Source organism: Dermacentor variabilis, chromosome 1, assembly GCF_050947875.1.
Source record: "Dermacentor variabilis isolate Ectoservices chromosome 1, ASM5094787v1, whole genome shotgun sequence".
Taxonomy (NCBI): domain Eukaryota; kingdom Metazoa; phylum Arthropoda; class Arachnida; order Ixodida; family Ixodidae; genus Dermacentor; species Dermacentor variabilis.
The window spans coordinates 174726414-175282809 of record NC_134568.1 but is presented as its reverse complement, the minus strand read 5'-3'; the positions used below and the strand labels follow the sequence as shown (position 1 = coordinate 175282809).

The 556396-nt window shown below is 45.7% G+C and overlaps 5 protein-coding genes across 9 annotated transcripts; 3 read left to right on the top strand and 2 right to left on the bottom strand.

Moving 5' to 3' along the window:
* Positions 1-56839: 56839 nt before the first annotated feature.
* Positions 56840-102825, bottom strand: LOC142588329 (nose resistant to fluoxetine protein 6-like). Its single transcript, XM_075699944.1, has 15 exons — positions 102225-102825; positions 88613-88824; positions 82581-82692; positions 82181-82265; positions 73942-74030; positions 73602-73784; positions 72321-72414; positions 70299-70385; positions 69264-69429; positions 68414-68496; positions 65869-65991; positions 63890-64010; positions 60902-61088; positions 59239-59381; positions 56840-58667 (listed from the first exon to the last, which is right to left on the bottom strand). Exons 1-15 carry the CDS (start codon positions 102550-102552, stop codon positions 58407-58409), a joined length of 2274 nt encoding a protein of 757 aa, XP_075556059.1. The 5' UTR covers positions 102553-102825; the 3' UTR covers positions 56840-58406.
* Positions 102826-211132: 108307 nt separating this feature from the next.
* On the top strand, positions 211133-223275 carry LOC142588318 (uncharacterized). Of its 2 annotated transcripts, none has more exons than XM_075699928.1 (2): positions 211133-211943; positions 221902-223275. In XM_075699928.1, exons 1-2 carry the CDS (start codon positions 211927-211929, stop codon positions 222290-222292), a joined length of 408 nt encoding a protein of 135 aa, XP_075556043.1. In that variant the 5' UTR covers positions 211133-211926; the 3' UTR covers positions 222293-223275. The 2 variants fall into 2 exon arrangements, with proteins under 2 accessions (XP_075556043.1, XP_075556047.1); XM_075699932.1 differs by having other exon boundaries at positions 211144-211943; positions 221980-223275.
* A 67879-nt stretch (positions 223276-291154) lies between these two features.
* On the top strand, positions 291155-338058 carry LOC142588307 (hypoxia-inducible factor 1-alpha inhibitor-like). 2 transcript variants are annotated; one of them, XM_075699906.1, is made up of 7 exons: positions 291155-291318; positions 292251-292495; positions 295954-296102; positions 300695-300840; positions 308595-308765; positions 325386-325493; positions 337803-338058. In XM_075699906.1, the coding sequence occupies exons 1-7, from the start codon at positions 291184-291186 to the stop codon at positions 337845-337847; spliced, it is 999 nt and encodes a 332-aa protein (XP_075556021.1). In that variant the 5' UTR covers positions 291155-291183; the 3' UTR covers positions 337848-338058. The 2 variants fall into 2 exon arrangements, with proteins under 2 accessions (XP_075556021.1, XP_075556029.1); XM_075699914.1 differs by having other exon boundaries at positions 291186-291318; positions 292206-292495.
* Positions 338059-341906: 3848 nt separating this feature from the next.
* ldbr (lariat debranching enzyme) lies at positions 341907-355708 on the bottom strand. Its single transcript, XM_075699892.1, has 9 exons — positions 355459-355708; positions 355281-355387; positions 354585-354709; positions 349268-349348; positions 349127-349212; positions 344352-344576; positions 344226-344288; positions 344015-344157; positions 341907-343921 (listed from the first exon to the last, which is right to left on the bottom strand). The coding sequence occupies exons 1-9, from the start codon at positions 355546-355548 to the stop codon at positions 343348-343350; spliced, it is 1494 nt and encodes a 497-aa protein (XP_075556007.1). The 5' UTR covers positions 355549-355708; the 3' UTR covers positions 341907-343347.
* Positions 355709-356053: 345 nt separating this feature from the next.
* Positions 356054-534210, top strand: Pkn (serine/threonine-protein kinase N). 3 transcript variants are annotated; one of them, XM_075699861.1, is made up of 22 exons: positions 356055-356224; positions 357719-357758; positions 358524-358588; positions 363739-364083; positions 376956-377285; positions 385486-385640; positions 387510-387790; positions 391784-391950; positions 398021-398130; positions 409803-409946; positions 421909-421981; positions 434933-435067; positions 441445-441572; positions 447935-448143; positions 451329-451398; positions 455942-456121; positions 466460-466611; positions 484990-485209; positions 485653-485760; positions 489417-489497; positions 510555-510614; positions 527982-534210. In XM_075699861.1, exons 4-22 carry the CDS (start codon positions 363753-363755, stop codon positions 528123-528125), a joined length of 3078 nt encoding a protein of 1025 aa, XP_075555976.1. In that variant the 5' UTR covers positions 356055-356224; positions 357719-357758; positions 358524-358588; positions 363739-363752; the 3' UTR covers positions 528126-534210. The 3 variants fall into 3 exon arrangements, with proteins under 3 accessions (XP_075555983.1, XP_075555976.1, XP_075555967.1); XM_075699868.1 differs by lacking the exons at positions 357719-357758; positions 527982-534210 and adding an exon at positions 513036-513188 and having other exon boundaries at positions 356054-356224; XM_075699852.1 differs by lacking the exon at positions 357719-357758.
* The last annotated feature ends 22186 nt before the right edge of the window (positions 534211-556396 follow it).

The window sequence follows — 556396 nt, the reverse complement described above, 5'->3', positions numbered from 1 at the left end:
GTATATCCACTGCCTTTGATGAAGCTTCCACCTGCTAAAACAACGGACATTCACAAAGAAAGACTTCGGCGCCCCCCTCGAGCTCTCGTACCTCTGTGTGGCTCTCACCTCCCAGGCGAGGAGGTATCGCTCCGAAGAGTTCGCGTGAGTGCGGTTGTCACACCACCTGGGGATGCACTGACGCTGATTCGAGGCGCCCGTTCTGCCCTACGCCACAGTGGGAGGCAGACCGACACCACCTACTGTGACCATGCCAGAGCTCTCGATGTTAGCGAAATGTGTTCATCGAAGTAGGCTCTCTACAAACCGTCTAACTGCTTATTGTTGTTGTTGTTGTTGTTTTCTTTTTTTTTCGGTACCGTGCACTATTATTTTGCTGCTTAGTTTCTAAGTATCATCGCATGGTGTGTCCTGAGCTTTTATAGAACAGTCTAGCTGTACATTGCTGCTGTTTAGTGTTTATTTGGATTATTTCTTTGTAATTTACTTTTGCGTAACAGAGCGAGAACCCATGACTATGTCATTGTTCATATTGTGTATTCACCGATAAAAAAGTACATAAATTGTATTTTTTGCACTTGTCGAAAGGTTGTTTTCATGCCTCGCATTCTCCAGATAAATATAGTCTGCTTACCATGTAACAGAAGACGCACACCACGTCAAGCTTTAGTTGCTTTTTGTCAGCGTTCACCTCAATGTTACCGATACTGAAATAAACTTGAAGGTTTACATGCCTTGGACTACAAAATGTTCATCGACGTTACCTGTTTCGTGTGTGTTTTCATGCCAACTGTATGCCAGACTTGTTCGAGTGGACTCATAAACCAAATTCCCGCTATTTTTGTTTCTTTATGTTAAAGAACTTCATGCGGGAGACAAGGCTGCACAATTACGCACAGAATCATTTTTATGCCCAATGGCAAACTAAAGTTAAAAATCTAGCGTACTAAAAATACGCAGATCCAACTCAATATTGTAATTTAAATGACGCGACGCTGGTCTTAGCGAGGTAGCAGCAGCAGCGGATGAAACAACCACAGCCTCGCCGGTGTAGCTGCTGGCTATCTGCGTAACGAAGACGAAGGCGACGTACGATGCTTGTCGAGGGAAGAATTTCTATGAGAAATTCTCACCGGTGTCCAAATTTCTCCTCGGCCTTTTACGCAACCAATTTGTTCGACAGCTTGCCGCCAAGAAACAACTGGCGGTACGTAGCCAGACGTCAACTATGCCTTACTTGTAGTACGTACAGGACGTGCTGGCCTTGTGTTTACAAGATCACTAGATGTCCGAGGCTGACAAGATCGCCCATATTTTGAAGGGTATTGCCGACGACACGTTCAATCTGCTTGTCTTCAACAACGTGGCCACGGTTGACAGTGTGACTAAAATGTGCCGTCGTTTTCAGCAAGCGAAATGCCGGTGCATCTCGCCTCACTTGTAGCGTCTGCCGAATACCGCTACAACATTGTCCTACGAAGCAACACCTTGTCAACCACCTATATCAGACAACATGACGAGCATCGCCCGCCAAGAACTCGAGGCCGCAATTCTGGCTTCTTATAAACTCACGGTACCCGACACCTCGGCGCCGACTGTTTTATTGAGCCAGGCCGTTGTTCGCCAGGAATTTGCCAACCTTGGCCTCTGCTCTACTATATGCGCCAAGAACACTCCTGACGCCGCCCTGCTCTCCGTGGACATTATATATATATATATATATATATATATATATATATATATATATATATATATATATATATATATATATATATATATATATATATATATAGCAACAGTTTATATGTTGTGCGTCTGATGTCTGGTATACAATGTGTTCCGCAGTATTGCGCGTGTAATATGTGAGCTGCATGATCAGATATATCTGTAGTGTTTTAGCGAATATTTCCAATATAAATTAATGTTTCGGACATATGCACGGGCAGATGTGTTTTGTTCAAATTATTATACAACCGATGCTTCGTCCCTTTTCAGTGGCTCCTTAGCCCTATTAAGCTTTGTCAACAGGCGCGCTATCACGTGAAGCTATTTCAAACTATTTCTGTTCTGTTTCTGCAATCAGTCCTCCACAATTGGTCAAAAATATTTCGCGCTACCCCCCATCGCCTGTCTGCCACGCGACGTCACGAAAACCGCAAAAGCTCCCTATTTGATATGACGTGTAAACACTTATTATGCATGATTAGACGGAACTAAAGAAAAATAATTATGAGCCATTCCACACCGTTTTCGACATCAGCCCACCACTGTAGCGCAAGTGTTTTCGGGCTGCGCCCACTTCGATTTTCTCACCACGCGATGGGGCAAAACTGTGAAAACTAATCACGTCAAAATGACGTTTACGCATTAAACATGCTTGAATATGCCGAACAAAACAGTGTTTTTTTTAATAGCGGGAGACTACCCCGTTCCGAAAGGAATAGAAGGTGTTTACCAAACGATCGCTCTGGTACTGGCTACTCGGAGCTGCCGGGAAGAAGAAATTATTTGCGTATAATAAAAAAATGTTACATGGCAGTACAACGCGGTCGAGGCCTTTCGGAAGGTATACCACATCGCTCTACCAGCTTTTCTTCCCTGAAGATCCGCTTTAGTGACATTTTTAACCTTCCGTTGCACGCCACCGCGATTTTCGCCCACCCGCCGCAAGGAAGGTTAGCGGAAGCGGGCCAGTCACAGACACCGGTACCACCTGCCTCATCTGATTATCTAGTTTCACTGCGCTAGCTAGGCCCCAACGAAACCATCTCCACTTCTCTGTGCTCCTCTCCTCTTGTCAGCCAATTAGATAAGAAAAACCTATCGAGGTAGGCAATGCTATTCGCTTTGAAAGCAAACAAAAGTTACCTCCTATATACGAGGAGACCGTTTGACTGGGCGCTTCGGGTCACCGCCCTATATATGCTTGCGTCGACGGTTACGTAAACAGGACGAGGAGATTGGAACAAAAATATATTCGAATATTTGTACGCTAATTGCCCACTTTTCTTCCCAAGAAGGGCAAATTGTATCTGTACCTTGGAAAGGTATATGGACGATTGAATCAATAAATTAATAAAAGGTATTTAATTTTTGTATATTGCTGTTACTTTAGCGTTAACATTTAGCACTAACGACTGCTCGCACTTTTCTAGTGACCATCTTAGTTCTATACCTTCGAAGTATCTCTGAATGCTGTGGATGTTTTTTGAAGCGTGTGCTCCCACTCTCTGGGGAGCCTGTGGCACTAAAAACATTTTATTGCGACAGCATTTATATGGGCACTCCAGGCAAATTTCTGCCGTCGCCATCGGCGTCGACGTTGTCGTGATGTTCCGTATAAAGCATAAGGGCGGTAACATCGTCGCCACGCGCCGTATGCTTATCTGCGAGTGAAAGCGTACGAGGGTGAGTGGACGATGACGGCTCAGTCTCACGTGCGCAAGGGGGGAAAGCGGGGAGGTAGCGCGCCGTCTTCCGTCGTGCGCAAGGCACTGCGAGGAGGAATGTAGGGGAGGGGGCGTTCTATATACTCTAGCGTCTTCTACGTATGGCACGGCTTCGCAGGCCCTATCTTGAAAGCGATCTTCGATCGGCACAGATGACGCAGGGTGCTGATAGCTTCGTGTGCGGTGTATTTTCGCCGCTTAGTTCGCGTTGAAGCGAGAGGCAGCACGAAGGTCAATTCGCTCGCTCCTGTTGCCGCGCTTCCCCACTCAAGCGTTTTGACAGCGAGTTTCCGCGGTGATCGAGTGAGATGTGTTCACGTTTGGTTGTGCGCTTGTGACGCCATGATTGTTAATTTAGTTCGTAAGCGAATGTTTTCAAAGTTATACGGCGGATAAAACTGCTACCTTTACTCTATAGCTGTCTACTAATTTGTTATCGCAAACGATGCTTCGCCTTTCGAGCAAAAGTGAGATTTTTTTTTTTTAGGTTTTATGGCCGAAACCACGATCTGATGATCAGACACGCCGTAGTCTCGGACCGCGCTATAACTTGGACCATCTGCGGTTATTTAACGTGCACACCTAAATCTAAGTGCGCGAGCGTTTTCGCATTTCGTCGTTATCTAAAGGCGGCTGCAGCGGCTACAATCCTACCCGTGACCTTGAGCTCAGCAGCGCAACGCGATATAGCCACTAGGCCACCGCAGCGAGTGGCTCATCAAAGGTTAATCACGTCTGCAAAGAGCTTGAAACTCAGGTTTTATATGTTTTCAAATATTCTCGAAATATATTAAATCACGATACTCAAGGATCTATGAAACTGGCAGGAATTTCTGTTGTCAACAGGGGTTCGGTGCTTCGTATAGTGCCTTATTTTTGTTTCAATGACTGCAATTCCACGCAGATGTGTCTGTTTTTATATCTCCAAACCTACAACAACAACAACAACAACAACAACAACAACAACAATAATAATAATAATAATAATAATAATAATAATAATAATAATAATAATAATAATAATAATAATAATAATAATAATAATAATAATAATAATAATAATAATAATAATAATAATAATAATAATAATAATAATATTATTATTATTATTATTATTATTATTATTATTATTATTATTAATAGTAAGTGTACCGTAACTGCATCTATATTTAAAACACACGTGTACCACTACAAGGCATGAACTCTGAATTCTGCGAAGGCGCAAAAGGGAGTCTTAAAGCTTGGATAAAATATTAAGATTTTATTTATCTCTATCTGGTGCACGCGAAAAACCCAACTACAGCAGTATTTCGCAGACCGAAACAGATCCAAAGAGCGGCCTCTGCTGGACGAATTGTGCTGCAGAGCACGCTTCAGTGTTTCAAGAATGCTCTTGCGGCGACTTTCACCAGCGTCGCATAAGTTCCTGTGAAACCGGCGTGAGCCCTGGCATGTGCTCTTGCCGAATAAGCGACAATCATATGGAAGATGCTTTCAACTGTCAAATACCAGAGCGTAAAAAAAAAATGAGGTGGAGGACCAGCGAAGCTGTAGCACATCACAGAGGTTTGGAGAAGGATGCTTGTATTTATTTCCATCATTTGGTAATGGTAGTGACGACGGCTTTGTGATTACTGTGATATACACTGATTGCTTTCGTTACTACCTTAGGCAGAATCTTGGTCAAAGTTAACCTATACACGACCGTCGTTGAGTAGTTGGGTGTCTTGTATTGGTGTGGCACTGGAAACCAAATTCTCCTACCACAAACTGAGTGAACCACTTCTTGTCTCCCTTTGAAATGTCCACATTGAAGTCTCCAACAATGATCACAGGAGTAGTGTCATCACGGCTAACCCATGCAGAATGCGTGGTCATGAACTTCTCAATATCACAGTTAGGTGTGCCTGGAGATATATACACAGCAGATAGCACAATTCCACCTTTCGTTTGTACGGCACAGACATCCCCACAGTCGGCGGCATTGTCCTCTAGCGAGTAAAGGGTGTATGCGTGGTTCTGCATTCATTTTTTTTCCCCCTTGCCTATGTGGCAGTGCCTCCTGGTCGTATACCCACGGGCAGTCCACAAACGATTCCTGTATCCCCATAGACTTGAAACAATGCATCTTGATTTATTTGTTTTATTTATTCTTATTTATTTTTTACTATTGTTAGGGTCGGGAGTACTCGAAGCATGCTTCATCTCAACCGCGGATGGGCCCGGTATTACACCGTCTCCAGAATGGCCAACGCTCATCTTTTTTTTTTTATTGTTGACGCACAAACATGAAAAACTGATGGAAATCGTGATTTATTTATTATTATTATTATTATTATTATTATTATTATTATTATTATTATTATTATTATTATTATTATTATTATTATTATTATTATTATTATTATTATTATTATTATTATTATTATTATTATTGGCGGAGTGCTTGAAGCTTGCTTCAACTTCACCGCACGCCGGCTCCACGTATTACGCTACCTCCAGGATCGGCCCACATTTTTGCCCTCGGACTCGTAAGGTGTACTGGGGTGTAGGGGTGCACAGCTTCGCTGTAAAACAAGGACGAACGTAAAGAGACAGCGCTGTGTATGTATCATTACGTTCGTACCTTGTTGTTTACGCGCTGGTATTGGACGATCGTGAATAACCAACTAGCCCGAAGATTTTCGATGCATTCCCAGCGTGTTGCCGTCTTGTCCGGCATTGGCTCGTCCATTTTACTGTCCATGATTGCCGTGCCGAAATTGTGACCGAGATATGCACCACGAGATTCTCCTCTCAGTTGTTAACCCTCTGTCGAACGTTTGAATTTGAATTTGAGCTTATTTGCAACAATGTTCCGGGAGACCAGGAGTAAAAGCTGTTTAAACAGCTTGAGAGGACCTGGCCACCCTACACACACGTTGCCATAACGGTAGTTGCAACAGGGAAAAAGAACAACAAAGAATAAAGAGGAAATATACAGAGCAGTGTACATGGCTCACGTACAAGCAAAACATATTTGCGTATGGCAGACTTCTGAAAACTTACACAAACGCTATTTCGATAAACAGCAAAATGAAAATAAGCAAATCAGCAAGAATTTCGCACAAACGCGTATTATTTTATGCTAAAGATGTTACTTCCAGTAATACTCTGCGTAGTTGTTTGAATGAGTGTTGTGTAATGTAAAAGAGCTGTTCTCTACTAATTGTATTTACTATTGTGGTTAGTAAGAACTGTAGCATCGGCTTGCCATAACTTGTGCGACATTTCTTTTATTTTCTATTCTTCCGATTTGCGTGTATTATATTTTGTAATGTTTGCTTCTAGTCCAGCTATTAGCTGGACTAGAAGCAAACCCCCCCCCCCCCCCCCCGGTTCATACTAAGAAGTCCCCTGAAAAAGATGTCTAATGAAGGCATACCTATCCGTTGTATGTGTGCGAGAACGGAGATGTAAGCACTAACTAAAATAAATGACTGGGCAACTGATAATTACCTAAAAATTAGCGTGAAAAAAAACAAAGCCATCCTCTTCCGTCCACTGTTAAGTTCCCTCCGATTACGCTAAATGACAGTGAGAGAGATCTAGTGCCATCTGTAACTACGCTGGGAGTATTCTTCGGCGAACACACGACTTGGGATAATCATGTTAAGCATATTGTCGGTAAATTGTCTACAATCGTGGGGACAGTACGACGCCATTCTTCTCATTTTCCTATGTCAGTCAACATGCTGCTATACAATGCCCTGTTCCTCCCCCAAATTAACAATGGGCTTTTCGTCTGGGGAAATACAACAAGCGAAAACCTAAATAGAATTACACGTTTACAAAAAAAATATTCCGCCTAATAACCAAAGCTTCTTTCCTTGCGCACACAGCGGGCCTTTTTTCAGAAACATAATATTTTTCCGGTTCGTTCAATGCATAGTTATAAACTATGCCGACAGCACAAACTGGCAATAGCAAGTAATGATGACGCATTATTTAAGTTAGCCAAGCTAGTATAGAAAACGTAAAGACATATGCAGGAAGACCGGAACAGGTGAACGTTTTAAAATGCCGCACAAATTATGGTAAACAAAGGCTGAAGTTCTTATTGCTGCCCACAATATTGAACACCATGTACAATGAGACAGACATTGACTTGACTAATACTTTATTAAGCCATCTGAGAAGCATATATACAAATAGAATCCCAAGGGCAGTGAATTCCTATTAACCTGTGATATAATGCAGTTTTGCGTGCGTTGAACTTTTTTTTCGGGTATTCTATTGTATTGTATTGTTTATCGATCTATTACGACCTCATGTCTGATTCGAAGTTGTTTTTCTTTTTTGTTTCCATATTTTTCAGAAGATGTTTAATTTGTAGAACCCGCAAGATGAAAGGTTGTTGCATTCCATTGTGTGTTGTACAGTATAATTGCAGTCTTCATCAATTGTCCATATGCTGCTCAGTGTTGTGGTGGCCAGGTCTCTTCAAGCTATCCTAAACAGCTTTTTCCCTGGTCACCCGCAGCATTGGTTTCGTTGGTGTTTGCTGCAAATAAATTCAAATTCACATTAAAACTGTACGCTTAACGACAACCTTATTCCCCTCGCGATTCCACAGAAAACCGTTGGCCCAGTGGTTATGATGCTACGCATATTGCCGAACGAAGAACCGCGGTGCCAGTATTTCGCGATCAGGGTAGAATTGATTTTATGGAACAAGCCACTTGGAGAAGTTTTATCTGAAACACCGAATTTGCCTTGCTTGTTGCTGCTTGATCTATGTGGAGCGGGCGTGAAGTAAGTGGGTCAGCCGCTCGTTCCAGTTACATATTTTTCCTCTCCTTGCGAAAATGTTCTACTAAAGCAACTATCTCACGATTTTTTTTCGGTACATTTATTTGCATTCATTATTTCATATTCTAAGTGTTATTTTATAGTCGCACTATAGCAAATGAAATCTTATAATTATATTTATTATGTATCGTCGCACGAGCTTCCAAATCAGGGAACGTTCGTCAAAGTTGGCGCCGTCCACAAAAACGAAACCTCTCCGCGGAATTTCATGGCTTAGATTCACTAGAGAAGTGTCTTTTTTTTTTAGCTCTGTATCACGGCTCCTAGTTGTCATGCGACGCGGGATGGACACGCAGAACTTGCTTCTGTTTGTGCTCACATTAACGGATGCGGTAGTCTTATTTGACTATATACAGGAGCTCCATGGGACTCTCTTAGCCGTGTTGCAATGTGCGGATAAACAAGGTGTGGGCTGCGATGTATTCTCTGAACCAGATTAATATATTAATTTAATTTCTGAGGTTTTACATGCCAAAACCACATTATAATTATGAGGCACGCTGTTGTGAAGGACTACAGATAAATTTTGACCACCTGGGGTTCTTTAACTTGTACCCAATGCACGGTACACCGGCGCTTTTTCATTTCGCGCCCATCTAAATGCGACCGCCGCGGCCTGTTCATCCCGCTTCCTCGAGCTTAGCAGCGAAACGCCAAAGTCACTAGACCATCCCGGTGGGTCCGCAGCCAGATCTTTGTCTTTCAGAGATCTGGCTCAGCTTCCATGTGGCTCAGAACCAGATCTCAGCTTCCGTGCCAAGGGATACGTCCCCTCACCTCTAACCATAGGCGCGCAATAGATAGACATGGAAAAGCATAGTGGCGCCGTTGCCACCGAGCTTCTTCGAAACAAACACCAAAGATAGCTCAGGGGCTTTTCGTTTACCTCCTGCCGTTCCTCCCCGCGTAGTCCAATGCCCACCTTTCAGCGCTGCAAACACGTTTGGAAGGCTTACACAGTTATAAGAGGGGAAAAAAATAAGAAGTCAAAAAGCACGGAAGAAACAATGGGCATTCGCACACGCGTGCATAATATGGAGCTATACACTCACGTGGTACATCGTAAATAAGCGCTCTGCACAATTTCCTTGCTTTGAACATGAAACTTCTAACCAAGTGCACATATATATGCGAAACTATACGATCGCTTTGAGAGGGCTTTCTATGCATGGGGCATGCATCTGTGCATGCGACGCTGTGTTCGACCAGAATTAAACGATTAAATCTTTATGAACTTCACTGAACGCCAATCATGAATTGTGTGTCTTACGCACCAAGTGTTCTATGAAGAGTGAGCAGATACTTCAATTTATGTGACAGTACCCCCGTAAAGACATTCATTATTCACATGCGCGCGCACACAATGGTTCGCGCGCGCACGTATCCGAGAGCGTGTCAATATGCCGGCGAGTGTTTTCATATACTTACACTTTCAGTCGCGGAAAGTGTAAGTATGAAAACCCAATAAATTTGGCTTTCATCCTCTGTTTCGCTTGCTATGGCAACCTGCTACTATAACGGGAGGACAGCTTCTACACATCATTTTGCCAGCCAAAAAAAATCTGCTCCTAAATGATCTTAAAGATGCCCAGCGCAGTATTTGCGGAAAGATAAATACAATATGCCACAGCTGAATAAACGCTCCTCGTACTTTGTATTCTAGTCACCTTTCTCCACCCTGAGGCCCTTTTGTAAAATAAATTACTGAAGTTTAAAGCATTTGTCAACGAAATACGTGCAAACAAAACACTAATTATTGCTATTTGAAAGACCTTGCTGTCAACAGCACGTTCGTTCCTCTCAGTCGGGGCTGATTTGCGGACGGGCCGCACGGGCTCGGGTAGGTGAACATTTTCTACGTCCTTGGGCCTGGCCTGGGGCTCGCTTTGAGCCACCGGGCCGGGCTCGGGCGGGTAAACATGTACAAGTGCCGAGCCCTGGCCGAACGCGGGCCGAGAATCACGGCCCGTGAAGTGTTATAATGCAAACACAATCGTTTACATTGATTTGTGTGCACGATCAAAAACCCTGGTGCTTAATATTAATCCTGAAGCCTTAACCACTGCGTCCCTCATAGCCCAAATGCTACCTTGGGACGTTTAACATCGCCAATTCAGTCTGCGGAAACAACAGGGACTACACTGATTAACACTGAAATATTGCATTTTCCCCATCAGTTGGCGACTTTGTACGTGATCGCCGCGGAGGGCGCGTGCCGGAAACGTGGCGAGCAACAAGTCTGTTGAAATTCAAGGCCGTGTTTGGCGTCACAGGGCGATACTCGCGTTGGCGCCTCCTCGCCCCACGTTTCTGTATATCCGCACACGACGGATATCCTTGGGCACTCGATTTGTTTTTCCTTTGGGTGATTGCGCGTGCCTCACGAGCGTGACTGACTACGTGCGCCATTATGCCGCTTTTTGTTAGCTTTTTTTGTCAAAATCGAATTTTCCTCCGCATTTACGTGCTTGCCATGCGGGCTTATCCATAGGCCTGCTCACCAAATGGAATGTACAATCCGATAAAAGTAGCAGCAACGTGTGATGTGTTGCGTGATGTCGTTCCTTACTAACGAAGGAAATTGAGATATTGAACAAACAGCGCTAAATTAAACGAGAGCTAAGTAAGGTACGCACATGAGCTCTGTGCGCGCACCTTACATAGATCTCGTCAGATGAAGCGTCCAGCAACTTAATTTGCCAGAGTTTCCCGGCTACTAAAGAAAATCGAGACGGACAAGGGGGACAAGCCAGACACTGCGAGCAGCGTAGAACAACACGTGAACGCGCAAAACAATATGACACCGCATATAGGAAGAGAGAGAGCTATAGTAAAACTCTTGCTTGGGCTAGTTGGTTCATGCTCGAATGTGTAAAGAGCAGGGCGCAAAGAACACGACAGAAGAAGAACGCGAACGATGGTCCTAGCTGTCGTTTCTGTTCTTCTTCTGTCCTGTTCTTTGCGCCCTGCTCTTTACACATTCAAAGCTATAGAAAGAGAGAAAATGCGAAGAGGTTAACCTGATAGCAGTTTCCAGTTTCCTACGCTGAACTGAGGGTAAGGAGAAGTGGGGGCTGAAAAGAGGATTGAAAGAGAAATAAAAGAAAATCAGGAAGGCGCTCTTATGATAGGCATTTACACAGGCCTGTAGATTGCAAGAAGCACAGTAACGCACGTACGGTCTTCAGATGCGATTGCGAGTACGCTGGGTGCTGCATAGAATTCTTTTTTTTTTCGGACAGAGGACGATCGTTACAGTGATTGAGTAAGATGGATAGTGATTGTCTTTGCTCACCATAATGCGGACATTGTCACAGAGTATGACATATCGTTTCCGCATCACTACAATGGTTACAAGAGGCGATGTCGGCCATACGCATACGTATTCGTAAACGTGACGCCCAAAACTCTAAAGCAAAATAGAGTCAAAAGGGTGTGTGCTTCTTTTCACTGGAGACTAATTGCGCTGCCACAACCATTAATCCCTTTTGGGACTAACAGAACTAGGTTTAACAGTTCGTCCCCATGCACCTCAATAATCTAACGTTTAATCATGTGTGCCTTGAATAGACTGGATGACAGGCCATTTACGGAAGCGAAGATCTTGGGAGCCTGCCCTCACAGTTCAGTAGTGCAGAAAGCAGTTCGAGCGCTTTTTCACTACCTGAAGGCAACAGACTTGAGTGCCCGACTATAGACATCCTACACCTAAGTTATCTCTCTCTCTTTCACTCCCCATTCCCCTCCCCACGTGTAGGGTAGCAAACTGGGCTCAGTCTGGTTAACCTCCCTGCCTTTCGTTCTTCCCTTCTTTCTCTCTCTCTCTCCCCCCCTGATTTGCACCTGACCAGACAAACGACTAGTCCAAACAAATGCACCAGGAGGACAATCAATTTAACCTGACCTGTCTATTCCCAGTTTGAAAGGTTTATTTTCCGAAATTACGCGCTTAAGCATGACGTTCCGTCCTACACCACGCTTTATCGCAGGCTAAATTGTGACTTCCATTTTGCTTGAATATCTACTAGCATTGTCAGCTATGTTTATTTATTTATTTATTTATTTATTTATTTATTTATTTATTTATTTGTGAGACCCTCGAGGTACATAGTTGTACATTGCAGAGGGGAGGGGCGAGAATACATTGCAAGAGTAAAAAATATGGGATCAGTTCTAGGAATTCACAGTGCAGGGAACAAATAAGATGTTGAAGAAAAACAAGTAATCTATACATACAAAAAGTCTATCTATACAAAAAATCCTAAATAAACTAAACCATGAAGTACAGTAAGCTATGCGCTGGTATTTTCACCATACATTGCCAAATTTCATTCGAACGGCACCCCAGAAGTTTTGGGCTTTTCTAAGCGCAAAAACCAAACCAATTGACCAAATTGTTCACGAGGGCCATGTCGTTGTCGCAAAACAACGTATCGCTGAGCACTTCAATAATTATTTTCAGATTGTTTTTTTCAAATTTCGATGATGGTATAAACCTTAACCGCATGTCATATAACTCGACCTCTGATATTGTTTCGCAACTGGGTGTAGTGTCGATGTTGCTCAACTTCAAAGTTAAATCATCTCCAGGACCAGACAGCATACCGAACGCTTTTCTGCGCAGATATGCTAAAGCGTTAGCCCTTTTTCTTGTTGTTATCTTCCGTTCCTCGTTATCTTCGGCTAATCTTCCTACAGACTGGCTCACTGCACGTGTCGTTCCCCTACCGAAAAAAGGTGACAAAACCCTAGTAACTAGTTATCGTCCGATATCATTAACTTCATCATGTTGCAAGTTAATCGAACATATTATAGCTAATAAAATAACCAAATTCCTAAGTGACAACAACTTACTGTCCCTTCATCAGCATGGTTTCCGGAAGGGTTTCTCTACTGTAACACAATTACCCACAATTATTCACAACTTTGCAAGTGCTCTTGACAAGCCAAGCCAAATTGACGTAATATTTTTAGACTTTAAGAAAGCGTTTGACCTTGCTCCTCACAATAAACTTATAGACAAAGTACAGTCGATAGACCTTCCAGCCTATATTATTAACTGGGTGGCGGCTTATCTTTCTAATCGCAAGCAGTTTGTTTCAATTGATAATTACTCTTCTAACGAACTTTCAGTAACCTCTGGGGTACCTGAAGGTAGCGTGCTAGGACCGTTACTATGTCTAATATACATAAACGACATCACTAACGAAATTTATCATCCTGTTCAAGTTAGACTATTTGCTGACGATTGTGTGTTGTTTAACGAGGTTACTTGCCACGAAGATCAATTACTGCTTAACTGACCTTCAAAACATTCTTTCCTGGTGCAGTCGGTGGGGCATGGAATTGAACAGAGAAAAGACTGTTTACATGTCTATAACACAAAAAATAAATAAAATGTCATTTGTCTATAACCTCGACTCTGAACCGCTGACCAAAATCAGCCAGTATAAATATCTTGGAATCACAATAACCAGTGACCTCAGCTGGAATAGCCAGATTTCTAACGTATGTAACTCGTCCTTCAGGAAGCTTTGTCTCCTCAGGCACAAACTAAAGCACGCTTCCTCTGGTACTAGATTACTGGCTTACACTTCACTCATCAGACCGAAACTTGAGTATGCATGCATTGTGTGGCATCCCTATAAGAATATTAACAAAAAGCTTTAGAGATGGTCCAACGTAAAGCTGTCAGGTTTATTTTTTTCTAAGTATAGACTGAGTGATTCTCCTACTAGCCTAATGAATCAACATAATATTCAAGCGCTACAACTACGCAGGAAAATACAACAATTGAAATTTCTTTTCTTGCTTAAAAACAACTGTTTGTCCCTTCACCCACAGGCTTATGTTAAACCACTTACAGCGCGCCGAAGACGGCATCGTCACGCTGATTCTTTAACACCTTATAACACCCGAACTAACCTCTTTAAGTTTTCCTTCTTCCCGCGCACTGTAACAGATTGGAACAGCCTGCCATTATCACAATTGATAAACATCGATTCTGTTGAACGCATGTGTCTTTAATACTAGGGGTATTGCCACGTCGGGAAGTCTTGTTACTGTTTTCTTTTTCTTTTGTTTAGGCGTGAATTCTGTTTGATACTTTCCACATCTTCCTTGTTCTCTTATTTTCAGTATTTTGCAATGCTCGCTCGTTCAACTTCTCGTACTTGATCTTTTTTTTCCCCTCTCTCTATAGGTGTTGCAAGTGCTCATACGTGCGTGTAATACTGTTCTAATGCTTGTCAAGTTGTCTTTCTTCAGTGTACCTTCTCTTAATCTTATCACTCGTCGCTTTCTTTTTGTTTGCTTCTGATATTTACATATGTTGCATTGCATTTCCTTTTCATGTATATATATATATATATATATATATATATATATATATATATATATATATATATATATATATATATAGACGTGCATATGTAAATATTTATGTATTCTGCCCCTCCTGCTTGGGCCCCCATTCGGGCCTGCAGTATTGCATAACTAAGTAAATAAATTAAATAATGAATTAATAACTAAATAAATAACAACCGAAAAAAGTCACTTACATAATATGAAGAAATTAAGCACACAAAGATTACACTTCACCAGGCAGACAATGTCCACGAATGAGGTCGTAACTATGCCATTTGTTACCATATTTTATTTCATGTTGGTTAGTGCATTCTTAAAACGAGTGGGGTCACTGATGCTTACTAACGATGTAGGTAGATTATTCCAGTCTATTGAAGTCGTAGGAATCAGAATCAGAATCAAAATTTATTGTTAGAAGTTGGGTGTTAGAAGGAATGGTTGTGAGCACGCGACGGTGTTATGATGGGGCACGTTAAATTTGCGTACCTGATCACGACGAGCTGAATAATAAGGCGCAGGGTGTATCCAAAGGGGGCGAAGAGATGCGTTGTGGTAGTATATTTTATGAAAAAAGGAAATGCGTGATTCCTTTCTGCGAATAGAATAATGGGATTTGAAGGGTACTCTTCAGTAATGTAACACTAACAGTACGATGGTAGTTAGCTAGGATGAAATGACAGATCGATTTTATACTGATTCGATTTATTTAATTAATCTGATCCGATGAGTATCACAAACGGATGAGGCATATTCTAATTGGGGGCGGACGTAAGCTGTGTACAACAGGCGTTTTAATGAAACTCAAGGTACAAGCGACAAATGTCTCTTCAAGTATCTTAAGGAGCGGTTAGCTTTATTTTAGATATTACGTGTTTTACATGCTGCTTCCAAGATAGATGCATGGTTAGTTATATGAACATCAAGATAACGGTAGCATGTAACGGATTGAAGAGGGCAGTCATTGAGGGTGTAGGTAGGGCAAGTTGCGTTAGAACGAGAAATCCGCTTAGATTTGCATGTACTAATGTTGAGCTCCATACACCAAGTGAGGCACGTTATATATATTTTTTATTTAAATCAGATTGAAGGGGAGTTATATCAGAGGCGTTAGTTATTTTTCGATACATGACACAGTCGTCAGGGAATAAACATATTTGTGAGGAAATGTTATCAGGCAAATCATCAATATATATTAAGAATAAAAGAGGACCAAGGACAGACCCTTGTGGAACACCGGATTCAACTGGAGCCACGTTAGATGTGGAGTCATTAGTTACAACAAATTGAGAAGAAGACGAAAGGAACGAATGGATCCAGCTAAGTACTCCCGGGTCACTATTTAGTGCGCTTAGCTTGTGGAGGAGCAATACATGTTTAACCTTGTCAAAAACCTTCGAAAAATAAAAAAAAAATGTGCAATCAGTCAGGAAACCGCTGTCAAGGTATACACGTAAGTCATTAGTAAAAGATGCCAGCTGAGTCTCACAGGAAAAGAATTTGCGAAAGCCATGTTGACTGTTAGAGAAAAACTATTTTCTTGATGAAAGTTCACAAGGTTAGAAACATAATGTCCAGCATTATTTTGCCCGGTACTGAAGTAATCGATATGGGGCCTGTAGTTGAAAGGATGGTGAGTTTCGCCAGACTTGTGGATCGGAATAATCTTTGCTTTTTTCCAGTCATGAGGCAAGGATGAAGACAGGTACGGCTGTGAAAAAATGCTCTCTAAAATGATAGAGGAATACTCACTAGTGCTTTTTAGAAATTTCGTCGTGATGTCATCTATTCTGAAAGAAGACATAAGCTTCAAACTGTCTATTATTGTTTCTATGCCGGTAGAGTTAAAAGTTATGGGATCCATAGGTAAAAAATTGCAGCGTGATAGCCTTGGAAGTTCGCTATGTCTTAAGGTGTGAAAGATTTTACAAATACATTATTTAGAATCGTAGCGCAGTGCTGCCTAGGTATAGGCTAGCAGGAACATGTGCTGAGTGATATAATTTTCCATTCACTAGGCCTTACTACATTCCAGAAGCTTTTTGGATTATTTATAAGCATGCATGTTCGGAAGGGTACTATTGAAAAAAGAAAATTTCGTATTCTTTATCGCAGATGAATAGGCCGACGCAGCTCCTTTGTAAGCAGACCATTTAGCCTGGCTTTGCATCCGCTTAGCTATACGAAAAAGACGTTTTTTTTCTGTTCGATAGGCATTTCAAATATTTAGTATACCACGAAGCATTGTTATTCGGAAAAACGCTCCTCTTCGGGATAAACTTGTTGACAAGCTCGTGAATTTTTTCTTTGAATGTATTCCAGTTAGTAGAAGTAAATGTTGGGGAAGTTAAAATCGCCCATAAATAAAATGGGCGCTCCGGGCAAGTGAACACTCATCGCGCATAAACAATCGTACATGCTATCACAAAATCGGGGCAGATGATGGTGCTCGGTAACAAACACCGATTACAACCTTTTTGAAATTTACAGAAACGCAGCACCATACACATTCAATGCAACATGATATGGCTACAGGGAAACAGTCAAAACATTCATTAACAGCAATTAAAACACCACCGCCTAGTGTGTTAGCGCGATCGGTACGGTAAGCATTATACTTTTCATTACAGCGGAATAACGCAGAGTTTGTTACTTTACTCGTCAACCATATGTTTCGGTTAATGCAATTATGTCTGCATCACAATCATTTATTAGGCTGCAGAGATAATCTTTTCTTTAGGTATGAGGCTACAAATATTAGTAAAAAGAACCGGTAGTTCAGATATTGTAGGATCGGGGTCCCTATACCCCTCGCGTTATCCTATATCGGTGCGCTGTTGGAACATTGCGGCCTGATCTTAAGGATAAAACAGACGCCACGGCATCATCTGGAATACTACTTAACGGCTTCATTTCAAAGACGTTTTGTTCAGTGGCATCGTATCCATAGCATTTTCTACCAATTAGTAGCTTGATATACCTTAATTTAAATTGTACATTCGGACTATTTCTGTATTCGATAAGGGCTCTGCTGGCGTGACGTGTAGCGGGACTAAAATCTTCACTAACAGTGGTATTGATTTCTTTTAGCATGGGACGGTTCGATAAAATTTCTTCTTTGGTTTTATAGGCAGCAAACGTTACTATCAATGGAGGTGATTTCCCTTGAGTGAACCTACCGATACGACGTGGGCGTGATATGCTATCGCTAGTTATGCTCAGACTTAGTGTGTTTGAATCTCCATTATTTTTTGCTCTGATTGAACAGCGGACTCAGTGGCGATGTCCGTTAAACCATAAAAAAGTATATTATTCCTACGAAAGCGGTTTTCCGCATCATCCTATCAGGAGCGTAGGAATGCAGCGTCTTTTGCTATACTTCCAACCCCTCCATGCACGTCACCAAGTTCATGCTGCCATTTTTCAAAATTATCTGTCTGCATTTCTATGGTCGCAAGTCTTACTTTAATTTCAGATATTGCATCCGCCACCATTCCCTGATGTGCTTTTTAACTCTGTAATAGTGTCCAGCATTGCTTTTTAGTTATCCTCCATTCTTTTAGACATTTGATTCAAATCGCCTAAAGTTTTCAGAACTTCGGTTAACGTATCCGATGCTTGTTCCCTCTGAGGACTGGGATTACCGTCCACAGAACAAAAAAGGAACAGAACAAACACAGAACAAGAAAGGACCAAGGACTGCTTCTAGGATTTGGAAGCACGATTATAAATAGATCTTCAAATTTTAATCATGATATGGAAAGGCAACTGACCTGTGGAATGAACAAAAAAAAGATGTTGAGGCCATCATTCCTGTCGTGTGTCCATGCCCACTGAAGACTTTGTTCGGAGCGCCTGCTTTAAGCTGACTCGCTATCGGCGCAGCGGAAGACGTTGAAGATGCGCAGTGGATATCAGGTGACAAGTGACCCGTGAAGCACCCGCCCTGCCAGAGGAGGGTAGCAGCGCACGAGGACAGCGAAGCTGAAAAAGCACCCGCCATCGCAGCTTCGTCGCAGGGGTCGTCAACTGTACCATTGCCGGTGAAACACTGGTCGACAGGGAGCATCTCAGTTGGTGTCAAGCAGCAGTCGCCAGGTTAAGATGAGGCAGGCGAGGCAGAGATATCTTGAAAACTTGCTTCCATGGTTACCGAAACGTTGCAGGGCACGCCATCATGACAAGAGACAGCATCACATTTCCAGCCAAGGACCACGGCACCGAGTAACTATGGAATGAACAAAAAGATATGTGAGACAATCATTCCTGTCGTGCGTCCATGCCCACTTTACTTTACTATTTGCTTTACTATTTTGGCAAAAACGGCTCCAAAGCGTGGCAAAATGCGATCACGCATCACAGGTAATACTTTTATTTCTCTATGTACAGTTACATGAGATACCACACAGAAAGCTCTGAAAAAAGTGGAATCTCGCCCAATAAACAAAATATGCACAAAAGAGCAACACATTAAATGCGCTCCATTGAACAGAAATCTACATCATTCAACGCACGCTTTCAACACTACAGGTGCAACATAAGCCCGTGGTGAAAGGCACGCACCACATGGTCCACCTAATAATTTACTGATGACCTTCACCGTCATGTGCCCCCACCCCCCTTATTTCCGAAAATTTGGAATTCTGACCACAGGGCAAGAAACATAGCCATCGCATAAACTAGTCATATCTCTCGGTTCTGAAGCTGTTCCAAAGATGCGATAAAATGATTGCCATTTCACCCGTCAGCGCATCACAGCTGGTACATTGTGCACGATGCTCCGGCCCTGCCAAGAAAGAATTTACGAACCATTAGTGGCACGTTATGGGAGTGACCTTGATATTAAGGGAAACAAGCAAAAAGTGGGGATGCACCTGCAAGTATAATATACTGGCATGTGCAAATACGTACTAGGAAAATAAAAGCATAAGCCCAAAAGTTTGTAAGTATTACAGCAGTGAATGTGCGGCAGTTACTAAAAAGATTCTGACAAGACTCAGTGAAAAATGTCAATTTACTACTCCCATTATGCGAGCCTTGGCACCTCAATCAAACACGTTGACTACGCTCAGTTCAAGTGAAAAGTGGGAAAGTGTGCGTCCCACTGCGATATGTTCGGCGAGTTTGCTGCGCAATTAATTTGCCACAGAGAAACCGGAATACCACTCGCACAGTCTACCACAGTTGTTCGTACAGAAGGCCAGTCCGCCCATGCAACCATGACGTGTTCGGCCACACTAGACATGGCCACCACAACTCAGCTGTTTACGCTGTATGTTATCGTCCAGGGCGGACACTGAGTTCGTAGCTTAAAAAGCGAAGACAAATAATTTAACTGTGACGCAATGCGTCACCGAACACGGCCAACATGGCGCTGCATCACGCCGAGCCATATTACCATGGGAATCACAGAGTCCACTTTATGCACAAGTCCCAGCAGTCTATAGCACGACACAAAGTGGAAGGCCAAGGCCAATAAACTAACGGCAACATTCAGCCGACAAAGGAGCTGCTAGATACGTCAAAGCCACTGCGTTTGTCTACGCCCCCATCTCGATATGTCATCATCATCATCAGCCTGGCTACGCCCACTGCAGGGCAAAGGCCTCTCCCATACTTCTCCAACTACCCCGGTAATGTGCTAATTGTGGCCATGTTGTCCCTGGAAACTTCTCAATTTCATCCGCCCACCTAACTTTCTGCCACCCTCTGCTACGCTTCCCTTCTCTTGGAATCCACTCCGTAACCCTTAAAGACCATCGGTTATCTTCCCTCCTCATTACATGCACTGCCCATGCCCCCCCATTTCGTTTTCTTGATTTCAACTGAGATGTCATTAACTCGCGTTTGTTCCCTCACCGAATCTGCTCTTTTCTTATCCCTTAACGTAACACCCATCATTCTTCTTTCCATAGCTCGTTGCGTCGTCCTCAATTTCAGTAGAACCCTTTTCGTAAGCCTCCAGGTTTCTGTCCCGTAGGTGAGTACTGGTAACACACAGCTGTTATACACTTTTCTCTTGAGGAATAATGGCAACCGGCTGCTCATGATCTGAGAATGCCTGCCAAACGCACCCCAGCCCATTCTTATTCTTCTGATTAGTCTCATGATCCGGATCCCCGGTCACTACCTGCCCTAAGTAGATGTATTCCCTTACCACTTCCAGTGCCTCGCTACCTATCCCAAACTGCTGTTCTCTTCCGAGACTGTTAAACATTACTTTAGTTTTCTGCAGATTAATTTTTAGACCCACTCTTCTGCTTTGCCTCTCCAGGTCAGTGAGCATGCATTGCAATTGATCCCCTGAGTTACTAAGCAAGGCAATATCATCAGCGAATCGCAAGTTACTAAGGTATTCTCCATTAACTTCTATCCCCCATTCTTCGCAATCGAGGTCTCTGAATACCTCCTGTAAACACGCTGTGAATAGCATTGGAGAGATCGTATCTCCCTGCCTGACGCCCTTCTTTATTGGGATTTTGTTGCCTTCTTTATGGAGGACTATGGTGGCTGTGGAGCCGCTATAGATATCTTTCAGTATTTTTACATATGGCACGTCTACACCCTGATTCCGTAATGCCTGCATGACTGCTGAGGTTTCGACTGAATCAAACGCTTTCTCGTAATCAATGAAAACTATATATAAGGGTTGGTTATATTCCGCACATTTCTCTATCACCTGATTGATGGTGTGAATATGGTCTATTGTTGAGTAGCCTTTACGGAATCCTGCCTGGTCCTTTGGTTGACAGAAGTCTAAGGTGTTCCTGATTCTATTTGCGATGACCTTAGTAAATACTTTGTAGGCAACGGACAGTAAGCTGATCGGTCCATAATTTTTCAAGTCTTTGGCGTCCCCTTTCTTATGGATTAAGATTATGTTGGCGTTCTTCCAAGATTCCGGTACGCTCGAGGTCGTGAGGCATTGCGAATACAGTGTGGCCAGTTTTTCTAGAACAATCTCTGCGGCATCCTTCAACAAATCTGCTGTTACCTGATCCTCCCCAGCTGCCTTCCCCCTTTGCATAGCTCCGAAGGCTTTCTTTACTTCTTCCGGCGTTATATTTGGGATGTCAAATTCCTCTAGACTATTCCCTCTTCTATTATCGTCGTGGGTGCCGCTGGTACTGTATAAATCTCTATAGAACTCCTCAGCCACGTGAACTATCTTATCCATATTAGTAATGATATTGCCGGCTTTATCTCTTAACGCATACATCTGATTCTTGCCTATTTCTAGTTCCTTCTTGACTGCTTTTAGGCTTCCTCCGTTCCTGAGAGCAAGCTCAATTCTATTCATATTATATATTCTTATGTCAGCGGTCTTGCGCTTGTTGTTTAACTTGAAAAGTTCTGCCAGTTCTATTCTAGCTGCAGGGTTAGAGGCTTTCATACATTGGCGTTTCTTAATCAGATCTTTCGCCTCCTGCGATAGCTTACCGATATCCTGTCTAACGAAGTTACCACCGACTTCTATTGCACACTTCTTAATGATGCCCATAAGATTGCCATTCATTGCTTCAACACTAAGGTCCTCTTCCTGAGTTAAAGCCGAATACCTGTTCTGTAGCTTGATCCAGAATTCCTCTATTTTCCCTCTTACCGCTAACTCCTTGATTGGCTTCTTATGTACCAGTTTCTTCCGTTCCCTCTTCAAGTCTAGGTCAATTCGAGATCTTACCATCCAATAGTAAGATCAGCGCACCTTGCCGAGCACGTCCACATCCTGTATCATGCCAGGGTTAGCGCAGAGTATGAAGTCTATTTCATTTCTAGTCTCACCATTCGGGCTCCTCCACATCCACTTTCGGCTAGCCCGCTTGCGGAAGAAGGTATTCATCACCCGCAAATTATTCCTTTCTGCAAACTCTACTAATAACTCTCCCCTGGTATTCCTAGAACCTATGTGATATTCCCCCCCCCCCTTACTTGTCTCCAGTCTGCTTCTTGCCTACCCTGGCATTGAAGTTGCCCATCAGCATTGTGATTTTGTTTTGACTTTACCCATCGCCGGTTCCACGTCTTTGTAGAAGCTTTCGACTTCCTGGTCATCATGACTGGATGTAGGGGCGTAGACCTGTAGGACCTTCAATTTGTACCTCTTAAGTTTCACAACAATACCTGCCACCCTCTCGTTAATGCTATAGAATTCCTTATATTACAGCTATATCCTTATTAATCAGGAATCCGACTCCTAGTTCTCGTCTCTCCGCTAAGGCCCGGTAGGACAGGACGTGCCCGCTTTTTAGCACTGTAGATGCTTCTTTTGTCCTCCTAACTTCACTGAGCCCTATTATATACCATTTACTGCAATCTAATTCCTCCAATAGCACTGCTAGACTCGCCTCATTAGACAACGTTCTAGCGTTAAACGTTGCCAGGTTCAGATTCCAATGGCGGCCTGTCGGGATATGTCTCAATATGTACTCTGCATATAATACAGCAAATGCTTAATCCCTTTATCAATCCTCCGACTCAGTCTGGTAACGTCACTTTGTCATTCTCCATGACTTAGCTGGAATGTCATTGAGGCCCAGTAACACTGGGGCTACCATTACACTAGTTCTGACAAGATGCGGGCAAGTCACTGAAGATCGGCCGACTACTTGGCAGACTGTCTCTGAGAGGCACCCTGTTACAGTAGGCCCACAATGCCGCCGACGCGAGCCACGACTACGAGTCGGCGTAGTGCGATAAGCTTTCGTGCCGCCGACGCCAACAAAACTAGTCTGCCGAGCGTCCCTGGGCAAGCATGCGTGAGATCAACCGCAGAGCGTCGTTCGCCGCAGCAGCTGCGCTATATATATATATATATATATATATATATATATATATATATATATATATATATCCGCTCTCAAAATGAATGCATACATGTTTCCTAAGGTGAAATACACTATCGTCAGCCCTTTCCAGCCGTCGGCACCAAGTTATTGAGCAATGTTTCATATTGTTAAGCGGAGGGCCTACCTGCAGCCTAGGGGTTCGTGCACCAACTACCAACTGGCTTGAACTAAAGGCGAAGTCACACTAGGCCGACACGACACTCATTTTTGCCTAGTAAGTTCAGTATAGTTCAGGTCTATTCAGAGCGATATGAAATGAACCACTCTTCACTTCGTACCGTGCGCACACATGAAGCGCGAAGAGGCGATCACACGGCACGAAAAGCGAGAGCCTGCGACAAAAATCATAAGCAACATATTTTTTTGTAGCGCAAGCTAAACAAAAAGGACAACAGAAAGGCACATTTGACACACACAGTGCCTTTCTGCTGTTCATGTTGTTCAGCTTGCGCTAAAACAAAATAAGATATGCCGTACCAACGAGCCCCTACAGCTATCCTCAGAAGGGACAGCCGTTTGCGCGTAGGCATAGTACGACCGTGCCTTGTAGGGCGCAATTGTACCCGGCACCGAATATCGCAGCGCATTTCGCGCGCGCAGCGTGCCTCCGCAGTGAAAAAAGAGTGACACTGAGATCACTTACCTGCGTTCGAATCCCCTGCTTAGATCCATTCCTATTCTCGGAGGGAAATCATAAATGCAACCGGCATACCGTATTCGCGTCCGCCAGTTGCAGCCGGTAACGACGCGCTGCTGTGAATTCCACGTCCAACGCAGCAATTAGAGACTGCTCAACAGCTTCTCTTTTAAGACACCATAGCGACCTTCTTCACGTTTTTGAGATGTCAAGCGGGCGGCAGCCATGTGAAGGTACACAGCTAATCAACAGCGTTCTTTCCGTGAACAAGCGCCACCCCCAGCGCGGTGTAACTCTTAGTCCTCCAAATTTGCACACGGCACGTACCTATGTGGCGTTGTTCCTCGGCGTACAAACTGTGAATCACGTTGCTCATGGGGCTCCATTTGTCCAAGATTGTGTAATTTTGGCTTAGAGTATAGCTTCTCAAGAGGGCTACGTCTCTTCTGGGAAGTTTTGATGTAAGCCGGAACCTCAAGGCAGGAGCCAGGGAATACTGGCCGGCATTTTGCAAGACAAAGTCAAAGTTTATTCGACAACAGTGTATAAAATACAGTTGTCAGGAGCACAGACAAAAAGCACAAAAATAAGCTTGACGAGGTCTGTACCCCCTAAAAAACAAAGTTTTATACCATTAAGATGTGGTGCACTGACATGCAAATATCCGGAGCTTTCTTGCAGCATCCGTCCTACAGAAAGCGGGATTGATATGTGGTGGTTTTCTGCATGAGCTAAACCAGCAGCTTCCTCTGCGCGTTCACTGAAAATAATGTAAGTATGACTAGGTAGTCACTGAAAAATTACTCAGTGTGCCGTCTCAATCGCGTGATGTGTTGGCTCTATAATTTCAAACTCCAGCTGCTCATGTGGACCGCGCCGCAAAGCTGACAGTATAAACCATGCCGTCCCATCTTCGAGTCGCAGAAGATTGACCATTTGCTTGGCGGTTCGTCGTCAATAAAACGTTGTGCGACATGATGGTCTACTGTCGTCGATGTTGTCAAGTAACAAGTTTTCAACTTGATGGTGGTGGCTTTCGCTGGGATGACCACAGCTGAGATAGAACAGTTTGGCAGGACGGAGCCATCGATATATACTGGATGTTTCTGAGAAATCTGCTAGAAAGTATAAAAAATCGTCAGTTGCAGATAGCAGAATTCAGGTCCTTGAGCTGGATTACTCACGGAGGATGACATTATTTGGACGAGCAATCGAAATATGTAATTGATTAATTACAAAAATGTACTAATGAAGTTCTAACTAATTACCTTACAACACATATTGCAATTTAATTGTAGCCAGGGAGTTCGTTAGGCGGATCCACTTGAAATGAATGCTCAGGATGACGTCATTTTCGAAATGTTAATTTCTGAACTATGCAAAGAAATACATTGGGGGTCCATTTACTTGTGTGATTCAATATATAAACCGTCGTTTTGTTAAATAAGTGGAACGGCCGTGCGCCTTTACCGCAGGTTTGATGGTACGTATATCAAACAGAGTGTCATCCACAGAATTATTTCCAAGTGCCTATGCCAAGCAGTCTCGCCGGCTATAATTTTTAAAGTACAATATGTGCCATAAGTAACTTAGTTCAGAACATAATTAGTCAACGTTAGTAATTAATCAACTTGGCATTTCGCTTTCTGGAGCAAATAATGTCCGCCTCTTTGAGTAATCCAACTCAAGTACTAGAATTGGGCTATCTGCCACAGGTAAATTTTCAAAAATTTGGTCAATCTTCCGAGAAATACCCAGTATGTGCACATGTGATTGTATAGTCTTTGTGCTTCTAATTTAAGAGAAGTAGGGATAGTTGTTTATGAGCCAGCGATGACAAATTCGCTTTTCTTTTTGCGGACGCGAGGAATTGTGAGGTTGATGTGGGGGTGACCAAGGAGGAGCCGAAGACATCGCTGCAAGCGTGAAGAAAGGAAAGTATTGATTCACAAGGCGCGGATACCGTTCGGCAGAACCAGGTACATGGCCTGTCCGCAGGTACACTGTATAGAGAGGCTATATGGTGGCAAGGAGTCCGGGCAGGGTGTCTGTTTACCCTTTGCGCTTCACCTATAATACGGGTCTTGAGGAAGTGTTCTCTAGCGATTCGATAGTTACCGCCACTGGCGCACTTTGAGGAAGCCTTAGACAAACCCAGAGTGCTTGTGTCTGCACAATTTGTATCGTACATTGGCTTGCTTTGCGTGCTGTACCGCAGCTGTACCGCAGCTGTACCGCAGAAATCTGTACCGCAGAAAGCCAAGAAAAGCGCTCTGTATAATGGCAGAGTAGCGCACGGACATCCCCCAGCTCTTCCCGGCAAATAGCTTGAAAATGTGAAACATACCTGTCAAACACATTTAATGGAAAAGTATTATATGTCCCATGAAGCGGAAAATCAGGCGAGCGTCAGGGGTTAACATCCGTTAACCGTTAACGGTTAACGTGGGTACCCGTTAACGGTATCCGTTAACTTGGGTACCAAAACCCACGTGACCAAGTGATGACCTCATGTTCCCGGCGCTGGACCTGCTGCGGCTCGCATTGCGAAATCACATGGTCAAAAGCCACGGGGTCGGACGAACGCCGTGGCCCACACCGAAAAATTGACTTTGCACAATTCGAAAATAAGTTGACTGACGTTCAAAACCGACTTGACCCTCCACAAAAATTGACTTGGCCCACTCCCCAAGATTTGGGGGACCCACCCTTAAAATTGACTTTGCCCAATTCGAGCACATGACCAAGTTAAAAATATCGCGCGGAAGAGCCATACTGCCTTCGCATTCAATGCACGTGAGGAGACTTAGTGCCTCTCTAAATTTTTATGTGGGCTTCATGACAGGTCTGTATCAAAAATGATACTTAAAACTTAGCGTGACCTGGTATGTAGTACTGTTTACCCATTAATTAAAAATAGTGCAGCACGTCATGGGCTTAAGCGTAAACGCCACAAGTGCGCATTTATCTGATGAAATTTCCAAGCCTTGATTGAAGAGGTACAGAGTCGGTCAGGGTTGCAGCTTTCTGAAGCCTCGCGCATCTCCACAGGAAATACGGTACTGGAAAGTTTCACAGAAGCACGGCCGCTCGATCAAATCGCGCAAGGTGTGTTTTATCGTATGCATTGAAAATGGCGCGGCTCGCGTACTCAACCGCGTAATTGCGACTCCACTAGAGAGGTTCAGTAGCTAGATATTTATGGGTTGCTAGGTATTTCAAATATCACAGCAGTAAGTAAATCAGTCTAATGCGCTGATCTACAGTACTTTTCTTCTTTTCTTTATTTTTCTAGCACGCAATTGTTATTGCTTTTTAATTGTTAACGAAAGTAACAAGTTCGTGCTTGAAGTATTAGAATGGTGGTGCGAGAATTTTGGAGTAGCAAAGTCGATCGAAACGCGTCTCTGATTGAAGGTATGCGCCTGTGGTTATTGGGCGCTGCTGATTCTACTGTTCAAGGTTTCAAGCTTGAACAGTACAGCTGTTTAAAGCTTGAAAAATTTCAAGCTTTCAGCTCCGTTTCGAAGAAGCTCTCCCGTAAGCTGTTGAAACAAGTCTCTGCAGACGTGTATAGTGACACGTCTATTGGGAGCGTTGGTTCCCGATGTATTATGACGGATTACAGATGAGGACTTTGTTTACAAAGATGCTATTAATTTATTACAACGTTTCAGTTTTGGCTTTCATGGGTGCGAATTTTTAGCAGTTCTTGACAACCTCATATAACCCTTCACTCAGCTTGCACTCTTTTACACATTCAGAAAATATTTTACTACGAAATAAAAAATAAAACTAATTGTTGTGTCGGAATACTACTCTCTTAACTGTAGATTGGTTCGAGTGTATACAACTTTGTCAAGAAGCACAGGAATGAAAGCGCAGAAAAACTGAACATTAGTGTATCCGAGGGAGGGAAGTATGCCCAGATGTTGTACTTCACGAAAAAGCCTTCTAGAGTATCTACGGCGCGCCCAGCTAAACAAGCAAGTAGAGCGAAGTTAACATCCACCCTCCTTGTCCGTCTTGGACAGCTCTCTTGTAACATCTTGTAGCAAGTGCAACCTTAGCTAGAAAAGAGAAGGGTCATGCTCGGTAGCCATTTCGATGCATGCATGGATGCTTTTCTTTCGCATTGCTAATACAAATACACACAAGAGTCGCGAGGTGTTCTTCGCGATGCACAAAACTGAGCAACAGTGACCCGTTTTCAAATCACATGGTTTAAAATAACAGTGAAGAAGGCGAGGGAAATCACAAAGAGATAAACAAGAATGCGAACTTTAAAAGCTGCCGGAGCGAACTAAATTCTTCGCTTCCACTTGAATCTTTTTCACACCATGGCTGTCCGGGTGGTCGCCTCCACAAAAACTGTTCTGCCCGTGGAAGAAGGAAAGCGTTAGAAGAGGCCCCACGACTAGCCCCATCCAGCCCCGACAAGTTGAAGAGAGTGTGAAGTAAATCACGTGGAGTTTTTCGCAAAGAAGCACCGTAATTGGTGTGCCAAACATCAGCGTTGCCATAGCAACCGCGCTCTTGAAGCTGTTGCTGCCAAAGCTCTCGCTGCTGAAGACCTCGCTGCGAAAAGTGAGATAAGTTGTTCGGCGTGGGCCTTTCTCGAAGCACATTATGTTCGCGAGACCAGATGAGGAGCGTGGTGTGTAAGCTTGGAAGTTGTTCTTTGGGTCTGTGATTGTGAGTGGCAGCCAGCAACAGCGACACTCACGTAAACAAGCGCAGGTCTTCGTCGTCTTCTTTAACGTGCCATGGAAGAAACACAGGAACGCGTCTGCTTCTTTAAAACTGTTGCAGCAGTTTCGTAGGCGTTGTTCTGACGTGTGTAAGCAGCACACACTTGCGGCGACTCGTGGCAATGCAAGTTCAAAGCTAGTGCCCTCTCCTCCGGCGAGCTGATTGGAGACCCAAAGGAAGGTGGCACACCAAGATGGCTGCACTTCCAGCTTAAAAAACATGACATCAAGGCCTCTCGTATTTCATTTCTTTCCTGCATGATTCTGCCAACTGTAAACTCCGTTCACTATACTGCGACTCGGCAGGACGCACCTTGTGTATTCCGACCTATAGAGAACGGGACCAAGAGAGGGAGAAAGAAACAGAAGGCAAGGATGTTAACCAAAGAAGCGTTTCGCTCGCTACCGTGTAGTGGGGGAGGGGAACAGGAGAATAGAGAGACGAGAGAAGGACGGTGGACGTTTGCACGTGACCGAAGGGACAGTAGAGGCAGCCTTGTAGGGCATCTAACGAGAGATTCTTTCTAGCTCATATCCAAAGATTCAGCAACAAGGACAACACATATTGTACAGTGTTTTCATTTCAAGCCGAAAAGCAGCGTAAGTAGGACGCCCAACTATTTTCAGAAATTTGGTTGCTTCCGAAAAAATCTCAGCGTTCTAGAACAGGGCAAAATGAAAGCCGGAGAAATAGTAGGCGGAATTAATTTTATTCTCTAAACTTTATGTATCATAGGAGCAGAACACGAGTGTCTGCCACAGAAAACATACCCATTTGTGTAATTGAACTATTGCAGTAAATCTACTGGCGCTCACTTGTCGTGAGGTAGGAATTAAGGGAAATTACTGCTTTATTCCACCTCATGGGTAAGACAGTAAATAATCGTCTAACTTTAGAAATCGCACAATAAGCAAACTTCTGCGTACAATTGTGGCACTAAGCGCGAGGTAAAGAACAGAGTGCATGTAGAAAACAAATAGCTGAAATACGTGTCTGTGTTATTGTAAGAAATCAAACGCTTTGTGTACCCGCTTGGACATAAGCCCAAGAGGGACTCATGAGTCCTCCGTCTTTACATGATATTTGCCGGTCCAAATTAACATGCTCACTGCTTGCTGGCGACGTTGATTCACGAAATGCTAATGTATCGGTATATCCCTTTCTTGAGCTACTAGGTAACACTTCAGGGAAAACACGGGGAATGCGGGAGATGGAAATTCAAGACGATGAGCAAAACGAGAACAAGATGAACGCAGGAGCCAACGTTTCGACAAGTGGACTTTTCTTTCTCAAGACGATATAATTACGCCACCTTAAGAAAGACAAGTCCATATGTCGAATAGTTGGCTCCTGCGTTCATATTGTTCTCGTTTTACTCAGGTAACACTTAAGCAACACAGTGCACTTCGCAGCCGAGAGCAATGCTGTTTTCCTTCTTTTTTTTCCTCTCTCATATAGATTTAGCGACAAGGAACCGTAGTTTCTGTGAAAATGGCGTCGCTTTATTGTACTGCAGATGAGCAGCTTATTTTCCATGGGTATAATAAAATCCGCCGAAACCCGCCGTGGTGGCCCATCGTATGCGTCCTACCGTTGAGCACAAGATCGTGGGTCCCATACCCAGCCTCGGCGGTACCATACTGACTTCGGCGAAATGCAGGAACGCTTGGTTACATAAATTTAGGTGTATGCTTAGAGACCTAATAAGTCGAAAATATTTTGGAGCCCCACCCTACGTTGTTCCTCGTTGGGACAATGGCGTTTTCAGACGGAAACTTTCTCAGTGACTGTAAGTTTTCGTTTTCACATGGCGTCCCGAGTGGGACGGTGTCCTCTCAGCTACCTGTTGATTTGTCGCTGTGGCCACCGATTGCCCACCTCGCTATTTCACGTACGCATCCTATCCGTTCGCTCGTGGCGAAGCCCGAGGGTGCGGGCACGCGCGTCGTTCTTGCTTTCCGCGTGCGGATGCCCTGCGCGTGCGATAAGCGGGCCGCTGCGACGACGCCAATCGGCGTGATTGAGACGGAACCTGCGCCAACGCGTACGCCCTTGGATGAGCCGCGTACGTAGAATAAAACACCTGTGGTACATACAGGAAGCTGTTGCCAGCAATGGTGGGTCTTCAAGATAAACAGTGAATGTTTTGCTTCCTTTTTTATTTATGTTTGTGTCCCTGCAATGTTGAGAGCTCACGCAAAGCTCACGCACTTTAATCTCTGACTTATTCACTCAACAAATCTTACATTTGGCAAGTGTAATTTGGGTTGCGTTGACAGCCAGGAGAAACCACACGAAGATTAGGCCACCCTCATGTTTTCAAATCTAAACTTATCACGGTTTGTCACAGCCTCCTACATAAAGTGCACAGGAGGCTGTGTCATTCCCCTTGTGGAGGGTGAGATTGGATACGGTATAGTGTCCATGACCGCATGTCGTCCTGCGCATAAGAGCAGTGAACTGTCGGGGCAGAGTGGTTCTCAGATCAGTTCGTTGGACACCTCCCTGTAGGAGACCGCCGCACCTCACGCCTGTCCCTCGGATAGAAGCCGGTCCATGCGCTGGTACTATCTGCTAACTGCACGGGAAAGCATGTCAACGCAGTCCTCCGAACCCTGTATGTTGAACCACCTGTCAGAATCTAAAAAGTGCACTGTGCTTTGGAACCGTGCGTTTTCAGCCATCGAATAATGTCGTCAGGAGCTCCTTGAGGGGGTGCTCGGACACGTGCGTGTTGTCCTTGATTTCGTCGGAGACCTGGTCAAACTTGAACGACTGGTCTTTGTTAGGCTGGCCTGGACAAGGGCGGGGCGTGCTCATAGGCTCTACAACTTGAATGTCCCCGACCTTAGGATGGGGGAGTGAAAAAGAGATGACTCCAGATCATTTACACGTACTATGCAAGGTGCGGCGTATGTACAGTGGGTCGCTCAAGTCTGTCGCCTCCATGTACTGTAACAGAGCACGTGTGGCTTTCTGGGCTGATGAGCTGTGAGGCCAGGCTCCCAGGGCCTTTGGCTCAGTATAAGGCCGATTGTCTAGTATACTCAAGGCACGCTGGAGAGCATGGCGTTGTTTGTCGAAACGGAAACCATAGCACAAAAGATGATCGTTGCTCCCTTCACATCTGAACTTGGCGCAGATCGGCGAGTCATCAATTCAACTGTAGTCATCATCAACTGTATGAGTTAGTGAAGGGTACGCTGACCTACAGCCGACGCAGAAGTGCTATAGCGAAACGGGCAAGCAAGCGCTTCTCGTCGTCGTCTTCTTTTCACCAGCGCCATGCCCGCTACCCAGTGCCTTCAGTACAATCACTCCCCACCGAAAGTGTAGCTATCCCGGCGACCTAGGTACAGGAGAACACAGGCGGGCCATGGCACTGCTTGAGCCGGGAGACGTGGACAATGTCTTGGCCGCGACGACGCTGGTCGGAAGGCGCTTCCATTGGCTCGATGAGGTAGTTTACAGCGGATGTTTGTTTCAGTACCCGATAAGGATTGTGGTACTTAGAGAACAGCTTGGAGGAAAGGCCTGGAGGAGCAGAGGGCACACCCAACCAGGCAAGCGAGCCAGTAGCAAAGCACGTAGCCGTAGTGGATGAATCGTGGCGATGCTTTCGGCGCCACTCGTCCTGGGATGGGAACGAACGAGCGAGCTGGCGACATTCTTCGGCGTATGCAGTCGCTCTAGAAACAGTCATCCACTCCGAAGCGTCTGGCCGGTAAGGTAGCATCGTGTCCATAGTGCATGAAGGTTCGTGTCCGTAAAGCAGAAAAAAGAGGGGAGAACCCATTGGTGCTTTGCGTGGCAGTATTATAAGCGTCGGTGAGGAAAGGCAGAATGCGATCCCCATTCGAGTGGTCAGATGAAACATACATGGCCAACATGTCGCCAAGGGTGCTGTTAAAACACTCTGTCATCCCATTAGTTTGAGGATGATATGCTGTGGTAGTGCGATGAATGATGCGACACTCCTTAAGCACTGCTGAAATGACGTCGGAGAAGAAAACGCGACCGCAGTCGCTCAGTAATTCTCGAGGTGCTCCAGGGCGTAAAATCAGGTTTTGAAGGATAAAACAGGCGACGTCTTTTGCTGTGGCAGATGCTAAGACTGAAGTTTCAGCATACCGCGTGACGCGGTCCGTAGCAACAATAACCCAGAGGTTGCCGCTTGGATTGTTGAGAAGCAGACCATATAGGTCAGTGCCGACGCGGTCGAACGCTCGCGCGGGACCTGGTAACGGTTACAAGGGGCGTCTTTCGTCGTTGGCATATGTGGCATGACCGGACATACTGGCGAACGAAACAGTACATACCGCGCCAGTAGTACCGAAGCTGGAGAGAGTAGGTCTTTAATACACCGGCGTTGCAGCATTGTTGGTTGCCGTGGAACGTGGCGCAAATGTCGGAGCGGAGGTGTCGGGGTATAACAAGCAACCACTTGCGCCCGCTCGAATTGTAGTTGCGGCGGTACAGCAGGTTATCCCGAATGACGAAGTACGCGACTTGGCGACAGAGCGTCCGAGAGATCGGGGCTGGCGACTGGTTAACAGGAAGTCAGTAAGCGAAGAGACCCATGGGTTTTTGCGCTGCTCTGATAACATGTCGGAAATGTTGATGGCGAAGGCACCGCAGCTGAAAATAGACGAGTCGACAGGACCAGAAGGCAGATGTGACCGGGATAGAGCTTCTGCGTCGAAATGCTTTCGGCCTGAACGATAAACAACGCGGATCGTACTCTTGGAGGCGCAATGCCCAACAAGCGAGCCGACCAATTGGATATTTTAGTGAAGATAACCAGCATACCCTTATATATAGCTTTCATTGATTACGAGACAGCGTTTGATTCTGTCGAAACCTCAGCAACCATGGAGCAATTACGGAATAAGGGTGTAGACGAGCCGTATGCAAAAATACTGAAAGATATCTATAGCGGCTCCACAGCCACCGTAGTCCTCCATAAAGAAAGCAACAAAATGCCAATAAAGAAAGGCGTGAGGCAGGGAGATAGGATCTCTCCAATGCTATTCACAGCATGTTTACAGGAGGTATTCAGAGGCCTGGATTGGGAAGAATTAGGGATAGAAGTTAATGGAGAATACCTTAGTAACTTGCGATTCGCTGATGATATTGCCTTGCTTAGTAACTCAGGGGACCAATTGCAATGCATGCTCACTGACCTGGAGAGGCAAAGCAGAAGAGTGGGTCTAAAAATTAATCTGCAGAGCTTAATTAATTAATTAATTAATTAATTAAATAAATAATTATTAAATCTGCAAGTAATGTTTAACAGTCTCGGAAGAGAACAGCAGTTTAGCATAGATAGCGAGGCACTGGAAGTGGTAAAGGAATACATCTACTTAGGGCAGGTAGTGACGGCGGATCCGGATCATGAGACGGAAATAATCAGAAGAATAAGAATGGGTTGGGGTGCGTTTGGCAGGCATTCTCTGATCATGAACAGCAGCTTGCCATTCTTTCTAGAGAAAAGTGTATAATAGCTGTGTCTTACCAGTACTCACCTACGGGGCAGAAACCTGGAGGCTTACGAAAAAGGTTCTGCTTAAATTGAGGACGACGCAACGAGCTATGGAAAGAAGAATAGTGGGTGTAACGTTAAGGGATAAGAAAAGAGCAGATTGGGTGAGGGAAAAAACAAAAGTGAATGACATCTTAGTTGAAATCAAGAAAAAGAAATGGGGGGGGGGGGCATGGGCAGGACCTGTAATGAGGAGGGAAGATAACCGATGGTCGTTAAGACTTACGGACAGGATTCCAAGGGAAGGGAAGCGTAGCAGCTAGGGGGCGGCAGAAAGTTAGGTGGGCGGATGAGATTAAGAAGTTTGCAGGGACGACATGGCCACAATTAGTACATGACCGGGGTTGTTGGAGAAGTATGGGAGAGGCCTTTGCCCTGCAGTGGGCGTAACCAGGTTGATGATGATGATGATGAACCAGCACAGGGCATGATGGTCGGTCACGATGTGAAATAGGCGCCAATACACATAAGAATGAAATTTTCCGATAGCCCAAATTATGGCCAGACATTCCTTCTCAGTAACGGAGTAGTTCGCTTCGGCTTTGGTAATGGTGCGGCTGGCATACGCGACGACGTACTCTTCGAAGCTATCCTTGCGCTGTTCAAGAACAGCGCCGAGCCCGACACTGCTAGCGTCCGTATGGATATCAGTTGGAGCAGAGGGTTCGAAGTTTGGCAGTACTGGAGGCGAGGTGAGAACGCGTCGCAGTTCTTGGAATGTTTCATCGCACGCCGGGGACCAGGCCGATAGGTCAGAACTGCCGGTGAGAAGCTGCGTCAAGGGGCGATGGTAGAGGCAAAGTTACGGACGAAGCGTCGGAAATATGAGCATAGGCCGATGAAGCCGCGAAGCTCTTGCATGGTGGTTGGTTTAGGGAACTCGGATATGGCGCTAAGTTTCATGGGGTCCGGGAGACTATCGTCTGTTGAAACTACATGGTCGAGAATAGTAAGCGTGCGAGCGCCGAAGTGGCATTTCTTCAAATTTAGTTGCAGTCCAGCAGCAGAGAGGCACGCAAGGACTTGCTCGAGGCGGCATAGGTGCGATGCAAGGTCGGTGGAAAAAAACCAGAATGTCATCTAAATAACAGAGGAATGTTTTTCACTTCAGCCCTCGAAGATTGGTGTCCATCATTCGTTCGAAAGTGGCAGGCGCGTTGCAGAGGCCGAACGGCATGACGGTAAATTCATACAGCCCATCAGGTATTACAAAGGCTGTCCTGGCGTCGAAGCTCGACTTCAGCACGAAGCCGGCGAACAGCGGGACGGCCGAAGACCTCTGCCAAAGTTGCCGTGAAAGCCGACCAGGTGGTAAGATCGGATTCATGATTGCGGAACCATAGGCAATTGCCAGGTCAGTCAAGTAAAAGATCACATTAGTGCCAACTGCCCAGTGCCTTCACTACAGCACAGTATGTACGTATGTATGTATGTATGTATGTATGTATGTATGTATGTATGTATGTATGTATGTATGTATGTATGTATGTATGTATGTATGTATGTATGTATGTATGTATTCAACCGTTTCCCGCCTACCTGGGTCACTGGGTAGTGAGTGGTCGAATGGCTGACGCATCGAAAGCTGTGCTAAAGTAGGAAGGTTCGAAATCAACCATCGAACTAACTTGCGTCACTGTTAATGTATTAATGTGTGCATACAAGCCGCTCTTCAAGGAACCTCTTTCACGCCGACATGAGTCACTGTAGGTGCGGGACTGGGTAGGTAGAACTATTCGAAGAAAATCTTTGACGCCGACTTGCAGCGCTGGGCATGTGCTACTCAGTGTGCGCTCGTATCCAATAAACCTCTCTGCCTATGCACTGGTTATGTGCCGCCCTTCAATGAACCTATCACCAATTTGGTTCATTGAATATGTGCCACTGAGTGTGCGGCAAGCGAGATCCCAATTCTCAGCCTAAACAAGCACCGGCGCGCCACGGTTCTCGTCTCGGAGACCGGGCGCGGACTTCTCAGCTGCGCAACTAGATGGCGCAATGTGTTCAGAAAGACGCGCGAAAGAGGAGCCCTGTTGCCGCATGACGCCTTTCTCTCGCATCAGCGTGAGAAAGGCGCCGATGCGCAGGCCAAGCGGAGGCCAAGCGCGTGTTCTTGTGGAAGCGCGAAAGAGGAATTCCGCTGCAGTACACGCCTGATGCATGACTCGTTTCAACAGTGGCAATACGTTCTGTAGCTATGTTGATTCAACGCTAAACTCATTGCCGTCGACAGTTATCGTAAAATGGTTTCTGCCACCATTTTATTTTCGTTTTCTTCCCTTCTTTCAAGTATACTCCGGTACATCCCAGAACCATTTACATATCTTCAGCACCGGGTATGTGCATTTATTTCCGTGGTAGGGGGTGGCCAAGGATTGTGTATTTTAATGCTAAGGATTCTTTGCCTCTAACTAGGAACATTACGGTAGGAAGTTTTCTCTCTCGCCTAGTTTGAGACCCTTTCAATGAAAAAATGCATGTCTGATGGTGTTATTTGAAACCACCTCTCCCAGAGAAACAGCTCCATGCTTTACTTATTAGGCCATAGTCCCATGTATAGCACAAGATAATAACAACCTTACCAACTTCTTCTCACTTGCAGCTTGCTCTTTGAGATGGTTTGTGTGTGTGTAACATCGAATAGCAAGAATATGCTTCCCTCTTGCGAAAGCGTGCCAGTCTCCCCTATACTTTTCTCGTGGCAGGCAAACGTTACGCGACATTGCACCAACCTACGGATCAGCCCGCTTTACCCAGTAAACTATATTTGGGATGGACCCAGATCATAACGGATAAGATTGTAACTTTTCATCACCGGTGTACAATTAACCAAGCATCGTGCCATCATCGTAGCCATCGCCATCAAGTCATGGATCGTTGCCGTGCCGTCGCCTTACCATTGTCGTCCAACACTCCTTCGCATCACACGCACAATTGCTCGACCTACACGAACGACATGTTGCGCCATCTGGCAGCACTTTGCAGAACCCCTAATGATGCTGATAGCAAGCTGCTGCAACATGATCCACTTAACATTGATTCCCACAGTGTGCGGGGTCTGCATATTTCTTTCTATAATCACAGCATATGTAAAATGGAAACGAAAACAAAACGTCTTTAATTGTGAAACCGATAGCAATGAATGATAAGATTGATTGAGCTTTCCTTTTTTTAGCTCATCATGAAAATATCATAGAAGAAGATTTTCGTAGTACCCTACTCGATATACATAACTGTCGAATTCATCGCATTGAAGAACAAACTGAATTATTAAAAAGTACAACGCACCCTGTTGGAATATACATACAGCGAAGCTTTGTCTAGATGCATGAAGTGTGCAGAAACCTGTGATAGTTTCTGTGTTATTGCAGTGCCGGTGCAAGGCCATACCGAAGGCCCTCGCTCAAACCTCATCATCCACGTTAGAAACTCTGTAAACGCAGCCCCTTCGCACCTGCTCGGGTGCGCGCGCATGTGCTCTCGTGCACCCGTCTGCGCAATACGACACTCGCAGCGATCACCTCGAACAGCTAGTTGGTGTTGACACGTTGCAAGTTCGATTGTGGCTTAATTCTTAGAGCATTGGCCTGCTGTGCTGGGGAATCGTGGTTCGCTCTCACCATCAGGCACGTAATTCAGTTACTTTTTTTTTAAGTATGCGCTATTCGGCGAGACAGCAGCAGCACGCAGCAACAACAGTCAGGAAGTTCGGGAGGTTTAGCAAAGAAAGCTTCGCTTTATATTTAAGTATCGTTCATATGGGATCTAAGGAAGACCCACGCTCCAATTGAAAGAAAATCGTGTTCAGTAAATCTAATCGCCTTTCTTAGCAGTATTCTGAGGGAGGCCGCGACTCCGCGTTACTAAAATACAGCAGTAATGAAGGAAAGAAGAATTTCATTTGATTTTGGGACATGTTGGAGACGCTAAACAAGGGAAAATGTGACATACTTGACCTAAAAAGATAGAAAGTTTACTTTGAGAACTGGGCATATAAAGAAAATGATGAATAAGCTGCATCTGATTGGAAAGAGCCGTATCCAATTTTATTCAATGTACTAATGAAGGTGCTAACGAATGAATTAAAATGATACGGACGAACGAGAAAAAAAAGAACTCTAGCTTTGTTGTTGCTGTTTGGATGAAGAATTCAAAAATTACTGTACTGAGAAATTTAAATTTGAGCAAGAACGAAACAGTGATAATCGTAGTCTTTAAATCTGTTAGAACACAAATCGAGCTCATTGTATTATTGTTAAGCAGCACAAGCTGTTTTTTAGTGGGCACAATCGCACAAGTTTTCGCAGACTTAAAAAAAAGGTGCTTCCTATTTTAGACGACCAGCCCATCTTTCAAAACGATAAAATAGTTGAGCTTGTTTCCCTTTGGCGGATCGCGGTAATCTTAATGATGCTGTTCCTGTTCACAAAAATAACATCGTGCTGGGCTGTGAAATCCTTTTGACAATATAGCGGAAATAATAGTGTTTTTAACCACAAATTAAAACCAACAAAGCATCACAGTTGCATCAGGTATTCTGCGGTCACGGCGTTGTACTATTTCATTGTCATGGTCATCACCTCCAAGCCACTTATCTGTCGCATTCTTGAGCTGAACAGCTTATCAAGTTATCAATTTTTACGCGATCGCGTTAAGGGCCCCGTGTCGCAGAAAATCCGGTGTCGGCGTAGACGTCGGCGTCCGCTATCGAGAAAATAATCTCAAACCGTGCAAATTCTATACGGCACAAAAGTTGTTCTTTGATCACTAAAGTTGCTCATACTTTGTCTTACGTTCTTTACAAAGGTATTCCTCGGAATTTTGAGAATGGATGGCCACAAACAAATGCCATGAAACAAAACACCGACAGCGCATGCCTATCATGTTAAATCATCTCAGACTGAAATATCAAAAGTGCGATGCAATAACAGAAGATCGGCCCACGCAAGAGGCCGCGTTTCTACCAGAAAGCTCGCCTTCGTGCATAGCGTTCGCCGCCAGCGTTTCCCGGTAAACATTACGGTTACCTATAAGATCCAGTTGCACGGAAGCATGAGAAGCAGTCACGAATCTTTGAATGCAATCGCGTTCCACTCTTAAAGGCGAACCTTAAGCGTCCTCCAAATTTTTAGTCACTTCCTCTGCAAAGTTTCGCCACATCAGTGTTCCCCGTAATAAGACTAAAATGTAATCGAAGTTTTTTTTTTTTTGCCCTGCTTTCAGATTGCGTCTGCTTTAGTTGATGCAGTTGACAAATGAAAATAATACACGCAGATTTGAAGCGAAAACAAAAAAACAAATTCCGGTGGGCGGAATCATATTATCAAGCGGTACATATGGACAGCTGGTAGCTTGGAAAAATGCATGTTCCATCCATAAAAACTAAAAACGCCTGAAACACCCACATTCTTGATATGATTTGCTACTCGACGATGCCGTGTACACTACGTGATTTCAGTGCACGCGTCACCACAAATGCTGTTGATTAAAGGGCTCTACCAGCGCGCCAAACGATGCGGGTCAGCCGGAGGCAGCTAACATTAGTTTCTTACTCGTTTGACAAGACGGCAGGTCAGCCTCTCATACGCCATGGAGGAACGTTTCTCAATGCTGTACTCTATGCGCGTATTATCGAAATGGTGCTGCCATCTGCTGTGTATTTTCTCAACTTTTTTCTGTAAGAAACCTTCTGGAAAATCCACTAAGAGGCGCCAGTTGCAATGTGATGTAGCAACAATTTGTTTTAAATGGTTGAAGCGTCCTACATAAATATTACACAGCTTCATGATTTGCCTCCGATCTTAAACATCTTCAGGGGCATATTAAAAAAAGAACTGAAAGCTGGGGAACTTAGTATATATTCAAGTTCATAACTTGGGGTCCGCATAGTAGGTATATGCTTTTTTTTTATAGTTGCGTAATCGAAAGAAAGCGTGGTGCGTTGAATGGTGCAGGCTACTCCTCTTCGCAGGGCAAGCAAAACTGAAAGCACAGAAACACTGAGACAGGAAAATATGACAAACATTTGCGAACTTCCACACAAGAGTAAAGGAACACTCAGAGACATGCAGTACCGTAAACACATGAGAGTTCGAAAGCACCCACATAAGTTGACATTTTTGCACATGAGGCGGCTGACGAATCTCACATACCTACATGAAGATACAGAAGCACATAATAAATTCAGATGTGCGTTACAAATATATACAGACGTGAGCTATCCATATATATATGATCTATGGTAATAAAAAAATAGCAATGTTGTTAGGCTCGAATATTTTGTATGAGCCTAACATTTTTCGTATTTTTCCACGAAGATTAAGAAAAAAAGAACACCACGAGCGCTCTTTCTCTGTTGCTTCATTTGGCCATGGACGAAGTATTCTTTTATCACTAAAAAATAACCCACTTCTGTGAGATCTCTACTGACGCTATGAAGCGCAAAGCAGAGAAAAACGGCAAAGAGTTTGGTGACAGTAGACGATATCCCTCCAGACAATTTAAAACGTTTAACTTCAGGTCCGATACGGCAAATGCGGATGCAGACTAATTAATTTACCACGATCCGTCCATACAGATAGATATACTTTAGATATAAAGACTAAACCTTGTACAGTGCAAGTTGCTGCGCAATTATTATGAACATGTCTCTCTCGCGTATGCTTCTCTGGAGTGACAATCTTGTTGTAGGTGGTGTCAGCTTCCAAGGAGGGTAACTGAGTTCCTAGCGGCAGATTCCAAATCTCGATGTCATATCATATACCGTTATTATAATAAAGTCATATGATCATGAATAATATTATGAATATCACTTTTGTTTTTTTCGTTTAGGGAGTTCTTTAGTGGGTGCTCTTTATGTTGTGTTAGAATTCGGTAGGCACGTCCACAAGTTTCAACTGTTCATAAAACTGGAAAAGGCGGGTGACGCAAGCCTCAGCGATGACAAGAGGACTCTAGGCAGTTCGGAGAAACCCAAGACACTCTCGTACCTGTCTTGTCAATTAAAGTTGGATTCTCTTCTTAGAAGTTTGTGACAAGCCGTGGAGAATGGGGGCCGACTGAGCTATTTCTTGCTTTATGAGTGCATTGTGAGCTTGCAGTAGAGATGCGACTGATCCTCCCCTTGTTGTTCCGGCTTGTCGGCGAAGCACGTTCATAACAGAACTGACATCCTTTTGAAGTGTACTCATCCGTGCTGATGTCTTTTGCCGATCAAGAGTAACGGCCAGAAATTTGTGTTATTTCACAATCATCAAAAATTTTTCTGCCACATTAAGCAGCAAATTATTCAACTGCCGCCTATATTAAACGGCAGTACCGTTGTCTTATTGTAAAATAGACCCATGCCCTTTTCTTTTAGGAAGTTGTCAATAATATCTAGAGCCTCCTACAACGTCGATTGTAGCTTACCTACACCTTTTCTTCTACATCTACATTTTTTCTACATCTTCTTCATCAGCGTGTCACAATATGAACAACACTTGCAGCAACTTCAGTCCGTATTCCTTGCAATTTGATCTGCAGGCCTGCCATTAAAATCTGAGAAATGCCACTTTGCTTATCAGGAACTGAAGTTATTCAGCCACGTTGTTAGCAATGAAGGTGTTCGGCGAAACCCAGAAAAGTGTATGGCTGTTGCCGCAGTTCCACCATCAGCCAACAAACATGACGTACGCCGCTTCTTAGGTCTCTGTTCATACTACCGACGCTTTGTGGATAATTTTTCCAAGATCGCAGAACCCTTCCCTCGTTTAACAAAGGAGGATATCCCGTTTGTTTGGGGTCCGGAACAGAGAGACGCCTTCTCCGAGCTTGAGCAATGCTTTCAGACACCGCTCTTACTTGCACAATGATGAAAATGCTGACACTGCAGTGCACACTGATGCTAGCAATATTGGCCTTGGTGCAGTCCTTGTGCAGGAGCAAGATGGCGTTGAACGTGCTATATCGCTTACGCCAGTCGCACCTTAACATCTGTAGAAACGAACTACTCCACTATCGAAAAGGAATGCTTAACTGTCGTCTAGGCGATAGCTAAGTTTCGGCCATATTTATACGGCCGTCCGTTCAGAGTGGTTACCGACCGTCATGCCCTTTGTTGGCTAGCAAACCTTAAAGGCCCTTCAGGACATCTCGCCAGGTGGGGCCTTCGTGTGCAATAATTTGACTCAACAATTGTTTGCAAATCTGGCCGAAGGCACACTAATGCTGACTGTCTTTCCCACGCTCCACTTGCAATGGTTTCAAATGATACCGATGACGACAGTCGTTTCCTCTGCGCTATTAGTATGTCTGACTTGACTCAACAACAGCCGGATGATTTAGAACTCGGGCAACGTATTGACTACTTTGAAGGCCGCAGTTCGCATCCTTCACCGACATTCTGTCTCTATCTCCATGCTGTCTCCGCAGCATTGCGTTATACAAAAAGAACTTCTACCCATCAGCGATTGGACATATCCTTGTCGTTCCGTCCGCTCTACGTGCCGATATTTTGTCCGCCTGCCGTGATCAACCCTCTTCAGGCCATTTGGGATTCGCGCGTACCTTGGGCAGTGTTCGCCAACGTTACTAGTGGCCGAAGCTCGCCCAGCAAGTCAAGCATTGCGTGAAAACGTGCCGTGACTGCCAGCGCTGAAAGGCTTCACATCAGAGCCCAGCTGGTTTCTTGAACCCTGTTACACCGCCAACACAACCATTTGAACAGATCTTCATGTACTTGCTCGGGCCCTTCTCTGAGTCTTCTGCTGGCAACCGCTGGATCGTGGTTGCGAATGATTATCTGATACGATACTGCGAAACTAGAGCCCTTCTACGAGCTACTGCCAGTGACGTCGTGCACTTCTTCCTCCACAACATCGTCATCCGGCATGGTGCACCAGCAGTAGTCATAACAGATCATGGTACAGCTTTCACAGCACAGGTGATGCAAAACGTCATGACGGTTAGTGGAACAGCTCATCACCGAGCCAAGGCATACCATCCTCAGACCAATAGTCTTACGGAGAGGCTAAATAAGACAATCACTGACATGCTTTCCGTGTATGTTGACAGCGACCACAAGAACTGGGATGATGCTTTGCCTTGCGTAAGATTCGCATGCAACACTGCTGTTCAAGAAACTACTGGGTTCACTCCTTTCCGGCTGCTCCACAGCCGTGAGGTAACCACCATGCTGGACGCCATGCTCCTGCCCGAGCAATACGACACAACCACTGACGTGGAAGAATTTACCCGGCTCGCAGGCGCAGCTCGTAAGCTTGCACGCGAGCAAATACAGAATCAGCAATGCATAGACTGCCCGAGGTATAATGCTCGCCATCGCGAGGTTCTCTCCCAGCCAAGGCATCAAGTTTGGGTATGGACTCCGATTCGCCAACACGCGGCCAGTCGCAAAAGTTACGGCGCCGCTACTTCGGGCCCTGGATCCTGCGTCGCCTCAGCAAGGTCAACTACGAAATTCTCCCTGAAGACACGACTCGGCGATCTCGTTGTGTACAGCCGACGGATATTGTCCATGTTTGCAGGATGAAACCGTACCATACACGTTGACGAGGCCATTCTCATTGCCACTCGCCTACATCTTCCTTATGTGACACTTCCTTCTTCACAAACTTCATCAGTCTTGCCGTGTATGTGCAGTGTGTTTTCCCCCTCTTTTACGCATTTGAGGCATTGAGAGTGAGTGAGTGAAAACTTTTCTGAGCTCTTGTAATTGTGTGTTTCTGCGGCTGGGGCGCATTCTTCAGGGGAGTCTTCCTCCTTGTGTCTTCCCCGGAGGACTTCACCCGCTGCTTCATTCGTCCTCTATCGCAATGGTTGCGGAGCCCTCAGTCCAGTGTTCCGCTGGCCTCTGTTGTCAGTCGTGCGCGCCGCACTAGACCTAGCTGGCCTTCGCAGCGGTCGCTGGACAGTAGTTCCTCCCACTGATCCGCACTTGGGTGTGATATGATTGGGACTGCGTCAGTTTGTTGACATGCCCATGTTATGTGGTATAATGTGGGTTTCTCATTGCACCATGGACATTTGTCCTTATATAGCGTGGAATGCATTTTACTTAGCACGTTGAGGTTAGGGTACGACCCTGTTTGTAAGAGAGAGAGAGAGAAAACATTTCTTTGTAATGAGATTGGGTGACTTCGTCGTATGGTGGAGCCCTTAGTTCGGGGCCCCATTGGCTCGCGCCACTCCGCGTGCCCGCCGGATCAGCCGTCGCTGCTCTTGCGGGTCTGAGCTGTTTATAGATGTCTCCATGCGACAGCTTCTTCTCTACTAAGGGACCTGTGCGGCGGGGCGGGGGGGGGGTACCGCTTCCTGCTCCTCTGTAATTGTCTCAAATGGCCGAGTACTCTCGGGGTACAGGCGTGGGTTTCTTGAGGCTGTCGACGTTGGACGCTCGGTAATTAGTGTACTCTTGAGCTATCCTGTGCGCCTTTTGGTTCGCTGACACCCCCTTGTATCCCGGTACCCATACGATCTTGTGTGTGATCGCTTCATGTGGTTTTGTGCCTGTTTGTTGTTTTGTTTCACAGTCTGCTGAGCAGAGTATGCGGAGGGTTCGGTGACTGATTCTGCCATGCAAGTAGTTGCGGAAGGCTGTTTGTGAGTCCGAGAGTATTGTTAGCGACTGTCCGATCCGATAGCCCTCCGCTGCCGCTTGAGCAACGGCCACTTCTTCAGCCTTGGCCACCGTGCTGTCTTGTAGCGAAACTCTGGTTCTCTCTCGTAGCACCGAGTCGACCATCGTTGCTGCTGCATTCATGCTTCTCCTTTGTCTGTTGTATATAGCTGCGTCCACATACACCGTTTTCTTTCGGGGAGCGCAAATTTTCTGTAGGTATTCGGCCCTTTCCTCCCTGCCACCTTTATGGAGGTTGGGGTCCATATTCCTTGGGACTAGTGCTATTTCAAGCGTGCTGCGCTACTCGTCGGGGATAACTTCGGTCCTCGAGATTTCCGTATCTGTTCAACGTAGCCTAGTCTCTGGAGAAGAGCTCGGCCTGTGGCTGTCTGCTGTAGTCTGCACATTTTCTCCGTGCGTTCTTGCAGATAGGTAACTTGCAATCCATAAAAATACTCGGCCACCTAAGCCAACCGTCACAAGAGCGTCGAGAATAGCCTCATGTAATACGTTATCGTATGCCCCTTTCACATCTAGGAATAAAGCTGCAGATAAACGTTTACGGGACCTTTCGTGCTTGCAGAAAGTTACCTATCTGCAAGATCATTCTATGTATTAACTGACGATGGGCCAACTACGCGACGCTATACCAGCAAGGGCGTTCCTCAAGGCGGTGCTCTCAGCCCGACGCTCTTCAACCTCGCTCTTATTGGGCTTGCTGACCACTTGCCAACTACCACCAAAATTTCAGTATACGCAGACGACATCTGTCTCTGGACTTCGGCAGTCACACGTCCTCAGATACGTGCACGGCTTCAGAGAGCGGCTACTTTGACAGCGAGCTACTTGTGTGAACAAGGTCTCAGCATATCGCCAGAAAAATGCGCCCTAGTGGCGTTTACTCGCAAACCAATGACGCCTTATGTCATCTCAATCAATGGGCGGACCATTTCCTATGTCAGAACCTACAGATTTCTTGGCGTAATTATCGACCGAGACCTCTGTTGGAGCCCGCACGTAGCTTACATGAAACGACGCCTAACAGCAACCTCCCAGTTGTTTAAATACCTGACAGGAAAGACGTGGGGGATGTCAGTAGCCGCAATGCTGAGACTCTACAGAGCTCTCTTTCTCGGTTTTTTAAGATACAGTCTACCTGTACTGAACAACACCTGCAAGACAAATATTCGTGTTCTGCAAGCAGCGCAAGCTCAAGCACTCAGAGTTTGTCTTGGTTTGCCGAGATGCACGTCAACTGAGGCAACTATTGCGATTGCTCGGGACCATCCAATGCAGACTCACATCACGGTGGAAACCCTGAGAACACATATCAGACATTTGGCACGAGCCCCCTATCACCACCTTGCAACACTACCTTCAGACAGGCACCAAGCATCATTCTCAAAAACTATTGTCAAGTACAACGACAAACTTCCCTCGGGCTTCACCGCTGCATCTAAACCATCGATGCCCCCTTGGTGCCTTGTCAGCCCCACAGTCCATCTCAACGTGCCAGGAATCGGGAAAAAGTCTGAGCTGTCGTCGCCTGTGCTGAAACAACTGTCTCTGCTTCTTCTGCACGAGCGGTACGCAGACCGTGCACATATTTATACTGACGGTTCCACAAACATCCAGTGTTCGTCCGGTGCGGTAGTCGTCCCAGAAAGCGGTATTACCATCAGCTTTAGGACTGACCACCCAACGACTTCTACATCTGCGGAACTAGCTGCTCTTCGAGCTGCACTTTGTTTTGTCAATCGGGAACCACCTCGACAATGGTCAATTTTCAGCGACTCAAAGGCAGCCCTACAATCTGTACTATCAGCTCTGCGTCGCGGGCCATTCGAACAGCTCGTATTCGATATTAGATGCCTACTTCATACATCACATGAGAAAGGACATCACGTGACGTTTCAGTGGCTGCCAAGTCACTGCGGCGTCATCGGAAATGAAGACGCCGATAAAGCCGCTCGGACAGCTCTTGAAGACACACAGGAAGAGGCCATACCACTTTCACGGTCCGACGCAGCCAGCAGACTTCAAGTGCTTGCACGGGAGATCACGCTCTCTCTATGGTGCACACCCAGCAGCCAGGCCAACCGCAGCAATCATCAACACGACCTGCCCTCCTTGATGCATCTATGTATGCCAACCGGACTCCGCCGAAGTGAGGCCACCCTGCTTTATCGCTTATGGCTAGGGGTGGCCTTCACGAAATCTTACTCGTTTCGCATTGGAATGGCCGACAACGCTCTCTGCAATGCCTGTCTTTGCGAGGAGACGCTGGAACACATTCTGTGCGACTGTCCTGAATATCACGTTCAGAGACAGTCCATGGCGTCCGTTCTAGCGCACCTTGACAATAGACCATTGTCAGTTGCAACCATTTTCAGATATCGCCGACTGAAGTCATCGCAGCTGAAGGCGACGAAGGGACTACTTCGGTTTATGAAGGATACGGGCTTGGACAAGCGGCTGTGACAGTGATGTCACGTACCGCACAAGAGTGACAGACTGTAACCAACGATGTGTGTGCCGTGCTATGTGCCCTCTATCTCTTCTCCCCTTCTTTCATCCCCCCCATCCCGCTCCCATGTGTAGGGTAGCAAACCGGTTAGGCAAAACTGGTTAACCTCCCTGCCTTCCTTCTCCACTTTTTCCTTCCTTCCTTCCTTCCTTCTCCGTGCGTTATGTTTCTCTTAGTTCTGTGTACGTGTTCTGCAGTCCCACGGCTAGGAGTTTTTCGGTTGAGGTGTTTTGGGGCAGTCGGAACGCAGTTTTGTACGCCTTGCGCATTATCGAATCCGCCTGTTGGATCTCGCTCTTGATGTGGCTGTGGTACGGGAGGCTGTATGTAATTTAGCTGACCACCAGTCTTCTAACTAGCTTGAGTGTGCCTTCTTCTCTGTGTCTGTTCGAGACTCGCGTGATCATGCGTGTGACTTGGAGTGTTGATGCCTTTAGTAGCGTAAGGGTGTGGGAACAGCGCTGGTTTGATTGTAGCCACATCCCTAGGATTCGTATGATTGTCTTTTCGGATATCGGTGTTCCTTCCAAGTAGACTTTAAGCCGCAGCACTTCACTGGTAGGGACCGTTCGGTTTTGTTTTCCTCTCCATACTCGTAGGACCTCCGATTTTTCGGTCGAGCACGCTAGTCCTCTTTCTTTAAGGTAGTTTTCTACACAGGTGGCCGCTTTCTGTAGCTTCTCTTCTTTTTCGCTGAGTGCGCCTGTGTTGATCCATATGGTGATGCCTTCGGCATAAGTTGCGCGTTGTGTGCCGTTAATTTCCCCTAGTCTAAGGCAACATGCATGCTTGGTGCAAAACCTACAGGTCCAAAACCTGCAGGTGCAAAACCGGCAGTCACCTTCATAGTGACATTAAATTAAAAGCACCGCAAATAGTTATACACACGAAGTCAAAACTAGCTTTACTTGTACAAGTTCGGATGGGATTTATATGCTTGAATGTTCCTTCTGTAAGAAACAATATATCGGTAAAACGGGACAATCAATGAACGGCAAATTAAACGGACATCGCGCGGACACAACTAAAAAGCTTCTCAAAGCCGTCGCGGAGCATTTCAACCAACCAGGGGATAATTTTGATGAACTTAAACTCTACATCTCACGGGCAAATTTCCCCTTTGCGTGAGACAGAAAATACACAGAATCATACCTTATCCATAAGTTCAATACATTGCAACCAATAGGCATAAACGTTTCAACGGAAGCTTTAGAATCTATTCGCTATGCTCTTCAGCTATAGGCAACAAGCTATTGGCAACAACACTTCGTTTGGTTGCTTAGTGTTTTCTTTTTGCTTTTTGTTTTCCTTTTTGTCCTTTTTTTCTTTTATTTATTTATTGATTTATTCCATTTTAGTATATTCTATTTTTATTTTTTCACGCGCACCGGTTTCTGCCACTCCTTCTATTATCTCTTTCAGAGGCAGGATAGACCACGACATCCAGCGAAGCAGGTAATAGACGGGTACTGTGCACGCCGTTGACACTTGATTGTCAGACCGCCGTGTCACTGGCCTTGTGCACAGCACTCCTTTATTCTCAATTCTACACCCTCGCCGCTAACACACCTTATCTCGTTTCCGCACCCGCCCGTCTTATCCCCTTTCCCCTTTAGAAGAACCCTACCTATATATAATGTGCCGAGAAAAGCATATGTCGCCTTGAAGAAGACAAGTCCACTTGTCGAAAAGTTGGCTCCCGTTTTGACCTTGTTCTCGTTTTGCTCATCGTCTTGAATTTCGATCTACCGCCTTCCCCCCGTTTTCGCTGGATATGTACGTGATCTGTACGTCATTCGCCTATAGAGTCATGCATCCTATAGGCTCATGCCCCCTTAATTAATGGCTCACACCCCCGTAAACGCTGCGCACATGATAGTTTTTGCCCACGCACATCGCGAAACGCTGGAAACTAGCCTAAGGCAGCTCCACTGTAAGATTATGCTTCATATTGGGTCGAACATTAAAGCCAATGCCTGGTTACATGCAACCGTAATGTACGAAAAGAAAAGCAAACAACGCACAATCTTAAATGAATATACAGTGTGTCCCAGTTAACTTGAACCAAGACTTTTAAAAAACCAAGGAGCTCTAGAGAAATCGTACCGATTGCATAGTAGCGGCAGTCGTATGTACTTACAGCCAGTGTTTTTTTCATCGCGAAGTATTAATTAGCTAATTGCTTTTAATTAGTGAACATTTAAATTATTGCTTGAATCGCAAACATGTTAATTACAATGTTGTAGGGCACCTTAAATAACCTCCGAATCAGGCGTTTATTTCGTGCTGAAGTGGTCCTGGTTGTTTTTTCCAGGAAAGAACAAAAGCCCGCGAAATACGCGAAATACGAAATAGATGCACACTCGCACGCCGTTACCCAAGCGCCTACAAGCAACCATTTAAAGACATACGGCTGCATTCTCTTATCGCCGCATCGTACAAGGCTCCGCTACGCTTATCAATGCGTTAGAGGCGTGTTCTCTTGATGCCGCGACCATCACATAGCGTGAAGCCCTGTATCGAGCTGCCGCCGCTAGTAAAGTCGTGTATCCGTGGCTATTTGCCTGGAGCGCTTGACTAGGCGGCGCGCAAGCGCGTACGTGTTTCGTATTTAGGATGTTTCGCGCTTTTGTTTTTTCCCAGAAAAACCAACGAGGCAAAGATGAGCACTCAACAAATGCTTGATTCGGAGGTTATTTGAGGTGCCCTACAACTTTGAAATGAACATATTTACGATTCAAGCAATAATTAAAAAGATCACTAAATAAAAGTAATTAATTAAGTAGTACGTGATAAAAAAAAATGCTGGCCGTAAGTAAATACGACAACGGCTACTATGCAGTCGGTACGATTCCTCAGAGCTCTTAGGTATTTTTAAAATCTTGGTCCAAGTTAACTGGGACACCCTGTATATATATATGGGTGTATGCGTGTGTGATAGTTTCATTGTGCTAAGTTGCTTTGTGTAAAGTGTAAGCAGTTTAATTTTGGAAAAAGAAGATGAAAAGAATTGAAGGGTGCCAAGTTTATCGGTCTAGTACTGCGGCAACAACTGCCTGCATCGCGCGTTTCGTGCTTGCGTACCAACGCCTTGAATGCATCGAACTGGCCATCGTTTTGTTTTAACTGACCCCAATGCATTTATCCTGCGTATGTAGTAAAAGGCACCAGCTAATTCTCACAGAGAAGACGCTTGGTCACCGACTTCCTCCCAGTGGGATTTGGAGTGTGGTCAGTAGTCTTGCATGCCTGGCCAACTGAAGCATTTCGCCACTGTTTATTTACATTAAAACAAACCTTACCTATCTTAGATATTTCACGAGTGTCTGTGCGCTTGGTAGACCAAACGGACCTCCTTTCTCACCTTCTGACATGGACGCCCCCTTCACAATGAGGAAGTTGTTTGCTGCCATAGACAGCATCAAAAATAAAATGCTTGTGAACTTACCATCTGAGCGGGAAAATATCTGCTTATTCTTCAATAAAGCTTGGGCAATAAGCAACACAACTTCATCGTGGAAATCAACCTGGGTATTTCCAGTGCCAGAACCAGGAAAAGGTCGATCATATCTGATTGCATATCGACCTGTCTGCCTAACTTCTCGCGAAGCCAAATTCATGGAGAAGCTCACGTGCGTGAGGCTGACGTTGTGGCGAGAGCATCGCATAGCCTTTTCGTTGTCCATGACAGGTCATAGCGAGTGGCTCTGTGCTCAAGACAGCGTCCTAGATTTATTAATCCATGCACAGTACCAGCTTACCACATGCTAGTCATGATTTATGACATTCTTCGACTTTTTGTCATGTGGGCTTGATATCTTTGTTTATTCCATGTTCTCTTTTTATATGTTGTTCTTATTTATTTTCTTATCTTGCAAATATGAATGGACAACTTGAGCTGTGTTCTCTTCCCCGAATCGCGCCGAAGAGCGACGAACTTGACACTCAGCCTGATAGGTTTTCCAATCGAACAGACAAGGCAAGTTTATATTCTCGGTGTCGTGCTCAACTCAGGAGGCAACGGCAACGCGCCGTGGATGTTGTTTATCGCTTGTTCGGTGTCTCAGCGTGATGAAGGAAGTATCTGCGGCGCGACATGGACGCCGTTCAACGTCAGGGATGAGGCTACACGCAGTCCTGGTTATCCGCCGAGTACATTATAACCACCATCCACCGCCCAAAACTCAGTGTAACGTTTTGAACAACCACGCAGGAGAGGCTAAAGAATTGCCCTTGTGGTACCAGAGGCAACGGCGAATGAAAAAGATCATTGATGAGCAGAGTGTTGAACGGAAACTCTTTTTGTTCCGGTTTAGTTCCGGTTCACCGAAAACGGCTCTTTCGGTTCAACTGCGAAGCAAAAAAAAAGGGGGTTCAAACTGGTTCGAACCGGTTCAAGTTCTCTTGCATAACTGAAGAATACTTACATGAAAACTGCACAAATTTATTTTGTACAAAAACTCGACCCTACGACTAAGCTGCACTGAAATATTACGCCTCTTTTTCTTCATGCCACACGTAATTACAAAAGAATTACACAAACCTAATACGAATACTAGAATTTATGTGAAGCGAAGCGTTATTTAGTGAGAGAGAAAGAGAGAGAGTATAATATATTGAGGAAACGCAGAGAGTCTGCTACTCTCTGACCGGAAAAGGGGAGAGGAGAAAACATGAGACTGGAGGAGTGATGATGAGAACAGTTGGACGCGATTATATGCCCGCTCGTGTTTGAATGGCCCGTCCGCAGCCTTGAGTCTAGGCATCTGTAAATAAATATACAGCCTTGATGACTCATTTCATTGATATGCCGGTCAATGGCCCAGTGGCACGTTTTCACTGAATGCCTGGTGTTCTGGTGTTAATTGGCGCTAGCAGGGCTTACCATTCGCAGTCATACTGGGGACATGCAACAAGTATACGTGTTACACTGTTTCGAGTATTTTGCACATGTCCCGGTCTGGCGAATCCGCGAGACGGATGCGATGCAAGTATTGTGGCGTTGACAGAGCACCTAGTCTGCTCCCGACGGCCATCAAGTTGAAAACGTCTCACTTGACAACGTTGACGGCAGCAGAACTCGCAGCGCTTGGAGTTGCACTGCACTTTATTAATGACAAACCAACGCACAAATGGTCGATTTTCTGCGGCTCAAACACGGCCCTACAGTGTTTATTGTCAGCCTTACGGCGCGGTCCGCATGAACAGTTGGTATTTGAAATCACCGAACCCATTCACCACCTGACTGAGAAAGGACATAAAATAATTTTTGAGTGGCTACCAAATCACTGTGGTACGATCGGCAGTGAACGTGCAGATCAAGCTGGTCGTTCAGCTCATGCAAAAGGCAACAACCGGCTATCGATCCCGCTGTCTAGGACAAATACTGCAAGGATGCTCCGCCTACTTCCGCCAGTGCACTGCATCAGAGTGGATTGAACCACATTGTATGCACGCCCGTTTATGCACCCTGGATCCAGCCTTAAGTCTCCAACTTCCACCAAGACTTCCCCAAGGAGACGCGGCCACTTTGCATAGGGTATGGCTGGACGTCGCGTTTACCAATGCCTACGCGTTCCACATGCACTCTTAGCACGGTAACGTTTAAGTTTACCTTTATTTGCAAGTAACCTATAACATAAAGGTTACGAGGTTACTAAACCAACTTGATATTTGTGTTTTTGTCAATTTCAGTCGGGGCTAGAAGTTACATGTGTCGAAGTATGCTATTTTAGATGTTACTTCAACGCCAAATGTCTCGTAACCTTTAGATTGTAACTTATACAAAGAAAGTTGTAATTCGTGGCTCAGGGGACCTATGTATGGATTGGAAGTTTGCTGATTGTTGTGTCGCATTGGCGATGCTGATATGATATTTTCAGCCAGGACTAACGTGTAAAATATGGTGTGCGGCGGCGGGATGGAGGCTGGTTGGGCTAAATTAAGGTGTTATTTTGCCAGTCGGAATGTTTGTTTTCGCAATATAAAAAAAGCTTTACGCTATACAAATGCATATACGCGTTCCGCATAGGGATGGCCGACACCGCAGCATGTGTCGATTGCGGCGACCAGGAAACAATTTGTCATCTTCATGCCAGTACCCGTGGCATATATACAGAGTGCACAGGCAATCCCTTTTCGTCGTGCCCAATCAGTTGCACGACCCAGCCTCTGTCAGAAGAAATAACGTTACAACATCGGCGCGACTTAACATCGCATCAGAAGGCCGTGCAAGCGCTACATGCGATTCTTGAGATCGACCGGCTTGTGTCAACTCCTATAATTGGAACGCCTTTTCTGTTACCTGTGCCTGTTCTTTCTTTTTCTCTCTCCTTGCCCTCTTTCCAGCCTTTATATCCCCCACCCCAGGGCAGAGTAGCAAACCGAAAACTCACCTCTGCGCAACCTCCCTGCCTTTCCTCTCTTTTTTCTCCCCTGCCCCTGGCGCGATACGCCGAAAACCGTACTAACCATGCAGCTACATTGGAAGTCACGGCAATATTGTGTGGCTCTACAAATGGGGTAGCATAGTTGAGCCCACAAGCGCAGGCAATGCATCGATCAAAATTTCCTGAAAAGGTGGCCAACCTGAACCGAAAACCGTTATCTTTTCTTTTCAGTTTCGCTTCGAAGTACAAAAAGAAATGAACGTAACGTTCCCGTTCAGCTCCGGTTCGAGCAAAAATAACGCTTTTTTTTCAGCTTTTGGTTTTCGGTTCAGTTCAGGTTCGATATCCTGTTTACGAGCCCTATAGCCACATCTGCATCTGCTCGCTGATGCAACTTTCCCGCTTGCGCCGGTCAGACCCCTGGAGAGCTGTGCTCCGACGTCTCCAAAGAAGAACCGCGTCTTGTATTTTCATTGCTCTTCAGAATCTTGTGTCTTCGTTTGTCGCTAAGGATAGAAAGAGCTTCATGCTACTCTTAGAGGGATGACAATTTTTCATTTTCGTATAATTTTCTCCACCTTGCGAATTTACGAAGAACTGATTTGCCCTATCCTGTAACGCGGACTTGACAGCTTTATCGCACATCCGCGCATCCGGAAATGAAGCTGCTGACACTCTTTCGTGTCAAGCACTAATACACAGGCTGATGCCGAGAGTACCTCAATACAGCTACTATAACAAATATCGTGAGTCACTTTCACTCCTTGTGAATGCAACCTTAGACGCACCCTAGGGGACCAAAGGACTAAATCGATGGGAAGCCTCCTTACTACACTGTATTCGCTCGCGCACGGTTTGCGCGAATGTCAGCGCTGGGACACATGATATAACCGTCGCGCTCATGAATTCGTGAAACACTGCTCGTTCGAATACACAGTAATTTTCGAAAAGGATTATCTACTGTCACGCAACTGATATCGACTGTACATGAACTGGGATGTGTCTTGGACGGGAATTATCAATCAGATGTGTTGTTCCTAGACTTCTCCAGAGCGGTTGACCGGGTTTCACATGTAATACTGCTGTTTAAATTGGAACGTATTGGCCTTCCTCCTAGTATTGTTCACTGGATCAAAGCCTATCTCAGCGATAGGAAACAGTACGTCAACAATAGGAACTGTTCTTCTCGGTTGTTAGATGTTACCTCTGGTGTGCCCCAAGGAAGTGTCTCGGGCCCGCTCCTTTTTAAAAATTTTGTCAATGACATGCTAGATATTATTCCTAGGGAAGTGTCTGCCCGGCCAAAAGATCAAGAAATATTGCAGGACACTTCACAAGCTATTTCCCACTGGTGTACAAATTGGAGTAAGCAGTTAAACATCGAAAAAATGGTACATTTAAGAGTAACAAGGGAGGCTAACCTGTGTATTTTACATACCAGCTTCCCAACAATAATATTTTGGAGGTGGAGTCCCATACATACCTTGGAGTTACCCTAACAAATAAATTAAAAACACATATTAGAAACACATATCTGAAACTGCTGCTGCTGCGCTTCGGAAACTGTGGTTCCTCAAGCGAAAACTTAGGACTGCTCCTGCCAGTACTAAACAACTTGCATATAACAACTGCGTAAGAGCTAAGCTTGAATACGGGGTGATAGTATGGGATCCGCATAATAAAAAAGGCATCGTACAACTCGAGCGTGCACAAAGAAAAGCTATACGTTATATTTTAGGCAAATATAAAAGACATGATTCACCCTCCATGCTAATGAAACAGCACAACATACACACTTTAGACTCCCTACGAAAAGTTAGTCGCCTCATCTTTCTTAATCATTGCCTGCATTGCATAGTTGCCTAATTGTGTCAAAGCTCATGGTAAGAGGAGGACCAGACACACGCAGGAACATTCATTCGCACCAATTTTCGCTCGCACTAACACATTTAAAAATACCTTTTTCCCTAGAACTGTATGTGATTGGAATTCCTTACCTTCTCATATTTTTGAAGCCAGTAATATTGCAACACAATTGGAACGTTACCTCTTTGTTTCATGAGCTTTTGGTTTGGTTTTTTATGCTTGTGATTATTGTATTGCTCTTGCTTGTTTGTTTTTGTTTCTCTGCTAATATTGTTTGAACGTGCTTGCTATTTCTGGTTTTGTAAAATGATTGACTGTGCCCCTCCTGCCGGGACCAACATTGGTCGGCAGTATTTGAAATACAAAAAAAAAAGATTTGTAGAAGGGCGCAAGACTTGACAGACTGAACCGCCGTGGAATACCCAATCTTCCAGCGAAGGCACTGCATGTGACGTTTAGCAAGTAATACTAAACGTCACCATCACTATGACGCAGTATGCATTATAATTTGATATACAGGGCGAACGTGGGGGAGAGTCAGCCTTCTACCTCAGCTCCGCGTAATTCCCTTGATCTGCCTTGGTAACGTTAGACCTGCTCACAACTGTGGCATGTTTATCCGGACACATTAAAATGAGACGCTCGGGCGAAGAAATTGTCGGCATGCCTTTGCGAGGCTAGATCCGTCCCTAGCTGGTACCATCCTCCTCCTCCCAGTGAGTAGCCAGGCTGCGGTGTGAGAGCTCGATTTTTGATAAATGTCTGTACATGCACCCAAGCATGCGTCCAGAAGTATGCTACGTGTAAAAAGCTAACCTTGTAAATCGCATGAATTTATCGTGTTCATGCTTATGTTCATACCTCTTCAAGTACGACGCTAGAGCGTCGCGAGCAGCATGATTGTCAATGTACAAGATATGTTAATTTCACATCCGGAGCACCGCGAGCCGTTCATTCAGCAATGTAATAGAAGAATCATTAGCGAATACACACAAATAAAACAAACAACACTTTATTCCACAAATATTGTGAACATTGCTACATGAACATATACCACGCGGGAACTGGAGGTGAACAATAATACACTATGACTGCGCAACACAGCCGAGAACATGAACTAGCATTGGTGAACGCAAGATGGCCACAAGATAAATATGGCAGCTGCGATCACGAATATATACAGTTTGAATGCATTATCGCCTAGATCTTAGCCGACATCATTCTTGAGCATTAATTGGTTAGCCCGCCCTTTATCGCGCTTCCATCCTTCACACCTGCAAAGCGATGTCGAACAGAAAGTATTGAAGAGCAGGAAATAAGACCTAAACAGCGATATTTCCCAGAAATCATGCAAACATACACATGCCTAGCAGTTGTAGTGAACAATTTAATATTACAGTAAAAGAGCGATTAAAGCTACACCTGGGCTCGTCATCGTCGTTGTTGTGGTTTTTACTTCATTTTTTGCACGTACTTAGTGTCATTGAAAACTTCGGAAACCTCTCGGATCTAGTAATTTCCTGATTGCTATTCAATAGCTTGTATTGCTCTGTAAAGAATATATGACACTTGTCATCATTTGTAGTATCATTATGGCTATAATTTTGAAGCGATTGTCGCTGTATTTGTAGAAAAACAGTCAGGTTCACCCCGTTCCATCATCAAAATGAAACGAAAACTTAAGTGTGTAAGGACTTGCCCTTGACAGTCAAGATTTAGGCTTTCTGGCCCGTTCTCACGATCGCAGCAATGCTGTAGCCGATGTCGTTTTCAGTATGCGGAGAGCTGAATGGTAGTTAAATTGGAAGGAAAATAAAGGCAAAAATCAGTTCCCGCGATCACTGCTACAATTTGGAGCGTGTGGCGACACTTCGGTTTAAATGCTTTGCCGCGTAACCGCAGCATGCGAAGACACAGCGCTTTCTGGTACACGTATAATTTCCTGCAGAAGGCCTCGCGGTAAGAGCCCGCTCATAAAGAATGCTAGAGAGATGACCAGAGAGAGGAGAAATAAAATTTAGATCGCTAACAATTCCTATCAGCGCTGCATCGCGACATTGTTCCTTAGGATACATAAATGCAATCATGGTTGATGCTAGCCATCACGTGACATTGCTGTGTGAAGGCACCTAACGACAGATCCAAGGTGTTCCGAAGGGCAGGAACTTGTAACGTGAATCATGAATCACACAGGCGACGAAGTGTGTAATTGTTCAGAGAGAGAGAAAAAAAAATAGATGAGAGGAAGGCGGGGGATCGCGTCAACCGAATGTGTACCCAATAGAAAATGATTTTTTTTTATTCCAGTCTACGCTATTGACCGCTATCAAACAATTACTGAAACTCCTTCACAAGGTCATCTCTGCCCAAAACAAACACCTACCGTCAACTGTTTTTTTTAAATCTCCCTCATTCATAGTTGTGAGTTCTGTACACATGTGACCAAGCCTTCGGACGTCCAACATGACTGGTGCACGAACACCACACGCGCTCAGCGAGACAAGGAGGGGCCGGCCAGTGGATGATAAATACAGTGAGGCGGCGTTGAGTGCCCAGTCTATGCTCAGAGGTAGCTGGATTGGCCGGGGGGCGCCACAGTGCCGTTGGGGCCCGTTTCCGCCTTGGGCTTGTACAACATCTGCGGGCTCAGCTTGTCGCTCTTGTCCTCCACGTAAGGGACGGTGCTCTTTTCGTCGTGCAGCTGCGGCCGCCGCTTGGGCATCAGCAGCAGCTTCTCGATGCGGCCCGTGGGTGCCTCGCAGGCAACGAACAGGATGTAGCTGAGCAGGTAGCTGGACACGAGCGCCCCGAAGTATTGGGTCACCTACGGAGTCCACAAGGAGATCATGCGTTACTCGCGGGCTCTGTGCCCCGTTTGCAAGCGCCTGCTTGCGCCAGAGACAGTTTCTTTTTCGTTGCTCAATTATATTGCGATTCACTGTGACTCAGCAAAAAAAAAGATTACCTGATTTCATAAAGCCGATAAAAAAAGTCGAACGACAAGTACATGTTCTCAATACATTATTTCCGGCCCCGCAGCTGACACTCAACCATCGGTGACTTCGATAAATAAATCCGCAGTAACCGGATTGCGTATAAAGCGCAACGCCACTTTGCGTTGCGCTTTGTAAGTTAAACGCGTGAACCGAATTGAAGGCATATTTTAGCGTAAGATTGGCCGCTGATATCTGATGTGTGCAACGCGAGGGAAACTTTTCGTTGTTAAACTAGGGTTTCGTGAAATCTTTGTTCCTCATGGACATGCACTATGTTTAGGGCACATTTGATGTTGTTATTTTTTCTAAAGACGCTGATTCGTTTATAACGCCACTTTGTTTTCTCTACTCAACTGATGTAGCGCTCACGCGCGTGCAATGGTCATTGTGCTTACTCACCATGCTGTAGTGTGAGAAGAATATCCTCTCCCTGGTGATGTTCAACCGGATGTAGTAATAGGGCACGTGCAGCAGGTACACTCCGAATGAGAGTCGACTAAAGGGAACGAAAGCACTCCACGACAGCCACTTGGCGATGAAGCCTGCGAGATAGCAGCAGATATACAGGGGGTTCCTGCGAACACTTTCAAAAATCTTTAAAAGTTGCCTGTGGCAGATATCACAATTCCAGTTCATGAGCTGGTCTACTCGAAGCGGCGGACAATACTTGCACAAAATATAGAGATGCAAAATCGGCTAATTAATAAAAAGTCACTAATTAAGTTTTCAACTAATTACATTATGGCGCATATTGCAATTTACAAATTCTAGCCGTGGAGTTCACAAGGCGGATCCACTTCGAACGAATTTTCAAGATGACACCAGTTTCGAAATACAAATTCCTGAACCTTGCGGAGAAGCGCATTGGTGTTCCAGTTAATTTGTTAACAAAACGTTGTTTCATGCACTGAAGCACACAAGTAACTGAAACGCCAATGAATTTCTCCGCAAAGTTCGGGAATTTATATATCGAAACTGGTGTCGTCCTGAGAATTCGTTCCAAGTGGATATCTGTCAGGCTGAGCGATGCGTGAACGACCGACTTAGCGAACGGGCTGGAAAAGTTAAGACATATGAGGATAAGTATGCGCTTTCAGTTGTGCATGTTTCTGCCTGCGGGTGTGAGCCATGATTTAAATACAGCAATTCTGGCCAGAAACGCTAGCGAAGGCATTGGAGGCTTTTTTTCATAACAAGAAGAAAGAAAAAGGCTGTACCAGTGAGGCCTTCCCTGCGCCTATACAACAGCGAGACATCGTTTTGGATCAAGTGCATGTGACCGAAGTGTGGATGTTCGTTGTTTTTGTTTCATTTTTAGTTTCACTAACATTTTTGGGTCAGTATTTCAGTACGTGGATTTTTCGCATATGTTAAGTCGGTTAAATATTCCTGTATTCTTCTGAGAATAAACAGTTTGCTGTAACCGTTTGTATTCGTCGTCTTTATTCTTGCGCGCTTGTGTTTTTCTTTTTGTCAGCAATACAATACGTTGGGTTTCTCAATATGACCAAGCGCACTCACCGCAGCGCAGGCTTCAGGTTAAGGAATATCGCACGAGCTTTTTAACCGTTACCGATGCCTCTTTCTCACATTTTTTAGGTTGCGGCTTAAGCAGGCGTAGAAGATGTGTGTGTTGTACAGTTTCTAAACGTGTTACAATGGCTCTGCGATTATGGCCGTCTGCTTCTCTCTCTGCTGGTTGCGACAACCACGTTTCCACCAAGACAGAGCTGAAAAGCGTCTGTGCAGTGAGAATTCTGTCTACCATGGCGGCCACCACAGCACAACTGATAGCCTAGAAGTATCCGTCAGACGTTTAAATAAATAAATAAATAAATAAATAAATAAATAAATAAATAAATAAATAAATCAGGTACCTAATTAATTATTCATTAATCGATTCATTGACCCATCAGTCAACAGAACCGCGCTGTTTCGAGCGCACACTCACGTGTGGTTCTATGATTGCTCAGACAAACCGTGGTATTTAATACGCGGTTCAGCTGTAGCAGGCTGCTAACGTCATTGACGCACATCAGGGCGCACGTGTGCGAGTACTCACCGCCCCGGCCGGTGGAGCAGGCGAAGGTGAGCCAGGAGAGCCAGACGGACCACAGAAGCCGCTCGGAGAAGGCGAACGACAGCTTGGCCCACTCGGCCGGGTGCTCGCCGCGGTTCCAGTCGTACATGATCAAGATGGCGGTGAGCCCGCACGCGGCGCTCATCAGCCACATGCCCGCCTGGAACATCTGAGAACACACCGCCAGGTGGTAACGGAACATATTATCGCTCAGCTCCTCACAGGCCCTGTCATGATTACCAGCCTTTTGAAATCAAGCAGTTCGCATCACACTACTTTTTACTGCCACCAGCCTTTAGTCCAGACTGGGTCTCTTTTTTTTTTTTTTTGTCTTCACAGCGTGCTGAAATCTCCCACTCGCGGAAAAGCGTATTTCTTAGCAAGCCAGCGAAAAGACTGTATAACTCCTGTCGGCTCATACCGATTCTCTCTCTCTCTCTCTCTCTTCTGCTCTCTCTTCACTCTTTTTATCTTTTTACTCACTCCCTCTATCTTTTATTTGGTATGGGGGTTCATGCTAAAATTATGTTTTCATTATGTACCTTACATCGTTTCCATACTACTCCGCATTCGTCTAGTGCGAAGTTAGCACATGCGCAGTCGCTATTTTTGATTTCTGAATACTGGTAGACGTTCACAGCCCCATCATAGGTAATCGATGTACCCATATATTAGGATTCATGTATTACCCATCATTCCCATGGTGGCTCAAGGATCGCAGCGCCAGAGTTCCCTCTAGTAAATGTAGGAAACTCTATGCTTGACTAGACGCATCGTGCTTAAGCAAACGTTGATGCAGGCGAGCGTTTGTTATCGTTCAAAATATCGTACCGTTTTCATGGCCTCCCTACCATATGGCGTCAGAATGTTTTAGTGGCCACCCAGATTTCCGTGGCGCCTCCTGACCAGTGTTGGTTCCCCACAGCAAAGTCGTGCTGCGCTGCGCTAAAAGCTCGTCACTGACCGGATTATCATACCTAACAACCTGTGGGCAAATGACACTCACTCTCAGCATAGCTTGACTTCGCTGTTTAGCGACAGCTACGGCAGCCGAACAGGAGTCTCCCTACCTTATCCGCTCGAGTAAAATGTTTCGTGCGAGCTTCGCCAGGTGGAAAATAGAGCTTGAAATTAGGCTTTCCTTGAAGGCAAAATGCAAAAACCAAGCTAAACGGTGCGTGCGCAAGCTGCGTCTGATCTTCTATATAGTAGCTGGTAGTAGGATACTTCTTTCGTGTATACTTGTAAAACGTACTCATTGCAAAGATAAGCGTTAGTGGCCCTTCAAAGATTTCTAGAAGCGAGCGATGTTCTCCGAAGCTGTTGGCTGTGGTTGTGTGCCACTCCTGGACAAAACTACCTTTGTAAGAAAAGCAAAAAAAACCGCACTAGAAGGGATAATCAAAGTTTTCGTAATGAAAGAAAGAGCAGGAAATAAGTGCTTTAGCACGCTGTTACTAGCATTAAATGACGAAGAAATGCCATTTATAAATGATAGTCTGTAATCGCCGCTAAAATTAGAACGTGCAGCTGCCTCATTTGGTTGGATAATCGGATTACGCCTGCAATGCACAGGTGCTCATATGTACCTGCCATGATAATTCAGTTCAGATCACTGGATTACGAGCAGCGTTAGCTTCTATGACACCTGTTAGTTTATAGCTACTGTGAGTACTCTGCACTTAGGTTTCATGAATAAAATTGCGTGGTTCCTGGTGAATAAACAGGTGGAAGTTGGCGCCCGTATATGTCGTTTGTCTCTCACTTCATCGCCGTCTGCTTAGCGTCGTAGCCTTTGTTTTTATATTGAGAAGAGCGTTTAAATGTGATAAGCTCATTCTATGGGATAGTTTTTTTTACCCGACTTTCGCGAATTCAATGCCTCGATTCATGAACCTTGATTCGAATATAATCTGTGCATTCTTATGTGCCCTGATTTTAGTGTAACGAAAGAAGAAGGGAACCAAGGGGCTCGATTTTGTTAATCATGGTCATATAAAGCCAAACGTCAATAAAGCCAAAGAAAGCATTGGGGAAATTAGCTGTTGTTGAAATTGAAATGTAGAAAATAATAAAGAAAATGCAAATTAAAGCGGACAAAAAGATCACTTGTCGCGGGTGGGGACTGAACCCACAGCCTCCGATAGCGATGGCTATCAATCCGTCCATTAGCTTGGGTATTTATGTTTACTATATCTAGCCCTGGGAGTGTTAGCCAGCGCCACTCAGAGTCATGGTGGATGGATGTGGAACAACCTTTTCTGCCCGATGGCGTCACGTAGCACGAAGCCTTAAGGGAATAGCATTATGAAATATCGTTCCAACGCACAAACACGGACGAGCAGAGAGGAACAGCACGAACGAACCGGCCTTCTTGTTGTCCCTCTCTGCTCGTCTATGTCGCTAGAACGATGTTTCACAATGCTATTCACGGCGGGAACCAAACCCACAAGCTCCACATTACGTGTGCGTTGCACTACCACCTTCATTTCCATTTTTTTTATTATTTTCTACATTTCAATTTCAACAACAGCTAATGTCCGCGATACTTTCCTTGGCTTCATTTACTGTTAGCGTTATCTGATCTTAGTGTAGTTGTGTGACCGGACTTTGTGTTGCCATATTTCTGAGTTGACTTTCAGTTATAGTGTGGCGTTAGTGTACTTATGTGACTTGACTTTGTGTTATTATGATTTAGATTAGACTTTTAGTTTTTATGCGTTTAATTCTTTTCTTTAATCTCTACGTGAAAAGGAGTAGCAGGCGCCAAATAAAGGCGATATCTCCTAAGTACCACATAATAAAAATGAAAAACAAAGAAAAGCGACAGAAGCAGAAGACGAGTTTTGCGCCTGACAAAGGCTTTATCACTAACTGAAAGAGCCTGACCGAATGCTCTCTTGATTACTGTAACATGAACGATGTTCAAAGTTCTAGTCATGAACAGCGACGAGCAACCTTTGTCCTCACCTTGCTAACTTTTACTGAGGGATACTTGTACAGGAACAGCTGCGTCATCGCTCCGAAGAAAAAGGCGACGCCGTGGTACGACGGGTGGGTGTAGAACTTGTTGAGGGTCCCAGTCATGACCCTGCAAGTACAAGACAAAAGCAGAAATGTTTGAAACACTTTGAAAACAACGCCCGCATACTGTGGTTTCTATTTCGATACGCGCTAGACGGATGCAGGTCGTCGAAATTACTCGGAAATCGTACACTACGGAGCCTTTCATACTTGTAACGTATCATCTTTGGGACGTCAAATTCCAATCATTATTAGTTACTTAGTGATTTATTACAGCGTTGTACATTGCGAACTGCTAAGTACCCACCCTACCGTATTACACTATATATATATATATATATATATATATATAGATATGTAAGCAAGAAAATTTCCGAACAAGCAACTGAATCGTAAACGCAGCGCCGAGCCGAAACATATGCAGGAAAAGAACAGAGGACAGACGGACAGCGTCTGTCCTGTCCGGCTTCCCTGCATTTCTTTGTACAATTCTTTTCCGCTTCGCACAACGTTTACAACACATTTACCAACTATCCCAACAGCCAAATTTTCTAAGCATGTGAAGTATTTTTCAAAGTGTCAGTAGCAGTAAAAGTTGCAATTGCGCTACAAATTCCGACATGCATATATTCAGTCACTTCTTGCCTTGTTGAAATAACTATGGGAGTCGCATCTATTGCTGGACCTGTTGGTAAGCTTTTCTTTACCTAATGATTCATAACCTTCGAGGTATTAAAGGGAAAAAAATCAATTATGGGTTTTTACGTGCCAAAACCACTTTCTGAATATGAGGCACGCCGTAGTGGAGGACTCCGGAAATTTCGACCGCCTGGGGTTCTTTACCGTGCACCTAAATGTAAGTACATGGATGTTTTCGCATTTCGCCCCCATCAAAATGCGGCCGCCGTGGCCGGGATTCGATCCCGCGACCTCGTGCTCAGCAGCCTAACACCATAGCCACTGAGCAACCACGGCGGGTTGCTATTAAAGGGACACTGAAGAGAAAAATGATTTCTTCTGCATCAGTAAATTACCCTTCCGCAATGCCAAAAGCACCACTCTTACCGCGTGAAGACGCTTGGTAAGCCAGAAAAAAAAAACGAAAAACACTAAAGGTGGGCGGCGACGCCACCTTTGAGTTCTCGCACCAGCTTGCCGTGACGTCATATATTTTCACAGCTTCTGCTAGGGCTCACCTAGTTTTTTAGCGGTAAACATCGACTACGTCGTGCTCTAAAGGAACCAAAGACTGAATATGGCAAGTTTCGCGAACTCTCACTTCGACAACGCGGCCCAAACATGAAAAATAAAACTTTTGAATTCGTGACGTCACATTGATGTTCCAGCGTTGGGGTTTCGGCGCGAAATTCAGAAAATGAAACTTGAAGTTCCGTTTTCTCTTGAAATAATCGACCTGTTATTGTGAAATTAACGACAACGGAGTTTTAAAAGAATACTTTATCACTCTAAATTGATTTATAGTTTTCTTTTAGTGTCCCTTTAAATTTATAGCTCATGGTATGCCACGTAACATCTATTCCTGTGTTCAGTCTCGTAAAACTGAAGATTCAAAATATTTGTCTGGTTAGGTCGCTGGCATGAACTGTTATGAAAGCCCATTGGGTTGCAGAAGACGATATTCAAAGCAAAAATATCGTTGTCTTAGCTATAAATATTTGTCTCATCGCAGAGTACGCGCGACTAACTAGAATGGTACATCGACCATGGTATGGCCAATGGGGCCAAAAGTAAGCACTTTTAGTTTTAAAAAAAAAAACCTAAAGGCACGGTTTCCGCCACACAACGCTCCGCTTTGACGTTGCGTGGTTATGTCGGAAGCTCACTCGTGAGAATTTGAGGGATTCAGTGCGTAACATTGGTGACGACGAAGGGCGTTCGTTGAAAGTAACAGAAAGTGGTCTTACGTGAAGTTGTCTGCCATTGGAAGAACGAAGGGTGTGTAAATTGTGTTCGAGACTTGCCAAGCAGATATCGAACAAGCAATGAGGGAGAGGCTTCCAAACACAATGATGGTCGTCCATATTTTTCTGCAAGAGAAAAATGTTTCCTGTCAGGCGTGCGCAAGAAACACCCCTTGCGATCACAGCAGGGCCAGTTTCCGCAGATGTCGCAATTGTAGGTTTTATATTTTAGGCTAATTAGCTACCTATGTTAATCTACTAGCTGCCAAGAAATGACCTCTGGCTACGGACTGTACCCGATGCGCTACGAACAGAAAAGCCTCCCACGCATGAAACGTTCGGTGTGCCGTTCTCTTTTTCCTTAGCAAATAAAACAGAATACGGTGAATAAGGGTGATTAAGTCATGTATCATCATTTCAGCCATTATTTTTTAGATTTGTATTGAGAAAAGAGGGCATCACCGTTCTCTTCTAGGGTCTTGCATGCTTCTGATCCGAGATTTTTTCATCAACAAATTAAGCACACAAATAAATTAAAATATGAAACGCCTACATGCAGCGATCTTGAATAGAAGGAGTTCACCATTGATGGATCTCTGTGCAATGCTCCTTCGCAAGACTCATTATTACAAATTCATTCACACTATGAATTTGTACTGACTCATTGTAAGTTGGGTTTTCTTTCGTCAGAGTTCGGTCGCAACCGTCGCCAGTACATTTACTGTCAGCCACAGAAGCTTACGCGACATGAGATTTGCGGGAAAAAAAACAGAATTCCAGCGAAACCTGGGCACATAGCCTCGAACTCAAAATTGTAGTCTGAAGTAGTTTCTTTTGAGACCTACATAATAGCGACCAAACAAGTCAAAAGCAACAAGCTTTAACAGAGCAGAAATTCACATTTGTCGAGTATCTCGACTGCTGTAAACTTTTGTGGCCGCCTGTACAAGATGCAGAAAAGAATTTCATCATCATCATCATCATCATCATCATCATCATCATCATCATCATATTTTTATGTCCACTGCAGGACGAAGGCTTCTTCCCTGCAATCTCCAAATACCCCTTTCTTGCGCTATAGCTGATTCCTACTTGCGCCTCCAAAAATTTCTAATTTTATCACCCCCAGTTAATTTTCTACTCTTCTCCACTGTGCTTCCCTTTCCTCGGCACCCATTTTGTAACTCTAATGGTACACCAGTTATCTAGCCTGCGCCTTATATGAGCTGTCCAGCTCCATTTTTTTTTCTCTTAATGTCCACTAGAATATCGGCTATCCCCATTTGCTCTCTGATCCACAACGCCCTCTTCTTGTCTTTTCACGTCAAGCCTGACATGTTTTGTTCCGTCGCTCTTTGCTCGGTTCTTAGCTTGTTCCCGAGCTTCTTTGTCAAACTCCAAATTTCCGCCCTATAGGTTAGGTTAGCACTGGTAGAATGCAAGGATTGTACACGTTTCTTTTCGACGACAGTGGTAAGCTCCCAGACAGGATTTGGTATTGATTGACGTATGCACTCTAACCCATTTTTATTCTTCAGTAAGTTTATTCTCATGATCAGGGTGCCCTGTGAGTAAGTGACCAAGGTGTTCGTACTCCTTCACAGACTCTAGAGGCTGACTGGCGATCCTGAATTCTTGTTCTCTTGCCAGACTTTGAAATTATTCTTGTCTTCTGCCTATTATCTTCAAACGCACTCTTACATTTTGTAGGTTAAGGCCCTCAATCATTTGCTGTAATTCGCTCCCAGTGATATATTTGGTTGTAAGAAGCAGTGCAGTGACGGAGAACATGTGTACATCGGTACCGCAAAAAACGCAACAAGAAGCCACGAGCCGATTGGCCGCGGTCACAAAACAGAAAATACTGGGACCCCGGACTCGAGTGCCCTTGTGGAGAAAACTACTCGAACCCTGTTGCACTTTTTAACCCTGTAATTCCAGCATGTCTTATATGCTACGCTGAATTTTAAACATCAAACTGATTTATTTGCAGGAAACAGCGCATAACTCATGGTAGCGGTTTGATACGCTGGAGCGAGCTTTCAGTTTTGGACAGTTCACCAGACTAGTTACTAAATAATTAATTACTGCAGTACTTATATTTAACGCCAGTAACATATCATTGCTTTTTTCTTTCTTTCGGTACAAATGTACTCTCCATGCACAGAAATCAAGGTGACCAAGTTGTTCTAATTTCCCTTTGTGTGGGGCTGTATTTGGGGCGCGCATCACAAGGTTAAAGACGACTGGACTTTGCGACGGCATTTGGGTGCGCAGTGAACGCTGCCGTGTGCACGTGTGCGCATCACCTTTTGTAGCTGTCCCTCATCTTTTTTGTTCTTCTCCCTTCCCCAGTGTACTGCGGGAAACCAGCAGCAGCCTGGTTATCCTCGGTGCCACCTGACGGGCTTTCTATGTTTATTATTATAGGTCATTTTTTTAAAAGCAGACAACTCCTCCTTTTTTTTCTATTATTTGTCTTTTCGCACAATAAAAGCAAAATGAACGTTCTGCAAGTTCTGAAGTGCTGTCTTCCTGAAACACTTACTTCTTGAAAAACTGGATGACTATAACAGAGATCACGAACAGCTGGAAATCCGTCGACATGTACCACAGGTGACCGTACATCCCCTGTGGAGAGAATTCCCGTCAAAATTACTTTCAGCAACACAATGGTGACTTGGCTTCTATGGTGGACAACAGTGTTCGAAAACCTTAAAGCAATGAAACGCCAGCCTCGGTCCCGTTGTCTGCGCCATTCTTTGTCTAACGCAGTCTAAACCTGTCACCTTGGGCGTTGCGAGGCCTTTCTTTTTGTGTGTGTCGAGTAAATTCAGACAAGAAAAGAGAGAGAGAACGAGAGAGATAAAAGCGATGAGGAAGGCAGTAAGGTTAACTGGAAGATTGAGCAGACGAGAGGAAAGTAGTACTAGAGGAGTAAGGACGACGGAATTTTGCACAAAGTGATGTGATTTTGACTTTTTCTTTTTTCTTTGCGTTTCAAAGAGGACAAGTGTATGTTTTATTTAATACTATTGTGTTTTAGTAGCTTCATTTCAACTGATTATACTTATTCAACTGCACATATAACAACTTATTATTGTAGAGAAGTTTGTGAATAGTTGTCAACCTTTTCAGATATCGACTAGATAAATTACACAGTCAGCGTGGCATACACTCACGCTGATGAGTGCCCTGGTTTTCTCAATTTTATATGCCCTTATACGCATATCCAATGATCAGCACTTTTACGCCTGCATATCCCAAGTATATCCGCGAAACGAAAGCTTAACTTTGCGTTCCTAGTTATGTCAGCTTAACTGTTGCAGCAAGAAAAATAATAGCCCTGTAAAAAACTTGGTGTGAAAACAAAAGAGAGAAGAAAAAAAAAAACTTACGATGTGGAGCTTTCCGGTGAAGTTTCTAATCTGAAGCAAGAGTGCCCAATATTGCGTCCGGATTTCCTTATAGAATAACTTATACAGCGTCGGCGTAGTGGGACCTTGGAACATCAGCGGCGCAATGAAGGTGCACATAATACAAAAGAAAATGGGTATGGTTCCCCTGGAAAAGAAACCAAAAGGAAATTAAACGAAACGAAGTAAACAACAACTGCTTCTTTTGTAAGACGAAAATGAAAAAGGCCACGTCGAACGAACGCGCCAACTACGTATCAATGTGTCTTAAACATTGACTTTTCATTCTTCGTCTCACGTGAAAGCGCACTTTCTCTTTTATATGGAGGTTCTTCTTTCCAGCATTTGTCTGCAGGAATGTTCATGTTTATCTATATACCAATCTACAAAGTTGTGTGCTAAATTGTTGTTAGAGCGAAACAAATGAAAACTGGTTTTCTATGCTAGACGGACCTTAGAGCAATAATAGCGCTATAAGCGATATTGAGTTAATCGCGCTGCAGTGTCATAGTCAAGTGCCTCCGGCGGAACCGCTCATCGAAACTTCGGCCAGACTGTTTTAGCCCTATACCCTGGTTCATCCTGTTTCATTCACTTAGTGTTTTTATTTTTCAGCTTGTTCATCTTGACTACACAGTACACGTTCGTGACGTTATGGAGAGAGTTTGTCATCCTGAGACGAACCGCACCACCTCATTCCTTGCCGTTGGCTTGAAGCTGCCAAGTAAATGTCATTAGTTTACTGCATAACGCTGTAACGATTCCATTACATAGGAACGAACATATTCAAACTTGTTAGAAAAAGAAGGCAATGTCAAAATTGTCGAACGCTTACGATCGCGCATAACTTTGTGTGCAAAGCCTACTCAATTGCACACACAAGCACTTATTAGCACAAGCACCCCGCTAGGTCTTATCGTCATCATGCAAGTAGTAATTCTATATAGTAGCTGCAGACGCATAAAAGGAGTTTTTTGACGCACATTCGTGGCCAGATGTGTCAGGAGATGCATTTACCTGATGTATCTTCTGATAATGGCGACGATAGTGCCAGAGAGAGCGTTAGAGCGTTCCCTCAGTAAGTTGTATGTCAACAGATAACCCCTGTGCAGGAAGAGACAAAAATAGAAATAGATGAGACAGCTGATTATGAAGCAAACGTAACCACCTTTTATGAAAGTTTTCACATAAACATAAAGGTTGTCTTAAGGCAGTTGCCTAAGAGTCCAGTTGCTACCAACAACCCAACATTTCAGAAAGCATCATAAATTGAATTGAAATTTACGCGGGAGGTACCTGTTTTTCATGCGCTTTAGCAAAGCTATATGAGTAACACTTTACATTGCATGCAGTTGTGCCAAGAAACTCGAGGGTGCCGAACAGGCATGCAATAGTATGTTAAGAAACTACACTCTATACGCGGCGAGCTCTCTCGATCAAAACGTTTCAGCGGCAGATTAGAATTAGAGCACACGAGAAAACACACACTGCTGTCATGTGCAACGCTTCTGTCGCATGCAAGCTATAATGAGAAACTCAGTAACCCCCCCCCCCCGCCCCCTATGTTCTTGTTTCTTTATTTTTTTTCTGTATACCGATTGCATTTTATACTGACGGCATCTACAAATGTCCCCGAGAAGTCTTCGAGTGTTCCTGAGTTCTTAAAGTTCTTAAAGGGCAAAGCTATGAAAACTACGTAAGTGATTGATTCACGAAGCCCTAATGAAAGAACGCGCCCCGAAAACGGAAACCGGTGCACTAATGAGCGGCCGTTAAAGACAAAAGTGCCGCGACCATTCGTTTGCTTTTGCACAAAAAGTTGCAGACGCGCTCTGCGTACACATAGTCTTAAGGCTGATTATCAATGCTGAAGGAGCGAATACTAGCTGTTCCCTGTTATATTAAGATCTACCCGACGCTGGAGACATATTCACAGTGCTGCTCGCATGCGTATAGACAGCTTCTGAATAGCGGGCGCAGTGGCTATCGCTCCTTTGGTCATCGTGGTATTCCATCCCAGAGTCAGCGATAACTTTTTACGCCTGAAAGACCTTTGTCGATTCCGTCCCTGAATATGTGAGTCTGACCAACCGAAGAAATGCAAATTTCTGTCTGTAAACTAGTGGCCTACATCGAAGCCCGTCGCCGGTGAGATTTCCCCAAGTTGTCAATGCAGTTTTAATGTGAGCGACATCGTGCGGCTACTGCTACGAAACTGCGAACAAAACAGAGGAAAAGTTCCCGCTCCACAGATTAGAAAGACCGCTGCGAACGTTGCTTACATCAAAGAAAGCAATACTAAGAGGACAATGCGCGCTGTGGCGGACTGCTAACGTACTAAGTTTATGGGTATTACGTTTCTGCGACAGGGATGATTTCGCAAATTCATGGACACTATGAAGGCGATTCGTTCGTTCATTTGCGAGGGGAAAAAAACGCCGAGAAATGTTCAGGCTCCTGCAATCATTTGAGCCATTGATTCATGATACAGACTCCATTTCTTTCCACAAGAGCAACTGGCTGCAAGCTTGCTTCGACCCCCATGCAAGATCCCTTCTCTTTTTTCCCTCTACTCTGGAATTTTTTTAACCCCTTCCCCATCGCTCTACAGAGTGGCATGCCAGCGATTGTATACGCGCCGGCAAAAATCTGTTTTTCTAATAAAGAGCCTCTCTCTCTCTCTCCCCTCACTCAAGCATTATTCCCGTCAGTTTATCGCCCATACACATGGCTTCTTGCTTCTTACACTGTTTTGTAATATTGCGCTTGTCTCTTTGTTAGGGAGAGCATCGTGCTGCTGCACTGTGGAACTATGGTTCAAATTCTATCATCGGACACGGAATTTCTTTATTGAGCGACAGCTTGCTAATACGCAGCTGTTTTCGCCCCTTCTTACGCTTCTATAATGCACTCCGTGAGACCCAACACTGAGCCATCGAAGTGAGAAACCCAGCAATTAACCGACCCAGGCCAAACCCAGGGTTGGTAAGTAAGGAAGCTTCTCTTTAAAAACTTTGTGAGAAGTGTATTCATACTCACGCGAGGAACAAGAAAGTGTCCACACTGAGGTAGCCGGCCATGATGAAACAGAACAAGATGTTATCTCCGTAATGAAGAGCGTTGACAAGGCGGGCTGCGTCAAAGAAGGAAATTATGGCATGGTTAGTATTTTACATGGATTGCGGGGAATTATATCACAATGACATAAGAATCGTACTCAATAATACTTAAATGCACTCCTGAGAATCATCCGACATGAGCAAGCGATGACAAATAGGGTAACACTTCTACAAATTTTTCGTTCATGGATTCTTTCACTCTGTCTCCGCTAAACAAAATTATACTAGGAGTAATCCAAAGAGCTACGGAATACCAATTGCGCCGTATGCGCAAACGTTATGTAGCCCAAGATTATCGCTAGTGACATACATATTTCTCAAATTTTACTGAAGTTTCACTTATGGAAAGGCAATAGGCCGTTACTCATGGTCGTGCAATGTTTTCCCGATCTTATCACGTTCATAGCCACATATAAGAGACACGAATAAAAGGCAGGCATGTTAACCAGTACTGATCGTGGTTGGCTACCCCACATTGAGGTAGATGGAAATAAAAGAACCATATAAAGTAGGTGGGACGTCACAGATGAATTATAATGTTCGGTACTGCCTCACCGACCGCTACTCATACCGAACGACTACAGAAAAGCATCAAAAAGGGGGCGACAGATGGAGTAGCACACGTGGTATAAAGGTTATAACCATTATACCACGTACCGTATGGTTATGCCTTTATACCTAAGTCGAAGATAGGTCCTCCTACCGAAACGTTGGTCAGCCTTTCTGAGGTACCTTAACCCTGTGTGTAACCTTCAAAAACAGCAAGTGGCGCAGCGGGCTCAGCGTCGTGCTTCTAAGCAGATATATGCCATAAGTTTCCATTCTTCATCGTGTGAAGATAGTTTTGTGCTTTTTGGAAACGTCTGGCTTGTGAGAACGCATTTGAGTAGGAGGGCGCACTCCACGCACGTGTACGCATTCACCACCTTCTTTCGTCTCACTCTTCTTTCTATTTCCCTGTTCCCTTTCCTCTAGCATAGAGTAGCCAACCAGGCACTTTTATGATTAACATTCCTGCCTTCTCGTTTTCTTTCTTTTTTCTCTCTCTCACCTTGCCACAAACACCTGCCTTGTGATTATTTATTTATTTATTTATTTATTTATTTATTTATTTATTTATTTATTTATTTATTTATTTATTTATTAACACTCTCTTCTCAGCGGGGATCACGGCAGCTTGCGAAAGAAAGGCAGCGCTCACACATGTTGGTGAAGTTGAAAGTGCTGTACGAGTGACCGAGGACGACCCAGCCGATGCTGAAGAAGCGCATTCCGTGCAGGAACCGTAGCTTGTATGCGTCCGACTGCTTGTCGTCGCTAACCCTCACCAGCATCTTCGAGTTGGCCACCACAGAGAAGCTCGACAGTGCTGTCAGTGCCGTTCCTGGAAAAAGCGGATGGTGCGTATTGCGTCACAAGCCTGTGTTTTAAGAGCCGGGACCGCTGAACTTTGAAACGATCTTAGGTGGGATACAATCGCCGAAGTGCTCACTGCTTGCAAGCAGTGGCGAGAAACTTTGTTTAGCAGCTTGCTCCATTACCTCTTGGTTCATCTCCACGTGTTTTGTTCAGGTAGATGTCTATCGCTGTGCTCGCTGCCATGAGGAATGCGATCACTCCTAGGACGCCACTGTGGAGGTCCGAAGCGAAAAGAAAGAAAAAGCAGAAAAAGAAAAATCATAAGTTCACCATTATTTCCTTTCGGCGGCAATCACTACATTTGACCTGAGCGCTGAGCTTACTTAAAAAAATGCAGTTCCGCCCGAAAGTCAAAGCACCGATTGCGATAGCAAATTAGTAGATCGGTGTACGAAGTAAGGATAGTAGCTTTATCGGCCATATAAAGTTGTTAAAATTCGCTTACTAAATTAAGAATTATAGAATATGTAAGCGTGACTCAACGAGGATGTAGAAAGAAACAGAAACACAGAGACAGCGCTGTCTTTGTGTGTCTGCTTCTTTCTACGTCCTTGTTCAGTCACGCTTACACATTCTATCATGGATTCAAACCAAGTAGCCCGCCAATGTGTTTTAACTAAATTAATCAGCACGGTGTCGAAAACGAGAGGTAAACATGAAAACTTCTCGCTCGATGAGCGCAGCAACTCGCTGTGCAAATTCTGGAGTGAGGAATCGCGGCAGCAGCGAGCGAATTAACTTTCATGCATGTCTCGCTTCAGCGCGAACAAAACGTCGAAAGCACAGCGCATACGAAGCTACCGGCATTACGCGCACTCTGCAAACATCGTAGATCGCTTTGAAGATGAGGCCCGCGCGGGCGCTCCTCCTCCCTCACCTGAGCCTCCCCCCCCCCCCCCCGCCTCGCGTGTGACAAGAGAGGGCACGCATCTGGGCCGCGTTCCTCGCTCGCGCACGCGAGATCTAACCCCGTTCGCCGGCTGACCCTCACACGCTTTCACTCATACGGAACCTCACGGTGACGGCGACGCCGACGGCAACGGCAGAAAGGCGCCTGGAGTGTCCATATAATTGCTATCGCAATAAAATGTTGATTGCAATGTATACAACACTAACAGATTTCATCGGCTAAGAGAATTAACGCGATATGCCGCTGATCTCAAAACTGTAACATTGTTTTGATACGCCCGTTTCTTGATTGTAAGATACGAAATCAAAATGAAGTTGTAAAAGACCACGAAGCTGAGAGCAAATACTAACGAAGATTTTTATTCTTCTTGCCGGAACATTAAATCAAGCAAAGATAATCACAAGCGATGTTCAAGCGTGGTGCAAATATAGGGGCAACAAGGCTAAGTGCTAGATGAGTCGGTAGATGATCAAAAAGAAGGTTTTGATCGTGAGCTCAAATGACCTTGCATATGTGCTGGCCTATGCACTTAGTGTGGTTTTGCGGCTTCATGCGCGCAATGAAGTTCACTTCTTAGTACAGCAATAGTTGTGTGTTTGTCTTTTTAGCTGGTTTTTGGATCTACCTGTTGCAGAAAAAAAAAATCGAACACATCTAAGCACATCTTATAAGTTGTGAATGCAAAAGCATCAATTTGAACGCCGCTCAGCGGTCCTTCGAGTTATGAACTCCTCGCGGGCAAGCGAGGGCGTTGAAACACTTGGCCAACGCCTCATAGACAGCACAATGCATACGTACGTCGATCCGTGACGTCATGCTATCTTGCCCCATTGCCATAGTATCTAATGGAGACGCTCCCGAGTGAGCCGCGGTGATTTTCACGTAACCCCGGTCGTCCCGCCGGGCTTGCAATGGAAATTTCTGTACAAGTATAGCATGATGCCATCAAGCAGAGTGCACAGGCTTAATATCTAGGAAGCGCTCGTTTAGCCCAGTTGGTAAGAAAGTCGGCTTCTCAGCGTCGTAGGTTCGCCACTCGCTACCGCCGACGTTTTTCCTTTCGCATTTATTGTATTTTTATCCATTAGTTTGCTTCGTAGCGGTTAGCGAGGCAAAGTTAGGAAGCAGGTGATAGCTTACGCCGATAAGGAACGTGCAGGTAACACAGGCTTCCGAGAGCGAGGGTAACGTGGCGTCGCGGCAATGCCGTCTCCCCCTCATGCCACACTTGGCACACCAGCGCAGTAGCAGGTGTCCCTTTCGCCCGCTCTGCTCCGTCGAGGTGCGTACTTCGCATGGCGTCACAGCCAATGGGAATTTAGGTGCCGTTTCGCTGCTACAGACGCCGGCTTTTTCGTTCACTGGGACGTTTGACGCTTTCTTATAAGAAAAGCCCGCACACTTCTGAATCTCAAAGACCTATTAATCGAGCTGCCACCGTATCTGGGAATTTCGCGGGCTTCTATTCTTTAACTTTCTAGCTGGCTTCGCTTTCCAGCTGTCATCTCATCGGTTTTCGAACACACACGCCTGCATCCGCATTCCTCACATTTGAAATGCCAGACAGCTCGAGACATTTAAATATACACAGTCGAATACCTGCGACCTATCTGTCGATCGCTAAGGTATAATATCCCGTGTGAATGCCATAGGATCGGCGACGCGATAATAGTATAGCGAAAACGTGATATACGTAACCACTTTCACTTTCAACTAAACCAGCATGGCGCCTGTCTGAATATTTCTCGGCCTTGACCATTTCTCGGCCTTCGCTTGTGCAATGATCGAAAAGCGACAACCGAGCGATCTCTATACTGCTAGGTGCTGGATTTCTTTTCCTTCTGACGAGAAAAGCGGATTAACCGGAAGCACGTTGTTTTCGACCTTTCATAACGTTTCATCTGATCCCTCCATAATCTCAACCTTGACTATTCGTTAAAAATACCGTACAGCGGCTGGCTAGCATGCAAAGGTAAGCGCGGCTTTTCCGTCTATCTTATCTCTTTGATTAGTTTAGTGTGCAACCGTGCATGCAGCTGTTTGTTGCGCAGAATCGCAATTGCTAATTGATAAGATTAGCATACACCTTCAGAAATATATAAATAGCTTTAGCTCACGTAATATTACGAACGAAATAACATGATATGCAAACAACCGCGTTTTCCTTGTAGAAGCCAGTTTAGTACTCGCATATCCTTGGGTGTATCACGTTACACAGTACGATAAACATAAGCCCCTTACACATTTTGATTGCATGCAGCGACTGCTATCAGACATTAAGGGTTACGGGAAAGCGGAAGCACCATTGTCACAGGCAGCAGCTTTCGCCAGCATTTATCTCACTACTGGCTGTGGCGCGTCACCACTAACTACATTTCGAATGTTACAGGGCGGAAGAACTGCTCGTTTACGGCGCTATGGCAGAAAATCTGACTTTTTCGCAGAGTTAAAAGTGAGTAACATGTTTTGTCCGTTTTCTTTCTTTCTTTTTTTCTTCCTACCAATACGTCCCGTGTTCCCAAACGCTGAAAGATAGTGGGAACACATATATTAGGGGTGGGCGAATATTCCAAGTTTCGAATGCGAATCGACTATTAGACACTAACTACTCGTATTCATATTCGTAACGGATCTATTCGATATTTTCTAATACTCGAAACTAGCCAGATATATCGCAATAATCTACTGTGAAGTCTTGCTACTGTTCTGTGTCTGCTGAAGAAAATATCGCAAGCTATCAAACGCGAAACAACGACAAAAGATTATGATGCATTGCAGAAACAGATTGGTAACGTAAGCGTTGTCTTTGGCTTCGCGGCGGAAGCCCAAATTACAGCCGTGGTTTTTGCCTGTATTCTGTGATATTTTGGTTGTGGGTGTCTAGTCATGTGGATTTATTTGTCACGCTACAGTCAGTAGTTTTTTCCTTGGAACAGGCCTTTTTTTTATGTGTTTACGGTAGACAAGTCCCCCCCCCCCCCCTTCAGATTTCTTTTTCCGCCACAACCTTGGGTATTTTTTCGGCAATAATTTATTGAGCGTTTTTAGAATGCCAGTCCTACAGCAGCCATTCATTCTTTGAAAGCTTGTTTGCAATCAGGCTATAAAGCTATTGAGAGGCTATTTGTGCAGTTTATTTATTGACAACTAGTGATCTGGAGCTCACAACTGATCTTTCGTCCCTGATAGTTAGCTAACTTTTTTTGCACTAGTGAGCACAGGAGTGATACCCTAATCATACCAAAATAAGTATTGCTGCTATAAATATATGAACTACGTTTGACTATTCGATATTCGATGCTTGCTATGCGTATTCGAAAAATATTTGGCGAGCATGTTTTGATGAAGGCCTGACCCCGGCCGAAACATCGATATTAAATGTTTGTTTTTGTGTTTCTACGTGTGCCTGCACTTCTTTCAATATGCAAGGTGTTTCATGTAACTTGAACCAAGGATTTAGAAAAAGTGGTTAGCCGCAGCTGAATGAAACCAGCGGCATGTGACTTGCAGACATGTGGTGCTCCTTGGAGTATTTCTATATTCCACTAAATTTGTTAATTAACTGAGATAAATCATGCAACTTTTCTAATATTCACTTTAGGGCCAGGTGCGTTTAGTTGCGTTGTAAAGGGGATTCAGAAACGAGCGATCTATTTTTTTTTTTTTTTTGTGCCAAGGTACATGCGACGTGGTGATTTGTTTCGTCCTTTAAAGAAAGCCCGCGAAATATGAAATAAAACCACATTACTTCACGCATGCGCTACCGTATTGCAGCGCCCTCAACCGCGCTAACGTGCGAAAGAACCGTGCGCGCGGACCGTGGCGGAGTGACCGCGGCTCTAGGCATCGACTTCACAGTACGTCAATATCTATGACGGTGGCACAAGGAAAGGAAGCGCCACCGTCCCTGATAAGCGATAGGCTCGAAGCATATATATATATATATATATAAGGATGACGATCAACACTGGCATACAAGGGATTTCTCCATATGGATTCGCTATATGCTATTTCGCACAGCCAACAGCGTGCACTAAAACATAATCAACAGTATATGGCTTCTTTTATCATCATCCGGGGAATTGCCAGGGCCCGCACGAACACGAGCTGATGCTGCGAAAAGTTAAGGAAAGGGGTTCCCTCCAACGCCGCGACTGCGTGAGAACTACGTCCTTTATTGGCGATAAATTGACGGCAAACACGCGCTCTCGCGCCCTTGCCGATGAGTCGCCGCATACTCAGGGGAAATACACAGCGTGTAAAAAACGAGAGAGAGAAAAAAAAGAAAGAGGCTACTACTTCGAGAGAAAAAAACGCAACAGCCTTGCCAAAAAACACACAAGAACGAGACTTATTGTTCGTTTTATCGTGTCTGGACGGCATTGATCTTTCTCGCCAAGGCGGCCTCCGACTTTTTTTTTTTCTTCCTTCGCCCGCTTTATGTTCGCATGAATTACACCTGGCGTGAGAATCGGTCCCGTTGCCAAACGCACTCCGCTCAATGCAAGCGCCGACTGTGACGGGGGCAGCCACGGCGGCAACACTCGACCGCGCAGTCTGAATGGGGAGCCCGGGGCCATTCCCAGCGGTGCCTGTCGTCGGAAGCGGGCGCCCCGCGCTTTTCTCACGTAACGAGACCCCGCCCGCGTGATGCGACCGCCGCCGTTGTTGCCACTTGAGCACGTCGCACATTGGCTGGGCGCCCAGAGCGAAAGGCTCTGACGTCATCGATACCGGAATTAACTTGTTTTCATATTCTGACTGCCGAGCCGGCAGGTCTGTTCTAGGAATAAATATTACATGCGCCCCGTTTTTTTTTTTTTTTACCAAGTGCCCGCAGCACCAGCTTCGAAATGGCATGTCTCCGCTTTTTCATGCCTCCAACGCAGTCCTGGGATGAGACGTTTCTATCTTTATCAATGCTCGCTCAAACACTCCTATAGGAATTTTGTAATGAGCCTTAAAGGTAACAGTCACGCAACAAAACGGACGCATCAGCGCCGTGGGCATGTAGAGTTGCAAGAGAACATGTGAGGAGGGGGGTGGATATATTGCCCAAGGAAGTTTCCTTCAACTGGTGCGCTTTGCTTCAGACCACAGGAGCATGCTTTTTTTTCTGTCCCAAGCTCAATCTTATGCAATCGAATGGTTGTTTTTTAAAGGACACCAACAGTTTCAAACTGGTTCTCGGTTATCCCAGCGAGCGTGTGGCAGCAACAGCAAACTTTTGACGGAGGGCGAACGTGACCGGGGAGTGCATCCGCGCATAAATAAACGAGTGAAGGTGAGAACAGGTGGTCCCCGGTCCCGAAAAGTAAATAAATAGTCGCCATCGAAGCCGCGCCGGCGTCATTTTCGTGGAAGTGCGTCATCACGTCCTGTCAAGACGATTAGCACGCGCAGGGACAAGTGGCGGAGAGCGGTATCCGATATGCCTACAGAGAGTGCGACTGCGTAAGAAGGTGCGCGGATAGTGTCAGCCGGTCAAGGACGCGCAGCTCAAAAAAACAAAACAAAAACAACGTCGCGTTGCGTCACAGTTTTTTGCCTGTCAGCCGGGAAGCCCGACCACCAAATCCAAGAATGCCACTGTCAAAAGACGCGACATATGCCAAAGTCCCCGAGACCTTCTCGTACTTATGCTTGGGTGTGTCTTCGGGCACGTCTGCTTCGAAAGTGACGCACGCTGCGAAATGCGCGATCCCTCGAACGCGCGCCGCGGTTCCTGGCGACTCAGTCTTTATATTTAAGGGACATATTTCAATGTCGGTCTGCAATGTCGTTAAGTCTGAGCGCCTGAATTCCGATGAGTTAAGCTGAAGACATGGTTAGGTAACCCCTTCCTTACATGCGGCTTTTAACGGTGTATTGCTTGACATCACGACTGCTCCTTTATCTACAGCGCGTATACCAAGTCGCTCGCTCGAACAGTTGCAGGGCTGTCCAAGTAACTTCACCAGAAGGTTGACGTCCTTCTCTTGTGGTGTTGAGCGTTGGAGTATAGCGTGTTGATTTATTGAATGAATGCTGAGCGGCAATTAGCCTCAAGGCCTAAATGTTGCCTCTGGAATAGTGAACTTTCGCTTTAAACAAAACGATTCATTATGATTTAGAGGTAATTGGTTATTTGTGTCGTTGCTAGTACGGACGTATATAGGTACAATTGTTCTCCACTTGTGCGTCAACAGCTCCGTCAGGAATTGGTGGAAACCTTAGAATAAGTTGAATTTGGGAACGTTGCAGGTGTGCATGTGCTAGATTGCACCATGTGCACAGTACTCTAACAGGAAAATGAACATCAAGTTGACATGCTCTGGGAACTCCTTCTGTATACTTGTGTAAGCATGTATATCTACTTATTAAAGAAATAAACTAAAACTGAACACAAGAAAAGTTCTAAACACCATTGTTTCAATTTTCACCACCCTACAGCAGCCTTCATATTTCTTTTTTCTTTTGCGACCTTTCCACGGAACTTCATTTTCTGTTATATGACAGGTGATGGAGCATCGGTCGCTTAGCCAGCATCTACCGTCTGTCAAAGCATTCTTCTGGAGAACTTGCATGGCGTAACCGGCTGGAGGAAAGCCCAGACGATGACATTTATGCGATGTGCAAATTAAGCGTCGTGTGTTTGTTTTCATTTTCTTATTAACGTGTACATGTGTTCTTCTATGATTATCAGTAGTAACAAACAACTCTGAAATATCGCTGACATTTTTCACAAGCAGACGAAAAAGCAAGGACCTTCATGTAGGGGATGGGGAAATTTACTAGTAAGAGCCCTAGCCAGATAAAGAATGGCACAAGAAATGAACAGGCAAACAATTTCATTGTGCACTTTCGTTAGCTTTGGTCCATTCCACCACTTCAAGGTATTTTGTTTTATTTTCCCTTTTCAAAAATACGTTGCCATCCTCTTTGACAGCTCGACATGTTCGCTCATTTATTAATAACAAAACTGAGAGTGAGCACCTTGTAAGCATATTAGTGTAAAATGACTGTTAACCCTGATAAATTTGTTAATATCGCAGTCTCTGTCATAGCCCCGAAGAGCAGCGCTATACTGAACTGTTTCATCAAACTACAGGAAAAGAAAGCGTTGTAAAAGGTGGAATACAAGAAATCCTATAGGCACCGTTGTCTTGTACCATCTTATTCATGCTTCTGCAGTGCGCAAGAGAAAAAAAAATGGGAGGATTAGGGGGCGTATTAGGAACCTCGAAACTTCCTTAGATTTTTCTGATACAGTGAGCAGCCGGATTCGCGAAGGCATTTCTTACGTTACAGACTGCACCTTCCACGTTTACTCGCCTGTGACCCATACACGTGGCCAGTTCACATGACCTCCTCGGTGGAACACGTGTAAGAAAAGCTCCGTGCTTTTCCAAGTCGCACCGGAAAACCCGCACGTGCTACTGTTAATCCTTGTGAGACCTGCACAGACTTACATGATTGCCGCCTGCGTAGTGTTGATTTCGGGAGGTATGTTCGTGACACAGTCCGTCACCGTGACCTTGGTATCCCCGGTGATAACTGCAAAAGACCAGTTGTCGCGCTCTGAAGCAATATTCTTTCTTTCGTGTTTCCCAACTCTCATTGGCATCGACGTGGCATTCCTTCAGGACGAACTTTACAGCCATGAGAACGGCCAGTATTGCCAGCTTCACAAGAAATGTAGCGCCATTGGAACTAAGACGTTTGCATTATTGCTGGCAGTTACGAACACAGCATGCCCTAAGCTTTCATCGTGAAATGTTGGCAAAGACTCAACATATATCCCAGGCATGGCGCAACAGTGAACATAGCCCCAATACAATGGACTAAAAGAAAATATATAGATTTCCTTACAGATGCCAGCGATAGCTTCAATGTCTTCTGGCTTGCATTCGTGGACTATGCAAAGACCGATTTTCACACCGTGTACGATGTCGTCGTTCTGGAACCTGGAAAACGTTGGTGTCTGAAAGAAAAAAAATGTTGGAAGGCGTTTCAACCTCTAGCTGAAGTCGGTCAAAGACAATGTCTTCTTGAGCGAGTTGGGGATGAGAATAGGGTGGAGTCAGTACGCACGTCAATGTATCGCGTCACCCTTCGCGTGAGGGGAGTAGGAGGAGTGCTTAAATTTTTTTACTGGGCTTCTTTCGGATCGGCCTTTTCTTAGACTGTAGTATATTCGGAATCGGCTCAAGAAAAATGGACGAGAAACCCAGATACCCGATACGGAAAAGAGGGGGGGGAGGGTGGGGTAATTCGCTAAGTAAGACATTATCTTCAAAATTAAAGTATAAAGAAACAGCGGGATAAGCCATTGCTTTTGTTACGCGTGCGTCTGAGATATAAAGGAGAATCTAAAGTAGGACAGGTCCCTAGATCTAGCTGAAAGGGCGAGGCTACCCAATTGACCATGGGGTAAGCGCGAATTCGGTGAAGCAATACAGGCAGATTAAACGGGTGAATCGATAAAGATGATTATGAATTTTTAGATTTACATTTCGTTTTTATTCGGACATTTGAAGAAATGCCCACGAAGAGAGGCAAAAAGAGACAATCTGTCTCCTGACTGGGCCTACTCTACGAAACCTATGAAACGTGCAGACTTCACAAATGATAGCAAACACACTCAAACGTGTGACCTCCGATAACCGCAGCGCCGTCTTGTGTCTTGTGATAGCCACTGAAGTATATCGGCGAATGAATGGGAGGTCCAGCAAGAGGTCCGCTACAAGAGGTCCAGCAAGGTTCCTATCCGCGCTCAAGTTAATGTTACTGTGACCAAATTTTAGCAACCGCGCTCAATAAAGCTGAGGCCACGAGCAGAATAATGGCCATACTAGTATAGTGGCGAGAATGTGAATGCTTTAAGAGAGCTTATTAACGGTTCAGACGGTATTTGCTCTTTTGCGCGTTCTGTGCTCGCTCGCCTTTTAGTAAACTGTGAACTACTGCGTGCGCGCAGCTGAAGCGCTGCCAACGGCGTTATCGCAATGTTCAGAATACGTGCAAGTGTTTTTCCCGCCAGACGCGTTCAAGCCAGCAATCAGGTATATACAGCGACATACGTATTTGCCTTAACATACCATTATTAGTTTCGTTCCGGTTTAGCAACGAAAATGAGGGTCACGGCCCCGTAGCGTCGAATTAGATGGCTCAGATCTGGTCTTGCGCTGTCCGCTAAGTCCAGTTTTGTTGCTATCGCGCAAGCTCAGACTCACTGTAAGCAGTGAAGACGTAGAAAATCTTACACGAACTAAGATGACGGTAAGTAGCATTCGTACCCAAAGTAGATCATACACCCTCAAGCTGGTTTCTCCACACAATTTAAACACCGCCGCTAAGATTGTAAATACTGCGTTCGAAAGATGGCACTTGCGCGCCGAGAGCGAGAATGGGAGCACGTGTGAGCACGCTCTCTGCTTTTCCCACACTTTGAATGCAAGCATCACTATATTAGTGGCAGCATTCAAGTGATGCGGAGAGGCCTGACTGCTCACTTTTGCGTATAGCTTTAAGATTTTGAAAACGGCTAAGTACCCAGCAATTATTGTTTTTGGTGCTGGCAGCGTCAAAAGTAATATACTTTTTTATCGAGTTTGCATGCATGGCACGCAACGAAAGTGGTTGCTTCTACTTCGGAAAACCACTCCGGATGTCGCTACAGCTGCTTGATGACAAAATAGTTTCGCCTTTGTGCGGCATCCTGCAATGCAAGGTCTCCGCCGAGAAAGCGTCGAAGAATTTCTCGAAAGGCCGCGTTCGTATCAGCGCGATGGATGCGTCGACGAACGCGGCGCAAGAAGCGCGTTTATAACCGAAACGCTTTGTTTCTGGCTAGAGCAGGGTTTCCGAAGAACCACTTTGAATAAGCGAACAACTACCGAGAAACGATGACGCCGCCACGTGTTGTCTAGTTCACTCGGGGTAGAGCACTAGTCGAACCTACTTTCGACGGGGCATTTCTTGTCATTATTTCAACTTTAGCCCCCCTCCTTTTCTTTTCCTTTTTTTTCCGCTTTCATACGGTGCCAAGGTTGCAGAGCGATATCGTTGTCCTCAGCCGACCAGAGGAACTCGGCCGCGTCAGCAACGGAGGCCAGTCGGTTGCGGTCCGCTAGAGGCAGTTCGTTTCCAGGGAACGAAAAGAGAGCGAGCGAGAGAGAGAGAGAAAAAAAAGAAAGGTAAATAGTGCGGAACGCTGCGCAGCCTTTTGAAGTGCATACGGCAGGAAGGACGTAATGAGTTTTCATTTGAGCCGAGATTGAGTGCGCAGGGAGTTGGCGATGAGCGCCTCAACGTGGGTGGAACGTCGGTGCAGTTTTCTCATGCCAGGCCCGCCGAGTAAATGAACAAATATGGCTCGCGGACAGCTTTCTAACGAGGTTCACGACAAGGCGTACGTAACGAACACTGTGCGTTGACTTAGAGCTAAACATAGGCGACCAAGTTGACAAGGTGCGAGCTGTTTTTTTTTTTTTTCGGTTAAGTGACTATGACCTGTAATGTAGTATTATTACCGTTGCGTTCAATAGGTACGCAGCGCTGAGCGCCAATTCAGTCAATCTTTTCGTACCCTGCTACTTTGACGCTCTGGGCCAAATAAAATTGTTGCCACCGAAGCCTGGCATCAAGGTACTGCGTATGACTGCGTATAGGCCACTGACACCGCTACAATACTACTATGAGCGAAACCTACGTCAACACAACACTTCTTCCAGCCGCACAAAGCCGCTTATGCGTTGCTTTATTATTTGTATAATCCTTAGTGATGTGCCGTCAATTAAATGTCTTAAAATAATATATGTCTTGCTTGGTGAGATTGATTGAACCTTAGAAAATATGGCAGCGAAAGAGTGGCTTCAACTAAAGAGTGGCTTTAGCGAGGGCGCTAGAAGTAATTGTGTACTAAAGGACTTGGAGAGAGGAAAGCAACATTTACCTGCCCGCCACAGCACTTTTGGTCCAGTGTGTATGTCTGCAGGCGTGGCCATTCTACAGGCAGGAAGGATAGGGGTGCGAAACCTCCAGCCACCACCCCTTTCCGCCTATATTCCGAAGCTACTGGGGCTTGTCTAAAGCAAAAGAGCGTGTCGGTGTGGCTTTTCTGTATCGCGCTTTCGCTGTTTTATGACCTTGCGAGTGCGGCAGCATTGGCATCAGCACGTAGCTCCACGGATGGAATCTAAGTGGGAACGCGCGAGCATAAGTTGTACGCTGGTTATTATAAATTACAGTGAAATAAACAAAACATCATTACACGCGAGTTGCGGGAAACTGTACTAAACGCGATGTGTGCGATAGTAAAATCCTGTTGAGGGCGGCTTGGTTCACAACGTGATAATTGAGCGCGAGCGTGTAAACTTTCCTGAATGGAGAAATAAATTACTTCGACGAAAGCTCCGACATCTCACTGTCAGGTGTGTTTCCTACTCTGTCCGCATTTATTTTAGACAATTCACTTTACATAAAAGCGTGCCTCGTGCTTCCAATCAATTAATCAAAGTTCTGGTTCCGTGAAATTCGTGCTACTTTCAATTGTGTGACATTAATTTAACATCCCAAAGCAGCACATGAGCTACGAGGAACGCCATAGTCGACAGATTCAGTTTGATTTTGACGACTCGGGTTTTTTTATGTGCGTGTAAGTGCTAGTATGCATGTCTTATTTGCATTTTGCCAGCATTCTAGCGTGTTGCAAGTATGTGTAGTGTGTTGCAAGTAAGTAGAAGGGGGGTTTGGCGCTCGGTTGCCGCGGTCAGGAACAGCGCTGAACGATAGAACGGTGTGGCCCTTGAGCCAGCGCGACCTTGCTTTTTAAACCGAGAGTGCTCCCCCATTTACGAAATCAAAATTACGTTCAATGCTTTATTACCGCTTTTGTGGGTGCTTTTTGCTGAGACGAAGCGAAATAATCATTTTACTCATAGATACATAGATTGTGATTTTGGCACCTAAAACTCCAGAATTTTTTCAATGCATACTATAAACATGTTCCAATTCTGGACTCGCCGTGGCGGCTCAGTGGCTGTGGCGTTCTGCTGCTGCGCACGACGTCACTGGTTCGACACCCTACCACGTCGGCCGCATTTAGATGAAGGCTAAACGCAAATACGCTCGCGTACCTTGTTTTGGGTGCACGTTAAAGACCCTCACGTTTTCTGCATTAATCTGAAGCCCTCCGCTACGAAGCCCGCTTTAGAGCTTTGCGACGCTAGACCCTACAATTCAATGCTGTCCGTTGTAAACATCACTAGAAAAGGCTTCCATTGTTTATATGCTCCATGAGGCGAACAATTTCTTCCGAATATCGGTTACGGAGTGATGGCATTTATTGTCATTCCTCTTTATTTTTGTAAAGTAGTGATGTAAGCCGCCATTATTGTATTTCACTTTCTCCCTCAGATGAGTCATCCGGGCAGTCACCAAGTCGGATCCTTTCGGTCCTGTCAAGTACCGCGGGAAAAGTGTCGAGGCTGTAACGCTGCTTGCGAAAACTGAAGACTATACAACATTTCAAAGCGTGTAGTAATGCCGGCCTAAATGTTATGTGTGTTCTTTTAACTTCCCTGAGGTTCGCTACACGTCGAAATAGCAAGGCCGCTTTGGGTGTTCGCAGGCTCCGATAGCTTCCATAATGCGCGCCATGCACGGTGTTCCAACACGTTTCCGACACGGAGATGAAATGATCTGAAGAACAGTCAGCTTGTGCCTGTGTAGGAAGAGGCCAGCGTTCCCTTCCAAGCCAGGCTGTCTGTTCTAACATCGCTCCTTATCGCAACGGTACGTTTTTTTTTTTTTTTTGTTTACGTCATTTGGGAACGTGCGGTACTTTTGTCGCCTTTAAAGCGGACTACTAACTGTCGGACATAGTCCCCCATCACGAACGTTTTTACCATCGTGATTTTTAACACTTAATCCTTCATATCGGGGCTATCGATTAGCACATCAACTTAGCACTTCAGAATGAGCTTTCTCCATTTCGAAATAGACTTTACACAAATTCCTCAGACAAAGTAGATGCCTCATCTTTAAGAACCATTCACTGTATAGTGCTTTAGAGCACTTTATTCTAAACAATTCAAGTTGTATGCGCATTTTCTTTACTGCACGAAAGGTTTTCACGAAAGAAAAGAAAGGAAACAAATTGTCTGTAGCCGTCATATAAAGCCGTCATCCGTTCCACATTAACGTACAGGCATAACCTGGTTCTAATCATGTCTTCAATTCGCAGCTTAACTGGAAGAGAACCAGAACAATAACTGTAACTAAATTCACTGTAGTTGAACACTATGAGATGATCTCCGACTGTGGGGGAGCAATTAAAACACTTGCGTCATTACTTAGGAAACGCGCGAAAAAAAACGAGACACGACCACGCGATGCCGTTGTCTAGTCATGTCCCCGTTTTTTTCAAGCAGTCCCTAGTAATCAAGTAATTATCATGTAATTATGCGCCAACAACTTCAGTTCCCCATCTTTCTCTAAAGCACTATACTTGTACGCTTTCTTTGTCTGCGGATGCTTTTGTACGTCAAGTAGCGCAATTAACGTAACAAGCCCATCTTTTCCACAATGGCCTCGACAACTGCATGACTTAGATGACACGAGTCTGTGTTTTGTTCTCAGCTGTTAGCGAAGCATACAAAGATCGCCGCGTAGAGCGTCCCCAACCCGACTCGCATCGTGTCTCTCCCGCATAACGGTACGAAGCATCTTCTTTTTATTAGGCGTTGATTTTCAAGTGCGAAACTAACAGAAATAGAGAAATCGAAGGGCACGAGTGAGGCGCACTTCAACTCTCCTCCGCAGACAATTAAAGAAAACAGAAAGACAACATCCCGCACAGGGTCAAGCACCGTGGCATGCGCTGGAAACAAGATACGTACCCTCCTGTGTGAGAGGCGTAGGGCTTCATCCACGTGTTCTAGGAAGGACATGTCCTTTCCTAGTTTGATGTAGAGGTTGCAGTACTGGGCGCGCACCTTCTCTCCCCCGTACTCGTCCCGGATTACCGTCTCGATGCACTGGTCGTAAGCGCCCAGATCGGACAGCGATCCCTGGAACAGGCCGGTTGGGTATTTGCCCGACGCATCGATCACTGCGAGAGGAGAAGAGCCGTGGGTTAGGATTGTTACTTGTTTACTCGTCAATCCGATCTCCCGGCGAGCTAGACCGAATGCAAATCTGCTGGCGTCGCGAGACCGGCTGTGGTTGGTGTTCATGAGGGGCGACAACCGAGTAAGGTGCAGCTTTTGTGTCTGTTACGCTTCGTGTGGCTTCATCTTTTCGCCGCTGCTGTCAGTTCATGTTGAAGATATTTGTAGTGTAGTTTCAATCGGAGAAGTGACATAGAGCAGAAGTATGTTCAACCTGCATCACTCCATAGCAACCAATTTGATACAAACGAGAAGAGAGTCAATTTCTCAGTACACCGCCTAAAGTTTTACTCACACGCCGCGAAAGCAAAGGCCAGAATAGGTATGTTTGCGGCTAGCTATGTCTTCAGTTGCGTAAGAATGCTGCTGTTGCTAAGCTTCCTAAAAAAGATCTACTTGATGACTAGGAGAATAAAAAAAAGCGAGTAGCGGGTCTTCTTTCTCGTGTTGTATGAGATGTCATAGGAGATCGAGCATTTGAGTGGATCAAGCGAGGTTCATATGCATGCATACGAGCGCACACATTGATGGGGGCTGGCGTAGTCGCATGTGCCAAGGTAAATTAAAGGGGGAGGGAACTTGTCACTGCTAACAACGAACCGAAGTAAATGACGCAGCAAGCTGTGGAGTTGCGAGCGCCCCGCCAATTAGACCATCTTCGCAGCGAATGGAATGTTATCCTATTGTCTCTTGATCTACGAAAAAAAAAAAAACAGTTGCACGTGCGGAGAAGAAGCGGACGTGCGGTTGTATTTTTCTTCCCTGTCGCACCTCTTTAAGAGGACAAAGTGGGCGCGAAGTATTCGTGGAAAGAAAATATTAGGACAAATGACTCGTTATTGGTCTTCTTGCGCCTACAACACCAGTCGTTGCGCCTCACCGCCGTGTCGGTTGCTTTGCGACCCGAGGTAAACAAAATCAGCCCTTTCTTTTATGCATCGCTGTTAACCTCCCGCTATTCGTCGACATGAAGAAGTTTCAGGGGGATTACTCCGTTTGAAGATACGCGCTGCGGCGCAAGAACAGAGCATCTTCAATGGAGGAGAAAAAGTGGCCTCAGCGTTCTTTATGTCAGCCTTATGCGATACGTGCCTGGCTACGGTTCTTTCATTTCCATGCCTACTCCCTTATTATCAATTCCAGAAGCGCTTTTCTTAGCCCAGCTCGGGAGAAAAGTACGTATCAGAACAAAAGCTTTGGTACGACGGGGGAATGCGGTTTTTCCTTTTATTAAATTTTTTTTCTCTCAACTCTTTGCAAAGAGCTGTTGGTGTCTGTTAGACGACGCCGACTACTTCTCTTCTTTCAATTCATAGATGAGCTCAAAAAATAAAAAAAGTAAACGTCAAACAAAGAACAGAGAAAAAAAACTTAAGTGACAACAGTTCTATATTTCACGCACACACGACTAAAACAAATGTTTCTGGGCAGTTCACAAAATTAGAATGTTCATTTTTAAGCACAAATTACGTTCCTTGCTGGCAGAAAACACAGCGCACACGAGCACACACGCAAGAGCTGCAGGAGCACAATAACGAAAGTGATTACAGAATCACAAATGTGAAAAAACTTGAAAAAAAAGAATAACTTCTTGAAATACAACGTCGTGATCAAAGTTACAATAACCAAATTTAGTACCTTTTAGATATTCATGAATCTTTAAAAAACTGTACTAATGCACATACTGCACTGTGTTGCCAGTTTTATTACGGTCATCACCCAGGATTTTACCTAGTGATATTGAACTCCTCTCCAGAGCATGTATCTTCGCGAAAAGCATAATCATTGGGGTGCATTTTTCTATGCCTTCTTCAGCCTCCTCACACGAGCACACAGCGCTGTCGGTTTTTCCTATCTAGTACAAGAAGCATTTAGTATGAGAAGCCCGTTCCTTCGTAAGACTTCGTAAGTTCATAACTTCATAAGACTTCATAAGATTTCGTAAATTGTACTAGATACGCGGGAAGTCTAAATGATCCCATTGGTTAGCGCCGCCGTCTTCACAAGTGCAAGTAGTTGTTGGATTTGACAAATAATGACATGCAAATGAAAAGTCAGGAAAAGATGGATGGACGGATGGATGCGATGAGCGTCCCCTCTGAAACGGGGTGGTTGGTTGCGCCACCAAGCTCTTGTCCTTATTTTGCGTAATGTCCTACATATATTTTTTGAGAAAGCACATAAACACAAACAATTCCAAGCATTAAACTTTCTGAACCATAACAGGGAACTCTGTTAAAGCGGTAGAGTACTAGCTGACTCCTAGCAGCAAGTTTCTCGAGATCATTTCACTAATATAGTTTAAACGTGCCCAAGTTACTCGGCCCCATGTACTGAAGTCACTCAGAATCAACCAAAATAATAACTGAATGAGAGCAGCCAAACAGAGAAAAACAAACTAACATAACAAAAAAAGAACTTCCCACTTTCAAGTTTCTTTTTGCTAGCAACCAATTGAAAAAGGGCAACAGCAGTGTCAGCGTAAACTCCAAGTTTTCAATGAACACTTTCAAATATTGCAACGCAAATATGTAATACAACATTTTAAACAGTATCTCAAGTGCTCAGTTACTTTAATCACAAGTGTAAGAAAACCTCAAATAATGCTAGCACTTGTTTAGTTCGTTGCCACCCTCACGCTGCCCAAAATATGCACATTTCAGCGTACTCTGCTTATTTATGTCAGTGCATTTCCATATTTTATCGGTTGGTAAAAGCGAAAGCGCTTCGCTCTCGAGTCCGGTCGTGTGGCGACTCCGTTAATTGCGCGGGCAGCTCATGAACTGGTTCCGCCAAACTCTGCCAGACAAGGTCAGCGATATCGAGCGCCCGGCACAGGAGGGAAAACGCGTCTGTTTCTTTCCTTCTTTCTTCCTTTCTATTTTGCCTCGGAATGGGTCATTCGTCGATGCATGCATGCCTGAACTGCTTTTCGTTCTTTCTTTTTCTTTTTTGTCACGTTGTACTGCTTAACCTTCCGTCCACGTTTGGGGCAGTGTGGTGCATTCTTAACGCGACGAACTAAACCTAATGGCTATCGGAAGGTCAACAGACGAAGGGGTGTTGTTTACGACACGTTTATTACGTCGAAGCAGCCGGTTTGAGGGGCAGCGAAACGGCAGACCTTTGGGCGGTTTTGAGGGAGCAGTGCCTATATATAGGTCAATGCGTTTTATTCGTTGATTCTTCGCGTCTAATCGGGCGCCGTGAAGGATCGCGTTTCATCTGACTGCATTACATATTCAGCAGCCGTTGCTGCGTGCACGTGAATTTGCCTCATAGGCATAGATGTCTAGGATTTTATAGATTCGCTGGCGCGTAAGAAGTGCCATGCAATGTGACAGGGATAATTTTTTCAGCGTATACACTGTTTCATGCCTTGGCGCTTGAGACAACAATAACGCAGATGGTCTTCAGTCTGGGCTGACACACTCGCAATTAACGGGGCACGTGCGAATAGGTTACAAAGCTGTTCTCCGCGATCAAAACTTTATACATTACAGTATAGCAGCCTGTCACACGGGCATTAATAGATATACATCGGTTTAGATCTCGCTAGATGAATGCGCTGGAACTCGAGCTCATGCGAGCACCGTTAGCGATACGTTTCCTCGATACTCGGTGCGTATAAGACCTTCAGGTTTGTTTACACGATAAACAGCTCTATGGGACGCCTTGCAAATGTGAAGCAGAGGCAAAAGAACTCAGCACTGAAGTCTACAGTTCGCGTGGCTGTATTTCCAACGAGGTACTCAGCACTGCAACTCGTTTTATTTCGCAAACTGTAACGTATCGTACATATACTCAGTAAATATTTGTGTACTGGTAACACCTCCAAGGTTGTTTACGTTTGTTGCTTTCCCTGCTATCTCTGTGACGCAACATGAGAAAGAAAAGAACGTCGTAATACTTCCTGCAATTGCCGCATATATTTCCCATTTTGTTATTACAACCTCTCTCGTTCTCTCACACGAAGCAGATAACAATTGTAAAAAGAAATATGCAGCAACGAATTGAAGCACTTTGGCATGCATTTCCAAACACCCGTTCACGCAGCCACTTGCTTTCCGAAAGGCGGCTGTTTTTTTGTTCACGCTGACTGATGCGCATCGTCTGTCACTGCGTCACAAAGGTTGTCGGCCGTGCACCAGTTAGTTTGCCAGCGCGACAAATACAACAAGTGCAAAGAAAGCGAAGTCGCTGTTTACGTTCTCACCGCGGTTCGAACGAGAGTGAGAAGGGACGATTGTGCAATGCTTTGTTTTGCTCGTCTAACTGCGAGGCAAGCGTGAGGGCTCCGTTCGTAAATATTTCATGGAAAGGCGAGTTTAACGAACGCCTCGACCTATTGTTCTTTCTTATAACAAAGAGCTCATAAATAATCCATCGCGCGCGTCCCGGGTCAGATGTTATTCTCGTAGAGCATCCTTTTACGCTTACTTTGTTTCCAATAAATGAGCGGAACAAAATCACGGTTAAGGCACCTTCGTTATCACTGAGACTTTAAGGTGACGCCAAGCAGCTGGATTTAATTGCCTGACAAGTTTCTTGCCCCTCATATAATTGGCGCTGTATGTACGCACATTATACAACGGGCAGTTTTTAATCAACCATTATGAAAGTGACTAGAAAGCATATGCTCCTCCTACAGCCACCTTTTATCCACGTAGTCTTTCTTTGCACCTGACGTGAGAACCCAAGGAGCAACGAACTTTATAATACAGCTATGTGAAGCATAGGTGGATCTATGTAGTTGTGTTGCTGTGTGCGTGTTTTTCTTTTCTTTCTTTTTTCTAAGGTCATATCGGAACAAGCACTTCTTAAAGAAAGTAACTGCAACACCTCTCTATCTAGAGGATGTCCCAACTATTATGCACCAAGATTTAAAGATATGCAAATGCCACGTAACTGGACAGAACCAAAGTAATGTTGTTTGCCGTACCTTGGAGATTCTCATATTATTTCTTGCATTCCGCCTAATGACATAGTTAGTCTTAATTAACAAAACAAATTTTCCGATATTATAATTAGATACAAAGAGTCAATGAGAAAATTTTAGAACAGCATGACAAACTCCCGTTACAGCTTTCTGTTTCCCAGTACATGCTACAGAAAAGTGTTTTTCCGAGAGTGAGAGAAGCCTGCAAATACACGCAAAGTGCGTCAAGCGGCCAGTCGCGCCCAAATTTTGCGTGTATTCGCGGGCGTCTTTCGTGCTTGTAAAGACACTTTTATGTAGCACGTATTGAGCAGCAGAAAGCTCTGTTGGGAGTTGTTCATGTTGCTCTGCAATTTTCTCATCTACACTTTTCACCTAATTATAACATTGAAGAAGTTGATTGGTTAATTAATTAATACCAATCATATAATTAGGCGGAATTCAAAACGTAATCAGAGTATCTCCAAGCTACGGAAAACAACATTACCTTGGTTCTGTCCAGGGGAGGGAAGACTTTTTTTTGCTTGTTTTTTTTTTCGTGAGTGGACAGGATTATTTACACTCGTCATCTCTTGTACTTCTGCACCCATCACAGCTTGATAACCAGAAGAACTGTACAACCACTCATCACGCTGCCATATCGCACTTGTCCTTGTGCAGGAAACGCGACATGCTGTTGACCGGAAACGTGGCGTCAGTGTGCACCATTTTGACCCTTTACGGTGCTCGGACACGTGCTGCATCACAAGGGGCGCCACGCACCAAGGCATAATGGGACCAGGGTCACCGGTATTCGTGCACTGCTGGCCGCGTATTACTATTGAGACATCTAGAGAGAAGAGTGCCGTCAAATCGCTCCCCTAATTTAAGGTTGGCCGACATCTTTCTGCGAGATCGCTCCGGGTCCATTTTTTTTTTTTTTTTTTTTGCTATACGTCGATAGGAAATCGAGGTTCAGTCTCACAAACGTATAGTCGTTCATTCACGAAAAAAAAATGTGAAAGAAAATTGGGCTTCTTGTTTTCTTCTTCTTCCTCTACTTCCTCTTTATTTTGATTATGTACGATATTCCGGGCCGCAAAAGAATACCAGGCTACATTTCGCGTTTTCTGTTCGCCATTGTAGTAGATACTGTCTATGGCTTGATATCAAAAAACGTGTAATAAGTATCGTGCCTGTATTAACATGTTTCAGAGTTCATTTCCTGTGTTTTGTATGTATGTAGATAATCATGTTGTATGATTAACTCACTGTTAAGCCCGGCTCCTCATTTTCTGTTTCCATATTTGTTTCGCTATCCCATATTGTCTTGTCTACCACATTTGCTTTATCTGTACATTTTGCCTGGCGTATTGCTTTTTAAGTACACTACTGCGAAGGCTCGATCCGTAGCTGTTGTTGGGCACTATAATGAAGATTTCATTGATTGATTGAATATTATTATTATTATTATTATTATTATTATTATTATTATTATTATTATTATTATTATTATTATTATTATTATTATTATTATTATTATTATTATTATTATTATTATTATTAATGTACGCGTGCGCCAGCACTAGGACATCACGGTGGTTCCTGCGCACGGCAAATAATTGATTGATTGATTGATTGATTGATTAATTATTCAGAATAATTATGCCCGGTACGGCGATGTAGGTCATGAGAGGTACCGTAAGGAGAAATCATCCGAGGATTCTTACGTGCACCAGGGCCACATCGCGCGAGCGTCTTCGTATCCCGCTTAAACGCTGTGAGGTCACCACGACTAAGAAACGAACACTGCCCCGCTTTCTCAAGAGCCTACAGCATATACGCAGCGAATCTCCGCGTAAATACTTTTTGTCCCTATTTGCCGGCGCTATATTTTTGTGAAAGAAAACGTAACGTGCGTGCTAAATAAAGACACTATATAAAGTTATTTTCAGCCTAAAAATCAGGTCTATTTTTCCCACAGGTCTCGAGTAGAAATGGATTGCAGTCACCAGACCAAAGCAGGGGCATGCACGGGCACGTGTTAAGGCCGCCACAAAGACAGCAGAGTTAAGCGAGCATTTGCATGTTAGTTGCGTGTGAAAGCCGGCTTCCACTGCGCTGGCTGCTCGCGGAACACGCGTTAATGTTCCTCGAGCTAAAAGCGCTTAGCGGAAGCTTACTCTTAAACGTTGGTGACCTTCACGCACGGTTAACACACCGTCCTTCAGGCGAAGGCAACTCTAGGTTAAGTTACTTTGATCAGGATGCCCTATAGAATGTCAGCGTCACTGGCGCATTACTCATTCACATCCAGTCAAACTGTGTTCTCCAGCACAGGAACTCGTCTCGGTGCCTCGCCTTCTTTAAAAGTTAAACGCCAGGATGGCTGCACGACTTCGAGTGAGTACTTTTCACCTTCCGGGCCAGCTCAACGTTCCGACAACGTTAAATTGCCCTTCATTTTCGTTTCATCAGCTTCTGTGTTTATTTTATGCCCGCTCCAGCTGGGAATTTCTTGCACCCAGCACGCGCCATAGCGAGTTCTGCAGCGGGTGTCTTCCGCTCGTGCGCAACCAGAGGCGTGCTCGAGTGCGCAGCGGACGTGTGACCGTGCATAGAGCCAGCTTCTGTTTATGGAAAACCGAGCCGTTTCCAAATTAGCTCGGCTATAGCCCGGCGGGAGCTGTATACGCGCTGCGTATCCTCAGCAGCTTTCAAACCGTATCCGCATTGCGTCACGTGCGTACACGATCCGCATCGTGTACCAAGTGCTGACAGAGCGGACGAGACTTCAAGGTCGTTAATTAAAGCGACCTTCGCCGCCGCATTTGCTTTTGGAACGAGCGAACCCATTCTCAAGACGGGCGTTAGGTGTCAGACGCCGTTCGAGCCTCACAATGTGAAACGTGCATCTGGCCGCCTCCTCGGCCCGTGGCGACGCATTTGCATTCTTCACTCCGTGACTTCCCTTCCGAACCCTCGTGGCCATTGTTTCTAGGGTGCCCCAAACGGCTCGGCAGCTTCCGCTCTGCCGAGGCCAGGCTTCCGTGTTGTTATCGCCCGCCAACCTTCACCGCTGCCCTCGTTCGAGAAATGGGCTTTCGTCTCTGGAGCGATCATCGGGTCCGATGCACCGGCCGCGTTTCTCCGGCGGCACGCGACCGGCGTTCAAGGCCAGCCTGCGGCAACAGTGCCCCACTGCGCCGAGGCGGGCAGCTGTGCCTCCGGTGGGACCCCCGCGCCGTCGGGCGCGCGCAAGGCTAGACGCGCGCGCTCGGCGTGTTCGCCGATAACAGGTTAGACGCCTCCGCCGGGCGACGCTTCCTGTCCGAGCATTTCACGAGTGCCTGTGCCCCCGGCCGGCCTAGTTAGCCCCCGAACACCCGGGCTTTCGCCACGTCGAGCAAGAAGCTGCATTGGCAAGCGACAGCGACTCGCTTTCATGAGCGCGGCGGGGAAGATGCACCTTTTAAGTATTAATGGAGAAGTCAGGAAAACTGGGACCCACGAAAGGGCTGCCATGCCCGCCGCCTCAAAGCGGTATAGCGCACTCGAAGCCACCATCCTAGAAAAAGGAGAGAGAGGACTTTCTGAGTAAGTGCAACCGCATACTTAGCTAAAGCGCGTCCCAATGCTGCTAGTGTACAAATATTTTCTTGCTTGCCGCAGCCGTTTTTCTGGCCTTGCATATTAAGGCAAGCCACTACTTCAAGCGCCTAGCGGCCTTATAGCCCAGCAAATTTATGACGTCGATGTAACGAAAGCAGTCTTTACTTTTGCCCTTGGGAGACCTGTTCGTGAAGCGTGAACGATGCGAGACAACACGATCGTTCTGACCGACTTGCAGTGAACGGCTGCTTTCAGCCGTGCTATTTGGGTTGTGATTACGGAGACAACTCTGTGCGCAGCCGCACGGAGTCTCTGAACGGACTCGGACAGCTATTTACCGTCGTTTCCGCCTTATAATCCTAATAAAGACACTGGTTAGTCGTTCAGGCCGATTTATTTGAGACAAAATGATGGGATAGTCACGCACCTCCTTTGTGACTAGGCTCGCTGCAGAGTGCGAAAACGTTCTTGACCGCGCTAGGCTTGAAGAGCCGCCCTTCCCAAAGGAAAGGGTAACAGCCAACTGGCCCATAGCACGACATCTGCGCAGGCATCTTCAACAGATTGTTAGACTTGTTAATGACATGCACACTGCGCTACAGAATACGACAGTTGCTGCGCGCTTATTATGCGCTTCTTTTCGTGCTTAATTTTGCCTCCTGTTTCACTAAATCTTGGTTCCTTTCCCCCAGCACAGGGTAGCCAACAAGGTGCTGCTGTAGTTAACCTATCTGTCTACCTCTCTAATAATTTCCGCTCTCTTCTGCTGCTACGGCTTATGTGCAAGGGACCTTGTCTAACGTATAGTTACTTTGCATATAACCAGAGCACCTGTCGTCACCTTAAAGAACTAAATCCGCCGTTTAAATCTGTGAATTTCTCGTGCACTTCTCTGCACTAATTCGTTAAGTGTCCCGGTTGCGCACATGAACATAAGTGGATCACGCTCAACTATGATACGTCACGTTTCAGTGTGGTTCGTACTTTTGAAGACTGGCCTTCAACCCAGACGCGCGTGCGTGAGCGCGCATTGCCGCTGCGAACCTTGAAGTGCGAAGCGCTTTGATACATGGTTTTGACAATTCAACATTTACTTGCAAAGCGACAGCATTGAGTGGAGCGCTGTTACGAAAACCGAATGTTTTTATTCCGGTGTTCTGCATTAAACGGAATTAGTAAATCCAATGAAATTCCGCCTACCTAAAGTAATGACGGGCTTCCTTGAGTCCGGAAATAATAAAAAAGAAACATGGACACACATACGATATCATTCCCGATTCAACGTATTAGGCCATCCAAGGATTCGCAGAGTATCGCAAATATGTTTGTACTTTACTTAACCATGTCGCATGTGCACGCGCTGGGCTGGGTCACATGACATGTCCTTATATACTGGAAAGGAAGCTCATACTGGAGCACTTGATAACACGTTATCGGAGCCAGAAGAATAAATATCATGGTCGCTAACCTTCGTTGTGTAAGATTAGCGGCTTTCACTTCCAAACCATATTTTAGCGGTTGTGAAATTTCGCCTTGCAGTGAAGTAAGTATAGCAGTCGTTTTCGCATAACACCGTAATCAATGCAAATCACCACGAAGGGCACACCCAGCTGACTTCCGCTCGAGAAAAAGAAGGACGTATTGGTTGGACTGGCCGACGGCCACCCGCCGTGGTTGCTCAGTGGCTATGGTGTTGGGCTGCTGAGCACGAGGTCGCGGGATCGAATCCCGGCCACGGCGGCCGCATTTCGATGGGGGCGAAATGCGAAAACACCCGTGTGCTTAGATTTAGGTGCACGTTAAAGAACCCCAGGTGGTCAAAATTTCCGGAGCCCTCCACTACGGCGTGCCTCATAATCAGAAAGTGGTTTTGGCACGTGAAACCCCAAATATTATTATTATTATGGCCGACGGCCTTGCATTGAGTAGGTTTGTGCTATGTGACGTGGTTCTGTTGATAACAGCACCCTGGAAAATATATTTTCCAACCTGATCTCTGTTGCGTTATCAAAACCTGCTTATTGCTTTTTCTTTCTGCCTTGTTTGTAGTCACTGGTGATATAAATTGTCACGCGCGTGACAGGAACGTCATCCGTGTTGTGATTGGACGCCTTATGACAGCAATGATTCTAGCACGACAATTCCCGGCTAAAGTGCTTTTATTAATCCGCCCCTAACTCGTAATATGCCACATCTTCTTGGTGGTAAGTTACGGGCCATAAATATCAAAAGGGCTCTACCTTAAAAGAGATGATAACAACATGCACGCAGACATATATGGCTTACACACACGTGTATGTTACATATGGTGTTGCTCTTAACACTATACTTGCGAATGTGCTTCTTTTCTCGTGACTCTACGAACCACTGTACGCGTGAGGATATAGCTGCTGCCGCTTGGCGGTAATGGTGAGTCTCACTAGCGACTCACTTCATTCCCAACGTGTACGGAAGGTGCGGCATCCTATTCCCCGATCTTCCTTCCTGGTTTCTTTTTTTTTTTTTTTTGTATTGGGGGCGGGAGAAGCAGGCTTCGGTAAACGGATATTTCAAGGGGGTCACATTACAGAAGGTTTTGATCTGGGCTCATGTACCGTCCGGTGTGCTTTTGACAAAGAGCACTCGTAAAGCGCACTGTTTCCTCCCTTGGCGTCTTCCCGAGCCTACAGCGTTGCACTCCACGAAATGCTATATGCAATGCAGAAAGTAAACGTCCTGTGCCTCGTTTATCACATTTGGACGTCAGTACCAGAAGAACGTTAAAGCCTAAGAGCTGTTCTCCGTGAATTCTGCTGTTCGCTCAATATCAGAAAATTAAGACATGCCTTTCGTTTTTAAATTACTTCGCTTTCATGTGCAGCATGTTCTGTCATTTATAGGGGAACGCGGGGCAATGAAATGAAATATTCTTATGCGATTCCCCCAGTGATACACTAGATGAAAATGTATCAATAAATTTAGCAATAAACCATATAGCGCTCAATTACGCACACTTTTCGGGCTCGTTTTTTTTTTTTTTTCCTTCGACAACGTCCCGCGTCCTGAGGCAAAGCTGCGTTGCTGCCTTGCGGCAAGAAATATTAGCACGGGTGCAACTCCCTCGACCAGTTTTGTGTGTGCATAATGTGTATGCAAACATGCATATTTCATCAAACAATCAAAAGAATCATTCCTATAGTTTAATCACACGCGCGCCTTAGTCAGCAGTCACTTCGTACTCGTGCATGCCCGCACGCGGCAATACTTAGTTGAAAAGAAAAGCTGCGAGATTTGCATGCGAAAGAAAAAAATTCAATTAGCAACGAGCCCGGTCCCTTTTCCAGTCACAGGTACATAAAAAAAAAGTTGGCCCCCATGCCACCCGCACAACGTCATCACAGTCGCAGATGGGCTCCCCTTTACGTCTAGCGCTATGATGCGATTAAGGCGCAGTGCGATTTGATGAGGAGCTAGAGACTGAGACCTCCGTTCGGAGATGGTGTTCTGAGAGCGATCGAAGACTTGTCGGTCTCGCCCGTGCCAGTCACCGCGAAGTTTTTTGATAGACGGTTGTCCCACTCTTTTTTTTTTCCTTCCTTCCCGTGTGTTTGTTCAATCGGCCGCGAAGGCCGCAAAGGCGCGTTTTGCGGGCGGTGCCGGAAGGCTCCGCTCCAGGCGCCCTTGCACCCGTTGTCTGTGCACAGCGGTTAACCTTCTCCGACATCGCAGCTATTTTCACCGAGCGGCGAAACGCACCTGGGCTCTGCGGAGGGCGCCCGTCAATCTGCGTTACCTTCAACGCCACGTGGATATTGTGTAACGCTTGCCGGTGATCAATGAACGAGCCACGCGGGATTCTGTGCCGCCAGCTGCCGGTGTTTTCCGGCAGAAACGAATGGGGCGGGCTTCCCTGGAGTGTCTCTCCTCGGCGCGCTCGTTCGTCTCGCGCCTGATTAAGCGGCGACGCGTCTGGGATTCCACGCAGCCGGCGATTTGTATACGACGCCGTGTCGCAACATTTCAGGCGAGCGCTGCGACAATGAAGGTGCCCGTACAGTCTATCCCATCTGGCGTGTTGCACTCTTCAGCGTACGCAAGCGAACGAAAAACAACAGGTGGAATTTCTCCGCGCTGACGTTAGCGACGGAGGCGTTCTACCGCGTGTCCCAGCTAACGTTAGCCAAGCTGTTCAATGAAGAAAGAAAGTTAAAAAATCATGGTGCATGATGCGGTTATTGGATCTACGGTATTTGGTCGTCAGACCTGTGGTGACTGAGCACCTTACTGTAGATTTTATAATCGCGCCTTGCACCGTGATTTTCTTTATTTGATTTTTTTTCTTTGAACAGCTTTACCAGCGTTAGCTGGGAAAACACTATATTGCATTTAGCTAAGGTTGCTTCAGCGTCGCGGAATCTTGAAATTGTCGCTTTCGCAAGCCATGCAGAAATAGCCGAGTTGTTGATCTCGTTCCGCGCATCTATTTCGTGCTCCATGTCGATGTAGCGCACGTCCACATAAGCACACTCGGCAGACAAAAAAGCTACTAGTCCCCGGAGCTGTGAATCGGTATACGTATCCTTTCAAGTAGCACATGTGCCAAAGGATGGACTTAAGCACGTCCTTTGCACACACAGGCTACAGAGCAACATGTGGGAGCTTCATTTTGCATTCTAACGAGCAAGGTGAAGTTTTCAGAACTTCTCTGGCTTTTCAGCATCGTTCGGAAAGAAACAGTGAAAAAAGGGACACTCAAAGTTAAACTTAGTAACGTGTCTAGATTCCAGCACGTTCAAGTTGAAGAGAGAGAGAGCGGCTATAGTTGGTACTCACTTCGCAGCGTCCATGGCTCGAAGTTCCTCAAGCCGTGGACGAACTTCAGCAACTTGAAGGCGCACTGCCGTGACATTTTGGCGTTCAGAAACTGCTCGGCCATGCTGTCGTAAGAAGCGTCCAGGCGCTCGCGAACAGCCTTGCGCATGCGATCCACCATGTTCAGCTCTGGCGCTTGTGTTGTGGTGGTCATATCGATGACAGCAGCGAGTGTAGTGAGCGCTTCGGCAGTGCTGTTATGCGCTGCAGCGGTCTTGGCAGTACTGATGAGCACGGCTGACGCTCCCAGAAGGAGAAGGAACACGTTTCGGCCCGGCGCCCGCGCCATGGTGTCTCGGGGGGTAAGCCGGCACGACAGTCGCTTGTCTACGTAGCGCTGTCGCGTCAACTGTGGCGGTGGTTCTCCAGATGCAAAAGCAGTCGATCGAGCGGAGATCGTCGGAAGCGTGAGCGCGGGAGCAGCACCAGTCTCCTCCGGAGCGCGGCCTCCTTGTGTGCGGTTCGGGATGGCACCGCGGTCTCTAAAAGCTCGCGCCCGGTAAAGCCTCCGGTGGCCTACTGTGATGTGTGTGCGCGCCTCCGTTCGAGCGTATGGAAATCAGCCTTGGTCGCGGTGGGCCTTTGTGGCCGTGAAGGAGACATACTCACCCCCCCCTCCCTCCCTTTCTCTCGCCCAACGTGTGTCAGAGGAGAGGGCGTCCTCGTGTCTTTACGTCAATGGCCTCACGGCTAGTCTCTCTGCGCTCCGAGTCCGTGCACGAGATTGGCGCGAGGAGGAAGAACGATAGAGAGAGAAGGGGAGCTGTGCCCACCGCCGACGCCTCCCCACCCCGACGCGGCTCACATGTAATTGCCGCCTCCTGGTCGACAGCCTTCGACTCCGGCCGCGGGAGTTCCCGTCCAGCGGGTGGTGCGAAAACAGTTCGCGTGAAACACGCAACGAGTGAAACGCGACATCTGACCTCGGCGCGATTGTTATGGACGTGTGACCGAACAGAGATCTCCAACGATGACGTCGCGCTGCATCTATTACCAGGCTGACGCAGCAAGACCGTTTCCCATAGTGGAGAAAGATAACTTCCTCGCGCGGGTCGTGAGAAGTTGTAGACGACAAGTCTTCTTTAATCATTCGCATCACAACAGCCTGCCCTGGTCACGTTCGTCGTCTTTTTTTTTTTTTTAGTTTTCTCTGTACTGTAATTTGGTCTCATGAGTATGTTAGCCTGAGTTGCGTAAAATGATTTCTTCTTTTATTATGCTTGCCAAGTGTGCATATACATAAAGTGAAACTTTTAGGTCATTCAGTTGCAGCCGTCAAATTCCCTCCTGTTTTCTTAAAAAAGAAAAAGGGAAAATGTGCTTGCCTGCTTTTAATCCGCTTATTTTCTTGCGGTGGCGGCCACATCGGAGTGCTAGCCACAGTCGCAGTCAGCACGCTCGTTACTTTCTTTCACAGCGAACGAGACGCTCATTGTTTTACGAGAATGACGTAGCCGCACCTTTTGCACACTGACTGTCCTTGCATAATGCAAGAAAAGATTCAAAGCGATGACTATCCTGCTTCGTCGACCTGAATGCAACTAGGCTTATTTACCAGCAACAATATCTCGCGTAGCATATGAAATGTGGAAAAGTGAAGAAACTAAGGATGCACGGGCAAACCCAGCCCTTGTTTCGCTATCTGCCCTGTGTAAACTCTCGTCGAGCAGGAAAGACTCAGTGAGGTAGCTAATTGTGTTCGTAACCCGTTATTTTTGTTATCTAGACTGGCAACTCCACGTGTTTTAGGTCACTGTTACGTCTAGGAATGCGTAAGGAGCGTGCAAACGGGCCTTCCATTTTCTCTACTTTTCGTGTGCAAAAGCAAAATGTTCCAAAGGAATTAAATTAAGGGGTAATTTCAGCTTTTTCCTTAAGAAAATAAGAAAAATTACAAATGATACACTGTGCTGTCTGTCTGCTTACAGACTTCACAGCACTTGTACTGCAAATAACAAAGGCAGCGTTGCGGAACGAAATCTGGAGAGCATTGACTCGCTGTGCAAGACCCCGCTCGTGTCATTGCCTCTGCATCACTACCGTTCTTGCGAAATGGCTGGTACACGCTAGCAACTACTGCTCACATTTCTGTATGCGGCATAGACAAAACTGCAACGACGTGCAATGGCGTACGTGTATATTGCCTCATTACGTAGATGCAAGATAACACTCAGATATCCTAGCATAACACTTAAACTTGTTCACCTCTACAGCTGGCGAAAGCGGCACGCTATATGGGCGTTTGCCAGTGTTCTCGGTTAGTGCGCCTATACACTATTTTCGGGGACATTTTATGACATGCTTCGCTTGACGAGACACAAATGTCGCAGTGGTCTCGTGAGCACGTACGGCGTCGCCACTGTGCCCAGGTCGAGCATATTCCCTATGTTCCTTTCCCAGCACCTTGCCCGAAGTTGTGTGCAGCAGCGGTCGCCGTGCCATAATTATATGGAGAAACAATACTCGTTTCATGTTCTGCGGCTACGGAAGGATATGCAACGTTGACAAGTACTTCAAACGAAGAAGTTGACGGTGCTGACTTGTACGCCACTATTTACGTACATTGCGTGAGGGAAGAAATCGGCAGTATCTGCATGGGCAGAAATCGGCAGTCTGTCGGAAATCTTCGCAATGTGCGTGGGCCAAATGAAAAGCGTTGAGTATACGGCGTGCGCTGGGAGTTGAGCACACTTTTTTTCTTGCTACGCATTCCGGTTATTATCGGAACACCTGTTTTGTAGAGCTTGCATTTTAGAAAGCTACGTTTTATAGCCAAAATGGGCGAGCCCGCTTAGCCCAGGATGGCGCGGGGACTAACGATGTGCACGGACCGCATTATCGCGGCCCGGCCCAGGCTTCTGTTGTAGAAAGCGGGCCAGCCCTGCCCGATGATATGAACAGAAGACTTGTCGGTCCCGGCCCGAATTCGCGGTGCGTATGTGGTCCGTAAGTGCTCTTTGTCGTGAGCCGGCCGCGGTTTCTAATAATACGTCCAGCATCGTGCATGATCAGCCAGAATTTTCTGTTACAAACAATTCTAGCATAAGAAGTTTTTTGTAAATACTGACCCATCTTAAAAACGAGCTCGCGGCGTCAGATCAGTGACGTTTGACGGTGCGAACTCGGACAAAGGACGGCGAGAAAGGCGACAAACGGAGGTGAAGGGAGGAAACGCGCCGTCAACGAAGGCAGACGCAGCAGGCTGAGCTCTCCGACTTTTGCTTGGTGCAGCTGCATGTAGTGGCTTAAGTTTCGATACGTTGCACGTTCACTAACAATAATAGAAGAGAAAAAAGGGCACCACTATGTCCTAATAATAGCCTAGAGAGCAAGCAAAAGAAAGCGCGTGAAGAAAAGACGCCTTTGTTTACCTTGCGCGCAGGGCGGCTGCAATCAGCCTCGTACGATTTACAGGGAAACCGATAAAATTGCACCTTCGGGCAGCTTCCCGGCTGCATTCTGATAGCCATTGTGACACCCATACGCAGCAGTAGACCAAAGTTGTTTTTTTCTTTTCTGCATGTACACAGGTACGCTTCGCTAGCGGCTCTTCTCACCACTGCGTTGCGACGAGCTGGGAACATATACATTTCGGCGGCGGTCGCAACAGAGTCCGATTCGACACAGCGCACGCCCAATTTGACAGAGCAGCACGCGAGGCCTATAAAGGGACGTCGTCAGGATAGCACTAAACAAGCCTGATAACCAGAGGCGGAGCTAGCGTGCGCAGAATCAAACTGCAAAGAAACGGCGCTGTACGAATGACGCAGAAGTCCCGTATGCGCAATCTGCGGCCCACTTGGACAGGTGTTTGTGGACGCAGTGGATTAGGCTTAACAGGGACAGGCAGTACGTTAGCCTGACTACAGTTTATCGACATGCCCCTGGTTAATACAGGGCCTGCCGAGAAAATATTTCAAAACTAGAGAACGCAATGCATGGCGCGCGTGCCACCGCGCGAAACGACATGACAGACGTCAAGTGAGACAGTCCGACGAGGCCAAATGCGCCGTCATTCGGCAGTACTAATGTGCCTACTATTGCCGGTCGGTATACCCTATCTGATCATCGCGACGTCAGGCAAGGAACTCGCAAGAATTTACGCAGTCACTTATACCACCTTTGAGCATGTTGCGCGGGATGACAGGGTCGGAAGAGCAGGACGTCTCGACATGGTCTCGGCTTTAAATTGGTAACTGAGTATGCTCAGGTGTTAAGCGTGCTCACGTCACAGAGAAGTGATGAAGAGGCGGGAGAGAACCAGTGGCAGTTTGCGTCCTATTTCGCCATTAAGCCCCATATGACGTTCTGTGCGTCTGTTGCTCGCCCCGCAATAGACATCGTGTATGAGTTTCATTGCGGCAAGTATAAGTGAACAGCAGTTGTTCTTGAACGGTGAGTATAATTGCGAGAGAAAACGAGCCAGCGAAGGCGTGAAATTCAGTCGTGACGTCTGTGGCAACACACTGCCTTGGCCCCCGCAACTGGCCTCAATGAAGCTGAAAGAGTGAAAGAGAAATCACTAATGGGGCTGGTGCCTGTATTGGCTCCGCCACTGCTGTAGTCTCTGTAACAGTCCCTGGGTATCGTCATGTCCGGACGGCTATATTCGCGAACAACTTCATGTGGCTATGATGGGAAAGCTACGGGGGTGGAGCTTCCGCACACGTGTTAGCGCGCCATGAAGTCCGCCAGCGTTTGACAGTGCTTTCGGTTGCTCGGAACAGACGCTGAATCGACGCAGCTTGCGCGTGCGATGGTATCACGTTTGCCCAGACGCGGAAGGGGAAAAGCCGCAAAATAAACTTTTACATTCAGTGGTGTGTTTTGTCCTAATTAACCGTCACTAATAATGTGTTCATGTTTTCTCTTCCCCAGCTTAAACTAACGTAGATGAAAACGCGGGACTCTTCTCCGAAGCACTGCCACTTGTGCGCGCTTTGCCTCCGTAGCTTTCCCTTCATAGCCACAGAAAGTTGACCGCGAGTATAGTGTTGAACTGAAAGTATTTCTGGAAAGAACGCCGACGTTTGAAGTTACATTCCAGTTGCGAATTTAATATGACTGCGTCTTGCATAGACGTCTACGCCATGTTTTGAGTTATATATTTGAGACGAATTGCTGTATTCGCATTGTACCTTTATGTAACATTTCGTTATACGTTTATCTGCGTCGATACGTGTGGACAGGGCCATGTGATTTTCTTCGTCCGCAGAAAAGAGTAGACGAGCAACGGAATTGTGTAAAATTCTGCGCGCTATTCGGGTAATTCTGTCACGGAGATACATTAACCCCGCTGATCATTACATGGTCTGCTGCTCTCTAACAGATGACACTACCAACTTGGTCGCTCCAAACGAAATCAAACAAATCTCAATTGTTGACCCCTTGGCTTTCGAAAAATTTGCAATGAATCACGACTGGCATAACTTTTTGATGACTGTTCCTCCAGGCGACGCCTATCACAACTTTGTAACACTGTTCACCGATTTCCGGCTTGCAGCTACACGGGTCTGTAAAATAAAACAACGTAAATTGGACCAAAAATGGATGTCGACAGAAATACTCGCGGCAATACAGGCAAAAGACTTGTTATGGGTTCAAACAAAGAGAAGTCCTAATTGTACTGTTTTGCGGCTTCGGTTCAAAGAGCTTCGAAATAAGGTCAATGCTATGATACGTCTTGCAAAACGTAATAACTTACGAGCGAAATTCACGGACGCTCGTTGTGACAGCAGGAAAACATGGTCCCTAATTAACAATCTTAGAGGTGGTGATATAAACGCTAATCGCCATGTTGATCTGATGTCTCGTTTTTCTTCAAATGGTACTGCCACCGCTAATGATTTTAACTCATTTTTTTCAAATGTGTCTGGTGTAGCGAGACCTCACTCAGATATTTGCACACTGCAGACTAGTATTTCAGAATCCGCCCTTCTTCCCATGTTTTCGGAACATGACCTCAAATCAATCCTTTTCAGTCTAAAACCAAATAAGTCTCCAGGAATTGATGGTATTTCAATATTAGAGCTGCGCAGAACTTTCGAAGCAATAAAAGATGTGCTACTACTCATTTTAAACAATATTATTACCACTGGTATCCTTCCCGATAATCTGAAAAATGCGCTGGTCATTCCTCTTTTTAAAAGTGGCGCACGTAACAATATCGAAAACTACCGGCCTATTTCAATCCTTTCATGCATTGGGCAGATATTGGAAAAACATCTGCTCACGACAATGAGCAGCTTTTTAAGCAATCATGGCGTGTTATCTCCTAGCCAGTATGGTTTTGTGCCGAATCGGGGTACGCAGTTGCTGCTTGAAGATTTTTCCGATACACTAAACTCTGCGTTTGAACACAATCAGATTGCTTGTGCATTGTTTCTAGACGTCCGCAAAGCGTTTGACAGCGTCTGCCATAGTATACTGCTAACCAAACTTTCTTTGCAAGGCTTTCGGGGTGCGTTTTTGCGGCTTCTGAAAAACTTCTTATCTCATAGGCACCAACTTGTGTCTATTGGAAAATTTCGTAGCAACCTGACCAAAATTAAAGCTGGCGTCCCCCAAGGTTCAATTTTAAGTCCGTTATTATTTAATTTATATTTTAACGATTTATCTAATGTTGTGAACGTCAAATTATATCAGTATGCTGATGACACTGACCTTGTTTCACACTATCGAAGTTACACTGACGCCATCTCTTCTTTACAAATGGCAACAACAAAAGTGATGGACTGGTTTCAGAATAATGTAGTCCATATCAATGCGTCCAAAACTCAACTAATCTGTTTCCACAACCCTGTCAAGCAAGTTACCCTATCGTCCCCATTATATTTGCACACATCACATTGCAATCACTGTTCGTGTGCCCCAGTGCAATACGCTTGTTCAATTAAATACCTTGGCGTGTTTTTTGACAGTGATTTATCCTGGAACTCTCATTTCGCATATATTTGTCAAAAACTTCGCGCAGTGTCTTGTGTTTTGTATAATATAAAATTTTACATGCCATTGTCTGTCCGAAAGCTTGTAGCACATGCCTTATGCTACAGTGTGATCCGGTACGGGATATCTACATATGGTCATGGCGCTCAACATTTGGTAAACCGGGTCAACTCCGTCCTTCGTGGCATTCTGAAGAATGTTGCTTATGATGTCTCCCCCAAATCTGATGTGTTCAAAACTTTGTCCTTACCTGATTTCAATTCTTTGCTGCTAGAAACTGTTGTCTTAAAGCATTCTTGGATAAGTCAGTATAAAATTCCTTATGTGCCTGTTCGTTCCCTGAGACCAAAGAATCCTTACGTTACACCCCGCTGTAAGACGAGATATGGTCGAAGACTCCGTAACTATTATGTCCCAGCAATGTTTAATTTACTCCCTCAAAGCATACAAGATGTGAAAACGAAATATGGTCTTAGAAAGGCTCTTAGACACTTTAATGCGTGATGGGAAGCCTGTCATTTGTGTTTTTTTTCTCTCACTGTTGTCTAATGTGTTTCTGATGGCTCTGTCGCTGTCTGCCAGGCACTGCCGTTCAAGCCCACTGTGGCTTTGGCAGGCCCGATTTCTTCCACTGTAATGATTCTCAAGTCATCAATAAAGTATTATTATTATTATTATTATTATTATTATTATTATTATTATTATTATTATTATTATTATTATTATTATTATTATTATTATTATTATTATTATTTCAAAACACAATCAGGAAGTTTATCTTTGGGTGTTGCTTCAGCGCAAAAGGGATGAAAACGGAAGGATGGCTTTAACTCTCCGCCTGCGAACGTCGCTTCGACAGAACTGTCAACGCGTCTCTTTATCGCCTCTGGAAGTGTCATATTTCATAAGTTTACTGTAGAAGTAACAAGCTAAATAGGAAATACTATATATATAAATGATGAAACTTTTTTGCAGTAGTGTACGTACAGAAAAGGCTGCATGGGAGCCGGCACAGCTGGATGCATGGTCCAGCATGACAATACGTACACCGGCACGTCACTGACGGTTGGAGAATATTGGACAAGAAACCTTTGCAACTTGTTTCCAGGGGAGGGAGAAAAAAATCTTTATTTCAGTTTTCTGTAGTTTAATAAGAAACCTAAGCATCGTACTCACTCAACTTGCCTATGTGAGACTAATTTTCATTTGCCAAAATAAGACCCCTTTAGAATTCGGCTATTTGAATTCCCTGGTGACATTAAGAAAAAACTGAACACAGGCCCTCACGCTATACACTTGAGTGGCTCTAAAGCAACAGCATGGTCCGCACTTATCATTCAATAACCGACATCCACATGACCTTCTTTTTCTGTCCGTGGTCGCCCGTGAACTACTTCTGGCCTTATGAGCCTATCTACTCCTTGGCCAGTGATCTCTACTTCTATCCGCTTCTTGATGGACCTCTCTGTTCTTTTATACTGCCTTTTCCCCCCCTTATTCTTCGAATTATCAACTTGAAGAACGCTTGCTTAGACACCGCTTTAATCTGATCTACTCTGCTGTGTCTGTCTGCGTAAGCACGTTGCCGTTAATGGGCTTCTTGATCTTTTTCTTTTTTTTTTTCCTGTTTGGGACGCTCGTCGCTTTCACGATCACTCCGCTTAACGCTGACGCTTCGCTTCCAACGCAGCCTCCGCCTCCACCACACAGAGAAACTTCTTGGGATCCAACATTTTGGGGGCGGACGATGCTCCAGCGCAGGTTTCCTATTTTTCTAAATGCCGCCTACGCGCGCCGGATTTGTCGCCAGCCTGGCGTCGGATGATTTAGCACCACGAGTGTGCGTGTGATCCGACACGACCGGCACGCACTCCGTGCAATTGTGAATGGCTGCCGAAATGTGGAGCTGGTATTGGGCAATCATCTTTCCACGTGACCTGTGACGCGTTTTACACGTCCCTCCTGTGGAACTCTTCCTCTGCTCCTGGCTTCGCGTCAGTTCCCTCTCAAGCCGGGAGTTCTGCGTCTATACAAGTTGCTACTATAAAAGTTTACTACTGCCTGGCGGCGTAGTAGTAAAGAAGAGTTTGTACTTGAATAGGTGCAGCCCTGCTTTGAGCAGGAACTTCCGTATTATGTGTTGAAATGGGTGTCTTCTTAAAAAAACCCGCATGCGAAAGTCAGAATTTTAATGCAAACATAAATCTCGATGTTCCGTGAATGTGCATTGCCCCTGCGGGACTCGAACGCTTTCACAGTGTATCGTTTACACTCGTTGTCCCCGGATGTACAGCTACGTCTACCGTTGGGTTTACCGCGACTCGAACAGACCGTGCTGTACCGCTTGTGGTTCGGCGCTGCACTTACCAACTCTTATGGCTTCCTCAATGGAATGGCCGATAGCCCCTCCTGTGGTGTTACACACACTGTTAGGACGAGAAAAACACCAGGTGTGTGCCTTCCCACGCTATATTTCCGCGTGGAAAATGAGGGGCATGGTGCTTGATAGACTGGCCGATCGTCCACTATGAGGACAAATAGTTCTACAGGACAATGCTACCACAGGAACTACGGGGCTAAGCGATGAAATTTTAAGAACGCCTCTCTCTCTCTCTCTCTCCATATATATATATATATATATATATATATATATATATATATATATAGGGTGTTTCAGCGAAGACTCAAATTTTTGTAAAGGTTGCCTGGCGGCACATAGTTCAATTCTGGTTTATGAGCCGGTCTGCTCAAAGTTCCGGACACTACTTGAGCAAAAAATTGAAATGCGAAATCTACTGATTAACAAGAATTCACTAATTAACTTTTTAGATAATTATTTTAGGATCCACTTGGAATGAATTCTCAGGACGACATCAGTTTCGAGATATAAATTCCCGAACTTTGCGGAGAAATGCATTGGCGTTCCAGTTACTTGTGTGTTTCAGTGCATGAAACGACGTTTTGTTACCAATTTACTGGAACGCCAATGCATTTCTCAGCAAAGTTCGGGAATTTATATCTTCAAACGGCTGTGATCTTGAAAATTCGTTCCAAGTGGATTCGCCTTGCGAACTTCACGCCTAGAATTTGTAAATTGCAATATGTGCCATACTGTAATTATATAAAAACTTCATTAGTAAATTTTATTATTAGTTGAGTTTGCATCGCAATTTTTTTGCAAGTATTGTCCGCCGCTTCGAGTAGACCAGCTCATGAACTAGAATTCTATCTGCCACAGGCAGAGAGAGAGAGAGAGAAATGAACTTTATTGTTTAGACCAGGCTTCTTGAGCCCAAAGGTGGGTGGCCTCCTCAGTCCAGGTAGCCGTGGCTCGCTGCCGCCGCAGGCAACTTTTAAATATTTTTGAAAGTGTTCGCTGAAACACCCTGTCTATATATACAACCACTGCCTTGTGTACCAGGTTTTCTTTGTGCTCGTTTCTATTTCTGTCCCGTTACGCTCTCTCTTTGTTCACTTGCTCACTTATCCTTGTGCAGTGTCGCTAACCAAAACTATCTCTGGCTGACCTGACTATCGTTTCCACATATCTTTCCTCTCTTTATTTTCATGCTTTCGTATTTTATTGCCGTGGAGTTGCGCAAAGCTCCAAATAAAGCGCTCCAAGAAGCTCTTTGCTTTCATTGCAGAAGCACTTCATCCGGCGCATATAGATCGGATGAGAAAGGGAGGGGGTTTATGAAGAACGCTGCAGAACTTGCTCGTTTAAAGATAAGTGCAAGCAGCTGATAACTCCCTTGTGTAGAGTTTGATGTGGATCCAATTCGAACCTCATGAAGTGGCGCAGACCCCCGTCGCATATATAGTTCAAATACATCTTCCGTAAACGAAAGCCCTATATCGACTGAATCCAAGTGATTATTATAAAATGTATTCTTATGTAGTAAACAAACTAATCTGTAAGACCCTCTATAGCACTGGTTTCAAACTCATATCTAAAACCGGGTCGCGTTCGATCTACTTCGAGCACCCCACCGCTCGGCGAACGGCGCTTTTTTCTCGCCCCTTTTCTTCAGTCCCCCTCCCCACCTCCACACACACACCTTCTTCCGCGGTGCTCGCCTGCGATTACACACAAATTCTTGTCGCGCAGTTAGCAGGTTAGAGGGGACCACGGTTGACACTACGTGCCAATAGGTCAGCGTGGTTGTAGCACGTTTCAAGGAAACGACGGTTTGCAAAACTGCCTGCTATCCAAGCGCGGGCGAAGGTGCGTCTTCTGCCCGTGTCCTCCTTGGCATTTACTCTACCCATAATTTTATTATATATTGAGACGGGCGGGGGGGGGGGGGAGGTCATATCACACCCACACCTACTTTGAAGTAGAAAATGACCATGGTCACAGTTAGTTACGCCTAACCTTGTTAGCGGGCTATTATCGCTTTGAAAGGTCTATCTGGGTTGGTTATTTCATCGCCGATGTTTATATTTTTCTGGTGCGAGAACTGCTACGTCTGCCTCACTAAGAAAATGAACAAGAAAAAAGGAAACCAAGTGGCCCGGTTTTTATTGGTCAGATCATAAGAAGTCAACAAACAAAGACACCAAGGACAATATAGGGCAGATGACTTGTAGTTATTAATTGAATTAAAGACGTGGTAAATTAACGCAAATGAAAGCGGATCAAAAAACAACGGGCCGCAGGTGGGGAACGATCCCACGTTTTCGCATTATGCGTGCGATGCTCTTACCAGTTGAGCTACCGCGGCATCGTTTTCCCATCCACTTTCTGGGGTATTTATGTTTTACTACTAGAACTAACCCTGGGAGTGTTAGCCAGCCCCACCATTTTAGATAAACATAAATACACAAGAAAGTAAATGGGAAAACGGCGCCGGGGTAGCTCAATTGGCAGGAGCATCGCACGCGCAATGCAAACACGTGGGCCCGTATCCCACCTGCGGTCAGTTGTTTTTTCATCCGCTTTCATTTGCATTAATTTATCATTTCATTAATTTACTTAGTAAGTACAAGTAGCTTCACCTATGCTGTCCTTGGTGTCCTTGTTTGTTGGCTTCTTATGACATCACTACGAAAAAGAATCCGCAGAGTTGGGCGAGTCAGTCCATATTCAGTGGGCCCACGTGCGCCGCACCTGAGAGTTCTGCGGGCCGCACGAGGCCCATGGGCAACGTGTTTGAGATACCTGCCCGATAGCAAACCCCAGAGGTCTTGAAGGTGCTGCCTATTGCCAGAGACATACCCTCAAAGGCCCACTGCACGTAGGGAGGAAATCCGAGGTTTGAGCTATACCTGGGCGTCACAACTTATTCGGTGGTTTTATGGTGAGCTTGTGTTTAGCTTTAATTGCTAAAAGGGCAATATGTGTTGTAGCAGTCATTGCGAATCCGGTGGCGTTCATTGAAGTGGTTCAAATCGTGTGACAGAACGGTTCTCATGGCTAGCGCAGAGTTCTAGTGTGTTCTGGTGCTAGTTCCGTGCGCTTCGTATTTCGTACTGTTTGCTAGAGCATTGCGCTGGCCTCGTTACTTGGCATGGGCCCGACCCAGGCCCGCTGTTTGAAGCCAGAGCCCAGCCCTGGCCCGTCTAAGGAGCTATATGCCTTAAAATATTGCCACGTGGTGGTGACGTTGAAGAACACAGTGGTAATACTGTGAAAGACAAAACTAACTTTTATTGGGCGAACCTGTGCCCACAAAAACAGGCTACACTTATAACACAACGATAGCGGCGAACACGGTCGGCGATCGTCGAAAATGATCAGCGGGTCAAACGCGTCCGCTTTTATACAGCAGTCGTCGAATGTTCCAGACTAATCGTTCGGACCCGCGTGTCTTCCACAAAGTTCTACACCATTCACGTCAGGTGATGAAATCAGATAACATAAGGTTCGGCGACAACAGACAGCGGATAGAAGCATCGATAACTTTCCAGAAACTTCGGATACATGCAGGCTCGTCCCACGCTGTGCGATTACATTTGTTAGGCGGCGAAACGTGGTTGCCCGATAAAGATAAGTACACGTGTCAATACCCCCCTCTTAAAAAGCATCGTCGCGATGCTATAAATATAAGAGAGCAAGACACAAAAGGACATTTAATAAACATAAGTAACAAAACAATGAAAATAAACAAAGTCCAAAGGTCAGTTACGCGAAGCCCCAAAGTTCATTAACGCTGGTAGTACGGCTTGAGTCGCACAACGTGGACTATTTCAGGTCGTGAGCGGCGCCGCTGTGATAGCGAAATGCCGTCTGGCACGACCTCACAGTCCAGCGCGCCAATGCGTCGGATGATCTTGTATAGTCCGAAATAGCGACGCAAAAGCTTCTCGCTCAGTCCTCGTCGGCGTATAGGGGTCCATACCCAAACACGGTCGCCGGGCTGGTACTCGACGAAGCGTCGTCGGAGGTTGTAGTGTCAGCTGTCGGTCTTCTGCTGGTTTTTGATCCGCTGGCGGGCGAGCAGTCGGGCTTCTTCGGCGCGCTGGAGATAGGTAGCGACGTCAAGATTCTCCTCGTCAGAGACGTGCGGCAGCATGGCGTTGAGCGTCGTCGTCGGGTTCCTGCCGTACACTAGCTTGAATGGCGTGATCTGTGTTGTTTCTTGCACCGCCGTGTTGTAAGCGAATGTTACGTACGGCAGGACCGCATCCCAGGTTTTGTGTTCGACTTCGACGTACATTGCTAGCATGTCGGCGAGGGTTTTATTCAGGCGCTCCGTAAGACCATTCGTCTGCGGATGGTAGGCAGTTGTCCTCCTGTGACTTGTCTGGCTGTATTGCAGAATGGCTTGCATGAGCTCTGCTGTAAAAGCCGTTCCTCTGTCGGTGATGAGGACTTCTGGAGCACCATGTCGTAGCAGGATGTTCTCGACGAAAAATTTCGCCACTTCGGCTGCGCTACCTTTCGGCAGTGCTTTAGTTTCATCGAAGCGGGTGAGGTAGTCCGTCGTTACGACGATCCACTTATTTCCGGTTGTTGACGTCGGAAAGGGTCCCAGCAAGTCCATCCCGATCTGCTGGAATGGTCGGCAAGGAGGCTCGATTGGCTGTAGTAGTCCGACTGGCCTTGTCGTCGGTGTCTTGCGTCGCTGACAGTCTCGGCATGTTCTGACATAACGGGTGACGTCGGCGGTCAGGCGCGGCCAATAATACTTTTCTTGTATCCTCGATAGTGTCCGGGAAAATCCGAGGTGTCCAGCGGTCGGATCATCATGTAGGGCGCGCAGTACTTCTGGACGCAGCGCCGACGGAACAACAAGAAGGTAGTTGGCGCGGACTGGTGAGAAGTTCTTCACGAGTAGATTGTTTTCAAGTGTGAATGAAGATAATCCGCGCTGAAATGCCCTGGGGACAACGTCGGTGTGCCCTCCCAAATATTCGACGAGGCCTTTTAGCTCCGAGTCTGCCTGTTGCTGTTCAGCGAAGTCTTCGGCGCTTATCATTTCAAGGAATGCTTCGTCATTCTCGTCATCTTGCGGCGGCGGGTCAATGGGGCAATCGGCATCGGAGTGTTTTCGTCCGGACTTGTAGGTTACAGTGATGTCGTATTCTTGTAGTCTGAGGCTCCACCGCGCCAGTCGTCCTGAAGGATCCTTTATATTCGCTAGCCAACACAACGCGTGATGGTCGCTGACGACATAGAGTTTCTCACTACATTACCTAGAGGGAAATCTGGCGCTGCTGCGCTGTGGTATGCATGGGAATGCCGGTATATTGTGACTTCGGATTGGCATCGTTCTCGTAGAGGTAGGACACCTTGAAGATGCGCTTGGCAAGTACCGTTCCGTCTGTCACAATGATTCATTTTCTACTAGAACAGCACGTTAAAAGCTGTTTTAGCTTTATTATTACGCGAAAGCATGTTTTGTTTAACTATGAGAACTTGTTATTGTGCGTACGACTACATGTTACGTAAAAAGTATCAGCGGGCCGCTAAAGTTGGAGGACAGACGACAAGGTTCGCGCTCGCTTTGAAACAGTTGGTCGTCTGTTCTTGCATTTCTTCGCTTGGTCATGCATCGTGGGAGAGTAAAGATGTAATATGCGTGAATGGAAACATTTTATGAAGATTTTACTTTGAGAACGCGTTATTTGCGTAGCCATATCCACGTTTTAGACGAAGCCTTTTACAACACCAGCCAACACGAGCCTCGCAGACACATATACCGTCATTCTCATGACGGCACGGTGCCCCCTTAAGAAACTCCCATAGACGGTGGCGCCAGATTACCCTCTAGGTGTTATAGTGAGAAACTCTATGGCTGACGACTTTGAATGGCCTGCCATATAGATAAGGGCGAAATTTAGCTGTAGCCCAAACGATGGCGAGGCATTCCTTTTCGGTCGTAGAATAGTTGCCTTCCGCTTTTGACAGCGACCGGCTAGCATAAGCTATCACCTGTTCGACGCCGTTTTTCCTCTGGACTAGAACGGCACCGAGGCCTAGGCTACTGGCGTCAGTATGGATTTCTGTATCGGCGTACTCGTCGAAGTGCGCAAGTACCGGCGGCGACTGCATGCGTCGTTTGAGTTCTTCAATTGCGTCGGACTGCGGCGTTTCCCACTTGAACTCAACATCACATTTAGTTAGACGTGTCAACGGCTCAGCGATGCGTGAAAAGTCCTTGACAAAGCGCCTGTAGTAGGCACACATGCCAAAGAATCTACGCACTGCCTTCTTGTCGATGGGTTGCGGGAACTGTGCGATGGCAGCTGTCTTTTGCGGGTCTGGGCGGACACCCGATTTGCTGATTACCTGGCCTAGGAACAGAAGCTCATCGTAAGCAAAGCGGCACTTTTCCGGCTTTACAGTAAGCTCTGATGACTTGATGGCCTCTAGTACTGTCGCAAGCAGCCTCAGGTGATCGTCGAAATTTCCGGCGAAGACGACGACGTCATCCAAGTAAACGAGACAGGTCTGCCGCTTCAATCCTGCTAAAACCGCGTCCATCACGCGCTGGAACGTTGCAGGCGCCGAGCATAGTCCGAATGGCATAACCTTGAACTCGAAGAAGCCGTCTGGGGTGATGAAGACCGTCTTTTCGCATCTCTTTCGTCGACTTCTATCTGCCAATAGCCAGACTTGAGGTCCATTGACGAGAAATATTTAGCGTTGCAGAGCCGATCCAATGCGTCGTCTATCCGTGGGAGGGGGTATGCTTCCTTCTTCGTGATCTTGTTCAGACGACGATAATCGACGCAGAAACGTAGGGTTCCGTCCTTTTTCTTCACCAGTACAACAGGGGATGCCCACGGGCTTTTCGACGGCTGGATGATGTCGTCGCGCAGCATTTCGTCGACTTGTTCTCTTATAGCTTCGCGTTCTCGCGGCGAAACTCGGTAAGGGCTCTGGCGGAGTGGTCGAGCGTACTCCTCGGTGAATATGCGATGCTTGGCGACTGGTGTTTGTCGAATCCTCGATGACGTCGAAAAGCAGCCTTTGTATCGTCGGAGCAGACTTCTGAGCTGCTGTTGCTTAATCACGGGGAGACTTCGATTTATGTCGCAGTCTGGCTCGGGAACTACGTTCATCGGGGTAGATGCAGCAGAATCCGAGAGGACAAACGCGTTGCTGTTTTCCAGAATTTCCTCGATGTATGCGATCGTCGTGCCCTTGTTGATGTGCTTGAACTCCTGGCTGAAGTTTGTCAGCAACACTTTCGTGTTTCCTCCTTGCAATCGAGCGATCCCTCTTGCGACGCAAATTTCACGGTCTAGCAGTAGACGTTGGTCGCCTTCGATGACGCCTTCTACGTCAGCGGGTGTTTCGGTGCCGACCGAAATAACAATGCTGGAGCGAGGCGGGATGCTCACTTGATCTTCGAGCACACTCAAGGCGTGGTGACTACGAGGGCTCTCCGACGGTATCGCATGGTCTTCCGACAGAGTTATTGACTTCGACTTCAGGTCGATGACTGCGCCGTGTTGGTTGAGGAAGTCTATGCCGAGAATGACACCTCGTGAACACTGTTGGAGGATAACGAAGGTGACAGGGTATGTCCGGTCGTGAATGGTAATTCTTGCCGTGCACATTCCAGTCGGCGTTATGAGGTGTCCTCCAGCGGTCCGAATTTGAGGGCCTTCCCACGTAGTCTTAAATTTCTTCAACTGGGCGGCGATGTGTCCACTCATGACGGAGTAATCAGCACCTGTGTTGACTAAGGCGGTGACTGCGTGGCCGTCGAGAAGCACGTCGAGGTCGGTGGTTCTTTGACTTGCATTACAGTTCGGTCTTGGCGTCGGATCACGACTGCGTCGCGTTGACCTGTGGCTGCTATGTGACGTCGTCAGGTCGTCTTTCGTCGTCGCATTCTTTCCTTCCAGACTTCGTCGGGACGGCGGCGTGTCGTTATGTTGTCGAGGTAGTTTCTTCGGCGTCTTCGTCGGCGGCGGAGGATCTTCGTCAGTTCGACGGACAGCAACCGCACTTCCATCGGTTGCTGCTTTTAGTTTTCCGGATATGGGCTCGCTGACCGGCCCCGAGCTGGGCCAGTGTATGGTCGGCGCTGCGGCGACAGGTAGCGGCCTGGTGATGGCGAACGCGACGGTCGTCGAGAGCTCCACTGAGTAGCCGCGAGGTAGTCAGCGATATCGCGAGGGCGTTCACCTTGCTACGAGCGCGGAGCGTTGACGGCGAAACCTCGCAGTCCCATTTCCCGGTATGGACATCGTCGGTAGACGTGACCCGCTTCCCCGCAGTGGTAGCAGAGCGGGCGGTGGTCAGGAGCGCGCCAAACGTCGGTCTTCCTCGGGTAGCTGTGCTGGGCGACGGGTGGGCGTGCTGGCGGCGGCGGCGGTCGACGGAATTGCGGTGTCACAGGGCCCTGGCGCGGTCGCGGAGGAGGACCTTGTTGGAATCGCACCGATGGCACGAGTTGTTGGGAACTCGGCGCTGACGCCCGTTGTTGCACCTGGGTCGCAAGCCCCAAGGGTAGCGTTGGCCTGGCGGCCTGGGGTACAACTGGAAGCATCCGAAGGTCCCGGCAAAGCATGAGTCGACTGGTAACAACAAAACAACTTGTTTATTCTAACATCGCAAAGAGTTGGCGGTCAGGTTGACCGAAGTAGAGAGACGGGAGTGCACGTTACTCAACAGAAGAAATCGGAGCCCTCCTTTTGGCGTCCGGGGGCAGCTGTTTTTATACTCTCGCAGTTGAGGGCAAGAAGGAACCCCTCAAAAGACGAGCACGTGAATGTACAATGGGCTAATGGTGACGCACACTGTCGTAGCGATGCCGTAGCACCATGTCGAGCACGATCTCGTAGCACCCTGTCGTGGCGCTGCCGGTCGGACACAATGACTGTAATGAGAGGATGGTCCCTGCTTTGGCATCGCCTGTTTCGGGCACAATGACTGGAACGAGATCCCTGCTTTGGCATCGCCTGTTTCGGGCCCAATGACTGGAATGAGATCCCTGCTTTGGCATCGCCTGTTTCGGGCACAATGACTGGAATGCGAGGATGATCCCTAGGCGGTCGCATCGCCGCAGTCGCGCCTGGAAACACCTGGCGATGAGTGTTGCGGCGACGACGATCGGGCCAAAATGTCTGCCGCCCCGCCGCAGTCGCGCCGGCAAAACCACGTGTCGCAGGCGAAACGCAACAGACCGCCCCGCCGGGGGAAGGAGATCCCGATGGACAGGGGACTGCATCCGCTGGCCGGAGGGATGTCGCTCGATGATGCTCATAACCGAAGTCGGGCGTCCCTCGACGTTTCTTGAGCGCAGCGCACAGAGAAGGCCTCGTTCTCTCGTTCAGGTTCGCACGGGACACTGCAAGTGTGACTTCGGGAGAGTTCACATTTTTGTTCTCGTTCCCGGCAAGCGTTAGAACTACGCTGAAACTCAACCGCTCAGTCCGCAAGCACGGCACAACCCTCACTAAGCCCTGCCAGGCTCTTTCCCCTTTTTATACCACTGCCTAGTTCCTTACAGTAGTCTAGCATCACTCAGAACGCGTCCACAAATTGAAAAATTGCACTAGAAAGCATATCATCACTTTGAAACACTAAACAAAAGCAATATGTTAAAAAAAATCCTGCCTCAGGAAGAAAACATCAGTAACAAACAATTTTGAGGCTGATTCCTACGTTAGGGGCTTCGACTTAAGCCATCGGCGTTACCGTTGAGACTCCCCTTTTTGTAACGCACCTCAAAGGAATATTGTTGTAAAGCGAGGCTCCAGCGCAGGAGGCGGCCATTTTTGGGAGAGATGGTCTGCAGCCATTGGAGAGGGCAGTGATCCGTCTCAATGATAAACCTCGAGCCGGCTAGATAGCATGACAATTTCTGAACGGCCCACACGAGACATGCACACTCTTTCTCGGTGGCGCTATACGCCTGCTCACGACTGGTCAGCTTACGACTAGCATACAGGACGGGGTGTTCTACTTCTCCATTTTCCCGTTGGCACAGTACAACGCCCATGCCTCGCTCACTAGCATCGCACTGAACAATGAACCCTTTTGTATAGTCTGGCGATCGTAGCACAGGCTGGCTTGTTAGGGCACTCTTTAGGGCGCTAAAAGCTCTTTCCTTTGTCTCGTCCCAGACGACTGTTTGAGGCTCTGTCTTTCTTAGAGCATCCGTCAGGGGAGCCGCGATATCAGAGTACCTAGGGATGTACCTCTGATAGTAGCCGGCGACACCCAAGAACGACCGAATATCGGTCTTGGTGCGCGGTTGCGGAAAGTCTCGCACAGCGGCCACTTTTATTTCAGAGGGGCGGCGACGGCCCTGACCAATCACGTGACCGAGGTAGACAACCTCGGCCTGTGCTAACTGGCACTTAGGAGCCTTGACTGTCAAGCCCGCTTCGCGCAGGCGGGTTAGCACTGCCCGCAAGTGTGCCATATGCTCAGACCAGGATGCGGAGAATATCGCTACGTCGTCTAGATACGGTAAAGCGAATTCTTGCTGTCCCCGCAACACTTTATCCATGAGGCTTGAAAAACAGTATGGCGCGTTCTTCAAACCAAAACTCAACACTTTAGGACGGAATGTTCCCATTGGTGAAATGAACGCCGCATACCTACTAGCCTCTTCTGTAAGTGGAACCTGCCAATAACCCCTGACAAGATCTAGGGTGGAAATAAACTGAGCGCTACTAACTTTCTCAAGGCGCTCCTCGATGTTAGGGATCGGATAAATTTGATCCTTAGTGATGGAAATAAGCCTGCGGTAGTCGACGCAAGGACGAGGTTCCTTGCCCGGTACCTCAACTAAAATCAAAGGGGAGGTATAATCACTCTCACCTGCCTCAATAACACCGAGCTGTAGCATCTTCTTTACCTCAGCCTCCATAATATCGCTCTGGCGGGGTGACACCCGATACGCCGTGGATCGTACTGGCTCTGGGGAGGTAAGTTCTATATCATGAGTAAGGACAGAAGTCCTACCAGGCCTCTCAGAGAACAGACCTTGAAACTCTTGTAAGAGCTGGTGTAGTTCGGTTTTCTGCTCAGGCGACAGCGATGCTCCACTGACTAAGTCACTAATGACCTGATCGGTGTCTTTCCTGTTCGTCACTGAGCCTAGTCCCGGAAGCTCGACCGGAAGCTCTTCAGGAACGTTTACCATCATGCTCACTACTGCTTCCCTTTGTCTATAAGGTTTGAGCAGATTACAGTGGTAAACTTGCTGTGCTTTCCGCTTTCCTGGCAGACTCACCACGTAGTTAACGTCCGACAGTTTCTGAACAATTCGTGCTGGGCCCTCCCACTGCACGTCTAGTTTGTTGTTTAGCGATGTGCGCAATATCATGACCTCATCGCCCACCTCAAAACGACGGGCCCTGGCTGTCCGATCATAATAAACCTTGGCCCTCTGCTGGGCCTTTGCCATTGCTTCACCTGACAACTCCTGTGCCCTTCTTAAGCGTTCGAGGAGCTTAAGCACGTACTCCACCACGACTGGGTCGTCGCCCCTGCCTTCCCACGATTCTCGAAGCATGCGAAGCGGAGATCGCAGCGAGCGACCGTACACCAGCTCAGCTGGCGAAAACCCCGTAGCCGCATGCGGCGCGGTCCTTAATGCAAACATCACCCCAGGCAGACACAGCTCCCAGTCAGTTTGATGTTCAAAACATAATGCTCTCAACACGCGCTTCATGACGGAGTGGAGCTTCTCAACGGAGTTCGACTGTGGGTGGTACACTGAGCTGTGTAACAGTTTTACCCCACATCTTTCGAGAAAAGTTGTCGTCAAAGCGCTAGTAAACACTGTGCCCTGATCTGATTGGATTTCCGCAGGAAAACCAACTCGCGCAAATATGGACAGTAGTGCATTGACTATCTCAACTGAGCTGAGTTCTTTAAGCGGCACTGCTTGAGGGAACTTTGTCGCTGGGCAGATCACAGTCAAAATGTGTCTATACCCCGTGGCTGTTACCGGCAGAGGTCCCACTGTATCAATAACGAGCCGTCTAAAAGGCTCCGTAATGATAGGTACCAATTTCAACGGCGCCCTCGATTTGTCCCCTGGTTTGCCCACCCGCTGACAAGTGTCACATGTCCTCACGAAATGGTCTGCGTCCCGAAAACACCCTGGCCAATAGTACTCTTGCAAGAGACGGTCCTTAGTTTTCTTAACTCCTAGGTGTCCGGACCACGAACCCCCGTGCGACAAGCGCAACAGATCCTGACGATAGCATTGAGGCACGATCAGCTGATCGAACTCCACTCCTCTGCGGTCTAGATACTTCCGGTACAGGACTCCACCTCTTTCCACAAAACGCGCATTTTTCCTGGCGATACCTTCCTTGACAATGCAGCGTATGTTTTCTAGGCTGCCATCCTTTTTTTGCTCGGCTATCAAAGCCGACCGGCTGACTTTTAGCAACCTATTAAGTCCATCTGACGTAGGCGCGATGAGCAAATCTGCAGATAGCTCTTCTAACTTTCCCGCATCGGGAATTTCCTCTCCAGTATCTGGTGCCTTTAACGTTACATACTCAAGTTTATTCAGTTCGGGCGTGCTCTGAATATCAGCTTGCTGCGCCTCTGACCCTTTCTCATTGTTCGATAACGTCGGCCCCGCAACTACCGCCTTTGCAGCGAGCTCCCGAACCTTCGATCTGGTTAAGGCCTGAACGCTAGCCTCACCAAACAAAAGCCCCTTCTCGCGCAGGAGGAGATCGGACCTGTTCGAAAATAGGTACGGGTACTGCGGGGGCAGCATAGATGACACTGCGGCCTCCGTCTCAAGCGCTCCGAAAGGTCCTTCAATGAGCACTTTTGCTACGGGCAGACACACGCTATGAGCTTCCACGGCTTGCTTGATCCATGCGCACTCGCCTGTGAACATATCGGGTTCTACGTAGGAGGGGTGAACTACATCCATCGTAGCTGCGGAATCGCGAAGCACTCGGCACTCTTTCCCGTTCACGAGGAGGTCTCGCATGTAAGGCTCGAGAAGCTTCATGTTCTCGTCAGTGCTGCATAATGACAAAAACACAACTTTTGGTGTTGTTTCCGGACACTGCGCCGAAAAGTGACCCGGCTTCTGGCACGTATAACAAACGCGCGCTTGCCTCGTCTCGAACCGCTTTCTGCGTTCGGCTTCGGCTGCCGCCGTCTCCTTAGGTTCGGTCGCACTGCTTTCACTCGCATCCGCACTACGTGTGTTCCCCTTTGCTCTCATGGGTGTGAACTTCGGCCTCTCAAACTTCGAGCCAAATTCACCCTTTTGACCGTCCTTAGCTCCGCGAGCCCGACGCGTCACAAACTCCTCGGCTAGCTCAGCGGCTTTAGCCACCGTACAAACGTCTGGCCTATCCAAGACCCAGTACCGCACGTTCTCAGGTAACCGACTATAAAACTGTTCCAGCCCGAAGCACTGCAGAACTTTCTCGTGGTCACCAAACGCTTTCTCTTCTTTGAGCCACTCCTGCATGTTTGACATAAGCCTGTACGCAAACTCTGTATATGACTCACTTTTGCCTTTCTCATTTTCCCGAAACTTCCGACGGAACGCCTCCGCTGACAGCCTGTACTTTTTTAGCAGACTCGATTTCACTTTTTCGAAATCCTCTGCCTCCTCTCTATCCAAGCGAGCGACTACGTCGGCCGCCTCGCCGGGTAACAAAGTGAGCAAGCGCTGTGGCCACGTTTCCCGAGAGAACCCCTGCTTCTCGCACGTTCGCTCAAAGTTAACCAGGAACAAACCAATGTCCTCTCCAAGCTTAAACGGCCGCATCAGGTCAGTCATTTTGAACAATACGCGTTCTCCTGCACCGTGTGCCTGACTTCCATTACGAGCGCGTTCCATTTCTACCTCAAGACGCTTCATTTCCAAAGCGTGTTGACGGTCGCGCTCTTGTTGCTCTCGCTCTTTCTGTTCTTTAATTTCGCGCTCCTGTCTTTTGGACCTCTCCTCAATAGTCTCAAGGCATTCCGACAGCTCGTCATCCTCAGCCTCTAACTCAAGAATAGCCTTTAGCAGTTCTGGTTTTCTGAGTTTGTCCGAGACATCCAGACCCAACTCTCTTGCAAGCTCCAACAATTTCGGTTTGCGCAACGACTTCAAATCCATGGCTGCTCTGAATGCTGCTTTCTCTACTGCCTATTATTGTCTTGCCGCAATCTAACCCGGCAGCAACGACAACCACAATTACCAGCTCTGTTTCTGACACTAACAAAAGCCTGGCAAAGCTCAGAAGAAGAAAGTCCCGCACTCACCAAACCTCGTAGCCAAGAATTCAGCGCAGTCGTTCCGCTGCAGGCAACCAGTCATCACACAGGGCTCGTTGCACTGCTCCCGGATGGTCGTTGAGCTGCTCAGCATACAGTCAACTGCATATCTTCGCTGCTGGCCTCCGTTGTCGCGATCTCACCGCTGGCAGACAGTTGTTGGAATCGCACCGATGGCACGAGTTGTTGGGAACTCGGCGCTGACGCCCGTTGTTGCACCTGGGTCGCAAGCCCCAAGGGTAGCGTTGGCCTGGCGGCCTGGGGTACAACTGGAAGCATCCGAAGGTCCCGGCAAAGCATGAGTCGACTGGTAACAACAAAACAACTTGTTTATTCTAACATCGCAAAGAGTTGGCGGTCAGGTTGACCGAAGTAGAGAGACGGGAGTGCACGTTACTCAACAGAAGAAATCGGAGCCCTCCTTTTGGCGTCCGGGGGCAGCTGTTTTTATACTCTCGCAGTTGAGGGCAAGAAGGAACCCCTCAAAAGACGAGCACGTGAATGTACAATGGGCTAATGGTGACGCACACTGTCGTAGCGATGCCGTAGCACCATGTCGAGCACGATCTCGTAGCACCCTGTCGTGGCGCTGCCGGTCGGACACAATGACTGTAATGAGAGGATGGTCCCTGCTTTGGCATCGCCTGTTTCGGGCACAATGACTGGAACGAGATCCCTGCTTTGGCATCGCCTGTTTCGGGCCCAATGACTGGAATGAGATCCCTGCTTTGGCATCGCCTGTTTCGGGCACAATGACTGGAATGCGAGGATGATCCCTAGGCGGTCGCATCGCCGCAGTCGCGCCTGGAAACACCTGGCGATGAGTGTTGCGGCGACGACGATCGGGCCAAAATGTCTGCCGCCCCGCCGCAGTCGCGCCGGCAAAACCACGTGTCGCAGGCGAAACGCAACAACCTTGACGGCGTACGACGGCGGCGTAGGTCATCGCTTCGGGCTGGGGTTGCGGTAATTGAGGTTGCTCCTCCGGAACTCCAAGCGACCGCAGAACCTCATCTTTGACGATGTCTGCGATCGAGGCCACTTGAGGCTGCGACGACGGGAAGATCTTCTGAAGCTCCTCTCGTACGACTGCCCTGATAGCCTCACGCAGGTCATCGGAGGCCAGTGATTAACTCCGGCATAGTTTGTAGAGTTGGTGCGGCGGTCGAATTGCCGGTTTCGCATCTCGAGTGTCTTCTCGATGCTAGTGGCCTCGCGAAGAAACTCGTCGACGGTCTTCGGTGGGTTTCGTACCATACCGGCTAAAAGTGCCTCCTTTACACCACGCATTAGTAGCCGGACTTTCTTTTCCTCGGACATTTCCGGGTCGGCGTGGCGGAATAGGCGGTCATTTCTTCTGTAAAAATCGCGGTGGTCTCGTTAGGCAGCTGCACTCGGGTTTCTAGTAGTGCTTGGGCTCGTTCTCGGCGTACGACGCTTGTGAATGTCTGCAGGAAGCCGCTTCGGAAAAGGTCCCAGGTCGTTAAGGTGGCTTCTCTGTTCTCGAACCACGTCCTGGCAGCGTCTTCCAATGCGAAGAAGACATGTCGCAGTTTGTCGTCGCTGTTCCAGCTGTTAAATGCAGCGACCCTCTCGTACGTCTCGAGCCAGGTTTCCGGGTCCTCGAATGTTGAACCGCGGAACGTGGGGGGCTCCCTGGGGTGCTGCAGCACGACGGGGGATGCTGGAGCTGCCATTGGGGTGGACTTGGTGGCAATCTTCCTGCTCGTCTCAGGTAGAAGTCCGTGCTCTGGGGGTAGTCCTTGCAGTCGGCGGCTAGCACGCTGGTCTTGGGCGACGTTGGTTTTGTCCTTGGGCTTGGGGCTTGGATCGCGGCTTTGCGGGGGCGTTCGGTACATGAATGCACAAGCACCTCCACCAGATGTCACGTTGTGGTGACGTTGAAGAACACGGTGGTAATACTGCGAAAGACAAAACTGACTTTTATTGGGCGAACCTGTGTCCACAAAAACAGGCTACACTTATAACACAACGATAGCGGCGAACATGGTCGGCGATCGTCGAAAATCTGATCAGCGGGTCAAGCGCGTCCGCTTTTATACAGCAGTCGTCGAATGTTCCAGACTAATCGTTCGGACCCGCGTGCCTTCCACAAAGTTCTACACCAACCCGATGCTGCATACAAATGAAAGTAATAATGAAAAACAACCGTAGCAAAGAAAACAAAAACAAGGAAGTTCGTCAGCGTCCTTAAAAGGGTTTCAGACGCACCTTCAACGTCACCACCACGTGACAATATCACAGCTGAGGTGGTACATCGGAAGACATTACAATAAAGCTGCAGTTACAATAATATGTTGTAATAAAAGTTTTTTTTTAAACAAGCAAGTGTATTGCTAACTTGAGAGAGAGACACAGAAGAAAGGGGAAAGGTTAGCCAAAAGGGAAAATTTTATTTGCTGCAATACACTGGAGGAAGGGGGAGGGGAAGGGGGAAAGATAAGAAAGTTGAGAGGGAGAGAGAGACAGGAAGCACAGACACATGACCACAGCCGGTCACTATCACTGCAGAATACAACACAGGATCACTTGTAGCCCAACGGACAGCAGTCCAAGCTACAGCCCCTTGCGCAGGTCTGTTGTAGGACTGGACATCGATTAAAATTTTAGCCCGATTAATCGCTACTTTTTAATCGATTATTTAATCGAATTTGTGGATTTACATACAGAAACGAAAAAAAGAAAATCTGGTGATTTGCCAGGATACATACAATTTAAAGAGAGAAACATCCGTTCTATTTTAATCGACAGTTGTCTTTATTAAAGCATGAGCAACAGTCTGCGCAAATGCACATTTAAGCATTTCAAACTCATTCAAACGCAATCACAGCTCCAGCTGCGGAGGCAAAGAAGCTTGTTAACATTCACTAGCAGTAAAGAGCTAGTTCCTTTGCTTATTAGCAGTCATGCTAACTGCAGAGTAGATGCATTCTCATGACCTTGATGTTGCCGAGGCGCACATCACTGTCTTTACAACCGACTTTATGTCCGGTGTAGAAAGAAGCCCTGCGATCACCACCAGTACAAGTGGTCTAAGTCGCCGTCAGTTACTTCCGGCATCCACAGTTAGCTTAGCGCTGTGTCCTTGTCGTTTCCAGGGAAAACTAGCACTCACGTGTTATTTTTTTTTCTTTTTTGATCGGCGTACATGGGATCTGTTTGACCAATGATTCATTGGCTAGCCTAGCTTAACAGATCAGTCGTGATAAAAAAATTAGTCGTGACTAAAGCTTTAATCTAATAATCAGAAGGTTGATCAATCAATTGTCCAGCCCTAGTTGGTTGTTCTTAAAAACTTCAAAAACTGAAGCAGTGTCTTTCTCGCCCTCAGCTGCGGTGACTTATGAAGGCGGTATTCCAAAATGCTCTGCTCTGATAACGGTATTTGACCAAAGCGAGATAGCACCATTACGAACGATCACCTCTGTACATCGTAGCGAAGACAGACGCAGAGAACTTGTTGAAGAGCTTCCTGGCGACCACGGTCATCACACGAAGTGGTGTCAGCCATTCTGATTCGAAAAGCAAAAGGCTTCGAAAAAGCCACTCCTAGCCATAGCCGACAAAGTAGGAGGGACTCGCGTCGCCAGAGTTCAGTTGGGATGCGAAGGCAGATCGAAGAGCCCATGATGGTACGGTCGGTTGTTTTGAAAATTTTGGGCGCTCCATGTGGAGAACACAATATCTCGTGCGAGCACTTGAAGTTTTCTATAGGCATCTGACCTTGATGACGGTATCAACGCCTCTTTCCTGCCTTGAAGAGCTGGCCGAGTAGCGTTATGGGCGTGCTCGTTACCCAAGACCCCGCAGTGACCTGGTAGCCACTGAATAACTACCTGCTGTCCTTTCTTGGCCAAAGTACGGATCTGGGGCCGAATCTGCGAAGCTCTTCGTCCGTAAGTGTTATCGCCATTAACTGGCCACCTTGGCTAATAATATGTCAAGCATCAGGATTGGCTGGAAGTTTCTCTTACGAACAATGCCAGCGTAAGATATTTGTGGGAATACGGGCCATTTCTCTAATCTCGAATACAAGGATAGAAAATATGAGAAGTTAAAATCGAAGAGAGGAAGCGATGTTCTCGTTTGCCCAAAAGGAAAGTTTGCTGAAGTTGTTGGACGAAGACAAACTGATGAGATAGTAAACTTCTAATGAATTTGGAGTTGACCCGATGTGTACCTATAAAGGAGTGAATATAGCCCGGGGCACTGTCACGCTACGCCGGTGAAAATTCGACGCTGTACAGTCTAGCGTCCGGCGCAGTCAGCGTGGCCGGCGGCGCCACGTTCAACGTGTCCAACTATACAGCGGGAATAATTAGGCGAGCCTGGCGTTACTGGCGCGATGTGTCCGACTTCGCCGGCCGCTGCCTGGCACGCTAAAAACGCAGGACTATATCTGCGCCATTAGCTAGAAATACCAGACATCTACGAAACAAGGTAACGAAAGCGGCTTTTTTTTTTCATTGCTACGAGATTGATGCAAGCAGAACTTTGCATCCAACTTGAAAGTACAACGAAGCTATATATGACACACAAGCTGCTTCATTGGAACAGAAGCTTCTCAGGGGAAAAAAGAAATTTTGCTGGTCCTGTGACCTCCTGAGACCACCTCCGTCTTGACACAGTTGCCCTACCGATTGAAATGACCGGGAACGTTATCCCTATTATCGCAGGGTTATCTCTGCGTTAACCTGAAAATATAAGCAAGGCTTTCCTCTGAGGAACCCGTGTAGCTTCGTGCTATACAGTCAGCTGAATGCAAACTCGCTTGATTAAAACTTCTCCCACCTCGTGGATTTTCTCACAATTAATTTGCTTACTCAACGTGACCCATATTTCAATTATGCGCTGTTTTTCGACGAAATAATGAGTCTTGCAATTTTGGAGCTGCTCTGTCGCTGAAATAGCGATTCGGAGTAATTTCACTTATATACTGAAGTTATCGTCATGCAAAGTAAACATTTAGCTTTGTCTCAGCTGGTTTACTAAGAAGATATGCTAAAAGGGGAATTATTTCCAGTCACTTGTAATACTTCCAAAATACAAGACAATGTTTCCACTTGGCTAAAGGTACCGTACATTGCAGCTTTCTTTGCCGTAACACAATCTACGGCAGCCTAGACTGAAGTACGGCAAGCTGTGTTCTATTCCGAAAGTAGTTCGCTAGTGAAGTTATGTTTAACACATTTCTCACGTTTATAATGAACACACCTAATATAAACATATAAAAATCTAAACTAACAATCATTATCACGGAAATCCCTGAAGTCGCCCCCTGGACACCTTATTTCCACGCAACGACAGAATCGGTTGCCTTGTGATCCCCTCAATCGTCTCATCATAAGCTAGTTTATTTAGTTCGTTGGTTGCTTAGTTAGTTAGTTAGTTAGTTAGTTAGTTAGTTAGTTAGTTAGTTAGTTAGTTAGTTAGTTAGTTAGTTAGTTAGTTAGTTAGTTAGTTAGTTAGTTAGTTAGTTAGTTAGTTAGTTAGTTAGTTAGTTAGTTAGTTAGTTAGTTAGTTAGTTAGTTAAAGTACATCACAGGGCTCCCAAAGCAGCATTGACTGAGTTTTCCTAAATTGACTATGTAGTGTGCTTAGAAAAGAGCTGCTGATTGTCCACTGAACAATCACCCTTTTTCAAATCGTAGATTCCTCTGACACTAATCCAGACTGTCCACAGCGCAGAAGGCCATAAACACATCGTTCCGCTTCTGGAGGACATCCGGACTGTGCGACTGACACCCTGTATGTGTGTATTCACAGTGTTTATCACTGTATCTATCATAATCATAATCCAGCACTTGGAGGAGATGTCAGGCGAACAGCCAGGCTCACATCTCCAGCATATTATTAAAGCTTCTTTCTCTCATGCGACCAAATGAGAATTCACCATCTGTCGAGACACCTACCGCAAGAAAATGCAAACAAATATGGCTTCAAAATGTTACAGTGTTATTACTGCTAAGTATGCTTTGCTTCTTAATACCCAAACGAGGAAATTGCCAGTCGGATTCGCGAAATTCATCAAAGGAATTTTGAAAGGAATTTCGTCAAGATGACAATGTTTCGAATTCGACTACCCGGATCCGGTATTATAATAGAACTATCGGCTAGGTGCAAAATGGGACCCCCCTAGGCAGCACTCAATAATATGGTATGAAAATTGCGATTATTTCCGTCATTAAACGTTCGCACGGGTACCATCTGGTCGAGTATACCCTTACCTGCATCATGGTTCATTCAAACTGTGGCTAATTAACTCTTTCCTTTAGCTCGACATTTTGTTTTCGTAACGGCACAGTAAGTAGGCGGCGTGTATCCAGAGGACATCCTTAATTATGTAGTGACGCTCTTCATGCGCGTATTGCGGAACGTGCTCGACTGCAAAAGCAGGTGCTAACTCGCTGTAGTGGGCATTCCCTCGATATTCGGTAGCCTTGAAGGTCAGTTCCCAGACGCCGTCATTGTGCGGGCGAACGGAACGCCTTCTCATTGGCAACGCGCACCTCGCCGCACGCGTAAACTTCACGCTCGGGAATTGCATAGTGATCGATTCTCCGAGCTGATTGTGACTTGGCCTGGAGCCATGGCTTGGACGTCGCGTTTCCCATGTGAACACTGGCTCTCATAAGTCCCTGCACTTCTGTTAGACATCACCGTTTAATTTGTACCTTTCTGGCGCATCAATACAAGTCTTTATCATCTCGCCAGTATAAACATCCTGGACAAGATTCAAACCAGAAACAAAGATAACATATGAACGTGTTCTGTCTTGAAAGTTAAAAATGGAGGAGGCTCTCACAGAGTACAGGTTTCGATGGCCACGTACCCACAACTCCCTTAATATTTTAACGCAGTGGCTTCAACGTAAAAATTAAAAAAAGAAAACGTTGTATTTAGGATGCCATACTTAATATGGAGCGTCAGAATAGTACTTAAGTGAGCTAATTGGCTCATAGCTAAGATGAGTTTTGAACAACTGAACTGAAAAACGAAGGACTAAGGACAGACAAGGACGTCGTTGTGACGTCCCTGTCCGTCCGTCCATCCGTCCGTCCGTACGTCTGTCTGTCTGTCTGTATCGGACGCTAATGTCGCCGGCCACCGAAACAGTCACACCCGCTGTAAAGCCCTCGACGAGCCTAAGGCAACATTGAGCCCCGTCTTCATACGGAACTCGTGAGCACATCGGTGCTGCCAAAATAACAGAGCCTACTGGCGAAATGATCAGATATGTGGTAGAAACAACCGAATGTCACGCAGTGGATATGAACGGATCAAAGGGTCCCGCAACGGTCGCTGGAGTCCGCACGCGAGCGCACCCCACTTAGCGCTGCCGTTGGATAGGCAGCAGCCGAAGGCTCGGAAGAAAGGGGGTTCTCGAAGGAACGCGAAAGTGGCCAGATCGCCGATCGCTATCGGTGGAAAAGGCTGTTTCCGCGCTCCATCGTCGCGCACCCACGGGCATAAGGCCATCGTCGCGCGCGTCGCCTTCACTGCCACTTTCACTTGATGGTTATCGCCACGTTGCGTAAGTAAGGGCAAAAGGGAGAGAGAGGTAGACGGCCTCATTTTTTTTTCTGCCTTACCGAGGCGTCCGCACGCACAGAGGCCGTGACTGAAACAGCTTTGCACTTCTGTTTTCCTTCAGTCGATAACGTATTAAGATAAATGAGTCAGTCCACAGCTCAGGCGTATATTCAATGATTTCATTCTTGAAAGGACCAGAAAGTGCTGCGCATTCCAAGCCGCCCTCGCGGCGTCTAAAATTCTTGTCCCGTTTGGCCCCGCATGTTATTTGAGCAGACGAATGAGAGGTAGGTCACAAGGGCGGCGCTTTCAAGGACGCGGCTGCAATGACGGGGCTCGGCGAAGGTCAACCCCTCGTTTCGGGCATAGTTTCTTCGTGATGCTCGGGTTCCGAGACGTGCTGCATGTGTTAACCCTTCTAGCCACCGAAAATGAATTTAGAGAACCATTCACGACACCTTACACTCAACGGCTCATAGTATCGCTGGAAAAGCGTGCTGCCTGAAGCATTCCGCACTTGACAAGAGCGCCGGGACACACTTCCATAGCGAGCGACGAAAGCGAAGGGGGATGGACCCAAATGCCCCTTTGGCGTGGCACTTCCGACCGCGTATGGCACGACGCAAGAGCGTCCGAGACTTGAAAATGTGCGAGTGCGCATGCGCTGCGTGATTTGGTCACGTCTGCGGTCGAGATCGGGAGCGCGAACATTGCTGAACAGAGATGTGCATTGACAGCCTTACAGGATTAAAAGAAAATAATAATTCTTGAGTCTTCCGGGCCAAAACCAGGAAAACACCGCCGCGGAATGCCACCTCAACGGATAATACTTGTGCATTTTTCAGTAAAATAATATGAAGCACTTCATAAAACACCATAGAATCTGAGATCAACACTGTAGATGAAGTTGTACGAAGGGACGCTTTTAAAACGCTGGTGCTTTAGAGTCCTGTTTGAAGGTCAATGTTTATAGCGCGCGTTAGTTTTTCTTTCTTCTTTTTCTTTGATAAGCAAGAATTCATTTCAAACGCGTCAAAAGCGGCTGCAAATACCTATGAATACTACTGAACTAAAAAAAGAATTCGAAGGGCCAAGCACCACGCTTGCGAGGCATCCCACATGTGAGCGGCCCTATAACGTGCAACCGTGCATGGCACGTGAGCGACAGCCTTGCACGCAGTAAGGCTTTGTATAGCGTTCAAGCAATCGACCTTCATAACAACACCTTTTCTTCCCAGAGGAACTCAGCGTTTCATCAACGGTAGTCACAGCACGATCGAAGCCACGCCGAATTATGCTGGCGAGATTTCGAGTGCCAGAAATCTAGGCTGAAATTCAAACACCACGGGAACACCAGCGAACGGTAAACAGAACGGCCGTGGTGATTGGCGACTTTAATCTTATTTCTCGGCGACAGCGTTTCTCACGGACATTAGCAATTCACTCGGCGTATGAGGCAGCACGCCAATTATCAATGCGAGGGTCCACGTTTTCTTCTCACGTCAGCAGTGGTCGAAGCAGCTGCTTCCTTAGAAAGTACATTCTCAATAGTTAGCAACTTTCCGGTGATTCTTTCCTCTTCTTTTTGCATTTTCGTTCTTGATGACGTGCTAACGGATGTGTTTCCTAAACACCCCTTGCAGCTTTCCCTCACGCATTCATTTGCATACGCCCAGACTGTTCCCACACGACAGTGCTTGCGTGATTTAGATCGCAGAACACGGTTCTGGCTGCGTCACACGTATGCGAATCGAATACGTGTCTCACGGATCAACAGAAGGATTCAAAGCAACGAGATAAGTCCACAGTGTTGACGTCGAATTCGTGATTCGGAACTTTACATCCGGCGCTTTCCTCTCTTGTGTGTTTGTTTTACCTTTTACAATTTTCTTTCGTATCGTTTCTTCCCACACCTCTACAGAGTAGTAGGGCGCTTCGCACTATCTCGGCCGCCACTCTTTGCCATTCCTATAGCAAATGCACTATCTGTAAAAAATATATCCATATATTAAACCGTAGTGATGGTGGATATATACTCACATGAGCCCAAAAGCGAAATAAACTTTTATTACTTCGGAAGTTAAAAATCAAATAAACGGTGAGTCTTCTTGACAAAGGAAGATGAGTGATAACGTGACAGGTGGTGTGAATCTACAGCCTGCGCACACGGAGAATTTTCGAAACCATTAGCCACGTCCTGACGAGACGTGATGCATGGCGCGCTGAGCACGAGGTGGCGGCTTTGATCCCCTGGCTACGGCGGCTGCTTTGACACGTGGGCGGAATGCGAGAACGCTCGCGTAACTATGGTGCCCGTTTGGGGGCGCGTTAAAGAACCCCACGTAGTCAAAATTAATCCAGAGCCCTTCATTAGTTTCTTTATTCTTTATGAAATGGGGAGACAATGGGAAGTTTGGCCACAGGTAAGCCAGAAGCTTTCATTGTGCTGCAGTGCGGGCACTCTGATGATGTCCTTTTGTTTAGGTGATGCAAGAAGTAAGGCGTAGGGGCTACCTCGAGGCATACGCGGTTTAGGAGCGCGTGTAGAGTGCATTCGATCTCGAGATTTACAGAGAAGCGTAAAAGAGGGTCAGTGTTATACAGTAAAGACGACATTACTCGATCATCAAAACATGTCGTCTGTCATAGCTCCGATGTTGCTTTGGGACATTCGGTCCCATGAATCCAACAATTACCGCTGCGCGCGTGTTGGGTCGGTGTTCAAGATATGCTCTCCTCGCCCATTTTCATTACATATAAACCACATTGCATGTGCCAGTCTCGAAAAATCCAATCATTCGAGGGTGTGTCGCTCCACGGTTCAGCACACCATAGGGGAACGAGCTTCCAACGTCTTTCATCTCTACCCCTTCCTATAGCTGCTTTTCCGAGCCAGCTATGCCGACACACGATGTTCATTCCCACGAGAATAGCATTTACGTATAAAGATTTCCGTTAAGGCCAGGCCGTTGTATGCATTGAGCCGCCCACCTCCTCCAAAGCCACCTTCGAAGAATGGCGGCTGTCGTAGCCGTGAAAGGGTACTTCACCAAATGTTAGTGTTCTACAGCAAAGGATTATTTTCATTGCGAAAACCTTCGAAAGAAGTAAAAGACTAGCTGTTGCTAAATTGGAGCCTACTTCCTCGGCAAGGTGAATTAGTGCCAACTCTAAGGTTCTTACGGTTGTGTCTACATATGTACCTATACCTGGGGGAAATACGCTCATGAAATGCCTTGATGAGATACTTTGCTTTTGCTTTTGTCGGAGCTCGACTGGTTGTGCAAGGAAAAAAAATGTTTTTTTTTTTTTTGTTCCGCGCATGGAGCACCCCTGAGGGGCTTTGTCTGGAAATGAAAGATTCTGGGGTTTTACGTGCCAAGAACCACTATCCACAAGCGATTATGAGGCACGCCATAAGGGCAGGGGGGCCTCCGGGTTGGTTTTGACCACCTGGGGTTCTTCAATGTTCAACCAATGCGCGCGTTTTTTTTTGTTTTTTTAATTTCGCCTCCCTCGAAATACCGCCGGGAATGGAACACGCGACCTCGTGCTTAGTCTCGCCGCGTTGGCTTAGTGGCTGTGGCGTTGCGCTACTAAGCTCGAGGTCGCGGGCTCGATTCCACGACGGCGGCGGCAGCCACATTCCGACGGAGACAGAATGCGAAAAACGTTTGTGTACCGAGCCTTGGGTGCACCTTAAGTAATACCCGAGTGGTCAAATGTGATCGTCCGCTATACGCTATCTCTCATAAAGCCTCAGTGTTGATCTGGGACGATTAGCCCCATTAACCAGTAACGGTGGTATTACGTCAACTCCCTTGAGAACTCGATAGGTCTGATGGCGAAACCCCGCAGCGACAATTTCTACGCTTCGCCACTGACGAGGTCGCCACCGTTTCATTACCACACCGAAAACTGTAGCCTCGTAATAAAATAGAGCCCCGTCACGCGTGCGCTATGTTTTCCCTGCCGTGCAGTGTTTGAAGGCGAAACAGGGCGTGATGTAGAGTGCCGATGGAAAACGGAAATGTCGGCGAGCCTTATCGCTCGCCAACTGTCGCGTCTATATAGAGCACGGCTACTCTGGGTCGCATGCGCAGATGAAAATCGTTGATCACATGCCTCATCTAACCTGGATGAACTGCTGCGCACCGGCGCTGTTTAGTTTTTATCAAAGGCCATAGCGACGAAAGGAAACAGCTGGGGAAAACCAGTTTCTTTAGCGGGCGCCCGCAAGTTTCAGGGCCAGCACAACAAACCTTGCAGTCAACTCAAGTCGAGATATATTCTCGCCTACGCAAAAAGATTAGACGCGGCTGCCATAAGGTGCAACACCGTGCACGGGACGCGATCCTACAATCGCCTACACAGTGTCGTGCGCCGAGATCACGTGCTGCATAGTGGGCACGTTCCGGGACTGCGAAAGTCATAAGAGCCACGGCGTGCTCCGCTTGCAAAACCGCGAGCGCCAATGAGTATCTCTGTCTATGGCTTACTGCTGCTGTTAAACATGATTCCCAGTCGCGATGGCCGCATTTCGATGGTGGCACTACAAAAAGGAGGAGATGGGGCACGCGTGAGGAAGCATGCATGATGAAATTATAGCGCACTTACTAAAGCCCCGGTCCTAAAATTAATTTCGAGTTCTACAGTTTGCCGCGGCCCTCATCATCCTTTGATACGCTAACGTTTTTTTTAGATATTAGCTTTAGAGCGTTAAAACCAATTAGTCGTACAAATTGTGACGCCGTCATTTCAGCGTCGTGACGGGACGCCTTGGTATGCATGATGCACGCGATCATTATGCGCTGGTGTCATTTGTTCATAAAAGTAGCTTGTTTGCCGTCCTGAAGGTTGCAAGACCAGTCGTAAATCGCTTCACGTCATTTCGCTTTCAACCACTGCGACTAGGAAGATGACGTGATCCACGTCGTCCCCATTCTGGACACTTGTCGCACGCACATGACCGGCCGCTCCCAGAATGAGAAAGGGCCAAGTGCCATGGGCGTGTTATGGACGCCGGTTCATTCGCGTGTGTAATTGCGTTGCGAGCCGGATGAGTTTCTGCTTCGCATTAGCGGTAAGTGAGCGACCATTATTGTGGCCCTAAAGCGTTCTCTTTCTCGGGCGCCTCTCTTCAACAGGCATGTCTGCCATTCCAAACCTCGAGCTGCCTTGGCTGAGTACACGCGCATTTCTGCGAATATGTTAGCGGCCATCCCCGAGGCCCTTGCGCACAGCCTCAGGTTACCGCCTATTTCGGAATGTGTGTATTCTTCAGCGGGGCACTAAACGAAAGCGACGTCCCTTAGCAGTAACAACACATACAGCTGCTTTGCTGACATGTTGCGGTCAGGAAAGCAGAGTAACGGCCGGCTAAAGGCTCCGTATCTGGACACGCGTGATTCGCACTCACTGCACGCACCTTACCTAAAGACAGAGTAACACAGTCTAGGCAGCAAGAAGCTTTGCATAGGTTGTAGTATTGAAAGTGCGGTGTGCAGAACTTGGCGCTGAGTACTGTTTTCCTCTCTATGGGAAGAGTTAAGGAGCAGGGACGCTTAAAGATAGTCGGTTATTACTGGTGCGTTGAAAACCGGTAGAAAGTCCCGTTTTATTTCTCTTGAAGCATCGATAGATTAAATTGTGCGAAAGCGACACGAGACACAAACGCAGTCTGTGATTTCCCTCAAGTGCTGCGGGGCCTTATCTCTTGCACTGGGCTACTTTATTTTGCCCTGGAAAGTTTTGAACTATATTGAACTAATTCCTTCTCTAATGTGTGCCAATTCAGATATGTGCACGAAAGTAGTGGAGCCTCTTCCAGCTATCGAACAAGGTTTGATATTGACTATTGTATTGTGTGTTTGTGCGCTACTGACGGTGCTGTTCTCTTTATTCTGTTGCTTACTATGTAGTCAGGTATCTTCCTTGACACAAAGAAATCAACAAAAGCCACAACTCTCTCAGTTGGGGACAAAATACATTCCACAGGTGGGGACGCTTTTTTTTTTGTACACCTGTATGCCTGTCTTTTAGTAGGATTGTCAGCCGCTGCTGGCCACTACAAGATATGTATGTTGTTGCATTTGTACTACATACAATGTATATGCATGGAATGCTTGTACGTTGCGATGTCGTATTGCAAGTCGCATGAATTTTTGTCTTAGTGAGATACTGTAGCTTGTATGTTGCTTGTTGGGGTGCGTATTGTGTGTGTTTTCTGCGACGTGTACTCGACTTGCGCATCATTTCATGTCTCATAATTCAAATCTAGAGTAGCATGCTAGGCATGCCGCCAGGCAAACCTCTTCAGGATTTATTAAAGATTCACCCTCTCTCTCTCTCTGCGGATCATCGTATATAGAGTTTATATAATAACACAAGCGTATGCGCATTATGCGTATTTTTTTATTGTAATGAAAATAAAAGAATGAGACGTAGACATCTTAAAATGGTGATGGCTACTACTTTTCGCATGGCGGAAACAACAATATGAAGAATATATTAAGAAAATGAAAAGAAACCACGTCATAGGGTCAGAAAACCACAGCACACACTCCTATATACCCATGAACCTATAGATATAAAAGGCAAGTGCAAGTTGCACCAGAATGAGTTTGTTAGCGTATACTATATATAGTATACGCTAACAAACTCATTGTGGCAGATATATCGCAGGTAGATGTATCTACCTGCGATAGTTTTTAAATCAAAGCGCTTGTGGCCAGACCGGACTCAAAACAGTACGGCGGCGTCACTGTCACCAGTCTGCGTCGATAAAGCGATATCTCGACTTCTGTCCATCCGCGTCCGAAGAGGTCGTGAGCGCCAGTGATCATATATCATTATTTCAATCTTCACTCCGCTGTTCTGAAATACAGAGCAGCTCAGCAGGAAGACTAGTCGCGTAGTTCCGCTACTGAAGCCACTGAAGCCGCTACTGCAAGTCTCCGTTAGAGCTTTCATAGTATCACCCGATTGCATTGGCCAACTGTGTGAGCAAAGTGACGGAGAGAATGATCCTCGGACGCCTGGAGTGGTACTTGAAATACCACAACGTCTACCCAGATTCCATGGCAGACTTCCGACGTGGCCGCTCATTGATTGATAACGTCTTCGACTTGGTTACCTGCGTTCAGCATTAAGAAAGATGTAAACGTCCCTGCGCTTCTTTTTTCCTCGACGTCAAAGGGTCGTACGACGACGTTACTTATGAAGCCATCTTCGACGCTCTCGAAGAGGTAGGCCTCGTGGGTCGGATGTTTAGATGGATACATAGCTATCTCTGTGTGCGATCTTTCTTTGTGGGCACCGAGGACGGCCACACTCCTACACATTACACCTACTGTGGCGTCCCCCAGGGCAGCGTACTGAGCCCTACCCTGATTGGTCTCCTTGATCACCTTCCAAACACAGTTAAATTATCAATGCACGCGGACGACATATGCGTTTGGGCGTCCGGAGTGACGCGCTTACAGCTGCGCTATGGTGGCCACCATAGCTGCGCGCAAGACTCCAAAAAAGCTGCCACTCAGACTACACTCCACCTCCGCAATCAAGCGCTGGAGATTTCATCGGATAAGTGTGCACTTGTGGCATTTACGCGTAAACCCATGACGCACTATATTGTGTTAATCAATCTGCAGTTGATACAATTTGTACGGTCTGACAAATTCTTGGTTGCCATAATTGACAGATAAAGTTCATGGAGCCCCTGTGTATTGTACATGAAGAAGCGGTTGACGGGCATCTGTCACCTTCTCAAGTTCTTCACTGGAAAGACCTGGGAAGCGTTCACAAGCGCTATGCTGCAACTAGATAGGGTACTTTTTCTCAGCTTTTTGCGGTACAGCTTGCCAGCATTGACTAACGCAAGTAAAACAAGCCTACGTACTATTCAAAGCGTTCAGGCTGAGGCGCTCAGGATTCATCTAGATCTTCCTCTAAGTGCGTCAACGGCGGCAACTACTGCAATCGCCAGAGACCACTTCATGAAGACCCGCCGTGGTTGCTCAGTGGCTATGGTGTTGGGCTGCTGAGCACGAGGTCGCGGGATCGAATCCCGGCCACGGCGGCCGCATTTCGATGGGGGCGAAATGCGAAAACACCCGCGTGCTTAGATTTAGGTGCACGTTAAAGAACCCCAGGTGGTCAAAATTTCCGGAGTCCTCCACTACGGCGTGCCTCATAATCAGAAAGTGGTTTTGGCACGTAAAACCCCAAATATTATTATTATTATTACTTCATGAAGGCCCACATCACAGTTGAAGCACTAAGAGTGCACGTAAGGCACCCTGCCCGCACTCCTTGCCGCCAGCTAGCCTATCTGCGAGCGTAGAGACCACGTGCCTCGTTCTGCCGAGCGGTACCGCACGTCATGAGGCTATACCATCTTCACACCTGCCGCGAGACCTTCGACTCCTCCTTGGTGCCTTATTCAACCTCAGATCAACTTGACAATACATGGCGTCCGGAAAAAAGCAGATATGTCAGCGCCGGCTCTTTTTTATTATTATGTGGTATTTAGGAGATGTTGTCGCCTTTAACTGGCGCAGGCTACTCCTTTTCACCTAGGAATTTAAAAAAACGAATAAATTGTAACAAAAATAGTGAAATCATAACAACACTAATTCCGGTAACAAAGTACACTAATGTCACACTATAACTGAAAGACAACTCCAAATCATAAAAACACAAAGTCCAGTCACTAAGTAGACTAATGCCACACTAAAACAAAAGTCGACTCAGTAACACAGCAACACAGAGTCCAGTCACGTATGCGCACTTATAAAAACACGAAGTCCGGTCACTTGGTTAGATTAAAATAAGGGCAGATAAGAAATCGCGAATTAAAGTATTACGATGTTACAAAAACCAGGCATTGGATTGGCCAAAGTCGGGTAAAAGAAAAGGATACAAAGTGCTATGACATTTAAACATTTTACTCAATACTTCCCGATAATATTGCTCGCTTACCCGCCATGGTTGCTCAGTGGCTATGGTGTTAGGCTCCTGAGCACGAGGTCGCGGGATCGACTCCCGGCCACGGCGGCCGCATTTCGATGGGGGCGAAATGCGAAAACACCCGTGTACTTAGATTTAGGTGCACGTTAAAGAACCCCAGGCGGTCGAAATTTCCGGAGTCCTCCACTACGGCGTGCCTCATAATCAGAAAGTGGTTTTGGCAAGTAAAACCCCATAATTTTTAATATTGCTCGCTTCTAGAAATCTTTGAAGAGCCAGTAGCGCTCGTTTTTGCAATGAGTAGGTTGGCCAAGGACCTAAGATCTTCCTGAGGCTGAAGGGACTGCGATCTAATGTCACTAAATCAAGAGCTAAGCGTTTTTTGTGTGTGTTGTGTCACGGACATTCTAGCAGAAAATGCTGTACATCTTCATCAGCGTGGCCACAAGTGCATTCCTCAATATCAACTCTTGAAATTTTATATAGAAAGTGTTTTGTGTGCGCGGTACCGAGACGCGGACGCTGAATCAGCGTTTCAAAGGCTCTGGTTGTATTTAGTGTGGACGGGATTTGAAATTGAAGCGAAGGGTCAATGTGAAATAAAGCGGAAGATTTCGTGTTCTTATCAAACCATGTCACTTTGCAACCACAAGCTGATATTTGTCTTATTATGCGGCGCGATTCGCCTTGTGTTAGAGGGAGATCATGTGTGGCGTTATTAACATGCGCATGTCCAGCTGCCTTATCTGCTGCAACATTCCCAGGGATATTGCAGTGGCCAGGTATCCATTGGAACGTTACTGTGCGATTTTCTACACTTGATTTTGCGAGTTCCATAAGTATCTCGTGAACTAACGCCCTATTTTGTGAATTGCTGATGTCATTGTGAAGTGAAGACAAAGCTGCCTGCGAGTCACAAAGGATGACCCATTGTTCCCCTTTTTGCATTGAATTTATGTACCGTAGCAAAGACCATATCGCAGAAAGCTCTGTTGTTATTGATGACGTCGTGTGAGATAGTTCAAACGTTTGTATTCGGTTCCATTCTGGAATTACAAAGGCAGCTTTAGAAAAATTTGTTTGGCAAGAACCATCTCTATACGCTTGAATATAGCCAGAGTATCGAAAGTATATCTGGTATAACGCTAGTTGTTGTGCTGCTAGCATAAACATATCTCGTTTGCAAATGATTCCCTCAACCGAAAGTTCAATTTATGGATTGACGAGTCGCCATAGAGGGCAGGAGATATCTGAGAACCAAAATTCGTGATGTGGTAGTAGATCTTTATTGCCCTGAATCACCGAATTGATGTTCGCCCTGTATCTCTCGATTAGTGCCCATGCTAGTGGGTGCCTTTTGTGCTGCACTGAAACGCGAAAGTAGTGTCGACAGGTCTCAACCGCCCTCATAACAGGTAATGGAGGATGACGTGCCTCTGCAATTAGTAAGTAACTTGACGTTGCTTGAGGAACGCCTAAGCATACTCTAAGGCTCCTGGCTATTAATTGTTGGAGTGTCTCTTCAGATGAACGGGATACTCCATGCAGAACAGGTGAAGAATATGCTGTCTTTTGCTTTAAAAGTGCATTATGTACTTTCAGTAAGGATGAAACCGACCCTCCCCATGTCGTGCCTGCTATGCGGCGAGGAACATTTATTAATGAGTTTATTTGTTCTTCGAGGGCTTTAATGTGAGAATTTCAAGAAAGTTGCCTGTCTAGTATAACCGCCAGAAATTTTTGTTGTTTCACTATGTCCAAAGGTTGTCCCTCAAGGCACAGCTGAAAATACTTTAGATGGCCTCTGGTGAAAGGCAACACAGCCGTCTTACGGTAAGACAGTTCCATTCCTCTTTCCTTTAAGAATTTGTCCACAATGTTTAGGACTTCCTGCAAAGTTGATTGAACAAGACTGGTACTTGAACCAGAGGCCAAAATGCAAACATCATCCGCATATATATAGTAGTGTAGTGCAGGTGGAAATCTCCGCGGTAACTCTGCCATCTCATAATTAAAAAGAAACGGACTTAAGACAGTTCCTTGTGGGACTATACTTGAATAATATTATGAGACGAACTTTTTCCTTCACTTGTTTGAATAAATATTGATCTGCCGTTCTAGAAGTTGGATATCCACCGTAGCGCCCATCCAGAAATTCCCAGTTCTAGCAGGCTACATACTATATGAGCATGGCTGACGGAATCGAAGGCTCGTTTAATGTCTAAAAAACGCTTTTGTGACATTTCCCCTAGCTCGTTCGTGTTCAACACACGTAACGACATCTAAAATTGCATCCATGGTGCATCGCCGCCTTCGAAATCCTGCCATGTGATCTGGAAGTGCTTCTGTTTGCTCACACCACCATTGCAGCCTAGTGTCAATCATTTTCTCCATGACCTTGCATAAACAGCTCGTCAGACTCGCAGGACGAAAAGATTCAAGAGAAAGAGGCGTTTTACCAGGCTTCAATATAGGTATCACACGGACCGTTTTCCAAGAGTCAGGGACACGCTCTTTTTTCCACAAGTCATCGAGTAAGTCCAAAAGTGCCAATCTACCTTTAGGTCCCATGTTTTGCAACATACCATATGTAATGAAATCTGGACCTGCAGCAGTCTTTGTCTTACGAGACACAAGCGCACATTCTAGCTCCATCATAGAGAACTCGTAGCCTAATTGTACATACTGCGACTGAAAACACGCAAGAACTTTTTGTTTTGCCATTTCAACCGAACATTGAAACTCAGCCCTAGTAATAGATACGCATGTTCTAGTTATAACTGCGAAATTCCTCAGCAATCACTAATTCTGAAGTATCCTTGGCTAATCGCGAGAGCACGAAATGGTTGTGTTTGAACAACAGAGCCGTTTAATGCACGAATAGTCATCCATACTCGTGGAACTGGTGTCAGGGGAGACAACGTATTGCAAAAATCACGCCATCTTTTTTCCGGTAATTTTTGCAGTCGTCTCCGCATGCCTGAGTGGATTTGCTGCGAATTTTTATATGCTTCTATATTTCCACTCCGGCGAGAAGCTCTTTCTGTTCTTCTTCTTGCAGCCCTCAAGTGTTCTGTTCTCCATCAACTGATGTGTACTCGTCAGGAATGGGCACTTGTTTTGTACACATATTCATTGTTTCTTGTATCGCTGATGTGAGTTTTTCTACGTCAGCTTCACAATCCACTCGACTGGACAAGTGTTGACCTAAGAGCTGCCAGTTTGTTATATACACGTATCTTCGTTTCGCAGTACTTTTTAAACGCGGATGTGATATAAGAATTGGGAAGTGATCGCTTCCACGTGTTTCTGTATCTGTTGTCCACCCAGCGTCGGTAACAAGATCGTTAGAGCACAGTGTCACGTCTATGAAACTGCATAAATTTGACAAATCCATCATTCAATACTGAAAGATTGCATCCTTCCGCGGCGCATTGAACGATATTCCCACGGGCATCACAGTGATTACTTCCCAATGTTTTGCCGGCTCTTAAACACCTTACCTTACTCCTATTTAGTGACAAGTACCGGTATTACACCCACATATACACTGACGGCTCCGTGCTATCCGAAGAGTTCTACCGCAGCTGTCGTCACTCTAGCAAAAGCCACCTCTATCAAGTTGAAAACATCTCACTTGACAACGTCGACGGCAGTAGAACTCGCAGCGCTTCGAGTCGCACTACACTTTATTAATGACGAACCAACACACAAATGGTCGATTTTCTGCGACTCGAAGACGGCACTACCTTGTTTACTGTCATCCCTACGGCGCGGTCCGCATGCACAATTGGTATTTGAAATCACAGAAGCCATACACCACCTAACTGAGAAAGGACATGAAATAATTTTTTAGTCGTTACCAAGTCACTGTGGTATCATCGACAATGAATGTACCGATCAAGCTGCTCGTTCAGCTCATGCAGAAGACAACCGCCTATCGATCCCACTGCCTAGGGCAGATGCTACAAGGATGCTCCGCCTACTTGCACGCCAATGCATTACATCAGAGTGGAATGAAACACATTTTATGCACGCCCGTTTATACATCCTGGATCCAAGCTTAAGCCTCCTACTTGCACCAAGACTTCCCAGAAGAGACGCGACCCTTTTGTGTAGGTTATGGTTGGGCGTCGCGTTTACCAATGCTTACGCGTTCCGCATAGTGATGTCCGCCACCGCAGCATATGGCGATTGCAGTGACGCGGAAACGATTCGTCATGTTCTTTGTCAGCGCCCGCAGAACAGTGGGAAGAGACAATCGCTTTTCGTTATGCTGAACCATTTGGACAACCAACCTCTGTCGGAAGAAAGAATTCTGAAACATCTAGGCGACTTAACATCGAATCAGAAGGCCGTACAAGCGCTGCTGCGCTTCTCTAGATCGACCGACTTGTATGAACACCTGTGATTGGAACGCCTTTTCTGTTACCTGTTTTCTTTCATTTGCTTTTTTATTTTTTTTTCTTGTTCCTTTTTGTCTCCTCTCGAACTTTGTCGTCTTTACAACCCCTATATCCCCCACCCCAGCGCAGGGTAGCAAACCGGAAACTCGCCTCTGGTTTACCTCCCTGCTTTCCTCTTTGTCTCTCTCTCTCTGTCTCTGAAAACGAGGATGTCAATCTTACATAGTTGGTATTATATGTAGGTAGTTGAAGGTTGAAATTATGCGCAAACCTAGTGCAGTTGGTATTAAGGTGTAATCTGCAGTCTACAAATTCGTGGGAAAGCTGTTGAGTAATTTAAAGAAGATAATACTTAAATGATTCCTAAACAAGCCAGGTACAGGGAGAATAAAATTAGCCTGAAGTAGTGGGATAGCATTAGAATAGAAAGAACTGTTGGTAATTTTGCGAATATCCTGGCTGTGTATGAGTTGAATAGGCGAGAGGTGACCGTTGTAAGTGTTTCCCCAGAGAGCAATACCATTCGTGAATGACTATGAATGAACGCAAAGTATAAAGATAATAATGCGTGTACTACAGAAAAAAATCCCTGTGATTCATTCAGTGCTCTTATGCCGAAAGCTCTCTTTTTTAACCAAAGCAATATGACTAGAAAACGTAAAGTTAGGACCTAATTTTATGTCATTTGCTTCCATAAGGCTGAAGCAACATTCTCCTTGTTAAGAGTATTTTCCGTTTCTTTGTTGTTTTTTTTACCGGAGGGCTCCTTGATACTAGGGTTGGTATAGCGTGAAGCTATGACAATGTGTTTTTATTCCAAAGCGCCCATTAGCTCTCCGTGATAGTTCAAAACGTTTCGGGCCCTGCGCATATGGGCGTCGCGCCCGCACATATCAACTGGACTCGAACCATTCTGGCCTATTACGGAGGGCTAATGGCTGATTTGGAATAAAAACAAAATGGAATAGTTTTACGTTATACCTACCTAGGTCAGTGCATTTAAAAAAAAAAGTGGAGGGAGGGACATAGCGATGACGGTTGTTCGTGCAATAATGGATAAAAACGCAATTTGTAAAAATTTAAAGGGCGAGTAGAGCCTTCTGCACCCATTTCTGATAACAATTTCTCAGCTACGTGCATGTAACTCAAATTTCGAGCCAAGAACATTGGATTGGCGGGCCGTGTGTATCAATGGATTTGCAGTTTTTTGAAGGGCAGAACCTTCTTTGTACAAACAGAAAATGGTACAACAACGCACCGGTTGTACTTGCCTCGGTGTGCTTCAAGGTTGATTCCTGAGCCCTACTTTCTTTAATCTTGCACTCCTCGACCTTGTTGATGTACTTCCGCTGTCCGTGCATCTGTCAATATACGTAGACGACATCTGCATCTGCGCGTCGGGGGTGATGCGTCTAACGTGCGTGCCAGGCTTCAGAGAGCGGCTACACTGACGTGAAACTACCTTCGAAAACGTGGACTATAGCTGTCATCTGAAAAGTGCTCGCTGGTTGCCTTCACGCGCAAGGCGATGGGCCGACACGTAATTAAAAACAATGAACAGGCTATTGCTTATGAGAAGACCCACCGCTTTCTGGGAGTAACAGTAGATCGCGACCTGTCCTGGAGCCTTCATATTGCCTACAGGAAAAAGCAACTCACCATTATCACCAACGTGCTAAGATTTCTTGCGGGAAAATAAGGGGGTGCATCATTACGAGCGATGCTTCAACTTTATACTGTACTTTTCCTTGGGTTCATGCGCTACAGCTTATCTGTGCTGGGCAGGACCCGAAGAACAAACATATACGTCCTCAAGTCGGTTCAAGCTCAAGCACTCAGAATATGCCTTGGACTTCCAATATGTGCATCTTCAGCAGCCACTGTCGTCATCGCGCCTGATCCCCGAATCAGAATATATCTTCGTGTCGATGCCCTAAGAACGCACATCAGGCATTTCGCCCGGATTCCATCACACCACCTCGCCTCACTTCCTGCTTCTCGGCCACACCCTGCATTCAGCGATATTATTGCTTCGCCAGCAGCCGTCGTTGTCATCTACAGCGACTAGACGTGGCAATATTAATGCATAATTTATTACCGCTTTCAGTAAGCAACAGCCCCCCCTCCTACCCCAAATGAACAAAATAAAAAATGAGGGCATATTTTTCTTGTATTGAGGGTAATTGAAACAGATCGAGTGGCGACGCGTGCAAGCCACTCTGCAAACAAACACCTATTTTGACAAGGTGTAACTTCGCTTCTTATGTCGTTTTATGACAACGATGTTTTTGCACCCAGCTTTCTTTTTATTATTAAGGAGCTCATACACTCCCGTGCCGCATGGTATACTTGAAAGGGGCGCCGTGTCCAACAGTGCGTGAGCCGTGCATTTTCAATCGGCGGGGTTTTCTCGCGGGCCCGTCCTCGCGGCCGTGACGTTTTCCGCGAGCCCGAGTGACCGCAATCGGAGGGCCGCAACATCGCCGCTCGTTAAAACGTCGTTACAGCGTACATAGTGCAAGCCCGTTTGCCGGGCTCTCACGAAGACGTATTTGTGGTATGATAGACTACCGCATTTCATCAGGCAACATGGAGATAATAGCGACGTCGCGCATTAATGCGTAATGCGCGTGCGATATATACGCTCCGGCCCCCCTAATCATTTCTCGCGTTGTCCGCACGTCAATGATCGCCGAGCTCGCCGCGGGCGTCGGGGAGAAAGCGTGATCACGCCTGTCGTGATCAGGCATGAAAGACGTGGGCCACCGTTCCTTTCTGGTAGCATGGCGCTGTGGTCTGCATCGCTCAAGAAATGAGAATGGGAACAAGAAGGCATTTTTTATATAAATATATATTTTTCGTTTCAGTCTTATAGGCCGTTCATTAATCACACGCTGGCGCCTTGCTGCGCGTCGTTATATATGTAACTTGACCAGTCGATATCGCGCCCAAGGACCATATTTTGTGACGACTCATTTCATTTTTCCGTTCTTCTCGCCCTTCATCCTTGCCTCCTACAACACCGCGCCGCGATTATCGCAGAGATCGGCCACACAGCGCTACGGACGATAATAAAGGAGCAGGAAATGGAACGGGTCTTTACGCATACGACCCAATATTTTATTTTTCTGCCAGAAAGACGCCATGTCAGTACAGCACATCGAGCAGAAACCCGCACTTTTTCCGGTACTTTAAGACGCCAATGAAGGTTGCGAGTGGCCGTTGATATTTCCGAGCATAGAAGACGGGCGGCGTGGCCAGAGACCTCCGACATTCAAAAGAGCCTCACCTTCTTCTCTAAATATCGCTCTTCGCCGCACATTTTGATTCACGTGCCACCAGATGTGCAGGAGCCGCGAGAAATATCGACGCTGACATGAGTCGTCGTTGCGAATGGCCGCCCATGCCCCCTGGACCTCGCGTGCGCATACGGAGCCGCGGCTGAGTTTGCTGCGCGGTCTGTCCTCGAGCGTCAGATTCATTGAGAGCCGTCTGCCGTGCGCGGTGGACAGAGACGTTTTGTGATGCCAGCTTTCTCAGAATCTGTGCTTCACAAGGATGCATCGAGCAGTACTGGAATTATAGGTAGTGCCGTTTTCCTATTGACGGACGCCTCTAACTTGCTCATTGCTCCGTCGCTATTATTATTCTTCTGACTAGCCGTGATAAAATCTGCGCTTTACCGTCAAACCGAGAGTACCATGACAGGCATTTTCATGTCATCATGCGCAAAGGACTAGCCAGTTCCATGTGTTGGTGCCAATATCTCTTTATTTATTCATGTCATTTAAAAAATCATTCATGTTCGTCTGATAAAGGGCAACTGTAGCATTTTTATGGCGAATCCATGATTTGTAAAAACAGCGATAAAGGCACGTACAAAGAACTAAAAGACAACACAAGCGCTCTATGTTTTAACACTACGCACGCGCCTGCCAAACTCTGCAACGTTTCCTGTTCAGCGCGTCACAGTCCCACCAAATCTTTTCGTTCTTTTTTTCTTTTCTTCTTTCTTTACATTGAGGCTGTATATGACTTGGATTCCTGGATTTCTTCGTCTCTGTCGACAGAACGGTTGGCAAAATACCATTCCACAAATTGAAGCGAAAATCGCCTATCTCCATTTAATCACGCATAAAGGCACACCCTCGTTTCCATAAAAAAAAGCACTAAACAAGTGTCAAAACCGCATGATAGGCGATAAGCCGTATTCGAACCATGCGAAGCAGGTAGCGTTCGCCGCATGCGTTTCCCGGTAAAGATTACGGTTGCATAAGCTGCAGTTGCCGGGGAAGCGGCAACTGTAGCATAGAGAGTGACGTCATTACGCTTTCATATGTAAAAAAAGAACCCGCCCAACAACGGATTTCATTTGTGTTGTGACAGCGCTATGGGAAGGCCACGCATAGTTAGGACTCCCGAAGAGCAGCGGGAACACGATGAGCGGCGTCGGGAACAACGTCAGTATACACAACGGCGTCGAGCTCAGGCTCGGCAGGACCCAGTGGTTCGTGCCCAAGTGGCTCAGCGCAAGCGCCAATATTGGCCAGACAATCCATAACTTCGTGAAGCGGTAAACGCAGCCAAAAGATGCAAGTACCACCAAAATAAACTTTAACACATTGGTCTATCGGAACGAACATGTGATACCACAGCTTCGGCTGGCCAACCCCGTTCACAGCGTGGATAGGAGCCCATTTTTTTTTTTTTTTTTTACAGTGCAATCAGTGTATCATATCAGCTCCCTCTGATATCACCGTCATCGAGTCAATTCGAGCGCTTGGAGGCAGTGCACAGAAAGGGACTTCGCTTGGCGATGGGAGTTCCAACGGCGGCTACAAACAAGAAAGTCACTAATGAGGCAGAGTCTCTTCCACTCCGCCTCTTGGCATCTCAGGCCTTGCTGACGCAGCTATTAAGGTTGGGCGAGTCACGAGCAGGCACGGCGCTTCTCCGGCGGCTAAGAGCAAGAACTCGCTCACATTTCCATGCGGCGCTGAACGCCTTCCGGTTTTTAGGATTGGAATGGCCTAAACAAAGTCGCCTTGACCCGCCATGGTCTTTTTCGGACGTTACCTGCAGCCTCAATGTACCCCACCTACCGACGAAACGCACCATTTCAACTGCCGAAGCAAAGTTTATCGTGCTGGACCACTTGAGCACTGTGTTTCAAAGCCATCTACGAGTGTACACAGACGGTTCGGTGAGCGCACAAACAGATAGCTGTGCAGCGGCATTCTGCATACCATCCCTTGATGTGTCATGGTCTGGCCGACTGGATCGCGTAGTTTTCTCTACGACAGTAGAAAGCGCCGCAATCGCCGCAAACGGCTTTGCGGAAACTACGGGCCTTTTCTGCACGAGATGTCGTGGTGCTGACGGGTTCCAAGTCAGCATTACAGAGATTACATCGGGGCCTACCTCTAGAGAAATTTACAAGGCAGTCTCTGGCACTGATTGACGATCTAACGAGCAAAGGATTTAACATAACGTTTCAGTGGATTCCATCACACGTAGGAATTGATGGAAACGAGGAAGCTGACCCCCTCGCACGCCTAGCGCTGACATGTGTCCCAAAAGCGAAAGCTCCAAAAGCTTTTCAAAACCCTAAGGGTGCAATCTGCCTTCACTTTAGAGAGATGCACAAGAATCCACACGAATCCTGTGTGACTCATGGATTTACACGCGAACAAACGACGCTTTTATACCGCATCAGGACCGACTCCGCGTACACCCCAGCTTGGTTATTCAAGACTGGGCTTTGCGTTTCCCCACTCTGTGTTTTCTGTGGTGACATTGGCGACATCGAACATTTCATTTGGCTATGCCCGCAGTTTGACACAGAAAGAAAAGCGATGGTCGACAACCTACAAAAGAGCGGTCTTACGCACAGGACCTTTGAAGACATAGTTTTCCCCGGAGGGCCCGAGGCATTCAGGAAGAGAGCGCAACGACTGCTGATAGCCTTCCTGCGAGACACGGGGCTCATCGACACCTGGTGACACACCCCTGATCTCAACTCGAGGAGGATCAGGCGGAACAATTGCCGGCTATGTATGCCAGGCTAACCCCGCCTGCTTCAACATCACCACCAACACCAACACCACCTGCTACCGTTACGTAATCACGGATGTGCCATATTGTCGATAAAGGCTACTGAGGGCCACTATGAAACATTTTATCACTTTCACTTGATTAGCTCTCGATCTTAACAACGAAACTTTTCTTGCAGGTGATTGCTACTATGGTGTTTGTGAATTAACTATGTAAATACTCTACATGACGCGCCATTGTGTTAGCAGCCATGAGCAATTCGTTCTTTGGAGGCCTGTTTCAGAGGAGGATGAAAGTAGCGGCAAGCTTTTTCATAAGAAATGCGCGCCTATTTTTTTAAGCATTAATAAAGTGGCCATATTCGAATAGAACAACACACCAGAGTAATAAGAATCATTATGACAGCTTCGCTGGGCAGTGTCTTTCTAACATCGGATAACATGCTGACGCCATTTACCAAGATTTTTCTTCCATGTAAAATGCAATGTCTCTCATAGCTAAATACTAAGGGAATGTTAAGTGTTTAGCGAGGCATCATACACAACTTCGCATGTTGAATTTGCAGACATTCTTCTTACGCAAAATTTACCGACAGGCACGGCGCATATACGCATTGCAACACCAGTAGACCCCTTTAACGCTACATAGCTTGCGATATCCAAGCCGCAAAGTTTCTCGACTCACGCGTTTTTAAAGAAGAAACTGTGGTTAAGGCATGGCAGCTGAAAGAAGCCGCCGTATCCTTCAATACGTACGGCTCGAGCCACCCATACCCCTAGCATACACGAAGGGGACGAGCGCGCGCGGGAGCCGAGCGAGCCGGAGCGAGCGGCGTCCTGGCCGTGACGTCACTCGGGAGAGGGCGCCATTCCTAATTCTCGCCGCCAATTGTGCCTAACTGCTCTCTGTGCTCACCGGCGAAACTTTCCGATGCCGCGTGACGACGCTATGCAGGTCGTCGGTGTACGGCGACATCCGGTTAAATGCGCTCTATTGGGGCTCGCATTTTTTATTGGCAGGGCTAATAACTTCTAACAAAGCACTCAAGTAAAAACTTGAGGAGCTGGTTATCTTGTCTAGATGTTCCTCCATCGAATCAAGAAATTTTGCGTCCGCGCGAGTTCTACTTACCGCTAGGACGCTTTCCTACGAAGGGGAAACACGTGGAAGCATAGAGACCGGTAAAACACAAATTCAAAAATGTTTTTCTTGCTCAAAACAAAAAGTAATTTCATAAGAGTTTCTCACTTTGTAGACAATGAATGTTTCTAATAAGTACACTATCTAGCGTATTTTTACCCCGACCACCTCAATGCTAAATTTACGACTAAACATACGCTAAAACTAATTTTCTTGCAATGTTGTCGCCAGCTGTACAGGCCCATTTCATGTTATAATCGTCCCAAATTATTTTTCACCTGCAGTACAACTTGCTGGCAATTAGTTCCTATAAAATACACATTTCGGCAAAAGTGATCTTTCTAGAAAATAATTCCCAATATGCACCAAATTTTGCATATTTAGTGCCGTATAAAAAACTAACGAAACGTAAAGATCGATAACACCTTTTTTAAGTGAAAAGTCTACCTTCATTCTCAAGGGAAAATCGTGTGCTCGCATAATTTAAGAGGAGCAAATTTTTTTACAATGCGTTTTACGACTCATACTTTCGAGCTTTCTAAAAGACTTCGCACGTTCCTAGCGGTGCGGAAAAATTTTTTTTGCAAAACATTTTACAGAAAGACTTCTTGCCTTAAATAGATAGCCCTCAATTTTTTTCGGAGAAATCGCTGATGGTCGAGCGCCAAGGTGGGGACAGTTGGCGTGGAATGACCCAGGAATCATTTTGCAACGGGTTAATGTATAAAGCCTGCACAAGAGGACATGGCGTCCCCAACAAGCGCCGAAATGCAGCCAACATGTTTAAAAAGTGGTAAGCGCACCAATGTTAATGTACTCTGCGAAGGACATGCTAGAGCACTGAGCAAGCTCATGTGGAGTGGTGTGTTCTGAGTAAGGGTCTCTTCAGCATGACGACACCAGTGCTAAGCTTTGGTGGTACCACCGAAAAATCAGCTACAAGCGAAACCTGCCTCTAACACAAGGACCTAACATTTTTTTTTCACCTCTTGTGCTCACTGGTCAGATCTGTTCTTTCTAAATAAAGAAAAGACACTCAATAAAGAAATCAACAATGAAGAACCGTCAGCGCACTTTTTCTTTAATTTGCAAATCATGTTCTCCTCGTCTTACTTGAGTACAAATAAAGAAAGCTGCTTAGAATATCAAAAAGATTGACCCATGGTAAGTGTTACTGCCCAAATATAATTTATATATAGCAACACACATGCTCAAATGTTCTGAGACCTATTTAGGCATAGGAAATGACGCAACGAAGTGAAGGAGTTATACGGGCCAAATTCTCAACTTCTTAAAGAAACGTTGCGTGGTTGGCAGGCCACAAAGCATAACACAAGTCGCGTTGTGCTGCCTCATGAAGCCATGCCAAATTATAGAAAAATACATGCATTACCTATCATATTCATTGTGACTCGGCGATGGCCACTCAGCATTTCTCCTCCAGTAATCTTACTGTGAAACTCTGTTTCACAAATTTCCCTTGCCTAAGAGCGTTTCCCAACTTGCCGGCGTCCGGGTGCCTGCAAGTCATGATAACAGCCTACGTGATACGGAAACGATCGCCGTTGCGTTGGCCAGTCGCAGATGGCACTTGCGTAAAAGTTACATTATGTGAGCTCGGCATGTCCGGAATCAGGGGCCTTCATTAACAAAGCTCTTTGCTCGGAAGTACTGTTTTTGTTGGTCGCCCCTCTTCCCTAATCCGTTTGCTATTACGACTGACCATTGCCATTTCTTACGATCCCCACTAGACTACACTACCTGCTTTGTAAATGCGCGCTCTTATTTGTCAAAAGTCCGCGGTGCTTAGACGGTACTTTCTTCTTTTTCTTCTTTACCTTACTTGACCTACTTGATTTTGCTTACGTTCTGTCACGGATAGCGTGTGCGTTCAATCCAGCCCTATTTGCAAATCATGTTCTCCGTGTCTTACTTGAGTATTAGGATCGGGGTGGATTGAACGCGCAAGCTATCCGTGACAGAACTTAAGCAAAATCAAGTAGGTCAAGAAAGGCAAAACAGAAAAAGAATACCTTCTAAGCACCGCGGACTTTTGACAAATAAGAGCGCGCATTCACAAAGCAGGTAGTATAGTTTAGTGGGGATCGTAAGAAATGGCAATGGTAAGTCGTAATAACAAACGGATTAGGGAAGAGGGCGACCAACCAAAACAATTCTTCCGAGCAAAGAGCTTTGTTAATGAAGGCCCCTGATTCCGGACATGCCGAGCTCACATAATGTAACTTTTACGCAAGTGCCATCTGCGACTGGCCAACGCAACGGCGATCGTTTCCGTATCACGTAGGCTGTTATCATGACTTGCAGGCACCCGGACGCCGGCAAGTTGGGAAACGCTCTTAGGTAAGGGAAACTTGTGATACAGAGTTTCACAGTAAGATTACTGGAGGAGAAATACTGAGCTGCCATCGCCGTGTCACAATGAATATGGTGGGTAATGCATGTATTTTTCTATAATTTGGCATGGCTTCATGAGGAAGCACATCGCGACTTGTGTTACGCTTTGTCGCCTGCCAACCACGCAACGTTTCTTTTAGAAGTTGAGAATTTGGCCCGTATAACTCCTTCACTTCGTTGCGTCATTTCCAATGAATAAATGAGTCTCAGATCTTTTGAGTATGTGTGTTGCTAGATTTAGATTATATTTAGGCAGTAACACTCACCATGGGTCAGTCTCTTTGATATTCTAAGCAGCTTTATTTATTTGTAATGTCCTGAAAACTTTACAGTGGAAGAAATTATGGGCGAAATAAAGCCAATAAATTTTCATGAACTGAATGTACTATGGCCCATTAGGTTACTATAAGAATCCACAAGGTTGTTCGAAGACAAAAGGACAACGTGTGGACGCGCCTATGACCCATAATCCCCTCACCTGGTCAAGCACTGTACCGATGGCGTTCCCTGACACTAGCACTTCGGTGGATCGGCCGATTGGCATTAGGGGCCCACGGTATTGGCCCATTGGGGGCCCGTTTCTAGATCGAATAGCGACATTACAGATCGGGTCCAGAAAAATTTTTCAAGTGTACGTCATCACCCCTTTGCTCACACGGACACTGGACCTCGTTTAAGCGCTGTCGGATTATTGTCATTGACCTTACGTCGCTGCCGACGTAATCGCGCCGACTTTCTGTTGCTTTTTAAGATCCCTCACGGTATCCTCACCTGCCCCGAACTCCTCAGTTGTATCATATTTTCTATTCCGCGGAAGATCACCAGAGAACATAAACCTTTCCATGTTCTTGCCTGTCGTCACGAACACTCAACTGTCCACGTAATACTGAATCTTTATAACGCTTTGCGATCTCGATATATTTCATAACTCGCTATCATTGTTATTTTCCGTGCTTTGCGTTGTTGTGTCAGTGTTTCCCACGTTGTTCAACTGCCCTTCCCCTCCTTTTATATTAATCTTGCGCCTTGTAAGTACACTCTTAAGATAAATTATGGTGTTTTACGTGCCTAAACCACTTTCTGATTATGAAGCACGCCGTAGTGGAGAACTCCGGAAATTTTGACCACCTGGGGTTCTTAAAGTTCACCTAAATCTAAGTACACGGGTGTTTTCGCATTTTGCCCCATCGAAATGCGGCCGCCGTGGCCGGGATTCGATCCTGCGACCTTGTGTTCAGCAGCCTAACACCATAGACACTGAGCAACCACGGTGGGTCGTAAGTACACTCTTCTTTTCAAGATATTTCTTTTTTACTAATTGTTTCTTTTACTTATATTCTCTTGCCGCTTTCTGTATTTTTTTCTTCTTTAATCTATGCGTGCGCCACCACTGAGGCGTCATAGTTGTTCCTGGGCACGGTAAATAAATTAATGATGATTAATTTATTATTATTATTATTATTATTATTATTATTATTATTATTATTATTATTATTATTATTATTATTATTATTATTATTATTGTTGTTGTTGTTGTTGTTGTTGTTGTTGTTGTTGTTGTTGTTGTTGTTGTTGTTGCGCACTAGTACGAAGATTACAGCTTTTTCTGGGCACTTTATTGAACATTCTATATATTTATTTATTTATTTATTTATTTATTTATTTATTTATTTATTTATTATAACGCTTCTTCTTTCCATCTAGTATTCTTAGTGTAGGTCCGAGTTAGTCCGTGAAAAAATAATAGTGGGACTACAAGAAGCTAATTGTCCTTAAAATCGTAGAACACCACGTAGCTGAAAAGAGCAACACCACACGAAAGAATAACGAAAGTTTTTGGAATAGTTAAGTTGCCGTCACTGCAGTCGAATAATTATTTCTGCGCGCATGCCGCCCTATGTATCCGCAGGCCACGTGGGTCTGACTCTGTCTACTGCGACGTCCTGGTGATGATTAGCCAATAAAATTTAAAGCGTGCCGGAGATCCTATTTTATGTCTTGACGCCATTAGTTCGTCGCAAGCTGCGGTGCCTGCCATTCATATATTCGGAAAGTATGGGCATCGCTGAATGCCACGGCTAACTACAGCCTACACAATAGGGCCGCGTCTCTTCGAGGATGCTTTGATGGAAATCGAAATCAAAAGATAAGATCCAGGGAATATAATCTGGCATGTCTGCAGTGCGATTCATTTCCCTCAAATATGGTGCATTGGTGAGCAAATATAGACAGCTTTTTCTTTTTTTTTTTTTGCAGCATCCATCCTAGAAAGCGCGATTGACAGACATTTGTCGTTTATATGGGTTCAACGAGCAGATTGATATCCATTTTATTTAGCGATAAAGCCGCAGTGACTTGGCTACTGCAAAATGACTTCGTGTCTTTTCTCAATTGAGTGGATTATGACATGTTACGTCTCCATATGGCGATGAGCATTGCTTCGATGTTTACCACGAGGCAACCCCCCCCCCCTCCATTCATCAGCGCCTATCCAGAAGTCGACTCAGTGCTAACGCCCACTGTTGATGGGTCAACAAAAGACCCCTTTACCTGAACCTGACAACCTGAACTAATTGATGAAGAGGGACAACGTCGAATGCTACCGTGGGAACGGCTTTGACCTCGGATTCCCAGATTTCTACGCGCTTGCGCCATATGCGGGACCGAAGGTGCAACATCGGAGGCGGAGTTCGGCGGAATGGTGCGATATCATAGGCGGGATATTGCGACCAATTCGACGATCGAGAGTGACCGCTATACAGTCATCAGATTCCCTAGTCTGGCCGCCTAGGGAAGACGACGGCATTAAAAGCGGATACCTTTGGTGCAGGAGGTAGTGCTGACGTGGCCTGATGTGAACTTCGACGTTTATTATGCTCCTACATAGAGTGGGCTTCCGAATCTGGAGCCAGTGTAAATAATGTAAAAATAAACTCTTTTTCCCTCATTCCTACTGATGGACGTACTCGTCAATTGGCTTGGTGTATTCCTGGCCCAAACACCACCTCGAGCCGCAACAGGCCTCTGTAATGTCAAGTATCAGCTGTTGATGCGGATCGCGCTGCAAGGCTGGCAATAAGTACTGCAGTGCCGCCTTCGAGTAGCAGAAAGTCGACAATTTGTATATCAATAAAGCGTAGTGCAATACGAAGGGCTGCAAGTTCTGCTGCCGTCGAAGTTAATGGTGACTTTTGCTGGGGCGACGACAGCGGTGGCAGATTGTTCTACAGGATGGAGACGTCGGTGTACATGTTCGCGTATACAGGGTGATCATTTTAAGGTTTTATGAAATTTAAAAAAAAGCCTGTTACAGATAACGTAATTGTAGTCCTTGAGCACGATTATTCACAGAGGCGGGCATTACTTGCACGAGAAATCGAAACATATATTCTACTAATAACACAAGTCCACTAATTAGCTTTTGAATGAATTACTTTACGGTGCATATTGCAATTTACGAATTGTAGCCGGTTAGCTTGCAAGGCGTATTCGTTTGGAATGAATTTCCAGGATGACTCCAGTTTGGAGATATGCGCCATCAAGCTTGCCGTAAGAATTCACTGTTGTTCCACTTACTTTTTATAACAAAACACTCGTTTATGCATTGAAACATAAAAGCAACTGGGACTTCCATGCATCTCGTTCCAAATTTTGGGAAATAATATCTCGAAGCTGGTGTCATCCTGTAGAAAGAGAAAAACACTTATTAAAATAAAAGGGAACCGCAGGCTCCTTCGACGGGGCGTGGGTGGAGTCCCCCGTCCAGGACTCCACGAGCCGCGGCCGCCCGGCGGGCTCGCACGACCAGATCGAGTTGGCCCCGCGAGTTAACGCTATAGACAGCGAGGTTCCCCACTGTTGTGTGCTGGGGTGTGGGATGTCAGGATTGGCGCTCATGAGCTGGTACGCCCAAGCGGCGTGGTAGAGCGTGGCTGGAGCACTGCAATCGGGGCACTGTAGCGGGTATTGTGCGGGGTGCACGGCGTGATATAATTTGCGGTGCGGAAAGGTGCTTGTCCGTAGCTACCTCCGCGAAACTGCGTCGGCGCGCGTAAGAGATTCGTGCGAAGGGGGGGGGGGGGGAATTTCTTGCGCTGTAGTTTGTAGTGTTTTAGTATGGCGTGAAATTGTTTTGGAACCGCTTCCGCGCTTTCCTCGTCACGGTTGTCTCTCTGTGAGGCTCGGCGAGTGTGGGCTCGCGCCTTCATCCTGGAAATTCATTTCAAGTCTTGCAAGCTGACCGGTTCCAATTCGTAAATTGCAATGTCTGCCGCAAAGTAATTATTAGTAAGTTAATTAGCGTATTTTGTTATGTGTTTCGATTGCGCGTGCTAGTAATGTGCGCCTCTTCGGATAATGCAGTTCAAGCGCAAGAATTATGCTATCTGCAGTCACTGGCGATTTCTAAAGATTCAATAAAACTTAAAGATGATCACCCTGTATATCATTTCAGTAACTATCATGCAGGAACTTGCTGTTGGGCTAGTTGGTAACACATCTTAGGTAATTAAAAGAGCGCAAATAGGCAAACTCGCAACCACACACACACCCACACCCGCAGACACACTAGATACGCCCACCACACACAGCGTTCAGGTAAGAGAAGTAAGGTAAGCTGCTTAAGAGCAGGCGATAACAAATCCACTATTTTCTGGACACCAGGTGTTGTGAGTTTGATCTGGGGCTGAATGAGGCACTGAGGTGGAGTTCAAAGCCCCGCTTCAGGCGTTAAGCATGAATGAGTCACCATGCGTGCCTAGCATTCGGTAGAACGACGTAGATGGCCTGTCCGCAGGAGGAGAGGCTGTATGGTGTCAATGAGCCCGGGTAAAGTGTCTTATGTGTACCTTTAGCACTTCAACATATATGCGTCTTCATGAAGTGGTCCCTAGCAATTGCCATAGCTGCCGCCGTCGATGCATTTTGATGCAATCCGGAGACCTGAACCTGAATACTTTGTACAGGGCGTATGTTTTATTCGAGTTGGTCAGTGCTGGCAAGTTGCACCTCAGAAAGCCATAAAAGTGCCCTATATAATTGAGGCACAGTGCTCAAGGACACTCCCCAGCTCTTTCCAGCAAAGAAGCTGAAAAGGTCACATATATTTGACAACCGCTTTTTCATGTACGACACATGGTAGCTGCACGACAGGTGTCTATCAAATATGTCACATAAAATTTTTATGACCTTGCAGATCATGTCGTTCTCCCATTGAGTAATATACAGTAGAACGTTATGGGACCCACCGTGGTTGCTTAATGGCTATTGTGTTGGGTTGCTAAGCACGAGCTCACGTGATTGAATTCCGGCCATGGCGGCCGCATTTCGATGGGGACGAATGAGAAAACACCCGTGTACTTAGATTTAGGTGCACCTTAAAGAACCCCAGGTGGTCCAAATTTCCGGAGTAAAGACGTTATTTGAAAACAATGTATTGACGGGTGACCTTGTTAGGCAGCCACGAGCCCCTAGGCCTGGGCGGCTTCTTCAGCTCTCTTGATGACCTTGGCATGCAGGTCAGGGTCGGAGCTGAACAACACGGCCTCCCACTGCTCAATATTACTTATTTCATGATTTGTGTGATTTTCCGCTGGGCACGATCACATAATGTGGAACAGATCCACTTTTTTCTTACAATGGTTACATGTATTAGGGTATTGGTCCGGGTAGTAGTAGTGATAGGCTGATAGTGAAGTCGCCTCCAAGCTACTTCTTGTCGCTTGTTAAGCGATTTGTATGCTGGTGGGTACACTGCCCTGGTTAACCTGTAGTGCTAAGTTATTTCCCGGTAACTGGCTACGCGATCCCTCTCTGATCCTAGCGTGAGCCGTCCGGGTGCTCGGTTGGAGAGTCCTCGAGCGGCGGTGTGGGCGGCATCGTTGCCGGGTAGGGAGGAGTGTGCTGGTGCCCAAATGATCCGGATTGGTCGTGGGTGTTGATTGGTGTCTAGTGTGTGTTTTACGGGAGCTCAGACCCGACCTTTAGCAAAACTGCGTACGGCTGCTCTGGAATCACTAATAATGTAATGACAATGTGCGAAGGCTTCCAGGCTATTGCCAGTGCGATAGCCGCCTCTTCCGCTGTTTCAGCGCTTCTGTTTCGGATTGAACCACCAGCGCGCATTTGACCAGAGGAGTCCACCACTGCGAGGGACAAACAGTTGTGTTCTATGCATTCGGCTGCGTCGACATAGACTACGTATTTGAAGGCGTGGAATTATTGATGTAGGAATTTGGACCGTTCGGCCGTCCTTTCCTTGTGGAATTCGGGGTGCATATAGGGAGTGGATTAATTTCGAAATGGCGCCTCTGATCATGAGGAATGTCTACTTTAGTGCTTTGCATCGACTCGTAGTTGATGCCGAGATTCTGGAGGATGTTTCGACCGGTGGCACTCTGAGGTAGCCTTTCGTATTGGGATATAAGGTGGGCTTCCACAACTTCTTCGAGGGTGTTGTGCACACCTAGGCCTAGCAATTTAGCGTTGGCCGTTCTTATAGGTAGCCCAAGATCCTGTTTATAGGCCCTCCGGATAATTCCCTCTATTTTCTCTTTCTCAGCCGCTTTGAGGAAGAGGTACGGGGTAGATGATGCGGCTGAGCACGAAGGCTTGTATCAACCTCATGAGGTTGGCTTCATTCATGCCAGAGTGTTAGTTGGCAATTCTTGAGATGAGTAGCATCGTCTGTTGGACGCACGCTTCTAGTTTATGAATGGTTTTGCCGTTGTGCTTGTGAGCTTGCCTGAAGAGCCCGAGTATACGGATGGTGTTCACCCCCGGGATCGCGCCTCCTCCGGCTTGTGCAGCGATCTCTGGGGGTGGTGTAGTGTCGAATTTGTGGTTTGTAGGGGCTCTGAGTAGGAAGATTTCTGATTTTTGCGGGGAGCAGGCGAGGTCTTTGTCGGTCACGTACTTTTCAACCGTGTCTACAGCTTCTTGTAGCGTGGTTTCTATATCTCCGTCGCTACCTTTAACCACCCACAGGGTGATGTCGGCATACAGACTGTGGTGTAGACCTGGAATCTGATTAAGTTGTTCCGGTAATCGGATAGTTGCTAAATCGAAGAGGAAGGGGGACAAGACTGACCCCTGCGGTGTGCCGCGACTTCCGAGATGGATCTTGTCTAATTGTTGTTCCCCTATTCTTAATTCCGCTGGGCGGTGATTGCGGAATTCTTTAATGTAGTTGTAGGTCCTCTGGCCTACACCTAGGTACTGTAGATTCTCCAGTATAGCATGATGCGCTACGTTGTCAAAGGCATTTGTAACATCAAGGCCCATGACAGCCCGGGTACCATTCTTGGATATGTGGTCTAGAACTTCATGTTTAAGCCGAAGCATGACGCATTGTCTAGAAGGTTAAAGACGAAAGCCAATTATGGAGTTTGGGAATAGGTTGTACTCCGCAAAATTGTGGAGGCGGTTCAGTATGACGTGCTCCATGAGTTTTACTACGCTCGAAGCCAGAGAGATTGGGCGTAAGTTCTCGAGCTGTAGTGGCTTACCTTGTTTAGGTATGAATACTATTTGTGCATGCTTTCGTTGCGTGGGGATAGAACCTGTTCCTCAACAGCGCTTGATGTACTCTGTTAGGGCAGTGATAGATGCGTCGTCTAGATTTCGGAGGGTCTTATTTGTTATGCCATCGGGGCCTGGTGCAGATTCACTTCGGAGTTTCAGCAAGACGGCTCGTACTTCAGCCACTAGGATGGGTGTGTCTAGGTTAAGATTCTCCGGACCAGAGTATGGTTTCTGGGAGAGTTGTGCACTTGTGCCTATGTACCGGGTTCTGAGCTGTGTCAGGAGCTCGTCGTTCGTGCCCTGGTATTAGTGAATGATCTTATTGAGGCCTTTCCTCTGCTCGGATTTACTCTTATCCGGGTCCATAAGATATCGGAGGAGATTCCACGTTTTGCCTAGGCCGAGTTGTCACTGCATGCTGTCGCATACCTTCTCCCATTAATGTTTGGTTAATTGGTTAACGTATTCTTCGATTTCCATGTCGGTTCGCGCGACGCGCACGCGAAGTGTGCGGTTCAATTTATTCTTTTTCCGGCGGGTTTGCATGCTCTCTCTGACTGCCCACAAGTGTAGGAGGCGGCTATCCACCTCGACGAGACCATTGTCTTCAGGGATCTCCCTTGTGGGATCCCCGATCCAGGCCTCGATCCAGGCCACGAGATCCCCGATCCAGGACCCGATCCAGGCCTCGAGATCGTTTATATGCTCGGTGGTGGTTGCCTCCCGAATCTAGTGGAAACGGTCCCATTACGTGAGCGTGACTCGTTTGCCCTTCTTGCGGGGTGGACCCGCCTAAATGTGGATTTCTATTATATAATGATCGCTATCGAAGCTTTCCCCGGTATTAGTCTAGTCATAGTTGTCTATGTTTTCGATGAAAGTTAGATTGGGAGTGGTGTCAACACTGACGCTATTCCAGATACGGTTGGGTGTCCGGGGCTCTGTGATGAGAGTCAGTCCCTCTTGTTGGGCTTCTAGCTAAATATTACGACCTTTGACCACTTCTGTGCGGCATTCCCATGCAGTGTGAGGAGCGTTAAAGTCTCCTAATAATAATATGGTCTGTTGTTGGGGGATTCTGAGAGCCTTCCTGAATAGAGCTCCGAACTTGTGGCGTCGGCACTTTGGGCAACTATAGACATTAAGGATGAATATGCTTCCATCCTCCTTAAGTTTAGAGATGAGTTCAAGAAAGACATGGTCTATGCCAACTCCTTCAATATCATGTTTAATGGCTGTTAGATTTCTGTAAACTAGAATAGCGGTGGTGGAATCCCACCCAAAAGCATTATAGGATTCGTACTCTGCCAATTTTACATGGCCTCCCGTCTCCTGAAGCGCAATGATATCCGGGGCCTCCTTGCCCCGAACGAACTGCTGAACGTTTCCCCGTTTCCGGCGAAACCTACGGCAGTTCCACTGCCAGATCTTGCAGTTAGGAGTTTGAGCCATGTTGAGGTGGCGGGGGTTCAGCGGCCGGTTTAGAGATTTCGGATAGGGATGGGGGAGACCATAGGGTATGGATGCCATGGCCTTAAGGGAATCGGAGGCCGTGGAAGTGAATTTCGACTCCCAAAGGAGGACTTTGGCTTCGGTCGCGGCTCTAGGTTGGTGGTTCCGGTTTCCAGAGCGTCTAGACGTGCGCTTATTTGTTTGTTGCTAGTGGGTACCATTCACCTGGTGTTGCTGAAGCATCTGGTTGGCAAGTTCAGTAATCATATGCTCGAGTTTCTCGAATCTTGGGGATATGTCTGAAGAGTTGTCTGTATGTTCTTCTGCCTTACGTTTCTGTAGTGGTGGTGTGGTGTTGTGCGAGGAAGTAGACAGTGGGGTTGGGCGCGGCGTCTGACTGCGCTCCTGTTGTCTTTTTCGTAGTCGGGTGATTTCTGCCCGCTGTTTAGTCATTTCGGTTCTCTGTTGTTCTACTAACTGCCTCATTTGTTGGAGTTCTGCCTCTATATCCTGCATCTTAGGATACTGAGCATTGGGAGAAGAGACCATGTTAGCCCAGCTCACCTGTGGAGCGTTGTTAGTTGGGGTCGTTCGTCTCCCGGAGCTTGACCGGTTCCGCGACGACCCGCCGGAGTCGGTGACGCTCGGAGTTGAGCTTAGTCTCGGGTAAGATCGAGATTGGCTCCTGCTGCTCGATCCTCCAGGAAAAAAGCTTGCACTGGTTTCTTGGCTGTTCTGCGTCGATCGGCGTTTTCGCGATCTACTGTGCCTGCCCTCGTTGGTGTGGTTCTGTTCTTTCGCCGAGGGTTTTTGCCATTGTCGTTGTCGGATGATCTAGGGGATTTGGAAACGCTCTTTTGATTGCTTTGAGCCGGAGAGATGGTTGCCGTTGCAGATAGCACACACTGGTTCACAGTCGTGGTCCGTTGGCTGATTTTGCTTGCCGCACCGGATACATTTTTTCGTCCGGGAGGGGGGGGGGGGGCACATCGTCCCTGTGGCCGACTTTTCGGCAGATTCCGCACACTTCGATTTTCTTCTTGTAAAGAAGACATCGGTACGTAGTATTTCGGTAGTTGATGTAGTGGGGCACTTCTTCACCTTGAAAAACGATGACAACTGAGGGCTTCTTGCCCATGCGCCTGGCGTGCAGGACCCGGGTGTGTTACGCGCCAAACTTCTAATAATGTCTTCTTGTGTGTCGTAGTCCGGAATTCCATGGGTCATTACTTTGCCCGAGTTTTCGGGGGCCGTAATGTAGGTAGTCATGCTGAATAACTTCTGTTGTAGTTGGAGCTCCTTGATTTGGCTGTACTCCACAGCGTTATCATATCTTGGTGTGCTGACAGTAATGATATTTGGGCTGGTGTTGATTCGGATCGTGTCTTCTAGTTGCGTCACCGCTTTCACAGTAGCTGTTCTTATAATGTCGGTGATGAGCGCGGAGCTCCAGCTGGCTGTATTGAGTCCGTCACGCGGTCGGGGTACCACTTTAATGTCGTCTTGCGGCAGCTATGTAGGCTTCAGCGCTTGCCGACGCGGACAGTACGTCGGCAAGCGCCCTATCGCCCTATCTGCCCTATATCGAACTAGTTGTGCGCAGCATGGCACTTGATTCGGTAAGGCTTGGTTTACTTCGCTGTAGGTTCTTATGGGCGGCGAGGCATCCTGCCTCGTTTAATTCTTCGGGCGTGATTTAAGTCCCTTCCAGTTCTATTTCAATAGCTGCCTGATAAGTTGGTAGAGATGCCGGGCTGCCGAACTGGCGTTAGGGTTAACGCGGCGGCCGGCGAATCGGGCACGAAATGTGGCGTTTTATGGATTGATATGGAAGCACTTGTCGAGATGTTGAGCTCTTCGTGATCCGGATGATTTCCCGCAGTCGTGGCGACGGTTACTTCCAGGAAATGCAGAGGTTGACGGTCGCTGTGAAACAAAAAAGCCGGAGCTAATGTAAGGTGCGTCTACATCGCTCGGCCCACCAGCGGCCTCCACAAATTTCCGGAGTTCCCCACTACGGCGTACCTCATGATCAAATCATGGTTTTGGCACGTAAAACCCAATACTTTAAGAACGTTATGGGCTTATGCGCAAACGCCACAAGCGCACATTTCTCGGATGAAATTTCAAGGCTTCGATTGCGGAGATAAAGTGTCGCCTTAGTCGCACCTCTCTCGTGCCTCGCAAGCATATGTAGGCATGTTACTCTGGACGCCCAAATATATAGATATCATCCGCGTGTATCGAGAGTTTAATTGTGCTTGAAAGGTGATCAAGAACGACAATTGGCGTGATTCTGAACAACGCAGGGCACAGTAAACTGCCCTGAGGGACGCCGCGGCAGGTGTAATGCGAAGAAGTGGGGCCGTATTCAGTGCTCACAAAGAAAGATCGCAGAGATGGAGAGAAAGCTGGGGCGCTATAACGTAAAACTATTCCAAACTTTTCTATTCCAATTCTGCTATCAGCCCTCCACGATTGGTCAAAAACTTTTTTCGACCACGCCCACTTCACCTGTCTGTCACGCGACGTCACGAAAACCGCGATACCCCCCCCCCCCCATCTGATATGATGTGTACGCACTGATTATGCATGATTTGACAGAAAAAAGAGAAACAGTTATTTCTGATTCGACCCTTTTTCGCCATTAGTCCTCGGCTATTGGTAAAAGGTTTTCGGGCTCCACCCACTTCACCTGCCTGTCACGCGACGTCATAAAACCGCACAAACTCACCGCGTCAAAGTGACGTGTGCGCGATAAAGATGCATTAATATGCCGAGCAAAACTGAATTTTCTTCGGAATAGCCGCAGGCTGCCCCGTTCCGAAAGGAATAAAAGATGGCTGCCGCCGATCGCTGAGACGCTGGCTACTCGCACTTGCCGGAGAGCATGGGTGTATTTGCGTATAATAACACTTCTTGCGTGGCTGTGTAACGTTTTCTAGCCCTTTCGGCACGTTTACCACCTAATTCTGCCAACTCTTCTTTGCTGAGGGTCAGTTTTAGCGTCATTCTTAAGCTTCCGTTGCATGCCGCCGTGATTTTCGACCAGCCACCACAATCTAAGTAAGGGAAAGCCGACCAATCGCAGACGCCGGCACCACCCTCTTCATCCGGTTATCGATTTTCAGTGCACTGGCTCTGCCCCAGTGAATCCCTCTGCACTTGAGCGTTCTCCTCGCCTCTTGTCAGCCAATTAGATACGACAAGCCGCTCAGTGTAGGCAATGTTATTCGTTTTTCAAGCAAACAGAACTGACCTCCTATGAACGAGGAGAGCGTTTGATTGGTCTGTTCAGACAACCCTGCGGGCGCCCTCCCGGTGCTTGCGTCGGTGGTTACGCAAATTTGACGTCAGGAAATTGGAATAGAAACATATTGGAATAGTTTTACGTTATAGGGCCCCTGTATATCCACCCACATAATCCGACCACCCATGCCTATCGCTTCGACAGTGGAAAGGATACCTTCATGTGTGACGCTCCCATACACCATTTTGATTGGCAGTTGTAGAACAAGAAATGCCGCTGGAGCCAACCTTTCGACAAGGGGACTTGTCTTCGTCAGGGCGAGAGAGGTTCACAGTAAGATGGAATCTTGTGACAAAGTGACAAGTTCTTTTGTCTAAATGTTGACTTCGGCGATTTACTGCGTTCCACGACTGTTAGTAACTTCTGTCCGCCATCTTCATGTGAACCTCTTTCTTGCTCAGACTTCCTACACCCATTTGGCAATGAGTAATAAAGCAGCAACACTTACAGTTTTTTTGGTGCTGAACATAGGTCGATGACATTATCAGTCGAGGAATGGCCACGTTGATAGTCTGGCACCGCGTTTCAGTAAACCTTGCGATACTCCTGGTACTACTCCAGATGGCCTAGAATCATCATCTCCCCCAGTTTGCCCACACAGTTCGCCATTGCGATTGAGCGGTATGATGAACGTTCCAGAGATGACTTGCCAGGCTTGAGAAGTGGAACTAGGTGACTAGTCTTCTATCCTCTGAGAAGCGTGCTATCACGCTAGGATTCAAGTAGAACACTTCTCGCCCTGCCATCAAGATGACAGCGCTCTGTACGAAATTCTGTCAAGTCCTGGTACTGACGGTAATGACTTTCTGAGACGAAAGCAAGGTGAAGGCATGTGCTGTGGGCTGAATCGCATAAAAACAAAGATTTCCATCATTCGAGACCCAAATTCGTTGTTGGAGGCAAGCATTTAAGTACAGTTTCGATGGAAGAGCGAAGCAATGACATCGATAGCACGCACAGGAGGCCTGTGCTGCTGCGCAGCGTTACTGCCTATCGCTTTGATCTTAGAACTTCCCCAGTGTATATTGCACGCGTCTAAGTTCCTGATCATAACCCAAGATCGAAAATGTATGGCGGGATGTCTCATAATCTCTTGCAATGATCTTATACTTCGTAAACTCGAATATTTTCGAATATTTTTCTAATAGTTTTAAACGGCAACTGTGCCCAAAAAAACATAAAATTGGAGCAATAGTATGGCAAGTTTTTACCCCCGTGGGCACAGTAAAGACATAAAACATTAGAGCTTGCGTTGTGAAGCAGGCTACATCACTTAGGTATAGTCATACTTTACAGGCTGTAGCGCTATCATTCGCACTTATTGAAGAGCCCTGTGCATGGCAAGAGACTACTTGTTTACTCCTATTGCTCCATTTGTGCTTTTAATAGACAAAGCTTTATAACGTACTATGTAATGACAGAAACTTGCTAATTTAAAGAATACTGGGATGTGCAATCGTTTTACATTAATTGTGACAACGGCTATTCAGTACTGGAAAAATATTTGATATTCGATGCGATTCACTTCTGGCACTATTCGATTCATATTCGATTCGGTCTCGACAATTACTATTCTTACACCCCTAGTTTTCACCAATAGTTTATGACATAAGTGACTGACATAAATGGTTGAAAGGGTCAGATTCGGTTCGATAAGTTCATCTCGCAGATGACGATGATCGAGAACTTACATGTGTATTGGCACCGACGGAAAGTGACTATGCGTGATCTGAGCCCCCGGGCTTTCCACAGAAAATGTGCTGCTCTTCGAACCTGCCCCAGCAGAGAGTTACTGATGAACCATGGTTCTACTGCGGCGTTGCTAGTACAGAACTCAGAACGCAGTCAACCGAAAACAAGGTGGCCCCACTAGAAAATACAGAATCCAGAAAAATAGAGAGCAAGGAGGGTGTCCCATAAGGCTCAAAGTTGGGCCATTTATTATTCTTGACATACGTGAATTGTATTGTCAGTATACCAGAATCCCCCGATTTAATAATGCATGCAGATGATACGAGCGTGTTCTTTTCGTCAAACAATTTACACGAGATTAAGTGCAAGATAACAGACTACCTGACGTCACTACCGCAATGGCTGAATTTCAAGAAGCCTAAGTTAAATACGGGAAAGACAATGTTACTTTCCGTACATGTAACAAAAATATAATCTCCGAACCCAACATTATTTATCATGCTGACCAAATAAACCGTGTAAGTAAACAGAAGTTTCTTGGGGTATGGTTCAAAGAAGACTTTACCAGAAACGTGCACGTAGATTAGCTATGCGCTAAGTTATCAAAAACTGTTGGGGCAATATACAAAACAGCACATCTCATTTCATTGTGGCTGAAGAAGCAACTATATTTTGTGAGCTCCTACTTTAAACTTTGTTACGGGACTCTAGTTTGGAGTACTACAAGCAAAAATTATAAAAATTTTATCAGATATTGTACAAAAAGAATTATCCGGGTGTACGTTAACTTTGGAGGCCACTATGCTAACTTAAGAACAGCCCCGCTTATCGTCGAGCATCCTATGCTGGGGAGCATAGAATGCTGGGACTTTCACAGAATATGGCGCAACCCGGCGAAGTAAGGCGCAACCCCAAAGCTAGAACAAATAAGGGAAACAGACATTTTTATTGCAGTCCGAAAAACATGCTTGATAGAATAGAAAAGCTGATTTGTTCGATAGCATTGGTAATATTTTCAGAAATCAAATAAAATGGTTATTAATTAGAGAAAGCATCTGTTTCTCATAAGGACCTGTTTGTTGACGTGTTCGTTGTTTCTTACCAGTAAACTAAAAAATTCACTATTTTTATTTTTATACAGTTGTTTGTTTATGGTACAATACCATTATTGGCGGCGAGGAGTTACGGAGTCGCCATCTATCGGAAGCGCCTCGCTGGCGTAGTATGAGGGATCACGTGGCGCGCTCCTCATAGGTTTTGCTGTCAGCGCTCACTGAAAACACCACGCGCGAGCTCTCCCGGACATTTCTGTAAGTACTTTCGAAACGAGAGAAGTTTCTTACTGTCTAAATAATAATCTTGGGCAAACTGAAAGCACACAATCGTTTACAGACGCTCTCTCTTTACCGAATACGTACAGTGAACGCCACTGCGCGCGGTCGCCGCGATGGAGTCTCCCGAACCGGCTTCTTGCGTGAAAGGTAGGTAAACGCTGAGAGCAAACTATCTGAAATATGTTCTTATAGTGTTTGTATAACTAAATGGAGCGTAATAGAATGAAGCCTCAATGAAGCGATCGCGCAGATTCGCAGCGACCGACTGCGCGTCTGCATGCTTGTCCGCGCACTGTTTCGCTTTCTCCGCGCGCGCGTTTTCGCACCGTGCCATGAGCTTTAGGCCGCAGAAAATGAGCATTTGACAGTATACAAGCAACCATTGTTGCGTGGGCGCTATCAGAGCTGTTCAAAAATAATTTCATTGTAGAGACTTCGACGCCTACGGGGACTGTGATGTGCCGTCGCGACGATTCAATCTTTTTTTTCTACTAAATTCTTTGACCTTTCAATACTATTTCTGGAGTTGCGTCGCACTGTATGTTTATCGGTGTTCTCAGCGTGCAATTCCCCGCTGCTCCTTTTTTGTAATCCAGTGCATTAATTCATAACACAAACATGAGCATATGCCATGCTTTTTTTAAATGTGCTTCTTACCGCTGCCTTTCCACTCCACTGAACTTGCCAGTATCTATAGCATCGACAAGTTCATAGACCAAACTGTCATGAAATCAGTCGGGCAGCGGACTCGGGCGAGCGTCTCAGTGCACGTTTTCAGGACATCGCAGACGGGGCGCCGTAGCAGAAATCTTCCTCGCTTCTGTGTTTGCTGCATACCCGAGTTGTAGCCGATGACTGTTTGCCGGTTTTATGTTTCGCGAGCCAAGCTTCACACAGCTTCTTGTCCTGCGGCTACGTGTGAATAAGGCTGACACCGTGCTCCGTCGCGTGCGTCCGGCATTGCGGCACCGAGCAGTAGCCTACCATGTTGTGCGCCTTCAAAGGCAGCCACTACTTATTGTAGTGCTTTCAAGCGTTGTAAAGGAGACACTCGAAGCGGGCAAATCTCGCCACTAAATGAGGACCACAGCGTACGAGGGAATTTAAACTCTCGTTTTCAGCTCGCTTCGGCGCGCCCGAAGCAGCCGACGCGGCCGCTATGTCCACGTGATCCCTCCTAGTACGTCACGCCGACGGTGACGCCAGCTTTTCCAGTGGTGGAGCTCGAGGCCAATATTGACACCATATCTTGCTGTCAACCTGACTGCTTGCAATAGCACTGCTCAAAGTGCGTAATAATGTGTATATTTTCGTAAACTTTGTGCATGTATGCTAAGTGTAGTGCGCATGTATTCTTTATTCCTCACCACATTTATGTGAAGAGAATACAGAGTAGCAAAATACTGTTAGAATAATATTGTCAGGCTCTGATCGCCTTGTTTTTTTAAAGATCTTTTTTCTGTGTAACCCATCATTAATTGTTAACAGGAAGCGGGGATCTCAGTTAGACATTAATGTCTAATGTTCCTGTCTCTTCTCTGGTGCTCGTGAAATCCATAAATTTCAATCAATAAATTAATTAGTCCAGTAATTATTAAATGAATCAATGAACTTTTGACTGATGGTGTATGCAAGCTGTTCAATAATATGCACATGGTGTCTATTAAGCATCTCGGCAGTGACACAGCTTGCCGAGCAACATTTTGCGGCTCGTCAGTAGGGGTAATTTGCTGTATAGGGAGCGGCATATGCTGCAGCTCACAGGCCGTGTACGCGGAAATGGTGGCAATTTCTCTGAACAGATAAATTTCCCAGTCATACTTTCTGTCATCTAGCCTCTACTCTGACTGCGCTTGGGAGAGCAGGTCGAAGTGTTGCCTCACAAGGAGCATGCTTCGGAAGTTTTGCAGCCGTTTTCGAAGACCGTCGACAGCGACGTCATCGACGTCGGATTCCTTCAGCTGCCTCGTTGTGAGTCGAATGCTGTTTGCTAGGAGACAGCAACCCACTTCTTAATACTAGGGTAGTCTTTGGAAGGCGCACCATGGAAACCGTCGCCTTTGGCGCGCTCGAAAGTAGTTACGCGGCATATACCTGCAAGGTTCTCCATGCATCGGGGTCACACTATAGAATTTGTGCAAATTCCCTTCACGTGGCCGATCTTCTGACACTTGTGAAATCGCAGTAGTTTAGCAATAAACGGTCGAACCTGGTGGCGGAAGTGGCCAACTTTTACGTGATAGAATGGCGGTCACCCTTGAATGTCATTCTCACTCAGCGTTTGTTATCAAGGTGGCCGACGTGCTCAACGACAATATTATCCCTTGCTACTTTTATGAGCGCTTGAAGGTCTGCACCCAGGATGTCAACATCCAATGTCGCCTGCTATGACGCCTGCCACAGTGGCACCATCCGCTGGGATGATGGATCGAACCTTGACGGTTACGCCCTTATGTTACACGATGCAGAGTTCTCCGCTAGTCGTCAGATCGATTACCAAGATATTCTTTCTCGTGTTCAGCCTCACATCTTTGATCTCGTTCGGCATGGTGTTTTCAACAGTCAAGGACAGTGCTTGCCTGTTGGTGACGTGTTGATTGCTAGTAGCTAAAGAAAGGCGTTTAGACGAAGTGCTCAAAGTGGACGAACTTGACACGAAAATACGTCGAATATTCTTTCTTTAGCCTTGTGGTGCAGCACAGGTTCAAAAACTATTTTTCGAGGACTCACCACCTGCTGCGGAGCACAGCGAGGCACACAATGCCGGAACATTAACATTGCTGTATTGTATACTAGCTGTTTCTTGCGCATTTAGATGAATGAATGAATGAACCGTTTATTGACATAAAGCTGACTATGGCCTAAATGGGAAGAGATATGTAAGGGAGCTATCGAGAGAGGAGGGACATCGTGGTAGTCAGCGGCGGATCCCGGGGATGCCTCCCAGATCTCCTCTAAAGGAGGCGGATGACGCCTGTTTCGCAGGCGAACGCGTAGATCGCCTCGAGACCACCCCGCTCGTTCACTCGCGGTCAGATCCAATCCTCCAAGTTGGTCACCAAGCTCTGGTGCTTGGAACGCTGGTCAGCGAACGCGCTGGAATCCCATAGCAGGTGATAAACGGTTGGGCGGGAGTCCATTTCGCCTGCGGGGCAAGTACGATCAGGTGAAGGCGGAAGCGAGCTCGATTCGGGGGCGCCGCGTTTGCTGCGGTGCAGAGTTAACGCCGCGCCGGCTCGGGCCACGTGCACCACCAGCCTTGGTAATCCGCGCGGTAGCGCAACTGAGTCATTCGGTATTTGTTGCGCCAGCCATTCCCTAATTCGTCTTTCGCCAATGTTACGCTTTCTTGCAACAACTTCAAAGTGAACTCCAGATAAGAGATCCTGGAGCGGCGGCACTGTCGTCGCAACGGCGGGTGGCGGACGGAATCTCGCTCACCGCATCATGCGCCGCCTCGTTCCCGCAATGTCCGGGTATCCAGCGTACGAGTGCGCAGTAATGCCGGTGTCGGTTAGACGGTTAATTATCACCGGCATTCCTAAAATTAAGAGAGATAAAGGAAAGAAGTAAATTCTTTACCATACGCTTCTACAGAGCAGTACTTCTCAATGCCGCGCTACGATAACTGCGCTTGGGCTTTGCGCAATAAAGAAAACTGTATTTAACGTCTCCGCAAACATAACGGCAGCCTGGTGTCTTCGGTAAGACAAAAGTTTTAACATCTAATCCATATTGGAGCTCGTGCCGACAGCGTAAATTTTTTAGTCAATTCGCGCGAAGATATTGTCAATGTCATTGGTCATGTTTATTTATTTATTTATTTATTTATTTATTTATTTATTATCGTGTTGGATATGTTGCGACAGTGTGTTGCCGGTTTCTCCACAACGTTAAATTGTTGTAGGAAGGATGTCGTGCACGAGGTCAAGTAAATCTTTAGAGCCATTAAAGAAGTCGCTGCTATACATGAGGCAGTCGTTTGCAATAATTAAAAAGAAATGGCAGAATAATGCGGGAAATGGCACTTTCCGGAAAGTTTTAGAAAAACTGAATGAAACAGTTTTCTACAATGAACAGACAATCACTTCAACGAGAGAATACAGAGCAATAAAAGAAAGTTTAATAGAATTGTTCAATACCACACAATAAACAACACACGTTTTGAAAGCAAAATATGCAAAACGAACAATATTCAACCTAACAAAACCAAGTAAGCCTGAATATAATAAAGAACTAAAGAAAGCAGTATAATTTATAGAACACTAAGGTTCGTTGTATATTAATACTACGACACTGTGTCACTATCTGTTAGGAAAATTATTAATAAAACATTCACAGCAGTTCATTGCGCTGATACGTTATTCCGAAGTAACCAAATCGGTTGATTGCGGTTCTCAAGACACTTCCTTATGAATCACATCGAGGTCATTTTCTTAGAAGGTGTTTTGCATTTTCCCACCATAGTCCACATTCGCAACAAGGCAAAGGTGTACGATGTATACGGTAAAGAAAAGGGTCTGTGTATTCCACTTAGGCGAACGATCACAGGATCCATATTGCGGCTATCATCGATTTCACTGGGAAACGTAAATGTGAATCCACTCAATATAAAAGGCTGTTCCCTCAAGTTTCATGAAAACGCGACACTTTACTCAAATACATGCGTAATGCTTCACCCTCGGATTTGCGACTGCCTTTGTAAATTGCGCAAAACCAATAAGAGCAGACCTGTTTACGTCAGAAGCAAGCTTGTCAGCTTAGTGTTTCCAGCATACCAGCATGCCCAAGTATCCGTCGTAGTTTCGCCCGTTGGCTTGAAAGTTCTGCTTTAGCTATTTTCTCAGCTAACCTATATATTTGAAGGTGAAGAACACCGCAGGTACGGAGCGAAGAAAGAGGACACGCGCTGTGCTGATTAAATCAACACAGCGGCGTCCGGGTCACACGAGGCAAAAGGCTGCAAACATGCGAGAGATTATTTCAAATCAGTCAAAATGGGCCATGCGGCCGTTTCGAATGATTGCACTCCCTTCCCCTTCAAACGTCGAAGGGTTTAACAATTCAGTACAGGCCATATTAACGCTGTGGCTAGCAACAGAACAGTCATCGGACAAGGCAGGAGTGGAGCTGTCGGCTCAATACGTTCCACTTTCACCTTTTTCCCCCCTCTTCCCCCCCCCCTTGCCTTGATAAAAGATTAAAATACTAGCTATGCCACAGCAAATAGCTGTTGAAGTTGGATACGCTACGCTGCTACTGCTCCCTTTGTGAACGAAAAGGGAGCCACTCTCGCTACCTGCTGCCGCACTTGGGCAGTTAGTACTACGGCCGCATGGCGGGCCGCCGTTGCGTGCTTCAGTATATACCCAGCGAAGCAAGCTCCGTGTTTCGGCCTTGACCGCTTGTAACTGTTAATGAGCTGCACCTCTTGGGGCCTGCGGCATCTCTATATTCTGTTCAGGGAGACTGCTTATAACGCGAGCGTTCTATGCCTCGGTCGTTGTGGTCCACTTGCATAGCCTTGGAGTGCAGGCGAGAAGACCGCGCGGATTTTCACTGCGCAGAGTGAACGCAACAGCCTTGCTACTAAAGGTCTCCCGTTCCAGTGTTGGCGCCGCGGAACGAGGGCGAACAATGGGCGAACTGTCGACGGAGGCCCGTCCGCCGCGGTAGGTTCGATTGGAGCGCAGGCGAAACGCTGTAATCTTCGGTGGCCCAAAGGACGCTGCAGCCACGTGTGACTCATTTTGAGCGAACTTTCGGGGCGTGCGCTGGTCGTCACGTGTAGGCGCCTTTCTCTCTCTTCGGAAGGCCGCGCACGTTGCGCACGAATGTGTGCGCCTGCGAGAGGAACAACTGGTAGAACCGGAGCTTGCGCAGACAGCTCTTATGCGTCACGCGCTTTAGCGTAATTCGCCAGACAATAATAGCATTGTCCTGTGCGCATGTAACTCTCCAGCGCCGCACATTTCCCGGAATTGCCCCTCAACAGGACCGCCAGGCAAATAGCGCGCCCGATGCATAAAAAATGCGATGTCCACAGCCAGGCACCAGTAAAGGTGGTTCCGGTAAGGCTGCGAAACCACCGGTGTAACACGGTTCCAGTGCAAAGACTACAGCGGATGTTAATCTCATTTGCCGATGTAAAAAACTTATCACGTAGCAAGAAGCTTCCGTGTCGCGTGCAGCCGCATACTTGAAGGTCTTGTCGACCACTGCGTACTATTCAGAATTGCACTACTCCCTCGATGAGTACAAGCCTAAGACGAGTGAAGCGACAGGCACCCATGCATAGAGGGTGCATTACGGTCACGCAACTTCTTGCAACAAGCCTTTCATATAACCTGTAACTTATTCGTATGTTATGTCACATCGGCTGCACAACGCGCAACGTAGTGAAGACAAGGTCTTCTAATGCGAGTTCAGATTGATTTGGGGTTCGTGAGATCTGGGTATTTAAGCACTTTCGTCTTGTTAATTACACAATATGAGGCTTTATGTAGTGCGTGTAGGACAACAAAAAATGCGTCAAAATGAAGCTTGGAAGGAAAAAGACACACCAAGTAAGCGTAGAGCTTTGTATGGAGCAGTCATAATTCGTAATTAGCCAAAGAAGGCCTATATGAAACCTAGAAGTGCTCGTTCAAACTGCGCGGACCTAAACCCGCAACTGGAATTGCGGCTTTACTTAACAAAAAATGTAGGAAGATCTTGGAAATTGCGCTGTCTAAAAAAGTGGGTCGATCCCAAAAGTCCGGCAGCTCCCCCCCCCCCTTCGCTCCAAGTAAGATAGTAAAGTATAGTTTAAGTAAATGGGCTCTATATAAGAGTAACGTAGTACTAACGCAGAATGTGGTGGCGTAAGTGACACAACAGCGGTTGACATCGAAGAAAGAAAGGCCCGAAGTCCTCTCTCCTTCTTCCCTCCCGAATAACAAACATGGAAAACGTCGAACAACAAACCGCATGGTACACTCATGCGCCTCTGAAGATCTTGCCTTTCTTCGATGTCAACGGCTGTTGACTCATAGTATAAAAGACACATTAGAGATGCTTTTAAAAAAATGTATTTGTACGTGAAGTATGAGGCGGCAGCATCTCGTGTTATTTCTGACGAGGTTAGTCTTTTCCAGATCGCAGCTCTTAGGCTCCCGTTCCTGCGGCGAGCGTCGGCGTCCCTCGTAACCAAGCGAACGAACACAGCGAAGGATGAAAGAGCTAAGGATGAAAGGCGGCGATCGCGAAGAGAGTGCGAGGAGGAAAGTGGAGGAGGAGGGTGCAGCGGATTCATGAGGCAGAAAGCGGAGGAGGAGAAGGGTATGGTCGGCGCGCAAGTTTGTGCGCGTGATAACACCGCTGCGCTTATCACACGCGAACATTCAGGCTAGACACCGCAAACAATCCACGTTCACTGAAGCGAATGCTCCAGTTGACCGTAAAGGAACATTGCAGGGGGCACAGAGCTGGCTGAGCGAAAATAAGGGCACGAACAAGAATGCAGTCGCACACATCGTACTACAAAGTAATGAAACACTTAACACTTGGAGCAGACAGCAGCTGAGAACATAAGATGTGCGTTTCAAGTATGTGAACCGCACACAGGCTAAATATGGTACCGTTGAGCGAGGTTCATTCATAATGTTACGTAAAATTGGGCACATTTTCACATTTAAAGATAACGCCTGTGCTGTGATTTCCGTACACTGTTTCTGGAACGCCATTCCAGCAAGTGCCGTTTTATTGAAACGCCTGCGCCTATAGTTCGCAGAAAGAGGCGTAGCTGTTTCAGATATATACCGAATACTTCAATTGGGTTTCACGCTGCACAGTCTGTGCCACAAATGTCGAACACAAACAGCAGAGCGGGTGAGTGACAATAGACTTATAATAAATATCGGTATAGGTGCTCAATAGAGAGCTTTAATACAGCCGTAGGGCAGATACGGCAAACGGCGAAAGTGCTGCATTAAGAAAACAGCGAATTGAGGTGTACTTGTCCTTCGAGTTGCGCAGCAGTTAAACTCGCTGCCACTCGCCTGCATGGTTAGCCTCCTTTGCTCGTAAACTTTTGGCTGTCAGGCATGACACTATGCGGTCTACTGCATCTCACACTATTTTGCAGCGAAGCTGTATAGTATAGCTACCCTCCGGCGGTGGTCGATGTCCGTCCGCCTATATACGCGTCGCGTCGACACAAAAAAATTTTCGTCTCCAGTTACTCGCGAATGCTCTGGAGCTCTCAGTGTAATGTAGGTATCTTGGGGAAAAAAAAGTAGCTTGCAATGTGTCGCCAAAAATGACTCTATAATTACGCCGAGTTTCATTTACTTCTCATAATTAGTTAGTCCACAGTGAAGTTGTAAATGTTACAGAATTCCCGTCGGCTGTCATTACATCGCCGTCTACGGAGGGAGTATGGTTACAGAAAATGACTGTAACTGTTGTTTTATCAAAGGTATGCCGAAACAAATTATATTACAATTACTCGCTAAGAGGACTCTAACATTACGCCAAGTTATATTTACTTCTCATGATTACGTAGTTCACAGGGAAGTTGTAATTTTGTGGAATTCCCGTCTGCCATGCGACAGTACTTGCATAGGTCACTATACTTCATAAGAGAATAATAATAATAATAATAATAATAATAATAATAATAATAATAATAATAATAATAATAATAATAATAATACCTTTATGTACATTGATGCGTCGATTGCGTTAGAACACACCACAGCTTCGCTGCTTGCCCTTCTTCACAGAGTGGAAGGACTGATTAATTTGTTGTCACGGAAAGAATTCTGAAACATCGACGCGACATAACATCGCATCAAAAGGCCGTGCAAGTGCTACTGCGCTTCTTGAGATCGACCGGTTTGTGTGAACGCCTGTGATTTGAACGCTTTTTCTGTTACCTGTTTTCTTTTTCTTCCCTTTTTTCCTCTTCTTTTTTCTTCTTTTCCTTTTTTTTCTTTTTCGTCTTCCTTTTTTTCCTCCTTTCGCTCTTTGTCGTTTTTACAACCCCTATGTCGCCCATCCCAGTCCAGGGTAGCAAACCGGAAGCTTGCCTCTCGTTACCTCCCTGCCTTTCCTCTCTCTCTCTCTCTCTCTTGTCGCCAAACAATGTTACTACGCGGTCACTGGCACAGGCCGTACAGCGTTCGTACTTCCAGTAGAACTCGAAGCAAAGTTTTTTAGCTGACGGCAGAGGCGAATGCAAGGCAAGGTGTCCAACTCCCGCACAGTTGTCCATATAGCTGTATCTACAGTTTCCTGGACGCTCACTTGAAATATATGCGCGAAGGTAAATGTAGAATTTTACTTTCAGAAATCATTGCTCCTTTAGGGGCGGGACAGTTTTGTTGCACTATTTACGCAGTAAATACTCAAGCGTAGTTGCTTTTGAATCTTTGTAATCCGAGAAGAACTGTCCTAATTATCAAAGTGTCAATGAGGCAGTTGTTGGCACCCCCAGGCACCCCCAAATGACATCTAACTACTGTGTTTTCAGCGACGTACTAATTGCGTGCAATTTTTTCTTACTGGCAAACAAACCTCACGAAATATAAGAAATACCACGTCACTGCGCTGCCACCCGCATCATAAAGCAGCGCCCTCAAATAAGCTGACTAAAGCAACTGCATTGCCTGTCGCAAACCCGAAGGGACACCGCATCATCTTGATAATGGTACGGAAGGAGCACCAACAGCGGGTTTCGCGGCCTCGCAACTATCTCTTCCTCTCATTTCGACGTCGCACTTATTATCCGTCTCTCCAGGCCGACTGATCACATTGATAAAGAAAGCTCCTTGACAACGCAGCCGAAGCGCTGCTCTGACCATGCAATAAACGTGAAAATCAATGTAATAGGCATAGCATGTTTCAAAATCTCGGATTTGCTCGCACCGCATCGACAGAGTGCGCGCGCAGCTATGTTATATTGAGCTAATCTCAATTCCGTCTCGATCAGGTAAGCACGATGTTTCACATAATCCCAGAGAAAGAAATCCAGTGGAGAGAGGTTAGGGGACCTAGCCGGCCAGTTTACAGGCCCATGCCTTCTAATCTATTGCGCATGAAAAGTCGCATCCAGCCAGTTTCGTGCTTGGCGGCTGCTGTGCGCTGGTGCTCCATCTTGATGATACCGCAGAAGTTGAAGACGTGACTGCGGCATTTCGCTTAGAAACTCAACCACCACTCCTTCAAGGATTTGGTCCACACAACGCTGTCCAGTCAGTGTGTGATCGAAGAAGATGGGACTGATTATAGCACCGGCGTAAATCCCATAAGCCCCCCCCCCCCCCCCTGGCTACGCCCCTGGACACCCTGTATACATTTATGACGTCTGAATGGAACTGACGATGTTTTAATCCCTAAGAAATTATGTAAATTATTAGAAGTGATTTTTAATGAGTCGTTCGCTTTGCTTCCTGGAAGGAGAAGCGATACTGAGACACATCTCATTCACGTGAATTTCACACGCCGTTGATAAAAGACTCTGCCGAAGGGGTCACTAATGCCTACAAGTTTTTCCCGAGGTCAAAAAAGCACGCAAAGTATTTTGAAGCGAGGTCAATATACAGCAACATATTCATTCTCTAGGTATAAGCTATTCATACCTTTAGAAATAATTGTTAATTGGCTACCTCCTTCTCTTTAAGAATATAATGAACTTTGTCCTGTGTACATATTTAAATATATTGCGTATGTGCATGGTAGTTACAGCGGAAATTTACAGCAATGTTGAAGTGAGAAAATACGGACGAGGCAGCGGCCGCTGGTACTTCTAACGCGCTTGTTCTCCTATTGTCAAGATCTGCAGAAATAAAGCTAAGTATGAATTAAGATCCCTGCATGTCCGCGCCAACAATGGTGCAGTAAGCTATTAGCCACAATAAACTTTATGTGAAAAAGTCTAGTCAAGTCAAAAGGAACCTCAAATGATGTATAGCTGACAAAACTCTGGCTATGACACGTTAGGTGGGGGGTGTAGGCTTCGGCATCCCCGGGGGGGGGGGGCGTCGCAGCCCCCCCCCCCGTAAGACCTTGGAGGAGACTCGGGTCCCCCCCCCCCTCCCTCCGTAGTCGGCGCCTATGGCGTAGACCAACTTGTTGCCTTAGCGTTCCTGTCTATTTCGCTTAGCGCATGCCACATTTGTAAGGCTTGTCTCTATATCCCGTAAACTCGATTTCATTGCAGTGCAACGTGGAACAGCCGCAGGGAGCAGACCAACTGGCAGACGTCTCTGTCTTCTCTCCACATAACCCCCCTTCAGCGTTATCCCTCTGGTCATGCAAAGCAACCGCACCGGGAACGGAGAAAGAGAAAACAAGGAGAGAAATGTAGGGAGGTTGACCACACGAGCATCCGTTTTGAACTCGACGCCAGATACTCCGTATAGATTTATTTGCACCATTAAGGACCCTTAAGTGTGTAAATGTGTTTACAAGTGTATGCATGAAGGGAGTATATTTGCGAGAAAAGGTGGCTCTTTCGCTCGGTTCGGATTTAGGGAATGGAAGGGGATGGATAAGTGTCGAACCTTGAAGGCGGCATCACAGAACGCAGATGACACCGGACTTACGGGCCAAGATGTACACCGGCATAAGAGCGACCCGAACCTCGATTCACCCCATGTCTTATCCAGTGATGGAGTCCCGTAAGAATTAACTCGTCACCTCAGTTAGAATGGTTATTAATGTCGACAAAAAGACAGTCTTGTTTTAATTAATAACGCGGGCTGGAGACCAGTGCCGATACAAGAGCAGCTGCCTCTACTAAATGTGGCACATGTCATAAGCAGTGACTGACCAAGATGACAAAGCCCTTATCTCCGTGCCAGAACGTCTCAGTTCTCGCTCTATGTTTACCAGAGGAACAAAGTCTGAATGAAACTAATAAAAAATTTTGTTGCAATATTTGCCCATTTAACAAAATGCATAGCGAATTTTTTAACAGTGGGTGTAGGCTAACATACAGGCTTTCGTTAAGATTATGCTACTAAAAGTTACGTCCAAAGTCGATATACTTGTCCATGCGCATACACGTTCGTTCTCTTCCAAAATAAGCCTGCCATGTCAGTCCCTCTATTATCAAACGTATGCTAATTTCGATGCGTGCGTGTGCCTAGAATCCAACTTACGACCGATATATCTATAAATGCAAATAGCACGGTTGTGCTACGTGCCGCTTTGTCTCCTCCAATATCACCGCGATTGATCGGGGCCCTTCCTCCGGGGTCACACCAAGTTACCCTACCGCAGAGGCTCATCCTATATAGCTTGGCGGGTTCTGGTTGCGTTGGATGTTGCGAAACAGCCTAACCGCATAGTGCCCTGATCGTTAGCACACTGCTCGCCCTACTCTGCGCAGTAATAAACCTAGTGAAGGCTGGCGCCTAGGCGTCCTCCGGTTCAAGGACACGGCGAAAGGGCTGCAAAGGAAGCGGCGCTGCTGTTATTGATAGCTTGGCCGCTTCCGACCGCCGGCCGTCTGCGGCAAGAATGCACGCTGTGCAGCGCTTTAGCGCGAGCGCGCACTGCAGAACATTTCCGGTCCCTTAGCGCGTCCTTGTCGGCGGCAGTCTGCATGCTAAACGCCTTAAAGAGCACGCGCATAGTCCTTGATTGTCCTTGCCCCGACAGTCGAGCCGCGCGGGAGCGCAGCTCGTTCGCGAGACGCCGCTTTCGCGGCATTTGTATCGGCCAGCGGCAGCTGCTGAAGTTCGGAGCGCACGCGCCGAGCAGAAAAGACAAGCCCGTAGGGAACGCCGGGCCTTCTTGCGTGGTGTCGAGGACGGAAGATAGAGCCGTACCATATCGCGTGCCTGAACGCGTACAATCGGCGCCGCACTAGCACGCCTTATATCCCAGCTGCAGCGGAGGAGGGCGTCATACCGCTTTGGATATTTCGTCTCCGAGGTACACGCGACTGAGAAGATAACGGCGACGTGGGCGCAGGTTACGAACGGAAGGCGGTCCCTATAGTGGAATACATACACAACCCGTGATTCTTTCTGAGCGCTCGCAGTCCGTATAGCGGGAACTAATGTCTTTATTGCGTCATGTATATATACAGTACCTGCGCATGTGTGCATGCGTGCGTGCGTGTGTGTGTGTGTGCGTGTGTGTGTGTGTGTGTGTGTGTGTGTGTGTGTGTAATAATATTTGGGGTTTTACGTGCCAAAACCACTTTCTGATTATGAGGCACGCCGTAGTGGAGGACTCCGGAAATTTTGACCACCTGGGGTTCTTTAACGTGCACCTAAATCTAAGCACACGGGTGTTTTCGCATTTCGCCCCCATCGAAATGCGGCCGCCGTGGCCGGGATTCGATCCCGCGACCTCGTGCTCAGCAGCCCAACACCATAGCCACTGAGCAACCACGGCGGGTGTGTGTGTGTGTGTGTGTGTGTGTGTGTGTGTGTGTGTGTTAACCTTAAAATATAACTAGAACATTTACTGAAATCACGTTATGGCAGATGAATTAACTGCCCAGGAGGACATCAGTCGCAAGAAATACCAAAACAATTCAGTCACTATTTAATTTAATCACATTATTTAACTTCTTAGTTACGAACTGGACGACACATTTATTTTGGACAGTTGAACGCAATCGCCATAACAGTGTAGTTCCGTTTTTCACATTAAAAGTATTTGTCCAATCCGCCTGATTACGCATCGAATCACCGCGAAGCGCGGCTCGTGGTATAGGGCGGCGTAAAAATACAGATTCGCCATAGCGCGCCACACAAAGCTAGCGGTCCCTAGCAGAGCCGACTGTAAAATCCGACAGCAATGACTCGGGCTTGTTTAAAACTTATGTTCATCTCTCTCTCTCTCTCTCTCTCTCTCTCTCTCTCTCTCTCTCTCTCTCTCTCTCTCCACATTTGCATTAGCAGTATCGCTCTCACAGCTTCGCACTATGGGAGAAACAGCTTGCGACAGAGGAAAGGTAACAAAACGGACGTTCATAGCGCGCATGTATACGTATACGTTAAATCTCCCTCCCCCCCCCCCCACATAAAATACATATTCTTTCTTTTTTCGTTTCTCTGCCGTAGTTCGGCAAGTAAATACACAAGATCCACGCTGCCTTCGACGGGGTGACCACTTGTGCAAGGCTATGATGTGCGTCTCTAATGGAACTTGGTTGTAAACGCATTTTCTTCCGTCGTATAACCTTGCGACTAAAATGAATTATCATTGTGCGTGTGGCCCGCGGCTTCTGGTTTCCTTTATCTCGTTGGGCATCAAAGCAAAAGAAGCTTAGCTGTGCGCACTTAGTAGCCAGATAACTGATAGCAAACTCCTGAGACGTCCCTGTCGGCGGAAGCAGACGGGCGGGTTCGCGTGCGCGTTTTATTATGCATGCCTCACAGCTGCGCGAGTGAGCTTACGAAAAACGCGAGGGACAACTTGCACGCGTAATAAAGAGCACAACGAGCGGGGAGGAAATGCTTGCGATAGTGCAATACAAGTACAATTGCACATTGAGCTCACTGGACAACGCCGACAGTTATATAAAAACGACGCATCGAAGATTACCGATGTTCGCGCACAAAATGTGCCACGAAAGGCAAAGGCAACTTTCACGGCAGGTTGTAAACATCACAGCCGACGTCTCGGCATTAGGCAGTAGCATCCGAGGTCATTGTCGCGGTACAAAGACCGGATGTTTCACACGCCTTGCATAGAGTGCGCTCGATAGCGGTGTTGAATGATACCTTGGTAATACCTTGGAGACTAACTTCGCATAGTAAGCAGGATAGAACAGCCAAGGATCATCATCATGATGAGCCTATCTTAAGTCCAATGTAGGACGAATGCTTCTCTGTGCGATGTCCTATTACCCCTGTATTGCGCTATAGCTGATTCCTGCTTGCGCCTCAGAATTTCTTAATTTCATCACCCCAGTTAGTTTTCTACTCTTCTCGACTGTGCTTCCCTTGGCACCTATTCTGTAACTCTAATGGTCCACCGGTTATCTACCTTACGCATTACATGGCCTGTCTAGCTCCATATTTTTTTTAAATGTCAACTCGAATATCAGTTATCCCCATTTGCTCTCTGATCCACACCGCTCTCTTCCTGTCTCTTAGCGTCACCCCTAACATCTTTCGTTCCATAGCACTTTCTGCATTCCTTCTCTGTTAACCTCTACGTTCCTGCCCCATAAATTAGCACCGGTAGAATGCAATCATTGTACACTTTTCTTTTCAACAATAGTAGTAAGCACTCAATCAGGATTTGGTAATGCCTGCCGTATGCACTCCAACCCATTTTTATTCTTCTGTAAGTTTCCTTCTCACGGTCAGGTTCCCTGCATGTGAGTAATTGACCTAGATAAACGCACTCCTGTACAGACTCTAGAGACTGACTGGCGATCCTGAGTTCTTGTTCCCTTGCCAGGCTATTGCACATTATCTTAGTCTTCTGCATATTAATCTTTAACCCCACTCTTACACTTCCTCCTTTAAGGTCCTTGATCCATTATGCAAAAAGGTGAGGCGTGCAGACAGGACACAAGAGAAGTGGACAACACGAACGCCGACTGTCAACTGAAGGGAGCACTGAGGCGAAAAGAAGAAAGAAGACACAAAACTCATCTGCGCAAGCTCTGGAATGGTATCACCACGGGTCAGTCGGGTACATGTGCCGGTCTACGCGAGAGATAGCTTTTTAGGCACTTAATCTCTTCCTTATATTAAGTAATCGAAGGCTGACTCACGCACGCACTTCCACCATTGTCGATATGACATGCCTCTCCTTAAGACGCATATCCTCATTCTTGTGCCTGTACAATATCGCGATTTCATCTAACTCTGTCATGCACTTACAATCTTGGCAATGTAGGAAAAGATTAGAAGGCGATCCACCGGTTAACGACCTTCTATGTTCCATTAGCCTCTGATACACCGCCCCGTTTGCTTTGAAAAAGGAGCAGGTAAAAAATGAACAGATATTTGTCCTATACATATAATTATGGGGTTTTACATGCCAAAACCACTTTCTGCTTATGAGGCACGCCATAGTGGAGGACTCCGGAAATTTCGACCACCTGGGGCTCTTTAACGTGCACTTGAATCTAAGTACATGGGTGTTTTCGCCCCCATCGAAATGCGGCCACCGTGGCTGGGATTCGATCCCGCGACCTTGGGCTCAGCAGCCTAACACCATAGACACTGAGCAACCACGGCGGGTAGATACTTACCCTGTGAAGCAAAATATGAACAACAGTTTTACTGACTGTCGTATGGGTGTGGTTTATAACGTTCCCTTTAGCTGTGGCCAGTTCTACGTAGGGCAAACGGGGCGGTGTATCTATCAGAGGCTAATGGAGCATAAAAGGTCGTTAACCGGTGGATCGCCATCTAATATTTCCCTACACTGCCAAGATCGTAATTGCACGCCAGAGTTAGATGAATGCGTGATATTGTAGAGGCATAAGAATGAGGATACGCGTCTTATGGTAGAGGTATGGCATATCTATAATGGTGGAAGTGCATGCGTGAGTCAGCCTTCGATTACTTTACATAAGGAAGAGATTAAGTGCCTTAACAGCTATCTTTAGCGTAGACCGGCACATGTACCCGACTGACACGTGGTGATACCATTCCAGAGCGTGCGCAGATGAGCTTTGTGTCTTCTTTTCGCCTCAGTGCTCCCTTCAGTTGATAGTCGGCGTTCGTGTTGTCCACGTCTCTTCTCTTGTGTCCTGCCTGCACGCCTCAGCTTTTTGCATAATGAATCCTTGATCATTTGTTGTAATTCATCCCCAGTGTTGTTGAACTGAACAATGTCATATACGAACCGAAGGTTTCTGAGGTATTCGCACTTGATCCTCACTCCTAAGCTTTCCCAGTCTAATAGATTGAATACTTCTACGCATGCAGTGAATAGCATTGGAGAGATTGTGTCCTCTTCCTGACCCCTTGATAGGCCACTTTCTACTTTTCTTGTGAACAGCCAAGGTAGCTATTCACGTATACATCCTGTACTCCTACATTACGCTATGCCTCTGTGACTGCTGTTATCTGTACTGAATCAAATGTCTTTTCATAATCTATGAGAGGTTGACTGTACTCCGCAGATTTCTGCATTACCTGATTCATGAGATGGATGTTATCTATTGTAGAATATCTTTTCCTGAAGCCAGTCTGTTCTCTTGGTTGATTGAAATCAAGTGTCGCCCTAATTCTATTGGAAATTATATTCTTGATTATTTTATACAATACTAAAAGCAAGCTAATGAGTCTATAATTGTTCGATTATTTAATGGCTCCCTTCTTGTCGATTAGTCTAATGTTGCGATTCTTCCAGCTCTCTGGTACACTTGAAGTTCGTAAACATTACGTATAAAGGGCCACAAACTTTTCACGCATAATATATCCTCCATCTTTTATTAAATCGACTGTTATTCAATCTTCTTCTGCCGCTTTTCCTTGCGTCATGTCTTGCAAGGTCTTTCTATCTTCATCGTTAGTTACAGAATGAGCCTCGGTATCCTGTTCGCCACTACTTCGAGTGAAGGTAGCGTGGCTGCCCTGGATACTGTAATTTCTGGGGTTTTACGGGCCGAAACCACGATCTGATAATGAGGCACGCCGTAGTGGGCGACTCCGGATTCATTTTGACCATCTAGGCATCTTTAACGTGACCCTAATGCACGGGACATGTTCGTCTGGGTACTGTACAGGTCAGTATAGAGTTATTCTGCAGCTTTTACTAAACCATCGAAATTGCTGATGACATTCCGTTACTTATCTTTCAGTACATACATCTTGCCTTGTCCTATGCCAAGTTTTCTTCTCACTGATTTCATGCTGCGGCCTTTTTTTTACTGCCTGCTCAATCGTTCTCACTTTATAATTTCGAATATCGCTTGCTTTCTTCTTGCTGTTAAGTTTCGACTGTTCAGCGAATTCTATCTGATTTCTTGAGTTGGACACTTTCATGCTTTGTGGTTTCTTTATTAGGTCCTTTGTTACTTGGGAGAGCTTCCCCCAGTGTAGGGTAGCAAACCGGACGCTCTTCTGGTTGACCTCTCGCCTTTTCTCTCTTTGCTATCTCTCTCTCTCTCTCTCTCGCTCTCTTAGCTACTGGTTGCCTTGATGCCTTACCTCCCACTTCAATTGCTGTTTCTGTAATCAGCCTAGTTACGGTTTCACTCATTACCAGTATGATATCTTCATCTTCTTGTTCTAAAACTGCATATTTGTTTGCGAGCGCCAGCCTGAATTCGTCTGCTTTTATGTTTACTGCGTCTAGGTTGGCCTGTTTCCCCTTGACTGATTTTACACTTTCTCTCTTCATATTCAGAGAAATCCTAGACCTCACTAAATTATGCTCACTGCTCTTTGCCCTACCTAACACTTCTGCATCCTGCCCTATGCTGGGACCGGCAGATAGTTTGAAATCTATTTCATTTCTTGTTTCTTCATTAGGGCTTTTCCAGATCCGTCCTGCTACTGTGCTTCCTGAAGAAAGTATTCATTATTCGGAGTCTATTCCTTACCGCAAATTCTACCAACATGTCTCCTCTATTCTTACTAGAATCGATGCCATAGTTGCCAATTGCTTGTTCCCCAGCCTGCTTATTCCCCCCTTTTGCATTGAAGTCATCATTCATCAGCGAAGAATATCAAGCATTAAACTACAGAGCCAGGGTTCAAAGCAGATAATGAGCAGCATACAAGTAGGCGTAGCTGGGTAAAGTGTAAAGCAACAGATACGAAGGTCCCCCGAGTTGGGCATCCAAAGTTTGGCGCCACCTGCTTTGTTGTCTTTTGCATTTCCCTAAAATACAGAGGAATAAAGTAAAACAGGAACCTTCTGCTTTCACAATCTCACCTGAAGTGATTTCCTATTTCGCGCTTGCCAACAGAGCAATGGCTCCTTGCTTTTACATGTTATACAGTATCGTGCGCTGTATTTTCTTGCGACACAGGAAACTTGTTGCGGAAGTTGCGGTGTAAAGGTAAACATTTTCACTGGTTATGGGCTAAAGCTAAAACCCCTCCATATACGTTTTCGCCAAGCGATGGTTTAGGGGATTTAGTGCACTAAGGTACAAACGAAAAAATTAAAAAAGGAATGGCGGCGAGGGGGGAGGGTCTTGAGAACTCGGTTATTTCAAGTTGAGCGCAATACTGTACGGCAATAACACCTGTAGTTAGTGCAGACGACATTGAGACGCCGTCATGTTTGATAAACAGTGTGCGGATTTATTTTCGATCAATTCCGAACCATCTGTGCGAATTATGTCAAAGATATGCCGACGACGTTCCTAAGTCCCAACTGAATTATTATGAGCTATTATACTCCTGAAAGCATAATATTAAACACTTGTAATATTTCAGCATTTGTAATGCTTCAGGATCGGCTTCAGTATAGCTCAAGCATGCTCAAAACACCACCACCACCACAATATATTTTGGTGCAAAGCATTGCCTCAACACAGACCTTCCTTTCCTCGTCTAGTGTTTTGTAGATCCTAGTCTGTATTATCGAAGCATTGGAGCAACAACGTCCTTGTTAATTCGCCCTTATCGACTGCGCACCGAGAACCTTCGTTAGTGAAACAAAGCGTCATGGCCCATAGAGCTTGGATTTAGAACTTGGTTGCTGAACGTAACTGCGGGGCCACTAAGCGTACTCAGGAACCATGGTTTAACCCGTTTGCGCAGCATAACGTGGTCGACCTATCCACTGTCGACCTTCCTTGTTCTACCTCCGTTAAGAACTGTGTTGGTTACTAAACGGAAATATAGCAGAGTAAACGTTACTTTCAACTCTTTCTTTCCTTGTTCTTCGCCCAGCACCGGATACACAGCATCGAGATGCACCGGATACTTGACCGCGGTCCTGTTTTCTTCTGTTTTTGCGTCTCGTCTTCCTATTTTTGTCAGAATATGTCCCCGAAGCAGCATGGGTTTCTCCGTGACGCATTGTCAGCAACCATTGCAAATAACTACCGTATAGGCACGTGTGAGGGCCGCATCTCAAACTTGGCCGCCCAAAATTCGGGGGAAAGAATTTCCTGCGGAGAAGCAATCACGTTCGGTACCCCAATGGCGCGCGCGTGCATCTGCGAATTTTCACGTGCTGCGTACTTTCGCGTGCCACGACTAGATGGCGAGAGCTGCGCGTTGACCTTTGATTCAGTGGTACGTCCGGGAATCCGGGGTGTGCACGAGTCGTCGGCTGTGGCGGCATCATTTTGACCAAAAGGTGCGGTTCCGTGTAAGAGCCGCACCTCGTCGGAATTGTGAAAAAAAGTGCGGCACTTACACGAGTCTATACTGTATACGTATGTAACGGTTTTGAAGCTGTCCTTTAATACCATCTTTCTATGGAATATTGCAGCAAATTACAAGAGGTCTTTTCACCCCCTGCTTTCTCATGCCATGAACGAAACCCGTGAATTCTTATTTCTACCCACATGGATTTATTCCGTCGTGAAATGTTTTGGTATATTGCAACAAGCGTGTGGTATTTGATTGTTTGAACGAGGCGCGTGGCCGCCATCACTCGAGAAAAGAGGAGGAAGAACGAACTGGGCTCGCACTGTGAATCTAACCGGTCAGCACTGCAACGGCTATTGGAAATATAAGCTGTAAATAGTTGCTCGTCTTACTGACTCGTTTTCTCATCTGCCCGTCAGCAGCGAGACTGACTGGACAGCCTGGCTCAGTTCCGGGGACGTCAACCGACAGATTCAACTGGTGGACTGGGCGGAAAAGACCAAGCAGGCCCAGGGCCTTACTTGAGCCCGATACCTCAGCCACGTCCCCCTTTACCCTTCCCCATTTCAATAAAGTTTACCACCACCCCCACTACTGACTCGTCCTTCGCGTAACATTGTGGTGGAGGTGGAACGTTCCCCGGCCTCGCCACGGAGCTCTGAAGCGGCCGCACCGTCGTCTTCTCAGCCATGGCTTCCGATGGAACCACCCCGTCGCCACCTACACCTGCGGCGCCAACCACAACGTACGTTACGGTCTCTAGTCTCCGTGATCCTGGGACATTCTCCGGCCAAAATGACGTTGACGTCGACGACTGGCTCAGCATGTATGAGCGTGTTAGCCAAAGCCACCACTGGGACCCTACCATCATGCTTGCCAATGGGATCTTTTATCTGGACGGGACACCGCGTGTCTGGTTTCGCAGCGACGCGATCGAGCTCTCCAGTTGGGAGATTTTCAATGAGCGGCGTCGCGACCTATTTGGCAACATGTGAAGCCGCCTACAGGCTGCGCGAAAAGAGCTTGCCACCCGTGTCCAGTCGTCGACCGAATCATATGTCTCCTACATACAGGAAGTGCTCGCGCTTTGCCGGAAAATCGACGAGCACATGACCGAGGCTGACAAGGTGGGCCATCTTGAAAGGCATCGCGGACGACGCCTTCAATCTGCTCGTCTATAACGACGTTTCTACCGTCGACGCCATCGTCAAAGAATGCCGCCGCTTCGAGGTAGCCAAAAGCCGCCGCGTCGTCCCACCGTTCTCCCGGCTTCCAAACACCCCTGCCATGTCCTCTTGCTCCTCTCTTACCGCCACACGACCATTTCAAGAGAACGTCACACGTATCGTTCGCCGTGAGATTGAAGCGGCGAGTCCGGCCCCCCTTCATCCACGATCCCCTGACGGTACCTTTGACCAAGCGGCCCCCACTATTTCCGGTATTCAAGCAGTTATGCGGCAAGAAATTGCAAACCTTCGCATCCCTGCCGCCTGCTCTGTCTTCCGACCTGATTCGGCACGCATTCCCATGTCCACAACCTGTAAGACCAGTATTTCGCTCCCGGACCACGCAATCCTGCTGAACGGCGAACCCCATACGACAAACCGATCTCCTCCCGCTGCCACCGCGTTCGTCATGTATCCCGCCACTGCCGCACCACCTGGATGGCTCCGTACTGGAGCTCATTCCCTGCTCCTCGCCCATACGCCGACGGTGGCCGTTATTCACCTCGTCATCTGTACCCTACTTCTGATGACCCTGACAGCCGCTCCTCCGTGCGATCGCCGTCGCCTCAACGCCGTCGCTCCCCGTCATCCCAACCTCGCCGCTTATCCCTCGCCAAACCGACAGGCGGAAAGCTAGGTAATCCATCTCTTGGAGGTAGTGCTGCATCACGTTCGTCCTGTCCAAATCCTTCGTTGACGCTCCTCACCAACACGAACCTAATTGAAGTAGACATACATGGTGTTCCGTTGACGGCATTAATTGATACTGGAGCCCAAGTGACTATAATGAGCGCTAACCTATGTCGTCGCCTCAAAAAAGTTCTTGCACCTGCCATCACTCGAGCTGTACGCGTCGCCAATGGCGCCACTGTTGCCGTCAGGGGTATGTGCACTGCTCGCATAGGAATTGCTGGCCGCTCAGTTCCATTCCTGTTCACCGTGCTGACCAGTTGCCCTCATGACCTAATCTTCGGGCTCGACTTTCTGACGACGCATTCTTCCCTCATCGACTGTTCCACCGGTACGCTGTGCCTCCAGCTTCCTCTTCTTTCAGACGTTCGCCCCGAAGAACCGAACACCCTCCCCCCCACACACACACACACGCGCACACACACACACACACACACACACACACACACACACACACACACACACACACACACACACACACACACACACACACACACACACACACACACACACACACACGTTACTCCAGAAGTCAGTCACGTTTTGTTTTGTTTGTGCCACACTCCGTCGTAACCCTTGCCGCTAATCGGTTGTGTCTCCCCGTTATCAATTTTGGCTTGACGAAGCAAGTGTTACCTGAAGGCATAGCGGTGGCCACGCTCCGGTCAGTGACAGACGACCACGTCACTGCTTTTGCAGCCGACGCGTCTCTAGATCCTCCTGATTGCCCGCAGGATGACTTGAACTTCGACGGCCCATTACGTCCCAGGGTCGCTCCGGACCTCGCACCTGACCGAGCAGCCACCCAATGTCGCCTTTTGCTTTCCTACCGCGACATATTTGACACTGACAATCGATCACTTGGTCAGACGTCACTTGTTAAGCATCGGATAAACACTGGTGATGCTGCTTCCATTCATCGCCATCCGTGTATATCGCGTGTCCACGGCAGAGCGGCAAGTTATTCAGCAGGAAGTAAACAAGATGCTCGCCAGAGGCATTGTTGAGCCCTCGTGGAGTCCTTGGGCGTCGCCGGTCGTGCTCGTCAAAAAGAAAGATGACACAAGGCGTTCCTGCGTTGATTACCGCCACCTAAACCGAATTACTAAAAAGGACGTTTACCCTTTACCACGAATCGACGACGCTCTTGATTGTCTTCACGGTGCCAAATACCTTTCGTCCATCGACCTTCGATCTGGTTATTGGCAGATTTCCGTCGATGAGCAAGACCAAGTAAAGACCACTTTCGTCACTCCAGATGGCCTCTACCAATTCAAGGTTATGCCGTTCGGTTTATACAATGCCCCCGCCACGTTCGAACGGATGATCGACTCTCTGCTTCAAGGTTTCAAATGGTCAACTTTACTTTGTGGCCTTAACGACGTCCTTGAGCCCGTCGCAGCTATCCTTGACGTCTTCTGCAAGGCTGGGCTCCAGTTAAACTCATCTAAGTGCCACTTCGGGCGCCGACAGATTACAGTGCTAGGCCATCTCGTCGATGCTTCTGGAGTACAACCCGACCCGGAGAAGATTCGAGCAGTAACGACTTTTCCTGTACCTCAGTCTGTCAAAGACTTCCGGAGTTTTGTAGGGCTCTGTTCTTATTTCCGACGGTTCGTGAAGGATTTCGCAGCAATCGTTCGACCACTCACTGAACCTCTGAAGGAAGACGTGCCTTTTACGTGGGGTTCCCTTCAGGCGGTCGCATTTTCACGCCTTATCACGATTCTCACCAATCCACCGGTCTTGGCCTACTTTGACCCGTCGGAACATACAGAGCTCCGAACCGATGCCAGTGGTTATGGGATCGGAGCCGTCTTATCGAAACGCCAACACTGACACGACCGCGTTATAGCCTACGCTAGCCGGCTTCTGACAACTGCAAAGCGCAACTATTCGATTACCGAACGCGAATGTCTTGCTCTCGTCTGGGCTGTTTCAAAGTTCCGCCCATATTTATATGGCAAGCCCTTCTCAGTAATCACAGACCATCATGCGCTCTGTTGGCTTTCGTCGTTGAAGGATCCTACTGACCGGCTCGGTCGTTGGGCCCTCCGACTGCAAGAATATCTCTACACAGTGACTTACAAGTCGGGACGCCAACACAAGGACGCAGATTTCCTCTCTCGCTACCCAGTCGAAGACGTGACCTCTACGTCTGATACTGACAACGACGCCTGTGTTCACTCTGTTTTTCCACTGCTCCATGTCGCCGACGAGCAGCGCCGTGTCATGACCCGTCCTTGCGTATCATCACTGACCGCCTGGAATCGTCACTTGCCGACAGTTCCCTTCGCTTATTCACACTTCAAGATGGCGTACTCTACCGCCCCGACGGCCCTGCATTACTTCTTGTGATCCCTAGACACCTTCGCTCGACTGTTCTCCACGAACTTCACGACCTCCCCACTGCCGGTAGCCTCGGTGTGTCACGCACCTACTACCGGATCCGCCGACGCTTCTTTTGGCCACGGCTTGCTCGCTCCATTCGAAGATACGTAGCTGCGAGTGAGAAATGCCAGCGACGCAACACACCATCGACGCTCCCTGCTGGGTATCTTCAGCCACTCGACATTCCCGCGGAACCATTCTTTCGGGTTGGTTTGGATTTGCTTGGCCCTTTTCCTGTTTCTACCAGGTGGATCGCTGTGGCCACGGATTACGCCACGCGCTACGCCATCAACTGAGCGCTTCCTACAAGCTGCGCCACAGATGTCGCCAATTTTCTTCTGCGTGACGTGATTTTGTTACGTGGTGCTCCGCGACTTCTCACAGACCGTGGCCGGACATTCCTATCAAAAGTTATCGCGGACATCCTGCAGTCCTGTGCCACGAGGCACTAGCTACCGACGTCATACCATCCACAAACAAATGGACTCACGGAGCGTCTCAATCGCACTCTCACAGACATGCTCGCGAAATATGTCTCTTCAGACCACACCGACTGGTACCTCGCTCTATCATTTGTCACATTTGCTTATAATAACTTATAATAACTCGCGCCACGACAAAGCCGGTTATTCCCCATTTTTCCTTCTGTTCGGCCGAGAACCAGCACTGCCCCTCGACACAACCCTCCCTGTTCACGCGGCACCGACCAGTGAATATGCACTTGACGCCATCGCCCGCTGTACCCACGCAAGGGAAATTACCCGCGACCGCCTTCTGAAATCCCAAGAGAGTCAAAGGCATTTGTACGACCGGTGACACCGAGACGTGCACTTCCCGCCTGGTTCTTTGGTGCTTCTATGGTCTCCGTCGCGTCAGGTCGTCCTGTCAGAAAAACTGCTGGCTCGTTACACAGGCCCATACTGAGTGCTTCGTGCCGTGACTCCCGTCACGTACGAGATCGCCCCTGACGCCCCATCTGCTTCCCAGTCCAGTGATATCGTGCACGTTACACGACTGAAGCAGTATCATCCTCCCAGTGATGACATTTAGACGCTCCGGGACGTCGCTTCTGCCGCCGGGAGATTATGCTACACGCGTGTGGTAGTTGCTCGTTTGAACGAGGCGCGTGGCTGCCATCACTCGAGAAAAGAGGAGGAAGAATGAACTGGGCTCGCGCTGTGAATCTAACCGGTCAGCGCTGCAACCGCTGTTGTAAACATAACCTGTAAGTAGTTGCTCGTCTTACTGACTCGTCCTTTGCGTAACAATTTTTTTTTCTTCATTTCGTTACGCCAATTCGGGTTGTCAAGGTATATCAGCACGTTCAGTTAAATATAGGAATTTTTCTTAGTGATATCAAAGGTGCTCTGAAGCACCTGTCTGTTGTTTTTTTACTTCACTGTAGTCCTTCCTAATTTTTCGTTGGTGCAATTTCGTAAGAATCTGTACAAGCGCGTCATTGAAGGTGATAGCCACTATTGTCAGGATGCTTTTGAACCGGAGAACCAAATTCAACGTTTACATGTGCGCCGGCTACAAAAAAAAAACAAGGGCAACGAAAGAGTACTGCGGCATCTGCTGCGGTGGGCTCGCCCCTTTTCGCTCCAACGTTTGTGAAAGGACAATAGCAAATACAGTAAAACGGCTTCTTCTATAGGGAAGGTGTGACAGGTTTGTGTGTAATCATGGAGCATCTTGTCAAAATTTACTATATGTTTTTAACTTTGTAATTTTTTTCGTCCTTATTTTACTCGTATATAAGTCATGCTCTCTATCTTGATCTTGTTAGCATGATGTGTACAACACATGTGTCAGTACGCTCCTTTCGAACGATGCCTCGATCGGCTGATAAGAAGGCAAAAGTCTTCTCTGTAGGGATTGGACCACTTGTACATTACCGAAAGGTGGCAAATGGAAGTCAATGAAATATTTTTACGAAAATGCATCGACCATATATGGACACTTCAAAAGTATATTGCTGAAATTGAAAACGAGTTGAAAGCAGCAAAACTTTTCGGCAGGGATCGAATTAATTTTTTCTTTTTTTTGCGCGTGTGCGTGTGTGTTTCCCTACAGCTGGCTCGGAGGCCTTATTACTTTGTGTTCACACTCGATAAGCCCCGCGATTTACACCTGCAGTGTTCTTTTGCATATCAAAGTCCACAATCTTTAAGAGTACGTATACAGTTAGGAGGTAAAAAGCGATGGAGTCAGAAGATGCTTGAACTATCTATCTATCTATCTATCTATCTATCTATCTATCTATCTATCTATCTATCTATCTATCTATCTATCTATCTATCTATCTATCTATCTATCTATCTATCTATCTATCTATCTATCTATCTATCTATCTATCTAACCGTGGGACCAACTTGGCTCCCTAGGTATTGGCACTGGGTATGCGTCCCTTTGCTTGTGGCGCTCTTCTGTGAACCTGACGCCAACTTGGGTCCATGTGTTTGCACCGCTAGGTGTGTGCCGTGCTTCAATAAATCTATTTGAGGCGAACTTGGTTAACTGAGCATGTGTCACTGCGTGTGTGGTGCACTTCAATGACAGAAAAGAACCCTTAAATTTTTTTCTGGTGCACGGCTGAATTGGACCTACTCCAGGCACGGACTTCGATACGGCACAGCTAGATGGCACAGCGTGACAGCGTGAGAGAGCACCCCGGAAGCATACAAGTTTCAAGGGCCACGAGGGCAGGTGGAGAGTTTGGAAGTGTCATGCTTCCTGCTCCGTTTCGCTTCTTTGTGGGCTGAGGCGCTATGAGCGATGAAAATCACTGAAAAAAATCCTAATGGATACGAAAAATTTTTTAAAACAAATACGTGGTGGAGGACGTAATACCACGCTAAGCAAGAGGTTGTGAAAACGAAAAGTTATAACGTATGCATACTGTCTGTAATTTCAGGATATGTTGCAGGAAACAATTTCTGCACAGCACATAGTTACTTAACGGGGCCTCAGTGCTCGGCACACGAAGTTATGCATCCCATCACCATCGGAATGATGAGCCGCCGTGGTTGCTTAGTGGCTATGGTGTTGGGCTGCTGAGCACGAGGTCGAGGGATGGAATCCGGGCCCTGGCGGCCGCATTTCGATGGGGGCGAAATGCGAAAGACACCCGTGTACTTAGATTTAGGTGCACGTTAAAAAACCCCCTGGTTGTCCAAATTTCCGGAGTCCCCCACTACGGCGTGCCTCATAATCAGAAAGCAATTTTGGCACGTAACCCCATAATTTAATTTTTTTAACCATCGGAATGATGCAGCCACCACCGGTAATTGAACCCACTCTCTCGTGCTCCACAGGAGATGGTCCTGGCCACTGAGTCACCTCAGCGAGCGAGCGCAAAAATCAGTACTATTGCAATCATGTCGAAGTCGCTCTGGGCTCCAGTTGTTCACATCCAGATATGACGCCATGTAATGTAGGAAAGTCGGATAAGGGAAAAAACAAAAGCAATTTTTCTCAGCTGTCGATGCAGGACTTTTAATATGCTAGCCATAAATATAAGGATGCATAACTACACTCAAATAATCATCTGAGATTGACATAGTTGAATGATGTAACTAATGCCTCGATGGTAGAAGTGTGCTTCACACAAGCATGCCAGCGTTCTCGCAAATATGTCTAGCATCCAAAGAAAGTGAACGAAATTTGAAAACTTGGAACGGGGGAAAGCGATAGGGGATGTATGTAAGGGGTATGAGGGATGAAGATGACATTGGCAAAGCAGCCGAACAAAATTAGTTAAGACGCGAATGGACAGGCCAAAAATGGAAAACGAGAAAGGCGAGACAACAAAAAAAGCTATTGTTGTCTCGCCTCGTCATCTCTCTCATCTTCTCTGTTATTTTTTTTTGTTTGTTTGTTTTTTGCTTTAAATACGATGTGTTATGTATGTCAACTGACCGCCATTTGCAAAGCTACACTGTTTCATAAAACACACCTGAAACCCAAGTCGGAGTCGTCGGGTCCAACATGCAACCAGAGGAGACGCCAAACTTGTTTCACGTAGCTACCATCTACAGATTTCCGCCGATTAAAAAAAAAAAGAAAAATGCATGGCACGAACGTGTACTGTCTGCTGCAGAGGCGTCCAGGTCTTTATACTTTGCGACGACATCGCATTGCCGCCTGTACGACAATCTTAATGAACCGTTCGGACACAAGCGCGTATTCCGGCGAATGCGCTTCCGTGAGACCGGCCGCCACCGTCACAGACTGTTGTACATCTTGGAGCGCGCGCACAGAAGCAACATGTCGGCCTCGCTCATGCTCGCCCTGGGACCGACACCAACGCCGCCGGAGTTAGCGGCACGCGGCAGCGTTTTGCACCAGTCCTCGGCATCGATCAGGGAAGCGCCGGCACACACGTGGAACTGTCGCAGCAGCGCCCGAGTGCGCCTCTCCTTGGCCACGTCGTACCAAATGCAGAGCAGTCCACTCAGGCTGACCAGGGTGAGCACGATCCAGGGCAGGCTGACCACCAGGCAGAAGAGCACGCCGAGCGCCGCCAGCGCGCACATGGCGATGGACATGAGCGCCGGGAACAGGTACTGGCCGACCTCGTCCTCGCTTTCGGGGCACTCGAGGCTCACCAGGTGCGCGCCGCTGCGCTGGCCGCAGGAGCTTGGCGCCGGTGCCATGCCGCTGTCCAGCCTCGGGCGTTGCTGTGGGCTGCGTTTGCCGCCGGCGGGCTCACCGGATCACGGAGTTCTAGAAGCACTGATCGTCGCTCTTCGTCACTGCGGGGGAGGCGTCAGCCAGCTGAAGGACAAAGCGCGATTGAGAGCGATGCGCGCCTGGCTGGAAGCTCGTTGTCGGCTGCGTCACGAATGTTACCGAGAGCGAGTGACGACTGGTGTGCCGAGCGAGACCTTCTAAAGCTTCCCGGCGGCGGCTAACGCGGCGCACTGGAAGAATGTGTTGAAAGAACAAGAGAAGAATGAACTCGCTCGCGTCTCATCGATCAGAAGCGCGTCTCCTCTAGCGCGCTGCTTGTTGAAGCAGCGTCTACGCTGCGCGACCCTGCCGTGGTTGAAACGTCATGGGGAAAATCCATATTTGTACCAAGCACAGATTAATTGTTGCTTTCATTAGGATGTCTCTGCAAGGAACATGAAAAATCTCACGCAATAATTATGCAGACATTAAATTGCGCATGTGCGTGGATGTTGACAGACATTGCAAAGGATTTTTTGTTGTGCGGTGGGAACGCCAAGAAATGAACAAGAAGAAAGAGACCAGAAGGAGTTTCGCTTTTGGCTGAGGGAGTGTATGGTTCGCGGGTATGCGCATGTGTGAGTTTCTTTTTTCTTTTTCGTATTCATATGACTGTTTGAAAGCAATAAACGTTTAGTCGTGAGTCAGCGCTCGTGTATCGTCTTTGTCCCTGTTGCAAGTGTGCGCTGTGAGTAATAATGCAAAAACTGTGATTAAACATTCGGACCTCCTTCTGTGTGCGCACAACTATGTACCATTTCTAATATAGGTAATAAACTAGAATTGGGCTTGAACTTGAGAGAATGGACCGTCTTTTGCGATTTGATGCCAGCCCTTCAGAACCTGCCGTCAAACCTACGTCAAGAAACCTAGTACGAGTTAGTGTCCGAGATTAAGGGTCACAACATCATTTTTCAGTAGTTGCCGGGCCATTGTGTCACCGTTGGCAATGCATGGCCTCGCTGATGGCGCCGCCCGGTATATGCCCACGGCACTTCCCAGGCAATTCAAATACTTGTCTGGAACGGACACTGGAAAAGAAATGGGATCACTGGCGCGTAAGCCACTCGAGCTCACTATAGAAAATTTAGACGTATGTCGCCCAGAGTATTTCTGTTTACAATCGTCAAACTTTGCTTTCCTAGCAAGGGTATCTCACTGGCCCCGAAATGAGTGGCTTTATGGGTCTACAATGTATTTTAGCTAAGGCGACGAAGTTGCAAAACTTACTGAAAAAAACTTCAGAGTCTCTCCCAAATTGTGGGGTTTTACGTTCCAAAACCAATTTCTCATTATGAGGCACGCCGCAGTGGAGGACTCCGGAAATTTCGACCACCTGGGGATCTTTAACGTGCACCTAAATCTAAGTACACGGGTGTTTTCGTATTTCGCCGCCATCGAAATGCGGCCTCCGTGGCCGCGATTCGATCCCGCGACCTCGTGCTCAGCAGCCCAACAGCATAGCCACTGAGCAACCAGGGCGGGTAGTTTCTCCCAAATTATAGAATGAAATGTGCAGCTCCGCTACGCAGTTATTTGATAGTGAACTTTCAAGAACACCAAAATTTCGCAAGTAGCAAAAATTGACTTCATTTTAAGGACGTTTAAAAATACGTTACTTGCGAATTTTTATTAAGATTTCTCAGAATGCTCACCCAGAGCTTATAAATCTAGTGCGGCAAGAACATTTCGCATTGCCTTATTTTACGTGGAAAAATTTAGCTTTTTTTTAGGCCCCTGTATGGTCATCTCTATGATCCGTGTAGTTCTAATAATAAAATCGAAATTACATTAATATTGCATTTCGAGCTCGTTGTTTTTGTGGTAGTAAAGAAAATCTGACTCAGATTGTGTCTCAGATTTTGTGCCACGAAATGGGTTGAGCTTGGGTGTTTAGGCTTCCTGTATCCGTATTGATTCTACTGTACGTTCAGGCACACCAAGCACGCGACAGAGCGCACTGCGAGCTGTTCAAGGCTGATCTGGGCAAACTGCACTACTACTCTCATTATAGCTGCTCTATGTGAAATGCTCACCGTGTACATGGATGTGACCACTGCTCCAGCCTAGTGGAAAGACGCGAGGACACACACCACTGCAGGGGCGAAGTCAGCTGGGTGTATAAAAAAAAAACAATTGTGGGGTTTTACGTGCCAAAACCACTCTCTGATTATGAGGCACGCCGTAGTGGAGGACTCCGGTAATTTCGACCACTTGGGGTTCCTTAACGTGCACGTAAATGTCGCATTTCGCCCCCATCGAAATGCGGCCGCCGTGGCCGGGATTCGATCCCTCGACCTCGTGCTCAGCAGCCCAACATCGTAGCCGCTGAGCAACCACGGCGGGTCTGGGTGTGTTCAGACGAAGTCAGTCGCAAAAACGGTCTCGATTATTCTTAATTTTCACCAAAATTTTTATATTAGGCAGAAAAATCCTTCCACACAGCGGAACCGCAACTAATTTTCCAACATACGTTTTTTCTTTAGCATTGAAAAAAAGCTTAACTGAGAGAAGATGCAAAATTCTCGTTATCGAGTCGCAAAATTTTGCAACGTAAAAAAAAGCGCGTGGCAGAGAATACAGTTTTCTACTCATTAAACATTTTACTCTACATCTATACAACTTCTCTCGGTTTGGCATCTCCGATATTTACGATTCAGCATTTTATCTTTAATCTCGAAGTCGATCGCCCTTTACTGGGCAACTCACGACAGCACGTAAACACCCGAATTATTTTTTGTGGCACTGCTCCGCGCTCCGTAATGCTGCAGCGCGCGCAAGCAAAGGCTACCGCTTCATAAGTATATACCACGTGCCATAAACAGAGTACTGACGCAAACTATATTTGGTGCGCTCAAAAGTCTATTTATTTATTTTGTTTTCTCGCACAAATGTCACAGGTGATTCGTGCCGTGGAGTAGTCACCGATATACGTATATGTGCCGATCGCAATAGTAACCCTATAAAGCTCTGCGCCCTCCGGCCGCGCGGGACCGCGGCACGCGTCATGCGAGTTGAGGTGGTTGTTCCGCGTTTTTATTCCGTAGAAAGTAAAAACAAACGCAGCGCAGAATCAAGCCAGCTCGTATATATGGCAACTGCTCCGTGGCAACATCATCGTTCGTGCCTCTATACCACAAATCTAGCGTGAGCACGCATATGTGTGCACATGTCGTTACAACAGGCCGACAGCCAATCGTCATACGTCGACAACCAGTCGACACGCCGCCAGATTCGCAAGTGCCTTTCAGCTTGCAGGACATACAACTCAATTCTCGTTCAGACCACCCCTCGAGCACGAAATAAATGCGTTTAACGCAGACATCGAGGGCCTGTGAATTGCACAGCGGTGTCTCTTGAGCGCCGCTGATGCGCTGTGGCATGCGGTGGTTTTGTTAAAGTCGAGCTCTAATGGAAAAACCCACCGATGGTGGGATGGGGTCGGATTAGTTTTGGCCGTTTGTGGAAACCTAAAATGCCGTTCGTGGAACACAGTCTGGGAACCCCTGGTTTAGAGGATGGAAGCTTGGGCAAATGGCAGCAAACATATGACAAGCCGCGTCCGCCGCGACATAAGTGGGAACACTAGAACTTGGAACGCCGCAGATTCAGTCAGACTATCAACAAGCTGCCGCGCCGCGGTAGTCCATCGCCACACTGACTAAGCTGTCGCCGCGACAGAGGAAATGGACAGCTTGCGTCGCGCTCTGCGCATAATGATGCTTAGAGAGTGACTGACATTGACGAGTTTCAAGAAAATAAAAATTCGAGGACATTTAAGCACTTCTTATGACTTATAAATGCGAAAGCATTAATGTCCAATTGGACGCCGCCGAGCGTGCTGTTACGATCGGCCAGCGGAGGAAGTGACCTTCCAGCCTCTCCTGCCCTACTGCAGCGAATCGCTTCGAGAAGCTAACAATACGTCCCATAGGACCGACCAGCGGCGGCACCATGGCGAGACACATTTTTAAGAATACTTAATTCATTGGATGTCACTCGGCCACCGACCACGACGCTGGAAGCAAGGGACTTCTGAAAAGGGCGTTCTATGCCGCTTTCTCACGGCCACTGCTAGCCGCCAAGGCCGTCCGACGACGAACCCGCTAATGGCGGAGCCACTCCAGGAACCAAGACGCGCCAGTTTGAGTCAAGCATGATAATCCTTGTCGGGGAGACTCCCCTCGTTTCTCTGTGTTCTGTGAACACAGGTGGATGAGTTACTGTGTGCACCCTCGCCCTCAAGGCGACTTTGGACGCTGCGAATGGACGAAGGTGTGACGACAGACTTCCCTGGCCTAGCGATCTAGGGAGGACATCATCATCATCATAGTCAGCCTATTTTATGTCCACTGCAAGACGAAGGCCTCTTCCTGAGATCTCCAATCACCCCTGTCCTGCGCCATGCGATACCAACTAGCACCTACGAGTTTCTTAATTTCATCACCCCACCTAGTCTTCTGCCGTCCTTTACTGCGCTTCCCTTCTCTTAGCCCCCATTCTTTAACCCTAATGATCCACCCGTTATCTAACCTACGCCTTACATGGCCTGTCCAGCTCCATTTTTTTCTCTTAATGTCAATTAGAATATCGGTTGTCACCGTTTGCTCTCTGATCCATACCTCTCTCTTCCTGTCTCTTAGCGTTACGCCTAACATTCGTCGTTCCATCGCTTTTTGCGCGGTCCTTATCTTGTTCTCGAGCTACTTTGTCAATCTCCAAGTTCCCAGTATTATATATGGCGCACTTAATTAATGAAGTTTAAAATAGAATTCTATTTATTGGTGTTGTGAGGAGTGTGAAGTGATAAGCTAACTTAAGAGCTTTAGAAAGTTAATCTGTATTATCTATGCAGTAAGGGTTCACTTAAAGTGAGTCACGTGACCATACGATACGGGTTTCCTGGATCCTCTGGGCACGAATGCCACCGCCACCTGCAGCGAAGTCCGAAGCTGTGACCCCTTCACGAGATAGAGGTGCAGCTACCGCGCAAGTGGCGCGCACCTGTCGCGGAGGCTAGCTCTCCTAGGTGCAATGATTGGACACCGGGCGCCGCTCGCCACTCTTCGCAGCTGCTTCTGCTATCGCGAGGACTGCAAACATGCCTCGACAAAAGAAGGTGAGCGTTGCTTTTACGTCATGCGCCAGAGGAGTCAGGGATAGGCAGCGCCACCCTAATCTAACGAAAGGGAAGCAAGAATAGAGAGTTTTAGCTTGTCCGGTATTCGGTAAACGTGGGTGGACTGGGCGTTTTACCGGAGGGGCGGAGGCGTAAACGTGAGCGGCCTGCACGGTGCAGTGGTGGCGCAGAACGCAGAGTGGTGGCACATAGTGGCGTAGAGCTCAAACAGACAAAGACAGATAATATTGCGCTGTAATGACAGTCATGCATCTTGAATCAATGCGCTGAAGTCAACATATCGGTGAATGCGGAGGCCAGACCGTCTGAGCAAGGGTTCCCGGATATGTCGTGCGCCTGAGCAAGTTCACAGCAGGTTGCACATCTGTGTCCTGTGCAAAGTGTTGGGGAAAGTGGCATCATCCTCGATGAAGGCCTTTTACTTGCAGGTGATAGCAGGTGTGAGGGCTACCTGCAACCCGGATCCTCTTTGGGGAAACTTCCTCTATCCTTGTGAAATTGGAGAGAGGTAGTTAACACATGGGGAAAAAGAGCACGTGTGTTGTGTCCAAGGGAATTTTTTTCGGCTAGGAGGCTCTTGAGCAGGGAACCACTGATGAACGATAAAGGCGGAACTACAGAAAACAGGCGCTGTAGACAATGGGCTCAGCGAAGGATAGGAGGATTTCTAAGAGTAACCAGACACGTGCGTTTTTGACTGATGTGAGAGGCAAAAATAGCCTCGATGATGCCGACACACACTGTGAACATGAGCGCGTGTGCAGTATGTGGGTCAATACAGACGCTTTTTATTTCTCAAAAGTTGTCACAGCCTGCGGCGTCCGTACTCGATCGGCGTCTTGGAGAGAATGTGTTCAAAAAGTCACGGTGTGCTTACGTAGCCTTGTGAATAGCAGTCTTAAATGTCATTTTATAGAAGGACTATGATGCAGGGAACGAGGTGGACGCCTCTTTATAAGCATTACATTCCCAGTGAGAAGCTGGGGGCGCCATTATTGTGCCTAAAGTGGGAAGGGAAGAGTCAAGAGGGTACTTTTTAGTTGTAGAACTCGATCAGCCAGCCGCCGGTTTCAAAGTGTCCTTTTCAGTCGGTACAACAAGATTGCCCCCAGACGCTGTCGGCATATGAGCTGCATGCAACAGGGATCGGACGCGGCGCTGGCGAGTATATAGAGTTGGCTAGAATACCTCAATCTATCAGTGTTACCGCACTTCTCCGTTTATTGTCTCAACAGCAGCGCCGCCATTCCGGGTGGCGACAGCCTTGCGGTGGTTGCTACGCGGCCGCATTGTGACGCGAGTTTACTGGCCACAGTCACATGAACACGTCGAACTTGGTAGAGCATGTTAGCTCAATCACAAGAAAATGACTGACTACTGTGTCAATTTGTGCATCGAATCGACGAAAGAAGAACTCAAAGGGTTCCACTTTCCGCAAGACCTGGAGCGAAGAAAGAAGTGGGAGACTCAGGTGAAGCGGGTCCGCTGGAAAGCGACCGACGGATATAAAATCTACGATCTAAGACGAGAAGGCACGTTTCTTTACTGATTGTTCGTGCCACCTGTTATGGATGCCTTATTAAACAGTTTTAGCTGAGCGTCGCTCACGGTCCGCTCCGCTCACTTTTCGCGGGCTCCGAAACTACAGAGAAATGCCTAGATTTTGCTATCTTCAAGAGCGTGTCTCCACCAAACACGATTGACGAGTAGTGAACTTGGCACGCAAAACAACAAAGAAACCAAGCGGACGCGCCATCACGCTTAACTTACTCGTCAGTAGAGCACTGAATTTGAGCTTCTTCCAATTACCCATGATGGTGTGGCTAAACTGCATGTGTACCACAATGGCGGCGTCACCCCATGTCTTACCACTATAAACGGAAAGACCCGGTGCATTCTTGATATAGCGCTGCTATCCAGACACGTTATAAGCCCCGAGCACATTTCAATTTAGCTTTCTGCGACAAAATATTTCTTTTGGTTGCGTAGCAATAAAACTTCATGATGATTGAGCGTGTCTTATTTGCAACATAAGCACCCAATCTATCCGCTCTCTCCACCTTGCCGCCTTTGATAGGCAGATTTCAGTGACGTAGAAGAAGCTCACGGATGTGGTCTTCCGATTGTGCGTTGCTCGTGTTCTGTCGCTGGAGGCGACAAGGGCTTTTGTGGAAAGCTAAAGAGTTCAATGAGGGGAAGAAAATGAGCGCCCTGTCATGGTCTCCTTAATTGTCTTGAAGTTTAGCGTGCGGATTTTGGAAGCTATACTTCCCCTACATGATCGTCAGCCCATAGAAGGATGCTTACGGCAGACGTTATACACTTGAAGTGCGAATTTCTCCGAGCAAGGTTCCAAATCTGTACTACTAAACATGCACAACCTGCGCCAGACGACAGTATACCAATAACCACCGCATGAACCACCCGCCACGGTAGTTCAGCGGCTATAGGGCGTCGCGCTGCTGAACTCGAGGTCACGGGTTCAATCTCGGCCGCCGCGGCCGCATTGCGATGGAGGCAGAAATGCAAGAACGTTTGTGTACTTATATTTAGGTACACGCTGAAGAACCCCAGGGGGTCCAAATTAATCCGGAGTGCCCCACTACGGCCTGGGTCATAATCATATTGTAGTTCTGGCACGTAAAAGCTGCAAATGTTTTTTTTTCTTTTCCCGCATGATCAAATAGTGAAAGTGCGACTCTGCATGAATCATTCACACCATGGGTACGCGTACGTGTAATTAACACTGAGCGTGTTAATGGCCCCTAGCAAAGCACATTTGCCCTTATCGAATCACCACGCTCTTTCGCTGTCACGTGCGAGGCTAACGTCCGATGCCATCGAATTTTTCACCAGTAGACCATCTTCATACGTCTCATATTCAGCCCTTACAATAGAGTCGTTGTCGGAAATCCTACCACTGGAGCAAAAGAGAAGAGAACGGAGTTGGAAGAGCACCGCGACGGGACGAGCTTCCTCTTCTTCAGGTTTTCGACGCTTCCAACGTTGAACAAACGACCCCTTCTCTAGCCGCTTCACTCCTTGGTCTTCAACAACGTGGTGCCGTGACCAGGATCCAAACCTTGGTTATTGTGGGCACAACGCTAGGTAATAACCACTATACAATCACGAATTTCAACAGTTGTCAATACTTTGATGCAAAGAGAGCAGAAGTCTCATGCAACCCTAGAAAAAGTCAGCTTTACCCACGTACGCACATACGAAAGGAGTTAGGCAATGCCAACGACAGCGCCGGGTAGCAGTGAAAAAGATACAGGATCTCTGCAGTGTTACTGTCCAGTCAAGACGTTTCTCAAAATAACCGGGCTTCTCTCGTCAAGCACGACAATTGAGTTTCATGGCTCTGCGATATGAACCTTACAAAAACAAAACACACAAGTATGAAGGAAAGTTGAAGATGGCATTGAGAAGATTTTACTATAGAAAACGAAAAAAAAATAATGAGGACATCGTGCCTTTGATGTCGACGTTTTGTTAGCTGTCACCGTTAGCTCTTGTACCGCAAAAAAGAAAATCGCAGCAACGCGGAAAATTGTCGTAAACAACGAAAGAAGCGACTTCAGATCCTTTAGCAGATATTTAATGCATATTCTTATTAGTTATATTTCGCACGGAATGCCTTTAATGTGCGAACGAGCCCTTGGATAGCCATTTTATACGGTATATTTGTGCGCGTTGAAATAGTAGCGAAGTGTGCATGAATTCGTCAAGAACACGTCGTATATTGATGAGCTACATTCTCATCAGTTTCTGTTAACTTTTGAGATAAGCTTGGCGTTCGCATAGTGTAGTGTGTCGAAAACACGAGATCGCACTGTCATTCTCTAAAGGACGGGCGTCGACTGTGAACGGCAGAGAGGGCGCCGGCCAACTTGCCCTTACCCGATCCACTCGACGCGATGCATCAGACGCTTGCGAAGCGTTCCTAAAATGCGATTTCTCTATCCCCATCCAACCCCGTCTGCTGGGCTAATGCGATGCACTCAAAAGGGGATGCGACTCACTATACTGTAGCATTTACGAAAGCAAGCCTGTTGAGCCATACACCGAGGGCGTACAGCAAAGACGTCAGTAGCATTTCTCTCTCCAGCTGTCGCCAGGACGCAGAAGGATACAATGCGTGGGTACAGCAGAAAGTCAATCGCAGCTACGCTAAAACTCGACCCCGAAGGAGGAAAAAAAGATCTATCGCTGACTAACAACACGTCGGCGGCCGCTGGAAGGAGTCTCAGCTTCTCTCACACTCCCAACAGGCGCCCGTGCACGCTGTGTTCCCACATGTCTACGCAACCTTTCACCGACACGGATCACGGGAAACTCGACTGCATTACACTCGTACGAAGTCGATACGCGGAATCGCCTAAGTCGGCTTTCCCTGAACAAGCGTGATCATACATTCTTGAACGTCGGGGAAAGGATGACATCAGCTCTTTGTTCCTACTTTAACGTATAGCTCCTAATAATAATAATATTTGGGGTTTTACGTGCCAAAACCACTTTCTGATTATGAGGCACGCCGTAGTGGAGGACTCCGGAAATTTTGACCACCTGGGGTTCTTTAACGTGCACCTAAATCTAAGCACACGGGTGTTTTCGCATTTCGCCCCCATCGAAATGCGGCCGCCGTGGCCGGGATTCGATCCCGCGACCTCGTGCTCAGCAGCCCAAACGTATAGCTCCTGTTGCATCGAAAAGAACAAATTAAAATTGGAGAACTTCGGCGTCATGCGGCGCGCCATCGTTTCGTCCCCGCCAGCGTTGCGGTCCTTCTTTCTCTTCGTTTTTATTATTTTTAAGCGCTCGACAAGCTCGGCAAGCTGAGTAATGACGCATGATAGCGCAGATGGTGATAGCAGCTGCGGATCGCCGGCTGCTATAGCTATTTATGTCGCTTGAGTTATTGCTGCATGGCTGTCAAGAAATGCTGCTCCGTCTGCTGTTTCTATTGTAGCAGGCAGAAAACGCAGCGTTCGAACGAAAGGACGCGCTCTTCTTGCCATTTCGTCCGTGCATTTACATGACCCCTGCTCGTGCCTGCCTGCATGACCGCCCACTTGCCCTCGTTCGTTCGCAACAGCTAGGTCTCCGAAAGCTGTATACGCGCCGCGAGGGAACCTTGTTGAAGTCAACGGCACATAAGCAGTTCACTTATGAGTGAAAGAAATTCCATTTATATCGCCACTGTGCAACAAGTCCCAGAGCTCTGCGGCTGTTTAGCAGCCGAACTCCTTCATATATGTATACTTTTCCCCACCATAATATTCCAAATTTATGCAGATTTAGCCCTGCTTGAAGCATGTCTCGGCGTCACTAAAATGGGCAGTTGTACTAAATGCATACAGAATTATGCACGTGTCACGTTTCGACGGGAATTTTCGAACAAGTTCAAGAATCATTTGGTAAACCTGCTCCGCTTGACAAGGAATACACGATTCGATTGACGTAATCGGGTATAATCTAATACCCTTAGTATGACACATGCCACCCCAAACTGCTGAGAATGCGGCGACGCTGTAATCTGTCGTAGTCCCAGTCCCCTTTGTTTCAATATTTTTTTATCTACAGAGCTGATCGCTCCGCCGCGCAAGTCTGCGCGCTCGGCTTTTCAGCTGCAGTTGTTTTATCGCACGCCTCAAGTTACTATCGCCGGAAGAAACGCGTCCTCGTATCCAGGCTGTCTGCTTCGCACCATCGTAAAGTAAGGCACTTCCCGCCAGAGCGGTGCTTGTTTCACCGCGGTGGACTGAACTATGGGCTCCAAAAACACGTAAGTCGGTGCCAAGCTATATTTTTACTGATGAGTGAGAAAACTACGAAGCTTAATTTGCTCCGTGTGCTGGCGATGAAAGCTATTCCGCAGTGTGAGCGCAGCACAGTGAATGAGGAACGCTTCGGTGCGACGAATATTTAACTGTTCGCCAGTCCTAGCAACAAGATGGGTTTTCCCGAGCACACTACCTCTATGCACTCGATCGGCATGGTTTTCACGAGGTAAATGTAGATAGAAGCCTATACGTTCAAGCCATGGCGATTCATCGGGCTTAGCGCCATCTGCGTGACGAGGGAACACTTCCAGCGAAAAAAAATATTGTGACGCCATACGTATCAAAAACAGAAGTGATGTCATTTTTGTTCTCAAAAGCGCAATATTTGTTTTGGTGCCCTGCCATTAGAGGTGTATTTTCAAATGACCCGCAATTCGACTCAATGGGCGTTTCGAGCTTTCAGCGCGGAACGCGATGCACCAAAAGGTCAACCGTACCAGATTCCTTGAAGGACTCTGACCGTACGGATGTCGAAATCGCACGCCTGTGCGAACATTGTTTCTTTGCAGGCAGACGAAAGTTTTGGTCGCATCATCAGACGCCAAGCCTGTCGGCAAGCGCAGCCGCAGGAAAACAGCCAAAGTGTAAACAATTATCTGGCGGTCGCAACTTACTATTTTGACTGAATACGTTAAGAAACGATGAAACCTGCCGTGCAAGCAGATTTCAGGCAATCGTTGACAAGTAAAAGAACACAACGTGGGAGGGGGTCATATTGTAACAGGTGAATTTTACGAGCGTGCCTTTCTACACACTTCAGGAGCTGCATTGCATTGCAAGTGATAGCGGCGTCAACGTTACCTTGTATAGTGGGCGCGAAAAATAGGTATTTATGATTAACGATAGTCAAATAGAATTGCATTTTCTTTCCTCGCCAAGCACATATAAAACAAATTAGTTATTTTGTTTTTGTTGAATGAATGAAACTGGTCTCTCGCTTATATCGAAAAAGAAACTTTCTTTCTTAGTGTTTGTTCCCTCCTGCACATAGCCGCCCTTCAATCGCTGCTCCCATAACCACTCTTGCTGTTGTCGGTACCAATTGGTTCTGAACCGCTTTTCGCCCGAAGCTTCGCGACCTATTTGGATCGGCTTTGGTTTTTACTTGATGCGTAGGAGTTGCTTAGCTACAGATTCATGAGTGACTGCCCAGTCGCGAACGCCGTTTAATGACTCAGCGCTGCACAATAGCTCCGCGCTTAGTGCCGGGTTAACTCTAAAACGCGCTTTTCGAGCCTTACTGGTCTTTTTGTTTGTGAGACTTGCCCTAAATTATAGAAGAACGTAATGAAAGTGAAGGGATTGTGTGTGTGTGTGTGTGTGTGTGTGTGTGTGTGTGTGTGTGTGTGTGTGTGTGTGTGTGTGTGTGTGTGTGTGTGTGTGTGTGTGTGTGTGTGTGTGTGTGTGTGTGTGTGTGTGTGTGTGTGTGTGTGTGTGTGTGTGTGTGTTTTAGTTAGCCCTTAACAGCCGCTACGGAGGTATGACTGCGAGAGCTTCCTTTCTGTTGTCGCTCTGACAATGCCATTGACTTTTGTCGGCAGCCACCTTTTCTTGGCTACAAAACGCGAAAACATGTGCATCGACGAGAGTTGTGGAATCCTCCGCAGTTCTCAGCAGTTTTAATCTGATTGATATGTATAAGTTCTTCGAGGGAATTGTGATGCACATTTTGGCTCCCAATTTCCGTCGGTCATAAAACTCCTTTAAAATGCTCGATTTTTGTCGTCTTATTTTAAATTACAGCACAGAAAGGCCAGTGGCATAATCGCGAAGGTGCGTCTATATCCACAAACGCGCATGCAAAATATCATGTGCGTATTACATGCATATAAAGGCAATAATGTAGACGAGATGATCAAATGGCTATTTACTCGAGTATACATGATCCCTCCACAAATTTGTAGGCAACCTCGGCTTAAGGCCGCCAGCGCTTTCAGCGCTTGCCATGAGCCCTGTGGAAACAGTGCGTTTCCGGCCTTGCCCAGGACTTAAGATTTCTTTCTGCTTACGATATTAGACACACCGTGCACACCAAGGGTGTCTGCGGACATAAGAGAGGCGCCAACTTATTAGTGACTCATAATTGAGAGCCCTTGGGCTAGCCTTCGGGAAGAGTCGTATTTTCGGGACACAGCGCGACGCCCGATTACGGGATCGCGTCGTACGAGATGATATACCGGAAGGGCACGTTTACGAGAGGCTTAGTGAAAACTTAGAACTGCACCGTTTTTCTCTGCTTCTTTCACTGTTTGTGCGTCGATCTCGTTCACAAACCTGCAGAAATAAGTAGGCAGGCATGTTCGGCGAAACGCCGTTCAATTTTGTTAGAACCTCAGCGTGCGTAATGCTCGCAACGAGATGCCGATTAGCACGTCTCTAGCGGTGCGCGCTTCGCCACGCGAGAGATGGCAAACACTCGAGTCGGGACTATGGTGGCTGGCCACCATATCGGTGCGCACGGCATCGCCGCAACACATTCCAGGGGGCGGGTAGCTTTCCACTGGAACACTATGCGCCCGTGTTATGCCGCATGCGTGTACGAGTGGCTCATCGAAAGCGAAGATGTTACCAGTCGAAGGCGCGTGCGAGTCGGGCGCTTGACGACGACCAGCGGTGCCATGTTGACTCACACACACCCGTGATCGTAAACGAGCACGGGTGTTTGATATAGCATAGCATAAACAAACCAAGAAAAATAGAAGCTGGCTTCGACGCGCAGCCGCAACAGTCACGCCCCCCCCCCCCCCCCCCCCGTTTTGGAAAACGTAATAAATTGTCCAAGATAGCTTGCCACGTGACATTGCTAGCACACGCTTGGTAGTCACGTTTTGTTATTCTATGTTATGTTTCGGACGAGATTATGCCCGGAATGGGGGGGGGGGGGGGGCTATTTCTTGCAGAATCGTTTTCTGAGATTACGTACTCGGAAGGCTGTTACACAGTCAAGGACGACCGAAAGAACTACAGCAGTGTGTTGCCAGTGTTTACATATATAAATTTTTTTTCCTGCAGTCCTCTGAGTGTTGACATTTATTTTTACGCAGCTTTTCTACGTTGTTTTTCGGGAAGAACGGAAGCAATTCTTGTGTTAAAATTTTTTTTTCACATCGTCATTCTTGTGCGATTGTTACGTGCAATGGTTCATTTTGATTTTTGGCTGCAGTATAGCTAAATTAAGTAGCTATAGAATTTATCTGCGCAGGTTGTAATGTTAATTAAAATGATCCGAGCGTTCGTATTACAAACTCTCTCTGTGAAATATATGTTTCTTTATAATAATTTATCGGAGACTGAAGCGCAATGTAAATAATTGTACTCTACACGGAAGAACGCAGTGGCAAGCTTTCGCTTTCGTGCGCCGGTTTAAAGTGAGCTAAAGGCTGCGCACAAGTGTGCAAAGCAACTCGTATTGCGAAACTCGTTCGATTCCCCACGTTCTCCTTCCCAACCGAAAAGATAATTGCGCTTGAATACATTGCGGAAACACTTGGAGGACATAAAAAAAAATGGCGGTTTTTGCTGCTTTTCGTGAGAGTGAGTAAGCTGGGGGGGGGGGGGGGGGGTGCGAGAGAGAGAGTGTAGATGTGTGTGGCACTGGACACATACACACCGCAACGACGCCATGATGGCGGTAAGACGATTCTGAAATGATGACGTCCGTATAAGGACGACAACGTGAGGACGATGGCATTAGGACAATGAGATGACGACCAGTGTGTGACCGCACGCACGCACGCATGCTCACGCTTACTTTTGTCATCCTCATGTCCTTTACTGCTTAAAGCAGTCAGCGGCACTACAACAACGATGGCAACATGGCTACGGCCGTTAGTTGGCCGACATGTAAGGTTTCGTGAGCAGGAGGCTGAGGATGACTGCTGAGCAGAAAGCCACGCTGCGTACGACCCGCGCTTCGCTTGGCCTTCTGCTTGCCAGTATTTCGCATATAATTATGACAATGCTGATTATCCTGCGACCTTGAAATTTATACACAGTTTTATCATCCCGTGACTCTTTTATCGGGCCCGTGAAAATGATTTACGGTGTGCACTTTGCGTGACGTTACGCAGGCTAAACCTTGATACCGCAAAGGCATTACTGATTTGCGCACTAAAATAGAATGTCGAAACACACTTTTGAGAGCGAGAAATCAGAAATACCATCTGTTCGAAAAATATGCCGTATTTCGACCGGTTAAGCCATGTAGTTAAAAGGCGAGCACGGACGTCACTCTACTGTGAGGCCTGCGTGTCGCGGCACATAGCGTATAGCGCCGTCACCGGTTTCGCTTTTTCGTCGCTCCTGACGAAGTGCGCTGACGACAGCCAGCTCGTTCGACGTCACTGATTTGATGTGGCGACATTATTAGCTTCGAGGTGACATCAAATATTTAGAGAACACAAAATGGAAATAAGCAAAATGCATAATACTACAGCGAAGCGGCATTGGAAAGCTAAGAGGCACAGGGTACTCCTGATGGATGCAAATGCTACCGACTGGCGTAAGCGTGTACGTACGTGCAAGTACTTTGAGCGGTGGCCTTTGCGAAGACCAAAAAAAAAATATGTTAAAAACCTGCGATCCTGCGTTGACTAATGTTTATCATCGAAATGAAAGGTCGCCAGTAATTTGCTAGCATCTACGGGCGGGGTTTCCTCGACTGTTCATTTCCCTCCGCCAAATGAGTCAAATGCATTGGTTCGCGTGGCCGTTTTCTGTGGCTTGGAAAAGGACTTGGCCACCCGGTCTGCTGTCAATTCAGATGGAAAAGTGTGATAAGAATTAACATTTTCGGCCACTTCGCTCGAGACTCGTTTGTCAATTTGTGCGGTATCAGCATACAGACTGGAGCCGCGTCACAACACGTGAAGCCGTCGATTTCTAGTATACGGTCGCGTGTTTATGCTTTAGCTGGTACAGCGTTACGTGGCCACCGGGCATCGGAGTTTCTCGATGGATTGATGTCTCGGTATCTTCGGAATGACCGCGAGACACAAGACGTGCTTTACAGGCCTTAGTCGCTGAGGCCCCCTATATAAGCTTCGAGTGCATACTGCGAACGTCATTTCGTGCACCGCGAGTTTGCTACATAAAGTTGCAAATGAGTGATTTATCTCTCTGCGCAATTCTCATAACACCTTCTGTGAACGCCCGAGCTAAGCCTTTTTGTGTTCACACGCGCGAGCGACGGGCGCTTTCACTGCGTTGTAGAGTGGGTACAGGTTGTCTTAAAGATCGGCTCCTGCCTGCCGAATTAGATCAGTCGAGAAAATAGTGCCAGTTGTACCGGCAACAGACTTGGAGCTGTTCAGCGTATACACTGATCCTCTGTGTACTCGTTGCGCATATATAGAGTTCCTTCGAATCTTCATCCTGGTATGAATGTTCACAATTTTATGACACGAAACGCCATTCGTCAAACTCGCTTTTGTTAATGCATTCTGTATGGCACAAACGATATATTATGCAGATGCGACATTATGTTGGGGGTCTCGACACTAAGCTTTTGCCAAGTTCTTCGATTAAAGCTGCAGTTTTATTTTATTCGTTGTCATCGTCGTCACGTTACCTGACACAACGTGATCAACGTGACAATCCCTTGATTGTACCGAAAAAAACGTTCTCTTTCTTACTCATCTCTTCGTCTACTATTATTTTTCTCTATTTTTCTTTATTCAGCCTGCCGTGCGCTCCACAGCTGCGCGGCAGGTTGGATGCCTCATCACGCGACCTCCGTGTTTGGATAGGCACGAGGTGTATAGCCAAGCACGTTGGTGCGGCAGTGGCGCAACTATATCTGGACACGCGTTGGGAAACGCGGATCTTCGCCGAGCTAAGTGGTCCAGAGAAGTTTATTACGAGTCATCTACTGCATCTTTCATTTCTCAGCGAGACTGCGATGATTTGAAGCGCAGAAGCCCCTCCGTTGGTATTCCGTGTCTCCCGTTTGGTGTCGTGCTAAGCTGTAAGCACGCATGCCGCTTGATAAACATAGCAACACATAAATAGCTCGCCACCGCTGGTCTCCGAGGCGCGCACCAGCGAGCGGGTATTTCCCCTTTCTTTCTCGGCCCTTCAGGTGCGACTGGCGCGACCTTCGACGAGACCAGCAGCCGGCGGCGCGGCCGCCCGAGGCGGCCTTCAGCGCCCCGGAATGTGCCAACCGTTGTTTTTATCCCTCCAATTTACCGCCGTCAGCCCTCGAGCTCGAACGCCTCAGTGTGTTCGCGCAGCTCGGAAGTGAATAATTGCCTCATGGTTGAGTAGCCTGGTTCCTACGCTGGGTGTGTATCGCATAGGCAGGTAAAATGTCTTTCTGTCCACTTTCTTTTCTTTCTCTTTTTTTTTCTTTGTTTTTTTTAACGTTACATGTACGCAATACGCTAAGAAAGTGGCCCGGGCCGGCAGCCAGATTGCTGACCATTGCGGTAAGCGCTTATATAAATCAGCAGCGAAGCCGAAACATATCGCCGTTTAATAAAGCGAAACGACCGCGGAGGTCAAACTTACATTTCGAGGGGGATAAAGCAGCCCGTGTTGATCTCGCCGCACCCGTGGAATCCAAATTCCTCATCTGCCAAGAAAGCGGAGCAATTACGCGGGGCGCCTTCCCTTTATTTACCGCTGGTCACTCGCTGCTTGCGTCAATCGAGGCATTCCGGTAGCTTCGGCCTCTTTTAATCCTGATTGTAATGTGGCATCTGACGCCCGAGGGACGCGGGAACGTTAAAACGTAATCCGGTGGTTCAGTCAAGGTTGCTTCCTTCATTTTTCTTTGTCTTTCTTCTTTCCCGCATGGGGAGGTGGCACAGGAAGCGAAACTCGCGAATATCTATGCTGCCTACGAATCCGTCCACATGTGGCGACATTCATTGCGCACATGTACAGCGGGTCATGTCAAAGAAGAATCTGTAAGAGAAATTCTGCGAGGCTAACCAGGATATGAGCCCTCTTAGCTACCCTGCACTGAAAAAGGGGAGAAAGGTGACCAGAAAATAAGAAGAGAACAAAAGTTAATTGCATGCACACATGTGGCTAAAGCGTTCGTCGGTCGCGAGTGGTTGGTCACATAGGCCAATGCCCTTCATCGAAACGAAACGCGCCATGTCAGATATCGATAAATGAACTCTGGCTTTATTGAAGAAAGTGAGCTACGGGGGGCCTGGGTATTCCGCGTAAGAGCATTGGCTGCTAAATATTATTCAAGAGTCAGGGTCAGAGTATTATAAATGCGTAGCCAGGTAGCAAGTTCGAGTGAATTAATCCGATAGTGGCGCTTCGTTTAAAAGTCACTCACTCACTGCAAGTTCCGCCTGGAAGATACGCTTGCGTAGCGCGTTGATCTATGAAGGGTTCGTTATAAATGTCGCCGTATGCTTCTGGCTGGCAGGCTTTTGCTTTTGCTAGAATTTGTAAATTACAATATGGGTCATAATTAAGGATTTCATTAGTGGATTTTTGTTAATTAGTCGATTATGCATTTCATTTTTTCTGCAAATAATGTCCGCCTCTTCGAGCAGACCAGCTTACGAACTAGACTTGTGATATCTACCACAGGCAGCCTTTAAAGATTTTTGAAAATGCTAGCTGAAACACCCGGTATAGTCACCTTTAGCACTGATTTTAGGTTTTTAGTTTGCTTCCCCACTTGACCTCAAGAATTAGTAAGTATCAAACTGTTAGGCCCCGTAGTATGTACAAGATGTGTGCAGAGCGTCCGCATGCGAACGAGATTGCAGGAGTCAGGCTACCCAGCAGGAGCTAATACTTACGGTCGTGTTGCTTTTGTCGCAAGTTATACAGGATCTCCTTGTCAAAGGAAACTCTTCGATCCAATTTTATGACAGTGGATAAACTGCGGGTTCCTGTTATTGTTCCTTGGTGAAATGGCACAACCCACTTTGGGGGATCGTCCATAAATCTGGGGGGGGGGGGGGGGGATTTCTTTTTTTACGAAGGTAAGGTGAAATTAAATAAGTGTGTTGTAAACGGAAATTAAACTGTCTACTGTTATCGGTTAACTTCCTATCCTTCTTTCTTTATTCTCTCTCTGGGAAGTTTTCTTAAATACGGAATGAATTGAACACACTGGATAAGCCTATTATTTATTTATTTATTTATTTATTTATTTATTTATTTATTTATTTAATTATTTATTGAGTAGAGGCGTGGGAGCGGACGCGGTATAAACATAAAAACAGTGTAGTTTTTGGTGTCTCTGCGATTGCGTGTCGCTTCAAGTCGATGAAGTGCGCATTACTCAGTGTATTTTGTGGCAGCACCAACAACAACATTTTCTGGTATACCGTGATCGAAAATGGTGGCTTACATTTACCTATGGTTGTATGGCTGGGGCATGCGCACAACAATGACCTCTTGTGTACAATTTTAGCCGTCTGAAATTCTCTTGAGGTGAGACGAGGTTACCTTTGAAGGACTGCGACCCAGAGCGGTGTGCGCGGCGTCCACTTGAGGTCATGATACTGGGCCGTATCGACAACGCTGCAAGACGCACGTACCTTTGCATACCACGCTTTGATGCTCTTAGCATCTTGCAAATTTCGTCTGCGCCTTTTTTTTTTTTTTCAACAAGCGGAGAGAGCGGTGATTTACTTTCGTGGCAGAAAGTGAAAACAACTTGGTGAGGAGGTCTACCATTCAAAGAGCCCCTCATTAGCCCCGTTGGAAATTTTGCTCGCTGCGTACGTGGGTATAGTACGGTAATACTTTGCAGGTACGATCACCACCACGTGGTGTAAGCGCCATGCTTGTCCGCTGGCAATGCCTATACGGGGTGTCCTAACTATCGTACACCAAGATTTAAAATTATGCAAATGCCACGTAGGTGAACTGAATCAAGGTAATGTTGTTTGCCGTCGCTTCGAAACACAGTACTTTTTCCATACCGCCTAGCTACATAGCCTTAATTATTTCAACTTCTCAAATATTAGTTTCATGAAACGTGTCAATGAGAAAATTGTAGAGCAAAATGAAAAACTCCCGATACAGCTTTCTGTTGCTCAATACGGGAGAGTAGCGTACATAGAAGTGCTTTTCCGAGCGTGAAAGAAGCCCGCGAATACCCGCAAAATTGCCGCGCGACTGGCCGCTCACGGCACTTTGCGTGTCTTCGCCGGCTTCTTTCATGCTCGAAAAAAAAAATCACTTTCATGCAGCACGTATTGAGCAACAGAAAGCTGTATCAGGAGTTTCTCATTTTGCTCTGCAATTTTCTCATAGACACTTTTCACGTTACTATAATATTTGAGAAGTTGATTAATTAAGACTAATTATGTAATTAGGCGGAATGCGAAAAGTAATCTGAGTATCTCCAAAGGACGGTAAACGACATTACTTTCGCTCTGTTCCGCTACGTCCCATTTGCATTGATTGAAATCTTGTTGCATGATAGTTGGGCACCCTGTATACATATATGCTTAGACGAAGACCGGACTCCGGAGGTTACGTTAGTAAAAACCTGCATTTCTTACGTGTGTCATGTTTAGTGGCCTATATTGCACCGGATCCTGTAAACATCTTCATCCTTGAACGCGCACGCACATACGTACGCACACACATGTATAACTATGTATTTATTCGTTCCTTTTTTTATTTATAGCCAGCGTACTTGGTTAATTTGCGAAAACATGCCAAGCCAGAGTCACTGCCTTTGTTTTCTTCCTCCCTACAACCTCTCTTCGTGGTACGTCGTGGGCAATCATCGTTGGAAAAATAGCTATAACGCTCGCAGTCTTAAAATTTTGGTGCAGATCCTTGATGGCAACAGTGCGCTGTCGTCAAACCTTAGCTTTACCTCCGACAGCGTCCCTTCGGTGGTCAATAACGTTGGTGGTGTTAAAGCGCGGTTTATTTCCTTGAGCTAACGCCTCGCCTTTGCAGTGACAGCCCGAGGCACGCGTTCGAGGGCGATGCTCAACGCCGCGCCATTCACGGTGTGGCGGCGCTGTGCCCGCGCAGGTGCCTTCCAGCGCCGGAGCCTTCGGGAGAATGGGACCTGGAGGACGTCTGCACCGTGCTGGCTGCCATTTCGCTGCTGCTGGTGGCTCTGGTTGGCGTGCCGCTCTGCTTCTACTGGGACAGCCGCTGCGTGCTGCTGACCATCGGCTCGCTCGTGGCGCTCTGCATCATGGCGCGTGTGGTGCACGAGCGCCGCGCCGCTGCCAACCACGCTCGGCACCATTGGCTGTCGCTGACCGCCTCGTTCTTGGTCCAGCAGAGCCCGCAGGAGCGCGATCCCCTCGTCGCTTGCAAGAGCGCCAACAGTGTCTGAAAAAGGCTCGGCGCACTCCGGCCTACAGCGTACCCGCCACAGTGCTTCGTCGGGAGTTTTCGACGGGGTGCGAGGATTGGCTCCTGCCAACAGCCCCATCTTTGCAGCGTACGCGAAACGGCCGGCAACGGACTGCAAGAGCGACGGAGCAGATTCGCTCTCAGTGCGCGTGTTTTCTCAGCGCGCATCCAGAACGGACTTCGCTGTGACTGGAGCATTTTACAATTTAAGCATTCGTCCTGTGCTCTGCGAGAGCTAACATGCCTGAACATTGGCGCTTTATCTAGTGCGTAACAGTTTGCCTCCCGTGGAGTGCGATTTTGCACACTCACCTGCCTGTGGTCAGCCTTTCTTTTTTTTGTAGTACTTCAGGACTCGTCTTTTAGTCTAAGGAGTGCTGCTAAACGCAAGATGGCTATGTCTCAAGTAAAGCAGAAAAAAAAAACGAAAGGCAAAGGGAAAGTAAGCAATTCCTCTGCTCCTTCGGCACCGCATGAGTGCTTATTTCGTGAGCCATATTGAAGATGTGCCTCGGCGTATCTGGCCGTCTTGAAGTGTCTTGCGATACAACACTTACATTTTATCCTCCACGAACGAAAGGACTCTCCGATTATTGCACACTTAGCACCTACGCTTGAAAAACTTATTTCTGTCTCGTGGCGACGCTGAATACATCTTTAACGCCGATATTGAACCACGCATTACATATTCGCGACAAATTTGAGACGGTTTCTCAACTCTGAAATTGCCTTTGCTCGCACGCTTGAAAGCCACACTTTGTGCAATTTTAGTTACACTTCAAAGCACAGCCTGTGGGCACTGTGCTCTACCCCTAAATATTTTTGCGAGCATTTTAAGTATTTCTCATATTTTACTTCGGAGAGCAATTTTACCCCTCTCCTTGTCACGGATTACTGATATGCGAAAGAAACTTAGGGAAAGAGTGTAGGGAACGGAGCAATAAAGTTAGTTTTATTTTCTCATGTTCAAACTTTGGTGGTCATTGCACTTAAGCACTTAAACGACTTTTTGGCATCATGCTGCTATGTTGGTTCTGGAAGAGTAGTATAGATGCCAGCCTGTCACAACTGCGTGCTCATTAAACCTTATCGCCCACTCTGAATCATCAGTCACTCTGACCACTTTGTCACGTTCTTAAATCTGTCAACATGACCTTCAGTCTCCCTCAAAGCGCGTGTACTTCTAAAGATCTCATTTTTCTCTTTTTCCGCTATTGAAATGTCCTGCTCACCTAAATTGGGCTGGCCGCTGCATACTGGCGATACATCTCCTATGGGAACGTATGCCATGAAGCGTTGTTTTTGCGACTTGTTTGCTTTTGTGGCACTGTGCTTCGTTAAATGAGTTGTCTTCGTTTGCCAACCCGAGCCTGGAGGAGGCGCCATTGGTTCCCATTCTTGCAGTAAGAGCATTTATTTTCTCCACGTAGAGAACCACTGTAAGATAGACTCCTGCAAAGCAATTTATTGGGAATTGGTACCAGCATCTGGTTCAACTATGCTCTAAGCAGTTGTATAGCACTAAATGAGGCACCCGTGTTACTACGCTCGCGCGGAAAGTGCTTGCGCTTATGTCGCGCTCCGGCCCCCTGATGTTTGTTGTATGCACTGCGCAATGCGACGCTGTGAAAATGTGAACACTCAATGTCAATCTGAAAAAAAAGAAAGCAAGCAAGACCAGCAGTTACCGCGGCTAATTCTCTAAGGATGCGGTAGCATACTTAGATTGTGATTATTTGGGACGTCTCGGCAGCTGCAAGCGTGTGCGCCTCGGGAAACCTTGCACATTCTGATCGATCAGATTGACGTTTCTATGTCTCGTACCTTACAAACTTGACTTCCTGTACACCATGACACGTTTGCGTAAGCTCATCACACCCCGAGTTTTCTGTTAGGTACCGCTAAAGTACACGTGAAGTCCGCCTCTAATGCTATAAAGAAACGCGGGAACGACGGTAGAATTGAGCCTTGCTTTCAGGATCGAGCCGAGCTGCGTCCTCCGGCACAGCAGCCCAATCGCACGCATGCTTCTCTCCTGCCAAACTCGCTCTTTGAAACTTGTGGCACGTGCGTCACGGGCCAGTTTCTCGCATTCTTCCCCCTCGACAGACGGTGCTTTGCGACGCTGTGTTAACCTGCACTACCTTCGAGATCGCTCCATATTTTTCGCCAGACACACACTTACAATAACATTCTTCGCACCTTCCCTCAATTTGTTACTGCCAAAGTTTCCAGAGTGACCCGGTCAATGAGGACGAAACTTGCCGCTATTGCTTACCGCTGCAAGCTATGCTGGACGAGAGACCCCTCAGAGGTGGGCGGATATCAAGAAAAAATATTTTTGAAAATTGCACATCTCATACTTCAGCGGCTGTCGGGTCACTACGTCATCACTGAAGAAGACTTCGCTGGCAGGTTTTCCAGTTCTGTCAAAAAAAGAACGTTGCGAGAAGGAGGAGGAGGAAAGAGAAAAGCAGAAGGCAGGGAGGTTAACCAGAATAACGTCCGGTTGGCTACCCTACACCGGGGGAATGGGAAAGGGGAAAGCAAAGACCACGGGAGAGAGAGGAGGGAACGAAAGAAGGAAATTGCGGCGAGTTCGCTGACGCCTATGGTCTTACAGAAATTGCATTAATAGTCACAAATGGTCGCACAAACCCGTCGTCCTTAAGAAACACGAAAGCGCCTTCACCGCTTTATGGGCCGACGGGCAATGGGGGCGGTGTTCCAGCAGCACCTGCACAGAAAGCGACCGATTGTCCAGCTTTTGGAAAGCTTTGGCTAGTTCTTGTCTCTTTGGGGTATATCTTGGACAGTGGCACAGCAGGTGGTCGATGTTTTCTTCGGTGCCACAGACCTTGCATGCTGCACTGTCAGTAACGCTGCGAGGAAGCTTAGCTTGCACACTGTAATAGGCGAACTCGCTGTAATTCCCTACGATTCTTTCTTGTCCTCTGTGCACCTCCAGCGCTAAACTGCACCAGGTGGGCTCTCCCGCTAGGATACGACTTTCTTCGTTGACCGTGGTTTTCGCAAGCCTTGGAATCTGATATTAAAAGTTGATGTATACTGCATTCAATGTAGCAACAAACTGCAAAAGAACATGTCCAAAATTTGTTCACTAAAAATTAATTGATCGTACTTATTCGCCAAATTTAGACCTGCACAGGTTTAAGGGCCATGTCAGGCGGTATATCGACCTCTAAGTCTTCATTTTAAATGCGTAAGCATTTCTATTCTTACCCAACAAGGAAGCCTGCCCGTCGCATGAAACGAATAACTGTAAACAATGTACAAATAAACAATTTTAAAAGGAAAAACGTTACTTGTGGTCAGTTTCGAATCTACGACCCCAAGTTCAGGAGCCCAGTGTCTTACCCACTGAGCTACACACCCCTCTTCTTTTTTTTTTCCAAGCTTGGCTACAAGCCTCAAAGCAGTTTGTCATCACAGATCACACTCGTTTTATATGTGTTAAAGTATCGAACATTGACACCACATTTTCATCACAGTCAATCACCTTATACACGTCACGTACTTTCACAAACATTTCCATAAAATATTCATACACAGATTGGCCTTTAACACCACAGTGTATATGTGCTAACAGACTGCGTGTAGTCTATATGCTAGACACTGCGTGTAGTCCAAACGACTTCGCTTTTTTTCCTTTATCGCATGGAATAATGAATAGTTTTATGTGAAAATTAGTTGCATTACATTTAGACAAACATGAAAAACAAATGCAGACGTGCTACACCGGTACAACACCGGTACAACACATTCATATGATTCAGATATATTAACATATCTGAATCATATGAATGTGTTGTACCGGCAATACAAAACAAATGTCAAAACAGAACAGTTTCTATGAAGGCTTTGTTGAAATAAAGTCGTCTGTAGAACCACGTGTAGAGCCGACTTGGAGCATTGTAGATATGAGGAAAGTTCCAATTCTGATAAAATTTAATGCCAAGCATGCTACATTCCCGATGCGTTTCGGTGGTCGTCGGATGCGGCTTCCGTTGTGGCGCTCCTTCACCGACCGGAATGCCACCAAGCTCTAAGGGCTCATGAGCTTCGTGTCGCGCAAAACAAACATTAAGCGTTCAATGAGTTGATAAGGATGATAAGGAGTGTTGAGCAGTTGTATGGGTCTCATCGCGGTTCATAATGATTCTACACCGATGAATAAGGTACTAAAGAGCGATAAGGACTTGTAATGGTCGAAGCAATTCTGATAAGGTTGATAAGGATCGGTAAGGGTTGACAAGGGTCAGATCATGTCCGATAAGGTTGACATAGACAGATCAGGGTTGATAACGACCGATAAGCGTTGATAAAGATCAGATTGAGTCCGATATGTTTGATAACAACCGATAACGGTTGATAAGGGTCAGATCTTATCCTCTAAGTTGATAATGACCGATAATGATTGATAGGTGTTTATTACACTAATCGGATCAAGCTTGATAATATTGATAACGACACCGGGCTGCATGAGGATGAGCAAGTGTCACAATGCTTATACATACTTAGACAACTCCAGTGGAGCTTCTGCGTGACTTTTTTATTTATCCTTGTGTCAAGTCGCGCAGAAGTTCATGTATAAAAAACTAGAAGCTCTTTATAATACAACACTTGCAATACGTGTCTAATAGATGCAGAAGTATTTATTCATTTTACGTCCTTCACTTTTCCAACAGTCGCCCTGTTCAATAATATTACATGAACTTTATTTGCTGTCAGCACTCCGCGCATGCGCATTATCACCGGCGAAAGCCGGTATCACGCGCGCTCTACACTCGAAATGGCGAAAGCCACCGTGGTGCGACACAAACTTATCACGTTGTGACGACAGCACAACGAGTCGTAAAACATAATTAGGGTTCAGCGTTTTCCGTTTAAACTGGAAAAAGTACGCAGACCTTGTTTTTCTGAATGCAGCTTTAACCCCTCAAAAATTGTGGCAGCAACCGTCGAAGACGGTTGTCCGAGGGAGCGATAGCTTTCTTGTGTCAGCTGCTGCATATCCCGATGCCATCCGCGAATCCTGAAACCCTATGGTGACGTCAGCAGGCACACGGAGTGGCAGTCTCGCTGCCACCCACAAGGTTGAAAGAAAGATACCACGCCAGAGTATATCTTGTTGTAATCGCGGCAGCCCAGTTGAAACGCTGTGGCAATCCCCACAACGCCGAGCTGTATTATATAAATCCGTTCGAGCATTTCGCTAAACTTATTTGCTCCAGTGTCACTAAGATTGTCGCTAAGACTGTCGAGTAAGTAATTTTGATATAATGTAGGCGTTCTAAATAACACACACACACACACACACACATATATATATATATATATATATATATATATATATATATATATATATATATATATATATATAGGCTAACCTGGCGTAATGCCTCTACCAAAAACGTTTCAGGTTCGTCTATAGTGTCCCTGCAGGTAAAGACTAAATAGTGAATTTATTAGCAGGGTGTACAGGACTTATTTAATTATTGATGTATTTAGACAACTATGCACAATGATAGCTGGAACAGTGTCTTTACCTTCAGATTTTACGATGGAAAGTTCAGCACACTTTCAAATATAACAGGTCGCCTGATTGTCCGATCATAAAGACGCACTTCGTCCGCGTAATGTCGGCAAACTTTCTTGCTTCCTTGAAATGAGAAATAAATTATGCGACACGATCTCGCTCATGGTAACGCAGCGATGAAAGTTGCGTGACCTATATACAGGTCAAATAATATACGTTCACGCCCCTTGATCCACCGGTACGTATTGATTTCTCTGAAAGCCGTGAGAAGGGGAGGCCTTGCACTGATTCGCGCAAACAAGCCCAGCCACTCCGATACGTACGCCTTTCTACAGTTAATGTGTCCTATTAATCACATGCTATACACATTCTAAACCTCACACTAAAATTTTAATTTGTCGTACTAAGTCTTCATAAATTAATTTATTGCTACGTTTGCGAACCTTCATCAATCGAACTTACAGCCGGTACTTAGACTGATGGGTGTCTAATGGGTTTCCTTAAAAATTGAAAAAAAAATTTGCATAGAAAAATGTGAATTCGAAACCTCTTTGTCTTGGCGCAATTAACCGCAGCGTATGGCCTCTGTGAGTGCAAAACATTGTCGGTTCATCGTGGTCACAGAGTGCACATACCGTACAATTTCGGCCCCTTCTTCTCTTCTGAAAAATGAAGTTTGTTCTAGGAAGTCATCTTTGAGATTTAAGACATTTTTAAACATTTAAGTCGCTAAAGAAGGTGCTGGTCGCTAAACAGAGCAAGAAATTAACCGAAGATTATGATACTCCCTAATGCGAAATTTTAGCACAGCTCTATACGTGTTTTCATATCGCGATATATTTGGCTGGCACGGACAATCTGCTTCGTGCGGTACGTTTCAAACGAAGCGAAGTGTGGCGTGTCTGCCTCGCTAATCTGGAGATTGCGAGAGGCAACGCGTGGGTGACGCGTGGGTGCGATTCACAGCAGCCGCCGCAGACAGACCTCCGCTCACGTAGCGCTTTGTTTACATACAGCCGGCGCACGTTTCTCTGGCGCCACATCGTAGCCATCGTTGCCGCAGAGCCCGCCTTGCGCGGCACTACGTTTTATTGACACAGAGAGTCCTGGTACATCGGCCGTGTTTTCCGACTCTAGACCGACTTTATACGACATGCAGTCAATTCTCAGACGTGGAGCTCACGAACAGCTAACATACGAAATCATCAAACCTCATCACGCCGTCAAACAGAAAGGCCACGAAATTATTTTCCAGTGGCTACCTGGCCATCGGGGTATTAGTGGAAATGATCAAGCAGACAAAGCTACCCGAGAGTCACATCAAGAAGAACACAGCGTTCCCATTCTTCTTTCCAGGACAGACGCTGCAAGGCAGCTTCGTCGCCTGGCACGCAAGCTTTTTTTAACAGAGGGGAGCACCCCAAATATAAGGCGCACCAGGTTGTATTAACTGAACCCTTCGCTCCAAATCCGACCTCCACCCGAGCTTCACCGACGTGAGGCACCGCTTCTATACCGGCTGTGGTTGGGCGTGGCTTTCACGAAGGCGTAAGCTACTTTGATTGGAATGACCGACAATGCCGCGTGCGTCATCTGCGGCGTGGAAGAGCACATCGAACATTTATTGTGCCATTATCACCGATTTCTGTCGGAAAGACAAACATTATTTATCGCATTGCAACGACTAGACGATCGGCCATTGTCTGTGCAGGTGCTGCTTGAAGACCGTCCCCATCGCTCGTCGGCCCACAAAGCTGGGAAGGAACTTTCGTCTCTCTTGAGGGCAACTGGACTGAACGAACGCCTTTGACTCGTTCAGGCCTACCGCGTGCGTGCGCGAGCTCACCGCGGCTTTCCTCCCCTTCCCCTCCCTCTGTGTATCTTATCTTTCTATTCCCTCTTTCCCGCCCCCAGAGTTGAGCAGCCAACCAGATATATTTCTGGTTAACATCCCTGCCTTCTCTCTTTATTTCCTCCTCCTCCTCCACGTAATGTTTCGAATAAAGTCTCATTATATTTTGTTCGGATACCACATCCACTCAATTTTAGTTCCTTCATAATCCCATCGCCGTATGGCGTCGCGACCTTGCTGGACTACTTCCCTAGAACGCTTAGTTATTCCGTGTGCTGGGTATAACTGCAGTGTTGAAGACCAAGACGTGCGTTCATGCAGCATGTTTCAGCATGAACAAACTTTGTGAACTACATATGCGCTAATAAAAACTGCGCTCGACACACACACACAAATAAAAATTACCTAACGAGAAAAGCCGGTGAAAGCTTATCTGGAACAATATGTTCACTGAAAGAAACTAAATTTTCGGGTCAAAATATAAAAAAGAAAGAAAAAATATTATGCCTATATTTGGGAAAAGAAAACAAAAACCAAAGCATCGAGTCCTAAATATAAACTCAAAGGAAAATACTGCTTAGTTTTGAACCTCGGGTCTAGTTCTCTACAAAGCGACGCTACATTTGGCTACGCCCTCACAACATGACTGAAGTGCAGGAGCAATGCTTTCGAGGCAGCCAATCCAGTGCATGCTGAAAACAGTCTGTTTTCATTGGCGCACAGCAACGGGCGAAAAAAAATGAAAAAAAAAAACGAGCAAGAGTGGGAGGAGGAAATAAAGAGAGAAGGCAGGGACGTTAACCAGAAATGCATCTGCTTGGCTACTCTACTCTGGGGAACGGGAGAGAGGGAATAGAAAGATGAGATAGAGGGAGGGGAATGGGAGGAAAGCCGCAGTGAGCTCGCGCACGCACGCGGAGGGCCTGAGTGAGTCAAAGGCGTTCGTTAGGCCAGTCGCCCTCAAGAGAGACAAAAGTGCCTCCACAGCTTTGTGGGCCGACGAGCGATGGGGACGGTCTTCAAGCAGCACCTGCACAGACAATGGCAGATCGTCCAGTCGTTGTAATGCGAAGATCATCTTTGTCTTTCCGACAGAAATCGATGACATTGGCACAATAAATGTTCGTTGTTCTCTTCGACGCCGCAGGCGTCGCATGCAGCGCTGTCTGTCAGTCCAATCAATAATAGTGTACGCCTTCGTGAAAGCGACTCCCAGCCACAGCTGACGCAGAAGCGATGCCTCACGTCGGTGAAGCCTGAGCGAGAGGAAAGGCGGCAAGAGTATGACGCGAAATTGGCGCGCAACTGCTACTCTGGGAGTCATCGAGAGGAGAGCTATATAGGGTGGGACCCTTCACAGCGGCGTACGAGAGGCTTTCGCCTATCGCACCTCTGCAGACAAAGAGAGAGAGCTTTATTGAGAAGGTGCAGTTCCAAAGAAAAATACACAAGGTTTCTAGTTTCCTTTCATTCACCCTTTCTTGTGCTCTACCGCTTATCATTGGTAAATTCAGTGCTATAAAAGATTGCACCGCCTAAACTGTTCAGGTGCATTCTTATTTGGTGCCCCCCCCCTTTTTTTTTTTGAACACATAGTTTATCACTAATTCTTGCTTCTACAAGCGAGAAATTGAGAACTAATACAGGCTTTTTCTTTTTGCTGCCATTCATTTCCGCTATACCTCCAACTTGCTTGCAACGAACACTATTTGGGCTTATACCTACATTGTATTTGAGTTTACAATTACTACGCACCAGTTTTGTATTGAAGTTCAATTTACGCCGTTATAATGGTGCAGTAACTGACGGCCATTACATGTTTTTCTCTGTAGGCGTGTACCTTGCACTCAAAACTTATTTGCTATATGAACGCAACGATACTTGAAACTGGGCTAGTTGGTGAGGTTTCACAATTCTTGAGTGTAAAAACACAAAGGAAGAGACATGAACTTGAAGAAAGAAGAACGAGTGAGTGAAGCGCTTCTTCCCTTCAGTCTTTGTTTCTTAGTGTTTGTGTTCCTGTCTTTGTGTTTTTACGCATAATGAACGAATCATGTATATAAACTAAATGACACGAAATAGACAAGGATGCAAGGACACGTCACAGCGTAGGCCAGAAGCACGTTGTGTGTCTTTCTGTCCTCGTTTATTTCGTGCAAATAATTACGCATTGAAATAGATTTAGCCAGGGGCCTGAAAACTGCTTCCTTTTATTTTTCGTCTTTAGATGTAGAAACATTGGAAGTTAGGCAACGTTAGAGCCAACTATTCCAAAATTCTATATTCTTTACTCAAGCAACAATAAAAAAGGAAAGGCAAAAATAAAATATCAACAATCATTATACATACACAAACAGGTCACAAGCACAGAGAGTGTCTCTATACGGGCATCATCACCGAAATCGCAGTGCAGTACCTGTAGGACGGTCACCCATCGTGCAGGTATAAAGGAGTCCGCACAGATCTCTTCCCGTATACATATACAGGATCTTCAGAGTTAAGCTAAAGCTAACCTTCATAAAAATGCGATGCTACAGCTACGCAATATCTGCTTGGACATGCTATTTATCCGTTTTGGCGGACACAACTTTCGCCAACAGTGAGTCATCGAAACCATTATTTACAAAAACTTCCTAAATAACTTTCTTACTATCACGATCATGTATACATATATTTATATTTGAAACCATAAGACAATCGTATTTTAAGACTTTTGCACTTTTTTTTTTCGATTCTGCTGGAGTGCTCCTGTTCGGAGATATTCGTCATGAAATTTAGCACGCAGTCAGCTAATTTCGCATTCAGGGGCAAGCCAGTTCATCGTTGTTTTCTCCCATACAGCTTCACTGGCGCTCTTTTCTCGTTTCTAAGGCCAGTACTAACGATGAAGAAAGCGTGCCCCCCCCCCCCACCTGTATTTCAGTGGCACCGCTGCCAACCCTATGAAAATTTTCCTAAATCTAGGGATATTGCGCCTTGTTTAGGGGAAAAGGAAAATTTGTTCAAATCCATGTAAAATTTGAGCTAAGAAGTTGCGGGGAAAAAAAGATGTGTGAATGTCCTTGGCTCAGCTACATCGCTATTACCGTTGGTACCTCTAGCTGTGTCGATTTCTGTTTCCTCTGAATGAAACATTTATCTATAACAGGCCGACCAAACGTATGCTGCAGCACCCCACAAAGCAGCACAGGCAAATCTCGGCATAAGCGGACACGTTTGCCTAGCGCCGAGCACGACATGCAAGGCGACCGTGGCGCTCCGCAGCTGATTGTGCATGCAAATTTGCCCGGAAACGCGCATAGGCAGAGCAACCTTGCATAGAGTCTCATTGTAGAGTCCCGGTGGTCACGTGTTTGGGTGAGTTTTCGCATGGAAGAAAGAAAAAAAACTGGCCTCGTATCTACGTGCTTCGTTTAAAATTACATGCAAGCACGTAAGTGGGGTGACGCTACGTCAGTAGGTCACGACACGCAAGAAAGAACCTGCACATATTTTATAATGGTGTCGAGACTTGGCACATGATTTTGACAATGCTATATTCTGTAAGGGTGGTCCGGCGCCCATCTTTCTTACAATTCGAATAAGGGTCCGTATAAATTTTGGCAGTTTGTTGTTGTTGTTGAAAGTTGTTTTCCATGTAAAGCAAAGTATAAACATGTTGACGTCATCTTCTGTGAATATGGCTTCAAGCAGGAGGCCATGTTGTTAGCACTATTTACACTGCGACATCATTTCAGCTCAATTAAGTGCAGCTGCATTATTGTATAAATATTTTTAAACAAGCTTAGAAATAAATTTGATATACAAAATTTGCACTGTTTGAATAAAAACGATATCTTTACAGAAACCATATTGCGAAACTGAACAACCTCACCTTACAAATATCTAAGGAAATGTAGGAAATTTCTTTATCCGAGTTAGGGGATAACTGGTTTCGGAGGATGGCAGCACTGTAATCAGTGGATGTATATTCTTCGGTGCCTTCTTTCTCAACAGTTCGTCCACCGTTGTATATGGCCCTAGACTTGCCTTCAGACAGTAGAGTAGAATCACTGCGCGCTATTCTTCTTTGCCGCACGCAGCAAGTGGTTCCCATGGTTCTGCGCACCGCAGACAAAACTGAATCGATGTCGTACATCCAAACTTGCCAACAGTGACTGAAGAGTGTATTCATATTGGATTTAATAAAAGGTGCCATATTATTGCGGCGTGATCTAAAATTTACTATCCGGCCGATTTGCATGCCAGAAAGTGGACAGAGGGAGTAGGATACTTCAGAACTCACCGAATAAAAAAACAGCTTATGATTTGCATTTGTTGTTGTGTATTTATTGCTGCTTGAGTAACTAGCTTGGGATTTTGGGATAGCCGACTCTAACGTAGCCTACCTCATCATGCTTCTACAGCAAAAATAAATTTATATCTATCAATATTTTTTTTTCACAGAGCAGGCGTGAGGCGCATAATTTTACTCCCCCTCGGAATGCCCAGCTGTTGGGTGTTTGGCAATTTCTCAGATTAAACTGGATGCAGTGCAGTTATTTGGAAGACAATGCACGAGCCTTGCGGGTTGCAATAGGTTTAGTGCACCGCAACTAGACCGCTAGGAATCATCAGATCACGCAGATGACTCAGTTCAGAACTCAAGACAACCCGCTCGGTATGCACTTTATGCACGTCACGTCATCGGCCGTTTAGGGAAAAAAATAAATGATTCAACCAAGCTAATGCGCGCAATCTTATTTTGTTGTTTTCTCTTGCTTCTTTCTTTCCTTGTGAGAAATATTTGCTATAGCAGTTTAATAGAAAAAAATGGTAGGCGACTCTTTTGACTTCGGTGTCTCTTGGTGGCACTCGCACCTCGGCGTCGGTTAGATTAAGCGAGCGAACGCCTTTCCCCTGGCACGACAGCGGGCGAGGAGCGAGAGAGCGCGAGGAAAGAGGTAGGGCGAGGAGAAAGCGCAGCGCGCACCAGGTGGGGGGGGTACTAGTTACTGACTCACAAGTTAATCGTAATTATTTATTCCAGACACTTCAGTAACTCAATTTGCAACTAAACTTACGCTCTGGTATCATATAATAAGAAACCCATGAATTTTGTACCGTACAATTTTTTTCCTATATTTTTATCTATTTTTACTGACTTATTTTAAATTACGTCCCCAGTCATCTCAGGAGGTGAACGGGAAGTGCTAGGCAGGAAAAAAGAGTGTCACTCGATGCTCGTGCCACTAAAAGTAGCTAAACGCAGATAATTCAAAGCTGTACTTATATTCTTTGACCTTCACCTTGGGGAGGAAGCCGAACACGAAAATACCGGATGAAGACCCGCGTGTTTAATTTCTACGCCTTGAAGCATTGTGGCACTGTCAATTAAGACTGTAATATACGAGGCTCCTTTTTTTTTTTTCCTCGAAGGTCACAGTCATCAAGTTTGGAAGAAACCCCGAGTCGCCGTGTGACCGTTTGCGTGCATTCTTTTTTGTACGCTTTTCTTTTTCGTCATATTTCTGTTTTTGATACCAAAGTCCTGCCCCAGAAAGATAGGTAAATAAGTAGAAATTAGCTAAACTTGCCGACCTGACAGAGGCCGAGCCCTTTTCATAAGGGGCGGGGGCCGGACGTGCGCGACCAAGCAAAAGCAACAGCGCGCACTCTTGCTCATTTCGTGCGCGGCTTTATCCTGTTGCCTACAGCGAACCGACAGACCTCGTCAAACTGTTTTTCTTCAGCGCAGTCGTTATAAGTAGCCTTAATCTGGGCGCGGCTTCGCTGCACAAAAATGTCTACTACCAGCTCGTAGAATGCACAGAGCGCTGTACAAGAAGCATATCGCAGATAGTTTCTCGAATAATTTTTTTTTCTGAAAAATTGTTGCATGCATTCCCATACGGCGTGTATTTATTGCAGCCCATGACAGCCGTAGCAAGGCTAGAAAGAAAATCACTTCTCGCGAACTTTGCGACAACCTTGCCAAAGAAGTAGGCGTGTCGCAGCCAGGATTGTACGTAACTTGAATAGTCTACTCAAGTTGGTTACTTTCGTGGGTGACGTGATAACTAACGATTAATTTGTGAGTCAGTAACTAGTACTCCAACTTGACTACTTTTTTGGTGATAACTTGTACTCATTAAGTGAGTTACACTTAAGTGAGTTGCAGGATTGCTACAAATGAGCTGTGTTCACAGGCCAACCAGCGCTTTCACCCGAGTTCTCAATCATGTAAAACTTGCCGACACACAAAAAATAATGTCAGATGCCCAAGGAATATGTTGTGATGAAGCTTAAAGTAAAAGTGCACTTCTACCTCCACTCTACACGTTGATTATAACCATTTAATGATTATGTAGCGCACTGTTGTGGGGCAGCAAATAGCCAAGGGATATTTTGGCTCAGATTAGATGTTTAAAAAAGGACGGTGGCAAGAAATAAACGAAGTGTACATATTTAACCACCGCCTTTAGCCCTGTGGAAGTATCGAGAAGGAGCTATAAAGGAAGATATAAGTATAAAGGTTCAATATTTTTCTTGTGCTTCGGAACCACCACCGATACAAACAGCTGTTAATCTTTCTCGTATTTTGCTTTGTACTTGTGCACGTTTTACCTGTTCTCACTTATGAAATGTGATATCCTCTGATGTCGCTGGCAGTGTTTGTCTATAACCCGCGTTATTTATTTATTTATTTATTTATTTATTTAGTTAGTTAGTTAGTTAGTTAGTTAGTTAGTTAGTTAGTTAGTTAGTTAGTTAGTTAGTTAGTTAGTTAGTTAGTTAGTTAGTTAGTTAGTTAGTTAGTTAGTTAGTTAGTTAGTTAGTTAGTTAGTTAGTTAGTTAGTTAGTTAGTTAGTTACACATACTGCAGCCCAATTGGTCTATCGCAGGAGTGGATTTGTACATTGCACATAACAAAATAATTTTCTGCACAAATCAACTTCCACACCTTAGGAAACGTAACTTCAAAATAAAAGATACAATCAGTATAATAAACACAGCATGAATCCAGGAACGGAGGAAGCCTAAAAACAGTGAAGAAGAAACAAGCAATTGGCAAGAATCAGATGTATGCGTTAAGAGACAAAGCCGGCAATATCATTACTAATATGGATGAGATAGTTCAAGTCGCTGAGGAGATTTATAGAGATTTATACAGTACCAGTGGCACCCACGACGATAATGGAAGAGAAAATAGTCTAGAGGAATTCGACATCCCAAAGGTAACGCCGGAAGAAGTAAAGAAAGCCTTGGGAGATATGCAAAGGGGGAAGGCAGCTGGGGAGGATCAGGTAACAGCAGATTTGTTGAAGGATGGTGGACAGATTGTTCTAGAGTAACTGGCCACCCTGTATACGCAATGCCTCATGACCTCGAGCGTACCGGAATCTTGGAAGAACGCTAACATAATCTTAATCCATAAGAAAGGGGACGCCAAAGACTTGAAAAATTATAGACCGATCAGCTTACTGTCCGTTGCCTACAAACTATTTACTAAGGTAGTCGCAAATAGAATCAGGAACACCTTAGACTTCTGTCAAGCAAAGGACCAGGCAGGATTCCGTAAAGGCTACTCAACAATAGATCATATTCACACTATCAATCAGGTGATAGAGAAATGTGCGGAATATAACCAACCCTTATATATAGCTTTCATTGATTACGAGAAAGCGTTTGATTCTGTCGAAACCTCAGCAGTCATAGAGGCATTACGGAATTAAGGTGTAGACGAGCCGTATGTAAAAATACTGAAAGATATCTATAGCGGCTCCACAGCCACGGTAGTCCTCCATAAAGCAAGCAACAAAATCCCAATAAAGAAAGGCGTCAGGCAGGGAGATACGATACCTCCGATGCTATTCACAGCGTGTTTACAGGAGGCATTCAGAGACCTGGATTGGGAAGAATTGGGGATAAGAGTTCATGGAGAATACCTTAGTAACTTGCGATTCGCTGATGATATTGCCTTGCTTAGTAACTCAGGAGACCAATTGCAATGCATGCTCACTGACCTGGAGAGGCAAAGCAGAAGGGTGGGTCTGAAAATTAATCTGCAGAAAACTAAAGTAATGCTTAACAGTCTCGGAAGAGAACAGCAATTTACAATAGGCAGCGAGGCACTGGAAGTCGTAAGGGAATACATCTACTTAGGGCAGGTAGTGACGGCGGATCCGGATCATGAGACGGAAATAATCAGAAGAATAAGAATGGGCTGGGGTGCGTTTGGCAGGCATTCTCAGATCATGAACAGCAGGTTGCCATTATCCCTCAAGAGAAAAGTATATAATAGCTGTGTCTTACCAGTACTCACCTACGGGGCAGAAACCTGGAGGCTTACGAAAAGGGTTCTACTCAAATTGAGGACGACGCAACGAGCTATGGAAAGAAGAATGATAGGTGTAACGTTAAGGGATAAGACAAGAGCAGATTGGGTGAGGGAACAAACGCGAGTTAATGACATCTTAGTTAAAATCAAGAAAGAGAAATCGGCATGGGCAGGACATGTAATGAGGAGGGAAGATAACCGATGGTCATTAAGGGTTACGGACTGGATCCCAAGGGAAGGGAAGCGTAGCAGGGGGCGGCAGAAAGTTAGGTGGGCGGATGAGATTAAGAAGTTTGCAGGCACGGCATGGCCACAATTAGTACACGACCGGGGTTGTTGGAGAAGTATGGGAGAGGCCTTTGCCCTGCAGTGGGCGTAACCAGGCTGCTGCTGCTGATGATGATGATGATGATGATGATGATGATGATGATGATGATGATGATGAATCCAGTTTCTATACAAAAATTTCTATAAGGCAGGGACCTATAGTTTGACCGGGTCATAAGTTCCATTTTTCAATTGTATGAGGAACGAAGCTATACTAAATAGGTTAGTGCGCGGTTGAAATGGTGCAAGGTTAAGTTTGTGGCTATTCCTAGTAGGTTTCAATTTTTCAGGAGACAGACAGTTGTTTCTTTAATGAGTAGCGTGGGATGTTAATTAGATTATGCAACAATTTAAGGCATTCACGATCACGCCGCTCGGACAGAGGTTGTAGACCTAGTGCAACAAGCTGAGATGATGGTGAGAAGTTCCAGTCATAACGGCGGTATATGAAACGGATTGCGTTTTTGTTTTATTTATTCGAGGGTGTTAATCAGATACGTTATAAGGGTTCCAGATGGTATAACCATATTCGAGAATTGGTCGGATGAGCGATATATATGATAGCAATTTTGTTTCACGCAGAGCTTTTCGCAATGCACGATTTAGAGAGCCTAGTTTCTTTAGTGCTTTATTGCATGTTTTCAATATGCCTTGACATGACGGGTTAGGTGTGAAGATGAGGTTAAGGTACTTGTAATCAGACAGCCGTTCAAGGGAAGAGCCATTAAACGAATAGTTAAACAAAGAAACAGAAGTGCGCTTACTATAAGATAAAGTGACTGTTTTTATAAAGTTTATATTCATTTGCCATTTGTCGCACCGCATGCAAAATTATGTAAAAGAATCGTTAAGTGAAAGGTGGTCAGCATTCATGTTAATTACGTTATGCAGCACACAGTCGTCAGCATAAAGGCCGATTTTTGCGGACATATAATTCGGCAAATTATTGATGTACAATAAGAACAAAAGTGGCCCCAGCACTGAACCCTGGAGAACTCCGGACGTCACATTTACTACAGACGAGTTTGAGGAATTAAACGAAACATACTGGGAACGGTTGTGTAAAAAGCTAGCGATCCAGTCAACTAAGGAAGAGTTATTAGGTATAACGGGAAGCTTATGGAGAAGTTTTGAGTGTGTAACAGTGTCGAATGCCTTGTAAAAATCTATGAAAATGGCATCTATTCGGCTTCCAGTGTCGACGCTGCAGCGTGTGAAATGTCATGCGAGAATTCTACGAGCTGAGTTATTGTACTAACCCCGCGACAAAAACCATGCTGAGCATCACTCAGAATGTTATTACATTCAAGATATGCTTAAAGATTATATTGTTGCGTGTGGAGCGCACGCACCGCGCCAAGCGCACCTATACCAACTTCATCGTCGTTCTCGCGGCGGCTCGTTCCTTGAGCATCGCTCGATGATATCGTAATACTACCCCCCCCCCCCCCGACTGCAAAGGCACCGTCACGGTGCTGTTAAATATCCAAGGCGCGTGGAGAGTTGTAGGGCTTGAGTCGGGCGACGTGGACAATGTCACTGGTTGTCACAGCGGAGGACGTAGTGGGCGTGGCTAGAACGATTTCATAGGTGACATCGGTCACTTTGCGGAGCACGCGATATGGACCTGTGTAACAAGAAAGGAGTTTTTCACATAGGCCAACTTTACGCGAAAGTGACCAAAGCAACACGAGACTGCCGGGCACAAAATGGACATCACGGTGACGGTGGTCGTAGCCTCGCTTCTGCTTGTCTTGAGACACTTGTAGACGATCGCGCGCAAGTTGGCGAGCGTGGTCAGCATGGGCGATTGCACCACGGGCATAATCGCTAGTTGAAGCTGTGGCAGACGGAAGCAGTGTCCATGTGGTAGCGTTGGTTCGCGGCCATAAAAGAGGTAAAACGGGGAAAAGCCAGCAGTTTCGAGACGGGAAGAGCTGTATGCAAAGGTAATGTAAGGAAGAGCCAGGTCCCAGTCACGGTAGTCGTTGGAAACGTATTTGGATAGCATGTCTGTAAGGGTGCGATTCAAGCGCTCAGTGAAGCCGTTCGTTTGGGGATGGTAGGAGGTGGTAAATTTATGCCGTATTGAGCAGGCACGCATGATGTCGTCGATGACTTTGGCCAAAAACGTACGGCAACGGTCTGTTAGAAGTCCGCAACATCAGTTGCGCAACTGGTCGGAAGAGCACGGGTTACGGCGTAGCGGGTAGCGTAGTCCACCGCGACTGCAACCCACTTGTTCCCTGATGTAGATTCCGGAAATGGGCCGAGAAGGTCTAAGCCGACGCGATGAAAGGGCTCGGCAGGAATGTCGAGCGGCTGCAGGTAACCAGCGGGGAGCTGGGAAGGCTTCTTGCGTCGTTGGAAAACTTCACAAGCGGCGACGTAACGTCGTACGGAACGGGCAAGACCCGGCGAGAAAAAACGGCGACGTACACGGTGTTTGGATCGGACCGCTGGTACGATCTGTTGGGAACTCGGCGCTGACGCCCGTGGTTGTACCTGGGTCGCAAGCCCCAAGGGTAGCGTTGGCCTGGCGGCCTGGGGTACAACTGGAAGCATCCGAAGGTCCCGGCAAAGCATGAGTCGACTGGTAACAACGAAACAACTTGTTTATTTTAACATCGCAAAGAGTTGGCGGTCAGGTTTGACCGAAGTAGAGAGACGGGAGAGCACTTCACTCAACAGAAGAAATCGGAGCCCTCCTTTTGGCGTCCGGGGGCAGCTGTTTTTATACTCTCGCAGTTGAGGGCAAGAAGGAACCCCTCAAAAGACGAGCACGTGAATGTACAATGGGCTAATGGTGACGCACACTGTCGTGGCGCTGCGCACGATCTCGTAGCACCCTGTCGTGGCGCTGCGCACGATCTCGTAGCACCCCGTCGTGGCGCTGCGCACGATCTCGTAGCACCCTGTCGTGGCGCTGCCGGTCGGACACAATGACTGTAACGAGAAGATGGTCCCTGCTTTGGCATCGCCTGTTTCGGGCACAATGACTGGAACGAGATCCCTGCTTTGGCATCGCCTGTTTCGGGCACAATGACTGGAATGCGAGGAGGATCCCTAGGCGGTCGCATCGCCGCAGACGCGCCTGGAAACACCTGGCGATGAGTGTTGCGGCGACGACGATCGGGCCAAAATGTCTGCCGCCCCGCCGCAGTCGCGCCGGCAAAACCACGTGTCGCAGGCGAAACGCAACAGACCGCCCCGCCGGGGGAAGGAGAACCCGATGGACAGGGGACTGCATCCGCTGTCCGGAGGGATGTCGCTCGATGATGCTCATAACCGAAGTCGGGCGTCCCTCGACGTTTCTTGAGCGCAGCGCACAGAGAAAGCCTCGTTCTCTTGTTCAGGTTCGCACGGGGCACTGCAAAGTGACTTCGGGAGAGTTCACATTTTTGTTCTCGTTCCCGGCAAGCGTTAGAACTACGCTGAAAACTCAACCGCTCAGTCAGCAAGCACGGCACAACCCTCACTAAGCCCTGCCAGGCTCTTTCCCCTTTTTATACCACTGCCTAGTTCCTTACAGTAGTCTAGCATCACTCAGAACGCGTCCACAAATTGAAAAATTGCACTAGAAAGCATATCATCACTTTGAAACACTAAACAAAAGCAATATGTTAAAAAAAAATCCTGCCTCAGGAAGAAAACATCAGTAACAAACAATTTTGAGGCTGATTCCTACGTTAGGGGCTTCGACTTAAGCCATCGGCGTTACCGTTGAGACTCCCCTTTTTGTAACGCACCTCAAAGGAATATTGTTGTAAAGCGAGGCTCCAGCGCAGGAGGCGGCCATTTTTGGGAGAGATGGTCTGCAGCCATTGGAGAGGGCAGTGATCCGTCTCAATGATAAACCTCGAGCCGGCTAGATAGCATGACAATTTCTGAACGGCCCACACGAGACATGCACACTCTTTCTCGGTGGCGCTATACGCCTGCTCACGACTGGTCAGCTTACGACTAGCATACAGGACGGGGTGTTCTACTTCTCCATTTTCCCGTTGGCACAGTACAACGCCCATGCCTCGCTCACTAGCATCGCACTGAACAATGAACCCTTTTGTATAGTCTGGCGATCGTAGCACAGGCTGGCTTGTTAGGGCACTCTTTAGGGCGCTAAAAGCTCTTTCCTTGGTCTCGTCCCAGACGACTGTTTGAGGCGCTGTCTTTCTTAGAGCATCCGTCAGGGGAGCCGCAATATCAGAGTACCTAGGGATGTACCTCTGATAGTAGCCGGCGACACCCAAGAACGACCGAATATCGGTCTTGGTGCGCGGTTGCGGAAAGTCTCGCACAGCGGCCACTTTTATTTCAGAGGGGCGGCGACGACCCTGACCAATCACGTGACCGAGGTAGACAACCTCGGCCTGTGCTATCTGGCACTTAGGAGCCTTGACTGTCAAGCCCGCTTCGCGCAGGCGGGTTAGCACTGCCCGCAAGTGTGCCATATGCTCAGACCAGGATGCGGAGAATATCGCTACGTCGTCTAGATACGGTAAAGCGAATTCTTGCTGTCCCCGCAACACTTTATCCATGAGGCTTGAAAAACAGTATGGCGCGTTCTTCAAACCAAAACTCAACACTTTAGGACGGAATGTTCCCATTGGTGAAATGAACGCCGCATACCTACTAGCCTCTTCTGTAAGTGGAACCTGCCAATAACCCCTGACAAGATCTAGGGTGGAAATAAACTGAGCGCTACTAACTTTCTCAAGGCGCTCCTCGATGTTAGGGATCGGATAAATTTGATCCTTAGTGATGGAATTAAGCCTGCGGTAGTCGACGCAAGGACGAGGTTCCTTGCCCGGTACCTCAACTAAAATCAAAGGGGAGGTATAATCACTCTCACCTGCCTCAATAACACCGAGCTGTAGCATTTTCTTTACCTCAGCCTCCATAATATCGCTCTGGCGGGGTGACACCCGATACGCCTTGGATCGTACTGGCTCTGTGGAGGTAAGTTCTATATCATGAGTAAGTACAGAAGTCCTACCAGGCCTCTCAGAGAACAGACCTTGAAACTCTTGTAATAGCTGGTGTAGTTCGGTTTTCTGCTCGGGCGACAGCGGTGCTTTACTGATAAGGTCACTAATGACTTGACCGGTGTCTTCCCTGTTCGTCACTGAGCCTAGTCCTGGAAGCTCGACCGGAAGCTCTTCAGGAACGTTTACCATCATGCACACCACTGCTTCCCTTTGTCTATAAGGTTTGAGCAGATTACAGTGGTAAACTTGCTGTGCTTTCCGCTTTCCTGGCAGACTTACCACGTAGTTAACGTCCGACAGTTTCTGAACAATTCGTGCTGGGCCCTCCCACTGCACGTCTAGTTTGTTGTTTAGCGATGTGCGCAATATCATGACCTCATCGCCAACCTCAAAACGACGGGCCCTGGCTGTCCGATCATAATAAACCTTGGCCCTCTGCTGGGCCTTAGCCATTGCTTCACCTGACAACTCCTGTGCCCTTCTTAAGCGTTCGAGGAGCTTAAGCACGTACTCCACCACGACTGGGTCGTCGCCCCTACCTTCCCATGATTCTCGAAGCATGCGAAGCGGAGATCGAAGCGAGCGACCGTACACCAGTTCAGCTGGCGAAAACCCCGTAGCTGCATGCGGCGCGGTCCTTAAAGCAAACATCACCCCAGGCAGACACAGCTCCCAGTCAGTTCGATGTTCAAAACACAACGCTCTCAACACGCGCTTCATGACGGAGTGGAGCTTCTCAACGGAATTCGACTGTGGGTGGTACACTGAGCTGTGTAGCAGCTTTACCCCACACCTTTCGAGAAAAGTTGTCGTCAAAGCGCTAGTAAACACTGTGCCCTGATCTGATTGGATTTCCGCAGGAAAACCAACTCGCGCAAATATGGACAGTAGTGCATTGACTATCTCAACTGAGCTGAGTTCTTTAAGCGGCACTGCTTCAGGGAACTTTGTCGCTGGGCAGATCACAGTCAAAATGTGTCTGTACCCCGTGGCTGTTACCGGCAGAGGTCCCACAGTATCAATAACGAGCCGTCTAAAAGGCTCCGTAATGATAGGTACCAATTTCAACGGCGCCCTCGATTTGTCCCCTGGTTTGCCCACCCGTTGACAAGTGTCACATGTCCTCACGAAATGGTCTGCGTCCCGAAAACACCCTGGCCAATAGTACTCTTGCAAGAGACGGTCCTTAGTTTTCTTAACTCCTAGGTGTCCGGACCACGAACCCCCATGTGACAAGCGCAACAGATCCTGACGATAGCATTGAGGCACGACCAGCTGATCGAACTCCACTCCTCTGCGGTCTAGATACTTCCGGTACAGGACTCCCCCTCTTTCCACAAAACGCGCAGTTTTCCTGGCGATACCTTCTTTGACATTGCAGCGCACGTTTTCCAGGCTGCCATCCTTTTTTTGCTCGGCTATCAAAGCCGATCGGCTGACTTTTAGCAACCTATCAAGTCCGTCTGACGTAGGCGCGATGAGCAAATCAGTAGATAGCTCTTCTAACTTTCCCGCGTCGGGCGTTTCCTCTCCAGTATCTGGCGCCTTTAACGTTACAGACTCAAGTCTATTCAGTTCGGGCGTGCTCTGAATATCAGCTTGCTGCGCCTCTGACCCTTTTTCGTTGTTTGATAACGTCGGCCCCGCAACTACCGCCTTTGCAGCGAGCTCCCGAACCTTCGATCTGGTTAAGGCCTGAACACTAGCTTCACCAAACAAAAGCCCCTTCTCGCGCAGGAGGTGATCGGACCTGTTTGAAAATAGGTACGGGTACTGGGGTGGCAGCATAGATGACACTGCCGCCTCTGTCTCAAGCGCTCCGAAAGGTCCTTCAATAAGCACCTTTGCTACTGGCAGACACACGCTATGAGCTTCCACGGCTTGCTTGATCCACGCGCACTCGCCCGTGAACATATGGGGTTCTACGTAAGACGGGTGAACTACATCCATCGTAGCTGCGGAATCGCGAAGCACTCGGCACTCTTTCCCGTTCACGAGGAGGTCTCGCATGTAAGGCTCGAGAAGCTTCATGTTCTCGTCAGTGCTGCCTATTGAAAAAAACACAACTTTTGGTGTTGTTTCCGGACACTGCGCCGAAAAGTGACCCGGCTTCTGGCACGTATAACAAACGCCCGCTCGCCTCATCTCGAACCGCTTTCTGCGTTTGGCTGCCGCCGTCTCTTTACGTCTGGTCGGACTGCTTTCACTCGCATCCGCACTACGCGTGTCCCCCTTTACTCTCATGGGTGTGAACTTCGGCCTCTCAAACTTCGAGCCAAATTCACCCTTTTGACCGTCCTTAGCTCCGCGAGCTCGACGCGTCACAAACTCCTCGGCTAGCTCAGCGGCTCTAGCCACCGTACTCACGTCTGGCCTATCCAAGACCCAGTATCGCACGTTCTCCGGTAACCGACTATAAAACTGTTCTAGCCCGAAACACTGCAGAACTTTATCGTGGTCACCAAACGCTTTCTCTTCTTTGAGCCACTCCTGCATGTTCGACATAAGCCTATACGCAAACTCTGTATATGACTCACTTTTGCCTTTCTCATTTTCCCGAAACTTCCGACGGAACGCCTCCGCAGACAGCCGGTACTTTTTTAGCAGACTCGATTTTACTTTGTCGAAATCCTCTGCTTCCTCTCTATCCAAGCGAGCGACTACGTCGGCCGCCTCGCCGGGTAACAAAGTGAGCAAGCGCTGTGGCCACGTTTCCCGAGAGAACCCCTGCTTCTCGCACGTTCGCTCAAAGTTAACCAGGAACAAACCAATGTCCTCTCCAAGCTTAAACGGCCGCATCAGGTCAGTCATTTTGAACAATACTCGTTCTCCTGCACCGTGTGCCTGACTTCCATTACGAGCGCGTTCCATTTCTACCTCAAGACGCTTCATTTCCAAAGCGTGTTGACGGTCACGCTCTTGTTGCTCTCGCTCTTTCTGTTCTTTACGTTCACGCTCTTCTTTTTCTTTTGCAGTCTCCCTCTCTTCAATAGTCTCAAGGCATTCCGACAGCTCGTCATCCTCAGCCTCTAACTCAAGAATAGCCTTTAGCAGTTCTGGTTTTCTGAGTTTGTCCGAGACATCCAGACCCAACTCTCTTGCAAGCTCCAACAATTTCGGTTTGCGCAACGACTTCAAATCCATGGCTGCTCTGAATGCTGCTTTCTCTACTGTTTACTATTGTCTTGCCGCAAACTAACCCGGCAGCAACGACAACCACAATTACCAGCTCTGTTTCTGACACTAACAAAAGCCTGGCAAAGCTCAGAAGAAGAAAGTCCCGCACTCACCAAACCTCGCAGGCAGGAATTCCGCGCAGTCGTTCCGCTGCAGGCAACCAGTCGTCACACAGGGCTCGTTGCACTGCTCCCGGATCGTCGTTGAGCTGCTCAGCATACAGTCAACTGCATCTCTTTGCTGCTGGCCTCCGTTGTCGCGATCTCACCGCTGGCAGACAGTTGTTTGAAGTCGTAGGCGATCTCACCGCTGCCAACCAGATGTTTGATGTCGGAGGCGATCTCACCGCTGCCAACCAGATGTTTGGATCGGACCGCTGGTACGATCTGTTGGGAACTCGGCGCTGACGCCCGTGGTTGTACCTGGGTCGCAAGCCCCAAGGGTAGCGTTGGCCTGGCGGCCTGGGGTACAACTGGAAGCATCCGAAGGTCCCGGCAAAGCATGAGTCGACTGGTAACAACGAAACAACTTGTTTATTTTAACATCGCAAAGAGTTGGCGGTCAGGTTTGACCGAAGTAGAGAGACGGGAGAGCACTTCACTCAACAGAAAAAATCGGAGCCCTCCTTTTGGCGTCCGGGGGCAGCTGTTTTTATACTCTCGCAGTTGAGGGCAAGAAGGAACCCCTCAAAAGACGAGCACGTGAATGTACAATGGGCTAATGGTGACGCACACTGTCGTGGCGCTGCGCACGATCTCGTAGCACCCTGTCGTGGCGCTGCGCACGATCTCGTAGCACCCCGTCGTGGCGCTGCGCACGATCTCGTAGCACCCTGTCGTGGCGCTGCCGGTCGGACACAATGACTGTAACGAGAAGATGGTCCCTGCTTTGGCATCGCCTGTTTCGGGCACAATGACTGGAACGAGATCCCTGCTTTGGCATCGCCTGTTTCGGGCACAATGACTGGAATGCGAGGAGGATCCCTAGGCGGTCGCATCGCCGCAGACGCGCCTGGAAACACCTGGCGATGAGTGTTGCGGCGACGACGATCGGGCCAAAATGTCTGCCGCCCCGCCGCAGTCGCGCCGGCAAAACCACGTGTCGCAGGCGAAACGCAACAACGGTCATAGGTTCGAGATACGTCGAGATGTCCTGCCGTTGGTGTGTCGTGGAGCTCTTCTGTAACGGTGGAGCGGAGGTGTTTAGAAGTAGGAACTCAGAGCCGTGTGGATGAAGGTTACGACGGTACAGAGTACCGTCGCGGAGGACGGAGAGGCGTAGAGTAGCATCGGCCGGAGAGTGCTCAAAGCGGTCAATGAGTGCTCTGATGTAGGTGTCACGGTGTTGCTCGTCGGCGAAATGAAGCAGCTGTGATACAGAGAATACGGAAGAAGCACTGGCAATATTAGAGGAGTCAGAGTCGTCAACAGGGTAACGCGACAAGCTGTCAGCGTCTTCGTGCAGGCGGCCAGACTTGTACACCACGGAATATGAAAATTCTTGTAGCCTCAAAGCCCATCGACCAAGCCGGCCTGTAGGATCTTTTAGCGAAGAGAGCCAGCAGAGAACATGATGGTCAGTGACTACGGAAAAAAGGCGACCGTAAAGGTAAGGACGGAACTTCGCAACCGCCCAGACTACAGCAAGGCATTCTCGTTCCGTAATGGAATAGTTGCGCTCCGATGGTGTGAGGAGGCGGCTCGCATAAGCAATAACACGATCCTGGCCACGCTGACGCTGGACTAAGGCGGCACCTACGCCATGACCGCTGGCATCTGTACGTAATTCTGTAGGGGCATCAGGGTCGAAGTGGGCGAGAATGGGTGGTGAGGAGAGAAGAGTAACGAGACGAGAGAAGGCGGCCGCTTCTGCAGTACCCCACGAGAATTGTACGCCTTTCTTCAAAAGAAAGGTGAGGGGTCTAGCAATTGCCGCAAAATCTTGAATAAAACGACGAAAGTACGAGCATAGCCCTACAGAACTTCGAACGTCTGCGGCTGTCTTCGGAACCGGAAAGTCTCGGACAGCGCGAGTTTTGTCGGGATCAGGCTGTACTCCGGAAGCGTCAACGAGATGGCCCAGAAGAGTAATTTGCCGGTGGCCAAAACGACATTTGGACGAGTTAAGTTGCAGCTTCGCCTTTCGAAATATATCAAGTATAGTTGTAACACGTTCAAGGTGAGTGTCGAACGTTGGCGAGAAGATGATGACGTCGTCGAGGTAGTAGAGGCATGTGGACCATTTGAAACCTTGGAGCAAGGAGTCCATCATACGCTCGAAGGTGGCAGAGGCGTTGCATAACCCAAACGACATTACTTTAAATTGGTATAGGCCATCAGGTGTGATGAACGCGGTTTTTTCTCGGTCCATATCGTCAACAGCAATCTGCCAGTATCCAGAACAGAGATCAATAGAAGAGAAATAGCTGGAACCGTGGAGGCAGTCAAGGGCGTCGTCTATACGTGGGAGCAGGTAGACGTCCTTCTTAGTAATGTTGTTCAGATGACGGTACTCTACACAGAAGCGCCACGTGCCGTCCTTCTTCTTAACCAACACCACAGGTGACACCCAGGGACTCGAAGAAGGCTCAATGATGTTTTTATCGAGCATTTTGTTGACTTAGTTTTGAATTACTCGGCATTCCGACGCAGAAACTCGATACGGTCGTCGGTGAATAGGCGTAGCATCGCCAGTAAGAATCCGATGCTTGACCGCGACCGTCTGGCCTAAAGGGCGATCGTCGATGTCGAAAATATCTCGGTAGGACGATAATACTTGGCAAAGCTCTTCAGCCTGCGCCGAGGACAGGTCCGTCGCAACCATTTTCTTTATATTGGTATCGGCACCCGAGGCTGGCGCGAGGGGCCTGCTAAGCTCGCGAGAACCATCGGTCGATAACGATGCCACGTATTGGTCGCCGAGACATTCAACGGTGGCAAGGCAAAGACCTTGCGGTAGAATTTGCTTTGCCAATCCAAAGTTACAGACAGGCATGCGAGTGCGGTTCCCAGTAATATTAAGTATACTGTGAGGCACTGTAACGTCATACCTTATTGGAATGTCGGGCAAAGGAGTGACGAGGTACTCGCCATCAGGAACTGGTGGGAAAGACAACAGTTCAGCGTTGGCTATTCACTTTGGCTGCAGGCGAAGAAAGCCGGTGGGGCGTAAGCGGCAGTGGGGTGCGTCAGAAGGTTCTGCGAGCATCGGCAACTCAAGGCGAAGGGTACTGGAAGAGCAGTCAATAAGAGCAGAATGTGCGGAGAGAAAATCAAGGCCGAGAATGAGGTCGTGGGGGCCATGAGCAATTACGGTGAAGAGGACAGGAGTGTGGCGGCCGGAGATGCTGACGCGTGCCACACACATACCGGTGATAGGCACAGTATCCGCAACGCGGACGGCGCGTGCCGACGCTGGGGTGAGGAGCTTGTTCAGTCGTAGTCGGAAGGCAGCACTCATAATTTAAAGATGTGCTCCTGTATCGATGAGTGCCGTGACAGGATAGCCGTCAACTTCAACGTCAAGAAGGTTTCGGTTCGTGGGTAACGTGAGCAGAGGATTTGAGGGCAAGGTCGACAACGCAGCTTCACCTCCAGAAGCTGCAGTGCCTAGTTTTCCGGCTGGATCCGGGAGGCGATAGGCGGCGAAGAGAAGCGACGGGGTTGGGGCGAACGAGACTGACGGCGTCGAGGTGAGGGCGAGCGGCTGTACCGAAGGTTCGGGACAGGAGCATCAGCGGCAGTCGATTCATGGCGGGTGGTATAGGGAACGGAAGGTCCAAAGGTGCGGGAATAAGCGGCGGTGTATGTCCGAAGAGGTGGTTGCCATCGGTTGCGGCAGTGACGAGCGACGTGGCCGATGCGACAGCAGTGGAAGCAGATCGGCCGGTCATCAGGGGTACGCCAATCGGACGGGTTGCGGAGAGATGTGGCGGAAAAGGACTGCCGAGGACGAGGAGGACCGCTAGAGAACTGGGGAACGCTGGGTTGAGACGTGGAACAGACGGAGTTCAGACCTATGTTCTCAAATTCCTGTCGGACGACGGCCTGGATCATCGCAATGGTGGTTGCTGGCGGATCGAGAGGCGTCGTGGAGAAAGCTGACGAGCCGGTGGCCTCGAGTTTGCGGCGAACAATATGGGTGACGTCGTCACAGGTGGTGGTCTGACGTGGTCGACCCTCACATGTCGACGTAGCAGCAGTGTTGGGTAGCCGCGTGATGTGGTGTGTGATACGGCGGCTCTTAGCTTGTTCAAGGCGACAGCATTCTTTAATGATAGCGTCGATAGTCGAGACGTTGCCGAAAACAAGCAAATTGAAAGCGTCGTTGGCGATGCCTTTTAGAATATGTGACACTTTATCGGCTTCGGACATAGCATTGTCAGCTTTGCGGCATAGAGCTAAGACGTCGAGGATGTAGGAAACGTAGGGCTCCGTAGATGACTGAACACGAGACGCAAGAGCCTTTCTCGCGGCAGCCTTGCGCCCAATGGAGTCGCCGAACACTTCCCGTAGCTTCTCTTTGAAATTGTCCCAACTGGTTATCTCGTCGTCATGCGTTTGGTGCCACAAGCGTGGAGTGCCGCCGAGATAAAAAATGACATTGGCGAGAATAATCGTTGGGTCCCACCTGTTATTAGCACTGGCGTGTTCATAGAGTTTGATCCAGTCGTCAACATCCTGGCCCTCCAGGCCAGAGAACACACCTGGGTCGCGATGTGGGGCGACCGTGACGATTGGAGCAGTGGGACAAGCCGAAGCCGTTGCTGAGGTGGGTGCGTCACCGGGAGGCATGGTGAGAAGCTCGGTGTGCCGACCACTTCTGAGTTCCGTGGTGTGTACGGGGATCGCTGACCTCCACCAGAATGTTACGTGTGGAAAGACACAGACGAAAGAGGCTATTTACAGGCTATTTACACTGGAGCCAGGCAGCCAGGCCGATGCTCGCGCCAAGCGCACCGACCAACTTCATCGTCGTTCTCAGGGCGGCTCGTCCCTTGAGCATCGCTCGATGATATCGTAATAATATGTTCAAGAAGTTTACATGATTGAGACGTTAATTAAATCGGACGATAGTTTAATGGTGACTGTTTGTTGCCAGATTTATACAAGGGAATAATTTTTACCAGTTTCCAAACTAAAGGAACTGTCGAAGTAGATAAAGCCTTTTGAAAAATTACAGCCAAATATCGACTACTCCAAGCACAATAGCTAACAAGAAAAGCGTTTTTAATGCCAGCAGGGCCACAGGATTTTTTAGTTTCTAAGCGCAAAATTAGATTCAATACACCTTCAAGAGATACGGCAATATCGCCAACTGAATAATGTGAGGCATGAATGAAGGTAGGTAAGTCGAAGTTATCAGTTGTGTATACCGATTGAAAATATTTGTTGAATGCGGTAGCGATAATTAATGGATCATTGGAAGGGACATTATCTACAACTCTATTTGTGGAGGCGGAGCTGAGTAAGATTGAAGCCCAAAATTTTCTAGGATTACTTTTCATTAGACCTTGTAATGTAACTCTCAAGTAGAAGTCCTTTGACGAATTAATTTTGAGGCGAAGTTCTGCCTTGGTTACGTTAATTTCGGCTATGTTAAGGGGATCACCGTTTCATTTTAAACGCCTTAACCTATAGTAACGCGACGCGACAGGTGAATTATCTCACGCGAAATCCAGGGAAAATTAGGTTATTTTTTTATTTTCATAGGGACGAAGCGTTGGATGCAGCTTGCCACAAGCCTTTCAAAAGAAACCACCAAGAAGTTTACATCATTGGATTGGCTGAGACGTTCGAAATCATCAAAGAATCGCATAAAAGATCAATAATAGATGCGCCGTCGGCGTGTGCAAAATCAGGGAGAGTAGAATAAACAAAAGGATTGTTACGAACCGGAACGGAAAAAGATACGAGAACAGCCCTGTGGTCTGAAATACCCCCCCCCCCCCCCATCTGTAACTTCACATTCTAAACCATTATCTAAAAGGTGGGGACAAACAAAAACTAAGCCTAAAACCGCAGCGCTTCTTGTGTTCGATTTAACAACTTCCTTTAAACCAAAATATAATGAAAAATCTAACAGCGCTTTGCTTATTTCCACATCATAACCAGTGAGCGATAAAGAAGGCCATAATATACCACGGGCGTTAAAATCACTAAGACAGATCAATCTTGAAGAAGACAAAATATGCTCGTGCATGAATGTCGTTAAAGCGAGCAGCTGAGCTATGTTCGATGATGGCGGGCGGTAGATAACACCAAATACAATAGAAGTGCTTCCGAAAAAGACCTTACACCAAATTGATTCGGTATCAGGTCGGCTGGGGACTATTGAAAATTTAAGGTCAGACCGCAAAAATAATGCAACGCAATCTCCTCTTCCATGACGCCGATCAATTCTAACAATTGTAAAACCTGAAGGTGCTATTTCGCAGTCGTAAATGTCATCATGCAACCATGTTTCTGTTACACCAGCAATATGTGGCGAATGGGCGTATATCAGCGAAAGAAAATTTCTCATCTTGTTAGTTAAGCTCCTGGCATTAACATTTAAGACAAGTAGGGGTTCTTGTGGTTGGTTACTGAGGCGTCATGGGGTAATGGTGGAGACGTTGGAAAGAGCTTTTGTTGGGTGAGAAATAACCTTAGTGAGGGTGTTAGTATCATCGTCCCAATCGTACCTAACTTTATCAATAAATGCGTGGTAAAAGCTTGAGTGAACGATGGAGCCATTATTCTGAAAGGGCTTAGATGCTTCCCACATCTTTTTTCTGATTAATCGTATGCGCACTGAAAAATCCTCGGAAATACGGAAGTCAGAACCTTTAAGTTTGTGACAGTTTTCAAGGACGTTTATCTTTTCGCGAGAGTCGAGCAGTTTCATAATAATGGAGCGTGGGTGATCGGCATGCCTTCGACCAACCCGGTGGCCCCTTTCAATACTCGAGCAATCGATTTTAAGTTTTTCTTTGAACCACGCGGAAATTTTAGGCAGCAGAAGATCGTGGGTTTCATCAGGTGTAGCAGTGAAGCCATGCAGCAGCAAATTGTTGCGGCGAGATCGATGTTCTAAATCATCGTTACGAAAGGCAACTTGGTTGATTTCCATTTGTAGCTGGTGCAGTTCGCTATTCATGTTACCATTGCTTGCGGTAGAAGGAAGTGTGTCTCGCGGAGATCCCAATGCGGTGACCCGCGTCGCTAAGGCACGAAACCTTCAATTAACAACCTGGTGGAAGTTCCTGATGTCTGCGATTTCTTGTGATATACGTTCCTGACCCTTAATTAATTCGGCAAGCATTTCAGACACTGAAGACAAATCGACATCCTTGCCATCCGCGGTACCCGCGTCATCGGCAGTGGACGAGCTTCGCAAAAGAGTATCAGCCGCCGGGCAATCTTTACCCGTGTTAGGCTTAGGAGGCCCCGGATTCAATTCCACGTCACCGCCCAAGAGGAGACTGCTCACGCAGTAAATAAGGTCAGAGCACAATCACACAACACTAAAGGTACGTATGGAATTGTGTGGGCGAGAAAACAGCAGCAGAAAGCGATTATCCGAACGAATGCACTTGGCATTTTTGAGGTAACCTATAAAAAGCAGAAAGCTGTTCAGCATCCTGCTAGCGGTGCTGTAAATCGCCCACTGAATAAGGCAGCTGTCGACGACGTTTTTATATGTCCTGCTGGAGAAGTCACCATGCCAGGCTTGCCGACGTTATTGCCACTGGCCATGTTAAGAAATATTACAGGAGCGTTGCACAAGCCATTCAAAACTAGGCTTTACAAAACACGTCACAGCAGCAGCTGCACCAACTGAATATTTAACGAAAATATTTCTTTGCAATGACGCGCAAATTTCTTATACATTATACACATGGTACAAATAATTTATTACTTTACAGTGAGAGACAGAGCCCATTTTTTCACTTGGATGCAGTGGCGTAGCCAGAAATGTCGCCCGCCGGGGGGGAGGCTCCCGTTGCAGCTCGGCCTCCTCCTAAGAAGAAACATTAGGTCAGATGCTCCTATCTAAATACATATAGAAGGAGAATTCGTTTTTCTCGGCAACCACTGCACCAAATTTGATGAGGTTTGTTGCATTTAAAAAAAACTTGAATTCTAGTGACTTTTTGTTTCGAATTTTCGATTTAGGTCGTCAATGTTTTATTAAAAAGTGACAAAAATCGAAAATTTTCAGAAAACGAAACAATGAAGTTTACAACTCTGTAAATCAGCAATGAAAATTGATATAACAATTCTGTGAATTGCACATAACAGTACATCTACAGCGGACAAAATTAATATGTTACACATAAGTCTAAAAAAATTAAGTATTATGGAAATACGCCTTTGCAGAACCCTTGTACATAACATAACCAATTCACCTAAGATACAAATAGACATATCGAATTTGTCCACTTTGAATGGTGTAATAGATGTTGTTTACAGAACCGCGATATCTATTCTTGATGCAGAGCTATTAATTTGTAAACTTCGTGCTTCTATGTTTTTTCGAAGTTTCGAATTTTTCAAAATATTTTAAACAATGTTCAGGCCCTAAATCGAAATTCCACTTCGAACAGACACTAGAATTTAACTTACTCTCTCAAATGCGAAAAATTTTATTAAAAGCGATTCAGGAGTTATCTCAGAAAAGCGTTTCTGTATTTTACATGTATCTGATAGGCCGTGTCGGAGTGGGGCCCGAGCTAATGCTTCCTCTTAAACAATTTGCCTAGGGATGAAGTACATGAATAATAACTGCATTGTCATCGCCAAAGATGCTGCAAACGAATTCTTGAACGCTACGCACTGTTAATACAAGTAAAATATGTATTTTTCATAAGATATTATACTCGTATGTGCCAAAAATTGTGCCCAGCATAACTGATGTCAATGCTTCCATGTTTTTTGTCTATTTAATAAGTTAAAAAAATATCACACGAACTTTAAAAATACATCAGTTCGAAACCAGCAAAGCATTGCATGCCGCTGATATGAAAAATGTAAAGGCCATGAAATGAACAAGTTGAGGACAAATATGTTAATGAAACTTTTTCATTCAAGATCCTTATTTACATTCTTGAACATATGCAACGGCCAGTGAAAAACCTCAATGACGCTGTCATTTGTTCCAATGTATTACGCAGGAGCAGCTGTCACCGGTCGTTTATCGTGTGTAATTGCACCGAAATTATAGTCGCAGCAGAGAGCACGTATAAAAAGCAGGAGTTCTGCAGAATATACGAGGGCGAGTCAAATGAAAGTGAGCCAATGCGAATATATGGCAAATGGGGTACTTTGTTTAAAAGTAGCCTTCATTTGCATTTAGACATTTGTACCATTGAATAACGAGTCGCGTAATTCCAGTCTCAAAGAGCTCCTTAGGCTCCTTCAAAACGTCTGCAACTGACTTTCACGTCATCGTCCGAGACGAATCTGGTTCCCTTGAGCTGTTTTTTCGGTTGCCCCAAAATGTGGAAGTCGCAAGGCGACAGGTCTGAGCTGTATGGCGGATGTTGCAGCGTTTCCCGCTTGAACTTTGCCAGTTTTGTATTAACCACATCAGCGACGTGGAGACGGGCATTGTCGTGGAACAAGATGACCCCATTCGTCAATTTTTCACGTAGTTTGTTCTTGATTGCGACACGCAGCCGATCCGGCGTTTAGCAATATCGGAAACAATTGATAGTCTCTCAAGATTTAGCAAATTTTATCAGTAACGGCCCCTGACGATCGAAAAATAAAAGTCAACAACACCTTTCCGGCGGAAATGACGGTCTTTGCTTTCTTTGGGGGTGGTGAATTCGAATGTTTCCGTTGTAAGCTTTGCCGTCGTGTTTCAGGCTCGTAGTAGTGGCATGATGGTTCGTCTCCGATCACAATTGCAGACATGAAATCGTCACCTTATTGCGATACCGGATCAGATGAGTGAAGGCAGCGCCGAACTTCTCCGTACTCTGGCGGTGGTTCAAAATCTTGGGCATCCATTGCGCACAAAAGAGCCGATAACCGAGATGTTCATGAATTATGGCGTGGACGGTGACGGTGAACCGAGCCGTGACTGATGTTCACACTCTCTGCCAGTTCATCGATGCTTATCCTCCGTTCTTGTGTCATCAGATCATCAACCTTTGCAATTTTGTTAGGGGTGATTGCACGATGGCTTTGGCCCTATCTGGGATAGTCTTTGCAACTTTCACGTCCTTCTTTGAACCATTTGTTCTAACGCTTCACAGTGGCCAATGAAACGCAATGTTCAATGTACACGGCAGTCATACGGTGACTAATTTCTTTTTCGGAAACACCTTCAGCTGTCAAAAACCTCACGGCATTACGCTGCTTCACTTCTGGAGCGTCCATTACGTCACGCAACCATGTTCAACCCAGTGTATGAGAGCATTAAAGAACATTTATCCTCACACCTGCGTGTCACTTTTGTAAATGAGAGATGCCTGTGTGCTACGCGCAGGCCTTCCAGATAATGAACAGAACCGTAATTGCACGGGTTGGGTAGGCTCACTTTCATTTGACTCGCCCTCGTACATTAGAAATGCGAAGATACAATGGAATACACAAATGCGAAGATACAGCTTGATAAAGGGCAAAAAAGTGTCACTGGAAACAAAGTTCACTGCACGTATGCAGAAAACCTCGCAACAAGATATCTAAAAGTTCGTATAAGTCTCCAATAAATCTACGTATCTAAGAAAAATTCACGCTATATAATGGGTCAAGCAAGGCAAATAAACATGTTGCGCAATCACAGATTCACAGAATCCTAGATGCCGCCCCCATTCCATCCACTCCCCCCGATGTATCGTGCGCGACGGAAGGCGGAACGCTTGCTCCTCACTTTTCTCCCTTGCGCACTCAAGATTGAACCACCATCGTCGGCTCAGCCATCCCCCCCCCCCACGCTTTCACTGGCACATACAGCATGCGGAGCGCGGTCAAGATGTTATCGCCTTTGGACTTTGTACGAAACATGAGGGCGATGGCGATGACAGGAATGCGCTGGAGAGTCCCTATAATTGCTATCGCAATAATATAATAAGAGTATTGGGCAACTGAATAGTTCCATGGCCCATTACTTTCCCCAAAAGAAGTAACAAAATCGAACTTTCACCATGCGACAATTCGCTGCGCCGCAACAACGTTATTCTTTTTTTCCTTTTGTGGGGCGGGGGCACCGTAATAAAAAAAAACGCAAGGGCTCAATGTTGGTCACAATTGAATGCCTACTTTGAGCAACTAATGTGGCTATTGAAGGAATATCCAAGAAAACACGAGACGCTTTGTCCACCAAGAACCATGCGCATACTGATCGGTATCCTACACCGGCGAGACAAGACTTTCTGGAGAGGTTGCGCTCAAGCGAACGCGGTGCAATCCATCGAGTCCCCACAGTGATGGCGGCGAGCGACCATTGTTTCTTGTTCTCGTCTGCTAGCTAGAAAGCGTCCAAAACTCCCAGGCGAAAATGCACTCGGCCAGAGAAAATCGAACGCGCACCGAATTAAGTGCGCCGCGCCATGGTCGCGGCAACACTAGAAAAACGCATGCGCTCTGGCTGGCTGTGGCAGCCTGCGGGTAGGGGAGCGAGAACAAAATAAAATTGAAGAGGCTCAATGTGTCCTCGTGATTAAAAGTCAAAGTAGAAAAAATAAATAAGAACGTAGTTACCTTGGCTGGCTTTAGTGTTTTCACTGGATGCTTTGGCACACGTGAACAAAAACACGTTAATATTTTGTTATGTGACATGTACGGCACGAATGAACCACCACAACGCTTCGTCTCATCGGGCCTCGCTGCGGGCTTTGTCAACTTGTCTGATAGTGTGTTGATTTGGCTTGTCTCGTTGTATGGCCCGATGTATGACTTTGGAAAAGTTAATGCACCTTTGGCGTCAAATATTTATGGGAACATAAATATTTGACAATTATAAATGGGAACATAAATATATTCAATTGCGGAACTTACAAAGCTCCGCAATTGAAAATCTAAAGCACACGTTTGGAAATGTCAATAGACCTTTAACATCAAAAGTTTATGAGAACGTTATACCCATAAAGTTTCGGAATTAGACATCCACGCGCTCCGTAGATTCCATGATAGAGTGTAGATTCCTCGGCCTCCGCGAGATGCCGTGGCTAGCCCGTTCGCCATCAAAACGTCCTTGAAACTTTGTGCTCGGATAGGGCTGCTTGCGTTATGTGACTCCCGGTGCATGGGCATTACCGCGAAATCCAGCCCGAATTGGCCATTTTCGCGGTGAAATGGCTTTTCGAGCGTGAAAAAGACGTTCTAGACAAAATCCAGAATGATTTCCGGCGCCAGGGGTTGCTTTGGTCGGTGGTGCATGGATAGCACGAAAAAATTTCGGGGGGGGGGGGGGCTGAAGCCCCATAAGCCCCCCCCCGCCCCCCCTGGCTACGCCCCTGCTTGGATGTGGCTGTTATTCTAGACATACCTTCTGTAGAACTGATACACTCAGTATGTGCTTCAAAACAATAGGCATCGAATTTTGGCCTGAATGCCCAAGTACACCTAGCAGCAAAACAATAATACCATGTATAGCGATGCATGACACTTGGATTGGTATTACTGACGAAAGCGTAACCCGCTGCCTTGCTTTAGTTCTTTTACTGATAACTGTACGTTCTTCGAAACGACGTGAAAAACAGTACTGCGTCGCTGACCGCATCACTTCCAGCAACGCCGCATTGCGTAATACTGCTCAAGTGTTCGCAAATGAAATGCTACAAAAGAAAAGCAAGCAGTATAAGTCTCATGACCACTGCGTTCAACTATATAATAAACAAGCACAAAAAAGATTGGTAGAACACAAAGGCAAAAGGCTGCTGACCGCGTCATAACCTTCTTGCTCCAGTATAATTAATACCGGAGTATATCAGTCACCATGGAAGAGGGTCAGCTATAGCGAGAAAACACAGAAATGGTCTAACTGTGCAGTATAATTTGTAAAGCCCGTAGTCCAAAAGTTCTCGAGGAAATTTTCGCTGCAACCTCTGAAGTTCACCGAACTATCTCTAGAAGAAACACATTTTCTGAAGCGAAGATTGTGAAAGCTTATATTTCAAACCCCCTCAGAAGACCTGCGCAACCGCAGCAACAACTTTCCAGCCTTGATTACCTGCATCCAGAAAAGCTAGCTCCCATTTCTATTGCCCCTGCTTGTGACAGTTTGTTCGTGAAAAACAAGCGCAAGCTGCGCTATTCGAATCTTTATAAACAAGAATTAAGGAGAGCCAGTACACCATTTGTTAATGCTGTACTGTATTATTGTACAGCATATGCTGTACTTTATTACTTTCTGAAATAGATTAACTAGTACTCTGTTTAGTTAAGTTTTCACCGGGTACTCGGTAACTTAATTACTTTTTTTAGTAGCTTGTACATGTCCGATCACAGCTTTGGCTTCCCTTAGCTTAAGTCCAGACTTTTTGTTGCGGTCCACCGGCCAGAATAGCTTTTGACCTGCCTTCGTATAGCGTGTGTAAGCGTGTGTGTGTACGTGTGTGTGCGCGTGTGCTTGTGTTTGTGTGCGCGTGTGCCTCTGCGTGCGTGTGTGTTTGTGTGTCCGTGTGCGTGCGTGCGTTGGTGTGCGTGTGTCTATGTTAGCGTGTGCGTGTCAGTGTGCGTGCGCGTGTGTGTGCACGTGTGTGCGTGCGCGTGTTTGTCTTTCTGCGTGCATGCGTGTGTTTGTGTGCACATGTACCTGTGTGTTTGTGTGTGCGTATGTGAGTGCCTGTGTGCGCGCGTGTTTGTGTTTTTGCGTGCGTGTTTGTGATTGGGTGTTTGCGTGTGCGTGCCTGTGTGTGTGTGCGCGCTAGTGTTTGTGCGTGCGTGTGTGTGTGTGTGAGTGTGTGTTTGTGTACGCGTGTCTATGTATTGTGGGATCTCTCACACCCGTGCTCTTGGGACAAAGGAACGACAACACAGTAGTGCAAACAATCACAAGGGCATTTATTGCACCTTTCATAGATCAATGCCTGCTAGCCGAGTTGCTATCCACAAAACATGCCGATGGGCGCGCGACAAATCTAGAAGTCCGACTTACCGCGACCTGATAGCGAGCGAATATGTTCGCCCCATGCTGGATCCCAACGCCTGGTCGCTCGCGCGTACTGTCACGCGAACGGTGTCCAAGGCGGCCACGCGAGACGGTCTCGCAGAAGCATGGATCGGCGCACGCGCAGCACGGCACGTCCGTCCCGCTCGCTTCGCGAACCCTAAGAGGAAGCGCCTTCTCTCTCGGCGCCCGAGTAACACCGCCTGTCGGCGACGTTAGCAGCGCAACACTCGCGCCATCTCTCGCACCGCGCCCAACCACATCGACCGCCGCGGGCATCACGCAGGCCACGCGGCGAAGCCGCATGACAGGAGGCGCGTTATGCGGGAAAAACATCAGGGGACGCGCGAGAGTCGCGCATCCCCACATCCCCCCTACCTTAAATCACTTCTTATTCCGGCGAAACATGTCACACGGTCTAACATCAAGGTAGTGCATGCAACAGTGGCTGCGCTGAGGAAATGTCCACACGCTGTCCATAGCATGCGAGCCGACTGTCCTTGGGTACACCGCTGGCGTCCGCCGGTCACGGCGGCAGCTTTGCAGGCTCGACGGCACGATGCCAGGCCAGGACTCCGGAGACGACGACGCAGTAGTCGGTACGAACAAGCGTCGCTCGCGCCGACGCGCCCTGCTGGGAAGAGCCGCCGTAGCTGTCGGTGACCGCCGGCTCTTTTGTCCGCCGCCGAGGGTTGTGAGCTGGATGCAGGAGGCCGCCGAGGTCGCTGCGCCGAACTGGCCACAGCATCACCATCGCACGGGGTGGCTCGATCGTAGTCCAGGGCAACAGCGCAGGCGATGTGCAGGTGGCAGCAAACCAGGGGTGACTCCACTCACGCTGCATACGCTCAACACACTCGGCAAACACTAAAGTAGTGCAAGGGAGAGGAAGTTTGCATGCGCATCGCCCACGTGGTACGATGTTCAACTCGGCTAGCAAAATATCAGGCAGCTACTCAGATGCTAAGTTCATGTGAACGAAGCTCGCTTCCTTGAGTCGAACGAGTAATTTCAATTCGTGCGAGGCTAAATAGAATGAGGGAAGCAAATTGCAACACCTCAACGCCACGGGCCACCAGGTTGTGTCCCTCCACGTGCGACAGGCAGCTTCGTAAAGCCTTAGGTCTAAAGCGTCGCTACCCTGGCAACAACCGGCATCCAAAAACAACACCCAAAATGAGCGCAAAACAGGCAGCCGCGAGGAGACGTCAGATCTGTGAGGTGTTCCTACTCCGCTCGGTGCACACAGCATCCGAGTTGACGGCGCCCACCGTCCTAGACGGTGTCGGAGCGCCCGGTGCCAGGCCGCAATACCAGTCAGCCCGTAGTGGCACCCGTGGCCCGCGGCCACCCGGCTCCCAGAGCCGCGACTTCATCAGAGTCAAAGAGATAGAAGAAGCTATTTACATAAGAAATTCGGACCACCCACGAGGCTTCCGTACTCAATCGCTTCAGGCTTGCCACTATGCTCCGCGGGCGCTAAGCGTCGCTCTCCCAGGATGCAGACCACGTGGCTCTCGTACTGACAAACGTCATTAAAAAAAACGCTTGCGAAAAGGCTTAGCATGTTGACATGTTCATACACACTACAGCCGCCGTCGCCTCGCTCAAGAAAGCACGCCGCCAACGCTAGCGATCAAAATCCGCGCTAGCCCTACGCTTCGGTTCAAACAAAGGTCTCGAACGAAGCAAAACTGTTAAAACTATCGTCCGATGCCCCAAGAGCCCCACGTTGGGCGCCAGATGTGGGATCTCTCACACCCGTGCTCTTGGGACAAAGGAACGACAACACAGTAGTGCAAACAATCACAAGGGCATTTATTGCACCTTTCATAGATCAATGCCTGCTAGCCGAGTTGCTATCCACAAAACATGCCGATGGGCGCGCGACAAATCTAGACGTCCGACTTACCGCGACCTGATAGCGAGCGAATATGTTCGCCCCATGCTGGATCCCAACGCCTGGTCGTTCGCGCGTACTGTCACGCGAACGGTGTCCAAGGCGGCCACGCGAGACGGTCTCGCAGAAGCATGGGTCGGCGCACGCGCAGCACGGCACGTCCGTCCCGCTCGCTTCGCGAACCCAAAGAGGAAGCGCCTTCTCTCTCGGCGCCCGAGTAACACCGCCTGTCGGCGACGTTAGCAGCGCAACACTCGCGCCATCTCTCGCACCGCGCCCCAACCACATCGACTGCCGCGGGCATCCCGCAGGCCACGCGGCGAAGCCGCACTACAGGAGGCGCGCTATGCGGGAAAAACATCAGGGGACGCGCGAGAGTCGCGCATCCCCACAGTGTGCGTGTGTGTATGTGAGTGCGTGCACGTGTGTGTGCCCGTGTTTGTGCGAGCTTCTGCGTGTGAGCGTGTTTGTGCGTACGGTTTTGCATGTACGTGTGTGTGTGTGTGTGTGTGTGTGTGTGTGTGTGTGTGTGTGTGTGTGTGTGTGTGTGTGTGTGTGTGTGTGTGTGTGTGTGTGTGTGTGTGTGTGTGTGTGTGTGTGTGTGTGTGTGTGACAAATGAGGTCGGCGGTTGAGGACGATATCACAGCAGCATGAAAGAGGTGAGTTAATTAGCTCTCCCACAATAACCTGCAGCATTCAAAAATATATTCTGACAAAGGAAGAAGAGGGCAAAAATTAACAAAAATAATCTTAAGGCTGTACATTTATAGGTGTTTCTTTTAGAACCTACAAAATCCTTTTAAAACGCCTGTGGCAGGTGGCATACTTCCAGTCCTTCAGCTGGATTTCTTGAAGAGGCAGACATTACTTGTAAAAGAAATGAAAATGCGTAATTGACTTAACACAATTTCCATAATTAAGATTTTAACTAATTGCTTTACGGCCCACTTTGCAATTTGCGAATTGTTCTCGGTGAGTTTGCATGGTGTGTCCATTTCGAAAGATTTCTGAGGATGGCATCGGTTTGGAGATATTCCCCGTCAAACTTGTGGGAAATGTGCGCTGTTGTTTTACTTACTTTTTTAACTAAGCGCAGTTTCATGCATTGAAACGCAAAAGTAACCGGAATGCCAATGTATTTCGTCGCACTCTTTGGGGATTAATTTTCCGAAGCTGGTGTCATCCTGAGGAGTCATTCGAAGTGAAAGCCTTGTTAATTCACTGGCTACAATAATTAAATTTCAATATGTGCCGTAAATTATTCTGTTAAAACACAATCAGTAAACTTTGGTTAATAAGGGAGTTATACATTTTCATTTCTCGTACATGTCCGCCTCAATGAGTATTGTAGTGTTATCAAGCACGCGTGGTGTAACGTTATCAAGCCCGCGTGCTGATGTATAGCATAAGCAAGACAGATTACACGTGTCGCACTCTTGCTATCATGTCCAGTCATGTGACCCTTTTCTGTTTCGTTATAAAACTAGCAACACCAAGCAATAAAGCATTCTTTAATCTTCCACTACCCGCCGGCTACGTTCCGTCACTTCAGTGGCGACGAGGGTGGGACAGGACCGGCTGCACGATGACAGCCAGGCCACCTGAGTTCGATGACACGACCAGTAGCTGGAACACTTACCGGGTCCGTTTGGAGGCCTTTTTTAAGGCCACAGCATCCCAGATCCGGGGAAACGGCGTGCGCTTCTTGTTTCAGCACTAAGTGACAACGTGGTTCGCGTACTTGCAAGGCCAGTGCCAGTCAGAATTGGTGAACCACCTGAGCTATGAGGCCGTCGTACAGCACCTAGACAACCACTTCGATCCCCAAGTCAATGAGATAGCAGTGAGCTATGCTTTTTTCATGCTGAACCAAGCAGAAGGCGAAAAGGTACGGGACTACATAACCGACCCGAGACGTCTTGATTGCAGTTTCGATAAGTTTTTGGATTGCATGTTGCGGGATCGGATTGTCTGCGGAATCCGTGATGAACAAGCTCGACGACACATGTTGTCTCAGAAGAAGTTGACCTTAGCGAAGGCAGAAGATTTTGCTCTAGCAGCGGAAACCGCAGCTCATGGAGGTTCGGACGCACGGGATGTCGGCTCTCAAGCCGAAGACCAACAGCCGCCCCGTAGTTCGACTCGCCTACGGAAGCCCCAGATAGTCTCACTTACTCCAGCTTAGGGGGAAGGGATGTAGTGTTATCAAGCACGCGGGCTTGATAACGTTACAGCCGCGGAATAGGCTGCGTTCAGTCGCTTCCGATTGTTGTGATCTCAACCTCTGTGTAATAGGCTAAGGGAATGCACAGAACTTACGCCACCCTCCTTTATTGCATCCGCGCGGGTTCACTGCAAACTCCACTTCTAATAAGAACCTCACCTCCACTATGGTGGCGTAAGAGTACTTAGCGCTTCATTGTCGTGTGTGCATTGTCGAGCTTTTGGGGACATTAATCATTATTTCTTGGAATGGTCTGAATTTGAAACAAAACATTTTATTATAGTGACTCAAGCGTAGAATGGCTTCACTCAAAAGCGCTAGTGGTGCTACGTTCCCCCGATGATACTGTTCTTTCTTTTTTTTTAGGGGAAAAGCATTCCGGCTTCGTTTCAATTTTGCCCGCAATACGTAGCTGTAGTGTGAATAGCCAGCTGGGGGTGTGAATGCCCTGTAGCAGGGTGAGCTGGCTAGCGCCTCTTTAAACCCCGCTTTTGCTGCATGTGTTGCAACGGACGTGAGACCAAGACCTACTGACCTGCAGACCTGCACAGATGTCCCTTCGCCGTCGCGCCATATCAAGTTCACCCATTTTGCCGCTAGGTGAAAGTACGTACGAGCGGAGTGGCGTTGTGGTTACAACCTGCTTGCTCTGGTCTGCTTCTGCGTGCTGTTCCAGCGCTTCTGCTGCAATGTCGGCAGACACAAAGCGCTTATATTATTTGTGAATGCATAAATTCACAAAAATAAAAAAAACAGTCCGAGTTCTTTGCATTTGAATAGCGAGATTACGTTAATAGAAGCGGTGCAAGAAAGGAAAACAACGAGGACAGGCGGCAGGCTGTATGACTTTTCTTTCCTTGCCTCTATATGTAGGAGAAGGCAAAGGTTGGCTTAAAAGATTGGAGGGACGAAATGTAGTGCGATGGTATAAAAATGAGATGTAATAATAAAGAACCTGATATGTTTACTATGAACGAAGAAAAATAATCGTGCCGATGACATACATGCATACATTGCGAAAATCTGTAGTCAACATGCAGGTATCTTCATTCTTGGCTATATGCAGCGTTTTTTATTACAGAAAGCCTAATGTCAGAGATTACATTATACTTTACTGATGTGTGCCGTAATGCAAGCCTGAGCAATGTAGACGGTCTGACATAAGTTTTCACAAAAGAGAAAAATTGTCATCCACCAGACTATAGCACGAAGCTACGAAGAAAAAAAAAACATATGGTTGAGCGCGTGTGGTGTGTGTTTCTTTCTCTACGTCTTTCGTATTTTTAGCGCGCTAAGCTTTTATCCATATGGTTTCTTCTTTGATTAGTTTTGTTTGCGCAGCTTCTCAGAAAGAAAGTATCGCAGATGAAGAAAAATTCGTCCTGGTCTGGGATGTACGAGTAATTCTGGCGCCCAATTAGTTTAAGAAATACATCAAGGCTATTTCAAGCAAAACAGAGGATTCTTTTTTCAAGTTTCCAACAGGTATCCCAGTGCTTTAAAACGCACTACACTGGCTTGTGTCATGCCAATGATCGCTGTATAGGTGATGGAACTCTCTCCAAACTGCCAAGGTAGCTTTTCTGCATGGCACGGCGCAACATAACAATGGTGCAAAGGATACGTATGCAGAGAAGACGTGTGCGCAGTTCTTTTTATGAACTCACGGGCAGCTTTTAAGGGATGAAGTAAATAGGATCATATTGTTCCGTCCTCGAACGTTACGGTGGTTTCCAGTGCTAAAACGTGAAGAAGCTAGCTTTACACATTGGACAAGAAAACTGTTTCGACCTTTACGAACTCTATAAATACTGGGACTTAAGTGCAGGAACTGTGCAGTTCGTTACCGCGTGCAAAAATGCAATACACGTGGTTATTTAACACTATTTGTGAGAGCAACGGACTACACACGCCGACGTTTTTCAGGTTCGGACAACTGTTTCGGAACCAAGTGACCGATCATACCCTTGTGACATCATTGCCAGTGTATTTGCAAAATCATGAACTATACAAACAGTTCGTCACAGCAGAACAGCCACCGTTCTCATTACAACGCCGCCCCGGCCACCCATATAGATAGCGGACGATGGCGATGATGATGATTTAATGGCATTCCCCTTTTAAACTTCTAAGTCTAATTCTAATTCTAATTAAAATTCTAATTCCCCTTTTAAAATCAAGCAGGCTAGGTGACAAATAGTCACCTAGCCTGCTTGATTTAATCAGGTAGGCTACATATGTTCCTTATTGAACATTTTTGTATACATCTCCTTAGTCTTTTCTTTCCCTTCAAAATCTACCTCGTACCGCAAGTTGTGACTGTGAGAAATCCGGTCGTATCAAGCTCTTCCCTGCTTTTTTTCTACCAATACTCTAAACGTATCTGGCTTATCTCGACTGCTGGTTGGCGCTTCCGTCCACTTTAAAGCCAAGCGCTTGTCGAAGGTATCCGTTACCTATAGTTCTCACTGGGTGAATGCCTTCGCATTCCATTAGGATGTGCTGAGCGGTCTCCGGATTTTTGCTGCAGCAGCTACATGCCTTATATAGTTCCGAAGATTTGCTCCGATATGTTTTTGTCCTTAGGCGACCGGCTCGAGCCTCAAATAGCAAGGCACTGCCCTTTGTGTTAATGTACACATTTTCCCTTCTAATTTATTTCTTGTCATTCTTGTAAATCTCCGTGGTCCTTTTCATTCTTTGCATCCAATTAATTGTCTCTGTTTCTCTCACTTTCTTTCCGATGACTCCCGATTGTTTATTCACAGTTTCAATTACCTTGTACTTGGTTGTCAACTTTCTTGACCTCTTCCTCCATTTTTTGCCCACGCTTTTCAAGTACAGATACTTGTGCATTTTAGCTGCCCATTTATTTTCATTAACGTTCCCGAGTTTTTCTTCAAAACTGATTTTCTTCTGTGCTTCTCTGACTTCAAAAGAGGCCCAACCCATGTCACCCTGCACTGCCTCGTTTATGGTTTTACCGTGGGCTCCCAAAGCCAACCGGTCTACTGATGTTTGGTTAACTTCCAACCCCGATATGATATCTGATTTTAAGCACAGAATGACATTTGCGAACGTTACCGCTGGCACCATTACTCCTTTCTAGATTCCGCGCACCACCTCAGACTTATTGTGGCCCCACAGTGCTCTGTTACCTCGCCGATGACGCTGCTCGACGTGCCTAGACTGGAGCACCGACACTCCTTATACTTTTATCGAGAGTAGACGCTGCAAGAGAGCTTAGCAATCTCGCGCGTACCGTCACGTTGAGTTACTGGCATATACCGCATAACTGTAAGTGTCGATTACAAAGCCTCGACCCGTCACTGAAACTGAAATTACCAGCAAACCTTTCACGACGTGACGCAACACTGCTGTGTCGACTGTGGGTAGGAGTCGCATTCAATAACTCCTACAACTATTGTACTGGAATGGCGGACTCACCGATGTGCGCTAAGTGTGAAGGGACCATCAGTCATCTTCTGTGCCACTGTTCTCGCTTCGATAATCAACGTCAGACTATCCAGTGTGCCTTGAAAAGACTGGACGATAGGCCATTCACTGATTCAAAGGTCTTGAGAGCCTGGCCTCACAGTTCATCAGCCCAGAAAGCCATTCGAGCGCTTCTTCAGTGCCTGAAGGCAACAGACTTGAGTGCCCGACTGTAGACATGCTGCCCCCTTAGTGCATGTGAAAGTGCGATATAGACTCATGTCTTCTCTCTCTCTTTCTGTCACTCCTCCTCCCATGTGTAGGGTAGCAAAACGGACTCAGTCTGGTTAACCTCCCGGCCTCTCCTTCCTCCTCTCGTTCTCTCTCAGTGCTCTATATTTAATTATTGCAGCATTCCGCTTCGCCTTTATTTTCAGATTCTCTTGGTGGGTTCTTGAATAAGTCTTTCCTTCGTTTTTGTATACGCCGAGGTATTTATATCGGACTGAAAGGTCATCAAAGTTGACGCCAACGGGTCAACGGTTGGACGAGAGTTGTTGCAGGCGGCTCCCATAGAAAAGTTATCTATGCAGGTTATCTGTGCAGTTTGAATTGGTGTGCTTCAGACTGCCACACTTGATAAGTGGCTCTCAGGTTTCTGCAAGGCAAGGTCCGCTTGCAGCAGGCCGCACATCTCCTCCTCTTAATAAGACAAAACGTAAGAAATGAAAGTGGTACAAAGGACAACTTGCTACCGGTGGGAGCCGAACCCACCTTTGGCGAGTAACAACCACATGAAGCCAAAATAATACCATACATAGACACTATATGTCATGTGAAACATTTTCGTGTGGTAGCAGAACGGCTAAACCACACACATTATTGTTGGGCAAGGAGGACACACGCCCGCAGTTCCCGAGCTACATCGACAGCAGTTATACGAGCCTGAAGCGGAAACAACGAAAGAGGCTGCTCTCATCGTCAAGCTCTGAGCAAAAGCGACTCGTGAGCGACATTTTGCGTTCTCAGTTTACGCCACTATCGACGTCATTGATGGCTTCCTGCGCCAGCGCTAGGCGGTACAAAGTGCGGAGAAAATTGTTTCGCGGAGAAATAAAAGCATACCGACCATGCATGTATCATCATAGTATTTCACTCCTATTTATTTCGCAAGCCCGTATTTGCTTGCATTTAGTGAAACGTTTACATCGTTCATCCGGGTTTTTACACGTCCCGAGCCTGGCCGAATACCTGTTGGGTTGAACAGTCTGAGCCGACGCGCGGAGTTCTGTTATGTTGCCCGCTGATTAAATAGCGTCAATATTTGCTTATGCGCAGAGTGGGCGTTTATATTCCTCCACGTTGCGCGCTCAAATTAGCACTCGCGCTGCACTCATTGTTGGTTATTCGTCAGACCTTGTCACGAAAATATTAGTGGGACAACCAGTTCACTGAGCCATGTTTGTACGACGGAGTGTTTTGCTTACAACTTACGAGCACGACTTTCCGGATCCAGTGAATGTCCTAAAAAAAGAAATAAACAAGGTGCGTTTCCTGATTCGTGCGTTTGATAACCACCGTTGTTTTCGTTATAACGGAAGCCCATGGGATGTCGTGCCCGTCCACGTTGTTTGTTGTTCGTTCGCGTTGTTTGGCGTTGAAGCCTTCAGCCTCCACAAGTAGCAAGTAGCACTTAGTCAAGGTGGCACACATGCACACTGGACATGGCCCTATGGACTTGGTGCCGTTTAGGCCAACCTATAGCTTAACGGGTATAGCGCAACTGCAGCGCACATATTCATAATCGCTGAAACCTGACAAGGGCACAGGCATGTGCGAGCTGGTAATTCATGCAAAACGAGCGCAGCGCGGAATACTGGGACACAGAAAGAAGGACACAAACGGCGCTGACTCCCAACAATGGTTACTGGTGACGCGAATACATGTACCGGGTGACAATTTCCAGCTTTTACGGAATATTTAAAATTCACCTGCTGTAGATAACACAATTCTGGTCCTTGGACACCCGCCGTGATTGCTTGGTGTTGCGCTGCTAAGCACGTGGTCGCGGGATGATATCCCGGCCACGGCGTCCGCATTTCGATGGGGGCGAAATGCAAAAAGACCCGTGTACTTAAATTTATGTGCACATTAAAGAACCTCAAGTGGTGAAAATTCATCCGGAGTCGCCCACTATCGCGTGCCTCACTATAATATAGGGGTTTCGGACGTAAAACCCCATAATTAATTTTTAAGATTGTTTTAGTCCTTGAACAAGATTATTCAGAGAGGCTGACGTTACGTGCATGAGAAATCGAAACTCATATACAACTAATTAACACAGAGTCATTAGTTACCTTTCTAATTAATTACTTTGCGGCACATGTGGGATTTTGCGCGTAGTGCAGCCGGTGAGTTTCCAAGGCGCATACACTTGGAATGAATTTCCAGAATGACAGCAGTTTGGAGATATGTGCCATCAAACTCGCCGTAAAAATGAACTGTTGTTCCACTGATGCTTTAACAGAACACTGTTTTATGCACTGAAGCACAAAAGTAACTGGACCGCCCATGTATTTTGTCCCGCAATTTGGGAAATATCTCGAAACTGGTGTCATCCTGTAAATTCATTCCAAGTGTATACGTCTTACAAACTCACCGGCTACATTTCGTAAATTTCACTAGGTGCCGTAAATTATTTAATTAAACATTTAATTATAGATTTTTTGTTAATTAGTTGAACATATCTATTGATTTCTCGTGCTAATAATGTGCGCCTCTTCGAATATGCCAGCTCAAAGACCAAATTTATGCATCCCCGCCACCGGCTATGTTTAAATAAGCCCTAGAACTTAAAAATGATCATCTTCTTTAAGAGGGGCGTGCGGAGAAAGAAAAGCAGGCAAATAAAAGCGTCTTATCAAGCAAGGGGATTAAAATATCATTTCAAAGGCCACGTGTTAACAATTCCCATGTATAGATTTCAGAACTTATTAGGAACGTAATCTCACTTGGTGCCAACGCAGCTGACGGGGAACTAACGCTCAAACTATCAAGCTTCCTCATGTAATCTGCTTCTAAAATTTCGCGCCTCAGCTGCAGGCTGTCTTTCCAAGACCTCAGAACGTTCAAAGAGGGGCACGCAGCCGCATGTCACGGCAGTGGATTCCCAGGTGACCACTTTGGACCGTGTTGTGCAAAATATTGTGGCACTCGCTAAAATGCTCATTTAGGTACCTGCCGGTTGGCCCGACATAACTTTTTTTTCCCCGTGAGTCAACGGAATCAAGTACACCACAACTGTGGCACAAGGTACCAAACCCGTTCTTTGTTTCACGGAGCACCCACTCGGACATCGCTGAAGTGTCCACAAGCTTGCAGAGCTTGGAAAGATTTTTTTTTTTTACCGGAGCGGAGAAAACAACGGTGGTGCGATCGAGCATGCTGCGAAATCCTCTTCAGCCTGTGGCATACACCGTGTAAATAGGAGAGAACTGCCAGCCGGTTCTTTTCAAGTGGCGTACGTCATGACTAAGCGTTTTCGTCACGTTCGATCCGCTTAAGGAGCTTTCCCGCTAGAGTAAAGCCTTCGGGTACGCATAACCAGCGCTTGATAGGCGGCCGACCTGTGCTTCAAAGCTTCGTTGCATTAAGTGCGGGGCATGGCCTTCTGAGAGCGTTGACAGGACAGATACTTGTAGTGCCTCGATGCACAAATTTCGAGTGCGCCGAGTGAAAATACAGAAGTTCTTTTCCACTTCTCGGTTCATAGAACCAGAACAAATGAACAAAGGTCTGCTCCAACGGCGCGAGCCTGAAGTACAAAAATCTTTAGAAATATGGGCAGGTAGCCAGTGCATTAATTCCAACGGCTGCAGGGATTCCTCAAATGCATATGCGAATTCAGAGACAACAGGTTCAAAAGCGTCCTCATAACTTAACCTACTAACCATTGATGACCTTTTCCTGGTAAGGGACTTAGACGTTGTAATTAGCTTTTTACGGAAGAACAAAAAGAAAACGATACCTGTTAAAGATCTTTATTTCCTTTTTCGTGACAAGCTGTTTCAGTCTGTTGAAGAATGTATCGACAGTCTTGGGTCATCTGTATTCCAGAACACTGCAGGGGGCTCAGTCAGCGGCTTTTTGAATTTTCGGTTTTATATTTAAGTCAACGTTTGCTTCCTGAAACGAACGAAATTACATTTAAGAAGTTGTGCATGCATTGGTGCATGCTTGGCGCCGGTTCTTCATGATATTTAAATCGCGCATCAAGGCCGCAACATTCCAATTCAACTTGACGAGTCTCTGATTGTTAAGGCGTGCCGGTTCGTTGAAGATTTGGGGTGCTAATTGATTGTTTTGATGACACTTCTGTTGCCTCCGTTGAAATTATGGCTTTATCTTCTGTCTCCTGGAGTGTCATGATGGTATTGGGAGTGACTGTGTGTTTTCTTACGGTAATTGTCGCACCAAGCTTGGTCTCTCACCATGGCAGATGAAGTGCGTTGTTTGATTGTTTCGTTGGCTTTGACGCGCGCGGGGCATTTGTGTTTCATCGGTTATACGACTGTCCTAAATTATCGCCAAGAATCGATGAAGCGTTGATGCAAACGTTGTGGAAGATGTCGAGAAATGACTGATAACAGTGTTTAAAGCAGCGTAGGTTTCGTGTGGTTGTTGTCCTGGAACGCCGAACTATACAGTCGTCACAACACAAGACAGTCAAGGGACTGTCGAAATTTTTGCTTTCGAGTTGACTATCAGACAGACTCTAGTTGGCACGGACGTTTCCAGCGTCCTCTATTTATTTTTCTTGCCTTTGCTTTTTCTCCGCTATTCTGTCTTTCATTGTCCTTTACCCTTCCCCCAATGCAGGGTCGCAAACCAGAATTTACTCCAGTTTACCTCCTTGCTTTTCCCACCGCGTTTATCTCTCTCTTCTTCTTCTTCTTCTTCTTCTCCCGTGAATAAAGAAAGCCTGCAAAATTTTTAAAATACCACGTGACAATACGTCCGCGCGCCAGACATTACAGCGCTTTCAAACGTAAACCTCAGTGATTTTGTACTCTGTGCATCTTATTGATGGATGGATGGATGGATGGATGGATGGATGGATGGATGGATGGATGGATGGATGGATGGATAGATACAACTTTCTTGTACGTCCGGCAAGGTTTAGCGCGACCCGGGCTCAGGTCTACCACGGGGGAACGTCAAGGCCCTGCCTCAATGCCGCCTTACGGGCTTGCTGGACTGCCCACGTCTGGATTCCGAGGTCTGAGCTTCGCAGAGCGGCGGCCCACCTCGACGACAGGGAAAGCCTGTGAGATAACTAATTAAATGTGAATTAATGTAACTGTGTTAATTATTCTAAAAATCATTTTGATTTCTCGTAGAAGTAATGGGCACCTCATCGAGTAATTTAACTCAATGGTTAGAATTGTGCTATCTGCCATAGGCAATTTTTTTTAATTTAGTGCCGCTAAAACAAAACTATACAGGGTGTTTCACGTAACTTGTGCCAAAGATTTAAAAATAATTGTTTAGCAGCAGATGAATGAAACCAACGGCACATGGTTTGCCGTCATGTGGCGCTCCTTAGAGTATTTTTTATATTTCGCTAGATTGGTAATTAACTAAGATTAGTTATGCAAATTTTTTTTTCATATTCACTAGGGCTAAGTGCGTTTCACTGCGTTGTAGAGGGGGCTCAGAAACGATCAATCCAATTCTTTGTGCCAACGTGTATGCTGCGTGGCGATATTAACTTTTTTTTTTGGCGTTTAAGGAAAGCCCGCGAAATATGAAATAAAACCACGTGACTGCGCTTTTGCGCTATCGTATTTCAGTGCTCTCAACCGTGCGTCGAGCCTATCGCTTATCAGTGGCGACGGCACTTCCTTTCCGTGTGCCACCGCCAAAGATGCTGACGCACCGCGAAGCCGATGCCTATAGAGCCACGGCCGCTCACTTCGCCACGGTCCTTCAAAGTTCTTTCGCACGAACCGCGATTGAAGAGCGCTGCAATACGATAGCGCATGAGCGCAGTCACGTGGTTTGATATCATATTTCGCGGGCTTTCTTTAAACGCCAACAAAAATCACCACACCAGCATGTACTTCGCCGCAAAAAAAAAAAAAAAATAGATCGATCGTTTCTGAACTCCCTCTACAACGCAACGAAACGCACTTAGCCCCATGTGAATATTAAAAATTTTGCATAATTCATCTTAGTCAATTAACAACTTCAGCGGAATATAAAAGATATTCTAAGGAGTGCCACGTGACGGCAAACCATATGCCGTTGGTTTCATTCAGCTGTGGCTAACCACTCTTTTGAAGATCCTTGGTTCAAGTTACGTGGAATACCCTGTATAGGCGCTTTATATAAGCGCTATCCGAGCCCATACACCAAAAGTGTGTGGCCCTGACGCGTGGGAATAAATGCTAATTTACTTATAATCTGCTTTCTAGTCATAACGTGTCATAGCAAGTGAATGTCCAATTCATGCCACCAATTATGTTTTTAAATCTTGAATATTGCGAAATCTTAAACTGAAGGATCAAGTTTACAACTCTCTAAATTGGCAATCAAAATATATATTATAATTCTGTAAACTGCACCTCATAATACATCTAAAGCGAAGAAATTTGACGAATCATACACCACTCTGAAAGATGACAGTAATTTGTGTCCAGGACTATTGGCAAAGCGCTCATAAACATTTTAGCAACTGCGCAATACAGCACAATAAAAAATCCGAGGACGCCTAAGTACTTCTTACGAGTTGCGAATGCGAAAACATTAATGTCCGAATGAACGCTGCTGAGCGGTCCTTCCAGTTATGAACGCCTCGCGAGCAAGCGATCGCGTTGGGACTCCTGACGCGTTTTGATTTGGCCTCAACCGAGGCGCAGTTAGAACGCAGGCGAGAGCTTGCGCGGACAAGGAACGCGCGGATCAACACAGCCTTCCGAGAGCGAGGGTGACGTGACGTAGCGGCCTCTTACATCATAGCGCGGCAGCACGTGTTTCGCCCGCTCATGACGTGGCGTCGCAGCCAACGGGAAGTTTCGCTGCTACAGACGCCGCCGTCGTATCCCACCTGCGGCCAGTTGTTTTTTCGTCCACTTTCCATTTATTCATCATTTCTTTAATTCAATCAAGAACTACAAGTAATTTTTCCTATGCTGTCCTTGGTGTCACTGTTTGTTGGCTTCTTATATGACTAATGAAAAGTGGACCTCTCGGTTTCCTTTCTTCTCGTTCACATATAGATGCAAGGTGACCCACAAATCTTGAGCCAAACATTAAAGATATGCAAATGCCACGTGTACCTGAACAGAACCAAGGTAATGTTGTTTGCCGTCGCTTGGAGATACTCAGATTATTTTTTCCATTCCGTCTAATTAGATAATTAGACTTACTTAATTAATCAACTTCTCATATTGTGATTAAATGAAAAGTGTCAATGAGAAAATTGTAGAGCAACATGAAACAATTCATCAGTCCTTCCACTCTGTGAAGCAGGACGAGCAGCGAAGTTGTGGTGTGTTTTACCCTAATCGACGCATCTATATATGTTATATAGTAGATATTATTATTTTTTTTTATTCAGCCTATTTTATGTTCACTGCAGAACGGAGGCCTTTCCCTGCGCCAACCGATTCCGACTAGCACCCGCGAATTTCCAAATTTCACCGCTCCACCTCGTCTTCTGCCGTCCTCGACAGCGTTTCCCTTCTCTTGGCGCCCATTCTGTAACCCTAATGGTCCACCGATTATCAAACCTTCGCATTACATGACTTGCCGAGCTCCATTTTCTTCAAGTGTTTTTCCGAGCGTGAAAGAAGCCCGCAAATACACGCAAAATTGCCGCGCAACTGGCCGCTCGAGGCACTTTGCGTGTATTCACGGGCTTCTTTCACGCTCGGAAAAACACTTTTACGCAGCACGTATCGAGCACCAGAAAGCTGTACCGGGAGCTTTTCATGTCGAGAGCTTTTCAAACAGCTTCGCTGGTCATCCACCTTCACACAGCGAAATGGCTCGTGATTTTTGCTTTGTGCTTCATGCGTTAAGAAGAAAACGATACTGTCGAATGTGCAGAGTCATTACAATACCATTACAACACTGACTTGATTTTTTTCTATCGGCATGTGTCACTTCTGACGTTGTCTGTGCATTTAGTTTTAGGCTGTTTCAACGTAAGAGGTAAACTAGCACACGTTCCCCGGCAGAAGCAATAAAGTTGAGATTTGATATGTTGAGGAAATGGGGGCCACTTATTAGGTGATATAAATACCGAAAGCTCGAACAGTGCAGGTTACTTATGTGATTTGAAAATATTTACTGAATACCTGCTTTCCCCCAACTTTTATGCTTTATACTCCAGGCATTTAGTTGATTTTCCTGCCTTCCTCGTTAAACTATGCTAGGCATGGCGTTTATATGTCGCTGAAATGGAATCGTGTCTTCAATGACGAGCGATAAATGTTTAATTTCTGTGGGTTGATTGCAGCCTTTGTAGCAAATTACTTCTTCAAGCGTTTCAAGGTGTTATACTGTCGTTATTCCAAATGTTATACTACCGTTATTCCTAAAACAGCGGCAATAGCTACGACCTCGAAATTCCGGAGAGATTGAGATAATTTTTATTGCAATGCGTTGCGAAACTTTCACGTACTTAGTGCAAATGTAATGCTATAAATAATTACACTGAACCCACCTCCCCCTTTTTGTTCGTCATACGGAGCTCGCAGTTTGTTTCTCCGGTGTCTTCGGTGAACTAAACAAGAAGGCACCTTGTTCATATTCGGGGAAAATTAAGGGCATGGTGTAGGTAATCTGTAAGCAACGTTCCAAATAGGTGGGTTAAGTGCGCCTTTTCGCAATAAATTACGTGTGCGAGTGTGCCGGAGTGTTATTAGTGCGTTTTAAGAGCGGTGTAACACTTACAACGCTGCCCTGGCATAACTACAATTATAACCGAGGTAAAATTTTTCGAACATAGGGGCCACGCTACGCCAAGCTTGTGTGCTATGTTAAATGCGTATTGGTGAAAAACAGCTTTTGAAAATAGAATATAAAAAAAATTAAAATCTTAAGGAAGCGTTGGAAGTGTCGAGCTGCCGTTATTAGCTACGTTTCCCAAATTTTCAAGAGAACTCTGCATTTCACAAACTTTATACTTAGAAGCGATGAGCGCAGCTTAAGTGGAATGTGTCGCGAAGCTTTAACGTTTCTGACTTACTTAGAAACGTTGCGAATAATTATTTAGCCCTCGCTTTTTTTAGTTGACTTTTTTTTACGCATTACACGTATATTGGGTTCGCCTAGTGTTCTCAGTGAACTAAACGAGGAAGCTTCTTTACGTTCGGTGATAGTAAGGACGATGTAATGGGTGATGTGTTGGTAAAGTGCGAAATGGGTGAATAATTGAGGCTGTGGGTAATAAGTTACGTATGCAAGTGCTCTATAGCATATATTAGTGTATCTAACCAACGGGGCAGAATTTAACCCGTTGCTCTGGCGGAATTACAACTGCCACCGAGGTCCAATTTAGCGGGAATGGGTGGAATTCTATGAAAATCTCTTGGCGAAGTTAAATGAGTTGAATCAAACCCAGCTTTTGTAAAAAAATGCCTTCATCAAATATTAGAACGTGTGATGTGGTCGCTATCAGCTATGCTTCCCAATGTCCCAACATAGCTGCAGCTTACAACACGCCTATATTTCGTGGAGGGGAGAGGGAGGTTTGGTAAGTGTCTGCCAAGACACTTACCAAGACACCCCCGCAGACATTCGCCTTGCCTGCCAAAACTTTTTCGTTCCTGGTCCAGTTAGAAGCGTTGCAAATAATTACTCAAACCTCTTCTTTTTTTTCATATTTTCATGTGTCATAAGACATTCGTTGTTGGTTTGTGTGATGTGCTCGGTGAATTAACAAAGGCACCTTGGTTATATTTCGCGAAAATAAGGGGCGCTTTATGGGCAATGTGTAGGCTAAGTTGAAAGTGAGCGGGGAAAATTACAACATTCGCAGTCGATTGGGCATGCAAGCGATTCGGAGCTTTATCCATGTGTTTTACGAACAAAGCAGAATTTACCTCGCTGCTCTGGGAAAACTTGGGAACGAAACCGAGATCAAATCTAGGCAAAAGTAAGGGGAAGTGGAGGGGGTGATGCTATGGTTAATGCTCTTGCGAAGTAAAATGTGTGTTGATGAATTACAGGCTTTTAACATTTTCTATCAAGAAGTGCTCGATAAGTGTTACATGCGGGCAAGGTTTCAAGTGGAACCGTCATATACGAGCAAAATATTAAATTACACGAACCTAAAGCACTTGCTTCAACTGGTCGAAAGAAACAGCTTCGCTGGAAATCGATGCGTAATTCTGCAAGGTAGCAAACATCCTCTGACATTTTTTCTTGCATGTTGAGTGTACTTTGTTTCGTATAACCGCGACAATACTGTCTTAAGTAGCGATAAACTTGTTCTGTAGACTTATACGCCCGCAGATGATTTATACAATTATTAAAATTTGAGGAAATGTCTTATTTTATATGCGTTGTACTGCTGCTACTGTGCAGGATCAGGAACTTCTGTCACGCACTAAGTGCCTCTTGTCACTGCATCATCTTGAGATTTTATATAATTTCAGGGAATATATACAAATAATTTTTGGTCCACCTTGTTTCACATGTGTGATTGATAGTCGCGTGTATGGCTGGTAATTAAATTAACTGAGAGACGCATTTACTCTTTATATTAATGCAATAGTAATTCGCAATATATATACACGGTGTCCCACATAACTTGAGCCAAGAATTTAAAACTGAAAGGCGCGTCGCAAGTGAGTTGAACGCACACTATTCGCAATAGCCTGTAGTAACTCAGACAATTTTTTGATTACCCCATAACTCACTAATTGATTGTTTAATTAACCAACTTTTTAATTATTGGCTGAGGACCCCAAGTATGATACGCAGATTTGTAGAGCGCCTTCAGAAACCACCGGTCGAGTTGTTTCCCTTTACGATACGTCTCTCATAGTCCTTATTTCCAGGTTGCAAAAAAAGCCCGCGAAATATGAAAAAAGCCACGTGAGTGAGTGAGTGAGTGAGTGAGTGAGTGAGTGAGTGAGTGAGTGAGTGAGTGAGTGAGTGAGTGAGTGAGTGAGTGAGTGAGTGAGTGAGTGAGTGAGTGAGTGAATAAACTTTTATTGGGTTCAGCAAAATGCGATAAAACGCGCACCCGGCTAATCCCACGACGGGACTGGCAGATCTAGCCTGCCGGCCCGATTGCGGGCGCGCTGGACGGCCAGGATTTGGTCCTCAAAGACGGGACTTCGCAGGAGCGCCTCCCACTCTTCCTTGGCGAACTTAGGGCCCAGCGACCCACACTCCCGAGCATATGAGGCAAAGTAGCAACCTCACCACATGCCACGCATGAACAATTCGGATAAACCTCGGGATATATGCTCTTAAGGGACACCGGATTTAGGTACGCGCTTGCGCAGTGGTATCGTGCTGCTCTCAAGCGTGCGTTTTTTTTTTTTTGCTCACTTCAGCTACGCGCTTCAGAAAATGTTGGCAACACTGGACTGTAATGGTTCATTATGTGATTAATAATCAGGTCAGTTCATGACAAACATTATACGTATATGTATATATTATAAGAAGCCAACGAACAAAGACTCCAAGGACAACATAAGGGAAATTGTACTTACTGAGTTAAAGAAATGATAAATAATGGAAATGAGAGTGGATGAAAAAACAACTGGCCGCAGGTACGGTTCGAACACACGATCTTCGCACTACGCGTGCCTCATAATCAGATCGTGGTTGTGGCACGGAAAAGCTAACAATTAAATTTTTCTTTCTTATCATTATGTACACCCCTTCCTCTGCCCAATCTCTCTCTCTCTTACTTCTCTGTATCCATTTGTTCATTTGTTCATTTTTTCCCTGCCCTGCGTGGAAGGCTTGCAGGCGCCCAAACGCAAGGGTTCTTGCCTATCTGTTTTGCCTAGCACGCCACCGAGCGTAGACACGCCCTTGTACAAAATAAATTACAATTACTATTATAATTAGTGTTTGGGGACAAGATGCAAATCTATCTATCTATCTATCTATCTATCTATCTATCTATCTATCTATCTATCTATCTATCTATCTATCTAGCCTCTTGCGTCAACTCAGGAGCCCGAGTTGTCAGCTATTGAGAGACTGTCGCACATGCTCTGGGAGTGTGGGTCGTTGGGCCCGAAGTTCGTCAGGGAAGAGTGGGACGCGCTCCTGCGAAGTCCCGTCTTTGAAGACCAAATCCTGGCCGTCCAGCGCGCCCGTGATCAGGACGGCAGGCTAGACATGTCAGTCCCGTCGTGGGATTAGCCAGGTGCGCGTTTTATCGCGTTTTGCGGGACCCAATAAAAGTTTATTCACTCACTCACTCACTGGGTATGTGACCATGGTCGTAATGCCGTCGTGGTCATTTCATCGTCGTAATTGTAGCTTCCTCATCTGACATGTCATGCCGTCGTAGTCGCTCCTACTACGCCGACCAAGTGGCCTAAGTTGTCTAATAGGTCGGGCCGCTGTACGTACTTGTGGTCGTGATGCCGTCGTAGTTATCACACTTATTGTCATTCAAGATTTGTCATCCACTCTCGTCGCGCCGTCGTCGACATGCATTCGTTGTCATATCATCATCGTGATGACGTTGTGGCCGTTCTATCGTCGTCACTCCAACTTCGCCATCCGACTCTAGTCATGCCCATCGTTGGTCATGCCATCGTCGTCACGTCATCGCTGCCATTGCATCGTCATCATGCATTCGTTGCCATAGCGTCGTGATACTGTCGTGGTCGTTCGACCGTCGTCATTCCAGCTTCGTCATCCGACTGCCGTCATGCTGTCGTCGTCACGCAGTCGTCATCATGGTCGAGACGCCGACACGGTCACTCTTTCGTCGTCATTCCAGCTTCGTCATTTGACTCTCGTCACGCCGTCGTCGTCAAGCATCCTACGCGTCGTCACAGTGGCCTAAATTGTTTAATAGCTTGGGTCGTTGTCCTCCAGCTTCGTTATCCGACTATCGTCGAGCCGTCGTCGGGCCACTGTCGTCATACAGGCTTCGTGATACAGTCGCCATCACAACATTGTCAATACACTCGTAGTAATATAATTTAGTAGTGTGGTTTGCTGGGCGTTGTCCTGTCCGTTTCTTCTTACTTGTGCTAGCATCCGTACTTGTTGGAACCTCTTATACGTTCGTAATCTAATTGTTTTCATTCCACTGTAATGCCACCGTCGTCATACAGTCATCGCATCTATTCGTTGTCATACCGTTGTCGTGATGCTATAGTCATAGCATTGTCGTCATGCCGTCATCGTCACGCTGTTGTATTATCATCGTCATCACTGCAGTAACGTCATGCTATTGTCGTCACACCACTCTCGTCAGTCCGTCGACGTCATTCCTTCTTGGCTATTCTATCGTAATCGTGCTCTTCATGCAATCGTAAATACGCGCCTTTTTCACGCTATCGTCGTTATTTGCCTTGTCGCCAGACAGTCGCTATCGTGCATTCATTGTCATAGCGTCGCGTTATTGCAGCTTCGTCATCCGGTGGTCGTCATGTCGTCGTCATACACTTACCTCATTGTCCACATGTCATCGTCGTCACGCTGCCGTCGTTATACCTTCGTAATATTTGACTCGTCATCTCATTGTCGTCACACCGCCGTCGTCATACCGTCTTTGTCGTTCCTTGTTCGCCGTTCCATCATCGTCACTGTGTCCGCGGGATACAGTCTTCGTCATGCCGCCATGCTTTTGGCAAGCGAGTGCCATAAAAAATAGATTATGGGGTTTTATGTGCAAAAAAACACGGTCTTATTATGAGGCCCGTCGTGGTGGGGGACTCCGGAATGATTTAGACCACCTGGGGTTTTTTAACGTGCACCTAAATCTAAGTATTTTCGCATTTCGCCCCCATCAAAATGCTGCCGCCGTGGCCGGGATCCGGTCCCGCGACCTTGTGCTCGATTCGCACTTCAGACCCCGAAGTCGCCGAGCAAGCCACCATCACCTTCGCCCTGCTGGACGGTCGTGAGTCCGAGATCTATAGCGATTCGAAAACGGCAGTTAGGGCTATTCAGAAGGGTTGCACCGCCGAGCAAGCTGCTCGTTTTCTTGTCGTCTCGAGTCCGTATGCTCTCACGCATCATTCGATTCACTGATTTCCCGCTCACGTAGGGTCGGTCGAGCGTGCTCCCCCGAACCTCAATGAGTCTGCTCACGAGGCAGCTGCGCGCGATCTCACCGACAGCGCTTCCTCTGTAAGGAGCGCCGACTCCCCTGCCCCCTACGGCCACAGGGACGCTCCCGCTACTCACAATGAGGTTACAAAATTCTTCTACGTGTCGAGAAGGGTCTTTCCACACCCTAACACAAGTTTACTTGGGCTCAAGCCGTTTCTCTTAGACTCTCTTATGGCACGTTCACACTGGGGAATCCGGCGTCTACAGCGAACGGAACATGCTTGCCCACCGCGCCGCTGGAACCATAGAGTTACCTACAATTATTGTAGGAAACTATATGGCTGGAACACGATACACAGCTATCTGCCGTGTAGAAGAAGCAAGCGCGGGATATCCCGGATGTTCCCGCGATACGAAACTAGAGGGTACTAGAATGGGAGAGTGGGTCCAGCGGACGGTTTGAGCGCCGACGGTGCTGCAAACAACACTGAAATTGCGGTCTACACGAAGTTTACCCCGACGTATATCGCGACGACGCCTGCCCTTCCTGCGAGCAGACCTCCACTCTTGCACACATGATCTGGGAGTGCGGGTCGAGATACCGCAAGTTCAGCAAGGAGGAGTGGTACTCGCCTCTAAGTAGGCCCGTTCTAGACAAGCAAATCCGTGATGTCCGGCGTGCCCGCGACCGCGCCGGTGGGCTAGACCTGCCGGTCCCGACGTGGGACTAGCCGGGCGCGCGACGAGTTCGCGTCCTCGCCGGACCTCCAATAAAGTTCTTTCACTCACTCACTCACCTCGTGCTTAGCAGCCCAACATCATAGCCACTAAGCAGCCACGGTGGGTTCGCAAGTGCCATAGTAAATTGCATGGAGGAAGGAGAAAAAAAATATGGTGAAGTGGAACCCAAGGAAGCTTTATTTTAATTTTATTTTATTTTAGAACCTCCTTGGGGGGGGGGGGGATGGGACTAGAGTGTGTTAGATAGAGGGGGTCGGTCCAGCGCGGGCTCCCCGCTGAGGCGTCTTTTTTTTTTAAATTGAAGTATCGTTGGCACCACCGTCGCATTCAGCTGAATAGCGGCCCCGTGCGCCGGCCGGACGCGTGTCGCGTCGGAGACCCCATAGAGTTTCATAGAAAAAATTAGAGTCGCTTAAGATCTCTCTTAAGAGGTGAACGGCGAAAGCCTATACTCTTCCTATTCTTATCATACGACTCTTTCTCTTTGCCTCTTCTCTTTCTCTTCTTTCTTTTAGTCATTACTGCTCACTACTAAGCATTTTTAGTCATTTGTAATCAGTTGTGTTCATTACAAGCCGTCGTTAGACATGTTAGTCATATGTCATCAGTAGTCATTACAAGTCATTTCAATCATTATTAGTCATTACTGGTCATTACTAAGCATTTTAGTAATTTCTAATCAATTGTGGTTACAATTCGCCGTTAGTCATATTGATGATTTCGTAGTCATTATGTTGTTTATTTATTTTATCTATTTATTACATACTGCAGACCAATCTGGTCCAAGTAAGACGGGCAATACAATTTACAGAATATTTCTATTGCACAAAAAGAGAACAACAACAAGAAAAGAAACATGATAGTACCTGAGGAAAGAACACAAAAAGACATAATCATCTAGTCATACAGTGCGTCATAAGGTTCTGTTAAACTATTCCAGTCGGACACAGAATACGGGAAAACGGAAAACTTATAGATGTCTGTTCTCGCAAAGTAAGGGGTAGAAAGTGTGTTTGGTAATGTCGCGTAGGCCTTGTGCCCAAAGGGGAAAGAAACTGTGTCTGATCAATAGCCATTTTACCGCTAAGGAGTAAGTTTTAAAAATTCAGATGACATTCTTTTGTTCCCGATTCAAGTAGTTCAATGTTTTTAGCTTTCACGAGCTCAGAAGGAGAATCAGTGTACTTAAATTTATAATGGATAAACCTGACAGCTTCTCGCTGAATCCTTTCTAACCTTCTAATGTTAAGTTTAGTGTAAGGATCCCAAACAATAGAGCAATATTCAAGCTTATAGGTCATATAACTTCACCATTTTCATTGCCATACCGTTAGGTTTCTGTTTTTGAATCACATATACATTCGAGTTAACAAATTCTACTGTGTTCGTCACGTCATCTACGCAGTTACTTCATCAGTTGTCAACGAGATTGTGTTACAGAGCTTTTTTTCATGACATTTATGCATATGTAATTCTTCAATCATGGTATTCATACTAAAACCTGTAATTTTTTAACAATTTGTCGAAAACTGCTGTACTTTTGTTTTATTTACGTTTACTTTGTAAAGGAGGTCCCATTGCAGTCTTTGACTCCGGGACCTCCTCCTGAATATTAACAACTTGTAATCATTCTAATGATCTCAATAAAAACCGATTCTGATTCTGATATGAAAGTGAAATAGCTAAGACGTTTGACCTTAGGAGGAGAATTTCGAAGTTTATGTCTTAAGTAACAAAGTTTGCGGAAAGCTGAAGAGCAAATGTTATCAATGTGCAGATTCCAAGAAAGGTTATTAGTGATTGTCACTCCTAGGTACTTGTAACTGGTAACCTGTTTCATAGGGAGAGATGTCAGGTTGTAAGTATATTTAAGAGGAGTTTTCTTAAGCGTTACACAAAGATAAACAGTTTTATCGGCATTAACAGTCATGCCAAAATCTGTGCACCATTTAGATACATTAATTAGATTAGAATTCAACTGAACCTGATCATGTACATCTCTGATTTCACGAAATAAAACATCATCATCTGCAAATAACCTAATTTGAGTTCCACGAGTAATTACAGATACAATCTCATTTATATATAAAATAAACAGCAAGGGTCCCAGAACACTTCCTTCAGGCACACCTGATGTTACAGGAAGGCTGCAGGAATCAAAACCATCAACTGAAACAAACTGCGTTCGGTTATGTATGTAATCGGAGACCCAAGAGACCGAAATGTCGGGAAGTCATTTCAGTCATTATTAGTCATTACTGGTCATTACTATAAGCATTTTAGTCATTTCTAATCAGTTGCAGTAGTTACATGTTGTCGTTAGACATATTGGTCATTTCATAGTCATTAGTAGTCATTACAAGTCATTTCAGTCATTATAAGTCATTCTTAATCATTTGTAATTAATTGTAGTCATTACAAGCCGTCATTAGACATAGGGTCATTTCGCAGTCATTAATAGTCATTACAAGTGATTAGTAGTAATTTCCGTCATTACTACTCATTACTAGACATTTCTAGTCATTTCTAATCAATTGTGGTCATTACAAGCCGTCATTAGACATAGTGGTAATTTCGGAGTCATTAGTAGACATTACAAGTCATTAGTAGTCATTACTAGTCATTATTATCCTCTACTAATCTCTATTATAACGTTATATTCACTAACTGTCACTATCAAAAGTTTTTCATTCTTTACTCTGTCTTTAATCTGTCTTCATATTGCGTGATGACGCTGCGGCGAACACTCCGGCGGTCAGGTCTGCAGACACAAACTTCACCATCAGCCTAGAAAGGCTTCCGCCATAGAGTTTCGCACTATAACACCTAGAGGGAAAACTGGCGCCACCGTTTATGGGAGTTTCATAAGGGGCGCCGTGCCGTGATGGGAATGACGGTATATGTGTCTGCGAGGCTTGTGTTGGCTGGTGTTGTAAGAGGCTTCGTCTAAAATGTGGATAAAACGTGGAAACGCGAATCTTGTCGTCTGTCCTCCAACTTTATCGGCCCGCTGATACTTTTTACGTATACTATAATACTACATGCAATGACAAGTTCTTATGGTTAAATAAAACATTTTTCTGTGTAATAATAAAGCTAAAACAGCTTTTTACCTGCAGTTCTAGTAGAATATGAATCATTCTGACAAACGTAACGGTGCTTGCCTGGCTCTCCGAGAACGATGCCAATCCCAAGTCACAATATACCGGCATTCCCATGCATACCACAGCGCAGCAGCGCCAGGTTTCCCTCAAGGTAATGTAGTGAGAAATTCTATGGCTTTCGCCTTAATAATTAATAGAGGTAACTCTGGCACTGCGATCCTTCAGCCACTATGGGAATGAATTTGTCTGATCTTCGTACTTGTGGATTCAGACGTTTATTTATCTGTCTTTATTGGCCTAAATTTCAAAGCGATCTATACTTTTCTAAGTGCAGAATACTCTGCGAACATGCGCAATCGCTAATAATTGCAGTGGCTCAACATGTCGAAGTGTCAAAATTGACACGCGACAAGCGTCTCAAGACGCTGGCTTGCCAGCAAGAAATTCGTAAGGGCGTTCTATGCCGCTTGTCGATGCATGGCGTAATGGTTTCAATGTCGGGCGTCTGTGCCAGAGGTCCTGTGTTCGAATCCTGCCGGCAGATGATTTTGATGTTTATTAAGGCGAAAGTCTTTCTAGGCCCGTGGTGAAGTTTGTGTCAGCGGACCTGACCGCCGGAGTGTCCGCCGAAGCGTCATCGCAATAATGACTGAAATGACTGCGAAATGACCAATCTGTCTAACGCCGAATTGAAATGACTACAATTGATTGGAAATGACTTGTAACGACTACTGACGACTAGGATATGACCAACATGTCTAACGACAACTTTGAACGACTACAATTCATTAGAAATGACTAAAAACGCTTAGTAGTGAGCAGTAATGAGAAAGAGCCGAATGATAAGAGGAGGAAGAGTAGGCTTTCACCTTTTCAGAGAGATCTTAAGAGACCCTGTAATTTTTAATTACTTATTTCACAGTACTTCATTGAAAGTGACGAATTTACAAAGTCTAAGAGAAGTTTAAAGCCAGAAGGACGAAGTTTAGGCAAATCCATTTACTTCCCATAATCCCCATGCTGACTCAACCCCCACTATTGCAGCTCCCGTAGACACTACAGTCGGATACAACCTAAGCCTGCAGTGAAGCCCTGCCCACGCCCTCATAACTGCCAGCCACTGTTTCTCCGCGAGGCTGCAAATAGTTCGTACTTTAAGCTTTCCCTGCTGCCTGAATAAGGCGGTAACCACAAAAATGAAATTATAAGCGCTTAATGTTGTACGTTTTCACTCGTCTATTATAGTGGAACGGTCGAAGCCTAATTCTTTATTGAACTGAAAGAAAATGCTGGCTTCACTGCAGCTATTTATTGTCAAGTTTCCCTTCAATTGGCAGTGAAAGATCATGAGTAAAACGGTGTCAGCAGTGATATGAACTGTACCGCGGACTTTTGAAGAGTGAAATGCTCAGACTCCATACACTTTGTCCATGTCTGTTGCACACCTCATCGCTTCCGCCGATGAAAAGACAATTCATGAACAGCAGACGCTCCGGAGGAATCAAGTACGTGATCAAGGAGCAAGGCAGATGACGATTATTGTTGTGGGACAAATATACACCCAAAAGGGTGCAACCATTTTAATAGCGCACTCTTACACTCTAAAAACAGTTGCACCTTTTGGGGTGTATATTTGCCACAGAACAATAATCGCCATCTGTCTTGTCCGCATTTCCTTTCTTTAACGCGACGAGCCCGGCACTTTCTAGTAACGAATGGCATGCCCTTTATCAGCATGACATAGCATTCCCGACAGAAAAGTAACGAGCGCAGCGTTTTCAAGAAAGGAAATGCGGGCAAGACAGATGATGATGATCGTTGCGTGGCAAATATACTCTCCAAAGGGGGTAAACTTTTCTTACACGCTTAGAAAAATTTACACCCTTTGGGGCGTATCTTGTCCCACAACAATAATCGTCCTCTGTCTTGCCCGCGTTTCCTTTCTTTAACGCTGCGAGCCCGGTACTTCCCAGTCACGAACGGCATGCGCGTTATCAGTGTGACGCAGCATTCTCGACAGTAGCCAGAGCCGAGTTTTCAAGAAAGGAAACGTCAGCAAGGCAGATGACGATTATTGTTGTGAGACAAATACACACCCCACAGGGTGCAACCGTTTTAAGAGTGTAGAGTGTAGACAAAGGTGCGTTATCAGCATGACATAGCATTCCCGACAGGAAAGTAGCGGGCGCGCGTTTTCAAGAAAGGAAACGCAAGCAAGGCAGATGACGATTATCGCTGTGTGGCAGAGATACACCCTAAAGGCTGTAACTTTGCCTACACTCTTACACTCTTAAAACGGTTGCACCCTTTGGGGTGTATATTTGTCCCACAACAATAATCGTCATCTGCCTTGCTTGCGTTTCCTTTCCTGAAAACTCGGCACTCGCTACTTTCCTGTCGAGAATGCTGCGTCACACTGATAACGCGCATGCCGTTCGTGACTGCGAAATACCGGGCTCGCAGCGTTAAAGAAAGGAAACGCGGGCAAGACAGATGACGATTATCGTTGTGGGACAAGATACGCCTCAAAGGGTGTAAATATTTCTAAGAGTGAAGAGTGTACATTCTTAAAACGGTTGTACGTACCATATGGTTGCACCCTTTGGATTGTATATTTGCCACACAACGATAATCGTCATCTGTCTGCCCGCCCTTCCTTTCTTGAAAACGATATATACGCTCGTTACTTTCCTGTCGGGAATGCTATGTCATGCTGATAACGCGCATGCCGTTCGTAACTGGAAAGTACCAGGCTCGCCGCGTTAAAGAAAGGAAATGCGGACAAGACAGATGACGATTATCGTTGTGTGGCGCATATACACCCCAAAGGGTGCAACTGTTTTTAGAGTGTAAGAGTGTAGACAAAGTTACACTCTTTGGGGTGTATATCTGCCACACAACGATAATCGTCATCTGCCTTGCTGGCGTTTCCTTTCTTGAAAACGTCGCGCCCGCTACTTTCCTGTCGGCAATGCTACGCCATGCTGACAACGCGCATGCCGTTCATTACTGGGAAGTACCGGGCTCCCCGCGTTAAAGAAAGGAAATGCGGACAAGACAGATGACGTTTATTGTTGTGTGGCAAGATACGACTCAAAGGGTGTAAACTTTTCATAGAGTGCAGCCACGACTCTCCAGCAGCGCAATCATTCGGAATAACAGTCCTCACTTGCATCGGCCCGTCGCCTTCGAGACTTCAAAAGCGCTGTTATGCGTTACATTCGAACGGAAACGGCTATACGATAATTTTTAATAGTAAATTCTTGAGTCGAGTACGATCTGAATAGCAAATACCATTCAATCAGACTATATGTTTTTACTTCATTTCGCCTGCTGGAACGTTGAAGGAGATCGCCAGACACGCCACGGAGATTACATTGGTCTCCCCGGTCTTCCCGATTCAGTCTGAGCACATATTCAATATATTTTCCCTAACACTGTTGTTCATATTAACGTCCAATTATTAATTGCCTTGATTCCTTTTCTCAGAAAGTCTATCAATTGTTTCACAAGGGGCTGGTGCAGCTTTTATAAGAAACACGTTTATTCCGGTCGGAAATTTTCACTTTTTCAATCAGTGCATTTAGAATATTCGATAATTTTTCTCTTACATGTATGTTTTTGATATATATGTATACCCTTAGATTTACCTAGAAGTGCGCTGGTCATATGCATATCTTCAAGCCACGCAGTCAATAAACCTGGGTTATTTCACTATAGTATTGCTTTCCTTCATCATTGTCGCTGATCGATATTCCACCAAAAGAAGAGCGCGTAAAATGACACAATATCAAGAAAATTTTCTTTCGTAGCTTCATGTTGCAAATAGGTGGCTTCTGTGGCAAAAAGCACATGTTACTTTTAGAAAACAGTGTTAAAGATAGCAGTTCATCTGGCTAAAACTACAATTGGTACCGGACGACAAGAGTCGCGGGCGCACCAAAGCAAGTAAAACCATAAAAAGTTTTACTGCGAAGACTTTCGTCTGCATGAAAAAATGGGTGTCCGCCAGCGTCCGCGCAACGAACGCGCGCTCGCTGGCAGACGACGCACTTGGCGACGACAGCAAAATTGAAAACATAATGTTGTATAACCCAGGCGTCAAATATGTATACGCCGCAAAAAGGCGGCAATATAAATTTGCAGTTGAAATAAAGCACCATTATGAGAGCGTACGCGTGCAATCGGTCTCAGCGCCCGCAGCGAAATTAATTATTAAGTTGAATATGCCGCGAAACGCGTCTCCATCCCAATTCAGTTCATGGAAACTGACCCTTGCAACGTTTAACACCCGAACCCTCTATTGAGGCTAGCTTAGCAGGACTCTTCGAAGAACTATCAGGCATTGTTTGCGATATTATCGGCCTTAGTGAGATTAGAACTGGTGAGGGTTACACATTGCTGAATAATGGCAAAGCCCCTATAAGGGGCTTTAAATTCAGTTCGCTCGCAGCGTCTCCGCAAAATTTTTCCACATGCGGCGTCTCAGCGGGAAAGCGCCGTTATTCCCACTCGACCATTGTCTATGGTACATAACGCTCACCCATGGAATTTCTCACTATAACACGTAATATAGTGAGAAACTCTATGCTCTCACCGTTCCCACAGGAGTATGTAGTCAAAGCAACGGAAGACACACAATTTTCACTACAGATGTTAAATAAACGCGACTTCAGAAAGACGGCGTGTAGCAACATTGCTCGAATGCTAATCGCATTACCGTCGACAGTAATTGTTAGGTGAGTTCCGTAGTAATTATTTTAGTGACCAATAGCACGGTGTAAGAATAGTCCTTACACCGTGACCAAAAGTGCGCTCCACGGCGAAAAATTACTGCAGCTGTCTAGCAACCATGATAGCTTGCAACTAACATGGCGCAGCTAGCGCAGCTCTCAGAGTCACGGAGTAATCCCGAAATGGAATTTAATGACTATGGAATCCCTTTAAAAATCGTTCCGCGCTTGAGCTGCTCTGACCCTGAAGCGGACAGGTTAATCGCAAACATGGTGAGTTCCAAATTGAATACATTGCTGATTTAAACACAACTACGGCTTTCGCACCCTTTCAGAAGCGTTTTATGTCGCCTTGAAGTAGTCGTTATGTGTTCCACTTACCGCAGTATTGTCGCTCGTTAGGTTTGTTTTATTAACAAATAATAAATGGTTATTAAAATCGGCGTCGTGTATGTTATGTACTTATTATGCAATATGCAGAGACGGTTGTTTCATAGCTTTCGAACGTTATGTTATGTCTGGCACATATGACACGGTTTGTTTATTGCACCGGTGTTTGCCCCTGGATTCACTTCGAGCTTTGTATGGTCACATTTTTCTCTCACTATAATGCCGTTATGTTATGGTGCACCTTTCTCCTTTTTTTTGTTTTCATGCACGTTTTGGAATACATGCGACTTGCACCAAGCGCACGTGAGCGAAGTTGACTCTTGCCTAGGGTAGACTTGGAATTTCAGGCGCGTGATGATGAGCATGTAGTCTGTACCTGCGTTTGTCAAGTTCACAGACGCTTTCACTCTTCTTAAGTGATCCTAACACAACGTGTTAGGCTGCGGCAGCCACACGTGAGACGTTTCGTCTCACGACTCGGGCCATGAATACACCAGCGCCTTGTTAGACTTTCTATGGTTAGTTTTGCCATAGCCTTAGTACATCTGCAGGCAGTCGTTATGGGTCTTCTCACGCGTGCGCGCTCTGTGCCTTCTGCTGACAGTGCCGACGAGATGTGTGTATGTTCCTTTAGCACAATGTTTTATGCATTGTACCGTGCAACTCTTGAGTCGCTTCCTGCGCGATAATGCCGCGATGTCTTGCTTTATCAGGCCGATGCTTTAGCGTTGTTTAGGATACAATGTTGTACTTTTTTTTTACCGTTCTAGGTCTGTGATCTCCTCCTAATGCTGAAAATTATTGCTACCTATTAGATGCCTGTAGTCCTGACTGACACCAACTTGGTCACATCAGCACTTAAGTGGGATTTGGACTACCTCTCTAAGCACATGGGAAGTGGCGGCTGCACCGTGTACGAATCAGATTCTGTTACCTTCAAGTATTACGACGATGCCAAGGTCAAGGAACATCGGCTCAAAAACTTTTCCCCCCCAACTCGTCGACGGGAGATGAAAATTGGGCAGTTTGTGGAGCGATTGAGGAATGCTGGTCGAACCAAGTGAGCCATATCCTAAGTATATATGTAATCTTTGACTTGGGATTAGGGTTTTGAATACTTATTTCACATACTTATTTACATAAGGTTGTAGCTATTTCGTACAGAATTACTTGGATTTGGAGATTTGTGGCAGGAATACGATGGGGCCCGAAAGTAATGAGATTGCTTTTTATTTTTAATTTATGTATTGCTCTGAACATTCCCAAACTTTTCGCCTTCGAAGTACTCTCCATGAGAGGCAGTGCACTTGTCCCACTACTCGTCAAAAAATATAAAAGATTCCTCAAACTAGTTGGAAATTTTCAATTAGAACCAATTGGATATTTCCAATTGTGTTTTGGGACACCCATTGGAAAAATCCAGCAGGTCCAATTGGACCAACTGATTTTTTGAACACAGTTGGACCCAATTGGTCTCTGAATTGGACCTGGGACTAACATCAAAACTGAAGGAAAGGAAAAAGAAGAAAAGCCTAGATTGGCCCTAACCTTGATGTGACACAGATATACTTGACACTCCTTTTGAAAAGCATATTCATACATGAACACACTATGGCAATTCTCTTCATTGACATACCCAACACTCACCACTATGAGATTAATGTCAGGTGCTATATATGTGAGAAAAATTTGGTTGACCATCTTCACGAGCCAGTGGTTCGTGAGAAATTGGTAAAATTTCGAGATTAATATTTAATTTGACAGAAAGTTAAATACTTCTCTCCATTGATCACACCAAAATACAAAAATCTTTTACTTTAAAACTAGCATTATAATTTTGCTATTATTATTATCAACTATTCTGTTGTTTGGCGAGATTACTCAACTTCCAATTGGGTCCATTTGGGACCACTTGGCATACGAAGCCCCAGTGATGTCCAACTGAAACCAACTTGACTTCTCATGGTGCCCAATTAAAACTTGGGCCTCCGATGGTGTCCAGCTGGAACCAATTGAGTCCCATTGAAAAATTAAACTGGCCTCAATGTTTTTTTTTTACTGGGCTGTTTCCATATTTTAAAACGATTTTGGAACTCTTGCACACTGATGTTGTTAGGTGCTTCCACCATTTCCTCCTTTACCTCCTCGACACCTTGTAAACAATTTGCAGCTTGCCAGATGCCAGTAGCATCTTACACCCTGTAACTTTAGTAGGAAAGATGAGGTACCTTTGTCATCCTATGTTTGAACAGGAACTTCCAGATGCTCAGTGCTGCATAAACGGGAGTGTTGTGGTGCACAAGCCACTCGCCGGAGTTCCACAAATTGGGCCATGTTTATGTGAACTAGTCATGTAATTGCTTGAGTACTTCAACATAAAAAGGCTAGCCACTGTCTGACCTTGTGGTGGAAATTCAAAATGAACAAGCCCTTTGATGTCAAAGAATGCAATCAACATTGTTTTCACATTTGATTTCATGTGTCTTGCCTTCTTTGGTCTCAGAGATGTAGTTTTTCAGTGACTCCATTGTTGCATAGTCTCTGGGTCATACCTTTAACACCATGATTTGCCACCTGTGATGATTTCAGACAAAATTTTTGATAAGTTCTCAAATAATCATTCATTACACAGCACACATCCAAGCGGCTGGCTCATTGATAGCACAAGAGGAACAGATTTCACAGATACTCATTTCATGTGAAGTTCTTCTATCAAAATCCGTTGAAATCAAACTCCAAGGTATTCCTGTCACTACTTCCAACTCATAAACTGTTCTACATCAGTCAAACATTATTGCATCACAAACATTTTGATTGTTTCCTTCAGTATTGCATGTCAGTGGATGCCAGATCGTAGTTGGTCTTCAAGTGACATGTAGCCACGTTTGAACCAAAAAAACTGTTCGTAGACCCTTGTCTGGCACAAAGCTTCTTTGAAGCATTCTGGTAGCTTATGGGGCTGTTTTTCCGAAGAAAAAAAAAGACCTTTATGAACACACATTGTTCTTTCACATTCGCCATTGTGAAACCAATGCACATGGCTACAGAGGCTCAAAACAGATCAATACAATGAGCAGATCAAACTACAGAAGGACACTGCTTGACCGACCAATGCAGACAACAGTGTAGTATGTGCTCGTAATGGCACACATCTCTATTAACTGCCTTAGCACGTCAGCAAAAAAATTCTTGTTACTTTTAGGTCTTCCCTTGTACTTAAAGGAGCTGTGCAACACCTTTAAATGAGGTCACGGGACCAAATCCCACCCGCGGCAGCCACATTTCGATGCGGGCAGACTGCAAAAATGCCTGTGTCCCGTGCAATGGGGGTACATTAAAGATCCCCTTGTGGTCAAAATTAATCCAGAGTCCTCCACTGCAGCGTGCCTCATAATGAAATCGTGGTTTTGGCCTGTCAAACTGCAGAATTCAGTAAAATTTCACCTTTAAATAATGCAGCTGTTTCTTCTCTTTCCTCTGCTTTTAATCTCCATCCATCATTGTAGAAGTTTTAAGTGTGCAGCACCTATGGTATTCTACCTGTCATGCAGAAGTGCTTTAAATATATATATATATATATATATATATATATATATATATATATATATATATATATATATATATATATTTATATATATATATTCAAATTGAAATATCCAAATTGTTCAAGCAAGCCTACCAATGGCAGCACTCCTTTTCAGTGATTGGTGTGTCTTATAGATGCCATGGAGATTTTAAATATTTCAAAAGATGAAATGCATGAATAGGATGGATGGGATGTTGCAGAGCCAGTTAATATGAATAAAGCGTGCATCTATAATGACGTCAGCTTTCAATTCATGAACAGACTTTTGGTAAAAGCAGCTTGCTCCTTTCTGATTCCTGGTTGCACTTAGTAACATAATCAAGGATCTTTGCCATTTCTGAATTAAAACTTAGCAAATGCTATTACAGACAATGTTCATTTTCCTGCCCCTCAATTCGCACACAAGGCAAAATGTGTGACCTACATTGACGTGAATCCTACAAGTTAGTGCTTAGCATATTTAATTTACTCAAGTAATGAATTTTTCACGGTGTTTGTGTTCACTGTTCTTTCTTTTTAATGGTGATTATGTAGTGTTGTATATCTCCTTGTTGCTGTTGTAAACTGACCCTGCTAAGCTGCTAAGCTATGCATAGTAACAGTCTCAGTGACCCTGGCATGCAAGCATCAAATACGATGTATCCACTGTTAAAATTCTGAATTACATGCATCTAATTACTGTCCCTGCATACTCATATTTGCAGTTGTATCTAACAATTTCCTTTGTTATGGCTGAATTAGGCTTTTTGTAACATTAAATGTATTTTTATATCACAGGCCAAGTATTCATACCTGTGGATATGATGTATCCTATTTCGAAGCTTTATGGTGTGCTTCTAGTACCTGTGCATAGGCAGAGCTGCACGTGTGCCATCTTCACACAAGTGGAAAGGTGTGTGATTTGTTTGTTTAAATTTGCCTGCCCCTTATAGGTACTACTTGCAGCAGTCCTTGAATGAAACAGTAGGGCGGAACATAGTGTTGGACTTTCTCAGCTTTAACTGGGAATGGGTCAACCGACAGCAGAAGCAAAATGGCTGGGGTCCCCTGACATCAAACCTCCTCCTTGTTGCCACTGAAGGTCAGAACTGCTTTGAATTTAAGCATGATAATGTTTGTTTCTTGACATTTTACCCCACTCTTACTTTCACCAAGTCATGTGATGCATTAGAAAAGTGAATAATGAAGGAGGCTTGCTTTATTTTCTTCATTATATTAATATTTGCATGTCACATGCACAAGCTGTATGCTTCTGAACATTGTTGTGATTCAAGGTGTTAGTAAAACGACAGTACTTATGTTAAAGTGAAGTGTGCACTACATGTTCAGCTCCTCGTTCTTTTTTTTTCCCTTTCTTTTCCTTTTTTTTCTCTCTATTTAAAAAAAAAAATACATGTTTGTACGAGTACCGTGAGTCATGGCTGTGGCATGCTTTTTTTTTTTCACTTTTTTTATGTGTTAAGTAACACTCTCCTATGACCATATACTTTAGCAAGAGGTAAAGAAACTGTTATACACTGTAGTGAAATTCAGCAAGTGTTTCAGAACTACAGTTACCATGGTATAGCAGCTCAGTGCGCATATTGTGTGTGATGTTTTTTTTATTTACCTGGATGTCATTTACTTTTGAACAATCAAGCCTGCCACTAATGTGGGCGTTGCTTATTCTACATGCTAATTCCAATTTTCATGCGATAAATGTTTCATTAATGTTGCAGCTGTTCCTCTACAGAGGTCCATTTGCACCTTATGAGAATGGATTGCACAAGTGAATGTGTGATTATGTTGCCTCAAGCAACTACACACCCGTGTTATGTCAAGACAAAATAAAACCTGTAATAAAAAACACTTAGGTGTGATGTAATTTTTTTTTTACCAGGTGCTTGCTTTGCATTTGAATATCAAGAGATAAAAATAGACATAGCACCCATCACTTCTTAATGAAAAGGAATTGTGGAAACCTGCCCTGTTTTCCCATATTTGATAGATGTTGACAAGTTTGTAAAACTGCTGAAAAGTTTAAAATTAGGTGACTTCTGTACCTGCATTTCATGCAATCTAGAGAACATTGCACATTATGCACCAAATTTCATGTTATTTTCTAAAAGCAGTCTAAATGAAGTAGTTCCAACTTTTGACCAACTTAACTGTATATCAAGCATTACAAAGCTACATGATCTAAAAAAATATCCATGTATCTGTCATAAAACCTGTTGCAAAAGACAACTTATTAGGTTGAAGCATCAAATTCTGTGTTTCTTTGTTACTATGTCCCACTTTCAATGATGTTCTTCAGAAAACTTGAAAACCTACCCTAAGGCATTCGTCTTTCCTTTTGATAGAACTTACACCAGTGCACTTTGTCATAGTTAGATCCACAGGTTCATGATTGCGTGTCACACAGTGCAAAGGCGTCTTTTGTAAAGGTTAGAATTTAAGTCGCATCTTTGTAATGGCATATATTGCGTCTGATGCGTATTTTCCATCAGTTTGTGCCTGATCACTGACATAGTCTTTTTATGTGGTGGTTCTCATCCACAATAAAACCACACATTTTTTATTATGGCCATAAGGTCACTCTTGAGGCTTGCATCTTTCCTGTATGAGTACTGTTGTCTTTATACTAAGAGATAATCATGAGCAGTCTGCTGCAGTTCCTGTGTATCAGATGTTGAGATGCAGACTTCTGCGATATTTCTCAACATGCAGTCTGAGACTACAAGTTAACCCTTCGGTGGACAGCTGGATGTGTCAGTCCCACTTTTAAGGGAAACTTCACTCTGCCATAGCGATGAAATATAACTTCAATTAAAGTTTTTTGTGTGGCTCTGGACCTCGTTCGAACTTCTGTATTTTAAAATTTCAGATTCATCAATAAGACTGCTATGCTTTGTGCTATTTCTTGTTATCATTTTCTTAATTTTTCAAGCCACCACAACAATAAATGCCAGCTCTCTTGAGTTTATTTTTTTCACTAGAATAACCATACAGAAAAAGCCCAATCTGATTTTTCTCCAGATATGTCTATTGAAAATGCTTGAATGAGTGTATTCATTACAGGTGTGCACTTTTCTGATTTTGGTGATGTTAGGCATCTTAATTTGTCATGCCCACTCCTACGAATAATAGATTATCCATTTATTAGCCTCATTTACACAACACTGTACTATATATGAAAGTTGTCTAGCCTTTGAGGCTTTCTAATGGCATCTGTTTTCCAAAAGCTTTTGTGGTAGTGACAGACAATGCTGGTACAAAGGGTGCTCAGTAAGCTCAATGAAAACATGCACACACTGCTTGTATACTGCACTGCTGCATACAGGCTGCTGCTAACCATTCTTCAGGCAGCAGTGATAGCTAGAAGCAGGCAACAAGGATGCATATGCCCTGCTCGATGAAAATGGGCCTCATTTCCTAGGTGGATAGTGAGATAGTCCCACTTCTTTATTCTAATTATAATGTTTCTCAGCTTTCAGATTTGACTTTTTATGAAAACATTTTCGTGATGCTTTAGACACAGTGTGGTCCAATCTCTAGTGTCCAGCAAATGGTGAAAGCTAGTGTAAAAAAAAAAAAACGTTAACTGTTGGTTACTAAAGTAACATTAATAACATTTTACTAAATTAGCTGTATTTGTTTGTAAAGCTGTTCCTGGTGCTCTGGTTAATTTTCTGTGGTAAGTTTTCTTTATTTTATTCAGCAGCAGACATTAGCTACTTGTGACCTTCAGGTACCATGACATAAAACATTTCAGCTGCAGGCGTGCGAACAGTGGAATTTTTTAATCAAATAAACATCTTAGCAAAAGTATGACTTTGCATAATGAATTGAATATTGATTATTTTTTAATTTCTAAAATGTAATAGCAAAGAATCAAATGGACGCAATATTGATCGCTAAGATGTATAAGCAAAAAGTCAAATGGAAGCAATATTGTCTAAAAATATTATTTCAAATGAATCCTTCAATACTTGTAATGCTGTTCGCCACTTAAAGTCTAGGCAGCTGCGCAGTTACTAACAGAAACGGAAAATGAGATAATGTGAAGAGAAAGCTGCCTCACTTTCTGCAATTGTATGACTAAGATAGAATAAAACAAGGGAACTACTCACTAGTGGATTTGAGAAGAGATAAGACAAACATACTGCTGATATTTGCAAGACTAGTTAGGTAACTGTAATACCAGAATACTGTCACCATTTAGTGATTTAATGATGCAAACAAAAAATCTGCTAACTCAAGATAAATCTATGGGTAGCCTGGCAAAGACACCCAATTAAAACAGCTGCTATAGTCCAAAAAAGTTGCTGCTCTACATGCTCTAGCTTTAACCGGAGCCTCTGAGCAGAAAACTGCCTAACAGAGACAATCACTGAGTATTTATGCTTTCTTTACTGATGTAGGTAGTTTTCTCTCGGATCTCAATACCCATGGTTATCCTTTAATATAGATATAGGACTTTAATGAATATTCAGCAATATTAAATACAATACAAGTCAAATCAAATAATGAATTCCATTCAATCTATATTCAACATTTTGAATGTTCGCATGCCCTTAGGTATGACCCTGACAAAGCCAAACTTATACATTGCATGCTTGTATACTTTTTATGTGCTGTATGTTTATTTGGGTGTGCAAGTGCTCACTGAATTAAATTGTGTTAGGTCATGATTACGGGTGTATTCATAGGACTGGAATTTCGCTGCACATCTATTGTGACTTCAATTAATATTATTTTACTTTGGAACAGTTAATGAAGAGAGTGTGTAGTGCTGCAGAACAAGAGTGGGAAGACGTGGGTTCTTTCTTTCTTGAGTTCTTGTTGGTACTTTAACAGACTTTAATTGTGGAACCCTAGGAATGAGCGACATGGAATTAATCTCTTCTTAGAATGTTAATAGATTTTAAGCAAGTCATACTGCTTTGTTGCTATCATTCTGAGGTGTGTCATGTACAGTTCAGTAAAGTGTGACATATTTTCTGTCTTGTGCCTTATACATGTATGCATGTTATTAATGTGTTAGCTTTTTACTCAAGGTACTGCATGGAGTTACTTTTCCATTTAGGCACTTCACGAGCATTCACATCTTACATGCATACTACTGGGAAATGCTTCATATTTGTTAGCAAAGGATGAGAGTAGCTGGTTGTATTGCTTTTTGCATTATGAAATTATTCTTTGCATTGCCATTCCTTTTAAAGAAAGCTTTTGACTGAATTGAATATAATTTGTGAACAAGATACATATGTTCTGCATTTAAGTAAAAAGTGGTACTTCTGATTGTTTGGAAACAGCAGCATTTATGAAAACCAGTACAACAGGTGCATTATGTTTTAATACCATTAACTAAAAATACTAGCCTCTTTTGAAATATTCGCGGGATCGAATCCCGGCCATGGCGGCCGCATTTCGATGGGGGCGAAATGCGAAAACACCCGTGTGCTTAGATTTAGGTGCACGTTAAAGAACCCCAGGTGGTCAAAATTTCCGGAGTCCTCCACTACGGCGTGCCTCATAATCAGAAAGTGGTTTTGGCACGTAAAACCCTAAATATTATTATTGTTTTGAAATATATTTTTTTCTCAAGCTGTTGAACAGCACTATATATTTTTCCTGAAAAAAAAAATTACTTAAAATGTACTCACTCAACAATTTGTGCTTGTTCCATAGGCAACATTACACCTGTGCATTATGATGAACAACAGAACTTCTTTGCCCAGCTGAGGGGCTACAAACGGTTTCTGCTCTTCTCCCCTGATCAGTACAAATGCCTATACCCTCACCCAGTGTGGCATCCTCATGACCGACAGAGCCAGGTGAAGCTAGCTTATGATTTGTGTGCATGTGTGTGTGTGTGCTTTCATTGCTTATGCTGCTTGGTCTTAGTTGAACACTGCACTGTTGCAATGAATACTATAGCTTGACTGTTGCAGTAGTTCCCGTGCAGGTTACTATGAAATATAGAGAACACATTATTTGCGATTAAAGGTTTATGCATTAGCATGTCATGATGAACTGCAGTGATGTGATGATGTAATAATGACATACCTAGAGCCACAGAATCTATTACATTGTGATTTTCATGAAGCCAAGGCAAAATAATTTCTTGTGTTCCCATACCAATCCTAACATCTTGCAATGCAGGAATACATGCGATTTATAGGAAATGGTAGATGATAATCATATAAGTCGAATGTATTTGGCTGTTAAGTTTTTTGATTTCATGAGAGTGGTACCCACTAAAGCATGGTTGTGTATTCTGTGGAAATAGATCTTGTGGTTACAAAGATATCTATTATCTTGTTAGCCATCCCAGTGCTTCGTAGTGCTTGTAGGCGCCTTGAGCTGATGCAAGCCATGCTAGAGTATTTTTTGCATTAAAAATTTTGCCATATACATTGTGCTACATGCATATGCTGTCTGTAGGCCTGACATGCCCTACTCAGTGTTCAAAAGCGACACTGAAACACTTTTCAACAGTTTCCGATCTTTCATCAGTTCCCAACTGCAAATGTTCCCGCTCTGTAGACCATGCTTCCCTGAACATGTTAGCCAAATATTATGCCACTTCATCATGCATCAAGGAACCTGCAAGTTCACAGAATAGATTGCTTGCTCTTCTGCAGCTCTTGAGGCTCTTGCTTCTTTTCCCCACCGGACGCAATTTTTGCGATGACATTTCAGCAGTTGTGATGGCTTCTAGACCGCAGCTATTGGGCAATGATTTCTGACTTTATATTAGTCGAAAGCAAAATTTCACATTTTGTCAGATGCCAACCTCAAAAGATACGAGCACCACAGAAAGAAGGAGCAATCAGGGCTGGTCATTGCTATTGGTGTCGCCTCACCTGAGGGGTGATCAGTTTGGAGGAAATGGGGAAAGTAAACGTTGTGCTCCTTATATCTCCATTCATATCAGGTCCTTTCAAAATGTTTTTTCATGAATATACTTCTTGCAAGGCATTGCACTCATTCCAGCATGTTGCTCAGGTTTCAAGGAAATGCGTTTTAGGGCCCCTTTCAAGCACGCAATGAGCTTATGGCTACTTCTTTGCATTGCACCTAGTTGGAAATGGAGTGTTGAGGTGTGAAAGCGACTTAAAGTGAGTTGCATAATTCTTAAGCCAGCTTCCATGTGTAACCAATATTTCTACACACTAGCAGGGCATCGCATTTCTAAAGCAGATTCTGTGCAGTGCTTGTGTACTTCAGCAAATGGCCAAATACGCATGATTTGTGCATAAGCGACACTTATACCTACCAACTTTTACGATTTTATCATAAAATGGCCTATCTTTAGCACTCATTTACTATGGTCGTATTGACGCAAAAATTTTAAAAAATTTCATTTGCATATACAGGGCGTCCCAGCTAACTTTAGTCAGAAAATATTTGCGAATGCCACGTAGCTGGACAGAAGCAAAGTAATGTTGTTTGCTGTCATTTGGAGATACTCAGATGATTTTCTTTCGTTCTGCCTAATTACATAATTAGTCATAATTAATTAATCAGTTCCTCAAATATTATAATTAGACAAAAAGTGTCAATGAGAAAATTGTAGAGGAAGTTGAAAAACTCCCAATATAGCTTTCTGTGGCTTAATACATGCTACATAAAAGTGTTTTTCTGAGCGTGAAGGAAGCTTACAAATGTATGCAAAATTGCCATACGACTGGCCGCTTGAGGCACTTTGCATGTATTCGCGGGCTTCTTTCACGCTAAGAAAGACACTTTTATGTAGCACGTATTGAGCAACAGAAAGCTATATCGGGAGTTTTTCATGTCGATCTACAATTTTCTCATTGAGGCTGTTAATATAATTGTAATATTTAAGAAGTTGATTACTCAGTTAAGACTAATTATCTAATTAGGTGGAATGAAAAAAATAATTTGAGTATCTCCAAGTGATCACAAACAACATTTCCTTGGTTCTGTCCAGCTACATGGCATTCGCATACTTTTAAACTCTGGCTAAAGTTAGCTGGGATGCCCTGTGTAGTACAGAGTAAAAAAAATTTTAGAAGGAAGACAAATAGAGTCGCTGAGTAATTTTATGGTCCAATTTTCTGGACACATTGATTACACAGGTGTACCTGTGTGGCAACAACATCAACTGATTGAACCAGCGTAAACTGGTGACCAATTCGTTGACAGCCGTTACATGAATACTGAATTAATAAACTTCATAAACATTTCTGCCTGTTTGAGGCACAGATCATAGTGGCTGCAATTTGTATAGAGAGGAGTGCCTATTCACAGCAGCCCTACAGAACCAAGTCTGCAAACCTGTGATAAACAGTAAACATATTACCGTATTTTCACGGTTCTAAGGCGTGCCTTTTTTGAATAACAGTGCATTCAAATTTGCATGCATGTTACAATCATAGCCTAATTCTACTCAAAATCAAAAACGAAACCGAATCTTTCTAAAATAGAAAGCTCAATGCAAACTAGCTAGCCATTGAATGGACATTATTTTTTATGCCTTGGTTTGGAGCTGCCATTTTCCAGTTTGCTGTACGTGTGGCATTTCTAATGCATTAGATGGAACTAAGGATGACACCTCTGGTTGGTAGACAGCAAGAAGGAGGTGTCATCGGACTCCGATAGCAACCAGCCACTAAGATTCAGCTGTGTGCAAGTCTGTGTGCCTTTTTATGTTCCATAAAGTTGTTTCAACATGTTACACATTGATACATATTTCGTTACTTGATGTGCACGGTAGAATCGGCACCAAGTTATTTTTTGAAATTATTTTTTGGATTATTTTTGGATTTTTTGGATCGAAGGCGTGGTAGAATTGTGCAAAGAAGGTAAATATTCAAGTAATTGTTACTATTTTTGAATGAATTTTAGTATATTTTGCATTCCACTATAGTGTTTTTCTGATTCTAAGGTTGGCATGTCTGCACATGCATGGCACACTACATGTGTGAATAATGTGGCCTGCTTGCTTGAAGCTTCGTCAAGTCTGACTAATTCATGTGCAGAAAACTGCAGCTGTCCTGGTACTGCAGTTATGTGCCATCTTAGATTACATGTTTCAGTACCAGGCTTAAGTAAAATTCCAGGGTGGCCAGGCTTCAGTACCCTTCATATCATGTTGCAAGATTTGCAGCAGAGTGTTTAGTCATGTTTATTATTAGTGGATTTGAACTTGTACCTTTCATTCAGTCACTTCTGGAAAATATTTGGTTTATTTCTTGAGTTTGTTGGCCTCTTAGAGTTTTTAATTGTAATTTGATCTATATCTGTAAGAATGCATGAGACCTACATTGAAGGATTTATTTGAATGCATAACTCTCCCTGGAAATGAAAAAATAGCCGAGATTTAGTCACCATCTTGGCACAAGTTCGCATTGTAGCACTGGGTAGCATTTTAATTGTTCGTCATCAGCGACAATTACTGTTTCTTTTTTTGCTCTTTTGCTGATTGTTAGCCATTTCAGTAATATCTCATATGTATAAAAAAATGTAATGTATAAAATGTATTTTTACAACAAGGAGCTGGCTTTTTAAATATATTGTTTCAGGGAAATATTATACTTTGGTTGTTTTCCAACAAACCATTCAGCTTGTTTGAGCTTGCTTTGAGAGGCTCATATGGCTATGGTAAAAATTGGATCTGGTCTTCCAGTGCATGGACTTGCACATTGACAGGTGGCATTGGAGGCTGGTGGACTTGTTAGTCCTTAAGTTCACGGTGCATATTTTTCTTAAACTGAGACAAAAAATGCGTGCAATGCAGGTGAATCAGTCAGTATGATAACTTAGCAGCTCCAACATGCAAGTTGTGTGCAAGATTGGGCAGTACAGTCGAATCTCAATAAATTTGTTCAAGTTAAAAGAAGTTCAAATTAAAGGAAGCTAATTCAATGGAGGACACACCTTCAGTGGCACATGTGCACTGAGCTAACACAAGTGGGAAGTTCCACAAAATTTATTCACACATATTTACAAATTAAAGTAAGTTATTAGGCGTGTCGGTGCTCATACTGTGATAGACAGCGGGTGCACGCGTGTGTAATAAATTAACATGTCCCGTGACAATTGCCCCATCGAAATTTTGGTGTGCTTCACCGCGTATGATTGCTGTATTGAGGTGAAATTGACTTTCGGGAAACGGCATTATGCAACGCGCTGTGCTTTCCGCACTCCGAAGCCATTGGCGAGGATTACAAAGGCGGAGTCGGTGCCATTGCCAACAGCAGCGAATTGTTATGTGAAAAACACGGCACCAAAGAGCAAGAAGCTTAGTAGTGAACGTCGAAGTAACTAAGCCAGCGTCGCCGCATTGTGGCCAGCGGATATGCGTGTGAGAGCACTGGCTTGAGGCGGCACTTTAATCAAAATGGCAGTGGTGGTGGCTTCGATTAATGCCATTTCAGACCTGCGGTCATGGCAAAAAGTCTGGAAAGTCGGACGGGGAAGGCTTCTATGTCCAAAATTTCAGACGTTCTTATACATTGACTCTATGGGGTACATGGCGGTGCCGCAACACTAACAGAAGTCACTAACACATCACTAACAGAAGTAATTGGTGATGTCTGCCTACACACAAATTTCTGCCACGGTTTTTCTTTCTTTCTTTTTTTTCTTTGCACGCGTCGTTGAGGAGTCTGTCCTACGCTTTACTTCTATTACGCAGTCAGAAAAATGCTGGTCAGAGGCGCCGCCATGCGATTTGGTGCGCTGCTGAGTGCATTGTTGAAGTGCAATATGTTTGAATTAACCGTCGCAAATGCTTGCGCATTCGAATTACTGGGCGTTTTCGCCCATTGTGATACACATAACTTTGACGGGACCACAGCGTCAGTTCGAATAAACCAGAAGTTCGAATTAAGCATGTTCGAATTAATGAGATTCGACTGTAATATGTTATTTTGTGAGTTGTGTTAGAGTTGACGAGCTTTACCAAATCCACAGTTGTCAAACAAATAAGCTGACTTTGCTGTCATTCAGCTCTTGCCTGCCCTTGACAAACAAGATGCTGCACTGTGATATAGTGCTGCAGTGAATTTTGCTCATCCCTTCTAAGTGTATACATGATACTATAACTGTCACATGTGTCACTTCTTATTTACCTTCTTTCACTCTTCACAGAGGCCACCAAATACCTACACAATGGCAGGACACTTTGTAAAACCCTTCAGCACCATAGTTGAATGCTGTATTGCCATTCCAGGCACACGCTGTATTTGCAAATTTGTATGCCCTGTCCCTCGTCGCCAAGTTTACGTGAAATGTTGGATTTCACAGTTTAGTAACAATTATTTGTAAACTGAAACCTCACAGTTTTCTTCAGGAGTTTGCTCTTGTGTCACAAGAGAATATTAAAAGAAGTGACTTGGACTGTACAAATGATGCGTATCTGAGAGGTTTTCACTGTCCACTCAGTATACTGTATGGACATGCACACACAAAAAAGAAAGCCAACTGACAATGTCTTTTAGCTTTTAAGGATAATTGTAGCAAAAGCATTTAGCTACTTGGTTCCCCTGATTCTTCTTATTTCTATCAACACGAAAAAGCAATCTGAACAAAATCTACTAGCAATATTAAGACGCAATATTAAGCTGCTACACTTCTTTTAATGTGTAGTGCCAGTGATGCTTGTCGTCTCGATATTAAGGTGTTCAAAAGAAAAACTGGTTGCAAACACAGGATGATTTGACACGACTCAAAGGAATATAAAATCTTAGTGTGACCAAAATTGTTAAAGCTAAACCAAATTGACTCTTTCACTTGGAACAACTGAAATTCAGTACTTAGATGATCCAGTTTGTGGTTGATTGTTGGTTGGTTTGTTAGAACCTGTAGTGATGATTTTCATGAAATGTGACATGTGCCTGTCAATGCCAGTGGTGGTGTTCTCTGCTTTGTACTGTAAGGATGTGGGGTCCTTCAACTGTTGGAACATGTTCCACATTAATTCATTTGCTCCTCATTGGTAGAGCCTCGAAGTAAAATTTTTTTGTTTACCTGTGCTCAATAAAGTGTCTTGAGTCAGTGCTCAATTCTCCAGTGGGGCAGTTCGATGTTTTCTGAGAGGTTTTCATTGTCTGCCTCATAGGTAGTAGAAAAACGCTACTCAGTAGGAACAAAATCTGTGAGCAATAGCAAAGTATCTTAAGCTTTTATCCCAGAAAACATTCCTCTTCTTATAACTGTCAGTAATGCGTCTGTAGGAAGTAGAAACCTAGTGTTGTGAAAAGAAAATAGTAAACCATTCAGAACATCCAGCATTTGCCAAACCACTTGCTATACAGAATGCTGTTTTCACAATTCCACAAAAATAAGGGGATAGGGGGTCTTTGCAGTAATCTTTACATGTAGTTGTTGTTGCGTTATAAAACAGGACTGAATCTGCTATTTTATGAACAAGCCAAAATATTTCATGGCAAATGACCTGCTGTGCAGGTACCTGGGTAACAGCATCACAAATTGGGACAAGGAGCTCATTGAGCTTACTTTGAAAAGTGATGATACTTTGTCTTCAGTCCACTATTGTTTATTTTGGAGGCTATCAGTTTTTGGGGAGATTTACTTCCCTGCATTCACAAATACACAATTCAAACATCTGCCTCTACCCCTCAACTAGTGGAATTCAGAATTGCCCCAAGACTGAAGTAGTCATTGCTCTTCCATGACACCTTATAGTGCATCTTGACCTATAGTTTCATCATTGAACATTTCAGCATTCATTTCAAGATTATGGTGTGTAGCACTGTTTGTCAAGCACCAAGTGCTTGGATTAGGCGTGTGGGGTTTATTTATCTTATATACTAGTCTCTTGTCACATTGTATGTGTTCTTTTCTCTCTCTCTCTTTTCATGTATGCAACATCATGATAGCTAGTAGTTAGATGACCTTGCTGTTAGCTGTCAGGAGGAGCACTCTGTGCCAGAGGAGGCGCTTGTTCAAATTTTACAATGCATTCTTTGGTGAGTTTGCATCATGTGGCTGCTCCTTTTGATTTTAAACTGTGCACACAACTTCACAAAACACTAATTCTAAGCAGTATGCAGTAATTCAAAGTCATGCAGAAAAATTACATTGGCAGCAGTTACCTTAATGCATTCACTGCAATTTGGGTCACTGGTGGGTCACTACGGGTATTCCTCCTGTACATCAGTGCAGGGTTTTCCTGTATCATGAAAGCAAAGTATTTACTAGAAATCGAAGGAGAGGAAAAATTCTTGTTGCTTCTGACTGGACAGATTGTGGCGCCATTCCTCCACAATTTGAGAAAGTTTCAAGGGAGCACAACTTCCCAGTGACTCACCGGTGGTTCGTGGCGTACCAGTGGAACATGACATGTGACCCACCAGTGTGCCTTTACGCACAGGAATTAAGACCAAAAATTATTGCTGCAGTGAACGTGTTAATATGCTGTTTGCCTCTCTTATTTCTCTTTTATATTATATTTTGGTTCCTGCTGTACACTGTCATTTGTTGCACGATACACCAAGTTGTGCAAACTGTGATGGCAGCAGCACGTTTGCTGCTGTCACTAAGAAAGCATGGCTTTCAGACAGCAGGCACCTTTACTTTGATTTTGAATTTTCAGGTGGACCTTGCCAATCGAGACCTGGACCGTTTTCCCTTGTCTGCTCAGTTGCATGGATGGGAAGCCATTGTAGGTCCTGGTGATGTCCTCTACCTCCCTATGTACTGGTGGCACCAGGTAGAGTCAGCACCCCAAAAAGGCTACACTGTCTCGATCAACTTCTGGTACAAGGTAATCAAATTAGGTTGCTTTTCTGACTGCTGGCCATAGCTGTCTAAATTTGATTTTTATAACTAATAATTGTTATTAGTGGGTTGCCTGAAAAAAAAAAAAAGGCCTGGAAAGAAAGCATAGCATGAAGTATCTGTTACTGTAAGACATAATGCATGCTATCTACTGGTTTCATCACAATGAAAAATCCATAGTCAGTCAGCTTTACTTTCTTGGCATAAAGGTGACACGTCTTTCTTCAGGGCATCCAGATATTGCACGTGATTCAGCAAGAGGCCCTTTGTAAATACAGAATTCCAGAGAGACTTAAAGGGGCCCTGAACTACTTTTTATTTAAGTGGAGAAACGAATTTGAAGTGAAAATAGGCTAATGCAGAAATACTTTGCCTCAAAAAGTACTTAATGCGTTCAGCAGATGCGGAGTTACTGGCAAACATGGCCTCCGCTGTTCTCCTGTTCCTTCAATGCCAGAAGAAAATGAGGAGCAGGCTTCTGTTGAAAGGAGAGTGTTTGAGAGAAAGGTGACTTCGCGCTCTGTTTGTGAGCTCTACGCACCATGTACGACAGCAAAACTTGGCTGAGATGTTCACAGGAGCATATGCTATCTGCAGATTATGTTATTTCGCCAAGCCCGAGGGGTGGTTCAGGGCCCCTTTAACCGTATGAAAACCCTCTTAGGATAACAACTTTCACGGACCGTCCTTGGGTGCTCTTGTCACTCTTGTCATTTTTATTAGTGTCCATGTCTCTCACTGTGCCAACAATTGTCATGTCAGTCGATTCCATTGTCATCCTGGGAGAATTTCCGCTTTGTCACTCCAGCATCGGTTGGATCTACGACAGCCTCTCCGTCAGTACTGGAATCATGATTAAACCTGTCTTCCTGAAGCGATTCTGAATAGTATAAAAAGCTGAATCTCTAATGATGCATTGAACACAAACTTGACTGCCATCAGGAGATTGATGATCATGTTGGGAATTGGACAATTTTTCTGCTTGCACTATATTCAGTCATTAAATTCTGCAAAACATTCGTTGAAAAGCTAATTGTCTATACAAGCTTTCCTATTGTGGCAGTAGTGAACTGATATCTTGGCAGTACCACAGTAGCAGTGAGGGTTTTTTGGCTATCCTGGTGACAAAAGTGGGGCGTTCAACTCCCGCGTCTATATTTGTACACAGGAAAATGATAACAGTCAACTTGCTGTGCTTTCTACTCATAAATTGGTCCTCCTCCTGATTATGCATTTTTGACAACATTACCTGGAAAAACAGGCCAGTTTTGTCACTGTTGCAGATGACCTTATCTGTATATGTGTGAAAGGTACAGTGCAGTGTTTCTTCAAGCCAGGTTCGCTTGACATATATACCAAGCGAAACTGATGATGTACACAATTCCATGCCATTACTTGCAGGGACACTAAAGAAGAATGTAATCAAACCTCATTATAACAGACACAAGTGTAAAGAATTATGGATAAAATCAAGTAAATGTAAAATTTGATTGGCCACGGTTTATTAAAGCAGTTTTCTTAGCCAACCCCCTGGGCTTTGCTGACTGTGACTGTTGCTGCTGTATTGGTAAATAGCTCATACCTCACACACAGAACTTAAAAGAATTATTTACGTGTCCAATAGTGTAATCAAAGCTCGGTCTAAGCACAACAGCCCAACACTCTGTGGGGTCTGAAGGGCTCTTGGCAACAAAAGAACAACACACAGCTGTGAAAACGCAGAATAGGCATATATTGCACCTTACTAGAATGCAACCTAGCTGAACTACACACAAGAAATGGAACTCGCTGAGGAATCGAGGGGGTTCAACTCGCAGAATGTCTACCAACTGGGAAAACTGGGAATTCCCAGAGATTTTCAATATTCTCTAAATACTCAGGGAAAACTTGGCGAATTTATGCTTCTATCAGAGAAAATTAGCTGTAACTTTACTGAAAGGGAACGAAAGTCGTGGTAACGCTGGCTTGAGTAACGGAGAGGAATCGTTACAAATCATCTTTGATGCCGTGTCGTCAACCGTAAGAGTTGCCAGTGTAGACTTGACCGAATTTCCAGATGCCCGATTTTTCGGACATTCTCGTTAATTTGGATGGCTTCGAGGCATCACTACGTACCCCATAGAGTCAATGTATAAGAACACCTGAAATTTCGGACGCAAGAATCCTTCGCCGTCCGATTTTCAGGACCTTTTGTCATGACCGCAGGTCCGAAACAGCATTAATTAAAGCCACCATCGCCGCCATTTTGATTAGCTCGTAGCCTCGAACTGCTGCTTACGCATACAGATCCACTGGCAGCTATTGCATTGCCGCGGCAGTGCTAGGCCTAGCTGCTTCTACGTTCGCTATTAAACTTTTTGCCGTTCGGTGCCGTATTTTTTATTGAAATAATTCACCACTGTCAGCAATTGCACCGACACCACCTTTGTGATCCTTGCGATTGGCTTCGAAGCTCAGAAAGCACGGCGCGTTGCGTAATGCCGGTTCCAGAAAGTTAGCTTCGCCTGAATGCAGCAATATTACGCGGTGAAGCATACGCTAAGTATTGCGGTGAAGCATAACAAGCATGGGAAGGGGCAATTGTCACGGGACACAGTACATGTATTCCTTATTTATACACGCGTGCACCTGCCATCTCCTGACACAGTATGAGCACCAGTATGCCTAATAGGTGCACTGACAGGCCTTCGGAGCTTTTTCGGTTGTGCTTGTAGTGATTTGAGCCCTTGAGGGCAGTAAAAGACATGCATTCATTTTTTTCGGACTGCCTAATTTTTCGGACATTTTGGCTGCCCCTAAGGAGTCCGAAGAATCTGATGTTGACTGTACAACTGTCCAAGAGGATGCTTCAAATGGTCTGTGGGGCGAACGCGCAGTGGAAGGAAGATGAGAACAGAAAGGACCAACGCATTGAGGAATGAACGGGCAAAGAAGTGTGCCGCCACTTGTTTTGATCAGGTTGAGCTCAAGAAACAAAGCTTTGGCTGATGCCGAGATGCAGATGTCCCTCATCCAAGCGAAAATAAACTCTTTAAAGTAGTGAAACGCAACACTGAGGCATTGTGCATGGGCTGAGAGTATGTCAGGACAGTTGAGGTTGACTTACCAGCTGTTGAGAGAGAATCTCACTTGTAACACTTGTAACAGCCTCATACCAACGAGCTTGCTATCAATTCATAGAAATGGCTCATATTCGAAAATATTTGCTTTTTTATGCATCTCCTTTTTATTCGTATTTGAAAATGTTCGACTCAATTTGCAATGGGTTTTACAATTTTTTTCGAATATATTTTATTCGCTGTGCATTTTACTAACCCCTCACTTCTGTTTTATTTTGAATAAAATAAAATAAACATTACTCCTTACTATTCAAACTGGATTAAGTCACTTTTTTTTAATACGCTTACTAGAGAGTGACAGCATCAGGCGACTAGTGTCAGCCCGTCTTAACATAAAACAATGTTCTGTCTCTCTCATAGAAAAGCTGAAAAACTCAGGCAATTTAGAAATGTCAACTTGGTAGACACCCTGAACTGTCATGCAAGGATACTGATTGAGTGTCCAACACATAAGTCATTAGCTTTTGGAGACTATTGGCACATGCACCATGTCTTGAAGTATGTGCACACGAGAGCATGAGTGCACTAAAGCACATACACGGGCCAGTTTGCATGTGCACTCATGTGAGAACTTTATGCTGTGTGAAGGTTTAGATGCTGTGATCGGTAGTGGCGCCATGGCACGCTGATTGCCACAGTTCACTGCACATCTCTTGTCAAGATGTGCTGTTTCGTCTTGCTGGTTTACCAAAGCTTCACTTACACTCATTCCCATAGTGCATGGGATGTGCATGATTTTCTTTATTGAGTATTATACTGCTATAACGAAACTGAATATGCAACATCCAAGACAATATTGGTTACTGTTCAGCGAATATTTGTTCACTCGAAGTTCAAAATGTGTATTTTGGGAGAAAAAATGTCAAATAGTGCTCAGTAAGAGCATGTTAAAACTGCACATTCCAGACGCTCGTGCAAGTTTTGGCCTGCGGCTTGGCTTTGCTGGCCCCTAGCCGGCAGGCCAATGTGTTGATCCTGTTTGATCACATTGATCACGAAGTTGCATTCTAACAACGATGTTAAGTGCATGTGTAATTTAGCATTCTTGGCGTGCATTGTTCATACTATTTAATTGCATCACCGTGCACGACCTACGTTAAAAGTGATCAAATGTATCTTTGTACTTATATGTCTGGTACATAAATACAATCTGTTGAAGCAGTGACATATTGCATTGTAGGCTGTTGCTGTCAGAGGTAAATGAAATTTGGGTCCATTGACATGGGTGGAACTGCCCATTGCTGTGTCCAAGAGCAGTCTGGCAGAAACGTATCAATGCAGGTTGCACCAGTTGTAACATTTTTTCTGTGTTCTTAAGGCTGTCAGCACAGCCTACAATGCAACACATCAGCCTTGACATTAAAAAATTAGGAATTTACGTGTGCAACACAGTAAAATAGCTGAAAGCGCCCTGTGCTCCAAAGCTACTGATAGGGCAAAGGCACACCAAATTAGAGGTTGCAGGTTGGCACCACCACCACCAGAGGTGCCCTTTCTTGTAATTTTACAAGCGTGAGCTGACAATTTCATATGCAGTTAACTCCTGTTAATTCGGCCCTGACGGGACTGATGAAATTGATCGAATTATCCAGTGGGGTGAATTGAAGAAGATGCAGAAAAAACATCAAAACTATTCATTTGGTAGTACAGTCGACTCTTGTTACAATGTACCATAATAGTCCGACAAAGCAAATGTCCATTTTATCCAAAGTCCGTAATACCTGAAATGCCTCACTTCTGAAACTTTGGTCGCGATGTCTAACAAAGAGTGAGTGGTGAACGTCCAAAGTAAAAAAAAAAAAACACAAAAAAGTCGCACTTTTTCCCGAAAGGCGAAGCATCGATTGCGATAGCAAATTAGTAGACACCTATGCAAAGTAAGGATTTTAGTTTTATCTTGCTCGATGGCCAGGAAAAGTCGCTGTTGAAATGCTGGAGTGAGGAAGCGCGGCAGCAGCAGCGAGTGAATTGACCTTCATGCTGTCTCTCACTTCAACGTGAACTAAACGTCGAAAGCACAGCGCATACGAAGCTGCCGGCACTGGGCACATTTTGTCCACATCGCAGATCGCTTCGAAGATGAGGCCCGCGCGGGTGTGCACTTTGTCCACATCGCAGATCATTTTCAAGATACAGTGGCCGTGCCATAAGCAGCAGCCGCCGGAATAGAACACCCCTCTCTTTGCCTCCCTCCCACCCCCTCGTGCCTCGCGCGTGAAAGAAGACGACGAGTTTCCGCCCCGCCTTCCTCTCTTTTGCACGTGATATTGAGCCGCAATCGTCGGCTGACTTTCGCAAGTCAGTTGTCAGCCCATGTCGACACAGCAAAAGTATGTTTTATACGCCCGATTTTGAAAAAGTTGCCGCTAATTTCATCCGCTGTAGCTGATAGTTCATTGTAGCGCGGTCTGTTAAAAGCGAACTTTGTCGCATTAATAAAATAAGTAGAATAATCTAAGGTTGAAATATGGTCCATTATATCCGAAAGTCTGTTGTACACGAGTCCGTTGTAACGAGCGTAGAGTGTATTTGCCCCAATTCTAACACACTCCCAAATCAAATGCTCCCCTGCTGTCTATGTGTCCAAAGTAGAAAATTAACATAGAGATGACACTAGAGCTGCTAAACAAAGTAGAAATCTAACGTGCACCCTATATTTTTACAGGAAAAATGGGAGACGGCCTAATGCACAATGGCGGCTGGTTTCTTAAAGTTAGCTTTACCACATGTTATCTTTTTTTTTAAGTCTGCTTCGCCGTGATGCAGCCTTGTTGTACGGTAAAACATGCAAACGCTGCAAGGCAGTTCATTACCCGCGCATTCACAGTTGTTTTGATTTCGTATTTGATTGAATTGTTCAGGCAATCTTCAGCCCAATTTTTTGGAGAAAAAGAAAGGTGTTTTAAAATTGGTTAAATATCATGATTTGGCATTGTGAGCCACATTTATTGCTTGTAAATCTTCATAGGGCATGCCAAAAATAGGTGTTTTGGACGGGAGGTGACGTATGTTTACTGTCCCCTAACCTCCACCAAGACATGCTGCCACTAAAGGGGTCGCTATTGGGCTCACCATAGGGTTCAGCTACGTGTATGCTGACTCATGTTCAAATTAACCTACAAATGCCAATTTTAGAATCAAAATAACGAAAGGTAGGGGTCATAGAAATGCATGGCACTGGCTGGCACCTTATCTGAATTACTGGAAGTCTACCGTACACCTTTGTTGAAAAACAAGTGCAATACAAACAAAGGGGCATGAACTGCCCCTTTGAATAGCATTCTACCTCCTCTAAAATCCCCAATGCATAGAGCTACTTCTAAGTAGGAGAGAGGACAACAGTATCCACCACAATCTAAAGAGCTTTTTATTACATGCTGAATAATTACTTGTAACAATCTAGTGTGCTTGTATTTCTCATCACCACAATATATTTTCTACTTTCATTGCATTATTGCTGGGTCAGTAATACAGCAGAACCTCGTTGATATGATCCTGTTATGTACAATTTCCTGGCGCCAATGTTCGCGATCGAGAACACAAAAAGTGACCCCTAGAGTTACACCTATATTTTTTCAATACATCGCCAAACTGTGATTGTATGATATGTTTGTCAGCCACTAGATCTCATGTAAACAAGCAAATGCGCGAAGCGTGCACGATCGAAAACAGTATATGGCTGCCCGCCATGGCAGCTTCACGGCAATAGTTGTTCGCCCGTCTCACAGCTTACAACAGTTTTTTATTCTAGTACCAGCAAATCTCCCGGGTTGTCGCACACCACATTCACAGCTATCGTCGCCATACCGAATGTGATAAGCATCTTCACCTGTATATTTGCAGCGCATAGGCTGTAGTGCCATTAGTAGCGTACTGCCAAGGAGTTTATATACGTACTTATACTTATGAAATGGCAGTCAAAGCCGCCGCCTATGCGAGCAAGTGAAGCCGGCAGTGGCCATATTGCTAGAGGCAAACAAGCATGGCTCCATCATAGACAGCTGCGGTATACACACAGCGCTACCTACATTTGTGGTTCCGCGATGAAAAATACCCCTTTAAGAAATACATCAGTCCGCCGTTGGTGTGTTGCTGTTGTAGAAAAAAATACTCCTGCATCAATTTATTGCCACAGGCATTGAGAAAAGCTGTTGGTGGGACGCTTTGCCAATCACACTTACTCGCTTGGTTAAATTATGAACAGTCAACCATACAAACTAAGCTTGTGTGATGTGAGTGCTTAATGGACATTCACCACTGTTTACCCACTATTTGACGTGAAAAATTATCAGACACCTTGCGCAACGACAATACACACTTTCCATCTGTCAATGTTTGTCTAAATGGTGTCATCGCACCATTTCATCTTCTGTGAGTGCAGTGACATGGTTGTTGACATAAGGAGAAGCTGTACTGAATACAGTAGAACCTCGTTGATACTTTCCCATTACGTACGTTTTCCAAGCGCCAACGTTTTCAATCGAGAACACGAGAAATGACCAAATAGAGTTACGCTCATTTTTTACCAGCTCATATGTTCCTGGAAAATACAATTTTTCAACACCAATGTTCAGTATGTTGCCAAACTGCGATCGTATGATACATTTTCCGGCTGCTAGATCCCATGTAAACAAGAAAATGCGCGAGTCGCGCATGATCGAGAACAGTATATAGCTGTCTGCCACGGCAGCTTAATAGCAATACTCGTCCGCCCATCTCACGTGAAAATTCCGGCGCGCACTCAGTTTCTCATTTCTGTTTGAGCAAACCTTAAGGGTCACAGCACGCGGCATTCACAGTTATCACCACCAATCCTATTGCGGTAAGCATCTTCGCCTACTGGTTTCACAGTGCGTGGTGCTGTTTGAAGCATAGCGCACACTTTTAATAGGCGATAACCAAAACACTCTGCCATTCCCTGCTGCAGACAACGATCGTAGACGTTTTCCAGCCACTAGATCCCTTGCGAACAAGAAAAGGCGCGAGGTGCGCGCAATCTAGAACAGTATACAGCCGCCTGTCTCACATGAAAATGACAGCGCATACAGTTTCTTATTCCGGTAGCAGCAAATCTTCATCCGGGTCGTCGCACGCCACATTCACAGTTATCGCCGCCAAACCCATTGTGATAAGCTTCTTCACCTATCTATTTTAGAATGCGTGGTGCGTAGTGCCATTAGTAGCATACTGCACGCTTTTAGTAGTCAATAATCCAAACGCACCATCATTCCCTGCTGCCGGCAGCGTAATATGGGCACCACGTGTCGCTTTGGCGGCATCCGGCGTCGCCCACCCGCTCTATTTCGTTTCAGTTTCCCTTCGCCCTCTTAAAACACCACGCAACAGAAAAACAAAATGCATCTTGGGCCGCCGGAGCACCACCAGTTCGATGCATGTCGGCGTCTCGTGCCGCAACGATCCATGTGACGCTTCGCATTATGTAGATGTCAACAACAGTTGAGTCATTTTTTTTTCACTTACTTCGGATCGTACATTTTCCCGGTTGGTACGTTTTTTCTTGCGTTTTTTTCCCGAAACGTATGAACAGGGTTCTATTGTACTTTGTATCTGTTGCAGGTAGTTTCAAAAAGGCATTCATGTAACTGGAAGCCTTGCTTAAATCACAATATTATATTACTGTATATACACAAATATAATGCGGCTTTTTTTTTTTTCTTGACGTGATAAATACGTCAGCACTCGCCCTTTTACATTATTTTGCGACTGTACTTCGCAGTAACAATGAATAAAGCCCTCTGACCATACGCTTTCTAGCGTTGTTTCCTGTTTCTATAGCAATAATTCCTCTTTGCATGGTAAATTTAATATTTTTTCTGTTTCTGAGAGACGGAAAGCCCCCACACATCACATTAATGGTCGCATTATTTACATGATGATATGGTAATTCCTCTTTATTCTAGTACACGTCATTATGAGCTGGTTTACGCAAGGCACTGCAGGCTATATGTGCTTAGCATCCTGAACAACCTGATGTTCATATGCTGAAGCTGGAGTTTGCATCATGAACTCCACTGTGGACTTTCTCCTATATTTCGTATGTGCTTGAAAAAAATTTATACCACTCATTCATCCTGCCCAGAATGTGTTATTGTAACGCACACAACAGCTGAAACATATCAGTCAGAAATGCTATACAGCAGAAAACATTTCCACTTGACACCTGAACTTTTACAATGCAAAACATTCACATACAAGATCAATTTGTAACTCAGGTTCTGCATTCATAACCTTTAAATATTACAATCTTGAAAGTAGTGTTCACGCTTCTTCTTCAGAATTTGTTCATTTAGTTTTCTTTGTGATGTGCACCCAAAACCTTAGATAGCATTCCGAAATATTCTTTTAATAGGGCTCGCACTCTTCTGTTCAAACCCAGCTTTTAAAATGATTGAATTTCTTGCTGGGCGAGTTGGTGCAAATTAATGAACAACCTATGAAACATAAAGACATGTATGCAAGAGAAGTGGTCAGAATGAGCACCGAACTTACAACTCTTCACTTGTAAGTCCAGGTCTCGTCCTGTCCACGTTGTTACGTTTCGCCTACGACGCGCGGTATAGCCAGCGCGGATGCAACGGACGTCGGGGCTTCGTTCAAAGAGGCGGACATTTTGGCCCGTTCAGCGCTGCCACAACGCCTCCCCGCCAAGTGTGTCCAGGCATGTTTCAATGCCACGTGTCTTCGTGTGTGTGCGTGTGTGTGTGTGTGTGTGCATGTTGGTGCCCACGCTTGTCAAAGCGCGGCAGCTGGGGAGAGGAGCTTCCCAGCTGTGAAGTGAGGAGGTCTGACTGGCGCCGGCCCGGCGGATGCGTCACCTTCTAGTCTCAACGTGCCCGAGCGGCGCCGTCACGTGCGCCCCATCCAGAGCCGTTCCTTCTTGCCCTCAACTCCGAGAGTATAAAAGCGGCTGCCCCCGGACGCCAAGAGAGAGGCTTCGAATTCTTCCGTCGAGTAACGTGCGCTCCCGTCTCTCCACTTCGGTCGACCTGACCGGCCGCTCTTTTGCGATGCTAGAATAAACAAGTTATTCTGTTAGCAGTCGACTCATGCTTTGCCAGTACCTTCGGATGCTTCCAGCTGTGCCCCAGGCCGCCAGGCCAACGCTACCCTTGGGGCTTGCGACCCAGATGCAACAACTGGTGGCAGCGGTGGGATTGCAACAACTGTTTGCCAGCGGTGAGATCGCGACAACGGAAGCCAGCAGCGAAGATATGCGGTCGACTGTAGGCTGAGCAGCACAACGACCATCCGGGAGCAGTGCAACGAGCCCTGTGTGATGACTGGTTGCCTGCAGCGGAACGACTGCGCTGAATTCTTGGCTGCGAGGTTTGGTGAGTGCGGGACTTTCTTCTTCTGAGTTTTGCCAGGCTTTTGTTAGTGTCAGAAACAGAGCTGGTAATTGTGGTTGTCGTTGCTGCCGGGTTAGTTTGCGGCAAGACAATAGTAGGCAGTAGAGAAAGCAGCATTCAGAGCAGCCATGGATTGGAAGTCGTTGCGCAAACCGAAATTGCTGGAGCTTGCAAGAGAGTTGGGTCTGGATGTCTCAGACAAACTCAGAAAACCAGAACTGCTAAGGGCTATTCTTGAGTTGGAAGCTGAGGATGACGAGCTGTCGGAATGCCTTGAGACCATTGAGGAGAGAAAGATGCAAAAAGAGCAAAAAGAGAAAGACGAGCGTGAACGTAAAGAACAAAAAGAGAAAGAAAAAGAAGAGTGCGACCGTCAACACGCTTTGGAAATGAAGAGTCTTGAGGTAGAGATGGAACGCGCTCGTAATGGAAGTCAGGCACACGGTGCAGGAGAACGAGTATCGTTCAATATGACTGATCTGATGCGGCCGTTTAAGCTTGGAGCGGACATTGGTTTGTTCCTGGTTAACTTTGAGCGAATGTCCGAGAAGCAGGGGTTCTCTCGGGAAACGTGGCCACAGCGCTTGCTCACTTTGTTACCCGACGAGGCGGCCGACGTAGTCGCTCGCTTGAAGAGAGAGGAGGCAGAGGATTTCGACAAAGTGAAATCGAGTCTGCTAAAAAAGTACGGGCTGTCAGCGGAGGCGTTCCGTCGGAAGTTTCGGGAAAATGAGAAAGGCAGAATTGAGTCATATACAGAGTTTGCCTACAGGCTTATGTCAAACATGCAGGAGTGTCTCAAAGAAGAGAAAGCGTTTGGTGACCACGAGAAAGTTCTGCAGTGTTTCGGGCTGGAACAGTTCTATAGTCGGTTACCGGAGAATGTGCGGTACTGGGTCTTGGATAGGCCAGACGTTAGTACGGTGGCTAAAGCCGCCGAGCTAGCCGAGGAGTTTGTGACGCGTCGGGCTCGCGGAGCTAAGGACGATCAAAAGGGTGAATTTGGCTCCAAGTTTGAAAGGCCGAAGTTCACGCCCATGAGAGCAAGGGAGGACACACGTAGTGCGGATGCGAATGAAAGCAGTCCGACCGAACGTAAGGAGATGGCGGCAGCCAAAGCCGAACGCAGAAAGCGGTTCGAGACGAGGCAAGCGCACGTGTGTTATACGTGCCAGAAGCCGGGTCACTTTTCGGCGCAGTGTCCAGAAACAAAAATAAAAGTCGTGTTTTTGTCATTATGCAGCACTGACGAGAACATGAAGCTTCTCGAGCCTTACATGCCAGACCTCCTCGTGAACGGGAAAGAGTGCCGAGTGCTTCGTGATTCCGCAGCTACAATGGATGTAGTTCACCCCTCTTACGTAGAACCCGATATGTTCACGGGCGAGTGCGCATGGATCAAGCAAGCCGTGGAAGCTCATAGCGTGTGTCTGCCCGTAGCAAAATTGCTTATTGAAGGACCTTTCGGAGCACTTGAGACGGAGGCCGCAGTGTCATCTATGCTGCCCCCCCAGTACCCGTACCTATTTTCGAACAGGTCTGATCACCTCCTGCGCGAGAAGGGGCTTTTGTTTGGTGAGGCTAGCGTTCAGGCCTTAACCAGATCGAGAGTTCGGGAGCTAGCTGCAAAGGCGGTAGTTGCGGGGCCGACGTCGAACAATGAGAAAGGGTCGGAGGCGCAGTAAGCTGATATTCAGACCACGTCCGAACTGAATAAAATTGAGCCTGTAGCATTGAAGGCACCAGATACTGGAGAGGAAATGCCCGACACGGGAAAGTTTGAAGAGCTATCTGCAGATTTGCTCATCGCGCCTACGTCAGACGGACTTAATAGGCTGCTAAAAGTCAGCCGGTCAGCTTTGATAGCCGAGCAAAAAAAGGATAGCAGCCTAGAAAACATGCGCTACAATGTCAAGGAAGGTATCGCCAAGAAAAATGCTCGTTTTGTGGAAAGAGGTAGGGTCCTGTACCGGAAGTATCTAGACCGCAGGGGAGTGGAGTTCGATCAGCTGATCGTGCCTCAGTGCTACCGTCAGGATCTGTTGCGCTTGTCGCATGGAGGTTCGTGGTCCGGACACCTAGGAGTTAAGAAGACTAAGGACCGTCTCTTGCAAGAGTACTATTGGCCAGGGTGTTTTCGAGACACAGAACACTTTGTGAGGACATGTGACACCTGTCAGCGGGTGGGCAAACCAGACGACAAATCGAGGGCGCCGTTGAAGTTGGTGCCTATCATTACGGAGCCTTTTAGACGGCTCGTTATTGATACAGTGGGACCTCTGCTGGTAACAACGGGGTACAGACACATTTTGACTGTGATCTGCCCAGCGACAAAGTTCCCTGAAGCAGTGCTGCTTAAAGAACTCAGCTCAGTTGAGATAGTCAATGCACTACTGTCCATATTTGCGAGAGTTGGTTTTCCTGCGGAAATCCAGTCAGATCAGGGCACAGAGTTTACTAGCGCTTTGACGACAGCCTTTCTCGAAAGGTGTGGGGTAAAGCTGTTACACAGCTCAGTGTACCACCCACAGTCGAATTCTGTTGAGAAGCTCCACTCCGTCATGAAGCGCGTGTTGAGAGCATTGTGGTTTGAACAACAAACTGACTGGGAGCTGTGTCTGCCTGGGGTGAGGTTTGCATTGAGGACCGCGCCGCATGCGGCTACGGGGTTTTTGCCAGCTGAGCTGGTGTACGGTCGCTCGCTGCGGTCTCCGCTTCGCATGCTTCGAGACAGATCACTGCCCTCTCCAATGGCTGCAGAACATCTCTTCCACAAATGGCCGCCTCCTCGCTTTGCAACAATATTCCTTTGAGGTGCGTTACGAAAAGGGGAGTCTCAATGGTAATGCCAATGGCTTAAGTCGAGGCCCCTAACGTAGGAATCAGCCTCAAAGTTGTTTGTTACTGATGTTTTCTTCCTGAGGCAGGATTTTTAACATATTGCTTTTGTTCAGTGTTTCAAAGTCATGACGTGCTTTCTAGTGCAATTTTCCAATTTGTGGACGCGTTCTGAGTGCTGCTAGAATACTGTAAGGAACTAGGCAGTAGTATAAAAGGGGAAAGAGCCTGGCATGGCTTAGTGAGGATTCTGTCGTGCTTGCTGACTGAGCGGTTGAGTTTCGGCGTAGTTCTAACGCTTGCTGGGAACGAGAACAAAAATGGCAACTCTCCCGAAGTCACTTTGCAGTGTCCTGTGTGAACCTGAACGTGAGAACGAGGCCTTCTCTGTGCGCTGCGCTCAAGAAACGCCGAGGGACGACCGACTTCGGTTATGAGCCTCATTGAGCGACATCTCTCCGGACAGCGGATGCAGTCCCCAGACCATCGGGATCTCCTTCTCCCGGCGGAGCGGTCTGTTACGTTTCGCCTATAACGCGCGGTATAGCCGGCGCAGATGCAACGGACACCGGGGCTTCGTTCAAAGCGGCGGACATTTTGGCCCGTTCAGCGCTGCCACAACGCCTCCCCGCCAAGCGCGTCCAGGCATGTTTCAATGCCACATGTCTTCGTGTGTGCGTGTGTGTGTGTGTGTGCATGTTGGTGCCCACGCTTGTCAAAACGCGGCAGCCGGGGAGAGGAGCTCCCCAACTGTGAAGCGAGGAGGTCTGACCGGCGCCGGCCCGGCGGATGCGTCACCTTCTAGTCTCAATGTGCCCGAGCGGCGCCGTCACGTGCGCCCCATCCAGAGCCGTTCCTTCTTGCCCTCAACTCCGAGAGTATAAAAGCAGCTGCCCCCGGACGCCAAGAGAGAGGCTTCGAATTCTTCCGTCGAGTAACGTGCGCTCCCGTCTCTCCACTTCGGTCGACCTGACCGGCCGCTCTTTTGCGATGCTAGAATAAACAAGTTGTTCTGTTAGCAGTCGACTCATGCTTTGCCAGTACCTTCGGATGCTTCCAGCGGTGCCCCCAGGCCGCCAGGCCAACGCTACCCTTGGGGCTTGCGACCCAGATGCAACAACGTCTTATCCTGTCCACATCATGTGTATGCATCTGTCTCGCTGGTTTCTCTGTTAAAACACAGACGCTGCGCAGAACGTACACATTACAAACCAAACAAAATATGTCGTCGTACAGGCACACCACACATGTAAGCCCACCATGGTTGCTTAGTGACTATGTGTTGCGTTGCTAAGCACAAGGTCGCGGGATCGAATCCTGGCCATGGTAACCGCGTTTCGATGGGGGCGAAATGCGAAGACATCCGTATACATAGATTTAGGTGCATGTTAAAGAACACCTGTTGGTCAAAATTATTTTGGAGTCCCCCACTACAGCATGCCTCATAATCAGGTCATGGTTTTGGCACATAAAGCCCCATAATTTAATTTAATTTTTTAACAGCACATGTATTCGAGCACAACCCGAGACCGCTGCAGGCTAGCGGCGAAATCTCATCCTCTCCTTCCAACATGTAGCCAATACACGCAACATAACAACTGCACACAGTGACGTGCCAATGAGTATACATAAAACGTAAATTTATTATTCACATACGCAAACTTGTCAGCACCTTCCTAACCATCACCAACTCAAGCAAACGTATGCATGACAGTGGTCCTCAGCAGATGACGCGAGCTTATGTTACAAGTGAAACATTCCACTTGGCGTCATCTTTATGCATCTGGTGCAGCTATGACCTACTGAGGTGTTGTAATGCCCTCAGAAAGCATGCCACGATCAGGTGAACACTGTTGCAACAGGACACAACCTATAAGCATGACGAACATACTCTGCATTCTGGAACGGCCGCTACAGCGGTTCGAGCTTCTTGCCTCCAGCAAGATGGTAGTGACTGGCTTTACTTTCGGAGAACCACCTTCACTCCAGAAGTCTAGTATATGACCTCCGTGTGTACTGCTCTCTTTTAGTAGGCGATAATCTAAATGTGCCGCCGCCGCTCCCTACTGCAGGCGGCGCTATGCGAGCATCATGTTTCACTTCAGGGGCATCCATTGTGGCCCACCAGCCCAATTTCGTTTTGGTTTCCCGTCCCTGTCTTAAAACACTACTACACAGTATGAAAACAACAGAATATGTCTAGGGCCGCCGAAGCCCCACCAGCTTGACACACGTCTCATGCCTTGTGCACAATAATTTCCGCAATGCTTCGCATTATGAGATGTCAACTACAGTTGAGTCTGTCAAATTTTTTAGTTGCTTCAGATTGTGCATTTTTTCAGTTTATTTTTTCTCATTTTTTTTCCAGAACGTATGAACGAGGTTCTACTGTATCATATGCTTGGTTATTTGCTTGCATAGACCCACTAAAGCATTTCATTGGCTATGAAGTTGTGCCGTTGAGCACGTGGTTACAGGTTTCTCGCTATGTGGCCATATTTCAATTGAGGCGTCATGCAAATACGCTTGTATACATTGATCTAAATGTGCATGAAGGAAACCTAGGTGGTCAAAACTTATCTCTACCTTTACAGCATCTCTCATATTGCATACGTAGTCTTAAGATGTAAAACACTATTGAATATTGTCATTATTATTACTACATTTGCATAGAGCAGCACCATATGCTTCGTTGTTTATGATAAAGCAGTGAACATTCACTTGAACCTTAAGCGTCCTCACTTTGGTTTGAAGTCCCGAGTCAGTACTTTGCCTTAAGCACCAGCAACAAAGACCTTGCAACAAATGAACAATTTTAAATAACTAAACTTCAAAATAACATACACTCAGCAAAAATATTCTAAGCAATAGTTCAAGCACCCAAGCAGCTATCCTACACCTCAGCACGGCACACGCCTCACAAACCCCCACTTGCTGCACTGGCCCGCCACAGTCTTGGTCGTAAGTCCTGCTAACTTATCAAGCCCTGATCATGCGTGCTCCACGATGCGCAGTGCATCACGTGACCTGATTGCCACATGGCGGGGCTTGCATGTTCATTGTCGTGGGGAGCAATTGACAGGATCTTGGAAATCCCCACAAACTTAAAGGGCTGATGCAGCACTGACTGATACGCTTAGATTAAATGCCTTCCTCTAAGCTTGCATTGATTTGCACTGGTATCATTCTGATGATTCTTTTCCAACTTGCCAATGATGTGTGTGTGTGTTGTGTGTGTGTTTTAACATTATCATTGATGCCTCTCTCTCTCTCTTGCAGACTGCACCAGCAGACAAAGTTGTCTACCCCCTGGTTGGTCATCAAAAAATGGCAATCATGCGAAATATTGAAAAAATGCTGATTGAAGCCCTCAAGGATGTCAATGAGGTTAGTACGTGAGAAATTTAGAACCATGCCACCAGTGACACATGCTGTGCATGTATTAAGCTCAAAGGGAAAAGATTTGATTCGTTGAATGAAAGTTTTGTACAGAAATGTACACAATAATTTCGAAACCATTCACAATCAAATAGCTTTATAATGAAGCGCATGGGCCTTCCAAAAGCATTCGTTATAGAGTCGAACCCACTTATTACAGTATTCAAGTGCCACGAAAATTCCATTGTCATAACTGGGTTGCATGAAAAAAAAAATTAAATTAGGGGGATGGCAGAGCTGTTGTGAGAAAACTAGAATGGTGGGGAGGCCAATGCCCCTCTCCACCACCTTCCTCCATCAGGCTGCTCATTGTGTTGACTCGTTTAAATGTTTAACTCTGCTTCCTGCGCTCTCCGATGCATATAACAAGCCGTGTCTGTTGGCCTTTAAGAATGGCACTGCTATAACAGCTGCAAAGAGGGGTGACGGGTGGCAAGCGACATGCGAGCTCCGCCGAGGCATCGCTTTGGTGGCCACAAAAGGGGCCTTTAAAAAAATGTGAAAGGTTGCCACAGCAACCTGTCAGCTTGAGAAATACAGGAGAAATGCTGGGGCAGGATCACCACAAGCATCTCGCCGCGTACTTCTCATGGCTTGCACAAGAAAACTTCATGTCCATCAGCCGTGCTTGCTTTACACGAAGCTTGTCGACATCCTTCTCCAAGACATCCAGTTGCTCCATGTGGTGCAGCAGAAGGTTCCTCACGAAAACAAAGCCCCGGAGGGACTGAATCATCTGCAGGACCTCCTGTGAGGGCCTCCTGAGCATACGTCACTGTAGGGGCCATTCTTATTGGTCTCCTCCGCTCACGGCTTGTCTCGCGTGCTGCCGTGGTGAGCCACGAAAAATCAGCCCAGCCTCTCGCTGTGCGCGTTTTGCCACTAGTGCGGTTGGGGCGTTACAGCACAGCGCAGAAACGGCGACCTTGCCATTTGAGGGAGGGTAAAATTGGAATACACATAACTTTGACGGGACCACAGAGTCAGTTTGAATTAAGCGTGTTCAAATTAACGAGATTCGACCTATCATTCTTATTTGGAAGCTAAATATTTCGACAGAATTGCCTGTTTGGTTCGGCTAATTTAATTATGAATTGTGCAGTAGGAGGACGACAATGTGCGCCTCAAGTCACTTGGGCCCTACTAGCTCAGCGCATGTTGGCCTCTCATGCTGCAATGATTCACGCCAAGTAGGCAGGCAAGTCAAAGCTTTCTGCCAAAATGACCCACTGGAAGAAGCTGCTAAGCCAGGCCGATTTCGAGGAGCACAAACATTAGCTTGCCAAAGCTGCCATAATGACAATGCATTTGAGTCACGAGCGCCAGTGATTTGTTCAATATTTCTCATTACATAGATGTCAACTACAGTTGGGTATGTCAGATTTTTTGGTGACTTTTGATTGTGAGTTTTTTTCTCAGTTAGTACTTTCTTCTGTTTTTTCCCAAAATGTATGAATTAGGTTCTGCTTATAGAGCAGATTTTTTTGTTGTGGGAGCACAGTTCACCATAGCTGTTGCCCCATAATATGATGGATCCCAGATAGCTTGTTTGGTCCTGTGCACATGTGCTGCAGTGGAGGTGGTTTTGGTTAGGGGCCCAAAACTGTCAACGTATTATCTTGACTGCGTTCCCAAAAGACCGTCCTTGATTTGTTTGGAACAAAATAACTTAATATGAATGCTGTTTTGAATGTTGGCTTCATTCTGAGCAGCCAACTCATGATGATCTTCAGGATATATGTAATGGATTCATAACAATGGGCAGGTTCATTATAAGCAGCTTTCATTGTATTGCAGAGCAGTATTATTGAGATGTGCTGTTCTGGTGAAGTGTAAACGAATTTAGTTTCTCTGTTGTATACAGATTTTTGTTATATTTCATTGTAGCTCGCTCTGCTGTAGGAAATTCTTATGTGCAGCAAGGTTTCCCAAAACTTTGTGCTCTTGGGCTTTCGGAAAGTATGACTCCCTCACTGATGCCTCATTAACTGTTAGAGCTGTCACTCACGCATGTAAGGACTTCCCCTTTTGTTCTTTGTGGAGAGTTCACATTTTTTAGCCACCTGCTGCAGCATCTATGAAAGTTGGCTATTAAATTTTTTTCTACAGCCACAGACGACACTGGCCCATGTTTTTTGTGCTATCACTGTATCATCTCGGTGTTTACTCGTGATCGTGATGGTAAACTATATGTAATGAGCCATACATAAGAAATAATAATAAAATACTACAGATTAGCGTAATTGTCACCACACGAAGACTGGTGCAAATCACCAAGATCAAAATAAACGTTTATTTTTTCACTTAAGGGGCCTATGGGTCTTGGAGACAAAAAATTCACTAAAGAGTTGATTTTTTATTTCTGTTATTGTTCTAATGCCCATATCAGCACGCACCTGCTGGCAGAAAAATAGCTCAAAATGGCTTGTTATTCAGGAAGAAAACACTGTATTTGTCCTATGAAATGCACAGCTTTGACCATGAAAGTGCTGAAATACCCATTTTGGTGTCATTCACCATTTCAAAACTGTCTGTCATAGACAGGCCATCTCAATGAAATTTGTGAAATTTATTATTGCTTCAAAGTGGTTACAGAATGTGATAGATATGAAATACAAAAGGAGACCCCATGGTCAAAGACTGTATTGGGACCTCCAGTCAAGGTTAGGTGGTGAGAGGGATTACAACATGGCTGCAAAATAAAGCAATAGTATGACATTAACTTTTTCAGGGTTGATTTCTTTCGCCATATGTGACCACCTAAGGTCGATTCTTTTTATGGCAGATTCCAATTCTTCTGGGGGACCTATTTCGAAAGAAATTTACCATAATTTTTCAAGTAGATATGTATCTTTATTCATGAATAACAACAATAAAAAAGGAAATAAGCTTATAAGAATTAAACATTTGATGCATTGTTATAGTTCAAGTCTTAGAATATGTGCACACGAGAATATTTCCCAAGTCTCAAATGTTCCTGCTCTTACACTAATATTTACGTCCATAGCCTAATCGAACTGCGTAGGTGAGTGCACCCAAGAAAACTATGTGGTTGTGTGCCCGTCAGAAAAGCAAAACGTGTGACAAACATCCGCTAATCTTCATCTTATCGCCAATCAGAGGCAATTAGATATTGCGAGCCTCCACCCCACCCCCCCCCAAAAGAAAAAAATATGGAAATGCATGCACGGTGGCATCCTTCCAATGCTCACCCCTGTGAGCACTAAACGAGCGAGAAACAGGTGGTTGCCCTTTGAGCGATTAGTAATGAGATAGCCATGAAGTAAGGGAAAATGAGACATCCACCCAATCGTAGCAATTGCTACAGAGGAAACCCATACGGATTCCTTGAAAGAAAAGCCTCACAGTTGAAGAAAAAGTCATTCTGGTTCGGGACTCGAAGCCGGGACCACCGCCTTTCCGGGGCAGCTGCTCTGCCATCTGAGCTAACCAGGCGGGCAGCAGATAGCAGGGCGAAGTCGAATTTGTCAACAACTCGAAGCATCAGATAGCCATCAGTTTTGTGAGCACAAGAAGCCGAAACTGCCCGCGGAACAAAACCCAAACCGCCGCCCGCCTGCCTGCGCGCCAATGCACAAGCGGTAGCATATAGACGTGCCGGAGCAAACTAGCTCTAAAACAAACCATGCAATGAAAACCGAAAGAGGGAGGGGCGAGAAAAAAATTCCCTGTATTCCCACATAGTGGCAGCGCATTCCAGGAAAGAAAAAATTTCCAAATTGGCGCGCTTTTTAAACATACAGATGGCGCCGTAAATATATGGCATTGACCATTTTGGGGGTTGTTCACAGCGCCGTATATTTATGTCATTGACCCTGAAAGGGTTAACGTACAGGTCAAAAAGTAAAACAAATATAAGAGAACAAGTTGAGCGGAAATAAACAAAAAATTAAAGAAAAAAACGTAAAAAAAGAGAAGTGTGTGAGTATGTACACATGTACATCAAATGTGAACTACATGCAAATGACAAGCATAACGAAAAAAAAGGCACATAGATCTATTCCAATACAAAGACATATGAATTGCAAAAAAAAAATTATAATAATATGAGCAGTATACATGAACATAAGCTATGGTGCCAAACTAAAAAGAACTCTCGAAAACAGTATGATACACAGTGAGCAAGAACAATAAAAAAAAATGAGCACCAATTGGAGCGAATTAATCAAAAACATTTTAAGATCATCTTTAAATTTGTATGTGGTGCTACACTATATTATAACTACAGCCAAAGAGTTCCACAATGAAATTCAAGGAAAATGCACTGTGAATTTACCATAATTAGTGCGCACTTTGGCTGAGATAAAATTTTGTTAGATGCAAATCTTGTAATGTTAGCATTCAGTAAAGATGATTCTGAAATTAACTGAACTGGGAGGTGGTTACTTATGAGCTTATAAAATACGATGACCAAAATATAGTTAATTATCTGAGATACATATATTATGTTGGGGTTAAAAGAAAAATGTAAACCAAGTTACCCCAGCCTGTGCCCTTAAGCATAACGGGCTTTATCTGAGATACAGTGAATGTGTTATTGCTTCTGAACAGTTCTCTTGCGTTAGCATTGCAACAAGCTGATATGAGTGTTATATGTGTTTCCCGTAGATACCACAGCATAGTTGATGCATAATAGAACGACAATAGTGTGTTAGGGTGGTAATGGGAACATGCTCTGACGAGGATTCTCATGCCGTAAGCCATTTTCATTTTTACACATGCAACGTGAAGATGGAATTTGAGATTGCAGTCAATTTGACTCCCATGTGACATAATGACTCGCAGTAATTTGATGCTGTCCAATTAATGCAAGAGGTATACTATTTATTATACATTGGCCAAAGCTGAAAACAACAAACTTTGATTTTACAGGGTTTATTTGCAGTTGATTTTTATTGCACCATTCATGAATATTTGCAATGTCAGGGTTCAGTTACCAGTGCTGAAATGCAATTGGCAGAAGTTAGTACATATCATTGAGTCACCGGCATATAGAATACAGTGCGAGTATTTGAGACAGTTAGGCATATCATTTCTATAAATTAGAAAGAAAAGAGGGCCAAAAATGGACCCTTGTGGTGCACCTAAATTAGTAGTTTTCATGTCCGAGACCACGTCAGAAACACTGACAATTTGAATTCGGTTATGTAAATAACTCTTTTAAAAAGTAGCACAGGAGGACCACAAATTCCAATTAATTCAAGTTTTTTAAAGTGTATGATGTGATAAATTGTGTCAAATGCTTTAGTAAGGTTGAGAAACACTGAGCCAGCAAAAATGCCTTAATCAATAATTTTCCTCAAAATATCAGTTAAAAAGATTCAGGCAAGGTCAGTTGAATGTCCCTGCAGAAATCCGAACTGATAAGAATAAAGAACATCAAATTTTGATAGGTATTGTGTTAAATTTATTACCACTAACTTTTTATTACTTTACTGAAGAATGGCACAATGCAAATCGGCTGATAGTTAGTCATTAATGAACAGTCACCTTTTTTTTTTTGTAAATGACAGTAATCTTTCCTCGTTTTAGCTCATTTGGAGAAATGCCTAATTTGAATATATTGTTAATTAAAGCAGAAAGAACGTCTGATATCAGATGAGCAATCATTTTTATACGGTAAGGCTGCATGCCGTCGAGCCCTACATCTGTGGTTTTCAAAATTTGTATGACACGAAGTACCTCATCAGGTACTGAAAAATGGTAACATGAAAAACGGATGAGGTAGACGAGGAGAGGACGCCTCGAAACGTGTGATGTGTTTATGGACTGATCGAAGAAGAAACCACTGAAGACATATGCGATTTCTTTCGAATGACTATAAACCTTATCTTCATGCCTGATAAAAGATATATCAACCTTTACTTTGCTATTTAAGAAGTCACTCATTTCATTTTTTACTATTATCTGATCTGCATTCAGTAATTCTCAGTTCATAATAGTGCTGGCGTTTGGCTTCCTTTAATTTAGCATTGAGAGAATTGCAGAATTTTCGTACCTGCAAAGTAGGTGAATATTTTATTTTGGTTGTTTTTATAAAGATATTCCTGTGCACACATTGCCTTCAATGCCATTATTCAACGAGGGGCTTTGCGAGGAAGCTATTATTATTATTATTATTATTATTTGCATTTCCTTCTGTGAGATTTAAAATCAAAGTGTGTGCACAACAAAGACAAGAATTTTGAGAATGCCTTTTGTAGGTCAGTAATATGAGTTACCGAGGGCCAATGAATAGCTGTGACATTATCAGTGAATCCATTTCTATCTAAAACAGGTTTGTTGAATGTAGAAATGCTGCGAACATGAGAAGGGTAATCGAACTACAAAAATATAGGGTACTGATCCGTGATATGCGCACTCAAGACACCTGCCTTGGGCGGAAACAGCAAATTGGATAGTGCATGATCAATGAGCGTGCCTACGTCATTACTACACCTCATTGATTGGGTAATTAGACACTCATAACCAAAACTATGATGTAAACCAGAGTAGCTCACAGAAGAAAAAGCTGTTTTATCATGGAAATTAATGTTTGTCACCCATTATGATAACCTTTTTTTTTGTTCTTTCTTTCATGTAATACTCTTCCATGATTTTACTGAGTGCGTCACAAAATTGAATGCTGGATGAGCATGGGGAGCGATAAATAACTCGTGCGTACAAGATTTTTGTTGTCGAGTTGAAGCCATACAGAATCGCAATTTTAAACATTTATCTTTAGATCGCATGTACACCGATACATAACGCCAGCCGATGCAAAAACAGCAACATCGCCATGTTTGCTTCTTTGTCTGTGGCAGTAGTCTGAATTGTAGTATGGAAAACAAAAAAGATTGTGATTCTCAATGAAATGTTGGGAATAAATTGTTAATGTTGTCAAAGTGCCTGCGCAGGCTTCTAGCATTAAAATGAATTAGAGAGATAAAACATTGTGACTGAAATTGGTTTAGATGGTCGACAGACAGTCTTAACAGTTGCAGCTTGCTTTCCTGCCAAAACGAGCCTTCAATGCTGCTTTAGAAGAAAACTACTACCTGGTTTTGTAGCATTAAATATCATTTTTGCACTCTTAATTTTTTGAATTTTTCTCAGCAAATTATTTTTGCAAGTCTAAAATTTTTTTAGCAGCACTGTGTCCCTGCTACTTATTCAGTCCTCTTCATTTTGTATTTACCTGACTGCTAGAGAGTCAAAGTGTTCACAAAACCTATAGTGTTTTAGGACACTGCAACATTTTCGAAATCTTGTATAGATCAATAAAAATTCACGTTTGCAAAGTTGTAACTTTAGAGTTTTATAAATTCAGGTAAAATACAGATATAAACAATAAAATGCAAACTTGTACTCTTTGAACATTCAGGAACATGCCTGCTTAATTTCAGCTCCCTTGGTGTAGTACATTTCTTGCAAGTCGCACCCAAATTTATAACACAAAAATAATTGAAATTTGTTTTTGATTGACTTAGAAAAAAACTAATTGCATATTTGTAATCAGCACACAAGATTGAATGTTTCCTGGAAATTTCAGTCGTCTAGAGTCAATAACAAATTTGTTTTATCTGGGACCCATGTCCCCCCTTTAGGGAGAAATAATGTATGCTATATGTAGTCACCTTCATATTGTAGGCAGCAACTGACAAGCTTTTAGAAATGCCACCATCATATTTTCTCATTTAACACTGCACTGACAAACACAGAATACTTAAAAATAATTGCACTCTGCCCATTGCACTCGCAGCTACACTGTGGTCATAACTGCACCCACTCAGAACAACAGAATTGTACCTATAAGATACATCCAGAGGACCATACTTCCATTCTTACTTTCATCAAATTTGAAGAGCCACAGACTGCTTTTCACATTATGGCACTTGCTTACGTCGACGAACACCAAATAGATGAGGCAATAGCTACTTACTGAATACAGGTAACACTAACACAACAAATTCTCTGTGATGAACTAGTACTACTTTAAGACAAGTAAAATTCCACATGCGCTTGAAACCTCATTCCTCTATTTTAATCCGGATTTCATCTGGGTAGGCATGGCTATTGCATCACTGATTTCTTTACTCGCAAGCAAATTCTCAGGGCAGCTGCATTTGTTGAAAAAGAGATGTGAGCTGCCAGCTCGCTTCGACAAATGCAATTACCAAATGTTTGCCAGAATTGAGGAGCAAGTTTTTCTGGTGCCAGAAATCCGTTACAGAATGACCAGCTTAGGGACAGCGTTTTCTGTGAATGCGACTGCCATAAAGGAGAATTTTTGCTCATGTGACCGGCCAAAGCTCCTGGTGGTAACGAGTAATGAAAATCCTTTTATTGGACGTTCCTGTTAGGTCATATAAATAAGCAAGGGTTATTGCACAGGAATAAAAAATTTCATGTTGCTACAAAGTGTGCGCCTGGTTTGCTTTAAGGAAGGAATGAGTCTGTGTACAACTGTTTGAGGCTTAGGGCCATCTCAGATTGGATGCCATATTTCCAGCATGTTTTGAACTACTTTTGCAGAGGCCAATGCAAACAATTCATACTTGTGGCAGGCACACATTGCTGAAAGAGAGCAGCACATCCACATATGTATAACCTTTGTTGTGCCAACTGTGCATGCCAAATGGCACCAGAAGAAACACATGGGAGCTCTTTGGCCACTTTGGTGGTGCTGCTTCCTCTTCATGGTCCTCAAAGCCCCTTGATCCTGGAAAATAGAGACACTGTTCTTCCTGCATGTACTTTCCACCTGAGTACTTATCAGCTTTCACTCTACCTCTATACACTGCTTTTCCTCACTGAATGACAATGCCACCATAGAATTACAAAGGTTACTGCTCCACCCCTACCTCTTACCACTTTTTTTTTAGACACAGTGACAAATGAGCAGAAGAACTCTTAACTCCTGGCTGCTGTGGAAATGCCTGGTGCAGCATAGTACAGAGCACAGTGATTGAGGCAGTACAAACATTTTTTGTTGATATATTGCATACAGTGCCATAAACAATATTTAAAAGGTAAAGAATATAATAATAAGTAGTTTGGCACTGAATTATGTTTAGCAAGAAATACAAAATCATGTTGACTATAAGCCAACAGCTTGCAACATATCAATTTAGCTAGGTGGAGGAGGTGATGTGAAAGGAGCAAGGCACTTGATGGGGGAAACAGTTGCAACCAATTAAAGAGTATAGTTACTTTCAAGAACAGTGGGAATATTTAATGGCTCAGACCTCCATAAGGATGCATACCTGCCAAACCCAAAATTTTCCGTAAAGTTTACGAATTCTGGCTCATTCTGCAAACTTGGAAGCGCTTCAAATATTAAGAAAAATAAAGTCCGGTAGTTTAAAATGTTTAAAGTCTGGTAGTTTAGTTTAAATGTTTAAAATGTTTTACACTTGGTTAGAGCAACATTAGAGCTTTGTTTGGCTGGTTAAGCTCTCCACCAACGGGTGGCTGGACTGTGCAGACCGAGCAGGCCGCTCACGTACGTCTACGCTAAAGTCAGCTTGAGTTTATGCCTCCAGCCATCCATCGAAACACCCAGCTCACCTGTGGTTACCAGAATACCAGACACGTTCGGCGCTGCGACAGAATGCTTGCAATGCACGCTGCTTCGATAGCTCTCACTTGAGTTCGACTGCCATGCAGCTGGTGGACAGTTTGGAGAGGCTTCGCCTGCTCACTCCTAGAAAACCGGAAGTCGACAACACGATGTGCCATCATGACGCAGAGCCAGTGAAGGCGGAGCTTAGCCCCGATCACTCGGCGAACGAGTTGAGGAGAAAATGCATTACTATGGAGAAGGGTAACTTGCAATTGTCCGTAGCTCTCTTAATATGAGACGCCTCACACGAATTATAGTGCGAATGATTAACTTTAGCTGTACCCTACTCGTATGCAAAATTTTTCTGAACCATTTCAGGGGCCCTTTAATGCATATCTGTCAACCCAATAATCATGGTATGGAGCTTTAGTTTGTATCAGCACGACTATTGCCTCCAGAGCCGGTGAACAAGAAGATTGCTCTCATGTATGTAGCGTGAGAACAGAACATGCTAGCACGCTTGACCTGAGCAGTCGCGGTACCTGCCGCTTCCGAGATCCCACGGCACCATGGCTGGCCAATCTAAATAAATCGTGGCTACGGTGGATACCTCTCTGCAATGCTTTCCGCAAATTGGCGACACCGAACGGCCAAGCCTAGCCATGCAAGTGTCAATGCACCGGCTCTACCAAGGCGAGGGTGACGTGGCCTCACACGGTCTGGCAGACGTCCCAAGGTTGTAGGTCATCTGGGAATTCTACATCGACATGCCAGACATGCAGTTCATCCAGCTGGACAGCCACTTCCGTATCATCAAGGTCCCAGGCTCCAGCTGCCACCCCCCAGCCTCGACTTCTACGAGGACTTGCGGGCAGCTGTCCTTGCTCACTATGCTACTTTGAGCACTCAGTCACAACAGCTCTCACCATTTGAACCGTCGCATCATTCCACATCTTGTCGTCCCACATCGCCTGCATCCACCCATGCCGATTGTCAGCACGCGCTGGCCCCAGCATGTATACAGAGTGTATAGCAAGTAATTAAGTGCAAGATTTTTAAATGCGATATTTCATAACCTGCACCAAGTGCAGCATGGATTTGGGCCATGCTACAGGCACAATGGTTACATCAAGTGGTATCGCACACCAGTGACACGCACATCGATAAGGCTAGTGCAGCTCCTCAAAAGATCCCTGCGTGGGAGACGCCCACTGCGCTACGCAGGACATCTATTAAAGTTTTTCCAATCCAATCCGACAGTGGAACATACAGGGGGATTATGACGGCTGTAGATTTTTATGTAGGGGCTGATGAGGCTGGGGCGTTAGAAACAGACCACATGGTGACTATGCCACCAAAAGCTGACCATGACAATAAGATGTCAGAAGAGAGCAAGCAACACACTACATTTGTAGAGATGCAACAGCAAAGGGCTAAGCTTGCCCTATGTTGATTGCAAGAATGTGCAGATTGAAAAAGGTAGGAACAATCGATTTGGGAGCACATTCCCAACCTTCAGCAACACTCATAACTCATAACCACTGCACAGGGCTGACTGGCGTACATACTTCTGGTTTGCGATACCACTTCCAAGAGTTTTGTGACACAACCCGAGGCCTGCTTCATGCTTGAAGCCACACTGTGTTTTGTGCGCATTTTGAACAGGTGAAGGTTGAATTCCTACACATCTTCATTGTTGTATAGGAAACTTGCGACTTCCTGTGTGCCTATGCCATTTCAACTGTCTTTGACAGAAGTTTCACTGCCCTTAGTGGCAAGTCAGTTACTTAAAGTTATATCTAGCTGCCTAGTTAATGCAAGATTTGGCTTAACTGCCAAATGGCACTTGGAAGGCCAAAAAATATTGTACCAATGAAATGGCACCTCTGAAGTTCAATAAAATACTGTATGGTGCCACAAATTGGTTCTAGGGACACATAATGGTAATACGGCAAAGTTGTAATATAGTTGAGCAGGTCCAGAAAATCGGGCGTCCATATAATCGGTCTATGTGTTAAGTACTTGCACGCCTAGTCGGCCAACAGCAGTGAATTTGTAGCAGGCATGCCAAGCAAACTTGCTAGCCCTTAAAATGGAAAAAGTCATGACGGCTTTTACCGTCTTGCCAGTGCTACTAAGCAACGTGACCAACAGTGGTATCAGCATAACACAAATGCTGTCATGGTCCTTCACCATGGAAACTTGGCCCCAAGGATCTGGTGCCACCAGCTCGACTATAAATTTTTGGCCATGGGGCAGACAAAGTTGGCATAACAGGCTTTGTCCAGATTGGAGTGCTTGCCGAACCACTTGGTTCCCTGGAATACAGTTTCGGGACCTCTACTGTATGACATGAGGTACAACTTGTGCTAGTACTGCAAAGCACAGGTGAAGTGCAGTGTAACAATGGAACAATTTATACTATTACTGTTGCTTAGACCTGTAATATCTGCCAAAATCTGGGTTACTAGCATCTTTCTTTTGGCTTTGGTACATTGGAATAAATGGATATATTTCATCTAAAGGTAACTTTTTAACTTAGCATAATATGCTCTTTGTTTAAAGTCTCACTGTGTTTTGCATATTGTGCATGTCACAAAACATTTTTCTTCAGGAGGGGCATAAACCACCTCTTAACACTTGTATGCATTATTAAAAAGTTGCATGATCAAAGTTTTCTCTTAATTTTTCAGGTTGGCCCATTACTAAGAGCTATGGTGCTTGGAAGATACACATGAGACTGTGCATCTACTGTAATTTTTATCTGCTGTGAGCATAAATGAATGCTTCTTCCTGCTTTTAATGTAATGTTCTTGTCATGCAGAATGTTTGTTTTTCTGCAGACTTCAATAGGCGTTAGTTTAACTTATTTGCTCTGCAGTCTATTGCTGCAGTGTGGTGAAATACTGTTTCAATAGGTCAAGGTCAATAAATGGCATGTTCATTTGTCATGTGTCTCCTTTCTTTTTGAAATAGTCAATACGAGTCAATTCTGCCCAGGTAGCTAATGAAAAATATTTATGAATTAGCCTTTTAGTTCATATTATGACACATGTTTCAAATCAGACTAGCACCACTTAATTCATCCTCAAAATGTTCTATGATATACATTAGCGTTGCAGCTGTTTCTCAAAGGCATCCCTCTAGTGGTTTGGGACAATCAATGGAACCTCAAAAGCAGTACTAGTCTTCTGAACTACTGCTCGCCTTCAATTTTGCAATTGCAACATGTGCTCTGAACTGAATAATTAAAAAGTGAATTAGTGAACGTTTTAAATTTGTAACCTGGGCATTTAAATTTATCATGCAGGTTATGTCTGCCTCTTCCAGTAATACACCCCAACAGGCAACTTGTGCCATATGTGTGATGCAAGTTTAAAAAAATCTGTTGCCGTACAAAAAAAAAAACCCCCAAAAAAAACAGTATAAGCAGCTAAAGGAATTGCACCGAAACATATTATGAAAACAAAACTTCAAGATGTTGCAAAATAAATGGGTGAATGCACACATCAACTTATGGTTACCTTTGCATGACCAAACGTTTGGTATGCAAACAATTTTTAAAAGAACAGAGAGGTACCCATTTTTGGCCTGTTGCCATTTTTCGTGGAACAGTTTGCTCTAGAGGAACAAGATGGCACTTTCGACACTGCACATTACCTCAGTGAAAGTGCACGAATACAAAACCATTACTGCTTTTGTCCTGCTGCTGTGCAATCACCTGTCGAAAATGATACTGGGTGTTCGCTAACAGACTGTGTGTTATTCATGCTGCAAAATGTGGAGCTTTAGAGAGAAGACGTGTGCAGTAGCTGGCTGAAACAATAGTAACTGGCATATTAAGGAATGGAATGAATCTGCGTGACCAAATACATGGACTGTTGCTACGACTGTCTGTGTTGCCAGTACTTCAAGATGTATGGCTTCCCTCGAGGACAAACAATTGACACATCTGCCAGTGTTGTATCGCTGACCTTCAAAGAAAAGGCTTCAACCCCAGAACATCAGCAAGAGTGAGTACCACTTAAAGGGAGTAGCATCGTGTCCTGGCATAGCAAGTTTCTTGATTGTTATCTACACACATCCACCCCAACTCACTCACAAGCTTTCACCCACTCTATGGCCAATGTATCAAGAATAAGTTAATGGGCGCACACTTGAATCAACACTGAAGCATGGGCGACGGCAACTACGCCATAAGACACGAATGTTAGAAGCCGATCATTTTGCGACGGCCCACAGAGTAAGCGGGTGACTAGTGATACTTCTTCGCTACGAGCTATTGCCAAGTACAGAACACCTATGTTCTGGCCCTTGTGTGCAGAAAGAACAAATTATCACAACTGAGTGCACCGATGAGCGATTGGGAAGAAAAACAATCGGATAGCAACCACACCGAGGAACTTTACAGAGTCAGAAACAAGACAAGCCGCTGCGTGAAAGTGTTTGCCGAATAAAAAACGAAGAGCAAAACACACTGATTCCGATTTAATTCATAAGCGGAAAGTTTGGACAGCTTGGAATGCATTTCTAGCCCCGCCTTTAGTACAAGCACTGTGTACATGGCTCCTGCCGTTTGGACAAGGTGTAATGAGCTTAGAATGTGCTCACATGTCCTCTGAAGCTGTGGCCATAGTTTTGTATCGTGCACCCAGTCACCGTCTACAATATGCACCGAAATAGAGGTTTGCCGAGCCGCACCAGGTGTCATGTGCTTCCATTGTAAACATGGAGGCAGCTGAGGAAAGCGATGGATGCATCGCCACGTGATCAAACATGGCGGAGCCCACGGAATCACCGTGAAAAGTGTCTATAAATATGACCAACAATTGGTGCCCTTTGTCCAGTCGGTTCATTAACACATTCAAATGTACAGGCATAGAGTACAAGATCAACTTCTGCAGGAAAGAATTTGCCCCACGGAATGGCAAAGGTGTATGAAAATCAATTCAGGGGGTACATTTTTTAGCACTTTCATAAACAATTAGTTAAACCTTGCTATAATAAAATTCTCGCTATAACGAAGTATAACTTTTTATAACATTTTGTCCATAGAACACCGTGTATTTAGAACTTCAGTATAACGAAGTGTTTATACACAATTTTCATATAGCGAAATTTCACTGGCACCCATGAACGAATACAGAGACAATAAATGAAAACTTGTACAGACGCAGATGGTCAAACGGTTGGATTACAAGTAGCTGCTTTCGAACACACCTGTCAACTCATGCACCACGCAACCAAGGGAGACCGCCGAAGCGGAGGCAGCATCGAATTCTGTATAAAGTCTAAGTTCAATAAGATCCTATTACACCTCATGCACTGTATACTTTGGTGCGAGTGAAAGCATGCAAGGGTGAGCCCAGAAAGATGGTTGCTTGATGAGCGCTGTCTTCATGTGCAAGGAAGGAGAAAGGGCAGGAGGGCAGCGAGCTTGCGGCAATACGACAAAGCGCGTGCGAGGGGGAGAAAGTGGGGGAGGTTGGCGCGCATCTCCTTTTCGAGCGTATACGCAGCCCACACCTACTGCTTTAGAGATAAAAGCAGGAGGTAATCTGTCGAGTATGCAAATAGTAGGCGTGCCGAGATGGCGTGGCATCGTGTGCACTGTCTCACCGTGCGTTTAGTACTGGAGGATTCGCAATCTTGAGTTTCGGCGACTCGCTGAAGGGAGAGGTAGGCAAAGCATTCATGACTCTATCAGTCGCGGGGGCGGAGCAACGCGAAACCGTGGTTGGCTTCGCTTCGTACTACGGATAACATATCGACACGGCAGGGAACCGTATGTTTTGTCGCCAACTCCCAATTCAACAAATTAATTTTTTTTTCATTCAAATTTGCTTTTTCTGATTATGCGATAATTTGGAAAGTTTTGCGGTCCATTTCATGGTAAGAAAATCCACCAGCGACTGTACTTATTTGCATAAAGACAGTTGGAATTTCAGTACAACGAAATTTCCATATAATGAAGCAAATTGCCAATTTCACCAACTTCATTATATCGAGGCCTAACTGCATTTTATTTAAGCTTGTACGATTCATTACTAGCACAGATGGCACTCTCTGTACATCATGCTTCATTTCACCCTTCAACTGCAATTTCCGACTGCTACACAACACAGCCCGTCTTTTTTTTTTCGTGTATTGGCTAAGTGGACAATTTATGCCACATAGAAGCTGATTTTTGTGGCCGTTTTCTCCAATGCTAGTATTTATGAATAGTTAACAAATTCCTTTGTCTGTCAGACAGACGGACATGCCACACTGGTCAAGGCCATGAATGCCCTTCCGACACTCAGTTCCGGCCTTTTTTTTTTTTCCTTTTGTTGGCTCACCGGACATTTCATGCTACATAGAAACTGGTACTTCATCAGTTTTTTTCAATTCGCTATTTATCAAGTATTTATAAATCTCTTTGCCTGTCAAGGTTTGGACGGACCTACCACACTGGTTTGCCATGGCTGCCCTGTTGCGACAGAGCACAAAGACATTTGTTCCACTTATAGTTGGAAATTTAACTCACAAGGTGTTGGCGTGTTTAGATGACCTCTCCATAGATGGCACAAGTACACAATGCCATTTTTTGCACGAGTTGCTTCTGGAGAGGCAGGGATTGTGCTGAAAACACAAAACGAGTGTAACCGGGAGTGGCAGGGGCTGTACAAGGGTGGGCACCAGAGTGGCAGTGAAAGGTTTAAGTTAATACAACTGCCACCGAGTAGAACAGAACCACATTGAAAAATCCCCAATGAACTTGTTCATGCTCTACCATGTGATAGCAGAAGCACTGTAGATATTTACCACATTTTTTATTCAAGGCAACATATTTATTGAAAGATATTTCTCAAGCAGTGGTTGATCATTTAGTGCACCCTTCATATAAGATGCATTTAATGCCAGTTTTACTAAGGACCACCACAGCTAATTGGAACATGCTCGAATTTACTGCTAGACTATTAGTACAATTATATGTGGTGGAGAATGTCCACACAAAATGTCGACTGGAATTCAGTGAACTATGGAACTAGTGCAATGAAGCATGGGGGGAATATTGAGAATGTCAAGCGTGGTGTGTGGGCAAAGATACGAAGAGTTATTGGAGGTGTGGGAAATCAACAAAGTTTTGTTCAATGCACTTTGGAGGCCCTATGGGGTTTTCAACAGTGCATGTTGTCAGAACTATCACACATCCTAAAATGAAACTAGGTAGGAATAAAGTCTCTCTGAATAAACATGCCAGATAAATTTAACAGTTTCACAACTGAACTGTGGCAGTTCAGCTTTTGGGCTTCTTTATATCAAATTTGTGCTGATTGGGGTTGTTCTTGATGGTTGCTGAGGGACAAAAGTGTCCACCCTCTCCAAAGTGTTGGCATATTGAGATAAAACACTAAGAATTAGAGTGTTTGTTAGGAGGAGTGTGCTGAAGAAATTTCAAAATTGTAGGTGCGTTGCGGGTACTGTTGAAAATTTCCAGAGCCGTCAAGGAGCATCCATTTGAGCAGTGATACAAGTTTTGGAATTGTAAGCAAATGGCTAGGCATTTCTGCTTTAAACTTTGCATGCATGCACTGGAGACTCTCCACAGTTAGAATCAACCACTGAAACTAAGTTCTGAAGTGTTCATTTGAGAGTATTGTAAGCAGTTGTGCATCCACAACTGCTTACAATACTCTCTTGCAAGCTGGGTGTCACAGCTATGGTTTAGCATTGCATGTAGAGGCAGGAAAATGGTGCAAGAGGGCTGTAAAAAATTTCCACAGGAACAAGAAACGAGTCTGGTGGGAAGCAGCACCAATGCTACAATATGGGATACACTGGGCACCAAAACCTCTTTGTTTCAGAAGATCCTGCTTTACTGGTTTATGATTTTGCAAGGTTGCACAAGTCTGCTGATCTATAGGTTTTTGTTCCAGTGTGTCACAATATGTTGAGCCAATTCCTGAAGCTTACAGTTAATGGGTTGACAGACTGCAAAGTTGACGTATGCTAGTGAAGCAGGCAAGCAGGCTGTGATATGTTCAGCACTGTTCTTTTACTGCAGTACTCACAGTTTGTAAGTGCTGATCAGGTTTTAGTTGTGCAAGACATTTTTGGTATCAAAGCTCAGGGACGCGATATGGCCATTCTAACTTTTTACAGAAGTCAGTTAAAAGTCAGGAACTTGGAAACACCAACGATGATCTTGATTAGTTCTAAGGTGGTTGTTGATTTAATGACAGAAATGCAAGCTGTTCAACTGTCCGTTTCTTCACTTTCTGTGTACATAGACTGGTTTCTTCTTTTCATTACTCTCCCAGAAGAGGATGGTGCAGACTTTAGTATGACATCTTCAGTCTTTTCTATCAACTCTGGAAAGAGCTCTTTCTTGTCTTCTGCTGTGCAGACTAGGCTTCCAAATTCTAATGTATGCATTTTCTGCCTTTCTTCAGCACTCATCTCATGTAAAGGCACTGGCTCATCATCTAAATCTGTTTCTGGGCTTTGTTGCTGGCCTAAGTTTTCAGACTCATTGAGTGATGACATGGTAGTATTGGTCACATCTTCCGTTCCCAAAAAGCCTGAAATATCCAGTGGCGATGATTGCTGCCGAGGATCAAGAGCTTCGGCTAGTGGATCTCGAAGTCCAAATCGTTTGCAGAAGCTCTCGGTCTGGGGATTGATATGGGGCTTCACTCGACCAGGGCTGCGTTCAGATCCTGGCATATACACAGAAGCAGTCTGCTGAAAATTAAGAGGCACCAGCAAATCACTGCCACATGTCGCTGCAAGTTTTTCTTTCTCTTCCTTTGTAGGTGTGAATTGCCACCTAGATGATAATGGATAATGGGAAATGAAACAGTATTAGGGTCACTATATTTAGCTACAATAAAGCATTAAAGATGCAGTAAACGCTATTTACCGTTGATCACATCCTGGCCCAGGCATGTAGTGGTTTTTTGAATCAATCCTGAGTAAATGGTCAGTTAACTGTAGTACACACAGCCACTCTAAGTCATAGCTTAGCTTTGGAGGCTCGTCAGTTGACGTTGGTATGTCTAAAGTCTGTAAAAATAGACAAAAGATGCAACAGTCCAATGAGAACCTAGGGACTGCTCAGTTGTGGGTCTTACTTGAAGGAAGTCTCGCTTGGGCAAACATTTGTCCAGTGCCAAGAACTTCGTACATGTTCCATCCTGTTCCATAATACAAGTACATTAATGCTGGAAAAGATGTATAAAATTGAGATATAAACTTGCCTCATGACTGACCACCGCAGCAAACTTGCAATGAAGATGTGCAGCAAACCAGTACTTTGGCTTCAGCTGTTCAAGCAAGCCCTCAGTTGGACGAGAGCCTAAGCTATTGCTTTCAACTTCTGCAGCAAAGAACTTTTTTTGCTGCAACAACCTTGCCTTGTTTCCATGGTTGTAAATTCCACGTGGCCAGTCATGTGAAATCACTATGTCAATGGGCTCCGCCAGCTGCAGGGAAAAATGTGTGTTCTTTAAAAGGTGTATAATTCATTTTTATAAATATTGTCGACACTATATTAACATGTTCTATAACAGGGTTCATGCAGGTGTCGGACAAAAATTTAAGGAAATTCAATTACTTTCAAGACCCCTTCAAAGCTTTTTCAAGGAGCAGAGCGGCCCCAAATGTGGCAATTTTTACAGCGAAGCTGTATATGGCTAGCTGATTTGTCCGTCCATATGTTGGTCACCTGTACGCCGAAAACTCATCCGGAGCAACCCCATGCACATGCACGAAAAAAAAAAGAAAGAAGAGAGGCGTGCGATTAGCCAACACCACCTAGATAGCACAAGGCCTGTTTGCTCCAATTCATGACGTCACGCTACATGGCCCAAATTTCCACTGACAAGGCTGGCGTGATGAAATCAGTGACGTCAGAATCACTGTTCCCTACTTGGGAGCATCCGCCTTAGATTCTATGGCAGTCGGGCCAGGTAGCTGACATCATGGACCGGAGTGAACAGGCCTTATGCCATCTAGGTGGTGTTGGATTAGCTGTAATGCAAGTAAGCAAGTACAGTCGCTAATATAATTTTCTTGCACGGAAGTGACCATAAAACGTTTCTCTCGTTATCATGCAATCTGAAAAAAATTTCAAATAACAAATTTCACTGAAGAAAAAAAAATTATTTCGCTGAATTTGAGAGGCTGTGGCCAAAGATACAGTTTCATACCGTGTCGATGATGTTTTACGTCGACGGTATGAAACGAAGCCTGCAAAGTTTTTGCGTCCACTCGCCACTGCGGCTGATAGCATCACCCAGCACTGCAGTGGGATGATGCTATCAGCCATTTTGGCTCACCCAGGCTTTACACCCGGCACAATCACCTCTAAGATATGGCACAAGGGCGATGTGAAGAAAAAAATGCAAGCCCACCACACCCGCTTTTGCTCTGAGCCACCAGTGCGGCATGACTTCGCCGTATCGCAAGCAATGTGCACCTTTCTCCCATCCCCTTCCACTCCTCCGAAAAACTACTCCGACAGCACCGATGAGGAAGGGGGTGACAAAGGCGTGCCGTGCAGGGTGTGCGGGTCAAAGGCACGTATGTGGCATGTAGGCGGGTACAACAGCTCACACTATTTTTTTTTACTGTACCATTGTTTCTAAAATGGGAAGTTTGCTGGGTCCATGCTGACCCGCCATAAAAAGCGGGTCATGAAATTTGTCTTAGATTGTCTTACTCAAGAAATTCAAGGGTTTCAAGCGAAAAAAAGAATTCCAAGACTTTCAAGGGTCTTGAAAACATACTTTTCAATTTCAAGGGTTTTCAAGGGTTTCAAGAGCCTATGCGCACCCTGTATAAGCACACATAGCCTGCTTTACTCATATACCTTGAAGTGCTATTTTTGCTTGCTAAGATGTGCTATGTTTATATGTTTTTATGATTTTTTATCTGCTGTGTGTTTTGTGTGTTCAAATGTTATCTTTGCTTGTATTAATGTATTTTATTTTTGCTCTTATGTTAGTAGGTAAGAGTGCACTTACTGTACTTAAATTTTTTATACAGGGTGCTTACATTGCAGAGTTTTTATGTATCAGCTGTTGCAAATGAATGTTGTGAAGAATTTATACAATAGCAGAGGGCTTCATGCGAATGGCACTTACTGTTTGTTGATGGGCATTGTCTACCATGAGCATTTTTTAATTGTGCTCTAATAATTAAGTTTAATTAGGTAGCTAACATTTAATTAATTGAATTATTCAATGTGGAGTCGGTGCAGAAATTGTCGAGGATGTTGAGAAATAGTAAATAACAGCATTTAAAGCAACCTAGGTCTTGCATAGTCCTTTCTTCCAGCTAAATAAGAAAGCCTGCGAATTTAAAATATACCATGGACAATGTGTCCACACACCAAGGATTGCAGCTCTCTCGAACGCCAATCTCATCCCATACAAGCGAAGCTTATCACACTAGGATCGAGCGGCCATGCTCTTTCCATGACATGTTTCAATGCACATCTTCAGTCCTTATCAAACGTGAAGCCGTGGTTTTGAAGGTGCGCAAGAAGCATGGCATGCCAGATGATGATTTACGTTTGAGACTGCTGCTATCGCTGGTGCAGGGACACATTGTCACATTGTATTTATCAAATTTCTGAGGTTTTAATTTTTGTTCAGAAAAAGGCCGCACAAGACCTATGTTGCTTTAAACACTGTTTTCGGTCATTTTTCTATATCCCCTACAACTTTTGCACCAACAACTTATTTATTAAACAAGTTAATTTCAAGTTTGATAATTAACCTAATTAAATAATTATTTGTCCACAATGAAAACGATACTCCTGACTAGCATGGACAACGGCCATCAACTACAGTGAGTGCCATTCACGTAAAGCCTTCCATGTTTTTTAGAGCACTCCTAAACCACCTCTGATGATTAAAAATAGTTATGCGCTCCTCTTTCCAGCTTTTTGTGGTCCTTTCTTCACGTATCATGACACCAACATAGTAATGCACGTGATGTCACAAGGGTAAGAGCAGTCAGTTGGTCTACATCAGTTCCGTTCCGTCTGCTAGCATGCCTTTGCCACGCAGTTGCACGACTGCTCTTCCTTGTCATTTTGATTGGCTGTTGTGTACAATAGCCTGATCTTGTGTGGAGTGTCTCGTACTGCACTTGCAGTGGCAACAGCATCTAGCCAAGTGTGTGGAGTCCTGATAAGTGGAAGTGGTGGTGCTTTCAAGCAAGAGCACCAATATGGCGTTTGGCACTGATATTGTGTCCACGTATTTCCTATAGAAGTATGTGACGAGGAACAGAGCATCCATGGGGAGGATAGCAAAAAAAAAAGAGAGAAACTGCTCGCTTGCCTTCGAGCTCAGAGATGTATAGGGGTCCTATAAATAGGCAACATTTAGTTCGGTCAGCTGGTATACCTCCCCTGTATCACATCCCCCACTTGGGCTCTGTAAGGCATATTTTTAAATAAGTAAATAGTACATTCATCAAGAGCTAAATACAGTTACACTATCAAAGTTAAAAAAAAATGTTTCTATGAACGCTGCAAATACCGTATTTGCATGTAAACAACACAAACACAAATATAATGTGAGAAAGGACTTTAGGGCTCAGAAAAAGAAGAAATTGGAGGACGCTTAAGCTTTGCCTTCAAGAGTGGAACGCAATAGTGTTATCGCACCCCATTCGCACCGCCAACTCATTCGCTTGGCATGCTTTTGACGAGACTAAGGGGAGAAGCGGGCGAGTGGCGCGCCACCTGTCGGGGCAGCGCCGTGCATATTGCGAGGAGGGGGTCTTCTGTGTTTGCCGCAAGATGGCCCTGCGTGTGCGCCAAGCGCAGAAGAAATGTAGCGGAAACATACTTCGCTACTCGTTTAACTGCGACTTCTGTAATTTACATGCTCATAATTACCGATATACACCGCAGTATAACTTTCTATGGCATGTTTCTAAGGCAACACCGCATTCACTGGAGGTGCTTTTGTCCCGCGTTGAACCATCCAACTCATGGCTGAGTGGTAGCGTCTCCGTCTCACACTCCGGAGACCCTGGTTCGATTCCCACCCAGCCCATCTTGCAAGTTGTTTTTATTTATGAATTGCCTTCCGGAATTTTTCGCTCATGGCCAACGCCACCGACGCCGACTTTTCTGCTACACGAGTTCCTTAACGCTGTCACGCTAAAATAATATATAATGATTATAATGCGAAGTGATGCCACAAACAATTAGGAAACGGTAAAAAAAGTGGATGGCTGCACAGCTTTATTCATCTTAATGCGAATTGATGTTGCAAAATAAAGTAAAAGGATAAGTGCTGGCGTCTTTGTTACTGTCGGTGAGAGTTGCGTCATCTTTCATGACACCCACCAAGGTTTTGGACAGACAGCACTTCAGAAATGCCCGCAATGCAACCGAACGCGGCACAGCCTTTCACGGATTACTTAGTGACTCACTGCATAACTTTGAAGACTGCTCGTTTGACAGACCTGTACAACAGCGGCGATTATCTTGCTTAAGGTTGTGATTTTTTTTTAAAATGCGTTATATTCGCGTTATGAAACTGAATATATAAAACGAGACACGTTCCGAAGCCGTAAATTTCAAGGAAAAAGGTCAGGTTATATTTGTGCAAATACATTAATTCTGTGATATGCTGCAAAGCAGGGAAAGAGCGCACATGGAAGAACCAGAAGATATCACTTTTTTATTAAGGGCCCTGTGAAAGCTGCGGATGGTGCCAAACTGTGTCAGATAAATGCTTGCTCCCTTTGCGTCTATTCGCGATAATGTACACTATTTGTACAAGATTTTGAAGCTGCTTGCTGGTTTCTGTGGCAGAGCTCTTGAGGCATGTCTGGTGCCTGAAAGTTCATGAGACTGAGCAGCACTATTTCTCTTTATTTCGGGAGTAACAAAAGTTGTACATGGGCCCCAGAATACAGTTTGGTAGGAAGTCCAGTTACGTATGTAGTGGCTTTAAAACATTTGAATAAAAAAAAAACCAACTGCAAATGTGCTGCTGTTTCTCACCTGTTTCAATCTGAAGATCTCAAGGTTTCGCAAATGGTAGGCACTTCGTTTCGTGGAATCGTTGTAAGGTGGGACCTCAAAGTGGCCTGAAAGAAAAGCAACTCAAGTTTTGTTCTTATGTGACAGCACTGCAATTCCCACCTTTCAGGTAGTCGTGGCCCTTGTATATTCCTGAGATGCCAGCTATCCTTATGCCATTGACACTGACAACACTTGCATAACCTGAAAAGGGAGAGCATGTCAAGGCAAAGACATCAGAGGTTACTGACGTTTCCTAATGGGCTTGACGGCCCCCTACATAAGCAATACTGACCAATTCAGTCGGTACTTGAGTTACAAATTTAAGCGATGACCAAAAATATTTAATGATGTAATGGGTTTGTTGGCTACGTTACGTATTCCACTTTCCATTAAGCTGGGGCATGACAGCTTGAACAGCTTTCACAGCACTTTTTGGAGCAGGAGAACTTTTATTTTGAAACAGAAAATTTGGATTTTGGAGGAGGTTAGTGGGAAAGAAAGCTACTTTAAAGCTGACCAACTCGAATCTCGAGCACCTTAATAAAATGGCAATATTGTGGCACAATTTTTACGGTAGTTTCTTTTTTTAAATTAGATCCTGCAATGTTATTAAAAAGTGACAGACAGTTATAATAAAACTGACTTCATTACAATAACTATGGGACCACGAAACGAACTTTACAGTTGCGCATGAATGCATCAACTTGGTAAGGTCCTTGTGGACGGCACGGGTCAACTTTAAACACCCTGTGTCAACCTTTAATTTATAAACAAATACATTCATGCAGATCAACACCTCTCTGCATGTCTTCTCTGAAGCCCATCTGTTCTACACAAAATGGGTGAGCATTGTCATTTGTGTGAGCAATCTAATCGTTTTTCCAAGTGCAACATCACAGCTGAAGTACTTCCAGCATGGCAAAGCGGAAATAAAAGTATATCTATGCAATGTAATTTGTTTATCTCTATGCAATGTAATATGTTTATCTCTAAAAATTCAAAACTTAACGGCAATAAACAGATGATTTTTCAAAGTACTAATGGCGCACTTCCAGCAGAGGAAGTGGATTTTTCTGCTGTTACGCCATCTGCATGGAGAAAGGCCATCTGCATGGAGACAGCAAACCCAGCTTTGAGCTTTTTACCTTCTGTCACAGTAAAAGCGAATGTGGCTGAAAACTAGACGCACATTCTGGGACTAAATTCAGAGTTGATTACTTGTCAGACTTCCATCAGACACTGACTGTCTAAGACAGCACACAGAACACCCTTTACTTCAGTGAGGCATAATGCAAGGGTGAAAGTATGCCCAAAAGCGATCAGTTGAGAACATGGCCCCTGGAACTATTACAACTAAAAGCATGGCAATATTCATTCTGCCAGGGCTATATTTTAGGCCCTTTATATGCTGCTTGCACTATTATTGCGATAGCAATTATATTGAAATTCCAGGCGAATTTCCGTCGTCATCATTGGCATTGCCGTGCGGTTTCGTATAAAGTCCAAGTGTGATAAGATCATGGCCGCGCGCCGCAAGCTGTAGGTGCAAGGGAAAGTATGCGAGGGTGAGCTGAGAAGGATGGTGGCTAGGTGTGGTGGCATCTTCTTGCACGCAAGGGGAGGGGAGTGGGGAGATGTACGAGTGTTAGCATGGGGGAACAGGGCTGGGTAGTATGCGCCTCTGCTTCTACTGCTGTCGTGGCTCTGCATGGCACGGTTGAGTGCGGCCTATCTTAGAGGCAATATGTGGTGGGTTCGAAGGCCAGCCGACCTGAGATAGCTGATGGTTTCGTGTGTGCTCTGTTATCGCACATCTGGTTTGCATTGAAGTGAGAGGCAGCACAAAGGGGAATTTGCTTGCCACTCATCACCAAACCAGTGTTCTGACAGCAAGTATCTGCGGTCATCAAGCGAGATGTGTTCATGTTTGCCTGCGTGCGCGTGACAATGTGCTTGTTAATTTAGCTAGTAAGCGAGTGTTTACAGAACTTTATACAGCTAATAAACTATTCGTACTGCGTATAGCTGTTTAATAATTTGCTATCACAATCAGTGCTTCACTTTTTGGGCAAAACTGCGACTTTCTTTCATCAAGGAGAGAAACCATGTTTATGCCAGAAATGAAGTGAAAGTCATAAGTTTAGTTGAACACGAATCTTGCATTGCATGTCTTTAGAGGATCTTCATGTGTATGTAGATCACTGTGTGAGTAACACTACCTTAAAATGCCTCGAAATGACAATTTAGTCAGAAATTTTGTTATCAAGTGTCAATTCCATGGCACTGTCCAGAAAATATTTTCCCACAGGATATTTTTTTATGTGAAGCATTATCAGTTATGGCCGTTTGACACAGAGCAATAACGTTTGGTTTCCTGTTTACAGCTGTGCCTTCATTCTACCCCAAGCCTAGCCTCTGTAAGCCTTAAGCAAATCCTAAAGCTTGCACTGGAACTTCCTGTCACAGCACCCCCCCCACCCCCCTTCGCAATCTCTAGAACTTCTGCTGTAAGCTACAACAGTTCCACGTCCTGTGCATCTGCACAGAGCCTGCACATAATTTCTTGTAATTAGTGGTAATGCTACCTACGTCATGGTAACATCTATTAAATCATCCTTGATGAGTGAGGCCACTGCTGCCAACCACCTTTCTTTCTTTTTTTAGCCTGTAGTGTGTCCGCTGCAGGCTGCAGCAATTCCACACCATGTGTGTGCACATTATTTACTGTCATTAATGGTTATGTACTCAACAGCAATGTAACATCTATTAAATCATCTTTGATGAGTGAGGAGGCCGACTCAGTTTCTGCTTCTACAAATGAGAGCGTGCAGTCTTCTGCTTGAATCTGTGAGCTCATTGCGGTAAGTAGAGCAACAAGATTTATACAAGATACTTATAATAATATGAGCTATAGAGAGCTTTTGTTTACTCAGAATGTTGAAACCTTTCTAGTGGTTTGAATGTAAAGCATTTGTCGAGTATCAATGCCTTCAGTGAACATATAACTTGTGCAAATGCACACTGGTAGATGCACAGAATTTAAAGTAATAAGCAGTTAACCTTCCACAGGGCACAAAGCACTATCAGGCCACTGAAGCATAAGATTCATGCCATTATTTTCAGACAATCATATTTACTGCTTCCCAAGGAAAAAAAAGAAAGAAGTCTCCTCACCCCACTAAAAGCAGAAATAGAAACTGGGTCATACTAAATTCACCACCAAAAGCTAAGTTAATGCATCTAAAAATCTCAACTTTTCCGACAATATGCATGTGGAATGGCTCAATACGCATAAAACAAGGAAGCAATTACCGTTTCTGGCAAGCTAAGTATTGTGTATCTGCTTCTGCATTACCTAGCAGACACTTGAATAGTCATTCCAGTGTAACTGCTGATGGTGGCAATAATGCATGACATGCATGACAAAATTAACAGTGTTCTGACAAGTGGCAGTTCCTTTCGGAGTTTCCTTTTATCTTTTTAAATGAGGCCAAATGGAATTGGATGTTCTAGCCAGAAGAGTGTTGTTAATATTAAGTTAATGAATATTAAGAACGTTTTATTAAGCACATTAAGTTAATGTTTTAAACGAAATCACAATTTTTTGTACATTTCAGCCGTTCATCTCAAAAGCTGAACATTGCATACATGCAGACATCAAATGTGGCACAGGAAATTGTGTGTTCAATTTTAGGCTATGACACTCAGCATAGACATACAGATGCTTGTATGTTAGCTATGCCTTGCAGTTGTTTAATTTGTATAAAACACATGCATGAGAAAAAGACCAGTTGCTTTTCTGGCATTGTGACCAAATGACTAAAGTTATATAAGTGAAAACTATATGAACCTGACCATCAATTATGTGGGCACCAAGTCAGCTAGTCTTTGGTACCTGTGATCCCAATACCTGCAGACTTGTGCCTTCCAGTTGCCAATATTACAACATAATAACATTGTGACTGTTTAGGAGTACCAAATACATTTTTTTTTTCAGCCTCTTTATCAAAAATCTAGTCACTGTTGACTTATTTTATAGGCAACTTCAGCTACACTAGCTTATTTCCCTTTGACAATACTGGATACAATGCACACTGTGCACAATGCATGCTTCACAAGCGGTTAATGTTCAAGTGGGACTAGACAACATAGTTGTAATCATAATATACAACCAATGCACACGAGAATGGAGGCTCCCATGTTAACACTTCTAGACTGTCACTTGGTCATATGTATTCATGCACTACATGCATACAGCACTTGGTACTGAAGAAGTGGGAATGTGTCAGTGTACAGTGCATGTACACATTCTTTTTACTCCTAGTAGAAAACTAATGAAGGTGTGTGGGGTGTTTATGTATAGGGCTTTCTTGCTGTCATAAATGCTGCCTAGCAGAGATCAGGCTGCTGGAGATGTGGCATTTAGCTATAGCATTACTGGTTGCAATATTGTATCTCCCTCAGGATTACTCATAAAGCATGAAAAACATGAAACAGCAATTTTGGATAAATTTATCATAGGCTCTGCTGACAACTCGGCTGTTCCATGTATGAGCAATCTTTTGAAGACTCTACAGATTTTTCTTAATAAAGTTATAGCTTTTTTTATGAAATCAGATCTACACTATTTGACCAGACCCACATCAGGTAAAGAATTAAATATGACATTAAAATTTGCTAATCAACATTATACTTACTGATTTTTGGGCTTTACATGAGAAATCAAGATTACCACTCTCCTAACTAAGCAAACACTATCTGTGAAATTTTGGCAAACATATGCTTTCAAATATTCAGCACCAAAACTGGCCCCAAGTTGCTCAACACATTTAAATTTCAAATACAAGTGGTAATGCTCTTCCTTGACTTCTGTGTGTCTGTGTTTTATTTCAGATGTCTTGCTGTTAGGCAACAATCAGCTTCAGTGAGTTGCAATACAGTGTCACTTGCCTGTCACATATGTCATACTTTTATTTGCATTTATGTGAAAAATGTGAAAAAGATCTACATATTTAAAGTAAAAGTCTGAGAATTTTATCACTGCACATGCAGGCAAAAAAAAAAAAAAGATTGGCAAAAGACATGCATTTTAATGCATGTCCTTTGCATTGTGCCACCTTCGACCATTGTCAGTCTGGTGCACAAGCATAGTAGCAAGATGAAAAAAATGGCGAATTAATAGGCACTTACTTCAACATTGCAGACAGCCAAAGATAAAGAAAAGATGGGCAACACTTCAATTGTCTTTCTCTTCATATTCTAAGATTTAACTGTTCCCACCATTCAAATATACATATCCTCCCCTAGACTGGTTCACTTTTTCATTCTGCTGTTCCCATTTAGCAGCCATTGGGGAATCTAAGCACAACTTTAATAAGGTTAAGCTCCAACATACATGAATACTCCAAGGTTATACATACTTTCTTATAGTTCTTACCCATATAATAGATGTTTTCGCAAAGCCAACCGCCGTATGCCAGCTCAGCCAGATAGTTGGAAGCTTCATGGTTTCCACCAATTACAATGGTCAAAAGTGGCGCTTTCTTCTCCCCTGAGTAGTACCTATGCCCAGTCGTAAGCAGTATTATAAAAGCAGTGACCATTACATGTACTGAAAATGCAGAAGCACAAATCATGGCTATGCTGAGACAATCAGATTGACTTCCATGTCAGACAGCAATAAAAAAAATATAGTCTCTACATATACGTAGAGTATAATTCCCCGGTGGGCTACGAGTAGTTCAAAATGCGGGCACATTCTGCATAGACCTCACACATACGTGGAATAATCATTTTGTAACGCGGCACGTCTTAATGCATCAAACTGCTATCCACGCAAAACGACAGAAAGCTGAGCGAGTTGGTAAGGATTCACAAATATAAGGAACAGACGCAAGAAACAAGGACACAATTAAGACGGAAACTGGCGTTTGTGCTGTCATTTTGTCTCTCTTGTCGTCTGGTTGCTTGCGCCTGCTTTGTATATTCAGTTCAATCTGTTCCATCCACACACTTCATAGGCTGCATGTCCTCCAGATCCTACCTCGCAACGTTTGTGCATCCCACAAATAATTCGTAATAGGGAGGTAACAATTACAACGGAGCTGGTAGAAAGCAACGGAAAAATGGTTACTTATGGAAATCTTTCATCTCTTGATATTTTCTAGGAACCGCCATGCAGTCCATATCAGAAGCATTTCGAACTGCTTGAAAGTCGCCACAGATGATCAGCAAGTCTACCTGGAACGAAAGCACAGAAATTTATATTTTCAGCACCTGTACTTTTAAGACTGCGCAGAATATTTACGTACTGTGAAATGGTACTGGCTTTCTAAGCCTTTTATAGTTTCATAAATTTTGTCAAGTTCGCCGTGCGCACAACCTTCAACAGCGATCTTCATAACTAGTTTGAAAATTTCAAAACACTTTGCAACAGGTACAGTACCACACCACTGACACTGTTACTCGATGCCGCGATTACTCAAACACGCTCAAACAGTACAGAAACACATGGAGGATGCAGAAACAGCAGAACCCTCAAGTATACAGACATATGTAGTCACAACAATTAACCCTCGTGCTTGCTTCAGACCAGTACACAGCGCTTTCTGGGAAGTGGCCACCTCTGTTTATGTTATAGGTAAGCTGCACACTGTATTTAACTAACAATAAGTATAAGTAAGTATTTAAATATTTAAATAACAATAAAACTGGTAAATATTTATGTACTTTTATTGTTTTACGTCCTGACAGTGTTATTAAAGAGGTTGAGCAATTCAATGTTTTTGTTTTTGGTTGGTTTTTGGCAGAATGTAACCACCTATGCCATGTAGCCATAGAGTTTTATGCATGTAGCAACACTGAGTCCCATAGACATTTTTGATTGGTTCATACACGCTCACGTGACCCAGTAAAATAGGGAAGTAGCGGATTCGGTGATTCGGTGGTTGTTGATGAGGTTGATGTCTTAGCCAGCAAAAATTTAGGGCTAAGCTTGAGATCAGGATTTTTGGTGTTGCTCCTGGTTCCGAGCATTATCTTCGGACGCCGCGCTCAGATGCTTTATTACTCAGCCAGGTGAGAGATACGAATGCTTTAAATGCCCGCGTTTTGCCGGTTTGCGTTTCGATTGTGCTCTGAGTAGAAAAATCTCTTAGCAGTCGGCGTTCGATCGTGTAACCGCTGCTTGAGGTTTTTCGCTCTGTCTGTGGCACTTTGCTGCCTTGCGTTTCCACAAAAACACCTTGCAAGCAGAAATAGTTTAGACTTCTGCTGTGTGTGTGCGGTAGTGAATATTATATTTAATGCTGTTTGCCTTGTATTGTGACTTTATAAGGAACGAATTGCTCGTGCTCGCTCGTGTGAATCGGTCTCCGCGTGAGCCCGTCAGGCGCTTCGCACGTGCCAAATAACGTTCGAAATAATCTGTTCGGATGAGATCAGCCGTTGGTATCACGAGCTAGCTGAAATGTCGTCTCGTGCGACCTGATTCAAATTTTCTTTATTCGGGCGCTTGCCAAATGAGCAGCCTCTTCCACGATCGTAGTCATCGGTGTTCATGAGCTAATTACTGTGGCCCAGCAGGTCAAGCTTGATTGTGCCGCCGACCTGCAGGGACAGCATACGAGCATTGACAGCGACGCAGGAGCCTGCAAAGCCGTCGCATTTCTTAGTTCGCCGTATCGCATCACGTAACTGCACGGATCACTTGCTTCTAATACCGCTCCCGCCAACCGTAAGCAAGCAGCATCCCTACAACTGTATGTTTGTGTGTGCGTGTGTATGCGTTCGGTTTGCGTTATCTGGCTCGTGAAATCTGCTTTGCTCGCACACTCGCTTTTGTTTGAGCACCTTCATCGTGTATTTGAGTCGTTTATTTTGCTTCCTTCTAGAGCGAGAAAAGCGGCACATTTCCGCGGTAGCTTTGCCGTGGGCGCACGAAACGTAGGCTTCTCTTCCTTTTCTCGTCCTTTTTATATTCTGCGGAATGCGGAGCTTTTTCTCAGAGCGGATGTGGTCTCTGGAAGCGGCGGCACAGAAAGATGTGTCTGCTTGCATACGTATTGGTCTGACAAGTACTTTACGTGGGTGGGACGCGCTGGTCTCGGCGGCAGTTTTGTTGTGGATCTGTGTTTATTTTGCTTGGCTCCTGTGTGATGCATAGGCGGTGGTGTGTTTCGGACGCGTCGCGGCGCAGCGGTCAATATTCCGATACTTCGAGCAACTGTTTATAAACCGCTAACGCGTTGTTGCAGAGCTTGTTTCGGGAGGAGAGCAACATTTGTTTGTGAAAACCACGCCTGGGTACACTTCACGCGATCTAAGCATCCGCTGTGTTTCCGCCGTTACTAACAAGTAAAAACAATTCTCTTGTTGGCGATAGCTTACGATTACCTCTCTCCTGCGTCTCCAAATGTGCGTGAAACGCAGTATGACAAAATCGAGCATTCGGAGCTCCTGATTTGTTGCTGCCGTCTTTTCGTACGCGTCGCAGTGCCTGAAAGATGCTGACACTGTTCGGTGCCTGCACATTGCTCTAACATTTTGCACCTGCTTTCGGGTGTTTCATAGGTGTTGCCCTGTGAGACTTGTTGCAGGCATTGGAAAGATGGTGAGACATAATTGTTGTCTTGCATCTGGCTGCTGCTTTGGTAACGCAAATGCGAAAGGCCGCTAACTAAGCATAATGCGCTGGTTGTTGTGGAATGCAGTTGCAGTAGCTTGAATGCAGCTTAATTAAAGTGAGTGCTTGTGCTGTGATTTTGTGCAAGCATGATAGTTATGCAGCATCATGCCTTGCATGCATCTTTTCATCAGTCTGTGATCGTGGATTAGTGTTGGATGTTGGTATTGGTACCTGAAACTTAAAAAGAGCATTTCATTATTTAAGTTTCATGGTAGGTGTCAGTATGTGGCTTTGATGAATGCGTCTCTAAAACTGCAGCTTTTTTGTTTTACTGCTTTGAATTTTCGCGGGAGATTAAGTGATAGATTAAATTGCCCTCTGTAATTATTTATTTTATTTATATATGTATATCTTTACTTATTTGGCCATGCTGTTCCCCTTAACCGACACTTTTTGATGTTGCACTCGAGTAACTTCACAATTGGTCAAGAGCAAAACTAGGTGGAATGTAGTTGTACTCTTTAAAGAAATCTTTGCCACATAACTGCACAAAGTCCTGCTTCGTTATCCATGGATAGTCTTGTTTTAATTATGAATATTCTTGTAAAGAAAGATGAAGAAAAAAATTATATACCAAAGGTTGATGTGCCAAGGTGCTTATGTCTTGTCTCAGTAGTCCCCATTTCACTGCATAACTTTAGTGCACTAACTTCTTTTTCACCAGTTTCACTTTTCTCATTTGATTTGCAGAGGTGACAATTCCCTCTAAATGCCTCTACCTTAACATCTGCCCAAGGCTACTCGTGGACTTGGTGGTGAGTTATGATCAGCTAATAACACACTTCTGTAATAATCCACAGATCTGTAGCTCCTGTTCGCTTTATTTTGCCTTCTGCGGGAAAGCTTCTACTCCATCAGCAGTCTCTGTTAAAGAAGGGACGCTTTTGTAATTTATTCATTGACTAATTTAGTTCGTTATGAAGAGCCCCATCCTTTCTTATTATATATTGAATACAACTTTCAGATTGACTTTCAAAAAGCTGCTTTCTAAAAAAATTTGCCAGCAGATGAAATGAAACAAAATTCCACTTGGTTGAAGTGGAATCTTTCCAGGAAAATGAATTGATACTATTGTGGGCTGAAGGCCTGGCAGCTGAAACTTGTGTGCAGCTTCTTGCAGTGCAAATTGCATGTACATTGACTAGATTTAGTAACGAGCATAATCATTAAGCGGTGCCTTTTGTAGAGTAGAGTACAAATTTCACTCCTTTAGTGCACTTAAGGAATCACATACAACAATGTATTGTTAATTCCTCAAGTTCTAAAATAAGACTGTGATAGTTTAATTTTTGTGACATGGCTTCAGTGCTGTAGTATAGGGTAGTGTAGGAAATCGTTGGTTGGAGTTGACTTTAAACATTTTGGCATTCCATCATGCCAATGATGTTACTAGCTTTTGTAATGTAAACATGCGTGCCACAGCAGTAGCGTTACAAATTATGATGCTGCCAGTGGCAGCTATTTGAATGGGCAACTTTCTGTGTGCTTAAAGGGACACTAAAGAGACAAATGATTTCTTCTGCGTCAGTAAATTACCTCTCTAGGACACCAAAAACACCACTCTTACTACGATAAGACACTTGGTAAGCCAGAAAAAGTGCAAGAACGAAAGACGGGTGGCGACGCCTCCTTGAAGTTCCCGCACCTGTGTGACGTCATGCATTCTGATGGCATCTTCTACGGCCTACTTAATTATATAGCGGTACAGATTGACTAAATTGTGTTCTAAAGGAACCAAATATTAAACATTGCGATTTTCGGGAACCTTTACTCAGCCAATGCGCCCAAATGCAAGAACATACTTTGGAATTCCTGACGTCACACTGACGTACCGGCATCTGGGTTTCGGCGCGAAATTCAAATACTGATACTTTGACCTCCATTGCCTCATCTAATAATTTAACTATTATTTTGAAATGACTGCCTGCAGTGTTCTCAAACAATGCTTTATTAGCCTAAACTGATTTGTTGTTTCGCTTTAGTGTCCCTTTAACATCACAACATTGTGAAGTTGAATTGAGTTGTGAAGGATTCTTATGGCACAATTTTTGTTTTGCCTCTTGCTATACTGCAGCTCACTCATCTGTAGAATAGATGGATCTTTATGATGTGTTTTGTTCTTTGGGTTAGTGAAATTTATTGGTGAAATGAATTAGTGGTGCCTGCAGTATGAGTTAACTGCACTGATTGCCCCATTTGATGTACATTTATTATTGAAGTGCATATTTATTGTGCTACCACAGTGCTTCACTACATTAATGCCTCCTGTGTTGCCGAAGGCAACAATTGAGTGCATGTGCATACCAGACCGTCTATGCATATATGGTGGTGGGATACAGTGGAAATGATTGTGCATGCATGGCCAGTGCCTGGAAATGCCCAAAACAATGGGCTTGTAGTGGTCGAGTGTTAAACTGACGTGAACACGTTGAGAAATGCACAAGAAAATATAAAGGCTTCTTAGGTGTCTCTTTCAGTGCCTTTTGCATGCTCTTTGTCATTTGGATGTGTTGCTTATCATCCGAGGTTGTGTAGCTTGTAATGATTTTTCACTCTGTGAACCTGACTGAGAATACTATTTCTTTAGAAATTATGCATGAATAGCATTGTTGATGTTTATTTCTAGGCAACTTAATTGGGAATTATGACGATTTTTCTAATGTCAGTAGAGTAGTTGTCTGCATCACTTGTTTGGTATTTTGAAATATGTTTCTTCTTATCTGACCATACAAGATTAAAAGAGAAAGGGCTTGCCATTTAAGGTGTCAGCAATTCTGGTGTTACACCCTATTGAAACAGTTTGTCAATTATAACCGATTGAGCTTATATTAAAAGTTCAAAAATTTTGTATTGGGGATAGGTGAAACAATTTCTGTTAAAGTACAGACAGTATGCGTTTCTCCTGGGCAATTATAATGTAACGATTCCTTTCGCTCACCTGTATTCCTTTATCATCCATCGCTCGCAGGCGGCTTATCCTGCTGATAAGGAAGGCGGTACACCAAACAGACCTCTGACAAATAAAGGGCAAAGAATGCAAATAGAATCATTACATTATACCAGTCATGATCTAGTAGCCAGATAAATATTACCTAGACAAGGCTAAATTAGCTCCGAATGTTTTGACTATGCATAGTGTTGGAATTTGTGTGCAGTGTTCTTGTTGTTGGAGGAAACGGTGTGCAAAGTGTTTACTTTCGACATATCCAGCTGCTTTGTAAGCCATTATAAAACTTCCCTTTTCTCTAACTATAGTTTTAATTGATGTTAAAATGAGAAAAGTTTGCCTGTGAAAGCACACTTACGGCATCAAAAAATCATAATGGATGGCGTATTTTGCATTATTCGTCTTAACATTTGACCACAGGCACAGATATTCAGTGTATTGCAGGGTTATTTTGAGTGGGCGAGACATGAATTTTGGAAGCACATTGTTCGAAAAGGGAAGAACTTTGGTGAACCATTCTGCTCTTCATCAGACCCGCCGTGGTTGCTCAGTGGCTATGGTGTTGGGCTGCTGAGCACGAGGTCGCGGGATCGAATCCCGGCCACAGCGGCCGCATTTCGATGGGGGCAAATTACGAGAATACCCATGTACTTAGATTTAGGTGCACGTTAAAGAACCCCAGGTGGTCAAAATTTCCGGAGTCCTCCACTACGGCGTGCCTCATAATCAGAAAGTGGTTTTGGCACGTCCCCATAATTTCTTTTTTTTTTTTTTTTTTTTTGCTCTTCATCAGCTGACTTGTTTGTGTACATGAGCTTAGTTGTTTCCTTAAGAGAATTTTTCTTAAAAATTTTCTGTGGCAAGCATTTACTTCATGCACCAAAATTTCCGTTTTTGGTTACACAAAAACAGGCTATCTTGCCAGTGTATATTGAAATTATTGGTAATTATAGACACCATGCTGGGTTACTTTGTCCCACTGGCTCTATTAAGTGCAGTGTACTTATTAACAAATACATTCAAAATCTTGTATAAGCACTTTTCACCCGTTGTTAAATGTACATTGAAAGGGCCGCTACCACTACAATAGTCAGTTCTCGTGGTAAAATTACTTTCTCACCTACCTTATTTTCACTATAAGGCGTTCACTTCTCTGAAAGTTAGGAACACATGCATTTTGCCATGCTTTCAAAATGTTTTACCTACTCTTGAATGCATTGATGGAGACAAATCAGCAGTTCAAATCTGCTCTAAAGACTAAGAGCATGAGGCATCTGCAAAGCATACCTCTGTATGTTTTGCTTAATTTACAGTATATAATTGAATGCTACATTTGTATGACATGTGGTGGAGTGTTTTAATGCCATGTAATTTTTTAGGAGCTTTGGTTTTAATCTTCAGAGTAATATATGTCATCATTGGGGCAGTCATGTAGAATTTAAAAACCCAGTGAGTGCTGTCACACATCTCTTCACGAAGGGTGTGTGTGTGTTCCTGCCTGTCGGACACATGCCATCTACTGTTGCTGTTTGACGAAGGCTTACATAGTGGCCTTTGTTTTTGTTCCCACATGGCGTCCTAGGCATCTGTGGCGTCTCAAACGAAGCGTTACAGACGGCTTGCAGCGTACAGTGTAGATGTATGGATGGGTTGGTATTTATGTACCTTTGTCTTTTAAGCGTTGCCTCTTGGCTTCAAGGGGCTAGGATATATGCCATTAAACTGGTATCTTCAATAAAATCATAGTGTAGGTCTGATAAATGAGTTCTTTGTGAAGTTGAATCTTGTGCTGAAAGAGAGCACACACAAGCAGTGAGAGAAATTTGGACTTGTTCCATAATTATGCCACCTTCTTACTCCTTATGAGCAGCAGTTATAGGTGTTTTTCTGAGGTTGAGGACAAAGTTGTGTGAAGGTCAGCAGCAGTATTTTTTTAATGATCCATTTAATTTTTCAGTCTTCTTATCAGCTGTGCCCAGTCTTCGTGATAGTGGTGGCACAGCAGTGCGGGAGCCAACCACAGAGGGGCAATGGACAGAAAATGGAATGGATTGTTAAAAAATATGGAAGCTTTCCATGCACTTATCCTTGCTTGTTATTGAGCAAGTCTAATCGGTCAACATTATTGAAGTATTTAACAGTGGTGTGTCTAGGCTTGGGCTGAGAGGTAACATTGTTAGCAATGCTTTTTCTTGATAGCAACAGTTCTTGCACTGTCTAATGGCAGCTAATGTCCAAGGTTAGGCTCTATTGAGGGACAAGTGGTTGCTGTGCACCAAGTAGCTGAAGTGCTAATTCATGCACAAAAACTTGTCGCTTGAAATCAGGCATGTCCACTATGGAAAAAAAAAAAAAAAAGGCATAGAGCGCGCACAATAATTTCTCACCGACACTATGCAACTAATGAGGTCTTGCTACAAGTGATGCACAGTTGGTTTTTTGGTCTTGAAATTGCAGCTCCTGTCTCGCATCCAGTTTACTGTAGGCCTAGCAGGTCTTTTGCTGCCGCAAAGGTCCAGGCAGTAGGTTTTAGTGATTTTTAGCGTGCGAGTTAATTGGAAAGTATAGTTGTAGCTCACGAAAGCCTCATTGGTATGGAATGGTAAGCTAAAATTTGTTTGTTGTTGTAGGGTTCTTTATGCATTAATTAGCTCCTATATATGTTTTAAAGGTCAGTCAGCCTTTTGTACACATTGTATTGGGAGCCCACAGCTTTGCTGATACCACCCTGGGGTATTCATAGCAATATCAGAACATCATAGCATGACCACTGTACTAGTTATCCATAACATTTCCCTCTAGAACCGAAATCATTGGAAAATAACAGTTATACTCCTGATACTGTTTTCCCTGACTGATGTTTGCAAGGTCTGGCAAACATGGCCATCTGCTGGGAAAACAGGAACAATTCTTTATTTCTTTTAATTATAAATGGCGTTGACCTTGATTTTCTTTCAGTCTGGGCTCCAGACATGAGCAGAGTGGCCTCTCAGGAGATAGCTGGCAAGTACGGCTTGTGCGGAGCATCACGGGCTAGCGGGGATGGCGGTGGTGGTGGAAATGAGCCCAGCCTTCAACGGCAATTGGAGGAGCTCAAGCGTAAGCTCAAGGAGGACATACGCAAAGAGCTAAAGATAAAAGAGGGTGCTGAAAATCTGCGCAAGGCAACCACCGACCGCAAGAGCCTGTCCCATGTGAACTCCATTGTCAAGAAAGCCAATTCACGCCTCAATGACCTGCAGCGGCAACTCAGTGACCTCACCGCTGATATTCTGGTCACCCAGGGGCATCCGTCACCCGAAGGTGAATGTCCTTCAGAGACTCATTTTGCATGCTACATCATACATGTGCAAAGAGCAAGTTAAATGCCATGTTTTAGCATTAAGTTTGCTCGTGAAAGTATGCATGCTCAATCTGATCTTGTGCACCGTCAGCTCAAAAGTAAATAATTTTCATGAAATGTTTGTTGGGGGAGCATCATCTTGTTATTTATTTAACGGGAGCCTTTCACAAACAATTTTATTCTGTTAAATCTTGGTAATAAATTGCTTACTTAACCTGCTTCAGTTGGAGCATTGAGTGGAATTAAATAATGAAGCAAGGTGGGAATTTTGATCTCTCCATAATCTCTTCCTGATTTATTAAATTTGCTCATTCCGTCAAGATTTGTCGAGCAGTACTTCATTCTTTTGAGAATGGTGTCTGCCCTAGCTCATCGGATGCATATTTGCAAAATCATTTCCAGCAGTAAAGCAGGGCGACGCACACTAGGAAGAAAGGCACACTGCACTCTGATGGATTAGCATCTAAACGTTTAAATTGATTCAGCGGATAATACAGAAAAAACAACAGTGCATAAAGTTGGTGGTCTTCCGCTTGTCATGCCAATAAATTTGCTTCTTAATTTGGTATATTAGGCTTGGTAGGTAGCCTTTATCGTTTTTGGGTTGTCGTATTGTTTTCTTTTTCTGTTTATTGTTGGTGCACTGAGGCATGCTTAATCCTTACAGATTTTTGAAGTTCTCTTTTTAGCTGATTTGGAGAATTACGCATTGGCAGTGTGAGCACAGTTGCAATTATCTTTAGATGTGGCAAATTCCTAACAGTTGTTTATTTATTCAGCCTATTGCCACTATCATCTGAATGGTTACAAGTATGTAAACAAGTATATAAAGCTTTAGCTGTGGCGCTGGCTAGTTGTTTTCGCTTCTGATCTCGAGTTCACAGAATTGCCCTTGGCAGTCTAAAATCTTGCTTCCTCCATGACAATTCAGTGTATAGAATGCTTTATAGTGTCCTTTTTTTAAAGTACTGTGTTCCTATCTAATGCTCGAGTGCTAGCTAGCTTTCTAAGCACACACTAGTGCAGACAGGAGCAGGCCGCTGCTGCATGCACTCCCTTAAATATGATCTGTTTAAAGTGACATGGCAGCGAACATCTGCTCTGCCGCCACCTCATAAAGGGAAATTCGAGGTGTGACCATGCTGTGCCGGTACTTCCACGATGGTGTGAGCACAATTAGTCTGTTTTGCCGCCCGTGATGCACTGAGGGCAACATCATCTGGTGGTGTTCAGGGAACGGAGCTTTCCATTTGAGTTTGCAGGCTGCTTGTCTGAGACTATACACCTATATAGGACCAGTTTTGAGACATGCGTACCCGTAATGTAACACTAATACAGGGTGATTTTTTTTAGCTGCACCAAATTTTTGAAATATTGCCTGTGGCAGATAGCACAATTCTAGCCCTTGATCTAAATTATTCAAAAAGGTAGCCATTACTTGTATGAGAAATCAAAATGCTTAAGTTAGTAATTAAACAATTATGCTAATTTTCTTTTCAATTAATTACTTTACGGCACATATTTCAAGCTACGAATTTTGGCTAGTGAGTATGCACTGCACATAGACTTGGAACGAATTCTCGGGACTACGCCAGTTTCTAAGTAATTTTTCTGAACAAGTGTCCGATGAAATGCATTGGCGTTTCAGTTATTTTTGAGCATCAATACATAAAACAGCATTTTCTTAAACAAGTAAGTGGAACAACAGTGCATTTTTAGCACAAGTTTGACAGCACAAATCTCGAAACCAGTGCCATCCTCAAAATTTGTTACAAGTTGATAGGCTTTGCATACTCACTAGCTGCAATTCTTAGATTGAACTAAGTGCTGTAAATAGTTAAAAAATGAATTAGTGTGATTGTTAATTATTCAATTAAGTATGTTTTCTTGTACAAGTAATGGGCATCTCATAAACTAATTTAGGTAAAGGGTTAGAATTGTGCTATCTACCACAGGCAATTTTTGAAAATTTGGTGCAGCTAAAGAAACTCCCTGTCCCTCGGTTTCCTTTCTTCTCGTTCATATATAGGCTGTCCCAGGTAAATGTTTGCTGTTGCTTGGAGATGCTCAGACTATCTTTTAAATTCTGCCTAATTTGATAATTAGTCTTAATTAATCATGTGCTACATAAAAGTGTTTTTCAGAGCGTGAATGAAGCCCATGAATAAGCGTAAAGTGCCTCAAGTGGCCAGTCACGTGGCAATTTTGTGTGCATTCGCCGGCTTCTTTTACGCTCGCAAAAACTTTTTTTTTTTTTGTAGCATGTATTGAGCAACAGAAAGCTGTGTCAGAAGTTTTTGAAGTTGCTGTACAATTTTCACGTTGACACTTTGAATATAATTATATTTGAAATGTTCATTAATAAATACTAATTATCTAATTAGGCAGAATAAAAAAAATAATCTATCTCCAAGCGGCAACAAATAACATCGCCTTGGTTCTGTTCAGCTATGTGGCATTTGCATATATTTAATGTTTGGCTCAAGTTATGTGGGACACAATTTTTAGACCCGTTGTATCGGGAAAAAAAGTGTGCGTTAGATTCGAGTAAATACGGTATGTCAGGATAGTTCAGGTTGACTTACCAGCTGTTGAGAGAGAATCTCACTTGGGACAAAGTTTGGGCATCATACCATGCAATGAGCTTGCTGTCAGTTGATAGAAATAGCTCTTATGCGAAAAATTTGCTTCTGTATGCATGTCTTTTTTATTCGTATTTGAGAATGTTCGACTCGATTTGCAATGGCTTTTACCATTTTTTTTTTCAAAGATATTTAATTCGTGGTGCATTTTACTAACCCCTCTCTTCTGTTTCTTTTTTGAATAAAATAAACACTACTCCCTATAGACCTTTTCATCGGGCGAGGAGCATGGGCGTGCGGAGAGCCTTTCCTTCGCTTTGGCTTGGGCGATCCGGCGCTGCGCTACTTGAAAGTATTGCTGCCACGTGCTGCGGAACGATTTGGAGATGTTTTAGATGGTACTTTGGAAAATTTACGCCATGTCCGTTCATATATGGTCGTCAGGGAAGCGTTTTGGTGCATTGGTAACTACAGTATAGGCGGAAATATCTCTTGGGGGCGCAAAAATGTAACACACTTTATCAGCTGCGGTGTACGCACATTATCAGTCGCGGTGTGTGTATGTGTTGTGAACTATTTTGCTTACATAGGTTTTAATTCAACAAAGAAAACCGGTGTCTCTGTATTAGCAGCATGAAATGGTAAATCTGCTCACTATCTGATCGCCTGGCGTAGGGAGTAAAACATAAAGCATAAGAGCGCATGCTCGTGCACGGCCAACCTAAGGCAACCACGAAACATCTAAGCAGCAGGCACTATCAAATATTTGTGATGCACTGGCATCGTTCTCGCGCATTTCAAGTCTGGTAGGCTTCAAATTACCATACGTCGCTAGCCTTCCTGCATGAGGCCGATGGCGCTGCTCAACATAGCAATCACTGTGGTTGGTGAACCAACACGATAAATATGTAAGCTGTGCATTTCGGCATTGCCTTTTTGGCCTGTATACGGCCATAATATATGAGAGGGATCGCATAAAAAGAATGCGATGACTATTTTCGAGTACAAAATTTCCGTGATACGTGTGAGTGCGTCGTAGGGAACGGAATGAACACAACCGAAAAAAAAAATTTGGTTATCATCCTTTTTCTCAAAAAGGCAAGAGAAAATGGGCTAACGCCGCAATACGACTTCGCATAGTCACGCTGCACAACGTTTATAGATCTATAACTGATGAGGCCGTATGCTTGGACGATGTGGTATATAGAACAAAGTTATCAGCAATACAGCACCTACCACTGCTTAGGATGCACGCGCAGTTCGTAAACTGTCATGGGTGGAAACCTCATCCATTGAACCAAGTAGTCACGCAATGTAACCTGCAGCGAACAGTTTGAACGCTTGTCAGAGTATAACATCACAGCTCCTATAGTAGCAGTACGGTACCCACGGTGTTACGATCGTCGCATATATTTCATGGCTCCTAAACTGCAGCTTAGAAATAGAGGATAATACTGCAATAAGGTCACATTAGTGATTGGAACATTCAGAAATACACAATTGATCTCCGAGGCTGATTGTAGGCTCAAATATGCGCGCACATCGTGCTGCGTGTTCCTTCCACCTCAACGCCAGCAGAACTTCCGGCCATGACGCCTTCAGCACGTCTCACAGAACCGTTTACCACGTAGAAGACGCATGTCATACTAAACAGACCGCACAACCGCGAAACGCCAGAACCTACCGCCGAGCGTATACCTGCCATGCAAACGACCGCTTTCACCCAAGCCAGTATGGCGCTGCTCATAGGCGGCGCCACTGCGTTCACAATATGGCGGCGCCTACAAAAAAAACGGTCTATATTCAAAGTGGATTAAGTCGCTTTTTATTTTCTAACATGCTTGCTAGAGAGTGACAGCATTGGGTGGCATGGTGTCAGCCTATCTTGACATAAAACAAAGTTATCTGTCATGCAGGGAATTTTCCAAAGGCACTCAGGGAAAACCTCGAAAACTCTGGGAATTACTCAGGGAATTTTGGAATGTCAACTTGGTAGACACCCTGATTAAGATATGTGTCATACTATTCTGTGCATAGACCTCTCAACATTCTTCCCTCGACAAGCAGAACATGGCTCCTTCGTCCTCATGACACACAGCTAACAGCTACAATGACGAGGCTGAGCGCGTATCATCTACTCCTAGGGGCAGATGACATGACACTAAATTGTCACGTCAATACCATAGTGTCATCTATCATAGTGTCATGACACTATGTAAGATGTTTATGTTGTGTCAAATTGATGGTCAAGTACAAAATGAACTTAGACACTCTAACGGAAAGTCATCATCACCAGCCTTCTTTTTTTCTTCTTTCTTACTTTTTTCTCTTTTCCTAATGTCCACTGCAGGACGAAAGCCCCTCCCAGCGATCTCGAATTACTTGTCTTGCCCTAGCCAATTCCAACATAATTTCATCACCCCACCTAATTTTCTGCTGTTCTCAACTGTGCTTCCCTTCCCTTGGCACCAATTCTGTAACTAATGGTCCATTGGTTATCTGCGCTACGCATTACATGGCCTGTCTAGCTCCATTTATTTCTCATAATGTAAACTAGAATAGTATTGGCTATCACCGTTTGCTCAGTGATCCACACTGCCCTCTTCCCATCTCTTAAAGTTGTGCCTAACATTTTTCGCTCCATCACTCTTTGCGCAGTCCTTAACTTGTTCTCAAGCTTCTTAATTAACCTACAAGTTTCTGCCCCATATGTTAGCGCCGCTGGATTGCAATGATTATAGTTCGTACACTGCATTGGCATATGGTGGTAAGCTCCTATTCAGGATTTGGTAATACCTGCTGTATGCCATGAGAAATAGTCAGGCCATAATAAAGTTATGCAGATCCAACACACATGTTGGAATATATATGAAGTGCAGCTTTTGTGAAGTTTTCACGTCTGCTCTTGCGCTCATGTGCTATGCAATGTTTGGCACACACCAATCGTCTTGAAGAGCTACTTGGCATTGGCACAAGAGAAGAATGCATGCGATTGTGGCTTAATGCCTAGACCACCATCAGGCAGTTGCGCAGGGAGACGTTTTTATTTCACCATTGGACATGTACTTCATTTATTTTCTCTGTGTGAGCTATTCAACAAGACCGCAGCAGCAACCATGGCCAGCAAAATCGGTGAGAGTTCACTGAAATTAGGAGTGTGCAAATAGTGAAATCTCTGAATCAAATATGAATAGTCTAGACAAAACGACCTTGGTATATCGAATAGTTGTCATTTGTAAATGAAGTGAAATATAATGGTTGCGTGAGGTCTATTAAGTAATAAAACGGGTTTATATACATCATTTCATACATGCGTGTAATGCCATTCGCAACTGGATGTCCAGTCAGCTTAGGAGCTTGTAAATGAGAAACAACTGCTTTAGTTATCTACTGCACCATGATAAATGACAGTAATGAACTAAGAGAACAGCACACCAGCAGATGCACGTATAGAGTTCTGTGTTTGTTGAGAGGGAGAATTGTGACAACACCATCTAAAACTAGACTATAAATAATCAATTGCCTTTCCTAAATCGAGACAACACATTCATAAATGAGCTGCCTAAAAGTGAGGCGTTCTTTAAACTTTTTAAACAACTGGAAACTATTAAGCAAAAGTTATCTGCCCCCTTGCGTTCGCTCAGGAACTGGTGCCTCCGCACATCAACCAAGGCTCTCCTGCAGCAAAATTATTCAGAACAGTTCTCACTTGCATCAGTCTCGCTCCCTCATGACTCCAGTAACCATTGTTATTCTTTATGTTTGAATCAGAAATTAATGTTCGACAACTTTGAATAGTGGATTCTCCAATTGAATACAATTTGAATAACAAAGCCTATTTGATTTGTATTCAAAATTTTGAATGATACGCACACCTTAGCATATATAGTATAAATGGGATTTAGTGTTCCTTTAGTTAGTTTGGCAGCTGTTGACAATATTGTTGCTTACAGGTTTATTGGGCAAAGCAGCACAGCTGATCACTAGTGTGTCCCCCTCCTTCCCTCAAGCGTATTTGCACATTTAAATAAAGCAGATGTAATCAAATCTTGTGGAAGGCTATACAGGGTTTTCAACAACTAACACCACTTTTAATAAAAACACTATGCTACCTATGTAGAATATGCTTGTACAGGCTGCTTGTTGCTTTGGCATTCACAATTTTTGAGATAGTCACCAAATACATAATTAACCAACCTCCACATTAATTTTCTCGTTATCGTGATTGTAGTATATTTCTATATTTGAAACTTTAAGACAGTTGTATTTCCATGCTTCTGAATTTCTCATTCAGGGGCTTGGATCTCCACACAATGTCAAGCCCCCATTGTGACATAGCTTACTGTGTGTGGCAGATCGTTTGCAAGTTGGCAGAGATAACAGCTGAGCTTTTGCTATCAAACAGGCAATGCCTGTCCTTTTTCTTTTCCCTCATGACGTTCCCTCATGGCTTGGCATTGTCAAGATCCATGACCCTGAAAGCGAAATTAGTTGACTGAATGTTTAATCTGGTAATGAATATCTTTGAACAGAAGCATTCCAGGAGAATCAAACAAAGTGAAGTTGCCTCCTTAGTAGGATTGTCTTGGTGCTTCAACTATAACTATATACCATATTTGTGACAGCAAAAAGTTAATTCAGAAGTTTTTGTTAATTATGCATTTGATGACTCAGATCACAAAAATTGTGTCTGCCAAAGCACATAAACTGCCTGGGCAAGCAGATTTTGCTCAGCTAGCTAGTTTACATTTAATAAAGACCCCATATATCCTTGTGTAAGGCTTGCACACCATTTTTCTTTTCAACCAGTTGAGGGATTAAATATTTTAATAATTCTTGAGAAGTTATCTGTTTTCAGGCTTTAGCTACCTTCACAGAGTGAGCTAGCTGACAAGTCATCCAGCAGATGTGCCACTGTGATTTTGCATACTAGTTGGTGCTGCATTGCATTGTGCTGCACTGTACGTACTTGTTATTGGTAATGGCGCATTGGCATGTCAGATGATAGTGTTGGAGAAGTTCGGTCAGCCAGAAGCATGCAACATTCATCCAAGAATTTTCTTGGCTTACATAGTTAAATACTCCCTCTGTGAATGCACATGTCGGGGCCACTGTGGTAATGCCTGAACTATCATTTCATTTTTTATTTGGTTTCTGCTGCTGCTGCTGCTTGGTCATTGACAGCTTGTCACAGTGTGCAATTATTTACATAGTGTGCTGATTTCTATATCTCCATGGTGTTCACATTCACATGAAGCTCCCCATAGTTATTTCATTGTGTCAGTTTTGTGCTGTTGATCAGGCTGTATACTGTATATATTCGTCCTGCCATCCACATCCAACAAGTTGTCACCAGGTTCAAACAATCAGAGTAGCCATATTTCAGGCATATATGTCGTACGAGATGCTGTTTTGTACCTTGTTGGGTTATACTTTGCTTTCCTACATCGCGGGCAGGAAACACTCCTGGGGGGGCAGGCTTGTGTGTATGGCTTGTAGTTTCTTTTCCTCGATTCTGATGCACACATTCATTTTAGTAACTAATTAGTTTTCCTGAACTTAACATATAAACACTCTCCCCTTCCCATCCTCTCTCCCTTGCAGTCTTCCTGAAGAAAAGATTCACTTGAAAAATGAGTAGATACGGTAAAGGACGCAATAATGGGGGGGGGGGGTGCTGCTACTTGGTGTGCTTTCTAATATTTATATTGCTTTAGAAATGTTTCTCTTTAAGCTCTTGGTTTTCCAATTATAAGATGACTGGTGTGAACTTTGGGGCACTGTAATACTGTAATGAGTAAGGCACAGATTCGTTACAAATTTATATGTTAAAGGGCCCCTGAAATGGTTCAGACAAATTTTGTAGACACGTAGAGTACAGCTAAAGTTAATCATTCAGACCACAATTTGTGTGAAACGTCTCATATTAAGAGAGCTACGGTTCATTACAAGTTACCCTCCTCCGTAGTCATGCATTTTCTCCTCAACTCATTCGCCGAGTGGTCGGGGCAAAGCTCCGCCTTCACTGGCTCTGCGTCATGATGGCATGTTGTGTCATCGACTTCTGGTTCTCTAGGAGCGCGCGCGCGAAGCCTCTCCAAACTCTCCTCCAGCTTCTTGGCAGTCGACCCCAAGCGAGAGCTATCGAAGCAGCGTGCAGTGTGAGCATTCTGTCGCAGTGCCGAACATGTCTGGCATTCCGGTAACCACAGGCGAGCTTGGCACTTCGACGGAACGGTGGGGGCATAAACTCAAGCTGGTGAAGGAGCTTCAGCGTAGACGTACGGGAGCTGCCTGATCGGTCTCCACGGTCTAGCCATCTGTTGGCGCAGAGCTTAACCAGCCAAACAAAGAGCTAATATTGCTTTAACCAAGTGTAAAACATTCTAAACATTTACTAAAACAATGCGTTAATGATTACACTCCTGCGAAAAATTTACACCAGCAGCAAAGAAGAATACATTTTTTTACTGTAAATGGGTGTTTGAGCTCTATGCCACCAGGTAGCTGCACCGTGCAGACCATTCACATTTACGCTTCTACTCATCCCGTGAAATATCCCACAAGGGGACACGGCCAGGCCCTGTCTCCTTGCGCTTGCGTTTACCCTAATACTGGACTCACGAAACACTATTGCATTAGTAATCTTCTGGTGTAAAGTGACGGCTGCAAACGCACAAATCCTGGCACTGATTGGATAGCGGCAGTCCGATGCGCTGCAGCCAGTCCGCTCGTCTGCTGCTTTGCAGAGGGACACAATGTCAGAGCTTGACATATTGCCGGTCGCTACGTTTGCAGTCCACAACGCAACAAAGTTAAATCATAGTGCTTGCGAAAAGACTGAGACCGACTCTGACCGCGGAACTCTCATCAAAATGGAGCACATTGTAACACAAGCAGACGCTTGCTATGTGTCGGAAGTGCTTAAGTGTGGTGAGAAATTGCTTTTGTGCATTCTCTTTCTGTTACTTTCTTTTATAGAATTAAATTAACTAACATTCCAACTATTACAAACATCATTTGTTCACCATAAAGGTGGAAAAATTATAGATGATGCGCCCTGGGCAGCCAATCGGATAGCTCGCCCACATGACGTCAATTGGGTGATTTACGTCCTATGGGTGGGGGCAGCTGAAAATTCCGCCGAGCAGCGTGCTGCGATTGGCAGCGATGCACATATTTAAAACCTTATAATAAATTACACGCTTTACGCGGAGCACTTAGATGTGTGAATTAATGATCAGAAGTACCTACTATAATGACTCAGTGCGTTTGTAGAAAATCGTCAAAATCGTTTCAGGGTCCCTTTAATGCAGTTGCATTGCTCTCTAGAATAACTTATCAGTGGTAATTATAGTGTGCTGTTTTTTTTTTAAATTAAAGAGACGTATATAACGGGAAAATACACTAGCAATAATGCTAATGCAAAAGACATTACCTACCTACAGTATGAATTATCAGTCTGACAAACATGAAATACAAGCAATGTATTTAAAGTGCACTCTGTATAAAGCAAAGCATTTTCATATATATTATAAGGAAAGAAAATTATCTTAACTGGATAAAGTGAATGTCAACATAGTGGTTAATAACACATTTTTTGTTTAATGTTTTTTTCACTATTGTGATAGTTTAAATTTGTTTTAAGCTTATTGAGAAGTAATGTTATTTGCTATGTCATGTTATGCCCCGTGTTTTATGTTGTTTTGTCTTTCAACTCGTGCATATAAATGTGTATGAACTTTGTTTACATCATAATATGCACAGAAAACACAACTAATTTGTTAGGCAAAAAGCTGACTTAACTACACCAGTCACAACTATTGGGGGAGGGGCTCTGCTGTTAGTACAATGAAACCTCGTTAAACCGCAGTTGGCCGGAGCTCGGAAAAAGTACATACTAAACGGTAGTACTGTTTAACCGAAATAGCATGAGATCGACCACTTACATGTCAAAAACTAAACTCAGAGAGAGTGCGATGAAAGGGGAAAAATACATGTCGTATTTATTCACTTTGCACGACAAAAATGTTATTTTTGTTTGATGCCATGGTGGCCTAGCAGCGACGACAGCGGCCTCAAACTTACTGAAGCTGAGCTTTTCAGCCAGCCCCCCTCTTCTTGGCAAACACTTGCATGGCAGATTCCTCATTAGCATTACGTATTCTCCGTGCATGCGCACGGTACCACTGCAAAAGTTGCAGGGCGCCTTTTTCATTGAGGGCTGCTGTTCTCGTCTCGATTGCATTCATGAGGCCTGGCCCAGCTTCTGCCACTGTCGGGCCTGAATCGCCCATGCTGCCGCTTTCTGTGTCGTCCTCATCACTGTTGCTAGCCGACACTTCGGTAACAACAGAGGCAACAATGGCGAAAAGTCGACCTTCGTAGCCGACATCTCTTCGCAGTCGCAGCAGCGCTGCCGAGCAACTTCTTCGCATTCCAAATGCCATACACCGTACTCAACAGCAGATCCCTGTCGCATGCCAGCGCTGACTTCCTCGTGTCACATTCGATAGCACGAACAATGTCTAATTCTTCTTCTATGCTGAGCATCCAGCTTCTTCTTTATCCGAGCTTCGGCATGACGCGAGTCTTCGCTTGCGCGACACCACACGCTCTCTGGCATGCCCCCGAAATGATGTTGATGTGGCTTCACACATGAATGCACAAGGCCCTTGGAGGCCGTTCTGATCTCTGAGGCTTGTTGTTCTGTCGGGCCGCCCAATGGAGACAACGCACCGCCGTGTTTGTGCGACGAAAAGTGGAAACACTACTTGTTAACCGATAGGTACGCAATAACCTGGTATGGTTTATACGGATACAAAACACATTATGTTCAATGGCCGCTGAGTCGGGGATTTGACTTTACTACATTTAAAATGAAACTGCTGTTTAAGCGGGTATGGTTTAATGAGGTTTTACTGTACTTGAGTTTCTAGTAATGCCTTGTTATGCAGTTTTATGCCTCTCTTTGCTGATTTAAAATTACAATTGCCCTTTGAATTAATAGAATTGAACAACCTGTTTGATTCTATTAATATAAAATGCATGCTTCATTAATCTCATGACACATTCTGGTTGGTTGTTGTGGTTTTTTTTAAAGATTTTGCAACATTAATAATGTTCAGCATATGTTCTTATTTCCAGAAGGCACCTGTCTTCCACATACACAAACATTATAGTTTTCTGGTTGTCAAATGAGTGCAAGTATGGGCAAAAGAGATCTCCCATAGAGGAAATTCAGAGCAAAATCAAGCTTGCTGGCCTAAAACCTTTATATCTATGAAATTGACTTGCAAATGGGAGAAAGGGAATAAAACTGCTTAGTTTCCAGAGTGCAACAAAAAACAAATGCAAGTCCTCATTTTGATGTTGGGCAAGTGGCATTTGCGCCACTGGAGATGATGCTCAAGAAATATTGATTGCAGTTAAATGCTGATGCTATCTGCTAGTTGAAACACGATGTAATGACTGTATTTTTAGTATTGATCTTCCATAGATTAGTACAAATATGGTTTCAGCAACATTACCTTCACCCTAAAAGTGCCCTGATGCACACTCTCTACATGCAGTTGTGCTCGGTTGATGCAATATATGGCCATGAATCTTGACCTTATCCACACTGAATTCAGTTTACAAGTTAACAATAACGCTTATTCATCTCTGGGGCCAGAATCTTTTCCTTCTATTCAGTTCTGCCATATATTCATTTTTTATGTGCCATCGCAATGAGTTTCTGATGCTAGCTGCAACGAAGGACTGGAATCATGCCTGCCAATGATGAAATGCAAAAATAATGGAAATTGAAAGAAAATGTGGCCCCTAGTGTACTTCAATTAGTGTAGGCCAATCTTAGAAGCATAATTGCTCATCAAGCTGAGCAGAGAGAAGGGGGCCACGAACATTATCCCAATACAATGCACAGTGAGAAGGTAGTTAGCATGGAAAATGTAGTACTATGAAGGAACAATGGTGATGCATAACTTGTATATTGACTAAGGCAGAGTTTGATGGGGGAAGCAGTAGAGAAACATGTAGGCTTGCCTCTTACATTTCCATTCAACCTGCAGGGTGGCAAGGAATTCTGAAGTTCTAGAAAAGTGGCTTAGCCTAGTAAAAAAAGCTATTCTTATTTTGCTGTGTTTGGGTTTAAATGTTGCTCGCATTCCAACCAAGTTTCCCATGTGTAGTGCACAGTGGTCTATGGATTATAAGGTCCCTTTTAATCTGTGGCTTTGCATGTTGTTCAGGTGTGCAGCCACTTTCGACGGAGTCCTTCTATGGTGACAAGGGGGATGTGCCACTTTCAACGACAGACCAGCGGTTGCAGTCACTAGAGAAGCAGCTGAATATTGAGCTGAAAGTAAAGCAGGGTGCCGAGAACATGCTACAGATGTACAGCTCCGGCCCTTCCAAGGACCGCAAGATGCTGGCTGAAGCACAGCAGATGCAAGCAGACTCAAAAGTCAAGATTGACTACATCCGCATGATGATGGCTCGACTGCGACAGAACCAGGATAGCCATACCAAGGATGTTGGTGAAGGCTGCTCGAACAACCACCTGGACAATACCACTGGAGGTAAATTTGTGTGCATAAATTAAGGCAAAAGCATCAGGCACATAAAAAGGAGGCATTTTAATGTTAAAGGTACACTAAAGAGAGAACTACTGTGAGCTGGATTAGTAAATTAGCCTTCTACAGTACTTAAAAAGCCAGTGTTCATGAGAAACAGCCTTGGTAAGCTAGAAAAAATGCAAAAACACAGACTTGTGGCGATACCAGTTCATTGTGATATCATGGACTTGATGGCATCTGCTCAGTCCTAGTAAATTTTTTTATCTAAAGGACTGCTTTGTATTCTAGAATAGGCAAAGGCTGAACTTCGCATGTTTCTTCAAGTCCTAATGAGCCACAACAGCCCAAATATGAAAAAATTAAGCTCATGTTGGTCACACTGATGTGCTTGCACTGGGGTTTTGATGTGAAATTCAAGAATTGAGCTTCATTTTCTCTTCTAATAATCTATTACTGTGAAATTAACAAAAGTAAATTTCTTGAAAAATATTTCATCGTTCTAAACTGATTTAGTGTTTCTCTATATAGTCAGTTTAAAAGTGAAAGGTAATTGCCCCTTCAGTCACAGTGTGCTCGCTTGACTAGAGTTGAAACCTCGTGGTTATGGTAACAATTTATTTGTCTCCCTTCGTTTTTGTTTTGCTTTGTATATACAGGCCACATAACAGTCTATGTTACGAACAGCCACCATTGCATCACCGTACATGCTGAACAATGTCCATCAAACAGCTATCACTGTTAGTGTTCAGATTCCTGCAGGTGTAGATGTAACTTCTTTAATCATCTTTTTTTTCCTTTAGAGCATTACATAGGGAAAGGGAAGGAAAATACAGCAATACAAATTTAGTTTAGTATAAACGGAGTGCCACCTCACAGCAATTGACTTAAGATCAAAGTTTGGAGTCTGGCACATATTTTTGTCTGGTCACCTGCTCCATGCAGAACTTATAAGTTGACATGACATCATATGAAGTCCTTGCATATGAACGTAATGTACTCACGAGAAGAAAAAAAAAATTGCGTTCGGCTTGCTCCGCTGGCCGCCATTTTTGTTTTGGTGTCCCGCACTGTTACAGCGGCAGCTGCCTTTTGTTGACCTGTTGTCATCTCGCAGCAAAGTGGTATGGAAAAGTTTTTTTTTTTTTTTTCGCGGGAAATTTAACCAGCGTAATGATCGCACCCCTGTATTTATGTCAATTTTGTTCACAAAAAGTGTGATTATGCAAATAAATACGGTACGACATGCATACGTGCAAAGGTCCTAACATGTCGCATGTCACTGTAATGTATAATGTACTTAGCAAAAACAAAACTCTCTAATCCTGCCATTGATCGGACAGTTATGCCCAAAACTATATTCCGCTGCTCAGGGATATTGCCTGTGTATGCCTTGTGGCAGCTCTGCAATAGACTTGACATGGAGTATAGGTGCTTAACCCTTTGAGGGTCGAATTATTTTTAAAAAAACTTTCCCAGCTGGTCAAATTACTTTATTGCGAATCTTGAATGTACAGAATGTATAAAGTCTGGAATAAATAGTAAAACAAAATTAGGAACAGTATTTTGGTGTCGGCACCACTCAGAACTGCAAAATGTTCAGTAGTATTTCAGAGTGTGGTACTCCTTGAAACACGGGTCTCCGCACAGCACCTTATCGCAGTCTACACACCTAAAATGCGCGTCTGTTCTCCTCTTGGTGCGACGAGTTGTGTTGGCACACACTTGATATCTCCGCATGCGGCTGCCTTGGGCAGAGGTCTGGGGCACCCTCTTGCGTAAGCGCGTTGCCGCAGAGAGCAAGAATACCTTGCGAGCGGCGGTGATCAACAAGCTAAGAGCAGCGCCAATCAAGATAGAAATCAACTTCCGCCGCCCCTGCCAGAGAGTAGCGACAAAGAGAAAAATCATGTTTCACGTGCCTCCGTTGCGATCACGCAGCGGAACTGAAACCACGAAAGCATGTTGCCGCTGAGAACGAGAATACCTCGCGAGCAGCGGTGATAAACAAGCTAAGAGCAGCGACAATCAAGATAGAAATCAACATTCGCAACCACTGCAAGAGAGTGTCGACAAAAAGAAAGATCACGTTTCGCATGCCACCATTGCAATCACGCGGCGAAACCGAAACCGCAAAAGGGGTGTTGCCGCAGTCTGTGCGATGCGCTGGAGCTAGAAATCAGTTCTGTTTATCTCTGCAAGAAGGTAGCACAAATTTCAAACGCTTCTTGTAAGTCCTAAGCACCTCCCAGTGAGCACGCATCGTCATTATGGCGCGAAATTCAAACGGAGGGTCAAAACCGTACTCGTACTGCAAAGACCTTGCGGGACAGAAAACCGCCGCTGTACATATACGGCAAAAACCTTCAAAGGGTTAATAGGAAAATGAGAAAAAAATTGGAGGACGCTTAAGGCTTCGTCTTTTAGAGTGGAATGCGATAGCATTCAAAGATCCCTGACTGCTTCTCATGCCTCCCGGCAACTAGAGGGATGTAATTGTAATGTTTACTTGGAAATGGTTGCCGCGAACGCTATACATGAAGGCGAGCTTTGTGGTATAACCACGGCCTCTTGCGTGGGCCGTGATATGGGGGAGGCATGCTAGCTGGAGTTATTATAAGGAACCGGGCGCGCCACTCCGTGGCCCCCAAGACATCCATCGCATTGCTACGCACGAAATGGCAGACGCCATGGCCGGTTTGTGTGTCGTGGGGTTTCTTTGAGTTTTTGCAAAACAGAATTGTTTTCTCGTATAGTCAAATTACAATCCGAGAGCTATCATGTCTTTAGGTCGTAGTTTACGATTTTTCTACATATTTTAGCTTGAGAAATTCAATTATTTCAGTCAATTCCCTCTGTCATATGGAAGGCCTGGGTATACGTGATTTGAAAATCTTTTTGCCAGAACATCTTATGCCGTACACTGGCGTGGGACGTCGATGCCGGATTTTCTTAATGATGAAGTGGCTGTATATAAGCGTTTTCATGCCAGCCACCGACCGTAAGCTCAAACAAAATATTACTGAAACAACAATTACCTTTGTAATAAGAGCGCAGCTTCTACTCCTTCTCACTGCCCTTTATTTGGCAGACAGTAGTTGAACCTAGAGTGACTAAAAGAATAAATAAAGCTGACGTTGCTAATCTAATAGCTGCCTCATAGCTAGCCATATTGCCATGTCTGCATAGCCACTGTCATCAGTCCTCATCTTAAAACCAGCAGTGTAGCTTTCATATTGCTGTATAGTGAAGTGACCCGAAGAAAAACAATGCCAATGTTAGGTACCCATGTGCAACTTTGACTTCACGAGATGGCGGAAATGTTGCCACTTGTGGTTCCTATAGGGTTGGGTTGTGTGTGCCAGTAGTATGTATGACATTCAACAGAAGATGCTGGGCTGCCATGTGCTGCCATCATCTCAGGCCGGAACAAGCAGACGACAGTCGCAGTGATTTTTGAGGGTGTGATGATTGCTTGAGGGGAAAAATTCAAATTCTCGGTAACCAATGTGGGGCATGCGACGATTGTGTGAGTAAATACGGTATTTTTATACGGTAACAACGACGGAGTTGGGCTCAACGATCACGGAGGTGCCAGTACAGCAGTCGTACGCCAATAGTTCATTCTTCTTGGCTTGACTCAACCAGAAAAATGTAGGAAACGTGACTCGGTTCTGTTGCCGCTAGCTTAGCTTGTATAATGACCTATCTTTTGAATGAGGTTTCATAATAACAGCAGCATTCGTCATGCATTGATAGTGTTGCTGGCTCTGGTCGTAGGCTGTTGTGTGGCTGTTGCCAGTGCTATTTTTGAGGGTGTTCATAGACAGGAAATGGTTGCATTTTATTTGACTAACATTATGTTGTTTTCAGTACTCACGAGAGTGTAACTCACGAGTTAATGTAATTTTTTTCCTTTTTGGGAGCGGCAGTGGCGAGGCTTGCTTCATAAAAACATCGTTGAAGTGAAAACGCGCCCGTCATGGTTGTGGCAGTAATTTTGATGCATCAAGTTCTATGGGGCACTGATGGGGAATAAAGAAAACTTCTTTGTGCCAGAAATTTTGTTTAACTGATGTTCATTATGCAGTGACTTGACTGTACTTTGATCTCAGAGAGATTGCCATCACTAACAAGGCAAGGAAAGTGCACACAATGCATGTGGAAACTGGTCCATCATCCCTTGTCTCTTTTGTGTACACAAGTGCAAACACTTTCTTTTTATGGTTATAGGTAAGGCCATTTATCATGTGTTGTGCAATGCTTTTCTGAAACATTTGTTTTCTATTGTTTACTTTCTATTCCTTCTCAAACTTCATATTTTGCCCATCTTGCTTGGGGCAATAGACCTACAGTATTCAGTAAATAAATAAATACCATATTTATTTGAATATAGTGAGGTCTTTGCCCAGAATTCTTAGTCTCAAAGTCACTTTCCCTTATATGTGAGGCGGATAGATTCAGTTACTAGTATTTTAATATTGGCCTCGAGCTCCACCACTGGAAAAGCTGGCGCCACCGTCGGCGTGACGTGCTAGGAGGGATCACGTGGACATAGCGGCCGCGTCGGCTGCTTCAGGAGCGCCGAAGCGAGCTGAAAACGAGAGTTTAAATTCCTTCGTAGGCTGCGGATCTCATTTAGTGGCGAGATATTCCCGCTTCGAGTGTCTCCTTTACAACGCTTGAAAGCACTACAATAGGTAGTGGCTGCCTTTGAAAGCGCGCAACATGGTAGGCAACTGCTCAGTGCCGCAGTGCCCGACGTACGCAACGGGGCCCGGTGTCAGCCTTATTCACACGTAGCCGCAGGACAAGAAGCTACGTGAAGCATGGCTCGCGAAACATAAATCGCGCAAACAGTCATCGGCTACAACTCGGGTATGCAGCAAGAACAGACTCGAGGAAGATTTCTGCTACGGCGCCGTGCCTGCGATGTTCGGCAAACGCGCACTGAGACTCTCGCCCGAGTCCGCTGCCCGACTGATGTCATGACGGTTTCGTCTATTAACTTGTCGATGCTATAGATACTGGCAAATTCACTAGAGTGGAAAGAGAGCGGTAAGAAGCAAATAAAAAAAACATGGTATATGGTCATGTTTGTATGATGATTTAATATACTGGATTACAAAAAAGAAGGAGCGGGAAATCACACGCTGAGAACACCGATAAACATACAGTGCGACGCAACTCGAGAAATAATATTGAAACGTCCGAGAATTTAGAAGAAAAAAAAGATTGATTTGTCGCGACGGCACATCACAGTCCCCGTAGGCGTCGAAGTCTCTACAATGCAACTATTTTTTAACAGCTCTGATAGCGCCCACGCAACAATGGCTGCTTGTATGCTGTCAAATGCTCATATTCTGCGGCCTAAAGCTCATGGCACGGTGGGAAAATGCGCACGCGGCGAAAGCGAAACAGTGCGCGGACAAGCATGCAGACGCGCGTCGGTCGCTGCGAATCTGTGCGATCGCTGCATTGAGGCTTCATTCTATTACGCTCCATTTAGTTATACAAACTCTATAAGAGCATATTTCCCATAGTTTGCTCTCAGCGTTTACCTACCTTTCACGCAAGAAGCCGGTTCGGGAGACTACATCGCGGCGACCGCGCGCAGTGGCGTTCACTGTACATATTCGGTAAAGAGATAGCGTCTAAACGATTCTGTGCTTTGAGTTTGCCCAAGATTATTATTTAGACAGTAAAATATTCTCTCGTTTCGAAAGTACTTACAGAAATGTCCGGGAGAGCTTGCGCGTGGTGTTTTCAGTGAACGCTAATAGCAAAACCTATGAGGAGCGCGCCGCGTGATCCCTCATACTACGCCAGCGAGGCGCTTCCGATAGATGGCGACTCCGTAACTCCTCGCCGCCAATAGTGGCAGCAGCACGCCATTTCCGGTGATATAGATTTTTTTTTTTTTTTGACAGCACAAATTACAGCTAGTAAGAAGCCTTAGCAGGCGAGGCAGTACCATATTCAGGGTGTCTACCAACCGGGAAAACCGGGAATACCGGGAATTCTCAGGGAATTTGAATAGTCTGGAAAACTCGGGGAAATTTCAGGGAATTTGTGCTTCTATCAGGGAAAATTAGCTGTAACTTTATTGAAATTGAACGAAAGTCGTGTTAATGCTGGCTCCAGTAACAGAAGATTCTCAACGAATCGTCATTTCGCCATTGACGCCGTGTCATCGGCACGATGTATCGCCAAAGTATTAACGACCGATTTTCCAGACGCCCGATTTTTCGGACATGCCCGATAATTCGCATGGCATTGCGGCACCACCACTTACTCCATATAGTCAATGTATATTGCCCTGACTGCAGGTCTGAAATGGTGTTAATCAAAGCCGCCGCCACCGCCGCCGTTTTGATTATCTCGCCGCCTCGAACCGGCACACTCGCACGCAGATCCGCTGGCAGCCGTAGCCACCACAGCGGCAACGTTAGGCCTAGCTCTTCTACGTTCGCTATTAAGCTTCTTGCCTTGCGGTGCCGTGTTTTTCATTGAAGGAATTCGCCGCTGTCAGCAATGGCACCGACTCCGTCTTTGTAATCCTCGCGATTGGCTTCGAAGCTCGCAGAGCACAGCGCTTTGCGTAATGCCAGTCTCCGAAAGTTAGCTTCGCCTCAGTACAGCAATGTTAGGCGGTGAAGCATAACAAGCGTGGGAAGGGGCAATTGTCACGGGATACAGTATGTATTTTATACACGCGTGCACCCCCGTCTCCTGTCACAGTACGAGCACCGATATGCCTAATAAGTGTACTGGCAGGCCTTCAGATCTTCTTCGGACGTGCCTGTGGCAATTTTAGCCCTTAAGGGCAGTTAAAGACATGCATTCATTTTTTTCGAACTGCCCGATTTTTTGAATGTTTTCGCGACCCCTAGGGAGTCCAAAAAATCGGACGTTGACTGTACAACTGACCAAGAGAATGCTTCAAATCATCCATGGGGTAAAAGCATGGTAGAAGGAGGATGAGAAAAGATAGGACCGACGCACTGAGGAATTAACGGGAAAGGAAGCGTGCCGCCGCCGCTTTGAAGGAGCTTGAGCTAAAGAAAACAGTGTTGGCTGATGCTGAGATGCAGGTGTCCCTCATCCAAACCAAAATAAACTCTTTAAAGCAGTGAAAGACAACACTAAGATGTTGTGTACGGGCTGAGAGTATGTCAAGACAGTTGAGGTTGACTTCCCAGCTGCTGAGAGAGAATCTTAGTTGTGACAAAGTTCAGGCCTCATACCGATGAGCTTGCTATCAGTTGATAGAAATAGCTCATATTCAGAAATATTTTCTTATTTATGCATTTCATTTTCATTGGTATTTGAAAATGTTCGACTTAATTTGGAATGGGTTTTACCATTTTTTAGCTGTACATTTTACTAACACCTTCCTTCTGTTTTTTTTTTTTTTTTTCAAATAAGATAGATATTACTCCTTACTATTCAAATTGGATTAAGTCATTTTTTTGTTTCAACATGCTTACTAGAGAGTGACAGCATTGGGCAACACTGTGTCAGCCTGTCTTGACATAAAACAAAGTTCTGGCTCATTTAGGAAATTTTGCAACGGTGCTCAGGGAAAACCTGGAAAACTCAGGGAATTTGGAAATGTCAACTTGGTAGACACCCTGATATTTTTGTGTGTTTAACCCACACTGAGAATTTGAAAAATTTCACAGTAAAGGCAGGGTGCGGGCTGTAGGCGAATTTCACCTTTTTGTGGCAGTGCAGTATGTGCTGCCATAAAGCCACATTATAAGGCAAAATTCATGCTGCCATGAAGTCTCGCAAAAAGCTGAATTTCACGTGCATCCTACACCAATTATTTCCGGTGCTTCTGATTATTGGGTATTTCGGGCAATCCCTGCAGAGTCTTAATAATTCGTCGGCTGCTCTATATCACCTTATATTGGTGTGCATACATGTTTTTTCTTGGATCCCTTGACTGCACCCTCCCTTTGTAATTGTGACTGCCTTATAATCGAAGAAATACAGTACATAAGTAAATTCTCTCTTGCCAACAGGTGCATTACAGCGAGGGACACACATACAGTATAGAAATTGAAACGGTGTATACAGAAGTTACTATGCAATATGCCCATAGCCTCGGTCCATTAAGCATTGCTTGTCTTCGTATATTCAATAAGTGGTGCTGTGTATTGACTTCACTGGTCACTGATAGCAACCGCATCCTTCGCAGGTAAGATATCTGAGGTTATGTCACCTGTAGAGCTTCAGATAGAAGACCTCCGTCATCGGCTCAAGGTAGAGTGTGCTGTTGTGGAAGGAGCGAAGAATGTGCTCAAGCTATGTCAGGCTGCAGGGAAAGTCACAGATCGTAAAGTCTTCCAAGAGGTGAGTTGCATCAGCTTTCACAATATGAAGCATTCACTCTATGTCACTCAATTTGTTACTAGAAGAGTCTTCCTGCTAAAGCAACTACTGAATCGTAATGGTGGCGCAGGTCATACTGCAGATGCCACTTTACTATGTCTGCAGCTAGGGCCAAAAAACTACTAATTGTGTGGCTCTGGATACAACTCTATTGCCACTGTTGTGCTGTGCCCAGTATTGGAATTCTTCCTGTAGGTGCACGATGCTGCAAATACGGTAGACCAATTCTCTTTAAGACAACAGCATGAACAGACTCTATTATATTCTATTTATCTCACCAGAATTTCATATTGGAAGTTGTAACATCAAATAATTCAGCAGTTTTTAAGGGTGCCTACTTTAAGCATTTGTGCACAGTTTCAAACAATACCTTGTTATGACAGGTGGCATCTTCCGTTCTTGTGAAAAACATTGCCATGTTAATTTATTGCAGTGCTCTAGTGCAAATGGGCCATTTTAGGATCAGAGTGTGCTAGATGTGATTCTACAACAGTTGACATTGGTTCATGAAAATGTTAGAAAATAATGGGACATAGTCCCATACCGATTCAGCTATGTGCATATATTTTCCACCAGTTTGAGAGAATGCATTGTGTTTCAATGACTCCATTTTCCACACAACGCCAGCGTGTGCCTTGTGTAAGGACCTTTCTGCAAGCACTCTGCTCCCAGGAAAATATCTGAATGAGTAGTTCGGAAGAAGAAACTAATTATAAAGGAAAGCTTTATTTTTTCTCTTGTTCATTTTTCCCTTGCTCATTTTCATGCCTTTAGGTGATTAGCATAATAGTGGTTTAGGCAAGCTGAAAATTGTTAGCCGTAGCAAAGAACATGAAGGATATCTTTGCATGTAACTTCAAGTTTACCATTGCACTATATGGAGTGCCTCACATGTGCATGATAACTTGTAATCACATTACATATGTTTATATGTAAGCGTTATATTATCATCCAAAGTAGACTCTAAATGTACTAGTCAAATCCCTCCCGCAACTCTACCCTGCAAATGGAGTGATAAGCGGGAGCAGGAAATTTCTTTATCATGACGTTTCAAAATTCGAGCTATGGCAGTTAATTTGTTTGCCATGTCGAAGTGACAGCTGCTGTTGCTCTAATTCTGTCATAGCTGTTGGTGTCATTTGCTTGGAATTCAGCTGGCGAAAATATTGCTGAAATGGTACTTTAAGAATACCCAGCAAACCATTGTGGCTTGTTGGCCATACCATGTGTCATTTACCCAATGCACCATAGTGGCCTTTGCGTGCTTCACATGTTTTTCTGATATGCTGAAGCTTCTGAGTTTGTTTTCTACTTCAAAGAATTTCGCCTTCCGTATTTGTAATGCCGAGCTTCTGAAAACATTTTTGTTGCTTGATGCACCTGACATACTTGCACAGCACTGTAGACAACAGACAAATAAGGCACTATTGGTTGACTCCAAATACATGTTGACCCCCTTAATTTGCCATAATCTTAATTAAGAGCACTTAAAAGTTTAGCACTACCCCTGCAACCATGAACAGCTACAAACTTTCCCAGCTTACTATTCTTGTCTAAAAAACAAAGGTTGATTTACTTTTGGCAATATGCGCTAAATGTTGCAAGTAAAGATTGGTTGGAAGAAAGCGCTGCTTCGTGACCTTGTGTTCTTTGTTTATCAGTCTGAATGGTACACTACATGTTTATTACTTCTGTGCTAGCTTGCACATTTCATCTCATGTTAGCATTTTATTTTATAATGTTTATGGAAATGCTGTTGCATCAATTTATCAGTGCACTTCTCTGGAATACAGCAAGCTCCTGAGACTTTCATTACTGTTCTCCTCACAGGCACAGAACAGTTTAGTTGAATCGAGTGAGAAGCTTGATTTGGTTCGCCGGTCACTGGAACTGAAGCGTGCCGAACTGTCACCAGGCAGTGCCAAGTGGCAATTGCTCAAGCGCGAGTTGGAATCTAGCCAGCTGGTGAACCCTTACTCGCCATCCATAGTGCCACATGGGCCCCGAACTGAGCAGCCAGGCTTGCCAGCATCTCCGCTAAGCCCATTGGCAGCCAGCCCAAGCGTGCCTCTCTCAAAGCCAGCTTCTGTCACGGGTCAGCTCCAAGTCAGGTGGGCCTCTTCAATAACTTTTTTGGCACTGCCTATGAGTCAAAAGGAATACAGTTAAACCTAGACATAACAAAATTCTTGATATAGCGAAGTATTTAACGTTTCATAACCTCTTGTCCATAGAACACCATGTGCTTAGGACCTCACTAAAAATGTCTTTGTATGCGATTTCAACATAATGAAATTTCACTGCCTGTGTAAAGGAATGCCAGGACAATAAATGCAAACTTTCGCGGATTCAGATGGTCAAATAATTAAATTACAAGCGGCTGCTTGCAAATGCACCTCTGAAATCGCACGACAAGACTGCAGAAGTGAAGCCACATCATGTTCCATATAAAGTCCAAGTGCAATAAGATCCTTGCGTGCCCTATACACTGTGTGCTTTAAGTGCGAGGAAAAGTGTGCGAGGGTGAGACTCGAAATATGGCAGCTTCACGAGTGCCGCCTTCCTGCGCGAGCAAAGAGAAAGGGGGAGGGGGTGAGCTCGCGGTAACGCATTCAAGTGCGCACGCCGGGGTGTGGGGGGAGTGGAGGGTAAGTTGGTGCACGTCTCAGCCGTGGTTGGGCATGGCTTTAAGCATGACCGAGCGCATACGCAGCCGCGCACCCTGCGTTAGAGGTTATCTGCCATGTATGCAAAGAGTGGGCTTGCCGAGACATCTTGGCATCATGTAAGCTGTCTTCCCACACATTTAGTAGAGGAGCTTGCGTGCTCTGGAGTTTCGGTGGCTCGTTGCAGCGAGAGGCAGACAAAGCGTTCGCTCCCCGCTGCCGGCACTTTTCATGATAGCATCATCCCAGTGCGGGCAACGCCAACAGCCACGGGGGCAGAGTGCACACGAAAGTTGTTGTACAATAGTTCTACTGTATTGAGAGATGCTCAACCAGGTTTGATAGGGGTTCATTGCCCGTGCCATCTCATCAACTTGGCCGCCCAAAAAGGAGCTTCGTGTCTTCCTGTAAAGGTTGATGAGGCTTTGGTTTACATGTTTTTTTTTTTACCTGGAGAAAAGCCCGAAACGGAAAGATCGACTTAGAGTTAAAAAAAATGCATGATGCCGAGGTCAGAAAGATGTTGAAGCATTTGCCGACATGTTGGCTGTCGTTGGGAAAGTGTTTGAAGAGGCTGCTCGACCAGTGGAAACCACTACTTAGCTTTTTTTTTATCTGGAACAAAGCAGTGCAACAAGCAGAACTTGTTTTTGGAGTCCTACCAAATTCCGAAGACTTCCTCACAAACCCCCAAGAACCCTGCACTGACCCAAAGTCTGCTACACATCATCACAAGACTGCTGCAGGCCTCGGGGATAGAAAGCACTGACGGCGATGAACTCTCGCTAAAAAGGAAAGGAGCTCATTCTGGACCTCCAACAAAAAAACTGAAACTTCATACCAAGGATTCTGGGGGAAGCCAGCCACGTGACCCGTGAGGAGCGCCTGTTTTATTTTTTGTCATCGGATTTAAACAGGGCATGCTGTATTTTTCTCCAAAATGGTATGCCACTTTTTGAGAAGGCAAACTGCCTTCTTCAGGCACAACCTCCTCAGATTCATGTACTGAGGGGCCTCTTGAACCACCATTTTGAGGATCTCCTGACTGAATTTGTGCGCCCAGGTGTTGTCAAGGCATGTCATTCATTGCTGGAACCAGAAAAGTGATGAAGACATTGTCATTGGCAGCACAACCTACTCTGTGGTTGAGACACTGAGCTGCATTGAGAGAGAGCAGTTCTTCTCTGCTGTACGTCTGTACTTAACAGCAGCATTCGCCACAAATTCCTGCTAGAAGACGTCAATCTCAAGATGGCTGAAATTGCTCAAGTACAAGCTCTGGAAACTGCTTCATTCAACAGCATGCATTATTTTATTATGGTGTCCCCTGCTATTCTACCCCAGCAGAGTGGCAAATCAAAAGAAGCAATCAATGCACTTGAAGTTGAGTTTGCCAAGTTGCAAGCATATCAGGTTCCAGCCAACATATAGAATGAGCCAAGGTGTGACGTGCAGTGGCCGCAATTAGGAAGCATTCCAAGTGTCGACGGATCGCTCTGGTTCCACAGAATTTTAATGGTTATGCTGGGTATTCTCTCCATTCCCCACAACAATGCTGAATGTGAGAGAATATTCAGCACTGTGAACAAAACTCGGGAACGGAGTTTTGCTCATCTGTGTGTGAGAAAACACTCGAAAGTCTGCTGATGGTCATGGGGCACCAGAGTGGTGCTTGCTTTGAGCAAACCTACACGAAAAAGTTTCTGAAGCAGTCAAAGTCGGCAACAGCAAAATCATTGCAAAAATAAATTGTGCCCAAGTGGAGTTTTCGCTCTTTAGTCTCCAAGACACGGATTTCACTTGCGGTTGTGAAAACGTGAGTAAGCTTGTCGTAAAAGGCAAATTCCTTTAAAAAAATAGTGTGGCCCCCCTCTGCCGCAATAGTTTTTCGAATTTCCAAATCTTCAAGTTGTCAGGTATAGTAATGTGATCAGTGAAGCACCTGACACAGCGCAAGAGAATAATGCCTCTACTCTGCTGGCGCAAGGGTGTGGGAAAAGTATCATCGGGCAAGACAAGCCATATCATACCTTTCAGGCGGAGCCAAAGCTTCGAAGGATATGGATTCGTGCTGCGCGCTCATAGCAACCATCATAGGTACTGTCATAGCGTGACTCTGTGCTTCGAACACTTCAAGGACAATGACTATCAGACGAGCCCTGCTTTGGTGCAGAGCTGCGGCATGTCAGCGAAAGGGCAGTGCCTAAAGCCTGGTGCGGTCCCCTCCATTTTCTCCAGAAAGCGGAAAGAAGAAAATAACGGAGCAAGCGGAGGTGCATTCAAGAAAAGGAGACGAAAAGAGTTGGGTTTTTTAGTTCTTTATTGCACATCGGAAAAACGAGGACAAGATTGGCTGGAAATGAGCAAAGGCATCGTGCCATCTTCGTACTGCTGCTCGCTCGAGTGGCATTCGCTGTGCATTGCAGTAGCAAGGTCCTTCAATACTTCTGATCTGGTCATGAAACTTCGGCATAATGCTATGGTAGAGCTTCATATAGTGTCCGCAGTGGTTACACCACAGCACTGGTGCAGGTAGAAGGTGGACTGGAGCAGATGCTGAACGTATGCCACAGGCATTCTATGCGTACCCCCTCGCTATTGGGCAATGGCTGACTGCCTGCATCGGCATGTGAATATTGTCAACAAAACATGCAACTCGTCCCTGTTTCTGTAGTGTTCAGAAACTTCAGCGCGAACAATTTCAAAACAACTACAATGCCTTGTTTCATTTCCAACTTCCACCGCATTTGAAATAGTGGCTTAATTCATTATTCGAATTGTACACTTGGACTACTCCATCGTTAGAAACAGACTACAGAGCAAGTTCATGTTGCACTTTTATGTCATTGCGCCACTCGTGCACTCTCTTTCACTCGTACCTTGCATGGTTGCGTGCCCACGAAAAACAATGAGAGGCGGACGTCAGGCAGGTGCCGGCTGCTCACTTCTATTGCTGCTGCTGCTGCTGCTGCTGCTGCTGCTGCTGCTGCTGCTGCTGCTGCTGCTGCTGCTGCTGCTGCTGCTGCTGCTGCTACAAGTCTGTACACATGACGTCACGGTGGTCGGTGCCCAACTTCGTGTGTACCGGCGTGCAGCCACAGCGCACTCATTATCGTCCAAAAGTACAGCCATCCGTTAAAAACTATGTGAAATAAACACTACCTATCACAACAGTAACGTCTTCCGAGTTGAATTTTGTTGCTTCCCTCATTTTTTCATATTTTTGTTCAGTATCCCTCTGAACATGCAGGGAAAAGAAATAACAAAACTTTGAATGGCAGCATGTGCTGCATTGCTGTGAAACTGCTTGGCAAGGCAGAATTCGCATATAACTCACACCCCACCTTTACTATTTAAAAATTTTTGGTACAGGTTATATGTACAAAAATGTGGTAGCTGTCATAAAATAAGATGGTCTTTTCTGTGTGTGTTGTGCAGGCTGATGGGTTGTCAGGGCTTGCTGGAAGATGTTCCAGGTCGGCTGCCTCGAGCGCAAGTGGCAGGCATGGGAGCCGATTTGCGCAGTAGCCTTGTTCGAGCCACAGGTCGAGGCTTCTCTGGGCGCAACTCCTCACGCTCCTACAGCATCAAAGAAGAAACCTCTAGTGAGTTACATAGGAGGCCCTTCCCATCAGAGCCAGACTTGTAACTTGAGTACTTATAAAAGTGTGGGACTACCAAATATAGTGAAATTTGATAAAATAATGCCACAGGTGCTATAAAAAATTGTTACTTAGAACTTGTTAGAAATACTTAGAAATATTGTTATTGACGCTTGCAAATTCGGCATCAAAAATTTAATTGAGCAAAAGAAATTGGCTTCATTCACAAGAGAGATGTTGCATTGTGCCCTTCATGGGAGCACAGCTGGTACTATTGCTGACTTGTAGCTGACTTTACTTTTGTACAGCAAATTGAGCAATTATCATACCTTCCTTGAGCAAGAGGAAGTGTGGGTATTTGCTGAGGTGTGTAAGTATTTTAGGTTTTATGACTTGGTTCCCTATTCCTACTAAATTTTGACCTTTTTTACTTTTAACACCTTCCAATTCACTTATTCTGTGTTGTATTGTATATTCTTGCCTGTATTGGGATGATGATCCTTAAAGGGGCCCTGAAACACTTTTCAAACTAGAATGGAATAGACTCAGTACCAAAAGGACTCTTAACCACACTTCTCTGAAGCCTCAAAAATGCTTTGGGACTAGTATTATACCTCCCATATACAGTCAAGCCTTAATATAACAATTTTGTTTTTTTTTCGATTGAATGAAGTAATTTTGTGACACGGTTTTGATTTAACAAAGCTTTCTGCCATTTCAAGTATGTACTTGTAGCCTGTATGGCTAGGAAATCTAGCAAAAAGCTATAAAAATTTGCGATGTGCTTGCATTGTGACAACAAGTTCGTGGTCATCGAGTAAGATCTATTAATATTTGCCTGAGTGCACGAGACACTGATACCGCAAGCCTTACTTCGTGTAGGTGTATCTTTGCTATCACCATCAGTGCTCCGCCTTTCTGGCGAAACTCCCTTTTTTCTTTTTCTTTTCGGCTCGGGACGGATATTCGTATCTTTTTACACTTTTGTTTTTAATTTGTAGGCACTAGCTTCGGGCGCTAAGTGCAGTCAGCCGTGGTGTCCCAAGATTTACGGCGCCACGCGACGAAACACACGTAAATCTCAGGCACTGTGAGCCATGTCGATGTATTGCTCTTGGCACAATCCACATTGCATAACGGGTGCTCATAACCGCGCTACCATGGCCTGACCTTCATGCGATTTGTTTAGTGCTTGCTACCAAGATACCATCCACTAGGAATGCTCTGGGAATTTAAGTTGTTTTCCAGCTGAAACATTAAAATCTCGAATAAACAGAATTTGCAACAGAATTGCAACTTGCAGAATTTTCAAGCGCAGACATTGTGGCACGGCTCGCACGCATCAAAATGCGGTGTGATCTTTGTGAACAACTCCTCTGTGTTATTGCACGCTTATTTTCCTTATAGCTGTCATCTCCTCGTTTCGGGAGACACAAAAAGCGTTGCCCATTGCCCCCTCCAACAATGGACGTTTTTCTCATCGATGCCGAAGTCCCGCCTGGCTTGAAGGTTTGACGAGGCCTCTGCGGCTAGCACAACTTTTCGTTTGAAAGCAGCACTACAGTGGCATCGGCTGTTTGGTGCCATTACAATAATGCCACACTATGGGCCATGCCGCATGCCGATACGACACAGGTCAAAATAGCGATGTCGTTCGTGCAGCTTGTGTACTTCAGTTGGCTACTGGCGCAGCTAATAGTGGCTGCAATACTGACTTTTCTAGATGGCATTAGCTATGCACCATATTTATCATATTCAATTACAAACTGGCGCGTTTTTTTAAATCCTCGAATCTAAGCCAACCCTAGAGTTTGGTATATGATTATTTGAAAAAAGAACTATCGGCCTAGGTTTGAATAAATGCAGTAATCTCTGTTAACTTCTAAGCACCTTTCTTAACACTGCCACTACCTTCTTTAATGCCTCTGCTTAGAAGTTCGCCACCTGGGAATTGAAGCAGTTGACAACGGCGGTCTCGAGTTCCCTGTTATCTTCAAACCGTTGTCCACGAAGCCACTGTTACAAGTGCGAGAGAGGAAGTGGTTACTAGGTGCAAGGTTGGGACTGCAGGGTGGGTGATCAAAAAGTTTCCAACCAAAGTGTTGAATATTCTTCTTAATTCGGGCAGTGGTGTGAGCACGCACATTGTTAAGGACTATTCCAGATGGCAGTTTTTCACACCATCGATTTTTGATTGCACGTCTCAGGTGAGTGTTTTTCAGTACATGTCAGTTGTAATTGTTGTTCCACATTCCATGAAATCAACCTAAAGAACGCCCTTTTTGTCCCAGGAAATGGTAGCCATCATTTTCCAACTTGAGTAAGGAGATTTCTTGAATTTTTTATATTTTGGTGAAGTTGGATCGCACTGCTGCATTGACTGTTGTTTTGTTTCTGCATAGGTGTTGGATATCCATGTCTCTCCCGTAAAAACGTATAAAAACAAGTTATCTCTATCTTGTCAATAGTGGTCCAAGAACACTCGTCCACTTGACATTCTTTGATCTTTGCGTTGGTCGGTAAGCTTTTTCAGTACCACTTTGCACACAATTTGTGATATTCGAGCTTTTCCATTACAATCATGTAAATGGGGGTGCGTCTAACAAGAGGAAGTTTATTGGCTAGAACACTAATTGGCAATCAAATCATAGTGCTTGGTCCACTTGTTAAAAGATTTCATCACTCTGCGTACTAGGCCTGCCACCCGCTCTTCATCATGCACATTCGTGTGGCTATTTTTGAAGTCTGTACACCATTGTCTAACCTTTCCTTCACTCATTACTGCAAGTCCATAAACTAGGCACAACTCCTAATGAATTCGGCCAGTTGGTGATCCTTTTACGCGTAAAAATCGAATCATGGCACACACTTTGCAACTAGCAGGAGTAATGATTTTCATAGATATTGTCGTCTGCATTCACTGACAAGCTGACGACTACTGAATCAGACCAATAACTTGAGTGCCTTCATAAAGTCATAAGATGGCGCTGCATGTGTGCAACTGTTGTGTGCGAAACGAAATCAGGAAAGAAACAAGTTATGATAACTCAAAGGGAAGCTCATTACTTTTCGAAGTGAGATCGGGATGCCTTAGAACACACACCTATAAAGCGAGACATAAGGAAGAAGAAGCATGTGCGTGCTGTGGTAGAGTTAGGGAAACAAGAATGTCTTATAAGAATGTGAAGACATGTGCCCGGCGGCCGATTTAGGCACCACTGACCTCCTTGAAGCCCCTGGGTTCAGTGACAGCAGGGAAAAAGTAAACATGTCCGCAATAGAGATTACTAAGAGGCGATTGGAAGATTGGTGGAAGAAAAGTAGGGAAACAACAAAAAACGGAGACGCACAAAAGCAGAGCTCGCAATAGGGAGTCAGAAAATTTGGTTGTAAGAGTTCATCGTAGGCTTTTTTTCTTCTTTTTTTTAGCCTAGGTAGGACATTAGGCAGTATAATAGCAAGAGCTTGGTGGCGCAACCCACCGCCCTGTTCCACAGAAGACCTCATAACATCCATTCATCCATGTTGTCACCCGCCAATCTTTAAATATAAACAAATGACCGTTACTTTTTGAGTATGCCTTGTATCTCTATGGCAATTACACAATTTCTGAGGCTTGAACAAAACATCATCATTGTTTGTGCGAGTAGGTCGGCAGCCTGTTCATCGGCTCAGTGATGGATGCCGCACTCCAGACTTGCATTGAAAGGATTCCTAATGTAATTAATTTCGACCATGAGGCAGCGCACCATGCAGGTGTGCCACTCTGAAAGCAGACGACCTGTCCCATATCTGGTATGGATTATGCGATGCGCTCTGTACATACTCCAGACCGGCCATGCCAATCCTAATCAGATTTGGGAGTTTGGGCCAGCTCCCATTGCTAAGTCTTCAAGTCATGTCACTGACAGAGACCAATCAGAGCATATGGTTCTCGACATATATCGACGGCAAGAGGGCTTGCAGCGGCACCTCATGGCGAGCCCAGTATCTACACTAGGCAGCCGACACAGCTGTATGCAACTGTAGTGCACTTGCTATGTGCACAGCATTGCTGGAGTGCCCGCTCATGCTCGTGTGCTCCAGTCTGGCCGTGCTGCTTGGTGCAGACCAAGGTGTGCTCAATATGAAGCAGTGTCTGCCAAGGTGCCTAGCCAGGAGCAGCAGCCGGGAACTACATAGGCGAGGAGTGAGCACACGCTGGTGGGGGTGTGCATTCCTTGTGATGCGTGGCAGGCATAGCATACATGTGGTCTTGGCATAAGTTTTGCATGGTTTGAGGTAAGTTGAATGTTGGAAACCAACTGAAATTAGCAAGACCTGATGGCTATGACACCAATAAGCAATGCGGTCAAAGTTTCATTCCTAAGTGGGTGGGTTCGGCTGAGTGTAAGCAGACTATAATTGGCTTCTACCAGAAGTGCATAATTTCTATAGAAATTTGAAACACAGATTTTCACTTACTTGAGCCTGTTTAGTTAACTGCATCAATCAATATACACAGTAACGGTAGTAAGAAGCACAGTGATCCAAACAAACTTCTTTTGATGTCTACTATCACAGAATAGCAGCTGTGTGTGGGAACTTGCAATAGGACGACAAATGGCAGTCGGCCAGCAGCTTATAAACTGGTGAGGAGCAGGCCTTTGTTTGAAAAGAAAGTTTTAGAGAAAAGGCAATTGCGCTCCGCGTGTGACCTCTAAGCTCCGCAGAGGCCTGCAAAATTTGGCTGAGATGTTCACGGCAGCATATGAAATTTGCTGAATGTGTCGCCAAGCCTAAGGGGTGGTTCAGGACCCCTTTTTAAAGAATGTCGCCTCATGAATCACCTACCACAAAAGTTGTTCAAATCCTTTAAGTATAAGCATAGTTACAGATACCTATTGCACCGATGTGTGGCTTTCTCTAGTTTTCGCTCCACTAGCGCACTGGAAGTTGCACAGTGGGCATGGCAAGGGGGCTAGACCCCGGCCAGAATTGGCACATTTTCTTCTGGTTTTTTTCTTTACAATGCTACTTTCGGTTAAGGTATGCATGGCGCTTTTTCGACAAGATAGGTGCATGGCAATGTGATAGAGATCAGTGGCCAACACCCGTCACCTACAGAGACCAATTGAAGTAACGATTCTCAAAGTGTTTCGCCAGTGAGAGGGCTCGTCATGGCACCCCATGGTGACCTTGGGCCGGCCGCGGTATCTACACTATGAAGCACGTAGCCTTTGAGATTAGATGCCATCTGCAACAGATGCAGTTATGCGCAAACGACGAATGTTTTCTATGTGCACGACAGGTCTGTGGTACACACGTGCGCGCTTCTGTGCGCGAGTCTGGCCATGCTATGTGGTGCGGACCAGCTTTGTCTTGCACCAGTTTGACCGACAAATAATAGCCACATTCAAATAGTGAATTTTGAAGCGCGATCAAGCGATGGTTTGCCACGGCATCTAGAAAGGAATGGCCAGGAGCAAGCGAGCACTGGCAAACATATACAAGGTCTGGGTTTAAATTTCATGTTAGCTTGATTCGACGACTACGACACCGATTAGCAATGTAGCCAAAGTTGCATTCCTACATGGATAGGCACGGTAGAGTGTGAGCAGATGATAGTCGGTGTCTTCCGGAAGTCCCCAGTTTCATAGAAATTCATAACTCCCATTTTGTCTTACTTCAGCCTGTTTCTTTCACTACATCAACTATTATACACAGTAACAGAAGAAAGAAGTGCACTGATCCACGCGCTCTTCATGATGGATGTCAACTATCAACCAATGGCAGTGCTTTTTGGGACACTGCCCTTAGATGTAAAGGGGCGGCCGCTGGCAGCGCTGAAACAGGCAAGGAGAAGACTTCTGTTTGAAAAGACGGCGTTTGAAGAAAAGACAACTTTGTGCAGCGCTTTCTGCTCCATAAGCTGCTCACGATGCAAAATTTGGCGTAGATGTGTACAGCAGCAGATGCTATTCGCAGAATGTGTTGTTCCAAGATCGATAGGTGGTTCAGGGCCCCTTTAAAAGCCACTTCTCAGCAACTGTGGTGTTGTGTTCACATGGTTACTGACATGTATTATTTGCAGATGAAATTATGGCTGTTTTAAAGCTTGACAATGTCCATGTGGGCCAGACCACTTACAAGCCGTGTAGTCAGCAAGCATGGGACCAGAGGTTCACTATTACTCTCGATAGGGTAAGTTTATGCTCAATTTATAGGGGGAGGGAGTGTGGCTTATCCCACCTGTTTTGCTTAGGGCTTTGGAATAATGATGAAAAACAACTGTGTGAGCACCTTGCATCTGCCTGACAAAGATGATGTTTAACTAAGTCGACTGCTACTCCCAAGATAACTGAAGCACCTACCCTACCCGCTGATCATGGCATGAAGGTGAAAACGGTGTGATGATACCGTTTATAATGCGCGATGCTTATAAGCGGTAGCCGTATGGTCAGCGAAAAAAAAAAAGTACAGTGGAGTCCAGATAAACGAAAGTTTCTTACAGAAGTGTCGGATAAATGGAGCAGTGGTATCAATTCTGTAGGCCACCAATGGTCACGCTTTTAACAAACTTGGGTTAAACGAAACACGTCTTTTTGTGAACTCCGGTTTAATGGAACTTTAACCAAAACTACCACCTACCTCATGGCATATGAAAAAGTCCTGCAAACATGCCAAATGGTGATGCTATAAATAGTGAAGCAAATACAATCCATTAGGCAGTTGTGGGAAAGTTAATGCAAATTAAAGATGTAGGAGTTGCAACGGTGTTTCCATCATGAGGACTTTACTAGGCAAGTAATGATCCCTGAGGTGAAAGGGAGGCCTTTGAAGCAGGTAAAATCTTAGTCAGGCTGCTAAAATACTTCTTTGACATTGGCAGGCTGATACGGACCTCAGATGATACACGTGTTACCTGCTCTGAGAAGACAATTGAAAATGTTATTGGTGAAGTTTGTGGGGAAGACTGGATTCTATTGAGGACGATGTAGCTGCTGTCCCATGTCCCAGTGCATTTTACTGTTTCAGACCAGACTAAAGATGTAGTTGAAAGTCTACAGTGCTATTTTGAATGTGACAGCTGTGCTGAATTCAGAAGCCTTTTGCACATGAGCATAACCTTGCTCAAAAGAAGCTACAATATCAGTAGCAGAACTCAGTAGAGTCACTTTTCACCACAGTAATATCAAAATACTCGGATGCTTTTAGAGAAAAACAGTTGTTGGTGATTTCTGTGTCCTTCGTTTAAATGAAACTTTGCAATAACAGAACACATTTTTCTGTCCGTTCAAGTTCCATTTAAGTGGTGTCTACGGTATTGTGTCAATGTATTATTGTAAGTTTCTCATCAAGAGTGATGGCCTTCGTGATTAACACCGAACCATAAATAACGGAGGCCACATGCAGATGAGGCCCTACTCTCCCACGACACGCACGCGCGCGCACACACGCACACACACACACACATTTTTATTCTCTGTATACTTTAATGAGCCCTTATAGTGAGTCTTTGTATATACCGTATTTACTCGAATAATGATCCAAGTAGCGTAATGATCGCACCCCTGAATTTTGTCGTCAAAATGTGATTTTTTTCTTTCCAGTGTAATGATCACACCTCAAACTTGTTGCAGCGGTATGTCGTGTGCCAAGTCTAGCTAATGATGATCGCGCTTACCATCTGTCGAATGCTGTCGAATGCTACGCGAACGACTCTTGAAGACATACCAAGCGGTGCGCACGCACCAAACATTCTTAAGCAGATGCTCCATTTCATTCCTTTTATCACTTTCATGAAAAAAAAAGTTACAACCAAACTTTTCTCGGCTTTATTATTTGTAGGCATCATAATGGTTTTGGTCAACAACAAAAAAGGCGCCTTTCGATTCTTCTCATCTGCACTCTGAGGCACGCAACAAATCGCGAGCGGCAACGATAGCAGCCACGTTTACACTGATACGTTAGAACTGTACCCTATTCATACGTCGACGCTTGCAACACAGCTAAGATATTTGCCTACCCTAAGCGGAAACGTGCCGTATTAGGATAGTAGTGAAGACAAATGCCGCAGTTTTCGCAGCATGCCTGCTGTGTGTTTCTGTGTCACTGGCAGTTAAGCGCGCCCATCTCTGTTTCTGTCCCTCAAAGTAGACATGGCTGCGTTATTGTTGCAAACTTGCAGATATCAATGATATTATTCATTGCTGATACGGAAGAAACTGAAAATGCATTCATGAGAAGAAAATTAATCGCGTTCGGTGGGTTCGGCTGGCTCCGCCGGCCGCCATTTTTGTTTTAGTGTCTCGCACTGACAGCGGCAGCCACCTGCTTGTTGACCCGTTGTCATCCCGCAGAAAACGCGGGATGAAAAAAGAAAATGTTTCTTTTCGTGGGAAATTTAACCTGCGTAATGATCGCACCCCTGAATTTGCATCAGTTTTTTTTACAAAAAAGTGTGATCATTATGCGAGTAAATACGCTAATCAAATCAGTGGAAAGAGGGGACGGGTTCCCCAAGGCCAAAATGTTTGAGAACGCCTGCTGTAATAATTGAGCCACGGAGGTCGCTGTCTCTGCATCCTAAACACCCACTTTCTTGGATATTTGCATACATGTACAGTAGAACCTTTTATATGTTTCAGATAAAACACAAGAAAAAACATACTAACCGGGAAAATGTGTGATCCAAAGTGTAATAAGTATAGAAGACCTTAATGTCGTGGGCATCTAAGTAATGTGAAGCGTTGTGTGAATCGTCGCAGTGCAGAAGGCCAATGTGCGCCAAGCTGGTAGCGCCCGAGCGGTTCAAGACATGCTTTCTTTTGTGGCTTTATTTATTTATTTATTTCACAATAACCCTAAAGGTCCTCTAGAGAGGGTATTACATAGGGTAAAGGTTACATCGGTGAGGCAAAGAACAGTGCATAAATGTAAAAACACAAGAACAAAGCTTATGTTTGCACTCCTTGAATACAGCCTGGGGCAGCAGCTTCTTGGAGCGGGGAATTTCGGCAGGAAGTTGATGTACCAACATGGCATGAATCATTGCGGCACAAGATGTCCAGAGTGACGCAGGACACGCATTGTCATTTTTCTATTGCGTAGTGTTATAAGACAGCAATAGGAAACCCAAACGAAATTGAGCTGGTGGGGTGATGCTCAAGTACGACGCCTACGACGCTACTAGAGCGAAACATGACACTCACTTAACGCCACCTGCAGCAGAGAACGGTGGCGTGTTCAGGTTATTGGCAATTAAAGGCATGCAACACATTTCCAATGGCACTAGCCCCATGTGCTGTGTAACAGATAGGTGAAGATGTATATTGCAAGAAGGTTGGGCTACGATAGCTGCGTATGTGGTGTGCAACGACCTGGGAGTTTTTCTAATAACTGAATAGGAAACTGAGTGCACATCCTGAGTGCACAGACACTCAGGATGTGCACTCTGAGTGCACAGACTGGCAAGCGAGTAGTGATGAGGGGAAGCTGCTGCGGTGGGCAGCTACTGACATCGATTATGCGCGCTTCCCGCATTTTGTTGTTTACATGCGATCTAACGGCCGGAAAACGTATCATGCAATCATAGTTGGGTGATGTACTGATTGTTGGTGCCGAAAGATAGTGCTTTCTGGAAACGTGTTAACAGGTAAAAAAAAGTATTGGGTTTTTCGATATCGAACATAACGGGATCATATTAACGCAGTTCTGTATTTATAGACTATACTCACTGACAACTTCTGTGGCTATGAAGGGAAAACTACAGGCGACTGTGCTGCTGCACTTGTGTTAGTAGTGCCGCAGCGTGTGACTGTGCTTTTCGTTGCTCGAAACAGACGCTGAGTTGACGCAGCTTCCATGTGCAACGATTTTGCGTTTGCCTAGACTTGGAAGGGAAAAGCCGCAAAATAAGGAAACTTTAACACTCAGTGGTGTGTTGTGTTGCTAATAAGGTGTTCATGTTTCGTCTTCCCCAGCCTAAACTAGCGAGGATTAAAACGTGAGACTCTCTTCAGAAGCGCGCTCACTTGTGCGTGTTTTGCCTCCGTAGCTTTCCCTTCATAGCCACAGAAAGTTGTCCATGAGTATAGTTCTGGGAGCATCGACCAGTGCCACTTATAGGCAATGCGGCAAATATGGAATTCATTAAACCACAGGCATTGCATAGTGTGTTATCTTAGAACAGGCAACTGGCCAATAGACCCTCATATGCTACTTAACTCTTTCCGTACCGTGCCCATTGGACATCGTTAGCCCACTGTCAATGATTTTAAATGTCGCTTTCAAGACCTTCCATGCCATTCACGGACACACTGCACCATCAAACGTGAAGGAGAGAAGCTATATTTTTGTTTTCCAAGCAGTTTGCTTTTTTCCTGCCAAGCAGTGATTTTTGAACGCATTCTGAAGTTTCACGATCGTCAAATTGGAAGGTAAAAATGGCCGCTTCCAAGAGCAGCACACGCGCTTCAAAAGATTGTAGATCTTATGATGATGCTGTGTCTGTAGCTGATTTTATTGATGGATCGAGCAACAACGAGTCTGAGGATGCTGCCTTTTCATCAGACTTTGACTCTGAGAGCGACGACGACGCAAACCAGCCCAGAAAATGGGCGGTCGCAGCCCGGCACACCAAACTAATGCTTGCAGTTAAATTTTTGTTAAATTTGACCACGGCGGCGGTCAGACCTGCGACGCAGCGGAGGGTGCTAAGAATCACTGGCTCCGGACAGGCCGCCATTGGAATATGAACCTGGCAACGTTTAACGCTAGAACGTTATCAAGTGAGGCGAGTCTAGCAGTGCTATTGGAGGAATTAGAGGGCAGTAAATGGGATATAATAGGGCTCAGTGAAGTTAGGAGGCCAAAAGAAGCATATACAGTGCTAAAAAGTGGGCACGTCCTGTGCTACCGGGGCTTAGCGGAGAGAAGAGAACTAGGAGTCGGATTCCTTATTAATAAGAATATAGCTGGTAACATACAGGAATTCTATAGCATTAACGAGAGGGTGGCAGGTCTTGTTGTGAAACTTAATAAGAGGTACAAAATGAAGATTGTACAAGTCTACGCCCCTACATCCGGTCATGATGACCAGGAAGTCGAAAGCTTCTATGAAGACGTGGAATCGACGATGGGTAGAGTGAAAACTAAATACACTATACTAATGGGCGACTTTAATGCCAAGGTAGGCAAGAAGCAGGCTGGAGACAAGGCAGTGGGGGAATATGGCATAGGCACTAGGAATAGCAGGGGAGAGTTATTAGTAGAGTTTGCGGAACAGAATAATATGAGGATAATGAATACCTTCTTCCGCAAGCGGGATAGCCGAAAGTGGACGTGGAGGAGCCCGAACGGCGAGACTAGAAATGAAATAGACTTCATACTCTGTGCTAACCCTGGCATCATACAAGATGTGGACGTGCTCGGCAAGGTGCGCTGCAGTGACCACAGAATGGTAAGAACTCGAATTAGCCTAAACCTGAGGAGGGAACGGAAGAAACTGGTACATAAGAAGCCGATTAATGATTTAGCGGTAAGAGGGAAAATAGAGGAATTCCAGATCAAGCTACAGAACAGGTATTCGGCTTTAACTCAGGAAGAGGACCTTAGTGCTGAAGCAATGAACGACAATCTTGTAAGCATCATTAAGGAGTGTGCAATGGAAGTCGGTGGTAACTCCGTTAGGCAGGATACCAGCAAACTATCGCAGGAGACGAAAGATCTGATCAAGAAACGCCAATGTATGAAAGCCTCTAACCCTACAGCTAGAATAGAACTGGCAGAACTTTCGAAGTTAATCAACAAGCGTAAAACAGCTGACATAAGGAAGTATAATATGGATAGAATTGAACATGCTCTCAGGAACAGAGGAAGCCTAAAAGCAGTGAAGAAGAAACTAGGAATTGGCAAGAATCAGATGTATGCGTTAAGAGACAAAGCCGGCAATATCATTCCTAATATGGATGAGATAGTTCAAGTGGCTGAGAAGTTCTATAGAGATTTATACAGTACCAGTGGCACCCACGACGATAATGGAAGAGAAAATAGTCTAGAGGAATTCGAAATCCCAAACGTAACGCCGGAAGAAGTAAAGAAAATCTTGCGAGATATGCAAAGGGGGAAGGCAGCTGGGGAAGATCAGGTAACAGCAGATTTGTTGAAGGATGGTGGACAGATTGTTCTAGAGAAACTGGCCACCCTGTATACACAATGCCTCATGACCTCGAGCATACCGGAATCTTGGAAGAACGCTAACATAATCCTAATCTATAAGAAAGGAGATGCCAGAGACTTGAAAAAATTATAGACCGATCAGCTTACTGTCCGTTGCCTACAAACTATTTACTAAGGTAGTCGCAAATAGAATCAGGAACACCTTAGACTTCTGTCAAGCAAAGGACCAGGCAGGATTCCGTAAAGGCTACTCAACAATAGATCATATTCACACTATCAATCAGGTGATAGAGAAATGTGCGGAATATAACCAACCCTTATATATAGCTTTCATTGATTACGAGAAAGCGTTTGATTCTGTCGAAACCTCAGCAGTCATGGAGGCATTACGGAATCAGGGTGTAGACGAGCCGTATGTAAAAATACTGAAAGATATCTATAATGGCTCCACAGCCACCGTAGTCCTTCATAAAGCAAGCAACAAAATCCCAATAAAGAAAGGCGTCAGGCAGGGAGATACGATCTCTCCAATGCTATTCACAGCGTGTTTACAGGAGGTATTCAGAGACCTGGATTGGGAAGAATTGGGGATAAAAGTTAATGGAGAATACCTTAGTAACTTGCGATTCGCTGATGATATTGCCTTGCTTAGTAACTCAGGTGACCAATTGCAATGCATGCTCACTGACCTGGAGAGGCAAAGCAGAAGAGTGGGTCTAAAAATTAATCTGCAGAAAACTAAAGTAATGTTTAACAGTCTCGGAAGAGAACAGCAATTTACAATAGGCAGCGAGGCACTGGAAGTCGTAAGGGAATATGTCTACTTAGGGCAGGTAGTGACGGCGGATCCGGATCATGAGACGGAAATAATCAGAAGAATAAGAATGGGCTGGGGTGCGTTTGGCAGGCATTCTCAGATCATGAAAAGGAGGTTGCCACTATCCCTCAAGAGAAAAGTATATAACAGCTGTGTCTTACCCGTACTCACCTACGGGGCAGAAACCTGGAGGCTTACGAAAAGAGTTCTACTCAAATTGAGGACGACGCAACGAGCTATGAAAAGAAGAATGATAGGTGTAACGTTAAGGGATAAGAAAAGAGCAGATTGGGTGAGGGAACAAACGCGAGTTAATGACATCTTAGTTAAAATCAAGAAAAAGAAATGGGCATGGGCAGGACAATTATAGAGGAGGGAAGATAACCGATGGTCATTAAGGGCTACGGAGTGGATCCCAAGGGAAGGGAAGCGTAGCAGGGGGCGGCAGAAAGTTAGGTGGGCGGATGATATTAAGAAGTTTGCAGGGACGGCATGGCCACAATTAGTACATGACCGGGGTTGTTGGAGAAGTATCGGAGAGGCCTTTGCCCTGCAGTGGGCGTAACCAGGCTGATGATGATGATGATGATGATGATGATGATGACCTGTTAATGAGAAATTTTAATTCTTTCGGACTTACTGCCTATTAGACGGCAGTACATTTTGTATACCTCATAAGTTTTGATACACTTTTCTCATAGTAGATACAAGTGTGTCTTTGTAAACCTTGTTCAGTTTTATCCCACCATCTTGATTCTGGCAATTTATATATTTTTTAGGACAGACATCTCTTCAGTAAAATTTGTATGCGTGAAAAGTGCATTCATTCTTATTTTTGTTTATGTAATACATAAAATAATGATGTAGTAGTTCCCTCAGAAAAAGAATAGCTGGTGTAACCAACAAAGAACGCTTATTTTCCCTATGGTAGGGAAAGAGTTAAGTCCTCAAGACTGCTAGTTTCAAGACCCTCACTATGCAATAAGTGAGAATCCCCTGCTATAATGCTTCGGCGCTGCAGGGTGTACTGTAAATAAAAGAATGGGGGGGAAACCTGGGGCTAGATTTTACAGTAAAGCCTCACTTATTTGGATTTTACAGGATTGCAAAATATCTCAGTATTTGACCAAATGTCGAATTAACCAACATGTCAAGAAGATAATAAACACATATTTGCACTTCATCAACATGCCCTTCTTTACTGAAGAAATCCACAAGTCTCCCTTCTATTTTGCACAGTAAGGCAGCCTTGTGGGCCCATTAACATCTGTATATACCATCACAACTAAACCATAAAATCATGTTGTCTGCAGCAATGGCAGAGCAAAAAGAAAAAAAAAATTTCTGTAGCTCAAATGGTCACTGCAGATGGTGCCACTATTGTGGCGAGTTTATTCCTATGAAGCATATTCAGATCAAATACAGTCGAATCTCATTAATTCGAACATGCTTAATTCAAACTGACACTGTGGTCCTATCAAAGTTATGTGTATTCCAATGGGCAAAAACGCCCGGTAATTTGAACACACAAGCATTTGCAACAGTTCATTCGAACATACAGCGCTCCTACAATGCTCTCAGCAGCACGCCAAATTACGCGGTGGTGCCCCTGACCAGCAGTGCTCTGACCCCGCCATAGATTCAAGCCCAAGGGCGATTACGCCGTCGCCGCGCACCCTACGCTGTATGTGCGAGTGAAAGTGTGCAGGGGGAGCCGACTATCGCGGCTTATTCTCGCATGTGACTGCTGTGCGTGGTCGTATCATGAGAGTGATCTACGTTGGGGGCAAAGTGTAGGTGTGTTGGCGGCTCATAGCTTTGTGCGTGCTGGGTGTTCTCGGCTCTCACTTTTCGATGAAGCGATATACGGCACGAATGTCACTTCGCTCGCTGCAGCTGCTGCGTTTCCTCACGCAAGTGTTTTGACAGCGAGTTTCCACGTTCATCAAGTGAGATATGTTCATGTTTGCTTGTGCATGTGTTTCACCATGCTTGTTAATTTAGTTAGTATGCCTCTATTTACAAGTTTATACAGCTGATAAAACTACTATTCTTGCTTCATATAACTGTTCACTAATTTGCTATCGCGAACGATGCCTCGCCTTTCGAGCAAAACTGCGACTTTTTTTACAATGACGAGTCTAAACCGAGACTTCCCGATGGAAAGGCTGCCGGAGACAGTGTGCCGCATCTGATTCTGTACAACAGGACGGAGCCTGAATACAAGGACAGGAAGCTGGCTCCCAGTACCTCGTTCTCCTTATCTTCTGTATGCGGCGACGTCGCAACAGAAGAGAGCACACCAACATCATATGATCAGTAGCAACGACTTCATCTTCATTAGACATGACGTGTTAAGAATGCAGGACAAAGAACACAAACGCAGCGCCAATTTGTCAGCAGACAAAGAAAAAAAGCGCGCGAGCACGCAGACAGGAGCAGAGGTGCAGGCTCAGTCTGACCTTGGCAACTCTGCCATGGCAGTCTTAGGTGGCAGTAAAGGGGCTTAGGTGGCAAAGGTAATTAGCGCCATCCATCAAGCTGGCGGGAAAGCAAATCCACTTCCCTCCCACCCCTCCTCCCAACTGCACTCACCCTGCCTCGCAGCTCTCTCACCTTCGATAGTCTTCACGTGCGCCTGCCTCCACGCCGGCCCGGCGCCAGCTTAGCTCCCTCCTTGCAGTCAAGTTTTCTGCCGTTATCAGGAAGCGAGCGTTCGCCGGCACGGGAAGCTTCGTGGTTCTCGCTCACTGTGTGCTTGCGTGCCGCAATATTTCACGACTCTCACCGTTTGTGCATCGTGCTTGGTGAATCTGTACTTCAAGAACAAGTCCACCTTTTAATTCAAACAAATTTTCATGTCCCTTCGAGTTTGAATTATCGAGATTTGACTGTACAATGAAAGTGCTCAGATGCTGCATCTATGAATAGTAGAATCAAATAATCCCCACTGCCGAATATAAGTCATTCGGCAGTCCACTTTTTATTGCAAGTGATCATGGAACGACGCAGCATTCTCTAGATCATATTGTCCATTGTGGATGGGGTGAAAGTTATGCATTTGTGCTCCAATTTCATGTTTGATGGTGCGCAGTCATCATCGTGAATTATTTGAAAACTATTACAAGAATACCGTATATGTTCATGTAATGGCCGCACATTTTTTCCAAGATTTATTGTGAAAATCGGGGGTGCCCAGAAAGACACAATTTTTTTTTTTTCGGCAGTATACTTGTCTTTATTGAACTATAGTACTCACTTGCACTGGCTCTGGAAATTATTGGCTTTTTCCGTAGCACGTCACCTGCTGGCTGGAATAGATGGTGATGCCCCACAGACCAGTGATGGTGACGCCTCGGAGGCAGCCGCTAAATCTCGAAGGCTGTGCTTCTGCTACGTGGAGGAGCTGAAAACTCGGCACGGCATCCCTGTTTTGCCACAGAAGGAAACACACACACACTCACACACACAACAGATAACATTGCTAAGGTTCTAAAAAATCAAGGGTGGGGCTAATACGCGGGTAATTTTTAAATATAATTTTTTACGGATTTTAGTTCTGGGTGCAGCTTTTACACGAATGCAGCCTACGCAAGTATATACGGTATTTGGATTTTTTAATAGGGACGCGTTTGATTCGGGTACCAAATTAAATACAATACTCAATTTGTTATTGCAACGTTCCGAACATTTGCATAACCCTACAGTTAATGCAGCTCCATGCAGGTAGCAGGATGCTACAAATAATAAAAAAAGTGTCAAGCATTTCAAAATAGCCGTCCCAAAATGCTTCCTTTTGCAAATTACTCGATTTCCGACTGATGATGTAAGTGGCGCCCATTTCAGCGCATTATGTTTGCAGGCTAGCCTTGTGTGTCACACATTTGCAGCACGTGCCATGCCTCAGGGCTTGTTTGTATTCCACAGGCAAACACTTATGAATTAGTAAGTGTACGATGGCATTTAATAATGAATACATCTTTTGGGACTAGATGACTGTGTAACATGTACTTGCGACTTAGACTGCGGTCAACAATGCTGACCACCAAATGATGCTACGATTGAGTCGGAGAGGCACTGCTTTCATAGGGCAATTAGGAAGAAAAAGAAAAGCATGGCATAATAGTTTTGCGGAAACCTGCAAGGTGGAGAGTAATTAATGAAGGAATTTTCCCTTCATTAATTACTTCTCTTCAGCTTGCGGGTTTCCGCAGAACTATTATGTCAAACTCTTTCCTTTGCTTCAAGTTGTTGACGAATTCAACTTCGCCCTACCATCTGCTAGCCACCTGGTTAGCTCAGATGGTAGAGCGGCTGCCCCGGAAAGGTGGTGGTCCCGGGTTTGAGTCCTGGACCAGGACGAATTTTTCTACAACTGCGAGGCTTTTCTTTTGAGGAACCCGTATAGGTTTTCTTTGTCGCAATTGCTACGAACGAAAAAGGTGGATGCCTGATTTTCCCTTCATTAAAAAAAAAGCATTTGTGCAGTCTGTTCTATGTCTATTTGAGGAAATAAGAGTAGCTTCAATAAATGCTCCTGGATCAGTTTCTTTTTCTTTAACTGTAATGCATCAGGCTAAGGATATTTTAACGCCTGTATGGCTTGACACAGTTCCGTAGTATCATTTATAAGGCTCACTTTGCCCTGCTTCTCCTATTTGTCAATTATGTCATTCCATTGAGACCTTCACCAAGCTGTGCCAAAACCCAGTCCCTCTGCAGAGGAACATTTATTCATTTTTGCATAAATGTTCCTCGCATTATTTTGTAATAGAGAAAGTATGACTTTTATGAAAAGTGATACTAAGAGAAAGTAATAACACTGGCATTAAGCATGTTTTTTATTATTGGGCCTTGTCTCCAAATGGTTGTGCAGTCTCGAGAACTGGAGATCCAGGTATACTGGAAAGATTGGCGTGGCATGTGTGCTGTGAAGTTTCTCCGGCTGGAAGAGTTTATTGATGATGACAGGCATGGCATGGCTCTCCATCTGGAACCTAAGGGACTTCTCTTTGCAGAGGTAGGTGTTCCTATTTTAATTTGGTTTTTTATTAAATTAGTTGGGAATAAATCTCTTCAATGCTGCTCACTGTATACTTGGAAGTATTCAATGTAGTATACTGGGAAGGACTGGAAGTGAGGATCAACTATCTCTGCAGCCTGAAGTTTGTAGATGACTTGCAACAAATAATTGAGGATCTTAGCCGACATAGTGTAAAAGTAAAGTTGAAGATTAATATTTGGCAAGAGAACAAGAATCTATGATTAGCAGTCAGCCTCAGAATCTGTGCAAGAGTAGGGTTGTCTAGGCCATTTACTTGCAGGGGACCCTGATGACAAAAAATTTACAGAATGAAAATGGGTTGGAGAGCATACAGCAGGTATTACCACGTCATGACTGGCAGCTTGGTGCTATCTAAAGCCCCTCCATCCACGTGCCACCGCCGCTTTTTTAAGTAGCGACAACCTTTGTTGTGCGCCGCCTTTTCCCCTCACACCAAATCCGGTTCCGGCATTTCCGCTTCCTGGAGTTGCGCTGCGGGAATTTCCGCTTTGACTGCTGTTAGACGATGGTGAGACGCCTGTGCGTGCTTAGCAGAGCTGTGCCAGTCACCATAAGAATGCAAAGGGGACAAGCTGTTGTATTCCGCTGAAGTAGTATAGTAGTTCGCGGTCGCTGTTTTCCAAATGCACGAAAAACGGCAGTGATCTCCAAGCACCCAGGCACTACATTCCACTGTACGTTGTCACTCGTGCCACAACCCGTTGTAGGTTGACTCAAAGCAGCGAACACGAGCAGATCGCTGGTTACAATAGGCGGTGGTTCTTGGATGGAATCGCATTCACAGTTTCAACCGCAGCTGGTGCTATTAAAGCCTCTCAATCGACGCGAAAGTAAACAACGCTAAAAAACATAGCGTCACTTCCACTCGGAACAGGAAGCTGCAGCTACATAAGTTCCGCTTGACGCCGGAAGCTAAGGGGTTAGTGAGAGAGGAGCGTGGAGGAGGTGGCAGGTTGGCGGTACGTAACTTGGTCGGCGGAAACGTGTATGGAGGGGCTTTAGCGCTATCCTTGAAAAGTGTGCAATCTTTGCATTGTGCCTGTACTAAAATATGGGCCAGAAACTTGGGAAGTTAATAAAGAGCTTAAGAAGTTAACGACTTTGCATCGAGCAATGGAGCAAGAAATGTTAGGCGTAATGTTACGTGATGGGAAGACAGCCGTGTAGATTAGAGGGCAAATAGTGGTAGCCAATATTCTAGTAGACATTAAGAAAAAAAGTTGGAGCTGGACAGGCCATGTAATGCATAGGGTGGGTAACTGCTGGTCTGGTAAAATTCTAAAATGGGTGCCAAGAGAAGGGAAGCATAGTCGAGGATGGCAGAAAATTAGATAGTGTAATCAAGAAATTTACAGGCATAAGATGGGGTCGGCTGGCGAAAGACGGGATATCTCTGAGAGAGATCTTTGTCCTGCACTGAACATAAAATAGGCTGATGATGACGAAATGCACTGTGCTGCTCTTATTACATGTGGTGAAGGCTTAGCTTGAAAGTGAAATGCCGACTGTGACGTAAAAAAAAAATGTTCAGATGTCAGAAAATGGTGCTCATTCTGCTCCGTAGAGGTGACAGGGGCTTTCATTTTCTGGTATTCTACAGTCGCCGACTGATAATACGGACTCAATGGGGACTGCTGAAACATATGAATTATGAGGAATCCGAAATACCAAACTCACCCAAAAATAAGTGACCTTATTCTACAATTGGTCAAAAAAGGTATACTCTGTTCTCAGAGCGTCACTTTCGGGAAATACAGTCACCGACCGTTTATTCGGACCTCACGGGGACTGCGGAAATGTCCGAATAAACAGGTGTCCGAAAAAGCAGATTAAGAAAAAAAAAATGAAATCCTTTATTTCCACGCACTTATTCGGGCTCGGCAGTAGGCTTGAAGAAATCGTGAATGCGCCGTTGCACGCTGTTCCGTTTACGCGCAATCAGATAAGCCTAAAGCCTGTTTCACATGCAAGCGATTGAGCGAACGGAGCGAACAGCGGCGCGGCACTGCGAAGCTTTTCGCGAGGTTTCGTTTCACATGCATTGCCGCCGCGCGTTTTCCGCCGCAGCGAATAGCAATGTTGCTGGCAAAAAACACGGGACTTTCAGCCAGTTTTGGTAGTTTGCGACTACCAACATAAGCATTGCTTTGTCTCTGCCTGTCAAATTTTTATTTTATGAATACATATCCTGTGCTTAGCAATTAACAATTTGTTGAAAAGCTCTCTGGGCATGTTGTTCGTACCCCATGTAGCAAGTAAATAAACATTGTCCTATACGCAGGCTTTCCCGCACTAGTCCTCCACTGGTCACGTGTCGAGGCGGGCCGTTCGGAAGTGGCACTGCCGCTCTGCCGCTGCGATGAAATTCCAACTTGCCCGAACCTCGCCGCTCACGCCGCTAGTGCCGCCGCCGCCGCTCGAAACAGATTTCTGCAGCGCGGCGGCAGGATTCGCGAGCATTTTCGCTTGCATGGGAAACAGGCTTAAATCTCGGAGAGGGTCGTACAGTCACTATAGGCGGCTGAAAGCACAGTCACTGCTTGTACACGCTCCGCAGGCGACGGCAGCATAGCACATGGTGCGTCATCTTCCGACTCAGATTCATCGTCCGGTGGTGCAGCAGAAACCTGACGAATGATCCCGCTGTCGTCGAGTTCTGCGCATGTCAATACAGCAGTGTCAGCACCTATGAAACTGTCAAATGAGACGGTGTCCGGAATCGCAATGCAACCACTGCGCAGGTCTCGGCAGAACATTTTCCGCGTCAGTAGGAAGCACATCGAAAGGCGACAAATCTTAGGCCTCCCGGCACCCGCTTGCCAGCATTCCCCAGCGCAGTCTGCGCGGGCACTGTCTGCGCCATTAGACCCTTGACGCGATGTTTACGTATGCCGCGTTGGATCACCGAAACCTCGACACAGCACACAAAGCAAACACCACCGCGCCGACACCAGTCGCACAAACGAAAAACGCGGCCTACTCGCAGCGTCGTGCTCAAAGAAACAAATCATGTGCTGGATTGTCTTGACATGGCTTACTAAGCTGAAACCGGAACTGCTGTAGAGCCACTCTATCGAACCAGGCAGAAACGATGATGATGAGCGGGGATTTCCAGTAGCGCCACTTCGTGGGGCAGCAGGGAGGCTCCGTTCAAAACAAAAATGGCGTTCAGCAAATCGAACCATGCACCGGTCAGAGTCTGTGCGTGGTGCTCTCGATCAAGTTGGCTCAAGGAGTGTCCGAAAAATCAGACGAGAGGTTGCAAGGTGTCCGAATTTTCGGCAGTTGTTATACATTACGGTCTATGGGAAGAATGGCGGTGCCGCGAAGCTGACCGAATAATCGGGCATGTCCGAATTTTTGGAGTCTGGAAAATCAGTCGGCGACTGTACCTTCAATTTCACCTGACTATTGTGCAAGATTCATCGTCGTCTGCAAGCGACAGTATTCTTGACATAGGGCCAAGCAATCAATCTTGTTGCAGTGTGGAAATGCTGCCGCCCATCAATGAGTCTGGTGCTAGTCACGCGAAATAACATGAAAATGAAAGTATCTTTCGAAAGTGGTTGTCCAAGAATATGGCCTAGGTTTGTCAACGCATGTTACTGTGCACACGTACACTTCCCCTTGACCTAGACATTCAGTGGTCAGGATTTTCTAAGAATACCTTCTGTCTTTTTTTTTTTTTTTTCCATGCTCTTCGCGCTTCGTCAGTGGTCAGCTGAACGATGCTCCGCACTCATTATCAACAGGATCAGCCGGCCGTGAACAGTGGATAATAAGAGTGGTACAGAATCGAGCGGAAAGCATCGCTACAAACATCGTAGCCCCTATATCAACCATTGTCATTCTTTTACTACAGATAGACGAAAGTACAATCAATGCATGGGGCACCGAATTGTCATTGGCGACCACTAGGTCGACTAGGCTTTGCTAGTGTCGGTTCTATGAAGCACCGATGACATGGCCAACAACCATGCTGGTGACATTTTAAGATGAAGATATCACTCTTTTGTTTGACTCGCTAGTCCACTAGCACCAGGGGATATTTAATGTGCCCCCTATGCATGAGACATGGGCATTTTTGTATTTCACCCCATCAAAATGTGGCCACCGCAGCTGGGATTTGATCCCACGATCTCGTGCTTAGCAGTGCAACGTTGTAGCCGCTAAGCCACTGCAGCAAGTAGCAGACAGTCGTGTAGTCCGAGGTTGATTTATCGCACAATGCCCTGTAAGGTGTCCGAGATTTCGGTCTTCACCGATGTCATGTGCGTGAAGTACTAGAGTTTCAGGACCATGCTAATCGAACGCTGCAAGCTTCTGATTTCTATAGGAGAGTTTGTTGTCGTGATAGTTGATACATAATGCCAAGAACAAAGACAGGGCAAGAAACTGGACAACAAAGTGAGGCAAATACAATGACTTGCGCTGTTTTTGTTCGCATCGGTGTGCGAGCGGACGCTTCTAAACAACAAAAAAAAACTTTTTTTTTTTTACGCTGCCATTTGGCAACAAGTGTTGCACGAAGTCATATGCTTGAAATGCTCTGCCAGCACATTCATGAAACGCTAATAAGCCATGTGATTGCCAAAAATATGAGAGCAGAGGTCGTATTTTGTAACAATCGAATACCTGGCACTCATTCTGGCAAGTGGCTGATCACAGTGACAGTGGTGGCATGGTTTTGTCAGTCTATATGGAAGGGTGAAGAGAATGAAAAATGAAATGGATCGTCATATGGTTCCCAGAACGTGAAAAACCCTTTCAATGTGCATTTGAAATGATTTGTAGCGGCTGTGGGTAAATAGTGCAGGATGCACTGAAGCATGGGTTCTCAAAGTGGTTTCCGTGGAACCCAGGGGTTCAGCAGGCTCCTCCTCAGGGTTCCGCGAGCCACTGATAAATTTTCCCTGGTTTTGTGCTTGCCAAGTAGCTAAGACGGCGAACCAGGCACATTTCTACCACTCGTAGATAGGTGCGCTAGCGTGCGCGCTGATGTATACGTCGGAGGATTAAAAGTTAGCACAACCCAGCTGGTTCTAGTGCAGTAGCTCGGCGAGTGCAGAACACTGCAAATGCGCGACGCAAAAGAGCAAAAACAGCACTAACGTCCAACCGAAACGAAGCAGTAGAGCCTGCATTGCCATAGTCATCAGCAGAAATAGTATGTGATACGGGACTGACAGCAATGACTGACAGCAATGCCAGAACGCTTCATGCCTAATTGGGTCCTTAAGCCTATATTTGTCGCCGCACGTAAGACCGCATTGGCAGCTGGCTGCATGCCTTCATAACTGCATAGTGTCTATGCATGATCACGTCGATAACCACGTGGTTGCGGCAAACAGTAGTTTCGTTTTGACTCGGTGTGCACATCGGCCGCATGCCTTCAAAATGCAGTCACCATCCAAGATTGCATTGATAACCACCGCGATTTTGTTTGCATTTGTTGCAACAAATGGTAGTTTCATTTCCACTTGGCGCGTTCGTCGACCACCAGCCTTCAGAACTGCAAGGTCACCGTCCATGATTGCATTGATGGCGAACGTGGTTTCGTCCGCAGTGGTTGCAGCAAACCGTAGTTTCACTTTGACTCTGTGCAAAGCTGTCAAAGATGAAGAGCACCGGCTACATCACAATGGACGGAAATAATGGAGATGTATGCATGGTATTGAAAAACATGTCTCGGAGGAAGACGCGTGCCGTGTCCGCACTGTGAAGGAAGTCGCGAGGCCTTCGCCGCTGCGAGTGTTAATCAGGCAAGCGATGACGAGAATTGTAGGTTCCGCAATGTACTTATGCAAAATAGAAACAGGATTTGCTGGTTCATTCTGTAAATGAAAGCGTGTTGATATTGCTACGGAACAGTATTTGCGATCACGAAAAGGCGAGCAGTGTGAAGACGACGATGATTAGAGGCTAGCGCGGGCTGTTGCCTCTTGGCCAAGTGCGGCGTACTTCCTTGCAAATATACTTGTATATAGCTTTTCGTCTGCGTCTTCCTACATAAAATATCTGGTGGAGGTAGACGTTTCCTGTAACCTCGTCACGGAGCTTCGCAGTAGACGGTACGTCGAGTCTTTCTTCATGGTTCCCGGCGACAACTCAACTCTGCCAGCTCTGACACCTGCTGCCACTTTGACGACTTACATCACTCTCCCAGCTCCCCGTAACCCTGGCGTATTCTCGGGCAAAGATGAGGAATACGTCCATGACTGGATCAGCCTGTACGAACACGTCAGCCGCAATAACTGGTGGGACCCTACTATCATGCTCGCCAACGTAGTCTTTTACCTCGGTGGCACACCCCGAGTTTGGCTTCGGATGCACGAAGATGAGCTCACCAGTTGGGATTCGCTTAAGCAAAAGCTCCGAGACTTGTTCGGCAACCCCTGCGGTCACCAACTTGCCGCGCAGAAGGCCCTTTCCGGCCATGTGCAGACTTCAACAGAGCGCTACGTCACGTACATTCAGGACGTCTTGGCTCTGTGCCGCAAAATTGACGCACACATGACTGAGTCAGACAAGGTTTCCCACATCCTCAAAGGCATTGCCGATGACGCCTTCAACTTGCTCGCTTTCAACAACGTGGTGACGGTGGATGCCGTTATAAAAGAGTGCCGCCGCCTGGAACTCGCTAAACGCCGACGTATTGACCAGCAGTTTGCCCGTCTACCCAACACCCCAGCGACATCTTCCTGTGCTGACGCTCCTCGTCCCAACAACACTGGCGATGTTACCAGGATCGTCTGGCGTGAGATCGAGGCCGCCTATCCGGCTGCCTTTGACTGCAGCCCCACCAACGCACCTGCAGTCACGGTTTCCCTGATCCAGGCAGTTGTCCACCAGGAGTTCGAAAACAAGCGTCTTCACACCATCTGCTCGGCCCATCGCCCTGATACCTGCCCGGCTTCTTCGATTCCGCCCCGTCCCACATCTTCTTACCCACCACATTTCCGCAACCCATCTGATTGGCACATTGCTGACGACAAGCCCATTTGCTTTCACTGCCATCGAATCGGGCATATTTCTCGGCACTGTCGCAATCGCTGGAGTTCCCCGACCCGGTCTACTTATACTGCCTTCTCTCGCCCCACAGGTGGCCCTTCTCGTCCCTATGCCGCACGCTCCGATAATGCCGCCACTGATTCTCCTGCGCCGAACCGACCCTATTCTCATTCGCCTTCGCCCCAACAACAATCTCGCCCTCCCCAGCCCCGTCGCTCCTATACGCCGACTCCCTTCAGACGCTGCTTCCAGCCGGAAAACTAGACGATGCAGCACCTCGAGGGGACGCTGCATTGCTCCCTACGCCGCCAAATACTCTACTGACGTTGCCCACTCATCTGATCCTTCTTGACGTGCAACTCGACGGTGTTTCTGTGTCTGCTCTTATAGACACTGGGGCGCATTTGTCGGTAATGAGCGCTGACCTTCATAACTGGCTCAAGAAAATAATCATGCCCGCCACGACGCCTGTTGTCCGTGTCACCGATGGCGGAACAGTCCCTGTAATTGGTATGTGTGCCGCCCGTGTCTCCTTTGCCGATCGCTCCACTATCGTGCCATTCACAGTCATCGCCCACTGTCCCCACAACACGGTCCTCAGCTTAGACTTCCTCTCCGCACATTCTGCTCTCGTCAATTGTTCCGCCAGTACTCTTCGCCTTGACCTGCCTGTTCTGGATCCCGCTGAACCACACCCCAGTCGCCTCAGTTCCGTCGACTTCGTTTGCTTGCCACCTTCGGCACTGACTTAAGTTGACTTAGTGTCATCCCCACCAGTCCCCGACGGTCACTACATCGCGGCTCCTATGCAAGACCTCCTCCTTACACACGGGATCGCAATACCTCATACAGTTTTATCTATTATGGCGAATTGCATCTGCCTGCCAGTGGTCAATTTTGGCTTACGACAGAAGTGCTGCCACGCTGGATGTCTCTGGCCTAGCTTTGCTCATTCGAGGATCACTCAGTAGCATCTATTGCAGTAGACAATTTAGCCGATTCTCCTCTACCATCGCACCTCCTCTACCGTCGGCAACTTGTACCATGGCCGACTTACAGAAAATGATTGCGCCCGACATGCCATCCGAGCACGCTCGTAAGCTCTACCGCGTTCTGTTTTTCTACCACAATATTTTTTACTTTAACGATCGTCCTTTGGCCCAAACTACAGCTGTTGAACATCGCATTAATACCGGCGATGCCCCTCCTATTCATCGCCGCCCGCATCGAGTGTCACCGGCTGAGTGTCAAGTTATTCACGCCAAAGTTCGCAGAATGCTTGCCAAGAACATTATTGAACCCTCGTGTAGTCCATGGGCGTCACCTGTTGTACTGGTAAAGAAGAAGGATGGCTCATGGCACTTTTGCATGGATTATCGGCACCTTAACAGGGTTCACAAAAAGTATGTGTATCCCCTACCTCGGATTGATGACGCCCTTGACTGCCTCCACGGTGCTCGCTGTTTCTCCTCTATTGACCTTCGCTCCAGCTACTGGCAGATTGCCGTGGACGATCTCGACCGCGAGAAGACGGCTTTTGTAACACCCAACGGTCTTTATCAATTCAAAGTGATGCCGTTCGGTCTATGTAACGCTCCTGCCACTTTTGAGCGCATGATCGACTCCCTTCTTCACGGTTTCAAATGGTCGACGTGCCTGTGCTACTTGGACGATATTATAGTATTCTCCCCAACATTTACTACGCACCTCGAGCGCCTCTCAGCAGTCCTGGACGTTTTTTCGTCGAGCCGGTCTGCAACTCAACGCATCAAAGTGCCAATTCGGCCGTCGCCAGATTACCGTCCTTGGGCATCTCGTTGACACGAATGGAGTGCAACCTGACCCAGTCAAGATTCATGCTGTTACGCACTTCCCTGTTCCGAAGTGTGTCAAAGATGTGCACAGCTTCATCGGCCTTTGTTCATACTTCCGCCGTTTCGTGAAAAATTTCACGGCCATAGCATGACCACTAACCGAGCTTTTGAAAAGAGACGCCCTTTTCCAGTGGAGCGGTAACGAGGCCTTTGCATTCTCGAATCTAATTGACCTTCTCACTACGCCTCCCGTTCTGGCCCATTTCTATCCTTCTGCGCCTACCGAAGTCCGTACTGATGCCAGGGGTCACGGAATTGGCGCTGTACTGGCACAACGCCAGCGCAGCCACGACCGTGTTATTGCTTACGTCAACAAGCTCCTCTCACCCGCAGAGCGCAACTATTCCATCATTGAGCGTGAGTGTCTGGCCCTAGTTTGGGCGGCTGCGAAATTCCGCCCATACTTATATGGCCGACCCTTTTCCGTTGTCACAGACCGTCACACGCTTTGCTGGTTATGCTCACTGAAAGATCCTACAGGAAGACTTGGTCGCTGGGCCTTACGCCTCCAGGAATATTCGTATTATGTCATCTACAAATCTGGCCGACTACACAAGGACGCTGACTGCCGGTCTTGCTACCCGGTCGACGAGCCTGACGACGCCGACAGTAGTACTGCCAACGGCATTTTCTCTGTGTCTGCCTTCGCTAACATCGCCGATGAGCAGTACCGAGACCTATCGCTGCGAGCACTCGAGTGTCTGCGCTCCACACCTACCGACGCATCCGTTCGCCGATATGTCCTCCAGGGCGGCATTCTGTACCGAAGGAACTTCCTCCCTGACGGCTCTGATCTTCTTGTCGTGCCAAAACATCTACGACAGACTGTGCTCTTTGAGATGCATGACGCACCCACTGCAGGACATCTTGGGTAACCTGCACGTACGACCGCGTCCGCCGCCGCTTCTATTGGCCTGGTCTCGCTCGTTCCGTCCGACGCTATGTTGCCGCCTGTGATCCCTGCCAGCGTCGGAAAACACCTCAGGTGCTACGTGCCGGTGATCTCCAGCCGATCACCGTCCCTGTGGAACCATTCTTTCGTGTTGGATTAGACCTCCTCGGTCCCTTTCCCATGTCATCCTCTGGGAACAAATGGGTAGCCGTCGCAACTGATTACACCACTCTATACACTATCACGCGGGCTCTCCCTACCAGTTGCGCCACTGACGTCGCGGACTTTCTCTTGTGTGACATTATCTTGCTTCATGGCACCCCGCGACATCTGCTTACTGAGAGTGGTCGTAACTTCCTCTCGAAAGTTATCGCCGACATTGTGCGTTCCTGCTCCATTCAACACAAGCTGACTACCTCATACCATCCTCAAACCAATGGCCTGACAGAGTGGTTAAACCGTACTCTTACCAATATGCTGTCGAAGTACGTTTCCAAGGACCACCACGACTGGGACATTGCCTTTCCTTACGTCACATTTGTGTACAATTCTTCCCGGCACAACACCACCGGATTTTCTCCATTTTATTTACTGTACGGTCGTGAACCGATCTTTCCCCTAGACACGGCACTTCCCCTTGCTGCGATATCAACAAGCGAGTATGTGCGCGACGCCATCGCCCTCGCCGACCATGCACGCCAACTTGCCCGTGCTCGACTGACGGCGCAAACCACTCAGTAGTGTCAATACAACACCCGCCATCGTGACGTACAGCTTTCGCCTGGTGCGCTCGTGCTCCTGTGGTCGCCCCCTCTTCACGTCGGACTTTCAGAGAAGCTCCTTTCGCTATACACAGGGCCCTACCGCGTGCTGCGTCAGGTGACGCCTGTGACGTACGAAATTGCTCCTGTGAGTTCAACCTCGTGCTCATCTCTGGAATCTAGTGATGTCGTGCACGTCAGTAGGCTCAAGGCCTACTACACTGCTTCCGATTCCGGCCTTTAGTCGCTCTGGGACGACGCTCTTGCCGCCGGGGGTAGTGCCACAGAACAGTATTTGCGATCACGAAGAGGCGAGCAGTGTGAAGATGACGACGATTAGAGGCTAGTGCGGGCTGTTGCCTCTTGGCCAAGTGTGGCATATTGCATGCTACCCCTAGCCTCTCTTGTTAGGGTGAGGGGGGGGGGGTATAGGAGGAGGTTTCCTTGGCGCTTCATGGAGCTTAGTAGGGTTCCTTGGAATCAACATGTTTGAGAACCCCTGCATTGAAGCATCCTTCCTCCACATACCGCAAGCCACACACTCCAGCACCGGCCATGGTGACGTAGTGGCTTTTTTGGCATTGCACTGCCGATAGAGTGGGATCGAATCTCGGCTGCAGCGGCCACATATCGATGGGGGCGAAATTCAAAAACGCTCATGTACCATGCATTGGGTGCATGTTAAACAAACCCAGGTGGTCAAAATTAGTCCCCCATTATGGTATTTTGGCACCTGAAACCCCAGAACTTAATTTAAACCTTTAACCCACTCTACAGTTCATATGGCGTACAAAGTGCAGGAGACTGTGTATGTCAGCTGCGTTAGTAGAGTGCAGCAGTGAGGCAGCAGTGGTAGAGCGTGGGCTTAGCCACTGACAGCTTGTGGGAGTGTTCAACTGCTGCGTCAGACCACCAGATTTCAGCCTAATTTGTGCGAAACAATCAGTAAATCGTTACTATGTTAACCAAAAAAGTTCTTGTTATATCCATTTATAGGAATTATTTTGTAGTTTAAATGGTGTTTTAATGCATGGGTTTCCATGGAAATTTCTAGGGAAATTATTATTACTGCCATTTCATACCCTTTAGTTCATTATAAATCATTATATTGTAACAAGGTTTGACTGTATTTCTTTTGGTAGTTGAAGCTGCATATGGTAAAATGCCGATTTTTAAATATGTTGAGAACAATAGACTTCTGCAAAAACTAAATTTGAAAAATTGAAGAAAAAGATGCTGTACAAGGCTTGTGTGGTTTTATAGTTTGAGTGCTGGCCAACCCCATAAGGTGACTAACTGTTCTTGCATTTTTTATGTGAATATGTATAAAGATTTAAAGGTTTAGATTGTAAAAGGATCTTCCCACTGGCTTCTTTCAGATTAAGTTCCTGAACCCAATGATCTCAAGAAAACCTCGTCTACAGCGACAGCGAAAGCTTTTTATTCACAAAGGTAAATTACTTTTGAAGCATTGCTTGATCTGACAATATGAATTTTATAAAAGTATATTTTATACAATTATTCTCATATGAGATGTCCTATAAAGCTTGTGCACCTCCTTGTGCTGCTGTATTCAGAAAAAAAAAATTTAAAATGGGAAAAAGCATACTAATCAGGAAAATGTAAAATCTGCAGTTCTAAAAAATTTGACACTCAACTGTACTTGACATCTATGTGAATCGTTGCACCTGAGTGGCCAGAAACAAGAGTTGTCATTCTTGCGGCTTTGACAAGCTTACGTTTGCAGTCCTCAAATTCAGCCTGGGTCAGCAGCTTCTTCGAGCGGAGAATTTTGGTGGGATGTTTTGACATGCCCACTCATCATGAATCGTACCAGCACAAACGCCAATGCGTGTGCATCGAGCTAGTGGGGCCAAGCGACCCAAGACCTACATTGTAATTTTCTTATTGCATAGTCTTTTAAGACAGCTGTAGGAAACTGAAAAGAAATTGAGCTGGTATGCTACGCTGGTATATGATGCCTACAATGCTGCCAGAGTGAAACATGACACTCACTTCGCGAATGACGGCATGTTTGAGCCATTGCCTATTAAAAGTGTGCATTATGCTTCCAGTGGCCTTGTGCCTTACGCGCTCTGAAACCGATAGGTGAAGATGCTTACCACACTAGGGTTGGTGGCGATAGCTGTGAATGCAACATGCAGTGACGTTGGAGGAGATTTTTGCTGGTACAATGAAACCTCGTTAAACCGTAGTTCGCTGGAGCTCGGAAAAAGTACGCACTAAACGGTAGTACTGCTTAACCGAAATAACATGAGATCGCTCACTTACCTATCAAAAACGGAAGAGAGAATGTGATAAAGGGGAAAAACATGCAGTATTTACTTACTTCGCGCGACAAAAGTGTTATTTTCGTTTGATGCCGCGGCAGCCTAGCAGCGACGAAAGCGGCCTCGAACTTAATGAAGCTGTGAGCCAGCTTTTATACCAGCCCCCTCTTCTCAGCAAACACTCGCATTGCAGATTGCTCATTAGTGTTGCATATTCTCCGTGCGCAGGTGCAGTAGTGATGCAAAAGTCGCGGGGCACCTTTTCATTGCGGGGTGCTGTTCTTGTCGCGACGATTTCATTCGTGAGGCTGACATAACGCGCAGATTCTGTCACTGTCGGGCCTGAATAGTCCGTGCTGTCGGTTTCCGTGTCATCCTTATCACTGTTGCTGGGCGACACTTCAGCAAAACAGAGGCAACGATGGCGAAAAGTCGAACCTCGCAGCCAACACCTCTTCGTGGTCGCGGCATCACTGCTGAGCAACTTCTTCGCATTCCGAATGCCACACATCGTAGTCAACAGTAAACCCATGTTGCGTGCCAGCGCCGACTTCTTCGTGTCACGTTCGACGGCACGAACAATGTCTAATTTTTCTTCTATGTTGAGCACCCGGCGTCCTCGCTTACACGACGCCACAACACTCTGGGAAGATGCAGAAATGACGTTGATGTTGATGTGGCTTCATGCGCAAACACACAGGGCGCTTGGAGGCCATTCAGATCTCTGAGGCTTGTTCTGCCGGGCTACCCAATGGACACGAAGCACCGCTGTGTTTGCGCGCCGAAAAGTGGAAATACTACGTGTTAACCGATATGTATGCAATAAGCTGCTACGGTTTATGCGGATACAAAGCACATTATGTTCAGTGGCCGCTGATTCTGTTGACTTTACAACTGTTAAAACGAAACTACTGTTTAAGTGGGTACGGTTTAACGAGGTTTTACTGTACCAGATTAGGAAACTGAGAGCGCACTGGAAGATGAGTGAGCGAGTATTGCCACAAAGCTGCTGCTGTGGGTGGCTGCTGTTTTCGATTGCATGTGACTCTGAATGTTGGTACTGAGAGATTCTGTTTTCCGGGAACGTCTAGACGGGTATTTAAGAAATAATAAAAGAACGCACAAATGTATTGGGTCATATTTTGTGTTCTATATCTCAAACGTTGATGCCGGGAAATTGTACATAACTGGATCATATCAGTGAGGTTCTACTGTACTTTAATGCATTGACAATGAGCAGTTTGGCTGATATGGTAAATTGTGGCGTAGAAAAGCTCGCATTGTAAGAAAACTCTGGTCATGTAAACTGCCAATTCTAACCTGTGATCGCATGTGCTAGCTAACCCCAGTGGGCTGTGTTCTTGACAACAAAGGAAATGACCGTGCAAGAGTGCACATGCATAAAGAGGGCATGTATTGCACTTTGTATGGAGCAATGCCAGCTAGCCTAAAGGCAAGAATTAGTTCCTCAAATTGTTGATGCTTTGGTATTGTACAGTTCCCGACCGATTTTCCAGACCTCGCGTGGATGGAAAAATACAGTCGAACCCAGCTATATCGAACTCGCAAAAAAACGCCTATCAGTTCGATATCGAGCATAATTCGATATAAGCCTGCTGAATAATTGGATGTCATAAAAGCACATACCATTTATAAAATAACTTTATTTGTGAAACTAGCTTAGTTTCGCATGAAAAGTCCTGCATTTCTTTCTGCTTGGGCAATTTCGCTGCATGCGACGCACGCAATTCTCCACATTGTCTAAGGAGTCAGGAGCAGCTGAGGCCTCAACCTTCCGCATTCGCGCAGAAGTACCAGACTGTGCGAGCACACCAATCACTTCGGAGGATGTAGGCAAAGGAACGTCGTTGCTTTCCTCATTGTGCCCATTTTCACTTGTGCTTGGTACGATGTCGGCAATGTAGTCTTCGTTTTCGGGCTTTCCCGTGGTCACGACACCATCATTTGCACTCACAAACTCGTCCACTGTTGATTCGTCAACAGCTTCCGGAAATTCTGACAGCTTGCTCCTAGTTTCGGCAACACCGGCAACGACTGCGTCGCATTCATCAGAATTTACAGTCATCACCGAGCACGCGGAAGCCGGCACGGCTGAAGCGATTTTGGATGAACCACTCGTACACGACCGTGCATACGCGTGAGGCGCCACGGGCACCGGAGCGAGAGTTTGACCGCTTTAGCCCTAATTTCCCCCTTATTCTTCAAGATCGTCCTGAGAGTGTTCCTCGGAATCATTCACGCTGCGGGGACACATTCGACTTCTCACCGCGTTCGACCCAATTTATGATTTTGAGCTTCACAACAAAAGGCAAATTCTGCCGCTTCATCACGGCAACGCTGCGGGAGAAGGCCCACAAGGAACACACACAATGGACCAGGAAAGCACCGAGACAACTCGCACTTTTGCCATTTTGCATGATGAGGGCACAAAAGCCTCTGATTGGCTGTCTTAGCAAGCGCTGCGGGCGGGCCAGGATCATTTTTTGCAGGGGGGTGTCGACGGCTCGTCCGAAGCAGCGCAGTCACGGTAGGGAGAGCGGTTGGATGGAGCCGCGCTGTCGGGGTTCCCCGCAACCGCGAGGGAAAGCCAACTTCTGGGGGCACTTTTCCGCCGCTCGACGTTCGATATATCGGGAGTCGCTGTTATTTTTGTTCGATGTAAACGTAATTTTTGCTATATATACTCATTGTAACTATACCGTGCCCAGAAATTGTTCGATATATAGAATAATTCGATGTAAATGGGTTCGATATAGTCTGGTTCGACTGTAGTCCGTAAAATTGAACAGTAAAAAAAATTCATTCACCCCCCACCCCCCCCACCCAAACTATGTATTAGACTTAAAGAGGCGTTAAAGAATTAATAATTCCCTAGCTCATAGGCAATGAGACTTGCTTTGACTTGTGCGTGTGACGTCGTCTCCATCGGTGGAGATCACAATGAAGTTAAGAGAAATGAGCCGCATTTCTTCGCACCACTTGGCTCTCGCCAAGGCACAGGAGGTTAAGCCGAGCACACGAATGCGAAGCCACACAAACACACACAAAGATGCGACATCATCTCGGAGACACACTTGCTCTGTGGACACACCACAGGCAGAATGGCGACTGAAACTTGATTTAAAATTTTTTTTAAATAATACTAAAAATCACTGCCCAAGCGCTCCATACAGATGGTTAACCAGCGAAGCTGAACTGTTCGGCCCCAGTGTTTATCACTGGGTTAATTCTGACTGTTCATTAAACGACAGCTTGGTAGACTGCCGGATCCTCGGTACACGGTTGCTGATTGCACTCGGCTGCACGAGTTTGTTCTTGTGCCCGGGCTGCAGCATCAGCATGGTGTAGACGGGCTCGTTCCCGCTTCTGATCGCAGCGTTGTTGATCGACAGCTGCCTGCTCCTAAAGAGTACATATGACGCATGGCCTACCCGTTTCGGAGCCGGAGAGAGACTGCTGTGCATGTGCTCAGCTGCAACAGAGGGCAACGACGTCACTATTCGCGCAGCTAATCCAACACCACCTAGGCACTAGGCCTTTTCAGTCCGATCCATGACGTCATGTTACCTGGCCTGACTGCCAAAGAATCTAATGGAGAAGCTCCAGAATAGGCAACAGTGATTTGGATGTCACCGCTTTCATCACGCCAACCTTTTCAAGGGAAATTTCGGGCCAGGTAGCATTATGTCATGGATTGGAGTAAACAGGCCTTGCGCTATCGAGGTGGTGTTTGCTAATCATGCGCCTCTCTTCCAACCCCCCCCCCCCCCCTTTCTTTCGCATGTGCATGGGGTTGCGCTGGAGGAGTTTTTGGCGTGCAGGTGACCGACAGACAGACAAATGGACTAGCCATATACAGCTTCGCTGTAATAACATATCCCGCAGCGAGTGATTATGACGATAGTGCTGACAGAAAAGGATAAAAAAGTGGCGTCCCCTGGAGCATTTTGTCAGCCAAGGAAGCTTGGGCATGGCCTCCGGAAAGGGAGGTTGGCACATGCCTCCCAATCTTGGAGGCTATAAAGTGGGCTACTGGAAACCAAGCCTGGTCAAGCCAACCGAAAATCCAGCATAGAGGGCCTTCAAAATCTGGTATTGTGGCTCAGAATGAACCGATTTAGTCTGATAAATTTAACTTGGGGCCTAATTTCGTCCGAAAAATCAGTTGCAAAAATGTATTAGCTCTGTGGGAACCTTGATGGTGGATTTATAAAGTTCGGAATATCCATCAGGTCGGAATTTTTGGAGTCTGAAAAATCCGTCTGCGATTGTAGATGCTGAACTTTCCACACATGTTGTACTCTGAGGCTTCAGTAGTTTGCAGATGTGGTCCCAAAAACCAAAGTGCGTGAGTGATTGTGTCTGCCCATGGTGGTGTTCTTAATTCACACAACCCTTATTATCATGAAGCCGCATCGATCACAAAAGTGCCTTCATTATATAGTGAAATCTCGATATAATAAACTTCAGGAGACTGCAGCAAATTGTTTCTTAATCTGAAACTTTGTAATAATGAAAGCCTCAAAATTAACCATTCTGCCATCAGTTCATCAGTTGTCACCATATGAGCTAGCCACAAAAACGTTGCTGTTGGCTCTCGACCCACGCCGTTATTTTTCATAGATTCCGCCACCATGCACCACCGAAGCACCGTATAGTAAAAGTGATGTGCGCAGACAGGCACGTACCCAGGATTTTTTTTATGATCATCATCATAATCATCGTCATGTTTTATGTCCACTGCAGGACGAAGGCCTCTCCCTGCGATCTCCAATCACCCCTGTCCTGCGCCAACCGATTCCAACTAGCGCCCGCGAATTTCCTAATTTCATCGCTCCACCTAGTGTTTTGTCGTCCTCGATTGCGTTTCCCTTCTCTTGGTACCCATTCTGTAACCCTAATGGTCCAACGGTTATCTAACCAGCGCATTACATGACCTGCCCAGCTACATTTTTTCCTCTTGATGTCAATTAGAATATCGTCTATACCCGTTCGCTCTCTGATCCAAACCACTCTCTCTCTTAATGTTATGCCTAGCAATCTTCGTTCGATCGCTCTTTGCGTGGTCCTTAACTTGCTCTCAAGTCTCTGCCCCATATGCACTGGCATAATGCACTGGGAAATGCACTGGCAAATGCATTGGCACTGGACATATTGCACTGGCAAAATGCACTGATTGCACACCTTACTTTTCAATAATAATGGTAAGCTTCCATTCAGGAGCTGGCAATGTCTGCCACATGCGATCCAATCTATTTTTAGTCTTCTGTGAATTTCCTTCTCATGATCAGGGTTCCCTCTGATTAATTGACCTAGGTAAACGTACTCCTTCACAGTCTCTAGTGGCCGACTGGCCATCCTGATCTCTTGTTCCTTTGCCCGGCTATTTATCATTATCTTCATCTTCTGCATAATAATATTCAATCCCGCTCTTACACTCTCTCTGTTAAGGTCTCGAATCATTTGTTGAAACTCGTCTGCATTGTTGTTGAATAGAACAATGTCCTCGGCAAACCGAAGGTTGCCGAGATATTTGCCGTCGATCTTTACTCTAAGCCTTCCCAGTTTAATAGCTTGAATTCTTCTAAGCACGCAGAAAATAGCTTTGGAGAAATTGTGTCTCCCTGTCTGACCCCTTTCTCTATAGGTCTCTCCCTGCTTTTCTTGTGTAGAATTAAGGTAGCTGTAGAACCTCTGTAGATATTCTAACGCGAAAGACGAGTCAGTAAGACGAGAACCTATTTACAGATTATATTTACAACAACGGTTGCAGCACTGACCGGTTAGATTCACAGCGCGAGCCCAGTTCGTTCTTCCTCCTCTTTTCTGGAGTGATGGCGCCTACGCGCCTCGTTCAAACAAACAAATACCACACGCATGCAGCAATATTTTCCAAGCTTTTTACGTAAGTGTTCTGTACTCCTTGATTACGTAGTGCCTCTACGATTGCTGGTATCTCTACTGAATCAAATGCCTTTTCGTAATCTATATAAGCCACATAGAGTGGCTTATTGTACTCTGCAGATTTCGCAATAGCCTGATTGATGACATGGATGTGATCCATTGTAAAGTATCTCTTCCTGAAGTTAGCCTGTTCCCTTGGTTGACAAAATCCAGTGTTAAACTTATTCTATTAGAGATTATTTTGGTAAATATTTTATATAATACTGGGAGCAAGCTAATGGTCCCATAATTGTTCAATTCTTTAACGTCTCCTTCTTTTTGTGGATTAGTATAATGTCTGCATTCTTCCACTTTTCTGGGACCCTTGCAGTCGATAGACACTTCGTATAAAGAGCCGCCAGTTTTCCAAGCATTATGTCTCCTCCATCTTTGATTAAATCGACTGTTATTCCACGTTATCCTCCCGCTCTTCATCGTTTCATGTCTTGCAGGGCCCTTCTGACCTCATTGCTAGTTATAGGAGAGTTTCTGTATACTGTTCATTACTGTTTCTAAGTGAACTATCGTGACTCCTCTGGGTATTGTATACAGGTCAGCTTAGAATTTTTCCGCTGCTTTTACTATATCTTCGAGATTGCTGATGATATTATCCTTCTTATCTTTTAGTGCATACATCATGGTTTGTCCTATGCCAGGTTTCTTTTTTACTGATTTCAGGCTGCGTTCATTTTTTTCGGCTTCTTCAGTCTTTCTCATTTTATAGTTTCGAATATCAGTTATTTTCGCCTTGTTGATCAGTTTTGACAGTTCCGCGAATTGCAAAACGCTGTGCGGCCGCCAGTCCCATACAACCGCGTAGAGCGCAGGACTCTGCGATTCTAGACGTACTGCGCTCACTTCGAAAGGTTAGAAAAACACCCACATAAGCACAGCAGAGAAGTGGCTACGTGAAGCGGTTCGACCGATAACTGTAGAAGCGTCATTCAAAACAAGTAATTGTTCTCCACTTCCGGCAGCGTTTTCTCTACTTCCTTTCTAAATAAAAAGATGTTGATCCATAAATATTCTCATAAACAACGTTTAACTTTTTTATTATTCGCTTTTGCTTGCAGTTTGGTTGTTGCCTTGGCTCTCTCCCTTAGTAGATCGCTTAATTTCTCAACTCCTTGCTATTTTTTTCAGTTGCCAATTTTGAACGAAAAGTGCTATACAGTTAGGGAAAAACAGACGAGGTAACGGGCGACAGTCATCTTGCTTATGGGTTTAAGGGTTATTGCAGGGTTTCATGATGGACGCTCTTTCACATTATTTTATTTCCCACCTTATCTAACTCATATCACGTGTGTATGGTTCCAGGCATCTGCCAGCGTCGCGGCGAGCCGTAACTCAAGGAAACAATGAAGCAAAGGGATAAGTTAAACGCAATTGGCGTTTTCTTTGGCCGCAACTCGTTCCATGAGAGTACAGACCAGCTGAGTAACAGCCGCATCCCTCTCCTGGTTCCAGGATCAGCCTAAACAAAGAAGGTTGTACTAACAAAAGCAACAGCTATGCGCATGATGGTTGAATAGATGGTGACAACTGAACGTATCTCGAGTTAATCGCGCGGGTGCAGAATCTACGAGAAAACTGTCCTTCACATTACAAGAGATGTCGATAACAACCACCATCTAAAAGGAGTGAAAAAGGCAGCATAATGCTGACCGATGAACAGCTGCGAAGTCTCAACATTGATCTGGCGGCGCTTTAGGAATGTGTGAGGAGTGGTGGCGGGGGGGGGGGGGGGGTTATGCCACATGATATCGGGGGGGGGGGGGGCTCCTCCCCCCCCCCCCCCGGGTACGTGCCTGTGCGCAGAAGAGATGCCGACACCGAAAAACTCCTCGACAAAGAGGAAGCTCTATGTTGCCTCCAAAGCCCAATGTTTCTTTTCGTTTTAACATTTTTCGCCATGTACACCAAAACTGTCTCACTCGGGGCGGACACCTGAACTATTTCAAAGCACGAGCGTGTGTACCGGGTGCGCGAGGTATTTGAGAACACTATTCCTTATCAGCATAGGCGCCAGCAGACTCATCATATCTATCTAGGCATGTGGCTTCTTGTTGGTTGACCCCTTATCATTCATACTGCGCAGTTTGTTCAAAGATGGAAGTGTACAGGTTGACACAGAAAATGAAACACCATACATTCCTCGTTGCCCTGGCCACACACCACAGTGACTTGGCAATTACCACCTTTCTACATGTAGCGAAGTCTTTCGTTTACAACCATGGTATACTCATCTCCGTATTGAGACATGACAACAGTACTGTTATTGGCAGTGGTACTTTGTGTATGCTGAAGCGGGCCCGTTATGGCAGCTTTATGAGTGTGGCATTCTACTGCTGTGCATAAGTGTTAGGTTCGACTTGTAGTCATGGCAGCTGCATGAAGATGGCTGTAAGGTGCCAAAATGCCTTTGTACTAAGATTGCACTGCATGTTAACTTTTATTTGTTGCACATCTATTATGGCTCACAAATCATATAACATGTAAGTACAGTAGAACCTTGTTGATACGATCCCGTTTTGTACAATTTCCCAGCACAACATTCGCAATTGAAAATGCAACATACGCTTGTTCTAAAGTGAAGCTTTTTTTGCCTCTTCCTTCGAGCAGGGCTCGTGTACAGATGGTAGATGGTGCTGTAAATATATGGCATCGACCATTTTGGACTTGATCGCAGTGCCGTATATTTACGTCATTGACCCGGGTCAATGACGTAAAATGCACCGCAGAGTCCAGGAGGCACTACGGAAGCAGTCAATTGTCAAATCAACAGTTCTGTGCCCGCCGCATTAGCTTAGTGGCAGCCGCATTTTGAGGGGGGCGAAACAGAAAACGCAAGTGCACTTAGATTTTGGGACACGTTTAAAGAACATGACGGTGTCAAAATTAATCCGGAGTTTCGCCACCACGGCTTGTCTCACAATCAGAGTGTGGTTTTGGCACGTACAGCCCCATAATCTAATTCAAGTTTAATACTTCTGCCACAATGTGATGTGCCATGTGACTAAATGACAATGCTGAACCCTCTCAGAGGTATGGCGCACAACAACGGCTCAAGCAAACACCTCTCCCTGTGTGTTCTGTGTACTACGCAGACAAACAGCTGTGGTGCACGCAAGGTAACATTTAACATCAACTCACCACTCTCCTGTTAGACTAAACGTTGAAGAAATTAGGCTTTAGCCCTCAAAATCACTGTTAATTATTGTCAATAAAAGCATCGAGCACTGAAAGCTTCGCTTACATCAATTCCCGCAGTGCGTCGGATCTGCATAATTTTTTACTCAAGCGTAGTTGAAGGAGGATACTGAAAGTGCGTGCACTCCTCCCACAGCCTGACGACCTCACCACAGTGCACTCATACCATTCATTTCAAAGGACGGACAACTGATCAGACCATAAATCGAGATAACCCCGTTAATGGAAAGATCGTCTATCATATTGACTAAAACGAGCCCTGCTTTTCTCATTAGACGTGGATTTAAATTTTTAAATCTTCACTAGAAGTTGTGAAATATGACCTTTGGCACCCCACGTGCCAAAAACATGCAGATTCATAGGTGACCTATTGCGTGACCTTGTACTAGTGTACGCGGTTTCTGGTCTTTTGATTAGTATGGGAATGCACTACACAATCTTTCAGCACCAACGTTGAGTATATCACCAAATTGTGATATACATTTGTGGGCCGCTAGATCTCATGGGATCAAGAAAAGGTGTGAGGCATGCGGGGAAGCTGCACTTGCTTGCCCGTGTCTCGTAAAAATGCTGCCACGCACTCGATTTCCTGTTCCGGTACGATCAAATCTCACAGGTTGTTGCAGTTCGCCATTCGCAGGTATTGCCGCCAACCTTATTGCGATAATCTTCACCATCTGTTTCACAGCGCATGTGGCATAGGAAGCATTTTGCATTCTTTTAATAGGCAACCCAAATGTGCTGCCATTTCCTAATGCAGGTGGCTCAAAGTAAGTTTCATGACTTGTTCTCCTGGCATCGTGGCATCGTACTCCGGTGTTGCGCACCCATTTGATTTCAATTCGGTTCCCCATTGCCATCTTATGACGACAAAGCTCTTCCCAGGCTGCTTGGGCTCCACTGGCTCAAAGCACGTCGGTGTCTCGTGTAGCAGCTATTCTCACCGAGTAGGCACGTCAAAACTTCCTGCCAGAATGCTCTACCCGAAGAAGCTGCTCACATAGGCCGAATTCGAGGAGTGTGAACGTGAGCTTGCCAAAGCAATAAAATAGACGATGCGCCTTTTGGACTGCTCGGGTCCCACCAGATCAGGGCAGGTTGGCATGTCTCGTGCTACAGCAATTTGGGCAACGGTTTGCTTTACATAGAAATCAGCTAGGTTTGAGTCCGCTGGATTTTTCGGTGACTTCGGATCGTACGGTTCCCCAGTTCGTAAGTTTTTTCCTGCATTTTTTTCCCCAGAACATATAAACGAAGTTGTACTGTAACTCACAAAATTTTCACACTTTTTTGTATGGAAGTAGGTTGTCCTCGAGTGCAAATTCACGCTAATCTCCCTTGAAAATAATGCAAGAAGCATATTTTAAGGGACATTATTATGCATGATATAGCAAGCACCCAGGCACAAGGAAATGAGACCTGAAGTGAAATGTTACTATTAACATCGAATGTGTCGGCAACTGTTTTACATGCACTATGTTTTTATTTTACTGCACCCATTGCTGAAAAAAGGTTTAGCTTGTTGCTGGCATTGACATGGCTCCCTAGCTGTGTGCATAGCAGTTTACACAGCAGGCAAAAGCAGCAGCTATGCAGTGAGCAGTTATGTTTTGCCATTCTGTAGGCAAAATGGTGGATGATGTTTTGCTGCATATGTCAGTAGGTGGCACTTGGTGTTTGGATATCCCGGTATGAATGTGGCTCATGCAGACGTTTTTGCCAATCTCATAAAATCCTGTTTAACTAGCTTTTACTGTGTACTTGTTAAGTAGTTAAGCAGAATTGTACCCACAGGCATATTTTTCATGGCTGTGTAAGGATGGTCGTATGGTCAGTGAAGCATATGTTCTAATAATTTGTCACTGAGCATTTTTACATTTTTGGTGAAATTTTGTCAGAACTACTCCACTTATCCAGTGTGCTACATGGTGCTGTGTGAATTGGTAATCTTGATTTTGACAGCATTGACGTTTGTTCATCATCATCAGCAATCTTGAAGATATAGTAAAAGCAGTGGAATTCTATACTGGCCTGTTCAGTACCCAAAGCAGCCATGATACCTCTATTCGAAGCAGTAATGAACAGGTTACAGAGGCTCCTTCTATAACGAGCGAGAAGTTTCAAGTGCCTTGGAAGACATGAAATGGGGAACAGCGGCAGGAGAAGATGGAATACCAGTCGATTTAATCAAAGATGGAGGAGACATAATGCTTGAAAAAGTTTACCATTATCGTTAAAAAGAAAGGTGTACAATCAATGCATTCTACCTGTGCTGACATATGGGGCAGAAACTTGAAGGCAAAGAAGCTTGAAAACAAGTTCAGGACCGTGCAAAGAGTGATGGAATGAAGAATGTTAGGCATAACGTTAAGAGACAGAAAGAACGGTTTGGATCAGAGAGCAAACGGATATAGACGATATTCTAATTGACATCAAGAGAAAAAAATGGAGCTGGGCAGGTCATGTAATGCGCCGGTTAAATAACTGTTGGACCATTAGGGTTACAGAATGGATACCAATAGAAGGGAAACACAGTCGAGGCTGGCAGAAGACTAGATGGAGCGATGAAATTAGGAAATTCGCGGGCGCTAGTTGGATTCGGTTGGCGCAGGACAGGGGTAATTGGAGATTGCAGGTAGAGGCCTTCGTCCTGCAGTGGACATAAAACAGGCTGCTGCTGATGATGACGATGATGACTGTTTTTTCCGCTTCTCAGTAGGGAATGGTGCATTGCTACTCTTGTGTTTTTGGTCAATGTGCAACACTAGTGTTGAACACTGTCTCACTACTTTTGTCTGCAGATATGTTGAAGCGTTTCTTCCGTAAGCATATCTGTTGTGGCTTTCTTTCTTTCCTTTCCCTCATGATGCAAAGAGTGCTAGATGCACACATTTAAAAATAAATTGCTAATAACATTAAAATGCTTGCTGTCTTACAGGAAAGAACTTTCTCCGGCCAACACAAATGAACATCAATGTGGCCACTTGGGGTCGCTTGATGAAGCGAGCTATGCCTCCTGGCTGCTCTGACCAGGTGACAACAGTCAGCCCTCCTGATGCACTTCTCTCTACAGGTTAGATTTTCGTTATATGCAAGTTTGGTTAATGCAGCCATTCGATGCAACTAGGATGCAAATTTTGAGGGGTTTTTGTCTTCCTCTTTTTTTTTTTGATGCAAGTTTGCTTGCCCGCATGATCGGTTGTTAGTGGTGAGGGGTGTGATAGACGAGATTTGTAGTGGTGTTATAATTAAACATAGCAGTTGAAAACTGTACTTCATTTCACACTTAGCAGGTAAAGTTGGAGGAGCTGCCCAAGTAGCGCAGTCATAGGAGTCTCACTTTGCGCATTTTTAGTGCAGTTGGAATGAACAAAAGCTATTTGTAGAAAGCATCAAAGATCAAAAACAACTGCAGCTTGTAGTTGTAAGGTTGTCTTGGATCACTTTTGTGCTTCCAGTATGCAACATACAGTGGAACCTTGATTATATGACTTTCTCGGGACTGCGAAAAAACATTGTAAAATCCGAACGTAAATTATGCCTATAAAAATACTACTTATTTCGTGCTACAGATTCACGAGAAACTTCAATGTAAACTACTAACATACTCTGCAGGGCTTGGAAACCCAAATCACCAAAAAAGTAGATGCGATAAGAATTTATGCTGCAGTACAGGTACCAGTCATGCTTTATTCAAACAAACCTTTATGGCACTCCACTGCCCACTGTCACAATTCCCTCCAGCCGGCGCGAACGCCACAGATCGCAATGTTGTCGTCGGCCTCCACATACTCGGCGAAGGTTGTGGTGAAGTTTAAACCCTCGAAATCGTCGTCGGTGAAGCCTGCATCGGCCTCGAGTGGCATCAAGGTTGTTGCATCCCCAGCAGAGGAGGCAGTCTCTCGCTTAAAGCCGCAGTGCTTGAACGAGTTAGCGATTGTGATTTGCGACACTGCGTTCCACGAACTGGCAATAAAATGCATGGCGTCGAGCACAGTGATCTTTTTTTCCGACTCGCTGCACTCCATAGCTGCCAGCCGACGCTGCACTAACCGCTTCCGGTACCCTTGCTTGACGCACTTAATGATGCCGCCATCCAGCGGCTGCAGCCGGCTTGTGCAGTTGGGCGGAAAAAAAACAACCTTTATGTTCCTCAGGCTGGACGTATCGGGTGGGTGGCACGGTGCATTTTCATGAAAAGCAATATTTTCCTCGCCTTAGCACACATTTTGTTATCCAACTGCTGCAAAAAATTTCTGAAAAGCAAAGACGTCATCCACGCCTTTTTGTTGAAGTTGTAGGTTCACGGCAGCGTCTTCAAGTTCTTAAAGCACCGTGGCTTTGCAAACTTTCCAACAACGAGCATGGGCAGCATCTCGGAACTGTCCTCGTTAGCGCAGAATAGTGCCTTCACACGCTCTTTACTACGCTTGCCACTATGACAGCTGTCACCCTTAAACGCAAGGGTTTGCTCGGGCTGCATATGGTAAAAAATACCGCTTTCATCAGCGTTGAAAATGTCGCAGGGCTTGTATGAAGCAATCATCTCCGGCAGCGACTCCATCCACTCGTTCACCGTCGAAATGTCCACGGAAGTGCTTTCTCCACAGGAGTGGCTGTATACAATCCTGTTTCGTTTTTAAAGTGATCCAGCCACTCGTTCTATGCTTGAAAGTCGTTGATGCCCAGACACAATGCCACAAGGTCCACCTTTTCTTTTAAAATGGCGCCGTCAACGTCGATTGCAGAGCTCCGTGCTTGAAGCAGCCACTTGACGATAACTTTTTCTAACTTCTCATGCTGTCCTTCTTTTGCTGCTTTCCACTTGAGCCCAAACTTGTTGGCATTCTGCAATATCACCACTTTGTTTGCCAGGATCGTCTTAAGCAAAGATTCGGGTATCTTAAGGTCCCGGGCAATGCTGGCTTTCGTGGCTCCATGCCGCTTTTCCGCTTCCTCGATAATATTGAGCTTATCGGCGAGCGACAGAACTGTCCGCTTTTGGGACAGGTGCGTCGCGTTGCTCCACACAACTAAAAACGTCTGCTGAACGCTGGTCGCTAGGATTACGACGAAGAACACGTGCGATAAACCTAGGCCTCTCCGCACTACCTTGTCGGCGATCTGCTGCTGGGAAACTGGAAGGAGGGAAACGCTTCCCCAACGCGACGAGAGGCGATGCCATCGAGAAGAGAGGGAGAAAGTGATTGTGCAGAGATGGAGCAGAGAGACGGAGCAAGGAAAGAGACCCGCGACACTTTTCTTTCATCCGCCGTTCCATCCCATGCTTCGCGAGGGTTATCGTTAACGCGGATAGGCGTAAAATTGTGTCGGATAACCAGGATTGTTAATGCGTTGCTTCTATGTGGACTAATCCATCGTAAAACCCGGGTCATCGCAAAACCGGGGTACATATAACCGGGGTTCCACTGTACTATGTTTTGGTCGTGAGTGCAAGCAGTTCATTGTTTGTTGGCCGCTGGTTGAAGAAATGTGCCACTCTGCTCTTTGGTGGTATATAGGTTCAGATCTGTGACTCCTCTCATGTTATAATTATATCATATTTCTCATCATAATGGTGCGAGACCTAATGGTGCATCGAATTATATGATGCATGCCTATACCTTTCTTTTTTTTTTTTTTTTTTGCGAGCAGTAGAACTGTCCTCGGTAGCATTGCCTGCTATGTATGACACAGGAGTATAGTTAGGTGCAAATTCTACTTGTACACTAGGAGTATTTAAATTTTTTTGTTATATAGCATCAACCAATTATAAACTAGAGGTGGGTGCAAGTCCAACTTTTTATAATATGTATCTAATATGAATAGCAAGAATCGAATAATGAATGGAATATTGAATTGTCCAATGCACTCATTTACAGTCGAACCTGTTTATAACGAACTCGATAGTTCTGCAAAAAGTGATCGTTATACAGTAAAACCTCGTTAAACCGTACCCGCTTAAACAGTAGTTTCGTTTTAAAAGTAGTAAAGTCAAATCCCCGACTCAGCGGCCATTGAACATAATGTGTTTCGTGGCCGCATAAACCGTACCAGCTTACTGCGTACGCATCGGTTAAAACGTAGCGTTCCAACTTTTCGTCGCGCAAACGCGGCGCTGCGCCGTCTCCATCGGGCGGCCCGGCAGAACAACACGCCTCAGAGATCGGAACAACGGCCTCCAAGCGCCCTGTGCGTTTGCGCTTGAAGCCACATCAACATCAACATCATTTCGACGCGGTGCCAGAGAGCGTTATGGCGTCGTGCAAGCGAGGACTCGCATCGTTCCGAAGCTTGGATAAAAAAGACGCCGGGTGCTCAGCATAGGAGAAAAATTAGACATCGTCCGTGCTATCGAACGTGACACGAAGAAGTCGGCGCTGGCACGCAACAGGGATCTGCTGTTGACTACAGTGTGTGGCATTTGGAATGCGAAGAAGTTGCTCGGCAGCGCTGCAGCGACCGCGAAGATATGTCGGCTACGAGGTTCGACTTTTCGCCATCGTTGCCTCTGTTGTTGCCGAAGTGTCGACTAGCGACAGTGACGAGGACGACACGGAAAGCGATAGCACGGGCGATTCAGGCCCGACAGTGGCATAAGCTGCGCGTTGCGTCAGCCTCATGAATGCAATCGTCGTGACGACAATCGTCGCAACGTAACTCTATTCCAAATGAAAATTATTCCAAACTCCGGCACCCGTAATGAAAAAGGCGCCCCCGGGACTTCTGCAGCACTACTGCGCACGTGCACGGTGAATACGTAACGCCAACGAGGAATCTGCCATGCGAGTGTTTGCCGAGAAGAGGGGGCTGGCTGAAAAGCTGGCACGCAGCTTCAGTAAGTTTGAGGCCGCTGTCGTCGGCGTGCTAGGCCGCCGCGGCATCAAACGAAAATAACTCTTGTCGCGCGAAGTGAATAAATACTGCATGTTTTTTCCCCTTTCATCGCACTTTCTCTGAGTTCCGTTTTCGACAGGTAAGTGGGCGATCTCATGCTATTCGGTTAAACAGTACTACCGTTTAGTACGTACCTTTCCCAAGCTCCGGCCAACTACGGTTTAACGAGGTTTCACTGTATCAGTAGTTCGTTATGTATGGACTCGCCCTTAAAAACACTCAAAAACTGCCCGCCTTGAAGCTGGTGTCAGCATTTACAATTTGGAAGTATTTTGGTCCGAAAACCAGACTTTCAGTGCCTTTTCTATTTCCAGTGCGTTCCCGCACCTAGCTGTGAATTTCTGTTACAAACGTCCATCTAAAGAATGATATGCAGCATCATATAGCTCTTTTTTCAAAACGGTGCCCGGTTCTGATCACCTGTCATTTCGAAACTGCAAGTGCAGCCGCCATTTTTTATTCAAGAGCATGTGATATATCTTAATACCGGTGGGACATGACTGTATTCTGCACAAGAGAGCAAAGCATTCTAGTTGGCTGGAAACATAAACTTTGGAAACTACTGCAGCGTGCCGTCATTCTGTGAAGGTCTCTGACAATTTGGTTTTGGCATTACGACTGCGAATCAGCCTTGCAAGAGCCGTAAAGTTACGTTGTCTGTGTCGCTTCGGGCAAGTAAAATGCAATGAACCAAAGGTAGAACGCCACCATGAACCGTGGACCGTTATCAGCAATAAGCAAATGTGTAAATGAAACTGCCAACCCTTTGCAACATTGTGTGGTGGCAGTGCACCGACTTAGGTCACGGGAATATCGACAGGAACGCTTAAGCAGCTGTTGCTCCTGTGGTGGAAGGATGTAGATGGTTGCTCCAACTTGTTAAAATAGACGTAATATGCATCATGCTGCAAAAGCGAGAGTGCTGCCGTCATGACATCTGATACTGTACGAGCACACATGCCAGTTCACACCCCGCGCCATGCTGTTTATGCTGTATGCCTCCTCCTCCCTGGAGGCGGGCTTAAAAGTGAGTGACCTTTGTGACTTTTGTAATGTAAACGTGGCAGTTGCTTTCTCATCTTGAAGGCCATATCATTGTCGTAGTTTAGACTGGAGTGGGGCACCTGCTGCCGTGCACCCAGTTTGGTCGTGCTTCTGTGCTTTGGTACTTCGTGTGCGCCCCCCTTACCGTGACCAAGTTCAATGTGTTCATTGGAACAGTATGGTGATTTAAAGAATGTTTGTTATATCTGGAAGCAGTTTCATAGGCATGATTGGAAAAACGTAAATATACTGAATTGTCAGGTTGGTGCCAGGTGCCAGGCCAGGTTGGTGCACATCACCTTTTCTATCCGTTGTCTGCGCTCCTTGTTTTAGAGGTAATCTGCTCCATGTGCCAAGACTGAGCGAGTTGAGATGGCCTGGCATCGTGCGCTTTCTCACGCTTTCTGTTCTGGAGGTTGCGTAAACCTAGTTTCGGAGGCACGTGGAAGGTGAGAGGCGGACAAAGCATTTGCTCAACAACAAAAAAATTATATGTTTTTGTCATTCAAATGAGCTTTTCTGATTTCCCAATAATTTGGAAAATTTTTTGGCCCCTTCTGCTTAAGAAAAATTCATCGGCGACTGTATTTACTTGTATAAAAGATCAAATTTCAATTAAAAAGTTTCGATATAATGAAGCAAATTGCCAATTTTACCGACTTTGTTATGTGGAAGTTTAACTGCATCCAGAAAATTTTGAGGCCACTTCTGCATCAGAAAAATCCACCGATGACTAGTTATGTACATAAAAGACAAATTTCAATGTACCAACATTTTGATACATCAAAGAAAATTGCCGACTTTACCGACTTCAAAGTTTAACTGTATATCGAATATAACATTGAGCAATCGATGCACCGTCAACTTTTGTATTTGTTCTATAGTGAAATAAACCGCTTACTACAATGCTTCCATGTTGCGTTATCAGTTATAACAATTAAGTCTGGCTATGGGTGTGTGTTACCCCAACCACCTTTGTGCCGCGCACATCAGAGGATATGCCTTCATTGCATCGCCTTACACATTCTCGACCTTGCATGTCCATCTCCTGTCTTCCTTTCATCCCTTCAATACCCGAGAGAGCTGCACGAGGGCAGCTATGTGTAGGGCAATGCAACGAAAGCATGCCATACAGGGTGTGCGGCACAAAGACAATTGGACTGTTGTTGTGGCTCCTATTTTCTTTTTCTTTTCCAGGATTTTGCTTTTCTTTTCGGTGCAGACAACCAGTAGCCAGATCTAATTATTATAGCCAATAATGTGGCATGGGAATATTGTAGTAAGCGGTTTATTTTACCATAGAACACACACAAAAGTTGGAGCTGCTCGTTGTTACATCCAATTATTGTTGAAGTCAGTGATGCTATAAGTGGGTTCCACTGTTCTTCTAAAATATCAAATATTCGCACAAGCCTAATAAATTATATGTGGTTTGAGCAGTATGCAGTTGTATCTTATTATTGTCTGCAAGTTTATTTTATTGCCTTTATTCTTGACTTGCAATTGTAGCCCCGGTTCCCACACCTCCCGACTTGGACAGTCTAGTGGTCACCAAGCTCAACTTTGAAGACAGCAACGAAACTGACACGTTGAGTCCATTGTCACCACTTCAGACATCACTTGAAGTAGATGTTCAGGTAATCCTTATTTTATCACATCAGTATACGCCCATTGCGCTGCCTGTAGGGGCACTGCTGAAGGTCGCCTCACAGTAGAGTTCTTCATTGGCGACAGAAAAAGCAGCATGGCTCTCCTGCCTCCCACCAAGTGCAGCAGACGTAAGGGGCTCTAATTTTACAATCATTTGTGTGAAACGGGGATGGAAGTGCTGCGCCGATTGTGCCATCCTGCACCAAACCATTGAGCTGCGCCAACCTACACCAAAACATCGATTTCGAATGAAGTTGCCAAATTTAGCAGGGTGTGCTTGTTCAGTGGCAACCACACAGCTAATAGACAAGCTTTGGCTACCGTTTAGCTCTACAATCCAAGCCTTAGCAATCCGTTTCAGCGTCTGTTACTTCGGAGTGTGGGTAGAGTGTACTAGAGTAAGGGTGTGGGTTCAGTGGATGCCTTGGAAAGCGCCGAGGATGATGCAGAAAATGCTGAAATTGCGGCGGCGCTGCCGTCTCCTTATCCTGAAGCTACGCCTGTTTTAGCAGCACTCATTGGATGAGGCGAGATCACAGGCCGAGTAGCTGTCGTCTGCTCGACACGCCATCGTTGTTGCGTCGTTTCCATCATTTCCATAGCTCTTTCTCCATTTTATTGACTACAGGTCGGGGGGGAATAAAATCACTGTTTCCACCGCCGAGTATCAAAACTAAAAACAGCAGAGTGAAACGCCTGTGAAAGTTTCATGCAGCTGCGGTAGCATCTTTGACACGACAAGCATCCGGCTGGTGCACGGCGCCACTCATTCAGGTGAAGGCGATGGTAGTGCCACCAACTTTTAAATAACGAAAGCCTCAGCGGGGAGCCCACGCTGGACTCTGCACCCACTCGAGTTTGGGTGTGTTTGTTGCCATAATTGTAACTTGGCCACAAGAAAAATACAGAAATGACAAACAGACCCACTCTAGCGGGGGTGTGTTTGTTGGCATAATTGTTACTTAGGCTGCAAGAAAATGAAAACCCTCAAGTGTTATGTGTTTGCTATATGTGGACCAGATAAATGTGATTTGAACTGGTGCCCATTTCATGGGGCAGTCGGGCAGGAAGGCGGTGCTAAATGAATAAGGTCATGCAGTCTGCTTAGCGTGTAGCTCATCAGTTTCATTATACATCTTGGCACTCTATATTGCGCCCTATTGGTACATCTGTGTCGATTAATGGGCAAACACTGTGCATCTGACATTCTAAATCTCTTTCGCACGTGCACCACATCCAGTTACCGGGATGGTAGTGCAGCACGCCGACAAATGACCTGCTGGCTTTCATGAAATTTCTTGGTCGCAAATATGCAATGGCAATTGCAATCGTCACTCATATTTACACTCAGACTACACTATTTTCTGCCCGGCCACACCACACAAAATCAAAATCAGGATCTTGCCGCCGTAGAACACAGCCAAGAATGTAAAGTTTCATATTTAGTCAACCTTAGTGGCCTAATTGTGGTCATAATTGAACATTCGGGGAAACTGCAAACCTCCAAAGTTGTGTTTAGGGCAATGATGTTCACTACATGACTTGCGCAGATCAAATACAAAAATTTTAATAAACCATTGTTTGGCACCGCACACTGTTTGGTGCATATTCTACACTGGCTTTATGGTGCCTGTGGCACAACCGCAAATAAGCCCGAATAATTGAGCTTATTCAATATACAGTCGACTCCAGTTAAGACGAACTCTCTTAAGATGAACTCTCGGTTAAGATGAACAGTGGAAGTCGTTTGTTTGGTTTCCCATAGAGTCAATGCAAAAAAAATCTGCTTAATATGAACACTGCACACGCGCTAATCGGTTAAGATGAACTTTCACGGCCGGCCGCGCCTTACCTGCGCAGCTTTACTCGACCATCCGAGCAGCACTTTAGGGGAAAGAAAAAAAAAAGACAGAAATAAAAGCTTTTCTGCGCCATCGACCATCTGTGCGACGCGGGGACACGAGGAGACCTAACCACCTTGGTGTTTCTGCGAAGGTTCCGCTGCTCCTCCGCTCCTCCTCTCCCACCCTTCCTCACTCACTCCTCTGTCTTCTTCCGGCCCGGCTACAAGAATTAGCCGCGCCCTCAAGTTCATGCTCTCTTTTGCCTCCCCATTGCCGGACCCTCCCCCTCTGCCCTGCACAGCGCCGATGCGATGAGCCCTTCATATGAGGCATTTTCAGTGCTGTGCTACTCCCCTTCCCCCCCACCGCAGCAACTCCCACAATGATCTCTCCTCTTTGTCGCCGCAGCAGGTTCACGTCGCGCTGGCTTTTTCCGAACTTGCAGACTGCAGGGAGGAAACAGGACGTAGAGAGAGAGAGAGGGAGAGAGAGAGAAAGACCAAGCGCGGCCTAGCCAGTAAAGCAAGCGAAACTCGAAAAAAAAAAAAAGGCGAGAAGAAAAAGCAGCCAATGCTGTTTCCCAATGGTGATCACGTGATAGTGCCGTCATGCCATTGCTACCAACCTACGCGTGCTTGCTGACCTCCAACTATGCCAACTACAGAGTAGGCATATCCCTTCTTCGTGGCATGCGTGCGCGCTGTGTCCCGCTGTCTCCTGCCAGTCCGTGCACCGTCACATCGTGGTGTGCGTTGTTTGTTTTAGTGTGCGCCCTGTTCGTTGTGTTGCTAGTATGGCAAGTCAGCCAATAGCTCGGAAAAAGCCGCTTGAACTTCGCGCGAAGATAGAAGTTTTGACCGAAGTTCGCACCAGCCAGCTTTCAAAAACTGAAATTGCGTGCAAGTTCGGCATCGCGAAAAGTACCGTGGGTGGTATTGGGAATGTGTAGCTAGTTTTGATATGAGTGATTCAGTCAGGAGAATCAAACTTTGGGGCCTCAATTCATCCAAAAAATCAATCGTGAGAATGGATTAGCTCTATGGCAACCCTGACAGTGCATATATAAAATCTGGAATATCCATCAAGTCTGTGTATTAGAGTCTGAAAAATCCATCGGCTACTGTATAGTGTTCCGACCCACAGTATCCACTATGGAGAGTCCATGGTTCGTCTCTGCGCTAGTCAGCTCAAAATGGCCAGACCTGGTGAGGGGCCCTTTAAAAGGACTCTAAGGAACCTTGTGGCTTCCAAAGGGTTTTTCCTGTAAATGATGTACCAAATGGCCCGAATTTTCTACTCTCCTAGTGGTTGCGAGGCTCGCCTAAGCATTTCACGGCCCCTTTAAAGTAGGAAAATGAGAGTGCATGTGAACGTTACATGCCACTGATGTTCGCAATAAGAAAAAAACAACGTATGCAGGATTTACCTTCACAGAAGGGAAATGTCTTTTTATAATGAGCTTTTCATCATCACCATTTGCACTTCATTGGCCACAGATACGAAGCACACAGGGGCGGTATTCTCAAGCAGTCACTTTGTCAATGCATGCAGCCAATAGTGTCCAGGAACTGTGCACAGATAGCGAGCTTGGCACAGCGCCAGAAACGGTCGTGGCCATATATGGCAACGCATCTAATTCCGAGTGTGCAAAATCTTGTGAAATTGATTGTAGTTGAGTGTAAAATGAACCCACAGCAATATTCACAATAACGTTAATTTTTTTACTTGTGGTGGCAATGACATTGTATCTGACATCTCTGATGGTAGGGTGCTCTCAACACTGCCAATGCCATTTTTGGTTTTGTATGCCATTATAACGCCCTGGCAATTTTCTTGCCCATTTTATTTAAAAAGAAAAAAGTGCGCAATAGATTCGGGCAAATACACTTGACTAGCCCATTTTGCCCAGTCAATGCCAAAGTCTGTGAAGTGGTGGGAAGCTGGCATAGGAATTTTGAAGGGACCACCAAATGTTTGTTTTCATTGTTCCTAACGAACTGAATGTCCACCCACAGTAGGACCAACATATTTGCCATTCTATATTTGGAATTCCTGAACTTTGCTTAATTTAATTGTCTCTTTAGAGCAGTATTCAAAGCACAAGTGCCAACTGATAATTCAAGCTCAGTAGGCATCGTCTAAACAGCGATTCAGCTGACACTGGCCTCCTGTGTGCGTCAGGAGAGATCTTCCTCAAGGAAAGAGCCATGAGTATTTTGCATAGAGATTTCCTTTTCTACCTCTATTCTAGGTGGCATCTAGCTAACCAAACTAAATATAAGTCAAGCCAAGCCAGTTGCATCAAGCATCTTCTGTAACAGGTGTTGCTTTATAAATGTTATTGGCACCCTGTTGGCTTCAATGATTATGTCACTGGGAGCATGGGAACTGCAAACAGTATTTTATTAGCGTGAAACCCACAAAATATCATGTATGGGGTCTGGTTTCAAATTTTAGGAAGCAAATGAAGCTTAAAACAGTGTTTATTGCTTGTTAATGTGGACTTACAATTAAGGCAACAAATATTAATCTCGGTTTACGTGACCAACTAAGCTAGACTGGAGTAATCGAAACAGCACTGGCAAGGTGTGATTAAGAGGCGTTCAGTGTTTAGGGGTATCCAACCAGCAGTTTCACCCGCCACAGTGTCTTAGTGGCTCTGGTGTTACGCTGCTAAGAATGAGGTCGTGGTATCGAATCCCGGCCATGGTGGCCACATTTCGATATGGACAAAATGCAAAAACACCCATGTCCCATGCATTGGGGGCATGTTAAAGATCCCTAGGTGGTCAAAATTAATCCGGAGTCCTTCACTATGGCGTGCCTCATAATCAAATGGTGGTTTTGGCACATAAAACCTTAGAATTCAACTACCAGTTTCGGTTTCAGTGTCGGTCACAGTAGTACAGCCGCAAGACACAACAATAAAGCAGTATCCAGACAAGCCAAGTACAATTCGTATTCTCAATTGGTTCTTTGTTTCTGCACATGCTGCCAGTTTTGAGCACTAAACGCTATTTGTGCTCTCTGTTGTCTTAGACCTCAATAATTCATGGAAGCAGTGAGACTAGCATCACCAGCTGCCAATCCTATTTGGAGCTGCAGTGAAAGTCAGCTTTCTTGCAGGCATAGTGGCACACAGCAGTGGGATAGAATTGCTGAGCAGAGGTGAAAGCAGCAGCTTTTCTGTTTAGCAAGCAATTCCGATTTTCTGCATCATCAAACATGATTGAGATGACACCATTGTTGCACTGTCGGGTTACATTTTCCACATTGAATATCTGCGATGAGATGTGCATGTTTTCATATATTGATATACAATTCTGAGTCCTGCCATACTCAGTGCTGTGATCCATAGTGCTTTCTTAAGCTTTGTTAGATGAATATATTTCACGCGTAGACCGTCGAAGATGAGGGAGTTACGAGAGCGTTCAGAGGGAGGGCGAGGGCAGCTTAGTTGCGTGGAAGGATGGGAGGGAAGCGGATTTGCTTTCTTACCAGCTTGCAGTAGAGGCCAGGAGTGGGCCTCCGCTGCTGCTTCCCTCTGCGTGCTCACGGGTTTTTATCCTTCGTCTGCTGAAATATCGGCGCTGTGTTTACCTTCTTCGTCTTGCGTTCTTAATAACATGAGTCACGTCTTATCAAGATGATCAAGTCCTTGCCGCTGATCATAATCGTGTTGGTATGCTGCCTTCTGTTGCGGCGTTGCCACATTCAAAAGACAAGGAGAATGAGATACTGGGTGTTACCTTCACGTCCTTGTGTTCAGGACCTGTCTTGTCGTACAGAATTAGATATGGAGCACTGTCTCCAACAACCTGTCCATCGGGACATCTTGGTTTAAATGTGTCGTTGTAACAAAAACAAGCACGAGAGAGAGCTGGCGTGAGCAGACGATAGTGCGAAACAAGCGGTCCGGCTGAACCAGACGTGAGTACGAACAGAGCAGTCCGGCGGGTCCACGTGATACCAGTTTCCCACGCATGCGTCACTGTAGGGGCCACTCTTATCGGTCTCCTCCACTCGTGGCTTGCTTGCCGCAGCAGTGAGCCACGAAAAATCGGCCGAGGGCTGATACGTCCCGCGGCGTGCATTTTACCGCTAGAGTGGCTGGGGCATTACAGCGCGACGCAGAAACAGCGACCTTGCCATTTGAGAGAGGGTGAAATTTCTGCCACGGTGTTGTCTTCTTTTTATTATTTTTATTTATTTTATTTTTTTCCTGTGCGCCATTGAGGGGTTTTATCCGAGCCTTTCCTCTATGGTGGAGTCAGAGCAATGCTGGTCGGAGGCACCACCACTTGATTTTGCGCACTGCTGAGAGCATTGTCGAAGCGCGGTATGTTCAAATTAACTGTCGCAAATGCTTGCGTGCTCGAATTACCGGCCGTTTTCACCCTTTGGAATACGCATAACTTTGACATGACCACGGTATCAGTTCGAATTAATGAGATTCGACTGTAATTTGTGATGGAGCTTTAACAGATGCGACATCTTTCTCACAGTCTGCACTTGGGGAGTTTGACTTCTTACAACAAGAGACATCGCCAATGGTCGTGGAGCAAAAGGCACAGCCTGCCTCCAACACTGTAACCAGTGGCCATTCACCAAGTCCTGAGCCCATAGTTGAACTGGCTCCTGATGAAGAGGAGGAAGTAAACAAACTTGGCGAGCCACTGCAGCTGACAACTACGACAGTAACGGTTGTTGAAAGGTGAGCTACGGTGTAATAAAGGATTTACTAGAGCCCTCTGCACAGTAAAGGCAGGGTGCCTCTTGCCAAACTAAGCGCAACTGCGAAGTTAGGCTTAGTATGTAGCAGATCACCAGGCACAAGAAATGGTAGCCACAAGGATTGCTTTGTTCATGGAGCATCTGTTTGTAAGTGAGAAAGTCTTCAATGTTTTGAAGTGGGGAGTGTGAATGCTTTAATACAGGAGAACCTCAATTTAGCGAAATCACTGGTATAGCAAGTTTTATCCATTTCCCAAAGTCGGCTCTGTAGAGAAAACCTTTCTCCCCACCTTATATAAAGCAAAGTAATTTTTGTCTGCAGTTTTGATTTGTCGAACTTCACATGCATGCACCCCTGGAGCTCATATTGAGACAAGCAAAATAAACCAAAACACCACCCGACAGTGAATTTGTCATTTGTACACGTCCTTTTACATGCAAATGTTGCCAGTGAACAGCGAAAAACGTTGATAATTGAGCAGAGGTTGGAGTGCACCACTTTGCCATCTGTAATGCCGGTATGGAAACTGTAATGGGTGCGCCCCATTCGGGCCCTCGGATAGGATCCCAAGTGCGCCAGCAGCCAGTCAAAACACGAAAATGCCAAACCAAAGTAAGTTAACCGAGTGCCTGGACAGTGCCCTAAAGCATGTGCGTTGTCTCAGTATTGTCATGCATGTTACAATTATTGCAAACAAGTATTGTGAACAATGTTAGTTATCTGCACCATTGTGAACAAGTAAAATGACGGCCTATCATTGGTGGACAATGTTGATAATACACATGTGTGCATGGTGTCGTTTGATGGTGGCCGCTAGCAGTAGCTGAGGCCTGTGCGGAAGCCTTGCTGTTGATGCAATCTGCTTTATGCATTGGCGCATTTGATCCTGTAAATATTGGTCAGGTTTCTGGCTGGATTCTGTTCATAAAAGCATATTGACATGATGATGCTCACTGGGACTGTACCAGGAACCTCTACAGTAATGTAGCTTATTTTTACAGCTGAAACATGGAAACCTCAACCTAAAGAAATTTGAAATATGACTATGTTTTTTGCTGCATGTATGACTGTTACATTGAGGTTTGGCTGTATAAGATTATGAATCAAATCATTCAATTCACAGTAATATACAGCAGCTGAACAATGTTGTTGTACTGTACACTGTGCAGTTGGGAAAAATCAAGCACACCACAACTAATTTAGAGCAGAAAATTTCCAACAGCATGAATAATCACGAGGCATCTTGATTGAAGTATGAAATGACCCTGCTATAAAAGGTTTCTTTTCTGGTCAAACATACTTGCATTAATGTACATAAAATGCTGATATGTACAAGGAAAGTCTGCATTGTTTCACTTCTATGTTTTCATAAAGAATACTTAAGTTGCACAATCCTATCAGAGCATATGCACCTAAGTAGAAGACAACACTACAAATATGCAGACAAATGACCTAAACAAATGGTATTGTCACTGTGGCACTCATTTCTGTTAGGGAAATTTAGGCTCATGGTTTCCGAATTGGTTCAAAGTTGTAAGAACTGGAAAAATATGGAGATAAGCAGAGCTTCATGGTAAGCAAGGTCACTAAAATATAAGCCTACTGGCTGCGCATAAACCATTTAGAGCCCTTCCTGAATGGTGCCTTTAATCGCTTTCTGACAAAGCTCGGTGTATACGAAGAGCAGTATTCTCGGTCAATCACTTTGGGTGATGCAATCACTTTTGCATGATTTGTGACTCACCTCTGGGACATGTCGGCATCTATGGTCTGCGACTATGAAAACAATGAAAAAGTCAGACGATTAATCAGAAAGCAAGCCTTAAAACTGGCTGACTAAGAAGTTCATTACCGGTTACAGACATGGAATGAACTGACACTGTTAATTTCTGCAGCATAACATATTCCGGGCAAGTTTACTTAGAAAACCAAAACTGAATAGAGAAGAGCTGACAACCATGAGTGACGTGACTGTTTATGCCACACAAGCATGAAGAGAGTGTCCTTATCAAATTGCAATTTCACTGAAACTACACTGTGGGCTCACATGCTCGCCTCATCTGGGTGCAGCAGGAAGAAATAAAAGGTTCGACTCTCAGCTCACCGCTCTGATGCAAGAGCCACAATGAAGTGACAGCGAGTCACCGCACACTAGGGAATATAGAAACCATAAAAAGAGAGACAGATTAAGTAGTGCAGTGGCCGTGGCTAAATGCATAGGAAAGGAGGAATATTTTTTCTCAACAACCAGTGCGCCAAATTTGATGAGGTTTTTTGCATTTAAAAGCAAAAGCTAAAATCTAGTTACTGTTGGCTGCAAATTTTTTTTTATTGAGATGGCCAATTTTTTAATAAAGATTGGCAAAAACTGCACATTTCCTGAAAACTAAACTATCACATCTGCAGCTTGGTTACTCGCCAATTAATAATGGTATCACGATTATGCAAATTGCACCGAATGGTACTTCTAAAGCAGACAAAATTGATATACATGGAACTCTGGTAAACCACTAATATATGAGTAGAACTTTTGCAAAACCCTTGTAAACAATGCAACAAGTTCATGTAAGATGTAAATTGACATATTAAATTTGTCCTCTTTGGGTGCTCTAACGGATTCACTTCACAAATGTGCAATATCCGTTCTTTTTTGTAGAGCTATGGATTTGCAAACTTCGGGCTTTTATTAATCTTTTTAACTTCCCAATTCTTAAAAAGTTTTTTGAAAAAATTCAGGCCCTAAATTGAAATTCTGCTTCCAACAGTAACTAGAATTTCTCTCTCTCTCAAATGCAACAAATTTCATTAAAATTGGCCCAGTGGATATCTATGAAAAGCGTTTCCATGCTTTACATGCATTTGAATAGGTGGCATCAGAGTTAAGCCAGAACTAAAGCTTCCCCTTAAGCATGAAATGAGTTATTGCCCTCATTGGGGGACAATTAGTCATCTGTTGTGAAGCATGAACCCTGATTTCATGAGTATAGCATAAAGTTTATACATGCTCGAAGCTGCTTTCTTCCTGAATAATTTGGTGGGTGTATTAAAAAGGTCATCAATATGCTTGAACTAGCACCAGATAATGAGAAGTAAGTGCAGTAAAAAAATGCTCTTGCACTGTTAAAAGCTTGGGTTGATGCCTTTTGCTTTTTTTTTTTTTTCAGTGCCAAGGGATCTTTGACCCTTGAGGATTTTGAATTTATAAGTGTACTGGGGCGAGGACACTTTGGAAAGGTGATGTGGGCCATGTTTTTTTTTTTTTTTTGTGTGTGTGTGTGTGTGTGTGTGTGTGTGTGTGTGTGTTTGTGTTTGTGTGTGTGTGTGTGTGTGTGTGTGTGTGTGTGTGTGTGTGTGTGTGTGTGTGTGTTGAAGCATTGCTCTGTCTGCTCTGTCTAAAAACATTTGAGCTGAATTTCGAAGTTCATTTTTACTTGGCGGTAACTTTTTCTGTTCTTAGGTTTTTACAATGGCGTGCTTTTGCAGACACCCACACCAATTTCTTAGTGTGGGTGTTTGATTAATAATGTCAAAATTATTTATTAGGAATGTGCAAATACTCGAATAATAGTTAAATTTGTGGACCTTGTATCTACTGCTTGGATTCTTGAATATTCAGCATACCGGGTGTCCCAGTTAACTTGGACCAAGAAAAAAAAACGAGCTTTAGAGAAATCATACTGACTGCATAGTAGCGGTAGTCATGTGTACTTACAGCCAGTGTTTTTTTTTTCATCATGAAGTATTGATTAATTGTTTTTAATTAGTTAACTTTTTAATTATTGCTTAAATCGCAAACATGTCAATTTCAAAGTTGTAAGGCACCTTAAATAACCTCTGAATTGAGCATTTATTTCGTGGTGAAGTGTGCCTGTTCTTTCTTTTTTTTCAAGAAAAAACAAAAGCCAGCGAAATATGCGAAATATGAAATAGATGCGCGCTCACGCGCTGCTACTCAAGCACCTCCAAGCAACTTTTGAAAGCTATACGGCTGCGTTCGTTTATCACCGCATCGTACAAGGTTTCGTCATAGGATGGTTCAAAAGGTTTTGCGACCTAACTAGAGTCAGCATCTGCGGACACAAGAACGTTGTGCTTGATCATGAGGCACTCAGGATAGCTTTAACCGTCGCGTATCATGAAACAAAGCTACAAATTAAATTCAACTAATGTATAAAAAAAACATTGTATAAAAGAGCATGAAAAAAGAAAAAAGGCAGCTCTTGGAAAAACAGGAAAGAGCTACTCAGGAGTTTATTTCAACAAAAAATAAACCAAAAGTACGTTTCGGCCGCCTACAAAGAAACATCCAAAGGTGCAACTGCTTTAGCCATTAACCCTTTCTTTCTCTTGAACTCTGGAAAAGAAGCAGAACAAAGCAGTTCTTTACTTTTTGTCTTTTTTGCAAGCTTCTTTTGATTTAAGGATAGGGTGACATCTTGAAGGTGCGTTAAACAGTTACATGTTACGCCAGTTTTGAGCGTTTATTTTTCACTGCCACTTATAGCTTGTGCTCAAACAGGTCACCATCTGGAGCAATACAGTAATTGCTTCTTTCCAGCACTTGTGCTGTTGCAGCTTTGACCAATGGCGGCGGCAGACAGCGTGTTTACAGGAGGTATTCAGAGACCTGGATTGGGAAGAATTGGGGATAAGAGTTAATGGAGAATACCTTAGTAACTTGCGATTCGCTGATGATATTGCCTTGCTTAGTAACTCAGGGGACCAACTGCAATGTATGCTCACTGACCTGGAGAGGCAAAGCCGAAGGGTGGCTCTAAAAATTAATCTGCAGAAAACTAAAGTAATGTTTAACAGTCTCGGAAGGGAACAGCAGTTTACGATAGGTAGTGAGGCACTGGAAGTGGTAAGAGAATACATCTACTTAGGACAAGTAGTGACTGCGGATCCGGATCATGAGACTGAAATAATCAGAAGAATAAGAATGGGCTGGGGTGCGTTTGGCAGGCATTCTCCGATCATGAACAGCAGGTTGCCATTATCCCTCTAGAGAAAAGTTCATAACCAGCTGTGTCTTACCAATACTCACGTATGGGGCAGAAACCTGGAGGCTTACGAAAAGGGTTCTACTTAAATTGAGGACGACGCAACAAGCTATGGAAAGAAGAATGAAGAAGAATGCATGCCCGCCAGTGACAAACACATGGCGGGCATGCTGTGGAAACTGCGGCATTTTTCTTTACTACTATTCTAATACGGCACATTTCCACTAAGGGTAGGTGAATATCTTAGCTCTGTTACAAGCATCAGCATTTCAATAGGGTGCACTTCTAACGTATCAGTGCAAACGTGGCTATCGTTGCCGCTCTCAATTTGTTTCGTGCCCACAGACGAGAAGAATCGAAAGGCGCTTTCTCGTTGTTATTGTTTACCACAACCATTATAAAGCCTACAAATAATAAAGCCAAGGCAAGTTTCGTTGTAGCTTTCTTTTTTCATGCAATTGCGGAAAGTGATGAAAGGAATGAAATGGGGCAGCTGCTTAAAAATGTTTGGTGTGTGCAGACCGCTTGGTATGTCTTCAAGAGTCATTTGCGTAGCATTTGACAGCATTCGATGGATGGTAAGTGCGATCATCATTAGCTAGACTTTGCACACCACATATCGCTGTGGCAAGTTCGGGGTGCAATCATTACACGGGAAAAAAAACAAAATCGAATTTTGGCAACAAAATTCAGGGGTGCAATCGTTACACTAGTGCGATCATTATGCAAGTAAATAAGGTACAGAACAAGATGAGGGCACAAAGTTACAGTCCCAAGTGCACCGTCACGGGTTCCCGGATTCGAAGTCCCCCTACCCCCTTGTACGGCTCCGCTACACTTGTCAATGCGTCAGCGGCGTGTTCTCACGATGCTGTGGCCATCACATAGCGTGAAGCACTGTATCGAGCTGCCGCCGCTAGTAAAGCCGTGTATCTGTGGTTATTCGCTTGGGAGCGCTTGAGTAGTGGTGCACAAACGTGTATCTATTTCATATTTTGGATGTTTCGCGCCTTTTCTTTTTCTTGGAAAAACAAACAAGGCAAAGCCGAGCATGAAACAAACGCTTGATTCGGTGGTTATTTGAGGTCCCCTACAACTTTGTAATTGTTATGTTTGAAATTCAAGCAATAATTAAATAGTTTAATAATTAAAAGCAATTAATTAATTGATGCTTCACGATTAAAAAAAGTACTGGCTGTAAGTACACACAACTACGGCTACTATGCAGTCAGTACGATTTCTCTAGAGCTCTTGGGTTTTTTTTAAATCTTGGTCCGAGTTAACTGGACACCCCGTATATTCAGTGCCTGCCTACACACTCAAAGCCTTTCCACAGGGTGCACGATCACTGTTAGTACAAGGTTAATCCGGCTTGGCAGGGCTGATTGAAACAACACATGCACGATATGAGCCAAGGCACAGTGCCGACACATAGGGAAAGGGTGAAAGCTGTGCGCTGCAAGGTTCAAAGCCCAGGAGCATGTGTGCAGATATGTCTGAGCTGTTGCTCAAAGATGCACAAATTGTGTTGTATACATGTGTTTAGGCATAGATTGGAATGGGATGATAATACACATAAAGTGCCAGTTGTAATAATTTTCTTGCTTCATTGTTTTGTATTGTGCATGATAACCGTTCTTCACGTCATTGTAGTGCGTATGTCAGGATCTTGTTGCCGACGTCTTCGAGCATGCACTCCATTGGTAGTGTTGGTCGGCTAAGGCTGGCAAAGCAAATGCAATCAACTTTTCGGCGAGACTAATAGGTATGCCGTACTTGCTTGCCATCGACCACCCTATTGTTTGTGAACTTTTGTGCTTCCATATGCGACATACTGTTTTGGTCGCGAGCATAAATGGTGCACTGTTCCCGCAGGTCACACAAATGTGCTTCACTCCTTCACTGGTAAATGGGTTCATATCTGTGATATCTTCCACATTTAATTACATTATATTTATGCCATGCAAGCATGAGGCCTAAGGCTGCATCAAATTGCAAGACTCATATCTATAATTTTCAAATGTGATACCCCATTTTTTGGTCAGAGATGCGAACATCGAGAGAAGTCTCCCTATCCCTAGTCTTTGTAGCGTTGCCTGCTATGTATGAAACTGAGTATACCTGTTGTATGTATGGTATTTACACACACCTGTAATTTAATTTAGGCTTGCATTTTTACTCGTGATTTGATGATCAGGGTACCTGGAGAAGTAAACGTGTCTACATATAATATGATTCTGCCTTTTTCTTAGTCAAAAGCCAGTTGCATATGCTACCTTTCTTTTGAATTGGCAAATTCTACTGTGGATATTTTGAGCAGCAAGGCCATTTCTTTTCCATTTGCTTGTTGAAAACTTGGTATTCCTGAACTTCATTGGTCTTTTTGTAGAGGTGATTTTCATGCAGTAATTATGAACCCATAATGTGCTTTGAGAGACGTGCATATTGGCAGGATGCTCAATGGACATCACACATGCGACAAAACCTAACAGCAGTAGGTAACTGCCATCGTCAATGTTGTTAAGGGAGTACTCCTTTAGTGCACAGATGATAAAAATTTGATGCCTGTAGCAAATGCTTGTTAATGTGGTGATAACCAAACATCTTTCTTTCCCTGCAAATGTTTCTGTTGTTGCATTAAAAAATGTCTACAGAAGTTTGGCACTTGCATGTTTATGACAACTTTAAGTGTGAAATACTTTGGTTTTGCAGTGCCCTTACCATTCTCATACGCATTAAAAAGAGGCTGTTAATCTCTTCATTTACTCTTACAGGTCATTTTGAGTAAGCACAAAGTAACGGGCCAATACTTTGCCATTAAGGCTCTAAAGAAAGGAGATATTGTGGCACGAGATGAACTGGAAAGCCTTATGGCCGAGAAACGCATTTTTGAGGTGGCGAACTCTATCCAGCACCCATTCCTCGTCAACCTATTTGCCTGCTTCCAGACTGTGGTGAGTACCTTCTATAGGGAGACATTGAAGCTGTTGGAAGCAGTACTGCAGTTATTATATATATATATATATATATATATATATATATATATACACGCACACACACATAGTGAATATCTGATTTTTCGGACATGCCCGATAATTCAGACTCCTTCGCAGCATTGTTACATACCCCATAGAACCAATATATAAAAACATCTGCAATTTCTGACGGCCAAATGCGTCACCGTCCCGTTTTCCACACTTTTTGCCCCTAACCACTGTTGTAAAGCAGCATCCATCACTGCCATTTTGACTATCTCGCAGCCTCAAAACCCCACTCCGCACGCTGATTCGCTAGCTGTAGCAAGCTGTAGTACAGCGGCCACTTTATCATATCGAAACCTCAAACCAGCACTCTCGCATGCCACTCTGTTGGCAGTCATAGCCAGCCGTAGCTATGGTCATATCCTTTTGTTTTTATCGACATGTTTGGTTTGCTTTGTGAGAGTTCATGTGATCATGTTGTGCTGCTGTGCGCTCTCTTCAACAGTCGCCAGGAAGCTTCCCACTGTTTGGTGCTGTGCTTATCATCGAGCAGATTTGCCACTGACAGTGATGGCGCCAACTACGCCTTCGCCATCTACGCCCATGGCTTTGAAGAGCGTAAAGCCCTATCGTAGGCTGACGATGAAAAAGGAAGCGACCAGTCACAAGACGACATGGGCGAAGAGTTCGTAATTTCAAAGCAAATGGTTTCGGATTTCATGAAAAACAAGTTGAATATCTCACAGTTAACTGACAATGAAAATCGTTCCACAAGTGGCAATGGATTCAGATGACTCTGACACTGAAAATGAAGAGCCGATGCCTGCACAGCCAACAAGCTCAGAGTTGACGCGAGCATTGATGACACTGCCATCAGTGTACAGTGATGATATGATCCTAGCTGAAATCGAAGCAAACATCATGTGCTAGCGGAACACCGTGCAAAAGAGGATAAGTTTATTTGCGCCGCTAAGGCAGTAACAGGCAGCGTTCACCCAGCTGAAGATAGCGCCGCCTACATTGACGGCACCCATTGTTAGGTTTCTTTTAGAGTGTAGCTCGTAGGCACCCGCACCTGCATCGGCATAACCAAGCGAACGAACACAGCGACGGATGAAAGTGCGAATGCGGAGCGTAGCTGGGTATGAAAGATGCGAGGAGGAAAAGGGTGCAGCAGAACCATGAGGGTATGGCAAAAGTGTGGGAAGAAGAGCGTAGTGTGGCGACGATGGCTACTGGATGGCGCCAGAGTAGTGGACGTCGTCTGGGAGGTATATTTGCGGTGGCTGCGGTGAATCTCACCCACGTGTCACCCACGCGCTGCCTCTCGCGATCTCTCATTGCAAACTTCGACCTGTTTGCAACATGGCACACGAGACAGATTGTCCACATCAGCCAATATATCGCAAAATGAAAACCTGTATAGAATTGCGCTCAAATTTCGCATTGGGAAATATCATAATGGTTAGCGTTTTCTTTCTTTCTTTCTTTTTTAATATATAAATGGCTATTTTCAGAGCCACCTCAATGATGCATTGGCAAAGTTGCGCAAATATGATACACCATCCTTGACTCTCTCATCCGAGAAATACTTCTGAAAGGGTGCATTTTCTGCATGCATTCGTTTTTTCAGACCACTTGGTTTTCGGGGTTTTTCGTTCCTTGGGAGTCATAAAAATCAGACATTGACTGTAGTAGCACATCTATAGCACGAAGCATGCATCAGCAATTTGACATGTGTTGCATGTGAAATAAGTAGATGGTAACTAATAACATACTGTGATAAGCTAAACACTAAAGGTAATTTGATAACGAGTAGCCTTATTTCTTCCTACATCCCAGCACCAGCTCATCTTTTCAGCTGTTATGCACCACTTAAATACAGTAAAACCTCGTTAAACAGTAGTTTCGTTTTAAAAGTAGTAAAGTCAAATCCCCGACTCAGCAGCCATTGAACATAATGTGTTTTGTATCCGCATAAACCGTACCAGCTTATTGTGCATGCATCGGTTAAAACGTAGCGTTTCCACTTTTCGTCGCGCAAACACGGCAGTACGTCGTCTTCATCGGGTGGCCCGGCAGAACAACAAGCCTCAGAGATCGGAAGAACGGCCTCCAAGCGCCCTGTGAATTTGCACGTAAAGCCACATTAACATCAACATCATTTCAACGCCGTGCCAGAGAGCGTTGTGGTGAGAACTTGCATCATGCCGAAGCTCTGATAAAAAAGACGCCGGGTGCTCGGCATAGAAGAAAAATTTGACATCGTCCGTTCTATCGAACGTGACACGAAAAAGTCGGCGCTGGCATGCGACAGGGATCTGCTGTTTACTACAGTGTGTGGCATTTGGAATGCGAAGTTGCTCGGCAGCGCTGCTGCGACTACGAAGAGATGTCAGCTACGAGGTTCGACTTTTCGCCATCGTTGCCTCTGTTGTTGCCGAAGTGTCGACTAGCGACAGCACGGGCAATTCAGGCCCGACAGTGGTAGAAGCTGCGCGTTACGTCAGCCTCATGAATGCAATCGTCGCGACGAGAACAGGGGCGCGATAACGTAACTCTATTCCAAATGAAAAGTATTCCAAACTCCGGCACCCAGCAATGAAAAAGGCGCCCCCGGACTTACCGTATTTACTCGCATATAACCCGCACCAAAAATTGAAAAAATGTGTTTAAAAAGTGGGGGTGCGGGTAATACGCGAATATTCCGGAGAAGGGGGGCTCGGCGGGTCGGCTTCACGGCAACGCGCGGCCTGCCGTGCAGAGTCCGCATCCCCATCGACATCAACGTGTGTTGCAGTGCATATTAATATTGCACCAACCTTTTGACCACCGAAGGCCAGTATGGACTGAAAGAAGACCACGTGGAAGCGGAGACCATGGAGCATATCGTTTTGCGGTGCAGAACACTTCGTCCGGACATTGCCGAAGACGCGGCGATAGATATAGAGGGTGCCCTGGGATTTGCAGGGGAGGACGGACGTGTGGATGAGAGAAGGGTAGTGGTGACAAAGAGTAGGTTGGAAGATTGGTGCAAAAGGGGCTAGGGACGAGTGAGTCTATAAAAGAGGGACAAATTACAGTTCACAATACGAACAAAATTACGGGGGAAAAAAAAGGGGGGAATCCTAGGCTAGGGGGCGCAAGCCACCACCGTTACAAAGGGCTAAGCCACTATGATCCATCCATCCAGCCAACAAGAGGCCAACGCAGGTCACAGCCAGATCCACATCCATAGTCTGTTTAGTCCCACGCCAGCCACGCGTTTCGCATGCTTTGCATACGCTTTGTTCAGACGTTGATGGGCCTTGAGTAAGGTGCCGTTTCTTGTACGCCCAGTTTGCACAGTTCGCCAGCCTTGTCTAGGCATCATGAGTGTGTCTCGGCGGCAATCATTCACGGCGAAGGAGAAACTCAGGATCGTCGCCGCTGCTGAACAAATCGGCAACAGAGCTGCTGCGAGAAAGAACGATGTCGACGAATCTTGCATTCGCGACTGGCGGAAGAAAAAAGACTCTCTCGAAGCTGCGAACAAGGACAGGCGAGCGTTTCGCGGCCCGAAGACTGGCGCGTACCCTCACCTCGAGACGCAGCTTGCAAAATTCGAGGAGCAGAGGAGTCGTGGCCACGCTGTGTCTACAGAGATGGCGCAGATGCAAGCCCTGAAGCTGGCCCGGGAAATGCGCATTCCACGCGAGTTTCATGCGAGCCGCGGATGGCTGCAGCGCTTTATGGCCAGGCATGGATTTTCGATGCGGCGGCGAACTACCATGTGCCAGCGGCTTCCCGACGCTTACGAGGAGAAGCTGCTCAACTTTCAACGTTACGTCATCGGACTGAGGAAAGAGCGCAACTACTTGCTATCTCAGCTGGGAAATGCTGACCAAACGCCAGTATATTTCGAGATGCCTATGGACACGACCCTGGAAAAAAAGGGCGCAAAATCTGTTAGTGTGCTGACTGGCGGCAACACCAAGCTGCGCTGCACAGTGATGTTGTGTGCTTTGGCCGACGGCACCAAACTGCGCCCGTATGTAATATTCAAGCGCAAGACTCTACCGAGTACACCACTTCCCCCAGGAATTGTTGTGCGAGTGGAAGATAACTCGTGGATGAACAGTGACCTCGTCATTGACTGGATTCAAGCAATCTGGGAAAAAAGACCAGGTGCCTTGTTGGCACGCCGTTCGATGCTGGTGCTGGATTCGTTCCGAGGCCACTGCACTGACGCGGTGAAAGCTCGCCTCGCTGACAACGGCACAGACCTTGTCGTAATACCTGGCGGCATGACTTCCATGCTCCAACCACTCGACGTGTGCATCAATAAGCCTTTCAAGGCTCACGTGAAGCGGCTATATGCCCAGTGGATGGCCGATGGCCTTTACGCCCTTACGCCGACGGGACGCGTGCGAAGGCCAGATATTGCACTGCTGTGCCAGTGGATCGTAGATGCATGGGGGATGATCCCGGCCGACATGGTACGCAAGAGTTTCAAGAAGTGTGCCATAAGCAACAGCCTAGATGGTACCGAAGATGATTACGTCTTTGAGAGCGGCGATGAAGCCTCAGACGGCAGCAGTGAGAGTGGCGACGATTGACAATTGAACGACAGCACTGACAACGTTGCGGCAGTCGTTTTCAAATATATTTGTTTTGAAAACTAAAATGGTGACTGTTTGCTCAGTTGTAACTTCCTAGTCCTCATTTTTTCAGGTAAGTGTGCGGGTTATACGCGAGGATATTTTTTTTTATTTCATGGGGTTCAAAGTTAGGGGTGCGGGTTATATGCAAGGGCGGGTTATACGCGAGTAAATACGGTATGCCGCACTACTGCGCGCGTGCACGGAGAATACGTAACACCAACGAGGAATCTGCCATGCGAGTGTTTGCCAAGAAGAGGGGGCTGGCTGAAAAGCTGGCACGCAGCTTCAAGTAAGATTGAGGTGGCTGTCGTCGTGCTAGGCCGCCACAGCATCAAATGAAAATAACACTTTTGTCGCGCGAAGTGAATAAATACTGCATGCTATTTCATCTCATGCTATTTCGGTTAAACAGTACTACTGACGTAATAGTTCTGCGGAAACCCGCAAGGTGGAGAGAAGTAATGAATAAAGGGGAAAACAGACATCCACCCGTTCGTAGCAATTGCTACAAAGGAAACCCATACGGGTTCCTCGAAAGAAAAGCCTAATAGTTGAATAAAAATTCGTCCTGGTCCGGGACTCGAACCCGGGACCACCGTCTTTCCGGGGCAGCCGCTCTACCATCTGAGCTAACCAGGCGGCTAGCAGATAGCAGGGCGAAGATGAATTTGTCGACAACACGAAGCAAAGGCAAGAGTTTCACGTAGTAGTTCTGCGGAAACTCGCAAAGTGGAGAGAAGTAATGAATAAAGGGAAAAACAGACATCCACCCGTTCGTAGCAATTGCTACAAAGGAAACCTTTGTACAAAGGAAACTAGCTGGTTAACTCCTCTTTGGGGTTTTCGTACCACACCTTTGCCATGCCTCTTAGGTAGAACAACAGGTTAGCTAGCATTAGCATTGGGTCTCATCTGTTGATTCCACTCACGCGTTCGTACATAGCCACCCACTCTTCAACGTCGGCGCCATCGGTCCTGCATGAAGTTCTAGGATCCTTGGGTTGCACAACCACAACCGAAGGTGACAGCGATGTAGTTGGCGAGGGTGATGTTGGAGGCGGAAACGACGTTGATCCCGCGTGCTCACCGTCCTTCATGGTGCAGATGGTGATGCGACGTCCACTGCAGAGCTCCGTTTCCAGCCATGGTACCCCGCACCTCCCACCAATATGTTACGGGGATGTTGCGAGTATAAAGACTATATTTACAATATCCAGGGAAACCTCGTTAAACCGTAGTTCGCCGAAGCTCGGAAAAAGTATGTGCTAAATGGTAGTACTGTTTAACCGAAATAGCGTGAGATCAACCACTTGCCTGTCAAAAACGGAACTCGGAGAGGGTGCGATCAAAGGGGGGAAAAATACATGCGGTATTTATTCACTTCGCGCGACAAGTGTTATTTTCGTTTGATGCTGCGGCGGCCTAGCAGCAACAGCGGCCTCAAACTTACTGAAGTTGCGAGGCAGCTTTTCAGCCAGCCCCTTCTTCTCGGCTAACACTCGCATCGCAGATTCCTCGTTGGCGTTACGTATTCTCTGTGCACGCGCGCGTTAGCGCTGCAGAAGTCGCAGGGTGCCTTTTTCATTGTGGGGTGCTGTTCTTGTCGCGACGATTGCATTGATGAGGCTGACGTAACGCGCACCTTCTGCCACTGTCGGGCCTGAATCGCCCGTGCTGTCGCTTTCTGTGTCGTCCTCATCACTCTTACTAGCCGACACTTTGGCAACAACAGAGGCAATGATGGCGAAAAGTCGAACTTCGCTGCCGACATCTCTTCGCGGTCGCAGCAGTGCTGCTGAGCGACTTCTTCGCATTCCAAATGCCACACACCGTAGTCGACAGCAGATCCCTGTCACGTGCCAGCGCTGACTGCTTTGTGTCACGTTCGATAGCAGGAACGATGTCTAATTTTTCTTCTATGCTGAGCATCCGCCATCTTTTTGTAGCGTAAAGCTACACTACGCGGGTTGGAGCCGTGCTTAGTGTGCTTCTGCACCTGCCCATACTGCGCATGCGCAAGAGCCGCGTGACGTCACGAGAGGCGCTGCTGCGTCGCCCTTGCGGCCGGAGCCAGCACACGCTCCTCGCCGCCGCCAACTGCGGCGCATTCCAGAGGTGTGACGTCGCAGTCTCAGCAGACGCGCCGGCACCGTGTGTGCCCACTGCTGCTGCGACACCACACAGCACTGCGCATGCGCGAGGAGGGCGCACCGTGTGTATAAATGCGAGGGAGAGACGGTTGATGCAGCACGCTCGACGTGGAGGTTAAGGAGAGTCGAGCCACTGCCAGTCGGCGCAGAAGACCGGAAAACCTGAATTCTTCAGACCCCGAGGTGTCGCTTGGCAGTTAGCCGTCGAGCGTCGAAAGAACAAGCGGGCCAAGGCAAGACGTGCGGTTGAGACACCGGAGCAACGCAAAGAACGCCTAGCGAAAAGACATCGCGAAGAAGCTCAACCCTGTGCTATGGCCTCCCAACAACAATTGGCAGGAGTGTCACAGACGATCCCAAGACTCGTCTGTGCACTAAAGATGCTATGAAACTCGGTGAAAGTGCGAGTGCGTCTACACTCTTCCTCTCGGACTTTGTGAACAATCCGTTTGGACACATTTGTGAACAGTGTGTGCACTGCCAATTTTTTATCCGAGCTTTGGTATGACGCAAGCCCTCACTTGCACGACGCCATAACGCTTTCTGGCATGCCGCCGAAATGATGTTGATGTGGCTTCACACGCAAATGCGCAGGGCGCTTGGAGGCCATTGTTCCGATCTCTGAGGCTAGTTGTTCTGCCGGGCCACCCGATAGAGACGACGCACCACCGTGTTTGCGCGACGAAAAGTGGAAACACTACGTGCTAACCGATACATAGGCAATAAGCTGGTATGGTTTATGCGGATACAAAACACATTATGTTCAATGGCTGCTGAGTCGGGAATTTGACTTTACAGTCGAACCCGACTATATTGAACCCGTTTACATAGAATTATTCTATATATCGAACAATTTCTGGGCACGGTATAGTTACAATGAATATATATAGCAAAAATTATGTTTACATCGAACGAAAATAGCAGCGACTCCCGATATATCGAACGTCGAGCGGAGGAAAAGTGCCCCCAGAAGTTGGCTTTCCCTCACGGTTGCGGGGAAACCCGACGGCGCGGCTCCATCCAACCGCTCTCCCTACCGTGACCGCGCTGCTTCGGACGAGCCATCAACACCCCCCTGCAAAAAATGACCCTGGCCCACCCGCGGCGCTTGCTCAGACAGCCAATCAGAGGCTCTTGTGCCCTCGTCGTGCAAAATAGCAAAAGTGCGAGTTGTCTCGGTGCTTTTCTGGTCCATTGTGTGTGTGCCTTGTGGGCCTTCTCCTGCAGTGTTGCCGTGATGAAGCGTCAGAATTTGCCTTTCGTCGTGAAGCTCGAAATTGTAACTCGGGTCGAACGCGGTGAGAAGTCGGATGTATCGGATCCCCGCAGCGTGAATGATTCCGAGGAACTCTCAGGACGATCTTGAAGAATATAAGGGGGAAATTAATGCTAAAGTGGCCAAACTGTCGCCCCGGTGCCCATGGCGCCCGACGAGTACGCACGGCCGTGTACGAGTGGTTCATCCGAAATTGCTTCAGCTATGCCGGCTTCCACGTGCTCGGTGATGACTGTAAATTCTGGTGAATGCGACACAGCCATTGCCGGTATTGTCGAAACTTGGAGCGAGCTGTCACAATTTCCGGAAGCTGTTGACGAATCAACAGTGGACGAGTTTGTGAGTGCAAATGATAGTGTAGCGACCACGGGAGAGCCCGAAAACTAAGACTACATTGCGGACATCGTACCGAGCACAAGTGAAAGTGGGCAAAATGAGGAAATCAACGACGGTCCTTTGCCTACATCCTCCGAAGGGATTGGTGCGCTCGCACTAGTCCGGTACTTTTGCGCGAATGCGGAAGGTTGCGGCCTCAGCTGCTCCCGACTCCTTAGACAATGTGAAGAAGTGCGTGCGTCGCAGGCAGCGAAATTGCCCAAGGAGAACGCTAGTTTCATCAATAAAGTGATTTTATAAATGGTATGTGCTTTTATGACATCCAATTATTCAGCAGGCTTATATCGAATTATGCTCTATATCGAACTGATCGGCGTTTTTTTGCAAGTTCGATATAGCTGGGTTTGACTGTACTACTTTTAAAGCGAAACTACTGTTTAAGCAGGTACAGTTTAACGAGGTTTTACTGTATATACAGGATGAGTCAGAGTAGTTAAGATGGCTGACCACCAACAACATGCAGCAGCCAGCGTCTCCGATCTTCTTCCTCTCTCTTCTTTCATCCTTCCGTAACAATATATTCACAAAGAAATTTTTTTGTGTGTGAAAATCAAAACCAAAAGAAGCGTGGCGAACTTTCAGAAAATAACTGAAAATGCTGAACCCTAGTTATAACATAAGTGTGACAGGCAGCTCACATGTTTTCACAATGAGGCCACATAGACAGCCATAATTGGCATGGCGTGCTCACACCCTCGCACCCACAACAGATCACATCATCTTCAGCACTTGGCGTGCAGGCTGCACATGTGCCTTCAATTCTTGGGCATCATGGAAATGTCGCCATGAATGCACCTTAAACGTCCGTATAATTGCTATTGCAATAAACTAAGATTGCAAGGACCTTATCCTGATTTAATTCAGGGACAGAGGATTGTAACTGCCTTGCAATGTAGTTTCTAGCAGTCAGTGTTTAGCAGTGCCTTGATTTGTACAAGCACTATGCTATCCTCACACCATTTAGACAATGTACAGTAAGCTTGGAAGGGGGGTTATGCAGCATTTGCATGTCTTCTGAAGCTTTGGCCAACCCTTTGTCTCGTCCACCCAGTCATTGTTTACAACTCCTGAAACAATGGCTTATGGCCAGCACTAGCATCACTTGCACCTATTGAATCCAGAGGCAAGCTGAGGCAGGCAGTGGAAGTGTCGCCGCGAGATAAAACATGGCAATGCCCATGGGAGTACGGAAAATAGTGTTTATATTAGTAACAGTTTTTCTTAATCCCACCACTCCCCCCTTCTTTATCCCTTAAATTCTGGAGAATATTGCTTTCAAATTAGGATATCTCCCATCACTTTTATCCATAGTTGTGATGTCTGACTGATGCTATGGCTCGCTGGTTAGGCATACAAGCCACAAGGCTTACGCGAGCTGGATATTATGATTGTATGTTTGATAGTGTGATTTCTTTAAAAATTGTGGGTTTTTTTGTGCCAAAACCATGATCTGATTATGAGGCATGCCATAGTGGGGGTCTCCAGAAATTAGGGACTCCTGGGGTTCTTTGACGTGCACCTAAATCAAAGTACATGGGTGTTGTTGCAATTCGCCCCCATCAAAATGGGGCTGCCATCGCCGGGATTTGATCCCATGACCTTGTGCTCAGCAGCCCAACACCATAGCCACTAAGCGACAACGGTGGGTTGTGTGATTTTTGTTTGGGTGAAGATTTTATTATGAAAAAAAAAAAACACTACAGGGTTAATGAATATTGATAAGGAAAGCGAAGCTTAGTTTTGTCAGTCACGTGGATCAATAGACTTGTTCCTGCATTTACACTTCTGTGCTAACTTCATGGACAACGCAACATCAGCATTCAGACATGACTTTTTTTGGTTGCAGAATCATGTGTGCTTTGTGATGGAGTATGCCTGCGGAGGGGACCTGATGATGCACATCCATACTGACATTTTCCCAGAGCCTAGAGCTGCCTTTTATGCTGCCTGTGTTGTTCTGGGGCTGCAGTTTCTTCATGAAAATCGCATCATCTACAGGTAAGATACATTTTGCTGTGACCTGTCCAGCCCCTGCCTTGTTTGTTTTTTGAAACCATACTATTGTAAGCTCATCCTTGCAGTTTCTTTTAGTCTTTATTTTAATGCAACTGGGCGTGCCTCATAATCAGAAAGTGGTTTTGGCACGTAAAACCCCAAATATTATTATTATTATTATTATTTAATGCAACTGTGTTGGTGTACCTGAATTGCCTACACCAAAGCAACCAAACTTGATCAAGCCGAGGTTCTCAAACCACGCCTTAAGATCACAAGCGCAACAATGCCTCTTATCACTAAATTCTCAAGTGCACTTCGAAACGTAAACAACATCCTCAGTAAATACTACCCAATTCTCACCAGCAACCAGAAACTTAAGATCGTTCCCTGCCTGGCCAGAGTAGCCTGCAGATGCAGCACTAACTTCAAGGACATTCTTGTACATGCCAAACTAAGGACAAAGATGAAGCCAACATCTGGTCCCTGTGACCGCCCCAGGTATTCTACGTGCAAACATATTCAACCTACTACTACTCTAAAAAGTACAATGTCGGATTACCTTCACAAGGTAACTTCGAATTTTGCTTGCACTTCAAGCAATGTAGTCTACCATCTAGAATGTGCCGCTTGTAACAAACAATACATAGGTGAGACTGGACAACAAATTGTATCATACAAGACTCAATGGCGATCACACTTATGCCAAACAAAATTTACCGAAAGCAATAGCCAGCCACTTCAATGAACATGGCTATATTGTCGATAAAGCAAGGCTCTATAGACTACAAACAAATTTCCGTTTGCCTCACGAGATGAAATATACAGAATCGTACCTCATACCCAAGTTTAAATGCCTACACTTGGCAGGGATCAATTTGGCACGTGGCAACTTGGAATCGCTAAAAGCTGTAACTTGAACCTGAAATTCTGATATCATTAACAAAGTAAAAAAAAAATGCGTTATGCCACCAGCCAACCTCGATTATCAACTTCACCTATCCCTCTATTCACTTCTTCCCTACTTCTCCCCTAACACTAATTTTATTACTCTCTTCCACGCTTTTATGCATATATCAACCATATGAGCCCTTTTCCCATGTACACCGGCCCCCTCCCGTTTTTTTCTGCTGTCACCCTCTTTGTTCTTCCAGATTTGTTTTTTTCTTTTCTCTCTCTTTGTTTTAAATGATTATGATTATTATTTTATTTTAAAGACTCACACCGTCACATCCCAATGTTCCAGACTCCAGTATACTTTTTTCAATGCCTATGCCGAACTACCGAGGCTCAAGTCCCTTGAAAGACCAAGCTGTTGCCTTCGAACTACCCTGTCCATTATCCCAGACTCCATGCCGCCATCTTAAGAGGAAGCTTTAGCTCGGGTGCTCCTATCTAAATACATGTAAAAGGAAAATTCGTTTTTCTCGGCACCCACTGCACCAAATTTGATGAGGTTTGTTGCATTTAAAAGAAAAACTTAAAATCTAGTGACTTTTCGTTTCGAATTTTTTAGTTAGGTCATCAATTTTTATTAAAAATTGGCAAAAATTAAAAATTTTCAAAAAACATTTACAACTCTCTAACTCAACAACGAAAAATGATAATACAATTCTGTGAATTGCATCTAATAGTACATCTAAAGCGGACAAAATTGATATGTTACACATGAATATAAAAAAATTCGGTAATAGGAAAATACAACTCTTGCAGAACCCTTGTAACGTAACAAATTCACGTAAGATGTAAAATGACATATAATTTGTCCGCTTTGAATGATCTAATGAATGTCGTTTACAGAACTGCGATATCAGTTCTTGATGTAGAGCTATGAATTTGTAAACATCGTGCTTCTATTATTTTCGAACGGTGAAATATTTGAAAATCTTTTAAAGAAAATTCAAACCCTAAATCGAAATTCCGCTTCCAACAGGCACTAGAATTTGACTTTCTCTTTCAAATGCAACAAATTTCTTTAGAATCGGTGCAGGGGTTATCTCAGAAAAACATTTTTTCGTTTTACATGTATTTGAATAGGCCGCGTCGGAGTTGGGTCCAAGCTAAAGCTTCCTCTTAACACATTAAAAATTGCCTGACGCATTGCTGCTGCGCTACTCAAGTCATTCTTTCAACTCACGTCTTTTGGTTACTTGCATTGCCATCTTAAGGGGGGACGCGGGGATCAACTATGGAAAAACGACCCAAAAATCACTTTTTAGAAAGTTGAAGATTTCGAATCTTTGACCCCCTTTCTATAAGTTTTCCAGGTATTTCCGCTGAAAACGACTGCTAAGTACCATAAATAAATATATACATCAGGCAATACAGCGAAAATTTCGTGAAAATCGGTGGAAAAGTCTGGGTTTTCAAGCGCCCCTAGCTCCGGAACGGCAGTACGCAGCGCAGCCATGCTGGTACCGTTGAAAAGCGTGCCTCTTCACCTTTTGACGCCCCTCTTTCATTTCCTGATAGAGAGAAGAGCAAGCATAAAAACATAAAGTCTGAAGGTCACGGAGCTGCTTGTTAAGGCTGCCGATTGGCTTGCTCCGTCACATGCGTTCTATGAGCCGCCCCATTGGCCGGGTCTGGAAGCGAGCTGATGCGGCGTCTGCTTCTCCTGTTTCTTCGCGCGCTGGCTGCTGCCCTTTCTTTACGTGTTGGATATTCGAGGTACGCCGCCACTTCATCGCTTTATTCGGATTTGAGTTTTCTATTTCATTTTGTGGTTTCGAGCATGACTAGGCGGACGTGGACGATGAAATGCGCGACCAACCACCGCTTCGGCAGCCGCAAGCGCAAGCCGCCGAACATCCGAAGGATAAGTAGTCCTAGCAGAGATGTGTCCGCGCGCTAGCTTGCAAGAGAGACTGTCGACGCATTGCAGGGCAGTTCACAGGCTGTTGCAGCCTTGAGCTCCAGTGGTGATGATACCTAACTAATAACGGCCTTTTCCGATGCTTCCGGGCCTGCGACGTCCCGTAAATACTCCGTGACGTACCCCGATTGTGCCACCGCCGTCACCAAGATGAACGACGAAAGTGCAGTCCAAGCGCGTGCGTCTGCCGGCCGTGAAGACGAACCGTGCATCAGCAACAGTCGCACCATACAGTCACATCTTGAGTCACAATTCATCTTGTCGGAGGTGTTGAATATGACCGCCGCCACTGTCCGAGCGTCACTTGGTTCTGTGCCGGCAACCGAACGGAAGGTAGGGTTTATGGTGGGAGGAGCATGCTCGGTGGCGACGGACTCAAGCGAGTCGAGCGGCTGAGAAAGATGCCTTGAGCAAGAAGAGGGCACAAAAAGCACGTGAAAGCAAGCATAAAAGATCCAAGAAGCCAAGAGATCAAGCTGACACCTGCACCTACAAGGCCGGTGGTTTCTACTCGAATAAACATGGCCCAAAACTTCGAACACCTTTTTCTCAAAACTTTTTTCTACCACCAAGGTCAACTTGCAAAGCCAATATCTCAGCCACCGTTATGAATATTTTTACACCGTTTGTTTTGTTACACTCATTGTGCACCACTGCACACAGTGACATGTTTTGTTTTCAAAATACAGTCAACGACTGAATTTTCGGACGCCCAAATTTTCGGACATGCCTGATATTTCGGACGTCTTCGCGGCACTGCCACGAGCCCCATAGAATCAATGGATAAGGACATCTGAAGTTTCGGATGCTCGAACCCCCCGCCGTCCAATTTTCCGGACTTTTTGATGCGACGGAAGGTCCTTGGGCTCCTCGCGCAGCGCCCTTGCGAAGGAAATTGACTTGCAGCCGAAGAGCATATCACCGCTTTGAACCACAACTAGCCGAATCTAGCCGTCTCACACCGATTTGGTCTGGCCACGCTGGCTATGTTATCGCCGCTTTTCCGCCTCCGGCGGAGTTTCCGGAGCGGCGCCATTTCGTTCGTTTGCGCAGGCCACGCGCAGGCCATGTTTTGGCTAGCGTGGTGTGTGGTTGTGCTGTTGTGTCAAGTGTGTTCTGCGACGCTAAGCCTAGGTGCTTTGACGCTCGTCAGCCAAGTCCACTGTTTGCAACTTCAGGATTTCGCTTGCCTTCGATGGCCCCCACTCCGTCTTCGTCGTCCTCGCCGATGGCATCGATGCACGGAAAGCAGTACCGTCGGTTAACGATGGAGAAGAAAGCCACCGTTATTAAGCAAGTCGTGAGCGGCCGATCGCAGGCTGACGTGAGCAAGGAGTTCGGCATCGGCTCCGCTCTGCTGGGGTTTCCATACCCGCGGAAATAACTTTTGAACAGTTTGTTGATGCTGACAACGAGCTCGACTTCTGCGCAGAACTGACTTACGAGGAAATAGTCCGTCAGGTTGTGGGGGATTCAGAAGACTCCGATGTTGAAAATGAGGAGCCAATGCCTGCGCCGCCTACAAGCGCCGAGTTGATGCGAGCACTGTTGACTCTTTCATCGGTGTACAGTGCTGACGTGACCCTTGCTCAGATTGAGGCGAATATGATCGCATGCAACTGGAACGCCGTCCAAACAACAGTCAACAAGTTCTTCAAGCCACTGCAGCAATAACACCGGCTGCCCGACGATGCACATGTACATAATAAACCGTCAGTCGGCTACATACAGTTTTTGAACGCCTCTTTTTATAGCCACTTCACTGATGCTTTGGCAGGGTTTCGGAAGCATGGTACTTCACCCTTTGCCTCTAGATCCGAGAAAAAAAAAAAGTGAGTTTTTTGCATGCATTCATTTTTTCGGACTCCCTGAATTTTCGGACGTTTTTACGTTCCCTAGAGGGTCCGAAAAATCGGTCGTTGACTGTAGTTGCTTCAATAATTTATCTTTTGTTTTCACAGTCGAGATTTTCATGCAACTGAAGTAGCTACCAAAGAATGAGAATATAAAAAAATCTGTTAGGCTAAAAAAATTACAGGAATGTCACTGTGTGGAGGATACATATATTAGTGCTATCAATGTTTAACTCCTAGCATCAATATACAGGTGTGCAGGCATTTTGCAAAAATGAAAGCAGAAAAATTTTGTAAACAAAAAAGTACTTCAGATATTGCAGCCATATTTTCACAGTTTTGTTTATGTGATATTATTAGCACCTGTGCAAAATTTCATCAAAATCGGCTAGTAAATAAAAAAGTTAGCTTTGATTCCCATGTCCCCCTTAACAGGTTCAAAATTACCCGACGCATTGCTGCTGCGCTACTCGAGTCATTCTTTCAACTCATGTCTTTTGGTTACTTGCATTGCCATCTTAACACGTTCAAAATTACCCGACGCATTACTGCTGCGCTACTCGAGTCATTCTTTTAACTCGCGTCTTTTGGTTACTTGCATTGCCATCTTAACACGTTCAAAATTACTCGACGCATTGCTGCTGCGCTACTCGAGTCATTCTTTCAACTCGCGTCTTTTGGTTACTTGCGTTGCCATCTTAACACGTTCAAAATTACCCGAAGCATTGCTGCTACGCTACTCGAATCATTCTTTCAACTCGCGTCTTTTGGTTACTTGCGTTGCCATGCCATCTTAACACGTTCAAAATTACCCGACGCATTGCTGCTGCGCTACTCGAGTCATTCTTTTAACTCGCGTCTTTTGGTTACTTGCATTGCCATCTTAACACGTTCAAAATTACTCGACGCATTGCTGCTGCGCTACTCGAGTCATTCTTTCAACTCGCGTCTTTTGGTTACTTGCGTTGCCATCTTAACACGTTCAAAATTACCCGACGCATTGCTGCTGCGCTACTCGAGTCATTCTTTCAACTCGCGTCTTTTGGTTACTTGCGTTGCCATCTTAACACGTTCAAAATTACCCGAAGCATTGCTGCTGCGCTACTCGAATCATTCTTTCAACTCGCGTCTTTTGGTTACTTGCGTTGCCATCTTAACACGTTCAAAATTACTCGACGCATTGCTGCTGCGCTACTCGAGTCATTCTTTCAACTCGCGTCTTTTGGTTACTTGCGTTGCCATCTTAACACGTTCAAAATTACCCGACGCATTGCTGCTGCGCTACTCGAGTCATTCTTTCAACTCGCGTCTTTTGGTTACTTGCATTGCCATCTTAACACGTTCAAAATTACCCGACGCATTGCTGCTGCGCTACTCGAGTCATTCTTTTAACTCGCGTCTTTTGGTTACTTGCATTGCCATCTTAACACGTTCAAAATTACTCGACGCATTGCTGCTGCGCTACTCGAGTCATTCTTTCAACTCGCGTCTTTTGGTTACTTGCGTTGCCATCTTAACACGTTCAAAATTACCCGACGCATTGCTGCTGCGCTACTCGAGTCATTCTTTCAACTCGCGTCTTTTGGTTACTTGCGTTGCCATCTTAACACGTTCAAAATTACCCGAAGCATTGCTGCTACGCTACTCGAATCATTCTTTCAACTCGCGTCTTTTGGTTACTTGCGTTGCCATGCCATCTTAACACGTTCAAAATTACCCGACGCATTGCTGCTGCGCTACTCGAGTCATTCTTTTAACTCGCGTCTTTTGGTTACTTGCATTGCCATCTTAACACGTTCAAAATTACCCGAAGCATTGCTGCTACGCTACTCGAATCATTCTTTCAACTCGCGTCTTTTGGTTACTTGCGTTGCCATCTTAACACGTTCAAAATTACCCGACGCATTGCTGCTGCGCTACTCGAGTCATTCTTTTAACTCGCGTCTTTTGGTTACTTGCATTGCCATCTTAACACGTTCAAAATTACTCGACGCATTGCTGCTGCGCTACTCGAGTCATTCTTTCAACTCGCGTCTTTTGGTTACTTGCGTTGCCATCTTAACACGTTCAAAATTACCCGACGCATTGCTGCTGCGCTACTCGAATCATTCTTTCAACTCGCGTCTTTTGGTTACTTGCGTTGCCATCTTAACACGTTCAAAATTACCCGACGCATTGCTGCTGCGCTACTCAAGTCATTGTTTCAACTCGCGTCTTGTGGTTACTTGCATTGCCATCTTAACGCATTCAAAATTACTCGACGCATTGCTGCTGCGCTACTCGAGTCATTCTTTCAACTCGCGTCTTTTGGTTACTTGCGTTGCCATCTTAACACGTTCAAAATTACCCGAAGCATTGCTGCTACGCTACTCGAATCATTCTTTCAACTCGCGTCTTTTGGTTACTTGCGTTGCCATGCCATCTTAACACGTTCAAAATTACCCGACGCATTGCTGCTGCGCTACTCGAGTCATTCTTTTAACTCGCGTCTTTTGGTTACTTGCATTGCCATCTTAACACGTTCAAAATTACTCGACGCATTGCTGCTGCGCTACTCGAGTCATTCTTTCAACTCGCGTCTTTTGGTTACTTGCGTTGCCATCTTAACACGTTCAAAATTACCCGACGCATTGCTGCTGCGCTACTCGAGTCATTCTTTCAACTCGCGTCTTTTGGTTACTTGCGTTGCCATCTTAACACGTTCAAAATTACCCGAAGCATTGCTGCTGCGCTACTCGAATCATTCTTTCAACTCGCGTCTTTTGGTTACTTGCGTTGCCATCTTAACACGTTCAAAATTACTCGACGCATTGCTGCTGCGCTACTCGAGTCATTCTTTCAACTCGCGTCTTTTGGTTACTTGCGTTGCCATCTTAACACGTTCAAAATTACCCGACGCATTGCTGCTGCGCTACTCGAGTCATTCTTTCAACTCGCGTCTTTTGGTTACTTGCATTGCCATCTTAACACGTTCAAAATTACCCGACGCATTGCTGCTGCGCTACTCGAGTCATTCTTTTAACTCGCGTCTTTTGGTTACTTGCATTGCCATCTTAACACGTTCAAAATTACTCGACGCATTGCTGCTGCGCTACTCGAGTCATTCTTTCAACTCGCGTCTTTTGGTTACTTGCGTTGCCATCTTAACACGTTCAAAATTACCCGACGCATTGCTGCTGCGCTACTCGAGTCATTCTTTTAACTCGCGTCTTTTGGTTACTTGCATTGCCATCTTAACACGTTCAAAATTACCCGACGCATTGCTGCTGCGCTACTCGAGTCATTCTTTTAACTCGCGTCTTTTGGTTACTTGCATTGCCATCTTAACACGTTCAAAATTACTCGACGCATTGCTGCTGCGCTACTCGAGTCATTCTTTCAACTCGCGTCTTTTGGTTACTTGCGTTGCCATCTTAACACGTTCAAAATTACCCGAAGCATTGCTGCTACGCTACTCGAATCATTCTTTCAACTCGCGTCTTTTGGTTACTTGCGTTGCCATCTTAACACGTTCAAAATTACCCGACGCATTGCTGCTGCGCTACTCGAGTCATTCTTTTAACTCGCGTCTTTTGGTTACTTGCATTGCCATCTTAACACGTTCAAAATTACTCGACGCATTGCTGCTGCGCTACTCGAGTCATTCTTTCAACTCGCGTCTTTTGGTTACTTGCGTTGCCATCTTAACACGTTCAAAATTACCCGACGCATTGCTGCTGCGCTACTCGAATCATTCTTTCAACTCGCGTCTTTTGGTTACTTGCGTTGCCATCTTAACACGTTCAAAATTACCCGACGCATTGCTGCTGCGCTACTCAAGTCATTGTTTCAACTCGCGTCTTCTGGTTACTTGCATTGCCATCTTAACGCATTCAAAATTACCCGACGCATTGCTGCTGCGCTACTCGAGTCATTCTTTCAACTCTCGTCTTTTGGTTACTTGCATTGCCATCTTAACACGTTCAAAATTACCCGACGCATTGCTGCTGCGCTACTCAAGTCATTCTTTCAACTCTAGTCTTTTGGTTACTCGCACCCTGACCGGCTCTTCTAAAACCATAAACGCACGCCGCCTATGACACCTCTGAAGGCTCCCTAACCTCTCGCTCCCCCAACACCCTCCTGAGTCCTTCTTATTAGAGAGTTTTAGTGAAGCGCGTTTACGCTCCGCTAAGCAGTTAAGCGGAGCGGAAGCGCGAATGCGCATGCGCCGTCCGCTTAGCCGTAAGCGGGCTAGCGGAGCGAGGAACACGGTCCGCTTAGAAGCTACCTGAGCGGAGCGTGCCTCGCAGCGCTTTGGCTACCGTTGTCGTCAGAACGGATTGGATTGGATGCAAAAAGCAAGCGCGCTGGCTAACACGTGGCGTTCCCCAAGACGGCGCTTTATTTTGCATTGGATAAAATGGACCGGTAACGCATTACAAGCGCACGTCTAGACACTTCATGGATGAATAGCTATATATATACATATATACGATTTACTGTATAAGAGTGATCATAAGGTGTTTTTATTTTCTTTCATTACCCTGAATTTGGCCAGGGGGCGCTGCAACTACGAAAGGTTCGCTCCGCTACGCTAAACGTATAACTAAAACGTGAAAATCGCCCGCCGCTCCGCTGTGGCTTAGCGGGGCAACTCTGAGCGGAGCGTACCGTAAAGACGCTCAACTAAAACACTCTATTCCCTTCCTTTTTTTTCTTCTTTCTGTCACCTTCCCACTCTCCTACTCTTGTCCCCTCGTCTCAGAAACCATGCCTAGAGATGTCAAACGACAGCGCTCATTTTATTTTCACTCTCCTTTTACAGCCAGCTGCCACCGACAACGACCGCATGTGATATCACTCTGCTAACCCGTTTAAACTGCCAAGGATAGCGAGGCCGCCTTTGATGAAGATACAGTAATCCCTTGTTATAATGAAATTGCTTTACTCGAAATGTCACTTTATTCAAAATTTCTTCTGGTCCCAACCCAAACACATGCATTTTAAGCCGCATTACTCGAAGCACATGAAGAGCTTGACTCGCTTAGAGCAAAGTGGCGAGCGGAGGAACGCCGCCACCGAGCAGCGACAACCCTTTTGCACATGCAGTGTAAAATTAATACCGTTGACAAATTAGTCTCACGCAGGCACAGAACAGGCGCACAAAAGTACCAAACCCACGACCGATGACCGCCTAGTGACAGGTACGAAGCGAGTGCTGAGTGCTCTCAGCTGTTTACTACTGCGGAGCGAACAGAAGCTGTCAAAATACATAGTGCAGCATGCCCGAGCGGTTAATCTCGGTCGCAATTGCTTTGCTGGTGTCCCCTGTGATGGAATGCACACAAAAATAAAGTTTTCCTGGCGCTTTGCGATGCCAGGAAACTGCGGTCTCTTAAATGCTGAAAAGGGGCCAAAAGATCGTGGGCACACTTGCGTCATAGCATTGAGCAAAGTTTTACCGTTCTAAAGAGCACTCCTGGCTCCACCTCAGGCTCGAGCCACGGCATTTGTGGCTCTTTCCAGCGCGATACTCTCGTAGGCTTCCGTGACCTCTGCACCCCCCCCCCCCCCCAATAAAAGTGGCCACTGCTTTCACCTCCTCATTTGCCCTCCAGTCTGCAAGCCATTTGGATGACAGTCTCTCCTCTCACTCGCCTTCATGTCAACTCCTCACCTCCTTGCTGCCAGTTTCGACGTCGCTGCTCTTCCAAAGCTACCCTCTTCCGGCCTGCCCTCCCCGGCACAATCTTCCACCCTTCTGCAGTTCCTGCTTCTTGGTCTCCACAACTCCGACCGCCTTTCTTCCGCTACACGTGAAGCCGATGCCAAGCCCGCCATTACAACCATCGCCATCACCAGCACACACTGATGAGGAAAATGAGATGCCCTGACGACATTTTCAAGCTTCAGCCTTCTGCTTCACCTGCCGCATTCAGTCACTTTGGCGCCAACAGTGCATGCGTTTGTATCTGTGCTGCAGGCCATGTGATTTGTGTGTTATTTAGAGTGCTTTGTTAGGCGTGCCGTGCGTGTGCTTTTGTGGTCTACAGTGATAAATGGCTCCATGAGTCTCTGGGCTAAAGTGTCTGACTTTGGAGCCGAAAGTTCAGCTGATAAAAGAAGTGGGAAACTGGCAGTTGGCAGAAAACTGACATCGTGAAGGAATTCGGCATACCGCCATCTACTTTATCAACTGTATTGAAAAACAAGGAAGCTGTGCTGGATGGCTTTGTAAAGAGCTTCTCGGCAAAGAGGAGGAGGAATTGTGATTTGAAATACCTCGAAGTGGAAGGTACACTTCTGCAGTGGCTGAAAAACACCAGCAGTGCAAACCTCCCTGTACATGGGCAATAAAGATTTCAAGTGCAGCAATGGCTGGCTTGAGCGGTTCAAGAAACTACACGGCGGGACCTCAAATTTGATTGTTGGCGAAAGCGCTACCGTGAACCGTGATACTGTAGACTTATGGCGCCAACATCAGCAGCAAGTTCTACTTGAAAAGTGTGAAGACAAAGACATCAGCCTAGATGAGGCTGCATTTTTCCACAAGATGCTACCGAATCACTCGTTCACTACCGCTGGCGGATCCTCATCCAGGGTGAAACGGAGCAAGGAGTGTGTCACAGTGCTGTTTGGTTCCAATGCAACAGGAGAGGACAAGGTTCCCTTGTTGATACTGGGGAAGGCAGAGAAGCAGTGGTACTTCCGAAATGCAAATATTCCCAAGGAATGCATCTGCAGAAGTAACAAGCGAGCATGGATGACTGCTGCTATTTTTGAAGACTATGTGCGCCTTCTGGATAGACGGTTCGCCACAAAGAATCGGTAAGTGTTTTTCATAATTGACAATTGTCCGAGCCACAGGAAGATCGACAACCTCAAGGCAATTGCTGTGGAATTTTTCCCTGCAAACACAACTGTGGTACTACAACCAGTGAATCAGGTCATCATTGAGACCACCCGGAAGCTGTACTGCAAGGCTCTTTTGCAGCACATCCTCACAGCATATGGCGCCAGCAAGAAGTACAACATTGATTTGCTTGGTGCAATCCATTTGCTGAACTTTTCATGGAAAGAACTTGCACCTTCAAAGGTCACCAACTGCTTTACGCACGGTGGCTTTTCCCGCGCTTTTGGCAGCGATCTGTACGAGGCTGTTCATAAAAGTGCTGGCCAAAAGGCAGAAGGCAACTTCGAGACATTCGCGTTGGCTGACACTGCTGCTCCCATAGTCGCCCCAGCGACGAATGCGCAGATACTAATCGACACTATTGGTGGCCCCGAGAAGGACGAAGAGCTACGTGAAGCATCAACTATGGTTCAGATGCATGAGTACCTATGCCTGGTGCAAAATAAGGTTGAATGTATGGGTAGCAACCACGGCCTTGTGCAATGCTTGGTCAAATTAAAGCAGGGTTTGCTTGCGCCCGGTGAGAACTTGAAACAGCCAAAGTTCGCTACCTTTTTGCACCTGAATAAAGTTTTGTTTCACTGAATACATTGTGTTTTGGCTTCCTCACAGTTGTGGCACAATTAAAGCTCGGCTGCTTTCACTTTTCTCCAGTGGTTGCTTACATAGACTTACTGCTTAAATGAATTTTTTCGCCATCCCGCTCACTTCGTTATAACGAGGTATTACTGTAGGTTTTCCTGTCGAAACCTTAGCCAGCCTTTCTGAGGCACCTTATTCATGCTTATAACCTTTATACCACATGTACTACTCTGTCAGCCCCCTTTTTGATTTTGGAGCTGAGGAGTGGTGTGTAAGCTTGAAAGTTGTGTTTAGGGTCTATGAGGGCAAGTGTCAGGCAGATACAGAGAGTCAAGTAATCATAGCGCAAGTCTTCGCTGTCTACTTCAACGTGCCACGGAAAAGCACAGGAGGGCGTCTGAATCACTAAAACTGTTACAGAAGTTTCGTAGGCTTTGTTCTGATGCATGTCAGCAGCACAGACTTCCGGAAGCTCGTAGCAATGCAAATTCAAAGCTCGTGCCTATCTGCTCCGACAAGCTGATTGTAGGCAGAAAGGGAGATGGCACACCAACATAGCTACACTTCCAGCTTCAAAATGTGACGTCAGGGCCTTTCCTATTTTGTTTCTTTCCTCCATGTTTTTCGCTATGTCCTGCGCCTTTTCGAGCTGCCTATCTCCATGATCAGCCCACATTTTTGGAGACAAAATTGAAGCGGCCTTGCACATAACCTTGCTCTCACCTTGGCTCTAAGCAAAGAAGTGCTTTGCATTCTGTATCTTCCATGTCCCGTTCATTGTGAGGAAGTTATTTTACATGTGTATCAGTCAGTTTTGCGTGTTTGATATAGAGAATAATATGCTTTATCCATGCTTGTATATTTGTGTTTGACTGTATTTACATTTTGCAATTAACATTTTACTGTACTTCAGCTAAAACTACAAGGAAGTCCAGCTTTCTTATATCTTTTTAGCATGCCCTGAATCAGGAGAGTAGCCCTGTAACTGGTAACCGACAGCTGGGAAAGTTGCAGTCAGGTCCGCATGCAACAAGCTGGTAACTGCATACGGGAACATGCATACTACAGTGTAGTCCACTTAAACTATATCAAAAAGAAAAATCCAGTTGTTATAATTTATCATCTCCATATCTGAGGTGCCATAAAAAAAAGCTGCCGAACGTACCTTTGGAGCTCCGAAACCAAATTAGCCACTTGCACTAAAAAATAAACGTGTGAAGTAGCCTGTGATAAATAAAATGTGTATTTATGCCTCTAAACAGCGTATCAAGTGTCAGGCATGCTGAAATAGTCAGAAATCTACACTTGCTTTCGCGGGTGTTTCAGGTTCACTACTGCGGTGTCCAGTTGTGTCCAGTCATTAGCGGCAATAATTAAGTGTGCGTAAAATCAATGAGCTACTCGATCGACATCAGTGCACTTCGCGTTAACATCGAGGTCAGTGTCAGTCTCGTTGGTCCCATCGCACATCGCCACCGTCTGTTGCAACGATTGCCCCATCTGATCTCTTTTGTATAATGAAACAGCACTACTGCACTCAGAAACTACTCCATCAAACACCCCGTGTTTCATAATTCGACCCCCTGTCAGCAGCAGCAGGCTTCTAGAGCTCTGTAACATCAGTGTCTTCCACCGTGTTGGATCCAGGAATTTTTCCCAGGCGCACAAAGCCCGCCTTTTCCTTTGATTGGCATGGCCCCTGGTTACAGCCATCATGATCGTGGCACTTCTGTGAGCGACACTTCGGGCCTTGCTAAATTTAGAGCTTTGTCTCAAGTGATGCAACGCTGCTACTTCCGCAGCGCCCATCTGCACTTACTGAGAAAGGGGCAAATGGGGGGGGGGGGGAGGCACCGCTTCGCTTCACGCTTTTTCTGTCTCCTCATGCGTAGTCCGATCGTGGGTGACACGGACGAAAAAGCGGCGAGCGCTATCTTGTGGCGTGCGAGCAAGACTCATTGCGCGGTTAATGGCGGCAGATATGAGCATGCGTAGGCAAATGTATTGCCTCGTCTCGGCATTGTTTGTTTAAGGGCAACTTAGAAATGCTAATTTCACGATTATTCTGCAGTGAAAATGCCGTCCAGAAGGCAAAATTTTTATCATTAGATCCGATATGCTGTGAATAATGTATCATTATATATGTTTGTTCGTTTTCTCATACCCCTTTCGGTGGCTAAGGAGCCTGATCTTCATGCTTTTGCACTACTTTTGTCACCATTCTCTCTCACCATTCTCTCTGTCCACGTCATGTATGAGAATTGTTTCAATCAGTCCTGTAGACCTGGACAAACTGTGCACGGTAGAAAGGCTGCGGGTGTCAAGGCACCAACCATGACCGGGTCTTTGCCAAATATTTGAAAGACCAAATTGGAGGTATTCGATTTGGAGTCGAATTATTTTAATGTTCTATTCGTATACAGTACACTGGTGTTTATTCGGCTCCGGTAATGTAATCCAAACCAAAGGTCCCGGCTGGCACCCGTGCATTGCTATGAGCTCAAACTTTCGTTATTTATTTTGATCCCAACCGAAGGTCTCGGCTGGCACCCGTGCATTGCTATGAGCTAACTTCTGTTATTTCGATCCTAAAATTGTCCTTTGCCGAATAATTTGCTGGATAATTTGACTAGTCAGCATGCACGTGCCTGACCCCTATGGCGACTCCAGTAGCGACCCCTTTCCTGGCAGCATTGCGGTGGAGCTTAGGGGATGGCAAATGCATTGAATACACGTAATCTCCAGTCGAAAACACCTATTTCCGGTTTGCCCTAGAAGTTTTTCAAAAAATGACTGTAGCTCACAATACCCAATTGTGGAATTTATTCGATTCTAATGCGCAACCCTTCCCCCCCCACCCCGGGGCCCGAAAATGAGGTCCAAAATTTCCTGCATGATGAAAGCAGGTATGAAACCAAAATCGCGTTACCAAGTTCACTTTACTGCATAACAGGGATGTACTGCGACGAGGGTGATTTGGGAAACTGGCCACCATTGTGCAACCCATATTAGACACTTGCCCATCTTTCTTGATAAATAATTGTGTGTGTGTTAGATTTCTACTTTTTTATTATGAGCTTTAATGTCATTCTTACATTAATTTTCTACTTTGGACACATAGAAAGTGGGTGCACATTTCATTTGGGGGGGGGGGTGTTAGAATCTGGCAAATACTGCCATATGAATGGACAAATAGAGAAGCGAAGTTTTGGTGTTTTTTCTGGATCTTGTTATGTTCAACCTGCTGGATAATTAGGTCAATTTCATCAGTACCTTTAGGGTGGATTGAACAGTTTTCATTGATACTTTATGATGTTCAGAAATCGTTTGATATGAGTGATAATTCAATGTAAACAAGTTGATATACTCTGGTTCCACTGTAGCAATATACAGTGCAGTCCACTTATAACGATATTGAGAAAGACGAAAAATATGATCGTTATAACCGATGATTGCTATATCTTGACTGCAGTTATAAAAAAAAAACGCGGTACTTACCTTTGCAGCTCCGAACTCGAATTCGCTACTTGCTCTAAAGAATAGATGATGTAGAAAGTAGGCTGTGAAAAACAAACTTTATTTCTAGTGCCAATGACCATGTCAAGGGTTAGGCGCACCGAAATAGTCCTAAATCTCCACTTGCTTTTGCGGCAGCTTCAGCTTCACAACCGCGGTGTGCATGGATTCCAGCTGCTGCGCGAACACTGGCGGCAATCCTTTAGCAGTCGATTGATGACAGTGCACTTTGCGTGGACATCGTGGTTGGGGTCAAGGAGCCACTGTCAATCTCGTTGTCACTGTCGCTGCTGCCGTCGCCACCGTCGCACAACTTTGCCGTCTGTCGAGACAGCACATCTTCGGCGATCGCCTTGTCAGTGACCTCATCGCAGAATGAGGCAGCACTGTCTGCAGTCAAAAACTCCTCCATCGACGCACCACCTGTGTCACCAGTAGGAACGAGCTCCCAGAGCTCGATTATGCCAGCGGCTTCCACCGTGTTGGTCTCAGTGGGTTGGGGAAGTTTGTCCTGACGCACAAAGCCCACCTTTTTGAAGCAGTTGTATATGGTTGACTGCTTTACTTCATACCATGCACCATAAACGAAGCGCACGGCTTTCAAAAGGCTGATCTTCAGGTCAGGGGGCCCGTCTGCATGACCCGACGTGTCAGGAGCTGCGCGGTCACTGGCTAAAATTAGCCACTCCAGCATGCGCCGCCGATACAGGACTTTAAAGTTGGCGATCACGCCGGCGTCCAACGGCTGCAGGCCTGCTGTAGTATTCGAAGGCAGAAACATCAATTCGACAGATGTTAGCTTCAGGTTAACGCTGTGTGCGCTACAGTTGTCAAGTAGCAGCACTACTTTTCTTCCTTGGTCTTCAATTATACTGTCGAACTCGAGCAGCCATTCTTCGAACAGGTCGCGGGTCATCCACGCCTTATTGCTGCGATAGCGGACCGGGATGTGCTGATTCTTAAAGCACGTTGGCTTCTTTGATCGCCCAATCATGAAAGGCTTGAGACGATGGCTCCCGTCCATGCTAACGCACAGCAACATGGTCACCCTAAGTTTCGAGTGCTTCCCGCCGGGGCATCAATCTCCTTTAAGAGCGGGAGTCTTTGACGGCAACATTTGAAAAAACAGCAGTTTCGTCGCAGTTATGTATGTCCTTCTCCGTGTAGCGCTCCAGCACGCCGGGCAGCTTTGTCTGCAGCCACTGCTGATTTGCCTCTGTGTCCAAAGACGCCGCTTCCCCTACCACGTTGTTGTAAACGATTCCGTGCCGCTATTTAAAGCGCTGAATCCAGCCTCCCCCAGGCTCAAAATTTGGGCGTCCCAGCAGAAAAGCGAAGTTTTTGGCTTTGGTGGCAAGTATTGGCCCACTAATAGGCACATTATGCGCGCAGGTTGTGATGAACCACTGGTAAAGCGCCTCTTCAACATCGGCGTACAAAGGGTCTCTAACCCTTTTCCGCTGATCAGCATGGCCGCTGATAGCTCCTGCCTTCACAATCGCGGTGCTCCCGGTTTTCAAGATGGTTGATATCGTCGACTGGGCGAGCTCGTACTTCTTCACGAGGGCACTCACCTTGAAGCCGCGTCGAGAGTCCTGCAAAATATCCATCTTCATGTCAAGCGACACAGCTTTGCGCTTTGTCGGCGCCATCTTCGAACTGGGTTGTACCGTTGGTTGCACGCTGCTTTGGTGGTGTCAGCCTGCTATCGCGAGAGAGAGACTGAGTGCAGGACGGGCGCCGCCGCGCCGCTTTGCTTGTCGCTTTTTTTTTTCTTTCTCTCTCTTTCGGAGCGACTGTGGCTGGCGCGCATGAAGCAGCTAGCGCCATCTTGTGGTGCGCTGCGCCTACTCAGATGCTCTCCGGTGCTCAGGCGGGGCGGGACGCGCCTAGTAACATTGGGACGCGCAGCATGGTAATGGCAGCAGATACGAACTTACGGAGGTAAACATCGCCTCGTCTCGACATCATTCGTTTCAGGGAACTAAGCAATGCAAATGTTACGATTATTTTGCACAGAAAAAGCCATCCGGACGGCAAAATTTTGATCGTAATATTCGATATGCGGTGAATAACCTATCGTTATAAATGGTTTTTTTCCCCATAGACCTAATGCATAAAATGACACTCTCATGTCGACCCATCGTTATAACCAATATATCGTTATATGTGGTATCGTTATAAGTGGACTGCACTGTATACGGTTGTGCACCATTACCAATTAAAGCAAATTGTGTTGCATCAAAAACAAAAGTACTAATAGTATTTGCACATCCCTAGCATAAGCCCATATACTTGGATTTCTGAACATGCTACAGAAGCTTAGATGGTCAAATTAATCCAGAGCCCTTCACCAAGGTACATGTATTTCTTATTGATGGTTAAGCTCCATCACTTATTTTTATTAAACAAACCTTGGTCTTCTACATGTTGTAGTATTGCTTGAAATATCTTGAACCACTGCATTTTTGGAGCCTTGAGATTTAGTTAGAATCTCGGTCCTGATAAGTGTGTGTGTGTGTGTGTGTGTGTGTGTGTGTGTGTGTGTGTGTGTGTGTGTGTGTGTGTGTGTGTGTGTGTGTGTGTGTGTGCAAACGGGTGGATGTGCGTGCGTGCACGTGCATGTTTGTTTTGACAGCTTTGTCGTCTCTGGTTCCCAGGGATCTCAAGCTGGACAACCTGTTGCTTGATGCTGAGGGCTACGTGAAATTGGCCGACTTTGGTCTGTGCAAAGAAGGCATGGGCTATGGTGATCGGACAGGCACTTTCTGTGGCACACCTGAATTTTTGGCACCTGAGGTGCTGACCGAAACTTCGTACACTCGAGCTGTTGACTGGTGGGGCTTAGGTGTCCTGGTCTTTGAAATGCTGGTGGGCGAGGTGAGCCTTACTTTCTTGCAAAGCAGTAGGTTTGTGCAGTACTACTTTGTGCTGCTAGAAAGAGTTCAACAGATCTGCTCTTGGCACGTGTTCTAAATGAGCACTCTGTTGCTATTTCATTCTACAATGACATAATTGTCGCTGAAAGGATGCACACAAAAACAGACATGAAAGAAAAGAATCGCGGTGTCTGTATTTTCATGTGCATCTGTTGATCAGCAATTAAATCACAAGTACCCACTAGGCTAAATACAAGTTCTTGTGCATAGGCTGCGAATTGTCAATAACTCTCCAATCAGTACCTATTTTTGAGCACTTTATAGTTTTGAACTGTTGAGCATTTAGTCATTGCATTTCTTTCTACTTGTTCTGTATGCTACACCATGATAGTTATACTTTTTTTTTCATGTCATCGCATCCTTTTCTGTATTTTTTTTTCCCAGAGCCCTTTTCCTGGTGATGATGAAGAAGAAGTGTTTGACAGCATTGTGCATGATGAAGTTCGATACCCACGCTTCCTCTCCATAGAGGCTGTTGCCATTATGCGGAGGGTGAGTATAGTCCCACTCATTGTTTACATTGTTTTGCCTTCCATTATGCAACATTGGATGCCAATATTATGCAGTCAAAGCCATTCATTACTATATGGCATGCTTATTGAAAATATTAGGAATGCCAATATATTTGGCACACTTCTTAATTTTGGCAAATGGACATAGCTTACAGCAATGGCTGGTATTAATTACCCATTTGTGTTATGCACGCTAAGGATAACTTTAAATATTAGTGAACTTAAGGTTAGTGTATACATACTGCAATTGAATCTTGTTAATTCGAACTTCCGGTTTGTTCAAACTGATGCTGTGGCCCCGTCAATGTATATGAATTCCAATAGGCGAAAACGCCTGGCAATTCGAATGCACAAGCATTTGCAATGGTTAATTCGAACATACCGCGCTCCAACAGTGCTCTCAGCAGCGTGCCAAATCACATGGTGGCGCCTCCGATCAGCATTGCTCTGACCCCGTCATAGAGGATAAGCTTAGGAGAGACCCCTCAACGCTGCACATGAAGGGGGGAAAAAAAAATTATGGCAGAAATTTTATCCTCTAGTTCAATCACACCGGCGACTTGAGGTTGTGCAACCGGTTTTGACTGGTGACCAAAAAGCGACTGAAGACGACTGATGCTCACACTGGCAAGCCCTGCCGAAAACCGGCAAGCCCTGGCAAGTGCAACCTGCAAGTTCCAATCCCAGAGATTATCATTCTCAGTGAGAACTCTAGGGATATAGGCACTTCGCGTACACTTCACTGGTTTCGCATTCAGGTGACAGCCATGTATTTTGATTCGAGGGAAGAAGAAGACATTGTCACTGTGCTGATGTGTTCAATTGTGCGTGGTGTCAGCTGTGGCAACGTGGAAGCCTCCAAAGAAAAGGCGATGCTAGCGGGTGCACGCATGCTGCCATTCGCGATAAGTAGGCGGCCATGCAAGCTGCCTCCTGCCCACACTCCACTTGAACTCCACTCGCATGACAAGGAGTTATATTGAGAGTAAGTTATAATTTCTAGTTCGCGTTGCTTGGGAATCAGTGCATAACTCTTGCGCTTTCTTTTGCTACTGTTTAGCTTCCTGTAAATGCTACCGTGTGCATTCGACTTGTTGCTGGAACTGCTGCGCCCCAGCATCACGAGGCAAGACAGCACTTGCATTCCTGCAGTATGCCATGTTGGCATAGGCTTTGTATTTGGTGTAACACAGGAGGACACTGGATGAAAACACATGCTCACATAACTTTCAGTGCGCCACTGATACGTTGGCAGTTTTGTGACCATGGTTGCGCGACTGATGGATTGAACAGCTAGCGACTGGCCAGAGTGGTCACTTTTTGAGAAAGGCGACCATTTGTGACAATTTGCGACCAACTTGGTCGCGTGACCGCTGCCAGTCACCAGGGTGAATGAGCCTTGTGTCAAATGGCAAGGTCACCGTTTCTGCGTCGTTCTATAATGCCCCAGCCACACTAGCGGCAAAACGTGCCGCAGGAACGATCGGTCCTGGGCCAACTTTTTGCGGCTTGCCACTGCGCAAGCAAGCCGTGAGCAGAGGAGACCAATGAGAGCGGCCCCTAGAGTGACGTACGTGCAAGAAACGTGTCATGCAGACCCACCCAATTGCTCTATTTGTAATCACGTCTGGTTCAGCTGGACTGCTTGTTTCACACTGTCGTATGCTTGTGTCGGCTCTCGTTCACAGTTCTTTTGGTTGGCTTGCTTTGGTCACATTCGCACTTTTTTTTACTATGATGAGTCTAAACCAAGAGGTCCCAATGGAAAAGTTATTACAGCAAGACAGACCCTGAATACAAGGATGCCAGTACCTCATTTTCTGTGTCTTTTGAACATGGCGAGGGAGCACACCAACATGACTATGATCAGTGGCAATTACTTCGTCATCGTGATAAGACATGACTCGCATTTTGAACGCAGGACTAAGAAAGTAAACACAGCTTTTTTTTTTTTTTTTTTTTTTTTTTTTTTTTTTTTTTTACCTAGAGAAAAGCCCAAAACGGAAAGATCGACTTAGAGTTTAAAAAAAATGCATGATGCCGAGGTCAGAAAGATGTTGAAGCATTTGCCGACATGTTGGCTGTCGGGAAAGTGTTTGAAGAGGCTGCTCGACCAGTGGAAACCACTACTTAGCTTTTTTTTTTTTTATCTGAAACAAAGCAGTGCGACAAGCAGAACTTGTTTTTGGAGTCCTACCAAATTCCGAAGACTTCCTCACAAACCCCCAAGAACCCTGCACTGACCCCAAAGTCTGCTACACATCATCACAAGACTGCTGCAGGCCTCGGGGAAAGAAAGCACTGACGGCGATGAACTCTCGCTAAAAAGGAAAGGCACTCTATTCTGGACCTTAAGCAAAAAAACAGAAACTTCATACCAAGGATTCTGGGGGAAGCCAGCCACGTGACCCGTGAGGAGCGCCTGTTTTATTTTTTGTCATCGGATTTAAACAGGCCATGCTGTATTTTTCTCCAAAATGTATGCCACTTTTTGAGAAGGCAAACTGCCTTCTTCAGGCACAACCTCCTCAGATTCATGTACTGAGGGGCCTCTTGAACCACCATTTTGAGGATCTCCTGACTGAATTTGTGCGCCTAGGTGTTGTCAAGGCATGTCATTCATTGCTGGAACCAGAAAGGTGATGAAGACATTGTCATTGGCAGCACAACCTACTCTGTGGTTGAGACACTGAGCTGCATTGAGAGAGAGCAGTTCTCTGCTGTACGTCTGTACTTAACAGCAGCATTCGCCACAAATTCCTGCTAGAAGACTTCAATCTCAAGATGGCTGAAGTTGCTCAAGTACAAGCTCTGGAAACTGCTTCATTCAACAGCATACATTATTTTATTATGGCGTCCCCTGCTATTCTACCCCAGCAGAGTGGCAAATCAAAAGAAGCAATCAATGCACTTGAAGTTGAGTTTGCCAACTTGCAAGCATATCAGGTTCCAGCCAACATATAGAATGAGCCAAGGTGTGACGTGCAGTGGCCGCAATTAGGAAGCATTCCAAGTGTCGACGGGTTGTTCTGCTTCCACAGAATTTTAATGGTTATGCTGGGTATTCTCCCCATTCCCCAAAGCAATACTAAATGTGAGAGAATATTCAGCACTGTGAACAAAACTCAGGAACGGAGTTTTGCTCATCTGTGTGTGAGAAAACACTCGAAAGTCTGCTGATGGTCATGGGGCACCAGAGTGGTACTTGCTTTGAGCAAACCTACACGGAGAAGTTTCTGAAGCAGTCAAAGTTGGCAACGGCAAAATCATTGCAAAAATAAATTGGGCCCCTGTGGAGTTTTCGCTCTTTACTCGTGCGGTTGTGAAAACGTGAGTAAGCTTGTCACAAAAGGTAAGTCCCCTCAAAAAAAAGAAAAAAAAAGTGTTGCCCCCCCCCCCTCACTTCTATAGTGTTACAAATTTCCAAATCTTGGGTTGGCAGGTATGCATGTGTTGCTGCACAACCATTTGACATGTAAAGTGGCCTACTTTTCACTGACCAAAATCTGTGTTGCTGCAGTAAGGTAGTTTCATGCCATAGTGTGGCCAGTGAATGTGACTTAGAAACACTAGATCATAAGCTGCTTTTTTTTTTTTAATTATTACTAATGCTTCACATTTCTTCAATGCCTACAGCTGTTAAGGAAAAACCCTGAAAGGCGCCTTGGCACGAGTGAGAAAGATGCAGAGGATGTCAAGAAGCAGGCCTTTTTCAGAGTGAGTTACTTCTTAGTTTTGTGCTCTGTCTTATGCCTAACCATCCTTCTTGCAATAAAATTTGCTAATTACCTTTTAAGGGGGCATTCTGTAAAAGCAAAGTCAGACAGGATAATTTGCTCAATGTTGGTGGCTATTACCATGTCTGAGAAATCAGTCCTCAAAACATGCAGTGAAAACATTGCTGTTTTATTGACCATTTTCTTAAACTGCATTTCATTGCAGTCTGAAGCATATTAGCTAGAACGTAGTGTATTTCACCGCACCCTGAAAGACGCCTTGGCATGAGTGAGTATTACAGTAAAATCTCGCTATGACAAGGTTGAAGGAGGAGCTGTCCTTGCTTCGCTATAGTGACCGCCAGGAAAGGTAGCACTTTGCTGCTAGCAACCCCTGGATACGCCACTGCAAAAGCCCACTGTAAACAGCTGAAGGACTGCAAAAGATCATTCTCTGCCATGTCTTCATTAGCAAGATAACTGCATTCTTTAATGCCGCTCTCAACACAGGATACGCACAGGTCCTAAAAATCTTTGAAAACCTTTGAAATTGAAAAGTATGTTTTCGAGGACCTTCAATGCCCTGGAGTTCTTTTTGTCCTTTGAAAACCCTTGAATTTCCTGACCCCGCACAAGCACGACTTCGTCGTAGCCGCACTCTCTCGCGTTTTCTCCTGTATTCCTTTCACTCCTTCTCTGTCGGCTCTATTGGACTTGTGTTTTAACAGCGGAAGGGAGAAGGGAGAAAGGCGTGCGAGGCTGGCGATGTGTTGAAATTCTGCCAAAAGTGGATGCGGCAACTCAATTTTTCTTGTTCACGAGGCCACGCTTTATCTTTGAAGTTAATCTACAGCAGGTGTAAAGTCATCCTACTGCAGGTGACACAATCAGGCACCGCGGCAGAGTGGATGTGAAAGCTTCTAAGGCTTCATTTCGAGCCGTCGATGTAAAGACATCATCGACATTGCATCAAAGCGTACCTTGGTTCGCAGACTCACGAATAATTGAAAATGCCTTTTTCATCATGAAATTCATTTATTTTTCCAGTTGCGAGATGATGCAAAAAGTTTTACAGCCCCTTCTATACAAGAAATATATATATGTATGTAGGCAACTGTGCTTACTTGCATAAAAGGTGCGCTTTCAATATAACGAAGTGAAGTGCCAATTTTACCCACTTCGTTATCTCTAAGTTTAGCCATAGTGTTTTGAAAACATTGTTATAGTAAAAAATTGCTACATGCGATGCCACTGTGCACCGTTTAAATACAGTCAACGACTGAATTTTCGGACGCCCAAATTTTCGGACATGCCTGATATTTCGGACGTCTTCGCGGCACCGCCACGAGCCCCATAGAATCAATGTATAAGGACATCTGAAGTTTCGGACGCTCGAACCCCCCGCCGTCCAATTTTCCGGACTTTTTGACGCGACGGAAGGTCCTTTGGCTCCTCGCGCAGCGCCCTTGCGAAGGAAATCGACTTGCAGCCGAAGCATATCACCGCTTTGAACCACAACTAGCCGAATCTATCCGCCACACACCGATTTGGTCTGGCCACGCTGGCTATGTTCATCGCCGCAAATGGCCGCACTTCCGCTTCCGGCGGAGTTTCCGGAGCGGCGCTATTTCGTTTGTTTGTGCAGGCCACGTTTTGGCTAGCGTGGTGTGTGGTTGTGCTGTTGTGTCAAGTGTGCTCTGCGATGCTAGGCCTAGGTGCTTTGACGCTCGTCAGCGATGCCGATGGCATCGAAGCGCGGAAAGCAGTACCGTACCCACGGAAATAACTTTTGAACAGTTTGTTGACGCTGACAACGAGCTCAACTTCTGCGCAGAACTGACTGACAAGGGAATAGTCCGTCAGGTTGTGGGGGTTTCAGAAGACTCTGATGTTGAAAATGATGAGCCAATGCCCGTGCCGCCTACAAGCGCCGAGTTGACGCGACCACTGTTGACTTTTTCATCGGTGTACGGTGCTGACATGACCCTTGCTCAGATCGAGGCGAATATGATTGCATGCAACCGGAACGCCGTCCAAACAACAATCAACAAGTTCTTCAAGCCACTGCAGCAATAACACTGGCTGCCCGACGATGCACATGTACATAATAAACCGGCAGTCGGCTACATACCGTATTTACACGATTGTAAGTCGACTCGAATGTAAGTTGACCCCCCCTATCGCTTGACCGGAAAAAAAAAAAAACCCGAGGGCACATTCGATAACGAAAATTTATTAGTAGCTGACATGGTCACTGGACTACTCGTCTTCGCTAGTGCTGCCATCGTCATCGTTGCTGCGGTCCCACAGCGCGTCGTGGTCCAGCGAAATTTCAAATTTGGCAAACGACCGCACCACGACATCTTGCAGAACAGCAGCCCACGCCAAATGCACCCAACCACACACAGCCGTCAGGGAGGCTCTTTTGACAGGTCCGGTTGGCGTAATTTCGCAGTCTTCTGCCGCCAGCCACTCGTACTCACGGCGGAGCAGAACCTTAAAATTAAGGCGAAGGTCCGGGCTTGTTTCATGACCACGTCACGCTTCACTGGCAGGGACCGATCACGCATTTCAGCGACGCTGCCGCAAGCTTAGCCTACAGCTCCGGCAAGCGTCCAGACTTCGGCACGTGGGAAATTTCTCACTTGCCGCCACAGGGTGAAAATTTCGCTTCACTGCAGTCACCACTCTCGCACCACCCCTTTAGAAACCTCGAAATTGCGGCCCGCTGCGCAGTGATTTGTTTCTTCGGCGTAAAGGATGGCAGCCCTCTTGAACGCTGCTGTGAACGAGTGCCGAAAGATTAGTGGGCCTGCAGCACTCATGACGACTGGGGAAGCATAGAAGTAGCACGTAGCCGGCAGTCAAGTGGAGCGCGTCAAAAAGTTGGTGCCTTTAAACAGAGAAAGAGAAACCCGCGAACGGTGTCTGCTCTTCCATGAACTACCGATACTCCCCGCAAGCGCCGCCGTTCTAAGGGTGCCGCTGCAAATGGGAACAGCGGCGCTTCCATCAACTATCGACACCCCCCATGAGTGTTGCATGCACTGTAAGACTCAAAAAATGTTGAAAAACCCTTCCAAAAAGCGAACAAACACGCGGGATAGCGAAAAGATACGGGTAGGACCATAGAGCAAACATAAAATTGTAACTACGTTGTAGCTCTCGTTGGTATCGCTTTTTTTTGGTGGGGCCATGTTTTGGTTTCGATTGTAAGTCGACCCCCCAACTTCAGACTTTCAAATTTTAAAAAAGGGGTCGACTTACAATCGTGTAAATACGGTACAGTTTTTGAACGCCTCTTTTTATAGCCACTTCACTGATGCTTTGGCAGGGTTTCGGAAGCATGGTACTTCACCCTTTGCCTCTAGGTCCGAGAAAAAAAAAAAGTGCGTTTTTTGCATGCATCATTTTTTCGGACTGCCTGAATTTTCGGATGTTTTTACGTTCCCTAGAGGGTCCGAAAAATTGGTTGTTGACTGTAGCTTTGACAGGGCCTTGAAAGACTTTGCCAGTGAAACTTTTTATGCAAAAGGATATGCAAATGAGTTCTGTTTTCGCCAACATTTTAAACTTTTTTCCTATATTAGAGAGTTTTAGTTTAGGGGACGCAAGGCGTTGGGGCCCCTAGCGCTTGGGTGCGTTTGCGTACGCAAGCAGAAACACATTATAGGTTAGCGGCCCCAAACACAAGCCGCAGTGAGGTCGCATGCGCTCGCAGCGCCATCAACATCTGATCTTTGCTGCGTTATCATTTTTTAAAACATGAAATCAAGCATATGACGTAAAGCACATAAAACTATTTTTATTAAAGCAGTTAATAGAGAGGTTTAGAGTGTCCGGTATTCGGGTAAACGCAGGCTGGGGCGTTGGGGCGGAGCCATGAACGAGAGCGGCCTGCATGGTGCAGCCACGTGGTGGCGCAAAGCTCAAACAGACAAAAACAGCTAATATTGCAGTAAGCAAGTGTATCTTACTTTGCTGCGGGTATAAATTTTTGGCAGCAACACAATTACACCAGTGCCGAAAATTTACACCAGCAGCGAAGTAGAATAGACTTAGTTACAGCAATATTAGCTGCTTTTGTCCGTTTGACCTTTGTGCCGCCAGGTGGATGCACCATGCAGGACGCTCCTGTTTATTGCTCCGCCCCAACGCCCCAACTGCGTTTATCCGAATACCGGACACGCTAAACCTCTCTAATATATATAAAAACGACGTCTGTCGCCACTTGGCGAAAAATTTATTAGATTATCTACCCGCTAGCTACTCGTAAGTTCTCCTACACCGCGAGAGTCATGTGGGTAACGTGACCCCTTAGGGGCAGCGATGTTTTCGGCCGGCCAAACAACCCAAGAACGCAAGTCGACGTAGCGGTCTGCGCATGCGCAGTACTGTCGCCCCTAGTTGCGCACGCAAGCCGCTTGCGTCCCCTAAACTAAAACTCTCTATTTACTTTTGAAAGAGGCTCCAAGTACTGTCAACGTGCGATTTTCTGGACTCCATAGGGACTGCAAAAACATTTAAAAAAAAAACGAATGCAATCCCTCAATGCATGCCCTCGATAACTACCCTCAAGGCCTCAAATTGCTACAGCTATGTCCGAAATAGCTTTAAGGGCCCACCAGTAGAATTATTAGGCATATCAGTGCTCATACTGTGATGGGAGACAGCGGGTGTGCAGTTGTATAATGAACCCTTTATTGACGAGTGTTGCCTACAGACAACATACCAGAAAATTTTTTTTTTCTTGCCAAGTTTCTGGTCTCTGGCCCGATGTATTCTGGCTAAATGTCTTCGGCCAACACTGACTGATGGGCAGCAAGCGTCATTTGTTGGTTCACAACAGGAAAACTGGACGAGGAAAAAGAAATTTGGCACATGGCTCACTATGTTGAAAGCAAGGTCAGAGGAAACAGTGCAATGCAAGATATCCAGCTGCAGTGATGTCACACGTGATATAAAGCAAATTAAATTTATACCTATGGTTCCCATATGATGAGAGCTGCCTACACAAATTCTGAATGAAGCCTTAGGTGGCTTGGGGTGAAGCCCCCTTCCAGTTTCCTGCCTGGGGGTTTTCCCCTTATTGCTGAAAATATTTCCCCCAAATCCTTTTTCTTATTTGTTATGCTTATTCTTGATGTGTTTTGCACGTTTGTATGGAAAATAAGGATTTCTTTAGAGTTATTTATATGTCTTGTCCTTAAAGAGCCCCTCACCAGGCCACACAGCAAACTTCGGTTATACGCTGGAAGTTGTGTGTCCTCTAGGGAGTGTTCCAGCAGAAAAAGTTTTTCAAATCGGCTCATTGATAGCCGAGATAGAAATATTTCAGTGCGGCAAACCCAGGATTTCAGGAGGCAAGCTCCACTGCCTAGCGAGACACTCTCTCCACTTGCCCCGTCTAGCCTCCGCAAGCAAAATTCCTTCCCTGCATACTCCCATACTGTACCTCGAGGATCGCAGGACACATACGTCACGGGCCCCGCCTTTATTTATTTTTCCTCCGCACTTTTTTGCAGCGCAGCACACTTCCGCTGACAGCGTGGTGTGCCAGCTGTTGTGATTGCCTCGTTTTGTGCAGCGCACATATTTGCATGCTGTGCATGAGGACACCTGGCTAGTGGTATGAATCAGTGCTACACGAATACTGAGGCAGACACAAGTGGATTACAGAGCATGATCCCACGCTGGAACACCATAAAAAATGACATAGTTTTGGTGTCTGCACACGTGACTTCACGACTTCGGAACAAGCAGACGAAACAGAAGTACATCTCTCTTTCTGCGGTGTGAAGTAAATCAAAAACGTGCAGACATTTGGTTTGTGTGTTTTATTAGTTCTTTAAGCTTTAATTTGTTTATTCAAGCAACATATTACACAAATAACAGATGTTGCCTTAAATAATTATCGAAGTGACGCGTCGCAGCGCAAGCACGTGTACGTAGACACACTAGCACATGTACACCATCCTCCAGCTTGGATCGCGGCGGCCGTGAGTAGAAGGGAAAACGACATTCAGTTTGAAATTTCAGATCTCTCCGCGGTGCATATCAGTGTAATACTTTGCAGACACAATCGTTATCACACATTGTATGCTTAGCACTTTTCAGCTCAATATGGCCAGACCTGGTGAGGGGCCCTCAAATGAAAAACACGGCACCGAACAGCACAAAGCTTGATAACAAAAGTCGAAGCAGCTAGGCCTAACAGCTGCAAAAAAACAACTTTACAACCGCCAACGGATTAGCACACAAGTATGCTGGTTCGAGGCTGTATGATAATCAAAATCGTGGCAGTCGTGGCTTCATTTAATGCCATTTCAAACCTGTGGTCACTGAAGGTACTACCGTATTTACTCACATAATGATCGCACTCATGTAATGATCGCACCCCTGAATTTTGTCGTCAAAATTCTTCGTATTTTTTTTTTTTTTTTTCAATTTCTCGTTTAATGATCGCACCCCGAACTTGCCACGGCGATATGTCGTGTGCCAAGTCTAGCTAATAATGATCGCGCTTACCATCTGTCGAATACTACGCGAACAACTCTTCAAGACAAACCAAGCGGTCTGCACGCACCGAACATTCTTAAGTAGATGCCTCATTTCATTACTTTCATCACTTTCTGCACTTTCATGACAAAGAGGTACAACCAAACTTGCCTTTATTATGTGTAGGCTTTATAATTGTTGTGGTAAACAACAAAAAAGGCGCCTTTCGATTCTTCTCATCTGCACTTGTGGGCATGCAACAAATCGCAAGCGGCAACAGTAGTAGCCACATTTACACTGATACGTTAGAAGTGTACCTTATTCATACGCCAACGCTTGTAATACAGCTAAGATATTCACTCACCCTTAGCGCAAACATGCGGTATTAGGATAGTAATGAAGACAGATGCCGCAGTTTCCGCAGCATGCCCGCTTTGTGCTTCTATGTCACTGGCAGCTAAGCATGCCCATCTGTTTCTGCCCCCTCAAAGTGGACATGGCTACGTTATTGCCGCAAACTTGCCGTTATTAACGATATTATTCATTACTGATACGGAAGAAACTGTTTCAATGCACGTAATGTACTCACGAGAAGAAAAAAATCGCGTTCGGCACGTTCGGCATGCTCCACCGGCCGCCATATTTGTTTTGGTATCCCGCACCTGCAGCAAACGCGGGTCGAAAAATTGTTTTTTTCTTTTCGCGGGAAATTTAACCCGCGTAATGATCGCACCCCTGAATTTGCTTCAATCTTTTCCGACAAAAAAGTGTGATCATTATGCGAGTGAATACGGTAGTTTTAAAAATTACGTGGCAAAGGATTTCAGCATCCAAAACTTCAGATGTGCTTGTACATTGGCTCAATGAAATTTGTGGCCGTGCCTCAAAGGCCTCCGAATTATCAGGCATGCCCTAAAAATGTGTAGTCGACTTTACATGCTTGAAACTTCGTTAAATGGAAACAGTGTCACAAAATTGCTTTGTTAAGTCGCAAAAAAAGAATAATACCGTAATTTTCTATAGAACTATGATCAGAAAATGAATATAATTCATTATATTGCAAATCTTGTTAAATTGAGGTTTGTTATGTCAGTGTTTGACTGTGTAATAGGCTAAGGCAAGTGGTATGATAATACAGTTGAACCAGTGAATACACTTGAACTTCATTATAACAAAGTTGAAGGGGAAAGCCAAAATGACATTTTTATGTCCATTACTTTGTTATACTGACTATTGCCCTATACTGCAGTACAGTAAAACCTTGTTATAACAAAGTTGAAGGGAGGGTCGTAATTACTTCGTTGTAAACATTAGTTCGTCATAGCCACTATCCATTTCTATCCACAACTAGCAAGCAAGAGAGGATGTACTCACCACCAAATCTTACAGCAGCCCGCCCACGCGAGAAAGAAAACAGCCGTTGCACTAAGAAAAACAAGCGAAAAAAAGACGGCAAGGAATTGCTACTTTGTTCACGCCAAATGACTCATCACTGATCGATCAACAGCACACCAGCTGGCGGCTCACTTCGCAGAAAAAAGTCCTTAATAGATTTTTGCTGCTTCAGGCGAATGATGGCCTTCGCAGCTGCAGCCGCTATTTCGAGTCCGTCCTCGCCGTCATCGTGAGCGCCAAAGAAGCGGCGCAGTAGGTCTGCCGCATCCAACGCTTGTGCGGTCGTCGGTACGTAGGGTTCGCCAATATTAGGTTCCGGGGTGTCGTCGACACATTCGGCACCGTCGTCATTAGGCACCCCTGTCACCGCGCGCACAATCTCCACCTCCGTTAGCTCTTCCGTCGTCACCACATCTCCATTGGCACTGACGTACGTGCTGAAGGTGTCGCAGTCGGGCACAATGCCGGCGTCAAGGAGAGCATCCCACGACTCAAGGGCTTAGTTATCCGTGGCTCCCTCATTGGCGGCAGCACCAAGATCTTTGCTGGAACCACCGCTGCTGACGCCAAATGAGGCATGCCGGAAGCAATTGGCGATCGTGCTTGCCGGTACAGCCATCCAAGCAGCTTGTAGCATCTTGACTGCCATGTACAAGTCGATCGTAGACTCGCACTTCCTGCTCTTATTGACCAAAATCCGGTCGATCACACGCTTGCGGTAGTCTGACTTAAAAGTTCATAACTCCTTGGTCGAGGGGTTGCACAACTGCAGTGTAGTTTGGTGGCAAGAAGCATAGCTTGTTTTTGAGCACAGCGGCAGTGTGGTGGGTCGCGCAGTTGTCCAGTACGAGGCCTGACTTCCAGTTCAGCTTGCCCAGCCACTCGTCCCACTCCTGCAGCCATTGTGCGAAAATTTTCCTCACTTGGAGCTTTCATTTGCCTTTGAAGCATCGTGATGACGCACCTTTGCCGACCACGAGGGCCGGCACCTTTTCTGACCCATCCATGTTGTCACAAAGCAACACTGTTACGCGGACCTTTCTCTGCTTACCACCCTGGCAGCATTCGCCATTGAGGGCCAAGGTTTTTTGCGGCAGCATCTGGTAGAAGAGGGCTGTCTCATCTACGTTGGAGCAAATCCTTGCCACTGTATTTTTCTAGCAGCTGTCCAGCGTATTTCTCTGCCCACGCCACTGCAGCATCACGGTCGACAGACTGTGCTTCCCCGCTGACAGCCCTGCCGACGATGTCGTGGCACTCCTTGAAATGCTGCGGCCAGCCGACACTCGCCACAATATCGTCATGCCCCATGATGCATGCAAAGTCCCTCGCTTTGTGCTGCAACAATGCCCCACTCACAGGAGTGCCACTTGCACTTGCGTCCAAAAACCACTTGAAGACTGCCTTCTCTAAAGCTTCGAAAGCGGGGGCTCGCAGCTTCTTTCTGTCGCCTCTTACGCGACGTGTGACAACACTGGTGACAGCTTCTTTGCTGGTCAAAATGGTCGACAGCATGCTTAACGCTAGGCCAAAATCTTCGGCCACTTTTTTCTTCTTCACGCCGGACTCGACAGCTTTCAGCATAGCCACCTTCTGCTCGATTGATATCGTTTAGCGCTTCCGTTTGTCGTCATCTATTTCCTTTCAGGTGGTGGGAACTCGCAAAAACGAACCAATAGAAACACTGATATTGTTGATGTGCACAGAGGCAACGACAAGCAACAATAAAACCGAAGTTCGTGCCACCCCACGCATGCAGCGGAAGAGCGGGCGGATCTACCATTTCCACGGGAAAGGGGAGGCCGGGAGACGTGCACGGGAGACACGAACGTCGCGCGCTATAAGACATTGACCTGGCGGGTACCAAAATGATCAGTAAATGCTCGTTGTGGAATAAAAAAATAGCTGACGATTACGTTGCTTCATAATGCAAAATTTGAGAGCGGCTCTTCAGTTGTTTCAGGTTTTCTATATATTGAGACAAATAATTCGAGCAAGACATGTATGTACAGTTACAACTTTTTATTCTTTACTTCTTCAAGAAACACTTCACTCCCAGTTCTTGATTGTCATGAAGGTAGCTTTGTGGTCGGAGAAATAGATGGACATATGCTAGACTTGCTACACCAATGCCTGGTTCGGCGTAGCGCACCTCTGGATTCTGGCAGCGACGGCGCTGGGCCTCTGCTTGGTCAGCTCGTTTAGCAGCAGCGGAAGACAAAGGGCTTCCACCGGTGCTTACCTTGCGCATGGCTCAGAAAGAACTGGCTGAAAATAAACTAATTATATAGGCAGACGGATTATATTATAATATAAACCATCTTGTAGGCGCATAGGAACATTGTGTGGCGAAGAGATGGCATCGACTGACTGACGCCACTGACGTTGCTAGCGAGTCAACTGAAGGTGGCTTTGCGTTTTGGCTTGGGAAGCGCGCACCGTGATCCGCTGATACCGAGCCGGCGCTTCGGCAACTGGAGAACGCGCGCGGTCGCTGCCACGGAGGAGAGGAGGGGGGGAAGGGGTACACACAGTGGCGGACAGCAGTGGCTATGCGTTTCTGCTTGGGCAGCAGCACATGATCGAGATCAGCCGCCACCGAGCTGGCGCTCTGATTGCCGCCGCACATGGGTGGCAGTGGAGGAGGAGCGAAGAGAGCAAGTCTCATGCCTTGCGCGAGAGATGGTGTCGGGGGCGCGCGCAGTTAGAGCAACGCGTTGGCCCCGGCTACGGAGCTGGTTATGGCGAGGCACGACGATGCCGCGAAACGTAGGAACGTGCGCCAAAGAGCTGCGCTCTAAAGAAAGGTTCGTTATACCCATTGCAAGGAAATTTTAGCTTCGGTAAAACAAGGTTTTCAATGCATGGGCATCTATTGGAATTTATAAGGGAATCTTGATTGCTTTGTTATATCCATTAGTTCATTATAACGAGGTTTTACTGTATATGCACAATGTTATGCACAACTTTAAACATGCAAAGGAGGCTACAGGTCTGCCGAACTGCTATGTGGTCACTTATGCAATGAAAATTGAATAAAACAACAGCAAAATACTCTCTCCATTGTTTTTAGCACCTGACGCGACAGCCATTACGATAGCATTCTCATGTTCCAGTGGGATGGTCTTTTGCTTCCGCTTTCCACTTGGCTGTCTCATATTGTCGGGAAACTATCAAAACAGCGACGGGGGTTGAAGGGAAAAGCTAGCACGCTACAATGTGAACAAAGTCCCTCGTGTTCAAGTGGCACGTGGCACACAACACGGTGTGCAGACTACGGAGCTGGGGCGGTATTCTCGGACAACCTCCATGACTTTGGAGGTAGTTTCACTTTCGCTAGATTTCACAAACCCATCAAAGCATACGGTCGACAGAGCTCGGCACATACCTGAAGCGCAGACATCCTTGAAAAGTGAACGGCGCCAGCCTGGCTTGGCCAGCTTGTGCTGGTCCGCTTTCCACTTGGCTGTCTCATATTGTCGGGAAACTATCAAAACAGCGACGGGGGTTGAAGGGAAAAGCTAGCACGCTACAATGTGAACAAAGTCCCTCGTGTTCAAGTGGCACGTGGCACACAACACGGTGTGTAGACTACGGAGCTGGGGCGGTATTCTCGGGCAACCTCCATGACTTTGGAGGTAGTTTCACTTTTGCTAGATTTCACAAACCCATCAAAGCATACGGTCGACAGAGCTCGGCACATACCTGAAGCGCAGACATCCTTGAAAAGTGAACGGCGCCAGCCTGGCTTGGCCAGCTTGTGCTGGTTTCACACAATCTTGGAGGTCACAGCTGCATCAGCACAGCACTGCACACCGCATTGAGAGGGAGAAGTAGAGGCACTAGTTTTTAGCCTGCCGCTTACAAGCGTCATCATCTATATGTGGCATGACGCAGCTAGGCGTGGCCTCCGATTTTATGATCTCTGAGGGTGCGCCTAGCATTTCCACCTACCTGCCGCAGAGAGAGGTGTGATAAGGTAAACTCTGCATGATCGAGGCAGCCTTGTGCGTGGCTACGCGAAACAGTAATGAAAGACCAGTGTTGTTCGATGGCATCTGCGACCTGGGAATTTAACACTGCAGCGCTGCATGGGTATGAAACCTGGTAGAAAGCAATGTACTCAGTGTGCAACGGTTGGTATTTTTCGTTTCGAAGATGAATCTAGTTCATTATATCCTTTGGCAGAACAGTTCTGCTTCATTAAAACGAGGTTTCAAATGCATGGAGCTCTATGGGGGATTTCAAGGGAATTTGCATTTACTATGCTATATCCTGTCTCGTTACAAAGTTCAAGCGTACAACAAACTTAAATAAAGTGATTATTCTCTATAGTGGACACTTGAAACTCACCGACCAACACTCTTGTAAAAATAGCTCCTTCATGATGAACTCTACATTGGATATACAGTTTAACCTTGATATAACAAAGTTGGTAAAATCGGCAGTTTCCTTCGTTAAGTCGTCGAACTTTCATTCAATTGAAGTCCAATCTTTCATGCAAATAAGTACAGTTGCCAGTGGATTTTTCTTGCACAGAAAGGGTCGCAAAATTGTCTGAATTATCAGGCAGTCTGAGAAAGCATACTTCAGTGAAAACATAATTCATTTTGTTCAATTTTGGTGTCAACGATGAAAGATACGGTTTCGTGCTGTGTCGACGATATTTTCTTATCAGCAGTACAAAGTGAAGCCAGCCACACTTTTGCATCTACTCTGCCACCGCGCTGATATATGTGTCACATGCAGTGGGACGCAAAATCCTCTGACCACACTGCCGACTAGACGTGGCCTAATAGACCTTTGGACAGTTTATGCGTCGCTGCTCTCATTGAAACAGGTGCACAGATATTTGTGATGTGTTCAGAGCTTTGTCATTGCTTGAAGAAGGTCCTCTCACCATCCACGTTGTCAACCACCCACATAGACTATGGTGAAATGCTTCCTGTCCTTGGGATGTGCTTAGTACGCATCAGTGTCGCCGACCGCTCCACGTCTGCACTACTTGCTGTGCTCAAGCAGTGCTCCCATGAGCTCATCTTCGGCATGGGCTTTCTATCAGCCCATTCCGCCCTGTTCGATTGTTGAAGTAGTGTGCTCCAGCTTGACCTGCCTCTTCACTCTGACGCTCCGCCCACACGTCAGCTGCATTTGTGCTGCATCGATCATGTTAGACTCCCACCTCAAGCTGTTATGTACGTTGTTAGGATTGGGGGCTCAATCCCACCGTTGGTGACCATTTGTCAAGATTAGAGTCCGGCATGAATTAGAAGGTAGCTGACCCATACCATCGTCCAACTTATCCACGCTGAGGACGTTGATGAAGGGAAGGACTGCTTCTCATCGAGAACTAGGAATATGGGTTTATTTACAGTATCTACAAGCAGTTCATCAGTCTAGCATGACTGCAAGAAAAAAGTACATCAGGCTAACATGACTGCTTGAGAAAGAGCCTTTTATTCCCCGAGCTGACCCCCGCAGCGCGGCCGGGTGCCCATTGTCTTGCGTCTTGGACAGCACGTGGGAAGGGGCCTTCGTAGACGTTCCCGCGGCAACTCCCCCACTCATAGCAGAACAGGTCGGTGTTGGTGGGTTCGGTAACAATAGTTGGCCCACTGAACGCATTCAGTCACAAACAGCGACGAGGCTCGAGTGTAACGGTGGCATTCCTATAAAGTTGACGCCGCTGTCGCAACTGGCTGGCAAAACTTGCACCTCAGCTGGGCCGTTCTTAACAGCGCCTCCATGGCCCGGAAAATCTCAACTGTCCAGCGCTGACAACCGCTGGGCAGGAAGAGAACGGCTGGTGGCCAGGGGGTGATGTCTTGGCTCGCAGCAACCACTTGTGTAATGATGTCACCGCCCCAAAACATCCAACAAGGACAGGCAACTGCAAAACGAACCCCACAACACGGCTCTGCGCCGAGATGAAGTACCTTGGCTATCACTTTAAACCCGCTAGGCTTCAAAGAAAACATAAGTGCAGAAACAAAAACTGCTGCATTTCGCTATGCCAATTTTTTTAAAGCAATTTCGTGCTGACAAATTCAGCAATCATGGAGGGAATCCTGCTAAATGAGAGGGGATCTTCTTGGCTTAACAAAATTAACACTAGTAACCCTAAAATTTAGGCGGGACCCTCAAACGCAGAATTCAAATTAGCCTGCTCAAACCATCCGCATTGCTATGCAACTTTCCCTTCTTATATCTAACGGAGAAGTTGTACTCTTGGAGAGTGAGACTCCATCGGAGCAAGCGGCCATTTTTGTGTGACATTTGATTGAGCCATGTCCGAGGACAGTGGTCGGTCCCAAAGATGAACTTCGCTCCGTACAAGTAGCACGACAACTTCTGGGCGGCCCAAACTAAACAAGCGCATTCCTTCTCTGAAGCGCTGTATGCTTCCTCTCTTACATTTAGTTTACGGCTGGCATAGAGGATAGGATGCTCCTCGTTATCGTCGCCGACCTAAGTACCACGCCCATACCTCTGTCGCTTGCGTCGCATTGAACTATGAATTCCTTTGTGTAGTCTGGTGCACGAAGCACAGGACGAGAAACTAATGGCGTTTTCAAACTTTGGAAAGCGTTCTCTTTGTCCTTATCCCAGTGTACGCTACTCGGTGCTCCCTTTCGGAGGGCGTCCGTTAATGGACTTGCCCTTTGGGAGTAATTCGGAATGTACCGTTGATAGTACCCCACAAGTCCCAAAAATGAGCGAAGGTCTGTTTTCGTGCGCGGCTGAGAAAATTCTCCAATCATAGCTATTTTCAGCTCGGCCGGCCGTCTCGTGCCCTGCCCGACAACATGGCCCAGATAAGTAACCTGCAAACACCCAAATCTACACTTTTCCGCTTTCATCGTTAAGCCGGCTTCCCTCAACCCTGAGAACACCTGTTTGAGGTGGGATGCGTGTTATTCCCAGCTGTCCAAAAAAATTGCTACATCATCAAGATATGGCAAGGCGAACTCCTGCAAGTCTTTTAGGACAATATCCATTAACTTAGAGAGGCTAAACGGCGCATTCTTCAGGCCGAAGCTGAGTGCAAGAGGGCGAAAAGTGCCTACAGATGAGATGAATGCGGCAAAGCGGCTGGCACTTTCTGAAAGGGGAACTTGCCAGTACCCCCGCATGAAATCTATAGTAGAAATGTATTTAGCAGCGCTAACTCTTTCAATTCGTTCCTCAATGTTGGGTATCGGGTACAGCTGATCCCTGGTGATTGCATTTAACTTCCTGTAGTCAACACACGGACGAGGGTCCTTGTTAGGGGTTTTACCAGTATTAGCGGTGACGTGTAGTCACACTCAGCGGGCTCAATAACTCCCCAAGTCTAGCATGCGCTGTATCTCTGCCTCCATAATCTCTATCTTGGAGACACCCTGTAAGGCTTTGATTTTACGGGTTCCGTTGATGTCAGCTCTATTTCATGCGTTATTAGTTCGGTTCCACCTGGCCGATGGCTGAATTTGTCGAGATATTCCCCTAACACCGCTTTTAGCTAATCTAGCTGCTCGGGTCTTAGAGTGTGCGAGCTTACCGAATGTTTTACTACTTCTTCTAGGCCGATTTCAGAGTTGGAAGTCGCCTTACACTCATTAAACTTGGTACTAGTGCCATACTGCTCTTTGATGGTATAGTTAACGACTCCGCTCCGCTCTAGATACAGCTTCATCAAATTGCAGTGATATATCCTCACCTCCTTCCTGCGACCCGGCATTTTCAGAGCATAGTTAGTATCTGAAAGTTTGTGCAACACTTTAACGGGCCTGTCCCAGTGAACTTCAAGCTTGTTCTTTCTTGAAGGTTTGAGGATCATTACCTGGTCTCCGGCATTAAACGTACGAAGCCTCGCATTCTTGTCGTAACAGAATTTGGCGTTCTTTTGAGCTACTCCCATGTTCTTTCCGACTAGTTCTTGGGTTGCGCTTAGCCGTTTCAGCAGATTTAGCACGTATTCAACCACTGTTGGACTCTCCCCTCTTTCCTCCCACATCTCTCTTAACATTCTCAGTGGAGAACGGAGTGTCCTCCCATACACTAGTTCTGCTGGCAAGAACCCTCTAGCCTCCGGTGGAACCGTTCGCGAAGCAAACAAAGTTGCCGGCAGACAGTTCTCCCAGTCCTTCTTGTGCTCGTAAAAGAGCGCACGCAAAACTTGCTTAAGCACCGAATGCCACCTCTCTACACTGTTTGACTGAGGGTGATAGACGGAAATGTGTATTAACTTTACCCCGCACTTTTGCAAGAATGTGGAAGTCAGTGCACTAGTGAATACTGACCCTTGATCCGCCTGAATTTCGGCTGGAAACCCAACTCGTGCAAACACTGTCAAAAGCGCGTCTACTACTTCGGTGGAGCTGAGCTCTTTCAGAGGAATTGCTTCTGGAAACTTTGTAGCCGGACACAGTATGGTAAACAAGTACCTGTAACCTGATTTTGTTTTTGGTAGAGGCCCGACCGTGTCTATCACAAGTCATCTGAAAGGTTCTGTTATTAAGGGCATTATCTTTAGTGGAGCTTTCCATGTCTCTCCTGGTTTACCCGAGCGCTGGCAGGCGTCGCAATCTCACAAAGTTTTCTACGTCTTTGAAACAGCCAGGCCAGTAGTATTCCATAAGCAATCTTTCCTTTGATTTGTTTATGCCTAGGTGGCCGGACCACCCATTTCCATGACAGAGACTCAAAAGGTCCTCCCTGTACCTAGTAGGTACGACTAACTGATCTAAAAATCCTACCCTTTCGATCTCTGTAGTGCCGATACAACAATCCTCCTTTCTCATGTATCGTCACGTTACGCCTAACAATGCCTTCTTTAGCTGTGTGATGTAATTTAGCTAAGCTGTCATCATTCTTTTGCTCGACTGCCAGTGACTCTCTGTCCACAAGTAAGAGCTGATCAAAGTCCTTTGAGGCTGGTGATAATAACGACCCTGTCTCGCTTACGAGTGCATCAGCTTGCTCTTCCTGCAGGCTTGTACTTTGACACTCTAGTGATACGCTCTCATTGAGCTGGTCAGCTGGCAGGCTTTCCTCAACTGTTTTTTCATCCTTCGAGCCTAGCTCGGATTCAGTTATTGAAGTTATCTCTGGCTGCTTCCGCTGGAGCAGCTTGTGCATTTTCAGCCAAAAGCGACGCGATTTTACGAGCTTGGCCTCGCATCAGTGCCTGTACTACGCCCTCTCCCAGTTTAAGCCCTTTTTCACGCAGCAACTGATTCGAACGATTCGAAAAGATGTAAGGGTACTGCAGGGACAAAAATTTGGAAACTGCAGCCTCAGTCTCTAGCTCCCCGAATGGTCCACTGATTTTGACTTTGGTCATGGGCAGACATACGCTGTGTTCTTCCACAACCTGTTTGATCTATGCTACTTCTCCGGTGAAGTCATCTACCGTCACGTAAGATGGAAGACGGATGGACAATGTCCATCGTGGCGGCAGTGTCTCGCAGCACCCGGCATGGTTTACCATTAACTTGCAGGTCGTGAAGATATGGGCTTAAAGTTCCATATTCTCGTCTTTTTCCTCTACATAGGAAAAAACTACACTGGTTTTGCCGCAGCTTACAGCTATTTGTCCTAGTTTGTGGCATTTATAACAGCGGATTGGCCTAAAGGTTCTAATTTTCTTTTCGGCTCTTTTGGTATTGTTTCCCTGTTTGATTTCTCCTCGTTCTTTTCTGAGGGCTTTTCCTCCATGTCTACAGGCTCCGATCGTCTAGTCTGCGAACCCTTTTTGAACGAAAATGATTTCCACGGTCCATTCGGCCGTCCCAATTTCCGGCCTCGGCGTTCAACTTTCTACGTGTTGCGTACTCTTCGGCTAATTCAGCCGCCCTTTCCACAGTGTTTACATTCCCTCTGTCTGGCACCCACAGTTTCACAGCTTGGGGGATGCTTTTGTAAAACTGCTCGAGACACATGCATTCTATGATCATGTCTCTGCTGTCGTACGCTTCCGCGCTTTTCAGCCACTCGACTAGGTTGGCCTTTAAGCCGTATGCAAACTCCGGATACCCCTCGCTATCTTTCTTGCCTGTGCTCCTAAACCTTTGCCGAAAAGCTTCGGCTGAAAGGCGGTATTTCTTCAGGAGACTAGCCTTAACTTTTGCATAATCATATGCGTCCTGTGCACTGAGTCTGGCGATTACTTCCGCCGCCTCACACGGCACCATAGACAGCAACCGCTGTGGCCATGTACTCAGACTGAAGTTCATCTTCTCGCAAATCCTTTCAAAATTGCATAGGAACAAGCCTATGTCGGTCCCGACCTTAAATGGCTTTAATAGCCTGTCCATGCGGTGTGATTCTGCCTCACTTGATCGTGCCAGAGCCCCTTCACTTCCTTGAGACAACTCGAAACGTTTGCTTTCAAGTTCAAGTTGCATTTTTCTTAACTCACGATCTTTATCGCATTCCTCTCGCTCTTGTTCTTTTCTCTCTCGTTCTCTCTTTTTCAGAAGTTCCAACCCCATTTCAATTTCTTTCTCACTGGCCTGTTCGGAAATTAGCTCCAGTAATTCCGATTTCAGCATTTCCTTGCGTACATCTAGGCCCAGTTCCTCACCAACACTCAACAATTTGTCTCTCAGCAGTTTCTTCAACTCCATGATTGCTGCTTTACTGCCATGGTGCCGCTCGCTAAACATACCTAGGTAAACACAACCTAGCTAACAATCAACAATCCAGCTTCCCTACAGTTCTAAACAGAACAACCCCAAAATGAAGCCTAGAGAGTCAAAGCAAGAACCAAGCACTCGCCGCAGACACAGCACCACGTCGCAAAGTCCCATCTTACCGCTGTCAGCCAGTTGTTAGGATTGAACGCTCAGTCCCACCGTTCGTGACCAGTTGTCAAGATTAGAGTCGGGCATGAATTAGAAGGTAGCTGGCCCATGCCGTCGTCCAACTTATCCACGCTGAGGACGTTGATGAAGGGAAGGACTGCTTCTCATCGAGAACGAGGAATATGGGTTTATTTACAGTATCTACATACAGTTCATCAGTCTAGCATGACTGCGAGAGAAAGTACATCAGTCTAACATGTCTGCTTGAGAAAGAGCCTTTTATTCCCCAAGCTGACCCCCGCAGCACGGCCGGGTGCCCATTGTCTTGAGTCTTGGACTGCGCGTGGGAAGGGGCCTTCGTAGGCGTTCCCGTTCCTAGAAAGTTGACGCCGCTGTCGCAACTGACTGGCAAAACTTGCACCTCAGCTGTGCCGTTCTTAACAACGTAAACTTGACTTCCCTACCTTCCATGTCTGATGGTGATTACTTGTTGACTCCAATATCCGATGTTCTCTTGGCTAGAAATATTACCGTTCCCCGCACCCTCGTTACCATCACTGATGGTAACAAGGGCAGTGACAAGATGGGCAGTGACACTATGTATGTCACTGCCCATCTTCAACTTTAGCTGGTCCAAGCAAATTATCCTGGTAGCCACGGCTCAATTGGTAGAGCATCGCACGTGAAATGCGAAGGTTGTGGATTCGGCTCCCACCTGCGGCAAGTTGTTTTTTCATGCACTTTAATTTCCATTAATTTATCGTTTCTTTACTTCATTTTATTAAGCACAAGTAATTTCCCCTATGTTGTCCGTGGTGTCAGTGTTTGTTGGCTGCTTATGATATGACCAATAAAAATCAGGCCCCTCAGTTAACCCCCTCTCTTCTCGTTGGTAGCAAGCTCATAGCCACAATTGGGGCAGCCAGTCAAAGAATTAAGTGGCCAGCTGTAATGCTGGCACATCGATGAAAGTCTGGTCAGTTGACGAGGCCGGGGCTTGGCAGGAAGGCGTGAAAACTCGTGGTAGGGGACGGTGCTACCCCGCATATTGATGGAGACTTTGATTTCTGGAGGCGACACTGGACACACTCAGCATCTTTGATGATCATCACGGCTTTCTCAAACATAAGTGTGCGCTCTTCGACAAGCAAACGTTCACGTAGCCGCGTAGAGGTTAATTCAATGAGTAATTGTTGAAGAAGCAGCTGGTCCTTCAGGTCACCATAATCGCAGTGGTTTGCAGTGTCTTGCAATTCGAAGAGAAACTACTGGGTGAATATCTCGCCTTGCACAAGGTTCTGAAACGAGAGTCATACTGTGGCTACTATATCTGGAGGACTGAACTTGCCAGTTGTGTTTTCATCAATATGGAGTAAGCTTTTTGGCCTACCCCGACGTTTCCAATGCCGCGGCGAGTGCAACCCGAGCTCGCCTCTGACCTTCAGTCCCAAGAAGTGTTTTCAACAATGTGGCTTGCACTTTACGGGAAAAATTTCGCCGCCAGTGGTGAGCAAATATGTTTCAAAATCTTCAAGCCACCGAGTCCACAGTATTGCTGGTGTTCCCGGATGGTTCCAAAACAAGGGGGTTTTTCCTATCAGGTCGGTCATGTCGGGGCTGTACGGCTGTGCGTTTGGCAGAAACGTGCCACCGTTCACTGTTTGCACCACCAGGCGTTTTGCTCAGCTTCCTGCGGGTGGTGGCTGGCGATGCGCTAAGGGCGAGGGGCTGCTTCGGCAGGCTACACTGCAATGAAAAATGGACCGAATCAGTATTGCTGCAGCTGGTGTTGCCAATGAGCTGCTTCATGACTGCTGGCTGCAGTTGAGCGGCAGCAAGTGGAAGGCATCCAGGACACATGTTGGCTGTGCCATTGTAGTGTGCGCGAAGGGAGGCACCAAGCACCGCCGGTGGCTCTGAAGGAGCGACACACAAATTGGTTCCGCACCACGCCCAACTTACCCCTCGGCTGCAGCGAGGGTGTTTATACATCTGCAGTGGGGTGCCCCCTGGGGCCATGCAATAGAACAAAGTAATAAAGTATAATATACAATACATATGTCGTAGAAAACTGCAAGAAAAGCTTTACAGCCATCTCACAGAGAAGAGGAAACATTTCAGCAGTCCCCAACAAGAATGCCTCAAGGCTTGCAGTAGGCACGGCCGAAAAAAGTGTGTGTGTGTGTGTGTTTGTGTGTTTGTGTGTGTGTGTCGTGGTCCTTGCAGACTCCTATTTAGACCAATGGGTACAATATCCACAGTGTACACTGCAGTCTAACTTGTGCATAATATTATTATTGGTGGTCAGGCTATGCAGTTGCTATGTTTTCTCCTTTGTGTCATTCAGCTGTGAGTTATTTTTGTTTCATTTATTACAGAACATTAACTGGGAACATCTGCTTCTGAAAAAGCTGAAGCCCCCGTTTGTGCCTACTGTGGTAAGTAGGAGGTGGAGTTCCGTTTTGTGTCATCTGTCATGTCATTTCATGTGCTAAACAAGTCTAAAGTCCTTAATTTAGTGTCTAAATTGAAGACTTCTGCTTTCAAATTAGCAGATACATTCACTTCATCGAAAGTTTATGATAGTGCTCATGTGCTGCTCATCCACTCATATGCAGGGTGTGTTTTTTGACTCCACAGATATTTTATAGGTGTTCTTGCAAAAAGGTTTCTCAGCTAGGTGAACATACTTTGCAGCTAATAATGAGATTTAGAAGACTAACAAAAATTTGATCAATGACTTCTTTTATTAGAGCCTTGGTGGCTGTTGTCTATATGGCAAAGTTTGAGGCAGCCCCATTTTAATGCACCCCCCCCCCTTCTTTGGCCTTGAAAATCGCGCCTAATTTGAGTCGAATTTCAATGCTCAGTCCAGGCAGTATTGAAACTGAGCGTGCCAAGAATGCATAAAAGGTGGCCCCAGTATCATATCAGATGGCCCTGCCCCATTACGGAAAGCGAGGCAAAGTTTGAACCTTAATGTCATATCCAGTTGCAGGGTATATTGATATGGCACATTTTGCATAGCAAGCATCTGCTGCAACACGCAATATAGGATTAGGTGCGGCATGCCACCATTCAAACTTCACTGCACACTTGATGTCACAGGATGTTTGCGTCTGAAGTGGCAGCAGGGCACGCTCGGTTGCGGTATTCCTTGGGTTGGGCATTCAAATTCGATTACGAGTACCTCAAATAGTTTGATTTTCATAATTAAAAAAAAAGGAATTGCTATAAAATATGACTGCCTCCAAATTTCTATATAAACAACAGCCCCCAAAGCCCAAATTGAAAAGGTAATTAATAAATTTGTGTTAATTAGTATTCTGAAATTTGCATTATTAGCAGCAAGGCATATTCGTCCTGCCTAGGAACTCCTTCAAAAACACTGTTTGCTACGCTCCTAGCCTCTTTATATATATATATATATATATATATATATATATATATATATTTTGTGGGGATGCGTGATTCTCACGCGTCCCCAGAGATCTAGTTTTTCTGCATAGCCCCCCCCCCCTCGTCTCCGTGCGGCTTCGCTGCGCACGCGGCGGTCGGAGTGGTTGAAGCGCAGTGCGAGAGATGGCGCAAGTGTTGCGCTGCGGCGGGGTTACTTGGGTGCAAGGGAGAACACGCTGGCTCTTGGGCGGCGGACATCCCGCACGTGCGCCGATCCATGCTTCTGCGAGACCGTCTCGCGTGGCCGCCTTCGAACGCGCCACCGTTCGCGTGACCGTACGCGCGAACGGCCAGGCGTTGGGATCCCGCATGGGGCGAACATATTCGCTCGCTATCCGGTCGCGGTGAGTCGGACTTCTAGATTTGTCGCGCGCTCATCAGCATGTTTTGTGGATAGCAACTCGGCTAGCAGGCATTGATCTATGAAAGGTGCAATAAATGCCCTTGTGATTGTTTGCACTACTGTGTTGTCGTTCCTTTGTCCCAAGAGCACGGAGGAGAACCCCACAATATATATAAAGTGTGTAACGGAGCTGTGGGCTCTGTTAGCCGTTCAACTGCTGGGCATTTTCTTTTTTGGCTGTTTCTCAGCCCCGGCTGGGTTTTCTTTGTGTATTGGTTTGCCAGGCATTTCATGCTACATAGAAGCAAGTTCTTCGTCGTAGCTTTCTCCCAAATTGGAATTCACCAACAATTAACAAATTTCTTCGTCTAAAAGTGCGGACGGGCCTGCCACACTGGTTCGCCACAGCTGCCCTGTCAAGATAGAGTGACAGAGCACTAAGACTTTTGCTGCACCTGCAATCTGAAATTTGACTTACAAGTTCTTTGTGTGTTTAAAAGACCTCTTCATAGATGGCACAGGAGACACACGGGGCTCTTTATTTTTATTTTATTTTATTTTTATTTTTTTTGCATGACTCGTTTTGGGGGAGGCAGGGAGCAAGCTGAAAACACAAAATGAGTATACTCTGGAGTGGCAGAGGTTGTGTCAGGCTCAGTCGCCGAGTTATCTCAGGAGTGCAGTCAAAGGTTCAGGATATCACCTAGTGGTGACGGTAGGCAGACTAGCTGAAGCTGCTTTCAGTTACAAGCTGAACAAGAACAAGCATAGTACACTTGACAATGGTAAAGTGGAAAAGTGCAGATAACAATTTGTTTTTGTGTATATGACATTGTGCATTCCATATTAAGCATTTTGTACTTGCATTCTGTACATTTATGGATGACAGACCTATATGACTAGAAGCTACAACAATCTTAGCGTAACAAGCTTTGATACTGTGATTAGATTCTGTATGGCAAGAGGTAACATGGTAAAATTGATAATGTGCCTAAAATGACGCAAAAACAGTGCTCGTAACGAATAATAAATACAATGGCAATGTGCCCCTTTTCAGGTTGTATTAACCCGTGAATGGGGTTTTGGACAAAAGCTCAGCTCAACAATGGCAATAAACCCATTTTCAAAGGGATTTGGACGAACTCGGCATGTTCACTTAGTTTTTCTTCTGCTGCATAGATTGCTGCAGTGCTAGTGTTTGAAATTTGTGGTTATTTCACTCTTTTTTGTTTTGCTTCATGGATGCCAGCACGTTTTCAGTGCCTCAAAGGCCGCATTAGTACAGTGTTTGTGTTCTGCAATATAGCAGAACCTTCTATTAAGATTTCCTGTCTGTACTATTAGATGCAAACGACATACTGTTGTGCGGTTTTATGACAAGCACACATGTTCTGTTGTACGACAAGCATACATGTTCATGCGTTCATGAGCTTGACACTGCTGCACTGCCGATTTATTCAGAATGTGAACCACATAACATGAGGCAATATACCCCGAAAATGTGTCAAGCTGAGGAGACACTAAATGCCCATTGCGTCACAAGCTTTGGTATAATGGCACATTTCAGTACATATGTTCGTGAACATGTCACCATTGCACAACAAAATTTGCAGTAAACAAGGCAAGATTGCAAAATACATCATATGATGGAAAGCACATCAAAAAACAGCAATCTACGAAGTAGTTCTAATGAAGTAGTTTAACAATAGAAAAATGAACATGGTTGACATATTAGTGAATGAAAAGAGTAAAGTGCTTTTTTTTTTTTATGATCATTGCATTGAGAAAAAGCTGTGAAAAGAAAACAGCTGCTTGTTTGCATGGCTGAAGCTGTTCAGAAAGGAATTCAGCACGTCACTTTCTTGCCCCCACTGGCTGAGCATATTATGCACTTACTTTCCCATGCAAGTTTGTTCTTTTCCTTTATGAAGAAGTGTAGATGGCACCTGAGAAAAAAATTCACAATTTCTGCCGTGGTGCCTACATAGTGGGAGCCACAACCTACAGCAGCAGCTGAAGTGCATTTATTCAGCAGAGCTCTCTCTCTCCCCAATGTTCACGCAGGCATCCGCACAAGCCACTCTATTAACAGTGTGTTCTTCGACGTAGCTCTCCACAATCTGTAAGAGACTTAGCAGTCAGCATGACGGCATCTGCAGGAAACCTCTAGAATTGGCAAGTATTAGGGTGCTTGCTTTTTGAGACGAGCCCTTCGGAGTTTCAACGCAGCTAAGGCAGCTAATGGTCAGGAACTTCTTGGTCATATATCCTGTGAGGTGGTCCAGTATGCACTCTTTCGGAGACAGCACTTGGCTTGAAGTAGAGGCACTTTGAATGCTGTCAACCTGAAACGCATTTCACTTTGTCATGGTTCAGTATTAGACACAATAGTTCTGTGGAAACCCGTAAGATGGAGGGAAGTAATTAATAAAGGGAAAATTGGACATCCACTCAGTCGTAGCAATTGCTACAATGGAAACCCATACAGTTTCTTGAAAGAAGAGCCTCGCAGTCGAAGAAAAATTCGTCCTGGTCCGGGACTCGAATTCGGGACCATCGCCTTTCTGGGGCAGCCGCTCTACCATCTGAGCTAACCAGGTGGCTAGCAGATGGCAGGGCAAAGTTGAATCTGTCAACAACTGAAAGCAAAGGCAAGAGTTAGACGTAATAATTCTGTGGAAACCCAAAAGGTGGAGGGAAGTAATCTCTACTGAGAGGCTTTTCGGGTTTCCGTTATAGCAATTGCTATAGTTGAGTGAATTCTGATTTTCCCTTTACTAATGCTTCACTATTGTTTTTTAGAGCATGAGGGCACGCATACACCAGAGGCGTGAGTGGTTAACACGTTAAATGTTTGAGCTAACTGGTTGTTCATGACTGATATTTTGAAAGCAAAATACTGGACACATGAAACGCCAAGTGTTTGCCACCTCCTTGTTTTCTTTTATCCCAGAATGGTAAAAGAAAGTGTCCTACCCTGACTGTTAGAAGTCTTTTCCTTTTCAAAGAGGCCCTGAAGCTTGAGAAATTGTGGCCCATCACCATCAACAGAAGCACATTTGGGTGGTCGCACCAAGTTGTTTACAGATAGCATGCGCTAGATGAATGAGAAGTACTGGACAGTAGGCTGCCCTTCATCGCCAGCAACGTGCCTCACTATCCCAAAGAAGCTTAGCCTTCTCGCATTGCAAGGACACAGCATCTCCTTTCACAGTAAACTTATCGCTTCGAACAACATCCATGGTGTCAAGATGCTTTTCGCACACTGTGACGTGTTGAGAGTTGAAGGTAAAGCCCCCAGCTTCCTGTCGCGGTATTGCGCGTTTCCACATCTCCCGCTTATTGGCATCACTATACATACAAAATGGTACCTTTTTGCTCGTACCTCTGTAGCCGAAGCAACAACGCGGTACACAACAAGTTTTAGGCATCGTCGCTCGCGTGCACTATCCCTGTGTCCTCGTACACAATGGTCAAAACCGACTGCCCATGTCGCCGGATTCCTTGGGTGCCCAGCTCTCCCGACTCGACAGCCGCTTTTTGTCTAGCCCCCACCATGTTCCCAACGGCATCGTGCAGCAGCTGTGGAAACATAGCAAGCTTTCCCATAGCGTTATGGCGGAGTTTCGTGACCAGAAAAGCATTGAAGGACTCTTTATACTGACACATTTTAAAGCTCACCTGTGTGCCCTCTCAGTAAATAGGCATCAACTAATGGCAAAAACTGTGCATGTAATGTTCCAAGTTGATATTTCACACATTCACTATGTATGTCATGCCCAGTTGCTGATATGATTGTGTGGCATGGCGACCGATGATATGCTTAATCTCGACAAACTTCTTGACCACAAATCTCCAGTGGCAACCATGATTGTCACGCAAATTCGGATTCCAAATACTTAATTTTTTTGCGTGACTGCACCATACAAAATCGGACTTTTACTGTTGCAGAACGCAAGTTAAGGATAGAAAGTTTGTTTCAGTCACCCTTAGTGACCAAACAGCTAAGTCATTTAAATGTCAGAAACTGCATTCACGTCAATAATTCACATCGTGACTTGCGCAGATAAGCCATCATTCGACATCAAAAATATCAGACACTGTTGCACATTGGTCTATTGGCTTCTGGCAGCAGTGCTAATTAGTCTGAATACAGTATAGCCTCGTTGATACAATCCCGTTTCATACGCTCTCCCGGTGCAACCGTTCACAATCAAGAGTGCAAAATATGACCCAGTACAGCTGCACTTCTTTTTTACCAGTTAACACATTCCCGAAAGACATGATCTTTCGGCACTAATGTTCAATATGTGGTAAAACTGCTATCATCTGATATGTTTTCCGGCTGCTAGAACCCATGTAAACAAGAAAAAGTGTGAGGCCTGCGCAATCAAGAGCAGTATGTGTCCACAGTGGCAGCTTTCTCTCAGTGTTTGCCCACCCATGTCAGGTGAAAATGCCATTACACCCAATGTCCTATTCTGGCACCAGCAAATCTCCTCATGGGTCCTCAATGAAAAGGTGACAATGAAAAGGCACCTGCTCTTTACTGTCAGCGCCAACCACATTTGACTCACACAGCACCAACGATAGCTACTCACGGAGCGGTAGTCACATGATGCACTGTTTGTGCTTTCATCTGTTGTGCATACTGGCCTTACAATAGCCCACCTGCTGGAAAACTGGAAAGGAAATCTTGGCAATACAAGATTGCCATAAAACAGGACTGTACTATTAAATTGAGAACCTCGTTGGTATTCAGTACAACATAATGTCACTAATTTTTTAGCTTCAGAGGGAAAGTAGCACTTGATTCTATTCAACATTGTATTGATAAAAAAAAATATTTTCCAGGCCTTCATATATTAGTATTGAGCTGTAATCGGTGCTTGCATACTAATTTAGAATTCCCTTTCAAGAATAGACCATGCTGTCTGTATACTGTCTTGATTTCTATGAAGTTAGTGATAGCTTACTACATTTTGTTATGCAATGCTAGGAGACTCCCAAGCATGTACAACACTGCGGTTTCTTCTGAGCACTAAACTTTGCGATATTGCACTGTAGGCCCAAGGTCGCGAGATCAAACTACGGTCATGGCAGCCGCATTTCGTTGGGGTGAAACACAAAAACGCCTATCTACCATGCAACAGTGTCTTGTGAAGACGTACCTGCACCACAGGTACCGCTCACCACATGACAAAGATTTTACAATGCAAAATTGATGCCATGTCTCCTGCTTCCACATGCTCCTGCACCTTTGAGTCTACAGCCCCTTTGGCACGCCTTGTCCAAGCCATAATTCGTCAGGAGCTGCCCAGTGTTGGCCTGGACTCTGTGTGCAGTTGCCTCCTCATGCCCAACTGACCGTCTCAAGTCTCTTTGTTCAAGGCCTGAAGCCCCCACTACGTCATCGCAATCTGGCCAAATGTAGGACTGCTGATGACCGGCCTATTTGCTTTAGCTGCCATTGTATAGGTTATGTCGCCCGCTATTGCAACAGTCGTTTATCCTGGTCTCCTCATGCGCCCTATGCCCGAAACCATCGCCCTAGGAGCAATGATGTTCCAAACATGTCATATTGACGCTCACCGTATCTGCGTGGACACCAGTCCAGTTTGCCACTTCCTTGTCACCCGTCATCTCGCTCGCCCCAATACCGCCGCCCGTCGTCGCCGATTGGATGTCTACTTTCGGAAAACTAGACGATGCAGCGCCTGGAGGTGACACTGCAGTAACGACCTGTCCGCAAAATTCTCTGACCACACTGCTGACTAGACATAACCTAATAAACGTTAAAGTGGACAATGTACGCGTCGCTGCCATTGGTACGGGTGCACATATATCTATGATGTGTTCAGAGCTTCATCGCTTGAAGAACATTCTCGCACCACCCACGGTATTAACCATCCATGTTGCCAATGGTCGAACACTTCTTATCCTTGGGATGTGCTCAGTACAACTAAGTATCACTGACCACTCCACGACTGTAATACTTGCTGTGTTCGAGCAGTGCTTCCATGAACTCGTCCTTGACATGGACTTTCTATCAGCCCCATTCTGGCCTGTTTGATTGTGGAAGTGGTGTGCTCCAGCTCAGCCCGCCTCTTCACTCTGACGCTCTGCCTACACGTCAACCGCATTTTTGCTCCGTCGATCACGTTCAACTTTCACCTCAAGCTGTTGTGTACATGAACTTGACTTCCCTACCTTCCATTTTCAATGGTGATTACTTGCTGACTCCAATATCCGATGTTCTATTGGCCTGAAATATTACCGTTCCCTGCACCCTCATTACCATCACTAATAACACAGTGTCACTGGCCATCTTGAACTTTAGCTAGTCCTTGCAAATTACCCCGGTAGGCATGGCTCTGGCCAACATCTGTTCTGTCAGTGAGCATACCATTTCTGCATTTGCTGAAGAATATTCTTCGTCTTCCGCTACGCCCACCTCCTGCCAGTTCAACCGATGTCAGTTTTGACAAAATGATGGTGCCTGACCTCATCCCAGCACATGCGGCCAATCTCTGGGACCTGTTGATATCCTAACGTGGCATCTTTGACTTTGATGACCGCTCGTTGGGCCAGACATCTCTCATAACTCATCGGATTCATACTGGAGACGCCAGCCCTATCCGTCCATGTCCTTATCGCGTGTCCCATGCTAAGCGGCAATTGATCCAGCGCAAGGTCAACAAGATGTTCACCAAAAACATCATTGAACCTTCCTGTAGTCCCTGGGCATCACCTGCCATCCTAATAAAGAAAGAGGGCAGTTGGCACTTCTGCATCGACCTCCATCACTTGAACAAAGTCGCACTTAAGGATGTCTACCCACTCCCGCAGTATGATGCCCTCGACTGTCTTCGCAGATCTACCTACTTCTTATTCATCGACCTCCGCTCAACGTATCCGCAGATTTCTGTGTATGACCTGGACTATGAAAAGACCGCATTTGTTATACCCGACAATCTTTTCCAATTTAATGTTATGTCTTTTGGCTTATGTAATGCCCCCGTCATGTTTGAAAGAGTGATAGACTCTGCTTTGTGGCTACAAATAATTGACTCTCTCTGTTATCTAGATGATGTAACAGTTTTTTTTTCACCAACATTTGAGAGCCACTTGACCCGCCTGTCAGCAATGCTTGGCGTTTTCCAATGAGCTGCCCTTCAGTTAACTCGTCGAAATGCAGCTTCAGCTGTCATGAAATTACTGTCCTAGGCCACCGTGAGAGTTCTCATGCCATCCAACCTGATCTCGACAAAATTTATGTTTGGAAACATTTCCCTGTGCCGTGTTTAGCCAAAGACATCTGTAGCTTTGTTGGCTTGTGTTCTTATTTCCAACGTGTTGTGAAGAACTTCGCTGACGTTGCCCGTCCGCTAGCACAGCTCCTGAATGAAATTTTTGTGGAGTCCTGAACAAGCCGATGCATTCCGCCCGCTCACCAGATTGCTTAGTACTCCTCCCATCTTGGCGCTGTTCTCGCACAGCGGCAACAAGGCCATAACTGCGTCATCGCGTACACCTGTCGCCTCCTCTGTTCTTCAGAGTGCAACTTCTGTCACTGAACATGAATGCGTTGCTCTATTTTGGCCATTCGCAAAATTGCGACCGAACTTTGTTTGGCCATACCTTTTCAGTCATCACGGACCACCGTGCGCTGTGCTGGCTCTCTTCCCGCGGAAGAGCCGACTGGATGACTTGGTCACTGGGTGCTAAAGCTTCAATACACAAGGTCTCTACCAACCTGGAAAACCGGGAATTCTCAGGGGTTTTGAATAGTCTGGAAATACTCTGGGAAAACTCGGGGAATTGTGCTTCTATCAGGGAAAATTAACTGTAATTTTTTTGAAAGGGAATGAAAGTCGCGGTAACGCTGGCTCGAGTACTGTATTTACTCGCATAATGATCGCACTTTTTTTGCCAGAAAAATTGACGCTAAATCAGGGGTGCGATCATTACGCGGGTTAAATTTCCCACAAGAAGAAAACAAATTTTTTTTTCGTCCCGCGTTTGCTGCGGGACACCAAAACAAAAATGGCGGCCGGCGAAGCAAGCCGAACGCGATTTTTTTTTTCTTCTCGTGAGTACATTATGTGCATTGAAACAGTTTTTTTCCGTATCAGTAATGAAGAATATTGTTAATATCGACAAGTTTGCGGCAATACCATAGCCATGCCCACTTTGAGGGGACAGAAACAGATGGGCGCGCTTAGCTGCCAGTGACATAGAAACACATGGCCGGCATGCTGCGGAAACTGCGGCATCTGTATTCACTACTATCCTAATATGGCACATTTCCGCTAAGGGTGGGCGAATATCTTAGCTGCGTTACAAGCGTCGGTGTATGAATAGGGTACACTTTAACATATCAATGTAAACGTGGCTACTATCGTAGGTGGCTACTGTCGTTGCCGCTCGCGATTTGTTGCGTGCCCACGAGTGCAGATGAGAATTGAAAGGCGCCTTTTTTGTTGTTGTTGACCACAACCACTATAAAGCCTACACATAATAAAGGCAAGTTTGGCTGCAGCTTTTTTTTAGTCATGGAAGTGCTATACTTGGCACACGACATATTGCTGCGGCAAGTTCGGGGTGCGATCATTACATGGGAAATAAAAAAAATCAAATTTTGACGACGAACTTCAGGGGTGCGATCATTACGCGAGTGCGATCATTATGCGAGTAAATACGGTAACAGAGAGGAATCATAATGAATAGCCTTCGACACCATGACAACGGCTGGAGGAGTCAACGACTGACTTTCCAGACGTCCGATAATTTGTACGGCTTCACAGCACCACCACGTGTCCCATAGGGTCAATGTAGAAGAATGTCTGAAATTTTGGATGCAAGAACCCTTTGCTGTCCCATTGTGTGCACTTTTTGCCATGACCGCAGGTCCGAAATGGCATTAATCAAAGCCACCACCTTGATTTTGATCACCTTGCCGCCTCAAACCGGTGCTCTCACATGCAGATCCACTGGCAGCCGTAGCCACCACCGTGGCAGTGCTAGGACTAGTTGCTTCTACGTTTGCTATTAAGCTTCTTGCCGTTAAGTGCTGTGTTTTTTATTGAAAGGATTCGCCGCTGTCAGCAATGGCACCAACTCCGCCTTTCTAGTCCTCGCGATTGGCTTCGAAGCTCAGAAAGCATGGCACATTGCTGAATGCGGGTTTTCGAAAGTCAGCTTCACCTCAATACGGCAGTTTAACGCGGTGAAGCATACGCGAACGTATTGCGGTGAAGCATAACGCCCGAGACAAATGGTGCAATCTGTCATACGAACATTTGCATCTGTAGCCGCACTCAACAGGTTCTCAAAACAATCCGCCACATTTGGCTCTGAATCACACGCCTCGCATGCGACCAATTTGCTGAATATTGTGATGCGACTGCCGCGTCAGTCGGATGACTGCAGCCAATGACAGCGTCGGTAGAGTGAACGTCATGGCCACGTTCTAGACCTCGCGGGGCGGGGCCGGCGAGCGAGCGCCTCGCCGCTCCGATCTTGCCTGGTTTCCGTCTTTTTCTTTTTTCCCCCTTCCTGGTCGAAACGCTGGCCTTTTTCGGACGGCGGCACATAATTCTGCAATTTGTTTCTGACATGAAATAACTTACAGAATAAAGTGACCTGGAAAGAGTGCGTGTTATAAAACATCGTGCGAAATAGTAAGTCGTTGGTGTGATTTCTACTCAGAAGCGGTCAGCGCAGACGTGCAGCAATCGTCTATACGACGTGGCTCGCCTGACTGGCGTGTCTACTCATCACTACTAACAGCATCTGGAAAACTAATCGTATTTTCGCTTAGAAGCGACATAAATATTTTGACATTGATTGCGCTGACGAATTTAGGCGCTTTATTACGAGCTGTGGATGTATCCCAAGGGCTTTCGACCCCGGATAGACGGCCGGCGTGTTAGGCCTACACTGTCTCCCAGCGATCGCAAGCTCGCCCGGCATGCTCGTTCGCTTCCATTGGTGCCGATGAAATAAAATGTTCTGCAATTTAAGCGTGACATAACTGTGTACAAGTTGTGCCGACTAACATAGGCGCTTTCTTATATGAGCTGCAAGTGATCGTGTCACAAGCGCCACCAGTGTCGGAGTCGATGGTCGAACGAGCTATGCCTGCTGGCTTCTAGCCATTGGCGGCTGTCAACGGTGCCGACACTGCGAACGCGGCCTTACATCTACTGTGTTCGCATAGACACGTTTATATTGTGATCATTTGTTTCAAACAAGAGAGCTGTGCAAATACGTTTGCTTTCACTTTCTGTTCAAAGTCGCGCAGCATACCGAGCTTCCACGCAGGGGCGCCGGTTCTGGGCGAAGCTACGCTCCGTTCGCTCATTCGTGCCATGCGTTTTGAATCGCCACATGCGGCAAGTCGCACACAATATGCCGTACGACGGATCGCACGCAAAATCTCGCCGTGTGTCTGGCTTTAACAAGCATGGGAAGGGGCAATTGTCATGGGACACAGTATTTATTCCTTAATTATACACGCATGCATCTGCCATCTCCTATCACAGTACAAGCACCTTTATGCCTAATAAGTGTACTGGGAGTCCTTGAGAGCTTTTTCGGATGTGTCTGTGGCGATTTTGAGCCCTTAAGGTCATGCATTCATTTTTTGTCATCCTCCCTTTTTCGAACTGCCCGGTTTTTCGGGCGTTTTCGTGGCCCCTAGGGAGTCCGAAAAATTGGACGTTGACTGTACAACTGACCAAGAGTGTGCTTCAAATGGTCTGTGGGGCGAACACATGGTGGTAGGAATACGAGAACACAAAGGACCTACATACACATTAAGGAATGAACAGAAAAGGAAGCGCACCGCCACTTGTTTGAAGGACTTGAACTAAAAGAAAAAAAAAAAGTCTTGGCTGGCATCGAGATGCAGCAGTCCTTCATCCAAACCAAAATAAACTCTTTAAATTAGTGAAATGCAACTCTGAGGTGTTGTGCAGAGTCTAAGAGTATGTCAGAACAGTTGACGTTGACTTAATTACTAGCTGTTGAGAGAAAATCTCACTTGTGACAAAGTTCCCGCCTCATACCAATGAACTTGCTATCAGTTGATGAAATGGCTCATATTCGAAAATATTTGCTTCGGTATGAATCTCCTTTTTATTCGTATTTGAAAATGTTCAATCAATTTGCAGTGGGTTTTACCATTCTTTTCGAAGATATTTCATTCAGGAGTGCAGATTTTCGGGCTAGTTGGTTCATTGCATCAATCAAGACATAGCGCTGGATTGACACAGACAAGAAAGACGACAGGACGTGCGCTCCTGGACATGCACGTCCTGTCGTCTTTCTTGTCCCTGTCAATGAAGTGCTTTGACTTCGATTGATCTTTTATTTGCGGCGCATTTTACTAACCCCTTCCTTCTTTTTTCTTTTTTGAATAGAATAAACGCTACTCCTTACTATTCAAACTGGATTAAGTCATATTTTTTAGCATGCTTGCTAGAGAGTGACAGCATCGGGCGACATGGTGTCAGCCCGTCTTAAGATAAAACAAAGTTCTGTTTCACTTGGGGAATTTCGCAAAGGCATTCATGGAAAACCTGAAAAACTCAGGGAATTTGGAAAAGTCAGCTTAGTAGACACCCTGAATGCAGCTTTGATGTGCTTTTACAAGTCCGGTGCCATGCACCAGGACACCAATTGCCTATCACGTCATCCCATATATGGACCCTCCTGATTCCGCTGGCCATGATTCCGACACCTGTGTCCTTGCCACCTCCAGCTTGAGTGATATATTCCATCAGCAGCTCAGCAATGCAAACTTGCAGTCCATCATCGATCGTTTATGCTTTAATCACTCCGACCTGTCCCTCCACCTGTTCGTGCTCCACAGCAATATTCTCTAACGTCACAATATCAACTCCGACGGTCCCGAGCTTCTGCTCGTACGGTGAAACCTCGTTAAACCGTTGTTGGCTGGAGCTCGGAAAAAGTACATACTGAACGATAGTACTGCTTAACCGAAATAGCATGAGATCGCCCACTTACCTGTCAAAAACGGAACTCAGAGAGAGTGTGATGAAAGGGGTAAAATCATACAATATTTATTCACTTCGTGCGACAAAAGTGTTATTTTCGTTTGATGCCGTGGCGGCCTAGCAGCGACGACAGCAGCCTCGAACTTACTGAAGCTGCGAGCCAGCTTTTCAGCCAGCCCCCTCTTCTCAGCTGACACTCACATGGCAGATTCCTTGTTGGCGTTGCATGTTATCCGTGCACATGGGCGGTAGCGCTGCAGAAGTCGCAGGGTGCCTTTTTCATTACGAGGTGCTGTTCTCGTCGCGATGATCGCATTCATGAGGCTGACGTAACGGCAGCTTCTGCCACTGTCAGGCCTGAATCGCCCGTGCTGTCCTCATCACTGTAGCTAGTCTGCACTTTGGCAACAACAGAGGCAACGATGGCGAAAAGTTTAACCTCGTAGCTGGCATCTCTTTGCAGTCGCAGCAGTGCTGCCGAGCAACTTGTTCGCATTCCAAATGCCACACACCGTAGTGAACAGTACACCCCTGTCGCGTGCCAGCGTCAACATCTTCATGTCACATTCGATAGCATGAACAATGTCTAATTTTTCTTCTATGCTGAGCACCCGGTGTCTTTTGTATCTGAGCTTCGGCATGACGCGAGTCCTTGTTTGCACGATGCCACAACGCTCTCTGGCACGGCGCCGAAATGATGTTAATGTTGATGTGACTTCACGCGCAAACGCACAGAGTGCTTGGAGGCCGTTGTTCTGATCTCTGAGGCTCGTTGTTCTGCTGGGCCGCCCGATGGAGACGGTGCACCGCCGTGTTTGCGCAACAAAAAGTGGAAACACTATGTGTTAACCGATACATATGCAGTAACCTGGTATGGTTTATGCAGATAGAAAACACATTATATTCAATGGCCGCCAAGTCGGGGATTTGACGTTTGACTACTTTTAAAACGAAACTACTGTTAAAGCGGGTACGGTTTAACGAGGTTTTACTGTAGTACCACGACCCTCCGTTCTACTCTTCTCCACCAGCTCTATGATGCCTCAGCAGCCAGCCACCTCGGAGTATCCCGTACATAGACCGCGTGTGGCGTCAGTTCTTCTGTCCAGGCCTTTACGATTCTGTGCACCGGTACGTTGCTGATTGTGAGTCCTGCCAATGCCGCAAGTGTTCGTCCTTGGAGCCTGCAGGGCGATTTCAGCCTACAGACATTCCAACTAGTCCGTCATACAGCATCGGCCTTGATTTCATTGGTCCATTTCCGACTTCTCTTTAGGGGAACAAGTGGATCGCCGTAGCTACGGACTAGGCAATACAGTCGCCATCACACGGGCACTGCCAACCAGTCGCGCCACTGACATTGTAGACTACCTGCTTCATGACATCATCCTCCACCACGGCACTCCACAGCAGCTGCTGACAGATGTGGTCGGCGTTTTCTTTGACAAGTTGTTGACAATATTCTTCGCTCGTGTTCCACAAGTCACAAGCTGACCACCGCCTGCCACTCGCAGACTAATGGACTTGCAGAACGCCTCAACCGCGTGCTCATCATGATGCTATCCATGTACGTTTCAGTACATCACTGTGATTGGAACAAAAGTTTGCCTTATGAGACATTCGCATATAACTTGTCTCACCATGACAGAGCCGCCTTTTCTCCCTTTTATCTCTCGTTTGGCTGCCACCCTGCATTGCCCTTTGAGACAATATTTCCATCAACTACATAACGCTTATACAGAATATGCCCGCGATGCTGCTGTTCATGCTCAAACGGCCGAAAACGTAGAACTGGACCATCTCTACTTCGTAGCTGACTCAAAAGGCCCATTACGATAGCTACCACATAACTGTTCACTTCAGTGGCTATGGTGTTGGGCTGCTGAGCACGAGGTCGCGGGATCGAATCCCGGTCACGGCGGCCGCATTTCGATGGGGGCGAAATGCGAAAACACCCGTGTGCTTAGATTTAGGTGCACGTTAAAGAACCCCAGGTGGTCAAAATTTCCGGAGTCCTCCACTACGGCGTGCCTCATAATCAGAAAGTGGTTTTGGCACGTAAAACCCCAAATATTATTAACTGTTCACTTCAAACCAGGCCCCTTGGTCCTTCTTTGAACTACTTGCCGCCACATGACAAACACAGTGACAAAGTGTGCATCATCACAGTTATAATGCAGAAAAGAATGGTGGGAATGACAGAAACTATGTTTGGGAATGCTTTTTGCGTCTTTCTTGCTGGCATGTATGAGGACTGTGTGGTCCCTATCATTGCAACCATGTATTCTTCCTTCTGTGGTCGGAATGGTGGTTGCAACAAGCAGTTGTCTCCTTTTTATTCACTGTGTGGGATGCAATGTTACATCATTGTGGAAGCTATTGGCCAATTGGATGAAGGACGCTTAGACTGCACTGCACTTGCTAAGTTCAATTTATTTTGCTGTGGACAATGAGTACCTAGCTGGCTCACCTGTTAACCTGTTGCTCACCTCCAAGTTCTTCCTGTGGACTTCGAGTGCATATATTTTTGCACAGAATGATGAAAACTGCAGTTTCTGCACAGATTTAGTGCAAATTTTATTCAAGGTTAAGATTTTTTTACGAAATCAGTAAATATTAGTTTTCTTGGTCCATTTGATAATTTACCATTCACAATTTGAACAATTTCTACAGCGCTGTAAAATCTGCATTGGGAGAACTTCATGTGGCATCTTGTGTACATTGTCAACATACTTATTAGCATGTTGGCCATTATATCGTTCTCATATTGTAAAGCCATTAATTTGGGAATGGCAGGAGGATGTCTTGCAACGACTGTTATGGCTAACGCACAAAATATTCTGTCATAAATGCTGTTGCGATGCCGGTGATGATCTTGAGCTTGCCATATTGCAAGGCAATGTCCTTGACTAAAATGACCAACCCTTTCCCTACCGGAAAATGGTGGTAAGCGAAGCTTGTCCTGCATGCACCTTACCTTCGTCATGGTTAAGTAAGCCACGGGTAGCAGTGCTGGATTGCTTCAGCCTCCCGGTCCCTCAGCTGGAGATCTCCTTGCTGTCGGATTGCCTGGGCTTGGGCGGCTCTAACGGTTGGATTGGTGCGCCAACGGCAAGCCCTTTCATGGGCGAGTTCTTGCTGCCGCTCATCGAAGACTGCCTGTTTCTCCAGGGAACACTCAATTCATGGGCATCCCATCCGTTTTTTGAGACTGAACTGAATGGAAATGAAGCCGGCACAGCGTGTGCGAAACCCTTTCTAGCCATCTCCCTCCTCGGCGAAAGCGAAACTGCTCTGATTGGTTGCACGCGAAGCTCGAGCATGCCTCTGCATGCCTATGCATGCTATGCATTACAGCCTATGCAGCTGTAATCCTTGCTAATGAGTCGTGCTCCAGCGCCAGCACAGCTGTCAACTCGTCAAACTACCCTTTCCCGCAGCTGCTCTGGTTTTGGAGCAACTAGGCCTTTTTGCATGGCCACAACGCCACCGAAACCTGTGAGCCAATACAAGCTTCGCTTGAAAGATCGCGTCCAAAGTTTTCACATAGAGTCCACACTCTGTAAACTTGCCAAAAAATTTTGAAATTCTGAATTTATTCTGTATCTGTAGGCCTTTTATGGTTCTGAGAATGCAAGAAGTGTGGTGCAACTAATTTTTTTATGGACAGGTTAATTGGCGCCTGAAGGGGTTATGTATTATATGTGTGTGGCATACGACCATATAAAGGCAGGTCATCCCAGGTATATAGTAGATCCATTCTCAGTGCTCTGCATGTACACTGGTGCACATAGAGTCTGAAGGCCAACTGTTTGTGGCTGGCAATAGCTGACTAGTCTTTACTTTTTTTGTGTGTGTGATACAGTGTTTTTTTCCGGTGTTTAATATGTTAATGTTTGCTAAGACAAGTAACATGCTTGGGATAATGTTTGGTTGTCTGTGAACAGCATTGCTTATTTTTTGGTGCCTGTTCTGTTCAGAAAAGCCCGGAAGATGTCAGCAACTTCGATGAAGAGTTCACGTGTGAGCAACCAGTCCTGACAGCGCCCAAGGATCCCCGCCCTCTCACTCAGGAGGAGCAGGCACACTTCAAGGATTTTACTTACACCAGCAGCTGGTGCTGAAGAGCTCCACATGCCTCTACCTGAAAGCCTTTCCCTCCTCTTGCTGTATCTTCCTGTCATCGGGCAAAACCTAGAAGCATGTGGTGCTTCTGGACAACAGGAAATCAGCACTGAGCATTTCAGGAAAAAGAAAGTGAGCTCATTGTGAACAACTGCTGAGATATCTTTAAGGAGACTGTTGATCAAGGACAGCTGTAGAGTTTGGGGTCTGGTCGGGTAGTGTGTGGCATTATTGCTTTGCATTTTGTGAGCGCGTGCTGCCTGCCAGTGTGCTTAATGCCCAACATCGGTACTGTTCTTGTGTGCTAAACAGGTTTTGCATATGATATCCTCCCTTGAGTGTCCTGCAGGCAAAATGTGTGGCATTCTGCTTTGTTTTTTGCGAAGTAGGGCAGCTAAGTGACAGACTTAACGTGGATATCTGCAGAAAAATAAAGCAGTTATGAGCATGACTTTCTTCGCTGTTTCTTGATGGCGTAAGAGGTTGACATAGAGGCTAGCTTGACCTGCTAAGCAGCAGAGCAAATGAAGTGCTACTATTACCCTTTCCTTCATAGAAACCACAACTTGTAGAAAGGTGTTCCTGGTCATGTTGCTTAACTTAAGAAAAGCAAGTCTTAGCTTGCACAAGCTGCACTCACTGGTGTGTTGCGAGTCTTGTGACAGTACTTGGCCCTACTTTGATATTTGTCGCACCTTCATGATCTCGTGTGTCATGCCTGCTGTGGCTGTGTCCTTGATTTTGTGTGTAATAACTGTCAATTAGCAATTGTGTTACTGGTCTTGTTTTTGGATGTCTGTCACTGCTGCATGTTGCACTTCAGGTCACACACACACACACACACACACACTTCATGTATATCCACAGAACAGCCATAAGCATTAAGGTTTCCTTGCTGCTTTCACAGGAACTTCACACAGCCCTCATGAGCTGTCATGTGCATGGGTGCTTGCAAGTCACCATTAAGTTTTCACATTGCAAGATTTGTGCTTAAGATGAAGCAGTCATGAATTTCTCTGCATTGGCCGGCTATGTATGCTGCTGTTAACAGCAGCTACAGCTATTAATTTTCAAATATTAATTGCTTGAGCTGCTTGCAGAGCCAGCTAGCCTTCCTCAATATGTTTAGTCACTGCTGTGTCAGGCTTCATAGCTTGTTACATTAATAGGCTAGTGGGGTTTGTTCATGTAGGAGTTGGCTGCACGGTGAAGTCATGTCGGTTATCGCAATTCTTCATTGAGAAGAGTGAACTCTGCTAACACAGCGGCAACACTGACAGAATCTCAAAAGTTAACTGATTCTTGCGTGCTATTAAAATTTAAAAGCATATACTCCTGTGCTGCGTGATATGGGTGTTGCAAGAGGTGCAGGAATGCAATTTTTGTGCCTTTTCTTTTCTTTGCACATTGAGTACAAACTGGTAGCATGTTACAATAGGACGAATGACCTCCCTGTTTGCTCATTGCAATGAAACCAAGTGAAGGGGCCAGGCTTGCAAACATAGCCAACACCTTTGATGCGTGCCTTTTAAAAGTGCTTTGGAAACAAACATGCTCAAGCAGTGTGAAGAAAAAAAGAGGGGGGTGGGTAAGTGCTCATTGCTGTTGTGTGCAAAGAGGGCATTTAATAATCCTGTTACTTGAGCCTATGTAACAGGCCTTAACTTACGCTTCAGTACTGCCAGTAGCCTCGTACACAGTGGGAGGCATGCTGCTCTTTTGCTCTGAAGTTGGGCAATTTTATTTTGTCTTTTATACAGGGTGTCCCAGCTAACTCTTGCCAATATTTTAATAAATTATTCAGGTGTGCTATAGGAGTATGCAGCTAAAGGCATATTGTTGACCCCATTGTGAAGCAAATCAAAAGATTTTTAGTAGAGCAATTGAACAATATTCTGTGTAGTTGGACAATTAGCCAAGATTAATTAACTTTGCTTTTCTTAAGAGAGAAACTTCCAATGAGGAATCTGTAGAGCATTTTAGGAAACATGGTTCTGCAGTATTCAACTTCACACTGATTGTGCAGTTATTTTTTCTGTGCCATAAAGAAAGACCACGTAATAGTATTGAAAATGTGACAGCCTGCTTGCATGCAGTGATTGCAGTGCTTTCAGTTGGGCAGCATGGGAACGAACTGCGCTTTTGAGTTAGTTCACTGCCAGTGAGAAAGTGACAGGGTGGCAACAATTTCCGGTTCCTAATTCTGTTCATCACTACCTGCTGCTTTTGGCAGTGCAGCCAAGATCAATTGCTGTAGTGAATTTTGAAGCAAATGCCTGCGTCTCTGCCCTGTCACTTTCTTATTGGCAGCACGCTAGGTTAAACGTGCTGTTCGCCCATGCGTGGCATGTTTGAGAACACTGCGATCGCAACGCACAAATGCTTAGCCATATGGAATTTTTCATACCTCGTGGGCTTTCTTTATAGCACGGAAAACATAATTGTGCAATTGGTAGGAAGTTAATACTGGTGAATTAGACATTTCCAACACTCGACAACTTCTTTATTAAAACATTTCTCTAAATGTAAGACTTGCAAAGTTTAACTTTGACTAATTATGCAACCAAACAGAATGCAAAAATTGAATTTGCTTTATAATGTGGCCAATAACATACTTTTAGTTGTGTTGTCTTATAGTATGCCCTGTAGCTAAAGTTAGCTGGGGTGCCATGTAAATAGTTCTAAATTGTGACCGCTGTGGAAACATGGGCTGTTGAGGATTCTTTAGTGAGAGCACCCTTGCTTCCTGCTCAAACCTTGGCACTGCTTCAAGTCATTTCTGTAAGACGTGCACCTTAAATACTCATGATAGGCAGCACTGCAGCTTGCTGTTGTAGTTTATGCATCGTCTCAGTACAGAGAGCACTGCATGCTGCCTTTGTTCTTTTCTGTAGCAGTGTTTTTGTCTCAGGATCAGTAACTTGTGTTTTTCTTTCTTGGTAAAGGGCATGAACATTGCCTTTCTTCTGCAATCTTACACCAGTATTTATGATAGTTGCATAGTTGCCGTTGCACGATCCTTGCAAAAGCTTTTTTTTCTCCTGCCTTCATGTACTGCATATTGTATACTGTCTCTCTATTCTGTTATTGCTCATTTAGGAGTGTCTTTTTCTTATTGCAATAATCCTCCCATGTACTTGAAATCTTCAGCGGGGTAACATTTGTTTAAACTACCTTGTTTGCACTGTTATAATAAGATGGCTTGCTCAACTTTTAATTCTAATTTTGCACTTTAAATGTGGTGAGATCTTCAGCATGGGTAAAATTTGTTTAAACTACCTTGTTTGCACATTTATAATAAGCTGGCTTGCTCAACTTTTAATTCTAATTTTGCACTTTAAATGTGAGATCTTCAGTGTGGTAAAATTTGTTTAAACTACCTTGTTTGCACGGTTATAATAAGATGGCTTGCTAAAATTTAATTTCTGATTTTGCACTTTAAATGTGGTGAGCTGAAATGCCAGGCAAAATGAGCCTTTGTGAGAACATCAGCCCTTGAATGGCCTAGAATAGCAAAGAAGGCAACTTGTCTGTGTCTTAAGAGGAGACGCTCCTCGAAAAAAAAATTTTTAAATATATTTACTAGATATCTGAAAATGCATCCACTTATAGGGCACTAAAAGCACATTTCGAATATGTCTTTAGTTTCTGTGTAGCCTAGTTATGTCCTACACAGTGGCAAAATGGAGTAATTTTGTGAGCACTTTATTGTGTAATAAATTTTCGCAAAAAGCTTTGTGCTGTAGCTTATTTAGCTCTTTGTAGACAGCTAAGTGCCGATATATATTTAAACAGCATCTACAATTACTACAACTATGAAAAAAAAAATTGGGACACTTCAACTAATTTTTTCCACGATCACATGAAAATAGCTGTGCATTTATAATTGTCTTACACTAACGAAATTGGCCATACATACTCATGAAGATATGTACAGTGCTGATACCTACTTGAAACTGCAATATCTCCCTGCAGTAGTTGCAAAAGTACAAGGTTATGTTTCAGGGAATCGAGAAAAAAAGTTAGTTGAAATGCTCTATAATCTTTTTACATAGTTCCAGTAATTGTTCATGCTGTTTGGCTAGATATCAGCACTTTGAGATCTACAAAGAGCTAAGAAGCTACAGCACAATGCTTTTTGTGAAAATTTTGTACATAAAAAAGTGCCCACAAAGATTACTGTATTTTGCCATTAATTGTACATCACATACCTCAAAAATTATAACAGCTACACAAAAAGTAATGCCATATTTGAAATCTGCGGAGAAAACTCTATCATTGGTTGAATTTTGAAACCTGTAGTACAATAATAAAAAAAGTTGTTTCGAGGAGTGTCTCCCCTTAAGGGGGAATAAAGACAATCAAGCAGAGAAGGACATGTCAAAGGAGGCACGAGCTCAACAAATTTGCCAGTGAAGAAAGTGTGGTGTAAAGTGATCCAACAGCCTGGTCCAGAATTGTGATGCACACCCCTACAGTCTCATCTGTGTAATCTATTTGCATAACCACAGCTACTCAGTGCTCGCATGCCTGGCCACTTGGGACATTACATCATAGTCTGGTTGGAATGTTATAGTTTGATAGGTGGTCCGTTATTAGTGTTTCTGCAAGGGCCCCAGGACACGTGTTTTGTATGGGCAGAGGTGTTCCCACGATCACTGTAGTGGATCACTACACTAATGCTACTTTACCCATAGTTGTTATAGTCAAAGTAGGCACCTTCAGTTTAAATTGTAACATTATTACCTTCCTCACTTGTGAAAAGTCCTCTTGGCATTAAACCTGTCGTCATGTTATAGCCGTGCAAATACAGTAGTTAGCTTGTAATTGCAGTCTCCTTATTTAAACCAGAGTTTGTTACCATTTGGTTCGTGAATGTGACATTAATTCTTTGAGCATGAGGAATCTGTCAGGTTAAAGAAAAACTTGTTGATTCAGTGTCCAGTCTGTTCCACAGCAAGCAGCTTCTTCCTTTTGTTCATGTTAGGCTTTAATTCGCTCATTTTACTATGATTCTCTCAATGTAAATTCAACCTTCTTGTGTTTAGTAATTGTAACTTCTAGTTTATTTTGATGTGTGTTTGTGCTTAACATTGTACACTTTTTTATGTGTATACATTGCCCAAATTTTATACAGAGCTGTCTGTACAAGGAGGGTGCAGCAGCAAAGGCCTTCATTGTATTTTACGTTGTCCTTGCCACTGTCAAAAAAAGGTAAATGACATTGTTATGATTTTGTAAGCACATCATTGTCAGAAATGTGAGAAAGGCATACTGATACACACTTTGCATGGCAAAGGCTGAGCCGTGGTTTTGCTTTTGTTGCTATATACTGCATACAGCAAGTACTTCAGGAGGGGGAAAAAGTTACGGTAACAAAAATATGTTCATTTCATTTTCCATATAATGCTGATATTCTTTTGTATGCGTTTTGCTATGCAGTTTAGGTCAGCTTTTACAGATTTCAAATGTTTGTCACCAAAGAATATGAGAGAAAAGCAAGAAGTGCACCAAGCTGCTGTACCCTCATGAGAGGTTCAGTCCTTGGTTATGTGTATGTGCAGGACTTTTGCTGCCACACTGGCTTCTAAGAGGCCTCACGTATGGCAGAGAGCTGAAAAGCTACCGTGTTGTTCAATCAAGTCAAATTACCAATGTTAATGCAAATGCAAGTCGAGAATAGATGCATTTTTTGCCAGACATCTCGCAGTTTTGTACGGGGAGCTTCCTCCCACTTTTTTTTTTCTTTGCATTTTGCAAACACGATAATGCATATCTTGCATGAAGGATTTTGTGGGTGCCAACTGTTTTTACATGATATCAGCAGCATTCAGGTTGGCCAGTTTTTATTGTGCTTTTAGAAAGCATGTTGCACTTATTCATTTTGTGGAACCTTGTGATTTTTCCTATGAGGCAAGGTTGGTTGTACAGATGTTTGAAGAACACCGCAATGTGTGTTAGTCAAGACAACAAGGTTGTTCTTGACTGTGTTGATTACTGGTCTTCCGTTTTATTACAGGATGGGTAGGTGTACTTGTATATATGTTTGAATGTACTGTTACTAAATAAATTAATTGGAATGATCTTGTGGACCAAGGTTTTGTTTACAATTTCACTCAATGATATTGATGCTAACTTAGCTGTCGCCCTGCTCATATTTGCTGTTTTCTTAGCACTGAGCACTTCAATTTGTGCCAGTGGGTTTCTTTTTTCTTGCAGTTTCAGGTCTAGTTCATGAGAGCTGACATTGGGGTGAGTTGGTATAAATACATGGTGGAAAAATATGCAGACCCAACGCACAACTAAATTTTTTTAAGAGTCAAGCTCGCCGTCTGAGCAGTGCCAGGAACACCCTCGGCTGCATACTTAAGTTTGCACCCTTTAGGGCTTGTCCCACAACAATAATAATGTCTTGTGCACCTTTTCTTTCTTTAATGCTGCATGCGTGGTATTTCTAGGCCATGAACGACACGTGCGTTATCAGCTTGGCATAGCATTCTCTACAGGAAAGTATCGAGCGCAGAGTTTTCAAGAAAGGAAACGCAGGCAAGGCAAGTGGCAATTATTGTAGTGGGACATAAGCCCTGAACGATGCAAACTTCTTTAATAGTCTAGGCAAGTCCGATGCATAGCAATGTAAAAACTCGTGAAAACGTTGACTCGAGAATAACACCACTGTGTATTTATATGTGGCCATTGAGACGCAAATGGCGACGGTGCACCGTTTTCATTATGAAAGGGGCCTTGAAGCACCCCTCAGGCTTGGTTAAATAATAGGCCACGGGTAGCGTACGCTGCTGTGAACAACTCGGCCAAGTTTTGCTGTCGTATGCAGTGCATGGAGCTCGCAAGCGGAGCACGAAGTCACTTTTCTCTCAAACGCTCTCTTTTCAACAGAAGCCTGCTTCTCATTCTCTTCTGGACGCTTTATTTCGTAATAAAGCGGATTCCCATAGGCGGCTGTTATTGGTAGCTGCGGTCTGCCACGTATCGTAGATAACGCAGCCATCATGGTGTTACGAGGTGGTCCCGTAGCGCTCGTCACCCGTTTCGTGGCAGAGCGTTGGTAGCGAAGACTCCGAGTCAGGCGCCGGTGAGAATAACGAAAGGGAGTTTATACACTATATACAGGTCATTATACAGGACAAGATCGGATCGGCACGGGGGCCGAGAGCTAACAGCAAACGCGACTGTTCCCGCTCGGCGACGTCCGGTGAGACTCCAACGCGTGACACGTCACTCCACTCGAGAGCGGCACTCGGCTCCCGGCGGGTCGGTGGATCCGGTTCTCCAGGCGGCGGCGTCGGGGCTTATAAAGCCCCGAGAAACGATTGTTACTCAAACGGCCCAATACAAAGCCAGCACTCGACTGTCGTCCGAGAGGTCCAACCAGCGACCGCGCTGGCCACCCGCTTGAAAGTTGCCGCGCACGGTGACCTCCAGGGAAAAGGAAATACGGCGCCGGGCTGTCTAGCACTTTGTTGCACGTTTGGACATGTCGCTTGCCGATGCTTCTCCTCAGGACTCCGCTGCCTGACGGCTCAGCATCTTGACTTGTCAAGGGAGAGTTAGGGTGCTGTGCCTTTCTGCGCAGCCCCGGGTTTGTCCAAAGGGCGTTCGCAGGATAAACTCTGCATCTTGGAGATTCGGAATCCGGGCTGGTGGTAATGGCACAACAATGGTGTGCCGCCACGAGGCCACTGGCTAAGCACACTGCGGCTCACTGCAGACAACCGCATTTGGCTTATGTTTAGCGCATCGTAGGCACCAAAATCGGAAGTCGCGGCGTCTACGTTAACATCCAAAATGAAATTTGAACTGTGCGCCACGGTGATGGTGTGTTAGATTGGCCAGCAGAGGTAGTGACCTTCTAGCCCCTCCTGCTCCACTGCGACGAATTGCTTCGGATGGATGGATAGATTGATATGAGCATCCTCTTTGGAATGTGGCGGTGGGTTGTGCCACCAAGCTCTTGCTATTATACTGCCTATTGTCCTACCTAGGTTAAAAAAAAGAAAACGAAAAAAAATGAATTCTCATAACCAAATTTTCTGACCCCCTATTTGCACTTTGTTTTTGTACGTCTCCGCTTTTTGTAGCTTCCCTACTTCCACCAATCTTCCAATCGCCTCTTACTAATCTCTATTGCTGACATGTTTACCTTTCCCCTGCTCTCGCTGAAGCCAAGGGCTTCAGGAGGCCTGTGGTGCCTAAATCGACCGCTGGGCAGATATCTTGACATTCTAATAGAACATACTCCATCGTTTCCCTAGCTCTACTGCAGGAAGCACATGCTTCTTCTTCCTTCTTACATCTCGCTTTATAGGTGCGTGTTCTAAAGCATCCTGATCTCGCTTCGAAAATGAGCTTCCCTTTGAGTTGTCATAAATTGTTTCTTTCCTGATTTCGTTTTTTTCCTCTTAAGTAGTTACTCATGGCAGGTTACTTTTGTGAAGGCACTAAATCTGCCCAAAGCCACTCTTTGGGCAGATTTGCAGCGCCACCAAGGTGAGACACGTTTGGCAGACCGGGTATTGTTTGTTGGTTCACTGTCGCCTTCAGGGACCAATGGGAGAAACTCCTGGAAAAGGGTGTTCCTTCACGGACCACGGTCGTTTGACAGACGCCCCAGCTAACTACTAGGTCATCCCAAGAACCAAGATGTGAACCAAGAGGTCGCGCCACTAGAAGGTTTTCAAGTGGCGCGACCGAAGCGCGCTCCCCTTGCTTGCCCCTGTCCCCGCTTGTGACGAAAGTAGCGACGGCGCCGTCATCGCCCACTCTTCCCATTTAGTTTATTCTGCGGCATGGCCGGCGTGACTTTTTCAGTGTCGTGTGTTTGTTTATCCTCGTGAAACGGCTAAATAAAGCAGTGTCTAAACCATTCTTACCAGGTTGCACAAGTGGGTATGCGCGTGTGTAACAAAGTTGTAAGTTGTCTCTTTTCAAAGTCCCGAAATACGAAGGACAACGACTTATTTGGGAACGTAACCTCCATCGGCTTTACAAGCCGCTTGACGCCAATTGCACTGTGCGCCAGTTGCACCTTAAACCGCATTTTATTGCGGGAGGCTACGTGCATACCATTAATGGTGTTGAAGTTCGAATGCCAAGGGGAACGAAACGCTTGCCCTTAATGCAGTTCGGACGATTTTGCCCAACCTGCATGCATATTTGACATGAAAACTCCGGCTCCGCAAAGCGGCGTTAATTGCCAGTAATTGCCTTAGCTATTACAATCTTGCCAAGAGCGTCATTGGGTCAAACGTTCGAGATTAATTTGTAAGCTCGCTTTTGACAGTTGAAGACGAGACTGCTAGTTCGTACAAACTTGACTTGTACTTGATGATGGAGATCTTGAAGGCACCGAAGGTTCGCTTGATAGCAGCTCTCTTACTGTACTGGACCACCCATACATTCTTCACTTATTAGACTTATTATGACTTATTATGTGGCAGGCTTTGTCGCAAGGTAGTGCATGCATGAACCAGCTTCTGCTGCCTGCTTCGGATGGAAAGTGCTTAAATGCTGCCGTTTTCACGAAATCTTGCGACTTCGCTGGTCTTCTCTGCCCTTCACTGAAGCTTTCCGTGTTTATCAGTGAACTTTAAGACATTTTTACTGGCTGCTTTAGTAAGAGTTAGATACATAGAGACAACATTATGGTTCTGTTGGCAGTCATCAAGAGGAGCAGAATTGGTGGTGGGCGTTGTGGGGAACATTGCAAGGTATTAACAGCGCAGTTGATCAGTTCTTTACGTCGTCGCACGAATGCATTTCTACATCAAGGGTCTGAATAAGTCTCATGATGAACGAAGTGCACGGCAGCAACTGAAGTTGTCGATTATAAATGGCGCTGCAGTGCGATAAATGTATGCTACCATTCTTGTGCCTATTCTAATGCACTGTGTTAATTTTTGAATTACTGTGCCAATAAGAAACTGTTTTTGAATAATGTGAATAAATAACGTTTTTTTTTTGTTCCCACGTCTGATGACTGCAAGCTGGGAGAAATGTGAAACAAGATGTGTAAAGTGTTGTATTTCTTCAATGCCATCCGTAAGCCAAACGTAGACCAAAAACGTTCGCGTAGTGTATTGGCAAAAGTAATCACGTATTCAAAACTGGCGTATTTTGTTGCGTCTGCGACAAGTCGTATCTGGGAAGCGGTGACAGCAACGTAGCAGCGAGTAAAAGCTGGCAGAGAAAGTTATGTAATCGCTGCCTACTCAGTATACGTGGAAGTGAGCTGCAGGTTTGAACATGTGGACATGTAAATTTAAGGCGATACTAAGGTTTTTTTTTTTTATATCGAATAGTGTGTTACACGCCAGCACGGCCAGTTGAGTGCACAGAAGTGCTGAAGTAAAGGGATGGTACATTGTGCACATATTCAGTCATTTTGCACAGAGAACAGATAACGTGTGAAAAAGAATGGGTGTAAGTAAATATGTAGAATGTCTGATGGATGCACCCAATCGTACGCCACGCGCCTCCGAGCGTGCTCAGAAGCAGATAGCGGTACCGGTCACTGTAACAGCTCCATTTGCGTATAGCACTGAAGTAATCAGCAAAGCTGTTTTAAATATACTTCAGGCACCTCCCATTAACGAGCGCACCCGTACGGACGCGCTTTCCTTACGAACAGCTGAACAACTGTAGCTGACATACAGTGAACTCGCTAAACCAACATTGGCCCTTTTTGTTCGTAGCTTCCAACTGATACACGGGACACGCCAACATTTCTTCGTTCTCTGGGCGTATATGGACGTTTTTTTTTTGTTTTCTTCCGAAGTACCTGCTAGCGAGTTTCTCGTAAGAAACCCCGTTCAATACAATGCTGCGCCGCTGCAGTGCGGTCGACGTCAGCGCCGCCGCATCATTCCACGCTGAAAGGCCCGCTCCCAGGAGGCCGCTTGTGCCACTATAGAAAGCCTTCTAGTTCACTGTAACCAAGACGCGCCAGCTTGAGTCAAGCGTGAGAACCCCTGTCAACAAAGCTCCCCTCCTTTGTGTGTAGCACGGTGTGAGAATAATATTCTTACACCGTGGTGTGCAGTGAACAAAGGTGCGGGAGCGTACTATGGACCCTCGCTTTCAACGCCAGTCCTTCGACGACTGTGGACGCTCCGATTGGACGAAAGTTGAATTGCAGTTTTCCTGGCCTAGAGGTGCAGGGAGGACAGAGCGGGTTTAAGCAGACGTTTTTTGGCTCCTGTGTGTGCTTCACTTCAGTCATGCTAGACTGATGAGATGTAACGTTCTGCACTCTTCATGTAGAAATAAACCCTTCAACTACGTCCTTAGCGTGGATGAGTCGGACGACGGCATGGGCCAGCTACCTTTTCTTTACATGCTCGACCCCAACTCACAACGGTGACATCCACCAGCCTTTCGGTTTCTCTTTTCCTTTCCAACAAACGTGTTGCTTCTCATTTCTCTGGTCATTACTCGGAAGCTCACCATATTCCCACTCTGCTTGGCCATTTGCCAAGTTCTACCGTCCTCAAACGGCAGCTGGAAAAAGGCTTCGTCTGAGTTTCCACGTAACAGAAATATGTTTTCTGGTATATTCGAATTAAGATCCGAAGTTATCATGTCTGCAGCTTGTGTGTAAGTCCTACTTTACGTATGAATTTTCAGACGCAATTTACCACCACCGCAAGCGACGTCCGTCACGCGCGCACGTACACGCCCAGAAGTGCGACCATACATCCTCATTCTTCTAGGCCCTCCGTTAAGCGCAAATTCTATAAGGAACGAATTGAATTCGTTCGATAAGGAACTTGCGCTTGGCGGAGGGCCTAGAAGAATGAGGATGTATGTTGCACTTACGCACACATACTTGCGCGCCTGACGGACGTCGCTTGTGATGGCAGTGCTTGTCTAACGTCGGCAACAGCTTCACTGTACATCCACTTTCACAGGGTGGAATGGAGGCGGATTTTTTAGAGCGCAGCTCTTAGGCGCCCGTTCCTGCTGCGAGCGTCGGCGTAACCGAGGGAACGAGCACCACAGTGAAGGATAAAGAGCAACGCGGAGTGCAGCGGGGAATAAAAGGCAGCGATAGCGAAGAGAGGGGGGCGAGCTCCACCACTGGAAAGCTGGCGCCACCGTCGGCGTGACGTAGCATGAGGGATCACGTGAACACAGCGGCCGTGTTGGCTGCTTTGGAAGCGCCGAAGCGAGCTGAAAACGAAAGTTTAAAGTTCCACCTGCGCTGCGGTTCTGATTAAGTGGTGAAGTCTTCCCGCCTTGGGTATCTAGTTGACAGCATCTGAAAGCACTATCATAGGTAGTGGCTGCTTTTGGAGGCGTGCAGCATGATAGGCTACCGCCAGTGGCGTAGCCAGAAATTACGGTCGGGGGAGGGGGGGAGGGGGCTTACGTTGCAGCTCGGCATCCTCCTTAAAAGGAAGCTTTAGCTCGGGTACTCCTATCTAAATACATGCAGAAGGGGAATTCGTTTTGCTCGGCAACCACTGCACCAAATTTGGCGGAGTTTCTTGCATTTAAAAGAAACACTTGGGGCGGGGGGGTTCTAGTGACTGCTGGTTTCGAATTTTTCATTTAGGTCGTCAATTTTTTTATTAAATATTGGCCAAAATCGCAAATTTTCATGAAACGAAACTATCAAGTTTAAAACTTATCAAACTTATCAAGTTTAAAACTCAGCAATGAAAAATGATATCCCAATTCTGTGAATTTCATCTAATAGCACATCTACAGCGGACAAAATATGTTACACAAGAATGTAAAAAATTTAGTATTATGGAAACACGGCTTTTGCAGAACCCTTGTACACAACGCAACCAATTCACGTAAGATACAAATTGACATACCAAATATGTCCGCTTTGACTGTTATAATAGATGCCGTTGACAGAACCACGATATCTGTTCTTGATGCAGAGCTGTTAGTTTGGAAACGTCATGCTCCTATTTCTTTCGAACTTTGAAATTTTTATAAATATTTTAAACCAAATTCAGACCCTAAATCGAAATTCCGCTTCCAACAGACACTACAATTTAACTTTCTCTCTGAAATGCAACAAATTTCATTAAAACCGATCCAGAGGTTATCTCGGAAAAGCGTTTCTGCGTTTTACATGTATTTGAATAGGCCGCGTTGGAGTGGGGCCCGAGCTAAAGATTCCTCTTAAACAATTTGTCGAGGGGTCAAATAGATGAATAATAATTGCATTGCCATTGCCAAAGATGCTGCAAACAAATTGTTGAACGCGACGCACCGTAAAAGCAAGTAAAATATATCATTCTTCATAAAAGAATATACTCGTATGTGCCAAAAATTGTGTCCAAAATAACTGATATCAATGCTTCCATGTTTTTTGTCTATTTAATAAGTATTGAAAATATCACACGAACTTTAGAACTATATCAGTTCGAAACCAGCAAAGCAGTGCATGCCGCTGATATGAAAAATGAAAAGGCCATGAAATGAACAAGTTGAGGACAAATATGTTCATGAAACTTTGTCATTCAAGAACCGTGTTTACATTCATGTACGTATGCGACGGCCACTGGAAAATATCAATGACGCTGGCATTTGTTCCAATGTATTACGCACGAGCAGCTGTCACCGGTCGTGTATCGTGACTAATTGCACCGAAATTATAGTCGCAATAGAGAGCACGTATAAAAAGCAGGAGTTCTGCAAAATATACGAGGGCGAGTCAAATGAAAGTGAGCCAATGCGAATATATGACAAACTGGGTACTTTATTTAAAAGTAGTCTCCATGAGCATTTAGACAATTGTCCCATTGACTAAGGAGTCGTGTGATTCCAGTCTCATAAAATTCCTTGGGTCGCTGCTTCAAAAAGTCTGCAACTAACTCTTTCACGTCATCGTCCGACGCGAATGTGGTTCCCTTGAGCTGCTTTTTTTTCGGTTGCCCCAAAATGTCGATGTCGCAAGGCGACAACTCTGGGCTGTGTGGCGGATGTTTCAGCGTTTCCCACTTGAACGTTGCCAGTTTTGTATTAAATACATCAGCGATGTGGGGACGGGCATTGTCGTGGAACATGATGACCCCATTCGTCAATTTTCCACATCGTTTCTTCTTGATTGCAACACGCAGCCGTTCCGGCGCTTCACAGTATCGGAAACAATTGATAGTCTGAAGAATTAGCAAAATTAGACTGAACATGTTTTATCCGGAGGCGTATACAGAGCCTTATTGCCAAGATTGTGGTGCTTTAGCCACGCTCGAACACATGCTCTGGTCTTGCGAAAGAATTGAAGACTCGGCGATCAAGGATGCGTCCAGGTGGGAGGCTGCACTTCGCAGCCCGGACCTGGATGAACAATTCTGGGCTGTCCAGCAGGCTCACGACGTGGCCGTGAGGCTTGGCCTTCCGGTCCCGACGTGGGAGCGGCCCGTTTAGTGGTTAATTATCACTACTTGCAGGACCAAATAAAGTTTTTCTACCTTCCTATCCGTAATGGTCCCTGACGAAGAAGAAGAACAAAACTTTATTGGTAGAAAGAACTTCGTTGCCCCTAAAACGGGGTAACGCCGTCTGGTCGGGCCCCTATTCCAAGGCACCGCTGGCCCCCGCCATCGTTTCTGCCCTCCGGACGAGCCTGAGCTGATCGCCGAGGGCGGAGCTGGATAGCAATGCCTCCCACCTCGCTCTCGTGTTATTATCTTCTTGTTCTTCTGTGTGAGCTGTGCACTCCCATGTGGTGTGGTAAAGCGTTGGTATGCTCCCACACCACGGGCATATGTCCTTGTATGCTGTTGGGTAGTATATGTGCAATTTATGTAGGTTTATGTATGTGTCCATTTGGAGCCTGCGTAACGTCGCCGAGTCCACGGCTGAAAGGTTCCTATGCGGGGCTGGGTAGAGCCTTCTGAATTCCCTGTAGTGTTGCAAGATCGCTTTATAACTTGGATCGATGGGTGTCGGGTCCTCCACCATGTTGCCATGGGCAGCTCGGCAATTAGTGAAACCTCGAGCCGCCTCATCTGCATGGAGGTTCCCAGTAACACCCTCGTGTCCCGGGACCCATGTTATCGTTTGGGTATACCTGATGTCAAGGTCTCTGTTGATTTCGGTAAGTATCCGGCGTGCCCACGCGCCGATTTGTTCCCTCTGATAGTTCCTACATGCGGCCTGAGAATCTGTGACTATTGTTAGTGCAGCATTGCGCTCTATGCCTTCTCTTATAGCTAAGGCGATGGCTATCTCTTCGGCTTCTAAAATGGTTGCTCGGGAAACCGAAGCACTGGCCGTGATTTTCCCTTTACGGTTTACGACAACTGCCACCATGTTCTTTGCGTTGACCCGATATGGTGAAGCATCCGTGAATCGTGCAGTGTCCAAGTATTTTGTTGTTTTGTCTATGTATTCTGCTCTAGCTTTTCTCCTTCCTGCGTATAATGTCGGATCCATGTTTTGTGGTATTGGTGATACCCCATAAAAAGCTCTAATCTGGCAGGGTAGACTTTTGGCGTTTTGGTATATTTGTATGCATTCTCCAAGGCCGATTCTTTGAAGAAGAGCTCTGCCGACTGTCGTTTGCGCCAATCGACTCCTCTGCGCTATGAGTTGGGCTTCAGCCAGCTCATGAAATGTATTGTGGAGGCCGAGGGCTAGAAGCTTCTCATTTGAAGTGTTGCGTGGCAACCTCAGGGCTGTCTTATATGCCATCCTTATTATTTTATCAGCCTTTCCTTCTTCCTCCCTGTTCATGGTATGGTAAGGTAGGGAGTACATTAGTCTGCTAATGACCAGGCTTTTCACCAGTCTGAGGGTGTCTTGTTCCCCCATTCTTGTCCGATTATGAGCCACACGGGCTATCATCCGGTTAATTTGTTGCGTTGTTTTTCTGATCGTGTTTAAAGTGTGTAAACATCTGACATTAGATTGCAGCCACATCCCCAACACTCTTACTATTGACCTCTCAGGAATAATTTTCCCTTCCAGCCTGATCTCGAGTTTGAGTCTCGGGTCAGTTCTTTGTTGTTTTTTTTGTTTTGTTTTTGTGAGGCGAATGAGTTCTGACTTCTCCACAGAGCACTGCAGTCCTCTTTGTTGCGTATAGTTTTATATTATATTGGCTGCCCGTTGGAGCTTTTCCTCCTTCTCTCCCAAGTTGCCCTTGGTTATCCATATCGTTATGTCATCCACGTATAGGGAATGACGGACGTCGGGGATTTCTTGGAGTTTTTTAGCTAGTCCAATCATGGCTATGTTGAAGAGTGTAGGCGAAATCACCGCACCCTGTGGCGTTCCTTTGTTAGGAGGATGGATGACTTCAGATTCATCGTTTCCCACTTTGATAACTGCTGTTCTCTGGTTGAGGAAGCTTCGGATGTACTGCTACGTCCTTTGACCGCAGCTGGTCTCTGCAAGTCCATCCAGTATCCCTTTGTGACTTACGTTGTCGAAGGCCCCTTTTATGTCGACAGCCATGACAATGTGTTTTGCCTTGGGGGCGTTCGTTAATACTTCCTCTTTTAAAAGCAGAAGTATGTCCTGTGTTGACAGATGTGGTCTGAAGCCAAACATGGTGTCAGGCATTAAGTTGTTTTCTTCAAGATGACGTTGGAGTCTAGTGTTTACTAATCTTTCGAACACCTTTCCTAGACGTGATGTAAGAGAGATGGGCCTAAGGTTGTCTAAAGTAAATTTCTTCCCCGGTTTTGGAATTATGATTATCACAGCGTGTTTCCATTGCTGTGGTATCGTTCCTGTAAGGTCGCTCTGATTGTTCGTGTTCTTAAGTGTCACGAATCGGCCACGTGCTGTGTGTATAGAGAGGGGGTGCACTCCCCCCCCCATTTCAGCGGGGCAACCGTTTCTGTGTTATGTGGGGTCACGGACCGCGCGGTGTTGGGTGACGCGTCGCGGCAGGCGCCAGGAGGGCGAGTCCCGATTCCGGGAAGTCGGTATTGTGCGCACGGTGTTGGCAGTCCGCCGACGGTCACACGTGTCCACACAGACCAGCCTTGAAAGGGACCGCTGTACACGGTATTGTGGATCTGGCGCCCGAGTACCTGACTACGTGGAGGCGCCGCCGAGGTTAAGAAGGGCTTAGCAACCCTGACCCCGTGCCGCATGCAGTGAGCATGGACCTAATCTTCTACGCGTCCGGAACGCAATCGCCAGCCTTGTTGTTGGGTGCGACTGCCTGTGTGGTGTCGAAGGCCAGCTTACAGTGCACGCTGTAGGAATGCTGTGCACACGTAAAGAGTGCGTTCGGACGACGGCGTCTTGGAAACACGCACTCGGATAACTTTGTCTTGTAGACAATAAGTTTGAAGGACAAGGAGGGCCATCAGTCTCCCACGCGGACAAACTTTGAGTACGGCCGCACTACGTGGTATCGATGCCCCTGCTTCCGAGACATTTGCGGCCTAGACGCCGTTGGGATTTGAAACGGTCTAGCGATAACTTGTTCGGGCCTGGCGTTTTTTGCTGAGCCCGTCACTAACTACGGAGAAATGAGAGGGCAACGGAGTTTTGGCGAAGAAGGAAAAGAGCTTTGTTTTCCAATATGTTTATTTTTAAGAGTAAGCCCATCCCTGTGGGTTGTGGCTTAACAAACGGTTGACTCTGATTGGCAACGGAACCTGTGGGACGGGCCAACGGCCCTACCGCCTTTTTTTTCTTTGTGTAATTGGGCTATAAAAATCGGGACGACATGCTGTCCCTCAGACTTGGCTGAAATCAGGATTACTGATAGATCAGTGAGGCTCCGTACCATGTACGTTAGACTTGGCTGAAATCAGGATTGCTGATAGATCAGTGAGCCTCCGTACTATGTACGTTAAAACGAGTCTGGGCTCTAACAGTCATTGAGACAGTCGAAGAGTGAGACTTTGTTTCTCAGTTGTTCAAGTTTGTAATGTATTTGTTTTACCTGCCATGTATATAGAAAAGTTTACGTATAAATATTTCTTGTACATCTGATCTGCATCGCTTCCTGTCTGCGTTTGATCAACAACTGCCGATCATCGTCCGAGAAGCTTCAAGTTCCAGCGGTGAAGCGAGGACAGAGAACGAACGAAACTTTACTGTTCCTTTGACCCAATAGTCATTTATAAGTTCGTAAGGGCTGTTATGGCTTCATCATTCGTGTTTCTGATCATGGCATTTGATATTTGGTCCGCCCCTGCCGCTGTATTCCGTTTTGTACTGGCGATTGCTGCTCTAACTTCTGCCACCGTGAAGAGTTCATCCATCTCTGGGTTCGGGTGTCCGGTGTAATCAGCTTTGTATGGGGGTATCGGGGCTTTGTTACCGAAGCATTTTCTATGGACTGCCTGAAGGAGTTCTTCTTTTGTGCCTGGGTACGAGTGTAGCAATCTCTCCAAGTTCTTTTGTCCTTCGCGTCTGGTTTTGAGCGGGTCAGTCATTCCTCTGAGGATGTTCCACCTGTTTGCCGTCCCTAGGGTTCCATTAAGTGATCCGCAGAAGCGTTCCCAGTTGGCTGTTGTAAGTTGATTAGCGTATTCCTCGGCCTTCTGGGTTATTTCCTTGATTTTAATTTTGAGTGTGCGGTTGCATTTCTGTCACTTCCATCTTTTGGTCAGGCTTCGTCTTGCATCCCACAGATGCAATAGGAGAGGGTCCACTTCAGGTGTTTTGTCCGTCCTGGTGATGGTTTTGGTATGTTTCTGCTTTATATTTCGTATGCGTTCGCACCAAATATCTAAATCATTTATGTCCGTGGTTTGTTCTTTAAGCGATTTTCTGTACGCCCGCCAGTCTGTTATTTTAGCTCTACCTATTTGTTTGCGGATTTGAGCTTTGCGGGGTGTGGTGCTTATAATGCAATGGTCACTTCCTAGATTTTTTAGAGTGTTGCACCACTCCGCATTTGGACAATTTTTGGTTATTGTTAGGTCCGGACTTGTGTCTGCGGAGATACCATTCCCTGTTCTTGTTGGCATTGCAGGGTCTGTTAGAAGTGTCATTCCGAGTGCTTCTATTTGTCCCATGATATTTTTGCCTTTATTGTTCTGGATTGGATACCCCCAGCTTGAGTGCCTGGCATTAAAATCCCCAACTATCACTAGAGGTCTCCCCTTCGCCATTTTTGCTGTCTCTTGAAATAGTTTGTCGAACGTTGCTCTTTTCTGACTCGGCGGGTTGTAGACATTAATTATGAAGGCACTCTTTCCTCTGGTGCCTTTATATGTGATTTCTGTTATTATATGCGGAATGTCCGTTCCTTCTATGGATTTGTGACATATTGCTGTGACTTTCTTGTCCACCAATGTTGCGACCATCCAGTTTTCACCTTCGGTATTGAAGGTTTCGTATCCCTGTAATTTTGGGTTTGTTCCGGCTTCTTGCAATGCAATGATAGCTGGTGATCTTTTTTGTGCCATCACCAGTTGCGACAGTTGTCCCATTTTACGCCGGAACCCGCGGCAGTTCCACTACCATATTTCGCACTCTTCGGAAGCGTGCTTTTGATGTTTAGGCATTGTGTGTCGCCTGGGTCATGGCCGACAGGCCTGGCCTGTTGTATACTTTCTCTGCTTTTTCTCTTATGCTGCTGCCTGTGGCATGTTTTCTCAATGGTTTCGTAAATTCTATTTGTTATGCCTGGATTTTCTTGTCCAGAGCTTCTAGTTTTCGATCTACCTGAATCATCACCTGCTCTATGATTGTGGGTATAACTTCTTTTATGGTTTCTTTCAATATCGACAAGGTAATTACAGTGTCGCCTTCTAAATTCGGTAGTTTTTGTCCTTTCTATCCTGTCTGGACTGGTTTAGGTTCTTGTTGTGGTTGCTGCATTTGTTGCTTTTTCAATTGCCTATTTTCTCTTTCTAGATGTCCTATTCGCACTCGCATTAGCTCTAGTTCGCGTTCTAGGCGTGTGAGTTGTGTTTTTTGGTGTGGGGTTTGGGAGGCGATTGCTGCCCAGCTCACCTTGTTTTTGCCTTCCTTGTTCAGCCTCTTCTTGCTCTTCTGCTGTTGTTTTGTTGTTTGGCCCCTCTCTTGGCCACTGTCCCTGGAGTTGGAGCGGTCTCGGGAGCTGGACCTGGATCGGGAACTGGATCGGGACCTGGAACGGGCCCCGTCTGGTGATGCAGAGCACTCATGGTCCGTGCTGAACCGTCCTTTGCTTTCTTTGGGCGTGGTGAATTCGAATGTTTCCACTGTAAGCTTTGCCGTCGTGTTTCAGGCTCGTAGTAGTTGCGCCATGGTTCGTCCCCGATCACAATTGCAGACAAGAAGTCGTCACCCTCATTGTGATACCGGGTCAGATCAATCAAGGCAGCGCCGAACTTCTCTGTCTTCTGGCGGTGGTTCAAAATCTTGGGCATCCATTGTGCACACAAAAGGCGATGACAAGATGTTCATGAATTATGGCGGGAACCGAATCGTGACTGATGTTCAGACGTTCTGCCAGTTCATAGGTGCTTATCCTCCGTTCTTGTCTCATCACCACATAAACTTTTGCAATTTTCTTAAGGGTAATTTCGCGATGGCTTTAGTCCCGTCTTGGATCGTCTTTGCAACTTTCACGTCCTCCTTTGAACCGTTTGCTCCAACGCTTCACAGTGGCCAATGAAATGCAATGTTCAACGTACACGGCAGCCATACGGCGACTAATTTCTTTTTACGAAATACCTTCAGCAGTCAAAAACTTCAAGGCACCACGCTGTTCAACTTTTGGAGTTTCGAATATGTCACGCAACCATGTTCAACCGAATGTATGAGCATTACAGAACCTTTATCCTCACACCTGCGTGTCACTTTTGTAAATGAGACATCCCTCTCTTCTACGCACATACCTCGCAGATAATGAACCGAACCATTATTGCGTGGGGTGGGTAGGCTCACTTTCATTTGACTCGCCCTCGTACATTAGAAATGCGAAGATACAATGGGATATGCAAATGCGAAAATAGAGCTCGATAAAGGGCAAAAAAGTGTACATACGTATACACAAAATGTCCCAACAAGATATTTAAATGTGCGTATAAGTCTCCAATAAATGTACGTATCTAAGAAAAAGTCACGGTGTATAATGCGTCAAACGAAGCAAATAAACATGTTGCGCAATCACAGATTCACAGAATCACCCGCCGTGGTTGCTCAGTGGCTATGGTGTTGGGCTGCTGAGCACGAGGTCGCGGGATCGAATCCCAGCCACGGCGGCCGCATTTTCGATGGGGGCGAAATGCGAAAACACCCGTGTGCTTAGATTTAGGTGCACGTTAAAGAACCCCAGGTGGTCAAAACTTCCGGAGTCCTCCACTACGGCGTGCCTCATAATCAGAAAGTGGTTTTGGCACGTAAAACCCCAAATATTATTAGATTCACAGAATCCTAGCTACCGCCCCCATCCCATCCACCACAATTCACCGCCACAATTCAATGCCTACTTTGCGCACCTAATGTGGCTACCGAAGGAATATCGAAAAAAACGTGAGACGCATGGTCCACAGAGAACCAACCATACGCATACTGCTCGGTATCCTACGCCGGCGAGCCAAGACTTTCCAGAGAGGTTGCCCTCAAGCGAACGCGGTGCAATCCGTTGAGTCTCCACAGTGATGGCTGCGAGCGACCATTGTCTTTTTTTTTTCTCGTCTGCTAGCCAGAAAGCGTCTAAAACTCTCCCAGGCGAAAATCCACTCGGCCAGAGCAAACCGAAAACGCACCGAAGTGCGCCGCGCGGTGGTCAGGGCAACACGAGAAAAACGTATGCGCTCTGGCTGCAGGGTTCTGGCAGCCCACGGGTAGGGTAGCAAGACCAAAAAAATTGAAGACGCTCAATGTGTCCTCGCGAAGAAAAGTCAAAGTAGGAAAAATAAATAAGAACGTAGTTACCTTGGCTGGCTTTAGTGTCTTAACATAGATGCTTTGGCGTAGGTGAAAAAAATAATTTGATATTTTTTAATGTGACATGACGGCACAAATGATCCACCACAACGTTTCGTCTCATAGGACCTCGCTGCGTGTTTCGTCAACTTGTCTAATAGTGTGTTGATTTGGCTTGTCCCGTTGCATGTTCCAATGAAAGACTTTAGAAAAGTCAATGCACCTTTGGCATCAAATGTTTATAACAGCATTAGACCCACAAAGTTCCGCAATTGAAAATCTAAAGCGCTACTTTGGAAATGTCAATGCACCTTTCACATCAAAAGTTAATGAGATTTATACCCATAATGTTTCGGAATTGATATCCATGCGCTCCGTAGATTCCGCGGCATCCGCGAGATGCCGCGGTGAGCCCGTTTGTCATCAAAACGCCATTGAAACTTTGTGCTCGGATGGGGCTGTTTGCGTTATGTGACTCCCGGTGCATGGGCGTTGCCACGAAATCCAGCCCGAGTTCGCAATTTTCGTGGTGAAATGTCTTTTCGAGCATGAAAATGACCCATTCTAGACAAAATCCAGAATGATTTCCGGCGCCGGGGGTTGCTTTGTTCGGTGTGGTGCATTGACAGCACGAAAAAATTCCGGGGGGGGGGGCTGAAGCCCCATAAGCCCCTCCCCCCACCCTGGCTACGCCCCTGGCTACCGCTCGGTGCCGCAGTGCCGGACGTACGTAAAGGAGCCTGGTGTCAGACGTATTCCCACGTAGCCGCAGGAAAAGAAGCTGCGTGAAGCTTGGCTCGCGAAACTTGGAACCGGCAAGCAGCCATTCGTTACAACTCGTGTATGCAGCAAGCACCGACGCGAGGAGGATTTCGGCTACGGCGTTGCGTCTGCGATGTTCGGTGAGTAGCCGAAAACGCGCACTGAGACGCTCGCCCGCGCTCGCATCCCGGCTGTCATGTAGCTTTATTTGGTCTATTAACTTGTTGATGCTAAGTTCGCTGGAAAGGAAAGGGAGCGGTAAGAAGCGCATTAAAAAAAGGCATGGCACATGACCCTGTTTGTGTTATGAGTTAATATACTGGATTACGAAAAAGAAGCAGCGGGAAATCGCACGCTGAGAAGATCGATAAACATACAGTGCGACGCAACTTGAGTAATAATACTGAGATGTCCAATAATTTAGAGAAAAAAAAAGATTGAATCGTCGCGACGGCACGTCACAGTCGCCGTATAGGCGTCGAAGTCTCTATAACGAAATGATTTTTGAACGGCTCTGATGGCGTCCACGCAACAATGGCTGCTTGTGTACTGTCAAATGCTCATTCTGCGGCCTAACGCTCACGCCATGGTGCGAGAACGCGCTCGCAGGGAAAGCAAAACATTGTGCGCGGACATGCATGCAGACGCGCAGTCGGTCGCTGCGAACCCGCGCCATCGCTGTATTGAGGCTTCATTCTGTTATGCTCCATTCGGTTATACAGACAGCCAACTATAAGAACATATTTCACATAGTTTGCTCTCAGCATTTGCCTACCTTACACGCAAGAAACCGGTTCGGGAGACTCCATCGCGGCGACCGCGAACAGTGGCGTTCGCTGTACATATTCGGTAAAGAGATAGCGTCTGCAAACGATTCTGTGTTTTCAGTTTGCCCAAGATTATTATTTTGACAGTAAAAACTGCCCTCGTTTTGAGAGTGCTTACTGAAATGTCCAGGAGGGCTCCCGCGTAGTGTTTTTATTCAGCGCCGTAAGCCAAACCTACGAGGAGCGCGCCGCGTTATCCCTCATACTACGCAAGGGGGGCGCTTCAGACAGATGGCGACTCCGTAGGTCCTCGCCCCCAATACCTTGGAGCGAGAAGGAAAGCGCGAGAAGAAAGGCGTAGTGCTGCACTTACACACCACCGCTCTAACCGCGAGAACGACCTACAGGAGTGCTGCGAGTGCCGCTTAGGTGAAGTCAGGATCTAGCCCCAAAAATGACCTACAGGGGCGCTGCGAGCGTCTGTCGTCTGCTGCATTTCGGGCTAGTTCTGGCGGTGACCGGGCTACGTATTTACAATTGCTAGTAGGTACAGCGGGGCATGGCACTTGCGGAGACGACGGACTTTTGCACGCATGCGTGAGTAAGAGCGGGTGCGAGAGAGGAAATATGGGGACTTTTGCCCCTTGAATGTACGACTCTGCCTAGGCACTACGGAGAAGTTTCTTAGCGCGTGTTGTATGCGTTTGTCCCTAGGCGTGTTGGCAGAAGTCGCGGGGCGCGGTAATGCTGAACTTAGCATCGCAAGTTGGCGGCTGGACGTAATTATATTTGTTCAATCGTGTTTTTACTAATTAAAACGACGTGTCATTATTTCGCATTATTGGCGGCGCCTCCAGGACACCAAAGTGGCAACGGGGACATCAAAGCTAGAACCCGGACTGGTCCGTCGGTTGGGGCTCGCCGAGGCCTGCGCGTGCCAGGGAAGTATAAGATCGGCTGTCCGCTTTCGCGGACAGCCAATTTTTTATGCGAATACCTCCTGGCACGCTTCGGTCTCCGCGACCCCAACCCTCGGGCCGCCCTGTTTCCAGCTTTGATCCCCCCGCTACCTCTTGGGTGCCCTGGAGATCCTGCGCTGCCTGCTTTAATATAACATCAGGTGCTCTCCTGAGGCCTCCGTTTACCGGTTACATGTGCGTTCCTGGAGCACCGCTTGCAAAAAATGCATTCTATCGTCGCGACTTATACAACACCAGCCAGAACCTTGCCCCTTCAGACAAAGCGATCACCAAATGGGGCGTCCGTGCCCACTGCCTCACCGCGCGGGCAGCCAGCGGCGCAGCATAAAGAAACTGGACCGCACTCCGCAATGCCGACATGCCTAGGGGACAACCGCATACAACACGCGTTAAGAAACATCCTCCGCTGTGCCTAGGCAAACTCACATATTCAAGGAGCAAAGGCCCCCACATTTTGTCTCTCGCACCAGCTCTAACTCGCACCTGCGCAGAAACGTCGAGCGCCTTCTGCAGTGATTCCGTTTGTTCGCTCTCGTTGCCTGTGCTTATGATGCTTATACCTATGACGGTTCTCTCAAGCATTTTTACGACGTCTTCGTTCAGGAAAATTTATTCAAGAGCTTATTTCCTAGATGACAATAATTGCTCAAAGGCAACGCTACAATACCTGTCGAAGTAGCTCAGACCAGCCCATTTCGGGTTTTTCATGTGCGGATCCACACTTTGCAGCGGTAGCTCACTTGACTAGTAAAAGCATGAATGCAAAAACAGCATATAAAAATCCAGTTAGGATACCATACCTGCCGTGGTGCAACATGCATGTCACAAACGAACACTGGGACTTCTACAACATTTACCTTCATTTTAACCCGCTAAAACATATTTGCTAACGATGGTTCATGGCAAAATGTCGAATTTTTACATTTCTTCACAGAAACGCTCGGCAGTAACAGGAGGACTTAACACTGCAGTTTAGATTCTGCCAGCTCCACTTGTGTTTCAACTACTGCTCAAAATTGGGCCGTTCTTCACTGGTTAAATTTTAATGACAGTAATTTGAAGTAAAGCTGATTGAGGCTTACAGCTGTTTGTGGCACACGGAAAGGAATGTGTCAATATCTATTCCCTTTCCGTGCTACACGTTCAACTCGCTTGTGCAATTTACTGGTGCTTCTTGCTTGAAAAACATACATGACGAATCTGTTTGGAGGACTGGCACAGGCTGTTCGGGCCAAATATGTGAATGAAATATGCCTTTTGGACCCTATGGCTGTAGCCAGCAAGTAGCCGAAGCCTCATTCATTAGTAGTATGGGACACAGTGGCGTAGCAACGGGGGGGGGGGGGGGGAGGGCGTGGGACCCGGGTGCAAGGGGCCAGTGGGGGGGGGGTGTCATATACGTCCGAAGACACCCTTCTTTCCGCCGGCTTGACTGGGCGCAAATGGCAAAGAATGCTCCGGTATCCAGTAGCCCGAGCTCATGTACCCGATGCGTTGCGCCGCAGAATTGTCGGCTGCAGCTCTATCAACACCCCACGAAATAATCGCACGAATATGCGGGCTAAAAAATTTAATTCGCAAAATGGTCGCTATACTACTCGCCTTAGCGGAACGTTTCACGTGGGGTGCGCTAGTGCTGTGCGTTCATGCTGGGAGCTGGCGTCGCTAAACATACAGTCAGCTGTTGTAAGGCGTTGAGGCTCTTGGGTCCCTCTTCCGTTCAGAACGCGCAGCGAAGACGAACAAAGGCAGCAGCAAGAGGGCATTCAACGAGCGGACGGAGCGGTGGCGGCTGGCAGACTGGGCACCACGGGAGACAGAGTGGCGGCGGGGGCGGGAAGGCCGGGAGGTCTTGAGGATGGGCACGGTGGGTGGCGCTGGTGGGGGAGGCTGGTGCTTGGAGGTGGCCGGGGCGATGACGGGCCGTTCCGCTCGAACCGGAGCCCGCACGGGCGCGAGCCCGTGACGTGGGCTCCCTTGCACAGGATGCAGCAGGGGACGCAGGTCGGGGGCTCGACTGGCTCGTGGGCCTGGCCGCAGCGGTGACAGAGGGCGGACTTGGGCTTGGTGCAGACATCCGCTCGGTGACCAGGAGCCCAGCAGTTCGTGCAGGCCTCGGCTCTCGGGCGGAATGGGTGGCAGCGGTAGACCCCGCAGTTGAAGACGATGGTGGAGGGAAGAGTAGAAGCGCCGACGAAGGTGATGAGGATGGACTGGGAGCGCCCCATCTGGCGTGCGTCAGCGATGGCGTAGGGGGTGTTCACGTTCATTGACTGGAGGTCTTGGACGATCTCGTCCTGGGTTTGGGAGTCCACTGCGTTGTGTATGATGCCGCGGAGGGCGTTGTCGGGTGCGGCCATGTAGGCACGCAGGGGGTAAGATATGGCACCCAGGCGGAGTTCCGAGACTCGGAGGTAGAGGCGAGCGCGCGGCTCAGATGGGGTGCTGACAGTAAGGGAGTTGTTGTACGGATTTATCCGTACACGGTCGGCGGTGCGTGCGGTGGCGTAGTCGATGGTCGCACGAGTGCAAAGGATTTGGAGCAGGGCTCCGTTAGTGGTTGTGCGGAGGTCAAGCCCTCCTCCCGGTCTGTAGACGATCTTGAAGTCCTCCGCTGGGAGGCGAGGTAGGGGAGCGTGACGACGGAGAGTGGTAGTGTAGGCATACTTGGATGGTGTCGAGGCAGGCGGTGGCGAGACGAAGGGCTGGTGGGCCGCGGCTGCACGGTGTGCTTTCACGGCACGGACCCAGCGTGAGTCAGCTTCAAGCTCGGCAGGGCTGATGGAGGTGTCTGCGACTTGATATTCCATGTCGGCGTGTGAGCTGTATCGACGTAGGCGGCGAAATCGGGCGGCGTCGACAGCAGGCGTTGCGCGGAACGCAGCTCCCGCGTAGGCAGAGTCCGCTTCAAAAAGGCGGTCAGTGGAAAACGGAGGAAAGGTCGCTTCCCATATGACTCCCGACGATAGCGGCCCGGGCAAGGGCGGACGGTGAAGGTCGCGTCGTCTTGGTGGTTACGGAGCGCGCTGACGACACGTCCGTTCACTTCGGCTGACTCGTTGTTTCTCCAGCACGCCCGGCTCTCGCGTTTACGGCGAAGCTTTCGTTGAGAGCGACGTTGCATAAGTGCGGCCGTCAAAAGTCGCGAATGGGATTCTCTGGATCGTCTTCAGACTCGGTGCGGCCGGCTCGATGCAAAAGGCTTGATGTCCCACCATGGTTTGTGCATCGGTAACATGTATACAACGTTCTATTTATGAATTTTGAATCGTTGTATTAGTTTTTTATCAGTTTCGCGGTGTTACATAAAAGATATTTCTCCTAGTCCTAGCTAACCGTTTATTTATCATTTTGTTGTTCAGTGACTTCATGTCACAAGTACAGTGTCTGTGTCAGCTGCACGGAATTTTATTTAAAAAAAAGGTGAATTTTGTAAATATTTCTCGATATTCTATGAAGTTATGTGTCTTTGTGATTACTAGGAACTCGGTAGCATGAAAAATATGGCAGATAAGTAGTAACCATATCCTGAATAATCCCTTAATAAGTACTTATAGAGGAAGCACTTCAATTCGAGAAGTGAGGACTCAAAGTCATATTATTAACTCAACAAAAACTTCTTAAACAAAATCGTTTTGGGTGCTACAACCTACAGTACTTTGGCACTGCGGGCGGCGCCCAGTATGGCAGCAGCGAAATAAATATGAAATAGTGGACCAGGGACGTTGATCCCTCGATCCTCTCCATTGCGAGTGCAGACCAACAGTAGTGCAAGCTTTCGCTGGCACGCGCTTCATCGAGGCGGTATTTTTCTTTGTATTTTCTTTTTTTGGTGACGCCAAGAATCGACGCGAAGCGTGCTCTATTCTGTTCCCAATCTTGTGGTGGTACCGCAGCATAATCACGTTTGTCCGTATAGCAGCAAATAAAAACAAGGTTTTATTT

Coding starts and splice junctions, on each gene's coding strand:
- LOC142588329 (XM_075699944.1), bottom strand. CDS start 102,552: ATGGCGCGGGCGCCGGGCCGAAACGTGTTCCTTCTCCTTCTGGGAGCG. Junction 68,497..69,263: donor TCACCGGAAAGCTCCACATC/GTAAGTTTTTTT, acceptor TTCTCTCCACAG/GGGATGTACGGTCACCTGTG. Junction 59,382..60,901: donor CTGCTCCACCGGCCGGGGCG/GTGAGTACTCGC, acceptor GCTATCTCGCAG/GCTTCATCGCCAAGTGGCTG.
- LOC142588307 (XM_075699906.1), top strand. CDS start 291,184: ATGGCGCAGCTAGCGCAGCTCTCAGAGTCACGGAGTAATCCCGAAATG. Junction 291,319..292,250: donor ACAGGTTAATCGCAAACATG/GTGAGTTCCAAA, acceptor GCTACCTATTAG/ATGCCTGTAGTCCTGACTGA. Junction 300,841..308,594: donor CTCATGACCGACAGAGCCAG/GTGAAGCTAGCT, acceptor TTGAATTTTCAG/GTGGACCTTGCCAATCGAGA.
- ldbr (XM_075699892.1), bottom strand. CDS start 355,548: ATGAAGATCGCTGTTGAAGGTTGTGCGCACGGCGAACTTGACAAAATT. Junction 354,710..355,280: donor GAGATGAAAGATTTCCATAA/GTAACCATTTTT, acceptor GACTGGGCATAG/GTACTACTCAGGGGAGAAGA. Junction 344,158..344,225: donor CCAAGCGAGACTTCCTTCAA/GTAAGACCCACA, acceptor CTATTTTTACAG/ACTTTAGACATACCAACGTC.
- Pkn (XM_075699852.1), top strand. CDS start 363,753: ATGAGCAGAGTGGCCTCTCAGGAGATAGCTGGCAAGTACGGCTTGTGC. Junction 398,131..409,802: donor TCACTATTACTCTCGATAGG/GTAAGTTTATGC, acceptor ATGGTTGTGCAG/TCTCGAGAACTGGAGATCCA. Junction 448,144..451,328: donor ACAGTAACGGTTGTTGAAAG/GTGAGCTACGGT, acceptor TTTTTTTTTCAG/TGCCAAGGGATCTTTGACCC.